A 576,716-nucleotide genomic window follows, 5' to 3' on the forward strand; every position below is an offset into this window, starting at 1 on the left:
AGACCACCAGAAGTGTTATTCCTTGTGACTTTAGAAGGTGCACTGCACAGGAATTTTCAGCAATGGCATAAGGCAGTAAGTGAGTAGACTGGTAGGAACCCAGCAGAAGTCCCATAAACCCATGTAGCAAGAAACATGCACCATTTGAGACCTTACTACCTAAAAATATTTAAGGGCTACTGTCCTTTTAACTGAGAAGCGGACTCAGAGATGCTGTGGACACAGAGCCCAATAGTGTCCATTGTTCCCCAGCATTCTTGGATTTTTGTAGGAATACCACCATCTCTAGGACTAATAACTAGGATGGCCCAACTCCAAGGTAAGTACTACAGTATGTACACATGACAATAAGCTTGAGTTGACTAAAAACAGTTTAATAGAAAAATCAAATTGGTCTGAAGTTGAAAGGTACATCAGGAAAAAGATTCGACTGAACATTAGATAGTGTGGCCACTACAATAGAGAAACAGTTGGAGGTGTGAAAGAGAACTGAAAGTTAACAATTTTGTAACTTAGGAGATGACCTGTTGCTTACAAGGCTATTTATGAAAGTTAAGCAAGATGATCTAGCAAAAGAATTTATAAAGCAACTGGGAGAAGAAATGTAGTCAAAAAAAATCCACACAAAGCATCAATTTGCCGGGGAGGGACTGCACTGTAACCAAAGCCAAATCGTGAGACAAAATTTAGCATCGAAAAGAATTGTACAAGCCAAAACTACAGATTCTTAAAAGGTAAAAGATATTTTTTTTTAGAAAAAGCTACTGCAACAAACATCTATTGAGTCTATAAACATTTAGAGCATGTTTAACCTCATGTGATGCCCTCACAGCCAATGGGCACCATCTTCTATTGGAGCTTCTTGTATTTCATGACCAAAATGGACCAGTGGTGAGTGAGAGGCAGACACAACTTCCCAGTACAAAACGTTGACAGTGTTTATTAAAGAACAAAAATTAATAAGATGGTGCAGATCGTCATCAAAACCCAATGGTGGCGATAATGAGAATATTAAAATAAGAAAACCAAATAAAAAAACTTAATAACAGATTTGTAACTTGCAGCCACAAAACCTCCCAAATGAAGTGCCATATTTCTGATTTTAAGCAACGGATAAGCAGAAAAAATGTTAATAAATAGTCCATTATAACAATGAAGCCTTTATTTTGTGCATCTTCATTATAATAGTTTAACTTTCTCACTTCAATTCTCCTTTTTTTGATTTTAATCTAATACACTCCCACTTCAATTCTTTTAGGTTCTCTGTCACTGTACGTAATGTAATAATATAAGTTTGAAAGAAATACAAATAATAATAGGAGATTTAAAATTTTGGAACATTTATTACTTTGGATAATCATGTTAAAAAAAAACAAAGTTCTGACAATTTGAATAAACATGGCGAAAATCTATGCAGTGAAAAGCATTTGCTGTCTCAAAAATGGCAACCTTTTTTAACCTTGAGATGAGTAGTTAATAGAAATGTCATCAAATGCCTTGGTAATTTAACATGAATACTCCTGAACTGGAAAAAGTGTACAAAAATACTTAAGAAGCTCTGCACTTCCTAATCCTTAAAATACTAGATATGTTCAAAAAAACAAAATTGCACCTGAAAAAGTGAGGATCATTTTATCCCAAATAGGCAGGGTATACTTAATTACAATTTTTCTTCTTATGAAACATGAACATGTCACATATTTCAACTTATTTACCCAACAGATTATAAAGTATTACTGTTATATGCAAGAATAAATGTTTCTATTAAACAGCACCAGTTTGCATTGTGTAGCCAAAGCCAAACATTCAGATTAATATTGTTCTAAAAGGTATCACAAACACTTGCTTTCCAAAATATAAATACTGAATTACAGTACATTGTCAAAATAAATGTTAGCAAAGATAAGACAAAAACATGAATAATGAGTGATTCTAATAATTATTTTATACATCTACTAAAAACAACAACATAGCAACCCCAGAACCCGTAAGGGGAAAATAGCACCTTTACCATAAATATTTTATTGCAAAACCGATTCCTTCCATCCAGTTTCACAAGCCTCAAAATTAAATAAATAACAACGTCTAATGTACTGTGTTAAAAGATTTCAAAGAGATAATTCAGCTGTATATAATATATATATAAATTATTTATAGTTGTGTAAATTGGGTTTATAGTTTCAAACAAAACTAATTATAATTTAAATGTATCTGCTTTATTTGTAAACGGTGGTGGCTTATTGCACAAAATGAGATCGAGAAATTTTAACTGCGCAAAATGATTTGAGGTGTAGAATGTTCCAGATGTTGTACAATTTCCGCAAATGTACTGCTACAGTTAGCGCTTCAGTTTTTTTGTGTGAGTTTTATTTCATTTATTACCATAAAAAAAACCAGTAGCAACAACATATTTGAACTTTGCCAAACCTGAGCAAACATGAAGCAGATTTGTAGACAAAGACCCGAGAAATGATTTTACCTGAAAGAGACAATGAGTCCCAAAGACATTTTTTGAGGGATCTTTGTAGCTGATAAAAACCAATAAAATACAAAACAGTAAGTGCGACTAATAACAAACAAGGAATATTTCCGCGATTATATCTTCTGTTCTGACTTTGTTAAAGGAAAATGTACACGTCCTTGTGAAAAGCCAACAATGTGTAAGATTTTCTCTTACATTAGATATTGGTAAGCCATTACTATTTAAAAAAGAAAAAATAAAGAGACGCTTCAATTTAATTTGTGGATAATAAACATCCTCTATACATTATATATACTACAGCAAGTCTTTTTCATTTCACCTCATTCTTTTTAACTTGGTCATCACAAAAGAGTTTAAGATTTTAGAGCTTTTTGAATATTCAATTTAACATTAACTATACTAGATTAAAGTAAAGTCTTCTCTGTGTCCACTCATAAACACTTCTCTAAGGTTGTGTATTTATATTCTGTTCTACACATATTAATTGTTAAAGTTGTACTGTGTAGATCTTTGAGTACTGTAGAATCAAATTATCGGAAATAGATCCTGAATAGTCAAAAATAACTAGCTGCATTTTCAGTCGAGTGTTTTTGAATAAAAGTCGTCACATTTTTAAAGGAGACAGTGGCTATTGATGCTCGTTCAATTCCTGCCTTTGGCACACTGTGTAACCCTGAGCAAAGCACCTAACCAGCCAACTGTAGAAAAAAAATGAATAATGAAAGAAAGAAAAACATAATGTAATGTTGCTTGATCTTGTGTAAAAGCGTCTGCGAAATAAAGATTTGTAATAGTCAAATGACACTCAAAAGGCACAGAAAGGTTACTAGTTTTGGAGGGCTGACATGTTTGAACAGAAAGACAATACGGTAGGAGCTAATTTCATGTATACAGGAATCATTACTTATTAATCTGACTGAACCAAGATTAAAAGTGATTTTTTAAAAAGTCTTGTTAGACTTGAATTAAACATATGCGACTAGAATACTAACAGTCAACAATCGAGGGGCATAAAAACATTGTCAGTAACATTAAAAGTAATATAACAGAAACTAAACAGAGTCTTGTTTATGTTTGTAGAATTATGCTTAGGTTTTGGCATCATTTAAGATACACTGAAGAGTTTGTTTGCACAAGTTGATGATTTACATGGACCTTAGATCTCTCAATAAGAGTGATGTGATGCTGTTTAGGTTAAAAACCCATACTGGTATTTTTTGTGGTGAAGGTACTGGACATGGGGTGACAGTTCAGTTGAGGAGATGCCACAGTCCTGACTTCATAGCACAGTTACCACTGTTTTGGCCACGTACTCTGTGCAGATTACATTTCTTTGTTCCTCATCTGTTTTACTTGGCCTTCATTAAGGCACAAATTGAACTTCTTTTTAGGTACGGTTTTACCCTGAAGAGTGACCGAGTTATTGGCATAAAGCTCTGATATGACTCCTTGGCTGTCATTAAGAAGCTTATAAAATAAAATACAAGCTTATTAATTAAATGTTTTGCATAATCAAAATTATGTTAAAAAATAAATCTTTTCTTTGTAAGAAAGACCAAATAACAGACTGAATTTCACAAGTGATTGAGGTCTCACACAGACAAAGAGCTTAAATGTTGTTAGCCCAGCGAATTGTGATTCATATGAAATGTGGGGTACCAGTGCCTTCAAGAAATTCAATTCTAATTTCCAGCCATGACCTCAAAGAAGAATTTCATCTAGTTTGTTTTCTGGAAAGCAAGTTTAATTTTGCAGCAAATCAATGTTGATATGTAGGTAAAAATCCAAAAACATTTTAACATAAATGAAAAAAGTCTGACCAGCAGCTGCTGCTAAACATTTTGTTCAAAGACTCAAAACATTTTCATTTATTTGCATGTCATAATTTTATATATGTGTATGTGTATACACTGTATCTATATACATGCACACATACATATATATATATATATTACATTTTTTTTCTAAATTGCCCACTGTTCATTAAGGCCCCTTGACATTTGATGGTCTTGCAGCCAGACTAGCATAATAAGCACACTGAGAAGGATCACATTGTCCAGGTGGACCTGGGGGTCCGAGAGGCCCAGGTGGTCCAGTGTTTCCTGGCTCTCCAGGAGTCCCTGCTGTGCCTGGCACTCCATCTTTTCCATATCCAGGAATACCTTGAGGCCCTGTGGAGAATAATAAAACACAACATTACCTTTGAGTCTTTTGAAAAATATTTAAGTTTTGATATCTCGCAATTACTATTTTTAACTTAGTTGCTAGTATGAAATGACTTATAGGATAAAAAGAGCTATTAACTGAGGTCCCTCTTCCAAAATAAACAAGCAGATAACTAATATATTCACAACATAATGTAGCATGGTTTTAATTTACTGTATTGAAAGCTTTTTTTGTAAATGGAAAGTTTTTGTTTTCTACTTAAAAAGTGAAATAATATCAAAAATAGTTTGAAACCCACCAACAGGACCAGGTGGACCCATTTCTCCTCGTTGGCCAATACCAGCTTCTCCTCTCTCTCCCTTTGCTCCTCTTTCACCTTAAATAAAAAAGTAAACTCTGACATAGCAATTGTGCTAAATGTTATTTTTATAAAAATAATTTTCTACGTATCTGGAGGTTTTTCTCACATTAAGTTCTAAAATATGATAAAGTGGATTAGTTCTTACCTTTAGGACCAAGTGGTCCTTGCGGACCCTCGCCATTCTGCCCAGGAGGCCCAGGCTCACCTGGTGGCCCAGCTCTGCCTGGTAGACCATCTTTTCCTGCAGGTCCTGGAGGACCTGGTCGGCCAGGTGAAGATTTAACATGTGCGGGCTGTATCTGAGCCATGAGGTAGGCCATTTTTGCTGAAAGGGAAGAGAACATTTATTGTATCATTTCACTTTTTGCTATTTCTTATTTCTTCCTTATTTGATTAGAAAGTCATTTTCTTTATAATCTGAACAATTTGCAGAAAATGACAACCATCTGCACCAAAATGCTACCACACACACACACAAAAAAAATCTATTTACTTTATAGATTAAGGGAGTTTAATCCATTTCCGAAAATAGAATTTCTCTGCCACAAACTGTTTTTGCAAAATATCTAGTGAATTAGTGAAAAATGCCATATTGGGAACAAAAATAGACTTTAAAAAAATATATTTAGACTTGTAGATCGCCTAATTTATGTTGCCGTCAGGGAAAAGTAGTGTTTCTTCCCAATGAAGAGGTGTATCCACGAGAAATAAAAGATTGCTTATTTGGTGAAAGTGAAATCCACAACACTACAGGCAAAATATGTGAATCTACAATAATCTGTTCATGTTCGCATCATTAAGTGCTCAAAACGTAGATTTACATGATTAAGGACCATACGCTATGAGAATCTGTGGTCCCGCAACAATTAAAACATTTAATTTCGAAGAAATGTTTAATTTCGATGAAACCACAATTCAGTCAGGTTTATATTGATGATCATGGAGAGGCGATGCAACATAGAATCGAAATAGTTAAACGATTGGACGTATTAGAAATTCTACAGCCAATAATGGATACGAATCCATATCTCCAAAAGTATCGCACTTTAAACAAAATTTATCTGAAAAACACAGACAAAGGAGTTTTCTTGGATTTCTATATAAATCCAAAAGATCACGCTCATATACAGTACAGGCCAAAAGTTTGGACACACCTCCTCATTCAATGTGTTTTCTTTATTTTCATGACCATTTACATTGGTAGATTCTCACTGAAGGCATCAGAACTATGAATGAACACATGTGGAGTTACGTACTTAACAAAAAAAGGTGAAATAACTGAAAACATATTTTATATTCTAGTTTCTTCAAAATAGCCACCCTTTGCTCTGATTACTGCTTTGCACACTCTTGGCATTCTCTCGATGAGCTTCAACAGGTAGTCACCTGAAATGGTTTTCACTTCACAAGTGTGCCTTATCAGGGTTATTTAGTGGAATCTCTTGCTTTATCAATGGGGTTGGGACCAGCAGTTGTGTTGTGCAGAAGTCAGGTTAGTTGGACGATCATTTATTTTTTCAACAGGACAATGACCCCAAACACACCTCCAGGCTGTGTTAGGGCTATTTGACCATGAAGGAGAGTGATGGAGTGCTGTAAATGGTCATGAAAATAAACAAAACACATTGAATGAGGAGGTGTGTCCAAACTTTTGGCCTGTACTGTATACAGTATAATAAACCAACATGTGATGAATTGTCAGCAATAATAGTTTCGAAAGACAGAGATATCAAAGACAGAGTTGATATCCAAAAGCAAAGCACGATTCGTCACAAGCAGCAGATCCAGGAAATGAGTAGCACATAGTGCCCACACAGGGGTCAGAACCCGCTAGTTTGTTTAATGATGTATTTTTGATACTCGGAACATTATTTAAAGTAGAGTTTGAACCTAAAAACGGCCATTTTACTTGTTCGTAAAGATCGCTGAGGTGAAAACAATCCAAAATCAAGTATTTGCTACACACGTTTGACATCAATCAGTGTTCTTTTTTTGTCTATAGCCTGGAATTTATATTTAAAAAGATGCCTTTCTATTGCCCGGAAAAGAGAAAGTTGATCCTTAAATGTTTTTTAAAGAAATATGCAATGTTGGGTTGATCCACCCATGGTCTTCAGCAGGTAATAGTAAATAGAAAAAGAATTCACAGCCTTCCTTTATTGAGACATCAAATGTTACTTTTTTTACAAATGTTTTTTCAGAGGTAGATAAAATATAAAAGGAAATTGAGTGAGTCTGTGGTAGCAGACATCTGTTGGTCACTGCACTGTGAAACATCTTCAGAGATTATAATCTTCAGGATTATAAAAGAAGAAATACCACCCTTTGTAAATAAGAATTATATTAAAAACAATTACTGTATATGAGAAATTTGTAATATTTCAAAAATGTTTTCTTTAATTTTTTTTTTTTTTCATTTTAAATGCTCATCTTTTAAAACATGGAAGTGACAGAGCAATTCTGATGTCACATTTAGTTTTAGATCTATAAAGAACACCTACATGTTTTGACAGGAGGGAAAAAAATTACAGAGCAGTGTAAAGAGATGAAATTCCAGTTTTCAACTCTCAGGCTAGGGTAGGTTAATTGATGACTCTAAATTGTCCATGTTGGTATATTCGTGATTGTGCCCTTGGACTGGCCGATGCCCTTTGACTCACTGTTGATTTCTTGTATCCATTGTAAGAAGCTATTAGCAATCTGCATATTATAAAACATTCATCTTTATAACATAATATAAAACTGTGAAATATAGCTGTTAAATAATTCTACTATTTCATTAATAATAGAATAGTTAAAAATGTTCATTGACTAATAATAAATGCCTTATATTGGACACCTTAAAGTGTAACCTGTGCAGGAGTCTTGTTTATAAAAATTTGCATTTGCATGGATTCATGTGTAAAAATATGTGTACTGTATGCCGAAACACAGGAAAATGCATACACTAAAAAAAAATCTTATTTATAAAATCTGGTGTATGCATATTTCTATGCAATTTACCCTTCATAAATCACAATCATTTGTAAATGTGTGTATGTGAATTCGCCTTGAACCCCTCATCTGTCAAGCAACCATATATGGACTATGCTAATCAACGTCATACATATGCAATCCCGATGTTGCAGACTTTCATCCTCCAACCTGATCATCCAGACACCGTGCATTTGACGAGTCTTATGGGGCACTCTGCACAGCATTGTAGACACGGTCAGCCCTCTACACTCTGGGGGTGCCAGTGTCTGAATGAGTAGCCACCTATCATCTGGCACATGTCATGACATGATTACTGTTCTATTAATTCTGTTATTAATCCTATACAAATTTAGCACAACTAAGAAAGAATGACAATTAATATAAACAACTTAAATGATTTGGCTCTTACACTCACTAAAACAAAATTAAAACCAATTTGCAGTCGGCTTTGAAGAAAAAAAAGTAACCTTATCTACTGTATTGTGTCTACTAATGTTTATAAAAATGGCATAGTTTATTTTGTGTGTCCTTTTGGAAAGTAATTTAAAATATTGTCTTACCATCCAGCTGCTTTGATAACTCTTCCTGGACAAGTCTTCGTAGTTCTTCTAGTGATGTGGACTCTCCCTGTGGTAAAATAAAAGTAAAACATTAAAATACATATATAAATATGAATATAAATTTCTAACACCTCATGCACAGGCAATAACAAATACATGAAATTAATATATATTAATATGTATTGGGAACTGCAATGGACTGGCGCCCTACCCGGGTTTTCTTCCTGCCTTGCGCCCAATGCTAGATGGAAGAACTGCGTCCCTGTTCTGGATAAGGGGTTAGAAAATGACATGACGCGTATTCTGAAAGTTAAGTGGCAGCCACATAGTAGAGTGAATGTTTGCACTGCTGCCTCATGGATCCTTAGCCTGCATCTTCTCACCATGTCTGCATATTTTTTTATATCCAGTGGTTCCTCTCCCTTCCTTCAAGACACATGTGTCATATTAATTCGTAGTTCAAAAATTGGCTTTGGTGTGTGTATATGAGCAGGTGGGCCTTGTGATGCTTGGTTCAGGAATAGTTCGTTCTTGCACCCAGTACTGCTGGGATAGGCTTTGATTCCTGTAAGGGAAAACATTTACAGTATGAATTTGTTTAGTATTTGAAACTGGGTCTACCTGTTTAACGAGCCCATTTGGAATCAGTTGTACCAGTGCATCATTATAGAGAGAAAATCATCTAACATTTGAACTTTTTATTTTGTTCTCTGACAATAATTTAAATATAAAAAGCCCTATTCAATGAAGCAGATGTTTGCCAAAAGACTATTAATCTGTTGTTGGGACTATTACATCATTTTAAAACAGGTGTGTTAGAAGAATATACCATTTTTGTGTTCTCTGATTGGGTAGATTGAAGTGCGTTTTCAATATGTTATGTAAATTAACCTAACTTATAACAGTTACTTGCTTTGTTAGATTAGGCAGTCTTGCCACTGAGAATTCAGCTGTTCACATGGCAGGGCTCCATCAGGCTGATGTAATTAAGGACATTCATCTTGAATTCATTTGCAATGGTGACTCAAAACCATTCTTTATTTAGTATTTTACCCACCATAAAAACCTCACACTGTTCTACTCCATTTGAACTAGTGTGGTGCTGAGGTATCACCCGTTGCATGGCTGCACTCGGGTCCTAATCCAGATCTTGAGTTGGTTTGTCATGTGCGGCAATGTACTGTATCAGTGAGTGCTCCTAACCTCCTCCTTCTCCTAACAAGGCACTGATGCTAAATTAGACTATGCAGGTTTTTGAATGTCTCATTATATTAAGTAATACAGCATCATGGTGACCCTAAAAAAGATAAGTGTTGAGAAACTAATAAATAGATGGAGAAAGCTGGTATAGTTTCCAGTTCAAGCACATCTGTCAGGTAAGATGCAGTAGTTATGTAATGACTGTCACTACTCAACATCAGTCTATTCTATACAGTTGAACCTCAGTTCACGAACGTCTTGGAACACGTACAAATCCGTTTACAACAAAAAGTTTGCCAAACTTTTGCACCTGTTCACGACCTCAGACTAGGCCAGTTTCCCTTTCGGTTTGTGCGCGCCGATGATTTCCACATGTGTTCAGTCTCTCCCTGTGCATTCCCTGTGCAGCGAGAGAGAGAGACACACAGACACGCATGCTAGAAAGACACACAGACGCGCACAAGAGAGAGAGACACACACAGACACACGCATGAGAGAGACACACGCACGCGAGTGAGACACAAACACACGCACGTGAGCAAGAGATACACACACACACACACACGCACGCAAAAGAGAGATGGCTGGACACATAAGACTTGTTTTTAAAGAGACAGATCCGAGCATTCTTTTAACCTCGTTGTATTTAATGAAGACTCTTTTCTATTGGATTTTAACCTTCACTTTACTTCTGTTTACAGTGATCGGTTTGTAGCGTGCATTGTTGCAATGTTACTTTTCTTGGTTGTTTATTAAATTACAGATTTTTCAAATGTTCATTTTTTTTCCTGTGCTTTAAAACTCATAAAAAAAGTGTTTTTAGCGAGCAGTTCGTAGTGCTACAGCTCAAACTCTTCAAGTATTAGTTTTCTCTGTTGTTCAAGGTTTTCTCAGTGTTATTCAATGTTTTAAAATGTAGTTAATTATTACGTTGTGCATTCTATGGTATAATTAATTATATTTGTGCTTAAAATTCTTTAAAAAATATATATTTACATACAGTTTGTACGATCTGGAACGGAATAATTGTATTTACATACAATCCTATGGGCGAAATTACTTTGGTTCACGACCAAATCGGTTTACGACCAGAGTTTTGGAATGAATTATGGTCATGAACCGAGGTTCCACTGTATATATAAAATCCTAAGCCTAAAAGTGCAACGATTTTGTGCAACGATTTTATGTCACTTTTTTGTCACGCTTTAAATGAGGCTTATTTTAAAACCTACATATATATGTTTGGTATCATTCTTTTCAGAATTTATTGAACTTTAATGTGATGTTGTCAGATTTTCTGATCCTTATTCCTTTTTTAAATTTCAAACTAAAAAATATCAAGAACTCACGTTCCCGTGAGACAAGACTTTGTGCCAAAAGATTTAATCATGCCCGTGGCTGGAAATAAAAGACAAAGAGTAGGACAGCTGCTGTACAGGCTTTTAAATGTTCGAAGCATCGTGGAAGATGCAGATCACGTGGCCCAACAGCAGCAGTAATCCAGCAGCTGATCGAGCAAAGAGGAGGTAAAAAAAAAAACTGTATTTGTTTCCCTTTGTATCACCATTTAAGAGGGGGTTTCGGAAGAGCGACCGCGTCTCCTTGGGGTGCGTTCAGCCCCCCTCTTCATAATGTGTGCGGCACAGAGGCGAAGTGGCTGGTGCATAGCGCAGGCCTGGGGATGGGGGAACCCTCTAGCATTGTAATAAAAAAGTAGATACCTGAATTACATAAATGTTACCAAAAAGACAATTACCCATATTGTGAAAGGATTTGTCTGCTAGAATGTTACAAATCATTGTTTTTATCCTTTGAATGTCTAATATTAATGGTTGTGGATATTATGATTTTGGAATTTTCATTTTTTATCTTTTTTGGTTTATTTTGGTTTTGAACTTTTGAATATTGTTATATTGCTATATACCAACAGTTTATTCCTGTTACTATTTTGTGGCTTCTTCCTATTTTTGTTTTGATTATTAATTTTTACCAGTTTATGTATCATGTATGAAACCAGCATTTTGTTTACTTGTGGGTACCACCATTTTGTGTTGTTTTATCGTTAGAAATGGTGCTTCATTTATGCCAAAACAGCCGTGATATACTATAATGCCAAAAGTATGTGAAAACCCCTCCAAATTATAGAGTGCAGGGGCAACATTTATACAACTTTGCATGGATTCAAGCATTAAAATATGTACAGTAAGGGTCATATGAAACACTGAGTGTTCAGCCAGTTACCTTACCAACAAGTCAGGCATCATACACAGCACCATCATGTCTGTCAAAGCTGCTGTACCTTAAAAATAAATCAATCATGGGTTGACCCCAGTTGTTTGCCAGTCACATCTTGGATGACTTGTGCATTATTGGAATGAAACTGCTTATGGTTAACAAAAGCAGCTTCATTCTCGCTAGATGCCCTTATTGCAATATGAGTGCAATAAATTGCTCAGATTATGTTAGGAGAACCGACCGGTGTTGTCAATTAACTTTTTATGGTAGCAAAAACATTTTTTAATATATCTACACCCAAATCATACAAAAACTGGATGTAGAGCCTCACAGGTTGGTTAATGACCTACAGCACAGCAGGCATGATGGAATGAAGCCTGACGGAGATGCTCTTGAGCAGATGGCTAATTCCCTGAGTAGTGACAACAGGTAGTCAATAAAAACTGACAAACAACCAAAACAAATCTTCAGTACAAATATGTAGCGGTTAGCTTTCTTAAAAGGGAAAAAAATGCAATCTGTACACCATAATTGCCACTGTTAAGGTGTAATATATTTGTCACATCAACACTCATTATAATAATGGCCCAGTGATATGATTATGCATGCAAGCTGTCATTTAGCTGGTTTGGCTACATTTCCCTGCTTGATCAAGTGTGTCGTCATTTCCCAGATTCTCTGGAATGTTGCATGTGCATGAGTTAGAGTTGACACAAGCTTTTAAGTCAAGTTCTCTTTTATAAATCTTGATGTTTGCGTAGGAATTTGTGTACGCACATTTTGAGCCCCTCATTTGTGCATATGCAAGCATACCCATTGTTAACAAGTGCCTAAAATCAAGCACATAGCCATGCAATCTCCATTGACAAACACTAGCAGTTGAATGGGTCGTAATGAAGAGATGAGTGACTTTAAACATGGGACTTGTCCATGTCCATGAAATTTCTGCTTTGCTAGATCTGCCCAGGCTAACTGTAAGTGCTATTATTGTGATGTGGAAGAGTCAAGGAGACATAACAGCTCAGCCACAAAGTGGTACACCATGCAAACTCACAGTGTGGGGCCGACAAGTGCTGAAGAGCATAGCATAAAAAAATCTTCTATCCTATGGTGCATCACTCAAAGCAGAGTTCCAATTTGCCTCTGGAAGCAAGAACTGTGTTTCACAAGCTTCATGAATTGGATTTCCATGGCTGACTAGCTACAAACAAGTCTATGATATAACTATACGCAATGACAAGCATGAGCTGGAGTGGACTCTGAGGTAGTGGAACCATGTTCTCTGGAGTGATGGACCAAGCTTCAATAGCTTGAGGCTGATGGATGAATCTGGATTTAGCAGATGCCAGGAGAATCTTCTGGACTGCATGGTACCTAGTGTAAAGGTTGGTGGAGGAGGGATAATGTTCTGGGGCTATTTTTCAGAGTTTTCAGGGGCAAGGCCATTTAGTTCAAGTGAAGGTTACTGTTAATGCTACAGCACACAAACACATTTTAGACAATTGTGCAGATGATATCAACAATTTGGGGATGGCCCTTTTCTCTTCCAGCATGATTGTACCCTTGGGCACAAAGCCTGGTTCAAAAGGACATGGAGGAACATGATTGGCCTTCACAGAGCCCTGTCCTCCACTGTACTGAACATGTTTGGGATGAGCTGAAATACCAATTGCAAGTCAGGTCTTCTCGTCCATCAGTACTTGACCTTACAAATGCTCTTTTGGTTGAACAGGCACAAATTCACACAAGCACACTCCCAAAACTTATGGAAAGCCTACCCAGAATGGTGGAAGTGTTTATAGCTGCAAAGGAGCCACCATATTAATGTCCATTGATTTGGAATGAGATTCCCAACCCAAGCTCATATAGGCTCATATAGCTAAGATGATATATCCACAAACTTTTGGCCATGACTACTAAAGATTTTGGCACGCTACTTTACTTGTCCAAGTTTATGGATATTTCAAAAATCTTCCATGCAGTAGCTAGTCTCAAAGTTTTCCTAAGGAGTTGTTGCTGTGTGTTTTTGTAATGAGATTTTTGGTTTACCTTTTCAACGTTTTTAGAACGCTCTAACTGGCTTGTTACCTTTTGATTTTGTTTTTGTCTCTGGTTAATAAATTTATTTTTCCTTTTTCATTTCCAGGTCCACAGTCTTTGTTATTGTTTACCTGCCATTTTTTAAATTTGCAAAATTGGGGGTGGGTACGGTGTGTAGTTCAACCTTAGGGAACAAAATAAGACTAGTTCATTTTTTAAAAAAATAAAACACATCAAGTGGTAAAACTGACACATGGCTATCTCAAAGTTGAAAGTAGACTGTAATAATAGCACTTGTAGGAAGAATACTTCTTTTTCATTAAGAATTGCCTCACTAAGCATCATGCTCCAGGCTGCAGCATCTTATTACTTGGAAAGAAATGCTTATTTACTAATTAAAGCATAACAAGGCTGTATCACAATATCCTTTGTATCCCTTCAGAACAGCCATCATTTGTAGCCAGTTTCAGTGGCCTCATGTTCATTCAAGCTGTCTTGGTAAGCCACAAGTGCAGCGATTCCTATTAAAAAGCTCCATCATTTTCCTCTGTCTAAAGTGATGACAGACACTAGCCACAGAATTGAGTGGGCATCTGGTAATATTACATTTATTGCTAGTGATCCTTATGCTCCCCATTGGAATATCAGTCACTTTATCACAATTTGTGTCTTCTATGCTGGAAACTGACTGCCCTTAGGTAACCACAAATTAAACAGATATATACAGCAGACTGAAAAAGTACTTCCTGCAGGTGATATTTTTTGTAGATTTAATTTTAAATGGATACATTTGCCATTTTTGCACATGAACCCATAAGGGCCAAATGAAATTATATTTTCAGAAAGGCTTGCAATTTATTCAAAATCAAAAACTGAAATCTCTCATTTATAAAAGCATCCAGACTCTTTGCTGTGGCCCATTAGATTGTGGTCACATCCTTGAGATATGTCTGGAACTTGATAGGAGCCCACCTGTGGTAAAGTGAAGTGATTGGACAAGTATACCCGTGTATGTAAAGACCCACAATTAACAGTGAATGTCATGACAAACACCAAGTCATATTAAGTTTGAGGAACTCTCTGTAGATCAGGGCATGGATATAAAACCATTTGTAAAGCTTTGGGTGTTCCCAAGTGTTCCATAGTGGTCTCTATAATTTCAAATGGAAGACATTTGGATACACCAAGACTCTTCCTAGAGTTGGCTATCTGGTAAAACTGAAGTGGGAAAGAAAGGCCTTGGTTAGGGAAGTGACCAAAAACCCAATGGTCACTCTAATAGGGCTTCAGAAGTCAAATGTTGTGACGCAAGAACCGGTCAAAAGAACGACCATTTCAGCAGCATGTTATCAATCAAGCTGTCTTTTTAAAAAATGATATTTTTCAAAGACTCTCATTTTCTTCCTTGGAAAGAAATCTTTGATTGTGAAGACATAACCTGCAACTGAGAAATGAAGCCACCTTACCAGCATTCTGCTGTTATTCATAGGACTGCATGAAGATTTAACCCACCCAAGTTGCATGATTCTGCGTGTCACTTTGTACTTGCTGTTTTTGATTTTGTTGCAAATAAATATAGCTTTTAAGTGAAAGTTTAAAGCCAGTTTCTCCTGCTGACTGCAACTAGAGGGCCAGGACGTTAGATTGTTCATTCCTTGTCTAAGTGCAGTCCCTTCAGGGCACAAGGGTATAAATTTGTAAAGTCTTCTACTGGTGGGAAACTTGACATATACATTAGGTTTAACAGTAAAGACCTTCCCACCAGCCTGGAGGCTACCGGTAACAGTTATATAGTTAGTATTGATGTTTCTTCTACTTCTATCTAAAAAATAACCTAACAGGTTATTTAGTACCTTTTGTGCTAGGTGCAAGCCAGGTGATCTAATATCATTTTAAAACACCATATATTAACTCGTATTGAAATGGAAAATCATGAAATGATTAGTTTTCAACTCCACCAAATTCAACATATTTTGAAATCTTTTCGCCCACTGGACGATGATTTTTTTCACATACCCTAGGTCCTGGAAAACCAGGTTGACCAGGGGCCCCTGGAACTCCAGAAGGACCCCTCTCTCCCTGGGGACCCTGCATTCCCATCATTCCAGTGTGCCCCTTAATGCCAGGTAATCCAGGTTCTCCTGGTGGTCCTTTATCTCCTGATGGTCCTTTCTCTCCTTTAATTCCAGCATCGCCCTGCAATAATGGAAAAAGAACAGATGGGTATTAGTTGAATTAGTAAAATTACAATTAGTTTGCTCCAATATTATAAAAAGGAAACACAAAAGAGTACACTTAAATGGTGTAAATATAAGTCATCATTATATTAGCTTCATTACCAATAGGCATGTCTCATAGTTTACTTAATGTGAACAAATTATTTAAAAACACATTTCACACTGTGCAACAACTCCAAGTTAACTGATGATGTCAGCTGCAAAGTGAAAAGGAGTGCTTGATGTTAAATGTGGTATGTCTTAGGGATCACAGTTGCTGCTGACCCTCTTTTTAATATACATGTACAATACGGACAGGAACATAATCAATAAGCTGGTTAAGTTTCCAGATGATACCTAACTAGGTGGAAGAGAAGATAATGTAGAAGGCGCTAAATTGTTACAGAGGAACTAGGACTGCATACAGGCTTGAGGAAATGTGTAGGATATTAAATTTAATATAAGTAAATGTGGGGTAGGAAGCAAAAAATGTTAGATTTGAATATATAACTCGAAAGAGCAGGACTTATAAGAAGGATTTGGGAGTCATAGTGGATTCGTCACTGTCTACAGCCAGACAGTGTAACAGAAGCGATCAAGAAGGAGAATAGGATGTTCGGTTATACAGTGGAACCTCGGTTTGCGAGCATAATTCGTTCCGGAAACGTGCTCGCAATCAAAAGCACTCGTATATCAAAGCGAATTTCCCCCTAAGAAATAATGGAAACTCAGATGATTCGTTCCACAACCCAAAACTATTCATATAAAAATGATTAATACAAAATATAAAGTAAAATACATAATACAAATTAACCTGCACTTTACCTTTAAAAAGAATCATGGCTGGTGTGAGTTTCTAAACTCATGTGGGATTCCACCCAACGGGACAACACGCGGAAGAGCGTCCCAAAGCAATCGCAGTCTCCCAGCGCTGTAGCAGTTCGCCGTATAAGCGCATCCAAAAAAATCGCAGACATGCTATAAGCACTGAGACTCAACTTAGTGTTTTGGGGAGCAAGATGGGGACTCGCACTTCACAGCGCACACACACACAGTCACAATGCTGTAGTAAACAGTATACGCTCGTACGGATGTTGACTATATGAGTGAGGCACACAGACTCAGACGGAGAATAGGAGACGATTGCCCAAAAGAGAGAGAGAGAGAGACGCGCTGGGCGAGCGAGCGAGATAAGGAGAGAGAGAGAGAGAGAGACGCGCTGGGCGAGAGAGTTAGCGAGATAAGGAGAGAGAGAGAGACGTGCTGGGCGAGCAAGCGAGCAAGATAAGGAGAGAAAGAGAGAAGAACCATCAGCTCAGTTGTGATCACATGACGCTCAGCAGACAAAGTGTATCCATACTACTTGTATTGCAAGACATCGCTCGTTTATCAAGTCAAAATTTATTAAAAATGTTTGCTCGTCTTGCAAAACACTCGTAAACCAAGTTACTCGTAAACCGAGGTTCCACTGTATAAAGTTAGAGTACAAGTCAAAGAAAGTCTTGTAAGTTCTATAACACATTGGTGAGGCTTCACCTGGAAGACGGTATACAATTTTGGTCTCCATCTAACAGAAAATACATAGCAGCACTAGAGAAAGTCCAGAGAACAATGAATAGGCCAAACCCAGAACTTCACAGTATGAGTTATTAGGACTAAATTGAAGGAGTTGAACCTTTTCAGCTTAAGCAGAGATCAAGAGTTGGCACGATCAAAGTGTTTAAAATTATGAAAGAAATTAGTACCGCGAATCCAATCGGGTAATTTCAAATAAATTCTTCAACAAGAAAACACGGACATGGTTGGAAACCTATTAAAGGAATACTCCATCCAAAAATGGTGTACACATTTTTTATATGTTACTTACCCCATGTGTTTTGTAGTGTTGAGCAACAAAATTTTTAATGGCATGTGTGGCGGGCGGCTGGGGGCAGTGCCCATCTGGGACGCCGAGAAGGACCGAGAAAGGGACTATGCCTCCCTCGGACCACGAGAGGGCATCCGCCCTGGTTTGTATGGGGGCCACGGGAACTGAGCTTGGAAGCTCAACCCTATAGGGGCCCGTGGTCACTGCCGGGGGTGCCCGGAAGACTGTGAAGCCCTCCGGGTGTGGCGGAAGTATTACCATGGACACCCGGAGTGTATCCGGGTGCTCATGCGGCACTTCCGCCACACCAGGAAATGCAGCAGGAAGCTCATCAGGAGGCACCTGGAGCACGTCCGGGTGGGCATAAAAGAGGCCGCCTCCCTTCAGTCATTAGCTGGAGTCAGGTGGAAGAGGATGAAGCTCGGAGGAGAGGAGTGGAGGAGGTGAAGACAGGACTTCGGAGAAGCCCGGACTTGTTGGTGTGTGGTGCAGGGGCACTAGGTTGTGTGCGGGACTGATTATTTGTACATAATGTAAATAAATGTGTTGTGGGTTTTGAACCATTTGTGTCTGCCTGTCTGTGCCGAGGCTGATCTTCTACACGTTTTCATGGAGAACAAAGATAAAAAAAAAGTTTCTGATATAATACAAGTCAAAGGAGACCAATGCTGCACGACGGCAGATGATATGAAAAATCTCATATTACCCATGTCACATATAAATAGAAAACATGATCACATGGGATTGAGTTTTGAATTAAAGAGAGGACTCTTGACCAGTGAAGAGGGCAGACTTTCAATTCAAAAACTCAGTCACATGTGATTTGTGTTTCCTGTTTATGATGCATGCTAATTTTTTTCAGATGTAATTATTTAACAATCATTAAGCCAAAAAAAGTAGGTTTTTTGCATGTGGTGAGCAAACGACTGGATAACTGACATGTGAATTATGTGACATGAGTAATGTCAGATTTTTTTTCACAAATATTTAGCCTTTTTTTTATTTTCTTTCTCAATGAAAATATGCGATCGAAGATTTTTCTTGGTAATCACTACAAAACTCATGGGGTAAGTATTATAAGAAATATCATTTTTGGGTAAAGTATTCCTTTAAGGACAGATTTTACACAAATGAACTTTTTTCTTCATGGAATTAACAGACACATTGAAAAAATTAGTATGTGCCATGCTGGAGCGTAGGACTTTAGGAACCTTCAGCTCTCGATTTGATGTTTACTTTGGACAATCTCAGTGAATAGAATGGGCAAGCTTGTCGGTCTTGATGGCCTCTTACTGTCACAATTTTATTATTTTACAAAATTTCAATGTATTTTAAACACTTGACACTAAATGTGAACATTAAACCAACTCACACTGAATTCTGTTTAAAGCTGTGGTTTATGAGACCATTCTTAATTGGGCATGGATAAAACAAATTGTTTTCATTTTGTAAGATTATTTTTTACTCTCTCTTTACAGTGTAGAAGGACATTTTTTATATTAGCGTAAGAGAATAGCAAAGAGCAAAGAGTCATAAAAAGTAATTAAAAGCTTCTAAAATATTAAAATTAAGCATAAATTAGAATGTTAAGCAAATAAGATAGGTCGAGCAAATAGTTAACTAAAAAATCAGTTATATTGCATTATCTTTTAGGTTTACATTAAAATTTCCAGAGTAAGAAAAGAACAGCAAATTGATGCACCGAAACCAGCTTTGGACAGGATAAGAGTTTGAGAACACCTGTGATTCAAGGCTAGGATAGGAAGCGATAACACAGAGAAGATGACTCTGAAAGGCGCGTATCGAAAACCAGCTGGGTTGATGAATCAGCAGAAAGGCAACAAAAAGGCTTTTGCTGTAAGCAGGGTCACACTGACATAATGCATGAAGAGAAAATCTTAGTAAATTCAGGCATTAGCAAAAATACTAGAAGAATATATTAGCAATTAAATTTAGTGTAGAAATTAAGACAAATCAAGCATGCCAAGCAATGATTAAATGAAAGCACATATTATATTTCTTTTTAATTAAAGCTTAAGCTTCAGGTCACTATTATAAAAAGTTTGGAAGGTTTAAGAAAGAAAATGATGAGAGGAAACCCATATATAGAACTGAAGCCTTGGCCAGTTAGAGAAAATGGGAACAGCATAGAAAAATAACAAATTCCACAAGGGGGCCAGTGATAGGAAAGTAAGGAGATAATAAGGGTTCCCATGGAAACTCAAGGTTCGGCCGGACAGGAGTAGAAGGGAGTCAGAGAAGATGTGCAAGAGAGCTCATTCAAGCGAAGTCAGAAAAGATAGGAAATGACATAAGAAAAGCCCACAGATGGTAAGAGGAAGCCATCCACCCAGTCTTAGATCAATCAAAATAAGCCGAACAGACACCAAGAGGAATAATGGACAGTAAAACCAGGTGCAGAATGAGCTAATCAAACAAGGTAAAAATGATAAGAAATTGTTATAAAAACTTCAATTGCTGTAATGTTCGGGGCTCAATCTCATTCGGCCGAATTGGGTTGAGTCCTTGTTGTTGATTTATTGCAATAAAGCCTTAAAACTCTGTCTGTCTATCTCAAGTCCTAATAGCCTTTATTTTTAGGTAAAAAGCCTTCTGATGATGAATTTTTCGCCACGACAACAGCATACCCTTTCTCCTTTGGAGCCACGTTCTCCTTGTTTTCCTGGGACTCCCTAAAAGTAATCAAATACAAAAATAATAAGGTTTCTGTAAAAAATTAAGCTCTCATTCAGGACATAAAGGTAAACATACACAAGTAATACTTACATCCTTTCCCTGAAGTCCTTTCTCTCCTGCAGGTCCCTACATAATGAAAATGTATTCAAAATCAGTTCAAAAATTAATATTCTGTAAAGCAACCTAAATATTTAATATACAGTGCTGTGAATTGTTCTGTATTACACACATACAGGCAAAAATAAAATTCTCCAGAAAATATAAACTTCTACAAAAAGTAAGATTTTGACAAGGCCTTATGTAACTGTAATTGTAGCCAAACAAGAAACAGATTCTTGAAATGCAGAATAAAATAATGGGATAAAAAATACTCAACCTTTACAAATTTGAATGATTAATGAGAAAAAGTAGCTCATAAACAACTGTAAAAAGATTTTATTTAAATGTGCAATTTTCATTTCATTTTACTGTATAATTTGTTTTCATTGTGTATGATTTATTTATAAAGCAAAAGACTAACTGAATTTTACATTGAGGGATCATAAAATCCACCCTGACTTGACCTTGATGTTATAGGTGTTTTTAAGTCATTCATATTTTTATGGGGTAGAAAAATTATTTATAAAAAAAAAAGGAAACTTACTGGAGGGCCCCTGGGTCCAATAAAGCCTGGTAATCCTGGACTTCCAGAGTCCCCTTTACCACCTGGAGGTCCCTAATTAAAAACATTTTTGTTTAATGGTAGTATACATTAAATGTAGACAATACATAAATTAATAATGTAATAGACAACCATAAGGTAAGAAAATACTCCTTAACATGAAATATATACTATGCATCAAATTCAAAATTAGTTGATTTTCTTCTTCCTTCAAGTGGCGGCTCCATGGACAATCTTTAGTTATGTATGACTCTAAATATGATAAACTGGTTAAAAAGAAGATGGGATCTGTGCTTATGTTTAGATTGATGTTAGACTTTATTAAAACATAAATCCAGGTTAATGGTTGTTGGGGTCACAGCCTATTGCCACAGCACTCTTGGAGAAAATTCAGAGTTGCCAATCGACTTAGCATGGACATGTTTGGGATGTGGGTGAAAAACCCACACAAAAATGGAAAGAATGTGGAAACACCACCCAAACAGCCCCTGGGGCCTCGTGTATAACACAGTGCGTGGAAATCACACTAAAAGATGGTGTACAAAACTGGAAATGTGCATACGCACAAAAAATTCAGATGCACAAAACTAAGTTCCACACACTTTCCCTTTATGTATCCCAATCAACATGGGTTTTAATGCACATGCATGCGCCTACTACTCCCCTCGACTACTCCCAGAATTTTGCACATTTGAATATGTTTTGTTAAAAGACAATGGCAAAAGCATGTGGAAAAAAGAATTTCAGCGAATGTAAAATGTAGGCAAGAAAAAAACTACTATTTTTTGGCTTAAGCAGTGGCATAAGCAACAAAAGGAAGTTCATGGAGTGGCACAGCATGGCAGAGAGACTTGAAAATTTAACTTCAGAAAGTCGCACAGTGCCCGAATTAAAGAAGTGGTCAGATATCAAAGTCAACGTGAAAAAGGAAGTCGTAGCCCACTGTCTATTGATTCTTTTTCAGACAATATTACAAAAGCTGACACCCATACAGAGGATGCAATGACTGTGCTGCTGTGCCCAGCACATTTTCAGGCACTCTCTGTTCAAACACCTCTGCCTTGGAAACAGCTGAGTGACCATGTGGCTGTGTGCTGACGAACTGTTCTGGAGTCACAAAATGCAATAGTGGATGCTATAATAGAGGTGGTCAATGAACTAAGGAATATAAGGGCTTTACTATGTCACATTGACCTCAAAATATAAATGAATTGGTTAAAAAATAAATGCTGCATCTGGTTATCTGTTTTCACATTCTGCTAATTACATTCAAACAAAGTTGTAATGCTGTCCAATTTGGTTAATCATTTGTTGGGTTTGGGTCATGATACCACAGGTATGGGAAAGCCATGATTGTGTGTCACATTATGCAGCATGTTACTTACTTGCACAATGTGACACACTTTCAGTGCAGTATTGAGCAGCACATTAGGGAGTGGAAATGCTTTCTATTTATATAACCAAATTCATTCTTTGAAGACACCTATATAGTGCAGCATCAGCTCTGAGCACCAGAACAGATAGATTCTCTACTCTTTACATGGCTGTTTGTGGTGACTCGATTTCTTAAAAGGATTGCTTGCCTTGTGCCGCACTACTTGGAAAAAGTACCCATGACTGTGAAGAGATGCCATTTTATAGGCTCTTTTGCTATAGATGATGTAAAGCCAGTACATTCTTTTGGTGATTCATCCCTGGCTGATGTAACTTGTCCAGTACCATTGCAATAGCAACGTGCATGCAGTTACATTTGGAAAACCGGACGTTGCTGCGAATTGCGCTTTGATGGTTGCCCATTCAACCACAGTGTGTGGAAATGTTATATATTTGGAAGACAAATGAATAATACCATCCTATACAGCTGGCATGGTGCGACTCAATGATGATTGAGAAATACCTGATCAATCAGCCAGTACACATTGAAAAGCTTCTGTGGCTAAAAACCCGAGGGTGGACAGAACTTGCAAATGAGCAGTTAGAGCCCAATTACCCAAAGTCTGCTTTTGTAAAGCCAGTGCCAGTTCAGCACACAGCGCCTAGAGGATAGCAGTTGTAAATAGAAATCGACTTAAAGCCAGCCATCCTCATTTCTAAATACACCCTCTCTTCTAATTTTTCCATTTGCAATGTCTTTTAACAACCCTAATGCAGCTATGGTAGTTGGAATAGTTTGGCTATTCTGTGCACCATTATATTGTTACAGAATTATTACAATCAAGTGAATTAAATTTGTAAAAAAAAATGCAATTAATTTTGGTGTATTTGAAGAATGCTGGGTTTGAATCTCAGCAGTGGGCACTGCTTATGTAGAGCTAAAATGATCACCCTGTGTTCTTGTGGTTTTATCAGAATACTCGTTTCCTTCCACATCATTAAGACAATTTTGTTAGGTTGATGGTTGACGTGAATTTACCCCTTTTGAGTCATTTTAGGTCTGAGTAATAATCTGGCAACCTGTCTAGGATTTCTTATTGTTTTGCATACAGTTCTGGCAGAAAAGGCTCAAGCTTTTCACAAGTCTGTACTACAAGAAGTGTTTTCAGGATACAGATAAATCAGCCATAGTGTTGTTAAATTGATAAAGTGTCTAATCATGCAAATCCCATCCTGTCATTTCTTGTCCCTGCTCTTTTCATTATATGATCTCTGAAAATATGAGCCCATCCTCTTATTTGGCATCCTATATCCAATATTTGGGCGATACAGTTGGCTAAATTTCTTTTGTTTTTCCAACTGGAGCAAAGGCAGGTGACGTGACTTGGTCACTGGCCCACAGTGTCAGTAGTGGGATTTGAAAACACAACCTCAGGGATTGAAGTCCAAAGTTATGGCAACACTTTAGTTCAGGTACTGCAAAAATGCATCCATTACTCAATCACGCTTATCAAAAAGATATTAACAAAGGCTTCTTTCACTGTTAATCAGTAAAGTGGTTACTCATCTCTATGCGGTGTGACATAACGTATGATATGCTGGTAAAACTACTTACGAATATTAAGAATTCACAGGTCTTATAAGTTTAGTATGCAATATCAAGAGGCATATATCTCACTTATGCCAATCCAAAATCAAGTTATTTTAGTAGGCCATGATGCACACATAAATAACCACTTTGCTGATGCTTTGTAAGTGTATTATCACCAATACAACCCTTTGTTAAGCTCTTGATATACAAGATTAAATGTTGAATAGATGCACTTTTGTAGTACTTAAACTAAAATGTTACCTAAAGTGGGAAGAACACTTTGTTAAGGTCTTGTTATGTGTAGGTAAGGTGCATTTCTGCAGTACCTAAACTAAAGTGTTACCTAAAGTTTCTCCACACTCAGAATAAATGGCAGAGAAAAGGCAAAAAGGTTTCTTCTCTGTTCCATTACCATCTTAGTTTTCCATGTTGAACTTCAGTTGCCTTCTATGGTTGTGTTAATTTTCTGTGGTGTACTTGCATAAGCACATGTATGTTCAGCATGTTCACGTTGTCCTCTAAGCCTTGCCTAGTGCAAGGCAGATCATAGCCTAAGCCAGTCTCTACTCAGAACGACAAGAAATAATTAAAATATTCCATTTACAAGTTAGCTTGTAGGGGTTATAATAGAACCTTCCATTAAAAATGGTAGTAAGATATAGACAATCATTTTAATATAACTAGGAAAATGCTTATATCATATGCTTATATGCTTGTATGAAAATGTGCTATATAAATAAATGTTGTTGTTATATCAATTTAACCTTACTAACTAAGCAAATGGTTCTTAAACTGCTGTTTTAGCTTGCAAATCCTTAAAAGAGTTCATATGAACATTGAAAAAATGACTACAAACAAGTCACAACTCAGAAATTGTTCCAATTTGGATTTTAATACAGAAAGATCTTATCAGTGATGTTATCTTTTATATATCACCACCATCCTGACTTATTCATTCATTTCCCAGTTCAGTGTTGGCCCAGTCACAGTTTAACCTGGCGTCATCAGCCCCAAGCAGTAGCAAAGTCTGCGATGGGCACACTGACTCATGTACTGAAATTCAGACATATAATTTAGTTTTTGGTAGGTGGGAGGGTATTGGAGTACCACAGAAAACATGCAAACTCCTGCGGATGGGAGGCAGCAGTGCTCTTCCATGTCACCTAGTGACAATATTTAAAAATACTCTGTATACTTAAAAAAAAAAAAGCAAAATATCTTTCTTTAAACTTTTTTCATTATGTTTACTTACTGGAGGGCCTACAGCTCCAGCTTTTCCAGCAGGGCCAGATGGTCCACTTTTACCCTGAAAAAAAAAAGACATTTCTATATTCACTAATGTGTACACAGATATGATTTTAAAATAAACATCTAAATAATGACAGTAACTTAAGCAGATGATTTGTGTGGTGTAGGACATGTCTAGTTCACAACTTGAATGGCCACAGGAAAGAAGCTATAAAGATATCATGTAGTCTGAGTGGTGATGGACCTGTACCATCTCTGCAATGGCTGTCTAATGATTAAATGGATGCAGGGTACAGCGTTCTTTCTTTCTCTATTCATTCCTTGTCATTTATTGATAGAAGATCATAGCCAGTCTTCTAGGCAATCTGATCCACCTGTTGCAGCCTGGTCTTGAACAGGAGGGAAATAGATAGTGACCAAAAAAAATGCAGAACTCTATCCATGATAGCTGAACAAAAGTTAATTAAGAGAAATTGAGAAATGTTGAGTTTCTTTTAGCTGTATTTGTCCCAGGCAGAATTTTGGCAAAAGTGGTCTCTAAAACTTCAATGGCCTTACCATAGGCACAGCCTGATCCTAGATTTCTATGGTGAATGGGAGAGGTAGGAGTTGAAGTTTACACCATGTCGATGGTGCTGATGTCTAGATTACTACAACCATACCATTTAACTCCACATCTCTACGGTAGCAGATCTCATCATCATCATTAGTGATGAGACTCACAACTGCCATTTCATAAGCAAATTTCACAATTTTAGTGGACTTATTAAATGAGGTTCATTCACTAGTGCAAAGTGAGAACAAAATGTGTGTAAAAACACATCCCTGGTGAGAACCTGTGCTAATACACAAAGCATCTGGGCTCAATCTTATATAACCTTCTATCTTCCAAAGCTCTGGTACTACACAAAACAATGTCATCAGCAAAATGCCTGTACCAGGAGGTTTGGTATATTATCCCATGACTCAAAACATCCATAATCAGATCAAAGAGGTAAGGACTTAAAGAAGATCCCCTGGTGCAGACCTACTCTAACTGGGATTGTCTGTTAAGCCAAAATTGCTTTTAACCCGAGTCCTCACTCTCATACATATCTTGGAAAATCCTCACATACTTTTCTAGTAGCATCTCCAGACCTCCTGATATGGCTCGCTATCATAAGCCTTCTCCAAATCAATAAACATCATGTACAATCCTTTACAAAATGCTAGAATATGAGAGCAAAAAATGTGCTTATATGTCACGCTAGATAATATTTACTATATAAAACCCAAATTTTGCTGTGAACAATATATTGTGAAAAGTTAGGAGTATAGTAAATCTTATATTAGACTCTCACCTCTTCCCCTCTTGGCCCTCGAAGACCTTGTTGTCCCGGTGCACCAGGATCACCCTGAAAGATATGAAGCCATGTTACTGTAATCTGACTGTAAAATGCACACAACACAGCATATGTGTCACTATAAGTTACCAGACTAATTTAGAACTTATTACTTTGTATGGTATTACTTTCTAACTATGGTATACTCTAACTAAATCTTTAGGAGGAGGGGCAAATAGCCATTGGAAAACCAAATATTTCTTGTGCTTTAGTCAGTGTTGCTTATCATTTGTTAGTTATGCTTTTTAAATATGATGCCATTCCATGTAGTTTGTGGGTGGAGCCCCAGGAGGCGGGGCCACCTTGACATGATTGCAGTAGTTCATTGAGTTTTGCAAGTATCCTTCTGTAAGAAAAAATTAAGAAATTCTTTAGTTATAAAGGTTACAGTTGGAATTGTCTGTACCAGCCAGAGTTTTTATGTTTCATCTTCCTTTTGAAACATTTTTGTAAAGTTTGGGAATTTCTTTATATCTTTGAACTTTAAAAGCAAGCTCTCTATTACGAGGCCTGTGTAAGCTGAAACAGGCTAGTAGAATTTGGAAATTTTTAGCCTTGGATCAAAGTTCTGAGTTGGTCAGTGAATTTTGAAGCCTGATTTATGGGTCATTTAAAAAGCCTCATACCCCTTTATGCCATGGCTAGGCTCTGTCTTAGAACAGCTATAAACTGCATTTATCCAATCTAAGCCCACTACCCTTAACATAAAGTAACATGTTTATACCTTTTATTCTGTATTTGCACATATGTGACATAAATTTCTTACATCTTTTCCTGGAGATCCTGATTTTCCAGGTGGACCCATCATACCAGGTTCTCCCTAATAAAAAAAAAACAAATTCAAATCGCTTATACCATTCCAACATTAAAAACATATCAGAAATACTAAGAAAGACTGAAAATACCACTTGACCCACAAAGGTGATTGTGATAATTTATAAAAGATCAAAACTCTGCAAAAGAACAATTCAGTTATTATTTACAGTAATATTTAATTTTTAAATGTTTTGTAATATCTATACACATACTGTATAAACTTATACAAAGAATATTGGCAAACGCTTGGACAAAACAGTTCTAACTAGTGATTTAGGTTAACTTAACCATTAAGACAAAATCAAATTAAAAATTCTTCATTGCAAAAGTACTGAATAAAATATGTACACTGCTAAAGACATAAAGATTCAAGTTAATAAAAATTAGCACTAATTCTTCACTTGTCTACTTAAGGAGGAGCATAATAGTAAAATGTTTATCAAAATAAAAGTAAAAAGTAGGCCAGTCTATATTTTCCTTTATAGCTCTTAGTTACATTATTTAAGGAAGTTACAGAATTTTTACGGGCAGTAAATACTCGACTTTGCAGCTGTAAAATTGTCAGTCAGTCAGTCAGTCATTGTCCAACCCGCTATATCCTAAAACAGGGTCACGGGGGTCTGCTGGAGCCAATCCCAGCCAACACAGGGAGCAAGGCAGGAAACAAGCCAAGGGCAGGGCACCAGCCCACCACAGGACACACACACACACACTAGGGACAATTTACAATGTACTAGGGACTGTGGGGGGAAACCAACGCAGACACGGGGAGAACATACAAACTCCACGCAGGGAGGACCTGGGAAGCAAACCCAGGTCTCCTTACTGCAAGGCAGAAGTGCTACCACTGAGCCATCATGCCGCCCTACACAGGAACAGAATCAACTAAATTAATTTCTTCAAGAGGCCATTGAGAATCATGTAAAAGCACTGACTTTTGCACCAGCCAGGGATGTTGATATCAGTGCTGTGTTAGAAGCAGTATGAAGTGCCATTGCATATTCAAGTGAGCAGCTTTAGTGCCAGCCGCAGTGAGGCCTAGAAAAAGGCAAAGTCTGCCACAGCCATATGATCTCCATTTTAGGGAGGCTACAGCGAGTCACCCTCTTAAGTATTGTGAGCTACCCTTGAGCTTTCCTTGATTTTTGGGATGCTGTGCTCTCTACATAAGGCTTGAATTACATGTTTTTAAATTTATTGTTATAATTGCACAGATATGGCCGAGGCGTTTAATTTAATTTTGTTTTATTTTTTTATTGCTTTTACAATGTCGTTTGCTGTTTGATTTGGTGAATCTCGTTTAAATAAAATGTGCACACAAACTCACAAGGTAAAGGCAGCAGTTATCATTATTTCATAATAACCCCTCAAATAAGCAAAAAAAGCCTATACATATTCTTACATAAGTGTAGATGACTAAACAGCAAGATTTTAATTTCACTGTATTTATAAAACAGCATTTTGTACACTGTATAAACTGTATATTAACATAGAGAAGTACTGCTATTCCCAAAACAAGCAAACAAAAAAAAAAAATTTAACGGTTCTGTATTAGTCTCATTAATTTTTAGAATACATTCACATACGCTTAGAGAATACTACAATACTTTGTAATAAAAAACTTACCCTTGGACCAGGACTGCCTGGCTCACCCCGGTGTCCTTTAAATCCCTTTCAAAATCAAAAACAATATTTTTTACAGTAAAGTTTGAAAATACTTTTAAAAACATTTACAAAGAATGTAGAAAAGATTTTAAAACAAGATTTTAATAAATAGAAACATGTTAATAGGAATACAGTCCATCCATCCATTATCCAACCCACTGTATCCTAACTACAGGGTCACGGGGGTCTGCTGGAGTCAATCCCAGCCAACACAGGGTGCAAGGCAGGAAACAAACCCCGGGCAGGGCACCAACCCACCGCAAGGCGCGCACACACACACACACACACACACCAAGCACACACTAGGGACAATTTAGGATCGCCAATGCACCTAACCTGCATGTCTCTGGACTGGGGAGAACATGCAAACTCCACACAGGTAGGACCCAGGAAGCGAGGCATAGGAATACAGTGAAAAATGTAAATGTTAAATAAAGCGTCACACACGTGCGATTGGGAGGTAGCTAGGGGGCCTAAATAGTATTAGTACCACGTCAGACCCGGGGGTGGCAAGCTGCACTAATTTTCCCTCTCCGTCCTCTACAGACTATCCACGGGAAATCCCACTAGGTGCCAGTGATATTAATGACGTCACTTCCTGTACTGGCGCTATTGATGACATCACGTCCGGAACCAGGTTTGGGGGGTATATAGGGTGTTGGTGTTGCCATGGATGACGGCATTTCCGGTCAAAATGATGTCACTTCCTGTCACGGCCTTTAAAGCTGTCATCTTATCAAACTAAAACCAGTTCTGTTTTGGATTTCAACCTGAACACAACTCACAAAAAAATACCCACTTGCAGCCAGGGCATATTATACGGTGGCTACCCTAAACCTTTGATTTGTTACAAAAGGTAAAACATTATATACATTTACAGACATTTATATGTTGCGCTTTCCATTTGGTATTTTTAATAGCTAGCATACAATTGTTATATGAGATCATTTTTACGCCTTGTTTTCATCAGGCTTAATGATGGGAGCAAAAGTAAATAATGGGATGACTTTTAGCAAAGGTTGAATCTTCACTTTGATATTTATGTTTTTAAGATCATATAAATTTAGTAGTTACTAATGTTGGGTCAGAACTGACCCGAAAGACATGGCAAGGTAAATTTTTTTAAAATGTTGTTCACATTTTTTTTACTGTCTGTTAATTGAGGAAATGCAGGAAAAGTTGCAAAGTTTCATCCCAAAGAATGGTATTTAAGGTGGTTTAGGGTGCTTTTACTAATTTCAGACATAAAATTGACACAATGGATATTGTAATGGTTCAAATAATTGGACCAAATGTGACAAAAAACAGTTATTGAACCCAACGAGCTTGTCCAATTTAATTTCTCAATATTTAGAAAATTAGATTGCCACATTGTTGTGATATAATAATAGTCATATTCTCTAGCAACTTGATCATATTTGGGGGTGTTAAATAAAACATCTGGAAGACTAATTTGGATTTTGATATATTAGCATCAATATTTTCAGCTTCTCTGAATTATTAAAATTAAATGTCCACATTTAATTAAATAGAATTGGCATGGGAAGAACTCCTTGAAAAGTGCTCAATTTATTTCCACTTCATTATATAAATGAGTAAAATCGGGCCATGTGAAGGATGCATTTGTTTAGTGCTGCCTGTAGTCGGTCTATACATTATTAATGAACTCATTAAAAAATGCTTCAAGTCAGTTTTCCTAAGTACTGCAAAAGGAGCAGTGCCACTGGTCTTTTCTTCCATAGTACATGACACTGAATGATAAAAATTTGCGTACTATTGGAGCCGCATTGTCAGAAGGTCATGTAAATGAAGTGCTTGTAGGTGTAACCAGAAATGAAACAAGACTACCCAGGAAAATGGCAAAGCTACTTACAGGAGTTCCTCTGAGGCCATCTCTGCCTGGAGGGCCAATCTCTCCTTGCTTGCCCTGAAAAAAAAAAGGTTACAAATAAACGCAAACAACATTTTCACTGTTGCTACAACAAATTACAGAGACATTATGCTGAAAAAGAGAGTTAACTGCCTACGAGTTCATGAATAAAAGTAGTAAGCTATCCTTGACCTTCACTTTGTTTCAACGGTGGATAAATTTACCTGATTTAACAGCAACACAAACTTTAATTGATGTTATGCACAGCGACTATAGGGTTTTGCCTTAGCCAGTCTCTTAAACAGCAGCTGGTTTGTGTATTTTATTAAATTCCAGGTTTCTGCCTAATTCAGAGGTACTTAATGGCAGTCCTGGAAAATGTACAGTATATTTCAACTTTTCTTTTAATTAGACTTTTTTAACTGAGCTCTTTGCTTAAATATACTACTTTTGTCATTTGTTTTACTGAGTGTAGATGCTGAATTTCTGACTTCTGACAGAATGGGAGTTAATTTGTAGTCCCACAAACAGAATATATTGATATAAAAATGAGATGGAAACGACTAGTGGACATTTTTAATAATACAGTCGTCGACACAAGTATTGGTTTTCACAAAGTTTGCTGCTTCAGTGTTTTTAGATCTTTTTGTCAGATGTTTCTATGGTATACTGAAGTAGAATTCAACGGCATTTCATAAGTTTCAAGGGCTTATTAAGTTTATGCAAAGAGTCAATATTTGCAGTATTGGCCCTTCTTTCTTTTTCAAGATCTCTGCAAATCGCCCTGGCAGACTGTCAATCAACTTCTGGGCCAAATCCTGACTGATGGCAGACCATTCTTGTATAATCAATACTTGGAATTTCTCAGAATTTGTCCACCCACCTCTTGAGAATTGACCACAAGTTCTCAATAGGATTAAGGTCTGGGGAGATTCCTGGCCAAGGACCCAAAATTTCGATGTTTTGTTCACCGAGCCACTTAGTTATCACTTTTGCCTTATGGCCCGGTGCTCCAGCATGCTGGAAAAGGCATTGTTGGCCACCAAACCGCTCTTGGATGGTTGGGAGAAGTTGACCTCAGAGGATGTTTTGGTCCCATTCTTTATTCAAGGCTGTGTTCTTAGGCAAAATTGTGAGTAAGCCCACTGCCTTGGCTGAGAAACAACCCCACACATGAATGGTCTCAGGATGCTTTACTGTTGGCATGACACAGGACTAATGGTAGTGCTGCTTACCTTTTCTTCTCTGGATGCTCCAAACAGGATTCATCAGAGAAAATGACTTTACCCCAGGAGGCCTCAGCAGTCCAATCCCTGTACCTTGTTCAGAATAACAGTCTGTCCCTGATGTTTTTCTTGGAGAGAAGTGGCTTCTTTGCTTCCCTTCTTGACACCAGGCCATCCTCCAAAAGTCTTCGCCTCCCTCATTTTGCGTGCAGATTCACTCACACCTGCCTGCTACTATTCCTGAACAAGCTCAGCACTGGTGGTGCCCCGATCCTGAACCATGAATCCACCTTAGGAGACTTTGCTGCACTTTTTTTGGGCACCCTGAAGCCTTCTTCACAACAGCAGTGGAAATGGTTTTTTTTTGGGATTAAGTTCATTTTCATGGCAAAATAGGACTTTTCAAATAATTGCAATTCATCTGATCACTCTTCATAACATTCTGGAGTAAACTGCAAATTGCCATCATAAAAACTGAGGCAGCAAACTTTGTGAAAATTAATATTTGTGTCACTCTCAAAACTTGTGGCCAAGACTGTAGTAGGAATCCCTGATTTTAACAGTTGATTCCTGCATGGTTATATGTGTAAACTGAATCGAATTATCACATTTTGTCAAAAACATAGTTTAAGAGAAAGCAATATTCAAAATAGTTGTAACTAATAATAAACTAAATAAATCTCCTGCATCAGTTTGTATGTCCCATAACAAATAAAAAAAACCCAAAAAACATCTAACCGGCTCTCCAGGCTCTCCTTGCTTGCCTTCTTTTCCTTCCTTTCCATGTAATCCCTGTCAAAATGAATTGAAAAGAATTTTAAACACACACTGGAAAATACACACGAATAAAGCAATCTTTGAAGGTTTTTAATGAGGTTTTCAGCCGAATCTCTCTTTAATGTACCTCTCTGTTCAAGTCCTGTTTGATAAGCTGCATTCTGGTTCTTGAATTAATTTATACACAAATGTGTGTTGTTCCACTATCATGAACCCACATTTTAGTTACCTTAATCAAAGAGTGATATGACAATTTAACTTTTAACATTAAAGGAGGTAACATATGAGGGTTATAACATGGCACCTACCAGGTTTTGGCATACAATGTTACTTCTGTTAAGTTATGGAGCGGCTCTCCTACTTGCCTACTGTCCTATGGCTGTTCTTTCCCTCTGACCTCCTCATTTATCTCTCTTTATGTGGCTGCACTTCCTCTCTGCCAACCAACTTTTTTTCCTTAATACCTCAAAACTCTTACTTCAGTATACAGCAGCAGCATGAATACTTTAATACTGTGATGGCCGAGCCTAAATTCCCTCCTTTATTAAGGTAATTATACATGAAGAATAAAGTTCAGAAACAGAGAAAAAAAAACAGTATTACAAAACAGCAAGGTCTTCTTCTAAATGTACAAAATCTATGTATAAATGGCATTCATTGAACACGATTAACACAACACTTGCACATTATTAGTGGTGACGAGTCAGAGTACAGTAAGATTGTGGATGCCTTCATCTTGTGGTGCAACTCAACATCAGCAAGACAAAAAAGATGGCAGTGGACGACCTGTCTCCATTCAGGGGGAGGACATGGATGTAATGCAGAGCTACAAGTACCTGGGGGTTTACATAAGACGGACCTGAACAGACTGTACTTCCTAAGGAGACTTAAGTCTTTTGATTTATACAGCAAGTTGCTGGAATTGTTTGATCAGTGAGTAGTAGCCAATGTATTGTTTTATGATGTAGTCTTCTGGAGAAACAACTTGAGCTCTAAAGATGCACAATACTTGAACAAACTTATCAGGAAAGCCTACTCCATCAAAGAGTTAACCCTAGACACACTGAAAGCTGTTGTGGAAATGAGGATGGTGGCAAAATTGGATACCATCATGAAAAATCTCCCCAGGAGGTGCTCTCTTGGAGCAATTTTAGCCACAGGCTCATTTTATCACGGTGTGCTAAGAAGCGTCTGTGGTGGTCTTTTCTGCCCACTGCTACCAGGTAATTTAATGCTTCCTTCCAACTCCCCATACTAAATGCTAATATCCTTTAAGTTAATTTTACAATTTCTGCACAATATGCTTTATTTATTTATATATTGACTGATTAATTAGTTATATTTGTCCTGAGACTGTATCCTTGTTTGTTTATGTTTCTACTGCTGTATTCATCTAAATATCCTCTTGGGATTAATCCATTTATCTAATAGATAGATAGATAGATAGATAGATAGATAGATAGATAGATAGATAGATAGATAGATAAGGCACTATATAATAGATAGATAGATAGATAGATAGATAGATAGATAGATAGATAGATAGATAGATAGTGTAAAGGACGAGCAGAGACAGTATGAAGTGTTGGGGTTTTCCGGCCCCGTATATTCTACACACAAAAAAAAACAGGTCAAAATCATAAACTCAAAAGTTCATAACGCGACACCGACTCCTGGCGTGCGCCATTTTATTGGGGAGGAGCGGAAGTGGAGGAATGTCGGGAAGGACGCAAGGGAGGATGGGAAGGATGGCGTCAGGGCAAGATGGCGGAGGAAGGGCGGAAGTATGCGCACTGCGGTCATCCATGCCTATGGTGCAGGGCGGTCTTTTTTCCTATGAGGAAGCAGAGGGAGAAAGTTAATACCCCACCATTCCCTGGCGAGTGGTTTCCCAGGTGCTGTCGAATCAATCCAGCGGCCTCCTACTCGCGCGTGCGTGACACGATCCCCCCCTTAGCCCAGGACCGTCAGGTCGAGGCGGACCTAACCGAGAGGTGTGAATACGAGAGGGCATCGGCATTGGCCTGAAGGGTGCCCGCCGATAAGTGACAGTGAACTTATACGGCTGTAAGTCCAGGAACCACCTGGTGCCCCGCGGATTCGACTCTTTGTGCAGGGACATCCACTGAAGTGCAGCGTGATCAGTCACCAGAGCGAACGCGACCCAGCAGGTAGTACGGAGGTGGGTCACTGCCCACTTAATGGCCAAGGCCTCCCTCTCCACTGCAGCGTGCGGGTCTCCCGGTCCATCAGTTTCCGGCTAAGGTACATCACAGGGTGCTCGACACCATCGACGCTTTGGCTCAGCACGGCACCCAGGCCTGTGTCCGGCGTCGGTCTGGAAGAATAAGCGGGAGCCCAAAATCGGGCGTCCGTAACACAGGTGCCGGCGTTAGGGCCTTCTTTAGGTCACTGAGCAGCGTGTTCTGCTTTGTCGGTCCACACCACGCATATAGGGGCGCCCTTTTTGTCAGGTCAGTCAAGGGTGCTGCTCTTTGGAGAAACGGGAACAAACCGGCGGTAGTAACCCGCAAGCCCCAAGAAAGCCTGCACCTGTTTCTTGGTACTTTCGGACGGGGCCATTCTAAGATGTCTTTCACTTTGGAGCTCTGTGGCGCACCTGTCCTTGTCCCACGAGGTAGCCTAAATATTTGGCCTCCTTTAATCCAAAAACACTTCCGGGGTTTATGCGGAGGCGGCTTTAGCCAGTGTTAGGAGGACAGCTGCGACCTGCAGTAGATGCTCCTCCCAGGTGCGGAATAGATGACAGCGTCATCCAGGTAAGCGGCGCTATAGGACTGGTGGGGCTCAGCACTCTATCTACCAGGCGTTGGAAGGTGCCCGGGCCCGTGCAGCCCAAATGGGAGGACCTTGTACTGCCAGTGCCCGCTAGGGGTGCTAAAGGCCGTTTTCTCCTTTGCGGATGCCGTTAAAGGAATTTGCCAATACCCTTTTGTCATGTCAAGGGTAGTCAGATATCGAGCCGTACCCAGCGCTCAAGGAGGTCGTCAATGCGGGGCATGGGGTAGGCATCGAACTTGGAGATCTGATTCAGGCGTCTAAAGTCATTACAGAACCTCCAGGAGCCGTCTGGCTTGGAGGCGAGGACAATAGGGCTGGACCAGGGACTATGGCTCTCTTCAATTATGTCCATGTCCAACATCGTTTCACCTCCAGTTCGACCTCTGCGGCGTTTTGCCTCCGGAGTCGGTAGGGCCTCTCGGACGATTACCCGGGCTCCGTGACTATATCGTGCTCAATCAGCGGTCCGGCGGGTGACTCGCTCACTACCTCGGGGATGGCTCGGAGTGTTTGGGCTAACTCCTGCGCTGCTTGGGGTCAGCTCTTCGCCGAGGTTAAGGGCAGTTGTGCTTGAAAAGGGAGAGTGACCTACGGGGCTGGGAAGCTCCTCTCTATCTCTCAGGGCTTTAACAGGTTGACATGATAGATCCTCTCACTTTCGGTGGACGGTTGGGCTGTTTTACCAAATAGTCGGCGAGTCCTTTCTCTCCTTAACCTCGTAAGGCCCTTGCCAGTGGCGAGCAGCTTCGAAAGTGGGAGGTCGGGCGAGCACCATAACTTCGGTCCCAGGCGGAACTCCCTGAGGGGCGGAGTTGCGGTTGTAACACCGGCCTGCGCTGCTTGCGCACGAGTCCGCGTGCTCTTTTAGGAGGGCCTGATCTTTGTGAGTGATCGGCGCAGTTGCGCCACGTACTCAAAATATTAGAGGAGGGAAGAGCCTCGGCCTCCCAGCCTTCTTTTAGGATGTCGAGGATTCCCGGGGTTGTCGCCGCGTATAGTAATTCAAAAAAAAAAAAAAAAAAAAAAAAAAAAAAAAAAAAAAAAAAAAAAAAAAAAAAAAAAAAAAAAAAAAAAAAAAAAAAAAAAAAAAAAAAAAAAAAAAAAAAAAAAAAAAAAAAAAAAAAAAAAAAAAAAAAAAAAAAAAAAAAAAAAAAAAAAAAAAAAAAAAAAAAAAAAAAAAAAAAAAAAAAAAAAAAAAAAAAAAAAAAAAAAAAAAAAAAAAAAAAAAAAAAAAAAAAAAATTTTTTTTTTTTTTTTTTTTTTTTTTTTTTTTTTTTTTTTTTTTTTTTTTTTTTTTTTTTTTTTTTTTTTTTTTTTTTTTTTTTTTTTTTTTTTTTTTTTTTTTTTTTTTTTTTTTTTTTTTTTTTTTTTTTTTTTTTTTTTTTTTTTTTTTTTTTTTTTTTTTTTTTTTTTTTTTTTTTTTTTTTTTTTTTTTTTTTTTTTTTTTTTTTTTTTTTTTTTTTTTTTTTTTTTTTTTTTTTGAAATGGGGATTGTACCCGGGTCCCCGCTAGGGGTGCAAAAGGGTTTTTTCCTCGGATCCCGTTAAAGGTTTCCTACCCTTTGCCCATGTCAGGGTTTAGTCAGATAGCGAGCCGATCCACCCGCTAAAAGGAGATACTAATGCGGGGCATGGGGTGGATGCTTGGAGATCCGATTCAGGCGCTAAAGTCATTAACAGAACCTCCAGGACCGCCTGGCTTGGATGCAGACAATAGGGCTGGACCAGGACTATGGCTCTTTCAATTATGTCCATGTCAACATTTTCACCTCAGTTGACCTCTGCGCGTTTTGCCTCCGAGTAGGGCCTCCCCGGACATACCGGCTCCGGACTATATGGTGCTTTCAATCGCCGGTCCGGCAGAGTGACTCGGCTCACCACTCGGGGATGGCTCGAGTGTTTGGGCTAACCCTGACGCTGCTGGGGTCAGCTCTAGCCGAGGTTAAGGGCAGTTGTGCTTGTGAAAGGAGAGTGCCACGGGAGCTGGGAAGTCTCTCTATCTCAGGGCTTTTACAGGTTGATATGATAGATCTCTCATTTCGTCGACGTTGGGGCTTTTTCCAAATATCAAGAGCCTTTCTCTCTTAACCTCTAAGGCCCTTGCCAGTGGCGAAGCAGCTTGAGTGGGAGGTGGGCGAGCAGCGTTAAGGTCCCAGTGAACTCCTGAGGCGAGTTGCGGTTTAACACCACGAGTCGCTGCTTGGCTCGCAATCACGCGTGCTCTTTAGGAGGTTGATTTTGCAGTGAGTCGCGCATTCTTACGTGCATCGTAAAATATTAGAGGAAGCGGCCTCCCAGCCCTCTTTAGATGTCGAGGATCCCGAGGTTGTAGCCTGATAGTAATTCAAAGAGAAGCCCGTAGAGGCCTGGGGTACACTCCGATGGCAAAAGCAGCGGGAGAACTGGTCCAGTTCCTGCTCGTGCAGCGACTGACTGCAGAGGAGCATCTGCTAGCGCTGGTTAATACTCAACCAGCCGCAGTTTGTGGGTAGATAGAACTGAAATTTCAGGTCTTTATCTGAAGTATTTGCCACTTCCGAACTTATCAAGTGAAGGACATCGGTCGTGAGGACTCATTGGTATCCCAGCTGGACAAAAGTTAACCAGTTCCGTCGCGATGCTTTTGGATTAGCGGGCGCAGGGAACATCTCTGGTATCGGTCATAGTCCACCATGACCAGGATTACCCTGCCACGAGGTTGAGGCTCAGGCCCCCAATCGACCCTATCCTTTCCAAGGGGGTGTTCACGGGGGAATAGGGACTAGAGACTCGGTCCCTCCAAGAATCTGGGGGTCTGCACCCGGTGGATTGACAGAACGCCGGACCTCCATTGATCCCAGGCCAGTAAAACGAGACTTAATTCTCTCCAGTGTTTTTGGCACCGAGGTGGCCTAGATAAAGTATCGCCACTTGCATATCTCAAAACCGGAAGGGGGAATTAGCAACAACTTGCCAGCCCTCAATGTGTACCACTCGGTACAACAGTCATTTTCAAGGAACAAGGTTCGCATGTGGATCCGTCGCTCTCAGCTGTTAGGCAGACTGCACGTGCCCAAGGCTTGGGAGTCATCTTCCACTGCTCCCCAAAGGAGGCGCGTGGACAAATGATGGTCAGGCCGAGATCTTGGGCTGGGCCGAGAGTTCCTGCTAAAAGTCCTTCTCCGCAGGAATCTTCCGTCAGGGTCCAGAGCCACGGAAGGTCCCGAGACACCAGCCTTAGGCTGCCCTTGTGCATACGCGTGAGGCACTGGAGGTTGCCTTTCTCCTCATGACAAGATCAAGTGCCGGGACCCGTGGCAGCTTACGCTGATTCTTTTCATTCAGTCTTGTCCCCGTGATCACTGGAAGGTCAGGTAACACTGCTGACCTACATTTGGATTGTTTCCCCTTCAGTAAGGTAACAGTGGCCAACATATGACCTGTCCCCCATGTACACAGGTAACCAACAATGTTGCTTAACCATATTATGAAAAAGAAGCGAGCAACAATGGTAATATGTACGGAATCAAACACCACCAAGTGTGTTCCATTTAGCAACACCATCCATTATTACGACTTCAAGGATGCGGTACAATACTAGCTTTGAAAATCCAGCTGCAGTCCATAGGCTCCAAGGTTGTGATGGGAACCTTAACAATTGGCGTCTGCCACACTTGAAACAGCACGGGCGTCGGTCTTTAACTCTGGCTGGCTTCTGCATGCGCGAGGCTTGGGGTGGGGGCCCCAAACCGCAGTTCCGCAGCAGGCTTTTCTGACCCCAAATTGGAACCGCCAACTGCGCTCCAGGCGTGGGAGGCCCGACATGTTGTGATAAGCGTGCCCCGACCTGCTGGGCGAGGAACTGGGCATTGCGTGACCAGACCTTCACAGACCACCATGACACTCAGCCGTCAGACTCTCTCCGTAGCCAGGGCCCATCTTCCAGAACTGCACGCCTGAAGAGCGGGGTATTTGAGCAAAGACCCAGTTCGCCATTGCGCTGCCCCGGCTAATGCAGTAAGCGCCAATATTTGGGGCTGAGGGGTAGTAATTGGCGGCCTCCTCCTCAGGGAAGGTCATAATAGGCTCCGAAGCAATCCTTTAGTAAAGCAGACCAAGATGGATGCCACTCGGACCGCTGACCACTTGTTTGGCCGTCCTCAAACATGCCCAGGTAGGCAGCGACGCCTCCGGGAAGACCCTGCACGGCACAAGGGAAGGCGGCTGCTGCGAGTCTGAATCAGCCGTTAGCTTCCACCAACCTGACAGCTACGTGCCTCCAGCTCCCGTTGGTAGCGGCTTGGCTTGCTCAGGGCCGGTGGACAAAGTTCATTCCTGCAGCGGTGTTCAGGTCCGTCCTCCGCCATATTTCGGATTGCAGTATCACTGCGACTCAGCCAGTTGTAAGACGAGCAGAGACATTATGAATGTTGGGGTTTTCGGCCCCGTATATCTCTACTAAAAACAGGTCAAAACATTAAACTCAAATTCATAAGCGACACCGACTCCTGGCTGTCGCTAATTTCATTGGAGGGCAAGTGGAGGAATGTCGGAAGGACGCAAGGGGTGATTGGGAAGGGCGTCAGGCCAGTTTGGAGGAAGGGCGAATAACGCACGCGGCGACCGATGCCTTATGGTGCAGGCGGTCTTTGCCTATGGAGCAGGGGAGAAAGTTAATACCCACACCATTCCGCGGCGTAAGTGGTTTCCAGAGTCTGTCAAAACAATCCTGACCTCCTACTACGTAACTGACAATAGAATAGATACTTTTATTAACTAAGGGGAAATTCACATAATCCAGCAGCAGCATGTGATACAAAGACAATATTAAATTAAATATAATAAAATGAAAAAAATTAAATACAAATTAATGTTAGCATTTACTCAGGGTAATTGAAGAGTGCATAGTGTGGGGAGGACATCTCTCAGTCTCAGTGGAGCAGGCGTGAAAAATCTGTCACTGAAGCTACTCCTCTGCCTGGAGATGACACTTGTTAAGTGGATACATAATTCTCCATGATTGATAGGGTTTGCTAATGCCCGTTCCCTCACAGATGTTAAACTGTCAACTTTACTCTACAATAGAGCCTGCCTTCTTAACAAGTTTGTCCAGGCGGGGCGCTTTCATCTTTTCTGCCCCCCCAGCCCCACCCCGCGTGAAGGGGCCTGCCAAAACCGCCGGGTAGAACATTGCAGCATCACGCAGATGTTGAAGGGGTGCCAACTCTCAGAAAATTATTTGCTCTGACCTTTCTTACATAGAGCATCAGTTTTGGAAATAGTCCAATTTGTCATCCAGCTCACTCCCAGATATTTAAAAGGGCTACCCCCTGCACCAATCACCTCCCCGATGATCACAGGGTCATGGGGCCCCAGGCCTCCCAAAAAACCCCCCCCAGCTCCATGGTCTTGTGGTGTTAAAAAAGGGTTTGGCACCATTTAACAAAGTCTTTTATTAACTTTCGTACCCCCCTCCGCCCCCCCATCAGCCCCTGCATGTAAGGAACTTTTGCATTTGGGGGACTAGTTTTAAATTGATGTATATAGATTGAAAAGGACGGGGGAAAATACAGTCCCCGGCCCTGTATTCTGAACACAATGTCAACCGCGTTCCCAAGGCCAATTGGGGTTCTTTCTGTAAGATGGGCCCCAATCCTCCACTGGTGTGGTCTACCCCATCTAAGTCAGCTTGTCTCTAAGGGCGAGGTTGGGTGGTGTTATGGTCTATCCATCCATCCCTTATCCAACCCGCTAACTTTAAATCGGGGGGACGGGGGGCTGTGGAGCCAATCCCAGCCAACACGGCAAGGCGGAAAAAAACCCGGGGCGCCACCCCGATTTTTAAACTAATCTAGTCTAATCTAAACAATTAGATTATTGTTTTGATGGGCCTTTATTTATCACCATGTTTTTTTGACTGTTTTTCCCTGTTGAAAAGTAGGGGTGTAAACCTGGAAAAACTCCCGGGCTTACTGGAAGTGTACAGGGAAAGTTATTTAAATCTTGTTCCCAAATTTCAAAGGGTCAATGTTGTTTCTTCATCCAATACCCCACATGCAAGGTTTTGGAATTTAAAATTACCCTGTGACATAAATGGATTTGTAATGACCTCCGTCCATTTAGATTTTTTCCACCCTTGACCTGATGTTGCGGGAATTCTCTGGGAGCTTAACCAATGTTGTTTTCGAATATTGTTTAAATTAAAAAGGGACAACGGGTTTTACAATTTTTTTATTTCATTCATTTTAAAATAATACAAATATATGTTTCAGGGGGCAAACCCCAACTAAACCATCACTGCAATTTTTCCAAATGAGTCAACTTAGATTACTGAAACCCAACCTACACTTTTTTTGTCTGCCTACTTAAACTACAATTCATTAAACTGAAATTAATCCTTTTTTTTTCTTAAAATGGTTTGTCAGTTAAATAATGAAATTGTGTTACAAAAAAGCCCAGTATTACTGGTTGTCCTGCAGCACCCACGGGTCCGAAGCCAGGGACCTGGAAGTCCTGTAAAAAGTGCATTAAAGATAAAATGAATAAAGTGAGCAAAAAACCCCAGAGGCAGTATTGCTATGTGAGTTCAGGGGAAGGCCCAGTATCCCCCTTTACATTCGGGTGCCACAAAGCAATTACTCCAAATGAATAAAGTGTGAGAAGATAGATCAGGGATGGCTGGTAGAAGGCCGGGAGAACCAAAAACATTGGGTGGCAAGAGGGTTCTACCCAGAACAGGCTGAGTCTGGTTATGAAATATTGAATGCATACAGTATGGAAGCCCCCAAGCGGACTGGGAAAATTTAAAATAAACGGGGGTTTCGGAGCGAAATTAGAGCTCTGTATGGTAGTGATTTCTTGATCATATTTTGACCAGTTCGGGGAAATTTTAAAAAATTTCCCACCAAATGCAACATCACCACTTTTGGCACCATTAAAACCCAAGATTGGAAATAATTTCGAACTTAATTTTAAAATAGGAAATTTACTTTCCTTAAAATAAAAAAAACAGAAAATCTTCCCAATGTTCAGAAGCCAAAGAAGGCAAACAGAATGTTGGGGTTTTATAGCACAACGGGAGTACAAGTCAAGGGGGACTGCCCCGCTTTATAAACACTGGTGAGACTCCATCTTGAGATGTGTGCAGTTTTTGGGCCCAGGCAAAAGACATAGCAGCATAGAAAAGGTCCAGAGAAAAGGGGACTAGGCTGATTCCAGGGCTACAGGGGATGAGTTATGAGGGAAGATTAAAAGAGCTGAGCTTTTACAGTTTAAGCAAAAGAAGTTTAAAGGGGTGACATAATTGAAGTTTTTCAAATTATGAAGGGGAATTAATACAGTGGATTGAGACTGTTTTTTTAAAAATGATTTCATCAAGAACATTGGACACAGTTGGAAATTTGTTAAGGGTAAATTTCAGACAAACATTGGGAAGTGTTTCTTACACAAAGAGTGATAGAATTTTGGAATAAGCTACCAAGTAGTGTGGTGGACAATTAAGACTTTAGGGACTTTTGAAAATCAACTTGATTTTTTTTTTGGAAGAATTAAGTGGATAGGACTGGGGCATTGTTGGCTGAATGGCCTGTTCTCATCTAGAGTGTACTAATGTTCTAATCTTCATTTTATCACATTTATCACAAAAATGTCAGCATAATAGCGTATTGTAAGATCCATGGTGATAACCATGCCTAAAGGTTACTAATGTAAAACCTTTAGTCCAATGTTGCAAACTTCCCTTTTCCAGAGAAAACAATCAAAAGGTCACTCTAAAGGTGAAAATGAGGCAAGAGCAAATAATAATTTTTCAATTGTTCATATTACCTTTTCTCCTTTTTCCATTTTCTCCTGGTCTGCAGGATCCCCTTTTTTACTGCCCTGTCAACAACATAGCAATGCAGACACTGTGACTAGCTTCATTTAGCATTGTACAGTAAATGGTACTTAATACAATACTTAAAAATCTACTGGTTTATTAAATATGAAAAAAATGATACATTACTTTTTAATAATTTGACATGATAAAACTGATTCATTTATGAACATTCATTTATGGCATTAGTTAAAGGGCTAATAAAAATATTTAGTTATTTGTTTTGCTAAAAAAAGAAATGCTAAGGAATTAACTGCAAAAAAAGGGAAAGAGATATGAAAGTTTATATTTTATATAAAAACCCAAAAATGTAATCTTTTGCCTAAAAACCTAATAGCATCAAAAAAGGAAAAAATAACTTCAATTTGCTACCAAGTAAAGTTAAAGAAGCATTATTCTGTCTTTCAGGACACCAGCATGTCCAAACCATCTTCACAAAACAATTAAACCATACATAGATAAAAAAAAATTAGTTAGGATATGTGATATTAAAACATCAACAGGTTGTTCTTCAATTTTATAATTTATTCCATTTCAGGTTTCATAATGTTTCATATGATAACTAGAAAGGGGACCTTTATTCCATCAAAACCCTTTTGGGCCTGCAGGACCTTTGGCCAGGTGGCCCTGAAAAGTAAAGGCAAAACATTTTATAATAGTCATGAGTTGTAATTATTTAACAATTATATAAATTTTAAGTAGCACTGATGATCTAGCAAGCAAGTCAATTTATTTTTTTTTTTGCATTAAACAGAACTTTATGCATCAAAGTGCAGTACTAGAAATTATAAAAACAAAATAAAGCAATTAAAATAACATGTCTCTACTATATAAAGAAATGTCAAGCAAAATGACACCTTTTATTGGCTAACTAAAAAGATTTCAATTTGCACACTTTCGAGGTAACTCAGGCCTCTTCTTCAGGTAAGATGTAAAAGTGTTCATTTTGTTTGACTTCTCACTACATCCATAATGGCTAACACGTACAGCACCCTAGTACTTTATACAAAGAAAAAAAACAATTTCAGAGGGGTAGACAATAAAGTTGGTTTTCCGTGCCAATTTAAAAACCGAAAAGAAAGAGCTGATCTGATTTTAAAAGGTAAGTTGTTCCACAGTCTTGGTGCAGTGGCTGTGATGGCACGGGCACCCTTTTGTTTTACATTGTGATTGTGGAACTGCAACAAAAGCAGACTAGAACATCTTAATGATCTAAAAGTAGAGTAAACACTGAACAACTCAGCAACATAAGAAGGGGGCAGGCCATTTAACAGTTTAAAAACAAAAGGAAAACTTTAAAATGTATCCTATAGTGGGCAGGGAGTGAAGGAAGAAGCACTAAAACTGGGCTAATGAGATTCCTGCTCTTAGGTCTATTCAGTGGTTCAGCTCGCACATACTAACTGTAATGAAGGCAGATATGACTGACTGATAGAGTTGTGTGTTATTTATGAAGCAATGAAAAAAGAAGTATTTCTGGATAATATCTCATAACAGGATGAAATAGAAATAAAAAAGTATAGGTTCTTGTTAAGAGACACATGGAGTATCTAAAGATTATTGGGTGAAACAATAAGTCCAGGAGATGCTTGGACAGACAAACATTTGAAACTGGAAGTTAAAACTAAACAGGCCCCTCAAGAATCAAAAAGACAATGTTATTTGGGGTTCAAAGGCAAGTCATAAACCAAAAACAAACCTACAAATACAGTAGGACCTGTTGAATAATAGTTAACTCACAAAGAGAAATGATATGTAAAGTAGAGTATCCACTCAAGGGACAGCACACAGTAAACCATTTGCAAATGATGTCACAAGTGTGTAACACTCTGAGTAATACTTCCAATCATCCATTTTCAAAGTTTTAGCCCTTGTAACCACAGTTTCTTCTTTACCACAGACAAAGTAGACCTCAGCTGGGACAATGGCAGTCATGCCCAGCTTGTAGAAGACATATGAGACGCCGTGTGTTCTTATATGCCTTTCAGCATCAACTGTTAACCTTTGCTGACAAACTGTGGCTCTTTGTTACCCTAAATTTCTGGCCACTGAATAGCCAGGAGCAGAATATTTTTTTTCCATGACTATTCAATATATCCTTGAACCAGTTGTGCAGGGAATTTCCAACAGGATTTACTGTTCATTTATACACTCATGCAAATTGCATTTGATGCCAGTACTGTGGTACTCTAAAGAAATGTACCATTGTCTGCACATATCATTTTATCACAGTTTAAATAGAGCAGGGGGATCTGAAAAATTAGGCAGTTAGTTTAAGTCCAATAGAATTAGTTACTGATACACCTGTATTCAACAAAATATTTGATGAAATCTATAGACTGAATGATACACTTTTCCACATTATGGAATGTTTTATTCATTCTCTGTTTAAATAACAATGTGTGCATCATTACTTATGAACAGTGGGGTACCTAGTGATGCCCCACAGCTAAGGAGTGCTATCCTAATTATTTTCATTTGGTAATATACTGATGGTGTCTATACTTCACTGTATAAATATTCTGTTATTTCATACATTTGGGAAAGCCACCAACATACCCACATTAAAAATATATATATTGTAACAGTGCTTACAAGTTACATCTGTCTGGGAATGGAACGGCAATGAGTCAACAACAGTATGAGCTTACTATTGCATCTTTCAGATGATCGATTCAGCACGAAGCTGCACGGCAGCCTATAATACTAGTGTGGCTACCACACCATCCTTCTAAGGACAGAAAAGCCCTAAAAGAGTGATGTAAATTAGTATGAATCCATTAAAACTTTAATTCCTGATATTATCATCTGCTTTGAACGCATTTTACTATGACATCCTGTTTGTCTATTATTTGCCATGCATGCATATCTTGCAATTTGAAATAACTAAATCAACGGTAAAGATTCCAATAAAGTGATCTCTCATTGTGTAATCAATGTTTAAGCTACATTAGGTCAACATTGGCAATTTTTGACAAAATAACAAAGAGCCACTGATATTTGTCTCATATTTCTTTGTTTGTTAACACTATACATACATTTCTTAAAACCCACTTAATCCAGTTCACGTCATGGTCTATCCAGACAGCACAAATCAGGAACCATCCCTGACAGGGCACCAGTCCATATTAGGGGACCTCTCACACAAGACTCAACCATTAAACTAACCAGCATGTGCTTTGGATAAGCTAATGACAAAAAAAAAAAAAAAACAAAGGGAGATGCCTGGGCACAGTTTTCCTGACAACATGGCAGCCTTTTTTGTTGAGTGATTATTTATAACAGTTCTAAAGAGGTACAGGTTTATGCTCATACTTGATATCCGTCTCGTCCATCCTTTCCTGGAGCGCCTTCTGCCCCTTTGTCACCTTTAGAACCTGATACACCTGGCAATCCTGCAGGACCAGGAGGGCAATCACTGCAGACATCCTACATATGGCAGAAGAAAACAAAATACAAAAATGCTTCAAAATGTAAGAAAGCTGTTCATTAATGTTAATATACTCCTCGTACAGTAATTCATTGATTTCACAACTGGTTGGGATAAGTTCATTTATCTTGCTATCTATAATTATGCATGTTAAAAACAATTTGATTACTTTTTTAGAAATTCAAATTAAGGAACTCACTATCAGATTATTTACTTTTTATGATGTTTGTTAAATGTGTTCTTGTCTTCCAAAATGTATATGAAAAGACTATTTTCTCCACGGATAAGAAAAGTATATAAAATAAATAAATAGATAAATAAAGCTGTTTATTAAAACTGAACATAAGATTTGGTGTTCTTATTGATAGTACTAAAAAGTAACAAAATTAAAAATAAAACAAAAGATTACACAGTCACCTGAAACCAACAATACATACTGTATTTCAGAATTTTGTCTTCTTCATTTGCTAGCACTATTAATTAAAATGGCTAAGAAACTCTATTCTATGTATTATATTCTGTTCTATTATATTTTATATTATAATACTGTGAGGCAGCATCGCTATAACTGCGTCACCATTTATGCCTAATAAAACAACTTTTGATATCACAATGGTTGTAACGGGCTTACCTGATATATCCATAATATAAATGGTACAATTGAGATCATGGTGTGAGCTGAGGCTGATCGCACCCAAATAGAGACAGACGCCCTGGGAAAAACACAAACCCTGAAACCACTACACATTCCCTTATCCTTACACTATAACCCCGTATACAAGCCCGCGGTAAACCCCCCGGCTTCAAATGAGCCCAACTTAATTGATCATTTAAACCCAACCTACCCCTTCCCCTTTGTCTGCCTCTTAAACTACAATTCTTTTAAACTGAAATTAACCCCCTTTGCTTTTTTTTTAAAAATTTGGGTCAGTTTTAATGAAATTGCATAGTTAAAAAAAAACCCCCAGTACTTTTTTTGTCCTGCAGCACCACTGGTCCTGGATAGCCGGGGAAACCTAAGCCCCAAAAAGTGCATTAAAGATATACATGAAAAAAGTGAGCACAAAACCTCCAGGGAGTTTGCTCATGTGAGTTCATGGGCATAGGAAATGCCCTTTTCCCCAATTTTGGTCCACAAAAGCAATTACCCCAAATGTAATAAAGTGTTAAAGGAGAGATTTTGAGATCATGGATGGCTGGGTAAAAGGGCCCAAAGGGGGGAACTCAACAAAAAGGGGGTTTGGCAGGGGGTTCTACCAGAACAGGGGGTCTGGTTATGTATTTTGAATGCTTTACAGTATGGAAGCCAAAAGCGTGATTTGGGACAATAAATATGAACGGGGGGTTCAGGGCTGAAAATTAGAGCTCTGTATTTTTTAGTAAATTTCTTGATCATATTTTCTTGACCAGTTGGTTGAAATTCTTCCCAAATACCCCACCAACTAAAAGCATCCCCTTTTTAAACCCATTAAAACCAAGATTGGAAATAATTTCCCAGAATTTAAATTTTTTAATTAATAGGAAATTTATTTTCCTTAAAAAAAAAAAAGACAGAACATCTTCCGACGGTGTTCAGAAGCCATTAAAAAGGCAAAAAAAGAATTTTAAAGGTTATATAGCACAGCGTGTGGGTAAAAGTCTAAAAATTCTGCTAAAACTTTATAACACACTGGTGAGACCTAAATTTAGTACTGTTTGCAGTTTTGGTCCCCAGGTTTACAAAAGGACATAGCAGCACTAAAAAAGGTCCAGAGAAAAAGGCGCTAAGGCTGATTCCGGGGTTTACAGAGGGATGAGTTATGGGGAAAAGATTAAAGAGCTAAAGCTTTACAGTTTAAGAAAAAGGGAAGTTTAAAGGGGGTAAAAATTGAATTTTTCCAAATTTTTGGGGGGAATTAAAAACAGTGGATTGAGATTTTATTTTAAAATGGGTTTCCCTTCAAGAACACTTGGACACATTTGGGGGAAATTTGTTAAGGGTAAATTTCGCACAAACTTTGGGGAAAGTGTTTTTTTTACAAAAAGTGATAAAACACTTGGAATAAGCTCCCAAAAGTAGTGTGGGGGGAAATTAAGACTTTAGGGACTTTAAAAAAACTCAACGTTTTTTTTTTTGGAAGAAATAAGTGGATGGGACGGGCCCGGGCATTGTTGGGCTAAATTTGGCCTTTTTTCTCATCTAATTTACTAATTTTCCCAAATCTTCTTTTTATCACTTTTTATCACAAAATGTCAGCATAAAAAGGGCGTTTTGAAGATCCATGGGTGAAAACCATGCCTAAAGGTTCCCAATGAAAACCTTTTAAATTCCAATGTTAAAACTTCCTTTCAAAAAAACAATCAAAAGGTCACTCAAAGGGGGTGTAACTGGAGGCAAAACAACATAAAATTTTTTCAGTTTTTCATATTCCCTTTTCTCCTTTTTCTCCTTTTTTCTCTGGTCCCCGGGATGCGTTTTACTCCCTGTCAACAACATAGCAATCAAAACTTCTGTGACTAAATTTCATTTAGCATTGTCCCCTTTTTATACATGGTACTTTACAATACTTAAAATCTACTGGTTTTTAAATATAAAAATATGATACATTACTTTTTAAAAATTTTTTAGACATAAAGGGAAAATTTCTTTTTATGAACATTCATTTATAGCATTATTTTAAAAGGGGGCTAAAAAAAATATTTAGTTATTTGCTTTGCTAAAAAATGAAACAAAAGTAAATTAACTAAAAAAAGGAATGAAAATATGAAATTTTAAATTTTTTATAAAAACCCAAAAAGAATGTAATCTTTGCCAAAAAATCTAATAGCATAAAAAGGGGAAAACCCTTAACTTCAATTTGCTACCAAGAAAAGGGTTAAAAAAAAGGGCATTTTTCCCCAATAATTTTCTGGGGTAACCCAGCATGTCCAAACCATCTTCACAAAAAAATTTAAAAACCAAATACATAGAAAAAAAAAATTAGTTGGGATATGTGATATTAAAACATCCCCAGTGTTGTTCTTAAATTTTTTTATAATTTATTCCTTTTCCCAAGGTTTCATAATTTTTCCCTTATGATAACTAAAAAGGGGTTTCCCCTTTATTCCATCAAGCCCCCTTGGCCCTTTGCAGGACCTGTGGGGGCCCAGGTGGTCCCTGAAAAATAAAAGGCAAAACATTTTTAAAAATTAGCCCTTGGTTGTAATTATTTAAAAATTATAAAAAATTTTAAAAGTACACTGATGATCTAGAAAACAAGTCAATTTTTTTTTTTTTATTTTTGCATTAAAAGGAAATTTTTTCCTCAAAGTGCAGTACTAGAAAATTTTAAAAAAAAAAAATAAAGCAATTAAAAATAACGTTTACTTATAAAAAAAGAAATGTCAAACAAAATGACACCTTTTTTGGCTAAAATAAAAAGTTTAATTTGCACACTTTTAATTTAAATCAGGCCCCCCTTCTTCCCGGTAAGATGAAAAATTTTCATTTTGTTTGACTTCTCACTACATCCATAATAGCTAAACGGTACAACACCCCAATTTCTTTATACAAAGAAAAAACAATTTCAAGGGGGTGGGGCAATAAAAAGTTGGGTTTTCCGTCCATATTTAAAAAAACCCTAAAAAGAAAAAAAGCTGATCTAGTTTTAAAAAGGGAAGTTTTCCACAGTCTTGGTTTCAGTGGCTGTGATGCACGGGCACCCCTTTTTTTTTAAATTTTGATTGTGGAACCTTTCCAACAAAAGCAGAAATAGAACATCTTAATGATCTAAAAAGTAGAGTAAACACTGGGCAACTCAACCCAAAATTTAAAAGGGGCAGGCCATTTAACGTTTAAAAAAAAAAGGAAAACTTTTTAAAAAGATCCCATGGGGGGCAGGGGTGGGGAAAAAGCCAAAAAATTTGGGGTAATGAGATTCCCCCTCTTAAAGGGCTATTCAGTGGTCTAGCCCCTTCCCATCTAACTGTAATAAAAGGGAGACATGACTGACTGAATAGAGATTTGTTTTTATTTGGGATTTCAATGAAAAAAAATATTTCCCGGATAATTTTCTCCTTTAAAAGGAAGAAATAGAAATAAAAAAAAATTTTAGGTTCTTGTTAAAGAGACACATGGGTATCTAAAGATTATTGGGGGAAACAATAAGTCCCGGAGATGCTTGGGCAGACAAACATTTGAAACTGGAAGTTAAAAAACTAAACAGGCCCCAAAAAATCAAAAAAACAATGTTATTTGGGGTTCAAAGGCAAGTCATAAACCAAAAACAAACCTACAAATACAATTTGGACCTGCTTGAATAATAGTTAACTACACAAAAGAGAAATGATATGAAAAAATAGGTATCCCCAAGGGACCACACACAGTAAAAACCCTTTTTCAAATGAAAGTCACAAGTGTGGCTAACACTCTGAGTAATACTTCTCCCAAACCCCTCCATTTTCAAAGTTTTTTGCTCCTTGGAACCACAGTTTTCTTCTTTTTCCACAGACAAAAATAGACCTCCCGCTGGGACAATGGCAGGGGCATGCTCCAGCTGTGAAGACTTTTTGAGGGGGGCTGTTTGTTCTTTTTAACCTTTTAACATCACTGTTAACCTTGCTTTGACAAACTTTGGGTCTTTTTCTACCCCTAAATTTCCGGGCCCAAAAATTTGCCAGGAGCAAAAATATTTTTTTTCCCTGACTATTCAATATATCCGAACCAGTTGTGCAGGGGAAATTTCCCAAAAGGATTTACCTTTTATTTATACACTCATGCAAATTCTTTGATACCAGTACTGTGGTACTCTAAAGAAATGTACCATTGTCTTTCACATATCATTTTTTTTCACAGCTTAAATAGAGCAGGGGATCTGAAAAATTGGGCAGTTAGTTTAAGTCCCAAAAGGAATTGGGTTTCTGATACACCTGTATTCAAAAAATATTTGATGAAAACTATAGACGAAGATACACCCTTTTCCCCATTTGGAATGTTTTTTTCATTTTTCTGTTTTTAAAAAAAAAATTTTGTGCATCATTACCCTTTTAACAGTGGGGAAACCCAGTACCCACAGCTAAGGAGATGCTATCCCAATTATTTTCATTTGGGAATATACGTGGTGTCTTTCTTCACTGTATAAATATTCTGTTATTTCATACATTTTTGGGAAAAACCACTCCCAAAATACCCCCATTAAAATATATATATTGTAACAGTCTTACAAGTTACATCTGTCTGGGGAAAGTTGGCAATGGAGTCCCAAAAAAGGTTTTGAGCTACTATTGCATTTTTTTAGATGATGGATTCAACCCCGAGCTGCCCCGGCGGCCTATATAATACTAGTGTGGTACCCACCAAACCCCTAAGGACAAATTTTAGTAGGCCATGATGCACACATAAATAACCACTTTGCTGATGCTTTGTAAGTGTATTATCACCAATACAACCCTTTGTTAAGCTCTTGATATACAAGATTAAATGTTGAATAGATGCACTTTTGTAGTACTTAAACTAAAATGTTACCTAAAGTGGGAAGAACACTTTGTTAAGGTCTTATGTGTAGGTAAGGTGCATTTCTGCAGTACCTAAACTAAAGTGTTACCTAAAGTTTCTCCACACTCAGAATAAATGGCAGAGAAAAGGCAAAAAGGTTTCTTCTCTGTTCCATTACCATCTTAGTTTTCCATGTTGAACTTCAGTTGCCTTCTATGGTTGTGTTAATTTTCTGTGGTGTACTTGCATAAGCACATGTATGTTCAGCATGTTCACGTTGTCCTCTAAGCCTTGCCTAGTGCAAGGCAGATCATAGCCTAAGCCAGTCTCTACTCAGAACGACAAGAAATAATTAAAATATTCCATTTACAAGTTAGCTTGTAGGGGTTATAATAGAACCTTCCATTAAAAATGGTAGTAAGATATAGACAATCATTTTAATATAACTAGGAAAATGCTTATATCATATGCTTATATGCTTGTATGAAAATGTGCTATATAAATAAATGTTGTTGTTATATCAATTTAACCTTACTAACTAAGCAAATGGTTCTTAAACTGCTGTTTTAGCTTGCAAATCCTTAAAAGAGTTCATATGAACATTGAAAAAATGACTACAAACAAGTCACAACTCAGAAATTGTTCCAATTTGGATTTTAATACAGAAAGATCTTATCAGTGATGTTATCTTTTATATATCACCACCATCCTGACTTATTCATTCATTTCCCAGTTCAGTGTTGGCCCAGTCACAGTTTAACCTGGCGTCATCAGCCCCAAGCAGTAGCAAAGTCTGCGATGGGCACACTGACTCATGTACTGAAATTCAGACATATAATTTAGTTTTTGGTAGGTGGGAGGGTATTGGAGTACCACAGAAAACATGCAAACTCCTGCGGATGGGAGGCAGCAGTGCTCTTCCATGTCACCTAGTGACAATATTTAAAAATACTCTGTATACTTAAAAAAAAAAAAGCAAAATATCTTTCTTTAAACTTTTTTTCATTATGTTTACTTACTGGAGGGCCTACAGCTCCAGCTTTTCCAGCAGGGCCAGATGGTCCACTTTTACCCTGAAAAAAAAAAGACATTTCTATATTCACTAATGTGTACACAGATATGATTTTAAAATAAACATCTAAATAATGACAGTAACTTAAGCAGATGATTTGTGTGGTGTAGGACATGTCTAGTTCACAACTTGAATGGCCACAGGAAAGAAGCTATAAAGATATCATGTAGTCTGAGTGGTGATGGACCTGTACCATCTCTGCAATGGCTGTCTAATGATTAAATGGATGCAGGGTACAGCGTTCTTTCTTTCTCTATTCATTCCTTGTCATTTATTGATAGAAGATCATAGCCAGTCTTCTAGGCAATCTGATCCACCTGTTGCAGCCTGGTCTTGAACAGGAGGGAAATAGATAGTGACCAAAAAAAATGCAGAACTCTATCCATGATAGCTGAACAAAAGTTAATTAAGAGAAATTGAGAAATGTTGAGTTTCTTTTAGCTGTATTTGTCCCAGGCAGAATTTTGGCAAAAGTGGTCTCTAAAACTTCAATGGCCTTACCATAGGCACAGCCTGATCCTAGATTTCTATGGTGAATGGGAGAGGTAGGAGTTGAAGTTTACACCATGTCGATGGTGCTGATGTCTAGATTACTACAACCATACCATTTAACTCCACATCTCTACGGTAGCAGATCTCATCATCATCATTAGTGATGAGACTCACAACTGCCATTTCATAAGCAAATTTCACAATTTTAGTGGACTTATTAAATGAGGTTCATTCACTAGTGCAAAGTGAGAACAAAATGTGTGTAAAAACACATCCCTGGTGAGAACCTGTGCTAATACACAAAGCATCTGGGCTCAATCTTATATAACCTTCTATCTTCCAAAGCTCTGGTACTACACAAAACAATGTCATCAGCAAAATGCCTGTACCAGGAGGTTTGGTATATTATCCCATGACTCAAAACATCCATAATCAGATCAAAGAGGTAAGGACTTAAAGAAGATCCCCTGGTGCAGACCTACTCTAACTGGGATTGTCTGTTAAGCCAAAATTGCTTTTAACCCGAGTCCTCACTCTCATACATATCTTGGAAAATCCTCACATACTTTTCTAGTAGCATCTCCAGACCTCCTGATATGGCTCGCTATCATAAGCCTTCTCCAAATCAATAAACATCATGTACAATCCTTTACAAAATGCTAGAATATGAGAGCAAAAAATGTGCTTATATGTCACGCTAGATAATATTTACTATATAAAACCCAAATTTTGCTGTGAACAATATATTGTGAAAAGTTAGGAGTATAGTAAATCTTATATTAGACTCTCACCTCTTCCCCTCTTGGCCCTCAAGACCTTGTTGTCCCGGTGCACCAGGATCACCCTGAAAGATATGAAGCCATGTTACTGTAATCTGACTGTAAAATGCACACAACACAGCATATGTGTCACTATAAGTTACCAGACTAATTTAGAACTTATTACTTTGTATGGTATTACTTTCTAACTATGGTATACTCTAACTAAATCTTTAGGAGGAGGGGCAAATAGCCATTGGAAAACCAAATATTTCTTGTGCTTTAGTCAGTGTTGCTTATCATTTGTTAGTTATGCTTTTTAAATATGATGCCATTCCATGTAGTTTGTGGTGGAGCCCCAGGGGCGGGCCACCTTGACATGATTGCAGTAGTTCATTGAGTTTTGCAAGTATCCTTCTGTAAGAAAAAATTAAGAAATTCTTTAGTTATAAAGGTTACAGTTGGAATTGTCTGTACCAGCCAGAGTTTTTATGTTTCATCTTCCTTTTGAAACATTTTTGTAAAGTTTGGGAATTTCTTTATATCTTTGAACTTTAAAAGCAAGCTCTCTATTACGAGGCCTGTGTAAGCTGAAACAGGCTAGTAGAATTTGGAAATTTTTAGCCTTGGATCAAAGTTCTGAGTTGGTCAGTGAATTTTGAAGCCTGATTTATGGGTCATTTAAAAAGCCTCATACCCCTTTATGCCATGGCTAGGCTCTGTCTTAGAACAGCTATAAACTGCATTTATCCAATCTAAGCCCACTACCCTTAACATAAAGTAACATGTTTATACCTTTATTCTGTATTTGCACATATGTGACATAAATTTCTTACATCTTTTCCTGGAGATCCTGATTTTCCAGGTGGACCCATCATACCAGGTTCTCCCTAATAAAAAAACAAATTCAAATCGCTTATACCATTCCAACATTAAAAACATATCAGAAATACTAAGAAAGACTGAAAATACCACTTGACCCACAAAGGTGATTGTGATAATTTATAAAAGATCAAAACTCTGCAAAAGAACAATTCAGTTATTATTTACAGTAATATTTAATTTTTAAATGTTTTGTAATATCTATACACATACTGTATAAACTTATACAAAGAATATTGGCAAACGCTTGGACAAAACAGTTCTAACTAGTGATTTAGGTTAACTTAACCATTAAGACAAAATCAAATTAAAAATTCTTCATTGCAAAAGTACTGAATAAAATATGTACACTGCTAAAGACATAAAGATTCAAGTTAATAAAAATTAGCACTAATTCTTCACTTGTCTACTTAAGGAGGAGCATAATAGTAAAATGTTTATCAAAATAAAAGTAAAAAGTAGGCCAGTCTATATTTTCCTTTATAGCTCTTAGTTACATTATTTAAGGAAGTTACAGAATTTTTACGGGCAGTAAATACTCGACTTTGCAGCTGTAAAATTGTCAGTCAGTCAGTCAGTCATTGTCCAACCCGCTATATCCTAAAACAGGGTCACGGGGTCTGCTGGAGCCAATCCCAGCCAACACAGGGAGCAAGGCAGGAAACAAGCCAAGGGCAGGGCACCAGCCCACCACAGGACACACACACACACACTAGGGACAATTTACAATGTACTAGGGACTGTGGGGGGAAACCAACGCGAACACGGGAGAACATACAAACTCCAGGGGAGGACCTGGGAAGCAAACCCAGGTCTCCTTACTGCAAGGCAGAAGTGCTACCACTGAGCCATCATGCCGCCCTACACAGGAACAGAATCAACTAAATTAATTTCTTCAAGAGGCCATTGAGAATCATGTAAAAGCACTGACTTTTGCACCAGCCAGGGATGTTGATATCAGTGCTGTGTTAGAAGCAGTATGAAGTGCCATTGCATATTCAAGTGAGCAGCTTTAGTGCCAGCCGCAGTGAGGCCTAGAAAAAGGCAAAGTCTGCCACAGCCATATGATCTCCATTTTAGGGAGGCTACAGAGTCACCCTCTTAAGTATTGTGAGCTACCCTTGAGCTTTCCTTGATTTTTGGGATGCTGTGCTCTCTACATAAGGCTTGAATTACATGTTTTTAAATTTATTGTTATAATTGCACAGATATGGCCGAGACGTTTAATTTAATTTTGTTTTATTTTTTTATTGCTTTTACAATGTCGTTTGCTGTTTGATTTGGTGAATCTCGTTTAAATAAAATGTGCACACAAACTCACAAGGTAAAGGCAGCAGTTATCATTATTTCATAATAACCCCTCAAATAAGCAAAAAAAGCCTATACATATTCTTACATAAGTGTAGATGACTAAACAGCAAGATTTTAATTTCACTGTATTTATAAAACAGCATTTTGTACACTGTATAAACTGTATATTAACATAGAGAAGTACTGCTATTCCCAAAACAAGCAAACAAAAAAAAAAAATTTAACGGTTCTGTATTAGTCTCATTAATTTTTAGAATACATTCACATACGCTTAGAGAATACTACAATACTTTGTAATAAAAAACTTACCCTTGGACCAGGACTGCCTGGCTCACCCCGGTGTCCTTTAAATCCCTTTCAAAATCAAAAACAATATTTTTTACAGTAAAGTTTGAAAATACTTTTAAAAACATTTACAAAGAATGTAGAAAAGATTTTAAAACAAGATTTTAATAAATAGAAACATGTTAATAGGAATACAGTCCATCCATCCATTATCCAACCCACTGTATCCTAACTACAGGGTCACGGGGGTCTGCTGGAGTCAATCCCAGCCAACACAGGGTGCAAGGCAGGAAACAAACCCCGGGCAGGGCACCAACCCACCGCAAGGCGCGCACACACACACACACACACACACCAAGCACACACTAGGGACAATTTAGGATCGCCAATGCACCTAACCTGCATGTCTCTGGACTGGGGAGAACATGCAAACTCCACACAGGTAGGACCCAGGAAGCGAGGCATAGGAATACAGTGAAAAATGTAAATGTTAAATAAAGCGTCACACACGTGCGATTGGGAGGTAGCTAGGGGGCCTAAATAGTATTAGTACCACGTCAGACCCGGGGGTGGCAAGCTGCACTAATTTTCCCTCTCCGTCCTCTACAGACTATCCACGGGAAATCCCACTAGGTGCCAGTGATATTAATGACGTCACTTCCTGTACTGGCGCTATTGATGACATCACGTCCGGAACCAGGTTTGGGGGGTATATAGGGTGTTGGTGTTGCCATGGATGACGGCATTTCCGGTCAAAATGATGTCACTTCCTGTCACGGCCTTTAAAGCTGTCATCTTATCAAACTAAAACCAGTTCTGTTTTGGATTTCAACCTGAACACAACTCACAAAAAAATACCCACTTGCAGCCAGGGCATATTATACGGGTGGCTACCCTAAACCTTTGATTTGTTACAAAAGGTAAAACATTATATACATTTACAGACATTTATATGTTGCGCTTTCCATTTGGTATTTTTAATAGCTAGCATACAATTGTTATATGAGATCATTTTTACGCCTTGTTTTCATCAGGCTTAATGATGGGAGCAAAAGTAAATAATGGGATGACTTTTAGCAAAGGTTGAATCTTCACTTTGATATTTATGTTTTTAAGATCATATAAATTTAGTAGTTACTAATGTTGGGTCAGAACTGACCCGAAAGACATGGCAAGGTAAATTTTTTTAAAATGTTGTTCACATTTTTTTTACTGTCTGTTAATTGAGGAAATGCAGGAAAAGTTGCAAAGTTTCATCCCAAAGAATGGTATTTAAGGTGGTTTAGGGTGCTTTTACTAATTTCAGACATAAAATTGACACAATGGATATTGTAATGGTTCAAATAATTGGACCAAATGTGACAAAAAACAGTTATTGAACCCAACGAGCTTGTCCAATTTAATTTCTCAATATTTAGAAAATTAGATTGCCACATTGTTGTGATATAATAATAGTCATATTCTCTAGCAACTTGATCATATTTGGGGGTGTTAAATAAAACATCTGGAAGACTAATTTGGATTTTGATATATTAGCATCAATATTTTCAGCTTCTCTGAATTATTAAAATTAAATGTCCACATTTAATTAAATAGAATTGGCATGGGAAGAACTCCTTGAAAAGTGCTCAATTTATTTCCACTTCATTATATAAATGAGTAAAATCGGGCCATGTGAAGGATGCATTTGTTTAGTGCTGCCTGTAGTCGGTCTATACATTATTAATGAACTCATTAAAAAATGCTTCAAGTCAGTTTTCCTAAGTACTGCAAAAGGAGCAGTGCCACTGGTCTTTTCTTCCATAGTACATGACACTGAATGATAAAAATTTGCGTACTATTGGAGCCGCATTGTCAGAAGGTCATGTAAATGAAGTGCTTGTAGGTGTAACCAGAAATGAAACAAGACTACCCAGGAAAATGGCAAAGCTACTTACAGGAGTTCCTCTGAGGCCATCTCTGCCTGGAGGGCCAATCTCTCCTTGCTTGCCCTGAAAAAAAAAAGGTTACAAATAAACGCAAACAACATTTTCACTGTTGCTACAACAAATTACAGAGACATTATGCTGAAAAAGAGAGTTAACTGCCTACGAGTTCATGAATAAAAGTAGTAAGCTATCCTTGACCTTCACTTTGTTTCAACGGTGGATAAATTTACCTGATTTAACAGCAACACAAACTTTAATTGATGTTATGCACAGCGACTATAGGGTTTTGCCTTAGCCAGTCTCTTAAACAGCAGCTGGTTTGTGTATTTTATTAAATTCCAGGTTTCTGCCTAATTCAGAGGTACTTAATGGCAGTCCTGGAAAATGTACAGTATATTTCAACTTTTCTTTTAATTAGGAGACTTTTTTTAACTGAGCTCTTTGCTTAAATATACTACTTTTTGTCATTTGTTTTTACTGAGTGTAGATGCTGAATTTCTGACTTCTGACAGAATGGGAGTTAATTTGTAGTCCCACAAACAGAATATATTGATATAAAAATGAGATGGAAACGACTAGTGGACATTTTTAATAATACAGTCGTCGACACAAGTATTGGTTTTCACAAAGTTTGCTGCTTCAGTGTTTTTAGATCTTTTTGTCAGATGTTTCTATGGTATACTGAAGTAGAATTCAACGGCATTTCATAAGTTTCAAGGGCTTATTAAGTTTATGCAAAGAGTCAATATTTGCAGTATTGGCCCTTCTTTCTTTTTCAAGATCTCTGCAAATCGCCCTGGCAGACTGTCAATCAACTTCTGGGCCAAATCCTGACTGATGGCAGACCATTCTTGTATAATCAATACTTGGAATTTCTCAGAATTTGTCCACCCACCTCTTGAGAATTGACCACAAGTTCTCAATAGGATTAAGGTCTGGGGAGATTCCTGGCCAAGGACCCAAAATTTCGATGTTTTGTTCACGAGCCACTTAGTTATCACTTTTGCCTTATGGCCCGGTGCTCCAGCATGCTGGAAAAGGCATTGTTGGCCACCAAACCGCTCTTGGATGGTTGGGAGAAGTTGACCTCAGAGGATGTTTTGGTCCCATTCTTTATTCAAGGCTGTGTTCTTAGGCAAAATTGTGAGTAAGCCCACTGCCTTGGCTGAGAAACAACCCCACACATGAATGGTCTCAGGATGCTTTACTGTTGGCATGACACAGGACTAATGGTAGTGCTGCTTACCTTTTCTTTCTGGATGCTCCAAACAGGATTCATCAGAGAAAATGACTTTACCCAGGAGGCCTCAGCAGTCCAATCCCTGTACCTTGTTCAGAATAACAGTCTGTCCCTGATGTTTTTCTTGGAGAGAAGTGGCTTCTTTGCTTCCCTTCTTGACACCAGGCCATCCTCCAAAAGTCTTCGCCTCCCCTCATTTTGCGTGCAGATTCACTCACACCTGCCTGCTACTATTCCTGAACAAGCTCAGCACTGGTGGTGCCCCGATCCTGAACCATGAATCCACCTTAGGAGACTTTGCTGCACTTTTTTTGGGCACCCTGAAGCCTTCTTCACAACAGCAGTGGAAATGGTTTTTTGGGATTAAGTTCATTTTCATGGCAAAATAGGACTTTTCAAATAATTGCAATTCATCTGATCACTCTTCATAACATTCTGGAGTAAACTGCAAATTGCCATCATAAAAACTGAGGCAGCAAACTTTGTGAAAATTAATATTTGTGTCACTCTCAAAACTTGTGGCCAAGACTGTAGTAGGAATCCCTGATTTTAACAGTTGATTCCTGCATGGTTATATGTGTAAACTGAATCGAATTATCACATTTTGTCAAAAACATAGTTTAAGAGAAAGCAATATTCAAAATAGTTGTAACTAATAATAAACTAAATAAATCTCCTGCATCAGTTTGTATGTCCCATAACAAATAAAAAAAACCCAAAAAACATCTAACCGGCTCTCAGGCTCTCCTTGCTTGCCTTCTTTTCCTTCCTTTCCATGTAATCCCTGTCAAAATGAATTGAAAAGAATTTTAAACACACACTGGAAAATACACACGAATAAAGCAATCTTTGAAGGTTTTTAATGAGGTTTTCAGCCGAATCTCTCTTTAATGTACCTCTCTGTTCAAGTCCTGTTTGATAAGCTGCATTCTGGTTCTTGAATTAATTTATACACAAATGTGTGTTGTTCCACTATCATGAACCCACATTTTAGTTACCTTAATCAAAGAGTGATATGACAATTTAACTTTTAACATTAAAGGAGGTAACATATGAGGGTTATAACATGGCACCTACCAGGTTTTGGCATACAATGTTACTTCTGTTAAGTTATGGAGCGGCTCTCCTACTTGCCTACTGTCCTATGGCTGTTCTTTCCCTCTGACCTCCTCATTTATCTCTCTTTATGTGGCTGCACTTCCTCTCTGCCAACCAACTTCTTTTTCCTTAATACCTCAAAACTCTTACTTCAGTATACAGCAGCAGCATGAATACTTTAATACTGTGATGGCCGAGCCTAAATTCCCTCCTTTATTAAGGTAATTATACATGAAGAATAAAGTTCAGAAACAGAGAAAAAAAAACAGTATTACAAAACAGCAAGGTCTTCTTCTAAATGTACAAAATCTATGTATAAATGGCATTCATTGAACACGATTAACACAACACTTGCACATTATTAGTGGTGACGAGTCAGAGTACAGTAAGATTGTGGATGCCTTCATCTTGTGGTGCAACTCAACATCAGCAAGACAAAAAAGATGGCAGTGGACGACCTGTCTCCATTCAGGGGGAGGACATGGATGTAATGCAGAGCTACAAGTACCTGGGGGTTTACATAAGACGGACCTGAACAGACTGTACTTCCTAAGGAGACTTAAGTCTTTTGATTTATACAGCAAGTTGCTGGAATTGTTTGATCAGTGAGTAGTAGCCAATGTATTGTTTTATGATGTAGTCTTCTGGAGAAACAACTTGAGCTCTAAAGATGCACAATACTTGAACAAACTTATCAGGAAAGCCTACTCCATCAAAGAGTTAACCCTAGACACACTGAAAGCTGTTGTGGAAATGAGGATGGTGGCAAAATTGGATACCATCATGAAAAATCTCCCCAGGAGGTGCTCTCTTGGAGCAATTTTAGCCACAGGCTCATTTTATCACGGTGTGCTAAGAAGCGTCTGTGGTGGTCTTTTCTGCCCACTGCTACCAGGTAATTTAATGCTTCCTTCCAACTCCCCATACTAAATGCTAATATCCTTTAAGTTAATTTTACAATTTCTGCACAATATGCTTTATTTATTTATATATTGACTGATTAATTAGTTATATTTGTCCTGAGACTGTATCCTTGTTTGTTTATGTTTCTACTGCTGTATTCATCTAAATATCCTCTTGGGATTAATCCATTTATCTAATAGATAGATAGATAGATAGATAGATAGATAGATAGATAGATAGATAGATAGATAGATAGATAGATAAGGCACTATATAATAGATAGATAGATAGATAGATAGATAGATAGATAGATAGATAGATAGATAGATAGTGTAAAGGACGAGCAGAGACAGTATGAAGTGTTGGGGTTTTCCGGCCCCGTATATTCTACACACAAAAAAAAACAGGTCAAAATCATAAACTCAAAAGTTCATAGCGACACCGACTCCTGGCGTCGCGCCATTTTATTGGGGAGGAGCCGGAAGTGGAGGAATGTCGGGAAGGACCGCAAGGGAGGATGGGAAGGATGACGTCAGGGCAAGATGGCGGAGGAAGGGCGGAAGTAGCGCTGCGGTCATCCATGCCTATGGTGCAGGGCGGTCTTTTTCCTATGAGGAAGCAGAGGGAGAAAGTTAATACCCCACCATTCCCTGGCGAGTGGTTTCCCAGGTGCTGTCGAATCAATCCATGCCTCCTACTGGCGTGCGTGACACGATCCCCCTTAGCCCAGGACCGTCAGGTGGGCGGACCTAACCGAGAGGTCGTGAATACGAGAGAGGGCATCGGCATTGGCCTGAAGGGTGCCCGCCGATAAGTGACAGTGAACTTATACGGCTGTAAGTCCAGGAACCACCTGGTGACCCGCGGATTCGACTCTTTGTGCAGGGACATCCACTGAAGTGCAGCGTGATCAGTCACCAGAGCGAACTCGCGACCCAGCAGGTAGTACCGGAGGTGGGTCACTGCCCACTTAATGGCCAAGGCCTCCCTCTCCACTGCCGCGTGCCGGGTCTCCCGGTCCATCAGTTTCCGGCTAAGGTACATCACAGGGTGCTCGACACCATCGACGCTTTGGCTCAGCACGGCACCCAGGCCTGTGTCCGGCGTCGGTCTGGAGAATAAGCGGGAGCCCAAAATGGGCGTCCGTAACACAGGTGCCGGCGTTAGGGCCTTCTTTAGGTCACTGAGCGCGTGTTCTGCTTTGTCGGTCCACACCACGTATAGGGGCGCCCTTTTTGTCAGGTCAGTCAAGGGTGCTGCTCTTTCGGAGAAGCGGGGAACAAACCGGCGGTAGTAACCCGCAAGCCCCAAGAAAGCCTGCACCTGTTTCTTGGTACTCGGACGGGGCCATTCTAAGATGTCTTTCACTTTGGAGCTCTGTGGCCGCACCTGTCCTTGTCCCACGAGGTAGCCTAAATATTTGGCCTCCTTTAATCCAAAAACACTTCCGGGGTTTATGCGGAGGCGGCTTTAGCCAGTGTTAGGAGGACAGCTGCGACCTGCAGTAGATGCTCCTCCCAGGTGCGGAATAGATGACAACGTCATCCAGGTAAGCGGCGCTATAGGACTGGTGGGCGTCAGCACTCTATCTACCAGGCGTTGGAAGGTCGCGGGCCCGTGCAGCCCAAATGGGAGGACCTTGTACTGCCAGTGCCCGCTAGGGGTGCTAAAGGCCGTTTTCTCCTTTGCGGATGCCGTTAAAGGAATTTGCCAATACCCTTTTGTCATGTCAAGGGTAGTCAGATGCGAGCCGACCCAGCCGCTCAAGGAGGTCGTCAATGTGGGGCATGGGGTAGGCATCGAACTTGGAGATCTGATTCAGGCGTCTAAAGTCATTACAGAACCTCCAGGAGCCGTCTGGCTTGGAGGCGAGGACAATAGGGCTGGACCAGGGACTATGGCTCTCTTCAATTATGTCCATGTCAACATACGTTTCACCTCCAGTTCGACCTCTGCGCTGTTTTGCCTCCGGAGTCGGTAGGGCCTCTCCCGGACGATTACCCGGGCTCCGTGACTATATGGTGCTCAATCAGCGGTCCGGCCGGGTGACTCGCTCACTACCTCGGGGATGGCTCGGAGTGTTTGGGCTAACTCCTGCCGCTGCTTGGGGTCAGCTCTTCGCCGAGGTTAAGGGCAGTTGTGCTTGTGAAAGGGAGAGTGACCTACGGGGCTGGGAAGCTCCTCTCTATCTCTCAGGGCTTTAACAGGTTGACATGATAGATCCTCTCACTTTCGACGGTTGGGCTGTTTTACCAAATAGTCGGCGAGTCCTTTCTCTCCTTAACCTCGTAAGGCCCTTGCCAGTGGCGAGCAGCTTCGAGTGGGAGGTCGGGGCGAGCACCATAACTTCGGTCCCAGGCGGAACTCCCTGAGGGCGGAGTTGCGGTTGTAACACCGGGCCTGCGCTGCTTGCGCGCACGAGTCCGTGCTCTTTTAGGAGGGGCCTGATCTTTGTGAGTCGGTCGCGCAGTTGCTCGTACTCAAAATATTAGAGGAGGGAAGAGCCTCGGCCTCCCAGCCTTCTTTTAGGATGTCGAGGATTCCCGGGGTTGTCGCCCGTATAGTAATTCAAAGGGGAGAAGCCCGTAGAGGCCTGGGGTACCTCCCGGTAGGCAAAAAGCACGAGCGGGAGGAGCTGGTCCCAGTTCCTGCCGTCCGCGCTGACTACCTTGCGGAGCATCTGCTTAAGCGTCTGGTTAAATCGCTCAACCAACCCGTCAGTTTGCGGGTGATAGACTGACGCTTTCAGGTGCTTTATCTGCAGTAATTTGGCCACCTCCTTGAGCGTATCCGAAGTGAAGGGCGTACCCTGGTCCGTGAGGACCTCCTTGGGTATGCGCAGCGTGAAAACAAGTTAACCAGTTCCCGTCGCGATGCTTTTAGTATTAGCGGGCGCAGGGGAACCGCCTCTGGGTACCGGGTGGCATAGTCCACCATGACTAGGATATACTTGTGGCCACGGGTTGAGGGCTCCAGGGTCCCACCAAATCGACCCCTATCCTTTCAAAGGGGATGTCCACGAGGGGAATAGGGACTAGAGGAGCACGGTCCCTCCTAGGAATCTGGCGGGTCTGGCACTCCGGACAGGATTGACAGAACCGCCGGACCTCCTCATTGATCCCAGGCCAGTAAAAGCGGGCTTAATCCTCTCCAGTGTTTTTGGCCCGAGGTGGCGCTAGGAGGTGAGCATGTGCCAACTTCGCATATCTCCCGCCCGGAAGGTGCGCGGAATTAGCAACAACTTCCGCACCTCGCCCTCATGGGTAGCCACTTTCGGTACAACAGATCATTTTCAAGGACAAAGAAGGGTTCCGCGTGTGGATCCGTCCGCTGTCGAGCTGTTAGGCAGAACAATCGCGTTCCGGGCAAAGCGCAGGGAGTCATCATTCCACTGCTCCCTCTTAAAGGAGGCGGCGTGGACGAAATTGATGGTCCAGGCGCGAGAGGGTCTTGGGGCCTGGGCCGGGGAGAGTTCCTGGCTAGTCCCTTCTCCGGCGGAATCTTCGGGTCAAGGTCCGTAGCCACGGAAGGTCCCCGAGACACCAGCGCCCATAGGGCCTGCCCTTGTGCACGGCGTGGAGGCGCGGGAGGTTGCCTTTTCCCCTCATGACAAGATCCAGCGAGGCCCGGGAGCGCGAGCGGCTTACCGCTGATTCTTTTAGACCAGTCTTGTCCCAGGATCACTGGGAAGGGGGTCAGGTAACACAGCGACCGTCATTTGGATTGGTTCCCCTTCCAGGTAAGATAGCAGTGGCGGAGCGATATGACCTAGTCCCCCATGTACACAGGTAACCAACAAATGTTGCTTTAACCACTGTTGCGGTAAGACAAGCGGCGAGCAACAATGGTAATGTTGCTGCGGAATCAAACAAAGCCACCACGGCGTGCCCATTTAGCAACACCACTCCCGTATTCGGACTCGCCAAGGGATGCGGCGGGTACAATACCTCTCCGTTGATGTCCAGCTGCAGTCCATAGGCTCGGGCGTGTGATGGGGGCAGTTTGGCAGCAGGTGGCGGTCTCGCCACACTTGAAACAGCGGCGGACCCGGCCTCTCTTTGGCTCTGGCTGGCGCTTCTGCAGCGCGTCGAGGGCTCGGGGTGGCCGCCCGTCCCTGCGGTTCCAGCGAGCAGGCTTTTCTGACCCCCAAGTCGGAGGACCGCCAACTGGCGCTCCAGGGCGTCGAGGAGGCCCGACATGTTTGATAAGCGTGCCCGGACCTGCTGGGCGAGGGAACTGGGCATTGCGTTGACCAGGCCTTCACAGGCCACCCGCTCGGCGACTTTCCGCCCGTCGGGCTCTCTGGCCGTAGCCAGCGGCCCATCTTGCCCCAGAACTTCGAGCGCCTGGGCGGCGGCGGGGGTCAAAGACCCAGTTCCGCCATTCGACCGCCTGCTGGCCGGGCTAATGCCGTAGCGGGCCAATATTTCGGGCTTGAGGAGGTCGTAATTAGCGGCCTCCTCCTCAGGGAGGTCATAATAGGCCCAGCGCGGTCCCTTTAGGTATGGCGCCAAGATGGGCGCCCACTTTCGGACCGCTGCCACTTTCGTTCGGGTGGCGTCCTCTCAAACATGCCCAGGTAGGCATCGGCGTCCTCGAAGGCCCCGCCGGCACCATAGGAGGCGGCTGCCTGGGCGGGTCTGGTCTCGCCCGTTGGGCTTCCACTAACCTGGCCTCGTGGCCTCCAGCTCCCGGTTGGTAGCGGCTTGCGCTTGCTGCAGGGCCTGGAGCTGGGCGTTCATTCCCTGCAGCACGGTGTTCAGGTCCTGTCCCTCCGTCATTCCGGGATCTCGTATCCTGCCGACTACGCCAGTTGTAAAGGACGAGAGAGACAGTAGCAAGGGTTGGGGTTTTCCGGCCCGTATATTGTACACAAAAAACAGGTCAAAATCATAAACAAAAAGTTCATAGCGCGCGACTCCTGGCGTCGCGCCATTTTATTGGGGAGGAGCGGAAGTGGAGGAATGTCGGGAAGGACCGCAAGGGAGGATGGGAAGGATGGCGTCAGGGCAAGATGGCGGAGGAAGGGCGGAAGTATCGCACTGCGGTCATCCATGCCTATGGTGCAGGGCGGTCTTTTGCCTATGAGGAAGCAGAGGGAGAAAGTTAATACCCCACCATTCCCTGGCGCGAGTGGTTTCCCAGGTGCTGTCGAATCAATCCGCGGCCTCCTACTCGCGCGTGCGTGACAATAGATAGATACTTTATTAATCCAAGGGGAAATTCACATAATCCAGCAGCAGCATACTGATACAAAGAAACAATATTAAATTAAATAGTAATAAAAATGAAAAAAATTAAAATAAAATTAATGTTAGCATTTACTCCCCCGGGTGGAATTGAAGAGTCGCATAGTGTGGGGGAGGAACGATCTCCTCAGTCTGTCAGTGGAGCAGGACGGTGACAAAAGTCTGTCACTGAAGCTACTCCTCTGCCTGGAGATGACACTGTTAAGTGGATACAGTGGATTCTCCATGATTGATAGGAGTTTGCTTAATGCCCGTCGCTCTGCCACAGATGTTAAACTGTCCAACTTTACTCCTACAATAGAGCCTGCCTTCTTAACAAGTTTGTCCAGGCGTGAGGCGTCTTTCATCTTTATGCTGCCACCCCAGCACACCACCGCGTAGAAGAGGGCACTCGCCACAACCGTCTGGTAGAACATTTGCAGCATCTTACTGCAGATGTTGAAGGATGCCAACCTTCTCAGAAAGTATATTCTGCTCTGACCTTTCTTACATAGAGCATCAGTATTGGAAGTCCAGTCCAATTTGTCATCCAGCTGCACTCCCAGATATTTAAAGGTCTGCACCCTCTGCACACAGTCACCTCTGATGATCACAGGGTCCATGAGGGGCCTAGGCCTCCTAAAATCCACCACCAGCTCCATGGTCTTGCTGGTGTTAAGGTGTAAGTGGTTTGAGTCGCACCATTTAACAAAGTCTTTGATTAACTTTCTGTACTCCTCCTCCTGCCCACTCCTGATGCAGCCCACAATAGCAGTGTCATCAGCGAACTTTTGCACGTGGCAGGACTCCGAGTTGTATTGGAAGTCTGATGTATATAGATTGAACAGGACCGAGAGTACAGTCCCCTGCGGCGCCCTGTATTGCTGAACACAATGTCAGACCTGCAGTTCCCAAGACGCACATATTGAGGTTCTTTCTGTAAGATAGTCCACAATCCATGCCACTAGGTGTGAGTCTACTCCCATCTAAGTCAGCTTGTCTCTAAGGAGCAGAGGTTGGATGGTGTTGATGGTCTATCCATCCATCCATTATCCAACCCGCTATATCTTAACTACAGGGCCACAGGGGTCTGCTGGAGCCAATCCCAGCCAACACAGGGCGCAAGGCAGGAAACAAACCCTGGGCGGGGCGCCAGCCCACCGCAGTTATCTAATCTAATCTAGTCTAATCTAAACTAATTAGATTAGTTGTTTAGATTGGACCTGTTATTTATCACCATGTTTTTAGACTGTTTTCCATGTTGAAAAAGTAGGGATGCTCCCAAACCTGGAAATAACTCCAGGGCTTCACTGGAAGTGACTACAGGAATGTTATTTAAATCTGTCTCAAGATTCACTGAGTCAATAGTTAGGGTCAAGGGTTCAATTGGTGTGTAGAAGACAAGCAAAATCAGAGAGAGAGAAATAGAGTCAGATAGAATCAAATCTATAGTTTCAAGAGTGCAGAGAGGCCCAGAAAGGTTCCAGGTTTCTTATTTTGTATCTGTTTCTTGGGGATTTTATATAAACATTTTTGTTTATCATGGTGTCAGAGAGTGGAGACATGCTACATGTTGGTCGAACATGCAAGTAAGAGTTTCACTATCCTGTCTACAAACAGCCATACTACTACTACTCCTAGTCCCCTTTGTTTATTTACTAAATCATTAAATGTTGTATATTTTGGCTTCACTGGCATTGTGCTGGTTAAGAGAGTCAATTTCTATCCATTTTAAATACGGTATGGCTATTAAATAATGAGACTAAGCTTCTGTGGCTCGAACCACATTGCATACGTTGGAACTGGAAGGAGGACATTATTCTTAGACAAGCATAAACTAGACTTACAAGATTCAATCTCATTGCGTTATTAGTTCACAGTATTACTTTATTTGAAGTTAACGTGTTTTTCTTGTGCACTGGAAAAATGATAGTTCAAAAGCAAAGTATTGGTATGAAACTTTTAGAGAAGTTAAACAAAATGGCTATGAAATGTTTTTGGATGCTCATTGAGGTTTACAGGGAAGAATGCATGTCATGTACATGTGTGGTACAAAGGACGATGCAGAAGGCAGTGAATGTCCTGTATGCCACGTACATTAAAAACCAAGTGGAATGTGTAAATAGTCAAAGAAATCATTCAAAATGATCAACAACTTAGCATTAGAATGATTGTAGAAATGGTCCAAATTGATCAAATTCAATACAATCAGCGTTGTGTGGACTGCATTGGGTGACATCAATGGGGCGTGATACCCAAATGGTTGTCTGTAATTTCTTCTGCAGTAGTTTCGGCTGAAATCACCAAGAGGGAACACTCGGTGACACAATCAAGTGTCCACCGATGGAAATCATCAAAGGGGCACCCTACCACGCCACCCCTCCACTTGATGAAAAGTTTGTCTGTGTGCCCCCAATTATGAGTATTATCAAACTACATAAAATGGCTGGGTGTGTGTTCACTGCATTGTTCAAAGTACAGTATGATCAACTCTCTGTTAGGCAGCTTTATTCATCAAGACATTCAAGAATCTTTTGGGGTCTTAATTACACTGGTTGATACCAACACTAATAATGCCATTGAATAAAATGTAACTTATTTTTATATTGCACTCTTCACTAAGTGCTGGTGCAGAGTGCTGTGAACAAATTCTAAGATCACATACAAGTATAGATTATATATATATATACATAAATAAAGAGAAAGGGAGGGAAGAATTGGTAGATAATAAGGGAAGGCTCAATTCTACTGGATGTTCTCTTAACCCCAGCCCTCAAATGTGAACCTAAGAGTAGTGTCTACTTGTTTTCTTACGTACCATTAATCCTGGAAGACCTGGAGGACCCTGGATGCCCTTGAGACCTTCTTTTCCCTAGCAAAGAATGTGAGTTATTATTGAAAAAACATTAAATGCAATGGTTATTTTTAAATCTTCATTTTCTATACGTTCCAAAAACAATATTCTTAAAAATGAATTGACTAAGTTTTGCTAATTAATATTTAGTTAACCAACGGGTATAAAGAGTAAAATAATGTGTATAGAAATATCTTTGACTTTGAAAATACCAAACATATCATTTACAGCAAAGCACAGATACTGTAAATCTGTACCTTATGCTCATCATACACACTTTCTTTTGTTGAATGTATTTACCCCTAATAATGTGTACTTCTGAGAATCTTTGGACATCTTAGTGCCCATTCCCTGCATGATTATATTCATAAAGATTTCAAAGTACATTTTTCTTAAAAAAATGTATTATTATTTACATTAAATACACCAAATGTGGGATAAACTATATTTCAGGTTATAATACCCAATTAAACACACAGAGTCAGCCTCATGTATATAATAATATATTATCACAAATAAGAATTTTAGCTTGCTTCCACTGTAATGGAGGTAATTACACTTGTTAAATTTTGTATTTCAGTACAAACTCTTCATGACATTATTTTATCAACTTTTATGACATTTTGTTTGATTCTAAAACTGAGTTTAGTAAAACAAAATCTGTCATTGTCACAACAATGTCCTTCCTAACAGCTATTGTTGAAGGTCTAACTTGAAAACAATATACTGTACATTATAGCAAATCTCTTAATCAGAGATTCAGGTGTCTTTAAATCAAAATGAAACTGTCATCATTTGCCTAAAGAATGATCTTTTTAAGAATGTGTTGCCCAAAACAGTTAAAATTTGGACTTAACACCACCCTTTATATGTGAATATAATTAGGCAAATTTTTGTATACATTGCGTGGTGCTTATTTGTATATTTTTTATATTGTGTAATTCTGATTATTTTATAGCAAACCAGGCTCATATGCAAAAACACATATTTAATAATTTGATTAACTTAAAGTGAATAGAAGTGAATTAAGTTAAATTTACTTACCTTCTCACCAGGGGCTCCAGGTGGGCCAGCTAGTCCAGGGAGACCATCTGCACCCTAAAATAAAAGCAAGACTGGGTATTTACAGCACTACTTTAATGAGAAGTCAAGCAAAATGACACCTTTTATTGACTAACTGAACAGATAACAATATGCAAGCTTTTGAGGCAGCTTAGGCTTCTTCTTCAGGCAGGGAGATGTGTACTAAAATACATGTATTCAATATACGGTAATTTTCAAAAAAAAGTAAAAACCAAAGCTACAGGATGGGCTGATGAATAAAGTGGGTAGGCCTAGGCTCATAACCACATTTCATTTCTTTGAATATTTTGCTCTTAAGCACACATTCCTTATATACGTTCTTTATTAAATAAATTAACTTATAATCTGATTAATAAGAGTGACATTATTGAATAGAGTATATTGCTTATATTTCATGTCACTATGATTGTTATTAATGCTACATAATAATAATTCTTTGCATTTATATAGCACTTTTCTCACAACTCAAAGTGCTCAGCTATTGCAGGTTAAGGGCCTTGCTTAAGGGCCCAACAGAGCAGAGTCCCTTCTGGCATTTATGGGAGTCGAACCAGCAACCTTCCGATTGCCAGTGCAGATCACTAGCCTCAGAGCCACCACTCCACAGTTGCTTAACACTTTGCCAAAAAAGAAAAAAATCCTTACACTTTATCTACTTTTATCTATAACTACCAAAATATTTTCTGTTTCTGAGTTAACTGAAGCTGAGGATGGAGCTGCGGTGCAGTGGTGAGTGGTGCTGCCTTAATGGATCCATTGTCTCAGGTTTGAATTCTACACCTGCTCCTTGTCTATGTGGAGTTTCTATATTTCCCCTCTCTCTTTGTCTGGGTGGGTGTTGGAGTACATGTCATTTTTGAAGGTTTTTATAATTTAAAGTTCTTTTTGGAACAATATATATTTATTTCATCCTATGATTTATGTACCATAAATCACAATGTACGTGACAGTGGTTGTAACATCACAACAACACAGAACTTCCGGTACAGCTACGGCCATAACGCTAGTTGAGATTATTCTTCAGAAGGATAAAACTCAAACCTTTAGCATAGTTAGTTGATATTCCAAGCAGGGCAAGTCCTAAGTTTTTTCTGGTTTTGTTCTTTTATGCTTTAATTGATAACCATAAATCTGATCTCTCAATTTTTGAACAGGGCTTGGCACTGAGTATGATTCTGGTTAGCGTTACTACCCTTGTCTTTTTGTTGCTTAACATACACTCACAACAGAGGGATTGTTCTTCAGGTACTCTGATCTTAGTTTCTTCATCCAATACACGCACATGCAAGGTTGCTTGGCAATTCTAAAATTACCCTGTGCACATGAGATGGATTTGTAATGACCTCCTGTCCTATTTAGATTGGTTTCCACCCTTGTACCTGATGTTGCTGGAATTCTCTCTGGGAGCTTGCAATCCTGAATGTTGCTTTCAGAATATTGTTATAAATTAAATAATGTGAGCTAACGTCAGGTTTACAATTTTTTTTTTTATTTCATTCATTTTAAAATAATACAAATATATGTTTCAGGAGGCCAAACCCAACTAAACCATCACTAAGCACACTCCTTCAAATGAGTCAACTTAGATTGATCAGTTAACCAACCTACACTTCTTTGTCTGCCTACTTAAACTACAATTCATTAAACTGTAATTAATCCTTTGCTTTTCTTAAAATGGTTTGTCAGTTATTAATAATGAAATTGCATAGTTAAGCAAAAAGCCCAGTACTTACTGGTTGTCCTGCAGCACCCACTGGTCCTGGATAGCCAGGGAGACCTGGAAGTCCCTGTAAAAAGTGCATTAAAGATATACATGAATAAAGTGAGCACAAAAACCTCCAGAGGCAGTATTGCTCATGTGAGTTCATGGGCATAGGCCCAGTATGCCCTTTACATTCTGGTGCCACAGAAGCAATTACTCCAAATGTAATAAAGTGTGAGAGAGACTGAGATCATGGATGGCTGGTAGAAGGCCAGGAGAACTCAACACATTAGGTGGCAGCAGAGGGTTCTACCCAGAACAGGCGGAGTCTGGTTATGTATTATTGAATGCATACAGTATGGAAGCCACCAAGCGTGACTGGGACAATAAATATGAACTGGGGTTCAGGAGCTGCAATTAGAGCTCTGTATGGTAGTGATTTCTTGATCATACTCTTGACCAGTTCGGTGAAATTCTTACTTAAATATCCCACCAACATGCAACGCATCACCACTCTTTGGCACCATTATAACCAAGATTGGAAATAAGTTCAGAACTTAATTTTAATTAATAGGAAATTTACTTTCCTTAAAATAAAAAAGACAGAACATCTTCCCGACAGTGTTCAGAAGCCATTAAGAAGGCAAACAGAATGTTAGGTTATATAGCACAACGTGTGGAGTACAAGTCTAAGGAGATTCTGCTCAAGCTTTATAACACACTGGTGAGACCTCATCTTGAGTACTGTGTGCAGTTTTGGTCTCCAGGCTACAAAAAGGACATAGCAGCACTAGAAAAGGTCCAGAGAAGAGCGACTAGGCTGATTCCAGGGCTACAGGGGATGAGTTATGAGGGAAGATTAAAAGAGCTGAGCTTTTACAGTTTAAGCAAAAGAAGATTAAGAGGTGACATAATTGAAGTTTTTCAAATTATGAAGGGAATTAATACAGTGGATTGAGACTGTTATTTTAAAATGAGTTCATCAAGAACACTTGGACACAGTTGGAAATTTGTTAAGGGTAAATTTCGCACAAACATTGGGAAGTGTTTCTTTACACAAAGAGTGATAGACACTTGGAATAAGCTACCAAGTAGTGTGGTAGAAATTAAGACTTTAGGGACTTTCAAAACTCAACTTGATGTTTTTTTGGAAGAAATAAGTGGATAGGACTGGCGGGCATTGTTGGGCTGAATGGCCTGTTCTCATCTAGAGTGTACTAATGTTCTAATCTTCATTTTATCACATTTATCACAAAATGTCAGCATAATAGCGTATTGTAAGATCCATGGTGATAACCATGCCTAAAGGTTACTAATGTAAAACCTTTAGTCCAATGTTGCAAACTTGCCTTTCCAGAGAAAACAATCAAAAGGTCACTCTAAAGGTGTAACTGGAGGCAAGAGCAACATAATAATTTTTCAGTTGTTCATATTACCTTTTCTCCTTTTTCTCCATTTTCTCCTGGTCTGCCAGGATCGCCTTTACTGCCCTGTCAACAACATAGCAATGCAGACACTTCTGTGACTCAGCTTCATTTAGCATTGTACAGTATACATGGTACTTAATACAATACTTAAAAATCTACTGGTTTATTAAATATGAAAAATATGATACATTACTTTTTAATAATTTTAGACATGATAAAACTGATTCATTTATGAACATTCATTTATGGCATTAGTTTAAAGGGCTAATAAAAATATTTAGTTATTTGCTTTGCTAAAAAATGAAATGCTAAGTGAATTAACTGCAAAAAAAGCGAATGAGATATGAAAGTTTATATTTTATATAAACCAAGAATGTAATCTTTTGCCTAAAAATCCTAATAGCATCAAAAAGGAAAACTAACTTCAATTTGCTACCAAGTAAAGTTAAAGAAGCATTATTCTGTCTTTCTGCGTGACACCAGCATGTCCAAACCATCTTCACAAAACAATTAAACCATACATAGATAAAAAAAATTAGTTAGGATATGTGATATTAAAACATCACAGTGTTGTTCTTCAATTTTTATAATTTATTCCATTTCAGGTTTCATAATGTTTCATATGATAACTAGAAAGGGGTACCTTTATTCCATCAAGACCCCTTGGACCTGCAGGACCTGTAGGGCCAGGTGGTCCCTGAAAAGTAAAGGCAAAACATTTTATAATAGTCATGAGTTGTAATTATTTAACAATTATATAAATTTTAAGTAGCACTGATGATCTAGCAAGCAAGTCAATTTATTTTTTTATTTTTTGCATTAAACAGAACTTTTATGCATCAAAGTGCAGTACTAGAAATTATAAAAAACAAAATAAAGCAATTAAAAATAACATGTCTCTACTTATACAAAGAAATGTCAAGCAAAATGACACCTTTTATTGGCTAACTAAAAAGATTTCAATTTGCACACTTTCGAGGTAACTCAGGCCTCTTCTTCAGGTAAGATGTAAAAAGGTGTCATTTTGTTTGACTTCTCACTACATCCATAATGGCTAACACGGTACAGCACCCTAGTACTTTATACAAAGAAAAAAAACAATTTCAGAGGGGTAGACAATAAAGTTGGGTTTTCCGTCCATATTTAAAAACCGTAAAAGAAAGAGCTGATCTGGATTTTAAAAGGTAAGTTGTTCCACAGTCTTGGTGCAGTGGCTGTGATGGCACGGGCACCCTTTGTTTTACATTGTGATTGTGGAACTGCCAACAAAAGCAGACTAGAACATCTTAATGATCTAAAAGTAGAGTAAACACTGAACAACTCAGCAACATAAGAAGGGGGCAGGCCATTTAACAGTTTAAAAACAAAAGGAAAACTTTAAAATGTATCCTATAGTGGGCAGGGAGTGAAGGAAGAAGCACTAAAACTGGGCTAATGAGATTCCTGCTCTTAGGTCTATTCAGTGGTCTAGCCGCTTCACATACTAACTGTAATGAAGGCAGACATGACTGACTGATAGAGTTGTGTGTTATTTGCGTAGCAATGAAAAAAAAGAAGTATTTCTGGATAATATCTCATAACAGGATGAAATAGAAATAAAAAAGTATAGGTTCTTGTTAAGAGACACATGGAGTATCTAAAGATTATTGGGTGAAACAATAAGTCCAGGAGATGCTTGGACAGACAAACATTTGAAACTGGAAGTTAAAAACTAAACAGGCCCCCAAGAATCAAAAGACAATGTTATTTGGGGTTCAAAGGCAAGTCATAAACCAAAAAACAAACCTACAAATACAGTAGGACCTGCTTGAATAATAGTTAACTACACAAAGAGAAATGATATGTAAAGTAGAGTATCCACCAAGGGACAGCACACAGTAAACCATTTGCAAATGATGTCACAAGTGTGGCTAACACTCTGAGTAATACTTCTCCAATCATCCATTTTCAAAGTTTTAGCTCCTTGTAACCACAGTTTCTTCTTTACCACAGACAAAAGTAGACCTCAGCTGGGACAATGGCAGTCATGCTCCAGCTGTGAAGACATATGAGACGCTGTGTGTTCTTATATGCGCCTTTCAGCATCACTGTTAACCTTTGCTGACAAACTGTGGCTCTTTTGCTACCCTAAATTTCTGGCCACTGAATAGCCAGGAGCAGAATATTTTTTTTCCATGACTATTCAATATATCCTTGAACCAGTTGTGCAGGGAATTTCCAACAGGATTTACTGTTCATTTATACACTCATGCAAATTGCATTTGATGCCAGTACTGTGGTACTCTAAAGAAATGTACCATTGTCTGCACATATCATTTTATCACAGCTTAAATAGAGCAGGGGGATCTGAAAAATTAGGCAGTTAGTTTAAGTCCAATAGAATTAGTTACTGATACACCTGTATTCAACAAAATATTTGATGAAATCTATAGACTGAATGATACACTTTTCCACATTATGGAATGTTTTATTCATTCTCTGTTTAAATAACAATGTGTGCATCATTACTTATGAACAGTGGGGTACCTAGTGATGCCCCACAGCTAAGGAGTGCTATCCTAATTATTTTCATTTGGTAATATACTGATGGTGTCTATACTTCACTGTATAAATATTCTGTTATTTCATACATTTGGGAAAGCCACTCAACATACCCACATTAAAATATATATTGTAACAGTGCTTACAAGTTACATCTGTCTGGGAATGGCAACGGCAATGAGTCAACAACAGTATGAGCTACTATTGCATCTTTTAGATGATCGGATTCAGCACGAGCTGCACGGCAGCCTATAATACTAGTGTGGCTACCACACCATCCTTCTAAGGACAGAAAGCTTCCTAAAAGAGTGATGTAAATTAGTATGAATCCATTAAAACTTTAATTCCTGATATTATCATCTGCTTTGAACGCATTTTACTATGACATCCTGTTTGTCTATTATTTGCCATGCATGCATATCTTGCAATTTGAAATAACTAAATCAACGGTAAAGATTCCAATAAAGTGATCTCTCATTGTGTAATCAATGTTTAAGCTACATTAGGTCAACATTGGCAATTTTTGACAAAATAACAAAGAGCCACTGATATTTGTCTCATATTTCTTTGTTTGTTAACACTATACATACATTTCTTAAACCCACTTAATCCAGTTCACGGTCATGGTCTATCCAGACAGCACAAATCAGGAACCATCCCTGGACAGGGCACCAGTCCATATTAGGGACCTCTCACACAAGACTCAACCATTAAACTAACCAGCATGTGCTTTGGATAAGCTAATGACAAAAAAAAACAAAGGGAGATGCCTGGGCACAGTTTTCCTGACAACATGGCAGCCTTTTTTGTTGAGTGATTATTTATAACAGTTCTAAAGAGGTACAGGTTTATGCTCATACTTGATATCCGTCTCGTCCATCCTTTCCTGGAGCGCCTTCTGCCCCTTTGTCACCTTTAGAACCTGATACACCTGGCAATCCTGCAGGACCAGGAGGGCAATCACTGCAGACATCCTACATATGGCAGAAGAAAACAAAAATACAAAATGCTTCAAAATGTAAGAAAGCTGTTCATTAATGTTAATATACTCCTCGTGTACAGTAATTCATTGATTTCACAACTGGTTGGGATAAGTTCATTTATCTTGCTATCTATAATTATGCATGTTAAAAACAATTTGATTACTTTTTTAGAAATTCAAATTAAGGAACTCACTATCAGATAATTTACTTTTTTATGATGTTTGTTAAATGTTGTGTTCTGTCTTCCAAAATGTATATGAAAAGACTATTTTCCTCCACGGATAAGAAAAGTATATAAAATAAATAAATAGATAAAATAAAGCTGTTTATTAAAACTGAACATAAGATTTGGTGTTCTTATTGATAGTACTAAAAAGTAACAAAATTAAAAATAAAACAAAAGATTACACAGTCACCTGAAAACCAACAATACATACTGTATTTCAGAATTTTGTCTTCTTCATTTGCGTAGCACTATTAATTAAATGGCGAAAACTCTATTCTATGTATTATATTCTGTTCTATTATATTTTTATATTATAATACTGTGAGGCAGCATCGCTATAACTGCGTCACCATTTATGCCTAATAAAACAACTTTTGATATCACAATGGTTGTAACGGGCTTACCTGATATATCCATAATATAAATGGTACAAATTGAGATCATGGTGTGAGCTGGAGGGCTGATCGCACCCCAAATAGAGACAGACGCCCCTGGGAAAACCACAAACCCTGAAACACTGACTACACATTGCTCCTTATCCTTACACTATAACGCGTAATACAAGCCTCGCGCGGTACTCCGCCGACTTATAAGCCTTGCGCAGCGCCTGTCAGTTTGGGAATTGATTGTTTGCTTTTATCTCTCTCTGCTCCTAGCGGAACTGTTATATCTGACTTGTCATGGAGCACGTTTAAGCTCATGTGTTTGCGGTGTCTGAATAAAAATCCTTCTTTTTTCTACGACCTTCTGTGTCTCTGTGCAAATCTGTGACCCAAGCGTGACAAGTGGTACCAGAAGTGGTTGCACAGATGGATGCCGCCGAAGACTTATTTCAGAAGTCTAAAACATTTGCACTTAAAGACTGGAAACTAAACATGGATGACCCAATCCGTGCGCAAATTCAAGATTTGATACATAAAGTGCACTGTTGGTTTGAACGATTATGTCCAGACGATTAGAGGGTTCACAGTCCACTTGGAGAAAGAGCGGTGGATTTCGTGCTGCTTCGCAACCTGTGAACGAACGTCCAGGACATTCTCGTCGCTTCGATCGACAAGCTGCAGGACCTGAAAATCTAATGGGGTCAGGTAGGACCCCGGGAAATCCAGTCGTAGATGGGACGCCTGTTTCTGGGGAGACAGCGGCAACAGCGGGTCGACAAGACCGTGGAGGCTACAGAGCACGTCGACGTGGACGTCGCAGAGGATATTTCGGAAACGGAGCCGACCGTAGATGTTTCCGATGTGATCAGCTCGGCCATTTGGCAAGAGATTGTCGCTTGTCTCCAGCTCATTCAATGGAGATTGGACTGGCCGAGATTTGTTGCTCAACTATTACATGTCCGGATGGAAAAGATGGCTTGTTGATCCCGGTGAAATTGGGACACAAAGAAATCTCAGCATTGTTAGATTCGGGAAGTGACCTTTGTATTGTGAGACGAGACTGTCTTAATGAACAATGCCTTAGAGACTGTGAGACTGTAAAAATACGCTGTGTACATGGTGATGTTAAAGATTATCAGACTTTACTTCTTCCTTTAACTTATAGGGGGCGCCACTTTAAGGTTTGGTCTGCCGTTTCGGACTCGTGCCCTTGGCCATTACTCATAGGACGGAGAAATGCCCTTTTTCCGAAACTGATTAATAAATGTAAGGGACCAGTAGTCCAGTCCACTAATGAACTTGGTGGGGAGAAGAAGAAGAAATCCAAGACGAAGAACTGGTAGCGGCCGGGGAAAATCTAGAGCCCAACTTAGATATTGAACCCGATCTCTCCAGCGAGACGGAGGAGGTCACCCCCGACAATCTTCCAGAATGGGCTGCTCCTTCTACATCTTCCCAGATTGCAAACGCCTCCGAACACAAACCGAGTGTTAACGAACAATCAGATTTTGTGCGTTTGCAGCATACTGATAGCTCATTAGAATATGCATTTAAACAGGCTCGCCCTGCTATGACTCTTATTACCAAGAGCGTAATTCGGGGTGTGAAAACCCACACTTTATAGAAAAGGACGGTTGCCTTTTCAGAGTGATCTCAGATCATTTGGAGGGGGAATTTATTGAACAACTGGTGGTACCTGAAGCACATAGGGAAACTGTTTTGCATCTGGCACATTCACACATCTTGGGGGGGCACCTCGGTGCCGACAAAACTAGAGACCGGTTATCAAAACGATTTTATTGGCTTAATATGGGAAAAGATGTTGAACGATTTTGTACTTCATGTCCAGACTGCCAGATCGTCTCTGCTTATAAGCCTCCTCGTCTCCCCTTTGTCCTATGCCCATATTGGAAGTTCCCTTTCAGCGTGTGGGATTAGATATTGTGGGACCATTACCTAAGACTAAGGATGGGTACCAATATTTGCTGGTGTTGGTTGATTATGCGACACGATATCCAGAAATGATCGCGCTGAAAAAGGCCAACTCTTCGGCTGTAGCCAAAGCACTATGTGAAACTTTTACTCGTATTGGTATCCCTAGAGAAATCTTAACTGATCAGGGCACACCTTTCACTTCTCGCGTGATGAAACAATTGTGTGACAGCTTTGCTATTAAGAAATTGAGTACTACTGTTTACCATCCTCAAACGAATGGTTTAACCGGCGATTTAACAAAACATTGAAACAGATGATCAGGCGAGTTGCTCATAATGATCCCACAACATGGAACACTGTCCTACCGTTTGTTTTGTACGCGCGTGCGAGAATCACCACAGGCGTCCACTGGCTTGAGTCCCTTCGAGTTGTTATTCGGCGCCGCGAGGCATCCTGGATGTGGTATGTGAGGAATGGATAGGAAACGAGAGAGCAGCTAAGGGTCCAAGCTTTGCAGATCGACTAATTTCGTTGCAAGACAGAATTTCTATGCTTTCCTCTATTGCTGTGGAACACCAACAACGAGAACAGGAAACTCAGAAGCGTCTTTACGATAGGCGCAGCAAGCTCCGTGAGTTCAAACCTGGCGATCGTGTTTTGGTACTGGTTCCCTCGGATCCACACAAATTCTTAGCTAAATGGCAGGGCCCGCCATTATTGAGGAGCATATGAGTCCAGTAAATTACAAGGTTAGAATACTCGGCCGGCGCAAACCATTCCAGATTTTACACATTAACCTCTTGAAGGAATGGCACGACCGACAAGAGGTTAACACTTCCTTGGCTGCTGTTTCTCAGACCGATGTTACCATTGGTAACGATCTTACTGACACGCAAAAGACAGAACTGTTATCTTTGATAGAACGGAACACTGATGTCTTTTCAGATTTACCAGGCAAGACTAACATTACAAAACATAAAATTACCACTGAACCTGATGTTCGCGTACAGATGCGGCCGTTCGGATACCGGAAGCGCGAAATATTGTGCTTGAAGAGGTAAAAAAGATGCTGACACTGGGTGTAATTCGTGAAAGTAAAAGTGACTGGTGCAGCCCAGTCGTATTAGTCCCAAAGCAAGACGGTTCGGTTCGGTTCTGTATCGATTTCAGACGCTTGAATAAGGTCTCTAAATTCGATGCTTATCCCATGCCCCGTGTCGATGAACTGTTGGAAAAACTGGGTCAGGCGAGCTATATCTCCACGCTAGATCTCACGAAGGCTATTGGCAGGTGCCTTTAGAGGCTAGCAGTTGTGAGAAAACGGCATTTGCGACTCCTTACGGACTCTATGAATTTACAAGACTCCGTTTGGTCTTCACGGGGCACCTCTAACTTTTCAGCGTATGATGGATCAGATCCTACGTCCTCACTCTGAATATGCTGGGGCATACCTTGACGATGTCGTGATTTTTAGCAATGATTGGAAAACACACTTAGAGCGGCTTCAAGCCGTTCTTGAAAGCTTGAGACACGCTGGCCTTACTGCTAACCCTAAGAAATGTAAACTAGGCATGTCCGAGACTCATTACTTAGGCTATTCTATGGGCAAGGGTTTACTTAGGCCACAATTAAGGAAAATAGAAGAAATGCTTGTTTACCCGAGACCTGAGACACAGAAACAAGTACGCTCCTTTCTGGGACTCGCTGGTTACTACAGAAAATTCATTCCAAATTTTGCACATAGAGCTGCTCCTCTTACAGAACTTACTAGAGGCAGAAAAAACCGACCTGTCCTGTGGACAGAAAATTGCGAACGTTCTTTCAACGATTTAAAAAAAGCATTGTCTTCTTACCCGGTTCTAAGGAACCCGGATTTCACAAAAGATTTTATCTTGCAAACAGACGCAAGTGCATTTGGTGTGGGCGCAGTCCTGTCACAAATTTTTGATGGAGAAGAACATCCAATCACATATTTGAGTAGGAAATTACTTCCTAGGGAACGCAATTATTCTACAATTGAGAAAGAATGCTTGGCAATTAAGTGGGCTGTGGAAGCGCTTCGCTATTACTTGTGGGGACGAAACTTCACTTTGGTAACTGATCATGCTCCACTTCAGTGGTTGTACCGACAGAAAGATACAAACTCTCGTCTAATGAGATGGTTTCTGGGTTTACAACCTTACAGTTTCACAGTAAAGCACCGACCAGGTTCTGAACACGTCAACGCAGACGTGTTATCACGACTAAATGAACCTAGTACAGAGAGTCGCTTGATTCACAGGAATGTGAATAAAGCTGAGGGGGAGGGTGTGAGCTGGAGGGCTGATCGCACCCCAAATAGAGACAGACGCCCCTGGGAAAACCACAAACCCTGAAACACTGACTACACATTGCTCCTTATCCTTGCACTATAACGCGTAATACAAGCCTCGCGCGGTACTCCGCCGACTTATAAGCCTTGCGCAGCGCCTGTCAGTTTGGGAATTGATTGTTTGCTTTTATCTCTCTCTGCTCCTAGCGGAACTGTTATATCTGACTTGTCATGGAGCACGTTTAAGCTCATGTGTTTGCGGTGTCTGAATAAAAATCCTTCTTTTTTTCTACGACCTTCTGTGTCTCTGTGCAAATCTGTGACCCAAGCGTGACAATGGACATATAACTACACACTAACTGCCTGAGGTGCTTTTGATGAAAGTATAGATAACTATTTTAGTGTATTTTGTGGTTAAAATTTTCTTCTAAGATCTGCATTATAAAAGCTGTTATGATAGTGGTGTGATAAGAACATAGATTTTTATATTTATAGGGTCAATACTGTCGTGTAAATAAATGAAGAATAGTGATGTAGGGAAATTGCTATTTAAATGTTTACAGTTTTACAGTATTGTTTACCACACATGTACTGTACTTTTACCAACAGTGTAGTATCCTTTATTAAATGAATATACGTCCTGTGTGTATCAGTAAAGAAATGTACATATGGAAGAAACATAACACATTACTTTTACTTACTTTAAGAAGGCCTTCCAGGTCTTTTTTGGACAATTCCGGTGACCTCCCCTGGTGGAAATTGAAGACAGTTATATTTTTGGCAACTTGGTCAAATTTCAACAGCACTGTAACAACTTTTGAATTATCCACTTTTGAGGATCTGTACATTTTCTGTTTCCCTCATGCACTCTCATAACTTTTGTGTCAGCCTTCAGAAACAGATTTCTGGTGGGTGCCAGGCTGACTGCATTATAAAAATAGCACAGGTTTGTCAAATATCAGACATCTAAATTATAAATTCATTCTGTATTAACAAACACACCCATAAGGTAGTAAATGATTCTTAATAAAGCTACAGTTTTTTTAACAGTATTTCTTTGAATTTATTAAAAGCAACTAACATTCCATACAAGCAAGTCAAACTTGACAAAACTAAGTTCAAATCAACCTCCGCCCATGATTTTTACAGTATTTCTTAATTGTATTTAACTGGCACTGTTTATTTGAAATTCACTTTTACCATGACCTTCACTGTGAAAAGCGGATTAGAACATGGGATGAGATTAGGCTCAGAGAAGAGTACACATTCTCAATGTATTTGATGTTTAGTAAAGAATAATAATTCAAAACAATGTACAGGGCATTCTAACCTGTTTCAATGTAAAGCACCTGAAACATCACTCATAAAATAACTCTAAATAATTTAATTTGATTATATGTAAACATTTCAAAAACATGCAGAGAGCATTTCAAATTCAATTAATTGTGATTAAATTATTATTAACTAAAGTTATTTATTCTAACTGCAGATAACCCACTTAATTCTGACTAGGGTCACTTTGGGGACTGGAGCCTGTCCCAGCTAGCATTGGGCGCATGGTAGAAACAAACCCTGGGCAGGGTACCAGTTCACATATATGGGCCAATTTAACATTTTCAATAAATCTAACAGGCATATCTTTGGAGAGTGGGAAGAAACCGGAGCACCCAAAGGAAATCTGCGTAGACACAGGAAGAACATGCAAACACCACTCAGAGAGGACCCAGGACTTCTTACTGTGAGGCAGCAGTGCTACCACTGCATCACCATCTCACCCTGTAACATATATAAGTTGCTTAAATGTTATTGAATTCACTAATCTTGAAAAACATCGTTTTTATGTCTTATGATGGAAGGTGTGTGACAGGTTTAGCAGATTATTGAAGACATATTACTTGAATGCTACATCAATAACCACAGAAATCTTTAGTACTCAAGAATAATAGCATTTTAAAATTAATCTAATTGTTTATTTAATGATGAAAAGTGGCAACTATTTTGCTAAAGTACCAGTGGGTACAGGCTTTAACTTTTCCTTTCAGTATAAATAAGTGACCTTCAACACAACTTTCTCATGAAAGGAGTATTTCCTTATGTATCTAAATCTACATTAATGGTGTAGAAAAACAATTAATAGGAAATATTCTGGAAAAATAATCCTAAAATTAGTCTTTTGTACATACATACCCCTTTCCTATTATAAAATATTTACAATATTACTTGGCTTGGGGGAAACCTGCCACACTGGCAACATTGCAGAGTACATACAGTACTGGAAGTCCTAAGCCCACAGAATTTATTTGCCTTATTTAAACATTTATTAACCTAATTAATATTATACTCAAACAAATTCTGTCAATTATTTTAGAAATGGATATGTAAAGCCTTGAAACACCTCCATTTTGAGAGACGTCAGCTTAAGTTAGCTACTTAATGGCAACACATCCCAAAATAATTTTTGCAAATTTAAAAAAAACAACTTAAGAGTGGTGGGTAATGTCAACGCACCATAGGAGTCGTTTCTGTGAGTGGTGGTGCTGTTTAAAGGAAGAACACACATTTTTATAATTTCTACTTAAATTAAGCATATTAGTAGGACACCCAACAAACTACTGTCAGTTGTACTATAAGCGAAATGTCAACAGTTGAAATGCATCCATTTTGAGTGTTTAATGACAATAGTAACCCCAAGAATCGTTCTTTTGAGTGAGAGGAGCACAAGGTACAAAATAATAGTCATTTTTGTAAACAGCATTCATATTACTGTAAATAGAATGGCATTCCAAAAACATTGATATTTTAAAATAATTCTTCTAAAAATTTAATTTATTTAATAATGCAAGGTGATGACTGTTTTTTGTCAAATATCATTCCAAAAGTAACATTTCAACCCACCGGCTCTCCAGGATCTCCTCTTTCTCCTTGTCGTCCAGGCAAACCCTTTTGAAAAAAGAAAAATTAATAATATATTTTAAAGATCGCCATAACCCAGAACCCCATATCTATAGAACATCTATATCATAAAGGTTGATTCAGGTGAATGCCATTTTGCAATTTTTGTTAAAAAAATTGTTATATGAATAGGTTTATAATTATTTATTTATCGTTTTAGTAGTTTTCTGTAATTGAATATAAAAATCTAAGTCTTTTTCAAATGTATCACTCAGGCTTTTAATTAGAGATCAGAGATGTTAGTTTTGCTGGTAAAATGTAAAAATAAATTAAAGCATTACTCACATGTTTGTTGGCTTATGCTAGCAATTAACACGTAGCAGAAAAAAGGAATTTAGTTCTGATAAAGTACAACACTTGTCCTTACAATATTGAATGTGTCACAAGAATAAAGTACATTGGGGATTCCCAAACTTTTTCAAGTTTGTATCACTCTGAGTAACTTCGCCGAATTGATGTACCAACCTGACAGGGGCGTGGCTAACTTTAGCACTAATTTGGGGCCTAGTCCCCTCTGTGTTACTACTGCTAGTCAAACACTGATGTGGGTGGTCCATCTTTTAATTTACTGCAGTTGAAGAGCAGTTGCACGGTGGAGTTTCATGGCAGTTGAAAACCTTGTAGTTTTCTGATGTTGAAGAGCGAGTTGGTTGTCCTTGCACCCTGCTGTCTTGAAAATTGTGGTACAGAAAGAACATAGTGTTGACAAACAAGAATGCCATTTTAGACAAGTTATTTTATGTTTTGGTTGTCTGTGAACTACCATCTACCTACCAAACTACCACCAGAATTTAAGGAAAGAAAGGTTTTAATGCGGAAACCCATTAATGAAAATAGAATGAACATGTAAACTTCATGTTTAAGGCTGTGAAACTAGAGAAAAGACTTGTGCAAATGGGGAACTGCTCTAACTGCTGTGATATTAGATGATACAGTATATGTGATGAGATATCCATTCAAACATTTTGAGAGTTACCTCCAATGTATCTAGGATATTCAGAAGCTGTTATTTATCTTATTTTAGTTTTATATACAAAAGCATTCAGGAGCAAATTCAACTGGCAGCTTTGGAAATCCACTTTCAATGGATACAGCCGAATTATAGTATCTGCAGCAACAATTCTTGAAAAAAAACTGTAAGCAATGAGAACTAAAGTCAGTAACTGGATACCAAGGTCAAATGAATAAAATGTACTATTTTATAAATAAATGAAAAAGAATTATTCACATGCATAAAAGAAAATAAGGGAAATCTGAATTAACGTCAGAAATGTTAATAGACCTTAAGTACTACAACCCTATATGACTAACAGGGTCAGCCAGGACTCTGAATTATGAAATTTAAGGCAGTGGTGAACTGTCATTAGAAAAAAGAAGGTTACCCGAGTTGATAGATGGTACTAAAGTTCCCCTATACTATATATATATATATATATATATATATATATATATATATATATATATATATATATATATATATATATATATGGGAACTATATATTCACTGAATATTGTGATAGATGGCCAGGAACCCTGCCCCAATGGGAAACCTGGAGGAAGGACGGACCAGGAGAGAGCGGCACTATTCTTCCCTGGGTGCCTGGATGGCCCTTGAACCCTGGAGGACAGCGCCTCCAGTACACCAGGAAATGCTGATGGACCAGGGATGGTGTATGCCCAGAGTGCTTCCGGGTGCAAGGGCAGCACCTCTGCTACACTGGGAAGTGCTGCCGGAAGGTCGTCATCATGCACCTGGAGCACATCCAGGGTAAGATAATAGGGGTCGCCTCACTCCAACCGGGGAGCCGGAGTCGGGTGGAAGAGGATGGAGCCTTCAAGAGAGGAGTGGAGGCGGCCAAAAGAAACAAGGACTGAGCGAATATTGTAAATAGGAAAAATAAAACGTGTGTGTGTTTTGGGCATTCTGGTGTCGTGTCTGTCTGTGGCCAGGCTATCTTTTACTATATGTATATATATATATGTGTATATATATGTATATATATATATGTATATATATATATATATATATAGAACAGGCCAAAAGTTTGGACACACCTCCTCATTCAATGTGTTTTCTTTATTTTCATGACCATTTAGAGCACTCCATCACTCTCCTTCTTGGTCAAATAGCCCTTACACAGCCTGGAGGTGTGTTTGGGGTCATTGTCCTGTTGAAAAATAAATGATCGTCCAACTAACTTGACTTCTGCACAATACAACTGCTGGTCCCAACCCCATTGATAAAGCAAGAGATTCCACTAAATAACCCTGATAAGGCACACCTGTGAAGTGAAAACCATTTCAGGTGACTACCTGTTGAAGCTCATCGAGAGAATGCCAAGAGTGTGCAAAGCAGTAATCAGAGCAAAGGGTGGCTATTTTGAAGAAACTAGAATATAAAACATTTTTTCAGTTATTTCACCTTTTTTGTTAAGTACATAACTCCACATGTGTTCATTCATAGTTTTGATGCCTTCAGTGAGAATCTACCAATGTAAATGGTCATGAAAATAAAGAAAACATATATATATATATCTTGTCACACATGTGTGAATAGGAGGCAGCTGAAGGGCTTAACGACTGGTAGTAACATATCTGCCCAGGGGGCGGCGGAGTGCACTGACTCTTTTTCTAAGTCTCTTGCAGATCTTTCCCAGGAAATCCCACCAGGAGCCGCTACATCAACAGGGGACACATTTCTGGTCCCGGCCAATAGGACGACATCATTTCCGGTCCCCGCCCCGAGGATGATGTCATTTCCTCCAGACTCCCTATAAAACCTCACTCCCTTCCTCTGGATTTTAGTTCTGTTTTGGACTCTGTCTTGAAAACACTACTCGCTGTAAATTTCTTTTATTTTTGCAGCCAGGAACACATTATACGTGTGGCTGCCCCAAACCTTTGTAATGTCAGGTGTCCTTCCTTATTACAATATTTGAATTGAGCATTCATAGTTCTCATACTGTTTCTCTGTACGTTTAGCATTCATTTTCTCAGTTTGATACGCTTGCTGCTTCCTGAGCAGCTCTTCTTTTCTCCACCCTAGCAGCCCGCTTCTCTTCTTTCGTCTGCATCTTTTAGCGTTAAAACTAATTACGTTAGTGTTTGAGTTGCAATTACTTAGTACATTTTCCTTAATTTTTCACTTAAGCTGGCATTTACGTCTTCAATCTGCATCAAGATTTATTTTAGATATGAAGAGGTAGGGGAAGTGATGGCGAAGGTGGTAGGGATGAGAATAGCGCCCGTATGTATGTATGTGCCTGTTTCCAAGAGTTGACTCTACAATAAAATAAAAAGAGGAATTACCTTGGACGCCAATCATCACCCTGAAATCGGACGGTAGACGTCACGTAGTATATGTGTACCATATTTCAGGTGAATAGGTCAAACGGTTTGCGAGCTACAGGTGATTTAAAATCCTGGACAGACAAACGGACAGTCACAGTACCATATTATATATGAAGATATACATATATATTCAGTGGATATATACACACGCACACACACACACACACAGTGGATTTAGAAAGTATTCAGTTCACTTCACTTCCTGACAAACTTTATTGTGTTATACATTTAGTTTTAAATAGATAAATTTGCCATTTTGTACCATTTGACCCATACAAAACAATATTTTTTTAAGCATGCAGACACTTACATTATGCCCAGGAGGACCTTGTGGACCAGCAACTCCAGGTAAACCTCTGATACCCTGATGGAATATATAAGCATACGAGCATCTTAAAGTTGACTGAATGCAACACTCAGACACTGTATGTTTTACTTAAATTAAAAATATGAATATGCTGTACAGTGTTAAAATTGTAGTATATACTTACACATTCACATTCAGTAAAAAAAATACAAAATAATGCAGAACATTTTAGTACTTTTTATTGCAGCTATTTTTTTAAGTACATGACCGTGTACAGTATAATTCTGGTTAGTAGTTTAGTTTTCTGCATTGAATACATTATAAAGGTACAGAATGTACACAAAATGTGCGTCCACTTTGCTTTTCTGAAATTGGAAATAATGAAGAGCCTTGTATATGTGTTGATACTTCTGCACTTTTGTTCAATGCCAAGTAATTTTACTTCTTTAAATCTTCTGCAAATTTTCAGAAATGAAATATTCAGTATTTTTTGGAAAACTATTGTGTGTAAAAAAAATTTCTACTCCCCAGTACAAACGCTTGAATTTCAAACCACATGTGGTATACTGGGAAGGACTTTGGACTTTAAACAACAAGGTTGCTGGTTCATTTCTCATTGTGGTAACCCTGAGCAAACTGCTCAATCCACCTGTGCTCCAAGTTTGAAAAAAAAAATGTGAAGAATGTTACCATGAGAAAACGTGCAAGCCTAATTGACAGTCACGTGATGTTTATAGAGGCAAAGTTGGGTCAGTGTAACATCTGCTCTTAGTCTTAATTATTCTAAGTAGCTGCTACAAGACTTGCTTTTCTGTCTAAATGAAAATGTCCAGTGGCCATAAACATGAATATTTTTATGTAAGAGGTTTTAGCCCCTATTGTTGAAACCAATTACTTTTCTCTTAACAAAAAAAAAAAAAAAATTATATTTTTTTGATTTGATATACTTTGTTAATCCCCAAGGGGAAATTTTGGGGTTCAGAGTGCTGGGTCAGCCATCTTACAGCGTCTCTGGAACATTTTTTTTCATGTAAAGGGCCTTGCTTATGGGCCCAATACAGTAGGATCCAGTAACAGTAACAAGATTTGAACCGACAACCTTCCAGATACCAGCGCAGACCATTAGCCACAGAGCCACCACTTTGCCTTAAAAGTTGAGAAGACAGTCATTTTGTAGGCAATGTGGTCTGAACAGGGCTATGGGAGCCCTGTGGGATGTGAACTCTGGGCTCCTTAGTGCAAGGCAGAAGTGTTTGCTATTGCTAACAACAAATGAATGCTGTGAAAAATAAATTGCCATCCATAACATAATATAAATATTTATTCAAACAGGTTGGCATTGAGTGCACACTGTGTAGTTATTATGAGCACACATTTGGACACTGCTTTGCAAGCTTTATCAATATTTTAAAGCCCCCTTTATTAAGGCTTTACATTTATTTGAAAAAAAAATGAGTAAACCTAATATTGGTTAAAAATATTTGTAATGTTCAGGACTGCAAACATGATGAAGGGTGGTGAGGGAGTATCACAGAAGAAGGAAAGCACTGGAGAAGTTGCCACAAGGTTTACATATAAGAATATTAAAAAATTAGAACAATCTGGATGAGCACAGGCTGTTCAGCCGAAGAAAGCTTGCCAGTCCTGTCCACTTAATTCTTCCAAAATAATAACAACAACATTTATTTCTATAGCACATTTTCATACAAATGATGTAGCTCAAACTGCTTTACAGGATGAAGAAAGAAAAAAATATAAAAATAAAATTAGACAATAGTAATTAACATAGGATAAAAGTAAGATCTGATAGCCAGGAAGGATGGAAAAAAACACAAAAAAAAAAACTCCAAATGGCTGGAGAAAGAAAAAAAACCAAAATCTGCAGGGGTTCCAAGGCAACGAGACCACCCAACCATCACTGGGCATTCTACCTAACATAAATGATCTCAATCAGTCCTCATGGTTTGCAGGGTTCACATGGAAGAATTACATGATGATGGTCATGTGGACTTCTGGCCTTTAATCCATCAATGTAGGGACTGCATGGTGCTTTGATCGCGGAGTTCTGAAAGTCCCTAAAGACCTACTGTCTGCCACACCACTTATTCCATATGTCTATGGTTCTCTGTGTGATATTGTCCACACAATATGTGAAGCCACCACTGTGTGCCCTCATTCTTCCTAATGTACCTTCCAGAGAACTGAGTGGTTGCATGTTGAGTTGTTCTGAACACTTACTCCATGTCTTCAATTTATTGTACTTTGCAGCATCACATCTGAGGTGCATGATGCTGCAGGCTTGTGGTGTTCAATTGTTAATTGAGAAGGGGAATGTACTACTTCTTGGACCTCCATTGGGTAAGGACCTGTTATTTGCTGACTGCCTGCTCTGTTTATACATTTTATTACTGCTTACAATTAACAAAAAGTCCTCAGATGCTTATTTTTACTTCTCTGAAGCTTACCTTGGAAACTATCAATTATATCATCCATCACCTTTTGTGCCTGCTTTTTGAATTACAGCTTTACAAGAAGTCTATTCCAGCAGATCTGAACACTAGGCATATGAAGTATGACAGATGACTAAACAGGAAGCATCACTAGGCCAAGTTATTTGTCTGTTCCCCAAACCCAATCGTTCAATGACAATACTGCAAGGAGGTAGCTTGGCTTATGGAACCTTGAATAGGACTGCAATCCATTGTAGGGTAGAGACACTTACATGCTCACTCTTACAGTATAAGGCAAATTTGGAGTTACTAATCAATCAAACATGAATATCTTAGGGATGTAGGACAAAAGAAAAGAATTCCTGAAGAATATGCCGACTGACATGAAGATTTTGTTTAAAATCAACAAAGATAATGACCAGGGTGAAAACTGAACCCATGTTCCTGAAGGTAGGAAAATATCCTAAGCGATGATACCACTACCATCAAATACGGTATACAAAAATGGGAATTCTGTAAAGTATAACTATGTCTTGATTACATTAGGAATACCATAACTAGTATTTCAACATTTAATCAGAATAAACCATACTTCAACTAGAGCAGACAGTCCACATATAATGGAGGTCAGACAAGTGCAAAAGCGCAGAATACTGTGTGTAGCGTAGGCCATTGCCCTATACTTATGGTTTATGTAGAAGATTAATTTAGTAAAAACAATGTTGTTGAGTTATAAATGAGTTAAGCTTCTTACCTGTGGCCCTTTTTCTCCTTGACTACCAGGAGGTCCCTAAAACCAACATAAAGAAAAAATTCATTACTTGGTGAAACTGATTTTTCGCAGAGTCTGAAGGGATGGACTATATGACTTTATTTCTTACAGTCTGTTATTCCAAACCATCCAACAAATTTGGATTTTTTTTTATTTATGTGGTGCTTCATTTGCTGAACTGGAAACTGATGCTTTTAAAAATTTTGAGATTTTCGTATTTGCTTATAATGAGTGCTAAGTGGTTCAGTTTCTACACAGTTGTCAAAGCAAAACACAGTAGTGTTTTAATTAATTAAATACATTTTAAAAAGTCAGGTTCTAACAGTAAATATTTGTAATCATTTTCTAAATTGGCTTTTTACATAATATAATTACACAAAGTTGAGCAGCACTGGGCACATTCACATATACAGTACATAAAGATAATAACCAAATTTAGAATCATATGTTTTTCTATAAACTTTATCTGCCTTCACATGTTATGGGAGTTTTTGGAGTCCCCACTTGGAACATTTCAACTTCCAATTTTGTTGCGTTTGCATTTTATGGGAGAAGTTTGTAGTTGCTGTTGATTTGTTACTTGTTTCACACAAAAGCAATTAAGCATGAGCTGTCATTTTAACATGAAAAACAAACAAAACAGAATAAAAGTTTTTTAACAAAAACTTGGTAACAACAACAAAAAAAACATTTTTGGCTGATTTTCGTTTTTTTTATTTTGTATTATTAACTGAGGTGAAAGTCACTTTTACATCAAAACCTTGAGAACTCAGGTAGCATTGCTGACACAACTCAGTACATACGTATCATGCAGATACAGTGCAGTCAAGACATTTACCTGACGGTTCATCAACTGTCAGTATGGGCAACTTATCTGATATAAGTGACTTTGGGCATGGTTATCCTGCCAACGTGGGTAATGTTTAACAACAACAGCAATGTATTTCTTGTATAGCCCAAAATCATCCAAGAAGTAGTCTCAATGGGCTTTAACAGGCCCTGGTTTTGACAGTCCCCGTAAGAAGACAAGAAAAAAGTCAAAAAAAAAAAGAAACTTTGTAGGGGAAAAAATGGAAGAATCTTGGTAAAGGCAATTCAGAGAGAGACCCCCTTCTTGAAGCAGAAAATTTTTTTTTGCATGAAATGGGCACTGGGCCCAGAGCCAAAAGGTAACAAATCTGAAAAGTCCAAAAGCCAAAATACAAACCAAAAATCAAAGTCACCTAACAGGCAACATGCCAACATCCTGGAATGTCTTGAATCACTAGCTAAATGTACAGGAGAAGTTCAAACCCGCATCCCAAAACTTAAATGATGAGACTCGCTTGGAACTATCTTTAATAGCATCATTCCAATGATGTAATGCATTGAAACTTCTGGCCATCACTTGGTAGCAACAGGACAACAACAGTATAATAGATTGTCAAAGCTAATGGATAACCAAACAGCAGAAAAACAAGCAGAGTTCTATTTCTGTTAGCTAAGAACAGGAGGATGAAGCATGTGATCACCGAACTGAACAATTTAAGACTACATAATGCCGATAGTAGGTTCAGAATAAGACACAATTCCTGAGATCCTGCCCTATGTCATTGCTACAGACTGGTAGTGCGGAATATTTTCTTGGCAGACATTAGACCTCTTAATACTTATTGTCTGTCATGTGAATGTCACAGTGTGCCTAATAATTATTTCTGACCATGTGAATCCCTTTATGGTCACAATTTTGCTTTCAGAGTTGATACATATAGTTGGATAATGCACCATGTCACAAAGCACCCATTATCTGAAGCTCATTCCTACAGTATGGCAGGACCTCAGTTTACTCAAAACTGGCCCTCACGATCCTCAGAGAGAGCACCATTGCAATGAGTTGGAATGAGAGGATTATATCATGAATGTTCAACAAAAAACCTGACGGAATTCTGTGAAGCTTTAAAGTAAAGCATGTAAAGTAAGTATTCTTATTGAATGACTAGCTCAAATTCACAAATGCACTCTTACAGGTAGTCCTGGCAGCGCTGTTCCAGGTGGACCCCTCTCTCCAATACGTCCAGGTAATCCAGGAGACCCAGCTTCACCCTGAGGAACATTACAAAATTCACACATTATACACTGAAGCACATATATAAACAAACTGTAATTTAAGGCAATTAATTTGTTCAATATATTCTCATAAGGCATAATAAATAACAAATTTTCTAAAAGGACATCTAAAGTAAACATTCATTATGTGTTCCATAACTTACTTGCCTGTTAACAGAGTTTTTATGTTATTATTAAAACATGTATTTTTTTAACTTAATTTATTACATGCATAATTACTGTATATACTGTATTACAACAATAAGCTATAAAGAGGCATTTCTTTGTTGTGCTTACCTTGGGTCCTTGTGGCCCTGGCAGGCCTTGGGCACCAGGCTCTCCCTAAAATACAAACATCCATAATCAGAAGGTTAAACATTATAACTCAGGCTCTGGACACTGCCCTTTCTATTTTTAAGCACTAAGTAATTCTTCCAACTTTGTTTTACCAAGGTAAATATTAGAATAATATCTTCAATTGTGGGGATTTGTGTTAAATAAGCATAACGGAAAATCTAAATATTTATACATTAAACAATCAGAAATTCAACTATGAATTTATGGGGAGAGATTTATGTTTTTTGAATTCTAGTTAAACCATTTAAAGAAAGGTAAGTGTATAAAATATATTATTGTACTTATTACAATATATGCAGTATATGGTTTTAACATTCACTATCATCATAAATTAAAAAAAAATACCCATCATCCTTTAATGTAAGGTTCTATTGCTCATAATTAATTAATACAGTTCATAAAATGCATAAAACTACAGAGGTTGATTAGTTTAAAATTTGTTAAAGACAATGTTATTGAGTACATTTTAAACATTATGTTCATCTACTGTAACTGTAGGACCAGAGACATTGCTACATAGTATGATCAGGGATTAGATCCCACATCCACATCAAACACAAAACGTCTACTGGATCCATTCAGACTTAACCTAAAAACCAACTGTCTCTAAAAGAGTGGATGGAGGCAAGAATTTGATTACCGTTTGTGCCACGTGGTTGGTTTTGTTTCAATTTATTTTCATATGTATAACAAATCTCACATAAGAAAGTAGAATTTATATCTTTACCACGAGGAAGATAGTACCAGGAATAAACGATAAAACGATTACTTCCAGGTCCCATTTGTTGTCACAAACATGCATTGGAAATACAAAAGGTGCAGATCAATACTCAGCTGTCTTGGTTTGAAAAACGGTTGTATTTGATAAGTTTTTAAGCTTTTCATCCGTGACCAATAACCCTCCATTGTAAAGCAGCAGTGTGGTCAAGACACTTTATTAAATGTATGGAAAGCGCTTAACTTAAGAACACAATTTCACATGGCAAATGCATATATACAATGTTTAAGAAGAAATTACTTTAACTTGAAAAATACTGAAATTATTCTTTAGGACCTCTTTAATTAACAAATTTGTTGGTACCCTTCCACGAAAGAAGGAAGAATCCACAATTGTCTCTGAAATAACTTGAAACTGACAAAAGTAATTGGCACCCATCATTCTTAGTTCAGTATTGAATGGAAATCATACTTTGATTTAGAGTTTTTAGTCAAAAGAATATTGAAAATAATAAATCAAATAACAGTGGCATGGGCAAAGAAATGATAGAACCCTTAACCTAATAATTTGTTGCACAACCTTTAGAGGCAGTCTCAGCAAACAAGCGATTCCTGGAGCCATCAGTGAGACTTCTACACCTTTCAACAGGTAGTTTGGCCCACTCTTCCTGAGCAAACTGTTCCAGGTGTGTCAGGTTTGAAGGAGGCCTTCTCCAGGCTGCATGTTCCATAGAATTCAAATTAGGGCGCATAGAAGGCCACTTTAGAATAGTCCAATGTTTTGTTCTTAGTCATTCTTGGGTGCTTTTAGTTGTGTGTTTTGGGTCATTATCCTTTTGGAGGATCCATGACCTGCGACTGAGAGAGCTGCCACTGAGCAATATGTTTCACTCCATAATGTCTTAATGGTCTTGAGATTTCATTGTTCCATGCACAGACTTAAATCACCCTGCAGCCCCAAAACATAACTGAGCCTCCTCCATATTTCACAGTAAGTATGGTTTTCTTTTCTTCGAGAGCTTCATTTTTTTCATCTGTGGACATACAGCTGATGTGATTTGCCAAAACGTTCCAGTTATGTCTCACCAGTCAAAAAGACATTCTTCTAGAAGCATTGTGGCTTGTCAATACTCATTTTAGCAAATTTCAGTCTGGCTTTTTCTATGTTTTTCTTTCAAAAGTGGAGTCCTCCTATGCTTTCTTCTATTGAGCCCACTGTCACTCAGTAAGTGATGGTGTAATCACACACTGATGGACTTTGACCTTAGAGTTCAGCTTGTACCTCTTTGGAAATTGTCTTCGGCTTTTTGCCTACCATTTTCACTATCCTTCTACCCATTCTTGGGTTGATTTTCCTTTTGTGGCCACGTCCAAAAAGGTTGTCTACATTCCTATGGACCTTAAACTTCTTAATAACATTTGCAATTGCTGTCACTTAGATTTTAACCGATGTTTAAAGTTTCCACTTTACAGAATTCCAGAATATTCAGGTTCAATTTCTTTATACAACTAGAATTGTATATGGCAATTGTAGTGATTTATAGTGCCACCATTTAGATTGAATACCACCATTTTTAACTTCTCACAGTCCTGTATTAATTAATCAAGGGACAGAGTCGCGATTAACTGAAAGGCTTAAAAATGTCATTAACCTGTCACTCCTAGAATGCAACCTTTTGACAAATGTACTTTAAATTATTATACTATGTATATAGATGTACTTTAAACTATTTAGTTTACTTTAGTTTGCAACTCAAACCACTTACAACTGAACACCAGCAAAACCAAGGAGCTGGTGGTGGATTTTAGGAGGACCAGGCCCCTCATGGACCCCGTGATCATCACAGGCAACTGTGTGAAGAGGGTGCAGACCTATAAATACCTGGGAGTGCAGCTAGATGATAAATTGGACTGGACTGCCAATACTGATGCTCTGTGTAAGAAAGGACAGAGCCGACTATACTTCCTTAGAAGGCTGGTGTCCTTCAAGATCTGCAATAAGATGCTGCAGATGTTCTATCAGACAGTTGTGGCGCCCTCTTCTACACGGTGGTGTGCTGGGGAGGCAGCATAAAGAAGAGGGATGCCTCACGCCTGGACAAACTGGTGAGGAAGGCAGGCTCTATTGTAGACACGGAGCTGGACAGTTTGACATCTGTGGCAGAGTGACGGGCGCTGAGCAGGCTCCTGTCAATCATGGAGAATCCACTGCATCAACTGAACAGGATCATCTCCAGACAGAGGAGCGGCTTCAGTGACAGACTGCTGTCACCATCCTGCTCCACTGACAGACTGAGGAGATCGTTCCTCCCCCACACTATGCGACTCTTCAGTTCCACCCTTTGGGTAAATGTTAGTATTATACAAAATTATTGTCTGTCTGTTATACCTTCATTGTTATCACTCTTTAATTTAATATTGTTCTTTATCAGTATGCTGCTGCTGGAGTATGTGAATTTCCCCTTGGGATTAATAAAGTATCTATCTATCTATCTATCTATCTATCTATCTATCTATCTATCTATCTATCTATCTATCTATCTATCTATCTATCTATCTATCTATCTATCTATCAATACCAGTTTTTATAATTTTGTTTCTTCAGTCTGTTCATATCTTTGATTTCCTTCCAATACACAATTTGAAGTAAACAGAGGAATTAATAATATTTCATTTGCATATGGTGCCATAACTATTTTCAGACGACTAAACATGATAATAAAATTCTTCTCAGTTTGTATTTAAAGCAAACCCATACAAAATTAAGTAAATAATGTATTCTCAGCTTTATTTAAAGTAAACCCACACAACATTAACCAGTTCCAAATAAAGGAACAACAAAGTACTGCATATTTAATCTGAAATATACTGAGAATTGCTATTTAAGTAACTGGTGCATGCACTCTATTATAAACAATAGAAATATTTTAATGTTATCTGTTCTTCATTGTACTATATCATACCATACCATTTTCTAAGCCCAAGTTTTCCTGAATATACATTAAATATGTAGTTACATATTGGTCTTGATTACAGGTGTTCTCGTTTAACATTCAATTAAATAAAGTAGATATTTAAAATTAGCTTACGGGTTGACCGTCTTTTCCCTTTCCAGGCAATCCTGGGATTCCAGCTTCACCTTGCTCTCCTGCTGGACCAGATGGTCCTTGTTTTCCTTCCTTTCCAGGGTCACCCTGTAATGAGTTTTTTGAAATAACTAAATATTATTATATTCAACATCAATCCATCCTTTTTCTTACCTACGTATCTAATTCAGAATCGCCGGGTGCCAGAGCCTATCCCAAAAACAATTTATATATGATAGGGACCAACTCTGAACAGGGGGGCAGTCAATTACAGTACATACTCACACACACAAAGCCAATTTCAATTTAGCATTTAAAATTCCATATACATATACCATTATACAAAAATATTAATTTAATATTAGCTGTGCTACCCATCTAAGATGGGTTGAAATATGAATAATCAACGTCAACTTTTTTTTTTGATACACAGGTTGTCCAGTTGGTATGGCATAATAATACAATCCTCTTTTCTCATGGCAGCTCTTTTCTCTTTAGATAGTGCCACCTGTTTTCACTCCTTACTCTCAGCAGTGCTTATCAAACTGACCACTCTTAGAGTCAAAGTGTTTTTACTTACAAAATGTGGTTGTAGTCATTACCAGATTGGTCTAGATTAGTGACTCTAGCCTATTTGTGTTGGGGCTTTGGTTTCCTTATGTGTTTGTCGATTTATCTTTATTTTTACTCATCTATTGCTCACCAGTCCTCCCTACATGGAATTTGCATGTTCTCCCCAGTGTCTGCGTGGGTTTCCTCCGAGAGCTCTGGTTTCCTCCCACAGTCCAAAGACATGCTGGTTAGGTGCATTGGCGATTCTAAATTGTCCCTAGTGTGTGCACACACTGCAGTGGGCTGGCACCCTGCCCGGGATTTGTTTCCTACCTTGCGCCCTGTGTTGGGATGAGATTAGCTCCAGCAGACCACCGTGACCCTGTAGCTAGGATATAGCAAGTTGGATAATGGATGGATGGATGGATATTGCTCACCATACAGAGTTACTTGTCATTGGATTTATAGCTAAAAACTGTATTCATGTGGCCTGAGCGGGTGCAAGAAACTTTCAACACTGTGGTTGTTGTGTGTAATGTCTGACCACAGAAGAGATGGATAAGACATATTTTACTATTTTGAGAAGTTTATTTGGTATTTTTATTTTAATTTTTGTATTTTTTTCACTGTTTCCACTTTTAGCATTTTTCTTCCTAATCCTAGCAACTGGACAAACACTCAGACACTTGCTCTTTTATTAAGGAGGATTAGGTAGGCTACCAGTCTAAGATAGGTTGAAATCTATGTAATCAGTGTAGATTTCAGCATATTCAGTGTTAACGTTTGCAGTGTACCATCTACTGGATTGTATTTTGTAATGCATGTAGTAATAAAAGGCATTGCATTTTTCATAACAGATGGTGCATTTCCACCGTTTTTACAAATTCCATACCAAATTTCATATAACAGAAACATAGCAACCAGACAGACATGGAGATCACACACACACAGGGGCACTTTTCCTTGGACCTTTTCATGTAATTTGCCATTGGACAGAATGGGTCACCATAACATTCCATTTAAGCTTAAACTGTTTTCTCTAATTCTGCATGAAAACATGAGTATTTGTTTTCTTGGCCAACATTTCTAACAACATGGGGTAAGTAATATATATAAGAAATACCATTTTTGGGTGGAATATCTCTTTTACAGAATGTATTATTGATTAACTGACATTAGATGTTTGACTTAAAACTCTGTTGTGCAAGCAAAATTAAAATTGACTCAAAATAAACCAGCCCTCTACACATTATAACTTGTTTTATGTAAAAGTTACTCTTCAGAGTGTAAAATAGAAAAGTTTACCTTTTCTCCCTTTTGCCCATCATTTCCAGGTAAGCCATCAATTCCAGGAATGCCCTGAATGAGAAGTCAAAAAGTACAGGTTATATTTTTGAATATGCAAAATGGTTATTTTTATATTAATATTCTTACATTTATCTTACTTATTTGTTTCAAAGCTTATAAAACTCAAAATTCAAAGGTTGACATTTGAGGCCTGGTCTCTTGTATCATAACTTTACTTGCTATCCTTTTACTGCATTTGAATTTTAGATAAAACTTAGTTTTTTCCATCTTAAAAGCATTGTTAAATTAAGTTTCTACATTTTTGAAGATACTAAGAAATTTATTCTCACATTTATTTCTAGTAGGATGGACTAATATAACTCATTATTGACAGGCCATTCAAAATGTTCTGTATGAAAGATTCAGTTCAGTTGATTCAAAATGCTGCTGCAGGAATTAAGAAAGTACAAGCACATCACTCCTGTTCTGAAGTTGTTTCTCTGGGTTTCAGTTAAGCTTAGGGATGATTTTAAAATGTGTCTTACATATAAAACCTTAAATGGCTAAGACCATGCTTAATTCTCTGACCTTGACATTACTTACAAACCTCTATGCACATTAATATCTCAAGATGCCAGCCTACTTAAGATTCCAAGGATTAATAAAATAAAAGTGGGAGGTTGAGCTTCTAATTACAGGACACTGAAACTGTGGAATGAATCAGATTGCTAATATAAGAGATGCTCTTTGTTCTCTGCTTTCTACTTTGCTGAAGACTCACAATTTTAGTCTAGCATACCCTGATTAGAGCTGCTGATTAGTTTTGTATACAGAATTTCTGTTTGTTAGTCATTTGTACAAAAATATAATTCAGCATTATGAATTTTAATAAACCCCATATTCTGTTTTTCCTCTCTGTATCCCGTTGTTGCACTCAGTGCCACTTCTCTATTGCCAGCTAATGGAAAGTCATCCGAGATATAAGGGAGCATTGGAATCACTGGATGTAAAGATTCTGTCATGATTTTAGAAGGCCCAGAACAGACTCTACTGTAGAATTACAAGAATGTGCAGGCAGCCTTTTAGCTGAGGTCTCTAGGATTCTGACTGTGTCTATAATAACTGACCGTGGACCCCCAAATGATGCTGATTTGAGTTTTGTTTTCTGTCCTGCCTTGTGAACTGGCAATCGTTTATATTTTGGCAGCTATTTAATAAATAGATATTGCAGGTCTCCATTTATGTCAATCACTTTTGAACTATTTCATTTTCCTGTCTGTTTAAACAAATCTGTGTCATTATGTGCACTCATTATATACAGTAATTAGTAATTTGTAAAGTTTGCATTTGCATTTATCTGTGAACTTGTCACAGCGCTCTGCACTTGCATTGAGTGTAGGGTACTATACAAGAATAAGCAGAATTGAATATAAAGATGAGAGGGTCTGTTTTGTTCATGTCAATATACAGATAATATTTTGGTATGAAAAGTGTTTTTAGTTTTGTTTTTGACAGATGTTACTTTACTTTTCAGAGTGTTCTTAATATTTTTGAAAATAAATAGAAACTTTGGCTATTTGCTTTCACAACTGACAAAGTAAAAAAATTATAAAGATATGCACTACACATTCACTTGCATTTGGCTAAAGGCACACATGCAAAGTAAATTACACTGATTAAGAAACACAATGTTGAAAGACAAGGCATGTATGCATGTCTGAATCTAATACAGCCAGGCATCTTAATTATTCCTGCTAAATTAATTTCACCATTTCCCAACTTTAATTAATTTGTTCTGTCATTAGTGATGCTGAGCAACAAGAACATTAAATATGACAGATGCAGAGTAGATCCATCAAGGCATACTGCTGATCTGGGGTTATAATAAGCACTAGACTGTTTGTCCATAGCAGATGCAAACAGAGGAACAGACGTGCGACTGAGAGATGGAATATGAGCCTGCAGAAATAGCTCTTCTTGCTTACTTAAATACTTGATTTGCGGAAATCAGATAAAAGCTCTAAAAGGAAGAGGGAAAATCTTAAGCTTTATGTTAATTTCAGAAACATTTTATTTAAGAGAGTTTAACTATTCACTTACAGTGTTGATGTAATTTATAATTTTTTGAGTGTCAAAAACAGCTGTATGTGGAAAAAAAAGAAGAATTTCTCAGCTGCCATAGTACTACCAGAATAAAAAATGACACCAACAATGGCACAGATCAAGGAGATGTGCAGAGCATAAGCCACAAGAGAGGAACATCCAAAAGTATGAAAAGTAGCACCATTAGGAAGCAGCAGGCACTTGGTGCTCATGTTGGAAGTAATACATCTGGGGGCACCAAAGTGAAAGAGAGCAAGGCCTCGGGAGTCGTCTAAATATTTCTGGCATGAGTTCTAGAGGGCATGGTACGCAGTCTGGGCCTGGGGTTCCCAACTTTGTACTCAAGAAGAGAGAGACGCTCAGTGGGGCTGTTGAAAGAATAACTCATCAGCAAAAGGAGGCCACATATGGACTCAATACAAAAAAAAAAATTGGGAATATGATGACCTATTCAAGGTGACTTTTGGGAGGAACTTCAAGATGTCTGTTACTTTCAGTTCCATTAAGTGGCAGTACATGGTTCCCCAGCTGTGAAAAGTGACATTGCATTGGTCTTTTAGAGTAGGCCTACCAGAAGTTGTCCTACAGACATGGCCCTTTGACAAAGGTACAGGGATCAAAGTGCAAAAAGACATGGCACTGGTCTTGGAGGAGTTTAACTCTAATATTTCTTTAGCTAAACAAGAGCTATTTCTGACCCAGGAAGTGATTTTTGGGGTTAGCCAGAAGTGTTCCTGGGATGTGTTTAAAGTCAACTCATACTGGGGATAACCAAGGCTGGGATCAGGAAAAAAAAAAAAAGAAAGTCCAGAGTAGGGTGATATAAGAAAGATAGACTTAATTGTGTTTGTAGTCGCAGTAGAGTAGATAAGTCATCCTACATGATGAGGTTCTTTTCTTGGAATGCTGTGTTTGGTTTACGCCAAACATGTCCTCTGCGTGAGCCAGCATAGCAGCTAAGGCTTTGCTTATCTTGTGTTCTGTTGGCACTTTGAGTTCCTTTTTGTATCATCACTCCTTGTTTGCTTTATTTTTGATGAAGATGCCATTTCTGATACCTGTACACGCCTTTATAGATTTTTTGCAATGCATACATTCCAGGTCAATTTTGTGTCCTATTACTATTTATTTACTAGAGTAATTTATTTATTGATGCGTGTTATTGACTATCCGAAAGTACTGTTTCCAAATCCATCACTTCCATGATGGTCGTTGTTTTTAATGATTCCAAAATATGTACATCAATTCCAAGTCAATCAAAGTAAAACTTAGGACCTTTTTCAAGCAAGTTCAAATGCTTTAATTTGTTCTGGGGGGTAGGAATGTGTATGGCTATTATGCTATTTATTTATGTGTGATGTAGTTACGTACCACATTTCCTGGCAATCCACGTGCACCTTGAGGACCCTGTGGGCCAGGAGGGCCCTATAAAATAAAACAAAAAAGAAAAAAATCATATAAGCATTTCTGGTTTAATAGAATGAATACTGATATAAACCCACATTCACATACAGGACAGTAATATTTTCCAATGAACCAATGACTTTTCTTGAAAAAAAGTACAATTCTGAGACAATCAAATCCCATCCTATTCAGCCTTACTGAATTTTTCTTCTAGAGAAATTATTTAATTTTATTCAAAATATGCATGATGACAGTAGTTATTTATAGTAGTCTAATAGGACATTGAAAATGGTTGTTCATCGTCATTCTAAAGGCAACTACAGTAGATGTGACCAGAAAAGATGGATACACATCATTTATAACTACATGATAATGTGTTACTTTGGATTTCACATGTATCCTGAAGAACATTTTCCTTGTGCTAAACTGTGTGTTATGGATATTGATGAAAATGATCTAAGTAATCCATGGACTAATGCCTACAGAATGTACAAACAGTGTAAAATTGAACAGGCTGAGACTTGAAACAAGAACTCAGCAGCTGCGATGCAGGAGTTAAATTATTATTATTTTACCAGTTAATCCCTATGTCTAACCTCACACGTTCTGGGAAATGGTTAAATAGACAAGATGAAAATTGGGTTTCTGCTCAGGTCTGGTGGGCTGTCTCTCGATATTTGGTAATAACGACTAGAACCACCACTCTGCAGATTCTTGGGCAGAGTGCACTAGGAAGAGAGACGGGAGCACATATAAAAGAGATGTGTTTCAGTTCTGCATTGATCAAATGGTGCCACAATGTTTTTCGCAGGGAAAAGCTAAAGGGCATGAAATGAGAGGAGACATTTTACACTGGGCATTTATTTAGCTCCTAGAAGATCAAAAAATTACAGCTAAAGCAGCTCAGATTATACCTAACTAGTTTTGCATATTTTTTTTTATTATTGGGTACACATTGCTTTTCACATTAAAAATTGCCATATGCATTTTAAAATATTATATAAATTGTTAGGAAACAATTTAATCTCACTAATTTAGTACTATGGGCTGCTTTTGTCTAATTTAATTATGACCATTTAATGTAAGCAGTTGCATTTAATTATATTTGACTAATATTTATCAAGTCCTCTAATGAAAATCCATTGGCATATTAAAATTTTGACATGACACGTTACTGTAAGTCAAGTATTGCTGCACATTTTACAGATGCTGCCCATGAAGCCTTATTTGTACACTTGAAAACAGCATTTAACAATACATGACGTACAGTTCGTCCTTTTGGGCTAAAACACCGCATCTTAACTTACTGGTTCTCCATTTTCTCCTGGTGCTCCTTTTGCTCCTTGGTCTCCTTTTGCTCCCTGTTTAAATAAATAACAACCAAAATTGTTTTAAAAATGCATTTTATATTAGATATTTTCACTGCACAGTTGTTTGAATGTTTAAACAGTAAATGAATTTGCTTAGTGTTTTACCTGTAATGATTATAACTCTATTTAAACTGATGGCTGTTTTCCCAAAGTAAGCAGAAAAAAAGGCAAGCAAATTTATTAACGTTACTGGTATAATTTAGCATTTAATGGTGGCTTAAATTATAGTATCAGAAAAGTATTGGCAGCAAAATAAACAAATAAAATATTATGTATCACCTTATCATCTGCCATGTCTTAAATAAGGGTGTTCACAGTCTCAGTAAAAATACTGTGAACAACTTAATTGCATATTAATTCATTTTGTTGCTAAGACAAAAATGGTAATAAATGAAAGAGTGAATATATATGTTTGCATCAGTTATCATCAGTCACCTACACACAATGTTAAAATATGATCAACATAATGCATTTCATGCTACACTTTCCTTAGCTTACTTTAGTCAGTCTGAGCAGTAGCAGTAGAGGACCCATCTAAGCTGTCTGTAGAGGTGCCATCTTGTAATTCAAATCAGGATTGTAAGGGGTTTGGAGCCTATCCTGGCAAACTGAATGTTAGCTGGTCCATCATAGATCTCCCCAAAACACACACACTCATAAAAGTGGCCAGTTGGGAATGAGCAGTTAGCTCAAGCTAAACCTCTTAGTGGATGTAGGGTTTAAACCCAGAATGGTGGATTTGTGAAGGAACATGGCCTACCATATGTGCTACTACACTTCCAAGGGTAATTTTAATGGAAAGATATATTTCAAGCTCTTTCGGTGTTATTAATAAATAAATGTAACACTGGCTTAATTTGCCTTTGGTTTTTCATAGCATGGTTCTCCAGCTCTTCAAGTGAAGTTCTGAAAGCTATAGGTGATCTGACTTTGGTTACGTGAGTGAAACACAGTTAAAGTATGACTCCACCGTTAAGTGTTTTGTGTTGTTACCATACCTGTAGTCCTGGAGGGCCAATGAGCCCTTGGTCACCTGGGGCACCTCTTTGACCCTATGGAAGATAAAAAGTTTAAATAAAATACAATTTAGTCATCTAAAGATCATCACTTTTGAATTATCAACTCAAATTATAAAATCTATCATAAAAACAGTGAGGCTATATAGACTCTATATAGACATCAGCTATTTTGAAATTAATCTATAAGCCTGTCACCATACAGGCAGTTGGTTTCGTATTTATAAAAATGTTGCTAAAATAAATTGAATTCATTGGATTTATATAAATATACATGCAGTGTTAATTTATTTTCATATATAGTACCTTAAAATTTTATTTTAAGTCAAGTACCATTTCACTGTTGAATGACGACTTCAAGAATATTGTAAAATACTGCCATCTACAGGTAAATTTAACAAATCCTGCCGATTATGATGAGTTTCAGTGAGAAAACAAAATATGAAAGTAAAGGTATGTGATGAAACTGTCCGGGCTATTGATTTAATAATTCTCAAAATTTAGCAAGTGTAACTAATAAACATTAAAAATGTTAACAAGTGTTATAATACTGCAAACTTGATGACAAAATTTTGCATAATGAAAACTTGGGGACAAATAGTATACATATATGTCTAGAAATATTGAAAAGGCACATTCACTTTAAACCAGCTAGAAATACTGAAATATTGAATTAAGCTGCAACTTAAGTGTTTTTGTCATGTTATTTTTTCAACTCACTTAATCCTGAAAAGGGTTGCGGGGCTGTGCTGGAGCCTATCCCATCTAGCATATGAAACAAGGCAGGAACAAACCTTGGACAAGATACCAGTTCATTGCAAGGCAAACACATCCACACACGTATTCCAGCCACACACTAGGGCCAATTTAGTATCGCCAATCCACCTCACCTGCATGTCTTTGGACTGTGGGAGGAAACTGGAGCACCTGGAGGAAACCCTCCACAGACACGAGGAGAACAGGCAAACTCCTTTCAAGGAAGACCCAGGATGCAAACTCTGGTATGCTTACTACAAGGCAGCAGTGCTACCACTGCGCCACTGTGCCTCCCTCAAGGTAATGAAGTTAAGCAATTTCTAATTTCGTGGCTTTTTTTTTCTACTGGATTTTGGCTTATTATATTTTGTATTTTTAATATATGGATGTGGTGAGAGAGGACATGCAAGTGATGGGTGTAACAGAACAAGATGAAGAGGACAGAAAGATATGGAAGAAGATGATCCACTGTGGCAACCCCTAACAAGAGCAGCCAAAAGAAGAAGTATCTGGATTATTTTAATGTAAAATATTTAGAAAAGGAAATATGAATGCTAGAAAAATATTATTTAGATATTTGGCTATTTTCTGCCTTTTAAAAATGTATATCAATTACAAATATCTGCCATGACATTTAAAAATATTGGAATTGAATTTATGATTTAAAAATGTTAGTTAATTCTAAGCATAGGAGATGTTTTGTCTTCAATGTTTAAAAACACAGCAGGTCACATAAAGCCTACTAGTATATTACAGAAGTCTAGGTCTATTGGCATTAAGCTTTTACTCCCACCATGTGGTTATTTTCAAATACTGCAATTACATCTTTGTTACAAAAAAAAAGAAGAAACATCAAATGAACATTTAAAAGAAGGTTACTTACAGGATCTCCCGGTTGCCCTTTGTCTCCTTTGTCTCCTGTTTGCCCAGGTTCTCCCTGAAGTAAGAATAAAAATTGAACATCATTGCATTAAAGTGTTTCTAAATGTTATTCACTTGGCTAATTGTGTTGGTGCACACAATTAGAATTATACTTAAATTATATTAATATCTAGAGGAAAACAATCATTCCTTCAAATTATCCCTCATAGTGTAGCAAAGCATTTACTATAATAAATTGACTTTCCATAATTACGCCATAGGATAATGAGTCATATGAATTAATTTTATTGTCTGTTTTAAGAATTTCTACTAATGTAGACCTACACATTTTTTGTAGGATTCATTCATATTTGAATGTCATGGAACCCTTTATTTGTGGCGGCCCAGAGGATAAGTTAAGTTGTAGAGTGTCATCATTCTGGGTCCATCACAGCTCCTACTTATTTGGAGCCAGATATGTTAAAAAATGATAATAGTGTTATTTTTTTTTAGTAGCTCCTAGACAGAATATGGGGTTTTGAATTGTTTGATTGTGAATGTAATTGTTTTGTCACTGTTGTGAGTGATAAGTGTTGCTGTCATATATATATATATATATATATATATATATATATATATATATATACACACATATATACATATATATATACATATCTACATGTACACACATACATATACATACACACATACATACATACACACACATATACACACAAATACATATATATATACATATACACACACATATATATATACTGTATACACTCTTTGGGGTGCGAGCAACTGTTGCTGGGGGTGCCAGAATCCATCAAGGAAGAAAAATGAAAAACATTATTTGTACAAAATCTTAATTTATTTATCCATTCCTAAATAATTAAATTATTTCGTATCAGTGCAATATGCTGTTTGTTAAAACGGATGACTCCCGCTCTTACGTGCAAGTCTGCCTGGATATTATGAACTATCGTATCTGTTCAAGTTCTATTTAATTTTAAATAGAAGGAATTTTTATTTAGTCAACAGAAATATCTTTGGTAGGAATGTAAGTTAAATGTAGGCATCATTGCATACATTTTTCTTCACCATACAAATGTAAAGAGTAAATTCGCCTTACATTCCAACCAAAGATATTTGTGTCGACTAAATAGAACTTGAAAAGATATATTTTTTCAATGTGATTGCAATTCAGATCGAGTTGACGCGCACCGACGCATCGAGCCCGCGTGCTATTGTGGTTTCGCCTGCGTGTCTCAATAAGTCAGCCTCCCCTCGCTCTTACTTTTTTACCGTTCATCTAATGAATACACTGAGTATGGCTTTACCAAAACAATCATTGATGGCGAATAAAGTATCCATTATTCATAAAGCTTCAATTGGTGATCTGTCTTTCTGCGTTAACTGCATATTTTTTCATACGTCTCAAACCAAGGGGATGCAAGGGTAAAATGAATCGGGAAGCGCGCGTACATACTCAGTGCACCCCTCTCGAATAGAACCTCGCGCTAGAGGCTTAAGCCTCTACCATTAGCCACGGCGTGTGGTTTGTCTATTTGAGCGTATGTAGATCGGGTATATATATACATATATATATATATATACCCGCGCAGCGGAGAAGTAGTGTGTTAAAGAAGTTATGAAAAATAAAAGGGAACATTTTAAAAATAACGTAACATGATTGTCAATATACAGTAATTGTTTTGTGAGTGTTATGAGTGTTGCTGTCATCAAGGACTTGATTATCATTATTTTTTTCAATCAGGTTCGTATTTGTAGGATGTGTTGTGTTCAAGTTACATTCCGTGTTTGTCAATCGTTGTAAAGATAACAGGTTTCATTCATCGATTCGTTTCTTACTGCATCAATAAACAGCTCATCTTCCTCTTTATCTGAGACGTGACACACTGCATGCACGGGTTTTTTTTACACTGTCTTCCTTTAGCGGGACATTGACTTTTTCCACCCCACGGCTGTATTTAATGTTAGCTAAGACCCGGCACTTAAAAGTTCCTCTCGCAGTTTCGCTGAGTTTGTGCCAAACACCACCCTGACCATCTCATCTTCCTCTGCATAAGCACAGTCCTTCACCCGTGAATATTTAGCGGCAGTGTTTCTACTGGATTGCCGCTGACGGACGGCCTTATATGGGCAGGCATTAAATTACGTGGGAGGCGTAACTCCGCCTCCCACGGGCATCGAGCAGAAGACTATTATAGTATATGGACGAAAAAATAAGCTCCAGTTATGACCATTACGCGTAGAATTTTGAAATGAAACCTGCCCAACTTTTGTAAGTAAGCTGTAAGGAATGAGCCTGCCAAATTTCAGCCTTCTACCTACACGGGAAGTTGGAGAATTAGTGATGAGTGAGTGAGTGAGTGAGTGAGTGAGTCAGTCAGTCAGTCAGTCAGTCAGTCAGTCAGTCAGTGAGGTCTTTGCCTTTTATTAGTATAGATTATACAAGGAACTTTATAGTTACGTGTTTCCAAAACATACCATGAAATAGACAGCACTCTCCCAGGAGGAACATTTCATGTTTCCACTTCAGCCTGAAATGCTGAAGTCTGTCTTTCTAGTGGTCCAGCACACATTCCAGGGTTAACTTTCAAACATTCTGTTACCTGGCTTCCACTTTTGCCCTGTCACCCTCTTGGCAAATGGAGAATCCCTTCACTGTATAAAATTGTATTCTGCATATGTATATTTGTATGTGTGATTCATCCATTCATCCATCCATCCATCCTCTTCTGCTTATACGGGGTCGGGTCACGGGGGCAGCAGCTTGAGCAGAAAGGCCCAGACTTCCCTCTCCCCGGCCACTTCTTCTAGCTCTTCCGGGAGAATCCCAAGGCGTTCCCAGACCAGCCGGGAGACATAGTCCCTCCAGGGTGTCCTGGGTCTTCCCCAAGGCCTTCTCCCTGTTGGACATGCCCGGAACACCTCACCAGGGAGGCGTCCAGGAGGCATCCTGATCAGATGCCCGAGCCATCTCATCTGACTCCTCTTGATGCGGAGGAGCAGCGGCTCTACTCTGAGCCCCTCCCAGATGACTGAGCTTCTCACCCTACCTTTAAGGGAAAGCCCAGACACCCTGCGGAGGAAACTCATTTCAGCCGCTTGTATTTGCAATCTCGTTTTTTCGGGCACTACCCATAGCTCATGACCACAGGTGGGGGTAGGAACGTAGATCAACTGGTAAACTGAGAGCCTTGCCTTATGGCTCAGCTCCTTTTTCACCATGACAGACCATTGCAGAAACCGCATCACTGCGGACGCCGTACCAATCCGCCTGTCGATCCCATGCTCCATTCTTCCCTCACTCATGAACAAGACCCGAGATACTTGAACTCCTCCACTTGGGGCAGGATCTCTCCCCCAACCCTGAGAGGGCACTCCACCCTTTTTTGGCTGAGGACCATGGTCTCGGATTTGGAGGTGCTGATTCTCCTCCCAGCCACTTCACATTCAGCTGCGAACCGATGCAGAAAGAGCTGAAGATCACGGCCTGATGAAGCAAACAGGACAACATCATCTGCAAAAAGCAGTGACCCAATCCTGAGTCCACCAAACCAGACCCCCTCAACACCGAAGCTGCGCATAGAAATTCTGTCCATAAAAGTTCTGAACAGAATTGGTGACAAAGGGCAGCCCTGGCGGAATCCAACTCTCACTGGAAACGGGCTCAACTTACTGCCGGCAATGTGGACCAAGCTCTGACACTGGTTGTACAGGGACCGAACAGCTCTTATCAGAGGGTAAGGTACCCCATACTCCTGGAGCACCCCCAGGATTCCCCGGGGGACATGGTCGAACGCCTTTTCCAAGTCCACAAAAGTCCACTGTTCCGCGACCAGGACGAAAACCACACTGTTCCTCCTGAATCTGAAGTTCGACTATCGGAGGACCCCCGAATAGAGTTTTCCAGGGAGGCTGAGGAGTGTGATCCCTCTGTAGTTGGAACACACCCTCCTTTCCCCCTTTTTAAAGAGGGGGACCACCACCCTGGTCTGCCAATCCAGAGGCACTGTCCCCGATGTCCATGCGGTGTTGCAGAGACATGTCAACCAAGACAGTCCCTACAACATCCAGAGCCTTGAGGAACTCTGGGCATATCTCATCCACCTCCAGGGCCCTGCCACCAAGGAGTTTTTTGACCACCTCGGTGACCTCAGCCCCAGAGATGGGGGAGCCCACCTCTGAGTCCCCAGGCTCTGCTTCCTCATTGGAAGGCATGTTAGTGGGATTGAGGAGGTCTTCGAACCCCCTACCGACCCACAACTATATACAGTGTTGACACTGCACTGCTCCCCCCTCCTGAGACGCCGGATGGTGGACCAGAATCTCCTCGAAGCCGTCTGAAAGTCGTTCTTCATGGCCTCCCCAAACTCCTCCCATGCCCGAGTTTTTGCCTCAGAAACCACCGAAGCTGCATTCCACTTGGCCTGTGGGTACCTATTAGCTGTCTCCAGAGTTCCACAGGATAAAAAGGTCCAGTAGGACTCCTTCTTCAGCTTGACGGTATCCCTCAACGTCGGGGTCCACCAATGGATTCGGGGATTGCTGCCACGACAGGCACCGACCACCTTACGGCCACAGCTCCTGCCAGCCACCTCAACAATAGAGGCATGGAACACGCCCATTCGGACTCAGTGTCCCCCACCTCCCTCGGGACGTGGTCAAAGTTCTGCCAGAAGTGGTAGTTGAAGCTACTTCTGACAGAGGACTCTGCCAGACGTTCCCAGCAGACCCTCACTACACGTTTGGGTCTACCAGGCCTAACCGGCATCCTCCCCCACCATCGAAGCCAAATCACCACCAGGTGGTGATCAGTTGACAGCTCCGCCCCTCTCTTCACCCGAGTGTCCAAGACATGTGGCCGCAAGTCCGATGACATGACCACAAAGTCGATCATTGAATGAGGCCTAGGGTGTCCTGGTGCCAAGTGCACATATGAACACCCCTATGCTTGAATATGGTGTTCATTATGGACAATCCGTGACGAGAACAGAAGTCCAATAACAAAACACCGCTCGGGTTCAGATCGGGAGGCATTCCTCCCATTCACGCCCTTCCAGGTCTCACTGTCATTGCCCACGTGAGCATGGAAGTCTCCCAGCAGTACGAGGGAGTCCCCAGAAGGTATGCCCTCTAGCACCTCCTCCAGGGAATCCAAAAAGGGTGGATACTCCAAACTGCTGTTCGTCGCATACGCACAAACAACAGTCAGGACCCGTCCCTCCACCCGAAGGCGGAGGGAGGCTATTCCTCGTCCACCGGAGTAAACCCCAATGTACAGGCTCCAAGTTGGGGGGCAATAAGTATGCCCACACCTGCTCAGCGCCTCTCACCGGTGGCAATTCCAGAGTGGTAGAGAGTCCAGACCTTCTCAAGGAGATTGGTTCCAGAGTCCAAGCTGTGCGTTAATAATAATAATAAATAATAATAGATTTTATTTATAACGCGCTTTTCATTGACAAAATCTCAAAGTGCTACAACAAGAGCAATAACCACAAAGTTGAAAAGTTTAAAAGACTAGATTAAATTTACAATCTCAGCAGTTATATCTAGCCGGAACCTCTCAACCTCACGCACTAGCTCAGGCTCCTTCCCCTTCTGAGAGGTGACATTCAACGTCCCAAGAGCCAGCTTCTGTAGCCAAGGATCGGACCGCCAAGATCCCGCCCCGCCACCACCCAACTCACACTGCACCCAGCCTCCTTGTCCCTCCCATAGGTGGTAAGCCCACGATTAGGGGACCCACGTTACCTCTTCGGGCTGTGCCCGGCCGAGCCCCATGGGTGCAGGTCCGACCACCGGGCGCTTGCCATCGAGCCCCACCTCCAGGCCTGACTCTAGAGGGGGGCCCCGGTGACCCGCGTCTGGGCGAGGGAAAACGCGTTCAAATTTTTTCTTCGTCATTATGGAATTTATTTTGTAATTGTACAATAGGGAGCACCACAAACCAATGCAAAGACTTGATTCTTATAGAATTATTTCTCCACAAGGCTTTTTTTTTCCATTAGGAAGTTCTTGCTTACCTATAAAATTTAATCTCAGTTGTGAAAAATGTAGAGGTCACTCCATTCTAAATGTTTTATTTGCATAGTTACTACTGTGTATGTTTGTGCAGGATTCTATACTAGACAAGTGATTACAACAAAAACAGAGAACATTCTAGTGCATAAAATCTGCATACCATTCTAGTATTAAGTGGTAGTTTCAAGAAGATTCTAGTAGTAAATAGGAGTTTCTATTTTGTATTTAGTTTGTTCGTAGTCTACACAGAAATTTCTGGTAGCAAACGTTTCCAATATGAAGTCTCATAAACTTAACAACTGGTTAGTCATTACATGCAACTTTCATAACAGTAACAGTGTATTACTTTACTATAGGAGTTACTGAGCTTAGATGGCTTCTTCTAGTTTAAAGTCTGACCCAGTGAACGGGTTGCTTGGCAAACCAAACTCTCATTTATTCACAGCAAGACTACCACGTAAACTTGATGCGCTGCAACTAGTCTAGGAATTTATGTGTTAACAATATTCACTTTTAAGGCACAGATCGGGATGGGTGAAAGTGTGAAGGTGAATCCAAGATTATTTCAGAGTTTGCTCTGTTTGTCAGTTTAGTTCCTGTCAAACAGTGGAATGAAGCACCATTTGCAATCCGAGTTCCTGACAGTGACGTCAAATTTTTATAAATCCTTAAGGCTTAACTAAACCAGGCTGTTGCCAGTAATGCATATGCAGCATTTTCAAGGCACCACTGGTTTTCCTCTGAACATTTGACCAGTTTCCACTTTTTTAATGACAGAGTCTCAGCAGAAATAAAGGAAAAGATGATGCCAAAGCCTGCAGTGGCCACTTATACCAGATATTCCTCAACTTTTTAAGCTGGCAAATAAATCTGAACAGCTGAACTTGGAGGATCTGGTATAACAAAGATCATCATTCTTCTTTGATGTCCTTATGGGAAAAGGACATGAAAAGACTCTGTTGTTTCTCAAAAAACCACCAGGACAGTAGACAGATGATCCAAACAGCTGAAAGAGGAATAATGACATACTGACAAAGGACGAGGAACAGACACAGTTTATTCTTGGACTGGTAAACTACTGCAAGAATTTTCCAATTTCATCAACGACTGAGCTAAAGTTGCTGTTTAGTTCTGATGGCATAAAAACTGCCACATGGAGCGACCGCTAAATGTTGTATATTTGGATGTTGTATATATGGATTTTATTTTATAGTAGTGTTTTTTTTTTAACTATTTTAATGTTTTAAATACATCTGGGTAAGGATTTTCATTTGTCTAGTTTGCTCCTGTTTCATTGTGTGTGCCCATTTCTAGTTCCCAAATTGGAACCTAAAGGGCTAATAACTAGAAAGGGATATTTCACTATTGTTGGTCCTAATTCCTGCACTTCACTAGGTGGCGTAGTTGGAGTTCTTATGCCAAGTCACACTTACATGGCCATTTTGTTTACTATTGCTATTCCTGTTTTCAGTCAAGTGACAAGGAGGGATAAGAAATGTTATATCATCAGACTCCATCTTTGCAAGGCACAACTTCTGAAAATTAATTTTTCTCTTTTCATACTCACTCTTGCTCTCCTTAGTATTAGAGGGAGCTATAAGGAACTTCCAAAAGGATTTAGCATTAGGACATTTCCTTTGTTTCTTTGACTTTGCTTCTTGCTGAGTGTTTTGATTTTGTCAGCTGTTTTTCTTTGGTCTTCTCTTTATTCTAATATCATAAAGCACACCTCTACAAATACTTTAGGGTCAATCTTTTCCATCCTTATATACCTGTAAGTTTCCATCCTCTCGTAAAAGTAACTAATTCTTTCTTTCTTTCTTTCTTTCTTTCTTTCTTTCTTTCTTTCTTAATGAAAGAGATATATACAAGTCTTAGTCAATAGAGATATATCGCCTTAGTCAATGGGTGGGCCTCTCTGGCAGTGTCTTAAATTGGTTTGAATCCTACCTGGCAGGTAGAAAATTCTTTGTGAGTTGTGGTAATCAAATCTCAAAGACACATGATATCATCATATGGTGTTCCACAAGGCTCTATCCTGGGTCCGCTGCTCTTCTCAATCTACATGCTTCCGTTAGGTCAGATTATCTCAGGTTACAACGTGAGTTACCACAGCTATGCTGATGACACACAGCTGTACTTATCTATAGCACCTGATGACTCCGACTATTTCGATACACTAACACAATGTCTTACTGGTATTTCTGAATGGATGAATAGTAATTTTCTCAAACTAAATAAAGAGAAAACTGAAATTTTAGTAATTGGCAATAATGGATTCAGTGAGGTTATCAGAAATAAACTTGATGCTCTAGGATTGGAAGTTAAGACGGAAGTAAAAAATTTAGGGGTAACCATTGACTGTAATCTGAATTTTAAATCGCATATTCATCAGACCACTAGGACAGCATTTTTTCACTTAAGAAACATAGCTAAAGTTAGACCTCTTATATCATTGAAAGATGCGGAGAAATTAATTCACGCTTTTGTTTTCAGTAGACTAGATTACTGTAACGCACTCCTCTCAGGACTACCCAAAAAAGACATAAATCACTTGCAACGAGTGCAGAATGCAGCTGCTAGAATCCTAACTGGGAAAAGAAAATCCGAACACATTTCTCCAGTTTTGATGTCACTACACTGGTTGCCTGTGTCATTCAGGATTGACTTTAAAATACTGCTTATGGTTTATAAAGCCTTAAATAATCTCGCCCCATCTTATATATCGGAATGCCTGACACGTTATATTCCAAATCGTAACCTTAGATCTTCAAATGAGTGTCTCCTTATAATTCCAAAAGCTAAACTTAAAAGTTTAGCACCCAAAATCTGGAATAGCCTGCCAATAGGAATTCGCCAGGCAAATACAGTAGAGCACTTTAAAACACTGCTGAAAACACATTACTTTAACATGGCCTTTTTATAACTTCACTTTAACTTAATACTGATACTCTGTATGTTCAATTCTTCATAATAACTATTCATGGTGGCTCCAAAATATATACTGACCCCTCTCTCTTCTGTTTCTTTTTCCGGTTTCTTTGTGGTGGCGGCCTGCCACCACCACCTACTCAAAGCATCATGATGCACCAACATTGATGGACTGAAAGCCAGAAGTCTACGTGACCATCATCATCAGGTCCTTCCATGAAAACCCTAAATACAAAGAGGACTGTTTGACTTATGTTCGGTAGATTGCCCAGAGGGGACTGGTTGGTCTCTTGGTCTGGAACCCCTACAGATTTTATTTTTTTCTCCAGCCTTTGGAGTTTTTTGTTTTTCTGTCCACCCTGGCCATCGGACCTTACTCTTATTCTATGTTAATTAATGTTGACTTATGTTTATCTTTTATTGTGTCTTCTATTTTTCTATTCATTTTGTAAAGCACTTTGAGCTACATTTTTTTGTATGAATATGTGCTATATAAATAAATGTTGATTGATTGATTGATTGAAGTATATAAAAAGTGAAGAATAATTCATTTTGAATATTATAGTTACTTACTGGTTCTCCAGGCTGACCCACTGCTGTTTCAGTCTGTGAAAACAATGAAATTTACCTTTATCTATATAACATATCAAAACCTAAACACATTTAAACAATTATTAATTCACTAAAAACATGATTTGTTTAAATAGTGACCTCTCCAAATTGGGTTATACACATATTTAATAAATACAGTATATATCCATCAATACTATAATAATAATAAGCTATGGGTGCAGTGCACTCTTCTGCAAGTATTTAACAGGTTTAGTTAAGTGGCAATTGTTCAGAAAAAATATTGAGAATAAAAATGTAGGAAAATACATTATACTGTATTGAAACTAACTGCACATTCAATTAAATCTGAGGTAGAAAATATATGTACTTTTGTATCGTGTACTTGTTTCCTTTGGTCTATTGAGAGCCCAAGTGTAGAAATTTAAATACAATTACTGTTTTTTATGCAAAGATAACTCTGTACGTTATTTATAAGTCACTTACACTTCCCGGAGAACCTGGAGGGCCAACTGGTCCTGCCTCACCCTGAAAAATCAAAATGTTCAAATCATGTCTAATGTGTATTATGCCAAAGCTCCAACAGTTATTAGTGATGCTTTTAGTATTACTTTATCAGGTTTGAGAATTATCAGTATTATCAGGAAAACCTGCTCCATCAGAGGGCTAACCTGAGACCCTCTGGAAGCTGTTGTGGAAAAGTGGATGCCATCGTGAAAAATCCTTTCCATCCCCTAAAGGAGACGCTGTCTCTGAGCACTTTTGTCATGCTGTGCTAAGAAGCATCTCTGGGGTCTTTTCTGCCCACTTCTATCAGGCAATTAAACGCTTCCTCCCGATGCACTCTTTAAGTTCATTTTGAAGTATCTGCACAATATATATTTATTTATTTAATTTTTTATTTATTTTTTGATGGATTGGCTGTATTATTTGTCCTGTGAATCTGCATTCTTGTTTTTTGAATGTTTCTGCTGCTGTATGCATCTGAATTTCCCCCTCGGACTGATGAAGTTTGTCTAATCTAATCTAGTTATGTTCATACTTAGGTGGCCAAACAGGCCTGTTGAGACCAAACATCAAGAAGGCAGTCGTGAAAAGTAAACCAAGTGAGTCTCAGAAGCTAAGCCCATGGGCAGTGGCAAGGCTTTTGGACCCTAGAAAGATCAGTTATTAGGTAACTTTGCCATTCCAGGGCTCTTTCAAGGCCCTAATGAAATCTGGGCACTATGAACCATACAGGAGATTGTCTTCTTTGTAATGGTACTGGGAGAATCAGAAAGGCTTCTTAATTCACCCCTCCTCTTTTGCACGGCCCACCTCATTGTCTGCCATTTGCACATTGTCTGCCATTTGCACTTGCTAGTCACAGTATGTTCGCATGACTTCTCAGCTTGCATGTGAAATACTCTACCTTGTCTCCTTTTTCACCTTTAGGTCCCAGGGGGCCAGGTCTTCCTCGTTCACCCTAAATGAACAAATACAGCACATAAATTTAGTTGATATGATTTGACAGTGAAAAGAGTTTTGTGATAATTTTGACTTTCAGTTGATACATTGTCAGAGTTTGTTAGGGTATAGCTATTAAAAAAATGAAAAAAGTGTGTTTTTTAATCTTTATTTTATGTTTTTCTATAAGTATATGGTACATTTATTCTTCAAAAACAGTATTATTAACAGTAGTAATTTAGCTTGTTTCAGCTTGTAATGCAGAAATGCATGCAGTGCAACTGCTAATTTCTCCGTCCATCCTTATTACAATAGCTTAATAATTTCCTCAGTTCCAAGGTTTTATATTAGTAATAATAAGGAGATCAATCCATTAAAGTTATATCACTCATATTCTGCATAATAAATATTATTACAACAAAAAAAGAACGTCCAAAGGTGAAAATGACTGAATCTTCTAGTATTTTGCATGCTAAATCCAAGTACCTTTTTAGAATTTCTTTATCAGGTAAAGTTTTAGAGTGAAATGTAGCCTTAAATTTGAAAATATTGTAAGTTTACATGCTTATTTAAAGGACAAGCATATAATCTAAAACCTACCCATGTTTGATTTTCTCCTGTATTTCGCCTTGGAAACTTCTCTCTTCGAGAGTCCAGCAGTAGTCAGCTAGCATACTGGGACTGCACTTACATTGGTATTGTTTTTCCATATTGGAAGTATCCTGAAGAAATTGCTCGCCATGGTCATCAATGACCACACCAAGGTTTTTAGGGAAAATGTCCAAGTGAGAGACCACGAAATGTATCTTCTGTTACTTTTGCACCCCACTGTTTGGTATGACTTGAGAAGGTCACTCTTTTATTTCAGGATAATATTCAGTCTTACAATTTCCCCAAAAGGTTTGTGTAAACACTTTTGAAGCTTTGCTAAACAGCTTTCTCAGCTTCATTCAACTCTTCTTCAAATCTCTGATCTTTTAACACTTCTGTGATATGACGACCTACAAAAATTCCTTTCTTTATCTTGGGATCACTGAAATTTTTTTCTCAACAACATGAGTTCTGTTTGTCTTTATTACTCTAACCATTTTTTCTATAAGCCCAAGTTTGATATGCAGAGGATAAAGGTAAAATCTCTGTGTGTAGACTCTTTAACACATTTTTCTTTCCTGGTATAGTTTTATCAATATCTTATATGTTGTTACACACGTGCGACTAGGAGCGAGCTGAGTGGACCAAGTGGAGGTGATTACCAGCCAGGCCAGGGGATAGCGGGGTGCTCTAAACCTATTTCTGTTGTGTCTGCAGACCAAATACTGAAAAAACCTGCCTGGTTTAACGCCACTTCCTGTTCCGGCACCCAGACTGATGTCAATTTCTTTTCCAGTACCCAGACTGATGTCACTTCCTGTTCCGATGCCCAAACTGACATCACTTCCTGTTCCGGTCAAGTGACATCACTTCTGGTTCGCAGCATATAAAGCCTCCATCTTTCCAAACCATTTCAGTTCAATCTGGGAACTCAACCTGAGAGTTTCCTCTTGTTTTCTTTAAACCTTTTGCAGCCAGGGACAATATACAGGTGGCTTCCCCAAACCTTTTCAGTGTGTTGAGACTCATTTATTCACAATGTGTAATTTTATTTATCTTAGGATGCTAATGTTGTGACTAGTTTTTGATTTTGTTTGAAAAAGTTTTTTTTTTTTCATATCTTGTTTTTATTGTTTGAGCAATGTTTTGAGCGGTGTCACGTGAATAATTCTGCAATGCTGCTGACATTTATGGAAGTGACTATTTAAATACACCGATAGTCACAATGATTGCTATTGGTGCAATCAGTGTCTTGCAGTGTGTGTCATTTACAGGTCATTTCCTAGTTACTGCTCCTGTTCTATGATATGAAAGGAATCAAGCATTGCACACACAACTGCCACCTGTGAATGAGCCACAGAAATGCGCATTCTCGCGGGTTCTTTGGAGAAGGTGCAAACATAAACTAAACACTTTCTACGAGTGACGGGCATAAAAAAGGTTGGGAACCACTGCTTTTTTTTTTGATCAGTCGGGCAAATACTGTATTTGTGCGATTTAAGTTATCATTGACATTGGTTTTTATTTTTACTTTATCTTTGTTTGTTCTTGCTTTCATTACCATATTAATTTTAGCTGTGATTTTCAGTTTTCATATGACAGGGTACTTACTTGTTCACCTCGTTCTCCCCGGAGTCCAGTTAATCCTATTAACCCTGGTTGACCAGCTTCACCCTAAATGTGAATATAAACACTTTATGAGTCATATAGTTCACATGTATTATAAATTATAACAAGTGCAGGCAAATTAGAATGGATGTTTTGCAAAAAAACAAGCACACCTTTTCCCCTGGTAAACCTCTAGACCCAGGTGAGCCTTCTTCACCCTAGAAGAGTTAAGACAATAAATAACGTTAATAGAAAAGGTTGATTTCAAGACAGGATGACATTCTGCAAATGTATGCTGTTCTTTTAGCATTAAGACATCATTTATTGATGTGAATTTTGTTAAGATATTATATCAGACATTGGTGACATGTCATGTAAACAGGTACATAAAAATGAATTGGTACCATTTTCCTCTTACGTTATGAGAATGTGTTTTCAGTTGTGCAGGATAATAAAGTACACAGGCTAGAAGGAAGAACCATCAGAGACAGACCCTATTTTTAGACCAGGCTGAAATCATTGATCAAGTGGTTGTAATACACTGGGCACTTGCAGCCATGGCATCCTTCCATTTTTCCCAGGATATCGATAGTCATAACCGATGATTGACAAGGACAATGAAAACACAAACAATAAGTTGGTGCAAAAGTGCTCAATACATTTATTCACAACCAATCACTGTCCAAGTAAATGTACTGTAGATCATCAACTCGAAGTACATGAGGAGGTTAAAATTGATCCATAAATAAATGTCAAGAAATGTGATAAAACCATGAATAAAACAGTCCAAATTGTGTACCTTTCTCTGATTTCATCTCCGATGCTCACCCTCTAGGTGTCCTCAGCAGAGCTGAAATGCTGGCAAACACAGTCCACCTTTATTGGTTCTCATCCCAGCAACTTCAGCCGGTATCAACCAGGATGCTCCGAACCTGACACCTTCTTCCCACCATCACCTTGGAGCCATCGGCTGCTTCTGCTGCTAGTGCTCAATAGAAGCCACTTGCCCCTGGAGTGCCATTCCTCTTGCCGCTTCATCTCCTCTCCTCTGCACCGAATAGATCATCCAAAACTCTCTCCCTCTCTCTCTTCCTCTTGTGCTTCTCTTCTTCTCTCTTCTCAGTCATTTTCTTATCCTCTCTGTTCTTAATCTCAATTGTTTTCCTTTTCTCACCAACTCAGGACCTTTTAAATTCTTGTGAGTGTATGTGCCTATCTTAACAACCCATAGAATGTCAATGGAAATGGCTGTCCTAATAATACATGCACATGGATGAGCAATCAGTTATTTTACCCCCTAACCATCCTGTGGTCACACAACTATCCACCAGCATGCACCCACACCCACAAATTTTGGGCTGCACTGTTTTTCATGACCCCACCGTGTACCCCTGATGCACTTCACCAAAGTGGTTCTCTTTGAGTATGTCAGGGTAAAACCTTTTGTATGAGTTTGTTAAGTACCTCTAAGTATAACTGCCTGTTCATTTGTACCCTGCACAGTTACAGTTACAGTGAGATAATATTAACTAATGCTATTTACTGTATTTTGTTCTCAGTAAGAATTAATAAATAAGGTTATTTCTTTTAGATATAAATGTGTGTCAAAGACCTATAATCTGCTTAACTCTTTTGGGACTTTGGACAGAGGCAGTGGTGTTGTAAGTATTATGTTTCTGGACTTCTGTAGCGTCTTCAACGCCATCCAACCTCTGCTCCTTAGGGACAAGCTGACAGAGATGGGAGTAGATTCATACCTGGTGGCATGGATCATGGACTATCACACAGACAGACCTCAGTAAGTGTGTCTCGGGAACTGCAGGTCTGACATTGTGGTCAGCAACACAGGAGCACCGCCCGGGACTGTACTTTCTCCGGTCCTGTTCAGCCTATATACATCAGACTTCCAATACGATTCGGTGTCCTGCAACGTGCAAAAGTTCCCTGACAACACTGCTATCGTGGGCTGCATCAGGAGTGAGCAGGAGGAGGAGTATAGGAACCTAATTAAGGACTTTGTTAAATGGTGCGACTCAAACCACCTACAACTGAACACCAGAAAAACCAAGGAGCTGGTGGTGGATTTTAGAAGGCCCAGGCCCCTCCTGGACCCCGTGATCATCAGAGGTGACTCTGTGTAGAGGGTGCAGACCTATAAATATCTGGGAGTGCAGCTGGATGATAAATTGGACTGGACTGTCAATACTGATGCTCTCTGCAAGAGAGGACAGAGCCGACTATACTTCCTTATAAGACTGGTGTCCTTCAACATCTGCAATAAAATGCTGCAGATGTTCTATCAGATGGTTGTGGCGAGTGCCCTCTTCTAGGCGGTGGTGTGCTGGGGAGGCAGCATAAAGAAGAGGGATGCCTCACGCCTGGACAAACTGGTGAGGAAGGCAGGCTGTATTGTAGGCATGGAGCTGGACAGTTTGACATCCATGGCAGAGTGAATGGCGCTGAGCAGGCTCCTGTCAATCATGGAGAATCCACTACATCCACTGAACAGCATCATCTCCAGACAGAGGAGCAGCTTCAGTGACAGACTGCTATGTGATTCTTCAATTCCACCCGGGGCTAAACTTTAACATTATACAAAGTTATTGTCTGCTTTACCTGCATTTTTATCACTCTTTAATTTAATATTGTTTTTTTATCAGTATGCTGCTGCTAGAGTATGTGAATTTCCCCTTGGGATTAATAAAGTATCTATCTATCTATCTATCTATCTATCTATCTATCTATCTATCTATCTATCTATCTATCTATCTATCTATCTATCTATCTATCTATCTATCTATCTATCTAAGAAATAGGCGTGTAAAAAGATTGCCTCATTTATCTCTGTGCTGATTGGTGTAAATGGAAATGCTTTCTGACTGTGTCATACAAATAAAACTAACTTACTTATTACCATTGCTTTGTTATATTCTTTATTTTTGTTATGCCGATCTGCTCTGATTAGCCAGCAAGACCCCTTCAAGCTTGTTGAAATGAAGGACATGCACTTCGAACTGGACGTGATAGTGACCCTGAGGTTTTCTGTTTCGTCTTTCAATCAGTCTTTTAAGGAAACAGAACATAATAAAAAAAAAAAAAAAACGCTTACATGCAAATAACATATCAAGTAAATTGTATGTTCTGAAGATAATCTGTGAAATGTTTGAATGGATCCATTTTCTGAACCAGTTTTTTTAGTTTGGTGTCACATGAAAGAGTAGCCCATTCCTAAGCACAAAACAGAGAATGTACCTGCAGGAGATGTCAGTTAAGGGAGGCTTATAAAGAGTTTTTGAAGAGTTTCATAGTTTTGCAAAGTGATACTACCAATGGTGTTTTTTTAAGCCATTTTACCTTTCAGCTGCACTTTGAGTTTAAATCTGGGGTGGGTAAACTTTTTTGGTAGTAGCCAAACTGTTGGCAGCAACTCAATACAGTGGGTCACATAAAGTCTAAGTGTGCCTATGAACCCATGAAGTCTAGCAATATTTGCTAAAATAAATGATTTAATTATAAAAAAAATATTAAAAGCTTTTAAGAGAAACACTCAAACACCGGAAAGTAATTTTAAAGAAAAGTGATTTCACTATGACACTGTTTTGGACATGCTTACTTTTGCACAGACTTTTAATATTAATTGAAAATACGAAGATTTGTATCTGCTAGTACTCTTCTGTACTTGCTTTTACAGATTTTCATTTGTGAGAAGACGTGCTTGCATCTGTATGTGTTACTAAATAATGTTGGCCTGAGCACATCTGGCTTACAAAGTCTTAGACACAAATGCCGAATGATGTGCAGTCTATAGAAATTAAACATAGATACTTTGGTAGACTTATTTTTAAGTTCATTATTACACTTGAGGAATTCTCTGACTTAATGTCAATTTTAATTACTAATTATGACACACTCCTAATAGTTGGCGACTTTAATTTTCATATAGATAATCAGTGTGATCTAAAAGTAAAAGAATTTATGAACCTCCTGGATTCTTTTGATTTGAGACAACTCATAAATCAGCCTACACATAAAGCAGGTCATACATTAGACTTAGTGATTACTAAAGGACTGAAAGTTGATATAAAACAGATCATTAATATTGGTCTATCAGACCATTTTCTTCTACTTTTTAATATAGAAATAATGATAAAAAACACTCATGAGAAGCATATTGTTAAAAAACGCTTCTTTGATTCGGCAGCAGCTTTAAAACTTACAAACATTTTAAGCAATCAGTCCGTTTATAGTGCCAGCTATAATAGCGAGGACAATGTAAATAGTAAGGTGGAAAGATTTAATTCTAAAGTGAGAGCTGCTGTTGACATAGTTGCACCTGAAAAGACAGTGAAAAAATCTTCTAGCATTGGTATACCATGGAAGACCCAAAGAGTGTCTGATTTAAAGAGAACATGCCGTAGAGCTGAGCGTCAATGGAGGAAGACTAAACTTACTATCCACCACGAAATATTAAAAGTCAAAATAACAGAATACAATAACACTGTCCGTCTTGAGAGACGCTGCTATTTCTCCAAGATTATAAATAACAATGCTAGTAATCCTAGAGTCTTATTTTCAACAATTGATCGCCTACTAAACCCAGGTAGCTCAAAGGAATGCCTCCTAAGTGCTTCCAGTGAAACCTGTGAGGCTGTCGCTGTATTTTCAATCAAAAATTAATGATATTAGAAATAACATAGTATATCTCCCCAACACTAAGGATCCCCTAAACCCCAACATCCTGTTATAAACAAATTAAACTCTTTCACTAGGATAGATTTACCTGATTTACAAAAATAATATCTCAATTAAAACCTCCACCTGCGCCCTTGACCCGATACCAACAAGGTTTTTCAAAGAAGTATCAGGCGTGCTAATTGATAATGTTCTTGACATAGTAAATTCGTCACTAGATACTGGGGTCTTCCCAGACTGTCTTAAGACTGCTGTAGTTAAACCCCTACTTAAGAAACATAATCTTGACCCTCGCTCTTGAAAATTTTAGACCCATCTCTAACCTGCCTTCTTAAGTAAAGTTCTAGAGAAGGCAGTCATTATGCAGTTAAATGACCACCTAAATAAACATGCTATTCTTGATAAATTTCAGTCAGGTTTTAGAACAAATCACAGCACAGAAACTGCACTCGTTAAAGTAGTAAATGACTTGCGGGTAAATGCAGACAGAGGCCATTTATCTGTTCTCATCCTCTTAGATCTGAGTGCTGCATTTGACACCATTGATCACAACATTCTTAGAAATCGCCTTAGTCAATGGGTGGGCCTCTCTGGCAGTGTCTTAAATTGGTTTGAATCCTACCTGACAGGGAGAAAATATTTTGTTAGTTGTGGGAATTACAACTCAAGACACATGATATCCAATATGGTGTTCCACAAGGCTCTATCCTGGGTCCGCTGTTATTCTCAATCTACATGCTTCCGTTAGGTCAGATTATCTCAGGGCACAACGTGAGCTACCACAGCTATGCTGATGACACACAGCTGTACTTATCAATAGCACCTGATGACCCGATTCTATTGATTCACTAACACAATGTCTGACTAGTATCTCAGAATGGATGAATAGTAATTTTCTCAAGTTAAATAAAGAGAAAACTGAAATTTTAGTGATCAGCAATAATGGATACAATGAGGCTATTAGAAATAAACTGGATACATTAGGATTAAAAGTCAAGACGGAGGTAAAAAGCTTAGGGTGATTGTTGACTGTAATCTGAATTTTAAATCACATATTAATCAGATCATTAGGACAGCATTTTTTCACTTAAGAAACATAAGTAAAGTTAGACCTCTTATATCACTGAAAGATGCTGAGAAATTAGTTCACGCGCTTGTTTTCAGTCGACTAGATTACTGTAATGCACTCCTCTCAGGACTACCCAAAAAGATATAAATCGTTTGCAACTAGTGCAGAATGCAGCTGCTAGAATCCTAACTAGGAAAAGAAAATCAGAACACATCACACCAGTTTATGTCACTACACTGGTTACCTGTGTCATTCAGAATTGACTTTAAAATTCTGCTTATGGTTTATAAAGCCTTAAATAATCTCGCCCCATCTTATATATCGGAATGTCTGACACCTTATATTCCAAATCGTAACCTCAGATCCTCAAATGAGTGTCTCCTTAGAATTCCAAGAACAAAACTTAAAAGAAGTGGTGAGGCGGCCTTCTGCTGTTATGCACCTAAAATCTGGAATAGCCTGCCAATAGGAATTCGCCAGGCTGATACAGTAGAGCACTTTAAAACACTGCTGAAAACACATTACTTTAACATGGCCTTTTATAACTTCATTTTAATCGTAATTTAACTTAATCCTGATACTCTGTATGTTCAATTCATCATAACAACTATTCATGGTGGCTCTAAAATCGTACTGACCCCTACTCTCTTTCTGTTTCTTTTTCCGGTTTCTTTGTGGTGGTGGCCTGCGCCACCTCCACCTACTCAAAGCTTCATGATGCTCCAACAATGATGGACGGATTAAAAGGAAGAAGTCTACGTGACCATCATCATCATCAAGCCCTTCCGTGAGAACCCTAAATCCAAAGAGGACTGTTTCATTTATGTTAGGTAGAATGCCCAGAGGGGACTGGGCGGTCTCATGGTCTGGAATCCCTACAGATTTTATTTTTTCTCCAGCCGTCTGGAGTTTTTGTTTTTCTGTCCCCTGGCCATTGAACCTTACTCTTATTCGATGTTAATGTTGATTTATTTTTTATAATTATGTCTTTCATTTTTCTATTCTTTAATATGTAAAGCACTTTGAGCTACTGTTTGTATGAAAATGTGCTATATAAATAAATGTTGTTGTTGTTACACTGGAGTCCGGCTACTTTAAGCTGCAAGATTTCTTGCACACATCAACAGTAAAAGTAGATAAAAAATTTTAAAATATGTCTTGCCATCCCTAAATTAAAATCAGCAGAAGGGATGGTGATCTGAATGACATGTCTGTAGAAATCCACCTTTAAAATTGGGAAAATGACAAAATTTTGCCTCTCACTACTGACTCAGAAAGGGAGCTTAATTAAAATTCTTAAACCAAAACTACAATGAGCTCACCTAAAAGATTAACCTTTTCTAACCCAGCAATTAATTGTTTGAAAAAGACACAAACTGCCAGGCTGTAGATACTGATGTCAGTACGTGCATCTCAATGTTTTTCTAACTAAACACTGTACACAGGTTGAATTGCAGGAATAGCCCATTTTGGTTGACATATTACTTAGAAACCTTTCTACTCCTAACATCCTTCTTTAACATTTGTAAATGTAATATTGACTTGAGCAGAGAATCAGAGTCACACATGAAGTTCCGCTTTCAAGAATGCAACTGATAAAACTGTCATGTATAAAGTCCATCCATCCATTTTCTAACCCGCTGAATCCGAATACAGGGTCACGGGGGTCTGCTGGAGCCAATCCCAGCCAACACAGGGCACAAGGCAGGAACCAATCCTGGGCAGGGTGCCAACCCACCGCAGGACACACACAAACACACCCACACACCAAGCACACACTAGGGCCAATTTAGAATCACCAAATCCACCTAACCTGCATGTCTTTGGATTGTGGGAGGAAACCAGAGCACCCGGAGGAAACCCACGCAGACACGGGGAGAACATGCAAACTCCATGCAGGGAGGACCCGGGAAGCGAACCCGGGTCTCCTAACTGCGAGGCAGCAGCGCTACCACTGCGCCACCGTGCCGCCCATGTATAAAGTCTTATCTTTAAAAAGGCTCATGCAACAGAAAGGCAAGCAAGCATCTAAAACACACACTCACCATCTATATGGCATCACGAGACTCTCCCTATATACTATTTAAATAGTGAAAGCTTGGGTTATTATAAGGGAAAAGCTTTCTGTATAAATTTGAAAATTACCTCTAACTGTGCTGGACCTGTATAAGTAGCATATCCTGTACCTATCGTGTCCTAAACATTCACCAAGGGAATGATGAGATACTGTAATAGTGATTAATACTATTTATTTTGTTCTTAATAAGAATTTATGAAAAATAAGTTTCTCTTTAGATATATTGTAAATGAATGGAAAAGTATTTTAAACAGTTTACATATTTTGGGACCTTTAGATAATACTGAGATCTAGGTATGTTAAAAATTTATACCATTTATCTGTATGCTGATCTGTGCAAATTAATATGTCTCTTGACTCTGTTATGAAAATGATCTTAGCTTACTAAAGATTGCTACTTCTTTATATTCTTCTTCTTGTTATATTCTTCAGTCTAGTCATGCTGATCTGATCTGTTGACATGCAGCCTGCCTCAAGCTTGTTGTAATAAAGTATGTCCACCAGATGGATCTATTTGTAACAATGATCTCTGCTTTTCTTTATTTAAAATACTTAAGATGCCAACTGTTGCACCTCTGAATTCTTATTTATTATTTTTAGGATATATATAAAATAAAAATGTGTCTTATAAATACATTAGTATAACAGTAAAAAAAAAAAGCCTTACCTTGGGACCATGTTTACCGGGGAAACCATCTAAACCTCTCTCCCCTGGTTCACCCTAAGAAAACACAGACATAGTATGAGAACAGAGATGGCAGCAGATGTCCACATTTTACTTGTGTCTAATTCTGTGGCTTCATGTGTTTGTTAATCTGCTTAATTCAGATCTTCACACGTAAAGTTTCTTTCTTACATTTAGCAATGGGTACATAACAGCTTTGTCCACTGCTGAAAACTAGAAACTATGAAGCCTCATAATGATAGAGAATATCATGATTTTAGAGACTCAAATATTGCAATTATGTTAAGGTTACTTTTGCTTTACAGATCAGAGTTTACAAAATATAACATTTTAATTCAGTTAGCATACCCATTGGAATTACAACTTTTGCAATAATGCCGAACCAGAAAAAATAGTCACACCAAGTAAATTATTTTTCAAAAGTAAATGTTTGTGACAAAAAACAAAAGTAACAGACATTTCAGTACACTAAAGTAAATGTTGGGATCCACATCTAACAAATACTTGAACAAATAAGTTGAACACTTCCCAATATCTACATTAGAAAAGCTAAGGCTTATCAAATTAGTAAAAAATAATCATGTGAAATTATTGGATTAAATCAAAATACCATAGCTGATTAAAGAACAGCAGATGACTGATACAGTATAATAACATCTTCACACACCAAAGCTGCCTATACTGACACCTAGAGGTAAATATGAAAAATGAAAGGCTGAACAAGGAAGTGTATGCAAAGCTTTTATTATCTTTTAATGGTACACAGGAAATGTGCAACATTTCAGTTTAAAGGAAGATCAGTTGATGCTCCCCATGATGGTTAAAACTATTCAAATAGTTTATTTGGGTACATAGATCAGAACAAATGGCGAATATTTGGCACATGATTGATTAAATTATCTGTTTTCAAATTTGTTGAGTCCAGTTACAGGGAGAGCTGCAGACAAACCCAACAACAGTGGATTTCGGGCAAAAATCAATTATGGGCATCACTGATTTGAAGGACATAAACCCCCACAACACACACACACACACACACATGATAGGGCAGTTTCAAGAGATCAATTCACAGAACACACAATTCTTTAGAATGTGGAAGAAAAACTAGAGCACTCAAAGAAAAAAATAGAAAGATACAAATATAAAGTGCAGATTCATGTGCATGAATCAGCTTGACTACTTATGTACTGAAAAAAAGTTCACTTTTTGCCAATTGAGCAAATTTTAGACGTTTATGAATATTCATCCCCATGACCCTGTGATGGGATATAGCAGGTTGGACAATGACTGACTGAATATTCATTTACGTTTCTCCACAACTTTGAGTATTTGGTGTTGATACTGAGATATAATGTCTTTTAATGCTGTCCTTTGGTGGTTGTACTATTTGACAATATGTTCATATGATTTTATGCATTTTTATTGCATAATTTGGTTTATTGTAGCCCAAAAATTTGTGAAATGCAATGTCTCTTCCTTACATCCTCACCCGATATTTATTTGAGGCCATCTCCTTCCTCTGTCTCTGATAAAAGCTGCTGACCCAATCTTCCATGGCTACTTCAATGTGGCTCTCATGATCTTTCTTCTGCCCTGTTCACTCCCTGCACATTCACAGCAGTGGCGTCCACTTACACTGCTCACTTGGGGTCAGAAGCAACACCATCGAGCACTCATTTTTCCAGCCAGGATCTTTTCTGTGACTTACCAGTTTCCACATACTCATGCTAATGGATTTAAGTAGAATGAGTCCTGTAAGTGCTGATCTTTATGTGATTGATTGTCTGAAACACCCTCTCTCTCACACACACAGACACAATGTATGCGCTGGTTAGTTTTATGACTGGCTCCTTAAGATGCCCTTATCATTCGGGGTCATTTTTGCTAAATCGCTTGTAATTTGACCTCTCCAAATTAGAATCATTGCTGTTATTGAACTATCTGGAGTATAAACACATGTTTGGTCTCTTTGTAAAGGTAACATTCTCTAGTTTCACCCTTAGTAGGTGTGACTGATCAAAAGTTATGCACTTTAGAACTCACAAAAAAAACACATTTTTTTGTTCTCGCCTAAGTTTTTTTGTGAAAATAAAGGAAAATAAAGCTGCAGTAGGTAGGTGGGGACAGAAACACACTATGTACCAACAGAATAACTTGTTGACTACTCACATTTCAAATTTGAAAAGAATACCTGTAAAATGACATTTTTTACACCAGTTTTATGTGGGCATGTCCAGGTGCTTTTTAGAGGGACCTATGGTTTATCCATTATCCACATTTTGGAACATATGGAAAAAGTGTAATAACTTTTGAATGCTTCAACCCACAGATATCAATAAGGGCTCTACTGAAAGCTTACACCTAAAGGAATCTATATCTACACACAGTGTCACTCTATTAGCTATAAAAATAATAAAAACAATAAAAAATACACATTTCAATATAAAAATAGTCAATACAAGTCTTATGGGCCAAAAATATATATATATATATATATATTTTATTTTTTACTTTTTTTTTATGAAATGCACACAAACTATATACATTTCTTTTACAAACTGTTACAACACAGCTCAGCGTTTTCCATGTGCCACTGATGGCAGTAATCCCTAGCCGCAGAAAGCACAAGGCGTGTCACATGTCGCTCTCTGCCATTAGACGTCTCCTGGGCCGATTGATTACTTTCACGCCGCGTACATGCCTCTAATACTTTTAATTGAGAGTGTATTCACGTTTATCTGTACTTTTATTCATATTTAAAATGCGAAAAAACTTGGTGAAATCACAGTAAACAACCACGCACCAAGTCTGCAGACTGGCACAAATGCCACCTTTGCGCAGCTCCGATCGTTTTGTTTACAAGTTAGTATGGCAAGTTACATATCAAAATGCTCGGCTGCTCATTGGCTGTAAGTTTTGAGTGTCACTCACAGTGTCCAATCAAACTGGTAGATTCTACCAGGGTTTGGAGCTGTACGTCATCGTTCAGCTGTCTGTGACACTCGTTGGCTATACGAGGTGCCAGTCAACCCCAGACCCCTCGTAACTGGCCAACTTAGGTGTCAATCAGAAGCTAACACTTCCTTTTAACATGCTGTAGCATGGTTATCGCCGACAGAAACAAATTACGTCTGATATGATCAATAGAAATGAAAAAAAAAATTACGTAGCTAGTCTCAAGTTATGAAACGTTTTCTGGAGTTTTTGTCCCTTTGAGGATATATCGTGTGTTTTGGACCTAATCGTTTTATTGGATTATATTATATGGAGCCTTACGGACAGAATGAGATCAATACTGCTCGGAAATATTGATATTTGACTTGCAGGGGGTCTTCAAAGGTAGGGAAAGTCAACTCTTAAAAGTATGTACTTCTCTGTAAAAAAGGCTTTAGTGTCAGTGCTGTGGTTGTTGTGTGTCAAAATGGTTTATATCATCGAAAGACGAGACTTTGAAGTTTCATTTGATGTGTAGTATGTCAAGATGCATGACAGAGGGGCATGCACACATGGCTGTGACGTCGTCAAAACGCTGTTATGTCCCGGGACCGGTACGTGTGCGCGTTAAGGGTTTTAAGATGAGTCCACTACTTCTGACACTCTGTTGGACACCGTTGCAGCATTTCTCCCTCAGGTTTATTTGACACTCTCAGACCTTTCTTGTCAAAAACTCCACTGATCATTCTTTTATCTTATAAATAAGTCATATCTTAAGTTACTACAATAAACAGAAATAATTATCAAACAAGTGACATTTTCCAATTTAAATGAAGTTTCTATCAGATTCAATTACAAGTCACTGTACTAGCCTGCATGTTCTCTCAAGTATAATAAAGTATTTTTAATGCATAAGTCATGTTTTAATGTAAGGAAAAGGTTACTTGCCTTTGGCCCATCATTTCCTGGCAGACCATCCAAACCATCCTTTCCAGGTAATCCCTAAAAAAGGAAAGTCATTACAATAGAAATATGTAAGAGCAGACCAACTGTGCCTGAAATCGTACGAGGTGCTTCAATATCTTTGTATTCATATTACTTTGTATACATAATTACTTTATTAGGGCCTGATGCTTTGCTTAAAATAACTATCAAACAAAAAAAAAAAAACATTAAATAAATGAACCAAAGGAAGGATTTGTGAACCATATTGTTCAGTAGAAATTCCACGTCTAGGGATTTATAGGTCAGTCGATATTCCTGGATGTACCAATACAGTAAACTTTCTACAGTGATGGCTGACTATACTCACTTCTTTATCATTTAAATAATAATGTGATGAAGTTTGTAGGTGGAGTGAAAAGCCAATGTTTAATATCCATGTGCTGTGAGAAAGGAATATCAAACAGATGTGAAACAGTTCATGATAAATCAATGTTAGGATTACTTACTGGTTTTCCTGGTTCTCCTGGCTTTCCAGAAAATCCAATTTCTCCTGGTAACCCCTAAATTAAAAACATATTGTAAGAGAGAAGTAAACTTGTGCAACGAGCAACAATGTTCCAGGTATTTTAGGGAATTCCTAGACAATATAAAGACAGCTAAGAAATGTAATCTTTCCAGCATGTCTTGGCTTTTCTATGGGTCTTTCCAGTATGCCATGTAAGGTACACCTCACATGGTAGGTCCCTGGGCCATTTTCATTAGAATTAAAATTAGAAAGACTTTATTGTTTTTGTACCAGTACAATGAAATTGTTAAAGCTACACCTGTAAACGGTGCAAGTACAACAAATAAAATAAAAAGCACATGACTATGACAAATAAATACCATACATAAATAAATAAGTGGTGGTGTCGCACCCACCACACAGCAAACCACCCAGATTGAAATGAGGTTGACACCTCAGCACCATTACTGGAACAGTGTGAGGTTTTTTACAGTCACTGGAATTCCAATCCTGCCACCAACCCCCAAGTTTTCCCAGCAAGTTGAAGGACCTACTTGCTGGGCTGGATGAAGATTAATGTCATACCCAGGACAGAGCAATTGCAGGTTAAGGGACTTGCTCAGAGGCCCAATGGAGTGGAGTCACTTCTGGTATTTATGGGATTTAAACCAGCAACCTTCCGATTGCCAACACAGATAACTAGCCTTAGAGCCACCACTCTACCCCTGGAAAAAAAAAAAGTCCAACCATGTCTAATCAGTTTCAAATGGTGTCTTTTGACCTGGAGGTGCAGCAGTTGCACTTTGAGGTCATCACTCCAATCACAAAGACTGAGCCCAGGAAACCTTGGCAGGATTATCATTTCAAATTTTGGAATCTGCCATGATTCCTCAGACATTAATACAAGTACAAAGAGTTGGTCTCTATACCATAACCATACTGGTAACCGCAACACTGCTTTTGTATTTGAAGATTTGCTAGTCACCATGACCCACACCCTGACATGATCTTTTCCAGGGAAGCATAACAATAGAAAGATACTCTCATAACCCTTTTGAAAATGCCTCTCTGCTAATCTCAACACACTCCCTTCATCTTCCAAGGTGGCCTCACAAAACTCAGTGCTTTCAATAATTCTAGATGGATGTTGTGACCCCTGTTGTAGTCACTATAACAAGCTCACTGCCTTGACGCAAGTGTGTAGAGCACATATCCTCTAAGAAGATGACACAACTTTGTCCCAGGGTATCTCTCTGGTATCAACAGCCTTGAGGTTCATGACCTACACAGTCAGTCATTTTCAAATCAGACAGGCCTGTCCTCCCAGACACACTCATCAGTCATTTTCCATGCAAACACTACAGTCTGCAACAATAGGCAGCATCCTTTAATGTGCCTAAACCAAGACAAGAAGTCGATTATGCAGAATAGCTGTTAGGTAAATATTCACAAAACACAGTCAAAGGGATATGTCTTCTTTAAATCCCAAAGTTGCAATGCATTAATCCTCATTCACTGTTATAAAGTTCAACTGCATACCACCAAGCCAGGGCCTCTTAAGTATCACAACACTTGTCCAGGGTCACCTCTGATAAACTCAACAGTAGAAGAGAAATCTCCCTTGATTAAGAACACCAAATCTTTCTTGTGCAAACCCCAGCTCCTTCCCTGACAATAAAATAATGTTTCACATTCAAAAGCCCATTTTGATCGCCAAAGTCTAGTGTGTGGATTTCTTCTGTACATTCCTGTCACCTATCAGATGACATCTGCCTTGAAGATGGTGATCCCAAAGAGCAGCCTGCTCAGAATTTGACATAAAATGTCTCTACTCGGGTGGAATACTATGAGAGTTTATCAGACTACTACAAGAGTATTGGTTTTCCTTACAGGAGGTCCAGTATGTCCAGGGGGGCCAGGTTTTCCAGGAGGTCCTTCAGGGCCCTGTAGAAATATATAAGTATGTATAAATAAAACAAATATCTCATAGTATTATTATATAATACTGTGTAGTGCACCATATTGGCATTCTGACTGATCTGGTGCTAACTGGACCTATTCTTGGTGCTCTCATAAGGAAAGGAGAACTCCTTCAGAAAGTAGTTTATTAGTGGTGGACACTTACTGGGTGCCTTTAGAGGGGTTCTAGATACAACTGCACTAATTGAGCTCATTGTCATTCCTTTTCTTTCTTATTTTGTTTTTTGTTTTGCATTAACTAATTAAATTAAACCACATAAGACTTCGATACCAGGACTGTCTTCACTAAGTAGCCCTTTAACCCATAAAAATGAAAAGCTTTCACCTTATCACACACTCCTCAGGTAGGAAGCAAAGCCCAGATAAGATCAACGGACAGTAACAGAATACACTCATTCCTCATGATTGTTGAGGGTTACATTCCAAACCCCGAAACACAAAAATATGGAAATATTTCATATTTAATCAGTACATAAAATGACACTTTTATAAAGGACATTTGCACCGTTGCAAAAATGGACACTTTCATGGAGCTCTGTCTCTTACTGTTGGGAAGCAGCTCTCTCTTACTTTTGCCAGAAATCTTTCTTTTCATTTTCAATTAAGGATAAGGAACTGGGCAACTCGGAGCACCTTGCTAATAACCCAGATTGTAAATTTTGTATTGCTTATATGTACTGCTATTGGTTTTGATGCAAAAGGAGATAACTTTTAAAGTGAAAGCTTCAATATTAATTAATGTCTTAGATTGCTATTTTCTTTATCTTTTATTGAATTTATTAAAAACATGTAACATTCCATACAATTGAGTCAAAACTTAACAAAACTAAATTCAAATCAACCCCCATCCATGAGAAAGAGAGGAAGGCCGACAGCCCGAGTAAAACTATTAAGAGCAGTAAAGAGAGTAAGGAGTCTTTTCCCCAATATAAATGCTTATTCTAAAATATTATTGATTAGGTCCTGCCAGGTTTTTAAAATATTTTGAACAGATCCTCTAAGAGAGAATTTGATTTTTTCCAATTTCCAATAATATATAACATCAGTTACCCAACTGATTTAACAGAGGTGAGTTAGGATTCTTCCAGTTGAGCAAGACAAGTCTATGTGCCAATAGTAAAGTAAAGGCAACTCCAGTCTGTTTGTCCTTCTCCACTTTAAGCCCCTCTGTGAGCCCACCAATCACAGCTGTTAGTGGATTAGGAGGGATTGTGACACCAAGGCTGTCTGAAAGGCATTTAAAAATGTTTGTCCAGAATGATGTTAATTTGTTACACGCCCAAAACACGTGGCTCAGTGAAACTGGAGCTCGATTGCAACGTTTGCAGTTGGCTCTTGTCCTGGAAACATATTGGACAATTTTAAGTGAGATGGATATGCTCGATAAAAGATTCTAAATTGAATAATTGAATGCTTTGCACATACGGAGCTAGAGTGAATTCTGTGCATGGCTGCCTTCCACTCCATTTTTGAAAACGTCTTTGATTGCTATTAGTGTAATCGAGGAGCCAGGCTGTTCATTCCATGTGTAATTGCAGCCGCTTAATGTCTCAAGGAGATGCCTTTGAGAAACCCTTCATTAGTGATAAACTGAGCTGAAGTAAATGTGTGAAAGTAAAAGACAGTCCCAGTCAGGAAATGGCCCGCCATCATAGGTCCTTAGAGTTCAATACGCGGAGTGCAATAAGGACAGCGAGATGGGAAAGACTGTACTGGTAACAGCTGTATAACTGGTTTTGACATTTCTTCCAATCGCCCTTTAAGAAAACAACCTAAGAGGTTAGTTGGTACTTTTCATGTTAGATGTGTGTCACAGCTGATCTGGTAACATGACAGACACCTCAGTATTTTATAAGTTTAGCTTTTTTTCTGGTTTACTTCTCTCTGGGTGTTTTATTTTCAATTATTGCACCTTTTTGTATATTCTTTCAGCTTGCTTGGCATTATTCTGGTTGGGGAAACTTGTCACAAGGGTATAGTCCTTTTTACAGCGGAATATACTCGTATAATCTTTCCCTTTTTGAGCAAATCATTTACTATTAATTTAATTTGATTAAAAATATTTCAAAATTGAATCACCAAAGTGCGGCACTGTGGCGCAGTGGGTAGTGCTGCTGCCTCGCAGTTAGGAGACCCGGGTTCGCTTCCCAGGTCCTCCCTGTGTGGAGCTTGCATGTTCTCCCCATGTCTGCATAGGTTTCCTCCCACAGTTTAAAGACATGCAGGTTAGATGCACTGGCAATCCAAAATTGCCCCTGGTGTGTGTATGCCCTGCGGTGGGCTGGCGCCCTGCCCAGGGTGTGTTTCCTGTGTTGGCTCGGATTGGCCCTGTAGTTAGGATATAGCGGGTTGGATAATGGATGGATGAATCACCAAACATAACGCCTCATGTTTAAATTTATGGATTATTCAATAACCATTCTGCTTCTGGAAACACATCAATTTTACAATTTCTTTAGTTTTAGGTATGGGAATGTTAATTTACTAATTTGTTACATTTTAATAAAAATTGGCTGTTTATAACACCAAAACACAATTAAAATAATATACATTTAGATTTTAGTCATACAATTTCACCATTTGAAGACATTCTTATTGTGGATTCAGGAAGTATTTGGACACCTTCACTAATAAGGTCACTAATTAGGAATAACGTTAGAATGAAAGCCTGCAGCCACTGCGGCCCTCCAGGACTGGAGTCTGAGATCCCTCTTCTAGGGTATCGAGTGTTGCTTGACATGGGGAAGAAATGAAGTTAAATGTTTTTGGCACAAAGCTGCAGCTTAGCAAAATATGAAAAAAAGTGAAGGCAACTGAATAATTTCAGAATCTTTCTGTATGTTTTCATGGAAGCAGGCAGAGTTAAGGGGAGTAGTCCATCTAAACAAGTGAAGCCAACAAACAGAACCTCCAGGTACTTACACATCACACTGCAGTCTGAGTTCTAGTTAATTGTTAAGAATGGGAATTTGAGTTGTTCTGTCAGATTACAGCTCCGTCAGACTAGAGTACTCAACAGGCAGGCAGAAATAATGGCAGACTCAAGCATCCTATGAGATGAAGTGGAGGAGTCATCTGCTTACACCACACAGTAATGGGATTTAAAGCAAAATAGAAAGAAAGCTTATTTTGTCACACCTAATTTATTGTGTCTTGAACCAGGAACAGTTTTTAGACCATCAGCTTATTACGAGCAGATCTCTTGCTTGAACTATGCTGTATGTGGTTTGTGAAAATAAGTTCAAAGTCTACTTTAATAAGGAAAATTACTAGAGCTGTCCAGTGTATTAAAATGTAATATGCATGAGTCTATATTTTTAAAGGAATATATGGAAAAGTCTGTTTTGATACAGAAAAAAAAAAACAAACGGGATGACCATGCATTGAATAAAGCCTCATACTGATAAAGAAATGTGAAGCTTTTAAATTATGTAATAAATGAGAAGCCTAAACATTATTTTAGTACTCTGCTTTCCTTGCAGAATTGCCTTATAAAAGCATTCATGCCCTGGTATTCGAAGACAATATGCTGTGATACACTGATTTATAGTAAAAAGATCTTTTATTGCTGTCAGTGTGCTGCACTATTTAATCTGTAAGCACTCAAGAATAAATTTATAGTTGCTAACGTAAGCAGTTCAACAACAGTTTAAGTGAGCCAAGCTTGGTTTCAATTAATTCAGAATACTGGGAGGTAAATTATTGTTGAAAAGTGTCTTTCTTCTTCTAAGCGTGACTAGATTCATCTGCAAGAAAGTTTGATCAGGGAAATTAATGAATATGCTTTTTTTTTGTTTTTTTTTTCTTTTTGCAGATGATGGCATTCTAGATGTTTTGTAGAGCTAAGTAATTTGAAATCTCTTCACTCCTGTAATTACTATCTAGATACTGTTTTATAATTTTACTGTTATCCACAACATGTTCTTCTCTAAACCTGGAAACTGATTTTAAAAGTTAAATTACTCCTTCCTGAGAAATGATTTCAATACGTCATGTGTACCAGCCATATATTTTAAAAACGTCTTTGTGGGGTAGATGGGTACGGTGCACAACTCTAGATGAGTCACAATGAGTTCAGGAGTGAACCAGTGGGACAGAGCATACCCCTAAAGCAAGCTGCAGAATATGGGGGTTCCCAGGAAGGGCTGGCCTCCCTTTCTACTAATTTGAAACTGTCACTGTGAACTTTCACTCACTTAATTTTTTTTGCCACACTATTCTCCCTAAACTCAAGAGATTGTAGTGCTTGAAAATCCCCATCCCAGGGCTACTATTCCTGAGACGCTGGAGCACTACATCTGGTGACGACAATCATGCCACGCGCAAAAAGTGATGATGAACAGCTCAAGTTTACACCATTTGATTTTGTAACATGGCATATCCTAAAACGGAATGGAAATTCCCTCTTACTGAACTGTATTTTTTATTCATACATAAAAATCTACATTTTCTGATGTGATTCTGTGAAAACTGCTCATTGGAAAAAAACAAAAAAACACTACAGATATATAACAGTTACTAAATAGCAATATTATTTGACTGTTTGCATAAATATAATCATTTCTTGCTTTTAAAAATATTTATATTTTTTTCAAACTTCTTGAAACCAACAGTACTTATTTCTGGGAATACATATAAAGTTAATTATTCTTACTGGTGGTCCAGGTAATCCGTCTACGCCAGGTAAACCAGCCTCTCCCTTCTTGCCCTGTCAAACGAAAGCACACATTTTAATTTGGACCTTTATATTGTACACAGTTTTAAAAAATAATTGAAACCATGTTATATTTTTAGAAACATAAATAATTTACATACCATCTGAAACATAAAATAATTCCATCAAGTTATGAATAACCTGGCAAGCTATGTTAAGTCATGGGATCACATTAGTGTGGAGAAGAGTGTCAGGAGTGATTTGTGACAGACGGGTATCAGCAAGAGTGAAAGGGAAGGTCTACAGGATGGTAGTGATACCAGCTATGTTATATGGGTTGGAGAAGGTGGCACTGACCAGAAAGCACGAGACAGAGCTGGAGGTGGCAGAGTTAAAGATTTGCATTGGGTGTGACGAGGATGTTTAGGATTAGAAATGAGGACATTAGAGGGTCAGCTCAAGCTGGATGGTTGAGAGACAAAGTCAGAGAGACGAGATTGCATTGGTTTGGACGTGTGCAGAGGAGATATCTATTTTATAGCGCCTTTCATATCTATCTATCTATCTATCTATCTATCTATCTATCTATCTATCTATCTATCTATCACATAGCACCTTTTCTTTCTATCTCTCTGTTGTGGCAGATGACCAGGGACCTTGCCCCACTGGGACGCCTGGAGCAGGGAAGGACCGGGAGAGGGGCAATATCTCCCCTGGGCATAAATCCCTCTGGATTCCATCAGGGGCCATGGATACGGAGCTGGGAAGGTTAACCCTGTGGGGGTCCGTGGCCACTACCAGGGGGTGCCTGGATGGTTCCTGAGCACTGGAGGATAGCACTTCCGCCACACCAGGAAGTGCTGCCGAACCAGGAACTGTGCTTCCGGGTGCAAGGGCAGCACTTCCGCCACTCCAGGAAGTGCTGCTGGACAACCATCACAGAACACCTGGAGCACATCCAGGGCTGGATAAAAGGGGCCGCCTCACTCCATTCAGGGAGCCGGAGTCGGGAGGGAGAAGACGGAGTTTGCAAGGGAGGAGTAGAGGCGGCTGAAGTGAAGTGCAAAGGATTGAGCTTTGTGGATTGTGCACGGTATTGTGTGTAGCTGAGAAATTGCAATTAAAGAGTGTGTGTTTTGGACACTGTGAGCCTTGGTGTCTGTCTGTGTCCAGGCTATCTATCTATCTATCTATCTATCTATGGAAAAGTGATATAAGGACAAAGCAGAATCCACCACTGTTGGCCGGCTATTGCTGGACACTGAAATGGCAAGCGTCAGATGCTGAGTACAAACAAAAATCAGCAGCAAAATCTTGATGTCTGATTGAAGTACTTTAATGTGTCAGCATGTTAAGCAATTAAACAATTCAAGTTAATTCCAGGTTTCTCCTAATCCCTATGTGATACAGCCAATCTAAAATTACATTTGTTTTCTGCCTGAACCTGCCTATCATAATCACCACAAAAAATGTGTTTTCTAGTGTTATGAACAATTTTCTCACTTTTGGTCCAAAATATTGCCAGTGCCAATTCCTAACTGTGCTGCATTCATTCATTTGATATGTGTGTCATTACACACAGTACATTTAATGGACATTAATCTGCACAGTTTTTTATGCATATATACTGACAAGGCTCCTTTTACTGGTGATTGTCGAGCCTCTGTTTTTTAGATCCTCATAGTTTTTTTATCTACAATATTTGATTTGATTCTTTTGTAATTATTTCTCCTACTGCTGTTGATTCTTATCATATTCTCACCCATTATGTTTGTTCTTATTTATGGCCACTGAATTTATTGACCATCATTGTTTCCTCTATTTGCCATCTACTGAATTCAAACAAGACTTTAAATAATGCAGCCAGCAAATTACACCTTGTCATACTGGCAAAAAGCCTTCACATTCCCTTTATCTGATATGTTTTATTTAAGGGAAGAAATGAGGGCCGAAGAAAAACTGAAGAACCATTACAAGGTATGGGAGTCCACTCATGCTGGCATGACAGCAGTACATCTTGCAAAGGTGGAAATAACCCAAGACCGTGAAGAAAACATAAATAACAACAACAACAACATTTATTTATATGGCACAATTTCATACAAAAAATGTAGCTCAAAGTGCGAATAAGCACAAAGAATGGAAGACAGCTAGGAATTTAAAAAGACACAAAAATCCAAAAATATAAACTTTATGTATTTTCAGGAAGTTTGATTTAGTGGTAATACGTACAACATAGAACACTAGAAAAATACAACATTCAATGAATGGCTGTGGTTTATTCCCAATATGATAAATGATTTTTTAAAAGATATTTACTCACCCTTTGACCTTGTAAACCTGGTTCTCCAAACTTGCCATCTGCACCAGGTGGACCCTATAAGAGAAGCAGAATTCAGAGTGAATTAAATATGATGCTATTTAATATGAATGGCTTTAAAACAGCAAAAGTTTAACCGTGGCTTGTATTTCTCCTTTTTGTGGTAATATTTTCTAAATGTAGACTTGAAAGACTACTGAATTTTGATTACAGTGAATCAAAGAAGAGACTGCAGTTTGAAATCCTATACGGTGGATTCCGAAGGTATTCAGGTCACTTTACTCTTTCCACATTGTTGCACTCTTATGCTAAAAGTATTTTATTTTTTCCTAGCATCAAGCAATATTCAATGTACCAAAATGACAAAGTGAAAACAGGATTTTAGAAATTTTTTGGAATTTATTAAAAAAAAAATATATATATATATACAGTATATCACACTGACACAAGCATTCAGAACCATTACTCACTATTTATTAGAAGCACCTTTGGCTGTGATTACAGCCTGGAATCTTCTTGGGAAAAACAGGGAAGCTTCACATACCTGGATTTTCTGCTATTATTCTCATTAGATCATTTCAAGTTCTCTTAGGCTGAATGGTAGCAGTCAGTGGACAGCTATTTTAGGTCTCTTCAGACATGTTTGACTGGGTTCAAGTTTGGACTCTGGCTGGGCAAGTCAAGGACGTTCCCAGAGTTGTCCCTAAGCCATTACTGTGTTGTCTTTGCTTTGAGATTAGGGTCATTATCCTGATAAAAGTTGATCGTTCAGACCAATCTGACTTCCAGAGTGCTCCTGATCAGGTTTTCATTAACACTAGAATCCCTGAAGCCTATGAAAAACTCATAATCCCAGGTCACCTTAAATTCCTTTGCACCTTTAACATCAGCGTCTTTTGTATTGTAAATGTGCCAATCAGCACAAGCAGCAAGCAGCCTCCTGTCCCATCCCCACCTTGACGGAGCTCAACTTTCCCAGCGCAAGCCAAGGGTCCTTATCTGCGTGTGAGGTGCCAAGAGTTGTATTGGGTAAATAATACAGTATATCATTTTTTGGAATACATTCATTTTATGTGTGTTCCATGTCTACAACGATCTGTGTAAGTGTAGGATGAAAGGCAATGCGATGCAAGAAATGCTGAACACATACCTAAAGCAGAAACTTTTTCCATGTTATACTAATAATAGCGTGAAGTGTATAATGTGTGAAGACTTTAGTACAAATATCAAATAAACAAGTGTGTTTTTATTCAAGAACATACCCAAAGTAAAAAAAAAAAATATATTCAATTTACATATTGCTGTCAATGAGTTAAAAACCCAAGCTCAAATGTCAATCAACGGAAAGTTGAAATGTATTCTTGGAAGGTGCAAAGGTAAGAACTGCTGCCTTTCTATCCTCCTTCATTCAATATAAATTATGTTTATTTGGTGAATATGTTATATAGGATTTACCTAATATACAGTATTACGTGGTGGGAGTGCAATTCTATTTTACTATATTGTTCTTTAAAGCTTTGCTTACCATCTACCATGTTATAATGGGGTTGTCTTTGGTATATTGTGTTGTTTAATTATTTGCAAATTGTTAGTGCACGGATGTAACACCAACAGAATTCCAAGCAACAATGTTGAGGGTAATATAGTTCAAATTCAAGTTAGAGATGGGGATTGCCATTATTGGTTGATTGAATGAACACCTATAAAGTGACAGAGTAGCAGACAACAAGTCTAGTTAAGAAAATGAGCCTATGAGCATCTCTGTAATAAATTGTACATCATCAAAAACACCTGTCCTGGCTGCCGACTGCTGTCTATGGGTTGTGACACTCGTGACCCTTATGGCGGGCTGTCACTCTGGAGGGTGACTGCAGCAGCAAGTTATGATTATAAACCATATTACTGTATTTGCAGTAACTCTGGCAAACAAGCCATTTTGATATTTTGTTTTTCTGTGTGAGTTTTGAGGGAAGCAGCAGAAGATGGTATAGCAGAGCTGTACGTCTGTCCTTCAAGCATTTCAGTTCACATATATTTTATTGAGGTTATTTATACCTTTTACTGAATGTTGTACTACTATATCCTTGATCAACTTCAATTTTACTTCCCCTTTTAGAAGTTATTTCAACTGTGGCTTAAAAATGCTGTCTAAATGCGTTAGAAAATTAACTTACCGGTGGTCCAATGGGTCCATGAGGTCCTGGAGGCCCTCTTGGACCAGGTGGTCCCTAGGCAAAAAGAGAATTTCTTTGGTTAAAATGTATAATTGAATATAATTGAGTATTTCTATTAATTCCTTTTGCTTTTATGATACAGTCCATTTGATAGGATATAGCTGTTTAAAAACCCTATACATGAATCTCTCCTAAAAGGTGATTTAATGTTCACTTAATCATAATAATAGATAAAGACAGTCATGTTAAACAGATGGCTTACATAAAATTGTATGTAGTCACATCTTACTATGATATATTATTTAAGGATGGGCATGTAGTGTCACTTGATTCCTGTCTGCCATTCACAATAGCTCAGATCAGATTGGTGTAGAATAAACAAGTATATTCATCAGTCACAGCTAAGAGAAAAGCCAACCAAAATATAAAAACTGTTTTTATGTCAAACTGTTTTTTTTATAGTGCGACCACTTCTTCACCCAACTATCAATGTTTCTTCAGTTTGAAAACTGAACTAAAAAAGTTATTTTGTTATTAGGTACTGGTCCGAGGGATTCTGCCAGGGAAACAAAAGAAGATTGTTCTCTCATGCCACTTGACTGCAATCTATAGGCTTCTTCAAAAAAACACAAAAAAATGTACCACTGGAGGCTTATCGTCTGAGACTGACCCTGGCTGAATCATCATGTTTTGCAAACTTTATATTGAAAGACAGCTGGAATCATAAGAGAGTTGATTGGGGCCATTAGGAAAAGCTCTCTCCTGTAAATCATACGTTGTTGATTATTATGAATGAAGGAATAAACCTTTAGAGATGATGCCTTGATAATCAAGCCTTGCTTGTTGAGTAACATTGGTAAAATGTATATATCGGTGTAACAAATTCACATCCAACCCTGGAGCAGCTCCTGCCAGATATACAGATGTGTTTAGTCCACAATACAATATATTGCAGGCAATACTAATTTGATTATTGACAACTGAGATTAATTTGATAAAAAATTGGCTAGCATTAACTTTTCTTATTGGAAAGACCTCTATTGTACTGCTGAAATGTCATACACCTCAAACACAAATTATTTTTTATTGTTATGCAGCAACTGTTACCAAAAATATACTCTTGGGAGTGTTTTTTATCCACACTTTTCTTGCCAGATTTCAGTTCTCTTCTATACTGGGGTGTCACGTGGGAGATATCATTTCACATGGTCTATTCATTGGACATTGCCTTAGTGATCTCCTCCTAGGAATGGCTGCCTGGGTTCCCACAGCCAGCTGCTCAGAGGGGTAGACTACAAACATAGCCCCAAAACTACTGAACAACAAATGTGTTACCAGAGAGAGAATCAATAAACTACAGACGAGTCAGCTTATGGGCTGCAGTTACAGGAATGAGTTTTTGCATTTTGAAAACTTCCTACAACTAATTATCATGCTAAGAAAACAATGGCTGTCTAGCTTTGATTCTGATTGCTAAAAGTCGGGGCAAGTGTAATATGGGAGATTAGTCTAGTATATTTCCATTGATATTGCTTTTGTGCGATCTTGAGTGGCTTACATGTTGTTTTCAGTCTCATATTTCAATTTTCAAAAAGCAAAATCAATATAATATCTACAGAAACAAAATACAGGTCATACTTACAGCTTCCCCTTTCAAACCCAAACTATGAACCTATGAAACCAAAGAGATAAAATAATACATGCATCATGGGCTTAATCATTTCAGTGTCATTTAATATAATATAATATAATATAATATAATATAATATAATATAATATAATATAGGGTGCATGGTGGCGCAGTGGTAGCACTGCTGCCTCGCAGTTAGGAGACCTGGGCTCACTCCCCATGTCTGCGTGGGTTTCCTCTGGGTGCTCTGGTTTCTTCCCACAGTCCAAAGACATGCAGGTTAAGTGCATTGGCGATCCTAAATTGTCCCTAGTGTGTGCTTGGTGTGTGTGTGTGTGTGTGTGTGTGTGTGCATGTATGTGTGTGTGTGTGTGCCCTGCCCTGGATTTGTTCCTGCCTTGCGCCCTGTGTTGACTGGGATTGGCTCCAGCAGACCCCTGTGACCCTGTGTTAGGATATAGTGGGTTGGATGATGGATGGATAATATAATATAATATAATATAATATAATATAATATAATATAATATAATATAATATAACCAGTAACGGCACACTGCACGATAACGTGCAGTGAATATACTTGACTTGAGCATTCCTAGTTTTCATCCTCTTTCTCTGAACGTTTAGCATTCGTTTGCTCAGACGTTGAGGCGCTTGCTGCTTCCTGAGCAGCTCTTCTTTTCTCCACCCTAGCGGCCCGCTTCTTCTCTTCTTTCGTTGGCATATTTTTGCGTTAAAACTGATTAAGTTAGTGTTTGTGTTGCAATTACTTAGTACGTTTTCCTTAATTTTTCACTTAAGCTGGCACTTAAGTCTTCAATCTGCCTTATTAATGATTTAAGATATGAAGAGGTAGGGGAAATGATGGCGAAGGTGGTAGGAATGACAATGGCGCCCGTACAAATGCGCCCCATAGCTGCCCTACTGGCTGCTGCCAAGAGTTGCTTATACAATAAAATAAAATAAAAATAAAAAGAGGAATAACCTTGGAAGTCAATCATCACCCTGAAAGTGGATAGTAGACATCACGTAGTATATGTATACCAAATTTCAGGTCAATAGTTCAAACGGTTTGTGAGCTACAGGTGATTTACAATCCTGGACAGACAAATGGACAGCCACCGTAATGTATTATATAAGAAGATATGTGTCTACATATTTAACACACTGCATTTTGAAGTGGACATTTTTAAAAACATATATTCCAAATACAACATAATATGCAGATAGTGTCTGAAAGAAACTTAAAGCAAATGAAAACATTGATGCCTTTTTCTATTTGAATGTTTTGATGAATCCTTTAAAATAGCTGAGCACATACCGCGTCTCCTGGTATTCCAGCCGGTCCCATTTCACCCTACCAAGAAAAGAAAAAAGACTAACCATCTGGTTGGAAGTAGGAAACGTCATTTTCTTTTTTCACATTTCATATTTCTTTAATACAGTAAGTCCAAATGATGATACTTGCAGACAGCTGTTGCTGTAATCTCATTTAAGCATACAACCAAATACAATACTAAAGAGAATCTTTGTTGAAAGATTAACAAAGGAGCGAAAATAAAATTCTGAAGCTTATGAAAAGAGGTTTATACTTTAATTTATAGCTTGTAGACAACTGGATGTAAGGCACTTTTTCTTAAAAGGATAACAAAGCTGTTATATGGAAGACTTATTTTTGGCATGAGATTCAACAGGAAGCATTCAGCCCTAGAGAAGCAATAAAAGAAAAAAAGCGTATGCATTATACATGTTTTGCACAACTTATTTAAATAATTCCTTGAGCATTTATTGCTATTTGCAGAGTTTTGGTAGATGACACCTCAGGCATTTAGACACTTCTGGTCTTTGGAAGGTATCTTTAAATAGAAGGGAGAAACGGCTACAATAGGAAATAGCAGCAGACCATCTACTTGTTAGAATTTAGCTTATTACAAGTTGCCTAAGCTGAGGCTAGGTGGCTCACCTGACTTTACCAAGGACCACAGATCCCTTATTAATGTCTTCTGTAAAACATTCTGATTTTTGAATTGTTCTTTATTGACAGCTGTCCTTGTACTGCAGGGTCATAAACTTGTGCAAAAGGCTGTGGGAGTCTAATAGTATTGGCTGAGGCCACTGGGTGGCAGCAGGGAGGTTCTGCACATTGTGGGTCACCACTGCTATTGTCCAGTCCAGGAAGTTCTGAGGTTCATTACTGGGCTACCTAACACTGTGGCTTGCAGGTTTTTATTCCAACCAATTTCACTAATTAATGAGCAGCCTTATTTCTGATTGATGTAATTATTTAAGAGTGATCATTTTCCTGTTATTTGCATTCATAAAATGTGATAGTATCATTTTTACATTTGAAAGAAATTCAGAAATTTGTATTCTGTTATGGCATTAAATGTTAACTTTCTTTTACCATATTCTTTTTAATTTGTCATTTTTCCTCTGGAGTTTGATCCCTTATTTGTTAAACAACCTTTTTTTTTTTCTTTTCATTGCAAATAGCCTAGGAGTTTTGCAGTTAGCCAGGCTAACTGGGAACGAAGCCAATATTTTTCAAATAACCCAAGCTCACTGCAATGAACCCATGAAGCTTCATTCCTGTGAGCCTTGGCTGTTTGACAAATTCACTGAACAACAAATATATTTTATAATTTTGCTTCCTGAAAATGTTTGTTGCTTATGATAGATAGCTTCAAGCTGAACACAAATACAGTTTCAGGTTGACCATAGCACATAGGAATTAGGAGAAACAGGAAATTATCTTTTATCGAGTTCAGTGTGTTTAATCGTTTAAAGATGCTGACAAATTGCATCAGTTTAATCAAGCTAAATATGTTCTGTTACTGATTTTCATTTGTACTCAGATATATTGCTTCTCATTCCAGTGCCCAACATTAATGGATTACACCTGCCCTGATACTGCTTCTCCATTCTTAAAATGTCCTGGTGAAACCTTTCCCCATGCTCCTCACTGACTCCACCAAGAGTAGTAGGGATGAAGTCCAAATGTGAATGCAGAAAATAAATCTTTAACAACATGTAACACTTTATGGTCTTGTATGCTTGAGGTATGTTGTCAAGCAAATGGATGTACTTTTTCAACAACATCCTTGAATGCCTGCCATGCAATTTCCTTCAGCCCAACTAGCAGATTTTCAAAGTGTTTATTATTGATGAAACGTCTGATTTGTAAACCAACAAAATGCCTTCTATAATCTTGGTATTAGTTACTTATGGAACTGTCTGTCTCAGACATTGAATCCTTCACCTTACTTTTTCATCGTTTTCATAACATTTTTTATAAGTTCATGTTTTACACAAAGAGGAGGCAGAGATATACCATTGTTGAGTCGACAAGTGGTTTATGTGCCACACTTTTCTGTATTGAAACCAACCGCTTACAGAGCAGCCAGTTCTTTTTAATGTAATGAGACTCACTGGCATGGCTGTCATATCTTCAAATGAAACAACAGTACTTGGGATATCCAAGTTTCTTTCCTAGTATCCGCACCAGATATTTTTAGATCACCACAGAAGATCCAGTTCTAATTGTTGTACTTTATATGTATATTTATATACATGAGAGGAAATCACAAGAATAGATGACCACAATAAAATGGTATGTGATAGGAAAATGTAAAGGTGATTTTTAAAAGCAGCAGGCCAAAATCCAAATGACACACTCAGAAGTGTTCAGGAAGCAAAATCTTCATTGTTCAGTGAGATCGCTAAATGCCGAAACAACAAACAGCAAGAAGTGAATCGAGGTTAGAAAGACAAAATAAAAGTCAGGAAGACATCAATATAGAAAACAAGAAATATGGTAGGTTTAGCAAATGTTTGTTTTTTTTTTTGCTATATGTAGCTCAGAGAAAGACATGGCAAAATGGCCAGCATTAAAACTCACCCCTGCAGTTGCCAGAATGTGAGGAACAACAACAATTTATTTCTTGTACAACCCAAAATCACATAAGGAATGGCTCAGTGGGCTTTAACAGGCCCTGTTTTTGACAGCCCCCCAGCTTAGACTCCCTAAGAAGGTAAGAACCCCCCCCCCCTAAAAAAACCCTTGTAGGGAAAAAAATGAAAGAAATCTTGAGAAGGGTAATTCAGAGAGAGACCCCCTTCCAAGTAGTTTGAACATGCAATGGGTGTCAAAAAATGGGGTAAATACAACACCCAAAAGAGAAAACAAGTTATCTAATCACAGAGTTAGATGGCCATTCTACCATGGCCACCTCAGAAATTAAAAATACAAACAATCAATACAATCTACAAGGGAAAATGCAAGAATAGACGATACCACTCACTAAATAGAAATCTGTCACATATGAGGGAACAAATTTGTTCAAATACATCAAAAACAAAGTAGAAACTTATTAACATAAATGAAAACCAATATCTTTTTGAAGATATCTAACTATAGAACCACAATCAGTAGAAAAGGATCCAGAGACAAACCAGACACAGTCAGAGTCCTAACCTGGGAGCCATGCCCTCCCAATGACGGGCAATGTTACTCTGATAAATGGAACACACTGTGACACACAAGGCACATTAGACAGCAGCCAGAAGAAATAGAATAAAATAATATAACATCCATGTGCATGTTTTTTATAGGATGGCTGATTCAGGATACTGTAGTAGCTGTGCTTGCCAGTTGGCATCAGTATATAATTCATTTATCATCTGTTTGTTTTTGTTAGAGACCCTGAATTCCAAACACAGAACTGGGGCCTCATGTATAAACGGTGCGTACGCACAGAAATGTTGCGTAAGAACTTTTCCACATTCAAATCGCGATATAAAAACCTACACTTGGCGTAAAGCCACGCAATTTTCCACGGTACCTCATGCCTTGTCGTACGCAAGTTCTCCGCTCGGTTTTGCAGACTGGCGGCACCCAGCGTCAAAGCAGTGCTACTGTTCCTGTGTGGTTACACCTTATTTTCCTGACGCGGCTTTATAAATACACTAAAACTAACCGCATATTGTTTATTAGTGTAATGCATCTGATTGTAATTAACTTGTAACAATATAATGGTCCACAGAATGGTCAAACTATTCTAAATACCATAACTGCTTTAGCGTTGTTACTCTCTTCTTCTTCTTCTTCTTCTTCTAGCTCCTCCCGTTAGGAGTTGCCACAGCGGATCATCTTTTTCCATATTTCTCTCACTGCACCACTCGGAGTATTTATATCACTGTATCTGAGTGTGAATCACAACAGCAGCTGATCGGAAAGGGAATTATCGATATACAGCTTTAAGGACACGCTGTCTCTGCCACGGCAAAACGTTTTAAAGCCTTTCCTGTACAGACCTCGCGGTACAGAAACAGTTTCATCCCAAGAACTTTAAATGCAGTCAATCAAGTGCTCATTGTAGAACTGTTTGCACTTATAAGTACAATCACCCCACTGTAAACTTGCACTACAGTTATAATATCGCACAACCTGAGCCACTTTATAAAGCGCGTATTTACATATGATGACGATATCATTTTTAAGGTGAAATGCAGCAAAATATGTTTATTAAATTATACAGATAAAACTTTAACTTCATTCAAATAATCTATATTCTTCACTGGGAGTGTCGTGAAGGATAGAATAATTAAACATGTACTATGAAGATATTTCAATGTTCTTTAAACGTTTTGAAGAATCGGCGCTAAGCTTACAGATGGCTTAACCTCTATTACAGAGCTGATTGTATGGCGATCGGTTACTTGGGGAAAGAAAAGCAAGGACTCTTGGGGCGGCCACGACCAATATATATTGAATATAAAACAGAAAGAGAAAATAACAACACAGCTAAGAACGCAGCGACAAATTTTGGCAAAAGTTAAATGCTTGTGTCATGAGCACGAGGCGGCTATGCAGTGTCCACAACGGACGTGGCCTTCAACTGTGCATAAGCTACTTTACTGACGGGCGGGCGAAGGAGCCACCGATTCTTCCTCTGCCCAGTGCCACCACAAGCCTAGAGCCGCCCCTGACTTACTGCTGCAATAAATTATTTCATCGAAGTAAAACACATGTTTAATAACGTGCTTTAACTCCTATCATCATGAAAATGACATCACGTATACATCTCAGTATTTTAGTTATTCAGAGAGTTGTAATATCATGAATGTAATGGACTCTGTGTCCAGTTGGAGGAAGAGAGCCGGTTTAAAAAGCAAGTAGTGATTCACACACATAGGCACATAGAAGATCAAATACAAAACAAAGCATTTAACATGCTACTTTAATTATGATGTGATTTGAGAAACTGGTTAATTAAACGATTTTAAGATGAAGTTTATGATGTTCTACTTTAATGACAAAATAAACTACGTGATTAAAGTGGAAATGTCGAGATTGAAGTTGACATTTCGTGCTTTTTCCCCACTGTGTGCCTTTTTTTTTTCTCTGTACCCTAATAAGCTTTCATATAACACTCGGACAGTGTGCTTACAACTCGGCTTTCCACGGCGACTTTGATATGTGACTTCTTTTTTATTTCCGGCACTGTGCGATTTTGTGAATGTGAGCTTTCAAGTTTCTCCAACACTCTATGTCACTCGATCAACTTCCTTTTGTTGATTATACCACGGTTTATTTGAACAAATAGTATGTTTTTCCTTTGCCTCCACTTGGTATTCGCTGAAATTCTTATATTTTCCCCTGTGCTTTTCCCATTGTCTTATTACAGAAGGCTGCGCTTAAGGGTGATTTATATTGATTTGCATATTCAAAGAGGCGTAACTCTGGGAGGAGTTGGGGCGTTACATAAAGCGCGTGCACGAGCGTTAGTTTTCACGCTGATCTGGATTTATGTAGCGGAAGAACATGGAAGTTGGAGTACACACAGATTCCTGCATCTGGATTTTTCTGTGCGTAAGCACATTTCGGCTTTTGTGCTTACGCCATGTTATAGTGCGAGTTCTACGCACGCCGTTATACATGAGGCCCCTGGTGATTTTAGAATCAGGCATTAGTTCATTGTTAGGTGAAAGGATGTCCAGAGAATGAAAGGTAAAAGCTGAAAAAAATAAAAAAGTTAAGAGCAATAACAAGTGGAAGCCTCTGTCTGTCAAGTCAGGTATACAGAATTAAGTTAATTCTGCATATTCATTTCATATTCGTCTGTGTGTATTTACTAGAACCACAAAACCACATTATTTAAAAGATAGCATAATAACATGTTTTAATATTCTTTTGTCCACGAAAAACAAAATCACAGTATTATAAAATACAAAATGAAAAGTAACAAAAAATTCCAAATCTTTCAATCCATACCTTTTCTCCTTTAGGTCCAATTACGCCTGGGAAGCCCATACTTCCTTTTAGGCCCTGAAATGAAACAGAATAAGGTTAAAGAAAGCCTTTTCTGCAGTTCTACTATAAATCCAGGGAATAAATTATAAAGTATTTCTTGTACAAATGGAACTCCCTGCCCAACTTGTGAACAGAGCGCAAAGTGACTACTTATTCTAGTTGTGGTAAATACAAAGGCTTTCACTTCAGAAATTAAAATGAGAAATCAAAAACATTAAAAAGCTGTAATATAGAAGGTATAAGCCCAATATGTTGAAATAATTGCAATTTAATTAATGAAGAAGGAATTGGAAGGTAGGATTGTATATATACAGTATATATCATTTACATTAATGTTTTATAGCAAAGCATTTTATACGTGAAGTATATGTTATGAATAGATGCAGACAGAATAGGATTCTGCATTGTTATTTTTAACTAATTTATTTCAAAACAAAATATTGCAACAGAATACAACACCATTTATTTAGGAAACAGAGCAATATGCTTCAATATTATTCCAAAGAAAAGATCTCAGCATTTTTGGTTGCTGCTGTATGCTGAGATCTTTATTCTTTATAGTCTACCACCTTAGCTGCTACACTGCTTTGTCTTTGTATTAACATTTAAGCACACACTTCTTAAACTGCGGTCATTACTCATCTTCGAGTGCTGAATGTCACACACTGTATGAAGTGTTTGTGCTTCTTAATGAGGTACGAGGAGTCGGCCATTATTTATATGCTTTAGAAGCTTGGCTAATTTCTCAATTGTATTAATAACAGCATTTCTGAGGGATTTTTTTTTCTACAAGTTAAAATAATTTTTTGAATATCTGCTCCTTCTGGCACCTTTATACAAGATGAAATACAAGGTCAGGAAACAGGTACACTTAGGGGTGCACCTAGTGGAGATGCAGAAGAAGTGTTGCATGGGTGTCCATAAAGAGCCTCACTTATTATTTAGTGACTGTGGCAGGCTAAAGTATAGCTCTCTGTCTTCAAGAGTTAAACCTCCAACCTCTGGTCGTGGAGGACTAAAGTGTAGTTTGTTGCAACCCTGCCTACAGGAAGGCAGGTTATGTATTTTGTTCAGGTGGGAACTGAACTGGTAACCCTGTGGTTAAACCAGCTCATTACCTACGTAAACACAGTATGGTACTCTGAAGACAAAATACTTTTTGTCCAGTGGAAAGGATCTAGTGTTAAAAAATATACAGTACAACTTAACAGTCCTGTGTAATGCTTTCAGTTTGATTGACCTATCAAAGAATATGAACCCACTATTCTCACTGATAATAATATATACGTCTGGAGACAACCATGTGAGTAGATTTTGCTTAAAATTGGGTAGGAACAGTCAGCTCACTGACTGTTACATTTCTAAACCAATCCAACAGCTCATGAAGGCGCGTTGACTTCACACTGCAAAGATGAGAGGTGATCTTGTTAACCTGGTCTGACAGAGAGCATATTTCTGTTTACAATAAACTGTTCATAGTTGAAAACACCCCTATAGATACCCTATTCGACATATTAATGTGTTTCACGTGTGCAGAGAGCACATTGCACGTTTTTAAAAATAAACCTAATCTGATGCAAGGGAAGAGCCGTTCTGTAGTATGAGAACATACATTGGCACTTAATGGAATCAATGGACAAATAGTTAACGTGAATGATATATTGTCGAAGGTGCTGTGTGTACTCTCTGTTGTTCAGTGTTATGAGGATAATTTAAGAGTCGATGTAAGATTTAAAGAATTGGCAGCTATATTCATAAAAATGTAAACTGCGAAATATCCATCTGAAGTAAATGATGTGTTACGCTCCGTCAAAAGGACTTCAATTAAGAGAGCTGGTGACAAAGGGCCACAGAAATACAGATTTCAGTAATCAAAACACCTTAATCAGCAAATCTGCCTACCGACCCCAGAAAAATCAGGAAGGCTACATAACATCCACCTTCTGACTGCACATCTAAATTAATAACTGAAGAAATTTAACATTACTGTCTAGCATTTTAACACATTTATCCATAGACCACAATGCTTATATAAACTCTGTTTGCTGCTATTATGTCATACGGTGATGCAATAGTTAAAATGATATCACAGCAGACAGACGTTCTTGTCAAACTTATGGAGCCCAGCAGCTGCTGTAGTCTATGTGTATGTGTGTGTGTGTCTGTCTGTCTGTCTCTTCTGTCTCAGTGCTCATTACAAAGTGCAAATTAATTATTAAGCATCAAGTTACCTTGTGCTACTGAGCACCTGAATGGATAACAGCAATTTTGCCTTCTTATTTTCTCTTAGTGTCAAGTCTTTTATTCAGTATCTTTTGCTCTCTCCCTGAAACCCTGGTGGCAGTTTAAAATGCATAGACTAGAGAAATTGGGGTGGGCGTTTTAGGAAGAAGCCCTGTGGATGTAGCCTTTGCCACACAAGATTTCTGCCCTATTCACTACGGAATAATAAAGATTGGACTAATAAAGTTCTATCTATCTATCTATCTATCTATCTATCTATCTATCTATCTGTCTGTCTGTCTGTCTGTCTGTCTGTCTGTCTGTCTGTCTGTCTGTCTGTCTGTCTGTCTGCCTGCCTGCCTATCTATCTATCTATCTATCTATCTATCTATCTATCTATCTATCTATCTATCTATCTAAGTAAGTAATATTTTAGCAGCAGCAAGAACACCTAAACTGACAAGGTTCTGCTGGTGAGAGATGAGATGCAGGGAGGAACGATCTAAAAGAATTATATTTTCAGGCAATAGTGGAATTATCAACAGATGGGAAAGGTGACAAGGAAAAGTCCAAAGAGGCAAAAACATAAGGGCTCAGCCAGAACGTGTAGAAAAGTGCCTGGCACACCCAAAGTACACAAGTGGCAAAGAGGATCAGGTTCAGCACCCTTCAGATAGTGCTTACAGGGAGTAGGATAAAGCCTATGAGCAAACTTTACTAAGGTTTGTTGACTGTTAGGATTTCAGGAACAGTGTTTTACATTATGAAATATGTTCACCTAGGCAGCAGAAGTAGAGGGAGGAGTGAGGTCCCTGAGTCAAACTGAAATAAAGGGGTGAGGTGTATACAGTATGCTGAGTTACATAAAGAAGTACAGATGCTGGAGAGAAATAGTGAGATAAGGAGTCAAGAGTATGAAAATGCAAACAGAGAAAAGAGAGATACTGCCTGTTCTTAACAATGAATAAATCTGTAAATAAAAGAAAAAGATGAGGAATAAAGAGAAAAATGAGACTGGGGAGACTGAAACACATGACACCATATTTTTTGATGAAACAGCACCAATCTATTATTCGACACAATGGGATCATTCAATATTTGTGTATCCCATTCATGATTCATGCCTAAACTGGTTAAGGAGAAGAGTCTGAGATTCAGATTACAGATTTACATTTAGTAAATTGGCCTGTAGTTGATTTTTTTGCTGCTCAGAGATGATATTCATAAATTCAAAAAGTTTGTGTTGTAAAGAATCAGATTACAGTTTTTGTTTATTCAGTCCAGGGTCTCTTTTAATAGCCATAAAGAGACCATTTGCTTCATTTTCTTTGACATTTTTTCTTTTCTTAAATTTTTCTTATTTTATTTGAATTAAAAATACATTACAGTATTTAGTTTTCCCAAATACCCTAATTTACATTTGTATAGTTTGTTAGATGTCAGGGATATATTATATTATATATTTAGTCTTTACTATTTAAATGTGTCTTAACTTTTAAAAAATTGGAATCAGTTCATGGAGCACAGGGAGAGATGGACATGTGTATAAGTCTAAAACTGAGAGCCTTATGAAGAAATAGTGGAGGCACATCTTTGTTAGGATGCCAAACGAAATGAAAACAGTTTTTACTAGAAAAATCAATGGAAAGTAGGCATATTTGTCATTACTATTTCAGTTTAACAAAAAGGTTACATCTAAAAGGTTACTTTTATTAAGGATGGAGGTGGAAGTGAGGTGGAGAAAAATGAGCAAAACAAGATGGATTGTCAGGACTGAGTAGAGGTTAAAACACAAATGTGTTTAGAATTCAGCTGCCAAAACAATGGAGAAGATAGGTTCAAAGTGAAATTCAAAGCAGAGTCAAAACCAAGACGTCAGAAACTGTCTTGAAAATAAATTCCTACAGAAACTGTATACCCCTTACAAAATAAAAACAACCTGCCCTAATCGAAATAAACTTCTGACTGAGTGTGTAGGTCACTCTTAAATAAAATGAGGGCAAGCAACATTATATGGCCAAGAGTATGTGGACTCCTTCCAAATTATTGAGTTTAAGTATTTCAAGCACATAGCCAAACATTTTCTATTGACAAACACTGCCAATAGAATGGGTCATACTGAAGAGATTGGTGACTTTAAACATTATAGGATGCCATCTTTGTCACAAATCATGAAATTTCTGCTCTGCTTCATCTGCCCCGATCAACTGTAGATGTGATTATTGTGAAATGGAAGTGTCCAGGACCAACATCAGATCAGCCATGAAGTGAAAGACCTTGCAGACTTAAAGAGCAGGGCCACCAAGAACTGAAAATGAATAATGCATAACAATCACCTCTCCTTTGTTGCATCACTCACAACAAAGTTCCAAATTGCCTCTGGATGCAACATCGACACTAGAATTATGTGTCTGGAACTTCACGAAATGGGTTTTCATGGCCAAGCAGCTACGCACAAGCCTAAGACCACCATACACAATGGCAAATGTCAGCTGAAAGTGGTGCAAAGCAATGCCAACATTGAAGTCTGGAGCAGTCAAAATGTGTTCTCTGGAGCAATGAATCACATTTCACTACCTGGCAGTCAGATGGATAAATCCAAGTTTGGCAGATGCAAGGAGCATGCTACTTTGAGGAATGCATGGTGAAGTTTGGTCTAGGGCTGTTTTTCGGGGCTTGGACTAGACCCGTGGTTCCTGTGAAGTGTACTATTAATGCTACAGCATACAAAGTCATTTTAGACAATTGTGCACTTCCAACCTTGTGGCAACAGTTTGGAGAATCTCTTCCAGCATGACTGTGCCCCTGTGCACAAAGACAGGTCAATAAAGACACGGTGGAACTCAAGTGGCCTGCAAGGAGCCCTGACCTCAACTCTACTAAAGAATTGGAATGCCAATTGCAAGCCAGGTCTTCTCATCCAACATTAGCATCTGACCTCACAAATAGTATTTTGGCAAATTAAGACAACACCTTGTGGAAAGCCGTTTCAGAAGAGTGGAGGTTATTATAGATTCAAAGAGGTGGCCAACTCCATAATAAGGCCCACGGTTTTGGAATGTGATGTCCTACAGGCTCATATACTGTAGGTTTGATGGTCAGGTGTCCACAAACGTTTGACCATATAGTGTACATCACATAAACTCATGTAGGACATGTCCATAAAGACTTGTGACATTGTAGCAACCAATAATTAAAATGACTTAATGACACCATCATCCCAGTCTAACCAGAGTATGTTATCAGAGGTCAGTAACCAGAGGAAGAAGCTGAGAAAAAGACCTTCAATACCAACTGATAACTCTAAAGTGACCCTGGTATGAAGAGTGTGAGTGTGGCTGTGAATGTGAGTGGGCCCTGCTTTCTCTCAGTACTGCCGGGATAGGGTCTGGTGCCCCATGACACTGAACTGGATTAAGTGAGTTTGAGAATGTTTAGTTACAGATCCTCTGTAAATAAAGTGTTGCTAGTTTTGAACCAAAATCTATTTTGTAGAGAAAATGCAATAGACAAATGAAATGCACCTAAATCTCAAAAACTTTCACACTTTCTCAGTCATTCTATTTCTTGCTGCAATGTGTTCTACCGTCACTTCTTAAATGTCTTAAATGTAATTTGTCATTTTGCCAGTAGATGGTGCAATATTGCCAATTTCAGTTCTGAAGGAAATGGTTGTTTTTTGTGGAATTGACTCATTTTAATTAGATAGATAGATAGATAGATAGATAGATAGATAGATAGATAGATAGATAGATAGATAGATAGATAGATAGATAGATAGATAGATAGATAGATAGATAGATAGATAGATAGATAGATACTTTATTAATCCCAAGGGGAAATTCACACATAACAGGTACCTCATATAACACATTGGCATTTGTGTTGGCAAGTCAAAGCTGAAATAGGTTTCCATCGGGATCTGATATCACACCAGATCTTTTGCAGTAACACGGGGGCTCAAGATTAGTGAGAACTGTCCCACTTGGCCATTATTACACTTGGAATGCCATCTACTGCTCCATAAACACATCTGCTTAAACCAGGCTTGGCTTGGACTGTTTCTCGTGTTTGGCTGTTTAATGAAGTACTAGGGTGTTATACCGCATTAGCCATTATAAACGTAGTGAGAAGTTAAGCAAAATGACACCTTTTATAGGCTAACCAGAAAGATTACGATATGCATAGATTATTGATCCAGAGGGAGACTCAAGAATTGAATTTAAGAATGTTTTATTGACATTGGAAGAAAGATTTGGCAAAAAATGCATTATATGCAAATTAACATTGTAAAATATAAAACAAACAAACAAACATTAGGAATAACCTTGTAGAATATCCATGTAGCTTGGAGTACAAAGCATGAACAAACCCTGGACAGGGTGCCAGTCTGTCACAGGGCATACCTATGCCCTTCTGCCTTATTCCTGCAATTATTATATTTATAAATTCTAAACTGTAAAACTTGGCTGTTATGGGAATGCTGAAAATAAACTGAGGTTTGAGGGAGGAAAGCAGGTGATCTTTTTCATTTCATCATGGGAGAACCTGAATGTGTACTTACATGCTGTATGGATTTGCTGGCATGTGGTGTAGTCTCTTTACTTCACATAGTCAGTGTGTTTTTAATTTTATACATCGTACCATTGTGAACATACAGTATCTCTGATCATTGCATTTTTCTGAAAAATTTGATTTTTCCATTTTGTTTGCCAACAAGGGATAACTTAATTTTTCTTAATTTTGTAAATTGTTTAAGTCAAGTAAAACACTTTTGAAGAAGACAAACATCTATTAAAGCAACAAATGGATCTTACATCTCTTCCAGGGACGCCAGGTTTTCCAGGGGATCCATCTAAGCCTAGTTCACCCTTTGGAGAAAAGAAAGAAAGTCAGAAAGATAATTCCAGTCCACACAAAATGCATGTATCATACAGGCTAACAGGAAATTTGTCAGCTCAGTATGCTTTTTTTTCCTAATGTAATTCCATAGTTGCTCATAACCTTTGATGTTTTTAATGTTATTTATGCTTTTTACATTAAATGTAACCCACTCAGTTAAGCATCCCCAGTAGGCTTCCAACTCTTTACTTCAGGCAGTAACTTTAAACTTTTCAGCAGACATGGAATGCAGATACTCCTGGAAAGAGACTATGGACAATGATGTCCTGTTCACAGCAGACATCAACAATTGCTTTAACATACTGTAATGGTGAGTTTTATATGAATAATGTCATCTTTGCTTAGTTAAAAAAGTTTCCAGTTTAAGATTAACATAGGTAATGAAAAATGTTATATTTAACATAATATAAACTAGGGGCAACACAGTGACAGAGTGTTAGCGCTGATGCCTTGCAGTAAGGAGACCAGGGTTTGTGTCCCGGGTCCTCCCTGCATGGAGTTTGCATGTTCTCCCTGTTTTTGCATCGGCTTACTCCAGGTGCTCCGGTTTCCTCAAACAAGCGAAAGACATGCAAGTTAGGTGAATTGGCGATGCTAAATTGTCCCTTGTGTGGTTGAAGTGTGCGTGTGTGTGTTTGCCCTACAATGGACTGGAGTCCTGTCCATGGTTTGTTCCTGCCTTGCACCCTATGATGGCTGGGTTAGGCTCCAGCACCCCCAGAACCCTGGTCAGGATTAAGAGGGTTTGAAAATGACTTATTATGAACTAGCAATGTGGGTACTGAATTTAGAGCAGTTTTGAATAGAGGTTACCCATAATGCACATCTTAGTCTCTTAGAACTGCCATCTTTGCCTCATCAAGACAGTTCTGTTTTGGACTTAAACCTGTACACAACTGTGCACAGTTTAATTATTTTGCAGCCAGGAAAAATTATGTGGGTGGCTTCCCCAAATCTTTTTGTGGCTCTTTGTCTCGTCTTTGACAATGTATATTACATCAAAGACCAGGGTATGGGCTTACCCCTTAGAAATTGGTATGCCCTGCTCTTGTTTCAGTGGAGCAGTGTTTTATTAGATGGGCAGCCTGTTCATAATGGGACATTTTGATATTTTTCAGTTATTTATCAAGGTGCATAACCTGTCACTGTCACTGCAATGCGTAGTCACCCTAGGAAAAATATAGTGACTGTAAAATTGTGAACCATTATAATCTGTAGATAATAGTCCTGTGAGGCTGGATTAGTGTAAGGCAATACTGGGTAATGGTTTATTTACTTTTGTGCATAACGTCTCAGGGTGATTCATTCATATCTAGATCATTTTTTAATTTCCTTACTTGCATTTTATACTTAACCTACATTATAACTTAAAGCATCAGTATGACTGAGGTGCTGACGCACTACTTCTCTTATGCTTGCACTCAAGTGGTTTGGAAGACTTTATAAAGCAGAAACCATTTTCTAATACAGAGGTTTCTGCACGCTTCAGTGGACTTGACAATAGAGGACTGAAGTCCTGCACATGCTAAAGCAGCCAGTGATGGCGACTTCCTACCTGTGCACGCAGTCTGCTGGTTCTTCATTAACTTGTATTGGCAATCTGTTTGCAGTCAGTAGCAGATATCAGGGGTGAAAAAGAGGAAAATATACAAAATATACAAGTTGGTGTAACTGGCGTCAAAGTAAAATTAAATCAGTAAACTAATTTGTAGTTGAAGTCACAAAGAATGTGTCTATGTTTTAAGATACACGAGTTTGCAAATTTGCCAATGTGTTTCAATGGGAGATTTTGACATTTTAAAACTCTATTTCAGATATGTCAATGAAAATTGTAGTCCCTTAAAGAATTAATGTGCCAATTTCAATAAAATTTGTCCACTGGGGGTGTGGAAGTAACCTCCGAGGAAGACAGGAATACTTCAATCAATCAGCTTTTTATTCAGCCAGAGATAAGTACATGGATTCATGCGTTGCAAGACAGAAGAGCGCAGATTCCCCTTTTCAGTTGGCTTATATTATTTTCCACCCACCCCTTACCCCATACTTATCAATAAGCATAATATTGTTTATCTAAGCCTTTCATCTTATATTGCGCAAATTGGCCAACCGTTTCTGTTTTGTGTGCATGTCAGATGGGGCCCTAAAGAAGGAAAGGTCATCTTTCCTGTGTCTACCAGATGTGTTCCTAAAGGTCAGCTTACTGCACCCTGTCTTATGACAGACGCCTGTATGAATAACCTGCCATTACTGCAACACAGCTTTGTCAGCTTTTAACCCTTAGTAGCTTGCAAGCAGTTAATTTTTCTTTCACAGGGCCCAAGTTGTTTCATGTGGACAGACAGACAGACAGACAGAAATGGCCATAACGATAGGTGTTTTATGCATTATATGTGAACATGCCTTAAAAAGATATAACAGCACTAGCGAAAGCCCAGAAAAGAGCAGATAGACTGATTCCAGTACAATGGGGTACGAACTAAGAATAAAAATTGAAGAACCTGAATCTTTTCCATTTAAGTAAAAAGCAATTAAGAGGAGATGTGAGTGATTTGATTAAAATTATGCGAGAAATGAGCACAGTGAAGTCCAGCTGTTATTTTAAAATGTGTTCTTGAGTAGAAACATGGGGGCACAGATGAAAGCTTGCTAAAGGTACTCAGAGAACCACAGATAAAGGAATAAATTACAAGATAGAGTAAAAGGTCATAGCACCTTACCTATATGATATCTTATAAAAATAAAGAAAAAGGGATTGATGAGCTGTGTTAGTTTGAATCACTTGTTCTCATCACATAGTTCTTATTCTTTTAGTCTTAGTTTTGAGGTTTTCAAATCATGATATAAAAATGAAATGATAAAAATATTTGTTAAAGATTAATACACTGTATAATGGTATTTACTTTGTATTAATCAATATTCATTAATGTGTGTACCAGAAAACAGCAGGGAAAAAAACACAAGTAAAGCAATGAGCTGCCACCAGAGAGCAGTAGCAACACACACTACATTTTTTAGAAAACACAAGCAATGCCGGATGAAACTATAATTTTGATAAATTAATGTTTTACTCTGAATGCACTGTGCTTTTGACTTTTTGAAGATTTACTTATTTCAATACATTTACAGTGTGATGATTATGCTGATTTAAGAAGAGAGCCACTTATATTGTATTTACAGCATCATAAATCATGTCTGACATCAACATAAACAAGTGCTTATAGACGTAAAAAGCACAAACAATGCTATATTTATGTAAATAAAGAGTATCTTGAATAGCACAAATTAGTGAGATTTCAGTAAAACCCATAAGTGGAAGCTTTCTTCCAAAACACACTTTTTTGCTGATTGTGGAAATTGCATTTTTATGTAAATGCACAGATTTTTTCAGTGATTTATGGCTACAAGCCTTATAACAATTTACTGTACTTTTAATGTTCTCTCACGTTTAATGGCTTTATGGTCATCTTCTTTTTGGCTTTCACTTGACTTTAATAAGGGTATGTGATAAGTGTGATGGTATATTAAATGAAGGTAGAAAAACAAGTCCATTAATCTTTCCTGGACTTAGTTGGGTGCCTCTGTCATTTCCGACTAAGCATTTCGGTTTGCTAAATTTAACTTTATAGTTTTTATTTACTCTAATTGACAGTATAAGCTATTGAATTAAAGTCATATATTCATTAATTAGTTCTTTTTAAGTCTAAATCTGTGCTATATATATATATTTCACTTTTCTATCTGACTCCACTGTATCTGTAGTACTAAAGTTGATCTTCTTGTACAGTTTGGTGGCTCTTGCTATTAATCAACTACTTTGCCTGTTCAAGTTTTTTTTCCTGTTTTCCATTTTGGTTTTTGCTTTCAGTTGATTAACTGTGTGTTTATAGACTGCTTTGTCTTGGCTTGCTTATTGAACATAATGATATATTGATTCATCAAGAAGAAGTAAATATTATGAGGAATTTCTCAAACCAAGAATGAGAGAATTATTGTAGAACTATTGTAGACTGGACTCAGTCACAAATCACAATTTGTAATAACCAATTTTTGACGTTACGTGTCTAGTCCACTATTAGTCAAATATTTCGAATTGTGAGTGGCCTAGTGACAAGGTAAGAAGCTCGTCTGCCTCCCAGATCCAGAACTCTGGGTTATTGTCTGTGTGAAATTTACAATTCTCGTTCACGTTTTTTTGTGTTTTTTTCAACTTTTACACATTTTACATCCCAAAGACGAGTTTGGTTATTTGGTTATTATTTCTGAATTCTGCCTGTTGTTGTTGAGGTAGGTTTTCTGAATCTGATTAAGCAGCTTGAGAATGTTATCTCAAATTACACTCTTAAAAATAAAGGTGAAAAACTGGTTCTTTGGAGAGATGCCATAGAGAAACCATTTTTGGTTCCTAAAAGAACCATCTACATGAAGGTTCCAGAAATAACCATCATTTACTTAGATCCATAACAGGTTTTATAAATAATCATGAATAGATGATAAACGATTTGTAAAATACCAATGGGTTTCTGATTTAAAAAGAACTCCTAACACCACCACTGTTAGTATTTTGCTATGAAGCCTACTATGCATTAACACGTCTGTCTTGTCCACACTTCCAAAGAACCAAAGAACCAATTTCATATGCAAAGAACCATTCCCAGAATGAAAGAGTTCTCTGTCAACATTTCTATGGGGAATCACACAAACCAGTAAAGTGCCATTAAAGAACCAGAATTAAAAGTGCCCAGTAAATTAAAAGTCAAACCAGAACTGTGAATGGAGATGTTTTTTGCCAATAACTTATTAGGCAGCTGCCATTGAATGAATGAATGAAATGAGATGTAATTCATACCCAAGATGTCAAGGCTCAAACAAAGAAAGATAGGCAGATATAAAGAAGAACAATGCATGGTACTTTTAAATAGTTATGAAAACAGAATACATTATGTAATTCTTACCTTTTCTCCATCATTTCCTCTTTCACCTTTATCCCCTCTTTTTCCCTGCAAATTAAAAGATGTCAAAATTATCCTTAGGAAATATACAGTACATCAGTTTGTGTAAATTTTCCATCTAAAGTGTATCAGTACTCCAGTGGAGTACTGATGCTGTACTCAACAGTCATTTAAAGGAATAGTCTACTCAAAATTATATTATTTTTTATGTATTACTTGCCATCATGTAATTTGTAGTGATGGATAAGAAAAACATTGAATTTCAAGTTTTAATGGAGAATGGAGATAACAAACTTTCTGATAGAAAGGGCGGCTATGAAGACCCACTCTTGACAGCAACAAACGACATCAAAAACATCTATGTAAAAATCTCACGTAACTTGTGTCACATAATCCACATGTCAAATCATCCAATTCCATGCTTACAAAATGCATTTTTGCTAAAATATTTTATAACAAATGTTTCTGGAAGATCAGAGCAGTACACAAACAGGAAATGTGTTCAAAATGTATCATGCTTTTGAATAGAAGACAGGGCTCTTGACCAATGAATGACAGGGAGAGGTGGGTCTTTATACCAAAAGTTTGATACCTTTTGATACTGATACAGCCAGTTGGCAGAAAAAGACTTGCTAGTGAGTTGAGCATAATAATTTTTTGTTTGTTAGTCATTTGTACAGAAATATAAATTTCACTACGTTTTTAACCATTACTAAACCTCCTCTGTTCTGTTTCTCTTCTTGGTATCTGCATATGGCACTTGGTGCCACTGCTCTACTGCCAAGCTGATCTCCTGAGAAAAAGGAGTGTTGGAATCATTGGATTTAAAGATTGTCTCATCAGTTTGGATGGCCAGTGGAGACTCCACTATAGAAAACCCAGGCAGATATTTGGCAGAGATCTCCAGTACGGTGACTTTATTTTTGACTTTCTCCTTTTAATCTCCAACGTTGTCAACTGGCCATAGTTCATCAATTAATTAATGGACAGATATTGTTGGTTTCCATTAATGTTTAATCAGTTTCTACCTGGTTCTATGTGTGTTTTAACAGATCTGCATTTATATGTGTTCAGTTCTGTATTTAGTAATCGGTATAATCTATACATGTATTTTAAATGAGAATTGTTCACAGTGTTCTGTGCTTGCAGTCTGTGAACAGTGCTTTACAAAAAATAACTTGTATTATATTATTGTATTTTTTCAACACATTTCCCGTTCATTGACTGCTCTGATTTTCCAAATGTATTTTTTTAAAATATCTTAGCAAAAATCATACGTTATGTTTTTGATGCATATAACTTGAGATTTTTTCAATGGCCTTTTCATTTTGCTGTTGTACGGCATTGGCCCCCATAGGCATCTGTTCTACCAAAAGCTTTGTTATTCTCATTCTACGTGAAAATATGACATTCATTTTTCTGTGCCATCACTGCAAGGCATATTGGACAAATAATGTATAAAAAGATTTTTGGTGACAGTGTTCCTTTAAAAATTTTGATCATCGAAAAGTGGCATGTAATTTCTTCTTCTCCTTATTCTTGTCTAAATCCAAAGTTGGCACATGTGACTTTAAAGCACTGCACTTAATTAATGATCGTAAGTTTAACAATGAAGATTAAGCTACTCTAATTCTTTCTTATTTCCACCCTGTAGCATGAAGGTGAAAAACATTACGCTACTTATTATAAATAAAGTAAAGAGAATCACAGTCTCAAATAAAATAAGATGTACATACTGTACATAGATAAAGATGCACACACAAACAGTTTCAGAGCTAAAGAATTGCTTTCTGTCCTCTTCATATGATAGCCAAATAAATGAGCACTTGTTTTCATTTGAGGACAATGGAATGGAAGCGCTTATTTTTGAAAGCTGTTAATATTTGATCAAATTAGTTGCTACAGTATGAAGTACCGACTCTTTCAGGAAATAAATATTCTTCATTTATATTAAGTGCCTGTTTGCAATAACCCAGCACAATTAAAAATGAGTCAGGTTTAGTATGCCAGTAAGCTTTTTCTGACTCTGAAAGGATTTTTGTATTCTGCTGCTAAAGGCCCTCAGTGGCAATTCCCGCGGGGACTGCTGTAATAAATATAAATATGAGTGATGGGTTTTTTTAATCTCTATCGTGATTTTAAAAGTCTTAAATCATCATTTGGACCATTCAAAATGCATAAGTTGTAAACTGCTTAACGGGAAGTGTACCGTTCTCTAAAAGACAGACTCAATTTAAAATATTAGATTTTACAAATTGTCACCTAAGGAGTGCCCTTGCAGGCCATCTAATAAACTACAAAGAATGAGATCTAAATTCAGGATTTGACACATTATTAAAATAGTCTATTCTACTACTACCTTAATTTTAAGTTACAGAGTGTTCAATTTTGACATCATTACTTTACAGTATATACAGGGATTTATTAAAATCCTGCTTCCAGATAAATATTTAGCATATCCTATGACACCGTAGAACTGCACTATAAGAAACGATTCACCAATAGTTATTTTGATACATAATTACATTTTTTTCAGTGTGCACATAAATTCCAAAGATAGACTGTTACATATTTACTTTTGACTACAAGACTCATTGGTTCGTAAAGTCATCTTTTGAAAATACTTTTCACATCACAATAAAAAAGCTTGTGCTCATGTGGTGATATGCAGTGTATGTAAAATATATAAAATAAGCTACACCGTAACATGGTATAAATTATATTTTGTCATCTCATTCCATACGTTTCTGAGTTTATAGCCTTTTCCAGGGAAACATGGTGGTGTAGTTGGTAAGTGATGACGCTCATTAAAGGATTTAATACAGTGAATCCCACTTGTTACTTTACAGTAAATTCTGCAACAAACACAGAGACACATTTTGAAACTCGTTAAGGGCAGATTTTACACAAATTTTTTCTTTGTATAAAGAACCAGAGATACATAAAGCAATGTGGTGAAGAGCAGGACCTTCAAATCTCACTCTTGATGTTAATCTGAACAAGCTAATTGAATAGGATGGGCAAGCTTGCTGGCTGAATGGCCTGTTCTCACAATATTCTATTGCTGTAATTGACGCCGAACTGGGTTGACAAGGAGCTATACTATTTACTGTACAATACTATATCTGTAAATAGGCTGTGCTGAAGAGGTTTAAATGGTAAGGATGTCCAGAATTAAAGGATAAATGTGTTAGGCGGAGATATGCCATGTAAAACTGCTGGGGATAAACTGTTGTGATGCTTCTATTCTAAAACAAGCAGAAAATTAATCGATTTACATACAGGTTCCCCTCCCGATCCTGGCAATCCTGGTAGTCCCGCATCTCCATGTGATCCCTTAAAAAGTTTTCAAAGACAAAAATGATTAGAAATACTTTTTAATACCAATACATGATATAGATTGTAAATATACTCTTTTGGGTTAATAAAAAAAAGTTAAAATATTCAGGCTAATTTTCAATTCGACAGACAAACAGAATGAAAGTTTGTAAATTCAGCTTCCATTTCCTTTCATGGCTTTGGATGATTAAGATCTGATCAGTTTGAATTACTCACTTACTAATGCTTGAAAACAATAATGCAGCCATGTGCTGGTTAACTTAGTACACTTAGTATCTGTGTATAGCAGATCTTTTAGAACACATCACGTCAAACAAACACGCAGAGCAGTTCAAAATAACAGATAGATAGATAGATAGATAGATAGATAGATAGATAGATAGATAGATAGATAGATAGATAGATAGATAGATAGATAGATAGATAGATAGATACTTTATTAATCCCAAGGGGAAATTCACACATAACAGGTACCTCATATAACACATTGGCATTTGTGTTGGCAAGTCAAAGCTGAAATAGGTTTCCATCGGGATCTGATATCACACCAGATCTTTTGCAGTAACACGGGGGCTCAAGATTAGTGAGAACTGTCCCACTTGTCCATTATTACACTTGGAATGCCATCTACTGCTCCATAAACACATCTGCTTAAACCAAGCTTGGCTTGGACTGTTTCTCGTGTTTGGCTGTTTAATGAAGTACTAGGGTGTTATACCGCATTAGCCATTATAAACGTAGTGAGAAGTTAAGTAAAATGACACCTTTTATAGGCTAACCAGAAAGATTACGATATGCAAGCTTTCAAGGCAACTCAGGCACCTACTTCAGGCTGTTTACTGACAAATCCTTGTCCATTAACTAGCACATGATATATTATGAATGCTTTTATGTATTTATTTTTATTTTAAATCAAACAAAAACAAAAAAAGCTGCGCCCAACCATCTAACATTTTTAACTTCTCTGGAGCAGACTGGTATAGTTTTTTCATGGCAAAAGGTGTGTTAGGTAGAGCAATTTTTTGAGAACATGCGAGGCTCTCATTTAAATATGTACGTAATCAGACTTTAAATTAAAAACAGAACTGTAATGTATGTTTGGAATACTAAATAAAAGCTCAACACATTAATGTGGTTCTTGACACCTATTCACTTTTTGCGTTTTAATGTTCTTCATATTTTTTTGTATTTCTGTTCAAATCAGAATACATTATCCTCTAATATATTTGTAATCTGACCTTGGGTCCAAGTGGTCCTGGAAGTCCAGGATCTCCAGCTTCCCCTGGATCTCCCTGTTGAAACAGACAGTGTAGCTTTTTTCATATTGCACTTCCGTAGCATATCATGTACAGTTTAAGAATATTAGCCACTGAGGTATCAAACTGAACTACAAAAATTGTTATTTAAAAAAATGCTGTAATCATTTCTCTGTATGCATGCAATAAGATTATAATATTCCCTCTTTTATTTTTCTCTATTCTGCCAGAAAACAAAGATACATAGGAAATACTTTGGTTTGACCAAGTACAATAAAGAAGATTACTTTCTAAACTCAATACAACTGTTGGAAAAAAGACTATGAAACCTTCCCTTTTTTATGATCCATGAATAAGTCGTAGCATGCAAACATGAATGTTCATATTTATTAAATAAATGATCCATAAGAAGCACTGTACCTTTTCTCCTCTATCTCCTTTTTTTCCTGCAAGACCAGATAGACCAATTGCACCCTACAACAGGGAAAGAAAATTTAGAGAATGTTTGAACTTTTGAATGAACTGAGTACGTCTATTTTGCACTGCATGATAACTTTAGTTGCCTTCTGAATCAGAATGAGATTGATTAAATTCTTAAAATAAATGGATGAAGGGTAGTAATATACAATTTAGGATCAGTACAAGTAGAAACAGCAGAAGAAGAATCATCCAAAACTTGCTTTTACAATTTCAATGGCATCGCAGAGTGGACCAGCGCAACGATCTAAATATTTTACTGCTTATTATTCAGCTATGTAGATCCTCAGTTTTAACGCCTCGGAAAATTTAATATATAAAAACACTGGGGGGGCCAGCCAAACCCTGGAAGGCTTGCGGCAAAAATCACAAAATTCCATAAATATGTAAAAGAAAATTGAATTATTATTTAACGGAATAAAAATCATGAAATGAGAATAAAATATTTACTCTCTTACCAATTGGAGTATTCCCGTTAAACTAAGGTCCACTAGACTCGTTGAGTATTTTTAAGAGACTAAATAAATGATCTATTCGTTTTAACTGACATTCTTATAGATAAAAAAAATGACTCATTTAAATAACAGGAAAAATTATGTGAAAACTAAAGTGGTATGCAATGGGTCATCGTAACTCGACCTTCAGCTAATTAAATCACCTAAATACAAACATTGGTGTTATGAATACATTTTTTTTTTTTAATAGTTTATTCCTGTGAAAGAAAGTTAACTGGATCTAAAATAATGTAATTTATTGAATAAAATTATTAAAGTAAATTATTTAAAAAATAATGATTTATTGAAATTAAAAACCATAACTTTCTTGATATTAAAAACTACAACTTTTTTGATATTTTAGTTTATCATTTAAAAACGGAATAAGAATCTGAACATCACATGTTCGATAAATTCTGAAAAGAATGATACCCAACATATATATGCAGGTTTTAAAATAAGCCAGATTTAAAGCGTGACATAAATCTTCACATAAAATCTTTGCACAAAATCGTTGCACTTTAGGCTTACGATTTTTTATATAGAGAGAGTAGATAAACAATGTGCTGAATTTCTTATGTGGAATAAAAAAAATTGCATATTTTAAGAAAGTAAATGAGAATGTTAACTTTTACCAGTGGTTCCAGGACTCAATCTGATGAACCTCATGTGGCTGAAGATTTTTGTTCCAACCAGTTTAAAAATCGACAAAGCATTTTACTTCACATTAATCTCATTGTTTAATCTTTTTTCCTCTTATTCTGCACCCAGAAATTATGGCTGTGTGATTTTAACATTTTTTAAGGCATTTATAAAATATCTGTAATTTTGCTGCAGCTTTAAAAACATATCACTTATTTTTGGTTTACCAATTAATTTGCCCTTTTTTCTGTAGTTTGCTCCCTTAATTGTATCTTAATAATGAAAATTATAACAAGCAGAGCAGCACAATGGCAAACAAAACTGAACACTGAGAGGCTGCAACTACTCAGACCCACTAATGTTCTCGTTAGCAATTAATGAATTAAATAACTAGAGCATCTGGAAAAGTAGAATGAATGTCAAGATGATGATGAAAGTCATAAAAAACAATTTTTGATAAACATTATCTCTATGCATCATACATGAATGCTTGGTACATTGAAATAAAACTTTACCAGAATTAGATTTGCAATTTCAACATTGACCTTAAAACATAGAATTCTGGGAAATAACATCCTGCTTAAATTAGGCTAAAAGTCCAATTAAAACAGAACTTGGCTGGAAGAAAAACCTGTTGCCTACAGTGATACAGTGTGTTGCCGCACCTCCAACCTCAGAATCCCAAATTAATCTGAACGCAGCCATGCAACAGGTGACTCCTCATCACCACACTAGTTCGAATGGAACAGTGTGAAGTTTTTTACAGTAGCCAATCCTGCCACCAAACACCCATGTTTTCCCTGCAAGTTGGAGGTCCTGCTTGCAGGGCTGGATGCAGGTTAGCATCATACCCAGGGTAGTGCAATTGCAGGTTAAGGGCTTTGCTCAAGGGCCCAACAGAGTGGAGTCACTTATAGCATTTACGGGATTCGAACTGGCAACCTTCTTGTTGTTGGCACAGATCCCTAGTCTCAGTAACTACAGCTATTAAGTTTGAAAAATACTTCTGCAAAAAGTTGCATAGATTTTCTCTAGCCTTAGTCATGCTAACTGCACTAGGCCATGGTCTAAGTAATGGGGAACTATAGATTACAAACAGAGAACCAGGCCATAATATTTGAATACAGTTATACAGTTTTTTACAGCTGTAAACTTTAACACACGTACATAATTTGACAATGATTAGAAAAGTTGGGCCAGGGCCTGTTGTTGGCCTACGTCAGTAGTATTCTGACTTTTGTTGGTTACAATGGACTGTAGAGGGCTGGATGCAGGTTAGCATCATACCCAGGATGGAGCAATTGCAGGTTAAGGGCCTTGCTTAAGGGCCCAAATGAGGAGAGTCACATCTGGCATTTACGGGATTCAAACTGGCAACCTTCTTATTATCGGCACAGATCCCTAGTCTCAGAGCCATCACTCCACCACATGGGGTCCCCAGAATTAGGTTTAAGAATCCCAGATGTATACTAAATAGTATGTGATAGTTCTTATCTACTGTTATAAGAAATTAATGTAAAGTATTACCATTTGTCTAAAATACATGTCAAAGGATGATATGCTTAATAACACTTTATACTGTACAGTTTTGGTCTCCAGGCTACAAAAATGAACAAAGTGCTAGAAGAGGTCCAGAGAGGAGCAGCCAGGCTGATTCCAGAACTGCTGTGAATGAGTTATGAGGAAAGATTACAGAAGAGGAACCTTTTCAGTTTAAGTAAAAGGAGATTAAGAGGAGACTTAGTAGAAGTGTTTAAGGGACAGTACAGTGGATCGAAATTGTTAATTTAAAATTAGTTCATCCAGAATACTGGGATGCAGCTGGAAACTTGTGAAGGGTAAATTTTGCACAAACATTAGGAAGTTTTCTTCATGCTAAGAACCAAACATATTTAGAATAGGTTACTAAGCAGTGTGGTAGAGAGTAGAATTTGAGGGACTTTCAAAACTAGACTTGATGTTATTTTGGAGTAATTAAGTGGATAGGACTGGCGAGCTTTGTTGGGCTGAATGGCCTGTTCTCATCCAACGTTTTTTAATGTTCTACTGTAATGAAGTTATTAAAGTAGAAAACACAAAGTGCATGTGCCTGCTCCATAAGTTACAGTCTGCCTCAAACATATATTCTGTTATTAAATCTGAGCAAAAGTACAAAGTGGCGACTTAGTCCTTATTTGATAAACTATTATAAATGTGTAAATGAAACTTTTGTTTATTAGAAGTATTCAGCATTTTAAATTGTTTGGCTTGTCATTTGTGACAGATTAGGGTTTTTCTCGCACCCTTGTACCCACAGACCACTCGTCAGACACCAGATAAAAAGTCCAACTATTATTTATTATAATAATTATGTGCACAAAGCACCCTCCACTCCCAAATACTCAGTAAACAAATCAATAATCAAATAAACAATCCTCCACACCCAGACGCTTAGCCACCCTGCATCCCAACTCAGCTCGCCCGTCTGGGATTTCCCACAGTCCTTTATACTCCTTGACCCGGAAGCGTTTCACCCTCTCTGTCCATGTGACCTGGAACACTTCCGGGTCAGATAAAAATCCTTCTTTTCTTCACCCAGGAAGCACATCGTTCCCTTTGTTCATGTGACTATGACGTACTTCCTGGGTGTAAGGCAAATAGTCTCTGGGCCTCCCTGCACCGACTCCTGGTGCCCCCCATGGTATCCATCAGGGCTGTGCATTAAAAGTCCATTGTCCATAATTCCCTGCTGGCATTCGGGGCACCTCTATGCCGCAAGGAGGGCTCCATCTGGCGGCCTGGGGGTATTGGCCGGGATGAACGGCCGGCCATGTACCACACATTGTAATATACATGGTCAGTATGCCAAGTGCAGTATGCTTTATACTCTTAAAAGTGTTTTTTTTCTGTTTTGCACGTCTTCGATATTTACATACATTTGAACTTGTTTAATTTGGTTTAGGATTACCAAGCAACATAACATGAGCACCTTTAGAATTTACAAGGAAAAAACCAGGACATCTCATTCCGGCATAAAGAGAAAATCCTCACAGACTCTAACCAAGCGTGCACTTAAAGCCATTCTCCTGCGATTTAAAGGTTCACTCAATATTTCCCAAACACACACTCTTCTTTTGTTTGAAATATTTAGGGCTTTTTTCTGCAGATTTAACAAGAAACATAATAGTATTGATTTTACATTTAAAATGATAAGTTTTCTTAGTAAGAGATTGTAGCTTAAGTCACCATACCTGAAAAGCATTTGTAGAGGAAGCAGATTGCGATACTCTGGAAATATGAAACTGTGCTGAAAAGTGCATTGTGCCCTGCGATTCCAAATCATTCTCAAGGCAACAACATCCAGCAACTACAGTTAAGTTTGACAAATTCTTCTACTAAAAGTTACATAGTCTTCCACTAGCCTACGTCATGGCAACTTTACTAGGCCATGAAGTGGGATAATCTAAGTGACAGGGAACCACAGACATCAAAGATTACAGACACAGCACCGGGTCATAATATTTGAATACAGTTATACAGTTTATACAGCTGTAGAATTTTAATACACATACACAATTTGACAATGACTAAAAAAGATGTTGCTGGCCTAGCTCAGCAGTATTCTGACTTTTGTTGGTTACAATGGATTGTGGAGGGTGCAAAGGCTCATTTCCTTCCAGTGTGATGTTAAATGGAGTTGTTGTTTCCTTTAATTCTTGTAATCTGGCCTATCTTTTGTTAGTGTGAAAATAGGTTAATTTTCTTAGAATTTTTACCAAAGATACTGACTTTTGAAGCACTGGTTTGTTCAGTAGAAATGTTTCTTTATGGTTATGAATGTTGTATATGTGTGTGTACTTCAATTGACATTGTTTTAAATTTGCAATTCTGAGTTTTTACTCTGAGTCTATGCTTAGTGCAAAGTGTTCTGCAATATAAAATGAACTGAGTTCTACACAGCAAGGATATTTTATTCACTATAGTTTGTGATTTTTGTGATTCTGTTAATAAGTATTAAGTGTATGAATAATAATATAAGTGTTTATTTGTATGAGAAACTAGCGAGTGGGGCGGCATGGTGGCACAGTGATAGTGCTGCTGCCTTGCAGTAAGGAGACCTGGGTTCACTTCTCTGTGTGGAGTTTGCATGTTCTCCCCGTGTCTGCGTGGGTTTCCTCCCACAGTCCAAAGACATGCAGGTTAGGTGTATTGACGATCCTAAATTGTTCCTAGTGTGTGCTTGGTGTGTGTGTGTGTTTGTCCAGCAGTGGGCTGGTGCTCTGTCTAGGATTTGCTCCTGCCTTACGCCCTGTGCTGGCTAGGATTGGCTCCAGCAGACCCCCATGACCCTGTGTTAGGATATAGTGGGTTGGGAAAATGGCATGACATGACTATCGAATACATACAGCTCTAGTTGCCATATTGCTGAACATTTTATGTTTTGTTTCCTACAACAGACTTGTATGTTAGCTTTCAATATATCATGTAATACTACTTCAAGGTTATAGTTGTCCCATAACATGTAGGTGTACAATTTTAGTAATTAAAAAAAAATGAAGGAATTAATCATTTACAATATCTAGGAAATTACTAAAGATAATGTAAGTATACATTCTGAATCAACAGACCTTTTCACCTCTGTCTCCTCTTGATCCAGGCTCTCCTTTTTCTCCACCATCTCCCTACAAAAGTGAGAATAAAATGAGTAATTATGAAAAATATATTGTTCTCCAGATTCCACCAAACCGGAGTTAATAACAGTTCTTAACATCAGTCAGTTCAAGGGAATATTCACACTGTGCCATTAATGCACAATGGACAGGGCATTCTGGTGGTCCTCTCATGCTACAGCAAAACTGAAAGTGCAAAATGTGTAGGACTTGTACACAACTTCTCTCACATTTTGTGGCAGGTAAAGAACTTTGCTATTTTTCTCATTCTCATTAATGTCAGATTTCAGTTTTTTAATTTTTAATAAATTTGCAATGCTATGCAAAAACATATTTTCGTTTTGTGGTGATGGGTTATTGAGTGTAGATCAGGGGTTTCCAACCTGGGGTGAAGAGATTTCAGGGGGTGCAACAAAGAAGAATGGCGCATTGCTATTCATGATCATGGCGAATTGGTGTCTTGCAGTGTTCCATCATTTGTAGGTCATTCATGAGTTAGAGCTCATATTCTATGATATGAAAAGAATCAAGTATTCTGTGCACAAGTTTCACCTGTGAATGAAACACAGAAAAGTGTGTTGTTGCAGGCTTCTTGTTGCGGGTGCAGCATTCATAAATGCAAATAACCTTTGTTAAGAGAATGGAATTTGGACCTTGCAATGATCCACAGAGAGCACTGAGATCTAGTATTGATTTCTGTGCAAGCCCTGATTGCGAAACGTCACTGATTTCAAGGTCTGATTGACATTTTTGCCAGAGGAGGACTGAATTGGATGCAACACCTGCTGCTTACACTCAGCCTATCTCTCCGGCTGGCAGTCCTGGCAGTAGTGTGGCAAATTTGAACTGTGCCGCACATCTGTTTTTGAACTGCAGTGCAGGTGTTATCAGGAGACAAAGCTTCTTGACTGTGTTTCATTGTTTAGCTGCCATCTGTTGCTTCACAAGGGTCTCCAGTCTCCCAAACCCATAGATTGTGTGTCATCGGCACTTGATGCATCAAGGGATACCCCAAGCATTGGATCATCAGTCGAGTGTCTAAGCTTCATGGGGACACATTTTCAAGATTACTGAGATCCATAAAGGTAAATTGCTTTATATTAAAATGTTTTGCACTGAGTTAAAGACTTAGTTTTTTGTGTTCATCCACAGTATGGGCAGAGTGGTGGCTCTGAGGCTAGGGATCTGCAGTGGCAATTGGAAGGTTACTGGTTCGAATCCCATAAATGCCAAAAGGGACTCTGCTCTGTTAGGCCCTTAACCTGTAATTGCTCCATCCTGGGTATGACGTTAATCTGCCTCCAGCCCTGCATGTAGGCCTTCCAACCTGCAGGGAAAAACTTGGGGGTTGGTAGCAGAATTGCCACTCTTGCCACCATAAAAACCCTCACACTGTTCCACTCCATCTGAACTAGTATGGTGCTGAGGTATCGCCCATTGCATGGCTACACTGGGGTCCTAATCTGGATCCTAAGTTAGTTTGTCGTGTCGTGGGTGTGGCAATGTGCTGTATCAGCGTGTGCTCCTAACCTCTCTCATCCACAGTACTGTATGGGGTGGAAATCTGACTTCTTAAGCTTCAAATGTGATATTACTTTTGTAGGATGTGTGAATATAAATCAAACATTTTCTAGGGTTGCAAGGCATAAAAAAGATTTAGGAACCACTGGTGGGTGTAGACTGATGGGGAAATGTCAAACCTCTATATTTAAAATGAAATCTACAACACAATAAAGAAGGTAGAAAGTGAGTGGGCCTGAGTACTTTCTGAATCCACTGTATGTGTATTTCTTAAATCAGAAATTGTTTCAGTAAAGTTATGAAGTTGAACCCATTCCTTTTTACTTTTCTCTTGGCTCTGCCATGTGCTAGCTTGTTCAGCGTCTAAAGTATTTGAAATAGCTTGTAATTGTTGTCTATCCTTTATAATATGGTGATTTCATCGTGCAAATTATAAGAAGACAGGCTTTCTTGTAGTTCGGGACGGTTTAAATTTGTTCTTTCTCATTTGGCCTTTTATGTCACTAGAGTGAAACATTCTTTTTAAATACAAACTTACATAAATATACTTATTTTAGGCTTTACAGATATCAGCCCCACAAAGTGCAAAGATGAAGTTAAATGTAAAAAATTAAAACATGAATTTGGTATTACAGAAATGCAGCTCTGCAAATCACTATCTGTCTCTAATGCTACATTTGACTCCATCATTATTGTTTTTCAGATTTAATTTATAAAAGCTCTTGCAGAAGTACAACATTAGAACGGCATATTCCACAGCTATTTCATAAATGTACATATGGTTAGAAACTGCATGAGATTAAACTAGTTTAATTAACGTTTAAATAAAACCGAAACACTCTTTCCCAACAGAAACAACAAACATCTTAGCAGTCACAAAGGAGAGCACACTAAGGCAAAAAGCACACAAGAGGCATTTTGCCTAAATAATTAAGTACTAATATTTAACAATAGGCAATGAATATTTTAAATCCCATTTTACCCAGGGTGATCATCCAGGCAGAAGTAGTAGTCCCTAGCCTGCAATAATACAACATTATTAATATGAAATAAGGTTATACCTTGACCCTTGCAAAATAAACTTCAGCACCATGTTAAAAGTGAAGTAGCCGACAAAACACGAAACGTCGGGGCATCTGCAAAGTTCTGCATTTCACATCATGAGAACTTATCAGCCCATCTTTGTTTTTAAAATTGCCCAAGATTAATTAATTTTAAGATAAACTGCAAGTGCAAGACAACTTCTACAGCATGTATATGAGAGATGATCAAGAAATTTTGCGTCTATTAAGAGAAACATCAGTTTAAAGAGAAAGCTGTTTTTCAAAATAATCCTTGTGAACACTAATGCACTTTTTTATTATGTTACTTGAGCTTTTTTATTCAATTATTCTTCTATGGCTAATTCAGCATCTTCATCATTGGTATAGAGCATCCCATAGAGGCAGTCCTTTAAATTAGGGCAAAGGTGGTGTTTCCACAGGACTAGAACTGCAGAATAGGAAGGCTGTAGTATATCTTCAAATCCATGATTTTGCAGAGCAATCTTTGCAATTCATACAGCCATGCTTCCTTAAATGACTGTCAAAGCAAAACAGTTGTGGCCTGCAGGGGGCACACCACCTCCTCAAACCCGACACAGACAGACGCAAGACGCAAACTCAGTACACTTTTTTTTTTTGGCTGTGGGAAACGCTTCCCTAGTTTCTCACCTTCTCAGCAGAGTTACTAGCACAATAAACAGCACACAGCGATGTCTTTTCTTCTTCTTGTCTTTCTCTCTCTTTCTCTTTCTTCTGCCTCCAATCCACCTCCAGCAAGTATTGTCCAAGACTCTGGCTCCTGGAGCAGTGGCAGAGGGTTTCGTTTATTCTGCACCCAGGAATACTTCCAGTGACCTGTTAGTGTGATCTGGAAACACTTCCAGGTGAGGCGAAAGCCAGACAAAGTAGGGCTCTGCATCCCTTCAGCACCCCCTGGTGGTGCCCACGGAACCCAACAGAGCTGTGCAGAACTCCAACTCCCATGTTGTCCTGTGGGAGCCTGAGACACCAATGTGCCACCTAGTGCTCTGGGGGAGATAATGCCCTATGCATGTGCTCTCCCTTGGACCTTCCATTACATAGGTGTCCTGGTTAGTTAAGGACCCTGGCTGTTCAACACATAGTGTATTATGGATCAGTTCTGCAGGTCTTTTGAGTCATGTAATCAATACAGACTACCCCCTGAACATTATAAAAGCGGTGTCCACGTTATCTTGCTGGCACTGGACTGGCTTCTTAAATTTCTTTGGTGTTCTATTGGTTCAATTCTTTTTGGACTCTGGGTTATAGTGTTGTAGACAGGTTTCATTCATTTCATTCCTCCTTAAAATTCTCCCAGTCTGACAAAATCTCCAAATCCTCCTTGGCACATCTGATATAATGATACTTCATTTGAACAATCAACCATCTGGACACTCTTGCTCATGTTTAATTGTTTGTGAAGAATGGATTTAACTGACCCATAACTAATCCTTAAAATGTCAGCCTTCTCACACACCATTACTCTCTGATTCTTCACTACATCAAACTGAGTTAAAAAGGCTTGGTCTGTCCTTGGAGTCAGGTTAGATTCTCTGGAGAAAGTGGTGGAACAGAGGTCAAACAAGAAACTACTTACTCTTCTGGACAATGAAGCTTGAACCCCAGTGTGAGGTGCTGGTTAAACAGAGGAACACCTTCAGAACAGACTGAGATAGTGCTCCTTGGAGCAATGTAGTTAAGTAAGGATGTCCCTACCCTCAGCCGTCAGGTTCTGTAATGAGTCACCCTACGGCCGGGGTGGTGTTGTTCTCAGTTGTCTGAGTGGTATTAAGCCAGTTTAACAGACATCTCAGCAGACAATGATGCTATGTTCAATGTAATATGCCAATGACTGGCACACTCTATAACATTACTACTGTGAAATTGTTACTCATAAGGCTATATGCAATTCTAATTACTTTTCACTTTAGTACCATAAATATTTAGTCTATTAATATCCTTTGTCAGGCATGCAGGTCTGAGGATCACCTTACTGGCTCATCCTTGATAATTACTACCACCCTGGGTGATAATAGTATTGTCTCTTTCTGTTCCCACAGCACAGAGAAGATGCCCAGTGAGAGTAACTGATTCTACCCCTTCCAGTCAGAGGACCATATATTGGAAACGAAGAAGGTAGTATCTCATCGTGGATTAACTCTTGACGGAGACAGAACGCCCCAACATTTATTTTAGATCCCATGACATACCTCACACAACCACACATATAGACCAGGGGTTGGCAACTTTTCAGTGATGTCTTGCCGAACCTATCTTACTATGCTGTTCCACTTGCCAACATAATTCTACCAATTTTGTTATATATGGCATCAAAATTGGTCCGGGTATAATGGGCTTCAAAAGTATTATAACCTGATCTTATATTATTGGTCATTCAATGTTTTAAAATACATAGGATCATATGTGAAAAGAATATTTTTGTCAAATTTAAATTTTCAACACATTTATTAAAAAAAAAAAAAGTTTTTTCAATACAAAATGCATAGTTTGAATAAGAAAAAATTATCAAGAATTCTAATATGATTAATCATTCTTTATTATTAATCAGAGCTATTAATCAATTAATGCAAAGCAATTGTATAACTACATTCAGTGGCTTTATTTTCGTTCCAATTATTTAACTAAAATAAGTGGTTTATTTTAGAGTTTTTAAATGTTAACTGATGTTTAGTTTGATAATGTCTTTGTACACTTCACGTACGATACACAACACTTTCACAGTAGGCCTATAATGCACACAGAGCATGATGCTTTTGTTGGAGAAATCCATATTCATTCGTCAAAGAGTCTTGAAAAGAGCAAAGATCAACAAGTTTTTGCCTTTTTTGAGTCATTTTAAGGGCAGGATATTACTTAATAATAACAAGAGGAGGTTTGTTTTGACATACCACGCCCTGCACTGAACACGTGGTTTACCTTTGCACTTGAGTCATATGTGCAAAACGTAGGTGGGGACACGGAGCATGAACGCATGCGCTGTACTTAAAATATAATAACAAGAGGTTTGCTTTAACGTACCACAGCCTGCACTGAACACATGGTTTTCATTTACATGTGAGTCGAATATGCAAAACCTGGGTGAGGGCACAAACGCTTGTTCTGTGATTAAAATATAATTTTTTACTATATTTCAATTCAATCAGAGTGCCATTGAAAATTGATCACAATTGAAAATTGGTTGCTGACCCCTGATATAGACAATTCTTTTTATAAGTATACTATATTCTGCTATTGCGACATTGTCATTTCTCCTCGGGATTAATAAAGTCTCTTCCTTTCTACCTATAATTCATTCAACTGTCTAAAACTCTTTTTCTGTCATCAAATGCTGAAAGACAGCCAGAACTTAGATGACCGTGCTGTGAAAGAATTCCAGAGTTCGTTTTTTAACTGTGGCATATGAAAGCAACTGTTCATCTTACATACTGACTGGGTGAGAATGAATCTCAGAAGACATATTGTTCAATTAGAGGTTCAGTAATAACACATTATTTTTACTTTGCCTTTCATCCTACATATTGACATATTAAATTCTGAGAAAATGAAACATACACTCAAAACTGCATATGACAGAAACTTATAATTTATATATTTTACTACACAGTAGCTAGTCTTTGACCATCTACAAAATCAGCAATAACTCTTTAGGTTCAGGACTAAAGGTTGTGATTAACCCATGTAATTCACAGGTTCCTAGGGTCAATATTGTCACATGTACTGTATATTTAAGTAAAGAAAATAACATATCCACTTTCTGACATTCCATGTATAAAAGTCTAAAAATGTTCCGTACCAAAATAGTCTTCAATATTGAATTAGCATCATCTTCTAGTAGAATATACTGTAAATAAAGACTGTAAGAAACCTCTCATTGTGGTGTAGCTGATTCCTTTGTGGCCTTCCTATAACAACCATCATTTGATTCTCAGCTAGATTCGGTGCAAAATGCAGCTTCTGGAGATATCTGAGACGTCTTCATTGTAAGGGTAACTAAAGGTCCTAATTTTATGCTCTGCATCTGGACAAGTCATTGGGTATTCCAGCTTTTATTTCAAAATGGAACCTTCAACCTACATAGTCAATCACCAGACTCTGATTTAAAATTCGATCTTCTAGAGCCTTAAGCTGGGAGCACCTATGAATGTAGTTTCAAACTGTTTTACATAAAAATATTTACATGTCTTGAATGTAATACTACAGCTGAGGCAATGCCATGCTATGGTAAGAGAAATATTCCAGGGGTCTTGGCTTTAAGCATGGCCATGAACATCATGAAAATCAAAAGCAAATGCCACAAATTCTCGTTCTGCTTTGCCTGAAACTGATTCATTGAGTTGGAAAATGAATGACCAATAAGATAAATTAACAGTTAAAAAGTAATTAAACGATAACAATTCTTATTTAAAAAGGAGAATTTACATAAAAGTAAGAATGGTGGAATGGTGTGCAGTGGGTAATGCAGGTGCATTCAGCTGCAGGGTGATGAGTGTAAATCCTGGTTTGAGGGAAATTTTCTCCCTGTCTGTATGAGATTTGTTCAAACCAGAGCGCACATTAAGATCTCAAGATGCCGGTCTGCTTATGATTCCAAGGATTAATAAAATAACAGTGGGAGGTCGAGCTTTTAGTTACAGAGCCCCTAAACTGTGGAATGGTCTGCCTGCTACTATAAGAGATGCCCCTTCAGTCTCAGCTTTTAAATCCCAGCTGAAGATCCACTGCTTGAGTTTGTCATACCCTGACTAGAGCTGCTGATTAACTGTACAGACTGCATCTCTGTTGTTAGTCATTAGCACTAAAACATAAGTAACATGGCAGTTATAATTGGATACTAACCCTCACCTATTTTGTTTCTCTTCTCGGTACTCAAATGTGGCACTTGGGGCCACGGCCCACTTGCCAAGTTGTTTTGTCTGCCTAAGGTAAAGTCATCCCTGAAGGAGGATCGCAGGAATCATGGGAAAGAGGGGTCCTTTCATCGGATTAGCGCTATTTCAGCTGTGGAATGGCCAAATGGGGGAGGCAGCTTGATGGATGAGGTCTCCAGGACTCTAAATAAATCCAAATCATATTATGTCATTTATTGTAAAATTCTGTTCCGTACTTCTAAAATTTTTATTTTTATACTGTATTGAGGATTTGTTCTGATCTGTGTATTGTATTGTATTGACCCTATTCGTTTTGACACTCACTGCACACCCAACCTACCTGGTAAGGGGTCTCTCCTTGAACTGCCTTTCCCAAGGTTTCTTCCATTTTTTCCCTACAAGGGTTTTTTTTGGGAGTTTTTCCTTGTCTTCTTAGAGAGTCAAGGCTGGGGGCTGTCAAAAGGCAAGTCCTGTTAAAGCCCATTTCGGTACTTCTTGTGTGATTTTGGGCTATACAAAAACAAATTCCAATAATATGTACATTAGGATTACTGTCTACTCTTGACTCATCCATTTTGGGTATGTTTGCGAGTGTGCCCTGTAGAGAGTTAGTAAGAACATAAGAAATCTAACAAACAAGAGGAGGAGACCATTCAGTCCATCGGGCACATTTGTTTATCTCATGACTAAGTTGTCCCAATAACTCTTCCAGATTCTTCTTAAAGGTTTTCAAGGTTTCTGTTTCAACTACATGTCCTGGTTGTTTGTTCCATATTCCCATAACTGTTTATGTAAAGAATTGCTTTCTGGCTTCATTCTTAAATGAACTTCCTCTTAATTACCACTGGTTGTCCTCGAGTACACGATTCACTCTTAAGCTGGAAGAATTCTGTGTTATCACTACTGTTCTGCCCCACATCTTGTTAGTTGAAACTGTTATTTGTTAAACTGTGCTCCCCCTTCATCTTGTCATTTATTAACACACCTGTCAGTCACGTCCCATACTCGCAGTGGTACTATAAAAGTCTATGAAACTCACGTAAAGCACGTAGGTCCCATAATAAACATTTGAATACAATACACCCCATGTGTCTCACGTAGGCACCCCTTTATCTCTTGTTTCGGTCACGTCCAAAACGTATCCTTAGGGTATATAAACCCCTGGGTCTGGTTAGTTGTGGTACGCAGCAATTTGAACCTCTGTCTACGTGCTTCTCTTCGTCTTGATCCAACCCTGGAAATCACTCGCCTTGTAAGTGTCTTTTGAAGCTCTATTGTTTAATGTACACTGTCTGCTATGTATTGTTTTGTAAATTATTCTTTATTGTCTTTGATTGTACACATGTAAATGCCTGTATGTTTCTTTTGTATATGTTTCAGTTTACAACGAAGTACGTCCAGTAAAAGCCTTCAAGATAGCTCGCTCACCCCTTGTCGTTTTTTATGTGGATGTACCGAGTTGTTTAAGCTCTCTGCGGCCGCATAGTGCGGAGTGAGGCAGAAAAGTAAAAAGGCGAATCCACATCGCGGGACAGACTGCAAGAGAATCGTTAAGACAGCTAAGTTAAGGAACATTCTGGCCACGCGGATCAAAGAAGGATCCTACGGCAACTTAGAAAAGGGCAATTCCACGGCGCGGGACAGAACCGCAGAACATTGCTCCTCACTTGCTAAGTAAAGGGACGTTCGTGCCAGGGATCAAAGGGAAGGATCTCTGGGCAACTTGGCTGAAAGACAGTATTCACACCGCAATCGGAGTGCAACATCTTACGGCTTCTTTTAAATCAACTGACTCCGCCTACTGACCGGTTGAAGCGCAACATGGAGAAGGTATGCAAAACCGACGCTGCTTCTGTGGCCAGCTCGAGACACACGCGCTATTCCAACGCGTCAGCAAGCAGCCCCGCAACCAAAGCCCGCGCAATGGCTGAAGCTGCGCGTGCACGTGCATCCTTTGCAGAAAAGAGCTTGCCATTAAAAGAGAACGAGCAAGAATGGAGGCAGAGAGACTTGCACTGGAGGCAGCACAAGAAGCTCTTCAGTCCGAAAAAGAAGCTGCTGTCGCAGTGGCCGAAGCTGAAATATTCGAAGCTGCAACGGATTTACAAAATGATGAGATACGCAGCCGCCGAAGCTCATCTCAAGCTAAGGGAAGGACAGCGGAGTATGTACGGGAGCAGAGTGTATGGCTCACTCTTGACGCTGTCACCTCTCAGCCTAACTCAACTACATGCATAGAAATGGAAAAATCACCTGCAGCACAACAGGACATCATACTGAGGAGTCCTCCACGCATCTCAGGTGACCACCCGTTTTCTATGAGGGTTCAGGCAGGAGAAAGTGAAGACGTCCAAACAGTGTCATCACACTCACCACACGCCATGTACCCAAAACTTCCCCAACAAGCAGGACTGCCTGATCAGCACATTAATACCCCTCTAAAGAGCAGCCCTCTCACAGATCCAGCCTTAAATACAGAACTGTTCCCCCAGCATAACCAGCATTCTATGCAGCAGGTCCAGGCTTCTGACATGGTTGACTTTGCAAAGTATTTGGCACGCAGGGAACTTGTTACAACTGGACTCATAAAGTTTGATGACCGACCTGAGAACTACAGAATGTGGCAATCATCCTTTATGAACGCTACCCGAGGGTTAGACCTGACTGCAACTGAGGAGCTGGATCTGTTAATAAAATGGCTGGGGAAAGAATCAGCAGAACATGTCCGCAGAATCAGAGCTGTTCATATAAATAATCCAAGGGCAGCTCTTAAAATGGTCTGGGATAGACTGGCAGAATGTTATGCTGCACCAGAAGTGATAGAAGGCATTCTGTTTAGGAAACTAGAGAACTTCCCACGCATATCCAGCAAAGATTATGTCCGGCTAAGAGACCTAGGAGACCTTCTCATGGAGTTGCTGTCTGCAAAAGAAGATGGATATCTACCTGGTCTTGCTTACTTAGATACAGCTCGTGGAATTAATCCAATTGTGGAAAAATTACCTTACAGCATCCAAGAAAAATGGATATCAGCAGGATCAAGGTTTAAAGAGGAACATGACATGTGCTACCCTCCTTTCTCTTATTTCACAAAGTTTGTATGCAATGAAGCCAGAACCAGGAATGACCCAAGCTTCGCACTATCTGGAAGTTATAATGATCCAGTCAGGCATGGTAAGCCTTTATACAAGAATTTTAATCAAAGAGCTCAGATATCTGTCCATAAAACAGATGTCATCCCATCTATGGTTTCAAGTACACTTAAACCAGGAAAAAAGGATGAACTCCTGAAGTACTGCCCCATCCACAACAAGCCTCATCCCCTGGCAAACTGTAGAGGTTTTAGAGGAATGACCATAGAGGAGCGCAAGACATTTCTGAAAGACAATCGTATATGTTTTAGATGCTGCGCTTCATCTTTTCACATAGCAAGAAACTGTAAATTGGAGCTGAAGTGCAACGAGTGTGACAGCGACAGACACAGCACAGCCATGCATCCAGGCCCTGCTCCCTGGTCATCAAAATCTGATGCACAAGAGTCCAGATATGAGGCTAATGAAGAAGAAGACCTCAGCAGCTCACCTACAGTTTCTTCTCATTGCACTGAAGTATGTGGCCAGGATCTACAGGCACGCTCATGCTCAAAGATATGCCTTGTTAAAGTGTATCCACAAGGGCAGCCCGAGAAGACAGTTAAAATGTATGCCATTCTAGACGATCAAAGCAACCGGTCACTAGTGAGATCAGAATTCTTTGATATGTTTGACATTCAAAGCAGCCCATTCACATACTCTTTAAGGACCTGTGCTGGAGTTATGGAGACAATTGGCAGGAAAGCAGTTGGCTTCCAAATAGAGGCTGTGAATGGAGGAGTAAGTATAGCCCTGCCTCCACTTATTGAATGCAATGAGATTTTGAACAATCGCTCTGAAATACCAACACCAGAGGCAGCACGACTCCACCCTCACTTACAGTCTGTGGCATGCCACATCCCAGAATTGGATAATAATGCCCATATTCTGCTACTGCTTGGAAGAGATGTCATCAGAGTGCACAAAGTGAGGCAGCAAATTAATGGCCCTCATAATGCACCCTTTGCTCAAAAACTTGACCTAGGTTGGGTTCTTGTAGGCGAAGTTTGCCTGGGAAATGCTCACAAACCGGCAGTTTGTACTTTCAAGACAAGTGTGCTGGAAAATGGACGACCTTCACTTTTCACGCCTTGCTACAGCCACCTTCGCTTGAGAGAACGGGTGACTTACGGGGAGCCAACACCATTGGCCCCTTTGATCAAGTCCGCACATAATGATGTACTGGGCAAGTCAATATTTGAGAGAACTAAAAATGACAACAAATTTGCCCCCTCTATTGAAGATCAAATCTTTTAAAAATTATGGAAGAAGAACTTAGCAGAGATGAAGCAAATAGCTGGGTTGCACCACTCCCTTTCAAATCTCCCAGACCTCGTCTCCCCAATAATCGTGAACAGGCTCTTTCTCGCCTTGTCTCTCTGCAGCATTCTTTAGACAGAAGACCCGAGATGAAAAAGCAGTTCACCAGCTTTATGGAAAAAATATTCAAGAATGGACATGCAGAACCAGCCCCTCCACTGAAAGAAGGGGAGGAATGCTGGTACCTGCCAATTTTTGGAATATATCATCCACAGAAGCCTGGTCAAATAAGGGTAGTTTTTGACTCCAGTGCACAGTACTGTGGCATGTCACTAAACAGCATTCTACTGAAAGGACCAGACTTAAATAATTCTCTACTTGGCGTGTTGATCCGTTTCAGAAAGGAACCCGTAGCGGTAACTACAGACATTGAGCAAATGTTCTATTGTTTCATGGTGAGAAAAGACCACCGGAAATATCTGAGGTTCCTGTGGCATCAAGACAATGACACAACTAAAGACATAACTGAATATCAGATGCGAGTGCATGTTTTTGGAAATAGTCCTTCCCCTGCAGTTGCCATCTATGGGTTGAGACGAGCAGCTGAGGAAGGTGAACATGAGCATGGAGCAGATACACGGCAGTTTATTCAGAGACATTTTTACGTAGACGATGGTCTTATTTCTCTGCCAACGGAAACTGAAACCATTAGTCTGCTAAAACGGACACAAGCATCTTTGGCACAATCTAACCTAAAGCTACACAAAATCGCTTCAAACAGTACCTTAGTAATGAAAGCCTTTACAGCAGATGACCTAGCCAAAAGCATAAAAGACTTGGATATTACTAAAGAGATTCTTCCAGCCCAAAGAAGTCTAGGACTCAGTTGGGAGATAGAATCTGACACGTTTACATTTACAATTTCAGAAGGAGAAAAACCATTTACACGTCGTGGAGTTTTATCCACAGTCAACAGCCTTTTTGACCCCCTTGGTCTAGTAGCCCCAGTAACCATACAAGGAAGGGCTTTGCTGCGAAAAATCTCCCATGGCCCTGGTGACTGGGATACGCCACTTTCAAAGGATAAATTAGAAGAATGGAAGATCTGGCAAAACTCTTTACAGGATTTAAAATATCTTCATATACCACGCACATATGCTCCTCATGGCCTGGCCCAGGCAAAGCATACTGAATTGTGTGTCTTCTCAGATGCATCTAATGTGGCCATTGGTGCAGTAGCATACCTTAAAATTACCACTAAGAATGGACAGTGTCGTGTGGGATTTGTTCTGGGAAAAGCCAAATTGACCCCCCGGCCAGAACCAACCATACCGCGCCTTGAACTGTGTGCAGCAGTACTCGCAGTAGAAATGGCAGAACTCATTCTAGATGAGATGGATTTCCAGCCGGACTCAGTCAAGTTCTACTGCGACAGTAAAGTTGTTCTCGGCTACATATTCAATGAGACCAGGCGTTTCTTTGTGTACGTACACAACAGAGTCCAACGCATTCGTCAGACCACAAAGCCAGAGCAGTGGCATTATGTTCCCTCAGATCAAAATCCTGCTGATATAGCAACCAGATCAGTACCTGCTTCTCAGCTTGCCAACACTTTTTGGTTTACCGGACCAGCTTTTCTATACAAGCAACAACAAATTTCCCATGAAGCACAAGAAAACTTTGAACTTATCCATCCTGAGCTAGATGCGGAAGTACGCCCACAAATAACCAGCTTCATCACTCTGACTAGAGAGAAACCACTCAGTCCTAAGCGCTCCAACGCTTCTCCACCTGGCATTCTGCCCTGAGAGCTGTTGCACTTCTCATCCATATAGTCCGTTCTTTCAAGTCATGCTCTGACTCACACGGAAACTGTAATGGCTGGCACTGGTGTAACAAACCACGTACCCCAGATGAGCTCACTGCTGCAAGGAATGTTATTCTTAAGTCAGTCCAGAGAGAGGCGTACTCAAACGAAATTGATTCACTCACAGCAAAGAGGGACCTCCCCATAAGCAGTTCTCTTCTTAAACTCCACCCTATGCTGAATGATGGTTTTATCAAAGTAGGGGGGCGACTGAAGCATGCAGATATCGACCAAAGTGAAAAGAACCCTATTATACTCCCAAGGAAAAGTCATGTTACAGCTTTGTTAGTGGAACACTATCACAAAGACGTGCAACATCAGGGCCGTCTATTCACAGAAGGAGCCATTAGAGCATCAGGTCTGTGGGTAGTTGGTTGTAAAGACTTGTAAGTTCTGTTCTTCATCTTTGCACCACCTGTCGTAAGCTCAGAGGCAAGATGGAAAACCAATTGATGGCAGACCTTCCCCAAGAACGTATCAACTCATCCCCTCCTTTCACCTATATAGGACTGGATGTGTTTGGCCCATGGTCAGTTACCACACGACGCACAAGAGGAGGTGTGGCTCAAAACAAGCGTTGGGCAATACTTTTCACTTGCATGAGCACTAGAGCTGTGCACATCGAAGTAATAGAATCCATGGACACCGACAGTTGTATCAATGCCTTGCGAAGATTTTTTGCAATACGTGGCCCTGCAAAGCAACTTAGGTCTGACTGTGGAACAAACTTTATTGGAGCTAGCAGGGAACTAGGATTTGTAAAAGACTCTGAGAAACATCTGAGCATCCTACGATACTTAAGCAAAGAGGGGTGTACTTGGGAGTTCAACCCCCCTCACGCATCACACATGGGAGGTGCCTGGGAGCGTATGATTGGCATGACACGTAGAATACTTGACTCTATGTTTCTACAAAGTAGACTGTCTCACCTCACTCATGAAGTCCTTTGTACCTTTCTGGCAGAAGTATCTGCAATACTAAATGCCAGACCACTTGTCCCAATTTCCTCTGACCCAGAGATGCCATTTCTATTGAGCCCTGCAATGCTTCTTACACAGAAAACTGGTGTGTCAGCACCTCCAGGTAATTTTACAAGGAATGACCTTTTAAAAAGCCAGTGGAGACAAGTACAAGCCATGGCAAATGAATTCTGGACACGATGGAGACGTGAATACCTCCCCACTCTGCAAAGCAGGCGGAAATGGGCCCACCCATCTAGAAATTTAAAAATAGGAGACATTGTGTTGCTAAAGGAGAATCAACTATCACGCAATGAATGGCCTATGGGATTAGTCACCTCAGTTTTCCCTAGCAGTGATGGTACTATAAGAAAAATAGAAGTTAAAACTGCCTCTCAAGGCATCCCCAAAAGCTTTATCAGGCCTATCACAGAAGTCATTCTACTTGTCCCTAAAAAAGACGGATAAGTTCATACAATATTTGTTTATATGTACTGTTTAGTGATATAATGTTATTATATCAGACGGGGAGTGTTCTGCCCCACATCTTGTTAGTTGAAACTGTTATTTGTTAAACTGTGCTCCCCCTTCATCTTGTCATTTATTAACACACCTGTCAGTCACGTCCCATACTCGCAGTGGTACTATAAAAGTCTATGAAACTCACGTAAAGCACGTAGGTCCCATAATAAACATTTGAATACAATACACCCCATGTGTCTCACGTAGGCACCCCTTTATCTCTTGTTTCGGTCACGTCCAAAACGTATCCTTAGGGTATATAAACCCCTGGGTCTGGTTAGTTGTGGTACGCAGCAATTTGAACCTCTGTCTACGTACTTCTCTTCGTCTTGATCCAACCGTGGAAATCACTCGCCTTGTAAGTGTCTTTTGAAGCTGTATTATTTAATGTACACTGTCTGCTATGTATTGTTTTGTAAATTATTCTTTATTGTCTTTGATTGTACACATGTAAATGCCTGTATGTTTCTTTTGTATATGTTTCAGTTTACAACGAAGTACGTCCAGTAAAAGCCTTCAAGATAGCTCGCTCACCCCTTGTCGTTTTTTATGTGGATGTACCGAGTTGTTTAAGCTCTCTGCGGCCGCATAGTGCGGAGTGAGGCAGAAAAACTACCTTTGAAGATTTGCATGGCACACAGTAACGCTAAACCCTAAACAAGATAAGTAGGGTAGAAACTTTAAAAAATGCTGAAAGACGAATGCACTGTACCCATGGACTAAGAATCTACAGTTTGCTATCAGTAGCTGTACTGCATCTGTGAAATGATTAAGAGATAGTGTTTCAGTTTGTGAACAAGTGGTTATTTTTCTCAGCACTTAGGAAACTATCAAAGTTGGCTTTACCAAATAGAGAAGAGGACCATTCAAAGCAGCCACATAGCAAACATCTTCTTTGGTCTCTTAGTCTTTCGACAGCTGAGACACATCTCCCAATATTGCAGTTATTCTCCTCCACTCTGCCCTGTCCACTTGTAAAACTCCTTGCCTCTTCTTTTGGACAATTATTGTTCAATCTCTAATATTGTCCCTCCACTTTAGGTTGTGGTTGACTTCTGTTCCTTTGACCTTCCATCATCCCTTCTAGAGCCATTCTTGGAAAATGTGACTCCTTCTTCCAGCACAAATGATCACAGTATGTCAATTCTTTTTGGATAATGTGAACCAGAAGGCATTAGTCTGTGTGTACGTTATTCCTTTTCTGGAAATCTTCATTTATCACATGTTGATAAAATCGGATTCTTAGTATTTGTCTATAAACTTTCATTATGAAGGCGTTGATTGACTGTTTTGCTGGTTTTGTTATTTTCCATGTTTCACTGCTGTAGGTTGCAACTCTGTTTAATAACCCCTTTCTGTTTTAAGTGTAATATCTTTATTTTTAGCAATCACCTCTAGCATCACTGGGTATGTAACTACCGAGGTACTTAAACTGCCAAACTCCTTCAAGCTTGATTTCCTCTTCCATGATCTGCGGGTTGCCATGCACATTGTTTTGTTGAATTTACATCCAACCTCATATTTGTTCACCACTACCTCTGTTACCGTTATGATTTTCTGTGGGCTTTGTTCATCCACTGTCATTAAGTTATCTGCTAACCTTAAGTGGGTCATTTTCTGACCATCGATCGAAGCACCAAAATCGCAAACTGGAAATAAGTAAAATTGTGAGTGTAAAATGAACTCTTTTAGAGTTAAAGTTTTAATTTTACAATTGGCGATTTTGATGTAAAAACAAGAACTTTTTAAAACTTATATTAGAGCTTGCAGAAATAAATACTATAAAACTGAAAATGATTGGAGGTTTAGAGTTCTAGAGAGCAGAAGCCACAGATGTAAATGAGCGTTACTCTAAAGTGGCAAAGCAAGCCATTATCATAAAGTGAATATCGATGTTAAAAGATCCCCAGTGACCAATACCAACCATAAAAGGTGCTGCATGAAGTAAGTAACACTTCAGACAGACTGACTCACTCACTGTCTACCATCTCAAAAGTGAAACACTTTTAAAGCGAAACAGAACAAGAAAAAAAAATATTTCACAGGCAGGCCATTCAGATACGGCAGCATTAAAAATTAAACAATGCAAGCAAGAAAGTGCTGACTGCGAGAAAATAATAAACTTATTAAAATGATGATGTAGTCTCAAGATACATAACCCAGGAATATATTTTTTATTATTAATTAGCTTATGTCCCTTTTCCCCTCAAAGAATTCTTATGCAGATAATCTCTTATTGCTAATAAAAAAAACTTTTACTTCTGTCCATATAGCTCATTTAAATTGTTGCAGAATATATCTGACTGGTTTATTCTATTTATTCATTTTGCATAAATGTAAATAAATATTAATAAATGAGCAGCCAAGACTTATAAAACAGAGAGAATGGTTTGGATTATTGCTGTTTTTCATATTTAAATGAGCATAGGGAAGTTTTTACAGATGAACGGCTAGCATTAAACCATCAAAGACAAAAAACAAAATGAAAGAAAACAATTAAAGGTGTCTGAAGATGGTAATTATGACAAACAATCCATGGGAACCTCTCATCATGTTTCTGTCCTTTGTTTGGCTGCCATGCTCAGAACTGTAAATGATAGTTATTTATTCCATACTTTTTTTTTTTCCAAAAAATAAAGAATGTATATGGCATAGTCTGTAATATACAGTGTAGTATTTACCAGTAGAAAAACAACATAACAGATCCAAATTAGTAGTGGTGGGAGGTGGGGGTGGAGAATAAATCAAAAGATAGGGAGGGGCACGCATGGAGGAAAGGGGCGCCATGAAGATTTTCAGAAATTTCCATGTGATTGATTGTATTCTCTGTTCCATTTTTATGAACTAAAACACTAAAATACTGTATTGTTAAAAAAATGTAGACGATAAAAATCTGTAATAATATATAAAATGAAGAATTGCACCAAATATTCTTTTGATTTATTATGTTATTGTTCTGCTCGGAAGCAAAGTGAATTACTGCAAATGAAAAATAAACTACAAAATTCTTTCCGAAGCACTGAAAATGAGCTCTAAAAATGTGATTATAAATGTTTATATTTTCTGATTTCATTTTCACATTCATCTCAGTATTTGTAGTTCTCACTCCATCGTGTTTGTTAATCCCTTCATGGCTGGTTTCGAGTACATCATTTTCTCCAGTGCTGTCACATTTGAATGTATTCACTGATCAAATTATTACAAATGCTTTATTCATATTGGGTAGGCCATGTTTTTGTGTTTTCAAAATGGCCTCATGGATTCCTGAACATGTTGGGAATAATCTATTGAGATACCAATCCATGTTGATATGACGCATCACACAATTCCAGTAGATTTATCAACTGCACATTTACACTGAGAATCCTCCTGCTCTATCACATCCCAGAGGTGTTCCAGTGGATTCAGATCCTGCCACTAAAGAGAACACTGAACTGATTGTCATGTTTATGAATCCAACTTGAGAAGTCTTTTGCTATGTGGCATGGTGCATTACCATGCTGGTGGTAGTCATTAGAACATGGGTAAATTGTGATCATGACAGGATGCACATGGTCAGCAGCAATACTCAGATAGGTTGTGGCATTCAAGCAATGCTTGATTGGTATTAACAGGCCCAAAATGTGCCAGGAAAACATTCCCCACTCCATTACACCACCACCACCAGCCCGGACTGTTCAGAAAAGGCAGGTTGGGTGCATGTTGTTGCCAATGACCCTAACATTTGTGTGCCTCAGCACAAATTGAGATAAATCAAACCAGGCTATGCTTTTCTAGTCTTTAGCTATCCAGTTCTGATGAGTCTGTGCCCAGTGCAGCTTCAGCTTTCTGTTCTTGACTGTAAGGACTGAAACATGAAGTGGTCTTCTACTCTTGTCACCAATCCACCTCAAAGTTCCATATGTTTTGCAATATGAGATACCATTATGCACACCACAGATGTACAGAGTGGTTATGTGACTTACAGTAGCCTTTCTATCAGCTTAATCCAGTTTGGCCATTCTCCTCTGACCTCTCTCATCAACAAGGCATTTCTGTCCTCTGAATTGCCACTCACTGAATGTTTTTATATTTCTCGCACCATACTGAGTGAACTCTAGAGACTGTTGTGTGCGAAAATCTCTGGAGATGAGCAATTACAGAAATACTCAAACTAGCCCGTCTGACACCAACAATCAGGCCATGTTTCAAATCATTGAGATCACATTTTTTCCTATTATGGTGTTTGATATGAAAATTATCTGAAGCTCCTGACCTGTATCTGCGTAATTTAATGCAATGTGCTGCTGCTACATGATTGGCTGATTAGATAATTGCAACGATAAGCAGGAGTACAGGTGTTCCTAATAATTGGCTCAGTGAGTGTATGTAAACTTGCAAATTGTGCATTTTTCTCATTAAAGAGACAATACTTCATTTCTAATTTCATACTGTTCTAAAATTTACCATAAATGTTATTGCCAACATTTTTCCTGCACACTGCAGCCAACTAGAAGCCAGACATGAGTTCATTCAGATGTAAGAACAATACTCTTACAGTCAGGTTTGCCAAGAGTTTGAGGCTAAAACAGCTGTATTTATAGTGCTAGCAGCATCAGGTAAAACGAGGGTGTCATGCACTTTAGGTCTGTCTGTCGAAAATGAAATCATGTCGAAAAATAAAAACATTGGCTAATGCGTACTCTAAATTGCCCTTAACCGACAGTTTCCTTTGATTTAATTTGGGAAATTCAAATTGATTTCAAAATATGAAGTTAAATATGTTGCCAGTAGTATAACTGCCAAAGGAAAATGCAAACCTTTAGAATAATGTAGGTGAGTGGGAGAATACCTGTCAAAAAATACAACACAAATGGTTGTATCTGTCCACCTAACTGCAGGTCTAGCTTTAGCATTTTGGCTGGCCTAGTCAAAGCTGTAAATATGGCTGTTTCATGGCTTGCTGGGGAGCTCAACAAAGGTCAGGAGATCCCACGTTTCAAGTAGGTGATAGCAAGGAGCAAACTGCTTGAGGAAGACCACCAAGCTGGTGACAGGAGCTGGACAGAAGAGCCAAAGCATTGTGTGTGGCGGAGCACATAAGGAGACAGGAGTCTGGAGCCCTGATGACTCACATGCATGAAAAGGTGTTGTGACTGAAGAACAGTCCAGCAGAGTCCACGTGCAGAGGGGACAGTGCTTGGTGAAGTGCTACATGGCTGGCATTTAGCAATTCATTTGTTGTTTTGGGTGGTAGGTGGGTAGGTGTTAATGATCTTCCTGTTTTGTGTTCTGATTTTAAACAATAAATCCGCCTGACTGCACATCCTCCATGGTGTCCTTATGTGTGTGCTTGCCTGTCTCTTCAGTCACGATGCCTGTTACATTGTAATCTGGCCAATAGAAGATGGGCAGTTGTATTATCAGAGTGTTTGTAAGTCAGCGTCTGTGTTAAAAAGAGATAAATATAACAATGCCGCCAAATTTTGCTACCCTAAGTGACCACCTAGTTCCAAAAGTTAAAACTGAAGCCAGGAAAAGGTTGAAAACACTAACAATAAATAATAAATATAATCACTTAGCAATTCATAAAGATTTATCTACAAACTTGGATGACCAGGAAGTGCAAACTGTTGAGCTTTTATTCAGTCTCAGCACAGGGCACCGCTGAGTGTTATTGCATAGCCAATACTCAAAATAGAGCTGTTTGAGAAAAAAAAGGTGGAAAAAGATGTTGAAAATATCTAACGATTGGAAAACGATTTCCAGTCAGAAAACCGATACCAACATTTGGTTATATAATCCAAACAAATGATATTCCATTGCAAAATGTAACTAACTATCTGAAGAGATGAACAAAGCAATTTCAGATGAACCCAATTCATAATAAATTAATGTTGCCGTGTAAGTGACTGCACTGCTGAATCTGTAAATATGTGTGAACATTTGCACAGCACCATAATGAAATCAGCCAAAATAGTGAAGAGCTCATGACTGGTAAGAATCAAGTGTATTCTGTATTACTGCTCGCATACACTCTGACTGGGGAGAAGAAATAGTGTTAGAGATGGCAAATTGATAGTTCAAGTTCCATATTTAAATTCTCCCATTCTACCACATCCCAATAGTGTTCTTCTGGGTTGAGATCCTGCCACTGGAGGGCTCTGAACTCATTGTCATGTTTATGAATGCAGCTTGAGATGACTTTTGCTTTGTAACATGGTGCATTATCATTCTGGTAGTAGCCATTAAAAGATGGGTACATCGCAGCCATGAAGGGATGCACATGGTCAGCAGCAATACTCCGATAGGTTGTGGCATTCAAGCGATTATTGAGTGGTATTAGCAGGCCCAAAGTGTGCCAGGAAAACATTCCCCACTCCATTATACCACCACCACCACCAGCCTGGACTGTTGACACAAGGTAGGTTGGGTGCATGGATTCCTGACATCGATGCCAAATTATGACCCTAATATTTGTGTGCCACAACCCAACTTGAGGTTAATCAGATCAGACAATGTTTTACCAGGATTCAACTGCACAATTTTGTTGAGTCTGTGCCTACTGCAGCTCCAGGTTTCTGTTCTTGGCTGACAGGAGTGGAACAGAAAGTGGTCTTCTGCTATTGTAGCTCATCAACCCTAAATTTTGATGTGTTATACAACACAAGATACTGCTATACTCACCACAGTTATACAGAGTGGTTAGCTGAGTTCCTGTTTGATATAGCGCTCCTGCACTGAGTTAGAGGTTTCCATATTTCAATTTTATCTAGAAACACAATGATTGCTTACAGGATAGTATTTTTGTGTATAGTTAATTCTGTAAGGTTGAAGTGCATGTGACAGTTTGACACTTGGGCTCTGACAGGGAAGTCCAATGGACTGTGGCATAGACGGAGTGAGAAGCAAAGCTCAGCATGTCGCCCTGCAAATGCGGCGGGACTGACAACAGGGACCCAAGCAAGATTTAAGGGTGGTCTGTGCCTGTTGGTGGACATCTCCTTGTGCTGAGGAATCCAGGAAGGGTAAGCTGAGGAGACTTCAGTTTTAACAAAGAAGCTCTGAGGCTCATTGTTTTTAAAGAAGGATGATTTTTGTCCTTAATTTCAACTTTTTTTTTTTTACTGGACATTGTAACCTTCACAACCACCTTGATTTTATGGATTATTTACTTATTAATTGGACTGCACTGAACTTTGGACACTTTTGTTTTTTGTAAAATAAAGCACTAAGCATTTGCACCAACCCTTTTACTGTGTTTGTCGTTACTTGCATAGCTCATCCTCAGGTATCTTATCGACGGTTCCAGGTTCAAGTTGATCCTGGAAGCAAGCATGGAGTGTGGATCTGACCATCACACACACTTATTGACATGCAAAGGTTTGAATTAACTGATAAAATGACTCATGACAGACTAGATCTTTGACCGTGATGAGGCAACAGTTTGGCGCAGTGACTAAGGCTTCGGACCTCGCATTCCCAGGTTGTGGGTTCAAATTCTGCAACTGACACTGTGTGACTGCCAGTGCTTCAATTCGAGAAAAAAAAAAAAACAAAAGAAATATAACCAATTCTACCTCAAATGTTACAAATTGAATTGGATAAAGACATCACCTAAATCAGGGGTGCCCACACTTTTTCGGCTTGTAAGCTACTTTTAAAATGACCAGGTCGAAATGATCTACCTACATTAAAAATGCAATATATATATATATATATATATATATATATATATATATATATATATATATATATATATATATATATATATATATACTGAGTATACTTTATACATAAAATACTGTATATGTTGTTGTACCTTGCATACCTGAATAACCTTTATGGCACAATAACAATTCAATAAATTTATGATCACTACAGTATAATAATTAGAGCCGAATAATGCAGTCAAGGAGCTCTTGAATTCAGCCGAGTGAAAAATGACGGCTGTCCGATTAACTGCGATTTTAGTTCCCTCTCTTTTCTCTTTCTCAGATCGCTTTTCGGAAGGAAGTCAGTTTCATACTTTTTATGAACAGTTCAAAAGTGCCTTTCCACATTTTTCTTCTTTGGAATAGCACTGATAGATTGACGGATGAGACAAACGCACTTCGATTGTGACATTGTGAGAAAAACAAATCCTCTTCCAATTCCACATCCAGCTCATACCCTCCCCAAACAATTTTATTTTTTAAATTCCTTCTTTAGTCGATATAAATTGGAAAGCTAACTATATCACAGCCGGAGTTTTGCAGTAGCTCACACGTTTGATCGTGTGTGCGGGATGACCAATGTGTTAGAAGAAAAGAGATCTCATACTGGCCGCTATGTATGTCAATCAAGTGGCAAATGCCATAGGGAGGATACATGATAGACTAACGTTTAAAAAAAAAATTTTTGCAATGCAACGTGATCTACCTGCACTACCTTTGCGATCTACCGGTCGATCGCGATCGACGCATTGGGCAACCCTGACCTAAATAATAACTATTGGCCAAATAATAAGTAATAATAATAAAGGACATTTGGCAAGTTCTATGCAATAATCATACCGCTTATCATTCAAATAATAATAATTATACAGGACACTTTTTCCCATCTAAGTGTTTTCATGTCCCACCAATTCCCCCTTGGTAAATCAAGCACAATCATCAGAGTGGAGGAGGGGAGTCCCTAGATTCCCCCTTAGTGAATCGAATGTGATTATCAGAACATGGGGAAGATTAAGCGTGATCATCGGAGCAGCGACCCACCGCGATCCACTTTGCGACCCACAAACATTGTAAACTATAGCAACATGCGAACCAGTGGTTGATAAACACTGATAATAAACACCATTAGAAAAAACAGAGAATAAAAAGCTAGTTTGTTTTTGTCTGTAATTAAACATTTCAGAACGATTTTTTGTATAATGTTTTGGTTTTTGATAAAGGGAAGCCTGACACCTGACAGGAAATGCAGTGTGACATTGAAAGGAATATACAATTTGGAAACTTTATGGACAAATGGGTTTAGACAGTGGGTTGATTAATGTACTTTAACATGTAATTTTTTGTTTGTTACCAATTATCTATTAGCCAAAGAAAATGTTATATAGATTCAAATGTCCATGAAAGAAGATAACGGTATATTACTATAGAGGCCTGTAGGAGGTGTCACTGAGCCCCACACACATATTGTCCTGGGTTCAAATAAGTGTTTTTATTAACACATCAGTACCTCTTTACAGTTCTTAGTCTGCACACTTCTGCTTTCTTTTCCTTCCTCCTCCACCACTCCCAGATCTATCTATCTATCTATCTATCTATCTATCTATCTATCTATCTATCTATCTATCTATCTATCTATCTCCCATGCTGCCCTGCAGGCATCCATACAATGGCTCACTACCAGGGGCGCTGCCACCCAGGGTATGTGGGGATTGACCCGCACATGGGCAGCAGTCTCCCATCATCCCACATTTCTGGCATACCAACCGGGAAAGAGACTAAAACTGATTACTTAAATTCTTGTCTGTTGGTTATATTTTGTGATGATCACAGCTGACTTCTAAGCATATTCCTGTTCCTTTTTTTCTTTGCCTTTTATTTTGAACATATAACGTATTTTGTTGTTTCCTGTTTATCCTCAATGTCCTTGTCATTTTTTCTTAAACATGAACTTGTACTCCTAAATGGAAAAAAGTGTAGGCTGCTTCATAAATAGTTCTCATGTGTTAGTCCGATATCTTATCCTAATCAGACTTTAATTATGTAATCAAAATGTTTCATAACTTCACTTTTTTCTTTTCAAAAGTAAACTGAAAGAACCCAAACTCTCCTCTTTTAAGTCAGTGGGAAACTGATGTGTTATATTATTTGAAATTGGAAAAAATCAAATACTCAGTTAGAGGATCTGTGCAGACTTTTTTCAAAGCATGGCAGGATCTAATCAGTAATATTTTAAAATAAGTTTATAAAGCACAGATAATTTATTAATTTAGGTATGTTTACAAGCCTTAAATTTTACGCCGTTTGGCTTGCTCTCTCTCTCAGGGGTGGGGATCGATCTGTTCTTAACTTAATTTTTCTTTTTGTAAAAACTTGATTGCTATGTATGGATTGTAATAAAATTAATAAAAATAAAAAAAAGTTTTTTTAAAACAAGTATAAGTTGGGCACATGTCTCCATGTTGGTTACTAATTAAGAAAGTAGCTGAAAACCTGCACCTGATGTGGCCCTCCAGGATTGGAGTTTGGCACCTTGCTGTGTAAGAAGCCCACATGAAGAGGAGAAGAACCTGAAAACTACACAAAGGAAACAAAACACGACTGAACAGCAAAGTGAGGCAGCAATAATATGCAGCCTCGCCACCCTGCTGCCACACAGACAGTCTGGGCTAATTTTATCTGGCATACAACATTTATACACCAGAACAAATAAACAATGAACTCAGTTTATTTAAGTAACAACTACAGCAACATTCTGTTACCCTCAAGAATTCAGCTTTGGTCTCTAACATTATGCATAATTATACAAGTTTCAGCCTGATTTTCAAGTTTTGCTACAGTGACTTTCCCTTTAAATCATCTCTTTAAATACACATGCAAACATATTTGTTTGTGCTGCCTAGCAATGCAATTCCTGGGTCATGAACCATTAAAGCAGTCTTGGAGGCTGTAATTATTGTTTGAGAATAACATCAAAAACCCTAAACCATCAAAAACAACTTATCTGAACAGTGGAGTGAACAGGCTCCTGGAAAATGTTTAAATTTTTTAATAGCTTCAGCTATACACGGATATAAAGTAGGATTTCTGCCAAAATTGTTTTCACGGATTTTCCTTATTTTTATTTATTTTTTTTTAATTTCTTGTTAAAACACCTTTGCTGGTAAGTATGGCTTTTATCTTAAGTTTGCAGGTTGCTGCACAAATTTCTGTAATTTTGGGAGGCTTACCTTTGTATATTAATATTTTTAAGCAACAGTTTGTTTTTGAAGCATCTTATTAACATGAGCATTTTTTAAAGAAGAAAAAAAAAATTCAACCACAAATACCAGCATATTTTCAACACGAGTTTGCAGCAGCTGGAAAAATGTCAAACATGCAGTTGTGACACATCCTGTAAATCACTGGCGGCAGACATCTGCTTTTATTTCAGCTGTGAGCTTCGACATCACAAGATATTGTTCTGGCCAGCAAACAGAGCTATCCCTCGCATGGGAACTTTTGTATAAATGGTTTTCAAATCTCAAATTTGTCATTTCTGGCCTGAACTAATTTCCCTTAACGCCTGGCATTAGCAGGCACTTTTGGTGGTCTGATCATGATCAGATAGATAGATAGATAGATAGATAGATAGATAGATAGATAGATAGATAGATAGATAGATAGATAGATAGATAGATAGATAGATAGATAGATAGATAGATAGATAGATACTTTATTAATCCCAAGGGGAAATTCATATAATCCAGGCGCATCATACTGATACAAAAAAAAACAAAAAAACCAATATTAAATTAAAGGGTAATAAAAAGCATTGCAAAACAGACAATAACTTTGAATAATGTTAGCATTTACTCCCCTGGGTGGAATTGAAGAGTCGCATAGTGTAGGGGAGGAACGATCTCCTCAGTCTGTCACTGAAGCTACTCCTCTGCCTGGAGATGACACTGTTCAGTGGATGCAGTGGATTCTTCATGATTGACAGGAGTTTGCTTAGTGCCCGTCGCTCTGCTACAGATGTTAAACTGCCCAACTTTACTCCTACAATAGAGCCTGCCTTCTTAACAAGTTAGTCCAGATAAGCACATGACTACATTAAACGTCAGTTAAAAGTGAATGTGATGGCCTATCTGTGTTAATGTGAGCATAATTGCTACTCTACAAGGAAAGGAATGTTCCACCCAAAAATGATAATCCACACATTAAGTCACCCAACTGTATGCTCACAACGTGAAAGAACGCTGTATTATTTGTTAAAATATTATTAAAAAAAGTATCTCTGAAAAATGAAAGTAGGCAAACAGTCCATGTGGGATTGCACTTTTGATTGGAAGACAGGACTCTTGACGAATGAATTAGGAGAGCAGGTGTGTCTCTTGTTCAAAAGTGCAACCCCAAATGAAGGGTCTTCCTATTTGAGGACTACTATTTTTTCAGGTATTTATTTAACAGCTAGCCACGGTACCTGTCAAAGACATGTTATTGAATAATTTAAAAGTATTTCATATCTCCTGCCCTACTTCTCCAGTGCTTTTCCTTTGTATTTATGTGTCTTATCCAATGTCACTTGAATGCATTCCCATAAAGCCTGCTTCTCAGACTCAGACTCATTATTTTCGAGGCATCTTTCTCACCTCCTGTCCAGTTTTATACTACCCATCTTTGAAGGCGACTCTATCAGAGTGCCTCACACACCTTTACTCTTCTTGTGCGTTTCACACTCGGATTTCCTCTTTCATTGTGTTGATGCCTAATTGACCAATCAGATTGCTCAGAAAGAAAGGACATTCAGACCTTAGTGTTATATTATATAATAGATATTTTAGCAAACACCACATACTTTTTTTGCATGTCATGAGCCAACAATTGCATGACTTGACATTTAGATAATGTAACATGATTAACATGATATTTTTCATGGACATTTATTATTTTGTTTGCTATTGTCCTACATTGGTCAACATCCACTCCCATTCTGTCAAAAACATTATGTTCATTCTCCATGAAAACTTGAGATTAAAATTTTTTCTCACGCATCACTACTAGTGGTCAGCGAACTTTGCAGAAGATGCTTCGCTGTGAGTTCAGTGAAATTGCAGAAATGTTTAAGAACTTCACTGAACTTGGGGAAATGCATTGAAGTCAATGGTTAAGGACAAAGTACAGTAGTTTCAGTTACTTTTAATGGTGCATTATAATGAGGTCTAAAGACATGTCTACCAACTATACTGGATGGTAATTATGGCCAAAATGATCACCAGAGCTGTGAGGTAGCAGTGTTAACCACTGGACAGCAAAAGGCAAAAACAGAATGAATACCACAAACAAAATTCAACAAAAGGCCACAAACTAGAAAAAAATATATATGGTATACTATACTATACTATACTATATATATATATATATATATATATATATATATATATATATATATATATATATATATATATATATATATATATATATAATAATACACAAACAACAAGTTTGCATACACTTAGTGTGAATTCTTTAAAACTTACTTAATAGACAGATTTTATACTAATAAACTATAAATCTGGCATATAATTTAAGACATTTACTTTGTACAGGACAAAAGGAACTTCTTCCAATATCCAATATCCACAGATTATTTCACTTATTATTGTCTACATCACAATTGCAGTGGATCACAAGTTTAAATACACTTTGTTAACCATGCCTTTAAACAACTTGGAAAATTCCAGATAAATTATGTCAAGACTTTTTAGGCAGTTAGACAATTAGCTTCTGATAGCCAATTAGCCTAACTGGAGTCAACATGTGAATGTATGTTAAGGCCGAGCACTCACTGCCTCTCTGCTTGACAAAATGGGAGAATCAAAAGAAATCAGCCAAGACCTCAGGAAAAAAAAAACATGGACCTCCACAAATCTGATTCATCCTTGGGAACAATTTCCAAATGCCTGAAGGTTCCACTGTTCATCTGTACAAACAATAATACGCAACTATAAACACCATGGGACCACACAGCTGTCGCATTCTGTCTCCTAGCGAAGAATGTAGTTTGGCACAAAAAGTGAAAATCAATCCCAGAAGAGCAGCAAAGGACCTTGTGAAGATGCTGGAGGAAACGAGTAGACAAGTATCTATATCCACAGTAAAATGAGTCCTATACTGACATTACCTGAAAATCTGCTAAGCTAGGAAGAAGCAACAGCTGAAAAGCCGTCATAAAAAAGCCAGACTCTAGTTTGCAATGGCACATGGGGACAAAGTTCTGACCGCTTGGAGAAATGTTCTCTGGTCTGATGAATGCAAGATCGAACTGTTTGGCCTTAATGACCTTCGTTATGCTTGGAGGAAAAAGAATGAGGCTTGCAACCCAAAGGACACCATCCCCACCATCAAGCATGGGGGTGGGAGCATCACATTGTGTGGGTGCTTTGCTGCAGGAGGGACTGGTTGACTTCACAAAATAGATGGCAACATAGGGAAGGAAAATTATGTAGATATAGTGCAGAAACATCTCAAGCTCAGAAAGAAAGTTGAAGCTCAGTCGCAATGGACAATGACCTCAAGCAAACCACCAACATTGTGGCGAAATGGCTTAAGGACAACAAAGTCAAGGTATTGATGTGGCCAACAAAAAGCCCTGACCTCAATCCGACTGCAAATTTGCAAGCAGAACTGAAAAAGTGTGTTTGAGCAAGGAGGCCTATGAATATGTCCCATTACTCCAGTCCTGTCTGGAGGAACAGGCCAAAATTCCAGCAACTTATCATAAGAAGCTTAAGGAAAACGACCCAAAATGTTTGGTTTAAGTTAAGCAATTTAAAGGCAATGCTAGCAAATATTAACAAAGTGGATGTAAACTTGTGACCCACTGGAATTGTGATATAGTCAAGAAAAAGTCAAACAATCTGTCTGTGAACATTGTTGGAAAAAATAACTCTGCACAAAGCAGATGTCTTAAATGATAAGCCAAATTTATAGTTTGTTAGTATAAAATCTGTGGAGGGTTTTAAAGTGAGTTTTAAAGAATTCACTAAAAGTGTATGTAAACACCTGACTTCAACTATACAGAAAATATACATTATATATATGAGAGGGGACCCAAAAATAATGAGAATTTTTTCTAGAGGGTGGAGGGGTGTTAGTTCCAAGGCTTTCAAAGAAGAAGCTTTGAGCCAGGCAAGCGATGCTGTGTGATGTTGGGCGGAGAAAATGACCCAAATAGTGGCAATCAGGCGAGTGGCTTCTGCATCATGACAATCCTGCTGCCCACACATCATTGAGTGTGCTGCAGTTTCTCGTGAAAAACAGGATGACAGTGGTCATGACTACATCCTAGAAAGCTGCAAAAATTTAGAACAAGTACTTTCTGAGATAGGAGAGGCATGACGGTGCAGTGTCTCGCAGTAAGGAGACCTGGGTTTGCAGACTGAGTCTTCCCTGTATGGAGTCTGCATGATTTCCCCATGTCTGCTTGGGCTTCCTCTGGGTGCTCTTGTTTCTCCTATAGTCCAAAGACGTGCAGGTTAGGTGGATTGGCTGTACTAAATTGGCCCTAGTGTGTGGTGTGTATGTGTTGTGTGTATGTTTGTGTGTTCACCTTGTGATGGACTGGTGCCTTGTCCAGGGTTTGTTCCTACCTTGTTCCCTGTGCTAGCTGGGTTTGGCTCCAGCACCCCCCACAATCCTGTTCAGGACTAAGCGGGTTAGAAAACAACTGACTGATTGGCTTTCTGAAATATCCGCCCTGAACACTGAGACCTATGCACAAAAAACCCGAAAAACTTCACCTATCCTCTACAAACAAGCTGCATTATGTTTTGTCTTGTTACAGTCTCTGTGTCTATTGTTTTATTGTCCAGTTTGGTTCAGCACTTATCCCCATATCCTTCAAAAACAGTTGGCCCTATGCGCAAAAATAACTGTCATAGAAATTGTTTAACTAGGAGTTTTGCAGTGTGCTCTGTTTAGCCATAGGACCAGGCCTATTGATTTGCAAGACTTTTGACTACGATCAAGTTCTGTATAGACTATTTCAGACCGATTTTTTGCTTTGCTACTCTGTGTCGTTTATGTAAAATGGTATACAATAAAATTCTGAAATCTTTGGTTAATCTGGTAACCATGCAACTTTGATAACATATCTATTTTCCTAAGTATAACTTTTCTTTTTCTCCTTTCGGTTGCTCCTTTTAGGGGTTGCCACAGTGGATCATCTTCTTCCATATCTTTCTGTCCTCTGCATCTTGTTCTGTTACATCCATCACCTGCATGTCCTCTCTCACCACATCCATAAACCTTCGCTTAGGCCTTCCTCTTTTCCTCTTCCCTGGCAGCTCTGTCCTTAGCATCCTTCTCCCAATATACTCAGCATGTCTCCTCTGCGCATGTCCAAACCAATGCAATCTCACCTCTCTGACTTTGTCTCCCAACCGTCCAACTTGAGCTGACCCTCTAATGTACTCATTTCTTATCCTATTCATCCTCGTCACACCCAGTGCAAATCTTAGCATCTTTAACTCTGCCACCTCCAGCTCTGTCTCCTGCTTTCTGGTCTGTGCCACTGTCTCCAGCCCATATAACATAGCTGGCCTCACTACCATCATGTAGACCTTCTCTTTCACTCTTGGTGATACCCGTCTGTCACTAATCACTCCTGACACTCTTCTCCACCCATTCCACCCTGCCTGCACTCTCTTTTTCACCTCTATCCCACAATCTCCATTACTTTTTACTGTTGATCCAGAGTATTTAAACTCATCCACCTTTGCCAGCTCAACTCCCTGCATCCTCACCATTCCACTGAACTCCCTGTCATTCACACACATGTATTCTGTCTTGTTCCTACTGACCTTCATTCCTCTCCACTCTAGAGCATATCTCCACCTCTCTAGGGTCTCCTCAACCTGCTCCCTACTATCGCTACAGATCTCAATGTCATCAGGAAACATCATAGTCCACAAGGACTCCTGTATAATCCCGTCTGTCAACCTGTCCATCACCATTGCAAATAAGAAAGGGCTCAGAGCCAATCCCTGATGCAATCCCACCTCCAACTTGAATGCATCTGTCATTCCTACCGCAGACCTCACCACTGTCACACTTCCCTCGTACATATCCTGTACAACTCTTACGTACTTCTCTGCCACTCCCGACTTCCTCATACAATACCACAGCTTCTCTCGAGGCATCTGTGGTGCTCTTTCTTGGCATGAAACCATACTGCTGCTCACTAATCATCACCTTACTTCTTAACCTAGCTTCCATTACTCTTTCCCATAATGTCATGGTGTGGCTCATCAATTTTATTCCCCTGTAGTTACTGCAGTCCTGCACATCCCCCTTTTCTTAAATATCGGCACCAGTACACTTCTTCTCCACTCCTCAGGCATCCTCTCACTTTTCAAGATTCCATTAAACAATCTGGTTAAAAACTCCACTGCCATCTCTCCTAAACACCTCCATGATTCCATATGTATGTCATTTGGACCAATGGCCTTTCCATTTTTCATCCTCTTCATAGCTGTCCTTACTTCTTACTTGCTAATCTGTTGCACTACCTGATTCACTATCTCCACATCATCCAACCTCTTCACTCTCTCGTTTTCTTCATTCAACAGCCTCTCAAAGTACTCTTTCCATCTGCTCAACACACTCTCCTCGCTTGTGAGTACGTTTCCGTCTTTATACTTTATCACTCTAACCTGTTGCACATCTTTCCCAGCTTGGTCCCTCTGTCTAGCCAATCGGTACAGGTCCTTTTCTCCCTCCTTAGTATCCAACCTCTCATACAACTCATCATATGCCTTTTCTCTAGCCTTCGCCAGCTCTCTCTTTACCTTGCGCCTTACCTCCTTGTACTCTTGTCTACTTTTTGCATCTCTCTGACTATCCCAGTTCTTCTTTGCCATCCTCTTCCTCTGTATACTCTCCTGTATTTCCTCATTACACCACCAGGTTTCCTTTTCCTCCTTCCTCTGTCTGGATGTCACGCCAAGCACCCTTCTTGCTGCCACCCTTATTACATCTGCTGTAGTTTCCCAGCTGTCTGGTAACTCTTCACTGCCACCCAGTGCCTGTCTCACCTCCTCCCTAAACTCAACATTGCAGTCTTCCTTTTTCAACTTCCACCATTTGATCCTTGGCTCTGCCCTCACTCTCTTCCTCTTCTTGATCTCCAACATCATCCTACAGACCAACATCCTATACTGCTTAACTACACTTTCCCCTGCCACAACTTTGCAGTCTTCAATCTCCTTCAGATTAACTCTTCTGCATAGGATGTAATCTACCTGAGTGCATCTTCCTCCACTCTTGTACGTAACCCTATGTTCCTCCCTCTTCTTAAAATACGTATTCACCAAGCCATGTCCATCCTTTTGGCAAAATCCACTATCCTCTGACCTTCTTCATTCCTCTCCTTGACACCATACTTACCCATCACCTCCTCGTCTCCACTGTTCCCTTCACCAACATGCCCATTGAAATCTGCTCCAATCACCACTTTCTGTCCCTTGGGTACACTGCTCATCACACATCCAACTCACTCCAAAAATCTTCTTTCTCACCCATTGCACACCCAACTTGCGGTGCATATGCACTAACAACATTCATCATCACACCCCCATTTTCCAGCTTCATAATCATTGCTCTGTCTGACACTCTTTCCACCTCCAAAACAATCTTGACATACTGTTCCTTCAGTATAACCCCTACTCCATTTCTCCTCCCATCCACACCATGATAGAACAATTTGAATCCACCTCCAGTCCACCTGGCCTTACTCCCCTTCCATTTAGTCTCTTGCACACATAATATATCAACCTTCCTTCTCTCCATCATATCTGCTAACTCTCTCCCCTTACCAGTCATGCTGCCAACATTCAAAGTTTTTACCCTCAGTTCCACTCTCTTTACTTTCCTCCTCTCCTCCTGCCTCCGGACACATCTCCCCCCTCTTCTTCTTCTTCGGCAAACAGTAGGCTCATTTCCGCCAGCACCCTGTTGGTTAACAGTACTGGTGGCGGTCGTTGCTAACCCGGGGCTCAACCGATCTGGTATGTAAATTTGTATTGTTGTCCGCATATTGATTTAGCAAAATTTTACACCGGATGCCCTTCCTGACGTAACCCTCCCCATTTACCGGCACGAAGAAACACACTGGTTTGTGCATCCCCTGTGGCTGGGTTCTAAGTATAACTTTTCACAAAACCAAAAATAACAAGTCTCAATATCAAAAAGCATGTTTCTCTTCATCCTGTTCACAAATAAATGAGCAGAGTTAAAATTTAATTAAGCAAATGTCCTTCATATGAACTATATTCAGGATATGACAGTGGAAATTATATGTTTAAGTACCCAACTGGTATTTTCTCTTCACTAGATGGATTTCCCCTTCGATAAGCAGCACGGGGTGGAGCTGCCTAAAATAACACTTTGGGATCATCAAGCTATAATTTCAATATGAATTTATCATACATTGAGTGAAATAAGAACCATAGTAAATGTTAGTGAAGATCTTGATTTTTTTTTTAGCCACAGTTTTTATTACTATAGTGCTTTCTTCAAATCATCCATTACAAGATGAAGATGAATACAGAAAAAATCTAACAAGATGACAAAATACTATAAGATAATTGTAAAAAACTAAATGCCTAAGTAAAAACTCAATACAAAGGAGAAGACTTCTAGTAATGTTTAATCAAAAAACTAAAATCTCTTATTCATGTAAATATTCGGCTGCTTAACTCAATACTTTGTAGAAGCCCCTTTGGCAGAAATTACAGCTTTGCATGTTCATCGGTAAGTCTCTACCAGCTTTGCACACCTGGATTTGGGTAGTTTATTCTCTCAAGCCCTCTCAAGCCTCTCATTAGGAAACATAATGTTAATTTTCACTCGTATGCAGATGACACCTAGTTATACCTTTCATTTAAATCAAATGAAGTTTCTCCGATGTTGTCTTTAATTAGTTGTGTTAGTGAATTAAAGGAATGGATGAATTAGAACTACTTGTCTTTAAATACAGATAAAACAGAGATGTTAATTGTTGGAGGGAATGACGCTGATCACAGCAATATTTTGTTGTCATTTAACTCAGTTGGAATCCCAATTAATTTTACTGAATCAGCCCGCAATCTAGGAGTTATCTTTGACTCTAGCATGACATTTAAAGCGCATATTACAAAGTCGTCCAAAACATGTTTTTTCCATCTTAAAAATGTTAGGAAATTAAGGCGCTTTCTAAATAAACAGGATTGTGAGAAATTAATTCATGCATTTATTTCTAGTAGGATTGACTACTGCAATGCGGTGTTCACTGGCTGTTCAAACTGTTCTCTATACAGCCTCCAGTTAATCCAAAATGCCGCTGCAAGAATTATTACAAGAACAAGAAAATATGAACACATAACCCCAGTTCTTAAATCCTTACAGTGGCTCCCAGTTAAGTTCAGGGCAGATTTCAAAATCCTCCTTTTAACATATAAAGCATTAAATGGCCAAGGTTCAGCTTACTTGTCTGAACTTATCATGACTTACAAACCTGAGCGCACATTAAGATCTCAAGATGCCGGTCTACTTAGGATTCCAAGGATTAATAAAATAACAGTGGGAGGTCGAGCTTTTAGTTACAGGGCCCCTAAACTGTGGAATGGTCTTCCTGCTTCCATAAGAGATGCCCTTCAGTCTCAGCCTTTAAATCCCGGCTGAAGACTCACTACTTCAGTTTAGCATATCCTGACTAGAGCTGCTGATTAACTGTACAGACTGCATCTCTGTTGTTAGTCATTAGCACTAAAACATAACTAACATGATAATTATATTTGAATACTAACCTTCGCCTATTCTGTTTTTGTTTTCGGTACCCAAATGTGGCAATTGGTGCCACGGCCCACCTGCCAAGTTGTTTGCCTGCCTATGGTAAAGTCATCCCTGATGGAGGATCACAGGAATCATGGGAAAGAGGGGTCCTTTCATCGGAGCAACGTTTCAGCCGTGGCATGGCCAAATGGGGAGGCAGCTAGATGGATGAGGTCTCCAGGACTCTAAAAATATCCAAACCTAATTATGTCATATCATCTACTGTTAAACCGTACTTCTAAAATTTTTATTATTATGCTGTATTAAGGAATTGTTCTGTTCTGTGTATTGTACTGACCCCCTACTTTTGACACCCACTGCACGCACAACCTACCTGGAAAGGGGTCTCTCTTTGAACTGCCTTTCCCGAGGTTTCTTCCATTTTTCCCTAAAAGGTTTTTTTTATTGGGAGTTTTTCCTTGTCTTCTCAGAGAGTCAAGGCTGGGGGGCTGTCAAAAGGCAGGGCCTGTTAAAGCCCATTGCGGCACTTCCTGTGTGATTTTGAGCTATACAAAAATAAACTGTATTGTATTGTATTGTATTGTTACATTGGATGGGAAATGTCAGCAAGCTGTCAGATCTCTTCACACATGTTCAATGGGGTTTATGTCTAGCCTTCAACTGGGCTACTCAAGGTCAGTCAGAGGCTGGTCCTGATGCCATCCCAGCTTGACTTGGCTGTATGCTTCCAGGACATTGCTGTGCTGAAAGGCAGTGCACCCTGGAGAAGATTTTCTTCATGGTCTTCCTTGTATTTTTCGGCACTCATCCTTTCTAAGTTCTCACCAGTTTCCTTGTCCTTGTAAATAGCAATGTCAGGTTAACAATACTTAGTAAATGAGAAACAGTTACATAGTAAAATATTTCTAACATTAAAGGGGGATTTTTTGACACAATTGGAATCAAATTGATTCTTGTAAAACCATAATGGACAGACTTAGGCAAGAAAAGCAGAGATTAGTAACCCTAAAACTAAACTACCTACTTGTTTCACAGAAACGAAAACTGAGAGAAAGCTAGCACTGAAAAATAATTATAAGATCTCTTTGCTGTTGAAAATTGCAGGTTTATAATTTAGTTTAAGAGTCCTGATGATAATTTGATACCAGACGCCAACGTATTTAAACCAGCCGATGGTTATGTGTTCATACTTTGACATGACATTATTTTCATGTTACAAGTTGGCACTACTGATAAATGTTTTGAGCAATCAGATGTATAAAAGAACTCCTTATCTTTGTGCACATGAGCTAAAAGAAACTTTATGCCATCAAATGCTTGAGGGAAAACTATTTGCAACTTAACAGCGGGAAATCAGAAGCAATTTTTTTGGGTACTCCATTCCAGATAAAAAAAAAATTGGTTTCACTCATTTTACTGGAAACAGTCAGATGATTTCTTTATTCCTCTTAGTTAAATTCAAGTTCAGCCTCACTCATATTTTTCAAAGCCTTTATTTTATCCCTAAATAAGGCAAAACAACTGTCTAGTTCACTATTTAGAGTTCCATCCTGTTAGTAAATTGAGGCAGGTTTATTATTTTGTATTTAGTAATTATTACTCACAATTAATAATGGAGAGGCATTTCAGAAAGAATGTTCTAGTACAGCTTCAAACTCAGCTACAAATAAAATATGCAACAACCATATACTTATTCTAATTGATTTTAGATTAATGTTTGTTATTCCATTAATGAATACTCAAGACAGTTTTGCTGAAGCACCATATGGATTCAATCCACCCTCCTTAATTCCAGCTGTCATCTTAGTCTTGTTTGCCTGCACAGTGGACTATTAGCAGCTGAAAAGATGTTGGAAAAACGGATTGGGGATATGTGTGCATTTTCATGAAAATGGAACAAAACTGTTTTTCTACAAAATAGAGGTATTGTCAAAAAACAAATACAAAGCACTGAACCGCGTTCAAAGTAAAGAAAAGAATTGTCACAAATTGTTAAAAAAATTGTGAGAATAATGCCGAAATCTAAATTTTAAGGCTATGTACTGAATCGAAAAGATGAAGCTGAATTAATAACTAGAATTCTTGGTTCCTTTTTATTTATAAAATTGAATTTCTGTCTCTTTGTTAGAGCATCACTCGAAAACCACCTCATATATTTCTATAAAACTTTGTAGTTATTTTTAATTCAGTCTAACTTACAATATAGGCTAATAAAATGTTTTATGTTTCTATGTATACATATCTAGAAAAGATAAAAGCTTAATTTCACTAAAAGTTGCCTTTATCAGCTGAAATAATGCTAAATGAATAGCACTACACATTCGCTAGATGGCAGCAATGAGTCAAAAATGTGACATATTGAATTGCTTGAAAGGAATAGCACTTGGTTTATTTAGAACATTATAATTAAAAATATTATTATATTGTCAAATTCCACATCGGGAAGACAGCAACGAGATCTGGTCCTTGCCGTCCATATTGCTGAAGAATAAACTCCATTTGTTCACCTCCATCGTGGTCCCTACAGCCATCTATGCCAGCGAGACCCGGAAGGTATCAGTAAACATCAAAAAGAACCTTGGCATCTTTTAACAGAATATCTGATATTTCAACCATATCACCAATGAAGAGGTGCTTCAAAGGAGTGGCTCATGGAAACTCAATAACATTGTTGCATGTCGAAAGACTCTGACTGGCTGGCCACATCTTTCACATGGAGAACATTCAGACCCCTAAAATGGCAATGAGGTGGACTCTTAATGGCACTAAATGACCATGAGGACACCCTCAAATTACATGGGGATGAACTTTCCTGCAAAACTTGAAGGCGCTGAATACTACATGGGGTGACGACGAGGCACTCACCCAAGATTGGAAACTACTGGAGAACTCTTGCCCACCTGATATGCCACATAGCATGGGAGGATCTAACTCTAAGTAAGTAAGTAAATAATTATCGTATACAATAATACCAACCGCTATAGGTGAAAATCCACGAAGTAGAAACCATATGTTTGTATGGTTATTTTTATATATTTTACGCCCTTATAAACTCTCCCACACTGTTTATAAATATTCCCCGCACAGTTATACAGCATAATCCTTTTGTATTCTCTTAGATATTAGGTAAGATTCATTGAAATTATGTATATAAACACACTGTTTATATACAGTAAAACCTAAATATTATTTTAAAGATATCGAGTGTCTCCAATATCATATATGTTACAGCCATTACGACAGACAGGCCATCAGCAATAAATACGTACAATGCAAGAAAAATTCTATACAGTAAATGTGTGTACAGTGACACTAAACGTACATACCTGTACTAAGTACTGTAAGTAGAAAATTAATTATAGTTACTCACCAACAATGACACGATGACTTGTCCGATAACAATGAGTTTTACTGCACAATAAAGGAGAGCGTTACAGCCCTTCTAAAGGAGCCACTTCAGGCGATTGTGTAGCACTGCCGTTGTTCTTCTTCTGGCAGTCTTCAATCCAAATCCCTAAAGCAGATTCCATCCAGACTACTGCCTTATTACATCCACTTACAACTCGTTTTGCACCCTGGTTAAAAAGACACTGCGGCCATAGATCTTGTATTCCTTTCCTACTTTTTAAATAAAAAGAATCATAGCCTTATTGATGCCGTAATGGCGTCCTACAGCGGTGTAGCTTTTCCCATCCTTCAGCGTATCCAAACGTTTACCTTTTCGGCAATCGTTAACATCTTCCGTTGGCGCTTGGGCACGGCCCCTGAAGCAGCAGCAGGAGCAGATCGTTTTGGAGCCATAATGAAGGGCTTGACTATGTACAAAGAGCACAAAAGTTAACTCTTTACACAGCGAAACACGTTGATGCTGAATTAGCGAGACGAGACTTCCTGGTTAACACTGCATTCAGCACACAGGAACTTAACTGAGTGCTCTGATTGGTTAGCTTCTCAGTCAGGAGAACTTAACTGCGTGCTCTGATTGGTTAGCTTCTCAGTCATCTGCCAATAGTGTCCCTTGTATAAAATCAACTGGGTAAACCAACTGAGGAAGCATGTACAGGAAGTAAAAAGACACATTGTCTGCAGAACCCGCGAAGCAGCGAAAAATCCGTGTTATATATTTAGTTATGCTTACATATAAAATCCACGATAGAGTGAAGCCGCGAAAGTCGAAGTGCGATATAGCGAGGGATTACTGTATACTCGCGGATAAGTTCTCCTGTGGATAAGTCAGTGCTTGATTTTACCATATAATTTGCGGTATTTTATAATGTCAGTTGTATAAGTCGAATGCGGACAATTCACGCTATTGGTACAAGGGATTATGATATGCTAACGCCCACCTGAGAGAGTAACCACGGAGCACACTGCATTGTTTTTCTATGTATTGTGCCTACGTGACCACACGGTAATAATACCCGAATCATTCCAAAGCAACGTTTGCACTGTTTTGTGTTTTTTGTATCTCACACGCTCATACACCCTTAACGTAAGAGCATCCCTTATCTATGATGGAGCATTCGATCAGAAGAAGAAGCTGGATTTGAATTAACATCATTGAAGTGGCAAAAGAAATTGGTAACTGCGCTGCTGTAACAAAATTCGATGTGTCTGAGACACTGGTGCTAGATTGGAGGAGGTAAGAAGATGTTAAAAAAAATTGTAAGTGTCGCATTTTTGAATGTTTGTGTAAGTCGTGGGTCTGATTTTTGGGTTTCAAGATCTGACTTATACACGAGTATATATAATATCTTCTCTATTAATGAAGCCATTTCAGATCAGAATATTGTTACCATGGCGGCACGGTGGCGCAGTGGTAGCGCTGCTGCCTCGCAGTTAGGAGACCCAGGTTCGCTTCCTGGGTCCTCCCTGCGTGGAGTTTGCATGTTCTCCCCGTGTCTGCGTGGGTTTCCTCCGGGCGCTCCGGTTTCCTCCCACAATCCAAAGACATGCAGGTTAGGTGCATTGGCGATTCTAAATTGGCCCTAGTGTGTGCTTGGTGTGTGGGTGTGTTTGTGTGTGTCCTGCGGTGGGTTGGCACCCTGCCCAGGATTGGTTCCTGCCTTGTGCCCTGTGTTGGCTGGGATTGGCTCCAGCAGACCCCCGTGACCCTGTATTCGGATTCAGCAGGTTAGAAAATGGATGGATGGATATTGTTACCATTGGTCTATTTCTTCCATTGCCAAGAAATGCTTACAGCACCCCAAATTTAAATTTTTTTACCTTCCATACACCATGTTGCTTGTAATTATGGCTGAAAAAGATTTTTAATCACATATTGTTGTAGAGAATGCACATAGCAAAATTCCTGGTACAATGGACGTCAACAGGGTCCAAAGCTAACAGCTAACATTATCAAAACACTGATGAAAAAGAATCTTAAATTACTTGTGTTGCATAATCCATCTGTCTGGTGCAATTTTAGTTTTGCTAAAACCACTTAAAATGAAGGTGTTATTATTAACATGTATTAACCTTAGTGAACACATTTCAGCAATAAAAGGTTTTTACCAGCTTAGAAATATTACAAAATTAAGAAAGCTTTTAAACACCAGGATCTGGAAAGCTAGTGCATTGGTTTGTCCTAAGCAGAACTGAATTTTGTAATGCTTTATGGCTGGGCTGTTCAAGCTATTCACTCAATACACTAGTTAATTGAAAACACAGCTAAGACAAACAACCACATAATTCCAGTCCTTAAATCACTTCACTAGCTTCTAATAAAAGTTTTGAGCCAATTTCAAAATCATCGATCTCACATATAAAGTCATAAAACTGTATGGGCTCCCTGTTACCTTACAGACCATATTAGTGCCTGTACTCCCAGGTGGTCAATGCAATCGTAAGACGCAGGCCTCCTTAATATTCCACAGGGATACATAAAACCAGTGTAGCGGGCACAGCCATAGCATGAGAGTACCAAACTCTGGAGCAACCTACTTGCTGATATTAGGAAAAAAAAAACACAAAACATTGGTGTCATCATTTAAATCAACACTAAGACTATTTTAGTATTGCATATTATTGTTAGAGCTACTGAGATTCTGAACACCCTGGGTTTCTTAGAATGACTAGACATTCCAAATAAACACCACACAATATGCTGTAAATTTGCAAGACTGATAACTAGTAGTTCCTAAAATGAGAATAACTGGTCAAATGTATTAGCACTAATCACTCGGCATTGCATTTCAGCTCAAAGTCTTCAGTCTAGTGACCAGGGGGAAGTCCAGCAACTGTTATAACCAACAGTAAGGCTAAACACAGATACTGTACATGTCATATGCAATGTCTTCTGCTCCTGCCACACAGAAGAAATGTAAGTTTTCCGTAACATTGAGAAAAGAACATACTTTTAAACCTGCTTTAGCATAACAGAATAAGTTACATGTTAAAGGTTAAAAATTATTTGATGCCAAGGGTAGATATTTAGTTGAAGGTGCAAAGCCAATCAATTGTTTGATACTAAATGAGCTATTGTTTATATGTATTTTTTTTCCATAGGAAGCTAAAGTTTATATTTTATCCTTTAAGAGTGTAGCTTTTAAACCTTTTAAAATGTGACATTGTGAATAAACAATACAATATACTAGATAACTGTTGAGAGATCAAATAGGTGCCAGGGTAAACAATTTTTACTGATATAAATTTGGGCTAAATCTTTTAGAAGTCCATCATATGAGAATTTAGGAAAAACACAGACACCATTAATTTCCAGAACATTCCACAATCACAGATTAAGTGTTCTGGTCCACTGAAAATGAGTGGCTTGGGAATTAAGTGACTAGTGATTCTTATTGAACGACTTTTTGAAGTGAATTATGGGAAGTGAGCGTCAACAAATTGATTCAGCAGAGCTCAACGGAAGTGGTAAAGTTCATGTGTGATGCAGTCAGCCTCTTTCATTTAGGTGTTTAAAGCTCATGTGCAAGTGCTGCCCATCTGATTCATGATTCTCATTCCCTTCACTTACGATTCTTTTTAGTTAAAATTAAATAAATTGTGGCAAATGGGAACCATTGATCATCAATACAGTAAACAACACATTTATATTACAACTAGCTGTGTGAGCCCGGGGTGTAAAACTATTCAAATCAGCAGAAAAGAAATTGAAACGCAGAGTCGACAGTTTCGTTTTGCGGCCGTGTTTGCCCCCCTTGTCTATCAGCCGCTAAGCGAGTTTCTCTCTCGTTTCTTTTTCTTCGGTGGTTTCACTTTGGCGACAGAGTTGCTTTCTTTCAGCTTCATGCTGTAGCCTCGTACTTCTTTTTTCTTCTTATTCGTTAACTTGGGGCCGCCTTGCTGGCTCTTTGAGCTTCATTCTATAGCCTCGCACCTCCGGGCCAACAGACAGACAGACACACTCCCACGTGTAGATGTTTATATATAAGATTTTATTTTTGTTTTGTAAAATGTTTTATTGGAATTGTTTTAAATTGAATATATAAACATAAGGGTGGCATGGTGGCGCAGTGGTAGCACTGCTGCCTCGCAGTTAGGAGACCCGGGTTTGCTTCCCGGGTCCTAATGCGTGGGTTTCCTCCAGTCCAAAGACATGCAGGTTAGGTGGATTGGCGATTCTAAATTGTCCCTAGTGTGAGTGTGTTTGTGTGTGTGTATGTGTGTGTCCTGTAGTGGATTGGCACCCTGCCCCGGGATTGGTTCCTGCCTTGTGCCCTGTGTTGGCTGGGATTGGCTCCAGCAGACCCCTGTGTTCGGATTCAGCGGGTTGGAAAATGGATGGATGGATGGATATAAACATAATGCTAAACTAATACATTTGTGTTCCTTTGTACTTTCAACAAATTAACTGCACAAAATTATAACCTTAATCTAATGTAACTGGAGCCTTATAATCTAATCTAATATTTTAATTTCTAACAATTATTTGCCTTCAAATTTTACTTTTGCTCACATTTTTTATGGCTCATTGAATGCGCTGGATGTGTATCATGCACCAATTCTTATGAGTTTGAACTGAATCATTACCGTACATGATTCTCATTCATTTGATTTACAAAGTGAATCACTAAATCATTACCCAAGAACGCGTTGTATAACTCTTGTTCTCTAACGATTCTCTAACTTTGTCATGCTTTAAAAGAGATTAGTTTTCTACAGAATGAATTACCAGCATGTTTAATATATAATTTAATAAATTCATAAATAATTCATCTTCAATTCATTAAAAAAGTTTTGTTTTTGTTATGAATGAATCAGATCAGTAAAGTGAATCAAAATGTTACTAACAATGACTCCAGTATAGAAACTAGTCTACTTTCCAGCTTTTATATTCTATAAAGCAGCTATTACATAATGCGTAATTTTAGTGTTGGAAAATGCATCAGTTTCATAATCAAGCATATTGGAAAATTAAATACTTTTTTTTTCTTTTTGGTACATAGATCATTAATTAGTGACTGAGTGGCAAAACATAAGTAAGCCTTTTGCTAGGTAAATGCAAAGGCACATCAAATAATAGACATTTCACTTATGTCATATGAACAAAGGGAGAAACACAGAGTAAAGTGGACTTTATCTTGGTAACCTTTCTAGACAAGACAGTTGCTATCCAAGACCACACTTTAATCCACATTAATTCATACTCCACTCACTATTGCATAGATCAGTGGCTGCAGGTTTTCATTCTAATCCTTTTCTTAATTGGTGACCAATTTCTGTTACTAATTAACTTCTTTTGAATTTATTTAAATGGACTTGTTTTTTAAGATTTGTTCCCCTGAATTTGTTCATCGTTCCTCTGAGTTGCTTCATTTCTTTCCTTGAACAGAAATGAAATGTGAAGAGATTGAGCCAACAGAAGAGCAACGACGTCAGTGCCTCAAACTCCAATCAATTTCACTCCATCCAGTTGCTTCATTAGGAGCCGATTCTTGTTGTTAATTCAACCCGTTCTTTAATTCCATGGCTTGTTGCTGCTCTCATTGTGAAATTGCATATATTTCTGAAACTGTTGATTTTCTCTTTTCTAAGAACACTCTTAAAATGTTTTGGGGATCTGAGCAGATCAACATTCCTGAGATCTTCATCTTTCTTTATTTTCAGATATTGTATGATGTACACAGTTTGCTGGTCATGTTTTGTTTCATTTTATATCTCATTATTGTTTGGCTACTAATTAAGGAAAAAGAAACAAGGTGTCTGAGTCTTCAAGTGCAAGTCAATTAAAATGAATTCAAAAGAAGTTAATTAGCAGCAAAAACAGGTTACTAATTAAGAAAAGGTCTAAAATGAAAGCCTGCAGTAACTGTGGCTCTCCAGGACCGGAGTTTGAGACCACTGGCATAGACTGTTGGGGGAAAACCTGCATATCCCACAGAAGACTTCAGAATCAAACCTGTTTTTAAAACTATTATTTTGCCAAGATCAAGTTGTCCGCTCAAATGCAAGGTAAAGCAGTACAGGGAGAGGAAAAACAGACAAGATCACAAACAGATAGGGGTTTGTTACCAAAGAATCAGGATAAATCATAATTGCCGGCACTCATAACACAATCCTAACTTAAAAAATAAATAATCATCAAAATGAATTCATTACATTGTCAATCCACCAAATCATAACAACTATCTGCTCAGCCACAATACAACTTCCTAGATTATCAAAATGTGATAAATCGTGTCCTGGGTCCTCCCTGCGTGGAGTTTGTATGCTCTCCCCGTGTCTGCGTGGGTTTCCTCCTGGTGCTCCGGTTTCCTCCCACAGTCCAAAGACATGCAGGTTAGGTGCATTGGCTATTCTAAATTGTCCCTAGAGTGTATGTCTGGTGTGTGTGTGTGCGCGCCCTGTGGTTGGCTTGGCACCCTGCCCGGGGTTTGTTTCCTGCCTTGTGTCTTGGGTGGCCAGGGATTGGCTCCAGCAGATCCCCGTGACCCTATAGTTAGGATATAGCGGGTTGGATAATGGATGGATGGATGGATAAATCATGTGTGGCATCCGGCCGGGCTCCGAGGGGGCGTCCGCCCTGGTTTTGTTGGGGGCCTCGGGTAAAGGGCTTGGAAGCCCAGCCCTGTAGGGACCGTGGCCACCGCCAGGCGGCGCCCCGGTGCCTGAATATCCCTGGAGCCCAGCACTTCCGCCACACCAGGAAGTGCTGGGGGGAAGACGATAGGGGACACCCGGATGGCTTCCGGGTGCGCAGCCGGCACTTCCGCCATACTGGGGCGTGTCTACAGAGGAGTGCCGGGAAGCAGCTGGAGCCCATCTGGGTTCCTATTTAAGGGGCCGCCTCCCTTCAGTCGAAAGCGGAAGTCGGGTGGAAGAGGACGGAGCTAGAGAGAGGACGGGAGGCAGCCAAGAGAGAGGCACAAGGACTGTGAGGCCTGGAAATTTGGGGAAACAATGCTGGAGGCACTGGGTAGTGCACTGACTTCATTTATTGTAAATATTGAATAATAAACTTGTGTTGGGTGAAACTTATGATGTCCGTCTGTCTGGGTCCGGGTTCAAGTCCACACATGTTACACTCTTCTCTTAAATAGCTAAGAATTAAATTATTCTGTGAATACATCGACACTGCATCTTCACACCACCCTCATTTGAAACACTTTGTGAATTTTTATACTGTTCCATTCATGAAGCTTATATCAAAATCAAAGTTACCCAATGTTGTGTTTTTCTATAATAACATATTAATCCTTGACTGATTGGAGAAGGTTAATAATAAATGACCAAATTGTTGTATTATGTATCAGCAGGCCTCACAGACGTGAACAAATTTGTTGGTATCCTTCCAGCTAATTGAAAAAGTGATGAAATGAAAAGCAATTGTCCCCTGTATACCTGCATGCCTTTGATATGTCATTGAGTAAAGCAAAGCAAGTGTGAAAAGAGATGAAGTATTACATATTCTACAGAAATATTTTAAAATGGCCTGAAAACATTTCTTAGTACCTCTAGAAAACTATTACTAATTGGATTTGAGTGATTTTTCAAACTAGGTGCTTTCTTTAATTAGTGTCACACATGTCTCCACTCATGGAATCAGTCATTCAGCCTATTTAAATGGAGAGAACTACTGTTAAATCTGCTGTTTGGTATCACCGTGTGTCCCACAATAAATATAGACTAGAAAAAGCAAAGGAGTGAGAGTTGTTTCAGATTAGAAAGAGAATTATAGACAAGCATTTTAAACACAAAGCCTATAAGATCATCTCCAAGCAACTTGATGTTTCTGTGACAAAAATTGCAAGTATTGTTAAGAGGTTTAAGGTCCATGGAACTATAGCCAACCTGCCTGGACGCAGCAGCAAGAGGAAAAATGGACCCCAGAATGGGCAGAAGGATAATGAGAACGGTGGACAAAAAGCCAAGGACAACTTCCAAAGAGATACAATATAATACAATGCAATTTATATTTGTATAGCCCAAAATCACACAAGAAGTGAATGGGCTTTAACAGCCCCCCAACCTTGACTCTCAAAGAAGACTAGGGAAAAACTCCCAAAAAAAACCCTTGTAGGGAAAAAATAAAATGGAAGAAACCTCGGGAAAGGCAATTCAAAGAGAGACTCCTTTCTAGGTAGGTTGTGTGTGCAGTGGGTGTCAAAAAAAAGAGTAAACACAATACAATACACAGAACAGAATACAAGTAATCCTCAATACAATATAATAGTGCAACAGAAATATTACAAGTATAAAGGAGAATACAAGCTGTACACCAAGATCAAGGTCCATCAGTGCCTGATCGCACCATATGTCCCTATTTGAGTGACTGTGGGCTCAATGGGAGCAGACACAGGAGGACTCCACCGTTGGAAAAAAAACTTAAACAATCCAGACTAGAATTTGCTAGAATGCCTATTGACAAGCCATAATGCCACTGGGAGAATGTCCTTTGGACACATGAAACAAAACCTGAGGTTTTTGGCAAGTCACATCAGCTCTATGTCCACAAATTCAAAAAAATAAACTTTCAAAGAAAAGAACACCATGCCTACTGTGAGACAGTTAGGACATTTGGTTATGGTTTGAGACTACTTTGCTTCATCTTGCATGGGATGCCTTGAAGTCTGTGCAGAGAACAATGAAATCTCAAAACTATCAAGAGAATCTGGAGCAAAACATACTGTCCATCGTCAGAAAGCTCTGCCTCAATCTCAGGTCATGGATCCTACAACAGAATAATGACTCATAACACACAACTTAAAGCACCCAGGAATGGCTAAGAACAAACACTGGACTATTCTGAAGTGGCCTACTATGAGCCCCGATTTGAATCCTATCAAACAACTATGGAAAGAACCGAAACATGCATTCAGGAGTGGGCATCCTTCAAACCCAACACAGCTGGAGCAGTTTGTTCAGGAAGACTGAGCCATATGACCTGTAGACAGTTGCGGGAGTCTCATTGAGAGTTCTAGGAGTCAATTGTTTGCAGTGATTGTGCAAATATTATTTTAAGGGTCCCATCATTTTTGTCCGTGCCATTTTCATTTGTGTTATTATTTGAAATATTTTGTTCTCTAAAGCAAAGTATGTTTTTTGTTAAATATGAAACAAAGAAATGATGTGTGCCAATTTCTTTTCTCAGTTTCAAGAGACAATTGTGGGTTCTTCTTTTTTCATGGAAGGGTAAAAAAAAAAAGACTCCATATCTGTATGCCCCCTTTTAATGTTGGGCGGTTGGGAGACAAAGTCAGAGAAGTGAGATTGCGTTGGTTTAGACATGTGCAGAGGAGAGATGCTGAGTATATTGGGAGAAGGATGTAAAGGATAGAGCTGCCAGGCAAGAGGAAAAGAGAAAGGCCTGAGAGAAGGTTTATGGATGTGCTGAGAGAGGACATGCAGACGATGGGTGTGACAGAACAAGATGAGAAGGACAGGAACATATGGAAGAAGATGATCTGCTGTGGCAACCCCTAACAGGAGCAGCCAAAAGAAGAAGAAGAATCATAAAACCTCCCAAATAATTTTGTTTTATTACTATATTGCTTCAAACTGCTTAATGTAGATTAAAGCTGACAGTAAAAGGTAGATGGCTGAGTAAAAAAATATTGACGGGTTCATGGTGCTACTTTTTTAAATGTTTAGTGTTCTGATGAAAGTTGTTGCAGTGAAATAATGAAAGCGGTTTGGCTAAAAACCACAGGTCTCTGGTAACTGAGATATGCAAGGGATATTTCCACACATAAGAACACTACACGGTTTGAAGGTAAACTTAAATGGGATTAGTTGACAAATTTGAAGTTTACCGAGCAATGAAATGCAAACAAGAAACGATAACACAAACAGTTCCATAAAGGTTAATGAGGGATTATGTCCATCACAGAGATAGTTAACACCATCCAATTAAAAATAATCGCTGAAACGTTTGCATTTTAATGAGTGTAAAATTGAACAGTACAGAATAGCAAGCTTGTGAGTTTAACAGAAATTCTAAACTATGTCATGTCTTTCTCCAAACGCATATATGAAATATTACATAGAGAGTCAAAAATGAACATATGCCTTTTGCATATTTTGTTTTAATGACATGTGGTTTACGAAAGCCAGCATCTGTTAGTAATCACGCCAGACAATGAAACATACAGATAAACGCAGCACATCAGCCAGTTTGTTGCGTATTTATTCCTCTGTGTATTGCACTTTTAAATGTGTACAGCATTGAAGCATGAAGTTTTAATGTTGCAGCTTAAAGCTTGTCATGTAAGACAATAGCTCCACTCATCATTAAATTCTCTCTCTCAACTGGTATTTGCCATGCTCAGATGCCTTCTGTCATAGATACAACACACAGTGTGTTAAGAAAGTATCTCGGCTTTTCTGGGTTGTTAAACGCTTATGGTGGGCAAGCGCTGTGCAGAACTGCTTCAGTGAATATGCAGTTAGCTGGGACTAATATTTTTCTTTAGAGGAGAATCTCCAATTATCATTTACCTCTTCATATTACCAGTGCTTGGTATTGTTCTCAAAAAAGATCCTCTTTTTTATGATTAAGAGTTTTTATTTCTTTATAGAAGGAGGGAATATTAAACTGCTATACAACTACTACAACTACTGCAGAATTTCCTTTACCAGAATATAACTAGCATTTTCGTATATAACACAGACATTTATTTATATATCGAGACAAAGAGGGGCAGTATTGTAGCATCTGTCTTGTTAAGAATAACACCAAGAGGCCAAAATATATAGTAAACACAAGAGATGGATGTATAAAGGGAGGAAAAATAAAGCAGAAAGAAAACAGATGGAAAATAACAAAACCTGCAGTCTCTCTGGGCCTAATTATACATGCGGTTGGCTTCCATGTGGAGTTGGCACAAAGTGGCAGATTAACAAGTCAACTCAAGTTTATTATCATGTGTACACAGTGCCATGAAATTCTTACTTGCAATTCTGCTCAGAACACTTGACTATAGTGCAATACAAAAAAAAAAAAAAATTTAATTAATAAAAAAGTTACATGGCATGCAACATACGCTATGTGGCAAAAAGTATGTGGACACCCCTCCAAAGTATTGAGTTTAGCCTCAGCCATTGTTAACACACAGCCATGAAATCTTCCATTAACAAACATTGGAAGTAGAGTGGATTGTATGGAAGAGCTCAGTGACTTTAAATGCAGTACTGTCATAGGATGCCACCTTTGCTACAAGTTAGTATCTGATATTTCTGCTCTGCTAGATCTTTCCGTGGTCCACTGCAAGTGCTAGTATTGTGACGTGAAAGAGTCAAGGAGCAACATCAGCTCAGCCACAAAGTGGTACACCACACAAACTCACAGAATGGAGCAACAGAAAGCAGATGTGCATAGCACATAAGAATCACCTGTCCACTGTGGCATCACTCACAACTGAGTACCAAACTGTAAGCAACATCAGCACCAGAACTGTGAATTGGGAGCTTCATGAAATGGGTTTCCCTGGACAAGCTGCTGCACACAAGGCTAAGATCACTACGAGCAATGTCAAGAATTGGCTGGAGTGATGCAAAGCAGGCCACAGTTGGGCTGTGGAGCAGTGGAAACGTGTTCTCTGTAGTAATAAATCTCATTTCACTATCTGGCAGTCTGATGAATGAATCTGGATTTGTCAGATGCCAGGAGAACACTACCTTCCAGACCACAGAATGCCTATTATAAAGATTGGTAGATGAGAGATAATGGTCTGGGGCTCTTTTTTAGGGTTTTGGCCTCGGCCCCTTGGCTCCAGTAAAGGGTACTGTTAATGCTATAGCATTCAAAGATATTTTAGACAATTGTGCACTTCCATTATCATGGCAACAATTTTCTGTTTCAGCGTGACTTTCCCCTGTACACAAAGACAGGTCCATAATGACTTGGAGGAACTTGAATGGCCTGCAGAGGACCCAATCTCTACCCTACTGAGCACGTTTGGAATGAATCAGAATGCAAGCCATGTCTTCTTGTCCAATATCAGTACTTAAACTAACAAAAACTGTTTAGCCAGAATGGGCACAAATACTCACAGACACGCTCCAAAATCTTGTAGAAACCCTTCCCAGAGGAGTGAAGGGAGCTATAGCTGCAAAATGGAGGATTAAGTCCATATTAATGCTCTTGCGTATGCTGGGTTCATGTCCAAATGTCTGCTTTCATTGGATAGCCACACTTCAGGCAGTTCTCTGGCACTTTTAGTATCACTGAGTTCAATTTAAATGTGTTTCCGGTCGAACTTGTATGTGTGTAAATCAAAGACCATGAGTCCTTTCTTCTGACCACACTGTGATATTCCTGTATACATGTGGCAAGTATTTTTAATCTTTGTCCCATGTATACAGCTGGGCATAAATCACATGGTATGTTGTAAACCAAGTTCTGTGTCTCTGCTGATGATTATTTATAGGCTTGTGCGTTATCTTGATACCTGATCTGGACAGGGTACATGCTGCATTCTGATACTCTGTGATGATAAAGAAGTGTCACCCATGCACATACTGTATATATCGTGTCATGCATGCGCATGTGTTGATCAGCCTTCAAGCTCATCTAAAGCAGGTATTCCCACGCCAGGTCACGAGGGGGCACATGCGCTAACCTTCTCCTCTTCTTTTCCCTTTATAACACTGAGAAGACAGCCAATGAGGACACTTGACTCCACCCCTTTGAGTTTCCACCTATAAAGCCTGCTGTTGTCCTGTGGATATAGTCAGTTCTGAACCAACTGCACCAAACAGCACGACTCTCCAAAACCTGACGAACCATCATAAGGAAATGGCTTACCATGCTTTGTTAGTTTTGTTATAGTTATTTATTGTAGAGTGGCCACCTTTTTCTTTCATATTTAGTGACTTTTTTAAACAGGGATGACTGGGTTGGCACCCAAAAATTTTCCTGTGGAAACCTGCAGTACCATATTCCACCACTATATATATGTATACTAGCAGAATACCCGCGCTTCGCAGCAGAGAAGTAGTGTGTTAAAGAATTTATGAAAAAGAAAAGGAAAAATTGTAAAAATAATGTAACATGATTGTTAATGTAATTGTTTTGTCATTGATATGAGTGTTGTTGTCATATCTATATATATCTATATATATATCTCTATATCTATCTATCTATATATATATATATATATATATATATATATATATATATATATATATATATATATATATATATATATATATATATATATATATATATATATCTATATATATATATCTCCTTTGGGGTGCAAGCAGCTGTTGCTGGTTGTGCCAGAATCCATCGAGGAAGAAAAATGAAAAAAAACGGATGACTCTTACTCTTACGTGCACTTACTGTAGTGCTGCGTGGGTATTATGAAGTATCGTATCTGTTCAAGTTCTATTTAAATTTTAAATATAAGTAATTTTTATTTAGTCGACAGAAATATGTTTGGTAGGAATGAAAGGTAAATTTAGTCAGCATTGCATAAATTTTTCTTCACCATAGAAATTTAAAGAGTAAATTCAACTTACATTCCTACCAAAGATATTTCTGTCGACTAAATAGAGCCTACTTATATCCAAATTCGAGCTATTGAGCTGTCACCTGCCTGACTGGATATGTCACCCTCGCTTCGCTCTTACTTTTTAACCTTTCATGTAATCATGGCTAGTCGCAAAAAAATTAGAACATGGAAGGAGGATCACACTCAGTATGACTTTACCAAAATAATTATTGATGGCAAATAAAGTATCCATTATTCATAAAGTTTCAATTGGTGATCTTTTTTTCTGCGTTAACCTCATATTTTTTCATACTTCTTCTCAAACCAAGGGGGTGCGAGGGTAAAATGAATCGGGAAGCGCTGATTTGTATATATTGAATATACTGAAATAGTTTTACTGTCAAATAATGCAAACAATATGCGGCACGTGTTTTGCCCTAATTCTGGGCTCATCAGGCGTATACACTCACTGCACCCCGTCTCAGGAATCGAACCTCGGACATCAGCACTAGAGGCGAAGCCTCTCGTGTTGCACCATGGCGTGTGTTTCGTTTATTTGACAGTATGTAGATCGGGGTGTATATATATATATATATAGCCTTGCTGGGTACCGTGGGTGCCAACAGGAGACGCTGCAGGGAGACTGGTGATTCCCTACTATTTACATAGCCTGGATGTACTTCAAAGTTACAGGGATGGAAGCACAGAAGTAATTCCGGGCTGAAGAATTCACAAGCTCTCCATCTGATCCATGTTAAGGACTATTTAAAGGACTGCTGTGAACTCAGCAAGCAAACCGGAGTTAGGAGGTAAAGGACAGAGCTTGCTGGGAGGTGTGGAGGAGAAATCAGAAATTATTCTTGCCTTACTGTTGTGTTTATTGTGGCTGTGGTGCTTTGCAGGCACTATACACAAACATACACACACACACACATACACTGTTTGTTTTTGTTTGTTGATTTGTGGGTAGAAACTGCCCTTGAATCTAGTGGTGTGAGTATCAAAAGCCCTGTGCTGTTTGTTAGAAGGAAGGAGTAAGAAAAGCGTGCAGGATGGCTTTAGTAAGTTTGTTTGCTGTTCTAAGGCAGAGAGTGTTGTATATGTCCAGAGTAGGAGGCAGCAGGGTGCTGATAATATTCTATGCTGTCTTCATCACCTTCTGCAGGGCCTTATGATCTTAAACCATGCAGGTGCCATAGCAAGCTGAGATGCAGCCAGTGAGGATGGACTCCACTGTGCACCTGTAGAAGTTCATGAGAACAGATGGAGAAATGCGAGCTGTCATCCCTTTATTGAAAGCCACAAAAAAGTAATATGTACAAACATATGAACATTGTAAAGTTTCTTGCTAATCTCTATTATTCATTATTTGTGGGAAACTTATACCGGCTTAGTTATTTTCATTTGAAAGTAGTTTTTTTCTTTCTTATTTCTTACCTTTTCCCCTTTATCTCCTTTAACTGAAGACGCTGAACCCTGTAATAATAAAAAGAGTATTAAGTGAACAATTTGTCACATAGACATTGCAGTATGCATTTGAGAAATAAGCAGGCTCAATACAAATTTTTAAATGAATTAAATATGTCTGTCAGGCACTTACAATACACAGGCTAGGGTTAGAACATTGATACACATAAACCTGACAAATAGAGTTTAGGGTTGTGAAGTCCTAAGCATATCCCAGTAACAGTGAACAAGGCAGGATATGACCCTAAACAAGCTGCCAATCCATCACAGCACCCAGCCATACATACACTAATGCTCGTATTTGGACAGACTGGAACATCCAGTTAACCTTCTGTGCATGTCGTGGGGTGTGCGAGTAAAATGGGAGTACTCGGAGCAAAACTAATCAAAAACAAGCTGAAGGAGCTAAACACAGAACAGTGGACCTGTGAGACTGTGGTGTCCACAGCTGTGCCATCATATTACCCACAAATCATTGAAATTAAAAATGTAGCTTAATTTTCCTTAACTCTGGTCTTATGTGCAAATTTCATCTAACTGTATACAAATATTTAAATAGTCTAATCTCTCTTCTAAGTCTCAGGCCTGCTTACTCCACTTCAGAATTGTGGGGTAGTACTTAAGTTGTGACAGTGACAGTTATGCAGCTTATTAACGTTCATAGGAATTGTCATTACTTCCACCAATGTTCATATTTCACTCTGTCCTATTGATGTGTTAATATTGATTTTAAATTATTTTCACTCAAAATCTGCATTGTTTGAATTAAATGTATCCCAAAGTATACTAAAAGCACTGACATATTAGTTTAGGTTATCCATTATAAATGCCGATCGACATTCCATGAGCATTTAATACATTATTTTATTAACAACTAGCAAAATACCCGCACTTCGCAGCGTAGAAGTAGTGTGTTAAGGAAGTTATGAAAAAGAAAAGGAACATTTTAAAAATAACGTAACATGATTGTCAATGTAATTGTTTTGTCACTGTTATGAGTGTTGCTTTCATATATATATATATATATATATACACACACACACAAACATATATATATATACACACACACACAAACATATATATACATATACACACACACACACATATATATATATATATATATATATATATATATATATATATATATATATATATATATATATATATATATATATATATATATATATATATATATATATATATATATATATATAGCTGATTACCCATTGGCTTCGCTCACTAAATGCAAAGGAAAAAATAAAATGTAGTCTATAAGTTATTAAACAGTAAAACATTAACGTTTTAAGAAGTAAAGATACATTGAACACTACTGGAGTGGTTGCAGGTAAACTACATTTTAAAGACACAACAGGTAAGTAACTAACAGCAGCTAAAATGTATATGGATGATCTCTTGGTAGTAGATCCCTTTTGAAAGGCGCTACACGACGGCTGTGGTATAGAAATTACATTTTCTATGTGAACGTCCAAATTTCTGCCTCTGGTAATGTGCCTTACCGGCATTACCACCAATTAAAGAAAATTAGTTTTGTGTCCTCTGCAGTGTTTAGAGAGAAAGGTTTTGGTTTGGGATAAAAGGAAAAAAGGTGTAAAGAAAGGAAAGTTGCCTTTTTCATTTATATGGTGTAGAGAGATGTCTTTGCTGACGTTATGAGCGCCTTTAGGGGAGCGTCGTGGCGGGTCTCGTGTAGACTGGAGAGACGGCCCTGCCATTGACCGGCCAGGATGGCACTGTCGGTCTTCCACTCCTGTGCATGTCTTCCATGACCTCATAATCGTAAACATGCAAAAGAAAGTGCGAAGCGCCTTAATATTAGTTTGCCACGGTCTAGAAAAGGGATCCGGTGTTTGCAGTTGTCTGCTATAGCTCAGGGAAGGAGTAAAAAATTAAAAGTGCTTACTTTCACTCAAGGCAGAAGAGCAGTCAATGTCTCAAAGGCCGGCACAGCTACGCACGCGCACCGGCTGCTCGATTTTTAAAGTATTTTTGCAGGGCAGGAGACGCCACTTTTTGCAGACACGTTCATGTGATCAAAAGTCTCTGCGCTCTTTGGAGGTCTTGCTTGTTCTCTGCGTACTGCGTTCACAGTCAGTTCACGTGAGCCGCTCGGAGTACATGCATCGAAGGTTCCCAGCTGTGCTTGTGCTATCTTGAGATGTCCACGGCTTTATTTAATGTTAGCTAAGACCCGGCACTTAGACTAGTGTTTGGCACAAACTCAGCGAAAGTGCGAGAAAAATGTTTATCTCTGACCTTCTCATCTTCGTTTGCATAAGCACAGCCCTTCACCCGCGAATATTTAGTGGCAGTGTGTCTATTGGATTGCTGTTGACTGACGGCTTTATATGGGCAGGCACTCAATTATGTGGGAGGCGTGACAATGAGGGACGCAACTCCGCCTCACACGGCGACGGAGCGAGCTGCAGGGTATGGCCGTATACAGTATATGGACAAAAGTAGGTTCCAGTTATGACCGTTACGTGTAGAATTTCGAAATGAAACCTGCCCAACTTTTGTAAGTAAGCTGTAGGGAAAGAGCCTGCCAAATTTCAGCCTTCCACTTACACGGGAGGTTGGAGAATTAGTGATGAGTGAGTGAGTGAGTGAGTGAGTTAGTCAGGGCTTTGCCTTTTATTAGTATAGATAAAAAAATTTAAATAAGAAAATAAGAATTTGCAAAATGTTATTTTGCATTATTTAATGTTATGTGATAAAGATTTATAAAACATTTTATAGCACACTTTATATTTGAATAAATTAAATCTCACTAATTTATTTTTTAACAGTTTGTCTTAAACAATATAATTTATGTGTTACCAGCAATGTATGAAATGCAGGCATTGTATTGAAAACCTAGGCAATATATAGAATGCAGAAAATTGGACATCAAAGTATGAAATGATTAACATTTCACACATTTCCTAGGCATTCTATTCAATGACAAAAGACAAAGCGGCAAAGTATAATCTACTCCCGCTAATGACATTTCTAATGCCACGTAACTTTCGATGCTCGCCTCAGACAGAGAATTCCCCATTTGCATTTCAGTGCAATTTAAAATAAAAAATTTTCCTTCCTTGTTGCAACAAGTCGTTTCATATTTTATTTTTTCTTGTTTTCCTCAATAAGAAAGTTCTATACTTTTTTTTTGTATTTATTTCTTTTTCATATACGTCTTTTCAATAAAAGCCTTTTCATGACTCTCTTTTAATACTTTGCCTAAATAGCATTTGTCACTCTATATAATGCCTAGGTATTACATACAATGCCTAGGGAAAGTATATATAATATTAAAATAATTTGGATATTTCATACTTTGCCCAAAAACGCCAGGCATTCTATATATTGCCTAGGCATTCTATACAACGTCTGCTTTTCATACATTGCCGGTAACATATATACATTTTACTAGGTGCTATGAACCATGTAACAGAATATATTACATATTTTAGCGATACTTATCTTACATTTAGTTTACATGTGTTGTGGAACAGGCTGCTAATATATATAAATATATATAAAAAACACAGAAAAGTATAAACTGGGTAAAGAATCAATCTGAAAAATGTTTAAAGAATATATTGCTGGTATATAGAACAAAACACACAACCACTATTTCATAGTTAAAAAAAAATAAAAATGTAAACGAAAGAATATCAATAAGGAAATAATTGCATTGCAACAAAAATGATACAAAAATATGTACATGAAAATAATACAAGGAAAGAAACAAAAAAGAAATGGGGAAAATGGAAGATATATGCAAGATCAATTATATTGTAATTAAAAATTATATGAAATTAATAGAGACAAACAAACAATTACAATTGAAATAATTTAAGGTCCTATATTCTGTATATACTATATTTATATATGTGTATGTATGTATATATACAGTATATATATATGTATATATTCGCTACATAAAGTAATTAACATGGACTTCAGCATATTCAGCATTAACATTTGCACCTATTGGAATGTGTTCTGTAATGAATGTAGTAATAAAAAGCATTGCATATTGTCAGTCCAACGGACTGATATCTGATATTGGAATGATATCTGAGACAGAGACATAGCACGACAACATATAGCATGATGTGTAGAGTACAAATCAAAGGAGGTGATGTTCAAGCTTTATAACACATTGGTTAGACCTTATCCAGAGTACTGTATGCAGTTTTAATGTCAGACTACATAAAGGATGGAGCAGCGCTAGAAAAAGTCAAGAGAAGAGCAACTAAGACGGGGATGAGTTATGAGGAAAGATTAAAACAGCTCAGCCTTTTATGTTTAAGCAAAATGAGATTAAAAACAGACATGATTAGAGTGTTTAAAATTATGAAGGGAATTAGGCTAGTAAATCGAGACTGTGACTTTAAAAAATTAGTTCAACAAAAACACAGAGACACAGTTAGAAACATTTTAAGGGCACATTTCACAGAAACATTAAGAAATTATTCACAGAGAACATCAGACACATGGAATTAGCTACCAAGTAGTGTGGTAGACAGTATAATTTTAGGGACCTTCAAAATTAGACTTGATGTTATTTTGGGTAAGTGGATAGGCCTCTGAGCTTTGTTGGGCTGAGTACAAACATATACAGTATATGTGTATGTACACACAGTATATATATATATATATATATATATACAGTGGTGTGAAAAACTATTTGCCCCCTTCCTGATTTCTTATTCTTTTGCATGTTTGTCACACAAAATGTTTCTGATCATCAAACACATTTAACCATTAGTCAAATATAACACAAGTAAACACAAAATGCAGTTTTTAAATGATGGTTTTTATTATTTAGGGAGAATAAAAATCAAAACCTACATGACCCTGTGTGAAAAGTAATTGCCCCTTGTTAAAAATAACCTAACTGTGGTGTATCACACCTGAGTTCAATTTCCGTAGCCACCCCCTGGCCTGATTACTGCCACACCTGTTTCAATCAAGAAATCACTTAAATAGGAGCTGCCTGACACAGAGAAGTAGACCAAAAGCACCTCAAAAGCTAGACATCATGCCAAGATGCAAAGAAATTCAGGAACAAATGAGAACAGAAGTAATTGAGATCTATCAGTCTGGTAAAGGTTATAAAGCCATTTCTAAAGCTTTGGGACTCCAGCGAACCACAGTGAGAGCCATTATCCACAAATGGCAAAAACATGGAACAGTGGTGAACCTTCCCAGGAGTGGCCGGCCAACCAAAATTACCCCAAGAGCGCAGAGACGACTCATCCGAGAGGTCACAAAAGACCCCAGGACAACGTCTAAAGAACTACAGGCCTCACTTGCCTCAATTAAGGTCAGTGTTCACGACTCCACCATAAGAAAGAGACTGGGCAAAAACAGCCTGAATGGCAGATTTCCAAGACGCAAACCACTGTTAAGCAAAAAGAACATTAGGGCTCGTCTCAATTTTGCTAAGAAACATCTCAATGATTGCCAAGACTTTTGGGAAAATACCTTGTGGACTGATGAGACAAAAGTTGAACTTTTTGGAAGGCAAATGTCCCGTTACATCTGGCGTAAAAGGAACACAGCATTTCAGAAAAAGAACATCATACCAACAGTAAAATATGGTGGTGGTGGTAGTGTGATGGTCTGGGGTTGTTTTGCTGCTTCGGGACCTGGAAGGCTTGCTGTGACAGATGGAACCATGAATTCTACTGTCTACCAAAAAATCCTGAAGGAGAATGTCCGGCCATCTGTTTGTCAGCTCAAGCTGAAGCGATCTTGGGTGCTGCAACAGGACAATGACCCAAAACACACCAGCAAATCCACCTCTGAATGGCTGAAGAAAAACAAAATGAAGACTTTGGAGTGGCCTAGTCAAAGTCCTGACCTGAATCCAATTGAGATGATATGGCATGACCTTAAAAAGGCGGTTCATGCTAGAAAACCCTCAAATAAAGCTGAATTACAAAAATTCTGCAAAGATGAGTGGGCCAAAATTCCTCCAGAGCGCTGTAAAAGACTCATTGCAAGTTATCGCAAACGCTTGATTGCAGTTATTGCTGCTAAGGGTGGCCCAACCAGTTATTAGGTTCAGGGGGCAATTACTTTTTCACACAGGGCCATGTAGGTTTGGATTTTTTCTCCCTAAATAATAAAACCATCATTTAAAAACTGCATTTTGTGTTTACTTGTGTTATATTTGACTAATGGTTAAATGTGTTTGATGATCAGAAACATTTTGTGTGACAAACATGCAAAAGAATAAGAAATCAGGAAGGGGGCAAATAGTTTTTCAAACCACTGTATATATACACAGTATGTATGTATGTACTGTATGTATGTATGTATGTACAGAGAGCAGACATACACACACAAAATTCAAAATTTAGGTTGAAGAACAGATAGCAAGACTAAAGATATAATCAGCCAACATCATTTCGAAAATGTTAAAAGCATCAAAAAAAAAAAAATTCAGCGAGGTCATGAGGTTATTCAGACTAAAAATTATTATAATTTGTAAAATTATCTTAATAAGGGTTTTATAGACCATTTACTTCAGTCCTGAGCTGGATGTATCAGAGACAAATCAGGGTCTACAACATACATTTTTTAGGAACACAGGCGATTATTTTACATGCCATTTTAATTATTACATGTTAAGAAGTTGTCTAAATATATACAACATTTGTAGCATTTTCAATAGTAACATTATTGTTACTGGTAAAAGTAATAAATATTTATAGAATTTTAGTAGTTGCTTCTAATGGATACCTAAATTGGTTTATTTGGGAAATTTACAAAATATTCCTCAAAAGTATATCACTTCTAGCATAAAAAATAAGTCTTGAGTTAAGGTCACATATTAGTCCTCAGAGCTGGGCACTGGCAATTTATTTTACAAATTTGAAGTGAATAGATAGAATCCCAATGAATATTACAGAACTACAAAGCCTTATAGCAGGTATTTAAATAGATTCCTTACAGCTTCTCCTTTTTGTCCTTTAGCTCCAGCAGGCCCAAATGCACCTTGATTTCCAGTCTCACCCTTTACATATAAAAGACAAATATAAGATCATTATATTCTTTATTTCATAAAGTGGGTTCAGTCAATAGAAAAGTTGCACAGTATGTGTCTTCAAACTGGTGTTAAATATAAAAGTTGTATACATGTATATAAGGCTCATTGATTTGTAAGATGAATCATTTTACTGCACACAACCAACAGCTGATATCTTTATAAAAATGAGAACAGTGTTTAACACTAGAATCCCTGAAGCCTACGAAAAAAGTTGTAATGCCAAGCCACCTTAAATTCCTTCGCACCTCTCCATCAGTGTCTTTTGTTTTGCAAGTATGTCAGTCAGCACAAGCAGCAAGCAGCCTGCTATCCCATCTCCCCCCACCGCCACAGCTGAAATTCTCCCAGCACAAGTCTGTTTAGCTGCATGTGAGATCTGGAGTTGTATATGGTAAATAATGTATCATTACTTGAAATACATCCATTTCATGTGTGTTCTGTGTCTACGATGATCTGGGTAAATGTAGGATGACAGGAAATGTGAGGCAAGAAATGTTGAAAACATAACTAAAACAGAAACTTCTTCCATTTTATAGCAATAACGACATTAAGTGTATAATGTGTGAAGATTTCAGTCCGCATATCAAATAAACACATGCACTTTAATTCAAGAATATAACGAAAGAAGGCTTTGTAGGCTTCAGGGATTCTAGTGTTAACAGACAATATTAGCTATTAGTTCATGTGCACAATTTTAAAATATAAATGTTCATGCTATCACAATCGTGTAATGTGATGTATTATTTCCAGAGATATTTTTATTCCTCCTTTAATTTTAACTCTTTCCCTGGTCTGAGTGATTCAGTGTCAGAGTCTACCTGGCAAAAATGGTTCTAGGTAGTTGTAATGCCAGAAAAGGACACTGGATCATCACATGTATGTACCAACTTAATAGTATGTCTTTAGACTGTGGAAGGAAACTGGGAGACTGGGTTTCTGGGAGGATTTCACAACAAGAACACCAAGAAGCCAGACTAAGGTAACCCAGTCTGGAAATTCAAAATATCCCATGGGCTCTGAAGGAATAATGCTAATTTTTGTGTCAGGTGTGAGAAGTAAATATGATATGAAAAAACATTTATACCTTTTGACCTCTGGGACCGTCAAGTCCAGGTGGGCCAACTTCCCCCTGAAATAAAGCATAAAAAATATGAGGACAACTGGGGCATTTGTTGCTGTTGGAAATATTCCACAATATGATCTATTTTATGTAAGTTAAAGAGGACAACATTCCTGGTACGTCTGCATGTGCTGTACACCAGGGGTCGCCAACCAGCCCTGGAAGACCACCATGGCTGCAGGATTTCATTCTAACTCCTCTTTTAACGAGTGCCCTGTTTGTGCTGCTAATTAACTTCTTATGATTTCATTTTAATTGACTTGTTTTTTCAGATTTGTTCCCCTGGATTTCTTCATCGTTCCTCTGAATCACTTAATTTCTTTCCTTAAACGGCACCCAAACAGAAATGAAATGTGAAGTGAGGGAGCCAACAGAAGACCAACTAAGTCAGGCCCTCAAACTCCAACCAATTTCACACCAACCAGCTGCTTAATGAGGTGCAGATTCTTGCCGTTAATTAAACCCGTTCTTTAATTCCATGGCTTGTTGCTGCTCTCGTGGTGAATTGGCAGACATTTCCGAAACTATTGATTTTCTCTTTTACGAGAACACTGTTAAAATGTTTTGGGGACCTGAGCAGATTGACATTCCTGCGACCTTCATATGTCTTTATTTTCAGATATTGTATGATGGACACCGGTTGTTTTGGCTCATTTTGTATCTCATTGTTGTTTGGCTGCTATTTAAGGAAAAATAAACAATTAAGAGGTCAGAGTCTTCAAGAGCAAGTCAATTAAAATTAATTCAAAAGAAGTTAATTAGCAGTAAAAACAGGTCACTAATCAAGAAAAGAGTTAGAATGAAAACCTGCAGCCACGGTGGTCATCCAGGACTAGAGTTGGTGACCTCTGCTCTACACTATGCTTTATTTTAACAAGATAAACATTTTTGTTGCAAGTAATTGGCATTTTAATCGTTTATTACTCTGATATAAAACTATTCAGGTTATACAGTTACTAGCTGATTTTAATGCAGTTTTTTTATCACTTGCTGTATTTCAGTTTAACTTCTTTTCTTACCTTTTCTCCAGCTTGGCATGAGCAGTTTACAGTCTTGATGCCACCATGTTGCTCTCCACTTTGTGGTGTTGTGGGTATTATGAATGGTGGCTCAGTCACAACTGTGACTTTGCACTGCAATAGGGAAAAATACTGCAATAAGTAAACAGGGTTAAGGACAACAATGACAAAAATTACATGCCATTTTATTCTTATAATAAATACAGCCCCATTCTAGCAGAACACAGCTTCATTCCTGAGGAAGTCTGGCTCCTTCCTTTATAATTAGCATGTATATACCATACACCTGTGTTGCTATGAGTTGCTTCTGAAAGAGGTATTGGTAAGGCAAGCAGAGGGCACTTACCCTGTGGTCTGTTTGTGGATCCAAATGCCCCAGTGCAGTGACGGGGACTCTGTGCTGTAAATATGGCACCATCATTCAAATGAGACATAAAACCAAGGTCCTGCATTTCTGTGGTCATTAATGATCCCTGGGCATCTTTCAAAAACAGTAGGGTTTATGCCAACGTCCTGGCTAAATTGCCCATCACGGCCTTGTCCATTCGGGCCCACTAATCATCCCTGTCTCTATTTGGCTATCTCTCTCCCGCCTTCACCACCTAATAGCTAATGTGTCCTCAACAGGATTCTGGTGTATTATGAAATTGAAATCATGGACAAATTTTTACCCTCAAGAGCCTGAACTGAGTCACTTTGACCCAATGTCTCTGCAAATTCATTTTTTCTTACTCTGTTTTATAAGAGAATTGCAAAATTTTGTGTATTTTATTGTTAGGTTTTCTGCATTAAGTGCACTTTTCAGACAATTGCTATTGAATGTTGTTGTTACATAGTTTGATGTTAATCTCAAGTTGTTACGGTACTACGTCGTTATTATTATTCATGTTCAATAAAGGCTAGCTGGTTGCGTTACAAGCAATTAAGGCTCCTTGGTCTGTCTGAGTGTGTATGTACGGTGAGTGTTGAAAGCACATGCACTGAAGCCGAGAAAAAATAGGCCGTTTTTGTGCTGCAGCATCAGGCCCAATTTCGTCTTACTCCGGCCCTGGTTGAGATGACAATAAAGCTCGCTTTGACTTTGTGTGACCCTCACTTGACCTGCCTGTGCTCCAAATGGAACCAATTCTATCATAAATGTTGTGAGTTGCCTTTAAGAAAGCTGTCAGCCAAATAAGTAAATGTAAATTTTCAGGTTAAGGACCTTGCTCAAGTGCCCAAGGGAATAGGATCCCTTATGGCAGTAACTGGATTTGAACTGGCAACCTCCCAGAAACCAGCATAGATCCTTAGCCACAGAGCCACCTGGTACAAGAGCTGCTATAAATTAAGGGCTCAGTAATCGTTACTAGTGTGGATGAAGGTTCGAGGCAGACAGCAGATGTAAAGTAAAAAGCAATTTCTTTATTCTTGGTGGCAGAGAGACCGCTCCAGCCCTGTCAGCTAGTGTCACTGACAGTCACCAGCAATAGTCCAATCTTGGGGGGGTGAGTTTCCTTTTTATAACAGAAATTTTTACATCTTACAGAGACAGCCTATCACGAGACAAGGTTACACAATTATTTGGGGGGGATTCAGTAATATGCCCAAAAATTACAACACATGTGTTAAACCACTAAAGATGAAGTGAAAAAGTCTGTTGCTGTTGATTTTACAATCCTAGATGTTTGTTAAGATTAACAGTTTCCTGAGTACAGACTAAAAGGTCAGCAGTTTGACAGAAATATTGCAAGTTTGTTTTTTCAGCTTTGCGTACACACTTAAGTCTTTTTAATAAACAATTAATCCTTAGTTCATTAGTTTAAGTAAGTCAAATGAATAATCAATTAATCCATAGCCTATCAATACAAACTAGTAATATGCTTATTTTATTAAGATGATTATACAGGTAATGGTTTTCCTCTTTTAACAATCTTAATGCATTCATATAGTTAACACAAAGAACTCTTATACTCGCAAATATATATACATACACATTTTCGAAGCATAAGCCGGTTTGCAAAATAACATATTTTCCATCCACCCAAATGCACACAGATAGTAATCATCAAGGCATTTTAGACTTGTTCATCTAAGTACAAAAATTTCATTGCACTAAGGCATAGTCACGAAATCTTCTTCCCCTCCCTTGGACTAGGTCAAAAGGTCCTTAGCCCAAGATTCTTTGTTCAACTATTATTTAATATATTGATTAAAAGTTTTTATTATTCCACACTAGAAAATATGACTTCTGCTGCGCAGAGTAGAGCAACAACACAAATCCATGAATTAAAGAGCACATCCTCATCTGACTCAATAAGAAAATGAAACCTAATCTTGGGCAGAGACGGTAGTATGGAGGTAAAATTCTCAAGGGTGTCAGTAAAGCTGAACTAAGAGAAAGTCTGTTCAGTTATTTAGTGGCCAACATAATCAAAGAAGATAATAAAAACTAAGTGGAGGTGCATTTTAGACAGCAGCTAGGAAACACTTCTTCATTTAAAGGAAATCTGGAAAAAGAACTAACAAAATATTTGTTGAAGAAGAACCCTAGAGGTCTTTAAAAATATTTGAATGATATTTTTGGAAAATATAGCTTGTCATTAATCAAACAAGCTGAACTTTTTTGATTTCATTTGTAAAACGTCTTATGTTTTATTGTTGTCATGGCAATAAATATAAATAAAATATAGTATTTGATAAATAATATAATATGAAAATATATCAGATTGATAGTCATATTGAATGCTGCAGGTGACTGGAGTCAATCTCTCCAGCGTGGGGCAAAAGGCAGAAAACATCTCAGCATTGGGCTTTTGTTCATTGCAAGGCCCAGATGTGCACACTCACATGCACAGCCACACTCGATTGGAGTTACTACTTTAGCTCACACTACAATAAGATAGCTTCTGAGCGAGATGTTATTGGTCCGGGGCTGGCCAACAGCAGTGCAAATCTTCAAATTGAGATGGCTCATGTTGTGAGTCCAGGGTGATTCACTTGCCGATGAGGGTGGGATTTGCACCCTCTCGTAACATGAAATATGAAACAAGAGAGAAAATCAAACACCACACTTCAGGGAATGGCATTGACTTCTTTTTCATTTTTTTTTTGCTAAAGATTAAATATAATAATCACTGTGTTGCAATCTGAGGATTTTAATACTTTTCTGTTCATTGTGCAACTGCAAGCTTTATGGGTAAAGAAACAGCACAATGAAACTAAGAAGGACTGATCATCTCCCTGCTTTCTGCAAAGTGAAGGTGAAAATGATTCATTTGGCCAGTATCAATTTGTTTCTAGTTAGATGAGCCACTGGAGTATATGATATATTATGAGCTGCGCATTACAAAAATATTTGCTCTTGCTCTCAGTTCCTCTAGTATGCAAAATAAAATATTTTACCAATATGAAAAATTTAAAAATTGTTCTCGTGTACGTCAAGTACATGATTTATTGATTAAGGGAAGCAAGGTCCATTGAGAGAATAATTTTGGATGGTGTCATTCTTACCTTATTCTTCTTCATACGGTATTTGTGATTTGGAAGTTATTATAGATATTAATGGAAAAAAAAAATCATTAGACCACCAAACTGAGAAAAACGAGGTACTATTTATGATATAAAAGAAAACGTCTGAGTGTTGAATTGAAAGCCATTACTTGGTATTTATGTATTCTGTGCTTATTAGATGCCGTCTGAATTATTTTAAATATGGAAATACATAACTATTACTTATTCATGACATATTATTATAAATATTAGAAGGGCATATAGTTTTAATTAATATGTATTTTTGATGATTGGCTTTATATTGTTTAACAAGTTATAACCCACATAATTTATTAAAATGAATGGAAATGAAAACAAATAGTGAAATATATTTATAAATTTTAACTCAGAGCATTCAACCAGCTAGAAAATAATATAAAATATTTAATATAGAGCGAAAAAATTATATCACAGGATCACTGTGTCACTGAAACTAATTAGCTAGAAGCCTAAATAATTATTCGCAGTGTTAAATCTGCACTGACAGCATATATACCATATGGATCCAGTGGACCCATACATACATACACTGTAATGTTATTTTGACGTTGACAATTTCTCCTTCAGGCGGCAGACTCATTATATGAATAATAAGGACGCAAGGGACATAATGGGAAAAACAGTCATTTCATTCCAAGAATCAACACTAATTTAATAATGTTTGTACAGGAAGTTAGGAATAATGCAGGAGATGACAGTAAGAAAGGAGGTTGTCATTGAATACGGGGAGCATTTTGATGGAATGGCCACATATGAACAGGTATTGAGCAGTGGGATACTAGGAAGGACTATGCTTTAGTGTTTAAGGAGCTCGATTTTACAGAAATTCAGTCTTCGTCACAAACTACTGGTGTCATCTTAAGCAAGTTATGTACTGCAATCTGCTTGTGCCCTAAATGGTTATATTATGAATCTGAAGGATGTGACCTTTAGGCATTAGCCAGTAAAGAAAAAGCATAACACTCACAGAACACGTATTGGCCTTCTTGTTTCCAGTGCAATATATTAAACAACACTGAAACAGTTGACAGTACTTACTGGACCAGTGGGAATGTCACAGCAAGTCTCCAGCTCTGCATGTCTCGAGTCACAGTAAATCACCATTCTCTGGAGGTCAAACTAGAAAAACAAACAAAAACAAAACATGTTTCATTCTTGTGACATTGTAGGCATAGTGAAGGGGCCATCATTTAAATGTTCATTCTGTCTTATTTGTGATATATTTAGATAATGTATGTATATTTACTGTTAGAAGCTAAAATCCTCTGTTGAATAGTTACTAATAAACAGATATATCCTAACATAAACATTTTTTTTTCTGTAAAGGCAATAATAGGCATGGATCACTAAATTATCTGTCACACAGAGACCCATCAAAGTTTAAATCCTATACAAGTAAGGGATTCTTCAAGAGGACATCTCCAAAAACCTCTGTAGCAAATAAAGTGGTGCAGGGTGGGGTGGGACATGTTGGCAGTGCTGAAACCAAACTGGATGATAGATAGATAGATAGATAGATAGATAGATAGATAGATAGATAGATAGATAGATAGATAGATAGATAGATAGAAAGGTATTTGTCTCCAGTGGGAAATCTGGCTTTTTACTGAAGCTTTTTAAATACATAAATATATAAAAAGATAGATAAATAAATATATGTACACACACACTATGGTTTAAGCAGATACCAGAATGATTAAAAAGAAAGAAACTTAAGCTTCTGACTTAGCAGTTGCAGTCACCGTGAGGCATTATGCAGATGCATTACTATTAGTATAAAGAACAACCTGTAGTGTTTGTACATTAGGATATACATAAGGCTGTAGCACTTTTGTAATTTATCTGAGATTGATTTAAGAAATATTAGTTATCCTGATACTCTCTCAGTCCAATGAGATCATAGTAGGGGTGATGCTGGAATGATTTTAATCAGCATGCTTATGGTCTCCTTCTAAACAGATTCATTAACAAGAGAGCACGGAGGTAATGTTTATGACAATAGAATGACTTTTAGTTGCCTATTTAACATAAGTCAGGAAGCCAGGCTGTAATATTAGAACATTCGACAAACGTTTGACATGAACAGGCCATTCAGCCCAACAAGGCAATCCACCTAACTTCTCCAAAACAACATGAGGTTGAGATGTAAAAGTCCTTAAAGCACTGCTCTCAAATGCACTACTTAGTAATTTATTCTATGTGGCTATGGTTCTCTGTCTGAGGAAACCTACTATGAACAAGTAACTGTGTCCCCATGCTGTTGTTAAACTCATTTTAAAGTAATAGCCTAAATCCACTGCACTAATACCTTTCATAGTTTTTCTAACTTCAATCAGGTCACATCTTAATCTCCATTTGTTTAAAGTGGAAAGGTTGAACTCCCTTAATTGTTTTTCATAACTCATATCCTGCAGTCATGGAATTAGCCTAGTCGCTCTTCTCTGTTCTTTTTGTAGTGCTGTTATGTCTTTTTTTTTGCCAGGAAATCAAAACTGCGTACAGTATCCCACATGAGGCCTCTCCGGTGTGTTACCTCCCTTGACTTGTACTTCACACTTCATGCTTTATAATCTAACATTCTGTTAGCCTTGTTAATGATTACTATCCACTGCCTGGATGTAGGTCCTTCTCATAAGAGGTTCTTTCAAGCTTCAGACCTTCAATTGTGTATTCAGATTGTGGGATATGGCCGGCCTTACATCTCGGCCAATACCCCCAGGCCGCCAGGTGGAGCCCTGCAAGCAACATAGAGGTGACCCAGGTTCCAGGAGGGCACCATGGACAATGGAGCTTTTCATCACAGCCCTGCTGGATACCATGGGGACCTCCAGGGGACACTGCAGGAAGACACAGAGACTTTGGTTTCACCTATAACCCGGAAGTACATTTTAGTCAAGGCGACAGAGGGAATGACGTACTTCCGGGGTGAAGAAAAGGACTTTTTATCTGACCCGGAAGTGATAAGGAATCATGGACTGAAGGATGGGAAACACTTCCAGGTCAGGAACTATAAAAAGACTCTGGGAACTCCCAGACGGCGAGCTGAGCTAGGTGGAAGGGTGGCAACGCGTCTGGGAGTGTGGAGGATTATTGATTATTGTAGTTTTGTGGATTAATGAGTATTGTGGAGAGGAGGGTGCTTTGTGCACTACTGTTAATTAATAAAGTCTACTTTTGGACTTTTATCTGGTGTCTGGCGTCTTGGACAAGGGTTCAAGGGAGCGATAGCGCCCCCCAATCTGTCACAAGATCTAACATGCATAATACTTTATACATTTATTTACATTAAACTTCAACTGCCACAAATCTGCCAAAACCTGTATCCTATCCATGTCTCGCTGTAATGACTCAACAGATTCTAGATTATCTGCCATCCCACCTGCATGACATCATCTGCAGACTTAACCATCTTGCTATTTATATTCCTATCCAGATCACCAGTATTAACATCATTTAAATCTAATAAGGTTCCTTGCACCACAACCCTTTACTTTTTGTGTTTTTGTCAATTCTGAAATCCATCTACACAGAACTCTCTGCACAACCTCTTCTTTTTGATGCCCAACATCTCATGTGGGACTTTATCAACTGCAAGATACATTAAATAATATTACGAGGGACACTCAAAAAGTTTACACACTTTTTTTAAGTCTATTTATTAAGAATTGTAAAAACAAAATACAAGCACTTTTCTGCATAGTCACCTTCCTTTTAGATGCAATTTTCCCAGGGCCGTACCAACTTTTTAATGCCCAATTACTACTCATCCCTCCTTCACTGTTTCCAACGAAAATATAAAAGTGCAGAAACGTCCCTCGTATATTCACTTCTCTGATGATATCCTTTTGTTACGTCCTCTTAGAATTCCAGCATGTTAGTAAAATGTGACCTCTTCCATTTGTATCCTTGCTGACTGCTCTCTAACACTAATGTTCTTGCCAAGTGTTGCTCAATCCTTTCATTAATAATCCTTCCATTAATTTATCCATGATACACATTAAGCACAGTGGTTTTTAGTTCCCTAGATCTTCCCCATAACTATTTTGAAATGACTTAGGGTTATCAGAAAACAATATAGGTGGCAGATTCAGAACTTCTGAACCCTTGAATGAATCCATTGTTAATGGGACGAGTGACCTACAGACAGCTATTCTTGCTTCTTGAACCTGCCATTAAATGATTAGTTTGATGTGCACACTCACAAACAAGAAGAAGATGAAGTAAGAGTGTTGAAGTTACAGTGTTCATTAAAGATGGGCCCTGAAGCTTGAACTGTTATGAGGTCTGGGTAACCACTATTCATAAAAACAACAGCCTTAGGCTAATCTAACATTATTTCACTGTATTTACTTAACTTACTTTTCTAAATATAATATTTACTTTTGCATAGGGGTGATTCAGATATTGTATTCTTATGAACACTTTGTTAATACACGATTTTGTCTGGATCACTTTATCATGAGTGCCATCATGTTAAAAAGGCAACTACAATGCTAACGTCATTTACATGATTGCCTTTTCAACGGCTCCTCTGTTTTGTTACGACGCGTCATTTAAAGTTTGCATCTACCAAAGAGGATATTATTATTAGCCTTTAATTTTTACTGTATTATAATTGTACATAGGTAAAATTGTTATTATTTATTGTAAGAGTATTATATGTTAATTATGTTTTAAGGTTTTATAAGTTTATTCTTTACCGAAATGTCCTTTACAATGACCACAAGCAACGAAATATTCTTTCATTTTTTGGACTATGGCTAGCCTAAGACAAAACATTTGAATAAAAATGTTCATTTCTTTCATAAATGTCAATTGTGCTTTAATCCATTTATAATTATTTTATATTAAACATTTTCAGAATGAGCTTTTTGTTTTCATTCACAGATAGCCAACACGATACTTTAATAACATTTTAATTCTTATTTTAATTAATATTTTGTATTGAATTACACTATAGTATTAATATTATTATTTTTAAAAGCCTCTTCTCATAGAGTTGACACAAAAAATGTTTAAGCAAAGTGGACTAAAGTTGCTTCTGGGGCCCAGAAGCTTAAACTTCATTCATTTCATGGTAGATCCACCCCTGAAAAGATGTTGCTGTAAGTGAGTGGTGGGTTTAGTCAGAGAAGTAAGATAATAATATTCTATATTGTGAGTAAGTGCCTCTAACTCACACACTTTAAAATAAAATAAAAAAAAAAAATAGAAATTATTGCCATGTATTAGAATGTTCCCCTGTGACTCTTTTTCAGTAAGACAGAGTGTTGCCTTTTATTTTACATGAATGTGTAATTAAGCATTTTTGCTTGAAACTTTTTGCACTTGCAGAACTGTACTTGTAAGATGTATTCATACTCACATCAATGGGAACACTGTCATACAAACGCTTGCCAATGACAGTCTTTCCCTGGATGTCGATATCTTCCCTCTCTTCTATGGGCATAGTTTGAATGAGTTTGCAGTCAAGGTACAGGGACACCGTCTGCGCTTGGATGCTTAAGGCTATCTTGTGCCAGTTACGATCAAACAGGTCAGCTACTTCTGGATTCCTGAAGACGGCTCTCACGGCATCTCTGGTGACTCCAATTGCATTGTACTCCACGGCCCTGTTCTCTCCATCCAAACGAACAGACACCTAAAAAAAACCCACAATATTTTATTTACACCTGATTTTTAATTAGACTAGAATACCCAATAAAAGATTGAAAAAAAACAATTCTGCTTTTCTCAGAATGAAAAATCTGTACAGTAAAGTTTGATAAATACAGCACACAACACTAATAAGTCAGTTCTCTGACATGGGGTACACACTGTGTTAATGAAGATGGTGGCAAAATAGGATAACCATCATGAAAAATGAGCTACTGGCTCATTCCACCATGGTGGGCTAAGAAGCGACTCCAGGGGTCTTTTGTGCCCACTGCTAACTGACAACTTGTGATGTGCTTGTTAAGTTTACTTTGAAATATCTGCACAATATACATTTATTTATGAATTGATTGATTGATTGGCTCTATTATCTGTCCTATGAGTCTGTATCTTTGTTTGTTATGTTTCCGCTGCTGTAAGTATCTGAATTTCCCCTTGTGATTAATAAAGTCTATCTAATCTAATCTAATATAATCTAATAACATATAAAACAAATCTCATTTTTTGGAGAATTTGCCTTTTAAAATGCATCAAACACAAACATTATGTGCTTCATTATAAATAAAAGAAAATGGGTTACAAACCTGTGGTACCCTGTACTTGTCAAAAATCACAAGGGTGATTTTCTGGAGGTAGTTTATTTAGCAATATTTTAGTAAAAACACATGTGTTTGGCACATTGTGAGCACATGACCGGACGGCTTGATATATGGACTATTGTAAGGTCCTTTGATAGACGTTTTGATATTGTTTGTCTCCCAATGTTGGTCACCATAGACCTGCATTACCGTATGTACTCGTGGATAAGTTCGGGAGTTGATTTTACAGTATAATCTCTGGTATTTTATAATGTTGGTCATATAAGTCGAATGCGGAAAACTCACGCTATTGGTCCAAGAGATTATGATATGCGAACACCCACCTGAGAGAGTAACCTTGGAGCACACTGCCTTTTTTTTATGTATTGTGCCCACATGACCACACGGTAATACCCAAAGTATGCCGAAGCAACGTTTGTGTATTTTGTATCCCACACCCTCACACACCTTTATCGTAAGAGCATCCCTTATCTACGATAGAGAGTTTGATCAGAAGAAAATATGAAACTGGTTTTAAATTTAACGTCGCTGAAGTGGCGAAAGAATTTGGTAACTGCGCTGCTGCAGCAAAACTGTGTCTGAGAAACTGATGTGAGATTGGAAGATGCAAGAAGAAAAAAAATTAAGTGTCGCATTTTTGAGCGGGTGTATAAGTTGGGGTCTGATTTTATGATCGATTTTTTGGGTTTCAAGACCCGACTTATATGTTAGTATATACAGTATATCACAAAATTTGTGATTTCTATTTTGCATTAAAACCTGATTAAAATATTTCTTGGCCATCACTACAAACTACATGGAGTAAGTAACATACAGGTGCCAGTCATAAAATTAGAATATCATGACAAAGTTGATTTATTTCAGTAATTCCATTCAAAAAGTGAAACTTGTATATTAGATTCATTCATTACACACAAACTGATGTATTTCAAATGCTTATTTCTTTTAATTTTGATGATTATAACTGACAACTAATGAAAGTCCCAAATTCAGTATCTCGGAAAATTAGAATATCAATTAAGACCAATGCATAAAAAGGATTTTTAGAAATGTTGGCCAGCTGAAAGGTATGAACATGAAAAGTATGAACATGTACAGCACTCATTATTTAGTCAGGGCTCCTTTGGCCTGGATTACTGCAGCAATGCAGCGTGGCATGGAGTCGATCAGTCTGTGGCACTGCTCAGGTGTTATGAGAGCCCATGTTGCTCTGATAGTGGCCTTCAGCTCTTCTGAATTGTTGGGTCTGGTGTATTGCATCTTCCTCTTCACAATACCCCATAGATTTTCTATGGGGTTAAGGTCAGGCGAGTTTGCTGGCCAATCAAGAACAGGGATACCATGGTCCTTAAACCAGGTACTGGTAGCTTTGGCACTGTGTGCAGGTGCCAGGTCCTGTTGGAAAATGAAATCTGCATCTCCATAAAGTTCGTCAGCAGCAGGAAGCAAGAAGTGCTCTAAAACATCCTGGTAGACGGCTGCGTTGACCTTGGACCTCAGAAAACACAATGGACCAACACCAGTAGATGACATGGCACCCCAAACCATCACTGACTGTGGAAACTTTACACTGGACCTCAAGCAACGTGGATTCTGTGCCTCTCCTCTATTCCTCCAGACTCTGGGACCTTGATTTCCAAAGGAAATGCAAAATTTACTTTCATCAGAGAACATAACTTTGGACCACTCGGCAGCAGTCCAGTCCTTTTTGTCTTTAGCTCAGGTGAGAAGCTTCTGATGCTGTCTCTTGTTCAAGAGTGGCTTGACACAAGGAATGCGACAGCTGAAACCCATGTCTTGCATACGTCTGTGCATGGCGGTTCTTGAAGCACTGACTCCAGCTGCAGTCCACTCTTTGTGAATCTCCCCCACAGTTTTGAATGGGTTTTGTTTCACAATCCTCTCCAGGGTGCGCTTATCCTGATTGCTTGTACACTTTTTTCTATGACATCTTGTCCTTCCCTTCGCCTCTCTATTAATGTGCTTGGACACAGAGCTCTGTGAACAGCCAGCCTCTTTAGCAATGACCTTTTGTGTCTTGTCCTCCTTGTGCAAGGTGTCAATGGTCGTCTTTTGGACAACTCTCAAGTCAGCAGTCTTCCCCGTGATTGTGTAGCCTACAGAACTGGACTAAGAGACCATTTAAAGGCTTTTGCAGGTGTTTTGAGTTAATTAGCTGATTTGAGTGTGGCACCAGGTGTCTTCAATATTGAACCTTTTCACAATATTCTAATTTTCCGAGATACTGAATTTGGGACTTTCATTAGTTGTCAGTTATAATCATCAAAATTAAAAGAAATAAACATTTGAAATACTTCAGTCTGTGTGTAATGAATGAATCTAATATACAAGTTTCACTTTTTGAATGGAATTACTGAAATAAATCAACTTTGTCATGATATTCTAATTTTATGACCGGCACCTGTATATAAAAAACTTCTCATGAGTAATGTAAACTTTTTTCATGTTTGTTTTTGATTTTGTTTGCTGTCCAGTGTTGGTCACTATTGATTCATATAACTTTAAGAAGTTTTTTATGCCTACATGAAAACATGAGATTAAATTTTTTTCTATGCCACTACAAATTACATGGGGTAAGTAATATATAACAAAATATTTTTTTTTTCAAGGAGTACTACTTTAAAACACATCAAACACTAATAGCAAGATCATTAAGTGCTTCCATCTTTATAAACCAAACCAAAAGGATAACAAACCTGTGGTATCCCATACTTGTCAATAATCTGCCAAATATACCAGTCTTCTCTTCTTGAGGTTTTCCTGAACTTAAATGTGGTCACAAAAGCATACTCATCTGGGAGGCCTTGTGGAAATACATCTCTGTAAGAAAAAAAAAGAGAATTATGCCTTTCTGTGATTGACAAAATGCATAAAAGCCCACAATGAGATAAAAAAACATACTTATGGTTCAAAGAAAGATGTGATTGACGTGATTATAATGAAAGCCATCCAGAGAGTAGAGAAATGTGCATGTGTATGAGGTTATTATCCATATTCAGTTCACCACAGAGTATAAAAAGCAGGATTAAAATAATAAATAGCACAAGGTCGCACTCTTCATTACACCGCTGCGTGGTTCCTCATAAGCGCACACTCATCTAGGATGTCTTGTGGAAACAACACCTCAGTATGAAAAATTGCTAGTCATATATCACAAAAAATTAAAAAAAAAAAATGTGATACATCAGTTTGCATAGTAATAATGACAATCAATTGGCATGTATAAAAATGTTGTTCTATACAATGTTATTATCCTCTTTGAGTTTAATATAATGTATAGATAGGAGGATTTAAAGAAAGAATAGCACAGGATGAGGTTTTCCAGCACTATTCTTTACAGTTCAGCATAGCAGAAAAATATTCTGTATGCCTTCCTGTGATAGTCACAGAGCACAAAAGCCCAAAAAAACAAACTTATTGTTCAAAGAAACATTTGATTCACCGCCAATAAAGAAAATCAATTTGAAGGCTCCGAATTTTTCTTTTGTGGCATAACATTATGCCTGTAACCCTGTAATTGGATAAGGTGGGTTTCAAAAACAGATGGATGGGTGGATGAACGGTTGGATGGATGGAATGTCTGTTGATTTTTCAGCACTATAAAGCATAGGGAAAGAAGGATTTAAATAATGAAAGGCATGACACGTGGTTTTGTGGGACTCTCCTGTACAGCGTTACATGGTGCTTAACAAAAGCATAAGTCATCTGAGACTGCCACTCTCAGTTAAAAAATAAGGAATGCGCCTTTATTATACTTGTTTCACATACAGTGCCCTCCATAATGTTTGGGAATAGGACACATTTGCCCTTGATTTACCCCTCTGCTCCACGTTTTTTAAAATTACAGATCAGACAATTCAGACCTTATTAACATGCACATTGCAGACTTTCATTTAAGGCTATTTGCATACATTTTGGACACACCAAGTTGTAATTACAATACTTTTTCTACATGGTTCCCCCCATTTCAGGGCACAATAATGTTTGGGACAATTGGCATCACAGCTGTTTGTGATTACTTTACCCTTAAAGTAAAGTCTCAATTGTTTGAATTGTAATTTTAAATTGAGGAAGAGAGGAGTACATCCAGAAAAAAAGATGTCTTTGTTCTAAACATTATGGAGGGCACTGTCACACAGAGGAGCAAAAATAAAATATATGTATTGTTCCAACAAACATTTAATTTACTGGTCTGCATGGTAATAAAGAAAATCAATCTATAACATTTTTTTTATTTGAAATTACTTTACAGTATGTCTCTCACCCGATAATTGGTTAAGGCGGCCTTGAAAAATGGAAAGGAAGGGTGGATGGACTGTTGCTACTGACTTTTAGTACAATCAAGGAGTATTTAAATAATTAACAGCATGATGCAAGGTTTTGTAATATTCTTCATTACAGTGCAGTAAGATTCTTGCTGAATGCACACCCACCTGGGATGCCTTGGGGAAAAACATCCCTTTGTTAAAAAAAAAACAAGGACTATATCTGCGTAACTTTTACATATCAGAAAAGAGCAAGAAAGAAAACACACTTTTTGTTCAATGGAACATCAGATTCACTTTTCGAATCTGCTTCATTCAACTCAGGGATCACAACGTGTTGCAGCAGCACCAGGTACAAGAGAAGAAACAGCCCTGTACAGGGCACTAGCCCATAACCGGCACACAAGCACCCACGCTGGGACAATTTGGAGATGGTGCTTCACCTAACCTGCATATCTTTGGGGATGTGGCAGGCAGGAGGAAAATCAACACCACAGACATGGGGAGAAGATACAAAATCCACACAGACAATGGATGATTGCAGGGATCAAACCCAGGATTCTGCAGCTCTAATCGCTCTGCTACCATACTATTCTCCTTTATTGGCTTTCAATAAATTATATGGAGAGCACTTAAACAATGAAGAGCGCAGAGTTGGCTTTGCAGCACAATCATTACATCACAGTCCTGAACTTTCATATTAGTATTTAGTGTGTTTTTATTTCTCAATTTATAAATTGAAAAATGACTTCCAGTATTTTATCCAAAGTAATACATCACATGTGTTCAGTTGATAGCGTCTGATCAAATCCAGATTGTGCCTTATTCAGTTTCTCAGTGCAGCAAGAATCTTAACTAGAAAAAGAAAATCTGAGCATATTTTAATCAGTTTTAACATCGTTACTTTGCTTACCTGTGTCATTTGAAATGGACTTTAAAATACTGCAAATGGTTTACAAATCCTTAAATAATCTCACCCTGTCCTATATTTTGGAATGTCTGTCCTCTTACACTCCAAGTCGTAACCTCAGATCATCAAATGAAAGTCTGCTTATAATTTCCAGCCAGCCTTAAAAGAAGTGGATAGGCGGCCTTAAGCTGTTATGCACCTAAAATTTGGAATACGTTACCAATAGAAATTCACCAGGCTAATACTGTAGAACAATTAAAAAAAAACGCTAAAACACATTATTTTAAAATGGCTTTTTTTTAGCAACATTTTAGTTGAATCTCTATTGGACTATGGGCATTGAATAATCACTCTTCTCTGGGTTCTGCAATCCATACTAATCTCTACTATTCACTGTTGTCATTTCCAGTTCTTCTATGGTGCTGATCTGTGCCAGCACCACCTGGTACTGTGCAGCCCCCTGCGTTTATAAATTGAATGATGTCTACATGACCGTCATCATTAAATTCTTCCGTTTGTAGCCTGAAATCCATAAAGAGTGATTTAGAACAACTATGTTAGGTAGAATGCCATTGGGCTGGATGGTCTTTGGGCCTTGGAACCCCTGCAGATTTTGTTTATTTCTCCAGACTAACTGGAGTTTTTTGTTTTTGTTTGTTTGCTTTTTCTGTCCTCCAAGCCATCCAACCTTAACTTCTGCTTTGTTACATCTTATATATAAACGTCTACACATGAAAGTGTGTGTGTCTGTCTCTCTGGCATGGAAGTGCAAGGCTACAGTGCGAAGCTCAAAGAGCCGGCAAGGCAGCCCCAAGTTAACGAGTCGGAAGAAGAAATAAGTACGAGGCTGCAGCATGAAGATGAAAGAAAGCGACTCTGTCACCAAAGTGAAACCGCCAAGGAAAGACAAAGTCGATTAGTGGCTAATACACAAGTGAGGCGAGCACAAACCTCCGAGGAGAGAGAAACTCGCTTAGCCACTGATAAACAAGGGGGGCGAGCACGTCTGCAAAATGAAACCAACGACTCTACAGTATATTTAAATTTTTTTAATGACAATTTTAATAGTTTCTGGGAGCCCGGGCTTTTTACAGCACAGGCGTACACAGCTAGTATTAGTATAATAATATTGCCTAATGTTGTTTGTTTATGTTTTATATATTAACTTCCTCTTTATTTCATCTTGTAAAGCACTTTGAGCTACATTGTTTGCATGAAAAAGTGCTATATAAATAAATGTTGTTGTTGTTACCAGTTGCTCAAAACCACACAATTTTTGGTGATTATGATGTGTGAGCCACTCACCCACTACCAACATAATAACAGTCCAAACTGCCACACAACTGTTTACAAATGTCAGGCAATAATTCAACTTTAAATCTTAAAACTTCTCAAGGAATAAACAGCCACCCCATGGTCCTCCATTGACATAAGAAGAAACGTTTGAAAGTGGGTGGGTGGCATGGTGCCATTGTAGTTAGTTGCCTTGAAGCTCCACAGTGCTCGATTTAGATCTCTATGGACATTGTGTGCAGTTTGCACACTCTCCCACTTATTTTCCTCATCGAAAACATGTGTGTTAGGTTAACCGCTGACTTCAAATTAGCCACCAACACTCTTAAAAAGTAAAGTTGCCTGAGTAGTTCTTCAGGTCGATGACAAAGGGGAACTATTTTTGGTTCCCCAAAGAACCCTTAGTTTCAATATTTAGATTTTATAAATAGCTGTGAATTGATGATAAAAGATTTGCACTATACCCATGAGTTCCTAATATTAAAAGATCTCTTACCGTACTGTATATAATAAAAGACAATCTGATTTTTTTGATCTGTTTGTATCCTAATAAGTAACCTCGTCTATATTAAAGTTTTCTGTTTTTTCCTCATATTAGGAACCTTTTCAAAGTCCAAAGAACCAGTGTCATATGCAAAGAACCCTTCATAGATTTGAATGTCTCTTTGTCAAGCAAGGTTATATGGAGAACCCAATAAAGTGCCATTACAAAACCAACATTTTTAAGAGTGTAAGACGGAGTCTATAGATGTGTACTTTAAAATGCCCTGGCGATTCTTATCTTGTACTCAGATAAGGGTTTGGAAAATGAATGACTGGACTGAAAAGGACAGATAGATGCAATAAATATCCATAATTTATAATAAGAAGCATGAATAATTTCAAGAATCTCAGTTTAAAATCTGATGCACTTGTCAGTAAAACTCTTTGATCTTTTCTAAAATGCTTCAATCACACTCACTCAAAGTTTATTTTATTTATAAAGTGTGCTTTGTAAAGCACAAACTTTATACAAGAAAACAATGTGCAATACAAGAATACATTCAAATCCATATCACATAGATAGATAGATAGATAGATAGATAGATAGATAGATAGATAGATAGATAGATAGATAGATAGATAGATAGATAGATAGATAGATAGATAGATAGATAGATACTTTATTAATCCCAAGGGAAATATAATATAATCCAGCAGCATCATACTGATACAAAAAAAAACAATATTAAATTAAAGAGTAATAAAAATGCATGTAAAAACAGACAATAACTTTGAATAATGTTAGCATTAGCTCCCCCGGGTGGAACTGAAGAGTCGCATAGTGTAGGGGAGGAATGATCTCCTCAGTCTGTCAGTGGAGCAGGACGGTGACAAAACTCCTGTCACTGAAGCTGCTCCTCTGCCTGGAGATGACACTGTTCAGTGGATGCAGTGGATTTTTCATGATTGACAGGAGTTTGCTTAAAAGCAGCATCTCTTTTGTGAAATCGATGGACCACACGTTTGTCGTGATATTTTAAAAAAGTATTTTTCAAATAGGAAATGCTTAAAAAGATTTTATTGAACCAGCTTTAATAATATTTCAATCTGGAGACTATATAAAATTTTATTAAGCAAACATTAATAAGGTTTCAATCTGGAGACTCTACACTCTTAAAACAACTTTAATGGCATTTTATGGTTCTTTACTGGCTTGTGTGGTTCCTCGTTTGCTATTGCTTGACAAAGCACCACTTCATTCTGGGAAAGGTTCTCTGCTTTGTGCTTTGAAAAACCTTCTTATACATAGAAAAATCTGAAATTTTAAATGGGTGGGAGGATACTAATAAACGAAGAAGTGTTAGTGTAAGAAGGGGTTCTTCTCAAATCAGGACATATTGGTACTCCACAGATTTGTTACCATCTATTTATGGCTATTTACTCTATAGAGCCTGTTATGGATACCAAAAAAGGATCTTCTTGGACCCTTCATGTGAATGAGTCTTTTGGGAACCAAAAATGGTTCCCCTTTGTCATCGCTCTGAAGAACTGCTCTAGCACGTTCATTTTTAAGATTGGAAAAGAACTGTTTTTGTACTGATTTCATTAAAACAATGATTCCTTTCCAATTTCACTCACGTTACATGTTTACATTCAGTTTAGAATAAGCAGATTTAATTGCATGGCATCCCACAAAAAAAACATATATGCATTGCAAGGATGAAATGTGTTACTAAAGATCTCACTTACTCTGTTTGTTGAACAATCGGAATCGTTCCAAGGCGCACATATGAACTTGGACTCCCAATTTCTTTCATACCAAACAATTCTTTCACATTGAAATACTCCATCAGATCAAATCCTGTAAAAAGAAACATAGCAGAATAATTTCTGAGTCAAATTGCGGAAAATGGATGTGTACTACTCTATGAGTACTGGCATATTAATTGCACCTATGCAGTTATGTGAAGATAGCCTTAAATCCGTATGTTTTCTCAGGTTTGCTTCTTTTATTTGGGCGTTATGAGAAACGCCAGGCTAAAAAGTCAGCAGCAATAATTTTGAGGCAACAAACCTTCTAATGCAATCACAATGGAAGGTACATATTAAAACAGATATTGTCAAAGCCACCTTTCATTAATAACTAGCTAAAATACCCAGCTTTGCCCGGGAGGAAAATAAAGTGTTTTTTTTTTTTTTAAATTGTTTGAGAAAAATATAATTAAAAAAAACACAACTTTAAAAATAAAAATCCATCCATCCATTATCCAACCCACTATATCCGAACTACAGGGTCATGGGGGTCTGCTGGAGCCAATCCCAGCCAACACTGGGCACAAGGCAGGAAACAAACCCCAGGCAGGGCACCAGCCCACCACAGAAAATAAAAATAAATTAACAAACAACGAAGACTCACTAATATGCTTGTCTTTTATATATGTTATCATCCAGTTGACGCTCGAAACCGGACAACTTTATTTAATTTGAAAAGCAACAGGCGGGTAGGCGCGGTGGTGGCGCTCAAACATAAAGAATGCTGGCAGTCACCTCCAGTTTGCCCTCTGGTGGACGTTCTGAGTGTCAACTGGATAATAACATGCATACAAGAGACTGCAAGATCACCCCCCAACCTACACAGAAGGGGTGGGTTAGGGATGATTTCACCCTACAGTATTTTTAGTCGACCAATGAGAAACGTGTACCAAGTTTTATGAAAATCGCTCCAGCCGTTTGGACGTGATGCTGGAACATACATACATACATACACACATTGACTTTTATATATACTGTATAGATGGGATAGTTAATCCCAATTTCTATACCCTTGATTAATTAGACTTTTTGTAGTTTTACACTCCATTCAACTGTACCACCTTTTCTACTGTTGCAGCCTTTTATGCTATATTTACACATTTATCCTATCTGGGATTTTGCAATTGCTATATTTAGCAGGGAGACAAGTTAAATAGTATAGAGTGGTGTTTTGAGAGGCAGAGACATGTTTGCAGTGTAATCTCACACCTTTCCTTATTTTTAAAACTGAGATGGCCGTGGCTTCACAATCAGCTCTAGCTGGCTGCATAACAACTAAGTCTACTCCAGGGATAAAGATAGGAGAGCAAAAGATACAGAGTTGTATGCCAGCTATTTCTGAATATTCATTGGACTGAGAAAGTATTCAGGCCCCTTCACTTTCTGTACGCTTTATTGTGTTGTACATCAAATTTTAAGTGGATAAATTTGACATTTTTGCTTTCCAACCTAAACTCAATCACCCATAATGACAAAGTGAAAAAATATTTTCCAGAGGGTTTACAAATATATGAAAAATCAAAAACTGAAATCTCTCATTCATATAAGTATTCAGAGACTGAATTCACTACTTTTTAGAAGCCCCTTTGGCAGCAAATATAGCTCTGAGTCCTCTCCGGTAAGCCTACAAGCTTTGCACACCTAGTATTTCGCAGTTTATGCCATTTTTCCTGGCAGATTCTTTTAAAGCTCCATTACAAGACAAGACAGCAGTGGCTTAGGGACAACTCTTAGAAAGTCCTTGAGTTTCCAGGCCAGATCCCAGAGCTGTGCACAATCAAACATGTGTGGAGTGACCAGAAAATAGCTTCCACCAACAGTTTCTATCCAAGCTGACAGAGCTTGAGAGGATCTGCTGAGAAGAATGGCAGAAAATCCCCAAATCCAGGTGTGCAAAGCCTGTCACGTCAAATCCAAGAAGACTGCAGGCTGTAATCGCTGGCAATGGTACATCAACTAAGTACTGAGGAAAAGGTCTGAATACTTGTGATAATGTGATATTTCTGTTTTTTGTTTTTAATAAATTTGCAAAATGTATACATTTTAATTATAATAATAAAGATTACTGATAATATAATAATAATACAGATTTTAGCACAAGGCTCCAACATAGTAAAATGCTAAAAAAGTGAAGGGATCTGAATACTTTCCTAATCCACTGTATATATGAAATTATATTGCTTTTAGTAGAAGGCAGGAGACACCAAGATGCTGAACTGATCCATAATTGTTAAAATGGCTAAAGTCATTTTAACTTGTGAGGTCAAAAGTACCTGAAATTCTATGTTTATTGTCTTCAGGTGAGATGGTCTGCATCTGAACAGATTCTGCACCCTCAACACATCTTGAAGATAATTTGTCTTTCCTGACTACACAATTCTGATCCTAATGCTTTCCATAATGTCTTGCTAAAATATGATAATTCTGTATTGAGCTCATCTTTAGTTGTGCATTGTATTAACACTATAATAACAGACAAAGCAGAATAAATGAAAATAATTTAATTATCATTTCACCTCTAAATGTTCACTGTATTAGAACTATAACTATAGATGAAGTAAAAAATCCGTTCAAAGTGGCATTAATGCAAATAATTTAATTACCATTTCAAGCTGTCGTGTCTGATTCAGCTCTACTCTTCCGAGACCTTAAATAAGGCCTTACTAAATTTTAGAGCATTATCCAACAAGATGTTCTATATTAACAACCTTATCAGTGAGAAGAAAATAGACTTTCTTACATTACGTGAAACTTTGCTTAGCTCTGATTATGCCGTAGTTTTATTTGAAACTGCACCTCCGAATTACAGCTTTACTCTTGTGGAGTGTCCCAGTTGCTCATATTGTCCATTTATAGACCTCCTAAATATAATGCGCCTTTCACTGAGGAATTCTCAGACTTAGTATCTATAATAATAACTAACTTTGACAGGTTCCTAGTTGTTGGCGATTTTCATGTCGATAACCAGTGTGACCCGAAAGCAAGAGATTTCATGAACCTCCTGTATTTGTTTAATCTCAGCCAGCACGTCAACCAGCCCACACATAAGGAAGAGCACACACTGGATTTAGTCATTGCAAAAACATTATAAGTTGACGTGAGGCAGGTCATGGATATTGGTACATCAGACCAATTTTTCATATTATTTAATGCAGAAATACTGATAACAACTAATGAGAAGCATATTGTTTAAAAAAAAACTTTGATACATCTGCAGCTTCAAAGTTTGATAATGTTCTAAACAATCAGTCCGTTGGTAGTGATTACCTCAACAATGTTAACAATATTAATAGCAACGTGGAAAATTTTTATGCTATGTTAAGAGCTGCAGCTGACATAGTTGCCCCTGGAAAGACAGTTACTAAATCATCCAGCACTGTTATACCCTGGAAAACCCAAATGTGTTTGATTTAAAGAGAACATGTTAGAGAGCTGACCATAAATGAGAAAACTAAATTGATAGTCCATGAATTGATAGTACATTATGAAATAATCAGTCAGTCAGTCAGTCATTATCCAACCCACTACATCCTGACACAGGGTCACGGGGGTCTGCTGGAGCCAATCCCAGCCAACACAGGGCGCAAGGCAGGAACAAATCCCCGGGCAGGACGGCAGCCCACCACAGCATTATGAAATACTGAAGGCTAAAATAACTAAATATAACAACGTACTCTGCCTTGAGAGGCAGTAATATTTCTCTAAAATTATAAATGACAATGCTGGCAATCCAAGAGTTTAAATCTCATCTATTGATCTTCTTCTAAACCCAACTGACTCAATGTAATGCCTCCTAAAAACTACTAGTAAAAGTTGTGAGGCTTTTGTTGTATTTTTTAAACACAAAATTACCGACATTCTAAATAATATAGTACATCCCCCAAAGTTAATCCGACTGAATCTCAATATTCCATTCTAAGCGAGTTAAAATATTTCATCAGAATAGATCTCCTCAAACTACGCAGAATAATTTCTCAGCAGAAACCCTCCACCTGAGCCCTTGACCCAATTCCAACAGACTTGTTCAAAGAAGTCTCAGTTGTACTAATTGATAGCATACTGACATAGTGAACTCATCATTAGATACGGGGGTGTCCCATGACTGTCTTAAGACTGCAGTTGTCAAACCCCTGCTCAAGAAAAATTATCTCTATTTTTGATCATTTTAGACCAATGTCTAACCTGCCTTTTTTAAGTAAAACTCTAGAAAAGGCAGACATTATGCAGCTAAATACAGTACAATTTATTTTTGTAGAGCCCAAAATCATACAAGATGTGCCGCAAAGGGCTTTAACAGGCCCTGCCTTTTGACAGCCCCCCAGCCTTGAATCCCTAAGAAGACAAGAAAAAACTCCCAAAAAAAACCCTTGTAGGGAAAAAAATGGAAGAAACCTTGGGAAATGCAATTCAAAGAGAGACCCCTTTCCAGGTAGGTTGGGGGTGCAGTGGGTGTCAAAAAAGGGGTACATACAATACAATACACAGAACAGGACACAAGTAATCCTCCATACAATATAATAGTGCAATAGAAATAACAAGTACAGAGCAAAATTCAACAGTAGATGATATCACATAATACGATCTGGATTTGTTCTGAGTCCTGGAGACCTTAGCAATCAAGCTGCCTCGCCCTATTGGCCATTCCACAGCTAAGACAGAGCTGGGCCAGCCAATCCAATGAAAGAATCCCTCTACCCGATGATTCCTGCAACCCTCCATCACAGATGACTTTACTTTAAGCAGGCAAAACGACTTGGCAGGTGGGCAGTGGCACCATGTGCCACATTTGAGTACTGAGAAGAGCTAAATGATTACTTGAATAAATATTCTATTCATAACATGTCTATGTCGGGTTTTTTTAAACAAATCAGAGTACAGAAACCGCACAGGTTAAAGTAGCAACTTGAAGGTTAATGTGGACAGAGGCCGTATATCTGTTCTTGTTCTCTTAGACATGAGTGAAGCATTTTGACACAATTGATCACAGTATTCTTATAAATCGCATTAGTGAAGGCGTCCAGCAACATCTTAAAATGGTTTCAGTCTTACTAAACAAGTAGAAAATTCTTTGTTAGTTGTGGTGATTATACCTTGGAGACCCATGATATTTTATATGGTGTACCATAAGGATCTATTCTGGGTCCACTGCTCTTTTCAATCTATATGTTTCCATGAGACATATTCATATTATCTCAAAGCACATGGTGAGCTACCATAGCTATACTGATGACCCTGATGCTCTTGGTTCTCTGATCATGTGTCTTACTTGTATTTTCGAATAGATGAGCAGCGACTTTCTCAAACTAAATAAAGAAAAAACAGAAATCTTAGTTATTGGCACAAACATAGTGAGGGTATTAGAATTAAACTTGACCCCTTAGGCTTAAAAGTCAAGTCAGAGGAAAGAATTTAGGGATAACTATTGACTCTGGCCTAAATTTTAAATCACATATTAGTCAGATTACTAGGACTGCATTTTTTCACTTAAGGAAGAGCTGAAGTTAGACATCTTATAACTTTACAAGACGCTGAAAAATTAGTTCACAGTTTTGTTATCAGTTGATGAGATTACTGCAATGGAGTCTTTACATGACTACCTAAGAAAGACATCAATTGGTTAGTTACAGTTAGTGTAGAATGCAGCAGCAGGAATCTTAACTAGAAAAAGAAAATCTGAGCACATTTCACCAGTTTTAGTGTTGTTACATTTGTCACCTGTGTCATTTAGAATTGACTTTAAAATACTACTAATGGTTTACAAAGCCTTAAATAATCTCACCCCATCCAATATTTTGGAATGTTTGTCCCCTTACACTCCAATTTAAACATTATAAATTAGAAAGCAAATACGGAATCAATTTCTAAATAGACTTCAAGAAGAATTAATTCATAACAACATAAAATAACACTTGAGGAGTTTAGAACCTTACAGAGAGGATGCAAAGGAATAAGGAGTGGTACTTATCAGGAAGAAAATTGAGTTTAAAAGAGAAGTGCCCAGCTGCAGTCAGGATAGTTTCAGGCCTCGGATAGATCTGAGCACTTCAGACACTATGAGGTCCTAAAATTGACGCCCCCTTCTGAAGCCATTCCTCTGTTTCACTGGTCAACTGACACCTATATTACACGCCCCTCATGACGATTTCAATTCCCTTTAGTTCCTGCACTCAAATGTGTATTCAGCATTTATTAAACTTCTAAACTATCAAGGTCTCTCAGTTCTGCATCCGAAGCAATTGTATTGGTGTCATATATTAGAAACAAATTGAACAAAAACTCTTATCATTTGTATTTTATAGTATATGTTTTAAATCTGTGTTTGCCATGTCTCATTCATGAGACTGCAATTTTTAATATGTTAGTTATATGCTGCACTCAATGGAGTAGTGGCTCTGTGGCTTAGGATCTACACTGGTAATCAGAAGTTTGACCCCATATAAAATGGGAAATGCTAAGGAAGAAGATGAAGAAGAATGAATTATATGCTGCACTCACCTAAGATTAACTCTACATATTCTTATAGACTCTCATTCGAATAAATCATATAATTTGTGTAAACAGTCAAAATATACAATACTACGCGTCTGACGTTTAGGCACTCTTTAGAGTACTGTCTTTATGGTCCTCTCTGTGTTATATCATTAGTACTGTATTATTACTGGTGTACAAAATTTAAATATTTATATTAACGATGCATTAATTGAGGCGGAGTTTATGCTCCAGAGGAATGACACACTCGCCCTTAGAAGTACGAAGAGGCTTAAAGTAGTCATTTGATTCGTCCAGCTAAGACCTTCTCCGTTAGCCAAGCAGCTTTGCGTACCCATTGGGGATGGCTCGTGACCTCGGAGCAAGTATGAAAAGCCGTTTATTACATTCGCACGACAGTTTATCCTGGTGAAGGTTTTTTTATATATAATAAATTTTTTTTAACACACATTCAGTTTGTCACCATTACTATATAATACAGGTGCATCTCAATAAATTAGAATATCATCGAAAGGTTCATTTATTTCAGTAATTCACTGTAATTGGAATCTCTTTTTGGAAAGGCCGCGTCTCTTCAAGCGTGATGGCCTGCATCCGAACAGTTTCGGCGCCCGGGTCCTCTCCGAAAACATATCGAAGGTAATTCGTTTTTCTTGACTATATATCTCTGCTCTTAACCCCTTCCGAAATAATACTGTTGTGCCAGGACATGATGAATGTTTAATAGAGTCTTCCGTTAAAGTGCACACCATTAATACTGTAATAAGCAATCTTAATGCACGTAGAAAACCTAGGAAATACGGCATAAACTCCAATAATCTAATTAAAATCACTATTTTAGAGGAACAATGTATTAAAACTATAAAAACAGATCACAGATTAAACAAAAAATACACACAGAGGGCGCTAATAATAATAATTTAGTTCCTATTCCAAATAACAATAACGCACATAGTACTCATCTCTGCACCTCCGAAACATTAAATATGGCACTATTGAATGTTAGAGCTTTAACTAACAAAACGTTTTTTTATCAACGATCTTATTAGTGATAAAAAAATAGATCTTATTGCACTAAATGAAACGTGGCTTAGTTCAGACAGCGCGCAGTTTTAATCGAATCTGCCTCCGGATTACAGTTTTACTCGTGCAACCGCCAGGGAAAAAGGGGGGGCGGATTGGCTAACATTTACTCGAGACGATTAAAATGTAAAGATGTCAGTTTTGGTAAGTTCAAGTCCTTTGAGTATCTCGCCGTTGTTATTCATGGAGATTCTCAAGTTCTAGTACTATCCGTGTATAGACCTCCTAAATATAACGCGTCTTTTTGAGGAATTCTCTGACTTAATGTCAATTTTAATTACTAACTATGACACACTCCTAATAGTTGGCGACTTTAATTTTCATATAGATAATCAGTGTGATCTAAAAGTAAAAGAATTTATGAACCTCCTGGATTCTTTTGATTTGAGACAACTCATAAATCAGCCTACACATAAAGCAGGTCATACATTAGACTTAGTGATTACTAAAGGACTGAAAGTTGATATAAAACAGATCATTGATATTGGTCTATCAGACCATTTTCTTCTACTTTTTAATATAGAAATAATGATAAAAACACTCATGAGAAGCATATTGTTAAAAACGCTTCTTTGATTCGCAGCAGCTTTAAAACTTACAAACATTTTAAGCAATCAGTCCGTTTATAGTGCCAGCTATAATAGCGAGGATAATGTAAATAGTAAGGTGGAAAGATTTAATTCTAAAGTGAGAGCTGCTGTTGACATAGTTGCACCTGAAAAGACAGTGAAAAAATCTTCTAGCATTGTTATACCATGGAAGACCCAAAGAGTGTCTGATTTAAAGAGAACATGCCGTAGAGCTGAGCGTCAATGGAGGAAGACTAAACTTACTATCCACCACGAAATATTAAAAGTCAAAATAACAGAATACAATAACACTGTCCGTCTTGAGAGACGCTGTTATTTCTCAAGATTATAAATAACAATGCTAGTAATCCCAGAGTCTTATTTTCACAATTGATCGCCTACTAAACCCAGGTAGCTCAAAGGAATGCCTCCTAAGTGCTTCCAGTGAAACCTGTGAGGCTGTCGCTGTATTTTCAATCAAAAATTAATGATATTAGAAATAACATAGTATATCCCCCCAACACTAAGGATCCTCCTAAACCCCAGCATCCTGTTATAAACAAATTAAACTCTTTCACTAGGATAGATTTACCTGATTTACAAAAAATAATCTCTCAATTAAAACCCTCCACCTCGTCCTTGACCCGATACCAACAAGGTTTTTCAAAGAAGTATCAGGCGTGCTAATTGATAATGTTCTGACATAGTAAATTCGTCACTAGATACTGGGGTCTTCCCAGACTGTCTTAAGACTGCTGTAGTTAAACCCCTACTTAAGAAACATAATCTTGACCCCTCAGCTCTTGAAAATTTTAGACCCATCTCTAACCTGCCTTCTTAAGTAAAGTTCTGGAGAAGGCAGTCATTATGCAGTTAAATGACCACCTAAATAAACATGCTATTCTTGATAAATTTCAGTCGGTTTTAGAACAAATCACAGCACAGAAACTGCACTCGTTAAAGTAGTAAATGACTTGCGGGTAAATGCAGACAGAGGCCATTTATCTGTTCTCATCCTCTTAGATCTGAGTGCTGCATTTGACACCATTGATCACAACATTCTTAGAAATCGCCTTAGTCAATGGGTGGGCCTCTCTGGCAGTGTCTTAAATTGGTTTGAATCCTACCTGACAGGGAGAAAATTTTTGTTAGTTGTGGGAATTACAACTCGAAGACACATGATATCCATATGGTGTTCCACAAGGCTCTATCCTGGGTCCGCTGTTATTCTCAATCTACATGCTTCCGTTAGGTCAGATTATCTCAGGGCACAACGTGAGCTACCACAGCTATGCTGATGACACACAGCTGTACTTATCAATAGCACCTGATGACCCTGATTCTATTGATTCACTAACACAATGTCTGACTAGTATCTCAGAATGGATGAATAGTAATTTTCTCAAGTTAAATAAAGAAAACTGAAATTTTAGTGATCAGCAATAATGGATACAATGAGGCTATTAGAAATAAACTGGATACATTAGGATTAAAAGTCAAGACGGAGGTAAAAAGCTTAGGGGTGATTGTTGACTGTAATCTGAATTTTAAATCACATATTAATCAGATCATTAGGACAGCATTTTTCACTTAAGAAACATAAGTAAAGTTAGACCTCTTATATCACTGAAAGATGCTGAGAAATTAGTTCACGCGTTTGTTTTCAGTCGACTAGATTACTGTAACGCACTCCTCTCAGGACTACCCAAAAAGATATAAATCGTTTGCAACTAGTGCAGAATGCAGCTGCTAGAATCCTAACTAGGAAAAGAAAATCAGAACACATTTCTCCAGTTTTGATGTCACTACACTGGTTACCTGTGTCATTCAGAATTGACTTTAAAATTCTGCTTATGGTTTATAAAGCCTTAAATAATCTGCCCCATCTTATATATCGGAATGTCTGACACCTTATATTCCAAATCGTAACCTCAGATCCTCAAATGAGTGTCTCCTTAGAATTCCAAGAACAAAACTTAAAAGAAGTGGTGAGGCGGCCTTCTGCTGTTATGCACCTAAAATCTGGAATAGCCTGCCAATAGGAATTCGCCAGGCTGATACAGTAGAGCACTTTAAAACACTGCTGAAAACACATTACTTTAACATGGCCTTTTATAACTTCATTTTAATCTTAATTTAACTTAATCCTGATACTCTGTATGTTCAATTCATCATAATAACTATTCATGGTGGCTCTAAAATCGTACTGACCCCTACTCTCTTTTCTGTTTCTTTTTCCGGTTTCTTTGTGGTGGTGGCCTGTGCCACCACCACCTACTCAAAGCTTCATGATGCTCCAACAATGATGGACGGATTAAAAGGCAGAAGTCTACGTGACCATCATCATCATCAAGCCCTTCCGTGAGAACCCTAAATCCAAAGAGGACTGTTTCATTTATGTTAGGTGGAATGCCCAGAGGGGACTGGGCGGTCTCATGGTCTGGAATCCCTACAGATTTTATTTTTCTCCAGCCGTCTGGAGTTTTTGTTTTTCTGTCCCCTGGCCATTGAACCTTACTCTTATTCGATGTTAATGTTGATTTATTTTGTTTTATAATTGTGTCTTTCATTTTTCTATTCTTTAATATGTAAAGCACTTTGAGCTACTGTTTGTATGAAAATGTGCTATATAAATAAATGTTGTTGTTGTTGTTGTTGTAATTCGATTTAAAAAGTGAAACTCATATTAAATAGATTCATTATACACAGAGTGATAAATTTTAAGCATTTATTTCTTTTTATTTTGCTGATTATGGCCTACAGGTAATAAAAACTCAAAATTCAGTATCTCAGAAAATTAGAATATTGTGAAAAAGTTCAATATTGTAGACTCCTGGTGTCCCACTCCACTCAGCTAATTAACCCAAAACACCTGCAAAGGTGTCCTGAGCCTTTAAATGGTCTCTCAGTCTGGTTCAGTAGGCCAAACAATCATGGGGAAGACTGCTGACTCATTGATAAAGAAGATTCCTGATGACAGAGTGCTGCATCGAAGCATATTAATGAAAAGCTGAGTGGAAGGAAAAAATGGGGCAGAAAAAGGTGCACAAGCAACAGGGATAACGGCAGCCTTGAGAGGATTGTGAAGCACGGCCCATTCAAGAATTTGGGGGAAATTCACAAGTAGTGGACTGTGGCTGGAGTCAGTGCTTCAAGAGCCACCACACACTGACGTGTGTATCCGGGACGTGGGCTACAACTGTCGCATTCCTTGTGTCAAGCCACTCCTGAACCAGAGACAACGTCAGAAGCGTCTTACCTGGACTAAAGAGAAAACGGACTAGGCTGTTGTTCAGTGGTCCAAAGGCCTCTTTTCAGATGAAAGTAAATTTTACATTTCATTTGGAAATCAAGGTCCCAGAGTCGGGAGGAAGAGTGGAGAGGCACAGAATCCAAGTCGCTTGAGATCCAGTGTGAAGTTTCCACAGTCAATAATGATTTGGGGAGCCATGTCATCTGCTGGTGTTGGCCCACTGTGTTTTATCAAGTCCAAAGTCAGCATAGCCATCTACCAGGAGATTTTAGAGCACTTCATGCTTCCCTCTGCTGACAAGCTTTATGTAGATGCTAATTTTATTTTCCAGCTGGATTTGGCACCTGCCCACACTGCCAAAAGTACCAATACCTGGTTTAATGACCATGGTATCACTGTACTTGATTGGCCAGCAAGCTCGTCTGACTTAAACCCCATAGGGTATTGTCAAGAGCAAGGTGAGAGACACCAGACCCAAAAATGCAGACGAGCTGAAGTCCGCTATCAAAACATCCTAGACTTCCATATCACCTCTGCAGTGCCACAGGCTGATCACCTCCATGCCACGCTGCATTGATGCAGTAATTCATGCAAAAGGAGCCCCGACCAAGTACTGACTTCGTACATGGACAGACTTTTCAGTAGGCCAACATTTCTGCATCAAAAATCTTTGTTTTATTGGTATTATGCAATATTCTAATTTTCTGAGATACTGAATTTTCAGTTTTCATTACCTGTAGGCCATAATCAGCAAAATGAAAAGAAATAAAATATATCACCCTGTGTGTAATGAATCTATGTAATATATGAGTTTCACTTTTTGAATTGAATTACTGAAATAAATGAACTTTTCGATGATATTCTAATGTATTGAGATGCACTTGTAGTACAAAAGTGTACCACTAACATGGGGGCTTGGGGGGCATGGAAAGTGGATGGAGTCAAAAGAGATGCAGCTGACAGCGGCGTCATCTTACGGGCATCAGAATGTCTCAGGTCACTGGATCTGTCCGAGGCCTAAAACTGTCCTGACTGCAGCTGCCCTCTATTGGTTTCAAATGGCTGTCTGAGATGTTAAGCTCTATTTTCTCTATTTCATACTTCCCAACTGACAACTTTTTCTATCATGGTATATGAATTTAATCCTATAAGAAATGGTGTTTGCTGTAATATAATTATGCATCTGTATGCATTATGTTCTTCTTGCACAACTCAAGTCAATATAAAACAACATGGAATTCGGTTTACTGTTTTATCCCTTCCAAATATTAAATATCGCCTTATACACTACATGCTCAATGAGGTTAATGTGATTTTTTTAACACATTTCAGAGTTATTACTTTTGAACAATTTTCAGCAAGAGAAACATGTGAGTGCCAAGATTTGTACAGGATATAATCTAAACTTCCACTTCATAACTTATTTTTGGCAGTCATCCTGAATCAGCACAGGGTAGCTGATATCTGCATTGGTTCCCTTAGGATCAACTTTAAAAAAGCTGCTTTACATTATAAAGCGTTGAAACTCATTCATATCATGTTTGATTATTTTTAAATGAAATGAAGGTATGATTTTACATAGAAATTGCTGTCATCATTTTAAAAAGAGAAACTCTTTATTTCTCTTTTTCACACCACTTACCATGTCCAAAAAGAATAGCAAATGAAACCTGCTGTACATCACCCTCTAGCCATGTGTGTGATTTTAATTGGCATCAGAAAACGGGCAGTCTGTACAGAAAGTCCTTTTCAGCAGATATTAGATCCCTGAGCCTGAATGACTTACTTTATTTATTTAGAATTGTTCGGGATATGAAATAAGGGTTGAATATATTAAGCTTTAGTAGTCCACTAAACTTTTGAACAATCTAATCTGGAGATGTCTGTTTTTACTGAATGAATGCACAGTAACCATGCTGTCCATGATGTAACATGTAATGTTGGCTGATGTGGTTGGCAAGACAGGCCATTGCCCTCTGAAAAATCAGAAAGCCTTGATGTTTTAATCAAAGCCTTGAGCCAGCTTATGCACATTTATAAAGTAAAGCAAATGCCCCGAGATTTGGACTACGGTTTAAAAAAAACAGTGACTGCAATCATTTTGATATACATTTTCTTTTTGAGAATAATGCCTACAGTGCATTTCAGATTCATGAGGTGCATTTCATGTTGAGTCGAGATAGAAATGATCTTTTCCATGATACATACAAATAAATAATATCACTAGCATCTTGAATATATAAACAGAGATAGATAGATAGATAGATAGATAGATACTTTATTAATCCCAAGGGGAAATTCCCACACTCCAGCAGCAGCATACTGATAAAAACAATATTAAATTAAAGAGTGATAAAAATGCAGGTATAATAGACAATAACTTTGTATAATGAACGTTTACCTAACCCCGGGTGTAACTGAAGAGTTGCATAGTGTGGAGGAGGAACGATCTCCTCAGTCTGTCAGTGGAGCAGGACGGTGACAGCAGTCTGTCGCTGAAGCTGCTCCTCTGTCTGGAGATAATCCTGTTCAGTGGATGCAGTGGATTCTCCATGATTGACAGGAGCCTGCTTAGCGCCTGTCGCTCTTTTCATTCAGAGAATCCAATCCCTGGCCAAACAAGCAAAGGTTTAGAGCTGCACTTTTGACAGCCATTATTATCTGCACTTCCTTGTCCAATTTAAAGGGTGTAAAACAAAAACCATACCTGGATGGTAAACCAGTCCGTTGCAGGGCATTGAAGGGGAATGTGATTTTATTAATGTTGTTGATCGTAAATATCTTGTTAATGTATTAAGAAAGATTATAAATAATGTATTTAAGGTAAAAAATGCATAAACTGATTTTGTTGACTAGTGATGAGCGAAACCTCACTGAATTTGCTTTGCCTCTAATTCATCAAAATTGGAAATATTTGGAAACATACAGCCAAACTTAGTGAAATTCTTTGAAGCTAATGGGAAGAAGAAACTGAAGTAGTTTAAAGTGAATTATAATGGTGCAATGGTGTCCCTTTGAAGTGTATCTGATGGCTAAGGAAGCATCTGCCAACTATACAGGAATGAGTATTGTGGCTGAGTTGTGAGATAGCAGTGCTAACCACGGGGCCCCTGTGCTTCCCTGATATTAAATTTAATAGAATTAAATATCAGAATAATAACATTTCTTGCAAACAGAAACATGAATTCACTAAGGCTTAACACTAGAATTACAGAGCCTCTGAAAAACTTCGTAATTCGTCCCACCTTAAACTGCTTCTTAAATCCCTTCACACCTCTCCATGGCGCCTTTGTTCTCTAAATGTGCTGATAAAGAGAGCGGCTATTCCATCCCCACCAATTTAGAACGTTACACGAACTTCTCTCAGCTCATGTCTTGATTGAGTATCTGGGAGTGAAGTGGAGTTTTAAGAGTGAAATAATAGATCGTTGTTTGGAACACCGCATTTCATGTCTGTTCCGTTTCTACAGTAATCTGTGTCAACACATTGTTAAAACAGAAACTTTTTTTTCAATATTGTAGACTCCTGGTGTCCCACTCCACTCAGCTAATTAACCCAAAACACCTGCAAAGGTGTCCTGAGCCTTTAAATGGTCTCTCAGTCTGGTTCAGTAGGCCAAACAATCATGGGGAAGACTGCTGACTCATTGATAAAGAAGATTCCTGATGACAGAGTGCTGCATCGAAGCATATTAATGAAAAGCTGAGTGGAAGGAAAAAATGGGGCAGAAAAAGGTGCACAAGCAACAGGGATAACGGCAGCCTTGAGAGGATTGTGAAGCGCCCATTCAAGAATTTGGGGAAATTCACAAGTAGTGGACTGTGGCTGGAGTCAGTGCTTCAAGAGCCACCACACACTGACGTGTGTATCCGGGACGTGGGCTACAACTGTCGCATTCCTTGTGTCAAGCCACTCCTGAACCAGAGACAACGTCAGAAGCGTCTTACCTGGACTAAAGAGAAAACGGACTAGGCTGTTGTTCAGTGGTCCAAAGGCCTCTTTTCAGATGAAAGTAAATTTTACATTTCATTTGGAAATCAAGGTCCCAGAGTCGGGAGGAAGAGTGGAGAGGCACAGAATCCAAGTCGCTTGAGATCCAGTGTGAAGTTTCCACAGTCAATAATGATTTGGGGAGCCATGTCATCTGCTGGTGTTGGCCCACTGTGTTTTATCAAGTCCAAAGTCAGCATAGCCATCTACCAGGAGATTTTAGAGCACTTCATGCTTCCCTCTGCTGACAAGCTTTATGTAGATGCTAATTTTATTTTCCAGCTGGATTTGGCACCTGCCCACACTGCCAAAAGTACCAATACCTGGTTTAATGACCATGGTATCACTGTACTTGATTGGCCAGCAAGCTCGTCTGACTTAAACCCCATAGGGTATTGTCAAGAGCAAGGTGAGAGACACCAGACCCAAAAATGCAGGCGAGCTGAAGTCCGCTATCAAAACATCCTGACTTCCATATCACCTCTGCAGTGCCACAGGCTGATCACCTCCATGCCACGCTGCATTGATGCAGTAATTCATGCAAAGGAGCCCGACCAAGTACTGACTTATACATGGACAGACTTTTCAGTAGGCCAACATTTCTGCATCAAAATCTTTGTTTTATTGGTATTATGCAATATTCTAATTTTCTGAGATACTGAATTTTCAGTTTTCATTACCTGTAGGCCATAATCAGCAAAATGAAAAGAAATAAAATATATCACCCTGTGTGTAATGAATCTATGTAATATATGAGTTTCACTTTTTGAATTGAATTACTGAAATAAATGAACTTTTCGATGATATTCTAATGTATTGAGATGCACTTGTAGTACAAAAGTGTACCACTAACATGGGGGGGCTTGGGGGGCATGGAAAGTGGATGGAGTCAAAAGAGATGCAGCTGACAGCGGCGTCATCTTACGGGCATCAGAATGTCTCAGGTCACTGGATCTGTCCGAGGCCTAAAACTGTCCTGACTGCAGCTGCCCTCTATTGGTTTCAAATGGCTGTCTGAGATGTTAAGCTCTATTTTCTCTATTTCATACTTCCCAACTGACAACTTTTTCTATCATGGTATATGAATTTAATCCTATAAGAAATGGTGTTTGCTGTAATATAATTATGCATCTGTATGCATTATGTTCTTCTTGCACAACTCAAGTCAATATAAAACAACATGGAATTCGGTTACTGTTTTATCCCTTCCAAATATTAAATATCGCCTTATACACTACATGCTCAATGAGGTTAATGTGATTTTTTTAACACATTTCAGAGTTATTACTTTTGAACAATTTTCAGCAAGAGAAACATGTGAGTGCCAAGATTTGTACAGGATATAATCTAAACTTCCACTTCATAACTTATTTTTGGCAGTCATCCTGAATCAGCACAGGGTAGCTGATATCTGCATTTGGTTCCCTTAGGATCAACTTTAAAAGAAAGCTGCTTTACATTATAAAGCGTTGAAACTCATTCATATCATGTTTGATTATTTTTAAATGAAATGAAGGTATGATTTTACATAGAAATTGCTGTCATCATTTTAAAAAGAGAAACTCTTTATTTCTCTTTTTCACACCACTTACCATGTCCAAAAAGAATAGCAAATGAAACCTGCTGTACATCACCCTCTAGCCATGTGTGTGATTTTAATTGGCATCAGAAAACGGGCAGTCTGTACAGAAAGTCCTTTTCAGCAGATATTAGATCCCTGAGCCTGAATGACTTACTTTATTTATTTAGAATTGTTCGGGATATGAAATAAGGGTTGAATATATTAAGCTTTAGTAGTCCACTAAACTTTTGAACAATCTAATCTGGAGATGTCTGTTTTTACTGAATGAATGCACAGTAACCATGCTGTCCATGATGTAACATGTAATGTTGGCTGATGTGGTTGGCAAGACAGGCCATTGCCCTCTGAAAAATCAGAAAGCCTTGATGTTTTAATCAAAGCCTTGAGCCAGCTTATGCACATTTATAAAGTAAAGCAAATGCCCCGAGATTTGGACTACGGTTTAAAAAAAACAGTGACTGCAATCATTTTGATATACATTTTCTTTTTGAGAATAATGCCTACAGTGCATTTCAGATTCATGAGGTGCATTTCATGTTGAGTCGAGATAGAAATGATCTTTTCCCGCAGATACATACAAATAAATAATATCACTAGCATCTTGAATATATAAACAGAGATAGATAGATAGATAGATAGATAGATAGATAGATAGATAGATAGATAGATAGATAGATAGATAGATAGATAGATAGATAGATACTTTATTAATCCCAAGGGGAAATTCCCACACTCCAGCAGCAGCATACTGATAAAAAACAATATTAAATTAAAGAGTGATAAAAATGCAGGTATAATAGACAATAACTTTGTATAATGAACGTTTACCTAACCCCGGGTGTAACTGAAGAGTTGCATAGTGTGGAGGAGGAACGATCTCCTCAGTCTGTCAGTGGAGCAGGACGGTGACAGCAGTCTGTCGCTGAAGCTGCTCCTCTGTCTGGAGATAATCCTGTTCAGTGGATGCAGTGGATTCTCCATGATTGACAGGAGCCTGCTCAGCGCCTGTCGCTCTTTTCATTTCAGAGAATCCAATCCCTGGCCAAACAAGCAAAGGTTTAGAGCTGCACTTTTGACAGCCATTATTATCTGCACTTCCTTGTCCAATTTAAAGGGTGTAAAACAAAAACCATACCTGGATGGTAAACCAGTCCGTTGCAGGGCATTGAAGGGGAATGTGATTTTATTAATGTTGTTGATCGTAAATATCTTGTTAATGTATTAAGAAAGATTATAAATAATGTATTTAAGGTAAAAAATGCATAAACTGATTTTGTTGACTAGTGATGAGCGAAACCTCACTGAATTTGCTTTGCCTCTAATTCATCAGAATTGCGGAAATATTTGGAAACATCGCCAAACTTAGTGAAATTCTTTGAAGCTAATGGGAAGAAGAAACTGAAGTAGTTTAAAGTGAATTATAATAAACATGAATTCACTAAGGCTTAAGCCTCCCCAAGGAATTCAATAGCAGGTACTCACCCCTCTCAAACTGAAAAGTAGTTTGTTTGCTTTTCTTTCCCTTCAGATTTTGTTCGCTCACTGCCACTGCTACCAAATAAGTGCAACACTAAAGCGCAGGGATTCTTCACTCCTTCCTGATTGTATCAACTGCAAGGCAATCTGGGTAACACTATTAAAAGGGCAGGCTCACAAATTACACACAGGTCACTTACAAATCCATAGAAAAAGATGTTATCTTTAAGACATAAATACAGCGACCCACTGCCAGGTTCGTGCTGTGTGTGCATTTTGTGTTATAATTGCAAGTTTTCCGCAAATTTTTAGTCCACTACTAGTGTCAGAGTTATATACTCTGGGGTTCTATCTCATTTCACATTGGCTGCTACAGCTCTGTGATGTCAAAAAGGCCTTTCACAGCATCATGGAGAAGCTGGGGAAAAAAGTTAATCTGAAGTCAGCCATATGGTGAATTTCCAGAAAAATATTTGGTGAACACAGCATATTTCCTTTGAAAAAATGCTTTGCGGAATTTGGCCAGTCAACGCTATTGCTGACCTTTTCATCTCAGTAGTAGCAGGCTGCTTTAAACTCAGAAAGAGGAAATGTCAGTAGATACAGCAAACTTACAAGTGTAAAAAAGGACAGTTTGTCAGGAGAAAGGTCAAAACTTTAAACAATAACATTATATTTTAAGAAATTTCAAGTTCTAATGGTTATTTTCTGCACTTTCCACATGTGTAACAATGAAGCCCTTTGTGCCTGCACACCTTGTTAACGTGCACTGATATGATGTGTAGCATGACTTTGGACAGAGAGGAGCTAGGGGTGTTCATCTTGGCCCAGACAAGCTTTAAAAAGTCAGCCACAAGAGGCATAAAGAACCAGAATTATGAAAAGAAGGAAGAACAAAGCCATGAAAGAGATCGATGCCCTGAGGCGCGGCAATGTAAACTTAAGAGACTGAACACCACACACATTGTGTGTGTTGGCCAGCATCATCTATGACAGCTCCTAAAATATCCTGGCTTTATGAATGATGTTGCCACACCCACTTACTTTTATTTGCTTTTGTTTTTGAAACATTAGGAGTATTTCAGAATGTTAAAGACTATAAGATAAAGATAAAACTTTATTAACTGCATGCCTTGCTTGAACTTAATATTTGCTCTATCTTGCTGCCTGGGGTATAATTGAATAAAGAGGTGACGTTCTCAGATAGGAAAAGTAAAGCATAGTAGCAGCCATTTCTGAGTACACAATATCCATTAGTCCCAGATGTGTTGCCGCGATGCACAATGTCTCTTTCCAGGTCAGGTGAATGCAAGGATAAGAGAGCAAGAGTTAGGGTGGAGGACATATCTGTAGGTCTACATTACACAGTTAGAATAGGGTCACCACAAATCCCTTCCAGTGTTAAAACAGGCAAATATACACATTGGCCCACACTCTTATTGTTCTGATCTCAAGCTACAAAACTGATTGAAGGCCTGAATCCCTTTCAAAACACAGCCGTAGACCCTGAAATCAACACATCTTTATGGTCTACACTTAAGGAAGAGAGTAACCTTTTAAAATCTGTCTCTCCCTAAAGAAACAAAACAAATATTAAATTTATTAGCCCTTAACTACTCGCACCATTTCTCATCTCATAAGTACTCGCACGGTGTATCTTAGGCATGAGTGTTAAAATGCCTATTTATATGCATGCTGTGAGGTTGTAATATAAACTATTGCAATAATTTAAAATTGTACATGTTTTAAATGTAATTTAATACCATATTACTGAATAAAATAACATAGTCTAGGACTAGGTGAAAATAAACCTGATCCACTTCTCCAGTGCTCATTCGTCACCAGTCACACTTTCAACCACTGCAGAATTTGCACATGGATCATATTTCCTCACAGGTGGCGCAGTGGTAGTGTTGCTGCTTTGTAGTAAGGAGACTGTGGAAGATTGTGGGTTCACTTCCCAGTTCCTCCCTATGTGGATAGCGCTTTTGAGTACTGAGAAAAGCGCTATATAAATGTAATGAATTATTATTATTATTTCACTTCAGTTGTTGAATGCTCTTTGCAGACAAAGTCAGTGCAAGAAGAAGATCTCATCGTTGGAACTTATGACTGTGCATCCACTCATAAAACCAGCTGGGCTCACTGTGGAGGGAAACCACTGTGACATTGTACTTGTAGTGAATCAGGCTGAGGATGGATGACAGATGCTGCCGATAGGTTCAAGTGAAAGGATGTTGGACAACAATAATTGAGACTGGTGTACAAAATACACCAGCGCAAGTATTTAAGGGTTAAACAAGGGCAATACAAAAGCATAATATATCAAAATACCAAATTCAAAATCTATAAAAAGGACACAAATTCAAAAAGAAGCAAAAAATATATAAAAGAAATTTAAAGCAATCATAGACAGACAAATCCACATCTGAAATTCAAAGATCAAATATTTACTAACAGAACCAATAACCAAAAATTAAGAAAATCACACAAAAAGGTCTAAAACTTGCCATAACACACTAAACGACAATTTAGTGTTTCATGTTGTGTGTGATGTCAGTGACATAAATAAATGAAGAAATAATTAAACAAATGCATAAAGAAATATGCTACAAAAATATATTTTGACCTACAAAAAATATATTTTGAGACGTATGGAAGCCAATAGAGGAAATGCAATATCATTATTTTTTTAAATTGTTTCCTCGAAATAACGGACTAATTTTATCGAGAGCTTGAGAAAACGGATTGTGTTTTCTCGAGATAACAGAATCATTTTATTGAGATCTCGATAAAACAAAAGATCGTGTTTTCTCAAAATTATGAAATAACTGTATCTAACGTTTAATGTTTAGCTTATTGAAGCCACTTCCTGTTTGAAATGGTAGAAGAGCAGAACTATTGATCAGTGCATCACGTTTTTGTTCAATCAAGGGCTGACGCAGGCTGGAATATATTTATGCCTTAGTTTAGAAAATGATAACATTAGTGTCTGTCATTTAAGAAGATGGTTAGCAAGGCTTCAGGTGTATAGGTTTCGCAATCTAAGCAAGCCTTATGCCAGGAGCAAAGGTTTTCTTGAGATCACGATAAAATTATTCTGTTATCTCGAGAAAACAAAATTCGTTTTCTCTAGACCTTGATAAAATTAGTCTGTTATCTCGAGGAGACAATTTAAAAAAATAACAATATTGCACATCCTCTCAGTTTCGGTAGAGATGTCTACATTACACATTGTTATTATTTATTGTCAATTTTCAAAGTATGTTTATTTATTTGCATATTGATTGATTTAGTTTTGTCTAATTTGGGAAAAAAAAATCAATGATTTTAGAACAAAACTGCAAAATAATCAGTTTGCCATCAAAAAATGATATGGATTTGAAAACTTTCTAAATCCTCTGTATATACAGTGTTTATTATGTCACAATATTATGATTGATTGTTCAGTAACCGTACAACATTTGGGCGAGTAACTTCTGGGTTTTCTGTGTTCTGTCATATGTCAGCCAGTGTTTCTCCTGTTTCTTGACAGTTTTCTGCATTATTTGTGCCATATATTTATGTTAATGTTTCTTTTGTTTAATATGTTCATTATTCTTTGTTTTTAACTGTGCTTATGAAATGCCTTGGTTTTGTCCCATGTAATTTGTGGGTGACCCCTCAAGAGGCGGGTCCAACTGCCAATCGCCTCAAGTAACTGCCCTCCACCCTAAAAATCCATAAGGTCTCCCATATTTCCTGTGTTCTCTTTTGAATGCGCTTGGGTGTGGAGTCTTTACTTGAGTTTTGCTGTGCTTTGTACCTTTGGTGATTGCTGGATATTTGAACCTGTGCTCTGTTTTTGACTTTGTTTTGTACTGTGTTTGCCTCAGACTGCCTTGCCTATAGGCAATTCCTTTTGTGCTTTATGGAGCTTCTTCGGTTACTGAGCATTATTTGTAAAAAAAACAAAAAAAACAACTTATTTTATTTAAGATTATTTAAGGCCCTTACTGTTCCTAGTCAGGGTTTTGTTGGAAATTCCCATTATTAATGGGCAATTTTCAAAGTTTTGACTTATCTGCTTTTGGGACTCCCATTTCCAGCAAGTTCAAAAGTGCCAAGTGTTTCCAGGTTGGTTTAATTTATGATTCATTACTTCTGTATTGCTATACTGTAGTTATTTGTGCTGTTATTTTTTTTCTTATGTTACCTTTATAGCTTTTCACTTGTGGTGATCAACGTTTGCAACCTGTCCTGCTACACTTGTTGACACTGTAAAAAATACATATACAAAAACTAGACAAAAAGTTTTTTAGTTTTTTTAGTTTAGAAAATTGTTCTTGTATTTTTTCACCAATAACCTAAGCTCATGTTGGCATGTTGGAATGAAAGAGTAAATATAATTGTTAATTTGATAAAAAAAAGAAGTAAGTTTTAAAAAAGTCCTCTTGTGTGGGAGTACATTTTCCAAAGGAAGGAAAAGGAAAGGGATATGATTGCTAATGACAGTACTTTGAGTTCAAGAATCACAGAACGCAAACAGGAATGCAAGACACTGGCAAGTTGTCATTGACCAAAACGTTAAGCAGCACATACCATGATGCTAGTGTGGTTAACCACTCTTTGCTAAATTTTAACAGTCTGCTGAAACAAGTTTTGTAATCTCATGAAAAGTGTGCTATAAAGAAGGGAAATGATATTTTGGAGCATGTGTTCAGAAGAGGAAGGGCGAGTTTGACTAACATGCTGAAATTCTAATGATATGATCAAAGTGGAGCATATGAGATTATTTATCTTGACATAAGGTGCCACATTAGAGGTTAGGCATCAGACTAAAAGCAGTTGGGAGTGTTGATTGTAGTTGGGAGCAAAATTGTCACAAACACAGGAAACAGAGGGTTATGATGTGAGGAATCTTATCAGAATTGGATGAAGTTAAGAGTGGTATCCCATAGGGGTCAGTGCGAGGTCCGCCTGTTATTTCTAATATACTGTGTATTAATGATTTGGATAGGAATACAACTAATAGCTGGTTTAGTTTATGGATGATACCAAGGTAGGTAGGTTAGCAGATAATCTAGAATCCATTGACTTATTGCAGAAAGACTTGGGCAAATTTGTTGGACTTTAAGTTTATGTAAGTAGATGTAAAATGTTACACGTAGGAGTTAAAAATAGTTAGGTCTGAATAAACACAATTGGAGGTCTGAAAATTGAAAGTACACCTTATGAGAATGATTAAGGAGTTGTAGTGGGCTTGTCATTACCACCTGCCAGACAGTGTTCAGAAGCCATTTAGAAGGCTAACAGAAAGTTATTTGTAGAGTATAAGTTCAAAGGAGATTATGATTAAACTTTATAACACACTGGTGAGGCCTCATCTGGGGTACTGTGTACAGTTTTAATCTCTAGGCTACACAAAAGACATAGCAGCACTAGAAAACATCCAGAGAAGAACAACTAGGCTGATTCCAGGGCTACAGGGGATGAGTTATGAGGAAGAGAGCTGAGCCTTTTCAGTTTAAGCAAAAGAAGATTAAGAGGAGACATGTTTGAAGTGTTTAAAATTATGAAGGCAATTATTCCAGTGAATCGAGACTGTGACTTTAAAGTGAGATCATCAAGAACATGGGTACACAATTGGAAACTTGTTAAGGCTAAATCTTGCACAAACATTAGGAGTTTTATCTTTACACAGAGAACTATAGACACTTGGAATAAATGTGTGGTAGACAGTAGGAATTTAGGGACTTTCAAAATTTGATTTGATGTTATTTTGGAGAAATGAAATGGATAGGACTGGTAAGCTTTGTTGTCCTGAATGGTCGGTTCTTGTTTAGATTGTTCGAATGTTCTGATGCTTAGTTAAATAGTATTTTAATTAAAAAAAAAAGCTTAGGTTTGTCATGTACTGTTTGCCCTTAAATTTTAGTTGTTCGAATGTTTAGTATTTGCAAAGGCTCATGTTGACAATGAGAAAACTACTGGGACGTTATACATTAGAGTGATAGTTTTTTGGAACTGATGGCATCCAAACTGTATGGCGTGACATTTTCTAGGATTACAATGAAAATGAATGGTTCCCAGAGTAAAGCATGGTTGTGGCAGTGCTCTTCTGTGGGGTTGCATGAATGCTGCAGGAATTGCACTTCATTGATGGCATTAGGACTTCACAAATGTACTGTGACTTTCTAAAGGAGAAGATGCTACCACCTCTCTGGGCCTTGGGTCGTCGTGCACTGTTTGAACATGAGAATGACTGAAAACAAACATCCAATGCCACTGCAGCATTTCTAAGGAAGAACTGGGTGAAATTGATTCAAGCAAGTGACCCGACCTCAACCTAATAGAACATCTGTGGGCAATTCTGAAAAGATAGGTAGAGCTTCATTCTCCATTTAGCATCCAGGCTCTGAAACAGCTTGTTCTCCAAAAATGGAGAAAGATAGACATGGCAGTATATTGCCAAATTGTTCATTCCATGTCTAGAAGGGTTGGTGGAGTTTTTAAAAATCATGGAGGCCATACAAAATATTGGACTTGGTGGAATTTGTTGTAGGGTGTATTCATTTTTGCATCACGGTTTTGCTCATTTGAATAAAAATTAATATTTTATTACCTTAACCTGTTAGACTCAATTGTCACTCGGGCTATTAAAACAGTGCTAAATGCGTTAGTCCCGATTGTCACTCAGACAACTGTAAAGACGCGTCTTGTGTAAACGTTAGACCCAAGGATTACTCAGGCTGTAAAAGTGGTAACAGCGTTCATCCTGAGTATTACTCGAACAACAGTACAGGAGTGTCTGATGTAAGCATCAGGACTGAGTGTAACCCGGCCAACAGTGTAGACTTGTCTTCTCTTAGCTTCATAATGGTGTCTCATAAGAAATGTTTTTCAGCAGTCCAGGTGTTGTACACTCTTAACAGTGATACAAGCAGCGATGTTGAGAAGCCTCTCATCAACAGTGATAACGAAGTGAATCTGTCAGCAGGCAGTGAAATTGAAATGGTCAGTAAATCCTAAAGCGATTCTGATGAATCCGAAAGTGATGCTCAAATATGTTTGGGTTTCTGTTGACCCTGCTTCAAATATACAAGCATCAGCTCATTTTGATTTTGTTGAATAGACAGAAATAAAAATGAACGTTGACATCCAAGATCCACGTATTTAATTGAAGTTATTTCTGGATGATGACGTAATTGAAAGAATTGAGTTGAGATGAACCGTTATGCTGCAGAGTGTTGGGTAAATGGCCGTACACCAAAGCCATTTTCCCATTCAAAGGTATAACACACAAAAGACGTATTTTGACAGTATACAGGTATATGGTATTAGCATCATCATCATTATTCTTTCATATTATTATTATTGTTTACATCCAGTGGCGTAGCGTGGGTGTCAGCCGCCCGGGGAGGAGGAAAATTTCGCCGGCCCCATATTTAGGTATTTCAATTTAAAAGACTAAAATATACAGTAATTCTTTGCCACCCCTTAAAAGTGCCGCCCGGGGCGGGCCGCCCCCACTATTCTACACCACTGTTTACATCATTATTATAGTTTTTACACTTCTGACTTTGTACATTTTGCAAGTTTTACAGTAGAAAGATGAGATTTAATAAAAATGTAATTTTTCAAGCCAAAAAAATGCAACTTTTTTTACGTTTTTTTCGAGAAAAAAATTTAAAACGCTAAGAAGTTTCATGATGTTGGTGACCAAGCTTTTATGTTAATAAAAAAGAAAATGTTTAATAAAAACCTGTTATGTCAAAATTCTGTTAATAGTTCTGGTGTTCACTGAGAAACAATTACAAATCTTAATTTTCAAAAGGGGTGTACTCTTTTATGCTTAGCATCTCTATGAACTGTGCAAAGAAAAGCCACCAAATGTATTTATGGATTAACGGATGTTTCCTACCCTTGAAGAGAGCGGGCTAATTAAAGACCTACTTAGTATTGTCAAAATTCTCAAAGACCTCAATTAAACGGAACAGTCAGAATTCTTTTAAAATTTTTTAAAGAGTTAATCTTTTTCATGAGGACAACAATGGAGTTTATGGGGAAATAAATTTAAGATTAAAGCCAAGAAGCACTTCCTTACACAAACAACTTTTAAAATGTGTCTAGATCTGAGATTGTGAGAAAGCGTATCTTTGGCTAACCAACCAAAAAGCTTGATAAACTGAATGGTCTCCGCTCTTTTGTGAAGCTTCTTAAATTCTTATGTCAAGGGAATAAGTGAGGGCATCGCAGGACTAAATATTTTAGGCTGAACTGAATAAAAAGGGACTTTGCTTTGGCTCCCATGTAAAAGTCCAGGGGAATACTTTCAGACAGGTTTGTATCGAGTTTCTGAGAAAAAAATGAATGAATTCCTATTTGACCATTAGACAAAGCTATCTGGCTAAAGAAATTATATATTCTTTAGAGAAACACCAAATTCTAAAAACATGTGTACTGTTCCATATGAAGAACACAAGTGATGTAAAAATGGCATACACTTTATTGTCTAAACAGATGTTAGAAAGTCAATGTCATACCAAATGGTGATGACCTCCATGAGTGCTGTTTGGGAAAATGAGTCTCTTGTTTTCTGGTAAAACAGAACTTGACCACCATGGGCATTTCTTTGTACTAGCCTATGACAAATGTAACAACATGTTACAAATGCAAGTTCAGCATGAGGATTTAAGACTGCTGTGGTCAAACTGTGGTCAGGAAAGCAATACTCAGAAAAAGCAGAAATGATTCAGAAATAGACATGTTAGGCTTCCTAATCCTTTCAATTTAGTTGATTTTTTCTTGTTTGCAGTAATTATCCTTTGATGTGAGGGAAGGTCCCCAAATTATAGTTATATTATGTGTTCAATTGGGTGGTTGTCTGCGTGCAAGTCATGTTGGGAAGATGTTTTGCTCACACAAGGGATGAAAAATCTCATACAGGAAGTACACACAGCAAGTTCTTAAGTTCTTATACTGTACCTTTATCTAAAAGCCAATGTCATAATGCCATCCATACAAAAGTACACTTTTGCCCTTTTTTGTAAACCCACATAAAATATGAAATATTTTATTTTTTAACAGTTATATGCCACTTGTAAAAGTACTTTTATATTGTAAGAAATCCAGCAACAATAGATATAAATATACTGACAAGGAACTGGTTATTTACTTTTGCCGCAACAAAGAGCCTTTACACCCGTCACTATTTAGGGAGTGGATGTAGAGGTGATGCAATGTTACAAGCACTTGGGGGTCCACATCAATGACTGCCTGGGCTGGCCCATAACACAAATGAACTACTATATAGAAGAAAGGGCAGAGCAGACCCTTTTTTCTTAGGAGGCTGCGTTCCTTTAATGTGGGTAGTGACATTCTTCACATTTCCTACAACTCTGTGATGGTCATTGTCATACTTTTATGATGTGGTGTGCTGGTAAAATCACTTCAAGAGAAGCCCACTGAACCAACAAGCTGACTAAGCAGGCAGTCTAAGGTATGGGACTCTGGAGGTAAAGAGAGGAAGAGAGAATGAAGACAAAACTGATGGCCATTATGAACAATGCTGCACATCCTCTCTCTGGCACACTGACACTGAGGACTTTCACCAATAAATTACTCAGCCGATGTGTTTCATGACGTTACTGGGGTCCCCTTTAATACATGACATTTTAGGGCACATAATGTTTGAGACAACTGATATGTGATTACTCGGGTGAGTTTCATTGCTTTAGTAGTGCAGGTATAGGATACCTAGCTTTGCTTCTACCTACAGAATTACTTTAGATTCTGTATTTGCTCAACATGAGGAAAAGAGTTGTACCAATGAAAGTCAAAGTAGCCATTATGAAGCTGAAAAGCAACAATAAAAACATTAGAAACATTAGTAAAACCTTAGGATTACACAAATCAGCTATCTGGAGTATTATTAAGAAGAAAGAGCACACTGGTGACCTCAGTAATCTTAAAGAGATTGATAGGCCAAGGAAGACCTCCACTGCTGAGGACAAAAGAATACTCACTATGGTAAAGAAAAAGCCTCAAATGCCTGACAATTTAGAAACAGTCTTTGTGGGGCAAATGCGGACATGTCAGAGACGACTAAAGTACTTAAATGAGCCTGCAGAATTCTGGAAAAAGGTCTTGTGGACAGATGAGACAAAGATGAACCTGATCAGAGTGATGGCAGGAGCAAAGTGTGGAGAAGAAAAGGAACTGCTCAATTTACAAAGCCTACCACTTCATCTGTTCAACATGGTTGTTATGGTTTGGACACATATGGCTGCCACAGGTCACCACATACTTCTCTTCATTGATAATGGAGCTGCTGACGACAGCTGCACAATGCATTCTGAGGTGTACAGAAACATCTGATCTGCTCAAGTTCCAATAAATGCCTCCAAACTCATTGACTGTGCTTCCTCCTACAACAAAATAATGGTCCCAAACATACTGCAGAGGCAACACAGATTTTTTTCAAAGCTAAAAAATGGAAAATTCTTGAATGGCCAAACCATTCACATGATTTAAATCCAAATGAATAGTGCTACCATATGCTGAAGAAAAAACGTAAGGGGACAAGCCACAAAAACAAGCAGGAGCTGAGGATGGCTGCATTAGAGGTTTGGCAGAGCATCAGCAGAGAAGGTCCTCATCTCAGCACCTGGTGATGTCTATGAATTGCTGACTTCAGGCAGGAACCTCATGCAAGGGATATGTGACAAGGTACTAAATATGACTACTGTGTCAAGAAATGCTACAGGGGCTTGTTTGTAACTATGGCACTATGCCTATGTAGTGTCTCACTGTGCCTTTGGCTACTGTTTTTAGCTAGAGGTTTTTTTTCAGTAAGTCTGGTGTGTTTTTTGGGGGTTGTTGTTGTTTGTTGTAATCTATCTATCTATCTATCTATCTATCTATCCATCTATCTATTGTAGCGTGCTGCCAGGGCTCTTGCCTGGCTGGGACGCCTCCATGCTGGGAGGACCGGGGGAGCAAGTGTGGCCACAGCGTTACCTCCCCCGGGACGCTAGATGGGTTGCAGCAGTGCCTCCGACTCCTGAAGGGCTGTATGGGAGTTGGAGTGTGGTGCAGCCGTGTTGGGATCCGCAGGCGCCCGCAGGGGGTTCTGCAGCAGGAGCTGCTGAGCCCTTATGGGCAGTTCTTCCACCACACCCAGAAGTGCTGCAGGAAATAAGTAATCAAGCACCTGGAGCACTTCTGGTTGCATTAAAAAAGGAGCCAGCAGCCACTACTCATAAAGCCAGAGTTGGAAGGAGGAACGACGAAGCTTGACCCGAGGAGTGAAGGAGGAGAAGGAAAGAGTGAAGAAAGAGACTTATGGTATTGTGCTGTGCTTGGACTTTTTTGTTTTTTAGGGTCAGTTTGACCTCCCTTTGTCCAAAAAGGCATGTGTGAATTATATTCCGGCAACAACTACAATGAGCTTCAGAGCCTGCACTCCATAGGATGGAGTGGTACCTCTGAGGCTGATGATCTGCACTAATAATCCCATTATTGCCAGAAGAGATCTTACTCCCTTAAGCAACACCCATAACCTGAAGATTGCAACTGTATAGTGGCTGACTCTGTGCTCTCATCTCCAAAGGTCATGAGAAAAAACAAATTTCCCTCAGAAGGATTAATAAAGTATATCAAATCAAAAAATAAAATCACTGCAAAGTTGAAGAATTCTAAATTGACAATGAATGGCTGCAAGCGGTAGAAAAGCTGTAGAGTGCAGGAAATTTAATTATATGTCACTGTCAGTTACATTTTAATTAGTTATTCAAAATTGTGTATTATTTTTGCTATACTTGCATATTTTACACATAGATTGCAAGAATTTAAACATCCATAGAGAAAATAGGAAACAAAATTACAAAAGTCACACATGTGTGCATAGGGGGCAGCTAAAGGGCCTGAATGAAGGCTATTCCACCCCAGACCAGTGGCTGGTGAAGTAAGTTAATCCTTTCTCCCTTTCCACTACAGACCACTTGTGGGAAATTCCGCCTGGCCCTGATGGCGCCACTTCCAGCCTTGTCCCTAACAATGCCACTTCCAGATCCAGCCCCACTGATGTCACTTCCTCTGCTTGCCCTTAAAACTGCCATCTTTACCTCAGCAGTTCAGTGCTGTTTTGGACTCTAACCTGTACACCTCTGGCCATCGATTCTATCCATTTTGCAGCCAGGAACAATATATGGGTGGTTGGCCCAAACCTTTTTGTGGCTCCTTTTGTTTGTCTTTGACACAGCTTAAGGTCAAGAAATTGTGAGAATTTCTGATTGCAGTGAGAAAAAATAAAAGAAGTAGCACTTCCAGATTATGGGAATAGCCGAAAAGTTGATAGAAATCTATGTTTTGTAACTAATACTTGTATGCAAAATTTGGTTTACTTAAGTAAAAGTGTACTGGAGTTATCGTGTTTACACACACACACAGACATAATTCCAAAAATGGTATTTTCAGACTCGGGGAGGTCTAAAATAACGAGATTCATCAAAATCTCAAAATTGAATTTTGGAACGATTACAATACTTTCCCTATACGAGAAAGTCAGTAAGGTTTAAAATGTCAAGATTAATCAAAATCTCGACATCAGATTTTTGGACGATTACAATACTTTCCCTGTACCTTGTATATAAGAAAATAAAAATTGCAAATAATGTATGAATAATACAATACGATTGCTGCTATCTATTTGTCACAGTGGTTTAACATTTGAGTGTGTCTTGGTTGGATACCTGACGTATCTTTGATATTTTACACAAACAGGACAAAATAATTTTAGAGTGAAAATAAAGTGCTGTTTACAGCCAGCAACCCTTTCCATAAAGCATCACCAGCTGACAATATAAGGATATTCAAAGCTAGCAATTCAATTCTCAGAGATATTTTGTTTCTTTAGTTTGCTTCTTGCTAAAGTTTTTAATTAATGTGGTCTAAGTTGTGCAGTGTGTGCTGCTTTCTTTTATAGAAGAATTGTGTCAATGTCCCACACTGCATAGTGCTTATAAGATAATGGCACCCAGGTTGTCCAGCAGGGCACCACAACTGACACCAGCTGTCGACGCCCAAAGTAAGTAAGATAGGACAAAATGTCACAAAAATAATACCAATATGTTCCTAATCCGGCTGTCTGGACACTACTGGTGAGACAAATTTGACCCTCAGACAAGAAACAAATATTTTTTTTTAATTCTCTGAGTTCATTTTGAAGTTGAAATGAGGAATAAGAGTACAATAAATAAACATATTTAGGAACCAAAGAGTCTATACATAAACAGTAGCTGATGATAGGAATGCTGTTAATAGGTTAGGGGCACACATTGATACAGCGCATTGCTGCACCCACCACACAACAAACCAACTCAGGATCCAGATTAGGACCCGAGTGCAGCCACACCTCAGCACCACACTAGTTCAGATGTAGTGGAACATTGTGAGGTTTTTTAATGGTGGCTGGAGTGCCAATTCTGCCACCAATCCCCAAGTTTTTCCCTGCAGGTTGGCGGGCCTACGTGTAGGGCTGGATGCAGATTAACGTCATACCCAGGACGGAGCAATTGCAGGTTAAGGGTCTTGCTCAAGGGCCCAAAAGAGCAGAAACCCTTTCAGCATTTTACGGGATTCAAACCGGCAACCTTCCAATTGCCAGTGCAGATCCCTAGCCTCAGAGCCACCACTCCACCTGAATTCCAACAGAATGCTGTTAATCCATCTGCAAATCCAAAAATACCAAAAAGTTAAAAATTACAAAAAAAAAAAATAAAATTAATAGCAAAGAAATCAGACAAGTAAAGGGATAGAAGGATTATAATACCAAACAAAAACAGAAAGGTTTATGCCTTCCTGTTTGTCCTATCGTCCTCTTGTCAGTCAAGCTCTTGCCAACACTTTTTAATCCCAGGCTAGGAACCACTCCTGGGCATGTGCCACAAGTTATTTTTGTGTCAGGAATGGCCTTGAAACCTCTGAGGCTGCCTTCTCTGACATCTCCAACTAGAGGCCCTGTGGTCCTTGCCATCCTCAGCCACAATGAGTATTAGCATTCATGCATAGAGTAAAAGGTCACCTTGCTGTCACTTATAGGTCTAGGGGTCTCCCATTACCCAGCATACATCAAGAACTCTGTACGTAATTTTAAGGCTTGGGCATTGTGCCTCTAGGCGATGGTAGGCCATTTCACTGACATCACCACAGGCATGACAAATTTCAGAGTAATTTCTTCCAGCACATCTTATTGCCAAGCTACTGTCATGAGATGTCACAATCTGTTGCTCGTAGGCAAGGTAGAAAAGGAGAGGGAGGGAGCCCAGCCTGATCTTCAGAAAAGAAAGAAACCAGCACTGGCATCATTGGTTTGGAGGTGGTATGCCCTATACAGAGGGTCCTCAGGTTACGACACAGTTCCGTTCCTACAACAGTGATGTAACCCGAATTTTGGTGTAAGTCGAAACACACCCTAGCCTCAGTCACTTACCTATCCTTTCACATTTGCAAAATCATAATCTAGAACATAAAAACACAACTAAGACACAGAAAAAGGCAAAGGACATAAATATACTGTACTGTACACTGTACTGTAGTAACAGAAAAAATCCTTACCTTTATTCCTTCTCATGTCTCAATTTTTAAAAGTTTTTATGGGAGTGAGCGTTGTAAACTCGAAACGTTGTATGTCGAGTCATTGTCAAGGGTGGCAGACAGAGTCACCAGTGAGCCGTACACTGAAAGAACTGTGACATGATGTCCCAGAGACTTTATAAAGTCAGCTCTGATCCAAGGTGTGAAACAAGGAGATTTAATGTTATCTTATATCATTAGTTATTTGAGTTTAGAGTGTTGAGGCGAGGTGGTGCAGAGGCTCCCTGTTGGAAGTCATTTGCCACTTTCATATGTGGGGGACAGAAGATGAATGAAGAAGACAGTACTTTAGTGGTAAAACTAGCAGTGGTTTTGTTTTACTTCTTGTTATCTGTACTTTGTGTTCTCCCATGGTTATGCCTCCCTGTGAGTATTTTATTTATTACTAACACATTATACAGTATTTATTCTGGGTGAAGAGGGCACCACATTCTTGTAACCAAATATGTCTAGATGTGTGTGAATGGGTGTGTGTGCGTCCAAATGTAATAAGTTAATAATGCAAATGTCATGGGCAAAACAGAAGTGAAATTATTACCACGTACATTTCTGTCACTCTTTTTACTTCTGTGCCGAAATGTTTTGTAAATTAAAAAGATTATAATCTTCATGTTTAACAATAAAATTACAGCATCCATTATTCTTTTCTCTTTTTGTAAAATACGCTTAAAATATATCCTGAGCAGCAAACTAAAGTTCAGTATCGATACATTCTGTCCGCAGACTTTCTGAACGCTGGTAAACAGATGCGTGAATGCTATTCTTAGTGTGGAAGTCACTGGGTCCAGTGAAACTTAAACATCTCTAAAGCAGACGACGGGGCACCAGCTGGACTGTAAGTAGTCAAATTTAAGAAGCTGTGTAACTGTATCCCTCTTTCTTGTAATCACCATGACGTCCCTGGCCCCCTATCAAGTTAGCTTGGTGAAAAATGCAGAAGATGATAAGGTATGTAAAGAACAGTGGACAACAAAATTGAGAAACAACACGATGTTAACGCCATTGAAACAGAAGATCTAAAAGTCAGGGGTTGGCCACAAAAAAGCAAAAGCTCAGAAATCGAGACCTAGGGATATTTAGTGGATGTTGTTCTGTAATGATGAATAGCTAGAAAACTACTGTATTATTTATTTATTAATGTGCAGTGACTTTAATTCTGGTGACATTATTGGTTTTTGTAATTTCCATTTTGACTTTTAATAAATTTGCAGACCTTTCTGAAAACATGTGGGATATTCAGTTCAGATAGATGGGCAACAGTGCCAATTTATCCATTTAAAATGTGTGAGGAAAGTGAATACTTTTTGGACCCATTGTACATTTGTTTGTGCTATGGGACAAAAATCAGAATGAAAAGACAAAAGCACGTGGAGTTTGCACAGCACTGGGATAATGTGCAGACTCTACACATACAGTGAATAGATGTAGGATTCAAACCATTTTCAAAAGTGTTAACCAATGCAACCCTAGAATTTACAACATCTGCTTCAAAAGTACAATGAACAATAGTTTGGTCATTTAAAATTCTAAAGAAATGAACAGGAAAAGAAATCAATAAATATAAAACAATTGCAATGAAAACTGAGCTCTGATTTGCAAACTGCCTTAATATTTGCACTTTTAACTATAATAATCCTAATGTCCATTTCAATTGCAGATGGCATTGCCCAATGCATAAAAAGAAAATAAGTTAGAATTGAGACACTAAACTGGTGCCTTTGATTTTCCCCTTTGTGACTTCAGCCACTTTGATACAATCCCATTATACTGATGTGGTTGGGCAATTTATTAATTTGTATACACATGGGCTGGGTCTGTGACCACTGAAACTGTTTTATTTTAACTTGAGACTACTAAAATACTGTTGTTGATCTACATAAAGTTAAAAAGCAAAGGATAAATTGTGTTACTTTATGGATGAGTCCACATCTTAATATAATGCTTTGTTTTTAAATAAAGTAAGATATGACTGTATGAGGTAGACCTGCTGCCTCGCAGTTAGGAAGCCTGGGTTCACTTCCCGGGTCCTCCCTGCGTGGAGTTTGCATGTTCTCCCCAGTGTCTGCGTGGGTTTCCTCCCACAGTCCAAAGATATAAAGGTTAGGTGCATTGGCGATCCTAAATTGTCCCTAGTGTGTGCTTGGTGTACGTGTGTATTCCCTGCGGTGGGCTGGTGCCCTGCACGGGGTTTGTTTCCTGCCTTGCACCCTGTGTTGGCTGGGATTGGCACCACCAAACCCCCCGTGACCCTGTAGTTAGGATACAGCGGGTTGGATAATGGATGGACGGATGACTAAATGAGACTAACAATGCAAAATTCTTCTACTTGTTAATTTTATAACTTTTATTGTGTGATACTTTGTATTTTAGCCTTGTGTATTACAGAGTACAAGATTCAAGTTCAAATATGTTGAAAATAAGACATCACTGACGCTAGTGCAGAGCTGACACATTTGAGAAAACAGAGTGCAGAGTGCCTGTATTGTGGCTTTAGAGTGAGCTAGAATGAGGAATAACATCTAACCCTAGTCCTGAAACAAAAACATATATTCCTACACAAGTTAAAGAATTGTGTTTGTTTCAGGATTTGTGTAGTTCACAATGCTTTGCTTGATAGCTCTGCTCTTGTCTAGAACGTCAGTGAGATCTTAAATTGTCAGCCCATCATTATTCAAATGATTCATCAAAAAGAGCATTATTTTGATCATATATATATATTTTAAATTATTTAGTAATTTATATTATCTAAGACGGCACGGTGGCACAGTGGTAGCGCTGCTGCCTCGCAGTTAGGAGACCTGGGTTCGCTTCCCGGGTCCTCCCTGCGTGGAGTTTGCATGTTCTCCCAGTGTCTGCGTGGGTTTCCTCCCACAGTCCAAAGACATGCAGGCAAGGTGCATTGGCGATTCTAAATTGTCCCTAGTGTGTGCTTGGTGTGTGTGCCCTGTGATGGGCTGGCGCCCTGCCTAGGGTTTGTTTCCTGCCTTGCGCTCTGTGTTGGCTGGGATAGGCTCCAACAGACCCCCGTTACCCTGTAGTTGGGATATAGTGGGTTGGATAATGGATGGATGGAACTGTTATCTAAATGGTGGGAGACCTATCATTGATTGCTTCAGGTATGAGAAATTTATACATTTATCCAAAAATGATCCAATTCTATGTTATCCAGAACAAAATAAATTAACAAGAAAAGTCTCTTACCTGGAATTTCATCTTTTTCTGCACCATTTGTAGGTTTAAATCTGTCTCCTTCCACGTGAATATTAGGGCAAAGTGCATCTGAGGGAAAAAAAGCACATTGTTATTACTGTTGTTAGTTTGGCAGTGCTGTTGTTGAAAAGTAAAATTACAAAAGGCTGGGGGAGAGATTTTTTAAAACCTTAGCAGCGATTCAAAATCTTTTTTCAAAATTTATCATTCCTACTTACGCAGCTGAGGTAAATTAGAGTTTGTTCCAGCTACATTAATATCAAATTTTGTGATGTATCATGAAATGATTTTGTATTGCAGTGGACTCACACCACGAATTATCTTAGTTCACCGATTTTCACTGTGGTGAACTGCTGGTGGTCACTCACAAGCCGAGCTCACAAGAAATCTCCTCACAGAGTAAGAGAATAAGAGAGCCAGTCTCGGCCACACAGAGACCACTTCAGAACACAGAGAGTGGGGCGCTTCCTGGTGATGTCAGCTGACGTCTCTCTCTCTCTTTCTCTCTCTCTCTATCAGCCTCCACCTTATCTGCACAACACCATTGCTACCCTCTACCAGTCCACAGTGCAAATACCATACTTGTTACCAAGTGGACTGGTTTGGACTAACATCATGAAGCATATCGTTTTGCTGATTTGCACTGTGGTGAACTGCCCATGGTTATCCGTGATCGCACAATGTCTGGCTCAGAAGCAATCTCCTTACAGAGTAAGCTAATAAGAGAGCTAGTCTCAACCACACAGAGACACCACTTCTGAACTTGGAGAATGGAGCACGTCCTGGTGATGTCAGCTGACCTCTCTCTCTTTGTCAGCCCCACCTTATTTGCATAGCACCATCTCTGCAAACCATCTGTCCACAGCGAAAATACCACACTTGTTACCCAGTGGACTGATGTGGATTCACATCATGAAGCATGATTTGCACTGTGGTGAACTGCCGGTGGTCCGCCATTGGCCCACAACGTCTGGCCCAGAAGCAATTTCCATACAGCGTAACCTAATAAGAGGGCTAGTCTAAGCCACACTCAGAGACCACTCTTGAAGACTGAGAGTGGGGTGCTTCCTGGTGATGTCAGCTGACCCCTCTCTCTATCAGTCCCCACCTTTTCTGCTCAAGAACATGACTACACACCATCTGTCCACAGTGTAAATCCCACTCTTGTTGCCAAATGGATTGGGGCGGACTCACACCACGAAGCATGTCGGTTCACCAATTTGCGCAGTGGTAAACTGCTGGTGATTAACTGCAAACATGGCTCAGAAGCATTCTCCTTACAGCGTTGGCAGTGTCCACCGAACAGAGACCACTATTGAACACTGAGAGTGGGGTGCTTCCTGGTGATGTCAGCTGACCCCTCTCTCTATCAGCCCCCACCTTTTCTGCTCAAGAACATGACTACACACCACCTGTCCACAGTGCAGATCCCACCCAAGTGGATTGGAGTGGACTCACATCACAAAGCATCTCAGTTTGCTTATTTGCACAATGGTGATCAGCTGCAAACCTGCAATGACACTCTCAGAAGTGGTCTCCATACACGGTGAGCTAATAGGAGAACTCCTTGGATCAGCTGCACCCACTGCTTCTGAACACTGCAACTCACTTTCTCTCAGCCTCCACCTTATCTGTGCAACACTACCACTGCCCTCCACCTATCCAAAGAGCAAACCTCACACTTGTCACCAAGTGTGTTGCTCTGGACCTACACCACAAAGCATCTCAGTTGAGAATTTTTATCTGGCTTAGAAGCAGTCCCCTTATAGACGTGAGTTAATAGGAGCACTCCAAGTCTCGGACTGCTTCTGAACACTGTGAACGGAGCACCTCTACGTGACGTCAGCTGGCCTGTCTCACTCTCAGCCTGCATCTCTTTTATGCAACACTGCTCATGACAGACCTTTAAATATATCCATCCATCCATCCATTATCCAACCCGCTATATCCTAACTACAGGGTCATGGGGGTCTGCTGGAGCCAATCCCAGCCAACACAGGGTGCAAGGCAGGAAACAAACCCCGGGCAGAGCGCCAGCCCACCGCAGGGCCTTTAAATATATATATTTTTTAAATTGGAATTAAGCCTTTATTTTCCAAAAGACTTTAGCAATAAGATGGACTTCATGGACCTGAAAAATGGACAAATATTCTGAATGAAAATTAATTTTAATACAAGTACGGAAGTATTTAAACTAGATTTGTGGTGTGAAGACATGAAAATAAACAGAACCAATCCAGAATCAGGGAATGCACATATTCCAGCTTTTATCAATACTGTGTTACAAAAATATCAAGTCTCAGACAGCAAAATAAACTGTCCAGTAAAATATTTTGCCTCATTTTTCCTGAAGCTGTAAAGATTATTTTATGTGCTATCAACATTAACTTGAGAGTGCAGTCTGGAAAATGTTACTTTGAAAGCTGTTAGATTTCTGACACTTAAAGCTAACAAATTTTCACATAATCTGTGTGCTTTAAGGTTTGGGTGTAAAGTGGTTGCTGGTAATATATACTATACAAACAAAGAAAGATAAATGCTCAATATTTTAACACCTTCTACTGTGTATCAATATATCCAGGTTACAATTGCAGGGACTGGAGCCAAACATCTGCTGTAACACTTTTAAACTCAGTTCTTGGAAATTCTTTACGCAAGCGAAACCACAGTTAATGTGGCGTTTATCCAGAAAATTCATTTATGAGTGAATTTTTTCTTTCTGCTTTGTCTGATCCATAAGTGAATTGCATTGGTAGTGTGAACTCTTGTTGACTCCAGTAATGACACTCATTCACAAGGCCATCCATCCATTTATCTGTTTTTTAACCAAGCTAGTCAAGTTCAAGGTAGGCTTCTGTTCATTTTGCCACTTATCCTAAATTGAAAGTGTTTTTTTTTTCTAATTTGATTATTTTCAGAAATTTAAATGTTAGGTCATTTTAGTAAATTAATTTGGACATGCTTTATAAACATTGTTAGTATATAGCTAACCATTTTGAGGTCACAGTTAAATACAGTACCCTCCATAACATTTATGACAGAGACACATTTTTTATTGATTTACCTCTCTGCTCCACCGTATAAAACTACAAATCAAACAATTCCGATGTGATTAAAGTGCACATTGTAGACTTTAACTTAAGGTTATTTGCTACATTTTAGTCATAGCGTATAGAAATAAAACACTTTTTCTATATGGTCCTCCCATTTCAGGGCACCACAATGTTTAGGATACAGCAATGGCAGCTTTATTAAAGCAGATAGTCATATTTATGGCGCTTTTCCACTGCATAGTACGGCACAGCACGGTTCAGTACAGCTCACCTTGGTTCAGCTCAGTTCGGCTCGGTTTGTGTTTCGACTGCAGTTTAGTACCGCTTTAGTGTGGGCGGGATTATTCACGTGTCGTTATATGGCGCTTTTCCACTGCATTTTTTAACTTGTCCCTACACTGTTTGTAAGTCCGATGGTAGCCGTGTGCGCCCAAGAGCTTAGCGACCTCCTGAAAAACTTTTCATTCGCGTCGCCCATCCAGCTCTCGCTGGATCCGCTCCTCGGTTACCAACGAGAGGAACGTCTGTACTTCCTCAATAGACCACGAAACAGCCATTTTTGGTTAAAACAAAATGGTGCGTCCGAACCTTCGCTGGCTGTGCTAAAAATCTAGAGGGTCTGTTGTGTCTCGTGTCACAAGTTCAGTGACACAGTAATGACGATTTTCTCCGGCCAATCAGTGACCAGCAGAGTTTACACGTCACGTTTTGGTAACGGTTCGGCGCACTTGGAACCTCGGCTGAGGTGGTACTAAAAAAAGGACCAGGTACCAGGTACTGTTCCCAGTGGAAAACCCCCCAAAAGTGAGCTGAACCGAACCGTGTCGTGCCGTACTATGCAGTGGATATATTGTCGCATATCTCTCACATTTCCAGAACCACACACCAAGCACACACTAGGGATAATTTAGGACCGCCAATGCACTTAACCTTTATATCTTTGGACTGTGGGAGGAAATCCACGCAGACATGGGGAGAACATGCAAACTCCACGCAGGGAGGACCTGGGAAGTGAACCCAGGTCTCCTTACTACGAGGCAGCAGCGCTACCACTGTGCCACCGTGCCACCCCATTAGCTGCTTTATGTTTTTTAAAATGTATTAATTTACTACTGCATTGTGCCGCATTATCTTTGAATTTTAAGTTTAAATTTGAAAAATGACTAAACTCCCCAACAAATTCTATTATGTAGAAGTGGCCTCATTGTACATTACTTTACTACATATTGCACTTTTTGGTCCAAATTAGTGTGCTAGAGTGAGGTATAATGTGGCAAAAGCACAATCTGTGATTTGATTCCTAGAGTAGGCTGCATGCAGCCTTGAAAAGTGAAATATTCTATAATATCATACTGTCTATTATATTGTAAAATCTCTGAGACCTTAAACTGGATGAAGCGTATTTAAAAAATGAGAATATGATCCATAAATAATCATATATGACAATGACAAAGAGAATGCTGAAGGCACCTGCCGCAGCGCACTTTAGCTGTAATAAGACTCGCCTCATAGCTAATAGACTCTAGACTTTAAAGAAATGTGCAGAAGGGATTTTTATTATTAGTGCTTTCTACACTGAAGGAATTGCATTAATTTATCAGTGTACTACTGGAAATATAAGAAGCCAAGTAACCATCTCATTTACGTAAGTGTGAAAGTAAAAATATATATTCAGATTGAGAAAACTTGATATAATCAACAACATAATTTCTAAATGAGCCCTGAAATTATTCATGAGTGCTCATAGAGAGAACTAGATTTGCCAAAAATACTTCCTAGCTCTGGAGGATTGCTATTCTTATCAGATCAGTTCAGCATAGCAATTGCTGTAGTTTAACATAAAATGAGAAAATGTCAAGTGCAAAAACTGTCAAGTGAGAAGTCTCATGTAAGCCCTTTACTGGATTGGTTCAAGAAACATCAGTTAACACCCTATAATACAGGATATAACATAATGCTCCAAATAACAAGGTGAAAAAAATGTAAAATTAACAACTTCCGAACAAGTTGTGGCTTGGCAATTTCTGTACAATAATTACTTGATGTTAAGAGTTCTTTTCACCTTGCAGTCAATTTCAAAGTTAGCAAGAGAAGTATGACCCAAAGATATGTCAGGTTAGGTTAATTGGCAGCTCGAAGCTGTGACTGTGGGTGTATGCATGTGTGCCCTGCAGTGAACTGATGCCCAGTGCTGTCATGATACGCTACAACTTCCCACATCCCTGAACTGGAATAATCAAATCTTAGAATACTATGTATTTGAATTGAATTCCTAGATGCTCACTAGTATTTAGGAACAGATTTACATTTACATGATAGAAACACCTGGATTTTTATGTATTTGATGCCCTCTGTAGTTGTGCATGCAGATGTTATATCCCAGTTAATTAATGCCATTGCTGCAAATCATTATAAACAATATTTTGTACATAACCATCTTTGGTTTTCTGCAACAAAAGTATTTCTGCAACCGTGCCTATTTGTATTAATTTCATTTATGTCAGTCACCAAATTGCAGTGAAATTTCCCATGCTGGAGATTTGGGAAATGTCAACAGACACCCTAAACTACTTTTTCCCTTCCATCTTCCTTACCCTTCCAGAATCTTATAATTAGTGGGTCAGAAGCACACACCTTATTTATAAAGAAATAAACATAATTAATAGGTATGAGTGGAGCTCGATTTGCATAGAGCAGGGGTTGCCAACTCCGGTCCTGGAGGACCACCGTGGCTGCAGGTTTTCATTCTAAGCCTTTTCTTAATGAGTGACCTGTTTTTGCTGCTAATTAACTTCTTTTGAATTAATTTTAACTGAATTGTTCTTGAAGACTCAGACCCCTTAATTGTTTCTTTTTCCTTAATTAGCAGCCAAAGAATAATGAGATAGAAAAAGAGCCAAAACAACTGGTGGCAATCATACAATCTGAAAATAAAGAAAGATGAAGGTATCAGGAATGTCGATCTGCTCAGGTGCACAAAACATTTTAATGGAGCTCTTAGAAAGAGAACATCAACAATTTCGGAAATGTCTGCTAATACACCATGAGAGCAGCAACAAGTCACGCAATTAAAGAACGGGTTTAATTAACAACAAGAATCAGCACCTCATTAAGGGACTGGTTGGAGTGAAATTGGTTGGAGTCTGAGGCCCTGACTTAGGTGGTCTTCTGTTGGCTCACTCACTTCACATTTAATTTCTGTTTGGGTGCCAATTAAGGAAAGAAATGAAGCGATTCAGAGGAATGATGAAGAAATTCAGGGGAACAAATCTTAAAAAGCAATTCAATTAAAATTAATTCACAAGAATTTACTTAGCATCACAAACAGGGCACTCATTAAAAAAGGGTTAGAATGAAAACCTACAGTCACGGTGGTCCTCCAGGACCGAACTTGGCAACCCCTAGCATAGAGTTTCATGAAACTGAGGCTAAAAATTGTTTCATAGTTCATTTCACACATGGGAAATGTGAAAATCACTAAAGAGATGTCTGGGGTTTTAAAGATTGTTTTTTGTGTGGAAAAGAACGAATATCACTTCTGAAGCCTCATTCACACTTCGATGTTTAACTGTCTTCTTTCCTGCAGGTGTAATCCGTACCACACCAAAACAATTAATCATATTAATGTCTCTTATTCGCCTCACCACTAAGAAATATAGTTATTAAAAATTTCCACAAGGACATGCCAAAAAGTACCATCATCCACATAATACTTAGTACTTAGGCTAGAGCTTGATTGCAGCGTTCACAGGTTGGATCTTGCCCTGGAAACATTTTGGATAATTTTAAGAGAGACAGATGTGCTCGATATATAGTTTTGAGTTGAATAATTGCATGTTTTGCGCATATGGAGCTCAAATGAATTCTCTTCATTGCTACCTTCCACTCCTTTTCTGATATGTTGAGTAAGAGATCCTTTTCCCATTGTCCTCTTGGATCTTTGAAAAGGAGGGACTGTAAAATATTTTTATATATTGCAGAAATGCTGTCTGAGTCCTCTCCTCGAGACTGAGCAATATTTTTTCCAGCATAGAGGAAGGTGGGAGATGAGGGAAAATCGGGCAAGTTTCTGATTTGAAGATAGTGAAAGAAATGTGTTGCTGGAAAATTAAATTTTAAATGTAATTGTTCATAGGATGCAAAGATGGAGAGTATCTTATCATCATTATTCAGAAGTGATTTCAATCTTTGACTTTGATTTTTGGTGTGGTGCTAAATCCTACCCTCAATGCGTTGGTGATTTTGCTTTCCATTGACCGTTGTTACATCATTTTGTTCTCAACAAATTATACAGTATTACTAATTAAAGATTTTCCACTTGAATATTTTGTTCATTGAGATCTAATGTGTCATTTAAGTGTTCTCTTAATTTTATTTTTACAAATGATGCAGAACTGCCATAAAGCACAGGAGTCTTTCCTGGCAGCAGCCTCTGGTGGCACCTGAGGAACTCAACTGGGCTTTCCTTCAGGTCCTTAAGGTTTAATGCAGCGCTACCACATAGTCCGCCTCCCTTTGTTCATCCACTATTCCATTGCCTTGATTGGGGCATGGAGCAGCAACCATCCAGACTGAGATGCTCATTACTCAAATTGAGTCTCCTTTAATTTGGTCTCCTGACCTGCTAACAGCTGCCCCAGCCAAGATGCCATTCTATCCATGACAATATGGATTTTTAGTGTTGATCACCAAAATGTGGAGACACACTGCAGGGTTTTTTAATGCCATCCAGGAACTGGTCTGTAACACTGCGTGACAGGAGGCTGATGTACCATCTAGGGTTTGTTCGAGAACATCGTCCAGATAATACACCATTGTGCCATTTGTGGCTTGGTCAGCACCATCGCCTGCATGGGAAGCAAAGGAGCCAAACAGGAATTGAAGGTACTGTCTTGGATGGAATATTTAAGGTGGCCAAAAGAGAACCAGCAAACACATATTAGTGCTTCATGCCACAAAAAAGCAGCAGGAAGCTACTCTAAAGTTGCAGCCAAATACTGTATACAGGTGCACCTAGCCTTTTATGTACAGCTGTACGCTTGCCAAAGGATCAATTGGCTGTGACCCCAGAAGAAGTCAAGAAACAGCCCACCTGATAAACGAGTGGAGAAGAGGAGAGAAACTTGCCAGTACCGTTGGAGAAGAGAGTAGAAGAATGGCAGGCCAGGGACAGAATGTTGCGACGGACGTTCAAAACGTTTCTGCACTTTTTTTTAACTCTATTTATTAAGAATTTAAAAAAGCAAATGATATCACTTTTCTACATAGTCACCTTTCTTTGCAATTACATTTTCCCAACTTTTTAATGCCATCAGCCAAAAATGCTTTTGGTTGAGCACATACTCACTGATGCACCACTGCTTTCACATCAGGGTTTCTTCAGTCCTCATGGTTGTGACTGTAGCTGGACGTCCGGAGTGCTCTACATCTCTCACACTAGTACGGCCATTTTCAAGCATTTCAATCCACTCATAGACGACTCTATGAGAGAGAACGTTATCCCCATACTGAACACACATGCGGAAATGAATTTGTGTTCCCGGCACACCTTCTGCCCACAAAAAGCTTATGACAGAACGATGTTCCTCTTTGGTGCACTTTAGAAGTCTCGCAGCCATCTTCACCACGGGGGTGACAACTCTTATACCAAACTGCAAGGGCAGCCGGCTTACCAGACAGAACTAGTCACATGACACTCTAAGACATGACCAATTATTACTTCTCCCGCTTTCATTGTTTCCAACAAAAATATAAAGTGTGAAACTTTCTGAACAACCCTTGTATATATTGTGGAGACAGACCCTGAGGTGGTGAGCATCTGTTGTGTTATTTTTATGTAACCTGTGCCCTATACCTTCCTGGAACTTTTGCTTTTATAAATAAAAACTGTTGTGACTAGACTGGGTTGTTTATGTTGGTCCTTTTAAGTGAGGAGTTGACTCAATGGTGTTCCCCTTTAAGGGTCACTACACACACACACACACACACACACACACACATACATGTGTATATTAGACGTTCTGTAATGCAGTGGTTAGCACTTACTGCTCACAGGTTGAGCCCCCTTGGACAAAATCTTATGCATTGTCTATTTGGTTTTTACACGTTCTTCCCCATCTGTGTGAGGTTTACCTAGGTTACAGTACTATCTAAAATGATGCCATAAAACACTTCTTCCTCTCTAATAAGTTAGTTTACTGGAAAGTATGCCAGTTTTCATTATCTTGGCTCATTTGAAGCTAATCTGACAAAAAATGAGAAAGCACAACAAGCTGGAAGTCAACCAAACCACACATTCTGATCCTGCCCTGGAATTAAGTAACAGCTTAGTCTGTAATTTTTCTTAATAACAGCTATAAAAAAGGGATAAAAAAATCAAAGAAACTGAAACTTGCACCCTGCCTTTTGTAGAAGACTACTTATGTGTTTTTTAATGTCTGTGTTTTCATAATGTGTGCATATCTGGGACTTTTACAACATAACATTCTCAAACCTACCTGATCTTGTTCATGGTTGTGGGGACCTGAGCCTAATATCAGATACATGACAAAAGAACGGCCTTAGACTGAGTGCCAGTCTATCGCAGAGCCCACTCAAACGTACACTCACACTAACCAGGAGCCAGTTTTAAGTTTCAATTAGAACATTTAGTGTAAACGGGAAAGTCTATGCTGGCACTCTGGAATAGCGAGATCTGCAGATAGCTGAGCCTCAGATCTAGGAGCAGCTATGTGGATTCTGTCCTGGCATCAGTGGACAAACTCTTTATCCTCATTCAGATACACGAGGGGTCATGTGGAATTTGCCAATCTTGTCATAATGTGTTTTTGTAAAACTATAAGAGTATATGATTCATATACCCTGTACCATCCCATCCTGAATTTTTTGGAGCAAAAGCAGTGTTCTCCTAGTTAACATTAAGTCAACTCTTTTCAACATGGTTATTGGACTCGTATCATGTGTATGTCCTATCCACTCCTCTATTCTCAGCTTTCATGGACACAATATCAAGGTGTAGCTAAAGAATGGAGAATTTTGGAAGCTAAGTGTTGCATCTCTGCCATTTGTAGGTGTCGTTGTCCACTTGGCTCACCGTATCTACCTATGATGTGTTTGAAATCAGAATTAGTACCTCCAAATCTAAGGTCACCATCCTATCCTGGAAAACAGTGGCTTGTTCCCTGCTGGTAAGAAGTGAGTATCTACCCAAATAGAGGAGTTCAAGTGACTTGCTTATGAGAGGGATAAAATATACTTGTGTGAGACTGACTGGCATATTAGTGCAACAAAAGCATTTTTTCTTTTTTTGTATTCACATTTTATTGAATTTATTAAAAGCAAGTAACATTCCAGACAATCAAGTCAAACTTGACAAAACTAAGTACAAATCAACCCCGACCCATGAGAAACAGAGCTAGACCAACAGCCATAGCACAACTTTAAAAGTAGAAAAAAAGGGGAAGAAAACCGTTTTCCCAATTTAAAAGCTTATTCTAAAATGTTATTGATTAGATCCCACCAGGTTTAAAAAATAAAGTTTTGAACAGATCCTCTAAGTGATAATTAGATTTTTTCCAATTTCAAATAATACACAACATCAGTTACCCAATGACTTAACAGAAGTGGGTTAGGATTCTTCCAGTTGAGCAAGATAAGTCTACATGCTATTAGTAAAGTAAAGGCAATCACAGTTAGTTTGTCCTTCTCCACTTTAAGCAAATCTGGGAGTCCACCAAACACAGCTATTAATAGATTAGTAGGGATTGTGTCACTAAGGCTGTCTGAAAGGCATTTAAAGATTTTGGTCCAGAAAGATGTTAATTTGGTGCTGGCCCAAAACATGTGGCCCAGTGAGGCCGGAACTTGATTGTAACGTTCACAGGTTTTCTAACGTTATACCAAACAATAGTGGTGAAGAAGGAGCACTGTCCACACACAAACCTGCCAATTTACTGGTCAGCCTACATCCTCAACTTTGCTGCCTGCTCAAGCTTTCTTACAAGCGCTGGATGGTTATGGAAATAATGAGACCATAAATACAAGTGGCTAAAATGAGGTTCTTTTTGTAGGGTTACTAGGCTGAGTCTTCAGGAGAGAACAATGAGTAGAACTGCTGCTTCTTTGGATTAATAGGAGCCATTTGACGTGGTTTAAGCATGTAGGTAGGACCACAGAAGGTGTTCAAGGTACAGTCTACTGAAGGAAGGATGGGATTATATCTTTTGATTGTTGTGTGAATGTCAAAGTATTTTGCCCAGTAAGTGCTGGAGAAGGTCCTGTACAGATACAGACCTGGTCAGCTACTGTGAACCTTACAAGGAAAACCAGAATGAAACTGATGATGCGGATGATGTGACGGCTCTTTTTATCTTTAGCCAAGTCAGAAGTTCTCTTTCATTTTAGTTTTCTTTTCTTTTAGCCATTCTGGTGTGTATTTGAACAAGAAAATGTTGTTTGTCACAATATACAGTAATCAAGTCAAGTCATGTTGGGGAGCATGCACTAGTACAGTGCGTTGCCGCACCCAATACATGAAAAAACATGATGAAACATGACGTTGGCTACCACCAGGCAGACACCCTCCGGAAATGACCCTCTATCTGCCGCAGCCAGGTGTTACATGGGCGACCCCTTGGCCTGATCCAGCCACTCGGGTCCCCAACAATGAGGATCTTACGAGCTGGATCACCCTCAGGGAAATGCATCACATGGCCGTAGTGCCGTAACTGATCCTCCCTCACAATGCAGGTAACGTGCCTCATTTAGGAGTCCATGGGCAACCGCTCATTTGACACAAAGTCAAACCAATGGTACCCAAGGATTTTCCGGAGAGACACAGTACCAAAGGAGTCCAGTCTTCATCTCAGGTTACTGGATAGCATCCATGTCTTGCAACCATATAGCAAGACAGGAAGAAATCAGGACTCTAATGACTTGGGCCTTCATCATTTTGCATAAATATTGGGAGCACCACACACCCATTTCCAGCGACCTCATAACCCCCCATGCTCTCCCAATCCATCTACTGACTTCATAGGAAGAGTCACCAGAGACATGAATGTCACTGCCAAGGTAAGTAAACCTCTCAACAAGGTCGACACTCTCTCTGCAAATAGACACACTGCTGAAGTCTGTGCCCAAGAGGTCATTAAAAGCCTGGATCTTGGTTTTTATCCAGGACACTCGCAAGTCCAGACACTCAGACTCCTCGCTCAGTCTCTCGAGCGCCCCAATCAGAGCCTCCATTGACTCCGTGAAGATCTCAGCATCGTCAGCATTGGCTGTGGGGCATCTGTTGGTGAAGAAAGATTCACAGATCATATACAGTAATAACGCATACTTATTCCCTGTATCTCTGTAAAAAGCCAAATGTCTACCTGGTAAGAAATAAAGTTTGATCTATCTGGAGATAGTCGTGATTTATGAGCACCTTGTAATCATGATAAGGAATAGTGGTGCAAATCTAGCTGGAAATGTTAGCTTTGGTTAACCTTGTGTATAAAATTAAAGTGTAATCTATCTATCTATCTATCTGGCAATTTGTATTCTCCGTTTTTTACTAAATATCGTGAACAGGGATCTATTTACATTTCTTTTGGAGAATGATCGCCAGTAAAATGACATTTCATGAATTATATGATTCAAAGAACTTCTTTTTGTAATCAGCTGTTACAACAATTAATATCACCTACTTCTATGACTAAATGCAGCTGCAGCATTAACAAAGTCTGATTATGTTTCTACTCAAATAAGGCAAAGAACCTACAGAATGTCCAGTGTCCTAACTATTACACATCTCTTATTACTTGTGAACACAGATCTCAGATTTTTGCTTAAGGGGTTAGCACATCATCTACAGAGAGTGGTCCATAAATGAATACACCCAGATTTGAATGATATCTGTCACCTTTTCTGTATTATTGATGCAGCACCAACAATATCTCTTCCTGTTGCCCTACTTTCTTCCATATGATATCTGTGTAACATTATGCTTGAAATACGATTTGAGACCAACAACCCCCACCACCTTGTGCTTCCATGCCATATATGTTGTCACACGTGTGCACATACTGTATGTGAAGAGGATTACTTGTCTTCTGTTTTGTGTGTTGCATTTACCCCATTTTGACACCCATTCCATTCCTAATCTACCTATGAGGGGTTCTCTCTCTTTGACTTGCCTTTCCCAAGATTTCTTTCATTTTTTTTTTTTGGAGTTTTTTCTTGTCTTCTTAGGGAGTTGTGGCTAAGGGACTTTAAAAATTTCAGGGCCTGTTAAAGCCCATTGCGGCACTTTTTGTGTGATTTTGGGCTGTACAAAAATAAATTGTTGTTGTTGTTTGGGCATCTGATATGGATGCCTCCCAGATGCCTCCCTGTGGAGGATTTATCGGTACAACCAGCTGGTAGAAGACCCCTGGGAAAACACAGGGCTTGCTAGGATGATTATCACTCCCAGATGGCCTGGGAATGCCTGGGTATCCTACAATATGAGTTGGCAAGTGTGGCTGGAGAAAGGGACTAATGGGCCTCAATGCTAAGACTGTTGTTCCTTGCAACCCAGGTTTGAATAAGCAGTGAAAAATGAATGAATGAGTGAAGTAATACTACTGTACTGTTCTGTGAGGATGTCAAGGACTTACTATCTGAACTACTCTTCCTTGTCTTTCACAGTTGGTTGCCAATTAAGATAAATATAGAGTATTGATTTGTTACTTTAGGATATTGTCTGATAGAGAACAAAATGGATGACTTGTATGCCCCTGTCTTTGCTGTAAATGATATTTGAGCAGTTCAGTGGCAAATGTCATAATAGGAACCGATTTGCTCTAATATTTATTGTTGGCTATACTTTATGTTATGCTATTTTTATTTTCAAAACAGTTTTCATAATTTGAAAAAAGGTAAATCTTGGCAGCACATCCATTATCATTTTTTCTTAGTGATTTTTAAGTCCCAGATATTCAGCCTATTTTCTTAGTTTAGATTTTTATCCTTTTTTCTGTGAGAAAGCCTCTAAAATAATTTATGTTTGTCATATCCATGCCCCACTTTGCCCATTATTATTAAAGATAAAAATTCTGAATGCCTATAAATTCTACATTATACTTTGACAGACACTGTATTTATTGCTTTATGTTCGCCAATTAAATGACGAGGGTACAACCACTGCACCATTAGAACTATACTTAAGGCAAACAGCTTCTGTGGTAGACTGAGCAATTTGGTAATATATATTGAACCAGACCTTGTTTTCAAAAGCTACTGCTAGTAATCATAGTCATCTAAAATGTGTTTTGAGTGAAATAAACCACAAGATGGATATTCAGCAGGATACTTGACATATTTGTAATGGATTTAACAGCCTGTAGGCACTTCCGCACTGACACTGAACTGAGCTACATGCAGCTTCCATTACAGCACTGTGGGCTTTCGATAGCTTCTTATGTGTTCATTTGCAGAAAAATCACACATATTTAATACCAAATATTTTATTCCACTGAAATTAAAATTGGAGATCTTTTCTGGATGTGTTTCTTTTTTTTGTGCTCAAACAGAACTTCACAGAAGAGGTGATATTACATTACTTTGAACACAGCAATAAATGCTAATAAAAAATAATAGGCATTTACAGTGGATAGGGAATCTCATGAGGGATTATCAACAGTATTGTTTTTTTATCAATAGTAATAAGAATAGAAAAACTTGATGTAATTGGTACACTTTTCATTTTTCTCCATAATCTCTATCCACTGCTGCACCTTGTGCCAACAAATAACATAACAAATTTAGCAAAGAGAGAAGACCACTCAGACCTTCAGGAATGTTTGCTCAGCTAATAGTTAAGTGGTCCCAATATCTCATCCAGATTCTTCCTGAAGGTTAAACAAGAAATATATAGTAAGCATTTGACTCCCCAGGCTGAATCTTTAATATTTTCCTACAGACGGCATCTTTAAGAGCTCCAAAGATGTGAAACTCAAACTGAGTAAGATCTGGGCTGTAGGGTGGTTGGAGCAGAAGAGTCCACCTGAGTTTTGTTTCATGTTATTCTGTGTTGCCATCTTAAAGGAAAATTTGAGCAACATTTTTAGTTTCTTATATACGAAGTATAAAGAAATTATTGTAATCGTCCAAAAACTTGATTTCAAGAATTTCATGAACCTCCCTGAATCCGAAAATACAATTTTTGGAATTATGACTGTGTGCGTGTGTGTGTGTATATTTAAACACGATACCTTGAGTGTGCTTCCACTTAGGTCAACCAAAGTTTGCACAACAAGAATTAGGTACAAAATGTAGATTTCAATTAACTCTTGGGCTATTTCCACATTTTATTCTTGCAGCGGCAGAGTCCGATTTATTCAACTTTACTTTTGTAATAATTGTTCAATATATTGATTTGATATGTTGCTGGTGGTTCTTTAATTTACATAATATAAAAATATAATCATTGTCTTGCAGTTTACTCCTCAAATATCCATCTCCATATCTGAGTATACAAGAAAGTCGAGGGGAGACCACTCACGATTTTTATGAGATTAAACTATTCTCAAACACACCTGGGGCCTCATGTATAAACGGTGCGTACGCACAGAAATGTTGCGTAAGAACTTTTCCACGTTCAAATCGCGATGTATAAAACCTACACTTGGCGTAAAGCCACGCACTTTTCCATGGTACCTCATGCCTTGTCGTACACAAGTTATCCGCTCGGTTTTGCAGACTGGCAGCACCCAGCGCCAAGCAGTGCTACTGTTCCTGTGTGGTTACTCATTATTTTCCTGACGCGGCTTTATAAATACACTGAAACTAACCGCATATTGTTTATTAGTGTAATGCATCTGATTGTAATTAACTTGTAACAATATAATGGTCCAGGGAATAGCCATAGTATTCCAAATACCATAACTGCTTTAGCGTTGTTACTCTCACTGCACCTTCTTCTTTCAGCTGCTCCCGTTAGGAGTTGCCACAGCGGATAATCTTTTTCCATATTACTCTCACTGCACCACTCGGAGTATTTATATCACTGTATCTGAGTGTGAATCACAGCAGCAGCTGTTCGGAAAGAGAATTATCGGTATACAGCTACAAGCACACGCTACTTCAGCCACAGCAAAACGTTTTAAAGCCTTTCCTGTACGGACCTTGCGGTTCAGAAACAGCTTCATCCCAAGAACTATAAACGCACTCAATCACTGCTCCTTGTAGAACTGTTTGTACTTATAAGTACAATTACCTCACTGTAAACTTGTACTACAGTTATAATACTGCACAACCTGAGCCACTTTATAAAGTGCGTATTTACATACGATATCATTTTTAAGATGAAATGCAGCAAAATATGTTTATTATATTATACAGGTAAAACTTTAACTTCATTTAAATAATCTATATTCTTCACTGGGACTGGCGTGAAGGATAGAATAATTAAACATGTACTACGAAGATATTCCAATGTTCCTTAAACTTTTTAAAGAATCAGTGCTCTAAGTTTACAGATGGCTTAACATCTATTACAGAGCTGATTGTGTGGCAATCGGTTACTTGGAGAAAGAAAAGCAAGAACTGCATGGGCGGCCACGCCAATACATATTGAATATAAAACAGAAAGAGAAAATAACGGCAAATTTCGACAAAAGTTAAATGCTTGTGTCATGAGCACGAGGCGGCTAGTGTCTGCAACGGACGTGGCCATCCGCCGTGCATAAGCTACCTCACTGACATTGGCGGGCGAAGGAGCCACCGATTCTTTTTCTGCCCAGTGCCACCACAAACCTAGAGCCCCCCCTGAGTACTGCTGCAATAAATAATTTCATCGATGGTCGTGCACAATCGCTGTGCTGTAAAACCCATGTTTAATAATGTGCTTTAACTCCTATCATCATAAAAATGATATCACGTATACATCACAGTATTTTAGTTATTCAGAGAGCTGTAATATCACGAATTTAATGGATTCTGTGTACAGTCGGAGGAAGAGAGCCGGTTTAAGAAGCAAGTAGTGATTCACACACATAGATCACATAGAAGATCAAATACAAAACAAAGCATTTAACGCGCTACTTTAATTACGATGTGATTTGAGAAACTGGTTAAGTTAATGATTTTAAGATGATGTTTATGATGTTCTACTTTAATGACAAAATAAGCTATGTGATTAAAGTGGAAATTTCGAGATTGAAGTTGACATTTCGTGCTTTTTTTCCCCACTGTGCCTTTTTTTTCTCTGTACCCTAAAAAGCTTTCATATGACACTCAGACGGTAGGCTACAACTCGCCTTTTCACGGCGACTGATATCTGAGCTTTCAAGTTTCTCCAACACGCTATGTCACTCGATCAACTTCCTTTTGTTGATTATACCACGGTTTAGTAGTATATTTTTCCTTTGCCTCCACTTGGTATTCGCTGAAATCGTTATATTTTCCCCCGTGCTTTTCCCATTGTCTTTTCACAGAAGGCTGAGCTTAAGGGTGATTTATATTGATTTGCATATTCAAAGAGGCGTAATTCTGGGAGGAGTTGGGGCGTTACATAAAGCGCGTGCGACGCGTTAGTTTTCACGCTGATCGGGATTTATATAGCGGAAGAACGTGGAAGTTGGAGTACGCACAGATTCCTGCATCTAGATTTTTCTGTGCGTAAGCACATTTCCGCTTTTGTGCTTACGCCATGTTATAGTGCGAGTTCTACGCAACGGGTTATACATGAGGCCCCTGATACCTTTTAATATTCTGAATGCACAGATATGAGTTAACAGTTTCGTAAGATATCTGCCAAAATCAAAATGTCTGCATCCCAAAAAACAATTGCCATGGCTTTCCACGTTGAATAGGTAACTTTAACTTTCCATAACCATAGATTGTCATTATTTTTTTTTTTTGGTCTAAACCTTAAAGAGATGGATTTGTGTTTTATCTGTAGTGATGATCAGTGACAAAATGTTTTCATCCTTAGCCTTTGTAAAGGAATAGCAAATATGGACACCTGAAAAAGTATGAAACTTTGTGATCAGCAGCAGGCTTTATGGAGCCTAAGGTGAATATATACACAAGGCAAGCCAGAAAATTCTAATTAATCACTAAGATAATTAATCAATAAGACGCAGCTCTCTCTGAATCGGTTCGCAGCTGAGTGTGAAGCGGCTGGGATGGGAATCAGCACCTCCAAATCCAAGACCATGGTCCTCAGCCGGAAAAGGGTGGAGTGCCCTCTTATGGTTGGGGGTGAGATCCTGTCCCAAGTTGAGGAGTTCAAGTATCTCAGGGTCTTGTTCATGAGTGAGGGAACAATGGAGCGTGAGCTCGACAGGCGGATCGGTGCGGCATCCGCAGTGATGCGGGCTCTGCATCAATCTGTTGGGGTGAAGAAGGAGCTGAGCCGTAAGGCAAAGCTCTCAATTTACCAGTCGATCTAAGTTCCTACCCTCACCTATGGTCATGAGCTATGGGTAGTGACTGAAACAATGAGATCGCGAATACAAGCGGCTGAAATGAGTTTCTTCCGCAGGGTGTCTGGACTTTCCCTTAAAGATAGGATGAGAAGCTCAGTCATCCAGGAGGGGCTCAGAGTAGAGCCACTTTTCCTCCGTATCGAGTAGAGTCAGATGAGGTGGCTCGGGAATCTGATCAGGGTGCCTCCTGGATGCTTCCCTGGTGAGGTGTTCTGGGCACGTCCAACCGGGAGGAGACCCCGGGGAAGACCCAGGACACGCTGGAGGGACTATGTCTCTCGGCTGGCCTGGGAACACCTCAGGATTCCCCCGGAAGAGCTAGAAGAGGTGGCCGGGGAGAGGGAAGTCTGGGTCTCTCTGCTCAAGCTGCTGCCCCTGCGACCCAACCTCGGATAAACGGAAGAAGATGGATAGATGGATGGATGGATGGGTAAGATGCAAACATTTTGTATTGTTTTTCACTAAAGTATAGAATGTGTTGAAAATTTTTTGGACATCCACCATTTTTACCATACTCTATGCTACAAGCACAAACAGGAGATGGGAAGTCAATTCTTTTTGACATCTGAGTTCTTTTTAACACTTATGCTGTCTGCGTTGATTCACTGACACTAATATAAAAAATATGTCTAACAAGTTTAAGCCTTTCACATCTTACACTCCTTTTAAAGTCAAAACTCATCTTAAATGATTTCTTAATAAGTATTACTTCATGTGACTGCAGTAAACCTTGTTAATAACATCTACACACTTTTCCGCATTTTTAAATACTTCAAAATGTATTCATGTCTTATATTTTAAAATGTACAAAGCAATCAAATATAACTGCGTGACTTCCAGTGAGCATGTACAGAGCCCATTAAGGGACATGAGCAAAAAAAAATCTTATTTCTCATGTGCATGAAATGTGCGTATGCAAACAGATCTCTTGACCATGTAAAACGTTCTTGTGTGCACTCAAAAAAATCACTTTAGAAGCTTAAGAGTTTTGATAATAAACCATTGTACAGTGTCCTGCTTCATATTAAGGTGAAAAAATAAGCTAAAGTAGGCATGGTACGGTTATTCTAGAAAGAAATAACATACTGAAACCTAAATGATCCACTTTGGGACTGCCTTTCCCAGCCACGCTAGACACAAAGGCCGAAGCCAGCCATGCAAAAGATGCTAGTCTAGCATAGAGTCCACTGACATGAGACAAATTTAGAATGGCCCGTTACCCTAAGACACACATACCTGTAATGTGAGAAGAAAAATGAATTCAAATGTAGGATTCTGAATCCGAGAGGCAGCACTTTTGTATCGCCAATTATCGTTATCATAGCCAGTTGTTTGATGACCATTTTCATGACTTATTTATGTTGTCTGCTTTCCCATTAATCTGTTCCCTAAACAGTCTGTGGTCCTGAGCATCCACCCTTCTCTGGGTCTGCTCTCCCCCATGTGCCCAAACCACTTCTGTCTGCTTACAACTTAAACCCAACTGTTTTACTCAATTCAACCTTAATCTCCATCTGACTCCTTGACACACAGAACATCCACCTGATAAGACACTATTGTATTGCCCAGTTAAAGTGAATTTATTACCTGTTATATTTATATATTTGCATTTTGGAAATGCAATAAAATTCTGCCCAGTACATTGACTTTAAGAGCATGGATGATACATAATATAGTGCAGGTTGAATTTCTGCAATTCATAATTCCAAAATCCAAAATGTTTCACAATCCAAAACTCTTGGAGTGCATACAGGACACCACAACTAGCAAATGCCAGACCTGACCTCACTGGCCCATGTGGGGCTCTGACCAATGTTCCTTCGAATTTTTTTATTTTTTTCACTGATGAATGGATGTGAATAATACATGAGCTGGTACTGTGTTCTTAAACCGAATACACGAGTATCAAGTCCCCCGCAACATACCGAACTGACGAGTGAGAGTTTCTTGTGAGGTGGAGACTCGGGAGCAGCAGGTGTATTGACAAACGATCAAAGGCACGATAACAGCTGTGCGGTTCTTCCAAACTGCTGTGCATGCTGGACCGGAGGAAGAGTGAGTGGCACAATATCACACACACACAGCAGGTCCAAAGTTGAAAGGGATCATTTGCTCTGATGCTCTGTCGCAGCCAGTTTGACATCAACCATCGTCACCATCAGACCTACGGTGGTGACAGTAGTTACATGCATTGCTCATTGTGTCGTTTGCTTATTCTGTGAGTCCAGAAACCAAAAAATGGAAATATGATGTTGTTTGCTCTGACTGTTGTTTAACAGCTGATACAGCTATTCCGCTGATTCTACTGTGCAGAAACTTTGTTTCATTCTCAAAAATAATTTAAAATTATTGCATGAAATTACCTTTAGGCTGTGTGTATACGGCGTATATGAAACATAAATACATTGTTTCTTTAGACTTGGCTCACTTCCACCAAAATTTCTCATTATGTATGAGGAAATATTCCAAAATCTGAAAATATCCAAAATTTTTAATATTTCTGGCCCAGATTCAGGATGCTCAACCTGCTTTAAAAAGCCCATTCATCCATTTACAGAACCCAATTTTAAGGTCAGGGTAATGTGGTGGACCACCGGTGCCCTTACCCAACAAGGACACCCAGATCATGGAAGGACTGGGGGAGAGAGAATTTTCAAGACCGTTTCTCCCCTCAACCGGCAGTGGGCAGCCCCCTTGGCTTCCAACAGGGTCAAAAGCATGGAAGCTCAGTCCTGCTGGGGCCCGTGGCCACCGCTAGGGTGCGCCTGGATGCTTGCAGGGCCCTATTTGGGTATTATTCCGGGTGTGGTGGAAGTGTTGCTGGAAGAAGCTCGTTGGGCACCTGGACTCCTTCCGCATGCCCTATAAAAGGAGCCAGTCACCACCACTCAGTGAGTTGGGAGGAAGAGGACAAAGCTTGAGGAGGAGTGGAGGTGGAAGGACTGGCTGAGAGAAGGGGCTGTGAATCGTCTGTGTACTGTGCTGTGCTTTATATAGTGTGCTGTGAGGAGCAGAGTAAAGAGACCACCAACTGTAAATAAACTGTGTGCTGTGTGGCAAATAGTGTCCTGTCTGTCTGTGTTAGGGTTTAGGGTGGCTGTACGCATCATAATAGCTAGAGTCAACAGACAACAGATAGCACAGGACGTGCTGACACACATAGTCAGTTCAAAGACATATAAGACCAGCTCAAAGCCACCATCTGAAGTAATCAGCATGGCTTTGGGAAGTGGGAGAATCCTGGATTACCAGAAGAAAAGCCCTTACAGACATGAGGATCATGTTCAGACTCCACAGATACTGTATGTTGACTGGGCCGGGATTCAAACCCACTTTCCTAGAGCTGTGGGCCAGTGGGACTAATCAAAAATACTGTAATATATTTTATATATGCATATGGTGAAAAAGTAGCATCTCTAGTGCACCTCAATCCATGAAATATTGAGTGTGGGTATTGTAGTGGTGCAGCGGTGGCTCTGTTACCTCAAAGAAAAGAGAAAATTCTCCACATCTCAGGTCCTCATTTCATGGAGTTTGTGTGTCCTCCCTCACTCGACCCCCCAAACAAACAGTCCAAAGACAAGTTGGGTGAATTGGCGATGCTAAATTGGCCTGTGTGTGTACATTTGTCCTGAGATGGACTGGGTTGTTCCTGCCTTGAGCCTGATGCTTGCTAGGACAGGCTGTGACCCTGCTCAGGATTAAGTGGGTTACAAAATGAATGGATGTGAATATTTTTATTTAAAAAAAAATATAGAATTTTTTATTTTTTTTTTACACTTGATTAGGTAGGAACCTTTTTTGTGAGTTCAAATTAACAAAGGCATCTTAATTTAAAACATTGAAATAAAAGGAATACGTTTTTTTTTTTTGCTATAAACTACAAAAATGCAGTGACAATGGGATGTTTATCATGTTTTTAGCTCCCAGTTAAATTGTATTTTATTTGTTATACTTGGCAAGTTAAAGATATAACTTTAGACTATACCTTATTTGGCATATTCCTGTTTAAAAAAATGAGGCAGGTCCACATTTAACACAAGATTGTATGGTATACGTACAACCCAGAATAAATATTTAAAATTGTTCTATAATTTTATCTTTCAGCTCATGTTCAAAAGAGAACTGCTTCTTTGACTGTGGTCAAGGCCTCTAATTTATGGGTAGGCCGAGCATTTAAATATACGTTGCACTGGGTGTTTCCTTAAGACGTCTTGAGGGCTGCTTTTCCACTCTGCTCACAGAACGCCTCTTGCCGGTCTACACGCTGTCAAAGACGATCACTTGTGCTAATAGCAAAAACGGTTGTAGGCACTTTAAAATGATTCATTAGTACTATGGGCAATGCTACAAAATTTTCTAAACTAATGTTTCCCACCGGTGAGTTCAGGAATGAACATACAACTGGAAAAATAATGATCCAAGATCAGAAAACCAGTCAGTGTTAGTTTTGGCCTTCTAAGTCACATGCATCCCCACTCATTTCCGAAAATTATATAGTGCCTTGCGGGCTAGAAATGTTTAAATCAGGTTCCCGTTAATGTGTTGTATTAAAAGGCTCAAGTGATTAAAGTGAATGATGCCATTGATAAACCTTAAAAGCCATTTCTATACTGATAGATCAAGTGGACATTTTAATAATATGAAAATTATTATTATTGTTCTTCTTCTTCTTCTTATTATTATTATTAAATAACATGCTCAGATCACTCCAGCCTGGGGTCATGGAGATCAGCGCCCATACTGACAGCACTGCATGCAAAGGAGGACCCAGTTCTGGACAAGACGCCAATTAATTGAAGAAATGAATAAAAGTGAAGTCAATTAAATAAAAGTCAGAAAAGACAGCCCTGTCCAGAATCCTTTGCACATTTCTTTCACGTCAACCCACCTATTTACACTGCACATAGTTTTGCTCAGACATCTTTGTTTCAATTTCATTGTTTATAATTATCTAAAAAAAGTTTTTTGAGGAAGGTTTACAAACAAATTATTTTTGTTCTATTGTTCGGACATCTTCCAAATATTAGTAATGCCGTATGAATACCCATCTTCTGAGAAGATTCTTTATTTTACTTTCCACATGTCAAATTCCTGTCACATTTTTACCGTTCATATGTTTTAGTCATTAAGTAGTTTTATAGTCCAGGCCATCTTTACATTCTTTGATGAGCTACTGTATGTTAGTACAGAATAGGGCTGTGCAGTAGGCCAATAGTGGAAAATTACTGAAAAGGCCAACAATTTAAAATGGTACTGTAGCAGCATTTTGGGATTTTTGGTATCGGAAATAAATGTCAGCTTTCCATTCAAACCCCTCTCCCCAACACTCAGTGGAGTAGCCAGGGAAAAACGAGCTTAGATGTGCTAAGGACTTAAAGAAACCACATATTTCAACACAATTTAGACTTTACAATGGGCCCCCTACTTTTCATTTTATCATGGGAGACCCTCCATTGCTTCCACATGATGAAGACCTCATGGTTGACCCCCACCATTTCATCAATACAATCCAGACTTCACGGGGAACTCCACCCCATTGCTTAGACACAATCGAGACTTCACGGAGGACACCTCAAAACCACCTAATTGCTTCAATGCAAACTTTTGTGGAGCAAACCGGCAAGGCTGGAATAAGAGGGGGGGATTTTGTAGTCATTTGTTATTTGCTTCGGATCTGTTTTGGTACTGGTACAGTGTTTTGAAAGCTCTTATTGAATTTGAAATTTTAGTACAAATCCAACACTAATACAGAATGACATGTCATTTTATAACTGCTTAATGTAGAGAGGGATTGCAGGAGCTGCAGCGTATCCCAGCTAGCACAGGACACAAGCAGGAACAAACCCTGGACAGGGTGCCAGTCCATTGCAGGACGAACACAAAACCCCCAAACATGAACAAATTTAGCTTCTCCAATTCACCTAACCAGCATATCTTAGGACAGTGAGAGGAAAACCCACACAGAAACAGAGAGAACTTGCAAATCCTACACAGTGCGGACTTGGGACATAAACCCTGGTCTCCTTGCTGTGAGGTAGCTGTGCTACAACTGCACCACCATAGTACTGAAAGAAAACAAAATTAAAAATGTCAATAGCAATAAGCTCTAAATCTCCAAATTCATTTATATTTTAAGTGCTCTCTTTTCAGGAAAGGCTTTCAAGCAGTAATGTTACTTGTCTCGGCATCAATAGACACAAGACAGGAACCAACCCAGGCTATGATGCCAGTCCTTTGCTAAGCTTATTAAATCATTCCGGGCCTATTTGGAATTACTAATAAATCTGAGCTGCTTTCATAGAGGGGGACATCAAGCAAAGTCCATGCAGACAGTGACCAGAGTGAGATTTGATCTTGGTCACAGGGGATATGAGGTGGCAGAAGAAACCAGTCTGCCACAGAGCAGCTTTTGATTTTCTTCTTTTTTATTCATACATCAGTCTACACATTATCTATCAAACATGCTACATCTCGCTTAGATCTGCGGGGACGGAAGACATGGCAATCCATGTAGCACTGGAGCGAAGGTGGGATTGCCAGCCTAGTGCAAGCCACGCTCATACAAACTCCTACACTCACTCATACTAGACTAATTGAACACCACCAACCAGATAAATGTACACATCATTGGAGTGGGGGACTAAAAGAATATTATAAAAAAAAACAAAAAACACAAAGACCCTGACAGACCATGCAAACTCAGCACAGTCACTGACTAGGTTGGGATTCAAACCTCTCAAACTCTTGCAGCTTTGGACAGCACCGCTCACCAGTACACCACTGTGACATCCACTTCTTACATAGTTTGAATTTTTATTTCAGGGTGAAACGGCTTTTTAGTGCTTGAAATTTTACATTTTAATTATATGTCACAAATAGCAAAGGTTAAATGGAAAGGGCAGACAAAAATGAATGTTTCAATAAATAAAAAGAAGGGAAGGCATAGACTGTAGATTTAATTTAACAATTCCAACTCATAGCTTCTTCTTGCAAATAAAGAGATGGTTTATTATTATGATTTCTAGTCCACAAACAAAAAGTCTTACCTATTTTAAATTATAATATACTCCAAAATGCAATAACAACAAATATACTAGCTTTTCTACTTAACTTGAACATATTTTGCCTTTCATTTACATATAAAAAATGTAGTAACTCTTTAGTTTAGGTACTGCAAAAATGCATCCATTACGCATTTATTGATATGTAACAAGAGCTTAACAAACACTTCTTTTGGTGAGAACGCACTTACATAGCATCAGTAAAGTGGCTATTCCTCTGTGCAATGTGGCCTACTGAAATAACTTCACTTTGGAATCGTCAGAAGTGGCTTAAGTGAGACATATTTCTCTTGATTTTGCATTTTTCACTGTGAATCATTTACATTCATGAGTCATTTTAAAAGTATATCATATGCCACACTTCACAGATATCAATAAAGACTTAACTGATGCTGTATAACCATAATTAAGACTAAAAGTTCCTTTTGTTAAGGTCTTGTTGCATAGGAATAAATGATACATCTTCACAGTACCTAAACTAAAGTGTTACCAAAATGTAATGCAGTAAAACCTTGGATTGCGAGAGTTTTGCAAGACAAGCAAAAAATTTTTATTTAATTTCATTTTAAATTAAGTCATACAATACGAGTAGTATGTATACACTTTGCCTGCTGAGTGTCACGTGATCACAGCTGAGCCGATGGTTCTCTTTCCTAAGGATTGTGGGTAATCGTCTCCCATGCTCGGTCTCAGTCGCTGTGCCTTACTCATATAGTAAACATCTGTACGAGTGGATACTGTTTACTATAGCATTGTGATCGTGTGTGTGTGCGTAAAGCATTTTTTTTATTTTGTGTGCGAGCGATGAATCTGTTTAACGACAATGCAATGTCACATTTCCGCGAAATCCTCAAAAGGAGGCAAATGCAACTGTCATTGCATAGGTTCCTTGGTAAAAGTCGTCAAAAAAGAAAAAGATTCCATTGAGCCAACAGACAGCAGTGACTCTGTTAGTTATAGTGAAAGTTTTCCTACACAATAACCCCTCTCTCACACCAGCCACAATTCTTTTCAAAGGTAAAGTGCCCGTTAATTTGTTTTATGTATTTTTGTATTAATCATTTTTATATGAATATTTTTGGGTTGTGGAACGGATCATCTGAGTTTCCATTATTTCTAATGGGGAATATTCACTTTGATATACAAGTGCTTTGGATTACAAGCACGTTTCCAGAACAAATTTTACTCACAAGCCAATGCACCATTGTATTAAATAATGACAAACACAATGTTATCTTTATGCTGACAAACCCGATTAATCAAATCTTTGCAAAGGTTGAAGGGATGCCTGTTGTGATGGACGGCCGGCAGCTCAACCCGGCTGGGACGCCCCGAAAATGAAAGGATGGGGGGAGGCAGCTACTTTTGGACACTGCCTCCCTCAAGACTCTAGATGGCAGCTCCCCTGGAGTATAGTGGTGCCCCGGATTCCCACAGGGCATCCTGGGACTTGGCGTTTGCTATCTCAGCCCTGTTGGGTGCCATGGGTGTTGCCAGGGAGTGCTACAGAAGGACTCGGGGAGTCGTGCTTCCCTTATAACTCAGAAGTACTGTCGAGTCATGAGGATGGAAGCCCTGAAGTATTTCTGGGCTCAAGAAGAAAACCTAAGTTTCCCATCTGACCCAGAAGTGCGGATGAGTCATTTGATCGGACAGACAGAAGCACTTCTGAGTCAAATACTATTTAAAAGACTGGTGGGAACCCAGAAAGTGAGCCAGAGTCAGGAGGAGCAGGACAGAGCTTGCTGGGAGGTATAGAGGAGAGAGAATTGTGTAGATTTATTGTTTATTTTATTGTTTATGGTGGCTGTGGTGCTTGGAAGGCACTGTGAAGAAGGAAAAACAATTAAAAGAACTTTTTCTTGCTTTTACCCTGTGTCTGCGTATCTGTGTGCTGGGTTTAAAGGGGCAACATTAAGAGTTCACATTATCTAACAGAGAATTCCCAAGGCCCGATGGGGTATGCTGCAAAAATTTGTATGTGAAGACTGCAAGAAATACTGGGAACGGGAGTTGTTAGCAAAACAAAAATTGCCAGTGAGGTAAGAAAATTTTACTTGACAAGATTTCTTAAAATAAACTAAATAAACGTCAATGCAAATTTCTTTGTAAGTCAATAAATCTTACAATAAGGAAAACAAACTTAGCTTAATATAAAACTCTTTCCCTTGCTTAGATTTAATTTTTTGCAGTGATAAGAGTTGTATGGGAGAGGTGAAGGTCCACACAGGTTCTACATATGAAATAAAATTAGTAGGACTCCAGTCCCATGAAGTGTGAGACCTGTAGGGGGCGTTGCAGCACCCCAAACTCCAAACACAACAACAATGCTGAAAGTACCGGTATAAATAAAAGGTTTATTAACATCAAGACTTTACAAAAAGGTTTCTAATATGTTGTGTGGCCACAAATGCTCTGTTCTTCTCTCTCTTTAACTCTTTTATTTCCCCAACTCCTCCCAGTTCAGTGTTGCCCAGCTCCTCTATTGACTCTGACTTGCCAGGACAAAGCAGTCCCCTTTTCTTATATTGAATACCCAGCAGTACTTCCAGATGTCCCATAAAGTCGGAAGTGTATCTCCCTGCAGCTTCCCCTGCCGACACTTACGGACCCCAGCAGGGCTGCTCTACAGCTCCCAGTATGCTTTGTGGCTGTCCGAATGGGTACTGAAGCCCTGGGATGCTGCCATCTAGCAGGTCAGGGGAGCATACAGCCTTGATACGGTGCCTCACCCCCATCTCTCCATTCTATTGGCCTCCTGGTCAGTTAAGGGCATGGGGCCAATCCCGGCTGTTCTTTACAAGTGATACCTTGGGTTTAGGTGTGCACTTATCCCACAGGGCACTAGAAGGCATGTATTTGGCTGTGTATTTGATTAGGACCAATTCTAGAATTTTCCTAAGAAGAAACTTGAGCTTAAGGTTTCAAGGATACGCCTTGCGAAATATTCTGTTGTCAGTAGAAGAGTTAAAGTAAATGCTGCATTGGCAGGCAGGTACTTTGGTGAGAGACAGGAGAAGTTGTTGGTGGACAGTTGGCTTGGTGTTTCTTTCAAGAACAAGGCACAAGGTGAGTCTTATACAAAAAATAAACAAGACAATATACAGTAAAGGAATGATGGGATTGAGGACAGAAGGCATTTGTTTCATAGAGATATTGATTTATTTATAAGAGTTTCTGCTCTCTCTCTTTGATCAGCCCTCCCTTGAAATTTGGTTGTGAAGCTTGTTAAAACAGAGAAAAGAGAAAAGTAATTTTATACATTCAGTAAAACTAAATGAAGAGCATAGCTATTGGGCTTCTTCTTTCGATTTGTTGTGGACAAGCAAGCATTAGAGAATAAAGAAATAGAGCAAACATTCATTTAGTTTTTCTGCAATCGCAGTTAGTATTCTAATTGTCTCAAGGACATTATATTTCCTGAACAAGGTTTTCTTTTTCCCAATGCTTTAATGAATGGAACTTAGTCTGCATATCACTCGAATACCAGAATAAAAAAGGCAAAATGTATAAGTGCTTCCTGCAAGCTCTAATCGGAAACAGATTGCTTAACCGCTGCTGGAGTGGCCTAAGTAAACATTGTAGGATTCAAAGACCCAAAGCTGAAATTGCTTTGGGGTTCAAAATATAACAGATGAGATTAGAGACCAGATTATCCTGGAAGAGGGCGTATCTATCTTTATTACATATTTTAGGACAGGGTCTATGTTTTTAGTTCGTTGTCACTTTTCATTAGTCATCAAATCCTCTTCTGCTGTATATTATTTTTAGTTGTGTGGTATTTTACGCAAATCCTGATTGTCCTTTTTATTGTATAAAAGAGTGAGCATTTTCATACTGACGAACATTAAATGAAGATTAAACCAAGCTTGTTAACCAACTCTTTATTTTAAACTGATCTGACAAAAAAAAGTAGTCTCCATTAGTTTATATTTTTGAAAATTGATTATTATAAATCCCAAATAAATAAGTGAATGACACAAATTAAAAATAATTACTAATTTAACTATGTAACAAAACACTAATGTCTGTGTGTGTGTCCGGTTCCTTGGAGCAATCTGATTGGTCCATTTCCCTGTGGTTGCTCGGAGAAACCTGATCGAGACAGCAAACGCTTGGCAAGGAAAGGCGTAGGAGGATCACTGAGAGTTGACTTCAAACACTAATGATGTTTTCACAGTTGGTAATGAGGTCTTGTATACCATTGGAGGTGAGCAACATGCCTCTAAATGACAGAGTTTGAGAAGCAGGCTTTGTGGGAACATGATTGAGAGAGGAAGTGCCGGCCAAAAAAGGCTGAGGCACAAGACAATACTGAAAAAAGACCTAGAATGAAACCCTGAGGGTCCACATAAGGCAAGAGATATTATATATTTAATATTTCTAAATTGAATCTATCAGTTGTCTTCAACAGATAACGTAGCTGCTATATTATAGAATAGCATATTATATTGGATTATAGTACTTGCAGGAATCCAAAAAATGATAAGTGAAAAAATAAAAACCTTAAAATGAATAGGCAGGATCATAAATTGATATTTAATAATAACAACAACAATAATAAAAATAATAATAATGTGTGAATCTTATCATAAAAAATGTGATTTCCGAAGAGCTGCTGACTCTAGCCAAACTGGGGCCCTAAACAGAATCTTCAATTTTAATACTACTACTACTACTACATCAGATAATAAAGATAATATAAAATACAACAACAATTACTACTAATAATAATAATCAAATAAAAACTACTTCTACTGAACATACTTTGTAAACTTTTAAACTTACTCCGTTGAGGATGCTGTTACTTTACATTATATATTATGTGATACACCTGGTTATACTATGGCTAAGATTAGGGATGTGGGAGGAAGTATTCTGACTCAAGTGAAGTAAACCAAACAACAAAAACATGCAATCCAATTGGCTGTGCAGTAGTGCTCCTGAATCACAAACGTCTGTGGACACCCAGTGGGCCCGCCACAACACATCAGTCCTCTGATCATGGGCCCCACACATGTGCGTGATCTGCGTATAGGAAGGGACAGCTTTAATTGACAAGCACAATGTTTATGAAAGCCAAATAACTAAAAAATCTGTGATTGTACTGCACATCTGCACACTTCTTACATGTCTCTCTATTATAAAAAAAATCCTGGGAAAGAACGGCGGGAGACAAGACGTGATCTTCACGTTAAGATCACAGAAGACACTTAAAAAGACCTGTGAGACGTAAGAGAATGGCCACAGAGTGTCTCGTGGGGACTTTAAACATGAGACTTTGTGCCAAGAGATTGACCCAGGACTGTCTCGCGATGTTGTAGAAAATGAGATTCTTGCAAGACACGCATCTACTTAAAACCAATATCAAATAAGACAATGGGCAGCAAAACACTCAGTCGTGTGAGTGTAAGGCTTTGAGCACACACAGATACAGGGCTCTCAGTGCATATAAAGCTTATAAGGACAATTTGTTATAGATGAAACGTCGACGACTAAGTGAAGAAGAAAGAGCAGCGCGAAGAAAAGAGACTCAAAAGCATTGGAGAGAAAAAAAATGCGAAAAAGAATAATCAAGGTGCAAATTCAGAAAATAAGGAAAGTAATTATCAGCCCGGAACAAGTGGAATTGAAAAAAAGCACGTCCAATCGGGCTCAGAATTAAAACACAGAGTAAAAGACAAAGTAGAACTTCAGAAAGACGTTCACTAACGTTGGCGCTATACACATGAAGAGCAGGTTAGAGATCATGAAAGCAGTGGAATTCGAAAGGCTAAAAAAAAACGTTGGTGTGATACACATGTGGAGAAAGTTAAAGAATATGAAAGTAGGAAAATTAGAAAGTATAAAAAAAGAAAGTAAAGAGCGCAGTAGTGCAAACGGAAATTATTACTCAAAAAAAGGGAAAATAATCACCACAGACCAGATGTTACTGATACAAAAGCAGGACAATAAAAATAAAAAAAATAAAAGACAGAGTAGAAAACAAAGTAAAACATCAAAAAGAGGTTAAAAACAAGGGGGCCAAACTCATGCAGAGCAGGTTAGAGATAATGAAAACTGGAATTCAAAAGACTCAAAAAAAAAATGTAGGTGCGAAACACATGCAGTGTAAGATACAGAATATGAAAGCAAAAAAAATCTAAAAAGTGTCAAAACAAAGAAAGTAAACATAGCATTTGAGCAAAAAAAGAGAAATTATTACTCGGAGAAATAACAGAAAGGTGAATAGAGATCGAATATATGGACATAGGTGATATGTCAGAAGTATGTAAATATTGTAAGGCTTTGAAGTTTAAGTCAGAGAATTTCAAAAACGTGGTTTACCTCACATGCATTTATTGGTTACTTTGCAAAAAAAATGACTAACTGCTGATGATGTAGATCGTTTTGTCTGTGCTAAAATTCCAAACAGAGAAACCTATCCTGAATTATGGTACAAAGTCATTAAACACGTCTCATTGACCTCATTAAAAAGATTCAGCATATTGGGACTCGAAAGATTCTAAATATTGTTTTTACAGAAGTTCTGAAATAAAAGTGAAACTAATGAAATAGCAACAATTCAAAGAAAAAAAAACTTAAAAGTGTGTATCTGGAAAACCAAACTTGGGGTTGGCGAGCGAAGCCCCCTAGTTATTTAAATTAATAATAAATATTAAAACAGCCAAAGCAAAACACACTACATCGTTTACAACACACATTTGACTTAAATTAAGGATTGAAATAGTTAATGCTAATTTCTTCTTGGCCATGGGTTCTATAGACGTTGTAATAGGTGTTTTCAGACAACACGAAATACACCTGCAAACACTGGAATTAGTAATACCTGAAAGTACAATAATACCTCAGGTCAGCATAAAACAAGCCATTGCGCATGAATAGCTCAAGTGCCAGTCTGCTAGAGCGCTGTCAATGCCAGGCTTAAGCTAGTTGCGCAAGGCCATGTTTGCATTTTCAATTAGACAGTTATGTTAACTTCTTTTAGTTATTCATTTAGACATGCTGTCAGAAGGTGGATGCTGTACAGCCTTGTCACTCTTCTGTTGGTGTCATTAATCAGATTGGTTGAATCAGGTGTTTTGAGTACTGAAATTTGCATCTTCTTTGGTTCTTCGTTATCAGCTCTCTTAATTACAGTCCTTTTGACAGGATGTGATGCATCAAATGCATAGTTTGCAATTCATATATTACAAACATAGCTAACAATTCTTTTAAGCTTACATTGATTCTTACACCATCATCATAGCAGTGAACAAGAGAGCACACACAGAACCTATGACATCATATCATTCACGTTTGATGTCTTCAAATGCCAATGTATAATCTGAGTGTAAAGAAAGGTTTTTACCTTGCAATACTTTATGTTTATTTTTAAAATTTGTAAAGTTCTCTGTGCACGTGCAATAGTAATATGTTTAATAGGGGTCTTTTCAGGAGACTTTTCAGCTGTGGAGTTTATTGTAATCAGAAGCTTGCTGTCCGTCAGTGAAGGTTGACAAGAGCACCTCTGCTCTTTGCAGTTGAAAATCACCGCCCCTTTTTTTTTAAAACCGCCTTAACGATGCGTTGGATTGGTTTAGATGTATGACACTCACCGATTTGTCTAATTGTTCCCACCCAGTTTTAAGTACAATTCACTCATGGTTTTTCTGCAGATGTATATATTATACATCTGGCTCATTAAGAATAGCCTTAAGCTAAACAAGCTACAGCTTATGGCCTTACAATCCACAGGAGCTTCGCAAAATTTCGGAATTCTTTTTACATGGCTTTTTATGTGTACTATAGTTTTAAATAAAAAAAACAATAAATACATTTATCTGAAAATAATTTCTATTTTTCACACTAAATACCTTGCTGCAAAATAATTAAAGGACATATACTGTATATTGTAGCCTCAGTGCTGAGGGCTTATATGGATCCTCTTCACTCTTTACATGGCTTTTTTAGGTAGCACGCTATCCTTAAAAGGACTGCTCGCCTTTGGAGCACAAGATGGAATTCTGTTTGCAACTGACTGACTGACTGACTGACAGACATGACATTGCAGGCTTCCTGTTTTTATAGGGGCACCTGCCTCTGGTGATGGAATGCCAGCCGATGCCATGGGTGACTCACACCTGGCTGCTGCAACCTGTTAGTGACATTACATCAAAATCGCTGTCCCTAAGTGACCACTTCGAACTTCTTGAAATGGTGCGCAACTCTTCAAAAAACATTGTTTCTCCTATGGTGTGTTGCTGTTAGCTGGCATAGCAGGGATGTTGAGTGCTGCGCCATCATGTAGTGCTGCCTGGGTGTTTAATACCACACTTCTGTGCAGTGAGCTGTCAATTGTAAGTGAGCAGGCAAACCTCATTTTATGGAGCTGGGCTGTTTACCTTCACTGAACTAACACTGCCAGCAGAATCTGGAATCTGGATCTCACCTTTGATAATTTCCCTCCATAGCTGCACTATAAGGCCTTTGCAGTCTGCCTTGTCCTTCACCTGCTTAGTTTTACCACTAGTCCTTCTTCATACGGCTCACCTAGGGTCCAGTGACAACTTGATCTAACCCACTTTTGCTCAGTTCCATGAGACAGTAGCTCTGTCCATGCACTCAGGCCAATGCAGATGGTGAAGCGATGGTGGAGCCATAGAAGTAACAGTATCTCAGCTGTCTTCACAAAATGTAAAACAGTACCCCAGATCTTGGATCTCAGCCCCAAGACTCTCAAGCAAATCTTCAGAAGACCCAAGCAGGTCCAGTTTAGTTCTTTGCAGTACTTAGTGCTTTGTCCTTTTAGGTGACTCACTATCCTGAAAAGTATCACTCACCTTTGCTAGATAGAATTCTGTTTGTAATATTGCAGGCTTGCGGTTTTTATAGGTTCCCCTTGTCTCTGGTGACGGAATGCCAGGGTGACACATCCCTGGCTGGTGGCACCTGTCAGTGACAACTGTTTTCAACTTTTTTGTGGCGACCCAAGGTCCTGTTTTGGTACACACCATTGTGAGACCTTCTGGTGTAACTTTTTAAAAAGGAGCCTCCAAACTTTACATATCTTAGGACCTTACCATATTGTGCAGCTTTCTTATTCAGAATCGTCATTATTTTTCCTTGATATTGTATGTACTGTATAGCGGGAAGTCATTATACATAAGTGCTTAGCTATTTCAAGTGAACCACAGTTATATTACATTTTTTTATAAAGTAATTTGCCCAGTATGCTACAAAAACATAAAGCAATATCCCCAGATAGTAAAATTTATGTTAAAGAAGGTAGAAGCTGGAGAAAAGAAATGCCATGTAGCTAAATCATTGAGGATGAACTCCCAGCTATGACAGAGTGTAGAAGAAGTGCCATGGATAGACAGCATTTTACCTGCAGGCACCTCAGACATGTTTTTCAGCTGTTAAAGTCCAATGGCCAGCGTATGCAGCCACTGGTGAGTCTCCATAAGGATCCTGGCTTGTTTTGTATCATGGAGTTGGGGGAACTGTGGCAGATAGTGTGACCTCTGACCTGAAATGAGGTACAAGGCAGAGCCAGAGGTATCAATGTTCAGACAGTGAACAGAAAAGATAAGAGCATGAGGATCTGCATGGGACGAGAACAAAAAATCAAAAGTGGCACTGGAGGGCATCCAAAGAAGGAAATAATAGAAGGTAGAAGCCCCGTGACGCTCCAAACAGGGACATTACATTATGTATTCATATTCCTCCTATAATGTTTCAACCTCTGATAACAAACTTCTTATAATGAACTAACATCCTTGAATGCAGTTAGTTTGGGAATTATGGTATTACTGTAATTTAGACTGAAATTTATTTTTAAATGTATATGAATGATTGCCTGACTCTATATGTATAATGAATGTACAAATGGGAAAAGAACTCGGACACATTTGATTCTGATCAACTTCTACAAGTCCACCACTTAAGTCAATTTCACGTCTTTTGTCACTAGAATGACACCCTGCCTGTCTGCTTGAAGGACAGGTTTATTTTGCTGCTTATAACAAGTGCAACAAAAGTCTAATTCACATATTTCCTATTGGAAGTGGACAGCCTTAGATAAAAATCTAACTGTCTATGAATCTCTGCACAGAGCTGTGTATTTTGGAGTAAAACATGTCAGGTCAATATTTTATTATGTGGAATGAAATGGTAGCAATATATCTCAGTAAGAAAATTCTCTTTTACCAGTTGGGATGCAGATGTGCACAAACAAATCCACAATATTTACCTTTGTGGAAAAAACTATAACCAGAGAGAGTTTGCTTAAAATAAATAGACTCTTAGCATTATGTTCTATATTTCATTCTGGATTCGTTATCAGTTTGTGAATTATTATGTCTGCCATACAGACACACACAAAGATCCAATCACTCCAGGAAGTGGCCAGATTGTGTTGAGGAATATATAAAATATGTATTGTTGCTGAAAAACCGAAAGTCAACTTTTTAACTTTATCTCAAACTTTCCTTGTGCCCGTACCTACAGTATGTGTAGGGGAATAAAAAGAGGCATGGTAGTAATAAATCAATACAAATTCTCCATACTACATGTACATTGCCACCATTATAAAATACTGTGCAATGCAGAAAAACAATACAGCGTAGAGGAATTTATAAAATTAAGGGGGAAAAAGTACAATTTCTCAGTACTGATGATTTGAAGGAGCTCTTATGCTTCCTTTGTCATTGTGTTGTGAATTAACATCAATTTGTCAAAAATCTATAAGCCAATAAATCAGTCAGTCAGTTCATCATTATCCATCATCCAAACCATTGTATCCTAACACAGGTTCATGGGTGTCTGCTGGAGCCAATCCCAGCCAACACAGGGTGCAAGGCAGGAACAAATCCCGGGCAGAGCGCCAGCCCAACACAGGGCACACACACCAGGGACAATTTTAGGATCATTTTTGGACTGTTGGAGGAAACCCACGCAGACACAGGAAGAACATGCAAATTCCACGCAGGGAAGCGAACCCAGGTCTCCTTACTGTGAGGCAGCAGCGCTACCACTGCGCCACCGTACCGCCCCACCAATGAATCTGAAACATTGAAAAGTGGTACAGTGGTAGTGCTGCTGCTTTGCAGTAAGGAGACTGTGGGTTTGCTTCCATGGTCCTCCCTGTGTGGATTGTGCTTTGAGTAATGAGAAAACTGCTATATAAATGTTAAGAATAATTATTATTATCTCTCAAATAATCTTACATTTATACTGCCTGGTCACTATTTGCTTTTATCTCATAAGGTCCACAGTGACTGCCTCCATGTGGAAATTGTCATATCAACATATTGCTGCAAATCAGATGGATTTCTAGAGGGGTTCCATGCCAGATATCAAAGCTCAGACCTTCCCTTGTATCATCCAAGATTTTACATTCCAGCTGGGCAACAATATTTAGTATCCACAAAGTTGAATCTACACAAGTATGATGTCTTCTGAAAATTCTGTGAGGACTGCTGCAATGGCTCACCTGCAAAGTAGTCCAGCAAGTCTGTTTTTTCTGCAATGTAACTGTCAAGATGCACATAGCTTTTTATGATTTATTTGTGAGTTAACAGTCATTACATATTATCAGTCTATTAAAACCTGAAAAAATTTGGACTTTAGCAGGTTCCTTGCTGGTTGCAAGGTTGTTCTTAGATAGTCAAGGCTGAGTGACTGTCAAAAAACAGGGCCTGTTATACCCATTGAGGTATTGTTTGTGTGATTTTGGGCTATACAAGAAATACATTGTTGTTGTTGTGCTGTAACTCCTTTCTAGGCAACGAAAGAAGTTGTTTGCAAAAAAAATGACATTGTTAAGAGAAATCTCAACTAGCACAAAAAAATTCCAGAGACACTAAATAAAAATGCAGATGTGTTACACAAAATTAAGCAGTGACTGGGAAAACCAGCCTACAGTATGTAAACAGTAAATACTGCATAATAAACCCTCACACTAACCTTAAAATAGGAACTAAGACTTTAACCTCCTTGGCATTAAAACCAAGCGTGACTCACACTCGTAATTCCATGTAAAAATGGTTATTCCTGAATCAGATTCAGGGTGACATATAATGATCCGCTTTAGAGTTTTAATCCCAAATAACTCTCAGGACAGAATTCCTCTGTCATCTAGTAGATGAAATGACATCAAGAGGCAAACAAATTAAGAATTTTTCGATGAGTTTTGCTACTATTCAGTATTTATGAGTGAGGCGGAGCCTTCAACCAAAACACAATGGCTTGTGAATGAAAAGCTGTAAAGGCAGTTTTAGAACAAACTAAAATGGAACCATGAGTTGAATCAAATAATAGAAATGACATGTGACATTGTGAATTGGTCATCAGATGCTGCCTTGGATAGTGAAATTGATGCATATGGCGCTGCATATCTGAAGCACAGTGACATATCTGGTGACTTTGGTGGCCTGAAAGTTTACCATGGTGCAAGTAGGTGCATGGCAAAAAGGCAAAACGATTGAGATCGAGTAAAAAAATCAAGAAAGACTTTAGCCCCCTAAGTACTGTGACAATACAGCGACTTCCATGTGTGTCAGAGAAATGTGGAAGTCACTAGGCCTTGTACTGTGGTAGCCTGGAATAACTCAAGGGGCACGTTGATCGTGTGGTTCAGGTACTGACATTCTACCCTCTTATGCTCAAGCAAAAGAAAAAATATGAAAAGCTAAGTGTGAAAAGAACCACACTTGTACTGTCCCAATTGTAATGTAGGTCTGTCTTAATACAATTCACACAATGGATTGTAATAAAACTACATCAGTGCAGCAGCGGACACTAAACATATCCTTCCTACTATATTTATTTTAACTTTTTGATATTTACATGTTTCTGTTACACATAACATTTTTTATTGTTGAATAAAATGAAACAATTTTGAATTGTTTTTCTGGGGGTAAAAGTAACACTAAGGAGGCCACAGAAAAAAATGGAAAAGTGATTTTAACACCTGTATATATGAGTGTTCTATAATAACTGTCATTATTCAGACATAGGTCAAATACAAAAAAGAGATGCAAGAACACTGGTGGTCAATACCCAAAGAAAAAGACAAAATTCATAGTTAGAATTGACCCTTTCCCTATACAAAACTTGTTCAGATATACCTTTTTATTTATTTTTAAATTTCATATTTAAAGCTTGGACACCAGAGCTTCAACGCCCGCCATCCTTTAGAGTAATGGCATGATGACTTCAAACCACACCCATGTTATGTCACAAATCATTTCCCATTGCCTGGAATGGGTGTCATTGAAAAGAACCATATCATCACCATTGTGACAGCAATGAAGAAAATTGTGACAACATAAGGAAAAATAGCAGAGAAAACAGCACAGACAGGACATATTTTTCTAACATTAAGAAAAACTAAACCAATAAATAAAAGAACAGTCCAGAATGAATAAAGAAGCACAAAAAGAATTCATGACACACAGATTTGTTCCATTCACCTAGCCTAAGAGTGTCTGCCTACAACAAGTAGCACCTAATGAGTGCAAATCAACACCACTGCAGAAAAATGGAAATAAACAAATAAAGCACAACAAGGGGACTGAATGTTACCCAAGCAAAGTATGGAGTACCTCAAAATAAAAAAAATAATTGCTATAGAGCAGCAAATAAAAAAATGCCAAAATAACAGTATTGCTTTCCAAAACAATCTGAAGAGTCGACAGTCTTACCATTGTTGTCTGCCTCGTAATGGTGATTTCATACAATGTGTAAACTTGAGGGATTTACACCCACAAGACACCACGATGATAGTGCCAATTTGAACAATCGAAGATCAGCAGCCAGATAAAATTATATAAAAACAGACGAAAAGAAAAAAAATAGCCTGCCCAAAGCAGCTTTTAAGACTGAAACACATAATAAAAACTATACCTGGTATACCGGGTATACTTTCATTTTCTCTACCAGCTTTGGCCAAGTCAGGATTATGCATAGAAACATACAAGAAACATACACCAAAACATGTAAAGAGCATTTTAAATCAGTTCTTAGATATTTAAAAATAACTTCCTAATCATTTTGAATTCATATTTGAAATACTGTAATGTATTCAATAGCAAGGTATTGAACTATTTAAATATGACTCATTTTATTTTTCACTTAAATATTTTGGTTATAGGATCTTAATTAAGATTTTTGGTTTCAACCTTTAAATGAAGAAAAGCTGAAATTTCACAAAGGTTACATAGACATTTGCTATCCTCTCGATATTGCTCTGGTTCCCTTGCACTGTACTCTATGCAAATTACTAGTGTAAAAATTTTCTAAATAAGAACAAATATTGATTTTTTTAAATGCTTTTGAGATGTATTAAAATTTAATGGGCTGCAATTTAACCAAAAGTGATTTTGCATTATAATGACATGTGTGCTTTAATATCCTAAAGTCGAGACATCATGAAATGCACAGTTAACGTAAGAGTTTGACAGTCTGGGTTGGCTACTATCACATCCCTGAACCTGGAATATTTAATAGTCATGTCCGAGGATAAGTCAAGCAATGAGGAAACTTAACAACAACAGGAAAGGGTGCAAAAGATGCTGGGTGCTTTTATTTTACTAAAAAAAGTTTTTAAAAAAAAGTGCAGTGCAGATCTTCATAATAAACAAATCAATACGTTACCCAAAAAAACAGAAAACTGAAGGTTAAAATTAGTAATCATTAAAGCAGTACAAATCTCTGAATAAAAACTTGCAGATATCTGGCTTCTTTTCTCTCTCCCACTTGCTTTTCCAGACAAGCACGTCTTTCACTTTTCGTCTCCACAGCTCATTGTAATGGTTTCCTCAGACAGTGGAGATGCCAGAAGCTGTAATCCCATCCTCTGTCTCTGGACTTGACTATCTTTTTCAGCATCAGCCATGACACTCAGAATCGACCCCCCCATTTTCCATTGGCCCTATTCCTGGTGTTTACCGGATCCCTAGGAGGACACCTCTTTCTCCCCTCACTCCTCAATCAGTGCTCAGCAAAGACAAGTTATCCCAGGAGGACCATTAATTTGCTCCTCCATGGGCCACCGACCGCCTGCTTTGTCAACACTATTCTGGCTTGAGCTCCTCAATTCTGCCTACTTCCTCCCTTGCTTTCACTGACATTTTTGCTTAGGTTTTTTTCTTCATCTCTACCTTGCTCAGGCTTTTCTTTTTACCTCCATAGGTGTGACGTTCTCATTACAACCCTCGGACAGTCGATGAGAAAAGTGGAACCAGCCAACCCCACTCTCACTTGCAAATCATGATCAGCCCTGGTCCCTCATTAAACTTCCTGGGGTCGGATGAACATGCACATCCACACCAACAAAGCCTGAGCCGCACCATTTTTATCTAAAATCTGCCTGCGGCCACAAACACTAACATGCATCACCACAAAGAGCATTCAGATTTTGACACCATTATAAGCATGGAAGCTGCGCTTACTGGAGGTTACCTGTGTAGAGGCACACTATGCATTTCATAAGCTAGCTTCACTAGTCTGGAAAGTGAAATTGATGAAAGCATTTGTAGATCTAATTAAGGAGCATTACTTACAACTTTGCCTAGGGCAGCAAAAATGGCAGAGCTGGCCCTGCACATGAAGAATTCAACTATTGTAGGAACAGCTGTCTTTTATCATTTTATGTAAGACACAGAAACAAATCACTTGCAGTCACTGCAGTGCCACATAGTGGTCAGCTCAGTGCTTTTTGGCTTAACTTTGTACAACTGCTTGGTAGTGAAGAGTATTCAGCTGGACTAAAGGATGAGTTCTTTCCTGACAGGCTGAAAGAATAAACCTCCTTACTCTTAAAACAGTTGCATGGGGACCTGATCCAGATCTTCAAGATTCTTCACCAGCATCAACAAAATTATAAGTAAACTGTTTGGCTAGCCATTGATAGAAATCCTTGATAAAAATGCACTGTCTGTGTTTTGCTCTATGATCCAGGCAATATTAAATACGATTAATTTACCAGAAATGCTGGGGTCCACTATTTACTCAAGATATGCTTTCACTGCATCAGGTCAGGTCAGGATGGGGAGCATACACTTGTACAGGAGGCAGACATGCGGTCCACTCCCACACTCTGGAAATCTATCACAGCCAGGTGTTATGTTGGCATCCCCTTAGCCTGGTCCAGCCACTCAGGTCCTCAACAATGAGGATCTTGCAAGTCGGATCACCCTTGGGAAATTACGCTGCATGGCTGTAATGCCATAAATCTTGCACCCTCACAATGCAGATAATGTGCTTCATTCAGGACTCCATGAGCAACCGCTCATTCGATACAAAGTCAGACCAATAGTACTCAAGGATTCTCCAAACAGACACAGTAGTGAAGGAGTTCAGTCTTTGTCTTAGGACACTGGATAGCGTCCATGTCTCGCAACCATATAGCAAGACAGAAAGCGCCAGGATTCTAAAGACTTAGATCTTTGTCCTTTTGCATAGATATCGGGAGCACCACGCACCCCATTCCAGTGACCTCATGACCCTCCATGCTCTCCCAATCCGTCTACTGACTTAATAGGAAGAGTCACCAGAGACATGAATGTCACTGCCAAAGGTACTGTAAGTAAACCTCTCGACAAGGTCGACACCCTCTCCGCAGACAGACACACTGCTGAAGGCTGTGCCCAAGAAGTTATTAAAGGTTATTTTTGTCAGGACACTCACAAGCCCCGAGACTCAGACTCCTCGCTCAGTCTCTCTAGAGTCCTGATCAGAGCTTCCACTGAATCCGTGAATATTAAATACCATTAATTTACTAGCAATGCCATGGTCTACTATTCACTCAAGATATTCTTCCACTGCATCACATACTTTAATACAGAACAGCCTTAGTACACCAATCAGCCAGAACATTAAAATCACCTGCCTAATATTGTGTGGGTCTCTCTTATGCCACAAAACAGCTCTGACATGTTCAGACATGGATTCATAAGACCTCTAAAGGTGTCCAGTGGTGTCTGGCTCCAAGATGTTAGCAGCAGATCCTTTAAGTCCCATAAGTTTCAAGGAGGGACCTCCATGAATGGACTTTATTTCCAGCACATCCCACACATCCATGATTGGACTGAGATCTGGGGAATCTAGGGGCCAAGTGAAGACTTTGAACTCTTTGTCATATTCCCTAAACCATTCCTCAACACTTTTTGCTGTGTGGCAGGGAGCATTATTCTGCTGAAAGAGGCCCCTGCCATCAGGGAATACCATTGCCATGAAGAGGTGTACATGGTTTGCAACAATCTTTAGGTAGGTGGTATGTGTTAAATTAACATCTAAATGAATGCCAGGACCCATGGTTTCCCAGCAGAACATTGCCCTGAGCATCATACTGCTTCCATCGGCATTCCTTCTCCCCATAGTGCATCCTTCTGCCATCACTTCCTCAGGTAAACAACACATGCTGTCCACATGATCTAAAAGAAAATGTGATTCATCAGACCAGGCCACCTTTTTCCATTCATATCATGGTCTACTTTCTGGTGCTCACTTGTCCATTATAGGCACTTTTTGCTATGGACAGGGTTCAGCATGGGCTTACTGACTGGTCTGCAGCTTTGCAGCAAGCTACGATGCACCTCAACCCCCAAGGGTGATGCTACCATTGCAGACATATGCAAGGTACTCTGGGAACTGCAGTCCTATAGAGCAGACTTGTCTGATTCCATTAGTGCCATCTGGGAAAGCTCTACTGATCCATCACCTCCTACTTTTGACCTGGAAGTATTTCCATTGGGTTAAGCCCTAGCACCGGAAGTAATTCTTGGTGCAAGATAAAAAAAAAAAGCCACTCGATCTCATCCAGGAGAGTTGGAGTCGGGTGGAAGATGAACAAAGCTTGCATTAGAGGAGTGAAAGGAGAGAGAAGAAGAGAATTGCATAATTTCTGATTTTCAAAACCTTTTTTGTAATGTATTTGTATAAATCAACCTTTTTATTGTACCGGGACTTATGTCTGAGGTTTGTGCTGCTACAATGTCCCCTACTGGTCACTGTGTTTTAAGTTTGTAAGTAATGAAACCATTTTACTAGGTACCTACCACAAAAGAATTGAGGTTTCCTCTAAGAAAGAAGGAGAACTCCATTCCAAGATAAGCTAACTGACTTTACTGAATAAAAGAGGAATGTTGACCATACAACACTTAGCCCCTTTCACCAACCGTACCTTTTATAATAAAGAAAATGTGCACCTTTTTCCTTTTGATGTTACTATGCATGCATGTTGGCAGTGGAGTCACAGTTAACTTGGCATGAGTGAGAGTATGTAGGCATAAGTGAGCCCCTCAATGGACTGGCATCTGGTCTCTTGAGATTTCCTAAAGAGGGTTCACTCTTTCCTGTCCATAGACCTTCTAAAACGGAGTGTGTTTTCTGTCATACCGCTATTAAGGTCGCTTCCTGGCTATCTTTTGTCAGAGACATGCTATGTGAGACTGAATCTTATTTTGGCACTTGACCGCCAAGACAGATTATTAGGAATCTTTCTCTCTTTGCTGGCCAGAGGCCTACTAACACACAACACAGCCTTTTGTGGCCTCCTTTCTTTTCTGGCTGAGTCCACAGGATTTCTCTTTTTCTGACTGGAGGCAATACAACACGGAGTGGCACTAAACCTGCTAATTCACATACAGGGAGAGAAAGAGAGAGAGAGAGAGAGAGACAGCAGAATGTTACAAGTTCACTTTAAAATTTTAGGGCAGGTCGTTATATCAGCTTGTCTCTAATAACTCCTTTGACAGATATCTTTAAGGACTTAACTTTTTTTTCCTTTGCTTTTTACAGATAAGGGAAACACTATTGGGTGTAATTTGAGGTTTCAAGTCTTTTTCAAAGCTATATTTTAACAGAGCTGATTACTAGGAGAAAAAGTGCACATGTGAAAGTTGAAGGGCAAAGTACTGGAAACACTAGAACTATAATTTTCAGGAACAAAAATAACTCCTCCAGTTAACCAAGAGCTCTTTTTTCTGCTGTTGATATTCTTAGCTGTTTAGTGCAAATTGATCTGGGAGATTATAGTATGAAAAAAAGAAGTGGATAACTATGAGGAGATTAGCCATCTTATCTGCTGTCATTTACCAAGCAGAATTCTACATACGTATTTAAGTTATCTAACACATTTTTCTCCTAACGAGTTTACTTTACTTAATGGGGATAATTATAATGCTGGGTGACTTGTACCATCATGAAAATACAAATCGGCAGATTACTTAGGTGGAGTTTTTAAGAATTCTGCGGTGGACTGGCATCCTTTCCAGAACTGACTCCTGCCTTGTGCCCAGTGTTATTGGAGTAGGCATCAGCTACGTGCAGTGCTGAATTTGATTAAGCAGCTTTTAGTATGTTTTGTTTAAAGGTCTGCTATACTGTGTTTATAATCACAGGCAAACAAAGGCTCCTATCATATTATTATTAGTAGTAGTAGTACCTGGTTCCATATTGTTATAATCAGGTTACCTTTTAATAGCCCTGGCCTGAAAAAAAAAATGTCCTATCCAAATATTTAGATGATCTTTATAGTTTTGGGGATGTTGAATCAAAATTTTACAACAGGATTGCTCTGTCCCATCCAGTTTTTCAGATATTAAGGTTTAGAATGAAAAAAGTGTTAATTTAGAGAAAAAAAAACATAACATAGCTTAGAAATTAATTATTTATACTTTCAAGAAATTATAAATTAGATATATAACTGTTTTGAATATAATTATTTCATACAAAAAGTAGTTTTTTCCCTTTTATAATGCTCTGAAGATGTTTCACGGTGGAATGAGAAAACAGATGTCTGCCAACACAAACTCACTCCACTTTTCACCATAACATTTCTATCACTACAGCTAACACACCCATAGCGCCTGTGAAGCAAAGGCAGGCAGGCATTACATACTCAAGGGGCTGTCCCTGTCACTACCCAATCTGCACTACACAGTGAGGAGTATTACCTGCTTAACCCAGCAGTGAAAACTCAATAAACAATAAATCTATGCAGAACAGTGAAGTATTTTTACATTTTTCAAGTCTCCATTTGAGTGACGTCCTGGTGAAATCCCTACCCTTTCACATCAAAGACCACTCCCATGTTCTTGGAGTAAAAATCCAAATGAGAGTGTACGAAATGGATTTTTAAAGATATGTTACATCCAAATGCTAGGGTTAGATACATTTAGCTGTGGAGAATGACTGTAACATATAAATGTTAGGATTAGGGCTAGGCTTAGGGTTAGGGTTAGAAAGAAGCTCCTCAATTAGTCCCTTGCAGTTTTCAACCTTTGTATTTCCAAAAAAATTGTGACACACATTTTTTTAATAATGGAAGGCTATGCATTCTTTTAACTCTTTATTTATGCCTGGTCTACACCATGGATGGGCACCCCAACCATGCATATTTCTGTAAAAACCATTTTACAGTGAGGGTTAGGATTATTTAATTTTGGGAATTAGGGATGTATACCTCTCTGGGTTTGTACCCAATCCCCCAGACCTGTTCAAAGGCGAGGTGATTGCATTCTCTACCAGCATGTTAGTTTCCCTTATGTTTATTTGTGGCTCTCACCATCTGCTCCATTTATAAATGAGGAAAGCCTCTTTGTGGAGAATATGTGTATATTTCAAAAAAGAATTTGGTATACCTAAATCTATATATTTTGTGCAGACCAGTGTAATTCTTCTAGTTTGTGTGTGCAGGAGCATCTGGGACCACCAAAAGGAGCTTGTGATTAGTATTTATATAAATTACTTTAAAAATAAGAAAACACCAAACATGAAAATATAGCAAATGTAATCTTTAAATATATAGATGGTTCAATGAACAAAGAAACAGTACTATTAAAAAATAAATGTTAAATAATTATTAAACTTATGGTGCAGTGCCTGCATGATTTTCTTCTGGGTACTCTTGTTTTCCTACTTTGTCACAAAAAATGGGCAAGTTATGTAAACTGGGAAGTCTAAATTGGCCGTTTGTTGGTACATGAACCTGGCATGGACTGGCGACCTATCCAGGGTTAGATACTGCTTTGCATCCAGTGTTGTGAGGATAGGCTCCAGTTTTGCTCAACTCTGAATTAGTTAGACAACGTGATATTGTGCTATGCTAATTATTAACATTATGTAACGGGTAGAGGTACAATGACACTTGAGTTACTGCTTCACATGTCCATTGCCAAAGGCAGTTTATCTACATGGAATTTTGCATGTTCTTATTGTGAGGATAAGTTCCTGCAGTATGAGACTAAGTGATAGAAACTGTGGGTTTAAAAAAAGGTCCTTCATTTTGCTCCTACCAGAACTTCCAAGAACAAAGTAAAGAACACAAGATTGTGAATAAATGACTCCAGATGTCTCTGATTCTTATCATCTCTCTGTATTCAAGAAAAAGCCACAAGCCAAGAGCCTACCAAGTGTTTCAGAGTTGCCACCAGATGTTTTTTGTCTGAACTTCTATAAACATTTAAATTCTCCTTGGAGAAAAAATAAAACCTATCTATCTATCTATCTATCTATCTATGTATCTATCTATCTGTGCTAGGGGCACTGCTATTTTTAATATATATAAATTATTTAGATAGGAATATAAATAACATGCTGATTCAGTTTGCAGGTGATGTCAAACTAGGTGGACTGGGAGATTACAGAGGGCTTTGGACCACATACAAGCTTGGGCACATGACATTTAATGTAAGTAAATTTAAAGTATTACATGTAGGAATTAAAATGTGAGGTTTGAATACACATTGGGGAGGTCTGGAAATCAAAAGCACATCTTAAGAGAAGGATTTAGGAGTTGCTGTGGACTCGAACATTAAACTCCAGGCAGTGTTCAGAAGCCATTAAGAAGGCAAACAGAATGTTAGGTTATATAGTGCCTTGATGTGTGGAGTACAAGTCACAGGAGGTTATGCTCAACCTTTATAATGCACTGGTGAGGCCTCATCTGGAGTACTGGGTGCAGCTTTGATCTCCAGGATACAAAAAAGACAGCACCACAGGAAAAAGTCCAGAGAAGAGTGACTAGGCTGATTCCAGAGTTACAAGGGATGAATTATGAGGAAATATTAAAAGAGCTGAGCCTTTTCAGTTTAAACAAAAGTAGATTAAAAGTGGACATGATTGAAGTGTATAAAATTATGAAGGGGAATAAGTCCAGTGGATCGAGACTGTTATTTTAAAAAGAGCTCATCAAGAACACAGGGACACAATTGTAAACTTAAGGGTAAATTTCACACAAACATTAGGAATTTTTTCTTCACGTAGCGAACCACAGACACATGAAAATAAGTTACCAAGTAATGTGGTAGACAGTAGGACTTCAAAACTCAACTTGATGTTATTTTGGAAGAATTGTGTGGTCCTTTATTGTGCTAAATGGCCTGTTCTTGTCTACAGTAGATTGTTCTAATGTTCTAATCAATCTATTGTCACACACGCGCGATTAGGAACCAGCCATCAAGTCCAAAGGTGAGTGATACTTCACGAGGTGAAGGGTTGGTTATGTGCGCTGATATCTCTTTCTCTTTGCCAAAAGAAATAAAGAAAAATAAGAACCATCTCACCTTATTTCCGGACTCTGAAAATGTCTTCCACAACAAAGCACACAACCGGTTCCTGCACAGTGACGTCACTACTGGGCTCCACAGATTTCATCACTTCCGGCCAACCCCAATGACGTCATTTCTGGCGGCCATTTTGTACAAAAGCACATTGAACCAAACTGTCATTGTCTGATGTGATCTATTTTGATTCATTTTTGACCATTATTCTGATCAACTTTGTCCAGAGGACAATATATGGGGTCATTCCCCAAATCTTTTTGAGTATTCCACGCCTTTTTTTTATCACACTATTTATACTACAATCAGTTAAAACTCTGGACTGGTGATCTTCATTGAACTAATTGTATGTCTTTTAAAATGAACTGGCTGTACTAGTGATGAATTAGGTGTGTCATATTAAGGGTTGAATACTTACTTATTTTATGTTTTATATTTGTAATAAATTTAGACCACTTTGCAGAGATCTGTTTTAGTATTATCCGTTTCGATTCCATCTTGCCTGCAGAAGGGGCCTGAGTTGCCTCGAAAGCTTGCATATTGTAATCTTTTTAGTTAGCCAATAAAAGGTGTCATTTGGCTGGACTTCTCACTATATATTAGCATTAAAGAGTGTTCTTCTGCTGCTCAGGGTTAAAAGCAGCGTAATTAAATCCACGGTGATTCAAAGTTGTTTAGCAATAAAATTTGAACATTTCTAATGGAATGAATACTTTTTATTGGCACTGTAAATGGCAAAGTATACAAATCTTTTTTTTTATTTGTACTGTATTTGATAATTAACAAGAAGGGGTGTTTTCTCAAAAGTATTCCTTAAAAGTAATTCATCCTTTATTCTACCATGTTCACTGTGTCATGGGAAGCTGGCTTTTCTAACAGAAGAGTCAGGTGTAAGACATGAACCAACACTAAATGAGCAGTCCATTGTGGGGCACACCTATTCACTTAGAGATGAAGGGTCTATAATGGGACACCAATTCACCCAACAGATGTTTTGGGATTGTAGATAGAATCTGAAGTAATTGGATAAAACACACATAGACAGATGGCAGTGCTAACCAATGCGCCACCATGCTACTTCTTAAAAAAATATTTGTTACTAAAGCAAAGACAACAGGAATCCTATACAAAGGCTTTCTATAGCTACAGTAGAAAAATAAAGTTAATCATTAATTTGAAATGTCTGTCATCAGCAGAGCCCAGATGGTCTCGGGCACTTTGCCAGCTAAATAATGCATGCATACAATTGTCTCCCTTACATAACTTACAAATGAATACCCATTTCAAAAGGTTTCTTCTGGTAGGCATGCATCTTTTTTTTTTCTATTAGAAGCAAGAAGACAAATTATCACCCATCTTTACATTATGCATGGCACAATTATTGCAAAAACGAAAGCTGTAAACAAAAGGGACTGCTTTTGCTTCTCAGTGCCATGTTGATCCTGCAGGAGCTAGACAAAATAAAAGAAATGCTGTTATTAAAACACACTGCGGGATCCCGTTTGTTGAAGAAAACATGTATAACACATGCCCTGTACGTATAAATGAGATGACAGCTGTATAGTCGGCCTAGATTAGTGTTTCTCGGAGAGAATCCTGAGAAAATATTTTGTACCATGCTTTAGTTTTAGATGTTAGCCTTGTCAATGGTTATTTCAGTTCAAACTGGTGACATTTATCACTCTTAATAAAGACATTTACGCTGTTTCAATTAAATTGGAATCAGATTCTACTAATTTACAAATGCTTTCATCACTGTATAACCTGATCTGAATTGACAAACGGCTATGCCTGCAAACCCTGTTCCATAGACTGCTAGTGCTTGGCTTTCACTCCTTCTATTGTTTTGCTCTAAGCTGTGACTGATGAAACAGAAATGAAGTGTGAATGACTGATATTTGCAATACAATGTGGAGTTTTGGCAAATGCCCTTCTGAGATGAAACATGCTGTCATCATTCCAATCTGACAGAATGTGAGTACTGAAAGAGAATCGCGGTTTGTGCCAGCAAGGAGTACTCTATTGTTAGCAAAGTGCAAGAGAAAAGTATGTGAATAACCAGCAAGGAGACTTCACAGCAGGAAACAGCTACATTGAACAAATGGATATATTTACAAAGATCATTAGAAAAGACCTGGAACCTCCAGCTCAAAACATTTGGCACCCTACACAGGCCATCTATCAATCTATCTCTTTCTTTACTTTTCATTATAAAGAATTTTCCGTTTCAAGTAAGTTTCAAGGATGGGTAGTAATATTTATTAATTCTAGCATCAGAAAGTGGTGACATGCTGTATGTTGATTATACCATAAATTCAAAATGTTACTGTACTTTGTATCACATGACACTAATGATGTCATAAACATACCCTTGGTGACTCATTCAAGGCTCTGATAAGGTAAGCACTACCACCCTGGGATGAGATGGGGCTCTGTCACTCACAACCTTGTCTTTGCATCGCCAGTTCCAAATGACTGCAGCCAGAGAACACTTAACCACGCCCCCACAGACCTCCCAAGCCAGGCCCCTTCTGGGCTAAGAGAGAACTACATCCTCAAGCCACGCCCCTTCTGGGCAAAGAGATACAGCATATATCCTCAAGCCACACCCCTTCTGGAATAAGAGATACAGCATATATTCTGCATGCCACATCCCTTCTGGGCTAAGATGTATACAGGTGTATATCCTCACCCTGACAGAAGTCGGTTTTTCAATTTGACCTTAGAATTAGAGGCTGATAACATGGGATCCTCTTCAGACACACTTAGCTTTAGTGCCTGTTGTTACTGGCTAAGGAAAATTCTTTCCTTTTGTATACAGTATTTCTTTTTTTGACATTTAAATGAGGTTACCAGGCTAGTAATCCAGATCTTGATCCTGTGTCTGACCAGTCTGTTCACACCCTATAAACATATGAATGTGGCAAACACTGCAGTAATTTGCCATTTCTCAGAACATGATGGCGAGAGTAAAAGTCCCATATAAAAGATTGAAAAGCTGTGTTGACATAGAAGTTAAACTGGCATGATGGTTTAAGATTATGATGGGCATGAAGTAAGGATATACTCTACTACCGTTCTTATTTGCTTTAATAATAGATTGGCTACTCAGATGTTCAAACTTGGAGGGCTCAGGCACAGCAAACTACATAGACTGATTAAATGATGTTACAGTAACTATGCGTACCATGAATAGAATGCAGGCTTTAAGAAGACAATGCCTCGCCATTTATACAAGCAAAACTGCAATAATGATGGCCCAACAGTGGCAGACTTACATGAAGCTTGAAATGTTATGGGTGGCGGCCCCCTTTGCAAAGAACAAAGAGGTCTGGGTAACCACTGTTATCATCTTTGATGGGGTTGTTCCACAACAGATCCCTACAAATGTTTGAAAGAGTTATCCTCTTCATCTCAGATTTTGATTAAAATTGCTGTACTGGATTATCTCACATGTCAAAGTCACCAGTGTGAATCAAAACTTCCTAGTTTTCGAGTTATTGGGGGATGAAAATTAGTTTACATAATATTATCCATGTAAAAAAAAGTTACTGAAATGTTGTCCTTCACAATGATCATAAAAATGAAATATGCTTTTATTTTTTTCAATTAATAATAATAAATTTTATTTATACAAGGCGTCTTTCTGAGAACTCAAGGACACCGAACAATAAATAAATAAGTAAAAAGACACATTATAAACAACTTACAACATCAGAAAATACAGAAGATATAAAAATTAAAACCAACAAAGCCACTGTAATCTTAAAGAAAAAGCCATTTTAAACAGATGCGTTTTAAGTTTACATTCGACAACATGAAGAAGGTTGAAAATGTTAAAGGTTATGAATGGCCTTAAATATTAATAGCAGAATTTTAAAATCAATTCAAAACTTAATCAAATAATTATATAATTACATAATTATATAATTAATTATGGCTAGTCCACGATACATAATTTTAATAAAAATGTTAATAGTGCTTTAAATTATTGATAATCATTTTATATTAGATACTGTCACACATGTGCGATTGGGAGGCAGCTAGAGGGCCTAAATAATAATAGTAGGGGGGTGAGCTGCACTAACGTTTTCTCTCCGTCCTCTGCAGGCTATCCTTGGGAAATCCCAGTAGGTGCCGGAGCTATTGATGACATCATTTCCGGCATTAACGTCATGGATGACTTCACTTCCGGTCCTGAAGATGTCTTTGCTGATTCCGGCTCTATGTATGATGTCCCTTCCAGTCTCAATGACATCACTTCCTGTCCTGGTCCTGATGACCTCACTTCCTGTAATGGCCTTTAAAGCCGCCATCTTATTAAACCAAAATCAGTTCTGTTTTGGACTTCAACCTGAACACAACTCGCCAAACTTAACCTTTTTCAGCCATGGCATAATGTATGGGTGGCTGCCCCAAACCTTTTTTGATGTACTCGCATCTTTCTTATTACAATACATTTAGAAAGAAACATCCTTAATTTGAACTTTTTTTCATTTATGGCTAGCCTACATGATTCTTTAAAAACCTTTTAATATTTATTTAAACTGCTATTTTGTATTGAATTACACTATATAATTAATATTATTTTTTTAAAAACCCTTCTCATACAGTAAACACCCACAAGCTAACTAAAGTTGCTTCTGGGGCCCGACTGGAATTAGAGGCACTGAAGCTTAAGCTTCATTGGTTTTGTGGCAGATTCATGTGACCCATGAGAAAACATCAGAGTCTCTCATGGAATAGAACATAGCAAAGGAGTTCAATTTTGCATGCATCTTGTAATTTAATTACTATCAATTTTTGATTATTTTCTAATGTTAATTTTGTTTAATTTTGGCACCATCATATTGTTTATTGAAGCATATGGGCTTTTCATGATCGTGGCTAAATTGTTTTTGGTCATGGAGCTGTATTGCTCTCATGTGACTACAGGAAGTGACATTACCTGGTGTCTACTCTTGAGCAACATATAAGATGACAATCCACTCATTATGGTGTCCAAGATTCTGTGTCTATAACAAATTGATTTGTGAAATTAACTGGTGTAAAAGCTACTTAAGGCTATGTCACATTACACAACTTTCTAGTCATTTTCAGTCATAGCCTTCATTTACATTATCTTAGCGAGTCAAGGACTGTCAGTCAAGCCCAGTTACTCACTCCAACTAGCCCACAACTTGTTTGAACAAAATCAAACAGTTTTAATTTTGCCTTTAGTCCTTAGGTCAGACTCTGTGTGCAGATGACCTAACAACCAATGACTGTTCCTCCAGAAGTACAATGCATATAATGTGGCAATAAAGAATGTTTTGTACATCACAAACAGAATAAAAGCTTGTCTGTCTATCCACAATAGAATGAAAGAAAAGCAAAAAGGGCTGAACTCCCTGTAGCTGTTAATCCTTCATACAACACCGGCTCTGTCAGACAGCAAGTTATTGGCTGTTAATAAAAAGGGTAATAAAAAATACTGTGCTAACAACTCATCATGTAGTCGCTAAATTTGACAAGCTCAGTGATATTCATGACATAAGCAGCTATGGTTAGCAAATCTGACATACTTCACGACTAGAATTTGTGTAATGTGACCTCAGCCTTTCAAGAGTCAGGGCTGTCCATGTTTCATTAACTATGACATTTTGTGTTTTTGCTACATTTTGCTTTTTGACTCTGGCCCTTTTCCATATTATTGCCTAATATCTGAACATTTTCTTACTATTTTTTTCTCCAGCCAGATTCTCTCTGGCAGAACATTTGGGATGCAATCTGTCTGAAGATGGAAAGACACACTATAAAGATGATTGGAAAGGCCAATGAACCTTTTACAAAACATCTGGAAACAAACAAGAATCAGTCTTTAAACTAGACTTATGCTGTGTAGCGATTTTAATATTTGGAGTGTAAATATGCACTAAGAAGAGGCACTCAACAAAGTGAGTAGACAGTTTTGAGAAAAGTTGTGTCCTTGAATGGTGAGACAAAATTTTTAATGCTAGTTTACATCAAACGGACTGATGAATCACTGGCTACAGACATTGTCTGCTCTAAATTTTTTTTTTTTTTTAAACACAGAAATTTATTCTTCTTCAAATATATTTTTCTTTTTGAATGTCGTACCTCCAGGAAATACATGTTGACATAGATAAAAGATGTAAGGCCCACAAAAAAGTGACTGGATAAGAGCAGGAACCAGGTTATGGAAGTTGTGAAGGAACAGCATTAAACCATTAGGCCACCATTACAACTATTTGTAAAGCCACTTATCCATGTGACAGACACCTAGAAAGCCAGTATCTATTCTGCCACAATTGCCTGAAGAGCTAAAAACAATCCTGAAGGGAATGCAAGCTCGCTATATGAGACACTATACAGATGCTCACACTCACCAATTTAGAGTCCACAGAGAATTTAACACAAAATATGTGTTACAAAAGCCATGGAATCACAGCATTAGGAATACTGTAAGCTACAACAACAAAATCAAATTCAGGTCAGGTTTCTAACACTGTGAGGCAACAACACTATTAACTGTGCCAGGGTAGCACCTTCTGCTAATTAAAATAAGACATGGAAAAGCTAACATAATGAAAGCGCAGTGATTGACTGCCAACTCTTGCATGGTGAGTTCATTTTGGGATCGGCTTTAGCTCCCCGTGACCTCCACCACAATTAACATTTCAGGAAATGCCAGCATGGATAAATGGTACTGTTAAGGCATCTCTCTTTTTAGGCTTAGATTTTGCTGACCAGCTCAAATAATAAAGATCCCTACAATTACGAGAAACTGAGAAGTAGCTCTGCAAAGTTTCATTTATTTCGTGTAAGTCATTTATCTCAACTAGAACAAAAGAAAAACAACTTATAATGTGCAATCAGTGAAAGAAGAACATCTACTCACTTTCACATAGTCTCCTCCTTAGCTTTCCCCTTATTTTATCAATGGCATTGAAGTCTGATACATGAAACACATGAGACGACTTTGGCTCAGATGCAATTTCATCTAATTCTTCCTTCAAGGCATCCCCAACGCCAACTGCAAATACTCTTATGCCAGCCTGATGGGCAGCTTTGGATGGTTCCAGAACATAATCTTGGCTTCTTCCATCTGTCATTAATATAGCCACTTTCTTGATGCCCTGTTCACTTGGTCTGGCACCACTTGTCTCTGAAAAGCTGCGTGTGGTGATGTAACTAATTGCTTCTCCGGTGTTGGTGTTACCCCCAAGATAGCGAATGTTTCTTGCAGCTCTTTTCACATCTTCTACTGTTGTGTATCTTCCAAGATCAAATTCAGTTGTCGGCTTGTCACTGTACCGAACAACACCCACTCGTGTCTTCTCTGGTCCAATCTCAAATGTTTCCACTAAGTTGGCAACCCACTGCCGAACCTTTTCAAAATCTTCTTTTCCCACGCTGGATGAGGTGTCCAAGATAAAAACCAAGTCATAATGGACATTTTTACAGCCTGAAAATAAAGAGTGATTTGAGTTACATCTGCACAGTAAGTTAATTTAGGGCATGCTAATGGTACCATGCTACAAATACCAGATACTGATGTAGAACCAAGTAATATGTGAATTGTTTTTTAAACATAAGTTCCTTGGTTCATTATTCTACATTTACAGACTAACAACATGCAATGAGTTGACCTGAACCTAGGAACACTGTAGATTATTACAGAGGAATATTATCAACAAAACAAAATAAATAAATCAATATCTAAATAAATGCATTTATTGTGAAATGTGACAATATATGAATAAAAACATAATGATATGAGGGGACTGGGCGGTCTCATGGTCTGGAATCCCTACAGATTTTATTTTTTTCTCCAGCCGTCTGGAGTCCCCCCTGGCCATTGGACCTTACTCTTATTCTATGTTAATTAATGTTGATTTATTTTGTTTTCTTATTGTGTCTTTTATTTTTCTATTCTTTATTATGTAGATAGATAGATACTTTATTAATCCCAAGGGGAAATTCACATAATCCAACAGCAGTATACTGATACAAAGAAACAATATTAAATTAAATAGTAATAAAAATGAAAAAAATAAAAATAAAAAAGCAGACAATAACAAGTGTGTAAAGTACTTTGAGCTACTGTTTGTATGAAAATGTGCTATATAAATAAATGTTGCCGTTGTTGTTGATGTGAGCATAAATACTTACATTTTTCATGCAATATCTTTTTTTGTTGCTTATTGCTTTATGTATTTTTTTATTATTTCTTCATTTATTTTTTCCAGTAACATCACACATAACACACATAACATTAAATATGCTGTTAAATGAGAACTGTTATTTTCACTCATCAAAGCTGAGAGGGTGGGCTCTAGTGAGTACTGAGCTGATTTATTTAATTATGTCTGATATATTAGTGATGCATGCGCATCTGAGAGTCATTCTCTGGAACCCTCCCAGGTATGTAGTTCCACCCTGGGCATAGAGGGGGTGCTACCACTAGCTGTGTTGTCTTCCTTTCTCTCCACAGTACAGAGAAACCGCCCAGTGAAGGCAACTAACTCCGCCCCTACAGGTCCCTGGGCCATAACAGTAGGCCATCCGCATGGAGGCGTCACTTCACGACCAAGCAATCAGTCACAAGGAGCTCCTCTATAACTTAGAAGAAATGCTTAGAATTAGTCAGGCCCACCTTACTTGGTGGTTATTGTTTTGTTCTATTTTGACGCCATTGAGCCATCAAATGTTTGTGTATGATTTCCTTTAAAGTAAAAATAATGCAGTCTAGCCATCTAATATTGTCTAGCTGGAGTCACCTGTTCTGGACAATATTACAATCTAAGAATGTCTAGTAAAGACTATGTATTGAAGTTTTACAAACTTAGTTTAAATGCAAATGTGCCCATTCATGAGCAGACTGTGCCTACAAATCCTGATGATGAAGGGAATTAATTATAAAATAATGAATTTATTATTTATGTGTTTACCTGTACAGGGACCAATTTTGGAATCAAGTAACCTGCAGGTCCTTGGGGATTTGGGAAGAAAACTGAATAAGGAGAACATACAAATTCCACATGGACAACAATAAAATGAAGGGATTCAGACCCAAGATGCCAGATCCACGAGGTGGCAGCACCTTCCACTGCACTTCTTTACCACCCAGTAAGTGCAAAGTTGTATATGAAATGAGAATAAGAGTTTATCTACACCATTTCTTGATATACATAATAAGTCCATGTCTGGTGTAGGTACTCTGCACTTAAGGATGTAATTAATGAGGTATTATTGTGTAAGTACACTGTAATAAAAAAACAATGTAAAGCTTTATACAATATGCTATTGAATTAAATTCCATTTCTATAATGAAAAACCTCAAAATAATGTAGAAATATTTGACAAATTACAAAACAAACATATTACCTGCTCTTTGTATTTGTGCTCTTCCTTCAAGAAATATCAGTGTTAAAATTGCAAAAATACAGAATCCTACTCGCATAAGCATGTCTGTTTGTATCACTTCTTCTTTGCGTAAAGCTTATCGTGACCATAAATCTTCTTTATCAACAAACTTCTGCAGATAGAAGAATCAAAAAATGTCACTTGTTAACTTCAGACTCACATAAACAGGCAGCGTGAAGCAGTCAATTAATTCTAAACCATACAAAAAGCTATTAAAACAATTATGTACATTTTTGTAGTTATTTTCAGTATTTGTTATGGTGATAGAACTAATTTTCACATAATGCAGAGTAACAGAAAGAAACTGTGTCCTGTAAAAATTATAAAACATCACACATTAAAAAGTGTAAATTTACTAACAACTTTTATAGTTTCCATCATCCTAAGGTACTTTACTGATTCAGAGCTGCAGTGCATTTTTATTAGAATTGGTGAACAGACAATTTAAGTGTCATAGTGTGAGTCAGGAGTGCAGACTGAAATCACAGCCTTGTAGTTTACAGTCCAAGGCCTCAGGCATTTGGTCACACTTTCTCCTTATGCTACCTTTATTTTGGAATAAGCAGCAATTCAAGCTCCTAGTGCGAACAAAGCCTTTCCCAGCAGCATTGTACAAAAGTCAGGAACAAACCCTGGCTGACAATCTGGTCCATCACAGGGTCCACTCATGTAGATGACTAAATGGCATGGGGTTTAAGCTGATGACTGAGACAACAGCACTAACAGCTGCACCATGAAGTCACACGGCAGCAGTGATCTTGTAAAATTAATGGAAACAAAAGAACTTTTATTTCACATCTTGAACTTCTCTCATTATTGTTACATTTAGATCCACACACACAGTGCACATATAGCAAGGAATATTACAGTTAAATCTGGACTGCAATGTTTGTTCATATTCAAGGGTATTGTCGTGTGTATATATTACAATGAAATTCCTATTGCCGTGTCTACTCAGAATAGTGAGAGTGATACCATACAAACAAAAGACACATCTAAACCACAAAGAAAATCCCAGAAGAAATAGGGTGCAACTTACTGTATCTGTACTGTAACTTACTATCTGCAATTATATGTAACTAGCCATTCCCCGCCACTCCGCTTGCATACTAGTAAAACAGGACAAACTTTAACAATCAATAAACTAAAAGGTATCGCTAGCTAGAGCTAGAGGCAAGTTATGCTCCAAAACATAGAGGTACACCGACTCCCCACTTCTGACTTCACTCTTCCCCTACCCCTTGGCCTCCAGACTCTGTTTCGGATTACATGTTTTGCAAATATATTGCTCCTGCAAGTGAACTATGATACTTAGTGCAGTGAGAGATCTCGCAAAATCAACCGGAATGTTCAAACTAATTTTAGATAAAAACCTGATCTAAATTCGTTAAGTAGTTCTCTTATTCGCTAGCCAAGCTGTAAGATATGCCCCCAAGGCTGGCGCATGAGTGAGGAGGGCCCCGCCCTGCTCCCCACTGCATCTCTCTCAGATTCGCACAAATAAATCGGTACCTTAAGCAAACTATGATACTTAGCATAATGAGAGAAGTCGCAAAATCAACTGGAATATACAAGCAAATTATAGAAAAAACTTGATCTAAATCCATTAAGAAGTTCTCTCGTGAAAAGCGGACAGACAGACAGATGTTGGATTTTATATATATATATATATATATATATATATATATATATATATATACTGTATACAGTGAATTATAAAGTATTCAGTTTCTGCACAGTTTACTGTCTTGTATATTTAATTTTATATTTTAAATTTGCCAGTTTTGGTCATCGATCGACACTCAGTATCCCATATTGAAAAAGTGAAAACTTGTTTTCAGAAAGGTTTGCAAATTTATTACAAATCAAAAACTGAAATCTCTCATTCATTTAACTACTCAGACCCTTAATTTAGTATCTTGTAAAAGCCCATTTGGCAGCATTTACAGGATTTAAGTCTCTACCAGCTTTCCACAGCTGGATTTCAGCAGTTTGTTCAATTCTTCCTGGTATAGCCTAACACACTCTGTGAGATTGGATGGGAAGCGTCTGTAAACTGCCATCTTCTGGTCTCTCCACAGATGATCGATAGGGTTTAAGTCTGGGCTTTGGCCGGGCCACTCAAGGACAGTCTAAGACTAGGCGCAGATCATAAGGGTGGTAGGGGTGCCCAGCCACATGGATTAGCTACCGAACAATCAATTGGCATACTAATAAGCTTGGCCTAGGGCGCAAAATAACCACTGTCCCTGACCAAGGCCTTTCTTGTCTGTTTACTCAGTTTGGCTGGGCAGTCCGCTCTAGGAAGAGAAACTTCTTCCATTTCACAATTATTGAGGCCACTGTGCTCCTGCAAACACTCAAGGCTTTAGAAATGTTTTTATACTATTCGCCTGATTTATGCCTTACCACAATTTGATCATAGAGATCTATAGAAACTCTTTGGACTACATGGCTTGATTTTTGTTCTGATATTCGGTGTGAATTGTAGGACCTTACATACATAAATGTGTCCCTTTCTAAATGATGTCCATTTGATTCAGTTTACCACAGAAGGACTCAATTCAAGTTCTAGGCACACCTAAAGGACAACTAAAGCAAACAGGATAGACCTGACCACAATCTGGAGTGCCAGAGCAATGGGTTTGAATACTTCTATGAAAGAGAGATTTCAGCTTTTGATTTTTAACTAACCTTAGAATCTTTGGATCTGAATCTACTGGTGTGTGTACCAAAGGTCCTGTACTGTTTGTTAGAATAAAGAGTCATAAAAGCAACTGTGCGGAATGGCTGAGCTCTTTGATTATAGCATTTGCCTTTCTAGAGCAGTTACTCGGTGTAAGTAATATTCTGTAATAATCTTCACCACATTCTGCCGTGCCTCACAATCTTCAGCTGACCAGATGCTGCACCAATATCAAACAATTATTGTCTGTCTGTTTATAACATGATATTTTTGGTATTCAACATTAAGTTTGTGTTTTGTGGTTTTTGTTGCTAGAATGCACAACTACCTCACACATCCAGGGTCTTGAGCTAAAATGCCACACCTTGTTGTCGCCTGTGTCACTTCTCCCTGAATTTCTATGGGTTTTCCTCCATACATCCCCAGAGAAGGGCAGGTTGGGTTTATATTTTTCCCCATGAATACCTTGGTGGGCTGTGTGATGGACTTATGCCCCATCTTTGGGTGTTTCCTGCCTTGCAGCAAATGCTGCTGAGGTGGAGTCCTATCTGCCATTAAACTAAATTGGGTTATGTTTGTTTATTAAGGCATGGTATTAAGAACTGCTGCCTCACAGCTTCATGGGACAGTAGCCAGATCCTGGCCTGGACACTGACTAATTATATTTGTTATGTTCTCCAAGCAGGTTTATCTCTGGGTACCAAGTTTTCTACTCAAAGACATGCATATTGGATGGAGAGGAAAGTGGCCAATGTGAATGTGCCCTACAATAGATCATTACCCACTCTATAGTGGGTTTCTGCCTTATGCTCAATAATAATTCAATTGAATTAATTACATTTATATAGCACTTTTCTAACATAGTCAAAGCACTTTAAATATACAGTGGGCTACAACTTCCACCATCAACAATGTGTGGCATCCACCTGGATAGTAAAATGGTGGCCAGTCTTGCACCAGTATGCTTACCACACATTAGGTATTAGGTGGTGAGAAGCTGAGAGGGATAATTAGCCAATAAGGAACAGGGGATGATTATGGGGACATAATGACCAGGCTGTGGTGTGCAATTTAGCAAGAACAATAAGAAACACCCTATTATTTTCAAAAGATGCCCAATGATCTTTTATGACAATAGAGAGTCAGGGCATTGGTTTTACATTTCATCCAAAGGAGGACACCAATTTGTTCAGCACAGTGTCCCCATCCTGAGACCACAGGGTAAATGCCACCTTGCAGGCCTCATCAAAACCTCCTTCAACAGCAACCCAAGCTTTTCCAAGTTGGTCTCCCATCGAAGTACTGTCTGAGCCCGAACACACTTAGCTTCAGGCCGTTTTGAAGTGCAGGTGATGTGGCTGAAACGTCAAGAAATGGTGACATTTTTCCCAAACAGGAGTAAGCAGGAGAGATTTTTGAGCTAAGATGAATCTGAACGTTTTTCCAGTTTTTAACCAATATTACAGCGTACCCTACATGGCAGAATAAGACTAGACATTTTTAATCAAGGAGCGATTATTTCTAATTCCGACTGTTTCAAAACTGTATTGCAGTCACTCAACACAGTAGGCTACCTGCTATGATGTAGATATTTTGAGACATTGTGAACAGATCTCACATTTGTCTTCTACAAATTGGGTTTTTGTTTTCTTCTGTTTAGAATACCAGTAAAGGAATCTGTTCCAAAGCCTTCTAGCAATAATGTCATTTCCAGTTTTGTGAATGGGCAATTCACCACACAGACCCTGCAGAGAAGTGCCAAAGCATGTGTAAGGCAAACAGGGAAATGTAAAATTCTCTTTTTCTTTTCATGCAGGCAGTCATAAATAGCATAACTGTCTGAATTGAGTTGTACTTCTTGAAATATTAAAAATAACCCACAGCTGTTTTAGTGCACTGCCTTCACTGGCCCTGTACAGAAACAAGTGAGTTTAGAAAATGATTGATTGTGTACAATGTCATGTGTACTGATTTCCAATTGTCATTCTGTAAAAAAATCTTTTATTCCATAATTTTGTAGCCAGTAGTAATTAACTTAAACTGTTTCAGATTGGTTAGTTTCAGTCCTTTGTACTTTCCATCCATCTTTATTTAAAATGCAAGGTCATGGAGATCTGTATCCCAGACCTGCAGTTTAACAGTATGTGATGACACATGTTAGGGGCCCGTGGCCATGTGCAGGTACGTTCAGGCTTTGGGTGAGTGTAGATGCATGAAGCACTGTGAACAAGAGACCCTGGAGTGCTGAATGGGAGATTGGCTGGGACTATATTCACATGCAGACATGTGTGGTTCAGCCGTTTTCCTTGTTAGCACTCTGGAGTTTGCAATTACGCACCTGCAACCGTTTAAGGATAAAAACAGCCTAAGTAGTACAGAGGTTAGGGGTAGGGTTAGGGAGAGGTCATATGCAGGTGCAAATACAACAAGAAAGGGTGCCCGACGGAAAAATATGGTAAACATGTGGTGGAGGGGGGTTGAAAAATAGCCCAAAATACCATGTTCCTTTTAAAAAAGTAACCCAAAAAACTACAAAATAGTGGATGCCCTTTTTTCCCCAGGGGATGACAATCAAAAAATAGCTCAATTGGGTGAGAAAACGATGAACCTGGCAACACTGTTTACTACAGCCTACTAAACAGAGTTGATTTAAATGTGTGGGCTCTAGCTGAATATTGAAGATGCACAATTCCAGTCTCAGTTATTTCCATAGCTGATGCTGCCACATTCAAAGTCTTCATGGCAATCTGCTATACAGGGCATAGTTAGTCAGTTATTTCCACAGTTAATGTTGCATTCCAACCCAGTCCTCAAGGCAGACTGCCCAATGGGATGGATTGATCCACAAGCTGCAGTGAGGTGTACTTGCGTATTCACATGTGTTATGTTTTTGCCAGGGTTTATCCCCTGGTTTATATTTATTTTATGGCTAAATATAGTTGTTGTTACAATCAAAGTAGTGCATTATAGAGTTTGTGTCCGGAGATTATTCTAAGTATTGGATTTTCTTTGGATTTACTGTTTTTTCGGACATTTTGCTCTGTTTTCCGGATCTTGAGTATTGGATTGTGTATTGTGTTGTGTAATGTATTGTTTAATTTGAATTGCCTTTTAGGCAAATGCTTATTGCTCTTTTGACCTTATTTTTGTTTTGCACTTTGGTTTGCTTTTCTTTAAATATACTTAGCTTATTCAAATTCTTGGTCTTAGTTGTCTAAAGAAGCCAGAGATTTAGGGATTCCTTCTCCTTTATAAAGCATTTTTGTTAAGCTTTGGACTTTAGTGCATATTTTTAACATTTGAAGCAAGTTCCCAAATATTAGGCCTAGGTAGGCTACAACCTGCAGGTTGAAGTTATGGTACATCCTGTCTTAAGGGAGCCTCTTCTGGGCTAGGCTGTAAAGGTTGTGGCCTGCTCTTTGGGATTGTTTTGGATGTCTCAGACCAGTCCATGTTCTTGGCGCCATATCACAACAACATGCTGTTGTTTGTTCACATTTTCACGTGTGACTGTTAATTCAAAATGAGTTCATCAAGACCACAGGGACATAGTTGGAAATGTGTTAAGGGTAAATTTCACAAACATTATGAATTTTTTCTTTACACAGAGAATCATAGACGCATGGAATAAGTGACTACGTAATGTTGTAGATAGGAGAGCTTTAGGGATTCTCCGAGCTCGACTTGAGGTTATTTTGGAGGAATTAAGAGGATGGAACTGATGAGCTTTGTTGGGCCGAATGGCCTGTTCTTGTCTAGGTTGTTGTAATGTTGTAATATCTTCTGACATTATCTTGGGCACTACAGCTCCAAAACAGACTGTGAACAAGTGGGAAAAGCCCAAGTAAAACTAAAATGAAATAAATTTGAAAGCGAAACTACAAGTAAAAAAGTCTAGGTAAAGTTCTTTGTTAAATATTATTTAATGAAGGGTGCTTCCTTATTAGGGTTTGTTTTGATGAATAATATTATTTTTGAAAAAATTCTGTTCATTTTCATGTAGTCAAACACAAGTGGGGTATTTTATGGTGCCACAGAACCCTTAAAAATGCATTTCTTCTAAATTAACGGCAATTATTAGTTTTGTGTTGCGAAAATGTACTTTGTGAAGGGGTTTTCAAGAATGAATTAGCTCTTTCTAAAAGTGAGGGAAGCTTGTACTCCTGTCCTTTTAGCATCTGCCACAAAATATTGCCATTATATATACAATTGAATGTCACTGCTTCAGGTTGAAATTATGCAGCTCTTTAACAATTGATCTGTGACTCCTGTGCAAAATGAAGGCAGCCTGAACTGTTTTAATTTTGTAAGAACATTTTTGACTATATATAACACAGGAAGAGATCCTACATTTACTTATACTTTTGATAGTAAAGTTCGATTAAAGACTAACACTTCAGCAGTCTGCTCCTGGGTAAATTTTTTATTTTTTCTTGAGTCACATTTCAGGTTGGTATCTTTAACTTTATTTAAACATGGCTGTTGGGTATTTTATACAACACAGATAGATAGATAGATAGATAGATAGATAGATAGATAATACTTAATTTGTTCCAAGGAGGAAATTTGGATTTTGAAACAATCTCAATAATTATTATAACAAACAATAGCCCTCCACAAATACACAGCAGTATTACTAAAAATAGGGTAAACGTCTGACTCCGCTAATGGTAATGGAGTCATCACCGTGAGACATCATGCAGACATATCACTGCAGGTATAAAGGAGCCCCAGTAACATTTCTTGAAACACTTCTACTGAATAATTTATTGATTGAAAGTCTTCAATGTTAGTGTGTCAGAGAGAAGAAAAAGTCCAGAAAGAGCGACTAGGCTGATTCCAGGGTTAACAGGGAATGAATTATGAGGAATGATTAAAAGAGCTGAGCCTTTTCAGTTTAAGCAAAAGAAGATTAAGAAAAACATGAGTGAAGTGTTTAAAATGATGAATTCATCAAGAACATGAGAACACAGCTGAAAACATTTTCTTTACACAGAGAATCACAGATACACAGAATAAATTACCAAGTAGTGTGGTAGGCAGTAGGACTATAGGAACTTTCAAAGCTGGACTTGATGTTATTTAAGAAGAATTAAGTGGATTGTACTTCTTTGGGCTGAATAGCCTGTTGTCATCTAGACTGTTCTAATGTTCTTATGTGCAGCATTGTTAATAATGGCCATCAGTTTTGTCTTCATCCAGTGTCTACCTTCAGTGGGTTGAGAATGCATCCCATAACATAGCCTGTACTAAAAATTGTATCTTTGATGATTAACAGCAATAGAAAGTGAGGGGCTATTGTTAATCACGCATAGTGGCCTCTACGACCATAGAAGACCAAATGCAGTGCGAGAACTGTGGTAATGTAGAGTAGCTGGTTTATTCAAAGTGTTTTCCTCACATATTTCAGTAGTGATGATCTGGAAAGAGATGCTACTTTTAGATGTCTTTATTGTTCACCACTTAATGTGGCATATTTGGAGGGAAGTGGGTTCAGTTTACATTTAATACGGAGAGGCGGCATCATTTCAATACAAGGAAGGGAGCTTCCTTCCTTTTTCATTCACTTACAGAGTTGTAGGGAACTAAAGCTTCATTTACTTAAAATGGAACACCCTGGAGACACACTTTTCCCAATTTGAAATTTCAGGTTAACGCCTTTCAAATGATAGCCTGTAAACGGGATAGTTTCAGAAAAACAAAAAAATGCTACTCAGATTAGCCAATTAATGACATAACATTAAGCCTTTCACCTCATATAGCAATTTGTTTTTCATATTCACAAAATACAAAAAAAGAACTAAAAATGTATTTCTTTTTCAGCAAACCATGTCAACCTTGTGATTCTCCAAAAATGCTGACCAGAAATTTACATAAACACAGCGTAGCAGAAATATCACATGTCATAAGTGGCACCTTACACATTTTCTGTGTGATGGACATTTCATGTTTGGTGAAAAATGTCTAGAGTTCCGTTTCCAAACTACTGTATATACCCAGTTTTTGGGCTAAAATATATCATCATACAGTTAACTAAGACAGACACAGACTGAAGTGTTTAGTCAATGGTGTGTGGTATGCCAATTCAACAGAAGTCAAGCTAGAGTTCTCAATAATAAAAGTTGTATGGGGGAACATCTGCAAAGACTGTCACACAAGCCTACTTTAATCAGAAATGGCTCTGCAATGATGTTCTTCAATGTGAAAGGAAATAACATTGTAAGATTTTAAAAACAGACGATCTGGCATCGTAAGTCTCATTTTTAACAGTACCAAGGTCTGCTGTAGAACTGGCAACCAATAGGTTTTGATTAGCCAATTTGCAACGCGATTTCCACAGCCTAGTAATTTAAATGTTAACGCTGTCATTGCATATATTATAAGTCTAGTACTCTTAGAAAAGGTCCAATGTAAAATCAGGATGACGTTCTGGGAACGAAAGAATGTGATGATTTAGAGCATTTGGTGTTAGATATAAAGTATGACCGTAGGAGTGTGTGTTAGGTTAATTAGCAATTCTAAACTACTCTGATGTGAAGAATTGTGGGTTTGTTTTCTCTTTGATGGACTGGCAGCCAGTTCATGGTTGGTTTACAACCTTCTGTCCAATACTGGTGTGACAGGCATAAGTTGCAGATGATGCAGAACACTCACAGTGGGCCAGTTTAGAGTCATTAATCCACCAGATGTATCTTTGGGATATGAAAGTCATTTTTTTTATAAAGTAACTTAACATCACATTCTCAGATCTGCTTATTAAATCTCTGGGTCACAGGGACTGGAGACCATTCTAGTAACTGGCATGAATTCAGTGTGAATTACACTTCTTTTGAAAGAAATACATTGTTCTCAAGAAAAAAGAATACTCTGCAAAAAAAATGATATATTTTTTAAATGCTACTTACCACATGTGGTTTGTAGTGATGGCTGAAAAAAAGTTTTGAATATCACATTTCCATGCAGAACAGAGCTAACAAAGTTTATACTGTAATGGGATCGGGCAGTGACCAACGCTGGGCACTAGCTAACAAAATGAAAATGTCTTTGAAAAAAATTAATGTGATTCGTGCTGCATAATTCACATCACGTCATTCATTCGTATACTCAAAATGCGCAAAATGCATACATTTTTGTTTGTTGCTAAACTATTGTTAAATTGAGTCCTGCAGTAAAATGAAAGTAGTCCACAACTCGGAAGCCCTTTCACACGGGCAGTACTTTTGAGTTGAAGACCCACCTCTACTCGGATACTTTGACCAAAAATTCTTCTCCTTCCTCTTCATCCTTTTCTACTGTGATGTGGGGTTGATGTGCTTGATCAGCTTTCTCCATACAGCTTGGTCCTGTACTTTCTCCTCAGAGTCAAATCCTGTTCCTTCATATCTGTTTTTAGTTCATCCATCCACCTCTGCTCTGACCTCCCTCACTTTCTCATCCCCTGTACTTCCTTTTTAGCCCATGTATTCATTGTTCTCCTCATCACATGTCCAAACCACTTCAGCCTCCTTTTGTGTACTTTGTTAGACATCTCTCCAACTTTTGGTGTACCTATGATTATCTCAGTTCTTATTCTGGCATTTTTCTAACTCCACACATCATTCTCAACATTCTCATTTCTGCTGCATCTAATTTCTTCTCTTGCTCTTCCTTTACTGTCCATGTCTCAGCTCCATACATCATTGCTGGTCATAAAAAGTTACCTTTAACCTTCACGTTTAACCTTCAATCACACAATACTCCTGATACCTTCTTCCAATTGTTCTATCCAGACTGCACTCTATGGGTTATCTCTGCATCTAGTTTTCCATCTCGGGTTAGCACTGATCCTAGATATTTAAATTGACCAAGAGTCCTGCCTTAAATTCAATATATAAATCAGATAAATATGTTTAACAATTGTTTAACTTATATTTGTTTTCCTGCGCATTAAAAGTCAATTATTTGATGAACTCCTGCAACACACACATGTCCTTGTTTCTTACATTATGTGATACAAAGAGATGTTCTTCCAATAGGACGTACAATTGTGCAAGTCAGATCACTTAATTCAAGTCTGTAGAAGATGCTGCAGGGGAAATTCTTTGTACCACCAAGCAAATTAAAAACTGATGGCCATTGTTATGAGTGTTAGGTCACAACAATGAGGCTATAGAGTCTCTTCATTTATTTCCTTAAATGAGTTCTGCTGGATGCTTATTTTGAACACACAGCCCTCAAGAGGCAAGGAAACCATGCGGACATTGCAGAGCTCTCCGCAGTTAGGCATTTATAGCAACTGGAGTATCTGTGGCCTTTGGGATGCCAGTAAGTGATGATGATGATGTGGCATTTGCCACACCCTGCCCACACAGGCTTCTTTGATTTTTACGAGACATTTGTTTGCAGAGGTTGATGATGGATGTTAGTTTAAGGAAGATCAGAAAAGACATTTCAAAGGTTATTTAAACCAAATACTCTATGATCCTGGTGCTTTTTATCCAGATAATTGTAATGAAATAACTATAATTATTAATAATAAATTATGTATATTTTACATATAACAAGTCAAGTCCACTATATTTTATAATTTGCTTGCATTTTGTCTAGCACTTTTCGCCAATGTCAATTTTGTTCTCTTGATGTGCAAATCAGCCCCATATGTGCCTCTGTCTAAATGTAATGAGCTATAAGGTTAAAGACTTAGCAATTCTGCATATTTTCAGCATTCAAAGGAGCTCTTCAAAGAATAGTAGTGTTCAGAGACCAAGGCTGTTAACAAATGTTTCTGCGTGATTCCAGCATCATCCTGGTAACGGAGTTACATAATTCACTATGCATATCTTTTTAAGCAAGCCAGTGGTCTTGTTAGTGGGGAGCCTCTGGGGTTTTAGACCCTGAACTCAGGAAACCAGCCCCTGATCTTCGAGAGCCTAGTCCTTCCTCCCATTATGACTTGCAAGGACGACTTGTTAGAAACTCCACTGGAGAACAATTACGCACCAAACCCCCAAACCACATCAATAGAATTGCTAGCCAGCTAAAATTTGTGGTACCCCTGGAGAAAACCTGCTAAAGTTAAAGCTGAAACTTTGATTGTGGCTTTAAAATTTAAAAAACAAATTTATTCATAACAAACTTAAGTCTTTCCTGTGACAAACAGAAAACATGGTCAAATGCAAGATAATTAAAAGTAAGTGAAATGTATGTTTTTTTTGTGAACTTGTATTTAATGAATTTATCAATAATTTAAGTGTATGAGAAAGTGGCATGGTGGTACTATGGTTAGTAAACACGCAACCTTTGTGTCCTGGATTTGAGTCCTGCTTCAGGAACGGTTTGCATATTTTCTTCATGTTTGCAGTTTTGTGTTTAGAAAAATGACACAAACTCATAAGACAAGCAAGAAACTTCACTTAATCCAACAGAGATGGCATAAGTTATAATGCAGTTATTCAGAAGGTGAACTGGGAAGCTAAACAGGTAAACAGGAAAGGCATTATATGATACATACATTATACAAATCAAATAGAGAAGACATAGAAAGAAAAAAAAATCTATTTTATGTGTGAAAATAGACGTACAAATATAAACTATCATCCCTATAACGTGTCAACAACAGTATATTTTTTTCTGTCTGAAAATTTTGTATTTTTAGATATAATAGATCCCTACTTTTTAAATATTTTGAAATTTAAGTACATTTTAAAAGCACTCAATGAAAAGGCTGTATATTGGTTTGATGGTTCTATGCAGGAAAATGATGGCTAATTTCAGGGTGATGTCTGAATACAGTTTGATTTTTTACACATAGTATAATTACGTATGGAAGAGGCAATGAGATGAACCCTCTGATATACTAAATAATGGTTCCATTATTTTATTTATTTAATTTCTGATTTATGTGGCCACTCTAAGGAACACGTATGGAGACCATCTGTTGCCAACTTTATGAACCATGTGCCCATAGCCTGTAATTTGGTCAGCTCTGCACTTCAAATAAAACATACATGATTATTAAAAGAAAATGTGTCTTAATCTTCAATGAATATTTTATTTGTGAATGTTAAATCCTGGAAACTTTTGCAAAGGGATAGGGAAGTCAGAAGAATGACACAAAGTGACAATAAGACAAGCAAAAACATCACTTTATCTGATCTAGCTGTACTGTAATGTATAGAGATGTCGTAACAATGTTACAGAGCAGAAGAATTGAGAAGCTAAACTGACAGACAAATGCTTTATATGACAGATAGATAGATACATTTCTATTATAGAACATTGAAACCAGAGCAATAATTAATCAGCAAGATTGTGATGCAACATATAATATAAAGACAGTGATATATTAAGGATCAGAATATGATGGTTCTAACTTAAATTCCATTAAAAATCTATACAAAAAATGTAACATAACACTAAGCATGCTGGACACCAAGTCCACAAATATGTTTGATGCAGACTTGTTCAAAATGATTTTTGGTTAATTCACTAAGATGGTGAGAATAGTTTTGCAGGGCACTGTGATGGTACGAGAGGCACAGTGGCACAAGATTAGGAACTGTTGCTTCATGGATCCTAAGTTATAACCCCATGGCTAGTTGTTGTTGTTGTCTGTATGGAGTTTACAGGTTCTTACTGTGTCTGTGTGAGTTTCGTCTCAGTTATCTGGTTTTCCTCTGACATCCACATATAAATGTACGGCAGATGTATTGGTCTGTGTGAGTGTGGCCGTCAATGAAATAGCAGCTCTGGGATGGTCAGTGCCTTCTATTCATTACTGCTGGCATAGGCCCCAGTCTTCAACCCTGAACTGAATGAAATAGGCCATGTTTCTACTTTGACAGTCTGGATAATTTACTTATTTTACCTTAACTCAACTTTCATTTGTTATTAATATTTAGTTACTTATATAGCTTTCATCTGTGCAATATATTTATCAGATTTTGGACACTAGATTTGTTCTGTCAAAACAGATACTGTAGATAGATAATACTTGGTTTGTCCCAAGGGGGAATGTAGCTTTTTACTGAACCTCAAGAAGTATTGTAACAAATAACAAAAACAATCTCTCTCAAACTCACACAAAAAATGACAAAAATGCCTGACTTGGCTAAAAATAATGGGACAGTCAAAGAGGTTTTATGCAGGTATATTGCCACAGGTATGCAGGAACCCGCACAGATGCATTTCTTGACACACTTCTGCTGAATAATAATTCCTTGGCTGAAAGTTCTCGGTGTAATTTTGTCATAGAGAAAGTGTGCAGCATTGTTCATAACGGCCATCACTTTTGTCTTCATCCTTTACTCCTCTAGTATGGATGGACAGTGCACCCCATAATTGAGCCTGCCTTTTTTAATTAGCTTGTTGAATCGGTGGGCCGCTCTTGAAGTGATGTTAATGGCCCAGTGCATTACAGCAGATCACACAAAAAATCACACTGGCCATCACAGAATTATAAAGCATGTCAAAGGCTGCCTTTGTCTACATTAAATGAATGCAGTCTCCAGTGTGAAGACACATGGAAAATAGGGCTAGAAGATGAGGAGGATATGTTTTTTGTCAAAAAACTACCAGGGCTCAAAACCAAAAAAAAAAAAAAAAACAAAACATTAAAACCCGGAATGCAAAGTGAAACTATCAGTCACAAAAACAGCAAAGTTCTGACACCCTATGTGGATTTTTACTTCCAAAACATCACAAAAAGGTTTACCACAATATTCACAATTTTTGATACCGTTCAAAATCATCGATGACTTAAATTGGCAGTAGGCAGCAATAAGAGGTCATTGCTAACGATGATATTCCAGGCAGCCATATTATTTGCATAATGCTTTTTTCTTCTTCTTCTTCTTCTTCTTCTTCTCATTCCCATTTTTATATGGGGTTGCTATGATTTGCTGAATGGATTTCAGGATATCAACTTTCCCTTAAATAACTCCATGCCTCACAGCTTCTTCTATTGCCAAGTGTGGGGGTTTTACAAAATAATAATGAACTCTATGATCCTCATTCTGCACAACCATTTTCCTTTGCAGTAGTGTCAATTGATTATCATTGACAATAGACTACAAAATGACGTCACCCATGAAAAATAAAATATCAGCAAAATAATAACAAAACGTGGAGATAACAAAATACTAAAGCATCTAAAATGAACCTGCAGATAAAAAATAACAAAATCAAATCTGTAAATCATAGTTATCCACTTTTGCTTTTCGTCACTAGTATCCAGGTTACAATTAGCAGAAACCAAATGTCATGTCAAAGTTTCTCACTATGTTTTTCTGTACAAACCAGCCCTTTCATTAGCATGGCTATCCATCTTTAGCCATCTTCCTCAGTGATTCTTTTATGTCCGGAATTGTAGCCACATTTTTTTCCCTTACAGTGAAAAGGGCATACAGTTTATCCAGAGAAATTAATGTTCCTTTTACTCAATGGGGTGCATGTCTGCCTTTCATGCTGTGGCTGCAAGTTCAAATTAAAAACTGAAAGCAATTCACAGTAAGGGTGTCATCCAAAAAAAAATTAATGAAATCCTTCTAAACTGAAAATAAGGCTATTGTTAACACTTCCTACAGGAAAGAAATTGCCGCTATAATGCATTAGCTTAACTGCTCCTAGAGTGTTGTTAGAAGTTCAAGTCTCAGTTACACAAAAAGACATACAGCCATCTGCAAGAGTAAGCAAACCCCATGAAATGTTTTTTCGTCTTTAACATGAATGGACATATCAAAATTTCATCTTTGCTTAAATAATATCTTTAGATAAGGGTGATATAATATCACAAACATTATGCTACATTTACATTTTTTTTTTTTTTTTAATTTTTATTTATTAATTTTATTACAATCAATACATAGCAATCAAGTTTTACAAAAAGAATTATGCTAAGAACAGATCGATCCCCACCCTTGAGAGAGAGAGCAAGCCAAACGGTGTAAAATTTAAGGCTTGTAAAAATACCTAAATTAATAAATTCTCTGTGCTTTATAAACTTATTTTAAAATATTACTGATTAGATCCTGCCATGTTTTGAAAAAAGTCTGTTACAATCCTCTAACTGAGTATTTGATTTTTTCCAATTTTAAGTAATATAACACATCAGTTTCCCACTGACTTAAAAGAGGAGAGTTTGGGTTCTTCCAGTTTATCAGAATAAGTCTGCGTGCCAACAGTGTAGTGAATGCAATCACAATTTGTTTGTCTTCCTCCACTTTAAGCCCCTCTGGAAGAACCCCAAACACAGCTGTTAATGGGTTAGGAGGGATTGTGAGTCCAAGGCTGTCTGAGAGGTTATTAAAAATGTTTGTCCAGAATAATGTTAATTTGGTGCAGGCCCAGAACATGTGACCTAGTGAGGCTGGGGCTTGGTTGCAACGTTCGCAGGTTGGATCATGCCCTGGAAACATTTTGGAGAGTTTTAGTCGAGACAGATGTGCTCGATATATAATTTTGAATTGTACAATTGTATGCTTTGCGCATATGGAGCTCGAGTGAATTCTCTGCAATGCTACATTTACATTTTGTAGTCCATTGTAGTTCTAGGGTGTTGAACCGTGTTAGCCATTAAGTCTAGCAATTAAGAAGGGGCCTGAGTTGCCTCGAAAGCTTGCATATTGTAATCTCTTTAGTTAGCCAATAAAAGGTATCATTTTGCTCGTAGTCCTTTATTTAATTTAAATAAATGTATATGCAAATGCGCGGCATGGTGGCGCAGTGGTAGCGCTGCTGCCTCACAGTTAGGAGACCCGGGTTTGCTTCCCGGATCCTCTCTGCATGGAGTTTGCATGTTGTCCCCATGTCTGCGTGGGTTTCCTCCGGGTATTCCAGTTTCCTCCCACAGTCCAAAGACATGCAGATTAGGTGCATTGGCAATTCTAAATTGGCCTTGGTGTGTGTGTGTGTGTGTGCCCCTCAGTGGGCTGGTGCTCTGCCCTGGGTTTGTTTCCTGCCTTGTGCCCTGTGTTGGCTGGGATTGGTTCCAGCAGACCCCCGTGACCCTGTAGTTAGGATATAGTGTGTTGGATAATGGATGGATGGTAAATGCAAATTTTGCATGTGGAAAAAGTTAGGTCCGCACCTACATTCTTTTACTACTTCAAATGCTTCATGTTAAAATCAGGTGCAACTAACTGGGTGCAAATAATTAAAACATTATTAGAAAGGAACTTGGAGAACCTTCAAAGCAGTAAAAGGTGAAGGCTCAGCAGTGCGCAGGTAAGCGGCCAGCGTTAAGACGCCGATCAGGCACAAGGAGCAGTAGGAGCAAATAAGGTAGTAAAGTTTTATTTATTTGTTTATTTTAGATTAAACAGTCCTTAGCGTCCAGAGGTAGAACAGTTAAATGGGTGACAGCTTAAGAGTTCATTAATACGGGGGAATGCAAACGGTGTGAGTGAAGAGCTTATAAGTAAGAAGAGCACAAAGTTAGAAGAGACAGAGAAAAGTAAAGTTAACCTCATAGAAAGGCAAATAGCAGGCAGCTGAGAGGGAGAACAGTACAGGAGCTTAAGGGGAAAAGGTGTAAAGTATCTGTAGCAGATCTTAGTGTTACCATTTAAGTTAAGGAGCAGCTGAAAGAAGAAGTAATTTTAAGAAAAAAAAGTTAAGGCAGTTTAGTAATCCCAAATCAAATTTTAATAATGAGGCCAGTGCAATGCAAGTCCTGTTGGATGTTGGACTTTTTAGATGATGGTTTGGAAGAGCCAGTTGTCTATGAGGGCTACATCTGCAAAAGATGCCATCTGATTCAGCACCTCAGGGTTGCTGAACTGGAGGAGGAGTTGGCTGACCTGCGTTGTAATAGAGAATTGGCAGACTTGGCCCAGGTGTCCTTTAGAGATAGTGTGCACCCCTAAGGTGGCGCGGGAGGAGATTCCAGACCAGACAGGTAGGAATAGGTGGGTCACGGTCACAAGGCGTAAGGTAAAGGGTGCACACTGTCGGGACCCCCCAGAATTAGAAGTGTCTAACCGTTATCATGTCCTGGCAGCTGGACGGTGACTCTGATAATTCTGAGGTGGTAGGCAGGGTTGAGGAGCCCCAACGGGCCACCTCAAAACCAGTTCCCAAAAAGAGAGAGGTAGTGATAGTTGGGGACTCAATCATTAGGGGGATTGAAGCGCAGGTGTGCTCCAGAGAGAGAGAGTCTCGCATGGTGTGTTGCCTTCCGGGAGCACAGGTGGGAGACCTCCCTGGAAGGGTGGATAGGCTCTTGGCCAGAGCGGGGGTGGATCCAGTTGTCATTGTCCACGTTGGAACAAATGACATACATAAGGGTAGTCTGTCAGTTCTGCATCCAAATTCAAAGAGTTAGGTACAGGAGCAGAACTGACAAGGTAGTCTTCTCCAAGTTCTGCCTGTGCCACGCGCCAGTCCAGGTAAGATTGAGGAGATTAGAAGGCTTAACGTGTGGCTCAAATCTTGGTGCAGGGTAGAAGGGTATAGGTTTATGGGGCATTGGGACTCCTTTTGGAACAGATGGGACCTGTTCCCCGTGACGGGTTACATCTGAACGGAGGGCACCAATGTATTGGGGAGGCGTATGTGTAGTCTAGTCGAGGATTGTTTAAACTAGGGAATGGGGGCAGGGAGTTTAGGACAGGCCAGATTTAGATCTATACATGGAAGAACAAACAATGGTGTAGAAATAAAAATGCATAGTAATGTAAATTTTAAGCAAACACGTAAAGATAGAAGGATTAACACATTAAAATAGCTTGCCTTAATGCTAGAAGTATCAAAAATAAGGTAAGTGAGTTGGAGTTGTATGTAGCAGAGCATAATTATGATATTATAGCAATAACGGAAACCTGGCTAAATAACAAAGATGGGGATGAGTGTAACATAGAGGGATACACATTTTTAGGAAGGATAGACAGAACAGAAAAGGAGGTGGGGTTGCTGTTTATGCCAAACAGGAATTAAATGTAAGTCATCTTCAGTTGGATGATGAGCCCCATCTTAGTGAGGACATGTGCCTGGAAAATATTAGGGAAAAAGGTCTCATTTTAGGAGTGTGTTATAGACCACCCAATTCAGACAGTAATTTCAACACACATCTTTTTAGTAATATCAAAAAGGCAAGTTTACAGGGGGATATTATAGTCATGGGGACTTTAATTATCCAAATATTAACTGGGATAACCTTACAGATGGAGGAGCACAAGAGCAGGAGTTTTAGAAGTAATCAGTGACTGTTTTTAACACAGCATGTTAAAGCACCAACAAGGGGTGAAGCCTGTCTGGATTTAGTATTCTGTAATAATCAGGATAGAATTGAGGGTGTAGAGGTGATTGAACCACTAGGGTCAAGTGACCATAATGTAATACAATTCTCAGTATTTTGTAAGAGTACAGATGCAAAGACTAAAATTGTTAAGTTGAACTTTAGTAGGGCTAATTTTGAGCAGATGCGACAAAGTCTAAGTAGGATAGACTGGGATAAGCTTTTAAATGTGGAGACAGTCGAGGAGCAGTGGAACAGGTTTAAAATGTTTTACATGTAATGCAGGACAGATACATACCTAAATTTGGAAGTAATAGGAAACTAAAAAAAATGGATTAATAAAGATTTAAAAAGAAGTTGCAAAGGAAAAACTGCTGTATAAGGCATATAAGACTAATGACTGCAAAGAGAATCGTAGCATGTATGAGAACATGAGGGCAACCATTAAGAAGGATATCAGAGAGGCTAAAAGACAGTTGGAGAGGAATATAGCAGATAAGGCGAAAGAAGACCCCAAGAGATTCTTTCAGTATTTTAGTAGTAAAAGAACAGTTAAGGAGGAGGTCAAGTTCATCAGGAATAGTAAAGGGAATTAAAAGATACAGACAATGAAATAGCAGATGCCCTAAACTTACATTTTTCTGAGGTGTTTACAAGTGAGCAAGTGGATAACCTGCCAGAAGTAAACAGGGACTACTAAGGAGGTACTGAGGGATTTGGAAATTGTAGAGGGAGAAGTGCTGCTCAGATTAAATAAGATGAAATCAAACAAATCACCAGGCCCAGATAATATTTATCCTCGTGTTCTTAAGGAGGCTAGTGAGTACATATATAAACCCTTGACACATATTTTTAGGAAGTCACTGTGCACTGGAGAGATTCCAAAGGACTGGAAAATGGCAAATATCATCCCATTATATAAAAAGGGTGACAGGGCAGATCCAAGCAACTATAGGCCAGTAAGCTTAACAAGCATCACAGGAAAATTAATGGAAGGAATTATTAAGGATAAGATTGAGCAACACATGACAAGGACAGGAGTTATTCTGAACAGTCAGCATGGGTTCAGAAGGGGGAGGTCGTGTTTTACTAACATGTTGGAATTCTATGAGGAGGCAACAAAAGGATACGATCAAAGTGGAGCTTATGATATTATTTATCTGGACTTTCAGAAAGCATTTGATAAGGTGCCACATGAGAGGTTGGGCATCAAGTTAAAAGAAGTGGGAGTTCAGGGTGATGTTTTTAGATGGGTGCAGAATTGGCTCAGACACAGGAAGCAGAGGGTGATGGTGCGAGGAACCTCATCAGAACTGGCTGATGTTAAGAGTGGTGTTCCACAGGGGTCAGTGCTAGGGCCGCTGCTATTTTAATATATATAAATGATTTAGATAGGAATATAAGTAACAAGCTGGTTAAGTTTGCAGATGATACCAAGATAGGTGGATTAGCAGATAATTTGGAATCCGTTATATCATTACAGAAGGACTTGGATAGCATACAGGCTTGGGCAGATTTGTGGCAGATGAAATTTAATGTCAGTAAATGTAAAGTATTACACATAGGAAGTAAAAATATTAGGTTTGAATACACAATGGGCGGTCGGAAAATCGAGAGTACACCTTATGAGAAGGATTTAGGAGTCATAGTGGACTCTAAGCTATCGACTTCCAAACAGTGTTCAGAAGCCATTAAGAAGGCTAACAGAATGTTAGGTTATATAGCACGATCTGTGGAGTACAAGTCCAAGGAGGTTATGCTCAACCTTTATAATGCACTGGTGAGGCCTCATCTTGAGTACTGTGTGCAGTTTTGGTCTCCAGGCTACAAAAGGACATAGCAGCACTAGAAAAGGTCCAGAGAAGAGCGACTAGGCTGATTCCAGGTCTACAGGGGTTGAATTATGAGGAAAGATTAAAAGAGCTGAGCCTTTACAGTTTAAGCAAAAGAAGATTAAGAGGTGACATGATTGAAGTGTTTAAAATTATGAAGGGCATTAGTACAGTGGATCGAGACTTGTATTTTAAAATGAGCTCATCAAGAACACAGGGACACAGTTGGAAACTTGTTAAGAGTAAATTTTGGACAAACATTAGGAAGTTTTTCTTTACACAAAGAATGATAGACACTATAATAAGCTACCAAGTAGTGTGGTAGACAGTAAGACGTTAGGGACTTTCAAAACTCGACTTGATGTATTTTGGAAGAAATAAGTGGATAGGACTGGCGAGCTTTGTTGGGCTGAATGGCCTGTTCTCATCTAGAATGTTCTAATGTTCTAAAAGCGTGTTTTATTTAAACCTCAGATATTTATTTTGGTTTGATCGTGTTGTTTAAGTGTCTGTTATCATCATGCTTAATATTGACAGAGCTCTCTAAAGATTTCAGAAAGAAGGTTATGGATGCCCATTAATCTGAGACGAGAATTAAAAAATCTCCAAGCAATTGGAAATCAACTTTTCCACTGTCTAAATGATCATCTACAAGTGCAGAAGATTTCAAACAACTGCCAACTAGCTCACGCCAGGTTGCCCAGGTAGTACAGCCCAAGAGCAGGATGCAAGTTGCTGAAAGAAAAACTCCAGAAAATCATCACGAGACCTCCAGGTAATTCTTGTCACTGCTAATACCAAAGTGCAAGAGTTTACCATTAATAAGATTCTGCACAAATTAGATCTGCATGGGAGGTGTGCCAGGAGGAAAATGTTGCTGTACAGCAAGAACATCAGAATAAGACTAATGATTGCCCATGAACACAAGGACTTCTGGAACAATGTGCTCTGGATAGACAATGCAAAGATAAAGTTATTTGGGCACAATACCAGAAAAAGGCAGCATTTAGACAATAAACAATAATAATAATAATAATAAGCATTTGACCAGAAGAACAAATTGTAAATCATGGTGGTAGAAATGTTATGGTTTGATGCTTTTTGGGCAGCTGACCACTACTAGGAAATCTTCATTGAATTAGTGGGTGCTTGAGGAAAATGTGAGACCGTCTGCCAGAAAATTGAAGCTCAACCAAAAGTGGACATTGAATCATGACAATGACCAGAAACATATCAGTAAATCCACCAAGGAATGGCTGAAAAGAAGGGAATGGAGAGTTCTGAAAGTGGCCTAGTCAAAACCTGAACCTGAATCCAATCGAGATGGTGTAGAGCAGTGATTCCCAAACTCGATCCTGGGGACCCACTTTGGCTGCAGGCTTTTGTTCCAACCAACTTCTATTTTCATTGGACTCTTAGCCTGATTAAGAGAGTCATTATTTCCCAGTTTCTGTGTTGTGGAGTCAATGTAAAAATTACAAACTAAGTCTGATAGATTTTTATTAAAATGTAATAAGCAGTTATATGGGGAATGTGTAGGTTTTTTTTTTAAATCATTAACAGTATTTTCAACCTAATTTCAATTCTACTTTTCCACGTGTTCTGGTTATTTAATTGATTATTTACTAATTAGTGAGTCTGACACTAAAGTCGTTGCTGCTTTCATCATCCAGGGTGTCTGCAATGCTGGTTGTTAATTGTCACTATTAGGGTTAAATGAAGGGGGCAAATTACACAGGAAAATGGGAAAATAATAGGAAAACAACAAAAGAGAGTTAAGCATTTACAGCTTTATAAAAAAATAGAAATATTTCTAAATGTCTTATAAATGTAAAAACCATTCTGAATGCAGAATAAGTGAAGAGTAAAAAAGACCAGCTAATTAAATGAGAGCAGTTGTTATCGATTATTATCACTGATTGTGAATCTGGTTAGAACAAAAACCTGCAGCCACAGTGGGTCCCGCCCAGGACCGAGTTTGGGAACCACTGGTGTAGAGGGATTTGAAACAGGCTGTGCACACAAGGCACCCCTTAACAATTTTCATAGTTGAAATTCTGGAATGGAGAAGTGGAAAAATACTTTCTCCCAACTGAGTTCAGAGACTGGTAGACGGTTATAGAAAATGGCGACTTGAGGAGGCAATACCAGTTATGAGAGCCAAGGATGAGCTTACTTTTCACTCAAATGATAATGGCATATCTGTTCGTTTTTTGCTGAAAAAATTGTTGCAAGTCAAATTTTAATTTTTTTTCAACGTTTTTATCTAAAAATTTTGTTTACATGAAGATCAAATCTTGATATGTCCACATATATTAAAACAAAAAAATTTTATGGGATTTGCTTACTTTTTTAGACGACTGAAACCACACTGAAAGCCATACAAAGAAAAGCAACCAAGTGTATTTCTAGGACAGGCCAGGCTGAGGTAGCCAAACCTCGTAGGCACTAAACAAAAAAGGTCATTTTGAGACCAAATCCAAGATTTCAAACATTTTAAAGGCATCAATTAAGTTAATTAGCTGTATTCTTTCAGCTGAACAATAACTCATGCATGCCAGTGAAAACTAAGGAAAACTGTATTCAAGGAGGAAATCAGAATATAGTTCTCAAAAATGGTTGTGTGAGTCAAAAACAGTGACATCTCCATCCAACATGGTTGTTAACGACTCTTATATGTGATGCTGGCCTCGCAAAGCACCATGGGAGGCTGGGGAAAAAAAGTTTATTTAAACTGGCCAGTCGGTGAATTATTAGAGAAAAATTCGGCTAACAAAGACATCAGCGAACTCAGCAAATTTGCTGTAAAATACACTTTGATGAATTTTGCTGATCGACACTCGTTAGGGATGTTGTTTAATACTACAGTTTCAGGGACCTAGGTCTGAATAGTAACCCAGTCATTGTTTATGTATAATTTGTACGTAGTTGTTTTGTGTTTACCCGGGTTTTCACTAGTATCTATTGCAAAGGTAAAAGGTTTAGAGGGTAATAAAATAATGCCCGATTGAACTTTATTGAATACCAGAGGAATTTTGAACATATAAAACTTAGCCCCTGTTTTCCAACCGCACCTCTAATAATAATAGAAATTTGCAGCTTTTTCTTTTTGCTGTTGCTATGCATGTATATTAGCAGTGAATGTTGAACCCGACCAATTTACTGTGAAAAGAGCTTTGGTGAATTTCATCAATTGACACTATCTCTTATACCCCAAATATGTCTTTTATATCGCTCCTGTATAAATGAGTCTGGCATTCTGAGAATTACCTGCAATGGGCAGGCCTCCTGTCCGGGACTGGCTTCTTTATTATGCATGAAGTTTTTTTATTTGTTTTTTTTTTGTTTTTCTTTATTTCGCCTTGTACAATTTCTTGTATTAGGAATTTGTTACTTGAATTGAAGTTCAATTGAAGGTGAAGGGCCTTGCTCAAGGGCCCAGCAGAGTAGGATCACTTTTGGAAGTGACAGGGATTTGAACCGGCAACCTTGGGGATACCAGCGCAGATCCTTAGCCTCAGAGCCACCACCCCTCCCGCTAAGAAGTTGCTAAGAACTTTCAGGGTACTTAGATCATGGGCCCATATGTTGAGTCTGGATGTTCTCCCAATGTTTGTGTGTGGAAATAGACTTGTGCCCCCTACAAATTTATGGACAATTCTACTGAGACAGATTCATCCTTCTTATTACCATAAAATTGAAAATTTAGCAGGTTTATTAAATGGGCAGATGGAGCTCCACTGCACATCATCTAAAGTAAAATTCAAATATCAGAGGATTCACGCCTTCACTTACTATGCCATGTTTTTACCAATGCAGTTAATTTGTGTTATGTTTTTTGCAGAATGCATCATTCAACAATTTGAGACTCTTCCATTAACTTTTTACTCTGATTGTCATCTAAGGAAAAAGTTTACTAGTACAGAATTAGTGGCATTTAATTCAGTAACACACAGCCAAGCATAATTGGCACAAGTGAAATTAAACCAATTAAGAGCAATCCAAAGCAATTTCATGATAACAGTAATAATGTTTTCACAGGCAGAGCCTAATTTACTGTGTGTTTCAAAGCAGATCTTGTACTTGTGAACATCTGCTACTCTAATTTTTTTTTCTGGTCCTTGCAAGTTTTGTTTAGAAGCTGCCTAAATTTATTAAGCAGGTGAGATTGCCTTTGCTATAGTGGACAAAACTAAAAAAAATCACTGGGCTAGAAGCAGTTTACTTTGGCTTGAATGCTGGGTATCTACTGGCCAGAGGGAGAAATGGCCTGCCAATACAGGTAATGAGTTGAAGACTTGGCAGGTTGTGTCACAACTGTGGTACTTTTTGTGTCTCTAGGCAGAATATAGTATTAAAAATCAGATATTTCATTCCAGTATGCAGAATATATATATCGTGACGGACGGCTGGGACCCCTGTTTAGCCTCCACACTGAAAGGTCCAGGGGCCTCATGTATAAACGGTGCGTACGCACAGAAATGTTGCGTAAGAACTTTTCCACATTCAAATCGCGATGTTTAAAACCTACACTTGGCGTAAAGCCACGCACTTTTCCACGGTACCTCATGCCTTGTCGTACGCAAGTTCTCCGCTCGGTTTTGCAGACTGGTGGCACCCAGCGTCAAAGCAGTGCTACTGTTCCTGTGTGGTTACTCTTTATTTTTCTGACGCGGCTTTATAAATACACTGAAACTAACTGCATATTGTTTATTAGTGTAACGCATCTGATTGTAATTAACTTGTAACAATATAATGGTCCAGGGAACAGCCATAGTATTCCAAATACCATAACTGCTTTAGTGTTGTTACTCTCACTTCTTCTTCTTCTTCTTCTTTCAGCTCCTCCTGTTAGGATTTGCCACAGCGGATCATCTTTTTCCATATTACTCTCACTGCACGCCTCAGAGTATTTATATCACTGTATCTGAGTGTGAATCACAGCAGCAGCTGATCGGAAAGAGAATTATCGGTATAGAGCTTCAAGGACACGCTGTCTCAGCCACTGCAAAACGTTTCAAAGCCTTTCCTGTACAGACCTCACGGTTCAGAAACAGTTTCATCCCAAGAACTTTAAATGCAGTCAATCAATTGCTCCTTGTAGAACTGTTTGTACTTATAAGTAAATCACCCCACTGTAAACTTGCACTACAGTTATAATATCGCACAACCTGAGCCACTTTATAAAGAGCGTATTTACATATGATGACGATATCATTTTTAAGGAGAAATGCAGCAAAATATGTTTATTAAATTATACAGATAAAACTTTAACTTCATTTAAATAATCTATATTCTTCACTGGGAGTGTCGTTAAGGATAGAAAAATTAAACAAGTACTTTGAAGATATTTCAATGTTCCTTAAACGTTTTGAAGAATCGGTGCTAAGCTTACAGATGGCTCAACTTCTATTACAGAGCTGATTGTGTGGCGATCGGTTACTTGGGGAAACAAAAGCACTGACTGCAGTGACGGCTACGCCAATATATATTGAATATAACACAGAAAGAGAAAATAACAACACAGCTAAGCACGCAGCATCAAATTACGGCAAAAGTTAAATGCTTGTGTCATGAGCATGAGGCGGCTAAGCAGTGTCTGCACGGACGAGGCCATCCACCGTGCATAAGCTACCTTACTGACATTGGCGGGCGAAGGAGCCACCAATTCTTCCTCTGCCCAGTGCCACCACAAGCCTAGAGCCGCCCCTGAGTACTGCTGCAATAAATTATTTCATCAAAGTGAAACACATGTTTAATAACGTGCTTTAACTCCTATCATCATGAAAATAATATCACGTATACATCTCAGTATTTTAGTTATTCAGAGAGCTGTAATATCACGAATGTAATGGATTCTGTGTCCAGTTGGAGGAAGAGAGCCGGTTTAAGAAGCAAGTAGTGATTCACACACATAGATCACATACGAGTAGAAGATCAAATACAAAACAAAACATTTAACGTGCTACTTTAATTACGATGTTGTTTGAGAAACTGGTTAATTAAACGATTTTAAGATGAAGTTTATGATGTTCTACTTTAATGACAAAATAAACTACGTGATTAAAGTGGAAATGTCGAGATTGAAGTTGACATTTCGTGCTTTTTCTCCACTGTGTGCCTTTTTTTCTCTGTACCCTAATAAACTTTCATATGACACTCAGACAGTGGGCTACAACTCGGCTTTTCACAGCGACTTTTATATGTGACTTCTTTTTTATTTCCGGCACTGTGCGATTTTGTGAACGTGAGCTTTTAAGTTTCTCCAACACGCTATATCACTCGATCATCTTCCTTTTGTTGATTATACCACAGTTTATTTGAACAAATAGTATGTTTTTCCTTTGCCTCCACTTGGTATTCGCTGAAATTCTTATATTTCCCCCGTGCTTTTCCCATTGTCTTTTCACAGAAGGCTGCACTTAAGGGCGATTTATATTGATTTGTATATTCAAAGAGGCGTAATTCTGGGAGGAGTTGGGGCGTTACATAAAGCGTGCACGGGCGTTAGTTTTCACGCTGATCGGGATTTATGTAGCGGAAGAACGTGGAAGTTGGAGTACGCACAGATTCCTGCATCTGGATTTTTCTGTGCGTAAGCACATTTCGGCTTTTGTGCTTACGCCATGTTATAGTGCGAGTTCTACGCACGCCGTTATACATGAGGCCCCAGGGGAGGAAGTGTATCCAGAGTATTACCTCCCCTTGAGCACTAGATAGCAGTCCCCCTGTGTTACAGCCTTACCTCAGAAATCCTGTAGGGCTCCACAGGAGCTGGAGTTGATCACCACTCTTTTTGGGTGCCTTCAGTGGGCGCTGCAGCTGCTGCTAAGCCCTTGACTACAGTTCGTTTGCCACACCCAGAAGTACTGCCGGAAATGCGTCAACGAGCACCTGGAGCACTTCCAGATGCCTTATGAAAGGAGTCAGTAGCCACTACTCATGGAGTAGACAATGCTTGCCAGGAGGAGTGGAGGAGAAAAGAGAGAAGAAGAGTGCTGTGTGCTGAACTGTGCTTGAACTGTGTTATACTTGTGGGAAACGGGGGAAGGCGTTTCCCACGAGGGAAAAAGAAAAAATAAACGTGTTTGCTTACACTTGTGCCTCTTGTGTTTGTCTGTGTCGGATAGGGTGGTCGGTATGCTTCCTGGTGGTCCACAATACATATGTGTATATATATCTACTCTATATATATATATATATATACAATTCTAAGCCTAAAAGTGCAACGATTTTGTGCAATGAATTTATCTCACATTTTTATGTCACTTTTTTGTCACACTTTAAATCGGGCTTATTTTAAAACCAAATATATGTTTGGTATCATTCTTTTCAGAATTTTTCGAACTTTAATGTGATGTTGTTAGATTTTCAGATTCTTATTCCATTTTTAAATTAAAAACTAAAAAAATAGATGACACAAGACTTTGTGCCAAGAAATTTAACCATGCCTGGGACCAGATAAAAAACAAAGAGTAGGACAGCGGCTGTATAGGCTTTTAAATGTATGAAGCGCCGCACAAGGTGCATATCACGTGGCACGGCAGCAGCAGCAAGCCAGCAGTTGATCGAGCAAAGAGTAGGTAAAAAAAAAACCTATTTGTTTCCCATTGTATCACCGTTTAAGAGAAGCGATCGCGTCTCCTTGGGGTGCGTTCAGCCCCCCCTCTTCACAATGTGAGCAGCAGTTAGTGGCTGGCACGTAGCACAGGCTGTGGGGGTTAGCGAGCGAAGCGAGCAGGGGGCGGAACCCCTATAAATAATAACTTTTCTTTTGTACATTTACAGATTTTACTAATATTCTGTTTGTAACTGGGGGTTGGGCTTGCCTCTCTAGTGTGTGTATATATATATATATATATTGTCACGCTTGGGACACAGATTTGTACAGAGACACAGGAGGTCGTAGAAACAAGAAGGATTTTTATTCAAACACTGCAAACACATGAGCTTAAACGTGCTCCATGACAAGTCAGAGATGACAGTTCCGCTAGGAGCAGAGAGAGATAAAAGCAAACAATCAATTCCCAAAACTGACAGGCGCTGCGCAAGGCTTATAAGTCGGCGGAGTACCACGCGAGGCTTGTGTTACGCATTATAGTGCAAGGATAAGGAGCAATGTGAGGGTAGTCAGTGTTTCAGGGTTTGTGGTTTTCCCAGGGGCGTCTGTATCTATTTAGGGTGCTTTGCATAGATTAAAAGCTGCTAATAGGAAATAAAAGCCCAATAAACAATTATAAAATTGTATATATATATATATATATATATATACATACACATATATATATATATATATATATATATATATATATATATATATATATATATATATATGTGTGTATGTGTGTGTGTGTGTATGTATATATATACAATTTTATAATTGTTTATTGGGCTTTTATTTCCTATTAGCAGCTTTTAATCTATGCAAAGCACTTTTGTCAACTTTTAGTTGTTATAAATGTGCTATAAAAATAATAAACCTGAACTTAACAGTAAGGTGTTCATTAAAGACAGAAGGCCGGGATAATGAATGGAGTCATGCATATTATAGCCAATGATGGCTTGGATTGTAGTAGTGTGACACAAATACAGGCAGGCTCGGTGCTGGTACAGAGCCTAGGTAGGTCTAGGCCAACCCTGTTTGGTAGCTTAGCTTTTTAATTTTTTGTTTTTCTGAGAAATCAAAAGCAAAACTGAAAGTACCAAAACCAGGGTGCAAATCAAAACATGGAGACAAAGTCTAGCTTCCTTGAAGACATTCTAAGTAATTATTTGCGCTATAAAGATTTATTTTGAACGTAGAACCTTAGACACAGAAGCTGCCACGCTGCCATCCTAACAAAAACCTGTGTCGATGATGTCACATTGTTGGCAGATGTGGTGGTCAGTTGGTAGGAACTGTTTGTCTTTTTCATCAACATCCAACTCACGGTAAGATGGAAAAACTCAAAATGGAGCCTTATGCCACCGAAAACGTAATACAAAATGGCACATGAAAATAACAATAAAAATGAAAATACTGAGAAAAATATCAACATAAAGAAAAATGCATTTTTTATGAAACACCAAGATTTACAGTATTTTATATTGCTGTAGCCTCGCACTTCCAAGCCGGACAGATAGACAGACACACACACTTTCATGCGTAGACGTTTATATATAAGATATCATATGGGCATGTGTGCCTTGCAGTGAGCTGGTGTCATCAAAAGGTAGACAGTCAGTTTATTTTCATCATTTTCAAGTAAATTTGTGCAAACGAAAATCATTGAAAATAGATGTGGAAAAAACAAAAACAATAACAGGATCTTTGGTATAACTGGACTTCTAAAATGTTTTTTTTAAATGAATGTATATTTAACAGATATAAAAATAATCATTAAGCTTACTCATGACAAATTTAGGCCCACTCTTTTATAAAATCCTGGTGCCAGGGGATGAGATACTGAAAAAGCAGTCAAAAATCACAACAAGGGTTAGAAGCCAGGAACAAGCAGTAGGTGGGAAAATTGTAGAAAAAAGATTCCTAACAATCACTAAATAGACAACTTCCCGTAACTATTGTTTTCATAAAATGTTCATTGATCATTTTGATTTCAATCCAAAGGTCTTGGACACAGAGAGACACATGCTGCCATTTAGATAATGACAGTGGAAAGAAGCAGGTGTGGCATGCGGCTGGGGGTGGTACCCAGCCGGGATGCTCAAGAGGACCGGAGGAGGGCTTGGGCCTCCTCCAGACCACGAGGGGGCGACCGCCCTGGTTGCGTTGGGGACCACAGGTGCAGAGCTTGGAAGCTCAACCATGTAGGGGCCCATGGTCACTGCCAGGGGGCGCCCCGGTGCCTGGAAAGCCCTGGACCTCAGCACTTCTGCCACACACGGAAGTGCTGCGGGGAAGAGGATCGGGGACACCCGGAGTGCTTCCGGGTACACAGCTGGTGCTTCCGCCACACAGGGGCGTGTCGGCGGAAGGTTACTGGAGGACACCTGGTGCACATCCGGGTGGCTATAAAAGGGGCCGCCTCCCTCCATAGGAGGGCTGGAGTTGGGCGAGGAGTGGACAAAGTCTTGCTGGAGAGGAGAGGAGGCAGCCTGAAGAAGAGAGGCACTAGAGAAAGAGGCCTGGACTTTGGGGATTAGCACTGAAGCACTGGGTTGTGCACGAACTTGTACATATAGTAGCGTAAATAAAATGTGTGTGTTGGGTGACCAAACGTTGTCCATCTGTCTGTGTCCGGGGCTCGTTCCACACAGGACTGAACTGCCAAGGATCAGTAAATGAAGCGAGTAAACAAAATCTATAATGTGTAAGGGGATCAAATGTCAGAAACCAAAAGTAAAACTGGAAGTACCAAAACCAGGATGCTAATCAAAACTTGGAGACAAAATATACTAGGCAAAAATTCTAGCTCCCTTGAATACATTCTAACTAATTATTGGCACCACAAAAAATATAGAACCTTGGACACAAAGGCTGCCACACTTAAAAAAGGCTGTGGCGATGACTTTACATGTTGACCATCCAATGGTCAGCTGGTAGAAATTGAACGTCTTTACCAACAACATGGAAAAATTAAAAATGGCATTGACTGAGAATGAAGATGTGATACAAAATAGCACAGCAGTTGCATTGTGGAAATAATAATAAAAATATCAACATTAAGAAAAACACATTTTAAATAAACAAAACGAAAAAACATAAATGGAGCCCGGGGATACAAAACCAAGACTGACAATATATTGTACTGACATTCAAACATACAATCGGCAACAAAGAGTTTGGTTGCTAACAGCATGGCGGTGCCCATAAAAATTATACCTATTAATGAGCAAAACAAGTATGAAATGAAACTGATAGTAAAATTAATTGTGTAGGCAATTTTGCAACTACAAAATACGAAGCTCACTAAAAGGAGTTTTTTTGAAGGTATTAAGTTTTTTGGGGGTAGAATGCGTTGAATATTGCTCCCTAAAGTTTCATTTACTCTTCTGCATTTACCTGTGTTGCTTTCTACAGCTGTGCAATGAATGTAATCTGTCTCACACCAGAGAAATCAATTCTGTTTATGCCTCTAGTTCACACCACTGTGGAGGAGCACAGTACATTCTTTAAGAAGTGGAGGATCCACTAAAGCCCACTATCCTATAACGTACCGACTGCCTTTTCCTGTTTCTTTGAATCCCCAGCCTGAAGAATTTAGGGATATGCATTCTCTAAGCACTGTGAAGTTTCAGGTTTCTCTTTTGTAACCTAATGCTTGAGTGACACCAACATCAGAGGTTTTTATTTCCTCTGGCCTCCCTATCATGTGACTGCTATAAGCTAAATATTAGACAGCACAAGACAAATGTAGTACTAGGCAGGGCGAAAGTCACAGAAAAGGAAGGTTTGGTGACAGAGCCACTGCTACACCACCAGGCTGGCATTACACTCTGCTCCAGAATTTAGACTTAATAAGCATTTTCACGGCAGGTTTATTTATGCCATGAGTCATTGCTGGCAACAGAGGCTACAATATAAAGTTCTCCAAGTGCCACCTCCTAGCCCTAACCCTAGAGCCCTGCCCAATAATTTTATTAAGATTTACTCGGTGCCAAGCCATATGTTATCAGTAGCAAGTTCTAGATGACAGACTTAAGAAAAGTTGTAATTTTCCAAACTACAGCAGATTATTTAGTCCCCCAATCCCATCTTGTTTCCAATAGCTTCAAAATTAAACTATGATATGACATCATTCCATATGTTTTTTAAAAAATAAATTATGTCCTATACATTGCCTGTTCAAAAATGCCTTACAGATTGGTTTGGCATGAACTTTCTCTCCTAAATCCATTCTGGCTATTATGTAGATTATAACTTTCATTCAAGTGGTGCTGTAATAACATATTGAGCCTGGGAAGCCTCGCAGATCAGCAGTGCACATCCTATGCCCAGTTGAGCGACATCTAGAATGTTCACTGTCTAAAACTGGACTAAGGTCCTGAAATAGCTTCTAGAAAGAGTGCTTCACTACCGTGTTTGTGCCCCTATTGTCTCCACCCTTCCATACTACATCTTTACCAGCTAGGCAACCCATCCTAGTTATATTAGTATGATTATCGCATTGTAGCACAAACACAATGTAGTATTTATATGTGCACATTCTTCACAGTAAAATAAAAAGGGCCATCTTGTTATGCTTCCAGTATATAAGGAACAAATATTTTTAAATAGGAATTGAGAAATAAAATGAAGTCTAACCTGAGTGAAAATATGTAGTGTTGCCACATATGGGGGTTTCTTTTATATGGTAGGTCCTATTTAATGTTAGTTATATGTTTGTAACAATACCAGTAGCACAGATGGATTGTAAATATGGGGCCTGTGGCTTTAAACAGGTTTGCATGGACGTGGAGAGGATTGTGGGAGTTGTGGTTTGTGAATATAGAAATTGTACATATAAAACCAGAAGACAAGGATATAGTGGGTCTTTTTCACTTTCTGCACACTTGATCATCAGTTGCAAGAAAATCCTTTGTACTGACTATAGAAGAAGAAGAAGATTTGTGCTACCATTAGATATAGGGACAGCAGTTATTATGTTTCCTATTCCTGTCTTCAGTTGCTCTTCATAAAGGAGGAACACCTCTGAAGATTGTATGCCATCTGGACACTGGTGGTAAGAGAGTGTTGTATTATCCATTTTAATGGGAAGAAGTTTACAAAGTAGACTAGTCCATATCATATGCTGCGTTTGTAAATAGTTGTTTATGTCTAGCATCATGTAAATGAAACTTCTCGGATATTGACCTGGTCAGTCAAGTAGCAGATGGGGTTGTTAATCAGTTTCAGCTCCTTTGGTGTTCACAAAATGAACAACAGGTGCACTAGAGGGGCAACAATGAGACAACTCCCAAAACAGGAATGGTTTAACAGGTGGAAGCCACTGACATTTTTCCCTCCTTATTTTTTTGACTGTTTTTTCAGTAGTTTTGCATTTGGCTGTGGTCAGTGTAACTACTGGTAGCATGAGGCGATACCTGGACCCTACAGATGTTGGACAGGTAGTCCAACTTCTCCAGGGTGGCATATCAATACGTGCCGTTGCCAGTCAGTTTGCTGTGTCTCCCAGCACAGTCTCAAGGGCATGGAGGAGATTCCAGGAGACAGGCAGTTACTCTAGGAGAGCTGGACAGGGCCATAGAAGGTCCTTAACCCATCAGCAGGACCAGAATCTGCTCCTTTGGGCAAGGAGGAACAGGATGAGCACTGCCAGAGCCCTGCAAAGTGACCTCCAGCAGTGGTCCTCTAGTGGGCCCTATGTAGGCTGATAATTTTCATTTCCATCAAACGATGTGGCATCCTTTCATTCCTAACACATTACCCAGTCCATATCAGTATAGATATCCAGCAGGATTTTTTTTCCCATTGAGATCTGATGTGTTTTTAAAGTGTTCCTTTAATTATTTTGAGCAGTTTATATATATATATATATATATATATATATATATATACTAGCAGAATACCAGCGCTTTGCAGCGGAGAAATAGTGTGTTAAAGAAGGTATGAAAAAGAAAAGGAAAAATTTTAAAAATAACATAACATGATTGTTAATGTAATTGTTTTGTCACTGTTATGAGTGTCACTGTAATATATATATATATATATATATATATATATATATAATATATATATATATATATATATATATATATATATAAGTTATGAATAAGAAAAGGAAACATTTTAAAAATAATGTAACATGATTGTCAAAGTAATTGTTTTGTGTATTTGGTGGCAGCGTCACAAAGTTGTTTTCATCTAGCTGCATCAGAAAATGTACCATGTAACGCCTCCTTTTAGTGTTTTTCACAGCTTGGATTGCTGCTGTGTAATGGGTTTGAGTCGTCACATATATATATATATATATATATATATATATATATATATATATGTACAGACAGACGGACGACATGTTTTCACCCAACACACTTTATTTACACTATTTACAAAGGTTGTGCTCACTGCACCCCAGTGCCTCTTGCACTGATTCCCCAAAGTCCAGGGCCCACAGTCTCTTTGCCTTTGTCCTGGCCGCCTCCGTCCTCTCTCTCCAGCTCAGTCCTTCTGCCTCCCGACTTCCACCAATGACTGGAGGGAGGCGGCCCTGGATTGCTGCCAGGTGTTTCCGGCATCATAAGCGTGGCGGAAGTGTTTGACAGCTCTCCGGCGCCACAAAGTCTTCCCCGGCACTTCCTGGTGTGGCGGAAGTGCCGGGCTCCCGGATATCCCTATGGGCTTCAAAGCCCTGTACCCGAGGCCCCTGCCTAACCAGGACGGACGCCCCCACTATCGCCTCCTCCGGTCCTCATAGCCCCAACCGGCAACCGCCGGGATAAACCGCATACCACGGGCCCCTACAGGAAGGGCTTCCATGCCCTCAACCCGTAGGAGGCACAAGCCTCCTCATATATATATATATATATATATATATATATATATATATACACATACATATATACATATATACACATACATATCTTCATATCTATATACATATCTACATAAACACATATATATATATATATATATATACATACCTATCTACATCATATATACACATACATACAAACATACACACAGGTATATGTGTGTGTATAGCTTTGGTCACTGAGTGCAAGGGAAAAGTAATAAAATGTAGTCTATAAGTAATTAAACAGTAAAACATTAACGTTTTAAGAAGTACAGGTGCATTGAGCACTACTGGAGTGGTTGCGGGTAAACTACATTTTAAAGACTGTGTAACACAACAGGTAAGTAACTAACAGCAGCTAAAATGTATATGGATCATCTCTCGGTAGTAGATCCCTTTTGAAAGGCGCTACACGACGGCTGTGGTATAGAAATGACATTTTCTATGTGAACGTTCAAATTTGTGCCTCTGGTAATGTGCCTTACGGGCATTTAAAGAAAATTAGTTTTGTGTCCTCTGCAGTGTTAAGAGAGAAAGGCTTTGGTTTGGGATAAAAGGAAAAAAGGTGTAAAGAAAGGAAAGTTGCCTTTTTCTTTTATATAGTATAGAGAGATGTGTTTGCTGACGTTATGATTGCCTTTTAGGGACAGTCGCAGTGGGTCTTGTGTAGACTGGTGAGACGTCCCCGCCATTAATCGGTTGTGATGGCACTGTCAGTCCTCCACTCGTGTGTGTGTCTTCATAATCCGAGCTGACGACCTCATAATCGTATACGTGCAAAAGAAACTGCAAATCGCCTTAATATTAGTTTGCCGCAGTGTAGAAAAGGGGTCCCGTGTTTGCACTTGTCTGGGCTATAGCTCAGGGGGAGGATGAAAAAACTTAAGGCAGAAGCGCAGTCAGCGTCTCAAAGGCCGGCACAGCTATGCGCACTCGCCAGCTGCTCGACTTTTGCTGGGCAGGAGACCCCAGTTTTTGCAGACACATTCACGATATCGAAAGTCTCAGCGCTCTTTGGAGGTCATTCATACATATATATATATATATATATATATATATATATATATATATATATATAATATATATATATATATATATATATATATATATATATATATATATATATATAACAAAATACCTGCGCCTCGCAGCGGAGAAGTAGTGTGTTAAAGAAGTAATGAAAAAGAAAAGGAAACATTTTAATAATAACGTAACATGATTGGCATTGTCATGAGTGTTGCTGTCATATATATGCCTGCCTAAATAAGTCACCTCGCGCTCTTACTTTTTACCGTTCATTTAATCATGGCTAGTGGCGGAACAATTATAAAATGGAAGGAGGATTTCACCGAGTATAGCTTTACCAAAACAATTATTGATGGCGAATCGATTATTCATAAAGCTTGAATTGGTGATGTGTTTTTCTGTGTTAACCTCATATTTTTTCATACTTCTTCTTAAACCAAGGTGGTGCGAGGGTAAAATGAATTGGGAAGCGCTGATCAATGTAATCGGTGTACCAAGAAATCATGCATTGACAGAAGTTCCCCTTTGCTTGTAATGCAAAGTGTGATTAAATGCATTATTTTTAACACGTTATGGAGCACATGCATCGAAGCTTCTCAGCTGTGCTTGTGCTAAGAAAAGGAAAGATTTTAAAAATAACGTAACACGATTGTCAATGTAACCTTTTGTAAGTAGTGCCTGGAGGATTCAGTGTGGAGAAACTGTAGAGACAGCGTGTGTATTAACTTGTGGATTTTTCTGTATTTGGTGGCAGTGTGACGAAGTTGCTTCAAAAGACAGCGTTAGCCGTGGAGCTCAGCTCAGAGCGAAATGAGGTAAATGGGAGGGGAGATGATGACGTGACTCCCCAACCCGCCTTAACTGTCAATCCCCCACAAACACAGTCTCTCGGAATTTGCATAAGCACACCCCTTCACCTGCAATTGTAACTTAGTTACAAAGTGATCAAAACTCTCGTTTATATCCTGCATCCTCTCATTAAACTTGTATCCCGCATTACCCGTGGGCATGAGAAACGCCAGTGGCAGCCTGTCTATGAACTTAATTTAAACTTTAGGTTTACACCGTGCTTTCTTTCCGAAGTAGCAGCACTCATGAATATGGTAGTATATGTCACTCGCTCGCTTCATATTGTTTCGCTGCCTTCTCAATTGTATAATGCATGTTTTCTTCAGCGCTTTTTGGACGTCTTCCTGGTTTTCTACGCACTGCGTTGACAGTCAGTTTACGTGATTATGTGGGAGGCGTGATGATGTCACACGAAACTCCGCCCCCCACGGCTTTCGAGCTCAACTCCACTACAGTAAATGGAGAATAATACCATCCAGTTATGACCATTACGCGTAGAATTTCGAAATGAAACTTTTGTAAGTAAGCTGTAAGGAATGAGCCTGCCAAATTTCAGCCTTCTACCCACACGGGAACTTAGAGAATTAGTGATGAGTCAGTCAGTCAGTCAGTCAGTCAGTCAGTGAGGGCTTTGCCTTTTATTAGTATAGATATATATTTGGTGTTTAATATATTTTATCTATGTTGGCATTTTTCTGGTGTATTTATTAATATTCAACTGGTCACATGGAAAAAAAGTATACTAGGGCTTGGATTTTGGCCTATTTCTATCCGTCCCTCATTTTACAAGCATAGTGGCTCCATCCTTCCATAAACATTGTCACCCTCCAAAAGTCATGGCTCAATACAAGTTCCTAACCAAATAATCATTCCTATCTTTTGAAAAGGCCTAATCATAAATTAAAAAATGTAGCTGAGAAAACTAAAGTGATATTTTCGTTATTTTAGAAAGTCAAAACAAGCGTAAAGCAAACCACACACCACAAGTAGGGAATATTTATCCAATCTCAGATAACTCGAGGATCAAGGTTTTTGCTTCAGCTACACGTCTTGGTAGTTTGTTCCAGATTCCTACAACTCTTTGCTTTCTGGCTTCAGGCCCAAATGCACTTCCCCTTAATTTACACTGACGTCCTTGAGTACATGATTCATCGTTAAGTTGAAGGAATTCTGCTGGATCTACTGTAACGGCTTTTATACTGTCACACAATTGACAACTTTCACCAAGTACTCCCAGTCAGTAACCATAATAACAGAATTCGATGTTTCTAAAAAATGACAACATCCTACATAAAACAGGATGGTGTTAAAAATATGAGCTAAGTTTGACATTTAGGCTGAAGGGAGTCGAGGCAAACCATAAAAAGTTGTTGCAGTTTTTTAGTCATAACCGTAATCCTACATATCCCAAGTCAAACATCGTAAATTGTTCATAATATAAAGTTGCAGCATACCTAAAATCTCACTTACAATAATAGGCTTCCAAGTTTGAAATTATGAAAATCTACATAACTACCATTAACGATATTGAGATGACTGAAAGTGTTGTTGTTCTGTTTCTTTTTGTTTTTTGTTTGCCTGCTTCTTGTACTTGTTGCATAAAAAAGACCTTCTGAGTTTTTACACAAGCTATAAAATGAATACAGGGTGTAATATTTTGTTTTGAAAGACATAAATGAAAGACATAGGTAGTGGATTGGTAATTCTAAATTGGCCTCTGATGTGTGAGTGTTGACCCTAAAAGAGGCTGGCGCCCTGTTCATGGATTGTTCTTACCTTGCTTTTGATGCTTGCTGGGTTAGGTTCCAACCTCCCTGTGTCCCTGCTCTGGATAAGTGGCTTTAGAAAATGGATTAATTGAAGCATTTTAATTTTTTTTGCTTCATCAAAGAAACATTTTTGTTTATTAAATATATGTTCAGGGTTTTGTGTGTGACTTGAGGTCAAGGTTTGCTCAGACCACCTCACTGCTGTTTGCACCGGCAGTACATTCAAAGAGCATAAGAAATCTGACAAACAAGAGGAGACCATTGAGTCCATTAAGCTCATTTGTTCAGCTGATAGAGAAGAAGTCCCAATATCACATCCAAATACTTCTTAAAGGTTGTCAAGATTTCTGTTTCAGCTACATTTTCTCACAGACTTCTACAGCTCTGTGCCGTAAGAAGTGCTTCCTGGCTTCAGTACTAAATGCACTTCCCCTTAATTTCCACTTGTGGCCTGAGGTGTGTGATTCACCCTCAAGCTGAAAGAATTCTGATGAATCTGCTTTGTCAGTTCCTTTGATGATTCTGAGGACCAGGATTAGGTCCCCACGCAGTCTTCTCTGCTCGAGACTAAACAGGTTGAATTCTCAGGTTGAGTTTGTCCGAGTATGACACCTCCTTAAGTCCTGGGGTGCACTTGGTTGATCTCCTCTGCACAGCTTCAGGTGCAGCTATGGCTTTTTTGTAGCATGGTGACCAGAACTGCACACGCTAGATGTGGTCTGACTAGTGCATTACAGAGTCTGAGCAGTTTTTATTATACAACTTAATGCTTTATTTGACTTTAATTACTTCTGTGCATTGCTTAGTTGATGAAAATGTTGTGTCAAAATTAACCTCTAAATCCTTTTCAGACGTTGCTTCCTGTCAGACAGTGTCTCCGATTTTGTATTTATAATTGATTTTGCTTTTGCCCTCATGTAGCGTTTTATACTTTTATACATTAAAGTGCATGTTTCAGGTGTTTTCCTAGTTTTTAAGCTTGTCCATGTTTTTCTGGATTGTTTTTGCTGCCTCCTCAGTGTCTGTCATTCCTCCAATTGTAGTGTCATCTGTGAATTTCATAGTTTTACTAATTATATCAAAGTATGTCATTAATATAAATCAGAAAAAGGAATGAATCAAAAACAGATCTCTAAAGTTCCCATCTAATGATCTCACTCAACGTAAAGCATAAGACACAGACACAGGCGCACAGCTTTACAGTCGTTAAAAAGCTCCTACTGACTGCTGGAGGATAGTGCTGGGCGATATGGAAAAATCATATATCACGATATGGATTATTTTATATCACAATAACGATATATATCACGATAAACCACCCACAATAAAGTACGTTTCCAGTTATTCTCTTAAAAGTTTGACAAAAATATCATTGCATACTTTTTTTTGCAACTTTATTTTGAAGTGACATTTAACTGAACTGTCACAAAACCACAAGATGGAGTTTCTTTGCGAAAAAGTTCATTTTTATTTTTGATTATCACTTATATAAAGGGTAGAGTATGCATTGCATAGCGACAAGACATTATCATTCATTTGTCATAGCCTATTTAATGCAATATTTTCTTTAGTAATTGATAAAATTAGGTTAGAAACGATAGAAACGATAGAAGAGAAATAGGACGATAGACACTTTTCTATCGTCCCCACGATATATATCGTCATATCACCCAGCACTACTGGAGGACCTGTATTGCCAACAGGAGTGGCTACCTGACATGAAAAAAAGGAAAATATTAAATATAAAATATTCAAGTTGAACTGACCTCTCCCACGCTACATTTGAAATAGTCAGCTAATCTTCAGTTTATCTACTACAGAATGTTTTTTTTTTGTTTTAAGGGTAGGCAAAATATGAGAGAGTTGCTTAGATAGGATGGATTTAATTATCGTATTCATAGATTATTAACATACTCATATTAGCTGTAGCCTAAAAAAAGCAATTTTTGAGGAAAAAACCTATTGGAAAAGGAACATAGTGTATCTGTTGGAGGGGCAGGCCCCCTTGGCACAACCCTTAAAGTCTACCTATGGTCAAAAAAAGATTGAGGCTTTAAATAAGTCATGTCATTATCTAACCCGCTTAATCCAGCCCAGTGTCTGTGGGGGGCTGTTAAGGTGGTGGGGAGTGGGCTAGAGACTATCCCAGCTAGCATAAGGAGCAAGGGAGGAACAAACTCTGCCCAGGGTGCCAGTCCATCATAGGGTGAGCACACACACACACACACATATCAAGCACACACAAGGGCCAATTTAGTGTCGCCACCAAATCTGCATGTCCTCAGGCAGTGGGAAGAAACTGGAGCAACTGGAGGAAACCCACACAGACACAGGGAGAACGCAGGGAAGACCTGTGGCTTGAATTCTGGTCGCCTTACTATGAGGTCCTTTAAATATGTTTCAAATGAATTTTTAAAGAGGAGAGTCCAATTCAGCACATACCTAAACCCTCACAGCTACAAAGAAATTCCAAAAAAGGGGCATAATATGCAGAAAAAAAATGTAAAAGGAAACCAAATCATAACACATAATTTCAATGCATAAGCATTTACTTTTATTTCAAAAACAAGCAGAAACTCATTCTGCCTTATTCTCATTTCTTGTGGCCTCTTTACAGACAGGAGTGCAAGTTTGAAATTATGTGAACTTCTAAGAAATTCCACAAAACTGTTATTATAGCCTATTGACTAAAAGAAATACTTGAAGTTGGTGCCTAAATATTGCTGACACGATAAGCAGCGTATCGCTTTGCTTGAAGCTTATTAACAGCAGCGCTTCTCCGATTCACACTCGTATGCCATTGGCAAGGCCAATAAACGCATAGCACAAGAAGCTCCAAACATATCTTTCTTTTTTAATATTCTGAAGGGAGGGAAAAATCTACTGGCTTTAAACATCATTCAGAGTCCCAGCTTTAATTGTGTGTTTCTCTTAAATGCTCTTAAGGAACACAAACTGTAGGTTCCTCACGCTCACTGGGAAGGATGGAGTGTAAATTATTAATTGGTGTTTGGTATTCTGAAATGGTCTAGATAATAAATAAAAGAATCTAGTGATGGTTTAGCAAACATGGTACTGCATTGGTTAGCACTGTTGCCTCACAGCGCCAACAGGGTGACGTTTTGGCCCAGTCACTGTCTCTGTGGAGTTTGTGTCTTCTCCCAGTGTCAATGTGGAGTTTTGTTCATTTACTACTAATGGGTTCTGGATTGTCTTGTTCTGGGTGTGTATCCTATGATGGACTTTTGCCCTGTAAAGCGTTATTTCTTTCCCCATGGCAAATGCTACTAAGATAGACTCATGCTCCTCATAACAAGATTGAGTGGGTTCTAAACATGAATGTTTAAAGCACATTTATATATTTCTCCTGCAAGATAATGGGAAGCTGGATCCCATCCTAGCAGCACTAAGTGAAAGGTATGCATAATCACCGCAGTGTCGACTCATTATAGGACACACTTGCATGCACTCTGATTTCATTAAAGTAAGATGAAGACTTTGGACAATGAAAGGACAGCAACAAAGAAGTTTTGCCATATTCTACAGACAGTAACTACAGTAGCAACACTAGGGGGGTGTGCTTGGTGTGGGGAGTGTAGAACGCACCGGAGTGGTGGCTCCCAGGCTAAGGATCTGCACTCGTATCTGGAAGGTTGCTGGTTTAAGTCCCATTACTGCCAGAAGGGATTCTACTCTGTTGGGCCCTTGAGGAAGGCCCTTCAGCTGAAAATTGATTCTGGGGTGCTGTACAATGGGCTCTAATCCCCAAAGACAATTTCCCCTCAGGGATTAATAAAGTATATCAAATCAAAAATCCTGCTGTACTTCTTTATATTACTTGCTTTGTACCCCAATAAGTACAAGTCATCACTAATATACTAACACCACAACAGTGCTTCACTCACTCAGAATATGGAACCAATGTAGGAAGTATTTTAAGATAGAGAAGCTTTTATCTGTCGCACATCTGCACAAGAATCACCTTTTTCCACCCTCTCAAACGTACACATTTTTTAATGTCTAGAAAACATTCGTAATTAAATAACTTAGCGATCTGAACATAAACAATGTTTTCACATCCTACGAACAATTACACCCCAAATTTATTTTTCCAAAAACACATTTCTTTCACTATCTTCAAATTAGAAACTTTGTTAAACAAAACCTGCCCAATTTTCTTCACCTCCCACGTACCTCCATACTGGAAGAAATTTTGATCAGTCTTGAGGACTCAAACAGCATTTCTGTAATATATAAAACATTTTAAAGTCTGTTCCTTTTAAAGATCCCAGAGTACAATGGGAAAAGGATCTCTCACTCAACATTTCAGAAACGGAGTGGAAGGTAGGAATGCACAGAATTCACTCGAGCTCCATATGTGCAATGCATAGAATTATTCAACTCAAAATTATATATTGAGCACATCTCTCTCATTTAAAATTGTCCAAAATGTTTCCAGGGCAAGATCCAACCTGTGAACGCTGCAATCGAGCTCCAGCCTCATTGCAGTGGCGTAACGTGGGTGTCAGCCGCCTGGGGGCGGAGGAAAATTTTGCAACCCCCTTATTTAGGTATTTCAATTTAAAAGACTAAAATATGCAGTAATTCTTTTCCACACCCTAAAAGTGCCGGGGCGGGCCGCCCCTGCCGACCCCACTACGCTACGTCACTGCCTCACTGGGCCACATTTTTTGGGTCTGCACCAAATTAACATCATTCTGGACCAAAATCTTTAAGTGCCTTTCAGACAGCCTTGGTGTCACAATCTCTCCTAATCCACTAACAGCTGTGATTGGTGGGCTCACAGAGGGGCTTAAAGTGGAGAAGGACAAACAAACTGTGATTGCCTTTACTTTACTATTAGTGTGTAGACTTATCTAGCTCAACTGGAAGAATCCTAACCCACCTCTGTTAAGTCAGTAGGTAATTGATGTTATATATTATCTAAAATTGAAATAATCAAATTCTCACTTAGAGGATCTGTACAAACCTTTTTCAAAACCTGGCAGGATCTAATCAATAACATTTTAAAATAAGCATTTAAATTGAGGAAGTGGATTCTCTCCTCTCTTTTTTCTATTTTATCTATCTATCTATCTTTATTTATTTACTTACATATTTTTACTATTATTAAAGTGCTACTCTGTTGACCTGGCTCTCTTTCTCATGGGTGGGGGTCGATTTGTTTCAAACCAGTTTTGTTAAACTTCTGGAATTTTTTTTTATTTCAATAAAATAAAAAAAAAAATTTTAAAAATCAAAGGGGGGCAACCCCTAAAATGTCCGTCTATGAAATTGTTGTGCAGCAACTCCCCTATCGTGCTCAATGAAACGATCGAGTGTCTGTGTGCTGAAATCACCAAGGAGGACTCCCCCTCCACTTAATCGAATATCCGCACACCATTTATATTGGGAATCGTCGAAGTGCATTAAACAGCAGGGTGTCTGCATGCTTCATTGTTTAAAGTACGATCAACTCTCTGTAAAAAAGCTCTATTCACCAAGTCACCCAAGGGCCTGTGGGGGTCTTAATCCGGCTTTGGTCACTGCATTAAGTGATGTCAACCCTAATAACGCCACTGAGTGACTATGCTAAATATGTTTCTAAAGACCCTGGAGATACTTTTTAATGCACCACCAATTCTCAAAGAGCCACCCATTCAATTTTTGTAGCTGCTTTACTTATTACAAGGAGAAGGACAGTGGGAGTTTAACATCACATGCAAGGCAAGAACTAAGCCCAGAGATGACACCAGTCTGTCATATAGACACACACATTCACTTACAACTCTCTAATGGACAGCTGGCACTTAACCTTAACGTTCATGTCTTTGGGTGATTCAATGCTGTTGCTTCTCCCATGCCCGCAGGGACACCCTGTTCCGTTCGGAGTCGCCATGGGCAGTCCAATACCTCCCCCGGGACGCTTGGTGGCAGCCTCCCTGGCCGACGGTGATTCCCCAACCGCCCGCAGGGCTCCATGGGAGATGGAGTCCTCCACAGCTTGGTTGGGGCCCGGCATGGCCGCTAGGGGGAGCTGCCTGCTTCCCACAGCCCGGCTGGACGAGCTTTCAGCCCCACCCGGAAGTTCAATTAGGACCAGGTGGTTAATCACCTGGAATGCTTCCGGTGGGCTATAAAAGGCCCCAGCCACCACCACTCGGGGAGCCAGGGTTGGAAGGTGGAGGACTAAGCTTGCGGAGGAGTGGTGGAAGAGAAGGTGGAGAAGTGAGTTTTGTGGCTTTGTGCTTTTGGGACTGTGTTTGGGCTGTGTGGCACGGGGAAGACGTGTCACACAGCTGAAGAAAATAATAAAGCCTGAGTGTTTTGTACACGTTGCCTCTGCGTGGTCTGTGCCGGGTCGGGCGCTATATAGCGCCTTTTACACTGTATAACAATAAAATCAAGTGGTTGAATACTTTTCATAAGCACTATATAATATAAAGACTGTGTGCTCTTAATTAACAACAACAGTGCAAAATATGCTACAACTCAGCCCTAAGCCCATCCATCCATTATCTAAACCCAATTTTTTATTGTAATCTGTTGGGAGCCAAAGTCTACTCCAGTAACATTGACTGTAAGGCAGGAGCAAACCATTGATGCTGTAGATAGTTGTATGGTGTTCACGTGCAGACAGAAAGTCTGAGTTGTCGAGTCGGAAATACAGTGAGAACGCTAGACAAGCTCAGAATTACAAGTTGGAAAATTCAGACAAAGCTATACATATAGTTTGAGCTGTGACGTAACGCTGACCTTTCACCTTGGTCAATTGTTTAAAATAAAACATATAATTTGGCTTTCCCGAAATGCTATTTGTGGTTGAAATGCTTTTTTTTAGCAGGCCGAATGTTAAATCAGCAGCGACCTCACATATTTCATAAATATTCCATAAATACGGAAACCCACTCGAATGCACTCAAGTGAGAAGGTGAAATATCACAACTCAGAGCTCTGAAAAATCCAAGAGCAAGTGAGTGCAGCAATAGACAGAACTTTGTTTGTCCTCAGAGAGAAATCCTGTAGGGTTTTTAACAGAAGCGCGATAAACATTATTATAAACAACAACAGCGCCCCTCTGAATATACGCATTAATGACAGAAAAGAAGAAAATTTCTGATTGGGCTAAAGATAAGAGAGCAGTCACGATGTGAAATTACAAAGGTGTATTGCCATAGAACAGGGATACTCAATTACAGTCCTGGAAGTCCACGATGGCTGCAGGTTTTTGTTTTTAACCTTTTTTTTTTTTTTTTACAAATAAAGCAACACTGTTTGGGCTTACTTTTAGTTAACTTTCTTGTTACACTTCAGAGCCATTAATTGCCTATTTTTGCTTTTAGTTTTTTAATAGTTTTCTGTTTTCTTAACCAGCCATAGCAGGAATGACAAAGAAACCTCCAGCTCTCCAGCTAACGTGCTTCCATTTAAACCTGTGTCTGTGCACCATGAAGTGCTTGTGCTAATAAAATGTTTTGAAACAAAGTAGACAGAAGGGAAGGGCAACAAAACATATGGATAAAGTTCTCAGATAACAAAAAGTATAGAATATGTGTTTTGGAAGAATGTACGCACTAGCAAGACATGTTTCATTATCTGTTCTTCTAATTATAAAACTGGTTAGAATGAAAATCTGCAGTCACTGCGGACCTCCAGGATCTAACTGAGTTGCCTTTCATAGATAGATAGATAGATAGATAGAAAAGATGTTATAAGATAGACAGATAGATAGATAAGGCATTCTAAAGGTGTATTGCTGTAGGTGTGAAGTTCTCAACAAACTCCTCCTAAATATTTTTTTACTTAAAAACATTTAATGCTATCGTGCTATACAAAGGAGGTGCAGCATCACTCCTAATGACCATCAGTTTTGTCTTCATTCTCTCCGCCACTAATAACTTCAGCTGGTTGAGACTGCATCCCATAAATGAGCCTTCCCTTTTTAATTAATTTGTGGATTCAGTTGGCCTCTGTTGAAGTGATGTTAGCAGCCCAGCCATCACAGACAATACGAGCGCTGGAAGAGGAACCCAGATCCTTGGAGCTGTGTGGCAGCTGCACAAACAAGTGTGCCACCTCATTATAAGAACTAAAAAATGTGACTAATTATAGGAGGCCAGTAAGACCATTAAGCTTGTTTGCTTGGCTAATAGTATCTCCTCCAGTGATATAAAAAGAATGTGAAAAGATTGTATGCAATTCTGCAGGCCCACTGAACTTGTTAGAATGAATGAAATTTAAAAGACTTCTGAAACGTTCAATGTGTTTTCAGCTCAATGGTGGGACATGCCAGCCGACTCTGCTGTTGATTGTTTCACACAGCACAGTTCAGCCTCCCCTTTATATGGCTTGGGACACATCCCGAGAGGCATTGTCTCCAGCAGGGATACTTTGGAAAAGCTGGAAGCCGTTTCTGTCATCCTAAACCCCGAGGGTGAGCCATTCTGAAAGTCTCCCAAAGTAAAACCTCTTTACTGTAATAGCATGCAATGCAAGCCAAATTCCTTGAGCAGGCGACTAATGACAGCTCAGGGATTAGAGTGAGCAAATGTCGTTGCTGTACACCTAAGCTTTATAAAGTTGTAAGATTAGACTATGAAAACCTTTAAAAAGTCCTGCCCTGGCATCTTTCAAAAGAAAGTCCAGTTTAACAATAAACCTTGTGTAGACTTTATATTTTTTAGGGTTATAGTGTACTTATAATAAATGAAGAGATCAGAATCTTTTAGAGGTCCAAGAGGCAATAACAGTCTAAAACGCTTGTTCATTTCTTTACTTGCAAAGAAAAAGTATGCAAAGTATGTTATTTTTATTATTATTATTATTATTATTATTATTATCACTTGATAATATAATTATTATTTTTATTATCACTATTATGAAGAGAGACAAAAATAAAAAAACTTTAAGTGAAAGTGAATGTTAAAATAAATTTTCAAAAGCTTACACTGAGTCATGGATGGCATTCAATAAATGCAGCCAACATCTTCTAGGCTGATTAATCAGCTCTGGTATAACAGATGCTGGGAACACAATAACCAATAAGCAATTAAGTGATCACTCACCTGATTAAAAATTCCAGCTAGCCAATGAACACCATCCAGGAGAACACGTCTTACAGGCTCAGTCTGATGTTGGTATAGCAGCCAAAATAATGCAGCATCTTCCTGGGATCAAAGCCTGCAAACGGCTTCCAAAATGCAGCACAAAAGTTAGTGGTGATAAATCCACAGGGCTGATCCAGTGTAAAGTTGTAGTAAAAGTGAGGTAAAATTCCCTAAGACGCTTTTGATCAGTAAATAGGAGTGGGAGGAGTTCCAAGTATAGAGTTTCACAGAGTGGCTCATGGAAATAAAAAGAGGCTGACAGTTCCGTCCAATTATAGCCCAACTTTCAGGGTATTTTTGTCCTTTTACTGCGCTCATCTGAAATAACTCTGGAGAAAAAAAAAAAAAGAGGTGGGGCTTCCAGCTCTGCCGGTGGCCAAGGCTTGCACTTTACATTCAGAAGGGGCATCAAGCTTTGTGCACTGAGGCTTTACTTTAGATTCAGGGGGAGAATTTGTTTAGCTAAATAGAGTTGTTTGTCAGCATTAAAGCAGCACTTGGCATAGCATGTGTGTGTGTGTTTAAAATGTTCATCACACTATGTTCTACACAGCAGGGGAGTGTAGTGGTATTGCTGCCTGACACCACCGAGGACCTGACCAAGGAACTGTCATTGTAAGCTTTGCTTGTTCTCCGTGTGTTCTTGTGAGGTTTCTTCAGTACTCCCGGCTTCTTACTGGATCTGAAAAACAAGAAAGTCATAAGGATTGGTGTCTTTAAAAACTGCAAGTTAGTGAGTCTATACAGATATCCCACCCAGAGTCCCATCCAGGGTATGCATATGCCCCACTTTGCATCTCATGGTGTCAGGATTAAGACCGTAGTGACTCTGTTATGGAACCAATTAGTTTGGAAAATGCATCAATCCTAAGTTTGGGGTTGAATCTTGTCTTTGTATTTTTATTTTTCCTTTGTTTTCTCTGCATTCATTTTGAAGTGAAGGATTGTATCTTTTACATTATTATATTTCTGACTAGCTGATTACCCAGTGGCTTCACTCACTGAGTGCACGGGAAAAAAATAAAACGTAGTATATAAATTATTACAGTAAAACATTAACATGTAAGAAGTAAAGATACCTTGAGCAGTACTGGAGTGCTTACGGGTAAAGTACATTTTAAAGGCACTATAAAACAACAGGTAAGTAGCACTAACAGCAGCCTAAATGTATTTGGATCATCTCTCGGTAGCAGATCCCTTGTGAAAGGCGCTACACGACCGATGTGGTATAGAAATTACATTTTCTATTCTATCCTGCAAATTTCTGCCTGACAACCTTGCACTACGTGCCTGTGATTTAAGAGAAAAATAATTCTGAGAAATGTGGATGCTGCCCTTCCGTGCTTAACGGCCAGAAGGTCCAAACAATTCCCAAGTCCAAAACTTAACTTGAAGAGGTTGGTACATCTTCTTAGATGTAAACCCTCCATCTTCTTAAAAGAATTTATCACAAAAGCAACCTTGAATGTTGCGGGGTTTTAGTGACCTGAACTTACCTTAAGGGACAGTAAGTAGTCGTGAAGCACAATTTACAAAGAGAGTTTTGCTTCGATGGCACCGATTACACTCATTCTCAATGATTTCCACTCTCCCAGGAGCAGACGGGGCACTCGAAGTGTCACAAACAGTGCAAGAAGAGAGGACGCCACCTGAAACTGTGAAGCTCTCGACCCGGCAGAGCAGCCCGACATTCCACGTCTCAGAGCGTCCACTTTGTTCTCACGACCCCTCGCCGTTGAAGCCAGTGTCGTCTTCACATTGTTTACAGCTCGGCGCAGTTAAAAAGTAGAAAGACACAAAGCTGTTTTCCTCATCTCTTCTACTATTAAGTACTGGCAATTAAAAAAAAAAGTTATAATGTGTCAGTTTCCGTGACAGTCACGGGTTCACGAATAAATAAAACTTCTCTGTCAGAACGTGCCTGGCGGCGGACGGCTCAGCGCTGGAATCCAGAAAGGAGGGCTGGGAAAGGGCGACGCGGGGCGCAATTCTATGGGATAGATCAGCGTGTTTGTGTTTACTTCTTTTCTGTATCAGTAAAGTAACTCACACAAATAATAACAATTCATAAAGATGATATAAAAATGGCGTCCACAAACGAAGTGATTAGTTCCTGTATTATAATATGTTCTGTGGTCATACGTAATTTCTGTTTCGTGTGGTCATACGTAATTTCCGTTTCAAACGTGAAAAGAATTTTATATATATAGATTGAGTAGTGCACCATTTAATGTTTTGGTTTTTGAAAGTTAAATAAAATTAAGGTAAGTAAAATATATATATTTTAAAAAATTGTATGAATGAAAGGATACTGGAATGGCACAGCTGTTGGTACTGCTGACCCACAGAACCCTGGTTCAAAGGTAGCCAGATAAGATTTGTAATGCCCCATGCACAAATTCGTCCTGGGATATCTAGGGTTGTTCCAAAGCAGACCAGTTGGTGAGAGAGTGAGGTAAACACCAAAATGATTGTTTGTTTATCAGGGCAAGGGCCAAGATTATGCAAAACAGTGTCTTTCAACTAATAATCACAGTCTCCTACAAAGACACAATTAAAAATAGAAATAAACAAGAATAATTGATGCAGGTGCTATACAGTATACAGGGCCCTCCATAATGTTTAGCACAAAGACATATTTTTTCCTTGATTTACCCCTCTGCCCCACAGTTTAAAAATACAAAAATCATATAAAAGAATAATGTGCTGTATTGAAACATGGTATTTAGTCTGACTGCGGTGGGCTGGCACCCTGCCTGGGGTTTGTTTCCTGCCTTGCACCCTGTATTGGCTGGGATTGGCTCCAGCAGACCCCCGTGGCCCTATAGTTAGGATATAGTGGGTTGGATAATGGATGGATGGATGGATATTTAGTCTGATTGCCAAAAAGCTCAATTTTGCACTCATTAGACCATCCAACCTTCCCTTTTTTTTAGAACAATCTAGACAAGAACAGGCCATTCAGCCCAAAAAGCTCACCACAGTCCAATCCACTTAATTCTTACTGTCCTACCACACCAGTACTTGTTCACTTATTCCATTACAGTATTTGTCTATGGTTCTCTTTGTAAAGAAAAACTTCCTAATGTTTCTGCAAAATATACAGGTACCCTTAACAAGCTTCTAACTGTGTCCTTGTTTTCTTGATGAACTCATTTTAAAATAAAACTCCTGATCCACTGTACTTATTTCCTAAACTTCACAGTGACCAACTCTTGTCCAACTCTAGCCAAGACTACATGTGTGTTCTTTATCTTTGCCACTCTCCAATAAAGGAGCAACTAATAAAGCACCTGGGTAACAATTGTTATCTGCACAGTCTGTCCAGTCTTGGCACTACACTGCAGCTTGTAACTCCCTCAGAGTTATCATACTGTAGTTGCTTGGTTGACCTCCCTCACTAAACGTTCTGTTGCACCATCACTCCGTTTTAGTGGTTGGTCTGCTCTATTCCGATTTACACTTGTGCTATGCTCTTTCCAGTTCTTAATGATTGATTTAGCTCGACTCCAAAAGATATTCAGTGCCTTGGATATTTTCTTGTTTTAATCGGCTTTTCAATCACCTTTTCATGGCGGTGCTTGTTGTGTTCTTTTCTGTATATGACAATCAAAAAAAAGCCCAGATAGGTGATCGCCACTGAGCTAATTCTGTGACTTTTAAAACCTGTGATGATTTTGGTTCATCTTATCCAAGGGGTGAAATACTTATGCAATCAGTTATTTTGCATTTTATATTTGTAATTAGTTGAGACCACTTTGCAGAAACCCGTTTTCACATTGACATTAAACGATTTCTTTTTGTTGATGAGTGTCAACAAAGCCAAATGAAATCCACTGTGAATCACTGTTGTACAACAAAATGTCAAAACGTCCATACTTTTTATATATACTATATCTCTACATTAAGAATGTATTCCTCACGTAAGATGAAGCTCTATATTGTGTAACAGTTTCACAATTAAAAATCTCTTTGATTCATACAGGATTTTTTTCATTGGTCCACAATAAACCATGTTGCTTATCTAGCTTTCATACTGAGTCTCCTGCACTTTCACAGTTTCTTTGCCGGACCATTGCAGTGCTTCATTAAAGTAAGAGAACATTCTTTTAGGACAGGTGAATTACTAAACCGCAGCTGATTGATGCTACACTACCCCAGAGCTAGATGTGTCTACCAGACAGTTGCTGGGTCAGTTACTGACAATCACTGTACTCTAAGTGTCTTTTTTCCACTGAGCGTGAAACGCTATGGTCAGCCACATGTTAGATCACTGTGCGTGTCAATGAAAGGTCCTGCTGTGTTTATAAGAATGTTTTTCTACTACATATGGACATTAAATCAAAGTGCAGTAACATCAGTACTTCAGAATGGGCATGAAGACATCAGGTAAAATGTCCGATGGATGCTCTAATTGTTCTATGCATATTCTAAATGATGTGTTTACAAACCTAGAATATGCAAAAGCACCATTTCACCTGATTGTGGGTTCGCTTCCCAGTTCCTCCCTGTGTGGATAGCGCTTTGAGTACTGAGAAAAGCGCTATATAAATGTAATGAATTATTATTATTATTATTAAACATATCCATCCATCCATCCATCCATTATCCAACCCGTTATATCCTAACTACAGGGTCACGGGGGTCTGCTGGAGCCAACCCCTGCCAACACAGGGTGCAAGGCAGGAAACAAACCCCAGGCAGGGTTCCAGTCCACCGCAGACAAACATATCCAGTAAAGTCGTTCTTACCAAAATGGCAGTTCGAGTCAGACTCTAATTTCTCCAAGTCTTTCAGGATGCATCAGTGTACAAACTTCTAAAGGCACCATATCATTAAATATTAGTAATATATACCAACATTTTCCTTTCTATAGACTTTCTTAAGCCACTGCAACCTGGACATGATACAACCCTGCTTCAAACAGAAAGTCCTATCAATATCTACAACAAAAGGAACACAAACTGGTTAATTAAGTGTCAGGGACTCGTATTTTGAATATTGTCTGCTTCTGTTGGTGAATTTTATACCCTAAAGTATCCAATGGGTTCATTTGTTTTTCAAATATAGTTAAAGTTTCAATTTTGAATTAGGATTTGGGCCATTATGACAACGCTATTGTTGATTACCATTGCTAGGACCGTCCTGGAGTGGGAGTGTCCTTAGAGGTCATGACCTGTCAATCGTGGCATAATAGCATAAAAGCTAATCCATTGGTATGCTTCCCTATCCAACTACACATATTCCAAAACATTTCAAACCTTTTTGAAAAAAATTAGCATTTCTCTGGTTTTTGAACTCTCTGCACTCCTTCAGACTTTGATTTTCCTCTCATCATTCTTGGCTTAAGTTACTGATGGTTGTTTCATGGTTCTGCCCCTTGCATTTTTTGAATACTTCCTTGTCTTCCAGTCTACCTTTGAAGTCTTCTGCCTCCTGGGCATAACATTAAGGTGAAACTGCTTGCTTGTTGGGAGATTATTCCCAAAATATGACTGAACCTTGTACCACACTCTGTATCCTCATCTGAAGTTGATATTCCATAACAAAAAGAATACAGAACATGAAAGCATATATTGTTTGGAAAGGAGGAATGAGAATCATTCTAACGATATTGATTTCTGCTACTCAGACTCCATGCTAAGAATTTTCTTTATGGTGGTTAAAAAGAATTAAATGCTCTGATCTGCTATAAGAGGTTTTCCAAAGAGTCTACCCTGGAGTGATGCACCTCAGAATCACTGACATGGCTAATATTAAAATGAATATAAGACCTACATGAATTCATGCTCATGAAGGTCTTCTTTGCTACCCAGATGTTAGGAGAAACAGAAACAAAAGAAACAGAAACTAACAGGCCTTAATCCTAACCTGAGAAAAGAATTATATGAAGGCCTTATGGACACATGATGACCCTAAAAGTAGAAGATGTATGCCTGCCTATATGGACCATCTTTTAAGAAGAATAAGAAAATATTACAGACTGAGCATAACATTAACACTCCGTTTTTGCGGAAAAAATTAAAACCATATCACTGCGTAAAGTGGAACAAACAAAAGACAGCAAATAATTTAAAGAGGAAATGTTTTATAATCACAATTTCTTGGAGTCAGATCATCCAAATAATTTAGAACAGCTGCTGATATCAAAACACTTCCACCATCACGTCATCTTCCTACTCACAAAATCTACTGCTGTTATCTGATGTCTCATCCAGGGCACCTCAGCAAAGGCAATGTCGAAGAAGGAATGAGAGGTTTGTGTTGAGGTAAGAAAAGGAAACCATTTGATAAAGAGGTGACAATAAATCGAAGGTCCTTGCTTAGGTTAGGTAGACTTTAATTACCACAGAGTAACATTTGATTGCAGCGGGAAAGAACAAAGTATTAGGATTTGTTAAGTTTTCTCTTAAAATTAGAATTTTCAGAACAAAAAACATACACAGGAATATAACACTAGAACTTTTCTGAGTTGTTTCCTTGCATTATAATATTTCCTGAATATATGACTGACTAATTCACAACATTATTTTGTTTTGCATTTGGGTGCTGCCATGTTATGATTCCAATTACTGGCATGCTGATCCTGGCTGCCATGGAACGTTGCTTTAGACATAGATAGATAGAACATTGCGAGGGACTGCATCATCTAACCAGCGCAAACACTACCTCACATTCTGGGAGCATTCTGAAAGGAAACTGCATCAAACTTGGCGAAATGCATTGAGGTCAATGAGGAATGAGAAACTGAACTAGTTTTGAGTAGATTATAATGGTGCAGTGGTATTAAAGTTTCTGTTAACTGTGTTGGACCGATTATAATAGCCAAAACTGTAACAAGAGCTGCGTGGCAGCAGTGCTTACTACTATGCGACCATGCCTTCCTGAAAAAAAATATATATGGAATTAAACATCAGAATTATAAAGAGTGGCAAAAGTGCCAGAAGGCATGGATTCACTGATGCTTGGCCCCCACAGATTCAACAACAAAAAGTAAAGTGTTTAGTTTTCCCTGACACTTCTGCTCGCTCACTGCCACTGCTATGAAATAAGCACCACACTAAAGCATGTGGATTCTTCACTCCTTCCTGTTTGTATCAACTGCACAGCACTGTGGGTAATACTATTAAAGGGCTCACATGATACATTCAGGTCACATACAAGTCTATAAAAAAAGACATTTTCTGCTAATTATTAACCTACTTGTAATGCAGTTTTTATTAAATCCGTACTGGAAGAAGAGCTTCATCCAGTATAGCAGTTAATCCAGCATACTGGACACTACTAAGGTCATCAGTATATACTCATTCAGCAGTCCCATCCAACATTGGCTGCTAAACTACTAGTATGTCACTCTGGCCTCTCAAAACATCATGAGGCGCTGGGAAAAAAGTTGGGAAGAACTGGAAAACAAAGTAGAGAAAAGTAGTACAAAAATACAAATTAAAATAATGGGTTTTTAGCATTTTTTTTTAATGTTCCACTGTATTAATCTGGTGTAACTCTTTTGGTAAAGTATTTCAGATTTTTGTTGCATAAATGCAAAAAGCTCCCCCATCACTTCTTTTAAGTTGGACTCGTGGAATTATAGAGGGACAAGCACTCCAATATATAGGAAAGTTATAGGAAGATTATTTAAGGCTTTATACGCCATTAGTAGTATTTTAAAGTCAATTCTAAATGACAAGGGTAACCAATGTAAGGACACTAAAACTGGTGAGGTGTGCTCAGATTTTCTTTTTCTAGTTAAGATTCTGCACTAATTGCAACTGATTCATGTCTTTCTTGAGTAGCCATTTTTGCATTACAGTAGTCTAATTGACTAAAAACAAAAGTGTGAATTAATTTCTCACCATCTTGCAGCGTTATAAGGGTCTAACTTTCGCAACACTCCTTAAATGATAAATGTGTGATTTAAAGTTTAGGTCAGAGTCCATGATTACACTTAAATTCTTTACCTCCGCCTTGACTTTTGATGCTAAGGGATCACATTTATTTCTAATACCTTCACTATTTCCATTTTTGCCAACCACTAACATTACATTTTTTTCCTTAGTTAATATAGGCAAATTATTAGAGGGTGTCATCCACGGGTAAATCATTAAGTTTTCAGCTTTTGTGAAAATGTAGGACAGTTCTCAAATTTGCTTAAGTAGTGTTTTCCTTTCTTAACTGAGTGCTTTGTCTCTGCTGATTTTTGTCAGGTGTTCTGCATCCTCTGTGTCCAATGAAAACTGGCATTAATGATTTTGACTTATCGGGAGTGATCCTCAAACATGGAATACAATGAAGAGAAACTGTGACATAGTAAAGTATGTAGACTATGAAGAGAAGTGCCAAGTAGAGGACTTTTAGAGTCATTGCAGGTAAATGGCCCTGGGGTTCTACAGACACCAGAGCAGTCTTCCCTTAGCAGCACAGTCTTGTGGCACCTAAGAACCCCAACAGGGCACTGAAGAAACCACAAAGGTCCTTTTCAGGGCCACTTATAAAGCATTCAGTGTAAAGGGACTAATTTCAGATCTCTGTCTCTCACACCCTACAGGTCATTAAAATATATAAGTGTGATATGTTTGGTTGTCCTAACCTTGAACCACTTGAAAATTGTAGTCTCTTTTAATCATTCTTTTTTCAGTCTATCTCGCTCATCACTAGGGGTCATCATACTAGTGTCATTGTAATTGATCCTCTACCTAATCATCCCCTTATCTGCTCCTTCTCTCCTCTCAAGATGACATTTTCTTATTCTCTGCTGTTTTCTATGTAATTTCTCCTCCCCTCTAAGTGGTGTTGGAATCTCACCTTAACCACACCTCATTGCTGGGACACAATATTTAAAAATATTTCATATTCCTCAAGGAGTCCTAATCATCAGTTTATTTAATTTAAATATGTTCATAGACTACATTTAATGAGCCTTTTCCCAGCTCCTGTTTGTTTCCATAAACTTTATGCACATCTACTGATTCAGTCTAATGTCTCTAGCTTTTTTGTCTATAACTTTTTCTCCTTTACCACAAATTCTTACTTTCCTAAACCACTGAGGCTTAGCATCTTGATCACAAAAAAAAAAATCCATCCATTATCCACCCCGCTATATCCTAACTACTGGGTCACGGGGGTCTGCTGGAGCCAGTCCCAGCCAACACAGGGTGCAAGGAAGGAAACAAAACCCGGGCAAGGCGCCAGCCCACCACAGGGCGCGCACACACACACCAAGCACACATTAGGGACAATTTAGAATCACCAATGCACCTAACCTGTATGTCTTTGGACTATGGGAGGAAACTGGAGTACCCGGAGGAAACCTACGCAGGCACGGGGAGAACAAGCAAACTCCATGCGGGGAGGACCTGGGTCTCCCAACTGCGAGGTAGCAGCGCTACCCACTACACCACCGTGCCGCCCCCAATAAAACCATGTAATACCTAAATGTCCTGTTGCAACCACATACTATATTAAGAATCAAAATATCTGTGTTAATAGTTGAAACCAGAGAGACATACAAACAAGTCTCAAAAGCACCATCTGCTGGACATTGCCAGAATTTAATAGACATTTATAAGTTATTGTACAGCCAGGCAATGTGCTATACATTAAAAAAAATCTAATGCATTTTTAACTGATTAATTTGATATGTATTAATTTGATATGTTCCAAAAACACCTTTTTATTTCATACTTCTATGACAAATGCCAGGCTAAGCAGACTGAGTCTGAGAAAAGAAGTGTCCTGGGAGTAGGGGGTGGGCTAATCTAGTATGTTATGTAATTGTGATCTCTGGTATAAAATATCTTAGTTAAGAGGTGAAAGGAAGACAGAATGGGTGTTGAGTCAGGCTACCTGTGAGGCTAGGCAGGAACCCTCGCCAAATATTTGGTGCATGTGTTTATTTTCTGGATTCTTCCTCATTATTAACTTTTTGTGGTAAAATATTTTTGTTCACATTTATAGATTCTAAATAAATAAATAAACACGAGCTTCTTCTCTGTGATCCAGTTTCCTCCCACTGTCCTAAAACATGCAGTTTAGGTGGACTGGTGATGCTAAATTGGCCCTGGATGTGAGTGTATTCACTCTACCATGAGCTGGCACCCTGTCCAGAGATTATTCCTGCCTTCAATGCTTGATGGCAAAGGCTCCAACTTCCCACACCCCTGCTCTGGATAAGCAGGTTTATAAGACAGATTAACATACAGTATAGATGGCTAAATATGCATATACAGTACATACATTTTATATGCATAGTCCAAAGTGTGTGTGTGTGAGCTCACCCTGTGATAGGCTGGCGCCCTGTCCAAGGATTGATCCTGCCTTGCACACTATGCTTGCTAGGATAGGCTCCAACGCCCAACAATCTTGCTCAAGAGTAAGCAGACTTACGAAATGGTAAAAAAATATATACAGTATATTGTCAGGCACAAGCACTTTGGAACCACTTCAAGAATTTGACAACTTCACTATAACCTACAGATGAGAAATGGCGTCGTTTTTTCTACATGCACATTAAACAGGGTCACAGACATGCCCCAGAACTTTTTCCATTTCTGCTTCTTGTTTACATATATATATATATATATATATTGTCAGGGATTCCAGGGGCAATGACCCGGCCGGGACGCCGTGAGGGACCGGATGTGGGTCTACGCACCCCCGGATCACGTGGGGGCTGCCTTCCTGTTTGCTTTGGGGGCCACGGGTTGAGGGCATGGAAGCCCCACCCTGTAGAGGACCTGTTACCTCAGCACTTCCTGGTGTGGCGGAAGAATTAAAAGGGCGCCCGGAGAGCTGCCGGAAGAACAGCCGGCACTTCCGCCACGCTGGGGCGTGGCCAATGAAGGAGTGTCGGGAATCACCTGGAGCTCATCTGGGAGAATATAAAAGAGGCCGTCTCCCTTCATTCAGGGCTAGAGTCGGGTGGAAGAAGGACGAGGCAAGAGAGGAGAGTGGAGGCGGCCCGAGAAGAAGGCATTTGTGGCCAGGACTATGTGTGTTGGGGTTTGTGCACTTTATTGAACTGGGTCTGAGTGACCAAATAATTGTAAGTAATTGTGTAAATAAACGTGTGATGGTATTTAACAACATGTCCGCCTGTCTGTGTCCAGGTCGGCTCCACAATATATATATTTATATATATATATAAATATATATATGGTGTGTGTGTGTGTATGTGCCCTGTGGTGGCATGATGCCCTGCCTGGGGTTTGTTTCCTGCTTTGTGCCCTGTGTTGGCTAGGATTGGCTACAGCAGACCCCCATGACCCTGTAGTTAGGATAGAGTGGGTTGGATAATGGATATATATATTGTGGCAGATGGCCGGGGCCCATGCCTGGCCGGGACGCCCCTTCACCACATCTGCCAGGCGGACAAGGGTGGGAAGCCCGGTATCTCCACCTGTACACTAGATGGCAGCATCCTGGGGTTGCAGTGGTGCCTCGGACTCCCCCAGGGCTTCATGGGGATTGGAGTTCTGTGCAGCTCAGTGGGGTTCCTCAGGCGCCGCCAGGGGGTGCTGCACCAGGAACGACTGGCCCCTTTTGGGCACTGGTCTCGCGGCATCTGGAAGTGCAGCTGGAGGCCAGCAATCAACCACCTGGAGCACTTCCAGGTGCCTGATAAAAGGGAGCCAGGAACCACCACTCGTTAGCCAGAGTCGGGAGGAGGAGGAGGACTAAGCTTAAGGAGGAGTGGTGGTAAAAGAAGAGAGAACTTTTGTGGGTCTTTGGTGTGCTTTAGGACTGTGTATTGCCTGTGGGGTTCACGAGGAAGACGTGCCCCATGGTGAAGAAAATAAAAACCTTGTAGCTTTTCTTTGTATGTACAGTATATATCCCCTTCTGACAAATGCAAAGTTGAAGACCTTCTTGGCATGTGGTTGGGGGGGTTACACACTTTTGACTTCCCAGAGATCAGAACTGACTTGGTGGTACCTTGCAATAGGACCCAGCTTTTACTGTTTGTGCTCCAAGCATGTTGAGAACAAAGAGATGGAGTGAACTATAACCACATTAGCTCTCTTTCATTACCAAGACTCCAAAATAATTTCTTTATACTAATGTACTTCTTACTAATCTTTCAGAATTTCTTCCTTTCAGTGTCTTTGATTGTCTGGCAGATGAAGTTCCCTTTCAGATGCCTGGATCAGTCTCTCTGGCTGAAGTCTACTAATGAATGTAGTGTACAGTACACCCGTCTTCCTGGATCCTCTTTAATTTTGTGTTCCTTAATGTTTACAGATTTACTGTTGATGCATTATAGTTGTAAATATGTGAAATTGTACTGATCCCTTTATTCAATGAAAAGTGCTATGCGGGAATAAATTGAATTGAATACAGAATACAGACATAAAACTGAGGCTCATTTACAGTATATTAAAATCTCAGTGAAAAAAAACAAAATAAAATATTGAAGTGTTTGCTTGATTATAGAAGGAAGCCAGGGAGTGTAATTAAAAGCACTTATCATCTTCAGCCTGCTTTCATGCTGGAACCCCACAGACTTTGATCTTGTCAAACATGAAAGCACTGATACGGGTCACTGCTTCAAATGAGCAGAAGAGGTGAAGACGGCTGTAATGTGTACAATTAAAGACATCATGAAGAGTGGATTGTAGGATGATTTTGTTAAGTGATACAAGATCAGTGGGGGCTAAGGATCTGCGCTGGTATCTTGAAGATTGCCTGTTCGAATCCCATAACTGCCAAAAGAGATCCTACTCCGCTGGGCCCTTGAGCAAGACCCTTAACCTGCCATTGCTCCAGGGGTGCTGTACAATTGCTGACCCTGTACTCTAGCTCCAAGGGGTATGCAAAAAATAACAAAAAATGATATAAGGTGAATAAAAAAAAAAGATCAGGATTTTAGGGAAGCTATTGAGTGTTTGACACAAAAGGGAATTAGTCCTCATTCCTTTGCTTCTCTCTACAATACAATCTGTGACATAGATTCTGCAGTACTTTTGTGTTTTGAGGATGGGCAGCAGTGGTGGTGGAAATCACTGTCTGGGATGCTTACTCAGAATCCCATAAGTGCACAACTGGACTGAGACCTGGGCCGGTATTTATCAAGCGTCTCAGAGTAGAAAACAGTCCTAAGTGGCTCAAAAATCTCAGTGACATGATTTTGGATATACCCTTAGGAGTAAGGAGTAAAAGCATACTATCAATTTTTCTAATTCAGCAAACTACACCTAACTGCACCAGGAGTTAGGAGAGTAAATTGGATTTATCATGTTAGTGTACTAGCTGTCCCCCACAGCTCCACCCACGTAGCCAAACTTTAAAAAACAATAAAAAAAAATTTTAAAAAATGTAATAATTTCTATTGACAAGAATTTATATTGATAGCTTTCGTATCCAAGGGCCTCTTGATATACAGCTATCAGGGGTGAGAATGTAGCTGTGATCTCTTTGCCAAAAATGTAAAAAGTTGGCAAGGTATCTCTAGCCAAACGGAAGGTAGGTACGCTCCAACATCAAATGTTGGCACTGTATCTGATCGTGTTCAGCTCTGACGGGAGAGTGTCCCCCGCATAGGGAGAACAACCCTTGGCTGTAATATCTCTGCCAATGAGCAGCTATCCTCTAAAACACATGTAGCTGAGATCTCTCTCTGAAAAATGTCAAACGTTACTCTTTAACAATCTCTAGATGATAGTGTCTGCTGAACAAGCAGGTATCGCTAGCTAAGCGGAGGCAAGGTACGCTCCAACACATGGCGTGATTTAGAGAGACTCAAAAAGAGGCTGGCATGTGAATGAGGAGAGACCTGCCCAGCTCCCTACTCCTGAGATTCTGTCTCTCAGATTTGTAAAAATAAATCTATGATTCTTAACGTGATGAGAGAAGTTGTAAAGTCAACTGGAATGTTCATGCAAATTATAGAAAAAAACCTGATCTAAATCTGTTAAATTGTTATCTCATTTTCTAACTAAGCGGAGGTAAGGTACGTCCTGAGGCTGGTGTGTGAGTGAGGAGGGCCCCTACCCTCGGCTGCATGGCACTCAGAATTGCACAAATAAATCGGTACCACAAGCGAACTATGATATATAGTGCAATGCGAGAAATCGTAAAATCAATACCAGAATGTTCAAGCAAATTATATTATTATATAATTCTCTCATGAAAAGTGGACAGACAGACAGACAGACGTTGTATTTTATATATATAGAGATATGTTGCCTCTGAGGAAATAAAAATATCTAAGTACTACCTAGAAAATGCCCCCCACATCATAACAGAGCTACCCAACCCACATTTTACTTGTTTGCTTCTTAAGACCAAGATGATGGAACAACTTACCTGACCAGATGAATTCCATTACTCAAAAGACCATTGCTTACAGTGGATTCAGAAAGTCTTCAGACATCCTTCCCTTTTTCAAATTTTGTTATGTTGCAACCTTGTGCTAAAATCATTTAAATTAACTTTCCTCCACATCTGCAACACTGAACATATGTGAGAATAACAAAATCAAAACAGGTGATTAGAACATTTTCCAAACTTCTTAAAAACAAATTTTGAAATATCACATTGCCACAAGGATTCTGATCCTTATCTATAACACTTGAAAACTGGATCAGGTGCGTCCAATCTGTTGATCATTGTTGAGATGTTTCTATGTTTCTACTTTGTTTGGAGTCAATCTGTGGTTAAATCAATTGATAGGACATGATTAGGAAAGGCACACAGCTATCTGTAGAGGGTCCCACAGCTGACAATGTGTTTCAAAGCAAAAACCAATCCAGGAGGTCGAATTGCCTGCAGAGCTTTGAGACAGGATTGTGTCAAGGCACAGATCCGGGGAAGGCTACAAAAAATTCAGAAGTATTGAAGGTTCTCAAGAGCGCAGTTGGCTTTATAATTCTTAAATGGAAGAAGTCTGCAACAACCGTGACTCTTCCTAGAGCTGACCATCCATTGAAATGGAGCAATTGTGGGAGAATGGCTATTGTATATTAGGTGACCAAGGACCCAGCAATAACACTGGCTGTGCTTGAGGGAACCACTGTAGTGATGGGAAAAACAACCAAAATGGACAACCTTCAGCACTTCACTAATCTTGGCCCCTCCACAATGAAAGACACATGGAGACCCATTGGAGTTTGCAAAAATGCACCTAAAGGAGTCTCAGAGTGTGAGAAACAAGATTCTCTAGTCAGATGTAACCAAGATAAGAGAAACCAAGCACTACTTATCATCACCTGTGCAATATGATTCCAACAGAGAAGCATGGTAGTGCAGGGACTAGGAGACTAGGGAAAGTTGAGGGAAAGCTAAATGGAGTAAAGCACAGAGATATCCTTAATGAAAATCTGCTCCATAGTACTCTGGACCTCAGACTGGTTCAACCTCCAAATCGGTACTCGTAGAACACAATCTGGTTCCTCCATTTCTCCTGCTTCCACGATTCCTTCAAAGGTCTGATGATTTCATCTCGCCAAGGGAACTGCCTACTGCCTCTCTGAATGCTTTCGGTATAGACGTCCTAAAGTGATCTATAAATACTGACCCCCTTCTTTTGTTTCTCTGCTCTATTTATCACAGGCGATGCAGGCGTTGCCTCAATTAACTCCCAGTGCAGCTAACAAAGAGTTGCCACATTGATCTCAAATGCATGTGCTTCTTTACAAGTCAACCCCCCATCAGTTACACCATCTCAACCTGTCTTGGCCCACACCTTCTCTGTTCGCAAGGGAGCGCCACATTTCACGGCACTTGCTGTTTTTAAACCATCTCTGTGTCTTTCACAGTGACAAAAGATTAAAGTTCTTCAAAAACAAGATGACACAGCAGTTATCACCTTTACTGCTCAAGCCCAAGAGCTTAATGGTCTTGAAATCAAATGTGGGCCCAGTTTATGCCATGTCTGCATGGGATTTCTCTTGTAATTTGATTTCCTACCAACATCCTAAGATGCATGTTTACTTGATTAGCTGCTCTAAATCAGCCCACTGTAAGAGAGTGTGCCCCGTGATTGACGTACATACAGTGCCAGGTTCATTGCTGCCTTACACCTGATGCTGCCTACATAGGATCTGACCTCTCATCTCCTTCAAAAGAAATAATCAGATTCAGAAAGTGAATAAATGCTCCCCAAAGAAAATGTCATAAGAAAACTCAAAATAAATTAAATACATTGATATAAATATACAATGGAGTAAATCCCAGGAATAGATCAATTCCAAGAGAACTCCTCTCTGAGTTGACATGGATTGATGATACTAGTGAAGGGGTGTAAGAGAGTGTGAAAATGTCCATAAAAGCAGTTTTGCACAGTGTCTTCCACAGGGATGCTGCTTTGTGGTTTCTATGGTTACGAATACTTTTTTTTTTTTTTGCTCTATTGTTCCAGTTACAAAAATTGCAGGAAATCCAGCACTGCCATCCATAGCTGACTGACAGATTAACATAGTCATAAACTTCAATCTGTTCATTTCCTAACCTTCTTATAAAATTTATGCTCAAAGCAGACATAAATGTTATTCTATTTTCTTCTTTGTTTCTCCAACTCATGGCCAGTAAGTCTGGAATCTAACCCAATGTTACCAACCTCAAGGCAAGAAACAAACCTCGACCGGGTATCAGTCCATCTCAGTCACTCAGCATCACTTACACCAGAGCAAATAACTACACCTAGACTTTATAAGAAATAAAGTCTATCTATCTATCTATCTATCTATCTATCTATCTATCTATTGTGTCATACAGCCGGGGCCCTTGCTCAGCCGGGATGCCGCCACACTAAAAGGACTGAGGGAGGGAGAATATCCACAGCAGTACCTCCCCCGGAGCGCTAGGTGGCACCCCTCATTGGTCACAGCAGTGCCTTGGACTCCCGCAGGGCTCCATGGGAATTGGAGTTGGATACAGCCCTGTTGGGATCTGTGGGCACCGCCAGGGGTTGCTGCAGCTACTGCTGAGCCCTGGAGTGCATCTCTTCCACCACACCCGGATAAGAGTTAACTTTTGTGCTCTTTTGTGTTTATCTTTGTGCATAGTCAAGCCCTTCATTATGGCACCAAAATGATCTGCTACTGCTTCAGGGGCCGTGCCCAAGTGCAAACGGAAGATGTTAACGATTGCCGAAACGGTAAACGTTTTGGATTTGTTGAAGGCTACGATTCATTTTATTTAAAAAGTAGGAAAGGAATATAAGATCTACGGCCGCAGTGTCCTTTTAACCAGGGTGCAAAACGAGTTGTAAGAGGATGTAATAAGGCAGTAGTCTGGATGGAATCTGCTTTAGGGATTTGGATTGAAGACTGCAAGAAGAAGAACAATGGCAGTGCTTCACAATCGCCTGAAGAGGCTCCTTTGGAAGAGCTGTAACGCTCTCCTTTGTTGTGCAGTAAAATTAAACTCATTGTTATCGGACAAGTCATTTTCATTTATTTCATCTAATTGCTTTTGTATTTATGTATTTTAGTATTAAGCAGTGTTTAAATTATTTTATACAACCCCATCAATGTATAATATGCCAATAACAATAGGATTTTTTTTTCATGGGAACGAATTAATCATTTTCCCATTATTTCTTATGGGAAAAATTCGTTTGGTATAAGTCCAAGGATCTGGAACGGATTAAGGACGTATACCAAGGTACCACTGTATCTGGAAAACTCCACATAGAGAAAGACTGGGCAGAAGTTGAACGCAGTCTTCTGGGTCTGGGAAGAAGAAGAAGAGCTTATCCACTGTGCCGCCACCATATATTTGATGACTACATCCACAAAAATAGGAAGCCAAAAGTGAATTGGGGTGCTAGTAACACAGGTCAAATCTTAAACTTGCTTATCTTGGATGTCACAAATGCACATCAATGGATCACCCTTTGGGCTCACATGAGATATAATACCACTGCAGGGATGATTGGTGGTGCTAATCATGTCCTCTTCCATTCCTTTCACAGTGCTGAGCTGACTCCACCTCTTCCAGTCAGATCAGAGCACACCACAAGACGGAGCTCCTACCTTGTGATTTTCAGTGAAGGAACAAATTCCTTGAGCCCTATTTGGCTCTCTGTTTTGCTTTTTGATTTCCTTTGCACGCCACAGAATGCTTGTTTTGTTTTCAGCTTGCCTGGATTAAACAGGGACAACTGGATTGACACCTTAATGTTTATCATTTTGGACTTGTAGTTCCTCACTTGACCACATGTACAGTTTATTTTAGTTTTAAAAAATGGAGCACACTATAACAGTTGACTCTGATGAAAAACACAAGATCACTCAATAGACTACCTATCACAAAGAAATAAACTTAGACAGTAATACAATGCCTGTAACTTCCTTATGGGAGTTTTCACATTTTATTTTTATACAACAATGAATCACAGTGAAATTAATCTGGCTTTTTTGACACTGATCAACAGGAAAAAGACTCTTTAATGTCTGGGTGAAATTAGATCTCTATAAAAATTAAAACCAAATATAAAAAATCTGAATAATTAATGACATAAGTATTTACCCCATTTCATACAGGGGTGGATCTGCTATCAGGGTATTCTTTGTGTATGCCCAAGAATCTGTGACAGCAAATGGCTGTTTTACCAACCCATTCCTGTTCGATGGAACAATCACATTTCAATCAGTGTACTGACATGATCGAGGGCGACAGACCCCTTGATGAAGCGATCGAGTCTCATGCTGAAATCAAGAGTGAGAAATATGACCTGATGTAAGCGCTACATAATTAAAAGTATGATCAACTGTCTTAACCCTTAAACTGCCACATACTTGAGGGGTTAATGCACCCCCAGATGCCATATAATTTTTTTGCTGCACTTTTTAAGGAAACGTGACAATTCACCAAGAAAAAGTGAAATTTTAATGGATCACATATTTTGTTCATGCAAAGAGCATCACAATTACTGCAACACTGATCATTTTACACACTGTCAGTGAACTGTAAAAACTATAAAAGAAACTACTACAACAATCTATTATTATATGTACAAGGTGCAATGGACGCCATTGATGAAATTCATTAAATCACCGAGCCAACTGCGCTTGAACTAGCTGCACAGAAGCACACAGAGGCCAACTCTGATGCTTGCAGGCTAATCTAGTGTAGCGGCTCAATCCCAGGGACAGTGAGGCTGATTCACTAGGGGGACGGCAGTGGTCATGAACTGGCTGTTCATGGAATGTACAGCACGGACTGATCAGCTCCGACGTGCTGGCAAATCGCACTGGGATCCAACTATAGCTGGTTGCAGCATCCAACGAATGTATGTTGCCGAATATACTACGGCTTCAGCGTGCTGGCAAGTTGCATTGGGAACCGATTGTGGCGGCTAATCTGTTAAGGAGCTAAATCAGGGGTCTTTGTGGGTTTTAATCTGGCCTTGAATTACTCCTAAATCATCACTGGTGCAGTCAATTTGCCTTAGAAGTCTCAGAATTAGTTCAATGGAGACCACTAGGCTTGGGTTTCAATTGTTTGTGGTATAAATGCCCCTGTATGTGGAGGGTCCAACTTGTCAGTACAGTGGCCTAACTTAGACAAAGAAGACAAAACCCTCCAAGCAACTCTGTGAAAATCTGAATGAAAAGCACAAGTAAGGGGATTACGGTAAGAAAACATCCAAGTTACTGAACATCCCTTGGAGTCCAATTAAATCACTCATGAAGACATTGAAAAAGTATGTCGCAACTGTAAATATGCTAGAGCAGGCCATTCACAAAAACTGAGTGTTCATGCAACAAGAAGACTAGTGAGGGAGGCCACCAAGAGACTTGGAGAATGCGGAAGAACTTATAAGATACAGTGGCTGAGATCAGAGATGTCTCTGCAAACAAGAAATGTTGCTTGGGTGCTTCATCAGTAGTAGCTATATTAGATAGTGGCCAAGAGAAAGCCACTGTTAAATATAAACACAATGAAATAACAATGAGAGTTTACCAGAAGGCACACATTGAACACTGTGAAGTCGTCTAGAAGAAGTTTCTATGGTCTGATGAGGCTAAATGGTATATTTGGCAAAGATCAAAAACTTTGTCCATTAAAAAAACACACAGTCCCCACCATGAAGAAACGATGAAGAAGGATCATGCTGTGAGGATGCTTCTCTGCAGTAGGCCCTAGAAGGCTTGTGAGGGTAAAAAGGAAAAATGAATGCAGCACAACACAGATAAATTCTGGAGGAAAACTTACCCAGCATACAAGAAACTTGTGGCCTGGGAGAAAATTTGTTTTCTAGCAAGACAACAGCCCCACAGAATATGCCAAGCTACCAGGAATGGCTTACAAACAGCAGAATGAGTGACCTGGATTCACTAAGTAAGAGTTCAAGACTTGTAAAAGACTTCAATCACAATCCACATGCAACATAACAGAACTTGAGCAGTTTTACAAAGAAGAATAGGGGGAAATGGCAGTGTCCAGATAGAGAGAGAGACCAGTGAACACGGAATTAAGCGGTCAAGTTTGCCAAAGTTGCATCTGCTAAATTCTGCTGTGAAGGGGTGAATCAATTATATTATGTTTTGTATTTGTAATCAAGTTGAACCACTTTCCAGAGATCTTCTTTCATTTTGATATTGTAGTAAGGTGAGTGATGAGACACAGCGAGTCCAGAAATAGTTGTTCGTATAATGCGATCAAAAAGATAAAAAAACAAAAACACGCATTTGATGGCACTACAACATTTGATGGCTTGATCCCTTCTAAACTGCCCATTCTTAAAGACTTTCCATCTAGCGTTGTTCCTGTTACACACTCTGTCAGGTGCAAATGAGATGCCAGCTTCATCAAACATCTCCCTTTTATACCATACAGACCAAAAGTGGGGAGACGTCTCTGGCTCTGTTACCCTCAAGGGGTGGTTTCTTGGTGCTGTGAGGGAAAAAGAGACAAGACTATTGGTGACAGAGCCCCCTCTCATACCGGGGTGGTACCACAAACCTTAGGTGTGCCTGGAAAGCAATCCACTGCTGTGCATGTGTAGCGGCTTTAGAATGGCTGCTGGTGATTTGGAAGAAGACAGACACAGCAATACCCGAATTCTGCCGTTTATTCTACAAAAGCGTCATCCAGCTTTTTTCTACAAGACAAGCAGTAAAGGGCACAGTCAGCACATGCAACGTCAGGCGCTCTCGGTCTCCTGCAAAAGCGTCATCCAGCTTTTTTTTCTTTTAATTAAACATGTATACACAAATACAATAAATACAAAATTTAACAATTGAATATAAACAACAATAATGAAGAACAATAATTAACGTTGCAACATACCTACAAGACAAGCAGTAAAGGGCACAGTCAGCACATGCAACGTCAGGCGCTCTCGGTCTCCTGTAGCAAGCCAAACAATATACCATTGAGGTTGAATCTCCGCCAAACCAAACACTTTTAAAACCCATTTCTGCCGACCAAAAGGTACAACAGAACCTTAAAGCACATCGACAACCACATGGCGTGATGGTTCCATTCAGTTTCATACAGAAAACACTTATTTAAAACTTATCAACTTATACAAGAGACGGAGAGCGTTGAGAAGCACCTTACCTGCAAAAGCGTCATCCAGCTTTTGCCAGGAGTCTGCTGTACGCTACATGCGTCCGTGGGTGATGCATCAATTAAAGTGCCCCCCCCGCTACAACAGACAAATAGGAACTATATACAACAGATACAATGATTACATTCAAAAATAAATAAAATTTACAATATATATAAAACAAAAGAAGTTCAGTATATAAAAAAAAAGTTTTGAGAATGTTCACAATAAAACAAACTAACTCAGCCACATACTCCCCCCTGAACTTCTCAAAACACTGAGGGTCAGGCAATGGCAGAGTTCTAAATAACAGTAACATAACATGTCATTATTTTCTCACAGTACATCACAGTACTCTTACGTGCGACAAAACCCGTCTCCCAACCAAAAGGGAAAGTGTCAAAAGGAAGCTGGCCAGACTTCCAATGTTCACTTGCATAAGAAAGTGCCTTATACACAATCTCATCTTAATGAATAAATGACTGTTACTCCAACATTGAACTTACTTAACAGAAGTATACATATTATACACATTGCTAATTAACTTAGAACTATTCCAATAGGATAACTGACGATTGTTCACAAAAATAAAGTTTTGGCTAACCCACTAACACCACCACTAGCTTGTTTGTTTCTCTGCGTCATGTTCTGAATCAATCTGTTAACTGGTTTTACTATCCTTCCTACTCTTGTTCTGATGTGCCCTACTGTGCTACTTGGTGCTCTATCGTGTCTCAAAGTGGTTTCTGACATCGATCTTCTAGCTACTTGGTCCTCAGGATGACTGTGGTTCGGTTCTGGCACTTCTGCACCATGCAAACTATCCGTTTCACTGTTGTTGGCCCTGTTTGTCTCAACCCCAACACTATGACTATCGCACATGGTCCAGCATGACTATCACTACTGTCTGCTTGGGTGTTGTCAGCCTCTGGCACAGCATTCTCAGTGGATACTTCAGGAGATTCAGATGATGCACATTCTCTTTCTGGAGGAACTAAAGTCTCTGCTACCCAACTGGTAGTACGCTCTATTGGGTCAAACTCTGATCCAGTCACAGAGGCAGTTCTATCCACATCACACTGGTCCCAACTTGGTTCAGAGCCACTATCAAAGGAAGGCTCCACTTCCTGTTCGAATACCACTGGCAAGAAGCTAGCTTGCAGGATCAAATTCCTATGAACAATCTTCTCCTGTCCATTGATGGTGTTTTTGATGTGGTATGTATGGCACTTTGAATCTTTAGAGACCACAGTGTACAGTGTAGAGTCCCATCTGTCAGCCAACTTCCTGCGACCACGTTCACCTCTGTTTGCCAAGAGAACTCGATCTCCTTCCTCAATGTCTGCACCTTTTGTCTTCATGTTGTACAATCTGCCTGGCGCTGGCTGGATTCAGTGTTGACTTGGGCCAAGATGAGCTTCCTTGAGGTCATCCCTCATTCGCCTGACATAGCTATCATAGTCAATGATATCACTGTTCCTCTCCACATTGTGGAACATAACATCTACCGGCAGTCTAGGGACCCGCCCATACATGAGGTAGAAGGAGCATACCCAGTTGACTCATGAGCTGTACAGTTATATGCGAAAGTCAATGTCTGCAGCATTTGCCATTTAATCTTATCCCTGGGCGGTAAGGCTCTGATCATGTTCCCTAAGGTTCTATTGAATCTCTCAGTGTGGCCATTCCCCATTGGGTGATAAGGTGTTGTTCTTGACTTTTCACACCTGCAATTTGTAACAGCTCCTGGATCAGTTGGCTCTCGAAACTCGCCTTGGTCTGAATGGATCCTCTGGGGGAATCCATAGACACAAAAATATCTATCCCAGAGCTGGCGCGCAACTTGTTTTGCTGACTGGTCTGAGCAGCAGAAAGCATGGGCCATCTTGGTGAAGTGGTCTGTCACCACCAATACATTCACACTCCTTCCTCTGGAGTCCTCGGCAGACCAAAAGTCCAGACAAACCAGCTCAAGGGGGTACGTAGTCTTGATACTTTCGAGTGGGGCTCTTCCCTCTGGCTCCAGGGTCTTGCTGACTACACAGCGTTTGCAGCATTTGACATAGTCTCGGACATCGTGCTCCATGGTACTCCAGAAAAATCTCTGCCTTGCCAGGAACAGTGTCCTACTCTGACCCTGATGACCGGCATCATTGTGGACACCACGAAGAACATGTGTGACTAAGGAGGAAGGTGTCATATACTGGTGGCGCTTCTTCCCAGTCACTGAGTCTTTACATACTCTGTACAGGATACCATCAAGCATTTTCAGTTTCTCCCATTGTTTCAGAGTCTTAAGAACCTTCAGCGATAGTACAGCCCTTTCTCTCCTTGACGGCCGCCTCCCTCGGGTGACAAATGGGATGACCTGGGACAATATAGCATCTCTCCTTTGCTCATCCTGGAGCTCTTGGAGTGAGAAGACGGGCAAAGCATCTTGGCCAGGTGGGATTAGCTGTTCCAGGTCTTGAGCCAACCAAGTGACCACCCTTTGGTTGGCTCCTTGGTCCCATTCCATATGACCTGAAAGGACCGCAGACACTTCACCGCTTGTCATAGAGCAATGTCTAAGGCTCTCAGGTGGGAATGAGCACTTGATACTCTGGTTGTTAGCACTGACTCTAAATGCCTCCTGGACCATGCCCTCTCTAACCTGCTCCGACTCCTCTAACAGTGCTTTGTACGGCTCTTTAATGAGCCTCTGGCAAACACGATTTTGGACAAAGGGCTGCCTGCTTAGGGCGTCTGCAACAATGTTCTTACTACCAGAGATGTACTTGATGTCGAAGTTGTATGGGGACAGTTTTGCTACCCATCGCTGCTCGCATGCATCGAGTTTGGGCTTTGTGAGGATGTAGGTTAGCGGATTGTTGTCTGTCCAGACGGTGAAGTTGTGTCCCTTTAGCCAATGGCTAAATTTATCACAAACAGACCATTTCAGTGCCAAAACTCTAGACGGTACGCTGGATAGTTGCTCTGAGCACGGGTGAGAGCCTTACTGGCAAAGGCAATGGGGCGTGCTTTACTTTCACCCTCTTGGACCTGAGATAGCACAGCCCCTAATCCATCCTGCGAGGCATCAGTGGACAAGATGAATGGTCGACTAAAATCAGGGTGTGCGAGGACAACAGAGTCCAAGAGAGTAGATTTTAACTGTTCAAATGAGTCACGCTGCTCCTGCCTCCAGTCACTTGGGTGTAGTTTCCTGAACGAAGCAGCACCTCGTGCATTCCCTTTCCTCCCTTAGGTGCAGCAGTCAGGGCGAACAAGGGCTTGGCTATACTGGAACAATCTTGGATGAACTGCTGATAGTACATGACCATGCCCAAGAATGACCTGATCTTCTTCTGTGATGGCGTTAAGCCATCCTCCATCATAAGGTCAGCCTCTGTCATAGCAGCGATAGCTTTGACCTTGTCAGGGTCAGTTGAGACACCACTTTCATCCACGATATGCCCCAAGAACCTCACAGTTCTTCTGAGTAGCTGGCATTTTTTTGGGGCCAGTTTCAGTCCATGAGCATGGAGCCTGCTGAAGACCATCTCCAGCCTCTTGAGGGCTTCAGCTTCATTGGGTGCATACACTAGTACATCATCCAAGTAACAGAGCATCGTCAGGAAGTTCTGGTCACCCAAATACCCATCATGAGGCGCATGAAGCTTGCAGGGCTATTACAGAGGCCCTGGAGCCTGTTAAATTCATACAGCCCCATAGGTGTGGTGAAAGCTGTAAGTTTTTTGTGTTCCTCTGCCATTGCGATGTTATAAAAGCCAGAGGTAAGGTCCATGGCACTAAAGATGGCGCTCCCTCCTAGAGCTGCAAGACAGTCAGACTGGTGTGGCAAGGGATGTGCGTCCTTGATTGTGCGCGTGTTCAGCCAGCGATAATCCACACATATCCTGAGATCACCATTCTTCTTCCAAACAAGCACTAGTGGGAGGCCCACTCACTGTTAGACTTGCGGATGATCTCAAGCTCTTCCATCTCTGTGAGCACTTGACGGAGCTTATGATATTGCCCTGGTGGGACACGTCGATATGGAAGTCTGAAGGGTCGATCATCAGACAGATGGATGTGGTGAACAAAGTCTTTAGCCATCCCACAGTCAAGCTTACTCTTTGAGAACACATCCTCATACTTTTGCACTAGCTGCAGCAACTGAGATTTCCAGTGGTGGGACACCTCACAGGAGTCAATATCCAGATCTTCCAACCCCAACTTATGTAGGCTATCGTGAAAACTGGGACAAGGAGGGTCACCTTGCTTGTTGGCCACTTCATCACACAGCGTCTGACTCTGCAGCTCAAGCTCCTCTGCTGGTGTCTGTCCAGTGGTCACATCCAAATCTTCAACAGCAATGCAGGGTGACACATTTGCAACCTTGGTGTTGCGCTTTAAGATGATTGGTTTGTCAGAGGTGTTCAAAATTCTTATTGGGACCCACTTATCACCACTCATGGAGCACACCGACCTGCAGACAATGATGCTTTTCTTGTGAGTTTGTGCCTTAGATGGTTCAATCAAAATGGCACTGCCCTCAGAAAGAGGTGAGGCTGCAGGTAATTTGGCCCAAACCAGGTGTTCTTGTTTAGGGAGAAGAGTCACTGCCTGCGCCAACCTGGCGGTTCCAATAGCCTCTGGGATTGTCTCACCTCTCCACCTGCTAATGCCAGACAGCATATTAAGAAACTGCACTATTTCAGGTGCTTTAGCGGACTCAGGTTTGCTTACAACATGCCAGAACTGGGAGACTGCTTGAACCACTTTAGAAGGTGCTTTATAACATTTGTGCCCAGGATAAGCTGGTCTTTTGCCCAGGGACAACCAGGGCAGGCACACTGAATGCACATCCATACACCTCCATCATTAAGTTGTAAATGCACTTGGGCCTAACCTCAACTCCACCACAGCCAATGAGCACAACATCAGTCTGGATATTGTCAATCTCCAGTGCCAATCCAGCATTCTTTAGCACCTGCTCAGCTTCCTCATTAATGGTGCAAGCCATAGAGCCGGTGTCGAGCAACGCTTGTAATGAGACTTTATCACCCACCTGTGCACTGGTATAAAACAGACTGTCAGCTTTATCAAGTCTAATCATGTTCTGAAACAGTACAGTACTCCCAGGTGGGGCAGATTTCAGGCACTTTGTATACACAAACTGCACATCTTCATCAAGGTTGAGGGCTTCAACATTTTTACTCACACTGTCCCCTCCTGAGTGTGAGCAACTTAGTTTCCCTGATCAGATGAGCTAACGTTTTGTGCAATAATGGCTTTGGGGCAGTCTCTCCGCTGATGCCCTATTTCTAGACAGGTTAGACATCTCCTCTCCCGCATACAATGTGTTCGTGTTGAGTGAGAGGCGTCCCGCAGCCTTGGCATGGAGGGAAACGTGCTGGGGTTGAAGCCTGTGGTCTAGCTGTAGCATGAACAGGCTGACTGGTGCGCTCCAACACTCTCTCCAGCATACTTAACACACGCTCCAGAGCATTTGGCTCTGAAATGACTGCCTCACTTGACTTGGTTGGATTAGGCGGGCTGCACCTGGCTGTGTTCACATGAGCACATGCAACTTCGGGTTCTGGCACACTGCTACTTGTTACGGCAGTGGCCACTTGTATAGCATGTGACTTGATCATGTCTGCACCTGATCTTTTAGCTCGGCATTCTCGCTGATGCTCATCTATAGCCTCTTGTACCTCTGTAATTGACCACTTGCTTGTAGGCTTACACTTGAAAACACATGCGAGACTACGGTCAGGACAGTTTCGGATAAACATCATGGCTATTTCTGCATCCATATTCTCTAATTTACTACCCTGACGTCCCAAGTGCCTATTAGCCACTTCAGCAGCTGTGTTCAACCTGACCCAGTAATCTATTGGCGTTTCTGTTGCTATTGGTTGGGTGGCATAGAAATCGGCCAGTGGTAGACATGAAGCAGGGCTCTCACTAAAATAACGTCTCAATATAGAATAGATTGTCTCAGGGTTAACAGTAACACCAGGTGAGGGGTTGCTTTTCAGTCCCACTTTGACTATACTTTTTGCCTTACCAAGGAGGTGGTTCAGGACCTCATCTCCCTGTTCATGACTTGGAAGGACTTTTTTATGCAGGTACACCTCCATCAGCTCAATCCACTCCTGAATGGAGTATCTGTCTGCACCATCGCCACGATACATCGGGGGCTCTTTAATATCTGGCCTCACTACTAAGCTCACTTTGGACAAGTTTAGGGTTGTGTCAGGTGGTTCAACCCTAGCTGACTCAGCTGGTGGAGGCTGACTTGGAGTGAATGGGTGCTGACTAGCCAGCAAACAGCTGGCTATGGATTCACCTATCTGGCTCCCCAACTCACCAATTAACACACGTAATTGTTGTACAGTGTTGTCATTTGTAACGGGAGTCGAGAATTGAGGTTCAGGGGCAGGTATGTCATTTACACTTTCTGATTCAAATGGTTCATTTAAATCATAGGTTAGCACTGAGGTCCTACCAGCTGCTCCATCTATATTAAACAAACCCTCCCCTGCCTAGAAGTTGTGTAGAAATATTAAAGGTATGTTGACCTCTGCCTGCCATATCTCACACAGGAACAAAACAGTTACAATAACAGTGAGCAAGAACTATAAAGCAGTTTACATTAAATATTTCAACTTATGTCACTAACTCTTAACATGAACTTATATTAACCACAGTTGCGCTTATGCAAAACACCAAAAACCATCTCAGCAGCTACAAAAGATCCACACTTCCACCAACTTGATATCCCACGATGTCACGAGCACACAGCTTGACCTCGGCGATCGGCAGTAGCTGATCAGTGGATCCGGGTCACGGCACCAGTTTTATGTAGCGGCTTTAGAATGGCTGCTGGTGATTTGGAAGAAGACAGACACAGCAATACCCGAATTCTGCCGTTTATTCTACAAAAGCGTCATCCAGCTTTTTCTACAAGACAAGCAGTAAAGGGCACAGTCAGCACATGCAACGTCAGGCGCTCTCGGTCTCCTGCAAAAGCGTCATCCAGCTTTTTTTTCTTTTAATTAAACATGTATACACAAATACAATAAATACAAAATTTAACAATTGAATATAAACAACAATAATGAAGAACAATAATTAACGTTGCAACATACCTACAAGACAAGCAGTAAAGGGCACAGTCAGCACATGCAACGTCAGGCGCTCTCGGTCTCCTGTAGCAAGCCAAACAATATACCATTGAGGTTGAATCTCCGCCAAACCAAACACTTTTAAAACCCATTTCTGCCGACCAAAAGGTACAACAGAACCTTAAAGCACATCGACAACCACATGGCGTGATGGTTCCATTCAGTTTCATACAGAAAACACTTATTTAAAACTTATCAACTTATACAAGAGACGGAGAGCGTTGAGAAGCACCTTACCTGCAAAAGCGTCATCCAGCTTTTGCCAGGAGTCTGCTGTACGCTACATGCGCGTCCCGTGGGTGATGCATCAATTAAAGTGACCCCCCCGCTACAACAGACAAATAGGAACTATATACAACAGATACAATGATTACATTCAAAAATAAATAAAATTTACAATATATATAAAACAAAAGAAGTTCAGTATATATAAAAAAAAAAGTTTTGAGAATGTTCACAATAAAACAAACTAACTCAGCCACACATGCGTGACATCATTAAAGATTTTTTTTCTGTTGATCACTGTTAAAAAGGCCAATTAAATTGAATACTCTTTGTAGGCACACCATGACAGAAGCCTGATGGAATGATTAGACAGGATGGTACAGAGGATTCAAAATAAAGAATAAAGTGGCAGCTACTGTATAGATGATTAAAATAGAAAAAATGAGCTTAGCGAACAAACCAAGTGGGAGTGATTCAGAGAGTAGAAGCCACAAAGTTATATGTGCATTCCCCATGTGGGCCATTCCAATTACTGATCATCATCTCAGTATAATCTGTTCCACATCTTTTTGGGCTTCAGTAGTCCAGATGCGGCTCTGTTTGAAAACCACCTGAGCCCTACTTCATTAACATTCTTGCCACCAAATAAAGAGTGAAATTAAGCTTAAAGACTGAAGATGTGAATCATCTTGTTGTTTAGCAAGCAGTTTCTTTGCTTTTCAGGGCCTGGACCCCAACTTTATGTTTATCTGGTTTGCTTTTAAGTTCAGTACATATTAAGTGTTTTGTTTATATTTTTCTCTCATGAAGTAACACTCAATAATCCCAGAATGACAAATCAAAAACTGAATTTTAGAAATTTTTGCAAGTTTATTAAAAATCATAAAAACCTGAAATATCACATTGACACAGGTATTCCGATCCTTTCCTTAGTACTTTGTTGAAGCCCCTTAGTTGAAGCCTGCAGTCTTCCAGGGTTTGATGTGACATGCTTCACACTTCTGGATTTGGGGATGTCCTGCCATTCCCCTCTACAGATCCTCTCAAGTTCTATCAAGTTGGATGGAAATGCTTGATGGACAAGTCATTTTCAGGTCTCTCCACAGATTTTCAGTTTGGTTTTAAGTCCTGGTTTTGACTAAGCCACTCCTGTGTTGTGTTTGCTTTGGGTTTAGGGTCATTGTCCCGTTGGAAGGTGAACTCTCGGCCTGGTCTGAAGTCCAGAGCACTCTGGAGCAGGTTTTTATTAAGAATATCACTGAACTTTGCTCTTTTTCTCCCTGGAAGACTCCAGGCTTCAACTAAGAGGCTAAAGGGGCTTTAACGAAGTACTGAGTAAAGGGTCTGAATACCTGTGCTAATTCCCTTGTTCCAGTCTAGTGTCATAGTTCATGCTGCAGAAAAATAACCACACAGCATGACTCTGCCACCATGATGATTCACCGTTGGAATGGTATTGCAAAGATGTGGTGCTAATCTTTGTTTCATCAAACTACAGAATTTTATTTCTCACAGTCGAAGAGTCCTTTAGGTTCCTTTTTGTAAACTCCAAGTGGGCATCTATGCATGTTTTACTCAGGAGAGGCTATTTTCTGGAAATTTGTCATTTGTCTTCCTTCCTGTGTAACCTCCTGTGTAACATCAGACTTAAAGCACAATACCAGCGCTTGCCATCTACAGAAATTTTCAAATACTTTGTCCATCATAGGTTGCAGTAATAATGGAGATGAGTCAGAAAAAACTGCGGAGGACAATAACCTGCAACACAACATCTGTAAGACAAAAGAGCTGATAGTGGACTTCTGGTGTCCCAAGAAGCGTCTGAGACCAGTGACCATTCCAGTTGAGGACGTGGAAGTGGTGCAGAGCTACAAGTTCCTGGGATTCACATAAACAACAAACTGGACTGGTCAGACAACACAGTTACGCTGTACAAGAAGGGGCAGAACAGCCTGTACTTGATAAGGAGACTCAGGTCTCCTGATGTGTGCAGCAAGCTGCTGGAAATGTTCTACCAGTCCATAGTAGCCAGTGTGATGTTCTATGCTGTGGTCTGCTGGGGAAACAACCTGAGCACAAAAGAAGCACAATGTACCAAACAAACTTATCAGGAAAGCCTGCTTCATCACAGGGCAAACCCTGGACATGCTGGCGGTTGTTGTGGAAAAACGGATGATGGCAAAATTGGATGCGATCATGAAAAATCCATCATCCCCTCTAAGAGGTGCTCTCTTTGAGCACTTTCAGCCAAATTCTCATTCCACACAGTTTGCTAAGAAGCGTCTCCTCACACTGCTATCAGGCAATTCATTACTTCCACTCAACGTACACGTTTATTTTCATTGATTGATTGATTGATTGCCTTTGTTGTCTGTCCCTAGACCTGTACCTCAACACAATCCTGTCTCTAAACTCTGCAGACACAATTTCAACCACATGACTTGTTTTTTGCCCTCATTCACATTGTCCACTGTGGCACCTTCTATGGACAGATGTGGGCCTTTCCTAATCATTTCCAATCAGTTGAATTGCCCACAGATGAACTCTAAACAAATGTGTAGAAACATCTCAACGATGATCAATAGAATAGGATGTACCTGAGCCGCATTTCAAGTGTCATAATAAAGGGTCTCAATACTTGTGTCAATATGATGGTTAACTGTTTTATTTTTAATACATTTGCAAACATTTCTGAAATCATTTTCTTGTTTTGTCATTCTGGGGTATTGATTGTTTGCTTATAGTGGGGAAAAAATTTATTTAAATGATTTTAGAATAAGACATAGCAAAAGGTGAAGGGGTCTGAATATTTTCTCAATCCACCGTATATTTTTGTCCATGTTGGGGTTTTTAATAATAAAGCATCCATTTCTAACACAATTTTCACATTTTTGCCATGAAATTTAGAGAAAAGCCAAGCAAAATGACACAAATGACACAACTAAAAAGATTACAATATGCAAGCTTTCGAGGCAACTCAGGCCCCTTCTTCAGGCAAGATGTAATACAGAAACTGAATTTTCCTGTGTTTATATCCACACACTAGGACAAGAAACAACAATGGTAAATTTTTGAATGTAAACTCTTAAATGTAAAAAATTAATAGGTTCATTCAGGCTAAGATTAATTTAACAGGAGATAGAAGAACAATGTATGGTCAAGATCTTTAGATAAGATAACTGTCCAATAAAGTCCTTTGAAGTTTGTGAAGTTTTTCAAAACAATGCAGATCTGTAGTCAGGTTGTCTGTGTCAGTCTGAGAGATGCAAACAGTCTTCATATCTGGCTATAAAACTCTTGTCTCTGTTCAAGCCATGCTGTAATGTAAAAGTTTATTTTCAGTTACATTTCATTTTTTTTTATTTTCATGATATCATTTTGAAGGTCCTGTGACCTTGATCCTTATTCCAAAAACATAACAGAAGTTGCTTTATACAAATAAATATGGCAGCAATCGCACTATGCACTTTCCGTTGGTGGATGGAAGAATGTTTTTGACTTTGACTTTATTTCCAAGTAGACCCTAGTATTAGGATTTTATGTTGTGATTATATTTGACTTTTGAATTTTGTCTTAAGGTTCGATTCTGGAGACATGTTCTTTCTTTGATTCCTCTGCTATCCTGAGCCTTTTGTTGTTTTTTGACCATGACTGCTTATTTCTCAGTTATCTCCTGGTAGTTTGGTGCTTAGCACTCTGTGTGTCATGACAGGCCCCAAAGACAATTTACGGTAAGGTTGCTCTACTTTTAGTGCACCATTTTCCAGGAATTTATAATGCACAAGAAAATACTGTAGAGTTCGGTAGATCCCTTAATTAACGTGTACACTGTATGCGTTTTTATGTGACAAAAAATGGATAAGTGCTTAAAGAACTACAGATGCACTTTGACCTTTAATTGGATGATACAGCTGTTATACTGTTTGGATAAACTAAGACAAAAATGTAAGAAAATTGCACTTTTGTGTTATTATACCTAGGCCTCCATGCACTTACCAAAGCCCCTTAATCTTTAGGGTCATGGAGAGCACAGGCTAGCCAACTATGTTAACAATAAAAGGTCTAAAACCACCTGACAGTGAAATGCAATGTAGACGTCATGCTATAAATATCACTTAATTGCTATTTTGTGTAAAATAGGAGAATCCTATCATTTGTGGTTTTGTTAACTATACACATTCATTGCCATTTCGCTAATCTTCATGGCTAAGAGTACCACTGAGGGGGAAATGCATCATTCTTGTGGCTAGTCCACCGACTTATTTGGCCTCCTCCAGTTCTCTTTCCTGTCAAATTGGCTCCACCAGAGGATTTTGCCAGCAGCACATTTTCTAACTCACAAGTTGAAGTCCTTAGCGCCTTCTCTGCTCGCTGACCCAAAGAATTAGTTCTCTGTGTGGGCTTGTCTTTATCTGCAGATAATCCAGTCGGTCTTGACAGCTCAGATTTATCACCATCTTCCTGGAGGTCCCTTTCTTGCCTTAACCTTAGACGCTTTCTGGCAGAACCCTCTAATAGGTTTGAGTTTTTACAAAAGCTGCTGTTCTCATTGTCAGGTGCCTCTCGAGTCTCTGGACAATGTAGAAAATGAACTTTTGAAGGGCAGTGGTCCTTTTTTCAGTGGAATGCTGTTATCCCGTTTAAAAGGCAGGGCAGAGAATAGTGGCTGTTAATATGTGAGGCATTCTTGTCAGATTGCAGGCTGAATTATTTTTTCCTCGCTTTGCTGTCTTTCCCATATAAAGTTCAGAGCTCGAAGGTGATGGATTTAAAGCAGCTAATTTGGTCTCCAGTTGCACTTCCTTATTGTCTTAAATGACTCAAAAAGAGGCCAGTGTTTTTACTCTTTAAGGTTGAAGGGAATCCAGTTGTCCTCATACACAACACGGGCAACAGTGAGGGCTTTATGTTCTTGTGAGTGCACAGTGAGGAGCCTTGTGCTGGTAATGCGACACTCTTCTTCCTCTCTGCAGCTGCTTGACAGATGGGAGACAGGTGTTTTTGGACCTTTGCCATTTTGAACTGACGGCAGCAAACTGAGGATGGTCTGTTTCCATGTTGTATTTTTACACTGACAGGTTGTCAGATCCTCATGTGGAGGATCCTGAAAGAAAAAAAAAACTACATGAAGATGTTCAAATTATAAGCAGACCTAATTGGTCTACAAATGCAGTTTTTGCATCATTTGGATTTACTTCAAGTTTGAGTTCATTCTTTTTTGCTTTAATGGTGGCCTGGTGGCTACTGTTGACATTTCCAGAGACTTGGGTTGTCCTATAGGCATGTTTTAATGCAAGTCTGAAGGCTCCCCAAATTAGGTTTTACTTCCAAAGGCATGGAGATTATGTCAGTTGGTGCCTTGAGATTGTCCTGCTGTGAGTTAGCGTGGATGTGTGAACATGTGAGTGAACAGATCATGTCGCTCAGAATAGGACCAAATCCCACATAAAGCCTCCAGACAACTGAAGGAGAGACATACTGGAATGAAGCTCCCAAGCAAGCTGTTGTGAGAATATTGGGGATGCAAGAGGGCAGTAACTCTACATGAGTATTGTGTGACCCCTATGGGCCAGCATGAGAATGAGAGATGCCAGAAAGAAAACACCTGAGGTATCAACCCTTCCATGTCACACATTGCCCCAGAAAAGTGTGAGACCACCCAGTGCCTGTCTTGTAGACCAGGCTGTTTAAGGGTAACTAAAGGGTTGGAGGTGCAGGGTCACCTAGCTTGTTGTACCATGATCAAATATTGGACCATATCTGACTCCACAAGTCATCCCAAGGGTTGGCTAGAGGTGACACTGAAAAGCATTTAAAGCTGCCTGAGAGAAACTGACTTTCAGGTTCAGAGTATAATTTATGAGAACACTTGACCAGTAGGAGCAATAGAAGGCAGAAAGTTGAGGGTTGAAAGTGAAACAAGAACTAAAGAAACTCTTTGACATGACACTGTGGTGGGAAAAATGAGCCATCCCACCTGGCAAAAGAGATTCAAGTCCTGGGAGACAGCAGATTTGTTGATTTATTCTGTTTATTTGTGTGTGTGTGTGTGTTTTGTGTTCTCCCTGTGATCATCCCTCACTGTAATTTACATTATTTATAAAATTCTGTGGTCCCTGTGATGGTCTGGTGCCTGATGCTGAGTAAAAACACATCCAGCAGCAGTTCAAATCCCCAAGTTGGATAGTGTTATATGATGCCACGTCCAGTCTCCAGGGTGTTATCCTGGGTAAGGAAGGCTGCCTCAGAGACCTCTTTTCTGCATTTCATTTTAGAACATTACAACATATGCCTAACCATCTTTATATTAAAAGGAGTGATTGAGCAGTTCCAGTTAACTATAAGCTAGTAAGATTAAAATGGATCGTAGGTAAATACAACCCTAAATCATCAAAGGTTGGAACAATATGGAAAAATGCAAAAACAAAACAAACGCAGTGATTCTTAAATTTACCTTGACTTTTATTTCATTACGAACTATATGAATTCAAGAAATTTCATGTTTTCTCTGGCTGACTTCATTTCATTTGTTAATATACATCCATTCCTTCCATTTTGTAATGTCGCCATTTCTTCCCACAATACTTAAAAGACGTTTTGACATTGAGGATACCAAGTGATGAAGCGTTTCAGGTGTCATTTTGTCCCATTCCTCCTGCTTAACGGGATCGATGCTGTCACATTTTTCGTTTCAGAATTCTCCACACATTCTCTATTGGGGGTATGTCAGGACTGCAGGCAGGCCAGTGCAGTACCCATACCCTCTTCTTCAGCAGCCATGCCTTTGTAATGTGTGCAGAATTTGGTTTTGTTCTGTCTTATTGAAAAAAATGCATGAATCTCACTGGAAAAGATGTCATCTTAAAGGCAGCATATGTTACTCTAAAATCTCAATGTACTTTTCTGCATTCACGCTGTCATCACAGAAGTATAAATTACCTTTGCCAAGGGCACTGACACAACCCCATACCATGACAGACCCTGGCTTTTGGATTTGTTGCTGATAACACTCTGGATGCTCCTTTTTGCCTTTGGGTCTGGAGCACATGGTGGCCATTTCTTCCAGAAAAGATCTGGAATACTGATTCATCAGACCACAATACACGTTTCCACTGTGTGATGGATCATCCCAGATGCCTCGAAGCCCAGAGAAGTCACTTCCGCTTCTGGACATGGTGGACATAAGGCTTCTTTTTTGCACAGTAAAGTTTGAAGTTGCATTTGTGAATGTAACTACATATTGTAGTGCTTGACAAAGGCTTGCCAAAGTAATCCTTTGTAATCTCACTTGGTTATATCAGCTATTGATGGGTGACACTTCTTGATGCAGTGCCGTCTGAGAGATCGGAGATCACTTGAATCATTTTTATGCACCGTACAGGGAGAAATATGCAAGTCCCTTCTAATCTTTCTTTAATGGACATTGTTTTTAAACATTTCAGTCATTTTCCCATGAATTTGTTGATACATTGGTACCCATCTTTGCTCCTCAAAGACTCGGCCTTTTGTGGATACCAAATCTTGATTACAATCACCAGTTGACACCACCTGTTTGAAATCACATCATTATTTCATTATTTCACCTCATTACTGGCTCTAATTTGCTCCCGTCAAATTTTTTTTTGAAATGTGTTGCAGGCCTGAAGTGCAAGAATGGCTGTATATTAACAAATGAAATGAAGCTGACCAGACAAAACATGAAATATCTTGGGTTCATGCTGTCTGCAATCAAATAAAAGTCAAAGTAAAATTAAGAAGCACTGCAGTTTTTTTTTATTTACATTGTCCATACCATCCCAACCTTTTCTGATTTGAGGTTGCAAATGGAAAGAATTATTATGGACACTGCAAAAATGCTTAGCTAAAAAATAAGATATGAACACTGAATTTCATGACTTAATATTAGTGGAACTATCTATCCGTGCAACAAGATACTTTTACTTGCCAAGACATCTTTAAATAAGTTAGTTCAAGTCTAGAAATAAGAAAGCTCTGATAGGTGTTCAAAAGTTTCAAACACCATATACAGTATACTTGCGGATAAGTTCTCCCGTGGATAAGTCGGCACTTGATTTTACTGTGTAATTTCTGGTATTTTATAATGTCGGTCATATAAGTCAAATACGGAAAACTCACGCTATTGATCCAGAGATTATGATATGCTAACGCCCACCTGAGAGACTAACCACGGAGCACACTGCCTTTTTTTTCTATGTATTGTTCCTACGTGACCACACGGTAATACCCGTGCACTGTTTTGTGTTTTTTGTACTTCGCACCCTCATACACCTTTATCGTAAGAGCATCCCTTATCTACGATGGAGTATTCGATCAAAAGAAAACATGATGCTAGTTTTAAATTAAACGTCGCTAAGCAGTGACAGCAATTGTTAACTGTAATGTGGCAGCAAAATGCGATGCACCTTAGAAACTGATGCAAGATTGGAGGAGGCAAGATTTAAGTGTTGCATTTTTGAGCGTGTGCATAAGTCAAGGTCTGATTTTATGATTCATTTTTCGGGTTTCAAGACCTAACTTATACGTGAGTGCATACGGTAAGTAGAAAATGCTGTTTTTTAGAACAAATGACTTGAGGTTAGACTTTCTACAGAGGAAATATGCTGAATGTTAGAAAATAATTTTTAATTAAGTTATGTTGCATTCTTAGTTTCAGCACACCGAAAAATGAAGGCCAAGGAACAAGGGAATAAATCACTAATATACGTGGAAAATTCTTAATACCAGTGAAGAATGATTGTCATGTTACTTGAAACAAGTTAGCTCGTCTTGAAATAGGTAGCCCAATATTTAATCTCAGAGCATACATCTTAAAACAGGGAAATTATTTTACAAAAATCACAGGATAAATTATTCAAATTAATCAAATAAAGATCAGATGATTGGCTAGACGTTGTATTACAAAAACATGCAAACTGAGAATGTAGAGGGCTCCAGTATGCCTCTGGTCACTCACATTTAGATTACTTTCGAAAGTCGTTCATTAACTGGCCTGGTGGTCCTCTGTTTGCGTCTTCTGTTAATCATTTCCCTCTGGATGTGTAATGGCAAGTTCTGAACACGCCAGTGTTGACTCCTCACAACTTTTGAAAACATTCTTTGTTCTGAAGAAGAGCTTAGCAATATCACTGTATGGCAATTAAAGGGATTGGGGTCAGTAAATAAGTCAGCAAGACAATGCAGAGTAGATCTGATCTGGCTTCACATTCTGCCTTTCAGATTTCTGCTTTGAACAGTTATCAGGACATAATGTTTTCAGTACAGAATCAGCTAGTCAGATGCAAGAATTCAATACCCTGGGCATTCTGGGCAACAGTACTTTAAATCTGTTTACGCTGTGAGCATTAAGGGTGCAGTTCAGGCAGTGGGGCTCTGCTTTTATATTCATTTTATAATTTTATTGGGAACAAAATGAGCCTGTTTTTGATCCTATGCAAACTATACCTATCCATTGATTTTCTGAGCTTCCTTTTATTATTATCATGTATTGTATCTTTATCTAAGATGGCCTTTTTACATTTTTTTGTAAATTTGAGCAGTGTCAGACAGCAATCCAGAAATGGAAACTAAACTGGTAAGCCTATGTGGCTGAAGGCCACTACACCATGCAGCCTGCCTTTTCCAATTATATGGTCACAGAAGGGGTCAAAGGAGACATAATGAACACATTCACCATAAGGCAAGCAGATGGACATGATAGAATTTGCTATGGGTGGGGGGTGCCAACATTACATAAGACATAAAATGTAATATCGACTCACCAAGACATAAAAAACATCATGCAACTGTTGTGCTCTGCAAACAGCAAACTGCAATGAGGCCAAAGGAGAGTGGGTAACACTTTAAATTGGTGCGACCTGCGTATAGCAGGTATGAAAGTAAAGTGAGCGACTCCAGAAGATATTCAGACCCCTTCACTGTTTACTCATTTTGTTATGTTGCAGCCTTGTGCTAAAATCATTTACATTCATTTTTTCCTCACATCAAACAACACACAGTACCCCAGAATGACAAAGTGAAAACAGGAGTAGAGAAAATTGTGCAAATATATTAAAAACAAAACACTGAAATATAACACAAGTATTCATACTCTTTACTCAGCATGTTGCCCTTTTGGCGGCAATTTCAGCCTGGTGTCTTCTTGGGTCTGACATGGCCAGCTTCACACACTTGGATTTTAGGATTTTTCTTCTATTCCCCTCTGCAGTCCTCTCAAGGTCTGTCAGGTCAGATCGAGTCAATCAGTAGATAACTATTTTCTGGTCTCTTCAGAGATGTTTAATTGGGTTCAAGTTCAGGCTCTGGCTGGCCCACTCTACGCCATTCACAGAGCTGTTCCTAAGCCACTCCTGTGTTTGCTTTGTGCTTCGAATCATTGTTCTTAAATGTGAATCTTCTGCCCAGTCTGAGTTCCAGAGCACTCTGCAGCAGGATTTAATGAAGGATATTTCTGTACTATGATCCATTAAGATTTTCCTCAATCCTGTCAAGCCTCCCAGTCCTGACCGCTGAAAAACAACCACAAAGCATGATGCTACCACTATATTGTGCAGGTGATGAGGAGTGCTTGGTTTCCTCTAGATATGATGCACATCTTGGTTTCATCAGACCAGAGGATCTTGTTTCTCACAGTCTCTCAGTCTTGTCTCTCAGTCCCTGCTTTTGAAAAACAAACCCAGAGCATGATATGATGCCACCGCCATGTCTCACTGTTGGAATGGCACTGCACAAGTAATGAGCAGTACCTGATTTCCTCTAGACATGACACTAATCTTGGTTTCATCAGAGCAGAGAATTTTGTTTCTCACAGTCTGAGAGTCCTTTAGGTGCTTTTTCTTTGCAAACTGTAAGTGAGCTTTCATAGGTCTTTTAGTGAGGAGAGTCTTTTCTCCGGCCACTTGCCTTAAAGTCCAGACTGGTGTAATACTGAAGTGATGGTTGTCCTACTGTAAGTTTCTCTCATCTCTCTGAGACTCAGCCTGAGTAATCACTGGGTTCTTTGTCAGCCTCCCTAACCCTAGCCCCCATGATTGCCCAACTCTAGGAAGAATCATTTGTTGTTCCAAACTTCTTTCATTCAAAAATTATGAAGCTAACTGTGCTCTCAGGAACCTTAAGTGCTGCAGGAAATTTTTTATAGTCTTCTCCAGATCTGTGCCTTGACATAATCATATCTGTAAGCTCTGTAAGCAATTCGGTCAACTTCTTGGCTTGATTTTTGCACTCATACACTTTGTCAACTGTGAGACCCCCTATGGACAAGTGTGTGCCTTAACTAATCAGGTCCAATCAATTGAATTAACCACTGGAGGACTCCACATAAGGTGTTGAAACATCTTAAGGGTGATCAATAGAATGAGATGCACATAAACCAGAGTTCAAGTGTCAGAAAAAAGGGGCTAAATACTTGTGTCAATGTGATATTCCGTTCCTCATTTTTAATACATTTGTAAACATTTCTAAATTCCTGTTATCGCTTTGTCATTCTGGGGTACTAGGTGCTGCTTAATATGGAAAGAAATGCATTTAAACGATTTTAGAATAAGTCTGCAACATAACAAAATGTGAAAAAAGTGAATGGGTCTAAATAATTTTTGAATCCACTGTATATATCTGAATATAACAATATTAATGCTGAAGATAAGTAAAAAAATAAAATAAGATGAAACAATTGGTCAGATTTTGTCTAAGTAACCTGGTGAAAGGTAAAAGAAAACTTTTCACACAAAATATGGATTTAGTATAAGTTCTTCTGGGAATTCAGTATAAAATAATCCTATATTTTATTAAGAGTAATTTTTTGTAAATACTGAGTTGGGATATTGAGGCACCATTTCAAAGATGTAGAAGCTCAGGACACGGTTTTGGAAGTCGTGCTTGATGATGTCATATATTTGATGATATTTATATCAACGCCGTATGCATCTTAGCATCCAAGATTGTGTGAAAAAGCTTTTCTTATTTGTTTATTTTGCTCCCGTAATGGAATTCCTGGTTAAAATCATTCTTGCTCCCGTATTAGACTTTTAATATTTCTGCCTAGGATTTTGGTTCTGACGTTAGTTTCTCTGATTGCCCAGTTTTTGACTTTCGCTTTGGTTTTTGACTTAGTTCAGCTCCTTCTTCATCCTTATTTTCTCCTTCTGGGATGCCCTGCTTGGCTATACTTTATGTAACGTCATTACTAATAGCCTTGATGGTTTTCCGGCCTAACCCTTAAAATTAAGATCACTTTAAATTTCACTACAAAATGTAAGGGCCTCATGCATTGTCCAATTGAACATGTTACCTTTTTGCCTGTGGTAAGTCAACATATAATATCTTCTTATTGTACCTGACACACAGTGGCCAAAAAACAGAGGCCAGGAGATATCAGGTGTGCTAATCTCCAGAATCATTTTTTTTTGTTCCTAAATGTCATGCAGGTTGCCAAATTATTCTTACAGTTCAAAGCTTTAGTAAATATACAATAACCAGTAACAACGTACTGCACGATAACGTGCAGTGAATACACTTGACTTGAGCATTAATAGTTTTCCTACTGTTTCTCTGTACGTTTATCATTTGTTTGCTCAGAGGTTGATGCGCTTGCTGATTCCTGAGCAGCTCTTCTTTTCTCCACCCTAGCGGCCCACTTTTTTTCTTCTTCCGTCGTTATCTTTTTGCGGTAAAACTGTCTGTGTTTGTGTTGCAATTACTTAATACGTTTTCTTTAATTTTTCACTTAAGCTGGCACTCAAGTCTTCAATCTGCCTCAAGAATGATTTAAAATATGAAGAGGTAGGGGAAGTGACAGCGAAGGTGGTATGGATGAGAATGGCGCCCGTACGTATGCGCCAGACGGCCGCCCTGCTGGTCGTGGCCGAGAGTTGATTCTACAATAAAATAAAATAAAAATAAAAAGAGGAATAACCTTGGAGGTCAGTCATCACCCCAAAAGTGGACAGTAGACGTCATGTAGTATATGTCTACCAAATGTCAGGTCAATAGGTCAAACGGTTTGCGAGCTACAGGTGATTTAAAATCCTGGACAAACGAACAGCCACAGTAGTGTATTATATATAAAGAAATGTGACTGACAAGCTTTGAACATGGGAAAGCTACAAGGTAAATATAATTTATTGTTGTTATTATTATTAACTACTGATCACCTGATTTAAATGAAAGGGAGAAAAGCTGAACACTAAAAAAAGAAGAGCACTAGAGATGAAGGGTTTTTCATTGTGGATAATATAGTAATGGCAAGATCTGGTGGAAATTGGAGCACTAAACAAAATAAATAAATACAAATCTAATTCTCAGTATCGATTGTGTCTTATTCAACAAGGGCACCAAGCATTGCTCAATCATTTGTCTCAATGGCTTAGTTTGTGAGGCAACCAGCGAGAGTGTCCAGTGTAACTGGGAGAGGCCTAGACTCAATGAGACCCTGAATTTGAATAATCAGGTTGAGAAAATGGATGAATGAACTGATTTTGGTATATTGCTTTTCCAGATAAGATTATCTAACCTGCCTAATAACTGTTTTTTTTCATCCATATTTCAATGGCCTTTTTAAATTTTGTTACATACTTAGAACACTGGACAATTGGACTGGTTTTACCATTTGAATATTGATGCCCATTCTGGAGCTCTCTACTGTATTGTGCTGCCCATTAAGTTTTTTTTTTTACATATCATTTCACAGTATATGAAAAATTCAAATCCGTCCACTTTCTATAGTAGTGTCAAAAGCGTTCAGGCACACCACAGCATAAGCCCTGGTCAGAAATCCAGAACATCACAGATCATACAAATGCACACTTCCACATTTACTCATCAGGAACCAGGAAATGTAGAGTCTGCAATTAACAAAACAGACACATTTTATGGACATGGGAAGAAAAAAGAGAATGTTGTGAAAAATCCACAAGGAAAATGTGCAAACTAAACAAAGACAGTGACAACTTTTAAGCCAAGAGCTTTGGTTTAGCAGCACTAACTACAGCAACACATTTTGTTCCACTTAAATACTCATGTCTCCAATGAGTCACTTAATTACTCTCATTACAATAGTGTCATAATAAACGTTTCTACACAGTAAATGACTAATAAGCCAACAAAGCATAGAGTGTACATATTTATCTTTTAATAACTGCCCAGAGCTGGCCTCTGCCTTGCACCCAGTGCTGCTGGGATATTCTCCATTCCCTAAGAGTTTAAGATTGTTTTACTATGCAATTAATCACAACATGAATTGAAATCAAGCCTAAGAAGAAGTTAAAATATTCAGTATTGGTTTAGTAAGAGAGCACCATCTGCTGGTCACAAAAATATTTATTGCAGTGGTTTCCAAACTCGGTCCTGGGGACCCACTTGGGCTGCAGGTTTTTGTTCCAACCAACTTCTGTTTTTAATTAGACTCCTAGCTTAATTAAGTTAGCTGTTATTTCCCAGTTTCTGCTTTTTGGGGTCAATGAGGAAATTACAAAAATAATTGTGTTATTACATTTAAATAAAAAACTAAGCAGTTGTATGTGGATAATGTATTAATTTATTTATTTCTGTTTTATTTATCTTCATTCTGATTTCCACTCTGTATACTAATGAATGCGTCTGACCCTGAAGCAGTTTCAGCCTTTCATCATTTAGTGTTGTTCGTCCAGGTGTCTGCTTAACTTGTTTTTAATCGTCGCTATTAGGATACAATGGAGGGACTACAGAGTACATAGAATAAGGGAAAAATAACAAGAAAAAACAAAAAAGGGTTAAACATTTGAAGCTTTATCAAAATTTGTAAATATTTCTATGTAATTAAAATTATACTGTTGTCAGTCAGTCATTGTCCAAACTGCCGTATCCTAACACAGGGTCACGGGGGTCTGCTGGAGCCAACCCCAGCCAGCACAGGGCGTAAGGCAGGAAAAAATCCCAGGTACACACTATTACAATTACAATTTAGGATCACCAATGCACCTAACCTGCATGTCTTTGGACTTTAGGAGCAAACCGGAGCACCCGGAGAAAACCCAAACACAAACATGCAAACTCCATGCAGGGAGGACCTGGGAAACAAACCCAGATCTCCTTACTGCGAGGCAGCAGCACTACCCACTGTGCCACCGTGCTGCCTCAAACTGTTGTGCTTTTCTGAATGCAGAATAACAGAAGAGAAAAAAAGACAGCTAGCTAAATGAGTTCAGTTATTATCAATTACCAGCCAACCTGCGGCGTACCAAACGCCGCATAATCAGGCCGATTGTTTAATGATTTTTAAGCACAGGGAGAAAATTAACATTTGAAAAATCGGTAATGTAATAAATCAGCAAGAAAAGCAACATTGTAACAATGCACGGAATGAACCAACACACAATCGTTTGTGACTGAAAACTGGCGGACCGCCAGTGTGCCTTGTCCTGCCAGATGGAGGGATGCGAGTGCACTACGCTCAGGCACGTGTGGAACGGCAGGAGAGGAGAAGGACGTCCATTCCACTCCCTCTGTCATGCTAGTCTGCTGATTTCTCGTTCAGTATGCACTGCCCGCTCATGTGCCCACCTCCAACTCGTCACTCGTCGTCTTTACACAGTCCAGATGCACATGTGACTCACGTAGACGTTTCATTGCTCTGTGCGGTTTTGGCTGCTTTTCTATATATAATCCACCAAGACACCCGACCACAGTAGTAGCGTGGTAGGAGGGGGTTGTGTACAAAGGGTAGGGACGTAACAAGTGGGAGCGTATGAGTCGCGCTTAGTAGGAATTCCACGGTTTGCAGCCCGAATGGGGTTCAACGGCTTACCCACGCCTCTCTGAGCCGGGTAGACACACGCTCAATCTAATGCATAATTACTAATTGAATGTTAAACACTTCTGAAAAGACACAGTTGTCTAAAACGGGTTCGTGTGAGAATACAACAGTAAGTGAATGAAAAGATGGAACTCTGGAGAGAGGAAAAAACAACACAAGAGTGAAGCCGCGGCATAACAAACGCTGCATAAATATTTATTGATGGTTGAACACTTCTGGAAAGACACAGTTGTCTAAAAAGGGAGGGTTTGAGGATACAACAGAAAATGAATGAAAAGATGGAACTCTGGAGAGAGCAACATATAATTGTCCGTGAGTGAAGAAGAGGCATGTTTGTCGCGGATGCGAATTGCTGTATGTAGCGTGTAAAACAGTTTGCTATGGTGCACGAGGTCGTGCTTCATAACCGAAAACTCGGTTTTTAGAGACTGCTTACTTCATTGTGTTTTAACCTCATTTGGAAAGGATTGTTTTAAGGATCCCATTGGATACCCCTCGCAAACCATTTTACACGCTGCATATGGCGATTCACCTCCATGAGAAACTATGAACAGTCAACGTGGCTCAGAGGTGCGAGGAGTTGGTGGGCGTGGCTCCTTCCTGCGTGCGCCATAGGTGTCTTGCTTGTCGGCGGCTCAGTGAATTCACGCCCCTTCCGGTGTGCTTTCCATGGTTGTCTTGCCTTAGTGAATTATATATATAGATTATGACTTATTATGATTCTGGTTGGAACAAAAAACTACAGCCACAAGGGGTCCCGGGACTGAATTTGGGAACCACTGGTTTAGTGCATCAAGAATGTAAGTAAAAAATCCAAAGTTGGTCCATTTATATTCATTTTATTGAATTCTTTGATTTCCCATAACACAGAAGGCACCAGAAATAGAGTCGAAATATGCAGAAAATGCAACAAAAAATGTGTCTTAACTTCTACTATCTGAAAGTACATTTCAGATAGGAGATCAATCATTCCTAAATACAGAGAAGATAAAATGAACAAATATGAATAAAAAGTGTCCATTTTGAAACTCATTTAAGTCTTTCAAGGGAATTAAATTGAATCATTGGGAGTGAAGAGGCAGCACTTTGACTCTGAGTTACATTAGGGTTAGAGTTAGTATTTTCATTATGGAGACACTGTTGGTAGAGCAGCATCTGGGGCAAATCTAACACTAAGGGAGCAGGTTAATACTTTTCATTGCTGGATTTTTTAGTTTGGCATTTTATGTACTTTTTTTGTAATAAAATCAATAACTTTATATCAAAATGGGAAGCATATTTTGCTATAAATACAAAAAAAATACTTTAATGTCTGGTAACCTTTGGCTTAACACAGCATAATAATTTCCCCTTTGGATTAATAAAGTATCTATCTATCTATCTATCTATCTATCTATCTATCTATCTATCTATCTATCTATCTATATACTGTATATATATATATATATATATATATAGAAATTAAATAGAATGTCTGTCTATCTGTCTGTCTGTGTGTCCCTTATACAATCCTACACCATTTCACTGATCTAGTCCAAATTTGGCATATTTGCTCTATAGGATGATATGGTCAAGAGCCTACATTGTAACCCAAATTTTTAACTTTTTGAGTTCCAGTGGGTTTTTTTTTTCCTTTAAACGACAGTTTGCCCACCAATGCCACCTGCTGACTCGGATCAAATATTACAGTCCTACACCCTATAACTGTACTGGAGCAAAATAGGACCATAAGACCATATGGACAAGACAGACAATTTTAACCCTGGGAGTCTCAGTGTTCTTTTTATTTTTTTTCTCCATGTGTGATAGTTTGCACACCAGTGCCACCTGCTGGCTCAGAAGTAAGTGCAGCATCCAAACAGACTTAAGTCAGACTATATCCATAGCAGTAGAGTGTTGTACCGTGTTAGCCATAGATTGATACAGGAGAAAGTAGGGTGAAATGACACCTTTTATTGGCTAACTAAATAGATTACAAATGCAAGTTTTCAAGGCAGCTAAGGCCCCTCCATCAGGCAAGGTATAACTCGCAGAGAAAATGACCAGAGCCTAGTACAGTATTGCTTACCTGGGCAATGATGTGCACTGCTTCTATGTACTGTAATATATAAAGGAGTGTTGTGCACTTTTGCAGGTGGTGTTGAGGCTTACCTGAGAGTGACAGTGCAGCACAATACAAAGGAGAATCAAAGGGTTGTCATTTAAGTCCTGTTTTGTGAGTTTTTTTACATAATTTAAGTACTACAAACTGTCCACCTTCAACTAAGAGGATGAGTCAGACATGACAGCTTTCTTTTTTTTTTTTTTACATTTTATTGATTTTATTAAAATCCAATAGCATTCCATATAAGCAAGTCAAGTTTAACAAAACTAGGTTTGAAACAAATCAACCCCCCCAAACCCATGAGAAAGAGAGCTAGGCCAACAGAGTATAACTTTAAAAATAAGTAAATAAATAAATGAATATAGATAAATATAATGTATATATCCTCAATTTAAATGCTTATTCTAAAATGTTATTGATTAGATTCTGCCAGGTTTTGGAAAAGATTTATACAGATCCTCTAAGTGAGAATGTGATTTTTTCCAATTTCAGATAATATATAACATCAGTTACCCACTGACTTAAAAGAGGTGGGCTAGGATACATAGACATGACAGCTTTCGTGGTTACAACTCAACAAGTAGTAACCTGCAATTCTGGAATCCAATTGGACCCCAAAAAAAACCAACAAAACAAATTCTCGACTCACAAGAGCAGAGACATTGATAGAGAGGCAGTATGGATGATGGATTGAACAGCTAGCAATAACAGCAGGGTCACCATTTAAAAAACACATAAACCTTTACTTTTGTTACTTAACCCATTCCAGAAATATACACAGGCAACACAACCCCAGGTGCAAGTATGTACAAGTATGTCTGTACAGTATATATATATATATATATATATATATATATATATATACATTGTGGACGCTGGCCCGGACACAGACAGATGGACAACATAGTTCACCCAACACACTGTTTATTTACACTATATACAAGATTAGCGTGCACTCCAATCCCCAGTGCCTCCAGCACCGATCCCCCAAAGTCCAGGCCTTACAATCAAACAATGCCTTTGTGGCTGCCTCCAGTCCTCCCTACAACTCCGTCCTTCTTCCACCCGACTTCCGCCCATGACTGGAGGGAGGCGGCCCCTTTTATACGAACCCGGATGGGCTCCAGCTGCTTCCCGGCAATCAGTCCTAGCCACACCCCAGTGTGTCCCCTGTCGTCTTCCCCCCAGTACTTCCTGGTGTGGTGGAAGTGCTGGGCTCCAGGGTTCCTCAGGCACCTGGGCGCCGCCTGGCGGTGGCCACGGGTCCCTACAGGGCTGGACTTCCAAGCCCTGTACCTGAGGCCCCCAACATAACCAGGACGGATGCCTCCTCGTGGTCTGGAGGAGGCACAAGCCCTCCTCTGGTCCTCCTGGGCGTCGGCCGGGGACCACAACATATATATATATATATATATATATATATATATGTGTGTGTGTGTGTGTGTATTATAGTGGTTGAAATAAAGAAAATATCAGATTCAAGTTCTCCACAAGGCTAATGTTATTCTTTATCACATTTGTAACAAATATGGAAAATCTTAATGAAAATCAACATGTAGACTTCGTTCCATTTGGCAGTCATCTGAACTGAACAGCAGACAAGTTTACAACATTAGCACTGTCTTTGATGAAGCTGGAGGATTCTTCTGATGGTTTGCAACCAATTGAAGAATAGACTGTTTCTGTTCCTCGTCCTTTGTCAGTATGTCATTGTACTTTCGATCTGATTTATTCCTCTTTCAGCTGTGTCATTCACTACCGTCATGCATGCTGATGGTTCACAATCTTCATTGAAGGTTGGATCATTTGTCTTACTGTCTTGATTGTTTCTTGAGAAATGACTGAGGTCTTTCCATAAGGACATCAAAGAAAGATGTTGTTCTTTCTGTTACCAGATCCTCCAACTTCAGCTATTTGGATTAATTTGTCACCTTAGGACCTTGAGAAATGTCAGGTAACAGTGGCTGCAATTGGCTTTGCACCATCTTTTCCTTTGTTTCTGTGGAGCCTCTGTCATCAAAAAGTGCTAAAAGAGAAAATCCTACTTACTGTTACAATGTTTTTAAAATTCCAACTTAATACTAGAATGTTCCGGAAGCTTTGACTTACTACTAGAATGTTCTGGGGATTCCACCCTAGCACTAGAATATTCCTTTTCCTTTTTTTATATTTAATAATAATTTAGCCAGTTAAAACCCTCACAAAAGAGTATGCATGTAGAAACAATACAATAAAAATGTTCAGAATGGAGAGACTTCTAAATGTTTCACAATTAGACCAAAAGATCACATGTAAGCAAGATATCGCTAATAGACAAAAATAGGCCTTGTGGAGGAATAATTCTACACACATCTACTCTTTGCATTGGTTTGTGGACCACCCTCATATACTGTATACAAGCTGTACATTTTGTATTTCTGTTGAAATATGGGAACTGAATATCATAAAGGGTTAGGGTTACCATACATCCGGCAAAAGGAGAACATGTCCTCCTGTTTAGCATTGTGTCCTCCGTCCAGCAGGCATTGCCTAAAAAGGTGAAAATGTCCGGCTTTCCTTAATCACTGACTTGACTGTGTAATGGGCTGAAATAGCATGCTATCATCGCTGCGTTTTACATAAATCATCTGTTTTATCAAAAACAAAACACGGCTACACACCTGTGCCCACTTTGCCATTTTTTAATGTCTGTACTTGTTGTATGAATATGCAGTAGTTTTTTATCGAAAAATGTTGCCCAGCTGTAACACTAACAAGAGGAAATATAAATTCTCAGACCACATGAAAACAAAGTGTCCGTGATTGGTGAAGGATACACCGAAAATGAAGCAAAGTGTTTGGCTTGTGATTCTTATGTGTCCATTGCAAGCAAGGGTACCACTGATTTAGAACGACATGTTACCAGAGAAAAACACAGAAACATGGTGAAGTACAATGTTAAGAATGTTTGCCGGGAACGATGAACTGCTGCGAAAAGTCACCTTGTCTTAAAAATATGAAACTTCATAGTTATACTATAACTTTAAATTTTGATGACTTCTTTTTGTGATCTGTCAAATTAGTTGTGTTTAAAGTTTGCATTGTAACACACGGTTCACACTGTTTCGCGTTATCATGGCTTCGTCCTCCTTTATGACCTTTGGTGTCCTCCTTTGGGTTCGCAGGTATCTGGTAACCATTTAAAGGGTTAGTCCTCATTTATTAACGTAAGTCAGAAGCAAAAATAAAAGAAAGCAACAATAAGAACACTATAGGCCCTTGCAAACTGTTATGTCACAAAAGGTCTTGTCGATTGTGAAGCTGTTGCATGGTCTAAAATGGGGTTTAAATCAAAAAGCCTTCAAAATTATGCTAAACCAGACGCAATTTAAAACACAGACAACAAAAGGAACAGCAAGGTAATTTTTCAAAAACATTATTAGTTCACCCAACCTCTATTACACAAGTAGTTTTCTTAATTATAAACACTTTTAACATTATAACTTTAGCACACAGGCTTCTAACTTTATACTTGAGAACAAGGCTTCTAACATGTTAAACATATTTGTAAAAATATAATAGGTCAGGTAAACAACCCTTCATTTTAAGTAACTCATTAATTGATTATTCAGTCTTTTGACTGTTTCCATTGTGAGATCGGAATAGAGGAAATGTATACATATACTGTATATAGGCTACCGAGAGTTGATTCTACAATAAAATAAAATGAAAATAAGAATAACCTTGGAGGTCAATCATCACCCCAAAAGCGGATAGTAGACGTCACGTAGTATATGTGTACCAAATTTCAGGTCAAACAGTTTGCGAACTGCAGGTGATTTAAAATCCTGGACAGACAAATGGACAGCCACGGTACCGTATTATATAAGAAGATTCTCTCTTGTGTAATTTGAGGTGTTCTTTCAATTTATCACATTGTATTATGCTCTGTGATCAAAAAACCTATGTGGTCTTAAATAACCTCTTTATTGAAATCAATACATTTTTTGGGCTAATGGGCACACCAGAATCTGTTAACTAGTTAGTACTCTTTAAGTAGTGGAGATGTTCATCATTTTAAGTTGTAGACGCCTTGCCTGAGAAGTGTCCCAAAATCTTGAATTTCTGGTAGGTTTTTTGTAAATACCCTTTTCTGTGTATGTATTTATGTAGTGTCTTGAGATGTGAAAATTATTTACTTCTAGATGATAGATAGATAGATAGATAGATAGATAGATAGATAGATAGATAGATAGATAGATAGATAGATAGATAGATACTTTATTAATCCCAAGGGGAAATTCACATAATCCAGCAGCAGTATACTGATACAAAGAAACAACATTAAATTAAATAGTAATAAAAATGAAAAAAATTAAAATAAAATTAATGTTAGCATTTACTCCCCCGGGTGGAATTGAAGAGTCGCATAGTGTGGGGGAGGAACGATCTCCTCAGTCTGTCTGTGGAGCAAGACAGTGACAAAAGTCTGTCACTGAAGCTACTCCTCTGCCTGGAGATGATCCTGTTAAGTGGATGCAGTGGATTCTTCATGATTGACAGGAGTTTGCTTAGTGCCCGTCGCTCTGCCACAGATGTTAAACTGTCCAACTTTAATCCTACAATAGAACCTGCCTTCTTAACAAGTTTGTCCAGGCGTGAGGCGTCTTTCATCTTTATGCTGCCACCCCAGCACACCACCGCGTAGAAGAGGGCACTCGCCACAACCGTCTGGTAGAACATCTGCAGCATCTTACTGCAGATGTTGAAGGATGGCAACCTTCTCAGAAAGTATAGTCTGCTCTGACCTTTCTTACATAGAGCATCAGTATTGGCAGTCCAGTCCAATTTGTCATCCAGCTGCACTCCCAGATATTTAAAGGTCTGCACCCTCTGCGCACAGTCACCTCTGATGATCATAGGGTCCATGAGGGGCCTGGGCCTCCTAAAATCCACCACCAGCTCCTTGGTCTTGCTGGTGTTCAGGTGTAAGTGGTTTGAGTCTTTGATTAACTTTCTGTACTCCTCCTCCTGCCCACTCCTGATGCAGCCCACAATAGCAGTGTCATCAGCGAACTTTTGCACGTGGCAGGACTCCGAGTCATATTGGAAGTCTGATGTATATAGATTGAACAGGACCGGAGAAAGTACAGTCCCCTGCGGCGCCCCTGTATTGCTGAACACAATGTCAGACCTGCAGTTCCCAAGACGCACATTTCGAGGTCTGTCTGTAAGATAGTCCACAATCCATGCCAACAGGTGTGAGTCTACTCCCATCTCAGTCAGCTTGTCTCTAAGGAGCAGAGGTTGGATGGTGTTGAAGGCGCTAGAGAAGTCCAAAAACATAATTCTTACAGCACCACTGCCTCTGTCCAGGTGGGATAGGGATCGGTGAAGCTTATAGATGATGGCATCCTCCGCTCCCACCTTCTCCTGGTATGCGAACTGCAGAGTGTCGAGGGCGTGGCGGACCTGTGGCCTCAGGTGGTGAAGCAGCAGCCGCTCCATGGTCTTCATCAGATGTGACATCAGAGCAACAGGCCGGAAGTCATTCAGCTCACTAGGACGTGATACCTTTGGGACAGGAGTGATACAAGATGTTTTCCAAAGCCTTGGGACTCTCCCCTGTTCCAGGCTCAGGTTGAAGATGCGCTGTAGAGGACTCCCCAGTTCCAACGCACAGGCCTTCAACAATCGTGGCTAGTTCCTTGTCTGGCCCTGATGAAGGGGTAGAGTCCCAAAACATGTCAGCCTGATGGACAATGATATGAATATTCATTGTCAGAAGTTCAAATCCTGGTATCTAAAATAGGCTGCACCTCCCAGTGCTTTTTCCATTTACGTGGCTCCTGGTGCAGAAGGCTCAGGGCCTCTGAGATCACACTGGTAATGACGTTACAGTCCATCCCAGGACTTGTCCTCTTGTCTGAGGTGAAGAGAGAGAAGGTAAGTTTGCTATTGCTTTCAACCCTGCTATATGTTTGACTGCCTTGCCTTGTCATTTTATTTAAATGATCATATATCACATGTCGTGGACAGCGGGGGTTTCCAAGCTGGAGCAAGCATGGTCAGAGTGTTACCTCCCCTAGAGCGCTAGATGGCAGCCCCCCTGGGTAGCAGGAGTGCCTAGGACTCTCGTAGGGCTTCATGGGAGATGGAGTTTGGTGCAGCCCTGTTTGGATCCGTGGATGCCACCAGGGGGTGCTACAGCTGCTCCTGAGCCCATATGGGCAATTTTTTCATCACACCTGGAAGTGCTGCCGGAAGTAGGTCATCAAGCACCTGGAGCACTAAGGAGCCAGCAGCCACTACTTGGGAGCCAGAGTAGGGAGGAGGGAGACGAAGATTGCTGAGGAGGAGTGGAGGTGAAAGAAAGGAGAGGAAAAGAAAAAGTAAAGTATTGTGTGTTGTTGTGCTTAGTGGTACTGTGTTGTGCCTGTGGGAAACGGGGAAGGCGTTTCCCACGAGGTGAAGAAAAATAAAAACATTTGTGTTTTTATCAGTGTGTGTCTGTCTGTCTGTGTCGGGTTGGGTGGCTGGCACGCCCCTCTAGATTCGTCACACACACTTGATGTTACTTTGAATTGTATGACTGAATGCTTTGTAAAGCAAAGCCTCTTATATTTGTGTTGTCTGTAAGAGGCTAAGTATAAAATAAAGAATTATTGCCTGAATTTCTACATCATTATATTTTACTTCAGTTTTATAAGGCTTTATTTACGCTACCAGGGCTAAAAGTAAAAAAAAAAAATAAATGAAAACACACTAATTCGATAAAGAAGGGATAAAGCCAGTTGTTAATATTGCATCAAGCTGTACAGGATGAGTGATTTTTCAGAAAATGCTCCAATTAATATTGGATTTGAGGATTTGAATTATTCCATCCTATTAAAAAAAACAGAGAAGCTTCATGCAGTCAGTGTAATTTTAAGCTAATGACGCATTTCCCAAGTCTATTTGATCACTAGATGGAGACAATTCCCAGGTCAATTGTAAGAAAGTCCTGTAACAGTCAGTGCAGGGAAACCTTTAGCCAAGAGCTGATTATTTATGTTTTCATTTATATGCATTTTTTTCCCGTTACACATTAAACAGTATCGCATCCAGAGTGACAATTTATTCTAAAGGGTCTTCATATTATATTAAAAAAGTGCAAATAGATCCAATAGATGCATTAGCAAGCCTAAAGGTGATACACAAACAGAGATTACAGGTTGCTCAATGGTTGTGTCTTGCTGTGTTTCACTGTATATTAACCTTTTTTCTAGGATATTTCAAAGACTTTCAAATTAGATTTAGTGAGGTCCTTCAATCAGCTGAATTGGTGTGTGCATTCTGTGACTAAATGGCATCCCATCCAGGGTTGGCTTCTGCCTTGTGCTCAATAAAAACAACAACAGCATTTATTTCTATAGCATGTTTTCATACAAGTGATATAGCTCAAAGTGCTTTACAAGATGAAAAAAGAAAAATATAAAAATAAGAAGAGGTAATACTAAGTAACAAAGAATAAAGTAAGGTCCAATGGCCAGGGAGGACAAATAAAACAAAAAAAAAACTCCAGTGGGCTGGAAACATTAAACAAAATATACAGGGGTTCGGGGTCCACAAGACCACCCAGCCCCAGTGGGCAGTCTACCTAACATAAAAGATATCAATCAGTCCTCATAGTTTTCAGGAATAATTAGATGATGATGGTCATCTGTCCTGTAGGGACTGCACAAAGTGCTTTACAAGATGAAGAAAGAAAAAAGAAAAATATAAAAATAAGATTAGGCAATGCTAAATAACAAAGAATAAAGTAAGGTGCGATGGCCAGGAGGACAGAAAAAAAAAACTCCACAGGGCTGGAGAAAAAAAAAAACAAAATCTGCAGGGGTTCCAAGGCCGCGAGACCACCCAGCCCCTAGTGGGCAGTCTACTTAACATAAATGATCTCAATCAGTCCTCATGGTTTTCAGGAAGAATTTGATGATGATGGTCATCTGGCCTTCAATCCATCAATGTAAGGACTGCATGGTGCTTTGATCAGGAGGTGGTGGTGCAGATCGCCAGCACAGAAAACTGGAAAAAGAACAGCAGAGAAAGTAGTGGTTAGTATGGATTGTAGAGCCATGATAAAAATGATAATTAAATGCATATACAGAATATCAGGGTAACATTAAAATGAAGCTATGAGAAAGCCATATTAAAGTAATGAGTTTTTAGCAGTTTTTTTAAAATACTCCACCATATTAGCCTGGCGAATTTCTATTGGCAAGCTATTCCAGATTTTATGTGCATAACAGCCGAAGGCCGCCTCACCACTTCTTTAAGTTTAGCTCTTGGAATTCTAAGCAGACCCTCATTTGAAGATCTGAGGTGACGATTTGGAATGTAAGGTGAGAGGCGTTCTGAAATATAGGATGGAGTGAAATTATTTAAGGCTATGTAAACCATAAGCAGAATTTTAAAGTCAATTCTAAATTGTCCAGGTAACCAATTTAAGTGACATCAAAACTGGAGAGATGTGCTTGGATTTTCTTTTCCTATTTAAGAAATTTTACATAATATTTATTTACCTATCTTGATGATAATAAGGTGGGTTGGTGGCCGATCCAAGGCTGATTTCTGTGTTACACATTATGCTGTCAAGATAGGTTTGAACAAAGATTCAGAAAACACATGGACAGCAGTGGGTCTCCTTTACAAAAAACACATTTCACCTGTTGTGTTTGCAGTTAAAACGAATTAAAACAGCACCTTCATTTCCAGTACACAAATAGAAATCCTGCCAAACCCCTCATTATTTTCACATTCATTGCAACTGCTACACTACCGCATAGAGTCCCCCAATAAATAAGATTAATCATGCTTTAGTGTGTAGATCTGAAAAAAGAACCAGCACTTGGCTTAAGAGAGCCTCGAGCAAATTTAATAAATTCAGAGTGATAGCAGCCCAGGGGAGATAAGTTTATATTTTCAATACAAATGCTCCCACTCATACACAAGAAAATACATTTTAATTTTCCAGAGGACGCTGGACTAATGGAATGAGTAAAAGCAGTTTTCAATCATAATTTCTGTGCTTAATGGCTTACCTAACTGAAATCCCAATGTTCCCTGCATTTCTAAACCCATATAATCTGTTCTGCTTCTGAACAGTACTGTTCCCCCGAATTTAAGTAATTTACAAAAACCTATGTAAGCCTTGCTAATCCTATTCCGACTGCCTCTGGGTGATAACATGGATACAGCCTTACAAACAGTAGGCTCTTAACACACAGGTAATATTCAGATAACTTTTGCAGACTTCTTAGAGGAAATCAGACAAACTGTATTCAAGGCACACTGGGCTACACACCTCATAATAGTGACACCTGAAACAGCCAAAATGGAGGTAATTTACTCTAAAAATCAAAATAATAACCTGATCAAAGAAGAACATATGCAATTACATTTATTTATTTGATGCTTTTATCCAAAGCAACTTACAACATTTGAAATACAATTGGTTACATTTGTTTTGTTTTTCCAGTTGGAGCACAGGCAGGTCACACTGTGTCAGTGGTGGGATTTGAACCCACAACCTCAGGGTTTGAAGTCCAAATTCTTAAGCACTTTGCCACACTGCCTGCTGCAAGTATCAACAATAATACACAAAGTCAATAAAACCCTCGTGGACTGTACACCAGACCCACATCTATGGTGCCCTCCATAATGTTTGGGACAAACACACATTTTTCCTTGATTTACCCCACTGATCCACTGTTTAAAATTACAAATCAAACAATTCAGATGTGATGAAACTGCACATTGCAGACTTTCATATAAGGGGATTTGCATACATTTCGGTCACACCATGTATAAATGACAACACTTTGTCAGGGTGCCATAACGTTTAGGATACAGCAATGGCAGGTCCATTAAAGCGGTCATATTTAGGACTTTGTCGTATACTCCTCGCATGGAATACCTGCTTGAAGTCGGCAATTCATAGACATTTCCAGGTGTTGAAGATCTTATCCGGTGATGCTATGCCAAGCCTCTAATGCAGCCATCTTCCTCTCCTGCTTGCCAGGATATGTAAGCCCTGCTCAGCTGGGTGACTGGTTTGGCCATTCAAGAATGTTTTGGATCCTCATCTTGTTATAGGGTGAAGTGCCGCCCAATGAGTTTGGAGGCATTTCCTGAAACTTGAGCAGATCAGATGTTTCTGTACACCTCAGAATTCATTGTGTGACTGCTGTCAGCAGTTCCATCATCAATGAAGTGAAGTGGGCCAGGACCTGTGGCAGCCACAAATGCTCAAGCCATAACACCCCCCACCACCATGTTTAAGTGCTGAGGTGGTCTGCCTTAGATCTTGGGCAGTTCCTTTTCTTCTCCAAAGTTTGCTCTTGCTATCACTCTGATCAGATGCATCTTTGTCTTGTCTGTCCACAAGACCTTTTTACAGAATTCTGCAGGCTCTTTAAAGTACTTTTATGTAAACTGTAATCTGGCCATCTTGTTTTTGTGACTAATTAGTGGTTTGTATCTTGCTGTGTGTCCCCTGTATTTCTGTTTATGAAGTCTTCTGCGGAGAGTCATCTCTGACGCACACACATCTGCCTCCTAAAGACTGTTTCTGATCTGTCAGACAGGCGTTTGAGGCTTTTTCTTTACCACAGTGAAGATTCTTCTGTCATCAGCAGTGGAGGTCTTCCTTAGCCCACCAGTTCCTTTGTCACTACTGAACTCACCAGTGCATTCTTTCTTCTTAATGGTACTCCAGGTAGTTGATTTAGGAATTCCTAAGGTTGTCCTAATGTCTCTGATGGTTTTATTCTTGTTTTTGAGCCTCATAATGGCTTCTTTGATTTTTATTTGCACAGCTTTTGTCTTCATGTTGAACAATGGCAACTACAGACCCCAAACAGTAGTACCAAGCCGAGGTATCTTATGGTTACACTACTGAAGCAATAAAAAACACACCTGAGACATGCTAACTGTCCCAAAATTATGGTGCCCTGAAATGGGGCTTCCATGTACAAATAGTGTCATTTCTATGTGGTGTGACCGAAAGGCATGCAAATACTCTTAAATTAAAGTCTGATATGTGTCTGAATTTATAGGTAATTTTAAACTGTGGAGAAGTCTTTGACCCAAACATTATGGAGGGCACTGTGCACACAGTTTAAAGGCAGGTTTTTTGTATAAATTATATTTAAAGCTCTAACCGCCTTTAAGCAGCACAACTTAAATTTTTCTCCACATAACCATTGCCCCCTGCTACCAAGATTCTGTAATGCAAGGGAGCCTAAAAATCCGAGTCAGATATGTTTTTGATATGTTTTTGAGACAAAGTTAAACTCAAACCTTGGCACTGAGTTCTTCCTGGAGGCTCCTATGTGTATTACATCTCTAAATTATCACTCCATAGATTTAAGAGTTCAAACTCTCAGACATAGCTCTTGCCTATCTGGAAATGTAATAGTATGAGAATGGAAATGATGACTTTGGCAAGGAGCACGATTAAGTTGGAGTTTGCTTTACTTGTACAGGTACACCTAAGAGTAGCCTGTTTAAAGCACAATAAAGCTGTTTACTTTTGTAATTCCTTATAAACCTCATATTAAAGACACTAAAACTCAAGGGTTCAGCATCTAAAATCTGCCATAGATTCTCTCCTTGACCCACTACAGTTTGCTTATCATGCCAACCAATCAGTTGAGCATTTAGACTATCTAGGTACTTATGCCAGGATCTTATTTTTGGATTTCAGTTTTGCATTTAACATAATTATACCAGAACTTCTCCAAAGCAAACTTACCAGTATGAATGTGGAAAGTCACATGTCTCTGGATCTTTGACTTTATAAGAAACGAACATCACGCAGTAAAGATGGGCAAACCTCAGTCAAGGCCCCTGATTTTGAGCACAGGGTCCCTAGTTAAGAATGGGGAAAAACCTTTATTGACATACCTGTGGACTCATCACAGAAGTATGTGATTAGTGGGAATTTCTTATGCAAGTTACTGATAAATGGACCCTCGGAGTCAGAAGTCTGCTATTCTGGATTATACTGGTTCTTATCAGTAATTACCCTTGCACAAGAGTAACAACGGAACTACGTTACAGATGAAGAGGCTTTAATTATAATGCTTTCTTACAGTGCTAAGTTCAAAGGTTAACATTAAAAGGACATAATAGTCAAATAGTGAAAATCGTATTTAACAATAAAAAATCAGCTGTGACACTACACACGTATCTGCCCATTAAAACCATCTCATCAAGTCTAACTGCTGGAAATAAAGGCACGGAGAAGTGGTTCATTCAAAGTAAAAAACATCCATCCATCCATCCATCCATCCATTATCCAACCCGCTATATCCTAACTACAGGGTCATGGGGGTCTGCTGGAGCCAATCCCAGCCAACACAGGGTGCAAGGCAGGAAACAAACCCCAGGCAGGGCACCAGCCCACCACAGCATAAAAAACATACATAAGACATTTGACAAACAAGAAGAGACCATTCAGTTCATGAAGCCCATTTTTTAGCTAATAGCTAAGTTGTACCAATATCACATCCAGATTCATTTTAAAGGATGTCAAAGTTTCTGCTTCAACTCCATGTCTCAGTAGTTTCGTCCAGAGTCTGAAAACTCTTTGAGTAAAGAAGTGCTTCCTGGCTTTGGTTTTAAATGAACTTCCCCTTAATTTCTACTGATGTCCTTGAGTATGAGAATGTTGCTAGATCTACTTTATCAATGCTTCTGAGAATTTTAAATACCTGGATTAGGTTCCTGTGCAGTCTCTTTTATTTTAGACTAAACAGAGTCTGTCACAGTAGGACATTAAGTCCTGGGAGGCGCTTGGTTGATCTCCTCTGCACAACTCCCGGTGCTGCTATGTCTTTCTTGTAGTGTGTTAATCAAAACTGCATACAGTACTGCAGATGCAGTCTTACTAGTGCATTATATACTGTAGTACTGTAGTTTGAACATAATGTCCCTTGACTTGAATTCAGTCTTATTTATGATATAACCTAATATTTGCCTTTTGAATTGTTTCTGCCCATTGTTTAGTTGATGAGAATGTTGTGCTAACATAAACTCCTAAATGCTTTTCAGAGGTTGCTTCCTCTATGACAGTGTCTCCCATCTTGTATTTATAACTGATGTTCCTTTTGCCAACATGCAGCACTTTGCACTTTTCTGCATTAAACTGCATTTTTCAGGTGTTCACTCCATTCTGAAGGTAGTCCAGTTCTTTTTGAACTCTTTCTGCTGCCTCCTCCATATCTGTCATCCCTCCAATTTTAGTATCATATGACAGTTTACTAACTATACCAGAATCAGTGCCATTAATATAAATCATTAAAAGTAAAGACAAACCCCTGAGGGACTCCACTGATGACCTCATTCCATGTGGAACATTGTCTTTTTATCTCCTCTTTCTCCTACGTTCTCCTCTTTGTCTCCTGTCAGTTAACCAACTACAGATACAGTTTTAAAGATTACCTCTGATGCCTTGAATGGCTGCATCAGAAAAATGACTACGTACTGTAAACATTTTAATAGCCTGTAACGGTTAATTGCCAATTCTGTATCGAACCAGCTTGAATGCAAATGTAGTTGTGTGCATGACAGGGTACTGTTATGGACTGGTGCTCAATCCTGAGATGGCTGTACCACCTTACAGTTCTCAACTGAATTCAGTGGTTTGAGGATGTTATATTATGTTACAATGTGCTGCACTGCATAGAAAAGATATAATATTCTAAAACAAATTTTATTTAGTATGCAGCACTGCTGGGATAGGCTGAGGCAGCCAGCATTCCAATATTGCAATAAATGGGTTTGAAAAATGAAGTAATTTACTTCATTTAACTACTTTGTAAACACAGAACATATTCTAAATGCTATAAATATTTTAAAAGTCAATTCCTGCAACCCCAGGCTTGTCTCTACACATTCTTAATATTCTATGTGTATACAATGCTGAAAATTGCACATATGTTTAGCTTTTTATAAACTGCTGCTTTCTTTCTAGTTTTGGTCAAACAGTTGCATTATTTCCATAACCTGCAGTCATTTATGTTTTGTCGTTGATTTGTAGGAAACTATTGTTTCAAAATATACTGGAAAAGCAGAGCTTCTACAATAGATGAAACAACATATATCATATTGTTAAGGGGAAAAAGAACAGGTTACTGCAGGCTATTGGCCACACACTGTATTATATCATTTATTCTCTTATTTCATGTGTGCAAAAGGGAATTGTGTAATCCAAGTCTACCAGCTGTTGTTGATTACTAGAATATTCACATAAAAATAATTAATAATAAATATATTTGTAAGCTTGAGGGTGGGAATATTTTTAATTTAGAACTGGAAATGTGGTATGGGAAAGACAGTAGGAGTTGCCTTCTAAACCACAACATTGTTGCTGGGTCAAATCTTGTGTCTGATCCACTGTGTAACCCTAAGTAAATGACTCGGCCTGTGCTCTAACTGTGAACTTATGACAAGCATGATAGATAGATAGATAGATAGATTATACTCTGTTTTTATCCCCAAGGTTAGCCAAAACTAACATTTCCAGCAAGATTTCTACCACTGTTTCTTAGCATGAGTACAAGACACTCAGAATTTACAACTATCTTCAGATAATCTTACATGATATGATATCTGTGTCTGGGTCTGCTGGATCCAAATTTTGATTGTGGGGCATAATTCATTGATCCTTGCAAATTATGGTTTAAAAATACAAAGAAGCTGGTGTCACGTATGTGTCTTACAGGAGAGTGCAGGAGGTTCAGCACAGCAGGGAACAGAATGGACTGATGTCGACAAGATGGGCACTAACCTCTCTTCATTCTTTCTCCCCAGACCATAAGACAAACCCACAGACAAGTGACATTACTTCCAGCATGCTTTGGAAGTCCCACCTCTTACGCACTCAACCATATAAAAAAACAGCCAACTGGAGGTTGATGTTCATTTCTGGACCCACAATTGTCATAACCACACTAGCCCACAGAAGCCATATATAAAAGCAATATATAGAAAGATGCTCTTGAGATAATACAGTAACAAATAAATGCATGGCCACATGCACAAGACTGGAGCACAGCATTCCAACTCAAGATAAAGTACAGGTTTCATTGCAGTATGAGGAGACTCTTTAGGAGTAAAGTACTAGAAATCATTTTGTAGATGCAGTTGTTGAACACTTACCAGCAGTGTAGCACCGGGGCCATTACCTTTTATGATCAGTAGGGGCATTCCACATATGCCTTCAAAACTTATACATCAACATTAGATAAAACAACATTCTCAGTAACAATTACCTTTGAAGTTACACCAGATTCCCGTTGGAGTTGATGACCAGCTCAATCAATAACACAGTGACTGCTCAAAAAGGTTTTGTATGAATATGGTTATGAGTGCAAAGAAAAACTAGTTTTACTACCTACTTCAGAGTAAGGTTCTTGTGCTACCAAAAAAGATTGCCAAAGAGATACATTCAAAATAACTACAGCCCATTCCTCCAAAGCAGAGAAGTATTAAGTGCCTTAAACATTTAATGTTTCAACTTCAGGTAGAATTATGATTAGTATGTTAATGTCACCAACATTTACAGGTCAACACCAAAAGGAAAGAAACCCACCAATGAAATGAAATGAAAATGAGGATGGGAAATTTAAAAACAAACAAAAACTTGTTCAGACAAGCAGCTATTATTAAATGAATAAAAGTGTAAGCAAAGAGGGGGACATAAAATTGAGATAACTCAAGTTGTGGAGTTATAGTATATCACAAATTAGTTAAATGCCATCAAATTGATGTTGAGTCATAACAACCTCATCGGGAGCTCTTCTGAATAAAGAAGACCAATGTCTGGTCTTTCATCAAGCGGCTGGCTTTGGATAATATAAAATTCAGATATGCTGATATTGTATCAGTCCATCTAAATGCAGTTATTATTATTATTATATATATTTTTTTTTTTTGCTGATCTTTGATTTTTCCAAGCATGAATTATTTTTGCTAATTGCTAATGGTCTTTTTCTTCACACGATATGTTCAATGTACACTCACCTAAAGGATTATTAGGAACACCATACTAATACGGTGTTTGACCCCCTTTCGCCTTCAGAACTGCCTTAATTCTACGTGGCATTGATTCAACAAGGTGCTGAAAGCATTCTTTAGAAATGTTGGCCCATATTGATAGGATAGCATCTTGCAGTTGATGGAGATTTGTGGGATGCACATCCAGGGCACGAAGCTCCCATTCCACCACATCCCAAAGATGCTCTATTGGGTTGAGATCTGGTGACTGTGGAGGCCATTTTAGTACAGTGAACTCATTGTCATGCTCAAGAAACCAATTTGAAATGATTCGAGCTTTGTGACATGGTGCATTATCCTGCTGGAAGTGGCCTTCAGAGGATGGGTACATGGTGGTCATGAAGGGATGGAAATGGTCAGAAACAATGCTCAGGTAGCCCGTGGCATTTAAACGATGCCCAATTGGCACTAAGGGGCCTAAAGTATGCCAAGAAAACATCCCCCACACCATTACACCACCACCACCAGCCTGCACAGTGGTAACAAGGCATGATGGATCCATGTTCTCACTCTGTTTATGCCAAATTCTGACTCTACCATTTGAATGTCTCAACAGAAATCGAGACTCATCAGACCAGGCAACATTTTTCCAGTCTTCAACTGTCCAATTTTGGTGAGCTCGTGCAAATTGTAGCCTCTTTTTCCTATTTGTAGTGGAGATGAGTGGTACCCATTGGGGTCTTCTGCTGTTGTAGCCCATCCGCCTCAAGGTTGTGCGTGTTGTGGCTTCACAAATGCTTTGCTGCATACCTCGGTTGTAACGAGTGGTTATTTCAGTCAAAGTTGCTCTTCTATCAGCTTGAATCAGTCGGCCCATTCTCCTGTGACGTCTAGCATCAACAAGGCATTTTCGCCCACAGGACTGCCGCATACTAGATGTTTTTCCCTTTTCACATCATTCTTTGTAAACCCTAGAAATGGTTGTGCGTGAAAATCCCAGTAACCGAGCAGATTGTGAAATACTCAGACCGGCCCATCTGGCACCAACAACCATGCCACGCTCAAAATTGCTTAAATCACCTTTCTTTCCCATTCTGACATTCAGTTTGGAGTTCAGGAGATTGTCTTGACCAGGACCACACCCCTAAATGCATTGACGCAAACTACCATGTGATTGGTTGATTAGATAATTGCATTAATGAGAAATTGAACAGGTGTTCCTAATAATCCTTTAGGTGAGTGTATAAGGGTTCAGATCTGGCCATTTGATTTTCAGGGACATTTCTGATTGTATCTCCTCAAAAACTGGTCGATTCTTTCTTCAATTTTGATTCTTTACTAACTCAACAGTTCAAAAGCATCAGTTCTTCTCCTGTCTTGCTTCAACACTGTCCAGTTTTCACAGTCCATATGATATAAGTAAAAACACCAGTGAGCCAGTGGAACTTTTGTGTACAAGGATATATCTCTGCTGTTCAGAATTTGGTAACACTTTACTTTAGGTACTGAAAAAATGCACCTCATACTCAATTAGCAGGTTGAGGAGACCCTGGAGAGGTGGAGATATGCTCTAGACAGGAGAGGAATGAAGGTCAGTAGGAACAAGACAGAATACATGTGTGTAAATGAGAGGGAGGTCAATGCAATGGTGAGGATGCAGGGAGTACAGTTGGCGAAGGTGGATGAGTTTAAATACTTGGGATCAACAGCACAGAGTAATGGGGATTGTGGAAAAGAGGTGAAAAAGAGAGTGCAGGCAGGGTGGAATGGAAGGAGAAGAGTGTCAGGAGTGATTTGTGACAGACGGGTATCAGCAAGAGTGAAAGGGAAGGTCTACAGGATGGTAGTGAGACCAGCTATGTTATATGGGTTGGAGATGGTGGCACCGACCAGAAACCAGGAGACAGAGCTGGAGGTGACAGAGGTAAAGATGCTAAGATTTGAATTTGGTGTGACAATGATGGATAGGATTAGAAATAAGTACATTAGAGGTCAGCTCAGGTTGGACGGTTGGGAGACAAAGTCAGAGAGGCGAGATTGTGTTGGTTTGGACATGTGCAGAGGAGAGATGCTGGGTATATTGGCAAAAGGATATTAAAGATAGAGCTGCCAGGCAAGAGGTAAAGAGGAAGGCCTAAGAGAAGTTTTGTGGATGTGGCGAGACAGGACATGCAGGTGATCAGTGTGACGGAACAAGATGTAGAGGACAGGAAGATATAGAGCAAGATGATCTGCTATGGCAGGCCCTAGCGGGAGCAGCCAAAAGTAGATGAAGAAGAAGAAGACTCACTTACTATTATGTAACAAGATCTTAATATATACTTCTGCGGGTCTTCATAACACAATGCATCAGTAAAATATCATTCGTCTCTGCAATGTGACGTACTAACAAAACTTCATTTTGGAGTAGTCTGATTTGGCTTAACTGAGACTCATTTCTCTTGATATTTAATATTTTGTATAAGATCTGGGATTCTGGGATTCATTCATATTAAGTAATTTTAACACCATGTCAATATGCCACACTGCACAGAGATGACCGATCTACTAAGGTTTTATGAAAACCAAAAGAAGTCTTTGCTAAGGTCTTGGTACATAATAGTAAATGAGTAATAGATGCATATTTGCAGTACCTAAACTAAAAAAGTATTACCCAAAATTGTGTTGAAGCTTTTCATAACTATCTTGCCTCGTGTGATTCTGTCTTTTATTTCTTTGCTGCTGGTCACTTTATTACTGATGGTTGATGCAAGCAGGTTAAAACTATCCACAACTTGAATTTCTCCTCCATCAAGGTTATGGACTTTTCCAGTAGCCTGGATCTTCTTCACATGCTGAGGCTATGCCCTTTGATCTTTCTTATTAAATGTTTTAAGTCCTCCTCATTTTCAGTGAATAACATATTGTGTGTAGGATGAGTACAGAGCCAATGAAATGCAGTTTGCCTATAACCAGAAGGTGTAAATAACAATATATTAATGAATTAAAGTGCAAACAATTGTGACAGTACAGAAGCCTGATATAATGTAGATGTAAGCATGTGGTTTGATTACAGTAACTTTGTAACGTTAGTGGAGCAGATTGATAGCCAAGGATAAGAAGCTGTTCCTTAACCTGCTGGTGCAACAGATGGAACAAGTGTCAGCAGTCCATAGTAGGGGTGTGAGGTGTCCTTGATAATATCTGTCACCCTCCGCAGGCAGAGGATGCACGAAATGTCTTTGATAGTGGGCAACTGGACACCAGTGAAGTATTGGGTAGTTTTTACCCATCACTGGAGGGCCCTTCAATCAGAACCATACCATACTGGGATGCAGTTCTTCTGTATGGTCTCAATGGCACAGAGATAAAAATTCACTCAAATCTGAGGAGATACAATATGTGAGATTTCTTAAGCATTCTTAAGAAGTAATGACGCTAGCAGACCTTCATAATTAGATTGGAGGTGTTCAGTAACCAGGTAAAATCCTCAGAGTTGTGGACTCCAACAATATACTGTAAATAGAGGCGTGTGCATAGCTGCTTCTAGTCCGTCGGGAGTCCACCATATGTTTTTTAGGTGTTCAAGATCAAATTATAATCAACACTCCATATTTCTATGTGCTGAACCTATTTCCCTGTAGGCTGTCTCATCTTCTTTGCTGACCGTGAAGTAATCTGCAAACATGAATATGGAGTTTGTGGTCTATTGTTAAGAAAGTGAAGAATTCATTTTTGGAGCAATAAGATGATACCCAGATGATTAAGCTTTGAGATCAGCTTAGGTGGAGTAACAGTATTAAAGGCTGAGGTAAAATGGATAAATAGGATCCTAACATAGCAATTGCTATTATCCAAGGAGGTCAGAGCAGAGTGAAGTGCTGTGATGATGGCATCCTCTATTGACCTATCGGTGTGAAAAACATGAAGATTGTTTATCACCCTTCCTCTAATTTTGACTCCTTGTCGTTTCAAAATCATATATCACAAACATACTGTAAAATGCTCACAGATAATCAATGCAAGTGTAACTAAAAAAAACAAAATGGTCACAGATAATCAATGTAAATATAAGTAAAAAAACAATCAATGAGTGAAAGAATGAGATGTCAGAGACTAAGAAAAATAAACATTAAATGGAGCTAAAGGTCAGCTTGAAATAGCCTAATGATGGACAATCCAAAGTTGAGTAGGCCTTATGTGCCAATTAGAAAGAAGTGCCATTATTTCAAAAATGTTTCTTCAGGATGTGAAAATATACTGTACATAACAGCACAAGAGTTCATTTAGCATAAGTCACACCAAATGATCGACATTACAGTTCCAGAACTTTGGGGCAAACACTCTTCCAGTCTGACATTACAGGCATGAGTGTACTGGGGACTGTAATTGGTGGATCTGGCAGCCCTGCTATTTCTTCTTATCTTCCTCCACAACACACAAGTTCAGAGGGGACTTACCTGTTTTGATTCTAAATTAGATGAGTCAATCTGAAGAGGCATTTATTTTCAGCATAGTTAGGTGCATCCATACACTAACACTTTATCTTTTTTGATGGATACTATATATTATTTAAGTAAGAATTGATATAACCCATTTTTAAAAGATCAATTTTCATGACAGTGACAAATAAATAAATCAATTTTCAAAGATTATCTTTATCAGATTCTAGAGATACTCGCACATTATTTTACTGCAGCCAATTTTTCAGATCTGCTGTATTTTGGCAAATATGCATCCACTGAGCACACAAGGTTTGCTTAATTTCTAATGAAGAAACATTTACAAATAAAAAGGTTAGTTCTTGTGTTAAAAAAAACGAATCAACATTAGCATTTTTGCCATGAAAATTCTGGTGTGGCCAACCGGACCTGGAAGAAGGATGCTGTTAGAAGGGACAGGGCCATCTAGAGAAGCCAAGCAGTGTGTGTGTGTGTGTGTGTGTGTGTGTATGCCAGTCAATAAATGAGACAGAGAGAAGGATGATGAAGTACTTAGAGAGTCGCCCTTACTAAAATCGCTCTGCTGTTTAAATCCATTAGTGGCTATCTTAGAAAGGTAAAAGATAATCAGTGCCACGTGGAAGAAGCTGTGAATGACTGGAGCAGAACTGGAGCGGGGACGATCAAGAAGATAGCCACTACTGCTTTAAGTTCTGTACAAAGAGTTTAATTTTTGTCTCATCAGACCAGATTATATTTTTCCTCTTCCTCTCCAAGTCCAACCAGACTGTAGTTGGGAAAAATCTTGATATCTGGTTCACTTCAGCACTTGTAAATGAAAGATTCTTTAGACTGACTCCAGTAATATAAAAACAGACGTTTAGATTTATGTAACAAAGATGCAATTTGAGCAAACCACACAAGCAGGTGACTCTTACATTATCATCTCGGGTTGTGCTAGTAATTCTTTGTTAGGCAAAGTCTTTATAGTTTATAAATACAGAAACACATATTTAGCATATAGATGAAAATATGTTAATTTAATATAAATATGTCTATATATGGGACCATCTTGTCTTAGGTTACATAGAAAGATATACTGCATGATGCCTTCATTCCAACACCAGAGGCGACTTTGTGAGTCTAAATATTAGATGAATTTCATTCTACTTAGTGCAATAAGACAAAAACTAAAATAAATGAAAACCTTAATAGACTAAAAGTGTTACATAATGATAGATAGATAGATAGATAGATAGATAGATAGATAGATAGATAGATAGATAGATAGATAGATAGATAGATTATACTCTGTTTTTATCCCCAAGGTTAGCCAAAACTAACATTTCCAGCAAGATTTCTACCACTGTTTCTTAGCATGAGTACAAGTAAAACACAGTTCTGTGTTCCGAGACCAGTCAGACCTATTTTTGATGTGGACCCACAAGTACTTGTAAGAGTGGACCACCTCTACATCCACTCTCTGAATAGAGACCAGACATCGAGACTGTTTGGTGTGACAAAACTCAGTAACCAGTTGCTTGGTTTTGCTGATGTTAACATGCAGACAATTCTCTAGGCACCAGGAAACAAAAGTTCTCCACCTACTCCTACACTTGTCTCATCCCCTTATCAATAAACCCCGTAAATGCAGAATCATCTTAGACTTTCTGCAAGTGACTTGAGATAGCGCTATATTTATAGTCAGAGGTATACAGAGTAAAGAGATAAGGAGACAGGACTGTTCTTTGTGGCGCTCCAGTGCTGCTGAGATTGTTGTCCTGCTGACAGGTTCTCCCATCTCAGCACAGTTCCATTAGGCTCTTGATCACCTCTCTGACCATAGTTCTTTTTTTCGTTCACTCAGTTTTTCCGGATGGTCAAATCTATGGAGAGCCCTAGTGGTTCAAGACTTCTTCTATTTCACAATTACTGAGGCCACTTGCTCTTGAGAAAACTGAGAGCTTTAAAAATGGTTTCATACCCTTGCCGCCAATCTATGCATCATCATAATTGTTTCTTATGTAAAGACCATCACAAAACATAATCACAAACTGGACTTTGTATGATACGTTGGCAAGCTCTGTAAGCCGTGCTGTTTCGTTGAAGGACAGGTGTTAGGCAGACTGACTGGCAGGATGGTGCCAGACCTCTTCCTGCATCCAAACGGTGTCACCTTTACGCCTGGTGCAGCTGCGTTGTTCTTATACGTGAGGGGACGTTTCTTATGGGGAGGTCTTCTGTTCTCTTTCTCTGATGTAGAACCCACGTCCTCATCTGAGTTCACCTCTGTTATAGCACGTCTTTATGTGAAAGCCAGCAGTGTCAAAACGGGGCGAGCATGAATGCGACTGAAAGAATAAAACTGAACAAAAAAAAACACTAAACTTTACAAGTACCATACATCTACACCGGCTGTTAAAGACTCAAATTAATTGCATGTTTTTATTGTATAATAGTAACAATAAGAGAAGGCTGCTTGCTGCTTGGGCTTATCGACACATTTACAAGAAATAAAATGCTGACGGAGAGGTTCAAGTGGATTTAAGGTGGGCTGGGTTTACGTGTTTTTACGTAGACTTTGGTAAATCTAGTGTTAATCATGCAGCATATTTGTTTACATTTTTGGCTGCTTGGTCTGCCTATGAGCAACCCTCTGTCTATCTTCCGATCCATCTACCTATTTTGACAGACAGCTTTCCATCAACCCAGAGTAATGTCAACAAGACCAAAATTAACAAAACTTTTGTCATTATTAGGTAAGTGACAGAGTGAAATATATAGAATTAGTAACATAAATACAATAGTAAACAGAAGGCAACACAAATCCACTTGCCTGTCTGGCTTTTCTGTCACTCTGTCTAATCAAATTTGGCACAAGGGAACAGAGCCACAAGACAGACGCTCCCCAAAGCTTTGAGGTATTCAGAAGTGCTAAAGGTAAACCTCAAGCTGTCTATTGCATGTAAGAGCTTTTATGTCCTGTTGTGGCCAGGAGCTGGTGGTGTTGGCACTCTGTAAAAGTTAACTTGCCTGCACCCAGCACCTACCAGACTCATCTGCGAGGACAACTTGTCATTAAAGGAGTTCCTCCCTGACAAATGTGTGGGCCACCTAATAGTAATGGGAGAAATTCTACACCATGTGGTAATTAATCGTACCTGCTTTATCTTCTCACACGCATACCCATTACACTGTCTATTTAAGTTATACTTTGCTTTTTATAGCTATATATCTATCTACAGTGGATTCACAAAGTAGTCAGACCGATTCACTTTTTTCACATTTTTGTTATGTTGCAGCTTTGTTCTAAAATTATTAAAATGTATTGTTTTCCCTCATCAAGCAATGATTATTTTCTGTATCCTCTGTATCTATCTAGCCATTTAACAAGGACAATTTATAAAAACAATTTACATTTCATATAACAAATTTAACATCCTGCTCTTCTGACTCCACCCCAGACCACAATCCCCATTGTGATCCCACCTTCTAAAAATCATCCATACTGGGGCTTGTGTCACAATGCAGAAAATATTGAAAAGCAGTTTTACAAGAATGTGATGTCGAGAAAAACAGAAATAAAAGTAAGTTCCTTAACCTACTCCTACCCTAGTAACAACACAGAGATCAAATATTTAAAGATTTTAGGGACTTGGCTGACTGATAGAGTCAGAGGATGCATTATTGATTCTTGAGGGCACAACCCTAATATTACTGATCCATGCCTTGCATTATTGTGTATTATTTATCAAATTGTTTTGGCAATATATAGTGTTTGATATGAATGGAGTGGAATTAAAATTTTTATGCTTTTAATATTTTGATATGAGAGGTTGGGGAAGAGAATGGTGCAGCCTGTGGGATCATTTTACTTGGGTGTTCTCTAAATAATGCATAACTATACAAAAATATAAATAAAATGTTCATTATATATTTTATGTCTTTAAAAGGTAATCCAAAAGTACTCTAATCTTCCCTTCACAATGCGATGTGCAGTAGGCATAATCAACAATTAGTAGGTTACTGTGATTTATGCTTCAGTTGGTTATGCAGATTTACAGTATGTGGGCTTTTGCTTTATTTACTTATTTACATAAAGATGTAGCTTGAATTGTTCCATACATGTCAATGTATTTTAGCTACTGTGGTAAATTGTTATGAACAAGGAATACCAAAAAACACTTTCAAAATTGGGGGTTACCATCAAACCCCTTCTAATTATAAGGGCAGACACCAGGTCTTCATACAATACCAATTTTATTTTCACAAAATGTCTTGTTACACTATGAAGCTCCGAAGAAGGAGTTGCCAGCAAAGGTAATCCCCAGCAAACAAAGTCCCAATACAGTATCTAAAGATACTAAAGGTCAAAAAATCCAATAAATTACAAGCCACAGTCTAAAACACATGAAAACTCACTGACTCCTTAGCGCATTCGAAATGAACCACCACAAAATGTAGAAGACTCGCCAGATTTATAGGGCGGAGGGAAGTTCCTCGTGGTAATGGGCAGACAGCCCCACCTGTTGGGGGACCACCCACAAAACACATGGAACATTGGCAGCCGACATATAAAGGTAAAATCAAAAAAGAGGAATAATGTGCATAATCAACAAAACTAACATTAATATAAACACAACAAACAACAAAAAGGACATAAAATAAGACTTTGAATCCCAGCCAGGGGAGTGAACCTGGGTGAAATATAACATAAATGTCATGTATGAGTTGTTTTTGAAATATAAACATTGTGGAAACCACGGGTCTTCCAGCTGCCCCAACCCCGACACAGACAAGCAGAGTTACGAGTTCCGCATTAAACACATTTATTTTCACACGTGGAATGCGTCTCCCTATCTCTCTACAACAGCACAGTACATAAGCATCAAATACAGTTCTTCGTCTTCTCCTTTCTTTGTCGTCCTTCTTCCTCTCAACTCTGGCCCTCCAGTGAGGCAGCTCTTTTAAGCAGACCCTGGGAGTATTCCAGGTGGCTCATTAATCAGACCTGTAATCACCCCCAGGTGTGGTGAAACCCCCCGTAGGGCTCTGCAGCTCCTCCTGGTAGCCCCCACAGAACCCAACAGGGCTGTGCCACACTCCTACTCCCAGCAAACCCTACAGGGATCCATGGTGCCATGGCTGCCCAGGAAAGCTGCCCTCTAGCATCTTAGGGAAGGTAGCACCCTCTCTCCCCCAGTCCTTCCATCCAGCTAGTGTCCCAGCCTGGTAATGGCCTTTGGCCACCTGTCACAACAGGCAGAGAAAAAACTAAAATACAAAATTGGAGCTGAAGGCCCACACACAGAATACAGTAGTACCTCGGTATATGTCTGCTTTGGAATAAGTCCAACTTGGTATACGTCCTGTTTGCACGTGAAAAATTGTGCTTGGTATACGACCTTTGTTTGGAATACGACTTGCGTGCTAGAACACTGCACACTACTTTTGTTTACCTCTCTTGAGACAAAGCCACGACTGCCCACGAGCGTCAGTACACAAGTTGCTAGCATTCAGTGAACAACCCGCGCTATAACTCTCTGTGAATTTTCACATGATTTTGTGTTTTTTCGCGTAAATTTGAATTGTTTGTTGAAAAGTATGAAGGTGGCATGCATATCCGGGACTTGGCTGCTGCCTACCGTATGCCAAGGATGACAGTATCTATGATTGTGAAAAACAAAGACGTTATCAAAAGGTAAAGTGAGGTTAAATTTTCATTTATTTCATCTAATTGCTTTTGTATTTATGTATTTTTTGCAGTGGGCTGGCACCCTGCCCGGGGTTTGTTTCCTGCCTTGCGCCCTGTGTTGGCTGGGACTGGCTCCAGCAGACCCCCGTGACGCTGTAGTTAGGATATAACGAGTTGGATAATGGATGGATGGATGGATTTATGTATTTTAGTATTAACAAGTGTTTAAATTATTTTATACAACCCCATCAATGCATAATAAGCCAATAGCAATAGGATTTTTTTTCATGGGAACGGATTAATCATTTTCCCTTTATTTCTTATGTCAAAAATTTGTTTGGTATACGTCCTGTTTGGTATAAGTCCAAGGATCTGGAACGGATGAAGGACGTATACCGAGGTACCACTGTATTTCATTTAACCAAGAAACATTCTGATCACATAGACAAAAAAAGAGAAAAGGGGGAGTACAATGCCTATAATAACAAGATTTCACCCACATTGATTTTTTTCGCAATTTATTTTTATACAACATTGAATCACAGTGGGTTTAATTTAACTCTTTTGACACTGATCAACAGAAAATGACTCTTTAATGTAAAAGTAAAAGCAGACTTGTACAAATTGATCAAGATTAATTTCAAATATAAAACCACAAAATCATTGATCACATAAGTATTCATCCCCCTTTAATATGACACACCTAAATAGTGGAGTGGTGCAGCCCTTTGGTTTTAGAAGTCACAGAAATAGTTCAAATGGAGATCACCTGTCTGAGGCTTCTTTTGATTGTGGTATAAATGCCCGTGTATGTCGAAGTTGCGGTAAGTCAGTATGGTAGCCTAACCCATACAATGAAGGCAAAAGAACACATCAAGCAATTCCACAGAAAGCAAATTGAAAAGCACAAGTCAGGAGATGGAGACAAGAACATGTCCAAGTCACTGAATATCCCTTGGAGTCTTATTAAACTAATCATTTAGAAATGAAAAGAATATGGGACAACTGTATATCTGCATAGAGTAGGCTCTTTTTAGGGGTGATGATTGACCTCCAAGGTTATTCCTCTTTTAAATCTTATTTTATTTTATTGTAGAATCAACTCCCAGCAGCGATCAGCAGGGCGGCTGTCCGGTGCATGCGTACGGGCGCTGTTTTCAATCCCTCCCACCTTAGCCATCACTTCCTCTACCTCTTCATATCTTAAATCATTTTTGAGGCAGATTGAAGAGTTAAGTGAAAAATTAAGAAAAACATACTAAGTAATTGCAAAACAAACACTGAGTTAATCAGTTTTAAAGTGAAAAGAAGAGAAGAAGAGGTGCTGCTAGGGTTGAGAAAAGAAGAGCTGCTCAGGAAGCAGCAAGCGCATCAACCTCTGAGCAAACAAATGAATGCTAAACGTACAGAGAATGGAATGCTCAAGTCTACTGGTCTGTAAATAATTTAGACCACTTTTCAGATGTCATGTTTCAGAACTGTCAATATTATGTCTGTTTTGTTTATTTTTTAATGTTAAATTTTTATTTAGTTCTTTATTTTTTTAATATAGCAGTATCTTACCCATATAAAGGCTGACAAAAACCTACAATCCCTTGCTCCTCATTGAATGAGCTTGTGGTGATTGTGAGTTCTAGTATATTACACTTTGCATGATTTATTATATTGGATTTTGAACCCTTGCTCTGTTTTTTGACTTTGTCTCCTGGATTGAGCAGTAGGGCTTTTTTAAATTATTTTTATTCATTTTAATGAGCCATAGGACTTGTTTGCTCAAAATTCTCTTACTGTACACATTCTATAAGGAGCTTATTTTTTTAACAGGGCTTCTAAAAAATGGATCTTTTTATTAATAACAAATTTAACATTTGCCCCTTTTTGAAACCAGCTGGGGTTTGACAGTTTTCAGTGGGCCTCTTGAGTCATTTTTGGGACTACTGTACTGTGCTTAGCATCTCTCTAGTTCATGACAGGAGAGGTCTGTTTTCACTTTGACAGTAAAGAATATGCTTCCGTTGATCAGTGTCAAAACAGCCAAATTAAATCCACTGTGATTTAATGTTATATAACAATAAAATGTGGAACTATCCAAGGGAGTAAATACTTTTATTATAGCCACTGTATATAGAATTTTATGATTTATTAGAATAATTTTGTAAAGAAAAGATTTTAATAAGGTGTTTCTCTCTATATTTTCTATCAAAATGTTGTAATATCTGAGTGTTGTCTTGTTGGTGTCCTTTATATCTTTTCTCCAAACCCAGTAACCCATACACAGCTGGAGAGAAAGACCTGACCTACAGAAAAGAACCGTGGCCATGTTACGGTTGTTTGATACTGTAGATGTGCTGTCTATGTTAATGTTTGCTTCAATGATGCCCTCAGATTTGATAAAAAAAATAACTATATTGTTAAAGCCTGTTTCTATCAGCTCAGGGTATTACCTAAAGTCAAGCCATTTCTTCCTGTATTTGATTCTTTGTGTGGCTTGACTATTGGAACTCATTATACATTGGAGTTAATTAGTCATCCTTTGCTCATCTTCAGCTCGTCCAGAATGATGTTGCCAGGTTTCTAACAGGAACATAGTGAAAAGTTAAGGAAATAGACACCTTTTTTTGTCTAGTCAGCCAATAAAAGGTGTCATTTTGCTTAAATTCTCATTACACCCATAATGGCTAACATAGTACAACACTCTAGTACTACTAACAGGCACACAAAAACAGAATCACATCACCCCTGTCTTAGCCTCTCTTCACTGGCTTCCTGTTCACTACAGAATTGAGTTTAAAATGTAACTGTTTGTTTTTAAGTCCCTGAATTGTTTTTATCCCATTTTATGTTAGTGATTTCTTATACCCTTATTCTCCTTCAAGGTTACTGAGGTCCACTGAGCAAAGATCAAAAGGGACCACAAACAACAAAAACGACTTACTGTATAAACTCGCGGATAAGTTCTCCCGCAGATAAGTCGGGACTTGATTTTACAGTATAATTTCTGGTATTCTATAATGCCAGTCGTATAAGTTGAATGCGGAAAACTCACACAATTGGTACAAGGGATTATGATATGCTAACGCCCACCTGAGAGACTAACCACGGCACACTGCCTTTTTTTTCTCTTTGGGTACGGCAATGCGCTGAATCAGCATGTGCTCCTAACTTCTCTCTCTCTCTTTTGTGCCTACATGACTACACGGTAATACCCAAACTATTCCAAAGCCAACGTGTGCCCTGATTTGTGTTTTTTGTATCTCAAATGCTTATACACCTTTATCGTAAGAGCATCCCTTATCAACGATGGAGAGTTCAATCAGAAGAAAATATGAAGCTGGTTTTAAATTAAACCTCGTTGAAGTAGCAAAAGAAATTGGTAACTGTGCTGCTGCAATAAAATTTGATGCGTCTGAGAAACTGATGCGAGATTGGAGGAGGCAAGAAGATGTTAAAAAATAAATTAAGTGTCGCATTTTTGAACGGGTGCATAAGTTGGGGTCTGATTTTATGATCGTTTTTTTGGGTTTCTAGACCCGACTTATACGTGAGCATATACAGTAAGGTTTTTAATCTATTTTTAAAATTATTTTTGGAATATTTGTTTACTGTATCTATATATGTATTGGTGTATTTATGGAAGCTGTACAGCACTTTGGTCAACTTCTGTTGATTTAAATGTGCTCTATCTGTAAAATTGACTTGACTTGAACAAGTTAGAACAGTAATAAAAGCTAATCAAAAATGCCCCTTTTCTCTAATGATTTACATTTTCTTCTCTACTGTCCTTTGAGAGTGTATTGTGTTTCTCCAGTAGCTCATTTCTTGACTGGCGTAGAGATTTTGTTGATCTGCGAGATGTGTTCTGATAGTACATACTAAACCCCCCACTTTGTTAAATTTATAATAATAATAATAAATAATAAGTTGCATTTATAGAGCGCCTTTCACAAACCCAAGGTCGCTTTACATACAGAGTAAAAAAAAAAGTACCCAGAAGACAAACGTTTGCAGAAGAGGAAAGTGTTAAGTTGAGATTTAAAGGTGCAGAAAGAGGAGCAATCTCAGAGAGACTGAGGAAGAAAGTTCCAGATTTGAGGGGTCATAACACTGAAGGACATGCCTCCCAGGGTGGAGAGTCTGGTGTGTGGGACAGTAAAGAGATTACTATGTGAGCACCTGAGAGAACGACAAGGAGTGCATGGAGCTAGGGGCTGTGTGAGGTAGAGAGGGGCAAGGTTATGTAGGCCTTTGAAGGTGAGAAGCAGAATCCTGAATTTAATCCTTGATGGAACCAGTAACCAGTGAAGCTGGGAGAGAACAGGGGAGATGTGAGCAAAACACTTTGTGTGGGAGATCCTAAAGACACATCGAAGATAGAAAATTAACCTCAAGCTCTATGGCACTTGGAGCAGACGGGCATATTATTGAGGATTTAGGGAGCAGTGTTCCTTGCTTTCCACCTTTAAAACCTCCCAAAACTCTTTTTTGTGAGTTTTGCACTTTGCAATTGTAAAATCTCCAATGAAACCAACTTTAATGTCAGTTCTCTGAATAGAAGCTTGCCTGTTTTGCTTATAAGTGTATCCATTAATCAACTTTTTACTGTTTATGCAATTCAGATTGTGGGTCAGCACTCTAACAACAACAACAACATTTATTTAAATAGCACATTTTCATACAAAAAAAATGTAGCTCAAAGTGCTTTACAAAATGGAGAATAGAAAAATAGAAGACACAGTAAAAAATAAAAGTCAACATTAATTAACATAGAATAATTAAGGTCCGATGGCCAGGGTGGACAGACAAAAAAAAAAAAAAAAAAAAACTCCAGATGGCTGGAGAAAAAAAATAAAATATGTAGAGATTCCAGACCATGAGACCACCCAGTCCCCTCTAGGCATTCTACCTAACATAAATGAAACAGTCCTCTTTGGATTTAGTATATATATATACGTAACAGGCCAGACCTGATTTTAGGAAAACTAGTTTAGACTAGGCAAAACCAGTTTGTCAAAGCGGATAGAATGAACCTAGTCCAAGAGAATGAACCTAGTCCAAACCAGATTATCCTGAAATCAATGTGGAGCTCCGAGGACAAACTGATTTGTCTTGGTCTAAACAAGTTTGGACTGCAATTGCACTTTTCTAGGCCAAACCGATTCATCCTGTCGTCCTTTAGACAATCTGGCTTGGCCTAGTCTAAACTACTGTAGTCAGCCCTAAAATCGGTTCTGGCTTGTAACATATTTTTATATCCATCCATCCATCCATTTTCTAACCTGCTGAATATGAACACAGGGTCACGGGGGTCTGCTGGAGCCAATCCCAGCCAACACAGGGCACAAGGCAGGAACCAATCCTGGGCAGGGTGCCAACCCACTGTAGATATTTTTATATGTGTATAGTAATATATGTTGTATGCAAATTTAGTTCATTGTCTCATGCCTAGTCAGGATATTGTATTATGTAATATTATCTACTATTGAATTCTTCTCTGTACTTGAAATATTTCTATTGCACTATTGTACTGTATTGGGGATTACTTGTGTTCTGTTCTGTGTATTGTATTGTATTTACCCCCTATTTTGACAACCACTAAATGCCCAACCTACCTGGAAAGGGTCTATCTTTGAACTGCCTTTCCCAAGGTTTCTTCCAGGGTTTTTTGGGAGTTTTTCCTTGTCTTCATAGAGATTCAAAGCACTTTTCTCAAAGCCAGGGCTGTTAAATCCAATTGCGGCACAAAATAAATTGCATTGTATTGAATTGTATTCTATTGTATATATGGTGGGCAGTATGGGTGGCAAAAATGTATCTTGCCTCAGAAGGCATTATTTAACATGCTGCCCCTAGTTAAATCAAAGTTCTTCAAAGTTAAAGGAAAGCAATTGTATATCTATTAAGAAGTATGAATAGAACTTGGAAAGAACCAAGCAGATGTTTATTTTTTGATTACAGAATACAGTATGGCCAGAGGGAAATTATGGTAGCAGGGTATAAATATAACAAATGCATAAATCTTGGAAACAAAATATAACAACTTACTGTATAGCTCAAATATATCTGGAAGGCAAAACATTACTGGAGCATCAGATTACAGACAATTTCTGTGAGGATACCCATGAACACTTTAGTTTTCATAATGATTAGCAAAATCTTGATGAGAGGCAGGCCAAGACCACAGGCAAGGATTTGATTGATGTCTGCCAGCAGACAGTGATGAAAGTATACAATAACTAAAGTCAAGACGATTTTCATAGGCTTTGGTTTTCTGGATTGCATTATATCATCAAGCGAGTTCTTATTAGGATTACTACGTGTTACTGTGCACATTACCTTAGGTGAACCTTTGAGATTAACTGATTTTTTCTTTTCTGCTAATCTACTTCTACTTGCAATTACAAGGTCATTTATAATCACAAAGAGGGCTACTTTGTAATTTTGTTCTATGTACTAAGTGATAATTATATCGTACAAATAAAATGGCCTTTAAGAAAAAAATAAATACTTCACCAATATGAAAGACGTTTTAAAAGCTAATTTTTTTTTAACATCCTTATCAGGACTGAGAAAGTAAAAAAAAACAAAAAAACAAACTGCTCAGATTTTATTGCTATATTGTAATTGGAAAAATTGGTATTAATGGGCAAGGCTGAAGTGCTTTCTAAAATGTTGAAAGCCGTACATTTATTATAGTTTTTCCTTGTGGAGTGAATTAGCATTTAGCAAGGGCAGTCTTGTTTTAAACGGGTTGCTGTGTTCACAATAAAATATAAATGTAGTGCTGATCCTCAGCAAAAAAAATATTAAAAAAATTCTAGAGCTACAGTCATCAGCCTGCATGTTGTGAGCACACTGAGTGTGCAGGGAGAGTGCATACATTTTTAAATATACAGTATGCACTCAGCAAAGCTTTACAAATCCAACACAATTACTTTTACTCATTAGATGAAAGGTATTGACTCTTGTTCGTTTTTGTTAATAACAAAGATCCTAAACATTTTCTTTGCCATAGTTCAAGGTGCCAAGCTTTCAAATTATTCTTGGTCTCAGATATTTACTTGCTCTATTTCATCTTTCTATTCAATCTCTGAATCCAGTTTTTGCATTACAGGCTTCTGGTACCTTTACTATTAGCAATGAGTGAAAGGGAGCAACAAACCTTGGAATGGATTTCAGTTTGCCTTTGATCTTGTTCATAATTTTTATGGACACAATTTCTAGGCACTTCCAAGGGGTGATGGGGGTCCAGTTCAGTGACCTTGTGATCAGATCGCTTGTTTTTGCAGATGATGTGGTTCTGTCGGCTTCATTGATTGATAGATAGATAGATAGATAGATAGATAGATAGATAGATAGATAGATAGATAGATAGATAGATAGATACTTTATTAATCCCAAAGGGAAATTCAATTGGTGAACAGCACCTCCAAGTCTGAGGTCATTTTTCTGAGCCAGAAAAGGGTGGGGTGTCTTCTGCAGGTTGGGGAGAAAGGGAAGAGGGACTTGTTTACGAGTGAGGGAGGAAGGAAGTGAGAGATCATACTGGTTGGTTGTAGTGAAGAGAGAGCTGAGGCAAAAGGCATAGCTCTCAATCTGCCAGTTGATCTGTGTTCCAGCTCTCACCTATGGCCACAAGCTTTAGGTAAGATCTAGATCATGAATACAAGAAACAAACTTTCTTTTTTAGGGTGTCTAGGATCTTGGAGATAGGGTGAAGAGTGCAGACATTCGGGAGCTCAAAACAGAACTGCTGCTGAAGTAATTCTGGGATTTGATTATGATGTTTCCTAGATGACTCCTTGCAGAGGTGTTTTGGGCTCGTCCAACCAAAAGGAGACCCTGGGGAAGAACTAGGACACGCTGGAGAAATTATTTCTCCTAGCTGGCCTGGAAACGCCCAGGGAGGAGCTGGAGGAGGTGTCAGGGAAAGGGACGTATAGGCATCTTTGTTTAGAATATATATATATATATATATATGTACACCATATATCATTTTTGAAAAAAATGTGAAATAATGAAAAAGATTAGTTTTAAAACAATAAAACACAAAATAGGTAATTAAAAACAATACACATGTAAAATATGAAACGGAATGAGAAATGAGCCTGACCTGTCATAAACACTGAGAGGAGGGTGCAAAAAATTATGCGTTACAACATAAATAATAATTCAGGAGCAATATTATTATTGTTAATAATAATAATAATAATAATAATAATTATTATTATTATTATCCTTAAATTGTTATAGCATAAGAGACACAGACTTGGCAAAGTAAATTTAAACAATCGATACCGCAACAAAATTGCAACTGTACATTTCAAATGCAAAAATAAAGGCTGATTTAATTCAAAGAATAAGCTTCCATGAAATGGTCTCCACAAATATCGTCTGCAGCTGTTCTACTGTTCACATTCGCTTTATGCATGCTGATGGCTTTGGGTTGTGCAGCACCAGAAAAGGGGAAGTGTAGTGGAAGTTAAAAGAATGAAGAAAGGCTCTGGAAGACAGAAAACTGAAGATAAATCGGGAGAAAGCAAAATATCTTGAGGTTTAATGATGATTAGGATTTAGAAGTTAGACTGAAGGGAGAGTTATTGAAAAAGTTGATACATTTAAATATCTAGGGTCAGTGGTAACCCAAGATGGAAAATTAAATGCAGAGAAACAACTTGAAGAAGGTATCATGAGTATTGTGGGATTGAAGAATTAAGGCAAAGATTATAGATTAAAGGAATGATTTTTAAAATAGTGGTAAGACCTTTAATGATGTATGGAGCTGACACATGGGTAGCAAAAAGAGTTCAGGAGAAGAAGTTACTGTGAATGTGGTGGAAATGAGAATAATGACATGGATGTGTGGAGTTACAAAAATGCCAGAAGAAGAACAGGACAATCAGAGGTACAACAAAAGTAGGAGAGATATCTAAGAAAGTACAGGAAAGAAGGTTGAAGTCGTATGGACATGTGATGAGGAGAGACAGTGAATATGTGGGCAAAAGAGCGATGGAAATGGAAATACAGGGGAAGAGAAAGTGAGGAAGGCCAAAGCAGAGGTGGATGGATAAAGTAAAAGAAGGTCTGAAGTAAAGGTCTCATCTGGTGAGGATTTGCAGGACCGAGCTGTATGTATTGACCCCACATAGAAGCTGGAAAGGATGAAGAAGAAGAATAGCTGTACTACTTTCACTTGATTGTTTTTTATGTTGCTCTTTGTTTCCTTCGATTCTTGCACCTACTAATCATTCTTGTATATATTATAACTTGCTGTGTAAGTTGCCTTGAGTTAAGGCATCAGATAAATGAGTAGTAATAATAATTTGGATAATGATGGATTTAGTAATAATAATAAGTTAAAAGTTCACAATATAGAAGGCATCTGAAAACAGTGATGTCAGGCAGCACAGTACTCCATACATCACTGGGTGTACAGCCTCCTAAAACATGTTCTACTGGAATTTCCCTGAAATCTGATGCTTACCAATTTTTCTTTATTAAAATGAGTAATTTTAGAATAATTTACATTGTTTCTATTATTTATTAAGTCTTTATATTTTATTAGATTTTTACACTTTAAGAGTGTTATTCTTTTGCATTATGAAATGGCATAAAATTTTAAACATATTAAAAATTTCTATACTATATGGAAATAGTATAGTAAAACCCAGAAGCAAGATGGAATACTTTATAGACAATGTATGTTAATTAAAAAAGTATTTAGTTAAAAAAAAAGAAATAATTGTATTTAATTTGGATAAATTGCAGCCCTTAGTAAGCATTCTGCATTTTTGTTTTTCATGAATAAATTTTTGTATTTGAGAGTATCAGCATAATGATAAGTTAAATCTACAATTCTCAGTGAGATTTGCAAATTTTTACTTTCAGTATTTCTGTGAAATATCAGTTAATTGTTTAGTTTTTGTTTTCAGTAATTGTGCATTTGCCATCAGTAAAAGTTATTTTTTGCATTTAAACTCTTCTGTTTACCATATTTTATAAACACAAATTGTTCCCCATGATAATACCATTGTTACCATTTGTTCTATTTGTGTAGAAATATTTAAAGATACTGTATATAATGCATTATTGAAAAGTGTAAAAAGAGTAACCAGATGTTTCCTTAGTTTATTTCATTCCGTGACTCACTGCTTACAGCTTTAGGCAGCATATGGGCACTGAGCATTTCATAATGACATCTACAGTGCCTGACCTATTATTATTAAAATTACCACTAAAGTATCGTATTAGCAGAATGTTAAATACTGTAATAATAAAATGCCTGGCATAAAGATACAAGTTAATGCTTTTTTCAGTTAATGGGTCATTAATCTTTTTATTTAAATCTATAATTTATTTCCATATCAAGTTATTAGACATAGTAACCTTTGACTTTCTTTCAGTATATCTAATATAATACGGTAGTGATTTTTAGAAGCATCTTATGTAATATGTTATCTAAATAATTTTAAACCTCAAATTCTGAGAGATAGTCTAACTGGCAAAGGATTGCTTAGAACACACATACCGCTGAAGGTCAGACCAGGCGTGGAACAGCCCTAAAGCAATCAGAGCACACTTCCGTGATAAAATGCTCCCGCCAAGGGAAACAGAAACTCATCCTTATGCATGGTACTACAAAAAAGAAACCTCAGAGGCTCCTGCAACTGTGGCTTCCAATCCCAGCCTTGGAAATAACTGTGGCTGCTGGCTTTTGGTCCAACTAATTTCCCAGTCAACGAGTTGAATCAGCTTGCCTTTTTGTCTTCTCTTATTTTGTACTAAGAAAAGAGCAGTAATGTGAGACTGACATTCTGTAAATGAGATACAAAGTCAAATAAAGTGTTAGGGCTCGTTTATACTTCTCGCTCAGATCGCGTACGCGCATGCATCATGGCTGCCACGCGTTCCCAGAGTTAATTTGACGTGTCCTCAGAGCAGGTCCTCAAAAATTAATGTGACGCGTGCGTGAGTTGCAGTACCAGCAAAAAGTCGGAGTGTGCTAAAAGTTGGAATGCGATGTCTACATGTGACAGAAGGCCTCTATGCTGATCCTATGGGATCGATGTCTGCACTTCGATGTTTGATGAATGTTTCGATGTGGTGAAGCAAAATCCCGACATACAGATGCATTTGTGGTGCTTTTATATTCAAGCATCGCATATTCCCGCTCGTAATGACATGATACATTTTAAAAGTCTTACATACCATCTTTTGTGGCGTCTTTTTGTTTTTTTGTTTTTGTAAGTTCACAACAGCATCATAATGTACAGCGCTGTATGTGAGCCACAGAGAAAAAAAAAATTAAGGACATGGTGAAAACATGTATTTTGTGATTAAAGTGTAAGTTTCAGCTTTAATCTCGAAATGTCCACTTTCACCTTGTAGTTTACTTTATCATTAAAGCAGACCTTCATAAACGTCATCCCAGTTTTTTATCACTATGAGCTTCTGAGACTTCTTCCTGACCTGACAGCAGCGGCAAGCAGCAATAGATCACCACACAGATAGATCAGAACATGGAATGAGCTCCTCTGTTCCACCATTGTGGCCCTGATGCATACCAGGGGGGCTGCCACCAAGTGTTCCAGGGAACGTAGGGTGTAGCCTATGGGTGTTCCCCTGGATCCAGCGTCAAAGGACCGTCCGGCCGGGTACAGGACACAGCTGCCCACCACAATATCTATCTATCTGTCTATCTATATATATATATATACTCTCTGTATATAAAATCCTAAGCCTAAAAGTGCAACGATTTTGTGTAACAATTTTATATGACGTTTTTATGTCACATTTTTTGTCATGCTTTAAATCTGGCTTATTTTAAAACTTACATATATATGTTTGCTATCATTCTTTTCAGAATTTATCGGACTTTAATGTAATATTGTTAGATTTTCAGATTCTTATTCCATTTTTAAATTATAAACTAAAAAATCTCAAGAACTCACGTCCCGCAAGACAAGACTTTGTGCCAAAAGATTTAACCATGCCTGGGACCAGAAATAAATGACAAAGAGTAGGACAGGTGCTGAACAGGCTTTTAAATGTTCGAAGCACCATGCAAGATGCAGATCACGCGGCATGGCAGCAGCAGCAAGCCAGCAGCTGATCGAGCAAAGACAAGGTAAAAAAAACTGTACTTGTTTCCCATTGTATCACCGTTTAAGTGGGGGTTTCGGAGAAGAGACCGCATCTCCTTGGGGTGCGTTCAGCCCCCCTCTTCACAATGTGAGCAGCAGACACACGAAGTGGCTGGCGCGTGAAGCGAGCAGGGGCAAACCTCCTAGTATATATATATATATATATATATATACTGTATATATATATATATATTGTAATAAATAAAGAGTCCTTTCAAAATAGAAAAAGGTTTGGGGGTTGTCCCCATATATTGTCGTCCAGACAGAAATGAAAGAAGATGATTCAAAATGACTTTTCAGTACAAAGTGAATCATGTATTGTAACAAAATGGCGTTTATATAACAGATGGGATGATGGGAGAGGAAATGGTTGGCAGGAAATGACGATTGGAGGCGGGACCACGGAACCAACGTCACCATGAGTAGACCGGAGTAATCGAGTGTGGAACCGGAAGTGACGTCATCAGATTGGAACCGGAAGTGACGTCATCGCGGCCATTTTGGAATTGAATCTGGAAGTGTTTATTTTTCTTCCGGTTTTCTGTAGATAGAAAGAGATTCAGGTAAGTACCACGTGATAAACCCTTATCTCGCGAGATTTCACTCACCTTTAGGCTCTTTGACTGCCTCCAACTCGCACGTGTGTGACATGACCCCCCCCTCAACCCAGACCTATCCGGTCGGGCGACCTGCACCGACAGGTCGTGGACCCGGGAGAGAGCATCTGCGTTGGCCTGCAAGGAACCCCTACGATAAGTAATGCTAAAACGGCATGGTTGAAGATCCAAAAACCACCTAGTGACGCGAGGATTTGACTCCCGATGAAGGGACATCCACTGTAAAGCGGCATGGTCCGTCACCAGAGTAAACTCTCGCCCCAATAGGTAGTACCTTAATGATGTGATAGCCCACTTAATCGCCAGGGCCTCTCGCTCCACGGCAGCATACTTCATCTCATGGTCCAGCAGTTTCCGGCTCAGATACATAACGGGGTGTTCAGCACCGTCGATACATTGGCTCAACACGGCACCCAGTCCTGTGGCCAATGCATCGGTCTGGAGAACAAAAGGAAGAGAAAAGTCAGGAGATTTTAATACAGGTGCTGACATAAGGGCCAATTTTATGTCACTAAATGCTTTATCTACTGTATCATCCCATACCACTTTTATAGGTGCCCGTTTCTTTGTCAAATTAGATAAGGGCGTAGCAATTTCTGAGAAATGTGGCACAAAGCGACGATAGTAACCAGCTAATCCCAAAAATGCTTGTACTTGCCGCTTATTTATCGGATGGGGCCAATTTATGATGGCATCAATTTTAAGACATTGTGGTTTCACGACACCTCCCCCCACTAGATAGCCCAAATATTTGGCTTCTCTCAATCCAAAGAAACATTTCTTTGGATTAATACGAAGCCCTGCTGCTGCCAGTGTGGAAAGTACCATTTTCACCTGCCGTACATGATCCTTCCATGTGCTGGAATAGATGACGACGTCATCTAGGTAGGCGGCACAATAGGAATTGTGGGGCCGTAGCAGTGTGTCTACCAGACGTTGGAAAGTAGCTGGCGCCCCGTGCAAACCAAATGGAAGGACCCTGTACTGCCAATGTCCACTGGGAGTGCTAAATGCGTTTTTTCTTTTGCAGAATCCGTTAAGGAATTTGCCAATACCCTTTTGTCATGTCAAGGGTAGTTAGGAATTGAGCGCTTCCTAGTCGATCGAGCAGGTCATCCACTCGCGGCATCGGATATGCATCAAATTTAAAGACCTGATTGAGTCGTCGGAAGTCATTACAAAACCTCCAAGACCCATCGGGTTTAGAAACTAGAACAATTGGACTAGACCAAGGGCTATAGCTTTCTTGATAACCCCTAAATCCAGCATTCGTCTAATTTCCAGCTCCACTTCCGCTTTCTTTGCCTCCGGGAGTCTGTAAGGTCTCTCCCTGACAATCACTCCAGGGTCCGTAATAATATCATGCGCAATCAACGCAGTACGTCCAGGTAATTCATCCACCACCTCAGGTACAGACAAGATAGCCTTTTCGAGATCTTGCCTCTGTTCTGGTGTCAAATCGGAACCAAAATTAAGTTTGGCACAGGACATAAAAAGTGAACTAGGCTGTCCGGAGGAGGGATCAGGTTCCCTTTCCTTCCACGGTTTCAGCAAGTTGATATGATACACTCTTTCACTCGGTCGACGATTAGGTTGTTTAACTAAATAGTCGACGAGTCCTTTTCTTTCTTTAATTTCATAAGGTCCTTGCCAATGAGCTACCAATTTATAATGTGAGGTTGGGACTAATACCATAACACGATCACCCGGGACAAATTCCCGAATGGTGGTGTTTCTATTATAATAACGTGACTGTGCTGCTTGCGCTTTTTCTAAATTCTCTTTTAGGATAGGTCTGATTTTCTCTAGCCTATCGCGTAATTGCGCGATATATTCAAGAATATTTGAGGTAGAGAGTACCACCTCCTCCCATCCTTCTTTTAACATGTCCAAAATCCCCCTGGGTTGTCTTCCATACAATAATTCAAAAGGAAAAAACCTTGTTGAGGTTTGAGGGACTTCCCGGTAGGCAAACAAAACGAGAGGAAGCAACTGATCCCAGTTTCTTCCGTCCTCGTTAACTACCTTGCGTAACATCTGTTTTAATGTCTGGTTAAAACGTTCAACCAATCCATCAGTTTGAGGATGATAAACCGATGTTTTTAGATGTTTTATCCTGAGTAATTTGGCCACTTCCCTGAACGTTTCTGAAGTGAAAGGAGTCCCTTGATCTGTTAAGACCTCCTTGGGGATCCCAACACGCGAATATCCCTACCAATTCCCGTGCGATATTTTTTGAATTAGCTGAGCGCAATGGAACAGCCTCTGGAAAGCGAGTGGCATAATCTACTAGAACTAAAATATATTTAAAGCCTTTTAACGAGGGTTCTAATGGACCAACGAGATATATACCCACTCGTTCAAACGGGATGTCAATAAGGGGAAGGGAATAAGAGGAGCTTTAGACCTTCTGGGTATCTGGCGACCTCCTCATTAACTCCCGGCCAATAAAATCTGAGTTTTATCCTCTCCAAAGTCTTTTCGGAGCCTAGATGGGCTCCTAGAAGGTGGGCATGTGCTAATTCACATACATTTCGCCGAAACATACGTGGGATTAACAACAAAGCCCGCACTTCACCCTCGTGTTCTGCCACTCTATATAATAATTCATTTTTAATTACAAAGAACGGCATCGGTGGCATGGGATCTAGGTTTGTATAACCATCGGTAGATACTACTGCATTTCTAGCATTTTTTAATGAATCATCATTCCATTGTTCTCTTTTGAATGATGATGGGGTTATTCGGAATTGTGTCGTTAAGTTTTGAATAGGATCTCTTTCGAGTTCAATGGGAGGGGCTATTGTCTCTACGTCTTCTGCGTCGACTGTACCAGCTCCCGCAGAGGACGATGGGACATCAAAACTTTCGCACTGGGTACCCGTATGGATCCGTGCTACTGAGGGACACGGCGTGGAGGCAGTTGGAGCATTATTCTCCATCACTAAGCCCAAATTCTTATTAGATGCAGTTACGTTCTTACCACTGTTAATTTTATTCCAATCTCTTCCTAATATGACTGGAAAAGGGCGATCGGGTAATACTGCCATAGCCATACTGGTTATTTTATGCTCTACCGATATTACACACCTGGCTGTTTTGTAATATTTAATATCCCCATGTATACACTTTAGACTAGTTTTCCCTTTAGTCCACTGTTGCGGTAATACGTAACGGGCAGCAACAATGGAAATGTTACTCCCGGAGTCAAACATTGCCCTTACCTTTTTGCCATTTATAATAACTGCACCTGTATATGGAAGAGACAGAGGGTTATTCACTGTGGCACAGTACCTTTCTCCCCTTACTATCGAGCAATCCATAGACTCTTAGGCACAGTTCGGGGACAGATGTCCGATCTCCCCGGACTTGAAACAGCGAGGGGGACCGGCTAGTCTGTCCCTTCTACGAACGGTAGGTTCGGGAGTTTGTCGGGGGGGCTCAGGGATTGCCCCACGTATCTGTTGGGTTCGGCGAGAAGTCCGTTCCGACCGCCCCGATTTATAGGCTGCCTAATGACGCTCTGCTATTTGGATCAATGTGTCCATATCCTCGAACGTATGCTTTCGTATTTGTTGGGCGATGTGATCAGGGAGGGCATGTACGAATGTCTCGCACGCAAGGAGCTCAGCTATTTTGTGGGAGGAGTTAATGTCGGGCCGTAGCCAGCGACACATTTTACCCCAAGCTTCAAAGCCCTGAGTTCTTAACGGCCTTTCCGTATCAAATTGCCACTCCCTCCACTCTCTTGCCTGTTGTTCCGGTGAAATGCCGTAGCGCTTGAACACCTCAGTTTTCAGAGCATCATAATTGGCTGCCTGCTCCTCGGTTAAGTCGTAATAGGCCCTCTGCGCCGTTCCCTTCAAATAGGGAGCCAGTAGGTATGCCCACTCCGACCTCGGCCAAGCGTTCTGCTTAGCGGTACGTTCGAAAATCCAAAAAGTAGGACTCGATGTTATCTGCTTCAGTCAAAGGAGTTAACTGAATTGGCTGTGGCCGAGCCACCTCCGTCCATGCACCAGCACGGGAACGAGCCTCGGTTTCTGCTAATTGGGTCCTGGTTTCCCCCATCTGGATCTTCAGAGTTTGGAGATCGCCCATGATAGTATGTAGCACCGTATTGAGGTCCTGTTTTTCGCTGATGACGAACAAATTTCCTGTCGACTGCGCCAATTGTAATAAATAAAGAGTCCTTTCAAAATAGAAAAAGGTTTGGGGGTTGTCCCCATATATTGTCGTCCAGACAGAAATGAAAGAAGATGATTCAAAATGACTTTTCAGTACAAAGTGAATCATGTATTGTAACAAAATGGCGTTTATATAACAGATAGGATGATGGGAGAGGAAATGGTTGGCAGGAAATGACGATTGGAGGCGGGACCACGGAACCAACGTCACCATGAGTAGACCAGAGTAATCGAGTGTGGAACCAGAAGTGACGTCATCAGATTGGAACCGGAAGTGATGTCATCGCGGCCATTTTGGAATTGAATCTGGAAGTGTTTATTTTTCTTCCGGTTTTCTGTAGGTAGAAATAGATTCAGGTAAGTACCACGTGATAAACCCTTGTCTCGCGAGATTTCACTCACCTTTAGGCTCTTTGACTACCTCTAACTCGCACGTGTGTGACTATATATATATATATATATATACAGTGATCTCTTGCTATATTGCGCTTCGTCTTTCGCGGCGTCACTCTATCGTGAATTTTATATGTAAGCATATCTAAATATATATCACGGATTTTCCGTTGGTTCACGGATTTCTGCGGACAGTGTGTCTTTTAATTTATGGTGCATGCTTCCTCAGTTGGTATGCCCAGTTGATTTCATACAGGGGATGCTATTGGCGGATGGCTGAGAAGCTACCCAATCAGAGCACGTATTACGTATTAAATAAAACTCCTCAGTGATATACGATATGCTTCCCGTGTGGTGCTTTGCATACTTAAAAGCCTGAACAGCACTTATCGATTTTTGATTGTTTTCTTTTTTTTCTCTGTCTCTCTCACTCTCTCTAACATTCTCTGCTCTTGACGGAGGGGGTGTGAGCAGAGGGGCTGCTTGCACACTGGCCTAGAGGATACGGACGCTCCTCTAAAAAATGCTGAAAGACTGCCTTCACATTGCTCCCTGCTTTGTCCGGCGGTGCTTCGCATACTTAAAAGCCTGAACAGCCCTATTGATTTTTGATTGTTTGCTTTTCTCTCTCTGTCTGTCTCTCTCTCTGACATTCTCTGCTCCTGACGCACACTCCTTTGAAGAGGAAGATATGTTTGCAGTCTTTTAATTGTGGGACGGAACTGTCATCTCTGTCTTGTCATGGAGCACAGTTTAAACTTTTGAAAAAGAGAAAAATGTTTGTTTGCAGTGTTTTAAAGTCCCTGTCTTTACAACCTCCTGTGTTTCTGTGCAAATCTGTGACCCAAGCGTGTCAATATAAAATAACAATATAAACGTATGGCTTTTAGTGTACGGATTTTCACCTTTCGCGGGGGGTTCTTGAACAGGAACAGGTTTTCTATGTTCTAACGGTGAAAATATTCGATTTATAAATAAAGAATCCTACTTTGCAGAAATTAATTTATCGCGGTAGAGCCTGGAACTGATTAACCGTGATAAACGAGGGCCGACTGTATATATATAAGATGCAACGGTTGTCTCTCTGTATGTATGTATGTCTGTCCGCTTTTCATGAGAGAATTACTTAACTTATTTAGATCAGTTTTTTTTTCTATAATTTGCTTGAACATTCTGGTTGATCGTGTGACTTCTCTCATCGCGCTAGTATCATAGTTCACTTGAGATACTTACTTATTTCTGCAAATCCGACAGAGAGGCTGTGGACCGTGGAGAGGAGGGCCTCCGCTTAGCTAAATGTTTGTTCAGCAGACATTATCATCTGGAGATTGTTAAGGAGCAACGTTTGACGTTTTTCAGAGAGAGATCAGAGCTACGTGTGTTTTAGAGGGTAGCTGCTGATTGGCAGAGATATCATGGCCATGTGCTTTTCTCCTCACATGGAGGATGCTCTCCCATCAGAGCTGAACACGATCAGATACAGTGCCAATGTTTGACGCTGGAATTTACCTACCTTCTACTTGGCCAGAATCACATTTTTTTTTTTACTGATTTTTTAAATTTGTCCTGTTTCAGTACTATATTGGTGGAGCTGCTGGGGACAGCTAGTACTTTAATAATAGGGGTAAGCTACTTCAGTGTCAGGGCTACTAATTTTATCATTAGGAAATAAGAGCTAACATAATTAAAACACCTGGGAAAGTGGACTGACAATCATAATGTGTAATACTAAATTATCTCCATGTAACATACATAAGTGTGCAAACCCAGTTTTGAAATGTTTGGTGTCAAGTCTATTGTCCATCTGTGCTGTAATCAAAAGGGGCACAGCTGTTATTGAGATATTTTTGAGTTATATGATCTTCTCAATAAATAAACAGAACTAATTATGTGAACAGAAACCTCTATTAAAGTGGGAGATGCCTTCTAATGGAAAGCTGTTTTGGGTAAAAATGTTCATCGTGGAACAGTTGACAAATTTTGTTAGTCGAACTTTGCTTTTTGTCATTTAGCCCTTTGTGTTTTCCCTTCAGTATTTATCCACCTCTTGTGGATCATTAGGGTGAATTGAATTGTAATAAAGTTAATTGGTTATTTGGCTAATTGGTAGTTTGCTTTGGTTTTGGAAGGCTTTTAGGGTTTTAAACTTTTCATTTTGCTGAAATCATAGCACAATCCCAGAAAGCTAGGATTATTTCTGCTTTATGAAATTAAGGATAGGGAAGACTAGCTGGAGGTCATGTTGCCTGTTCAAGACCTGCAGCTTGAAAGATGTGAAGGAGATGTGATGCTTTAAGTTCAGAGATAAATATTGGGTTGCATTTGCTTATATGGACAGACAGTGAGGTCGAACAAGATGTATAACATGTGGCTAAAACTTATATCAGGTCTTAACACTTGCCTGAGAAGTGGAAAGAGGGAGTGTCTGCCTACTCCAACTAGCTCCTCATTAACACCACAGTACTTACAAAAACAAGTATACCAAGCATTCTAAATAAACTAATATATAAAAGAGTAAACAAAAGAATCTTTAAATAACAGTTTACCTTACAAAATAGAACAACTGAAAATCTTGACTATGTAGCTGTCAAGAAGAGTAGGGTCTAGCAGGAAACTTCCAATTCACACCCCCAGCCACAGAGATCTGAATGAAACAGCAGAATAATGCAGCTGGAGCAGCCACAGATGGGGTCTTCAACTGGAGGTCTGGAGCCAGACTGTTGGTCATTTATGGGTTGTGTTTATTGTTATTCTCTGCTTATTACCAGCAGTCATGTGATGGGAGCAGGAGATATAGCAAAGCAAGGTTTTCTATTTATGATTTGGTTGGGTGCTTCTGTTCCCGTTCTGATGCACTGTTTATGACACTCTGTCAGAGTTTTAAAATTCTGTTATTAGATTTTTTATTGTACCATCTGCCTTACGTGTGACTTTCTGCCTAATTGTTGAACACCATCTTGAACTGTGAACTTGACATAAATGTTTTCTTTTTTATGCATGTTTCCATATTGGCTCACAACGATTAGCATGCTAATATAGTTTTGAGGAGTTGGCTGAGCTTTAAAGGCCATTGTACTTTATTACAGTCCAGAAGTTTTGCTTTTTCTGCATGAGAGTGGATAGTGATGTACTGAGCTGAGCACAACTTTTGTAGGTGTCAGGTCAGCATCCACCTGGCAATACCTGTAGAGCTGACTGTAAAACTTGACAAGTGAACACTAAGAACTGCTAGAGAACAACCTAACCTGTGGGTCTGTAGACAAAAATAAGACATTTTTAACCTCAGAAGTGATTTGAAGGCATGTCCTTATTGTGGGAAAAATTTTAAAGCCACATTGGCCTAGAGGACACCTGAGTCTAGACACAGGAAGATAGCTGAGGCAAAGGCCTTGGTAAGAGGAACAGAGGCTGAAGTTGATTGTTTTTTTTCTTTGAAAAATACTTCCTTTTATATATATATATATATATATATATATATATATATATATATATATATATACAGTGAACCCTTGATTTACGAACACAATTTGTTCATGAGAGCTGGTTGTAAATCAAGTTGGTTACAAGTCAAGACTATTTATCCCATAAGAAAAAATGTAAATACCCATAATGCGTTACGAACCTCCCACAGCAACACTTACTTAAACTTTTCATAATAAAAAAGGGTTGTATTATGTGCATAATTTACCAAAAACACCAATACATTTTCTAATGTACTAACCAAACAGTTATTAAAAAGTGCCTAGCCTACCAGAAACAACAATTTCATACTGTACTCACCATTTAAGTTGACATCTTGCAGGAACAGAGGAGGAGGAGAATGACATGGAAGGTGGTTATTATTTGGAAGGAGAGCCCGCTTCCATAAGAGCATCAGGACTCTGGCTCACTGGTGTCCTTTCTCTCCTTGAGAGAGGCTGTAGCCCACTAGGACCTGCTTCTGGCTCACTAGGTCTCAACCTTTTCGGAAATAAAAACTGGTCTAAGGTTGTCTGTTTCTGTCTTTTCTTCAACACGGTTCTGTAGTATGACATGACATTGTCATTAAGCAAGTTAATGCAACGATTATCTTTTTCTCTGTCTGGGTGGGTCTTCTGTACAAATGTTTGTAGCTCTGTCCATTTTTTCAGGATGTCCTTTATGTAATTTTCGGCAGCCCTTTTATCAGCACTGGCTGCTTCACCATACCTAACTACGTTATGAATCCCAGTTCTCGCTTTAAAATTGTGAAACCACCCCTTCCTGGCACGAAATGTTTCATCATTATCATTTGTTGTTGGCTTATCCTTTAACAGATCTGCATTTATAGCCCTAGCTTTTTCACAAATTATAGACTCAGATAGGCTATCACCTGCCATCTGCCTTTCGTTTATCCACACTAATAATAGCTTTTCTACCTCGTCTAACACTGTTGATCACGACTTACTAATTTGAGTAACACCTTTAGCAACACTAGCTTCCTTATACAAATCTTTTCGTTGTAAAATTGTCGAGATGGTGGATTTCGACATGCTGTACATGTTAGTGAGGTTGGTCACACGAATGCCACTCTCATATTTACGCACAATTTCCTTCTTTGTTTCGATTGTGATCGCTTTCTTTACCTTTGTTGTCTTCTCTTCCTTCCTTAGCTTCTTTGGGGCCACTTTGATAGCAATTATCAAAATAAATGATATAAATCACTGCACTGAGCAAAATTATGTCCACAAACACACGTATCTGGGCTCTGACTGCCGCTTGTGAATGCTCTCGGCTGTTTGTTTACAATCACGCAAGAGGATACACGTGTCCGCATTTGGGCCGTAACTCAAGATGTTGGTCGTAAATCAAAACAAACATTTTGGTCATAAACCAAGTTGTTCGCATGTCAGGCTGGTTGTATATCAAGGGTCGACTGTATATTGTGGCAAGTGGCTGGGGGTGGTACCCAGCCGGGACGCCCAGAAGGACCGGAGGAGGGCTTATGCCTCCTCCAGACCACAAGGGGGCGACCGCTCTGGTGGCTTTGGAGACCACGGGAACAGAGCTTATAAGACCCTATAGGGGCCCGTGGTCACCACCAGGGGCCGCCCAGATGCCTGAGGAGTCCTGGCCTAGTCCTAAGTGTTAGTGTGGAAGAGAGGGGATTTGCAGTGTTGTTCATAATGGCACTCAATTTCATTTTCATTCTCTCCTCCTCCACAACTTCCAGTTGATCCAGAGTGCATCGTATAACTGAGCCTGCCCTTGTTGATTCAGTGGGCCACTCTTGAAGTGAGGTTACCAGCCCAGCACTGGCCATCACAAAATTGTAAAACAATGTGAAGGATGTTGCTACCCACATTAAAGGAATGCAGTCTCCCAAGGTAGAAGCGTGTGCTTTGCGCTTTATAATACTGTTCTTTTGTGTTCCGAGACCAGTCCGATCTGTCATTAGTGTGGACCCACAAGGGCCTGAAGGAATGGTCCACTTGAATAGGAGAACTCCTGTCATCTGTCTCATCAACCTTAACAATAAATTTATTCTCCAAAATTATTGTGTTATTTTGCCTACAGCCAATTAAAAAAGAGCGTGCTGTGTGCACAGAACAAAAACCTATGAATAAGGTATCTATGGAGTTTTAATCCAGATATTTTATCTATATATTTTAAAATAGTGTGATCTGATGGTGCAGCAGCCATTGTTCATACTACAATTACCACAATTTTTTAGAGCTTATGGTGGTGATGGGAAAAGGGGATCGATGTTATTTATTTCACAGCACATCAAGGACTAAACATATTTCATGATTTCAGAAGTATTACTGACACATTTTAATATTCAGTCTAAAAAGAGATAGTCATATAGAGTTAGGCACACTAACTAATATCAATCAATCCACAAATGCATAGAGAGAACAAGCAAACTCCACGCATGCCCAGGCACTGTGAGGCAGGAATGACACTTACTAAACTTTAGCCTGATTAAATCTAAATATATATATCTACCTTTTATTACATTTGATTGCAAGCTACATGCGTGCTTAACCTCTCCATCATTGGTTGTCTCGAGATGATCGAAACACACATGCACAATGTTACTGGGTGCAGCAGGCAATATCTTTGCCTAATATTGCAATTCTTTTGTAAAATACCTCAATACTTTTTCAAAATAACACTTTATGTACACCTTAATCAATTATTAATAACTATTTATTAATTATTTTCTTTTTACTTTTCAAGCATGACTAATCAAATGTAGCATCATTGTTTTCACAAATAATTAACAATCAATTAAATAACTGAAGGTGGAAACACACAACAAAATAAGTCCTCTTTGGAATATTCTGCACTAACCTAGGTGGCAAAATTGTTTAATGGTAAAACTGACAATATGCAATTCCAGATTTTGAAGTCAACTCACAGTGTTAGCATTATGGTGTCAAACCCTATCTTTCCTTATGCATCTGGCATTACTAATTTTAACTGAATAACAGAAGAGGAAATCATGACTTTAATGTTTAAATTAATCCTACTACCTGTCCCTTAGATCAAATCCCAACAGAACAACTGAAAAGCTTAATGACACAGTGCCTAATTCCTTTGAAGTGTCAGTTGTCAGATCATTATTGAAAACAGACTTGTTTGAAATATACTTAATATATTTTCACATTTACCTTCTTTTAAAGTACAAGAAAAAGTACTTGCTTCATCTCCTGGCTCTCAACTAACTTATTACAGTTTACTGCACCTGTCACAGCACAGAAATGACATTAACTTGTTTTGTGAATGACTTTCTGATGTCTTCTGATAAAGAAAACCTTACAATTATTGTATTGATAGTTTCAGATGCAGAGTCTGATACGATTGACCCATTCTGTGTCATGCTTAAGGTAACTTTTATCAAACCTGTTTCAGAAATGTGACGATTGCACTTTGTTATTACATCCTGAAGTTAAATATGGTGTCTCTCAAAGATTCAATATTCTGACTGTAAAAGTTTTCACTTAATATGCTAGTATATTTAGAGAACATAATGCTCACTTTCACACAAGTGCAGAGGGTACTCTTTTATATCTTTCTCAAGATCAAATGATGATTCATGTCTAATTAATTGGGTCAGTGTGTTATAACATTACATGAGTGATAACTACCCATCTTTGAAAACAGGGAAAAACAATCACATTTTGGTGAGAATGACACAACATTGGTGTCTGGCAGCAGGTGAATCCTGAAAGGCCTAGAGAAGCTCATCACGTGACAAAGGCAAAATCAAGGTCTCTTGTGCTGAAGAATGGGAAAGTGTTTCATACAGTAAGTTCCATTTTTCGTTATCTGCAGTAACCATCCCTCTACTATTGAACAACCAGTAAAGAATCTTAGGAAGTATTTTGACTGTAGCCATAGAGACACAGCTGCTGTCCAGAGAACCAATGGAGACTTTGAGGCATGGCTCACCAAGGTAGACAAATCAGGTTTGACTGCTGGGTTTTAGACCTTTATTTATCAACACATAATCTTGCCAAGACTGCAGTGGCCTCTGTTAATATACACTGTTCCATGATAACAGTTGAATTTCTGGAGAGGAAGATTAGATGCTACTTTCATAGGTCGCTTGGTTTGCCTCTGAGCCATAGCAGTGGGCCCTGCATGGGAGAGGTGGCATATTTCAATTCCCATTCTGAGGTCTTCAAGATTTCATGATGGTACACACAAGTTAATAGCTCCAGTACTAAGACATTACGGACCTCAAGGTGGAAACAGGTGGCACTGAAGCAAGAACAGGCCGGAGACGGAAGGCAGAGAAGGAGCTATGAGTAGCAGAGTCATACGTGAGACAGAATGCATTGGAGGATCAAGTGGCAACAGGGAGAACAGGCCTAAGCTGCTTCCCAAACATTCAGGTGGGCAAGAGATATCAGAAGAAGTATGGGCGGATGTGGAGGGAGCAAGAGCTAGGAGGATGTTGGGTTCAAGCAACAAGGACCGTGAACAATGTGGGAGATTCACCTGTGTGAACATCTGGTAGGCTGAGTTCCACCAAGTCTGTTTCCTTGTTCTACCTGTTTATGACACCTTACTGAGTCGAGTTAACCTTCATGTTTTGGGAAAGAGTGAATCATTTGCTTGCCCTCTTTGCACTGTGAAAGGATCCTTGGAACATTTTCTGACCACTTGCAAAATGTCCTTGCAGAAGGTTGCTACCAGTGACATAACAACAAGGTACTGATCATGTTGCCACTGCCATCAATGCCACAAAGCATTGCCATACTGCAAGTAACATTTTGTCCTTTATCAAAGATGGCCAAAAGGTCCACATAAAGCTTACAACAAGAGAAAGGCCTCCTAAGCACAGCTTGCAGCTGACATGAGGTTCATAAAAAACATCACATTTAAAACTGTCACCCTAGACACAGCCATCTTCTCAGAGGCCACCAAGCAAATGATGATGGTGGAGCTTGCAGTGTCCTGAGTACAAGATGGAAGCCAAAAAGCAGAAACACACAGAGTAGCAGAGTAATGTTGGAGGCAAGGCTGGCAAACACACTGTGGGCTGTTGAGCATTTGTAGGGTGCTCTCTGTGCAAAGCTCTAGTGCTGCTGGACATCATGGGGGAGGTGAAAAGGAAGGCCATCAGATCTGCTACTGAACCGAAGGGAGCATTATCAGGTGGCTTTGGACTAAGATGGCAGATTACAGTTACATCACTGAAGATAACCTCAGTGCATTCATAGGATGTATTTCACAACTTTTTCTTATTGTGCAGTATAACAACAGGATAATTCATGCCTTCATTTCTATATACTTCTATTTTTGCATTATTCACAGGCTTCTCTGGTATTTGAAATTGCTATTAAATTCCAAATGCTGCTGTAAGGATCATTATTAGATATAGGAAGGAGTAACACATAGATTGTAAGTCGTTGTAAGTCTTTTCACTGGCTTCCAGTTAAATTTAGGACAGATTTTAAAACCCTTCTTCTTAATGGGAAGCTTTAGATGGTTTAAGCTATACAGACATAACAGAGCTTGTCAATGCATTGTCACACATGCAAGTGTCAGGGGTGTCTTGTGGGTATGGCTTAGAATTATAACATGGGGAAGAGTTTTGGTGTGACGCTTCCACTAACACATTGCATGTTCCTTTCAGAATGGAGGAGAACAACCTGGAAAATTTCTGACGTCACTTCCACACTGGATGTTATTAGCCCCACGCCTTCCACTTCCTCTGTAGGTGTTGTGTGATGAACTGTCACCTTATTCAGGGTTCATTCCTGCATAACGCCAAATACTATTGAGAATAGAACCAGCCCTTTTACTATCCTGTATTGCACTAAGAAACTAAAAAAAATGAATGTGTGGATGGCAAGCTGAATATCTGCATCAAATAAAAAGAAATGAGAACATTATACATATGCAAACACACAGAGGCCTGGGTGTTTATTTGAATTCTTTTATTTTCAGTTTACTTCAACAACAACGTGCTTATGAAGGTTCATCCCTTTTTGCATTTTTATTGTTGGGCTGTTGTAAATGTTGTCTTCAGTTAATTGCTTCTTATGTTAACAGCTTTTGTACTCGAGCACATTGCTCAGTTAAATCTTTCTGTTAAGACAACATTTAGCTATTCAATTTGTTTCATTCTTGCTTCCAATATTTCACATTGCTTTGCTCACAATGACAACACATAATTCCTACCCTTCAGCATTTCTAATGTATTCTCATTATTAATATAAATCTTCCAGAGTTTTTTATATGATCTAATTTTCAATCCTGTCTTTTGGAGATGTTTCTAAATATTTATTATATAGTGTGGCAGATGGCTGAGACCATTGCCCGGCCAGGATGCCCAAAGTGTGGAAGGACTGTGGAAAAGAGGATTGTCGGGGCAGTTTCTTCCCCGGGCCGATAGAGGACAGCCCCCTTGGTTTCCAGTGGGGCCACCGGTTATGAGCATGAGGGTTCATCCCTGTTGGAACCCGTAACCACCGCCAGGGGGCGCATGGACCTTTCCAGGGCCTTATTTGGTCACACTTCCGCCACACCCAGAGGTGTGGCCAGAAGGAGCTCGTTAGGCACCTGGGGCCTCATGCATAAATGGTGCGTACACACAGAAATGTTGCGTAAGAACATTTCCACGTTCAAATCGCGATGTATAAAACCTACAGTTGACGTAAACCCAAGCACATTTCCACGGTACCTCATACCCTTTAGTACGCAAGTTCTCTACTCAGTTTTGCAGACTGGTGCCTTCCAGCGTCAAAGCAGTGCTACTGTTCCTGTGTGGTTACACCTTATTTTCCTGATGCAGCTTTAGAAATACACTGAAACTAACCGCATATTGTTTATTAGTGTAATGCATCTGATTGTAATTAACTTGTAACAATATAATGGTCCAGGGAATAACTATAGTATCCCAAATACCATAACTGCTTTAGCGTTGTTACTCTCACTGCACCTTTTTTTTTCTTTTTTCAGCTGCTCCCTTTAAGGGTTGCCACAGCGGATCATCTTTTTCCATATTACTTTCACTACACCCCTCGGAGTATTTATATGACTGGATCTGAGTGTGAATCACAGCAGCAGCTGATCAGAAAGAGAATTATCGGTATACAATGCTTCAGAGACTTTCCTGTACAGGCCTCGCGGTTCAGAAACTGTTTCATCCCAAGAACTTTAAACAATCAATCAGTCCATCAAGTGCTCCTTGTAGAACTGTTTGTACTTATAAGTACAATCACCTCACTGTAAACTTGCACTACAGTTACAATATTGCACAACCTGCGCCACTTTATAAAGTGCGTATTTACATATGATGACAATATCATTTTTAAGAAATTGCAGCAAAATATTTTGATTATATTATATAGATAAAACTTTAACTTCATTTAAATAATCTGTATTGTTAATAATTAAACATGTGAGAACACGGTTCTGCAGCGCTAGCTAGTTCACGGATTGATTCTACCTTGTGCTGTATTCTTACTGGGGCTGACACTATACTGGAAGGACAGACAGATAGTAATAATTAAACATGTACTACAAAGATATTTCAATGTTCCTTAAAAGATTTGAAGAATCGTTGTAAGCTTACAGATGGCTTAACGTCTATTACAGAGCTGATTGTGTGGGGATTGGGTATTTGGAGAAAGAAAAGTAAGGACAGGAATTGGAGGTTAGTATGTTTCAAAGAGACAGTACTGCTACAATAACTTCATCGAAGGTCACACACAATCACCCACCGTTTTCCCCTGTTTAATGACATGCTTTAACTTCTATCATCATGAAAAAGATATCACGTATACATCTCAATATTTTAATTATTCAGAGAGCTGTAATATCACGAATGTAATGGATTCTGTGTCCAGTCGGAAAAAGAGAAAGCGGAAGCATGTAGTGATTCACACACATAGAGCAAAAAATCAAATACAAAACAAACCATTTAACGTGCTACTTTAGTTACGATGGGATTTGAGAAACTAGTAAATTAAATGATTTTAAGATTAAGTTTATGATGTTCTACTTTAATGAAAAAAATAAACTGTGATTAAAGTGGAAATTTTGAGATTGAAGTTAACATTTTGTGCTTTTTTCCTACTGTGTGCCTTTTTTTTTTCTCTGTACCTTAATAAGCTTTCATATGACACTCAAATGGTGGGCTATGTCTCGCCTTTTCACAGTGACTTTGATATGTGACAACTTCTTTTTTATGTCGGGCACTGTGCGACTTTGTGTACTTGAGCTTTCAAGTTTCTCCAGCACGCTATGTCACTCGATCAACTTCCTTTTGTTGATTATACCACTGTTTAAACCAACAAATAGTACGTTTTTCTTTGCCTCCACTTGGTATTCGCTGAAATTCTTATATTTTCCCTCTTGCTTTTGCCATTGCCTTTTCACAGAACACTGAGCTTAAGGGCGATTTATATTGATTTGCATATTTGAAGAGGCGTAATTCTGGGAGGAGACGGGGTGGGACAGAAGGTGCGTGCACTTGCGTTCCTTTTCACGCTGATCGAGATTTATGGAGCGGAAGAACGTGGAAGTTGGAGTACGCACAGATTCCTGCATCTTGATTTTTCTGTGTGTAAGCACATTTCGGCTTTTGTGCTTACGTCATGTTATAATGCCAATTCTACGCACGGCATTATGCATGAGGCCCCTGGAGTCCATCCAGGTGCCCTATAAAAAGGAGCCGCCTCACTCCATAAGTGGCCAGTGTCTGGAGGAGAGGACAAAGCCTGAAAAGGAGTGGAGGGAAAAGGACTGGTGGCAAGAAGGGACTGAATGGTATTGGTGTGTTGTGGGTTGTGCGTTGTGTTTACTGGTATTGTGGACTGGTAAAACTGTAAATAAATCCATGGAGTGTGGCAGAACCTGTCTCCTGCCTGTCTATGTCTGGGTTATGGTGGCGGTACGCTCCCTAGTAGCTGACAACAGTAAAAGCTGACATTTTCAACATTTCACATGAAACTGCAACAATAGTTAACTGTTAGTCTGCTTTCTTGCTAAACTTCTTAGCATCTCCAATTGCAGCACAGTAACCACTCTGCTTTAGTTTCAGTTAAGTTCTCTTAGATTACACCTCAATATTTCAGTCTGCCTCTTTCACTATGGGCACGGGCATGCTTTTGTGATGACAAAATGATCGAATAGTGCTTGACCACCAAAGAGATTCACAGGTGACAGTAGAATTGAAGGAATGGCAGACACTAAGGAAGCAGCAATACAATTCAAAAAGAGCTGGACAAGCTTCAGAAAGGAGAGAACACTTGGAAAATGTACGAGGGGCGTTCAAAAAGTTTCTGCACCTTTATACTTTCGTTGGAAACGGTGAAGGTGAGAGAAGTAGTAATTGGGCATTGAAAAGTTGGTATGACGCTAGGATAATTGTATCGTAAAGGAAGGTGACTATGTAGAAAAGTGATGTCATTTGTTTTTCAAATTCTTAATAAACAGAGTTAAAAAAAGTGCGGAAACCTTTTGAACATCCCTCATAGTTTAGCGGGACAGGTACAAGAAGTAAAATGTGCCACATGTGGGCAAAAGGAATGTCAATTATAAATACAAGATTGGAGATGCTGTCCTAAAGCAAGAAAAGAATCTAGGGGTTTAAATTGAAACAACACTTTGATCAACTAAACAGTGTGCAGAATTCCAGGATTTCTCAGGTACAATAAATTAGGCAAAGTAACTTTTTCAGTTTGAGCTTTTCTTCTTAGGCTTTGAACAAAGATTATATTTGATTCCCCAGTAATGAACTTTGGCTTGTTTATTTGTATGCTCCTCTTCTGGTTCTCTTTTTCCTACCCCTTCTGCTTCTTGAAGAACATATAGCTTTTGCTATTTGTTTCTGTTTTTCATCATATTAATTTTGTATTTTTGAGCACTTTTTGTTTTTGTTCAATTGATTTCTTGTTTTTTGCCCTCTGTCTATTTACTATGTTTATTACCACAAAGGTACTGTAGTTTTAGCTCTTTAAGAGCTAGTTTAATATGTGTGGGTTAAAAAGTTCTTGCAGATTGTTCTTGCAGATTCAACAACAACATTTATTTCATACAAATAATGTAGCTCAAAGTGCTTCACAAGATGAAAAAAGAAAAAATATAAAAGTAAGATTAGGCAATACTAAGTAACAAAATAATAAAGTAAGGTCCGATGGCCAGTGAGGACAGAAAAAACTAAAAAACTCCAAGGGCTGGAGAAAAAAAAAACAAAATCTGCAGGGGTTCCAAGGCCACAAGACCACCCAGCCCCCACTGGGCATTCTACGTAACATCAATGGTCTCAATCAGTCCTCGTAGTCTTCAGGCTTCATGTGGAAGAATTGGATGATGATGGCCATGTGGACTTCTGGCCTTTAATCTATCAATTTAGGGACATCACGGTGCTTTGATCAGGTGGTGGTGGTGGTGGTGTAGATCACCAGCACAGAAAACCGGAAAAAGAACAGCAGAGAAAGTAGGGGTTAGTATGGATCACGGAGCCATGATAGAAATGATAATTAAATTCATATACAGAATATCAGGGCTGCACTAAAATGAAGCTATAAGAAAGCCTTATTAAAATAATGGGGTGTTAGCAGTTTTTAAAGTGCTCCACTGTATTAGCCTGGCAAATTTCTATCGGTAGACTGTTCCAGATTTTAGGTGCATAACAGCAGAGGGCCGCCTCTCCACTTCTTTTAAGTTGGAATTATAAGCAGACACTCACTTGAAGATCCGAGGTTACAATTTGGAGTGTAAGGTGAGAGGCATTCTGAAATATAAGATGGAGCGAGATTATTTAAGGCTTTGGAAACCATAAGCAGTATTATAAAGTCAATTCTAAATGGCACAGGTAACCAATGTAGTGACATCAGAACTGTTGTGATGTGCTAGGATTTTCATTTCCTAGTTAAGATTCTGGCAACTGCATTCTGCACTCATTGTAACCAATTGATGTCCTTTTTGGGTAGTCCTGAGAGGAATACGTTACAGTAATGAACAAAAGCATGAACAAATTTTTCAGCATCTTGCAACGTTATAAGGGATCTAAATTTTGCTATATTTCTTAAGTGGAAAATGCTGTCCTGGTAACCTGATTAATATGTGATTTAAAATTTAGGTCAGAATCAATAATTACCCCTAAATTCTTTATGTATGTCTTGACTTTTAAGCCTAATGGATCAAGTTTATTTCTAATATCCTCATTATATCCAATCACTAAAATTCAACCATAATGCCTTAGTAATTTAACTGTTTATTCCATATGAAGTGTTTTAATACCACGTGTGTCCTCTGTATTTTGTCCCCCTATTGTCTCCCTAAGATTTAGCAACTCAGTGAAAATGCTTTTATATTGTTTTCTTATGTGCCATATCTACTGGTGGTGGCAGGTTACGTTCATCTCAGCATCATAAGCAAAAATCAATTCTGGATGGGATAAAAGTATATCACAGCATTTTGCTTTAGATGTAGTATTTTTAAACCTCATTATATTAGAAGTAGCTAAAATGTTTTTATACTGGACACAGCAACACAACACAGTACTCAGCGCTAAATAATTAAAATACAATGCTATATCATGCAGTATTGAGGTCTTAGTGTTCTGGTGGATGCGCTTATCAGCTTTTCTAAGGGAAAACCTTTTAAGTATGCATCAGCTGTGTTTAGTTACATCAAAGAAACCTCAGAAGCTGCTTTGAAATTCATACAGCAGCAAAGTTAAACCTCTGCAATAATTCCTTGAGTTCATAACATTGTGATAATTTAAGTGGCTTCCTGGAGTCTTTTTCACACATTTGTAATTTGAGAGGTGTTAAAAAAATCTAAATGTGCATTGACATCTCACTTTCTTTTGCAAAGCAGGCATAAAGCAGCGGTGTAGTGGCTGAGACGCTGGAGTTTAAACCTCACAGTTGTTGATTTATCCCTACCTCACTATCTTGTAATGTGTCTGATTTCATAAGAGATCTCAATTACAGACACCTGTCTAATATATAAACATAAATATAAAATCAGCTAATACAAAGTGCAAATAAAAATGATAGTTTCTAATAAAAAAACACAATGATAATACTAATAAGTATGGTAATGATAACTAAGTGTTAAACATTTTTGATGTAATTCTACAGATTCATCTAATTAATTTAATTGTTGAAAATGTGAGAAAAATAAGAAAGTTGAGTCACACGAATAAGAACCTGGGTCACCTCTTGGCATAGGCCAAGTTGGCATCATCCTAGGGCAGCATGACTTTAAACAATTCCAAGGTGCCAGCTTCCAATTGGAACCTCCTTAACCCCCCACACTTCACATGCAATCTCAAGTGTGACGATCTTAAAGGGAATCCCTAGCTAGTTTATTTAACTATATATACATTATAAAGTATAAATCTAGTCAGACAGAAAGAAGTTTGGGGGTCTGACCAAGCGATCCCCGGTTATTGTAATGATATGCAAAAAGAAAAGAAACCAAGTTAGCAAAAATATGTTTTGTAAGGCAAAGTAGGATCTAATGGGATTTAGAAGCAATTGCAAGAGCAAGTTCCCTTCTCTGGCTCTTCTGGTCAAATTACAGCTTCTGCTGGATTGTATTTGATGGGCAGAAGAGGCAGAACTTGAGCAGAATTTAACAATTGTCATCTTTCAGCCAATTTTTTCTACAATCATTATTATACTTGCCGAAATATTGTTAAACACTGACGGGCCATGGTCTGCACTAGGGATCTTCTTTAAGTCCTTACCTTTTTTGGTCTGGTTATGGATGTTTTGAGTCATGGGATACAAGACCGGTCCTCCTGGTGAATGCTTTTTGTTTAAGGCATTGCATTGTGAAGCACCAGAAAACCTGAAAGAAAGGAGAAGGGCTTTGGGAAATAGAGGGTGGAAGATAAATAGTAAGAAGAAGATTATATGATGTTTAATGATGTTCAGGATTCAAAAGTTAGCCTGCAAGAAAAGCTATAAAAAGCAGCAGCTAATTTTAAATATCTAGGATCAGTGGTAGCCTGATATGGAACATTAGATGCAGAGAAGACCCACAGAATGCACTGTTTTTAAGACCGTGGTAAGTCCAGCAATAATATATGCAACTGAGACTTGGGCAGTAAAAGGAGCACAGGATAAGAAGTTAGCTGTGGCAGAAATGAGAATGTTGAGATGAATGAGTGTAGTTACAAAAAAAGGACAGAATAAGAAACAAGACAATCAGAGGTACAACAAAAGTAGGAGAGATATCTAAAAAAGTACAAGAATGTGGGCTGAAGTGGTTTGGACATGTGATGAAGAGAGACAATAAATATGTGGGCAAAAGTGTGATGGGAATGGAAGTACAGGGAAACAGCAAGTGAGGAAGACTAAAGTGGAGGTGGATGGATTAAGTAGAGGAAGATCTAAAGGAAAAGGGCTTGACTAGTGTGCAGGTGCAGGACCTGGCTGTATGGAGAAGATTGTTTAAACACGTCAATCTAACAAAGAAGTGAGAAAAGATGAAGAGGTAGAAGAAGAATGAAGAAGTCATTGTTTTTTTTTTTAGTTTTCTTTATTTAATATACTTTGTTAATCCCCAAGGGGAAATTATCTTTTTGCATTACCTTTGGAGGTCAGAGTGCAGAGTCAGCAATTGTACAGCACCCCCTTGAGCAATTTACATGAACATATAAAAAATATTTTTGTTTTAATCTTTTGACTTGATTACTGTAAAACAAAGTAAGAATTCATGTATTTAACATAATTATGGAACAGAATCCCTGGGAGCTTACTATAGACAAACATCTGCTAGGTTATTGACTTCTTTTTAAGTCATTTCGTGATTTTAAATATCTAACATTGGTTTTCACAATTTCTTTCATTCTATCAGAAAGCACTGTGGGATTAATTTTTACATCGTTAATTAAAAGGCAGTGCTACTAAAGTTTTTGGCTCTTTCTCAGAAAATGTTCTAATGCCTTGTTATCTTGCCGTTAATTAGGAAAGTAATACCACACTGATTACTCTAGATGCCTTCTTATACCTGTGCTCATTGAGCTTAGTGATATATCATTTCTACAATCTCATTTTAGACCATTAGATCCCACTTTTACTTTAATCCTGTTAAAATGAAAGGCTTGATTGCATTGCTTGGAGAGAGGTAAAAAATTATTTTCACTGCCTCTTAATTCCTTTGGAATGTTCTAATAATATTTCAGCTTTGTTAATTATCTTTAAAATCCCCAATTATTGTGCCAAATATGCATAATCTTGAGCTGAGTGGCGATGAATCCCAACTGTGCAGAATCTGACCCACTCGGTTGATATTGTTCCAGTCTGGAAGGCTAATGCTTCTTTGCAGCAAGCAGTTTCACAAAAGCACAGGCTCAATGAACTGACATAAAATATTTTAGGAGTGCTCATGGTAAATGGTGCCTGTTAGTATCTCGGTGTCATTTTCTGAAAGTCTTTTACAATATATGTTATTTGCAGACTCTTTTCATTACAGTACACAATTATGAACATTGGTTAAGTGCATCAAATGTCCAAAGAATGCATACTGGAGGAAGGTGATTCTTCTGATGCATCTCTATAGAAAGAACATAACATATGAGTGATTTTTAAATTTAGTATTTTAGGCCAGTTCATGTAATAGGAGCATTATGTTAATATACAGTATGTTATTCATGTGTGTGACCAGTAGCTTTTCTGCACTAAGGGTCATGTTGTGCAAAATAAGTGATTAAACTTATTATAAAAATGTAGCTTTATGTAGATAGATAGATAGATACTTTATTAATCCCAAGAGTAGTATGTGATATTGTCTTTGCTCCAGGTGCTACTACCTTGTATCCAGCTGAGGGGCTGAATCAATTGGCCCCGCAGTGGTCCCTAAACTCTTGGGTGTTTGTGCATGTGTGCAACATGAACTTTCCAGTTTAACGATGGCGCTTGAAGGTCTTCAGCCATATTAAAATGTCTGTGTATTTGCACTTCCAATTTGACCTTTTCCCATTTGAGGTTATTAGTTTCCATAAAGGTAGTGTCACACACATGCAAGTAGGAGGCAGCTAAAGGGTCTGAGTAAGTGTAATAAAACATCTGACCAGGAGGTGGCGGAGTGCGCTGACTGTCTTTCTCAGTTCCCTACAGACCTTTACCGGGAAATCCTGTAAGGTTCCGGCGCCTTAGAAGACGTCACTTCTGAAGCTGGCCCCTTTGCTGACGTCACTTCCGAAGCCGGCCCCTTTGCTGATGTCACCCTTTATTCTAATATTCTAACAATATTAATTCCCCCAGTTCCCCTTCAAAAGATGATTGTTATTGTGTAAATATATGTATATATTTGTGGCGCTACAGAGTAAGGGTTATTTATGGTGGTGGGGGGTGGTGCATATATAAGGGATTGTATTCTTTTGTTCATTGTAGTGTATATAATATACTCGTTATTTGATGATAGATCTTGACTATTTGTTTTTTTTGGGGGCTATAAAGTATTGGCATTAAAGGACTGAACCGAGTAGAATAAAGGGTGTACGGGAAATTGTTTGGGGTGTGATATTGGCCTAGCCTTTTATCATCTGCCGTTACCTAGGACAGATTAGCGGTAGCAATCGGCTCATGTTAGTGCGCTGGATGAATTGCTACACATTGTTCAACTGCCAAGGCAAGGAATAAATAGATACTTTACTTAAATTAAAACTTTACAGAACGTCAAGAAAAATATGAAATATTATAGCAAACCACAACATCCCAAACACATACAAGATGTTCTGCTGCCATCAACAGGTTTGTAGGTGGGAATATGATATAAGCAGATCTGCCCAGTTGTGCCACAGGTTTATATTTAAAAACATTAACAAATGGGGAGAACCGATCTAGTTTGTTGTGTCTGCAAATTGAACATGCTAATAGTCTTTCCTTCCAAAGTTTTTCGGGTTGAAGTCAACTGCATCCTGGGTCCAGAATGGTTCATCATTAAAGTGTTGGTAACAGAGTGAATCTGTTCTGTTGCTGAGTTAATGCACAATAACAAGGACAGTGGTACCTATCTCCCTAAGTAGTAATGTGGCTGAATTCAGTCAGTATGTCTAATTGTGATGTGCTCAATTTTTTACCATTGTTCATTCACATAGATATCAAGCCTCCCTCCTGTCTTTTTCATTTTGTCTGATTGTAGAGGTCATTGTATCAGATGACACCCATTCAGCATTAAAATTGAATGAAAGAAGTTTGAGATGGCTCTCCATTGTACCCAAACTGCCACAGTACCTGAACTAATTATGACTCCCATGAAACGTGGCATTTCTTCCAACTTTATTTAAAAGCAATCAAACATTCCTTATTGTAGGAGGACAGGTTACCTTGGATTCTACACCCTTTCTATTCTTGGAGAAGCTGGTCCTTCAATAAGGTGTACCACTCCTTTGGCAAATTATTTAAATATCTTACTTTATGTCCCTCAGAGTCTCTCTTACATTCTTAGATGTTGCAGACATTAAGTAGCCTTCATATCCTTCATACTCCGTGACATCTCTCAGCTTCAAAGCTTGAATCATAAGAAGTTGAGACAAGTTGACGCTTGGATTTGCAATGAAAGCAGCAAATCTTCAATTTACACATAAAAATATATAGTGGCAAGCCAGATGCCAGGTCACGTCTAATCTTAAAAAAGAGGTTATCAAAAACCAGAAGAAACAAAGGAGTGAGCTTCTGTAAAAAGGTTATATCTGCAAGGCACCCAGAAATATAGAAGTATGATATGGACAGGAGGCCCTGATTTACTAAACACCCACCAAAGTTCGGCACCCACCATGAAGTAGACTTTGTTGAGACTATGTTCCAAACCAGAAATTTCCCTCAAAGTCAAAAACAATCAATATTTCAGTTTTATATTTAACAATAATTTACAAAAAACATAAAAACATTAATAAAGCAGCAAATTAGTTGCAAATAGGGCAAGGGAACACACTCGCTATTAAACCAACAAACTAAGAAAAAAATTCACTACAAGAACAAATACATGTCTAAATAAAAGGCAAATAATAAAATAAAACTTTATTCAAGAATAAAAAAGCTCACAAAGGAAATGCCTAAAATTTACAAAAAACATAATGACTGTATATACCCACATTATGTTAATTAGTTAACCAAGAATGAGATGGTACTTGCAAAATAAGGCCTGAAATTTGAAAAAATTCAGACAATCTACAACTGTAATCACCAAGTAACCTCCTAAAAGAGAAAACTTCAAATAATTAAAAAAAAAAGGAAAAACTCATATGAAGGTAGCAAGCTAAACAGCATCATTTTGGAAGATTAAGAGCAACTCAGAGTGATCAGGAGGTCAAAGGCGGCACCTCAGGTGACTGCACCTCAAACTGCAGCAGCATCTCAAGTATATTGGCCAAGTAGAAGCTCCAAACACTCTTAATTAAACTAAGCAAGACACTGGAGAACAATTGAAGGAAAAGGAAAATGTGGGGTCAGGTAGGGACTGCATTAAGCCACGCCAAATTTTCAATGTGTCTGGAATTATATAATTTATATATAAATCTATCTCGGAACAGTTTAAAGCAAAGTAGGCATTTGAGTGCATTACATTTTTGAAACGTACAATTATCTCCTAGAATAATATTGAAAGGTAATATTAAAAAGTATGCCTAAAATCAAAAATTAGTAAAGAAATATTTGTCACATAAATAAGGTAGTGCTTAGCAAAAATAATAAAATCAGCAGAAATCAAACCATTTCATAAAGCAGACAGCAGGAACAAAGCATTGACCACCTTCCAAAGATATGGCAGCCTGCCAGTCCAGACTTTGAGATTTTATCTTCAAAAACTCAAAGTCTGTGACCCAAGCAATTGCAAAAACATATTTTTGTAATTACCTACTGCAGACTTGGCATTGTATGAAATTCAAAACAAGCAATATCGATCAAAGCAATCCAAGGGAAAGAGAGAGGAGAAAAATAGTACCTGATCAAAGCAAAGTGTATCCTGGTACTGGATAGCACCTAATTTTCTACCTGCATCTACTCTATGACCTGTGTACTTCTAAATAACAATAATGTGCATATATCTCTCCTTTGTTTGAATTGGTTCGATTACGCTGTAAGACAAATGATAGCTCTCTGCTAGAGGAGAGTGGTGCGTTTGATTGATGGTTTGGGGTTGGGGGGTAGGGGCGGGGAGGGTGAAAGAGGTCATAGACAGAAAAGATTTTTAAGCCTGTGGTGCGAAGAACTAAGATAATCAGGAGAAGGACCAGAACAGTTTGTGATTACAGCTACAGTATGTCCATGAATACAGTAAGAATGTGGTAGCTGAGGAGTTGGTAGGGAATCTAAATATAAGCCCCCTAAGTAGGGCAGCAGATCAAGAACTGCCCCTATGCTCCGTTTAGGACTGGAAAGCTTCAAAACTTTACTGGGGAAAGTAGGCCTAGAACGAGACAATTTTACTTGTAGTACACTAAATGTAAATGTTATTGAAAATCCAGCCATCCATTTTACAACAGCAACACAAAAAACTACAAGGGAGCACATTTAAATATTCTTTTCAGGGAATATCCATTAGATGGTGCATTTGACTTCTGTGCTTAAAGGTTCCAAAATAATAGAAACACAGGAAGGGGTTGTGACATATCAGCCTGTTTTCCTCAAAGCCATGAAACTCTTAAGCAGTGTTAGAAAAAAAGCATTTTTTCACAGTGAATATGCTGTGTTTAATAGTGAGCTTGTTTACCTAATAGTTTCCTGGAAATTTGCCATGCAGCCAGCTTAGAAAAACTTTTTTTTTCCCAGCACCCCATGATGCTTTTGCAAGGCAAGGATGACTTTGCAGCCAGTGCTGGATGTGTCAGCAGCCCTACTAATTTCTAGTAGTGGGTGGATGCCACAAAATGCCTGCACCGATCCGCCTGGGTCGCGGGGCAGCGATCTCACGCCCATTCTTCCCTCACTCCTGTGAACAAGACCCCAGATACTTGAACTCCTCCACTTGGGGCAGGATCTCTCCCCAACCCTGAGAGGGCACTCCACCCTTTTCCGGCTGAGGACCATGCTCGGATTTGGAGGTGCTGATTCTCATCCCAGCCGCTTCACACTCAGCTGCGAACCGATCCAGAGAGCTGAAGATCACGGCCTGATGAAGCAAACAGGACAACATCATCTGCAAAAGCAGTGACCCAATCCTGAGTCCACCAAACCGGACCCCTTCAACACCCTGGCTGCGCTTAGAAATTCTGTCCATAAAAGTTATGAACAGAATCGGTGACAAAGGGCAGCCCTGGCGGAGTCCAACTCTCACTGGAAGCGGGCTCGACTTACTGCGGCAATGCGGACCAAGCTCTGACACGGTTGTACAGAGACCGAACAGCTCTTATCAGGGGTCCGTACCCCATACTCCCGAGCACCCCCACAGGATTCCCGAGGGACACGGTCGAATGCCTTTTCCAAGTCCACAAAACACATGTAGACCGGTCGGGCAAACTCCCATGCACCCTCAGGACTCTGCTAAGGGTGAAGAGCTGGTCCACTGTTCAGCGACCAGGGCTAAAACCACACTGTTCCTCCTGAATCCGAGGTTCACTATCCGGCGGACCCTCCTCTCCAGAACCCCAATAGACTTTTCCAGGGAGGCTGAGGAGTGTGATCCCTCTATAGTTGGAACACACCCTCCGGTCCCCCTTTTTAAAGAGGGGACCACCACCCCGGTCTGCCAATCCCGAGGGACTGTCCCGATGTCCATGCGATGTTGCAGAGGCGTGTCAACCAAGACAGTCCTACAACATCCAGAGCCTTAAGGAACTCGGTATCTCATCCACCCCGGGCCCTGCCACCAAGGAGTTTTTGACCACCTCGGTGACTTCAGTCCCAGAGATGGGAGAGCCCACCTCAGAGTCCCCAGGCTCTGCTTCCTCATGGAAGGCATGTTAGTGGGATTGAGGAGGTCTTGAAGTACTCCTCCCACCGACCCACAACGTCGAGTGAGGTCAGCAGCGCACCATCCCCACCATATACGGTGTTGACACTGCACTGCTTCCCCTCCTGAGGCGCGGACGGTGGACCAGAATCTCCTCGAAGCCGTCCGAAAGTCGTTCTCCATGGCCTCTCCAAACTCCTCCCATGCCCGAGTTTTGCCTCAGCAACAACGAAGCCGCGTTCCTTGGCCTGCGGTACCTATCAGCTGCCTCCAGAGACCCACAGGACAAAAAGTCCTATAGGACTCCTTCTTCAGCTTGATCCCTCACGCGGTGTCCACCAGCGGGTTTGGGGATTGCCGCCACGACAGGCACCGACCACCTTGCGGCCACAGCTCCGGTCAGCCGCCTCAACAATAGAGGCACGGAACATGGCCCATTCGGACTCAATGTCCCCACCTCCCTCGGGGCGTGGTTGAAGTTCTGCGGAGGTGGGAGTTGAAGCTACTTCTGACAGGGGACTCTGCCAGCCGTTCCCAGCAGACCCTCACAACACGTTTGGGCCTACCAGGTCTGACCGGCATCTTCCCCCACCATCGAAGCCAACTCACCACCAGGTGGTGATCAGTTGACAGCTCCGCCCCTCTCTTCACCCGAGTGTCCAAGACATATGGCCGCAAGTCCGGCGACACACCACAAAGTCGATCATCGACCTGAGGCCTAGGGTGTCCTGGTGCCAAGTGCACATATGAACACCCTTATGCTTGAACATGGTGTTCGTTATGGACAATCCATGACGAGCACAGAAGTCCAATAACAAAACACCGCTCGGGTTCAGATCGGGGGGGCCATTCCTCCCAATCACGCCCTTCCAGGTCTCACTGTCATTGCCACGTGAGCATTGAAGTCTCCCAGCAAAACGAGGGAATCCCAGAAGGTATGCCCTCTAGCAACCCCTCAGAGACTCCAAAAGGGTGGATACTCCAAACTGCTGTTGGCGATACGCACAAACAACAGTCAGGACCCTTCCCCACCCGGCGGAGGGAGGCCACCCTCTCGTCCACCGGGGTAAACCCCAATGCACAGGCTCCGAGTCGGGGGGCAATAAGTATGCCCACACCTGCTCGGCGCCTCTCACGGGGGGCATCTCCAGAGTGGTAGAGAGTCCAGCCCCTCTCAAGGAGATTGGTTCCAGAGTCCAAGCTGTGCGTCGAGGTGAGTCCGACTATATCTAGCGGAACCTCTCGACCTCGCACTAGCTCAGGCTCCTTCCCTTCAGAGAGGTGACATTCCACGTCCCAAGAGCCAGTTTCTGTAGCCGAGGATCAGACCGCCAAGGTCCCGCCTTCGGCCACCACCCAACTCACACTGCACCCAACCTCCTTGGCCCCTCCCATAGGTGGTGAGCCCATGGGGAGGAGGACCCACGTTACCTCTTCGGGCTGTGCCCGTCCGAGCCCCATGGGTGCAGGCCCGGCCACCAGGCGCTCGCCATCGAGCCCCACCTCCAGGCCTGGCTCCAGAGGGGGGCCCCGGTGACCCGCGTCCGGGCAAGGGAAAGCGTCGTCCAAGTTTTATTCTTCATTGGAGGTTTATTGAACGCTCTTTGTCTCATCCCTCACCTAGGACCAGTTTGCCTTGGGTGGCCCTACCAGGGGCATAAAGCCCCGGACAACATAGCTCCTAGGATCATTGGGACACGCAAACCCCTCCACCACGATAAGGTATGTGTATTATTCAGTGTGAATTTCCGCTTGGGATTAATAAAGTATCTATCTATCTATTAATGTCTTAAAGGTAACGTATTTTATATGGACTTGTATGAGGCCTGTGTGTAATATGTCAGCCTACCACTTTAATACTATCACCCAGGGTGCTGTACAGTTAATGCCAGCAATAAGGAGTGAAAAATTAATGTGCTCTAATGTTGCACATATTTGTTATTTGTTTCAGTGAACAAGCACAAGCATTAGATGGTAAAATTATCACACAGCAGTGAGTCAAAGAAACACTTCAAAAAAGTCAAAATCAAAAATTTATAGTAGACTATTGATCTTAAATAAGTTTATTACAGTTATGCATGTTTATTTTTACACTACAGAATGTACCCTATTTGTGAAGGATTAGAGTCAAGGGTGTGTTGCTGTGAAGTTCAATTTTCCTATGTCACAGACATTTCTAAGGCTTTTGTCGTTGAATAGCGGTGTAACTTAATTTATTGATGTTTTCTGAGTAGTTCAAAACAGTTCATCAGAAAGGCATTCCAGGAATAATATGATTTGTTTTACAAAACAGGTGTCTTTGTTTAAGTGATATTAGTGAAATTCTAAATAAACATTTCACACAAAATAAGGATAAAAGTCGATAATACACACAAAAAAATTGGAAACATCTTGTCTTTGGTATTCTGAATTACCTGCCACCAAGTGCCTGTCTTACCTCCTCCCTAAACTCAACCTTGCAGTCTTTCTTTTTCAACTTCCACCATTTGATCCTTGGCTCTGCCCTCACTGTCCTCCTCTTCTTGATCTCCAACGTCATCCTATAGACCACCATTCTATGGTGTCTATCTACACTTTCCCCTGCTTCCTCAAGTCTTTTTGAATATGATGCCACAAGCTTGGCACACCTATCCTTGGTCAGTTTCGCCCATTCCTCTTTGCAGCACCTCTCAAGCTCCATCAGGTTGGATGGGAAGCGTCGGTGCACAGCCATTTTAAGATCTCTCCAGAGATGTTCACTCGGATTCAAGTCTGGGCTCTGGCTGGGCCACTCATGGACATTCACAGAGTTGTTCTGAAGCTACTCCTTTGATACCTTGGCTGTGTGCTTAGGGTCGTTGTCCTGCTGAAAGATAACTCCATCACCCCAGTCTGAGGTCAAGAGCGCTCTGGAACAGGTTTTCATCCAAGGTGTCTCTGTACATTGCTGCAGTCATCTTTCCCTTTATCCTGACTAGTCTCCCAGTTCCTGCCACTGAAAAACATCCCCACAGCATGATGCTGCCACCACCATGCTTCATTGTAGGGATGGTATTGGCCTTGTGATGAGCGATGCCTGGTTTCCTCCAAACGTGACGCCTGGCATTCACACCAGAGTTCAATCTTTGTCTCATCAGACCAGAGAATTTTGTTTCTCATGGTCTGAGAGTCCTTCAGGTGCCTTTTGGCAAACTCCAGGTGGGCGGCTGCCATGTGCATTTTACTAAGGAGTGGATTCCATCTGGCAACTGTACCATACAGGCCTGATTGGTGGATTGCTGCAGAGATGGTTGTCCTTCTGGAAGGTTCTCCTCTCTCCACAGAGGACCTCTGGAGCTCTGACAGAGTGACCATCGGGTTCTTGGTCACCTCCCTGACTAAGGCACTTCTCCCCCGATCACTCAGTTTAGATGGCCGGCCAACTCTAGGAAGAGTCCTGGTGGTTTCGAACTTCTTCCACTTACGGATGATGGAGGCCACTGTGCTCATTGGGACCTTCAAAGCAGCAGACATTTTTCTGTAACCTTCCCCTGATTTGTGCCTCGAGACAATCCCGTCTCAGAGGTCTACAGACAATTCCTTTGACTTCATGCTTGGTTTGTTCTCTGACATGAACTGTAAACTGTGGGACCTTATATAGACAGGTGTGTGCCTTTCCAAATCACGTCCAATCAACTGAATTTACCACAGGTGGACTGCAGAAACATCTCAAGGATGATCAGGGGAAACTAATGCACCTGAGCTCAATTTTGAACTTCATGATAAAGGCTGTGAATACTTATGTACATGTGCCTTCTCGATTTTTTTTATTTTTAATAAATTTGCAAAAATCTCAAGTAAACCTTCTCACGTTGTCATTATAGGGTGTTGTATGTAGAATTCTGAGGAAAAAAAATGAATTTAATCCATTTTGGAATAAGGCTGTAACATAACAAAATGTGGAAAAAGTGATGTGCTGTGAATACTTTCCGGATGCACTGTATATATATATATATATATATATGCAAATATATGCCATATACAATATATATATATAAATATATATACTGTACATATATACTGTATATATATATAATATGTTTACAAACAAATATATGTCAAGTGTATGTGTGTGTATATATTTCATTATTTAGCATATACATTTGTGCTTTATTGAAGGTTATTTTACAAATTTATTTAATATAATTTTTAATATAAAAATTAATTAAAAATTAGTTTATCCCTATTGTTGCTTCTAGGATATCTGTATAGTAGGTAATTCTTCTTTAATAAAATAATAATAATTTAATACAAAATTTCTGGCTTTAAATGACTAAAACTACATATTTTCTGTCATAAAATGGCAAAAGCCATCTGGCTATGAATAAAATCATCTGCAGGATTTACTTTTTAAACAAACAAAACAAAACAGCAGCCAGGCTTAGGAGAGCATACATCTGTGGTTTAAAGCTTGAAAGAGTGTGCCGATGTCCAAAAGCATGCCTGCATTAACACCTGGTCATTAAATTGCTCTTTCACTTTGTGAAAATGTCCTTGTCACATGAAAGGTCGTTTTTCAGGCAATTGCTTCTGTAAACATGATCATTTAGGATGCAAAAAATTACAGGCTTAATGCTGAAAATAGTCTTGGTTTCTTCACCACTGTTTTTAGCGCGTCTCCTCTTAAGGCCCTTGACGTCCATGGCTGACAGTTTAATTATTAGGGTGCCTGAAGGAAAGAGAGAATTGCTATGCACTACCTCCCACCTATTAAACACTAAGTTAAATAATACAGCTGCAAAAGCATTGTCTTTACATAACATTCTAAGGCCCATTTCATACCATTGTCTTTTATTGATAAGGTTTGGGTTACTAATATTTGAGGGTTAATTTCAACTTGCAAAGGATGCCCAGCAGTTCTACAAGGAGGTCTGATTGCTCAGTTATGTGTTAAGCCAATTTTTATTTAACTAAGCTCTAAACAACTTTTTAAGAAAAATGTAGATATCGACTGCACTGCACCATGGAATGCAACTGCATTTCTTGATTTTTTGAAGAGATTTTGTTAAAAAAGAAGAGCAGCCATCTATTTTCTGAACCCTTACAGGGTCAACAAGTGTTAGAGCTTACTGTGCACTGGCAGAGTTTGGCACAAGGAAGGGACTCCCAAACATAGTCAAAGCAGTGTCAGGAAGGAAGGAAGGAACATTACATGGAGAAAATGTACACAGACGCAAGGAAAACAAGTGCATTTATTTCATTTTTGTGAATTTTGATGAATGTATGAGTCTGGTGGAATTCACGATTCCCCGGCTGTCAGGTTGTCCCCTACTTGTGTTTACTGCCAATAAAATGTCTATATTTCATGAAACAAAATTCAAACTGAGGACAAGAAAATCATGGGTTAAAATGAAGATGCGGCAGGTGCTGCGGTGACAACATCAGAGCAAAGTATAAACTTGCAAGAGACTAAATATGGCATGATAGAATTTCAAGGTAATTTAAAAAATCATTTTTGACAATACTCAATAGCCAAATGACAATATGGTCTTGGTGCATGCAGAACAGTACATCATTTTAATTTTGCAGTGTAATCTTTACTGTTCTTTGGAAGGTAACACGTGTTAATGCTTGCTCAGAAGGGTGCTATAAATAAAATAAATTTGGGTTACTGTGACTGACCCCGCATTGTGTTGTTTCATGTTTGCGAATCTTCAATAAGAACTTTTTGGCATTAACATGCATTTTAGATGTTGTGGTGATTATTTCTTGTAAAAAATAATACGTCACAAAACAAACAAAGTTGTGGGGACCGTTCCCATATATTGTCGTGCAGACAATAAAGAAAAAAAGTGATTAAAAGTCTTGGTTATTACAATGAACATTTTACTCAGAGAAAATGGCGGATTTATAACAAAATGGATAATGGGACAGGAAATGACTGGCAGGAAGTGACATTGCAGCAGGAACCGGAATCAACGTCATCATGATGCAGTGGAAGTGATGTGATTTGATGGAGCCGGAAGTCACTTCATTGCAGCCATTTTGGAAACCGGAAGTTGCGGGAATTATTTTTCTTCAGGTTTTCTGTTAATGAAAAGAAGTTTAGGTAAGTACCACGAGATGACCCTTTATCTCACGATATTTCACTCACTTTTAGGTTCTTTGACTGCCTCCTAATCGCACATGTGTGACAATGTGCATTAAATCTGGTGTAAAAGATAAAAAAAGGACAAGAAAATGACTGTTGGGGTCCAGAGGAAGGCCCCGTTAAGTTGACTTGTCCAAAAGACAGAAACAAAAGTGACCACACACATGCTTAAAGTGATTTGACATTTTGCCGCAAAAACGAAAAAAATAAAAAATATAAAAAACCTCAGTAGCATAGAGTTCACAGTTCCTCTGAAGGTGCCCCAAATGTGAATACAGACTTCCAGCTATCCAGAAGGGGATTGGGAACTTGTGAGGACAAAAAGTGGTCTAAACGGTCCTCTGGGAATCTCTCCTCCTCCAGTCTGAGGAAGCAGGCAGAACAGAAGTTAGCATCAGTATCACACTCTTTTTCTTCCCAGTATTTACCCAGAACAAGCCCGTAAAATGCTTTTAAAGCTTGCATATCTGACACTAGATATACTTTACCAAGATTAGATTTACACCTGGTATTAAAATGCCTGTTTAGTGTCTGCATCACATCTGAACAGAGATCTACAGAATGTCTGTATTTACCAAGCATCTCAGAATGACTCCAAGGAATTGAACTAAAAGTCTGACTAGAATAAGAGCAGGGCATGGGAAGTATTTACCAAGCATCTGGCACTTACTCTCAGCTAACAGTAGGGGGCCACATTTGGGGATGATGTCATGATTTCATGGCACTTTGACGCTCAAGAAGACGTTCTTTAGTTTTCTGATACTAATGCTAAGGTTTCACCACGAAGGTATTATTATTTTTATTAATAATTATAATAATATTCAAAGTAATAGGATTAAAAGAAGGAAAACGTAAAAAGGTAAGATATTGTACCAAGCTTCATGTAATTGTTGCCACTTCTTAACCTACATCAAGAATAATATAGTAATGAGCAACGATAAGCTAAGCCAGATAACGGGCATGTTTAACAATGAATGACCCACAGCTGTACTTTTAGAGGAATCACCTTCCCATTGTTATGGCCATGGAAAATGTCACGTAAAGTAACAGTTTTAGTTAAACTAGTCACAGTACCATTTCTGAAGTGGCATTCACACTTCCATTGTTAGTGATTGTCTTTCAGACTCACAAGCTCTCTCTGTAGCACACCCTTATATTCTGCAAGGCTCTATTTATCCAGCACAGTACTGTTTCTGAAGTTGCATTCATTCTTCCACTATTCCCAATTGTCTTCAGAACTCATGCACTCTTTCTGTAGCACCCCCTTATATTCTGCAAGACTCTATTTATCCAGTGTCCCAGGAACCTCTGCCTGCCTTCTTGAACCTTTACGGACTCGTAAAGAGAACCGTGAAATGTTCCACGGGTTTGTGGAATGCAGAGCTCAGCTTACCTATGAGATATTTCACTTTCAATCACCCATCCAGCCATGCTTATCTTCAGGGTATCATGCTGGCTACTGCAATACAGTTTGCACCCATGACTGTCTGTGTGTTGATACTGTGATATTACTTGAGATACACGTGTGCTCTCATCCACACGAGTCAATGATCTTTATGCATGTGCCCATTTTCATGAATGCAGCATTGCTTTTAAATTACCTCATGTGAAGTGATGAAGAAATGTATTAAATCTTCGTATTACCTCATGTGCTGAATAGGTGTTCAGAATATGGTTCACAATTTGGTCGGTTGTGACATACCCAAATCATCGCTATTGCAAAACTGCATTTTCCCCGTGGGTAATGTAACACTTTCATTTTGGCTGACAGTGCATGGCTTCCCTGTGTAAATGGACTGATCATGTAACATACACGATTTGCTATGAATATTGCTCCATCTCTCTCAGATCAATATCTTTTCATCAGGTTATTGTTGTTCAGTGTTTCTAAAACGTTCAGCCTTTCCCTGGGATAGGCATGCCATCCTCTGCCTGAATGCCATCTTCTGGCAGCTCCTAGCGAGTTAGGACAACTTGTCAAGCTAGGAGTAGCTTCCTAAATTAGGAAAACTAATCAAATATTTATCAAATGCCCACTCCTAACAACAGGTGCACTAGAGGGGTAACAATGAGATGACCCCCAAAACAGGAATGGTTTAACAGGTGAAGGCCACTGACATTTTTCCATCCTCATCTGTTTTTACACTCGTTTTGCATTTGGCTACGGTCAATGTCACTACTGATAGCATGAGGCGATATCTGGACCCTACAGAGGTTGGTTACACAGGTAGTCCAACTTCTCCAGGATGACACATCAATACGTGCCATTGCCAGAAGGTTTGCTGTGTCTCCAAGCAGTCTTAAGGGCATGGAAGAGATTCCAAGAGACAGGCAGTTACTGTAGGAGAGCTGGACAGGGCCATAGAAGGTCCTTGACCCATTAGCAGGACCCACTGGTATCTGCTCCTTTGGACAAGGAGGAACAGGATGAGCACTGCCAGTGCCCTACAAAATGACCTCCAGCAGACCACTGGTGTGAATGTCTCTGACCAAACAATCAGAAACAGATTTCATGAGGATGGCCTGAGGTCATCCTCTAGTGGCCTCTGTGCTCACTGCCCGGCACCGTGGAGCTCAATTGGCACTTTCCACTTTCCATAGAATACCAGAATTGGCAGGTTCACCACTGGTGCCCTGTGCTTTTCACAAATGAGAGCAGATTCACCCTGAGCACATGTGACAGATGTGAAAGGGTCTGGAGAAACCGTGGAGAACGTTATGCTGCTTGTAACATCATTCAGCATGACCGGTTTAGTGGTAGGTCAGTGATGGATGGGGAGGCATATCAGTGGAGTGTCACACAAACCTCTACAGGCTAGACAATGGCAACTTGACTGCCATTAGGTATCAGGATGAAATCCTTGGATTGTTTCTGAAGTGGCATTCATTCTTCCACTATTCCCGATTGTCTTCAGAACTCATGCACTCTTTCTGTAGCACTGTCAGACTCTGTGCTGGGGCTGTGGGTCCTGGGTTCCTCCTGCTGCACGACAATGCCAGGCCTCATGTAGTGAGAGTATGCAGGCAGTTCCTGGAGGAAGAAGGAATTGATACCATTGACTGACCCCCACACTAACTCGCCTGACCTAAATCCAACAGAATACCTCTGGGTGTGACATTATGTTTCAGTCCATTTGATGCCACCAGGTTGCAGCTCAGACTGTCCAGGAGTTCAGTGATGCCCTGGTCCAGAAGCTCAGTGATGCCCTGGTCCAGATCTGGGAGGAGATCCCCCAGGACACCATCCGTCATCTCATTATGAGCATGCCCCTTACTTACCCCCAAACATCCCCCCCCCCAACATTGTCAGGCATGCTTACAAGCATGTTGGGGCCATACAAACTACTGAGTACGATTAGGAGCTGCTGCAATGAAATTTCAGCAAAATGGACTAGCCTACTGCATCATTTGTTCCCTTTGATTTTCTAGGTGTCTTTGAATTCAGCCCTCTGTAGGTTGATCATTTTCATTTCCATCAACCGATGTGGCATCCTTTCATTCCTAACACATTACCCAGTCCATACCAGTATAGATATCCAGTATGATTTTTTTCCCATTGAGATCTGATGTGTTTTCAAAGTGTTCCTTTAATTTTTTAAAACAGTTTATATTCACTTATACAATCCATGACCATTTAGAAGTAACTTTTAAGAACAGAAAAACACATTTGTTTATATCTTGAATAGGACAAAAAATATATCCCAAACCTTATGACCATAAAACACAAGTGTGCTGTCATATTGTTAAAAATAAGCCTGCTACAAGCAGAGACCATGGCAGATAATATTTTTATGTGGCATGTTTATGTTTCGCCTTCTTTGATCTGTTACCTTGGCAACGTTTTAAAATTTCAACTTTTCTGGCCAGTTGCAACCTAAGAGGCAGTACTTGAGAAAAAGGTAAATGTATATGTTGTGTATTCACTCCAAATGAGAGCTGTGCAATGCAAATCTAAAAGTCAGGCGACAATCTAATCAAAACCAACAAAGAGTTGGTTGCATCATCTTTCTTGAAAGGGACAGATTCATGGTGGAGAATCAAATATTCTACAGAATGTGTATACTTAGTGGGACCTGTCATCTGTGGCTCACAGATTTTTCACATTAATTGCAGACCCATACACTTGTACTGTGAGTGCTGTACAGAGTAGAGGCAGAACCTCTGCATTTTTTCCCAGTTAATTCTGGGGTTCGTCATGGGGTATGTTCTTGCTCCTACTCTGTTCAATGTTTGCGTGGACTGAGTGTTAGGCAAGATCGTGGGGTCCAGTGGCTGTGGGGCATCTGTTACTGAAGAGAGATTCACTGATCTTGACTTTGACGACGATGCTGTGATCATTATGGAGTCAATGGAGGCACTGCTTGGCACTGTCGAGAGACTGAGTGAGGAGTTTGAGTGTCTGGGCTTGCGAGTTTTCTGGATAAAAACCAAGATCCAGGCCTTTAATGACCTCTTGGGCACAGCCATCAGCAGTGTGTCTGTCTGCAGAGAGAGTGTTGACCTCATCGAGAGGATTACTTACCTCAGCAGAGACATTCATGTCTCTGGTGACTCTTTATATGAAGTCAGTAGATAGGCTGGGAGAAGATGGGGGTCATGAGGTCGCTGGAAAGGGGTGTGTGACACTCCCAATATCTATGCCTAAATTCTTTAAGATCTAAGTCTTTAGAGTCCTGGTGCTTCCTGTCTTGTTATATAGTTGTGAGACATGGACGCTGTCCAGTGACCTGAGATGAAGACTGGACTTCTTCGGTACTGTGTCTCCTTGGAGAATCCATGTATATCTCTGGTGTTGTTTGTGTCAAATGAGCGGATGCTCTCTGAGCCCTGAATGAAGCACATTACCTGCAATGTGAGAGATTGTTAGTTACAACACTACGGCCATGTGGCACGATGCAGGGTGAACTGGCTCGAAAGATCCTCATTGTTGAGGATCTGAGAGGCCGGAACAGGCCAAGTGGGCGCCCGTAAAACACCTGGTTGCGGCAGATAGATGGTCATTTCAGGAGAGTGGGACTGGACTGTGTGTCTGCCTGGGGGTTGACAACTGGGATGCCTAGGTGTTCCGTTGTGTGATGGGAGTAGCAACATGCTGTACCAGTGCATGCTCCCCAGCCTGACGGTCTTTTGCTGTTTATTCTTGTTAATTCTAAGATTCCTAAGAAGTGGACTCACACCAAATGATTTAAGTTTATTTTTGTAAAAGCTCTTAACCGAGTAGTGGCTCAGAGTACCCTTATAAATTTTTAACTATAATGCAGTTTTAGTATATTGGTAGACAATGCAACATTTCCATACACAAACACACAGACTGTAATAAACACCTAGTTAAACAGTAATTTTAGTCAGACTGACGTATAAAAATCACAAAAATAAAATGTGTATTATAAATGGCGATACGACTACATGACAACAGAATAGAGGAAAACAAAAGTTAAAAGAATAAAGTACCTGTTACAATTCCCTGATGTTGCCTTAGATCATAAAAGTGTGTCTAGTGACTAATAACTCCAGCCACATGAAATGGCTGGCTGTGGCTCTCTACTCATCCTCTGTACTCATCCACTAAAAATTATTTACATGTTAAATTGATTTTGGTTTGTCCTTATAATATTATTTCCATACCTCACAAACAGTTCAGACTCTACTCTGCTACCAAGACAAATCTCTATTCTTCAGTCTGGAACTTGCTAAATAATTCTCATTTTTACATTTTCTTTTAGCTTGAAATTTTTCATGTGTACTATAGTATTCTAAAATAAAACATTATTAAATAAATGTTAGATTAAAAAAAAACAAAACTTTTTTACACCTAACACATAAAATTGCTGGGGATAACTTTCACAGTATGTCAGTCAATAAAATGTTATACCAGACAAAAAAGTTCTTAATACCAATAGTTCAATTCTTATCTTGTTTTTATTTATTTATGTATTTCCTTTAAAATAATGTTTTACTTTAACAACATGTTACTTTGGGCTGCAGTGTAGTTAGTAGAAAGGTCTACATTATCCCCAGGGAGAACAGAGGAATTAGTTAACATCACACATTAACATTCAAAGTAAATCCATTATATCAGCCGTAGGCATGCCAATGCATTTCTGATTTCTGTAGAGGTCAAGCTTTATTAGTGCTTAGATAAAACTAGAACTGGGAAGGCTAGTTTGAATATTATGTTCTTTTGTGTATGAACTACAAACCTTCAAACCCAAGGAGCACACATGTACAATAATCCCAAGAGTCTGCCATATACCTTTTCTGACGTAATGGGAATCTTTGTTTTCTTTCATCCACTCAACAAGATTTGACTCTTTAGATTTCCATAAAAGTCACCTTCTAAATGTATTTTTGACCAAGATAGTAATGAATATGTATGTGGTTTCAAAATAGCTAATGCAATGCTTAACTGCAGTTATTACAATATGAGCGAGACCATCCTCCTATGAGGGATTTGCCTGTTTATCGATTGAACACACACTCACTCATTCGCTCATTCACATATTTATTGTTTATAAATGATACAACACAATTTCAGAAAAAAATGAAACCTTTTATCATATCTAACTTGTGTAGGCCTGTAATTTTTTACAAACTGTAATATGCACTTCAGTGGACTGGCATCCTTCTCAAGGCTGATTCCACAACTGAACTCATTACTGTCAGAATAACCTCTGAAATTCTTTGCCAGCTTTTCTGCCTCACTCTGCGCTGTCTGTGCAACCTGGCCGCAGAGAGCTTAAACAACTCGGCACATCCACATAAAAACGACAAGGGTGAGCTTTCTTGAAGGCTTTTACTGAGCGTACCTTGTTGTAAACTGAAATATATACAAAAGAAACATACAGGTATTTACAGGTGTAGAACCAAAGATAATAAATAATGATTTACCAAGAAATCCATAGCAGACAGTATACATTAAATAATAAAACTTTAAAAGACACTTACAAGGCAAGTGACTTCCATGGTCGGATCGAGACAAAGAGAAGCTTGTAGACAGAGGTAAAAATAGCTGCGTACCACAACTAACCAGACCAAGGGGTTTATATATCTTAAAGATATGCTTCGGACATGACAGAAACAAGAGATTAAGGGGCGCCTAAGTGAGACCCATGGGGTATATTGTATTTAAATGTTTATTGTGGGACCTATATGCTTTACGTGAGATTCATAGACATTTATATATATATATATATATATATATATATATATATATATATATATATATATATATATATATATATATATATATATATATACTGTGAGTGTGGGACGTGACTGACAGGTGTGTTAATAAATGACAAGATACCACTGACTCACTCATCATGAAATCACCTGCTGAACCATGAGGACTTGGGACTTGAAATTTGGAATGTAGGTTACCCTTGGACCATAAATGCTCACTAAGAAAAAAACATTTTCATGGTCCAAGCACGTTCTGTCTGTATGTCTGTCTGCTTTTCACAAGAGAATTACTTAACGGATTTAGATCTGGGAACGCTTTCCCATCAGAGCTGAACACTATCAGATACAGTGCCAACGTCTATTGATTTTTAAAGTTTGTCCTGTTTCAATACTATGTGGGTGAAGCTGTGGGGTACAGCTAGTATATATATATATATATATATATATAGTGACAGATAGGGGGCGCTATCACTCCCTTGAACCCTTGTCCAAGACGCCAGAGACCTGATAAAAGTTCAATAATTGACTATTTATTAACAACAGTGCACAAAGCACCCTCCTCTCCACAATACTCATTAATCACCACAATAATTCTCAATAAACCAATCCTCCACTCCCAGACGCATTGCCACCCTTCCACCCAGCTCACCTCGCCGTCTGGAAGCTCCCACAATCCTTTTATATTCCCTGACCCAAAAGTGTTCCAATCCCCAGTCCATGTGATCTCCTATCACTTCCAGGTCAGATAAAGAGTCCATTTCTTCACCCCGGAAGCACATCATTCCCCTTGTCCATGTGACTTGGACGTACTTCCGGGGCGTAGAGTAAATAAGCATTGTTCCTCCCTGCAGCGTCTCCTAGTGGCCCCCATGGTATCCAGCAGGGCTGTGGATAAAGACTCCAATGTCCATGATGCCCTGCTGGTCTTCGGGGCACCTCCATGCTGCAGGGAGAGCTCCACCTGGTGGCTTGGGGGTATTGGCCGGATAAACGGCCGGCCATACACCACAATATATATATACATAAGTGAAGGTGTGTAACACAGATGAGTCACATATCTTAAAATAGTTTCTTTTAAGCACTACCAGGAGTCATCATCAGAGGAAAATGATTAGACATAAAGGAATCACAGGCAATATATAGCAAATGAGGAATTGGGGTGGTGGTTGGAAGGTGTTGGTCATAAAGTTTTAGTTAATATGTGGATATTCTTCTTTTTAAGCCTGCATATGCTGAGTTCATGCCCAAGTGTCTGTTAATGGCTTGTTCATTCGATAGCCACAATTTAGCCAGCTCTCTGGCACTTTTAGTATTAGGTTTGAATCGTGCGTCTGGTTGAACTTGCATGTTCATTGTCTCTTTCGATGTGTCGCTGTACACCATGATTCCAATTCATCTGGCCACAGAGATTTTACAAACAAGACTAAACAATGACCCCACCATAACAGCACGAACGAAGCTGGCCACGAAGGACATAATGCATTTAATATCACTGCCAAACCAAAAATACACCCACCTACCCATCCTTCCTCATTTGCTATATATTGTCGTTGATTTCTGTATGTCTAATAATTTTCCTCTGATGATGACTCCTGGTAGGGGTTGAAAGCTTAAGAACAAAAAACTATTTTAAGATTATTTTAACACACATGACTCATCTTCTCCCTTTGTGGATTTCTAGCTACAAATATATATATATATATATATACATACACAGTAATCCCTTGCTATATCGCGGCTTCACTGTATCGCGGATTTTAAATGTAAGAATATCTAAATATATATCACGGATTTTTCGCTGGTTCGCGGATTTCTGCAGACAATGGGTCTTTTAATTTATGCTACACGCTTCCTCAGTTTTGTTTGCCCTGTTGATTTCATACAAGGGACGCTATTGGCGGATGGCTTAAAAGCTACCCAATCAAAGCATGTATTACATATTAACTAAAACTCTTCAATGCTATAAGATATGTTTGCCGTGCGGTGCTTGATTGTTTGCTTTCTCTGCCTCTATCTCACCCTCTCTGACATTCTCTGTGCCTGACGGAGGGGCTGTGAGCAGAGGTGCTGTTTGCACAGAAGCTGTTTGCCTAGTGGATACGGATGCACCTCTAAGAAATGCCGTTTTATCGCGGTGCTTCCAAAAACACACTTATTGATTTTTTGATGGTTTGCTTTAATCTCGGTCTCTCTCTCTCTCTCTGACGTTCTCTGCGCTTGACGGAGGAGATGTGAGCAGAGGGGCTGTTTGCACAGAGGCTGTTTGCTTAGAAGATACTGACGCTCCTCTAAAAAATGCCGCAGCAAACTTAAAAGCACCGCGTATTGATTTTTTGATTGTTTGCTTTTCTTTGTGAGCGCTCTCTCTCTTTGAAATTCTCTGCTCCTGAAGAGAAGAAGATCTATTTGCATTCTTTTAATTGTGAGAAAGAACTGTCATCTCTGTCTTGTCATGGAGCACAGTTTAAACTTTTGACTAAAGGGTGTTATTTCATGTCTAGAGGGCTCTAATAATGTTAACTGTGGGAGAGTTTATAAGGGCTTAAAATATATAAAAATAACTATACAAACATATGGTTTCTACTTCGTGGATTTTCATCTATCGCGGGGCGTTCTGGAACGCAAACCCCGCAATCAAGGAGGGATTACTGTATATATATATATAACCTTAACCTTCTGATTATCTATATATACATATCTACTCTATATATATAAAATCATAAGCCTAAAAGTGCAACGATTTTGTGCAACAATTTTATGTGACATTTTTATGTCACTTTTTTGTCATGCTTTAAATTGGGTGTATTTTAAAACCTACATATATATGTTTGCTATCATTCTTTTCAGAGTTTATCAAACTTTAATGTGATGCTGTTAGATTTACAGTTTCGTGTTCCTTTTTTAAATTATAAACTAAAAAATATCAAGAACTCACGTCCCATGAGATGAGACTTAACAGATAGATAGATAAATAGATAGATAGATAGATAGATAGATAGATAGATAGTAACAAAGAGTGCTAAGAGATTTAACTATGCCTGGGGCTGGAAATAAAAACCAAAGATTAGGACAGTTACTATACAGGCTTTTAAATGTTTGAAGCGCCGCGCGAGATGCAGATCATGCGGCACAGCAGCAGCAGCTGCTGATTGAGCAAAGAGGAGGTAAAAAAACTATTTGTTTCCCATTGTATCACCATTTAAGAGGGGGTTCAGGAGGAGCAACCACGTCTCCTTGGGGTGTGTTTAGCCCCACTCTTCACAACATGAGCGGCAGACTGGCCGTAACTGGGGGTTGGGCGCCAAAGGCTTGTCCCCCTAGTATATATTTAGTCAGAATGTTAAAAAAGGACAAAACAGAATTCAAATCACACCCAAAAACCTTAACCTTATCCTCTTGTTCCCTCCACAGTGCTGAGAAGATGCCCACATATCCCACAGTCCCAAGAAGATGGTGGCATTCATTAAGAGAATGAACTGCAGGATGGAACTCTTTCCCACAATGACATTGAGAGGCTTTTCCAACCAAGAAAAATTCCTGAAGCAGGGACACTGACTTTTCATTTGTTTAGAGTCATCGAGCGCACCTTTTTTTTTTTTGATCATTTGTTTCAATTACTGTATATGGGGTAGACCGGATTGGCACCACAACATTTCACCTTGTGGACCTGCAGTTCCTTCTATTGACCACAGTATAACTTTAACTACTGACATTAAGTGCATTATATACACATACACACCACCAGTAAAAAGTTTGGGGTCACCCAGAAAATTTCTTTTTTTTTTTGGGAGAATTTGAAATCTTTTTACCAAACCATTAAACTGATTTAAAAATATAACCAAGACATTACTAATGTTTATAGTAGCTATCAATGGTTGAAATGACTGATTTTTAATTCATTATTCACATATGACTGTAAAGCCCCATTTTCAGCAGCAATTCCTTCAGTGTCCTAATGGTAAACTCCCTTAGCTTTTGGTTATTAGAGAAACCTTTCGAATTGCACTAGCACCACTGAAAACTGATATTCTATTCACTTGAATTGCAAGGTACTGGTGTTCCTAAATTTCAGTTCTGGGTTCAAAAATGCCCCAAATGAGACAGCACTTTTTAGAAATATGTCAGTTGATTATTTTATTTATTTATTTATTTTTGCAGAGTGAAGGTTGTTCCATGTGACAGATTGCCAAAAAACTAAATATACCATACAAAAATGTCTATTACTGAGAAGCAGACAAACTTAATCTAACCAGGGTAGAAAAAGAAAAGAAGGCCCAGATGTGCATCTGCATAAAAGGATAAGGACATCAGAGCTTGTAGTATAAGAAAGAAACACCTTACAGGTCCTCAGTTGCCTTCTTCCTTAAATACATACCACATAATAGTGTCATCTGCAGCAGAGAAAGACGATTCCAGGATGGCAAATATAGTACACTTTTGCTGTCATCTTCTGCCCAGTGTCTGTCTTCATTTGCCCTTTTTAATCTTTTTTTTTATTTGTCAGTCTCACGTATTCCTTTATCTTGAAACTCAGCAATAGAAAATCGTCTTTACTCGGCTGCAGATGACACTGGTGTTTGGCATGTATTTAAGACAATTCTTGAAAGACCACCCTTCCCAATGACCATCCAAGGTGGGTTATAAATGAAGTCGGGTTGGTTTGACCCCAAAAGATAGAAGACACCTATAGAAAGGGGCTGATCAGAAACTTTGAGAGAAAAATATAGCCCGAGGCAACAGTAAGCACTAAAAAAGTGGAATGACATAAAATATTAATTAAGGTTCTTGACCTTTAAGCCTAATGACTTTAAAACTAATGTCTCCAGCATAGCTATATGTGTTACTCTTCTTTGTTGCCCTGTCATCGTTTGTTGATTGTCCCTAGGAGGTCATAAATGAAACAACAAATGGATAGCTTTAGATATTTGAAAATACACAAAGTAACAGACTTTACTAGACAAGTAAAGAGCTTGTTTTTGATAATCTGTTCCAGATTAGGGCTCTCCTTTCAAATCACTTTTCTGAGAGATACCTATTTACAAAATGTAAACTCCACCTTACATTAACTGCACTCCTCCTAAACATAAAACAGCCTTCGTCGAAATTAGGTAAAGGACTGTTCTTTAACTCAACTGTCTATTCATGATTTTGCTTGTGTGACTTGTGATGTTATGGAAAATAGTACAACAGGCACAGGTACAGAAAGACACCACTGTATAGAATAACATAATTGTGAAATTTTTAGGAAATGAATCAGGGACTGTACTGTAAGGAATTCTTAGGGGTCATTTTAAATTCATTTTGTTTAGTTTCCTGAATATTAACTTATTTCAATATTTTTATCATTGTGCTGAAGGCATCTAATGGTCATTGTGTGTGTGTGTGTCTGTGAGTGCCACCATTTTGTGTGTCTGGGTTCTACAATGCTGCATGGTTGCTAGGCATACAATAAATGTGTCATGTGATCTGTGACATCTTAGCAGCCATTATATCAGAATCAGAACCAGAATTCACTTTGTTGGTCGGGTACTCTAACATGTACTAGGGATTGGTCTTGGTAATACTAATGCATCATGCATGGGCAACACAAAACACAAAATGACAAATATGATGAAGCATGCAAGGACAAAATGAAATATAAAAAGATAAATAGAAGGTATCACTTTAGATTGGGTGTCCCTAATTACATTGTACTTACTATGTAATTACCTAACTTGTAATTGTTATTCCACAATTTATATACATACATACTTATAAAAAGTACTACCAAATACAGTAGAATAAAATATGATAAAATAAAAAAGTCTTTGGTGTGCAGGTATACATAGATACTTAGCAGAAACTAGGACCATGTCAGTCAGAACAACTGCACCTGGAAAAAACCTGCTTAGGTGTTGTGTTGTTTTAGCTTTTACCACATGAAGGCATTTGCCTGAAGGAAGTATTTAGAATAGGTAGTGCCCTGAGTAAATCGGATTTGCAATGATCTTACTGGCATGCTTTCTTAACCTGAACTCACACAAGACCTGAATGGATGGTAAGTTACAGCTAAGACTGGCTCTACAATATAGTTGAACTAGGTAGATAACTTTTACAAGGGCGGCATTGGGAAACCTTATCCTGTATTGTCTTGTATTAAACCACATCTTATCTTCCTATCTGGGAGCTCTGGAATGATAGTATTGAAAGCAGAGCTTTGTATCAAACTACTGTATACCAGTCCAGAAGCTTCTGTATGTATTAACATTACTTCAACCTACTTCAGACTAGAATGTGTTACTAGACAAGGATACCCTCTGTCACCAATGATCTTTGCAACTGCCATTGAACCATTGGCTGTTCACTTTTGAAATGCATCTAAGATAAAGGGGATTATCAGAGAAGGACTTGAACAGAAAATATCACTATATGCAGCTCATATGGTACAATATATCAGACCCACAAAATCCCAAGCCTGTAGTCCTAGCAGCACTAGATTAATTTCAAAAAGATATCTGGACTCAAAACTATTCATAATTTGAATAAAAGTGTGCTTTATCCTGTGAACTCTATAGCACACAACATTAAATTGGACATGGTCCCTTTTATCATCACAGATAAGTTTAAATACCTAGGGGTAAATATGACAAGTAAATATAAAGCTCTTTATCAGCAAAATGTTGTTGTCTGCATGGAAAAACATAAACAAGATGTGCAAAAATGGTCTGCCCTCCATCTCACTTTAGCAGGGAGAATCAACTCTGTCAAGATGAATATCATTCCAAGCTGCTGTTTCAATTCCAAAGCATCCACATATACATTAACAAATCATATTTTAAGAAATTAGATTATATCATAACCTCATTTACTTAGAATTCGAAATATCCACGCATCCAAAGGGCGACCCTATAATGACCTAAAGAAGAAGGTGGTATGGCACTGACTTTCGGTTTTATTACTGGGCAGCAAATATACAAGGTTTAAAAACCTGGACATTGACACAAATAGATGAACACAGACAACCTTGGTCCACAATAGATATAAAATCCTGAAGTACTTCTTTATATTACTTGCTTTGTTCCCCTATAAATACAAGTCATCGTCAATATACTAACAACCCAACTGTCCTTCATTAACTCAGAATATGTTAGAGAAGATTTTATTTGTTGCACCTCTACACAATAACCACCTTTTTCCACACCCTCAAACTTACAGTTTTTATGTTTGGAAAATGTATAGGATTAAATCATTTAGAGATTTGTATATAGAAAATGTTTGCATCCTACAAACAATTACAATTTAAATTTAACTCCCCATCAACATAATTTTTCCTCTTTTTCAAAATAGAAACTTTGCTAAACAGAATCTGCCCAATTATCCTCACCTTCCACCTATTTCTATTCCAGAAGAAATATTGATCAGTCTTGATGACACAAACAGCTACTATAATTATAAAAACATTTTAAAGTCCTTTAATTTCAAAGATCCCAGAGTACAGTGGGAAAAAGATCTCTTACTCAACACTTCAGAAATGGAGTGGAAGGCAGCAATGCACAGAATTTACTTTAGCTCCATATGTGAAAAGCATACAATTATTCAACTTGAAATCTTATATCAAGCACATTTATCTCATATAAAATTGTCCAAAATGTTTCCAGAGCAAGAAGATCCAACCACTGAATTTTGCAATCAAGCTTTAGTCTCATTGTTTTGGGTGTGTACCAAATTCACATCATTCTGGGCAAAAATGTTTAAATGCCTTTCAGACAGCCTTGGTGTCACAATCCCTCCTAATCCACGTACAGCTGTGTTTGGTGAACTCCCAGATGGGCTTAAAGTGGAAAAGGGCAAACTGTAATTGCCTTTACTTCACTACTAGTACATAGACTTATCTTGCTCAACTAGAAGAATCCTCGCCCACCTCTTTTAAGTCAGTGGGTAACTGATGTTATATACTATTTGAAATTGGGAAAAAAAATCAAATGCTCACTTAGAGGATCTGTACACAACTTTTTTTTTTAAACCTGGCAGGATCCAATCAATAACATTACAGAATAAGCATTTATATTGGGGGAAAAGGATTCTCTTCCCACTTTTCTACTCTTAAGGTTTTACTGCTGGCTGTTGGCCTTTCCTCTCTTTCTCTCGGGTGGGGTTTGAATTTAGTTTCATTAAGCTTGATTTGATTGTGTGGTATGTTACTTGCTTTTAATAAAATCAATAAATAAAAAGAAAGCATAGCTAAAGTCCACAGACAACATCCTCACATATGTCTCTTACTTATCGAGGTGTTGGTAAATAAAGTGTCACATGCATGTGTGCCACCTTCAGGGCTTTGAGATGATAAGCAGTACCACTTTGGGAAATAGAGGGGGTCTGGCACTAACCAATTCTTCTCTCTCCACCTCTGTCCCAACAAGGTGTCTGAGGACTGTGGCTAACCCCACCAACAAGACTTGGGTAATGCTCCGCCCCTTTCACCTTGGACGCCACAATAATGGGCAATACCTGGAATGAGGTGTTCAGTTTGAACCAGGACCTAAACAGAGACAGAGCTCCCACTGAAGTGCGATACTTCAGGCTAAGAATGCTTTCCGAATCGAGTGCCAAGGGTGCAAATCTTTTTTGTTTTTTTTTTCTCCACATTAAATGGTGTTGCCCAGTTACCACCTCAACCTTTCTTTTGGTATCCTTGGTCAGTTTACTCGGTCACAAAAGCTTAAACACAAATTCATTGAATAATCCACAGACCAGTTGGTTCTCTATTCAAACTGTATTAGATCCAGGAAGTCTATTGTGGTTTTCTTGAGGTAAGTTCAAATAAGTCCGAGCTACTGGTCTGCAGTCATTCAGGGATTTGACATACTTGATTTTTGTGGTACTGGATGATGGTGCAGGGCTTGAAGCAGATAGGAACAGTGAACAGATCCAAAGATTGGATGGTATGCCCAGGAAGGGGAAATAATATCCTGGCTTGCAACCTTTTAAATTGTTTGCTTCTTGTAGTCTTTGACAAGAGGAAAAAAAAAAAAACTGAGGGGAAGAGGAATGTGGAGTGGCATCTGTGAGACTATCAGGTTGACTTTTGTCCCTTCATCTTCCAGAACGACCATAACACTGACTGATCTGATTAGTCAGACTGGGATCATCAGCACTCTTTGATGTGTTTCTCTTATAGTTAGTGACCAGTTTGTCATTTATAGACAATTGTTCCTTCAGCTCATCAGATAACTTTCTTTTGGCACCGTTATCCAAGATACACTTGGCTTTCCTGTATTCCTCATAATTACCAGATCTGCAGCCATACTCTTTTATTCCTGATTCAATGGACTTAGTGAATATTTAGGAATGACGTTTTAAGAGGCCTAGTGGCTTAAGATTATAAAACAATTTTATGAGAAACTTTCTGGGTAAGAATTCTTCTGTTGCTTTGACTAATGACTTTGACCAGTGATTTGGTGTTGGTAATAATTGCACACATTATTTTAACAGACTGTTGCTTTCACTCAAACAACTGATTTTGAGATTCTTTTTAAACAAAAATGTTTGCTTGTTTCTGCCTCTCCTTAATTTAGCATCCAGTCTGACTGGACTTTCATCCTCTCCAATTTGAAAATTACACTGTACACCTGGAATATAAAGATTTCTGTCTTTATCTGAAATGTTTACTAAGTTATATAGTTTTTTTTCACAATCAAATTTGACTTTTGTAGATATTGTCACAGTATATTCCTCCACCTTCTCCTTCTGCTAGAACATCAGAGAGCCCATGGAATACTATAATACTGTCAGGGAGGGAACTGAAAATAGTTGCTACCTTTTAGAGCCCAGAGTACAAGACTTGCCTCATAAAGACCACCAGGGATGCATGCAGGCAAGGCACATTTTGAGGGACCACCCTTTACAGTGTCCAGCCAAATTGGATTAAAAAACAAGGCAAAAGCAAGTTGCTTTTGACCCCAAAACAGAAGGAGCCATCTGCCCAAGAAGCTGGTAAAGGAACGCCAGGAGGAAGATATAGCCTGAAACCAAAGTATGCACTATAAAGTGCAATAAAATAAAACATTTATTAGTGTTTTTGACCACTGAGCTTAATGACCTTAAAAGAAATGTCTCTAGCATGGCTATATTTGTCACTGCTCTTTGCTGCCCCATCAACTTGTTTGCTGAGTGTCCCATGGTGGTCACAAATTAAACACCATATGGACAGGTTTAGATAATTTGAAAGTATATGCAATTGAACACTGAGTAATTTATGTCTATGTTGTAATATGTAAGTGATTCATTACACTAAATAACCTAACAATGGAGATAACATATCACATTAAAAGAAGATTTACAGAATACATCATACTGGACCATCACACTGTCAATACAGACCACAATTTATGGTGTAATTAGGTTAGCCATTGTGTGTTAGGAGAGGTGAGCTCTTTCTAAAAACTTAATGAGACAAGATTATGGCAGACATCTGGGGGGCTGTTGAGGAGTGGTGCAGAATAGGTGAGTGTCATTATAGGAATTCCATTATTGTGCTATTCTGAATTTATGAATGAACTTTATGGCATGTCCGGCTTTTTCTGTGTATTGATGGAAGAAGCAAGTTATAATCAGTTCATCTTCTTTACATTTAGACAAATATAGTGTAATGTTAAATAATGTCTCTCAGTAGTGGAGAGCTATACCAGTTGAACCAGTATACTAAATGAAATTCTTGTCTCTCTATTATAAAAAAAATTTTGGAAGGTTGGAAGGAGACGACACATGATTTTCTCAGAGAGACACTTTCAAAACCCACAAGATGAGTCTTTGTGCCAACAAATTTAACCACGCCTGGGGCTGGAAATAAAACAAAGAGTAGATGACAAAGTAGAACGTCATAAAGAATTTAAAAATGTTAGCGCGGTACACATGCAGAGCAGGTTAGAGATCATGGAAGTATGAAAATTCGAAAGTCTCAAAAAAAGGTTAGTAAAGATTGTATTAGTGCAAACAAATGGAAATTATTACTTGGTTAAATAACGGAACAGCAAAAAGAGATCGAATATATAGTTTAGATTTAAAGTTTAAATCAGAGACTTGTAGATCGTCTAATTTGTGTTGCCATCAGGGAAAAAAAGTAGAGTTTCTTTCCAATGAAGAGGTGTAGCCATGAGAATTCACACAGCCTTGTACTGAAATTAATATATTGGTAAGCAAATAAAATGAACAACTGTTGGATTTTGAATATGTTAATGTGGTAATAAAAATAAATTTGTATAATTATGTTTGGAAAAAGTTAATTAAATGAAATACTGAGTGATACTTAGTAAACTGGTTGTTGATCTTTCCTATAGGGTGCCACATTGTTTAGTATTACTTCCCCCCCACTCTGGCAATGTGCATTGGTTTTCTGTTCCTGCCATTTTATAAAAGAAAAACACAATGGCGGGATAATGAAAGAAAACAAAGTAACAAAAGCCCAGCAAAATAATTTTGTGGCATCTGCTTCAGCATGTTCTCTCCAACTTTGTATAGATTTGTTACCAGCCTCAGGTCTAGGGTAACCCGGGCCAGGTACTAACCACTGTTAATAAATGGTGTAACCACACTGATCTGGTGACAAAGGCATAAAAGAAACCTGCAGCAGTTCGGAATCTCTGACTATATTTTCTTTTCTTATATTCTGATTTACCCAGAGATATATACAGTATCTGCTCCAATCTCTAGATCAACATGATGATCAGTTAAACAAAATGGTACATATCCATTTTCTTTTCTGAACAATACTGTAAACACGTTTTCTTTGATTAAACAATATCGTTGTTGTCAGCTATCAAGAAGTACAGTACATATACCATTGAATGCTGATTAGAAACCAATGTCTCCAGAACTCGTTACCATATATACTCATATATAACTTGGGTCTTGAAACCTGAAAAATCGATCATAAAATCCGACCCCGCCTTATACACCCGTTCAAAAATGCAACACTTATTTTTTTTTTTTTACATCTTCTTGCCTCCTCCATTCTCGCATCAGTTTCTCAGACACATCGAATTTTGTTGCAGCAGCACAGTTACCAATTTCTTTTGCTACTTCAATGTTTAATTTAAGGCCAGCTTCATATTTTCTTCTGATCGAACAGTCCATCATAGATAAGGGATGCTCTTACGATAAAGGTGTATGAGGGTGTGAGACACAAAAAACCCAAACCAGTGCAAATGTCGCTTCGGAATAGTTCGGGTATTACTGTGTGGTCACTAGAGAGTGAGTGAGTAAAAGAGAGACAGAGGTTAGGAGCAAACGCTGATACAGCGCAATGTCGCACCCACATAGAGAAAAAAGGCAGTGTGCTCTGTGGTTACTCTCTCAGGTGGGCATTAGCATATCATAATCCCTTGTACCAATAGTGTGAGTTTTCTGCAATCAAATTATACGACCAACATTGTAAAATAACAGAAATTACACTGTAAAATCAAGTTGCGACTTATCTGTGGGAGAACTTATCCGCGAGTATACACGGTAATTTTCAAAGCAAGTGACTTTTTGCAAGACAGGTAAATATCTATATCCTGTAGATAGCCAACAACAATAAGCTGCAACAATTATTCAGGAAATTTACCTTTTCACTTACCCCAGTCTCTCACAAATGGTGCCTGTTGCACCTTGATCTCATGGCTTTTACAGAATATTTATTATATACATGTGTTTTTCCTAAAAGCTCCACACATAAATGTTCTTTTTCTTTAAAAGACCAATTTAAAGTGCATTACAGATTGTTAGGCCTCAACCTGTATCTTAAATACTTATTAAATTAACTGATAATCTAAATCTGGCTCAGTAAATACGTGTACTGTGATAGGCTAGTGCCCCATCAAGGATTGGGTCCTGCATTGTGTCCAATGCTCCAGATGTAGGCTGCGGCCTCTGCTGATCTTGCAAAGGAGAAAATGCAAGTGGATCTTTGCCAGGTTCTCTCTTTGGACAGAAGATGTGTCTGTCAACTGTTGGTTTTCTCACCAGCTGTGGTGCAATCCTTGACTGATGTTGCCATCTGTCCATAGGCAGTGCTGTCAGAATGTGCTCAGCAGGGAAGCAGAAGGTGTTTTTTTAGTTAAATTGCAGGTATGTTGTACTAATGTGTTGTGACTGTCATTGAAAGCATCTGTTTATGGGAAATTAAAATCCATAAATGTCTTTTCAATACGTGTAATTTCTAGAGCCTAATTGCATAGTATTGTGAGTAACAGATTTAAAGTGAAAGAAGATAATGAATGCATTGTTTGTATATGGATCTTAAATATGTGTTATCATGATCCTTGAACTCTCATGAATAATCAGACCTCTTTTCTCTTTTGTTAGCTTCATTCCCACACAACAACTCTCCTTCAGAGTCTTTCACCATTACAAATCTGGACCACCTTCTTAGTTGTTTTCCTGAATGTGTACCTTCAGATACATCTTTCAGCTGTGTTCAAATAAGTCGGAGATGTGCCTATCTGGTTTCTACTCCATATGTTAATCTCTTGAGTTAAACATCAGGAGGTGTTTTTATTAAAAACAGTCAAAAACAAAACCAAGAGTCCACTGTTCTAAAAATAGTACATAAATAAATCCATAAAACCAGGTGAAAAGTGGGGATAAAAATCCATAATAAATAAATCCATTAAAATCAGGGGTTAAAATGCTGTAACTAACTCCTCCCGATCTCAGCACAACTCATTCTTTATCTCCCTGGTTCACCCATCACTCCTGTAGCCGGCGTAGACTCAGCAGCCTCAAACTCCTTTCTGTCGAGCCGTGTCTTGGCTGCCTCCAAAATGCGCAGCCAGACCGTCCAGGGTTTGGGTTTCCTTCCGTCTTCCTTCGCGCTCACTAAGTCACTCCTTGGATGCCTAGGGAGGTCATCTGCCTTGCTCGCCCCACTCCACCCAAATATTCAGTGGGGCAAACTAGCCCCTAGAGCACCAAAGCCTACGCTCCTTAGTGGTGCCTCAGCTCATCATCCCAAGACTGCTCTTAATGTCTTAACATCAATTCACACTCATTCTTTCTCCAGTTCTTTTTCCTTTCCCTGTGCCGGCCTGTACTTACAGTGGTGTGAAAAACTATTTGCCCCTTCCTGATTTCTTATTCTTTGCATGTTTGTCACACAAAATGTTTCTGATCATCAAACACATTTAACCATTAGTCAAATATAACACAAGTAAACACAAAATGCAGTTTTAAATGATGGTTTTATTACGTAGGGAGAAAAAATCCAAACCTACATGGCCCTGTGTGAAAAAGTAATTGCCCCCTTGTTAAAAATAACCTAACTGTGGTGTATCACACCTGAGTTCAATTTCCGTAGCCACCCCAGGCCTGATTACTGCCACACCTGTTTCAATGAAGAAATCACTTAAATAGGAGCTGCCTGACACAGAGAAGTAGACCAAAAGCACCTCAAAAGCTAGACATCATGCCAAGATCCAAAGAAATTCAGGAACAAATGAGAACAGAAGTAATTGAGATCTATCTGGTAAAGGTTATAAAGCCATTTCTAAAGCTTTGGGACTCTAGCGAACCACAGTGAGAGCCATTATCCACAAATGGCAAAACATGGAACAGTGGTGAACCTTCCCAGGAGTGGCCGCCGACCAAAATTACCCCAAGAGCGTAGAGACGACTCATCCGAGAGGTCACAAAAGACCCCAGGACAACGTCTAAAGAACTGCAGGCCTCACTTGCCTCAATTAAGGCCAGTGTTCACGACTCCACCATAAGAAAGAGACTGGGCAAAACCAGCCTGCATGGCAGATTTCCAAGACGCAAATCACTGTTAAGCAAAAGAACATTAGGGCTCGTCTCAGTTTTGCTAAGAAACATCTCAATGATTGTCAAGACTTTTGGAAAAATACCTTGCGGACTGATGAGACAAAAGTTGAACTTTTTGGAAGGCAAATGTCCTGCTACATCTGGCGAAAAGGAACACAGCATTTCAGAAAAAGAACATCATACCAACAGTAAAATATGGTGGTGGTAGTGTGATGGTCTGGGGTTGTTTTGCTGCTTCAGGACCTGGAAGGCTTGCTGTGATAGATGGAACCCTGAATTCTACTGTCTACCAAAAATCCTGAAGGAGAATGTCCGCCATCTGTTCACAACTCAAACTGAAGCGATCTTGGGTGCTGCAACAGGACAATGACCCAAAACACACCAGCAAATCCACCTCTGAATGGCTGAAGAAAAACAAAATGAAGACTTTGGAGTGGCCTAGTCAAAGTCCTGACCTGAATCCAATTGAGATGCTATGGCATGACCTTAAAAAGGTGGTTCATGCTAGAAAACCCTCAAATAAATCTGAATTACAACAATTATGCAAAGATGAGTGGGCCAAAATTCCTCCAGAGAGCTGTAAAAGACTCATTGCAAGTTATCTAAAGGCTTGATTGAAGTTATTGCTGCTAAGGGTGGCCCAACCAATTATTAGGTTCAGGGGCAATTACTTTTTCACACAGGGCCATGTAGGTTTGGATTTTTTTTCTCCCTAAATAATAAAAACCATCATTTAAAAACTGCAGTTTGTGTTTACTTGTGTTATATTTGACTAATGGTTAAATGTGTTTGATGATCAGAAACATTTTGTGTGACAAACATGCAAAAGAATAAGAAATCAGGAAGGGGCAAATAGTTTTTCACACCACTGTATATGGCCCTTGAGCGCAGCGCCTTAATTACACGCTGCAGGAAGCCGATGAAGCAATTGAGAACGATCACACCCGCAGGTGCAACTCGCCCTATTTACCTCATTAACTTCCCGTGGTCGTTCAATCGTGCCCACGGAGACTGACACGGCTATCTGGATTTAAAACTGGTATTATTTTTGAAGCTGTGGACCCGCTATACCACAACTTTAAATTGTCCCTTTGTAAATTACTGTGTGAGTATTTCCTAAACGGGACTGGGGCCCTCCACAGTATTCATTCCTGATTAACTTAAACAGGCTTTGGTATCCAGGAATCGACTGTGATATGTAGATACATTGGACAACTGTTTGCAGTTAGTCTTAAAAGGAAGCCATGCAAGGTATGTTTTTACTTAAAATTTAAAAAGAACTTGCCTGCTTGCTCAGCTCACAGCACAACATAACCAGTTAAAAGTTGAACTTGGGATCATCTGATTTCTCCAGTCCCTTCAATACCATCCAGCCATATCTATCAAGGGGTAAGCTCAGTGATATGCAGGTGGATGAGTCTATGGTGTCCTGGATAATGGAGTATCTAATGGACAGACCACTGTTTGTGAGACTCAAGGACTGTTATTCTGATATGGTTGTGAGCAACACTGCAGCACCACAAGAATCAGGCCTGTCCTTCTTTCTTCACTCTGTACACCTCTAACTATAATACCAGGTCGTGTCACTTGCAAACATTTTCATGTGATTCTGTATTCATGGCAAGTATTGATAAGGAGGATGAGACAGAGTCAAATTGAGAACTTTGTTTCTTGGTGCAGAATGAATTGTCTGCACCTTAACATCACAAAAACCAAAAACGTCTAGGAGACTGCAAAATTGATGGCTTTACAGCTTGGATGTTTTCAGACATACAGTCTTAAGCGCAGCCTGCAGATTTTCTGTTCAATTTTGTACCAGTCTGTCTAAAGTTAGCCACCCACTGAAGAATTGTTTCCCGATTTGGGAAGTCAGTGTTAGGAGGAACGCTGAAGTGCATTTAGAAGGTGCATTGCATATTGATGATGAACGTGTTGTTTTTGAAGAATGCTTCGACAGCGAAAGCACGGCGTGCACTGGACCAAGGCATGTTGCAGACTGAAAACTACAAGGGATTGCCTATTAAAAGACCCCCATCCCCACCATGGTTCAAGGAGGGTGGAAAAACATAATATATTTTTTAGAATATACACCTTTTTGTAAACTTAACACATGTGGCTGTTAAACTCATACTCCCTTATTGATAGAATATTTCTTAGCTATCTATTTGATGAATAATAATGCAAAGATCCTTGCATCTCTTTTTGCACAGAATCTGAAGACTGAGCTTGACTCACTTTTTGATGAATGACAATAAGGTTTTATAAAAGAGAGTATATCAATATTTGACTGGAGTTTCACACATGTGTGCCTGAGGTTTGCTTTCTGGGTTCATCTAAGTTGAAGACTACCACTCCGGAACATTAGGAGGAACTGTTGCTGAGGATAACATCTCCTTTTTTCTGACAAACCTCAGAAACCACCCATGGTGGGAAATTGGCCATGCCCATTTTGGTCCCTCCACTATAAAAGCAAAACACGCCCGGGATGGCTTGTCTCATTATGTAGCAAAACAAACTAATGAGTGGAGCTCCTACCTGAATTTTGATGCATCCTAGATTAGACTGAATCCTCTTGTTGATATCTTTGGTTAAATTGCTTTTTCTTTTGTCTTGTTTGATGTGCCATCGAGCACCTGCTTCAGTTCCAAGACTTTGTAAATATTCAAAGGGGAGAGCCGGTTGGTGCCCGACATTTCCTCCATGACCCAAGTGTTCCCTCGATTGACAAGAGGTGTTAGATCGTATAATTTACAGTGAATTTATTAATCAGTACAGAGGCAGAGTTTTTGGAAGTTTTTGGAAGATTCTCAAGTTTTTTGGCTTTAGTAAATATTTTCAAACAATAATTAGAACATTACCCAGTAAACAAAACAGTTCTGTTAAATGGGCTCATGGAAGCTCCCATAAATTGCCAGAGAAATGTGACACGGATGGCCGTTTTGAGCATTTCTGTTTCTTCTGCTTATACAAGTTATGGCTACTCCTATTAAAAGAAATGAGTTTCAAATACAGGATAGAGAGTGAGTAAGTGTTCCAAATTAGCTGATGATTCAACACTTTTTAAGGAATCATAAAGAGGCTGAAAAGGCAATAAAGTGCTTACAAAATTTTCCTCTCTCTTTAAATATTAAAAAATCTGAACTGATGGCTCTTGGGAAATATATTTTATTCATTTGCAATATTTCTGTGAAAAGTGCAATTAAATATATTGGTATTTGGGTCTTCAAAGATCCAAAAATTATAAGTGATCTAAATATTTCACCTATTATAGAGTAATTTAAAGAAAATAAAAGATTCATAGTTGTTAAAAGACATTTTTTTTAATGGTTGAATACTTTTTTTTAAATCTGAGAGCTTACTTGGATTAATTTGTGCTTCACTGGTTTTGGATGTACCAACGTCTTTATTAAAATAATTGAATGATAGACTCTAAGCTGTTTTACTTCATTTGGGCAGATAAACCCTAATATTTAAAAAAGAGAGATTTTTAAATGCTTAGGACGTTTAAGACAACTGATTCTATTTTTAAGATAATGGGAATCTAATTTGTTTTTTTTTAAATAGGTAAAGTACACAGTTTTTGTTGTGCTATTTGTTTTGAAATGCCATTTTTATTTAAGCAGTTACCTGCTAATGATTTCACAGGTGGAAGTGTAATTGAAGTAGCAGCTTCTCTTTAGCGTTTCGTGCCTGTGTCCTTTTTTTCAGTTGTTATTATTTAGAGCATTCAAGGTCTGTGAAAACAATGAAATGTGATCATGGTTCATGATGCTGCAGCAATTTTAAATAAACTATTGCTCCCTGTGAGGTGCAGGCTCACTTTGCTCCGGGGATGGTTTGGGGCAATTGGCTGGTTGAACATACACGTGTGATTGAGAGCGTCAATCAGGTGCCTGATTATTGTCTTGGAGGAAGTGCCGTCTCACATCAACAGCCAATAAAAAGGAAGGAAAGGAAGAAGAAATGAGGCGGGAGGTGGGGCGGGAGGCGGAGGCGGAGGTGGAGGTGGAGGTGGGGACTTGGGGGTGGATTTGGGTAGGGGATACCAGTGAACTGGTATGCACAGGTTCACTGAATATAGTATTAAATTTCAATTTATTTCTTTTTAATACTTAAGCCCATAACAATTCATATAAACAAACCATCAACAAACATTGGATGTCCTGCCTAAATACTTAACGTTCATTTTAACCATTAGGACGAAAGGTATCTAAGGCCCTCTAATTCTTTCCTCAATCTTCTATCCTTATTCCAATAGGCTTCCATCTCTAAAGGAAAGAAAACTGGATTATGTTCTACCTCATTGAAATGCAAGTACAGCTTTGTAGGCTTTATCTGATTCTCAATTAACCTCAAATTGCTGAATTTTTGGTCTCTCCAATATATATCATGCCACATTTCTGGCACTGTATGGCATATATGCAATTCACTGTAGTTAGAGACATTATCTGATAGATCGGCAACTCCCTCGACGTATATGGGTTAATGATCATCTTTTTATTCCTGTACGGAATTTGCCATGCAGTCTTATTTCTCTTTCGTTGGGTACAGGATGCCCTAACTAACAAATCTTTCAGGTTCTTATTCTTTCTATATGCCGCTAAGATCCTCACATCTGCCAAATCCTCATCTTGTTGTTGTGCCATTTGAAAATTATATTTTAAAATCCTAATAATTTTCTGTGCTTGTCTCGAGAATGTAAAGACAAGTGGCACAATATTCTGAGACCGTCCTCCCCAATGGCTAACAAGTTTACATGCTGTACTTACATCTACATTCGCCTCAGGGCCCATCTCATGGCCTTAAGGTTAGGGTTGTTGGGGGGGGGGCAAGCCCATGTCCTTGATCCCCCATATCTATCATTGGAGTCAGGGACGTTATTCACATTAAGACCTGGGCCTCTATCTCCCATATTAACCTCAAGGCCCCATTCATGAGCCCTAAGATTAGGGTTGTTAGGGGGGTAGGCCAATCCTAGAGTCCCATAAAAGCCATTTTTAACCTCAAGGTCCCCCCTACCTTCCACATCCAAACCTTGGCAAAAATTCTTAGCCTCAGAGCCCCGTTTATGGGCCTTAAGGTCAGGTTTGATGAAAGGGCCGGCCAATCCCATTAGACCTATAAGATCAATATTAGGCTTAAGAGTCCCATCCCCATTAACATCAGGGCCATATACAGTGATGTTAACCTCAGGGACCATTTTATGGGCCTTAAGGTTAGAATTATTGGGGGTAGGCCAATTCTATTAGATCCTTGCCATCATCATTAACATTAGGGCCCCCATTAATATTAACATCAGAGCCCCTACCCCTGATATCAGCATCAATGCCCCAAAAATCCCCCAGATCGTAACGGACCTCATTATCATTAGAATACCAAGTTCCTTCCAACCATTGATCCCACATCCAACCGGGCCAACCATATTCCTCCCTCCTCTGCCTATTCACCCACTGAATGACTGGGCCCTGATTTATTTTCCCAATATCAGTAGGACTATACCTCCCTCCAAATAAGCCATTATTCCACCATCCCCAATCGTCAAATTGTTGTTCCAAATTCCAATGCATGTTATTAATCATTTTTGTCCTTTCTTGCAGGACTCGGATATCCCAACACCATATAAAGGAGAAGGAACTGAAGACAGGAAAGAAGACCAGGTAAGTATCCCCATTCGGAAAAAGCACCCTCTGCTCTAACTGAGGAAATAATGAACAACCAAACCAAGACCACTGTATCCCTGGAGTATTAAAGCACCTAAATCCCCAGGAAACCGATGGCACCATCTCAACTGAATGTGAGGTTGTCCCCCATTCCTTTTCTGAGTCACACCAAGTTAACCAGGAAATATCAGATACACCAATCAAATCCCCACCATCTGGTGGAAGTTGAGGTATCCCTGTTTTTTTGTTCAATACGGTAACAGGCCTCTGTAAGTAATCCCTGTATGAACATCTCACCTCTGATCTAACTTCCCTAAGAAATCTCCTGGAATATCCTCGTTTCCTCAAAGCTGCAAAAAGAACTTCCATAGCCCCATAGATGTACTCTTCCTCCGTATTTATACGATAAAATTGAATGAGCTGAGATTTGATTATACCCCTAAACGTATGTTTTGGATGATAACTATTCTTGTGCAAAAGGGCATGTGTATCCGTGCTCTTAAAATACACTTTAGAGTATAATTTCTTATCCCCAGAGGGATTCTGTTTGAAATATAATTATGTGTCCAGAAAAGTTAGGGTCTCCATACTACTTTCTGCTGTTACTTTGATGGTAGCATGGACCCCATTCAATGTCCGCACAAAAACATCAAACTCCTCTTTCGTATATATCCAAATGCCAAAAATATCATCCAAATACCGTAAGTATAAAAAAGGCAGCCTACGACATTTGGCAAAAGCCTGCTCCTCCCAATCCGCCATGTAGATATTTGCATACGCCGGGGCGTACCTTTTGCCCATTGCCATCCCATACGTCTGTAGGTATAATACACCATTAAACTCAAACTCGTTCGACTTAAGATTTAATTCAAGTAACTCCAGAAGATGATCATCTGGTCTATTCTCATCTGGATACCTTTTAAAAGCTCTCTCAACAGCTTCCAGACCTAATTCTATACTGATGTTCGTATAGAGGGATTCTACGTCCATGGAAAACATAAAAGCCCTATCTGGAAAAGACTTATTACGAATCAAGTCCAGAAAATGGTATGTGTCTTGTACATAACTATTATGCTTTTGCGACAAAGGATTAAAGTAATAGTCCAGGAACTCCGATACTCTATATGACTCAGAAGAACAATCCGAAATAATAGGTCTCCCAGGAGGAATCTGAAACGGAATAGTCCATGTCTGTGGTTTCTTGTGCACTTTTGGTAATAAATAAAATTTGCGTACCGCCGGATCCGATGGACCTGTCAAATAACGCTTCTGAGCAGCCGTAATAAACCCCTCGTCCTGTATCCTGTTTAAGATCGCAACCATCTTACTATAGATCTTAGGACGCTTGGTCGCCTTTAAAGAACGATAATGTAATCTGTTAGAAAGCTGTCTCTTTGCCTCAAATATATACTGGTCCCTATCGAGAATGATTGTCATAGAACCCTTATCTGCTGGCCTGATAATAATCTGCTTATTGTTTCTCCTCAAATATTCCAACGAAGTTCTTTCTACAGGAGACAAATTATCCAGGGCTCTAGAATCCTCCAACATCTTAACGATCTGTTGTCTATCCTCTTTGATAAGGTCCAATATCACGTGACTAATATTTTTCTCCTTAGGATCCCAATGTGATGGTTCTATAAAAACCCTAGGTTGCTGATCACTACAATATTCAAAATAATCTAATAATTTTAACCGGCGATGATATCTATAAACATCCCTTTTAATTTCCTCCATATTCGTCAGTAAGGGAACCGGCACAAAAGTCAAACCTCGCTTTAATAACAAAATATCAGACTCCATCAACCTAAAGTTGTTGCTCAAATTAAAAATGTTCACCTCCTTGGAATCCACAAACCTATGCGACTCCTGTAATAAGTCCATACTTTCTAGTCATTGGTCCATAATATGATACACTTGATCAGGCGCCCAATGTAAGTTATCTCCTGGTACCAAATCCACATCTCCTTGCCCTATACTATCTACAACTTGAACCCCTGGCAGTTCCTGTATTATTGTATTCAATTCTTGTGCAAATCTCCTGAGACTGATTAGCTATAGAGAAAGGTATCTTAGCCATATGGACAATAGCCAATGGGAACTTTATCTTCACCATTGATAACAACTCCTTATAATATTATAAAGCCCGTCTACATGGATAATGTTTATTACAGTCATTGAGACCTACCGATAATAATACCTTCTGTACTGTTCTATTTGGAATTTTAATTCTACCTAGCAATTTCTTCAATTCCAGAATATTAGCCCCCGGAAAACTAACAGCCTGTGTTTGATCCTGTCTAAAAAAGGTATCCTACTAACATTAGAGTCTCCAAAAACCACAAAGGATTTAACAATATTTGGAACCAATTTCTCATCCTGCCTCCATCCCTCTATTCTCTCTGGTCGATCGACCACTTCACATTGGTCTATGTTTCTAGGCTTATGATGATGGATGGGATCAGTTTGGGAACTGGAATCCTCCATAACATCTAGGACAACCTCTTCCTCAATCATCCTCTCCCCTATGTCCAACTCCAATTGTCCATCTAAGGAATCCCGTTGTACTGGAATCCCTACTGTAGATTCACTGGAGGTTCCTAAAATAGAAGGATCCAAATTTAAATCCAACCCTCCATGGTTCATTTCATCCTTTGATCGTATCCTAAAATCCTCTACTGTTATTTCCAAATCTATCTCCTCTATTCCTTTCGGACTTTGATTCTCCTGTTCATTAATCCCTTGTACAGTTTGATCTCCTTCCTGCCCCTGATCACCTTCCATAAGTTTACAGTTATTGCGGAATACACAACCTTCCCATCAAGAACATCTTCTCCATTCAAGGTAAGTACATCCTGATTCTTACTTATTTCTATTTCCTCCCCAACCTCAGATAAATCTGAGGTCGTCCCAATTTCATCCTGTCCTAATACATTAAATACTAACCTTTCACCGACCCCTCTAGTCAACCGTATTTCAGTTGTTCTTGGCTGCTCAATCTGTGCCAAATCCATACTCCCACCATCCTTCTCATAATAATCAACCATCTCTGATTCCACCTCCCTGCCCCTCTACCATCTGTAGAGGAAACATAATTGATTCTGGAGACGAATATGGACAATACTCTCCAACTTCTATATGTGAAGCCCCTTGTGAAATCTCCACCACCTTTCCATTCATCTGTCCATCATTTTTCTTAATCCTCTGTTGTTTTACACTCCTACTATTCTTATCCATCCCCGACCATCCTACATTAGTCCCACCACATTCAGTCCTCATACTCCCTTCACTCCCCTCCTCCCATATTCTCATCCCTTGAATCATATTCCCAACACCCCAGGAGGAAATAGAAGAAAAAGGAGACACCGAGATTACATCTCGCTTTTGATGTAACTGCTGAGCCACCCGACCACCCCATTCCAATCCACTATCCAGCCCCTGGGAAACACCCCCCATGTTCTCACTTTTCCGCCCACCACTTTTTATTTTAGGAGAAAGATACTTTGTGGAAGAAGATGATACCAAATCACTTTGTATACTCCCCTCCCCGGCAGAAGACGGAATTGTTTTATTTTCAGGAACGGGCAATGAAAGGACAGAAAAGGAAGATGGGGCAAATATTAAAGAAGGAGCCTGTATGGTGTTGGGATATTCCATAGTTTTTACCTGCTTCTTTTTTTGTTGTTTCACAGGAAGCACTGTAGTCCACTGTTGTTGTCTAATATCATCTGCCCGTATTTCTCCCGGTTCAAAGATGTCCAAATGGAACTCCGATATCCGTCCCATGTTCAGAAAAGACCTTTTATCCGTTTTAACGGTTCACGGTTTTTCACTGCTCAAATTAAGGTTTTGACTGTCCTCCATAGAACAACAATTTCTGACAGAATTATCAGAGCTTAGTTCAATATAATTGGCCTCAGATCCGTGAATCAAGTTATTATTATAACTTTCTAAATTAGAAAAGCCATCCAGGGGACTGGAGTGACCTGGTGCTCACTCTCGTGAAAGTTTGGGAAAGGCAGCGGGAGAACGATGGAGCGAGCTAAGGCTCCAATTGGAAGCCCTGCTAGAAACCATGGATGGCAGGGGCATGGGCTTCGAAAAGAACGTTAGCTATGTCTCTCAGATCCCATGTGGGGTAAGCAGAGGAGACATTGATTTTAAAGGGATGTACTGAGGACTGGATTTTAAAGAACATCTCCCAGCCTGGTGATTTTAACTTCATTTACATGGAATATTTATTGGATTTGTTTTTAACCTCCACATTTTCATCATTTTTATTGGATTATTTATCGACTGATTAGGCATTTAGACCTCTGCACTATTTGAACACTGTTTGCTTTTGCATGTTTCAATAAAAGCACTGTTTCGCTTATGCACCTAACCCTCACTACATGCGTGTGTGTCTTGATTTGCCCAGCTGATCTTGGTTATGACTATCCATGATCTGGGCTCAAGAGGCTCCTGAATGAAACGGGTAGCATGAAGCCGAACCGGACCTTCACATGAAGTAAAATGAAACAATGAAACGTAGTCTCCTGTATAATTAAATAAATTAGAAGAAAACACTAACTTCACATTGAAGTGTTTATTAGGAATGCAAATTGATTTTTTTTGGTTCAAAACGACCAGTAATATTCTAACTACAGGGTCATGGGGGTCTGCTGGAGCCAATCCCAGGCCAACACAGGGTGCAAGGCAGGAAACAAATCTCAGACAGGGCACTAGCCCACTGCAGGACACACACACATACACACCCACACACCAAGCACTCACTAGGGACAATTTAGGATCACCATGCACCTAACCTGCATGTCTTGGGACTCTGGGAAGAAACCGGAGAACCAGGAGGAAACCCACGCAGACATGGGAAGAACATGCAAACTCCACGCAGGGATTATTATTATTATTATTATTACAGAGTAAAGCAGTTTAGTCATACCTATTATGTACTTCAAAAAAAACAAGTACTGTTGTGCATTTCTGGGTTGAAACTAATAAGGCTGAAACTGACAAATAATTACATATTTAGTTACATCAAAAATTACATTAAGAATGGACTGAGTTAAAAAGCTAGATGGCATACTTGAATTTGCAAGTCAAGAATACTGTATGCATTTTCTACCTACAGTAAGAGTTAGAAAAACAGCATGCAATAAAACAAAACAGTATATCTCTGAACACAAAAATTACCTTTATATCACATAATCTCTAAATCACTTTCTGTGATCTGAATATTCTCTTTGTAGCTACCAGCACATCATCATATTATCTCTTCTCAGACAAAGACATCAGAGAAATAAGAATAAGTACTCCTGCTATGGACATGTCTGTATATGTTTCTTCTTCTCTTGATTTTCTTTGATATACTTCACCTCTTACCTGGCTGATCTTTTTATCTTTAAATTTGACTGGTTTTGTGAACGCATTTTATTTTATGCTTAAATTTCTGTGTTGTAGATTCTTAGTAACAGATATGTTTCTCAGAAAAGCAAAATATGGTCCCTTTTTGTGTCCTGTTATGAGCTGATCTAGCAAAATTAAAAGTTTTAGGCGTGTTATATGGTGGACTTGCATTCCCAAGCAGTACTTTTCTTTGTAAAGAGATTACCACAAACTGGCAAGTAATCTGCCCCTTCTCCACCTTTTCCTCATGAGACTACATTCATTTCTAGGTGCACTGACATAAAATACAAAATGCACTCAACTGTTATCATCACATCTGTCGATCTGTTCGTCCACATGAGACAACTCAGCTTCCAGTGGACTGATTTTGTTGAGAACTGCTGCAGTTCTTCTTTAAGGTAATTATTCAGATATTACTGCACACATTTTTGAAATATGAATAATTCCCATTTAAAAGCATTGGTAAATAATCAAAATCATTTACCCTAAAACGGAGAAACATTTTGAGCAACTTCAATTACTCATATTTTTTTAATGTTGCATATTTACATTGACAACAGTTATTTCAGCTTGTAAATTTTTGTACATATTCCACTTTTACATGTCTAATAGCTACTCCTGATGGCAACACAGATTCCTAATACAAGTTACTAAAATACAGAAGAATTAGAAACAGTAGAAACATTATTATATTTTTTGTTCAAAAAAACCTGCAAGTCCTATCCACTTAATTCCTCCAAAATAACATCAACTTGATTTCTGAAGGTCACTGAAGACCTACTCTGTACTGTACTACTTGGTAGCTTATTCCATGTGTCTGTGGTTCTCTGTGTTAAAATAAATAAATAAAATCCTAATATTTGTGTGAAATCTACCTATAACAAGTTTCCAAGTGTTATTTTAAAATAACAGTCCCAATCCACTGTACTAATTCCCTTCGTAATTTTAAACACATCAATCATGTCACTTCTTAATCTTCTTTTACTTAAACTGAAAAGGCTCGGCTATTGAATTCTTTCCTCATAATTCATCCTCTGTAGCCCTGGTATCTGCCTATTTGAACTTCTTTGGAGTTTTTTGCAGTGTTTCTATGTGCTTTTTGTAGCCTCGAGAACAAAGGCTATACACCATATTCCAGATGATGTCCAACCAGTGCTTGACCCTAACTTCCTGAAACTTGTAATCCACTTATCATGCTGCATAATCTAACATTGTTACCCTTAAAAATGGCTTCTAAACATTGCCTGGAAATTGACAGCGACAAGTCCACTAGGAAACCTAAATCCTTTTTAAAAGTTGTATTTTCAATTTCCAGACCCCCCAGTGTGTAATTAAATCTAACATTTTCACTTCTCAAGTATAATACTCTACATTTACTTATAATCACTTTCGTCTGCCACAAATCTGCCCAAGCCTGTATACTGTCCAGGTCCCTCTGTGATGGTTCAATGGATTTGAGATTATCTGCCAATCCACCTCATGATATCATCTGCAAACTTAACCAGCTTGTTACTTACATTTCTATCCAAATCATTTATATATATTAAAAATAGCAGCAGCCCCAGCACTGACCCCTATGGGACAACACTCTGATAAGGTTCCTCGCACCATCACCTTCTGCTCCTTGTGTTTTAGCCAATTCTTCACCCATCTACACACTACACCTTGAACTCTCACCTCTTTTAGTTGAATGCCCAACCTGTTATGTGGGACCTCATCAAATGCTCTATGAAAGTCAAGATAAATAATATTGTATGCTTTTTGTTGCTTTCTCATACATTTCCAGCATGTTAGTAAAATACAACCTCCCTCTTGTTCAGTAAATCTGCCATTTTGGCCAAGTGTTGCAGAGTCTTATTTTTTTACAATTTTTAATAATTCCTTCTATTAATTGATCTGTGGTGTAAGTTCTCATACTAGCCTATACTGTAGTTAGTTCTAGTGGTCTATATTTACTAAATTGCATGCAAGAGTGAGAACACACTGCAGCATCACTAGGTAGTGAACCTCTAGAACACAAACTCACTTCTCCTGCTGCTTGAAGATGTACCAGGTAAGTTAAATGATCTTCATAAGTGTAAAAGTAAAAATCAGTATGGAATGGTCCATATAGCACTTATAACACTTCAAATCACTCAACGGACCATTTAGCAATACATTACAACCAATATACTGTACAATAAATACAATGAAGTACATTAACTTAGTACTGTAATATTTATTATGTACACAAATAAATGTAGAATAAAATGAACAGGAAATTGCATCAAGTGAACAACTTCAATTAAATTTAATTTGAAACTAAACACATGAAGTAAACAAGTTGCATAATGTAGATAGACTGATTGGTACTGGGGTGGCCTATTACCTCTGTACACGTCGACCTTCACAGATCTGTTGAGGCGTTTGTGTGTGTTCATTTTTTTTCTCTTGACAGTCCAGCATATTCTTTGATTGGGCAAACAGGCTGTCAATTTGAGTATGAGTGCGCGTGTGTTTGTGCCTCCATCTGTGAATGCATGTCAATTTAAATAAATGACATATCTCAAAAACTACTCCTGCAAAAAATTTCCAACTCAATTGCTCTGCTCCCAAGACTAAATGGAGCTGCAAAAATCCTACTTAACTTCAACAATTCCTATGGCAGTTATTGTTGGACATTGTCAAAACAGTTATTAAAGTATACTGAGATAAATACTCAACCAAACTGGACAAAAAACAATAGACCTAGAACCTGTTACAGGGTAAACATGATTCCATGTATTTGAAAAAGATAATTTATTCTGAAGTTATCGATGTACATAAGTGTCTGTGTCCAGAGCTGATATCTAAAACTCTGCTCAATCTCATTTTTTTAAATCTTATTTAAAACTCATTCAGGAGCTCTACACAACACAAAAACATATTTTCTGACTAAAACTGTGTTTTTTAATGTGTGAAAATCTATTTTAATTTTTCATGACACTGACACACAAAGAGACGCTATGCTAAAATAAGTCAGTCAGTCATTTTCCAACATTTCTCAATGTTATGAACATCTTAGAATTAGAATCTGAACTTAACACAGTAGAAAATTATTGATCCCTTCAGCAAACCTCCATTTACAAGAAATTAAAAATGCAAGGAACGAAAATAAAATGCTACTTATTTAGAAACAAACTAAAGACTAATATGGCTTCCTTAACTGTCGCTCACAAGGTCTTTTATGCATTCAATGAATAAATGGGTCCTCGGTATTTACATTACACTAAAAAATATTCTCATAACAGAAATATCTGTGTTTACATTACACAAAAAAAATTTCTCACAATGTAATTATGTGCAAATTATAAAAATTTAATATTTCACTGACACTGTAAAGCGTGACACTGACTTAATATCTATCATGGCATTGTTGTAACCAGCAATTTTACCTTGAAACATCCAACATAAAATTTTGAGCCTTTAAGGGGCCGCAGCTTGAATGATCAATCACCGCTCTCAGCCCATTAGTAATCAATCAAAGGAAGACATTGATTTAAACTTTCATTTAAAAATATGCATTTGCTGCTGTTTGAATAACAAACAACATCAAATATAAGCGATACAAAGAATTATACAACCTGGGTGGATTCATGAAGGCTTTATTTAGACCAAGATGACATTTCCCAGATGGTCCAGTTCTTTAGTTACAGATTATACTGTATATTCTTAATTGAAAAATGAAATAGAAAGCTTTTTTTTTACCAGAGGGACAGCTTCTTTTCCAAATGTCTATTAAATAAAGAGCAGCAGATAGCAAGCTCCATTTAAGTGTCCATATCCAGCAGAAAGGCTCCACATAAATGTTTTTGCAAGTGAGTTATGGTCAGAAAAGTTTCAACAGGACTAAAAGCTTCATGAGAGTCTCCGTAGCAGCAACTGAACTAAGAGCTTTATAAGAAAAAAGTCTAATGAAAGGCAGTCACACTGTTCCTCTTCTTGCTCAAAAAGAGTGCACACACCTGGCTTTCTTTCATCTAACAGAGTGGCTGACATTTTTAGTTTTCTCAAACCACAGAAAATGGTAACAAGTTAATATCATATAATTTCAAGTTCAGTTCCAATGGGATTCAAATTGAGGCTTGAAGCTGCAAACAGACTAACTATGCAAAAGCAACTGAAATCTCCATTTTTGCAGTAAGCACAAACTGAACTAAACACCCACTTTTTGCAACAAACAGGAACTGAACTGAGATAACTGTTTATGAAAAAAGTGTAATGAAGGGCAGGCACTTATCTATCTATCTATTCTCATCCCTCTCAATTATACCTTATAAATAAAGGTGCCAGAGTGGTTCTTCAAAGAGATGCCATCTGTAAACCATTTTTGGTTCTCAAAAGACCCATCCACATGAAGGTTTCAGAAAGAACTTAATTTATTCAGATTTGTAACAGACACCATGCAGTAAATAATCCTGAATAAATGGTAACAGATTTGTGAAATTCAACCAAGTCATGAATTTAAAAGAACTCTTCCTGCATACAATAAAACAAAGTCCAGATTTTCTTAATCCTGTTACTGTCCTGATAGGTAGCCGACAATAGATTAAAGACTTCAGTTTGTTTTCTTAAATATTAGATATTTTGCAAAGCAGAAAGAACCAAGCAACAAATGTTGAGAACCTTTCCCTGAATGGAATGGTGCTTCATCAAACAATAGTTTTAACGACCTAATAATGAACCATTATTTTTAAGAGTGCAAATAAGCACATACTCCTGACTTTCTTTCAGCTAGCAGAGCAGACAATTTCTCAAAACACCAAAATGCTACTAAGTCATTATCTTACAAGCTTAAGGTCAATTTTCATGGGAATCAAAAGCCATTTCAAGCTGCAAACAGACTGGCTTTACAAATTATTCTAAGGCCCTGCTTCTCTTTCAAACTATACAAAATACCATGAATCCTACTTTGCTTTACACCTTTCCCAGAATACACTTCACTTCTGTTCAGCATGATAACAATTTCAGGCTAAGACCGCTCACCTGAAATCTATCAGTTGAAAAAGTTAAAGCATCTCCCACACATACATCATGCATACATCTTCTGATTTCTCATACTTTGTTTGTAAATGAGTTGCATGTTCTGCTATTTCACTTCACATGAAAAATTAATTAACTAATTAAGTCATTAATTAGGCAAACAAATAAAAATGAGAGTACAGTAATCCCTCGCTATATCGCGCTTCGACTTTCGCGGCTTCACTCTATCGCGGATTTTAAATGTAAGCATATCTAAATATATATCACAGATTTTTCGCTGGTTCGCGGATTTCTGCAGACAATGGGTCTTTTAATTTATGGTACATGCTTCCTCAGTTTGTTTGCCCAATTGATTTCATACAAGCTTAGAAGCTACCCAATCAGAGCATGTTTTACATATTAACTAAAACTCCTCAATGCTATAAGATATGCTTCCCGCGCGGTGCTTGATTGTTTGCTTGTCTCTGCCTCTATCTCACCCTCTCTGACATTCTCTGCGCCTGACGGAGGGGGTGTGAGCAGAGGTGCTGTTTGCACAGAAGCTATTTGCCTAGTGGATACGGATGCTCCTCTAAGAAATGCTGCTTTATCGAGGTGGTTCCGCATACTTAAAAGCACACTTATTGATTTTTTGATTGTTTGCTTTAATCTCGCGCGCTCTCTCTCTGACGTTCTCTGCGCCTGACGGAGGAGATGTGAGTAGAGGGGCTGTTTGCACAGAGGCTGTTTGCTTAGAAGATACTGACGCTCCTCTAAAAAATGCCGCTTTATTGCAGTGCTTCTTAAAAGCACACGTATTGATTTTTTGATTGTTTCTTTGCGAGCGCTCTCTCTCTCTCTCTGAAATTTTCTGCTCCTGATGCAGACACTCCATTAAAGAGAAGATATATTTGCATTTTTTTAATTGTGAGAAAGAACTGTCATCTCTGTCTTGTCATGGAGTACAGTTTAAACTTTTGACTAAAGGGTGTTATTTCATGTCTAGAGGGCTCTAATAATATTAACAGTGTGGGAGAGTTTATAAGGGCTTAATATATATAAAAATAACAATACAAACATATGGTTTCTACTTCGCGGATTTTCACCTATCGCGGGGGGTTCTGGAACGCAATCCCCGCGATCGAGGAGGGATTACTGTACAGCACAATAGAGTTTATCAAGGGTTGGCACCATCTTGTGAAGCAGCCTGTAATGGCACTCTGAGGTTGTTGTTTGCTTATATTAACTAATTCCTCAAACATATCCCGAATATAAGGAGTTAAAATGTGTTGAAAGTCTTTGGAAACTCTGAGTTATTGGCAAGTTGACCACCAATACAGCAAGTAAAACAGCTGTGGGGGAAGAAAGCAAAGTGTGGTGTTCAATGTGTTACAGTAGGCGTGTGCTAATACCTTAATCTAGGTATTTGAAAGAATATTACAGATTTGAATGACATGACTATTTGTTAAAGGCTTTCCTTGGAAAATGTAAGCCCTCACAGATGCCCACACTGGTTGTAAGCTAAAAAAGATCATTTAGCAGCATCCTGTTATAGTTGGCTTTGTTTATCACACTAGGAATTCAATGTACATTGATTGTAATTTACACTTGGACAGCATTTTAAATACAATCTGCTTGGCAAAAGTAAATAAAGAAAATAAAATTAAATAAAGACAAGCCTTTATTTACTATAAAATAAAAGTTTTATTTTGCCATATTTAATTTGTATAGTGGAACTCTTATTTTTCTGATCCCAAAAATACAACAAAACATTACATTTTCAGTGATCAATTATTTATCGAATCAAAATTTTGTACACAAGAAACCTGGCGGCAAGCCAGTTAAGAAGAGGACAGTGTAACCCAATGGTGTCCCCCACTTCTCCTCATACCACCCCAAGGAGCAAAAAAAAAAAAATTAAATAAATAAAAAAGCCAGAATGGTGTATAGATAAACGTAAAAAATAGAACCACACTATCCAAGCCAGCCACAATAATAACAAGAACAAAATCAGTGGGACCCTCTAATTGACTGAGCTGGCAGACCAGGATTTAACTGAAGCAAGACTGATTCCACATGAGGACAGTTCAAGGTAGATTAAATAAAAAATGAAGAATAATAATCGTTAAAAGTGACAAGCGCTGGGGTTTTCCATTGAGAGCCAAGGATTAATTTGGCTGCTAAAGTGGTAAAACAGAGAAATTCAATCTGATAAAAAGTTACAGTGCAGAGTTGAGTGGTCCAATAAAAGAAGGGTCGAATTAAAAGAAGAGAGAAGACAAACTTGTGAACAAAGTGAAAAATGGGAGCAGTGCCAAAACATATGCCGGACCCTACCAGTCAAATAATTAGGGGTCGTCAAAGTTAGGAGTACTGAGTTGTAAGTAGAATAATAAAGAGCTAAGAATGTTAAAGCAAGTCTGTAAAGATGGGAGCATCACGGGCGTCATCAAAGTTCGGAGTTTAAGTATGTCATCACATGCAAGGAGAAATTAATTTCTCAACCCAATGCCATATATCAACAACATGGGATAACACAATTTAATTTTGGAGTGACAGATATCAAGCTTTGCAAAGATAATAGGGAGGCCAAATTGGAATATAAGAGGAGCCACGAAGGAGGATGGACCAAAAGATATATAGATATTGTAACACTAGGGCATAGTGCCAGAAAGGATTCTTTTACTCTATACATGGCTATATCAGGGGGTTCTCTCTCCTTAAAAGGACTGCTCACAGTTGCTGCACTAGCTGGAATCTCTTATATATATTTCTCTTCTGGTTCGCCCTGCTTCCTGCTACATTAAGTAACATCGCCCTCTACTGGAGAGTCCCTGCCGTTTCACAGATTGAGTTCATTTTCAAATCAGCACCCATACACATTACGCAGCAGTGCTCTCTAATGGCCTTATACAGTTTCTACATTGGTAGAACTATTAACCAGTTTATGCTGGCTTTATTACAAATCCTATTTCTTATATAAGTTTCTTTTCTGGTTCATCCTGCTTCCTCTTCAAAACCGGTCCCCCCACACTGCATTTCTCGATTCCTATTCCTCCTTTTCCAAACCCTTCCCCACGCTGCCTGTGGCCTCCCATACACCCCCATGCCGCCTTTCTCGATTCCTATTCCTCCTTTGGACTACCGCGTTCCCCGCTCCTCTCTCATGACCCCATTGGCGTCACTTCACCGCCCTATATCTAGCCTGTCTGCATGTCCTTTCACTTCGGCCATGTGTGAACCTGGGAGTCTTTTCCATAGCCTGCCACAGGAAGGTACTCTCTCGACCATTGGCATTGGTTTCGCTCCTTGCTATTTTCGTTATACTGCGACGGTTGTTTCCTAAGCCTTTGTTATAAAATGAACAACAGTATCTTCTCTGTCGGCGGGTTTTTGTACAATGTCATCTCTATTCCAGGATCCAGCAACTGCCTGTTCCTATCAGTGGGTTTTTTCTTGACACAAATCGTCTCCAGCAAAACACCTACTCACAACTGCGTCTTTCAAGAAGTATTTCTTTCTTCTTGATTTCTGAATTCCTTTCTTACCGTTTTCAGTTCCTATTTTTACACCGCCCTATGCTACAGCAGGCGTCAGCTAGTTCTCTGTACAACTTTACAAGCTTGCCTTTTTTATACGTCACTCTACCCACTGATTCTGAAACTGCTAATCTGCATGATAGAATGCCAGTTGACATTATGAGTGACCCATCCCTGGGCAATGTAACTTCTCATTGCCGTTAAATATCCCCCTCTTTGAAGTCACTGTCCCCAATGACTACTTCCAACTCCTTGAAATTCTGCACAACACTTCAAAACAATGAGGTTGTCTTCATTTCTATCGCCATTCTGTGGCCTGTGGCAAAAAGTGTCTTTAGGTGGTGCAGCAGAGATGTCGATCCATTCCAGGTCCAGATCACAATTTTGAGGTTCTTCCTTAACAGCTACCCTATAAAACCTCTACAGTCTGCCTCATCTTTTGCCTGCACAGTTTTACCATCGGCTCTTCTTAACACTGCTCACCTGGGGTCAGTGACAATTTAATCTGAAACACTTTTTCTCAGCCGGAAGATCCACTGGCATCAACACACTCAGGCCAATGAACTTTAGCAGATGGAGAAGCGTTGGTAGAGCTGCAGAGTTAGCTGTTTCTCAGCCTGTACTGATGCTGCCAATGGCTCTCAGGTCCAGGATCTCAGCCTTGCGACTCTCCAGCAAATCCACAGAAGAGCCCGGCAAGCCCATTGTTTTTTCCCAGCACTTTGCACTTGCTGAAATTGAACAATACTTGTTCTTTTGGTCCTATTTCAGACACAGAGTGCCAGAATGAATTCTTTGCTCTTTAAATGGCTCTTTTAGGTGGCTCACTGTCCTCAAAGTATGCTTGTCTTTGCCACAACAGATGAAATTCATTTTGTGACATTGCAGGGTGGCCCACTTTCTTAGGTTCCCCTGTCTGCTGTCTCAGGAGCTGCACATTTACATGATGAAATGCCAGCTCATATTATGGGTGACTCATTCCTAGTTGATGCAACTTCTCGGTGCCATTATAATAATATTAACACATCTTTCCATGAAAAGGGGCCTTGAGCTGCCTCATAAGCTTGCATATTGTAATCTTTTTAGCTAGCCAATAAAAGGTGTCATTTTGCTTGAATTCTCATTGCAACACAGAGTTCAATAAAGCAACACAATATACTGTAGTTCATGAATGTAGAAAATGTGCAATGTGTGAAGCAGAAAGTGTGATATCATTTTAGTGTTTAAAGATAGCAGTCAGCCAAATCAAAGAACACAAGCTACTTGAAAACTTACTACTTGTGTGTAAAACCTATTTTGTAACTTCTTGATCTGCCATGTTACTATCTGCCCACTGTTATGATCCTTATTTCTTCTGTTTTAGGTTCTTAGATTAATCTGTACTTTTTGTAATTTTTCAATTGTATTATTCTTTATTGTTTGAATTCTTTTGTGTCACCTTGGTGATTGTAACCAGTGGCACATGCGATAAGAGCAGCTGGCTAAGTGGAGTTTCTCCATTTAGCTCAGCAGGCTCACAATCTTGTTATTTAGACCAGTGACCCATGTCTGCATTGCAGTTGTGCACATTTGGGGAGGATACCCTAAGCGATTCCTCGGTAGAAACAACTGGTGCCGTGACCTAATTTTGCTCAGGGACAGGGTGAATGTAACCTGCAGCGCATACGGTGACGCTAATAGAGATATTTGCTGTTGTGCAATGTGCCTGCTAAATCTAGTAGCAGAGATTCTCTGTTTAGCATAGCTGCTTACCAGCTTGCTATTTAATGTGCCAACCTGCGTTCATGTTCCAGCTGTGCTGTCTCAGGAAGAGTATGAGAGAATGACGCTCTTTTTGATTCCTCAGCAGAGACAATGTGTTATTTGTGCAAAGGAGGGTGAGTGTTAACCAAAGGGGTATGGGCCTCAAAGCTGAGGGAATGCTGTTGTAGTAAAAGACCCTCTGTAGACAAATTGGCTTATGGCTAAATAAAGGTCTCTGTTGAGCTGAATAGTAGAACGTATTACTTGTAATTCCAGAAACCCGTGTTCTGTCCCCACTGCCAAAAGTATCTTAGGTAAAATATGTAGCAGATGAGAGAAGGGAAGGACACTCAGAGTGAATTCCTCAGCAGAGACAGTGATGGTGTCATTGTTTTGCCTTATGTGTTGGATATAAAGCATTACTGTTAACATGACTGACCCCTACTCTCTCTTCTGTTTCTTTTTCCGGTTTCTTTGTGGTGGCGGCCTGCGCCACCACCACCTACTCAAAGCATCATGATGCACCAACATTGATGGACTGAAAGCCAGAAGTCTACGTGACCATCATCATCAGGTCCTTCCATGAAAACCCTAAATACAAAGAGGACTGTTTGACTTATGTTAGGTAGATTGCGCAGAGGGGACTGGGTGGTCTCTTGGTCTGGAACCCCTACAGATTTTATTTTTTTCTCCAGCCTTTGGAGTTTTTTTTTGTTTTTTCTGTCCACCCTGGCCATCGGACCTTACTCTTATTCTATGTTAAATAATGTTGACTTATGTTTATTTTTTATTGTGTCTTCTATTTCTCTATTCATTTTGTAAAGCACTTTGAGCTACATTTTTTTGTATGAATATGTGCTATATAAATAAATGTTGATTGATTGATTGATGACACTTTTGAGCATGGTGTGTCTGATGCTGATATTTAAGAGTGAAGGGTTTTAATAATGTAGTGAAAATCTAAAGGAAAAACTCTTTGTGTAAAGAATTAATTACGTACGGTGGACTCTTTTGACTACAATTTGTGTTTCTTGACCAGACAAAGTAGAAGATCAAAATCACTTTTATTTTCCAGTACTTAATCTACAGGAATTTGATTTGGTAGATTTGGAGCTACTTATAACACAACATCATATGCAAATAACATAAACAGCGTAATAATAATAATAATAATAGAAAGTTGCAGAATAGTGCAATTTAGAAAAGAGATGTGCAAATAATGATGAAGTGAAAGTATGTACCATATATACTTGCGTATAAGTTGGGTCTTGAAACCCGAAAAATCGATCAAAAAATCAGACTCCGACTTATACACCTGTTCAAAAATGCAACACTTAATTTTTTTTTTTTTACATCTTCTTGCTTCCTCCAATCTCGCACCAGTTTCTCAGGCACATTGAATTTTGTTGCAACAGCGCAGTTACCAATTTCTTTCGCCACTTCAACAACTTTTCATTTAAAACCAGCTTTATATAGTCTTCTGATCAAAATCTCCATCATAGATAAGGGATGCTCTTACGATAAAAGTGTATAAGGGTGTGAGAAACAAAAAACACAAAAAAAACTGTGCAAAAGTCACTTTGGAACAGTTCAGGTATTACCGTGTGGTCACATGGCACAATACTGTACATAGAAAAAAAAGGCAGCGTGCTCAATGGTTACTCTCAGTTACTCAGTGGTGGGAGTTAACATATCATAATCTTTTGGACCAACAGTTTGAGTTTTCCGCATTCGATTTATATGACCAACATTATAAAATATCGGAAATTATATGGTAAAATCAAGCCCCGACTTATACACGGGAGAACTTAAACACGAGCATATATGGTAGCATGTGTGCCCATACACATATATATTGTAAATACACACACCTTCAAACGATATATGACAGAACACATGAATATACAAAGACAGGCTAGATTACTGACGGCTATGGCACTGGAAAAGAAACTAGGCGTCTGTTTAGTTTTAGTTGTAATTGACCTGAAGCGTTTACCAGAGGGGAGTTTTTGAAATAAGTGGTGAGCTGGGTGAGCTGAGGCTAGAGATTTTCACTGGCAATTGGAAGGTTGCTGGTTTGAATCCTGTAAACGCCAAAAGTGACTCTACTTTGTTGGGCCCTTGAGCAAGGCCCTTAACGTCCTACAATTGTTCCGTCCTGGGTATGACATTAATCTGCATCCAGCCCTGCATGTAGGCCCTCCCTGAGGGTTAATGGCAGAATTGTCACTCCAACCACCATACAAAAAACTTGCACTTTTTCACTCCATCTGAATTAGTGTGGCGCTGAGGTGTCACCCATTGCATGGCTGCACTCAGGTCCTAATCTGGGATCCTGAGGTGGTTTTTCATGTGGTGGGTGTGGCATTTAGCTTTATCAGCATGTGCTCCTCACCTCTCTGTCTCTCTCTCTGGGTGAGATGAGTCCGTGGTGATCCTTTTGACATGGTTAGTGACAACAGAAGGATAAGCACAGCCAATTATTTTATTTTCAGATTTTGGTTTGTGCCCTGATCTCCTCCACTTGAGTAAATAATTAAATAAAATATCTAGCACATTGCTTTGATTCATGAGCATTTTTCTCTGGTCACATCCATCTACTGAGGTGAAAGGAGTTTGTGTACAAAGTGCTTGGGATACTTTATTATGGCACTGGCGTTACCTCAGTAGCATTTTATACAGGTTCAAACAGTTAATGGTAAACCACATTCTATTACGTGTGCAATGTTTTATATAGTGAAGGCATAGTCAAAATGACAGAAAGATATCAAGGCAGATGGCTCCACGCATTTGAGAAGTGCTCTACGTGTGTGTCTGTCTGTCTCTTCTCTCACTTACAACATGAAAAATGAATCATTAAGCTTTAATTACGTTGTGCTACTAAGATGCTGAATCATATTGTCTCTCACTGTCAAGCGTTTTGTTCAGTTTTTTTTGCTCTTTCCCGGAAACACCGGTAGTTTAAAGTGGATGGATTGGAGGAATGGGAGGATTTCGCCACTATTCACTGCAAACTTTTTCAGAGTTGTCCCCTGATGATCGAGAATCACATCTGGCCCCGTGAAACTAGGAGGCCAGAGACTGTCCTGCCACAAGGTCCAGCCCTGGACGGACTGCTCATTCATCATAAGGGTGTACTCGCACACAAACCCATACCGGGCCAATTTAGAGTTACATCTGTGGGACAGGGGATGAAAATCGGAGTACCCAGAGAAGAACACACAGTAACAGAAAAAAAGGACAAAATTCACACAGGAAAAGTCTGCCAGTAATTTTTATTTTTAAATGCAGCACAAAAAGACTTTTAGAGCAACGCCCATCAAAAGCCTTAAAAATCAAAGGGGTAACTGATAAAGGTCATTTTAAAGTCATGGTACAATTTATACAGTTTGTTTGAACCTTTTCCAGCTAACAGTCTAAGTACTTGATTTGTAGGGTCTGGTGAGGTGGGTGCAGTTAACAGGGCAGAGAGAACAGGTGGAACTTCAATTTGCATTTGAACATCAAAACAGACAGAGCTTCATGAGCAGACCCCAGAGAGTAAGAGCCACAAAGCTTTTGGAATATAAAGAGGACCGGTGTCAGAGGATCTCAACTGTCTACCTTCTGATGCTTTAATATTTATATTCTGGCATGCTGCTGTGAAAACTTTTATAATCCAGAAACAGAGTTTTGAAGTTAGAGTAGCCAAATGATGTATAATGTGGTCACTGTGTTTAGTCTGAGTCAACGGCTGAAATCAAGCAGGTTTATACAATAGACAGTGAGATGAAAGCCACTGCCCTAATCAAAATCTGCCAGAAACTCACAACTAAAAGTCCTGGAATGATTTCATATTTTTAAGATTCCAACTTGTGGTGAGTCAGTATGGTGGCCTAACCTAAACATATAGACAAAAGAACACTCAAAATAACTCTGTGAAAAGGTGACTGAAAAACAAGATTTGGGGGATGGAGAGAAGAAAATATCCAAGGTACTGAATATCCAGTTAAATCAGCCAAAAAATGGAGAGTATGGCACAGCTATAAATCTGCCCAGGGCAGGACATCCAAAAGAAAAGATGAGTGATCAGGAAAGAGGACTAATGTGGGAGGAGACCAAGAGGGCTTTTAGAAATCTGAAGGGGTTACAAGCTACAGTGGATGAATTTGGAGAGACTGTGCAGACAACAAATGTTGCCGAGGCAAACTCTAGAGTTTACCAGAAGGCACAGTGGAGAGTCTGAAGATGGTTCTATAGTCTGATGAGGCAAAATTTTTAGCCTTTTAGCCATTAGACTAAAAACCATGTTTGATATAAGCCAAAAACTACACTTTTTCAAAATACACCTTCACCACAATGAAGCTTGATGGTGACAGCATTGCGCTGTGGGGATGCCTCTCATCAGCAGGCCCTGGAAGGCTTGTGAGGGTACAACGAATGCAGGAAAATACTGAGAAACCCTGGAGGAAAACCTGTTGCATTCTTCAAGAAACCTGCGCCTTGGCACAAGATTTGAATTTTAGAAAAGCAACAAGCCCAAGCATAAAGTCAAAACCACACAGGAATGCTTAATTACAACAATGTTAATGTCCTGGAGTGGCCAAGCCTGTGTCCAGATCTCAATTCTATCGAGAATATGTGACTATACTTGAAAATGGCTGTTCATTCACAATCCCTATGCAATCCTTCAGAGCCTGGGCAGGTTTATGAAGAAGAATGGGGAAATATTGCAGTGTCCAGATGTGCAAAGCTGATGAAGAAAGAGAGACCTGAGGAAACAGACTCAAGGCTATTATGGCTGCCGAAGGCAACATCTACCAAATTCAGTTTTAATGAATACTTACACCATTGATTTTTTTTGTGTGTTCTATATTTGTAATTAGTTCAGATCACTTTGAAAAAATCTGTTGTCAGTTTGAAAGTAAATAGTCTTTTTTTGTTAATCAATGGCAAAAAAGCCAAATTAAATCCATGGTGGTTCAATATTGTATAACACCAACATGTGACAACTTCCAAGGAGTTGAATATTTTTATAGGCACTGTACACTGTTAGCCATGTCTGCACAACCACCATTTTGGTCTTATGTGTGCTCATTCTTCAATTCTTTCATTTCAGTTGTTTTAGTTGTTTCAATTTTTATATTCTTTTTCACATTGATTCTGAAAACAACTGGATTTTATTATTAGTGCCTCTCACACTATACTTACTAACAATTCCACAGTTGTATACAGTATTTTACTGTTTACCACCATATTTAACATGACATATCTTATGATGTAATTTACTATTTTCTTTTCCAGTATCATCACTGCTGATGAATATAATACATACAGTAGAAGATATTATAATTTCAAATTACATTATCCTATCGCTCTGTTTCTATATTCAAGACTTTGTCTTGTGGAGCTGAGAAAACAACCTGAAACTCAACATCAGTAAGACAAAAGAACGACTGGTGGACCAAGGAGCCGCTGAGACCAGACCCTATTCAGTGGGAGGACGTGAAAGTGGTGCACAGCTACAAGTACCAGGGTTAGGATTAGACAGATAGATAGATACTGTAGACAGACAGATAGATACTTTATTAATCCCAAGAGGAAATTCACATACTGTAGCAGCAGCATACATAAATAACAATTTTAAAATAAAGAGTGATAAAAATGCAGGTATAACAGACAATAACTTTGTATAATGTTAACGTTTACCCCCCGGGTGGAACTGAAGAGTCGCATAGTGTGCGGGAAGAACGATCTCCTCAGTCTGTCAGTGGAGCAGGATGGTGACAGCAGTCTGTTGCTGAAGCTGCTCCTCTGTCTGGAGATGATCCTGTTCAGTGGATGCAGTGGATTCTTCATGATTGACAGGAGCCTGCTCAGCGGCCGTCACTCGACCACAGATGTCAAACTGTCCAGCTCCGTGCCTACAATAGAGCCTGCCTTCCTCACCAGTTTGTCCAGGCGTGAGGCGCCCCTCTTCTTTATGCTGCCTCCCCAGCACACCACTGCGTAGAAAAGCGCACTCGACACAACCATCTGATAGAACATCTGCAGCATCTTATTGCAGATGTTGAAAGACGCCAGCCTTCTAAGGAAGTATAGTCAGCTCTGTCCTCTTTTGCACAGAGCATCAGTATTAGCAGTCCAGTCCAATTTATCATCCAGCTGCACTCCCAGGTATTTATAGGTCTGTACGCTCTGCACACAGTCACCTCTGATGATCACCGGGTCCATGAGGGTCCTGGGCCTCCTAAAGTCCACCACCAGCTCCTTGGTTTTGCTGGTGTTCAGTTGTACAATAGGTGATTTGAGTCGTACCATTTAACAAAGTCCTTGATTAGGTTCCTATATTCCTCCTCCTGCCCACTCCTGATGCAGCCCATGATAGCAGTGTCGTCAGCGAACTTTTGCATGTGGCAGGACTCCGAGTTGTATTGGAAGTGCGATGTATATAGGATTAGGGTGGGGGATTACAGCCTTGCAGCTAGACATGGGTACACTGACCCTTTATTTAAAAAATTAATATAGTACGCTTTTAATTCATCATCTAGGATATCCCCAAACCTTTTATCTCTCATTAAGACCATTAGGGAAAATATGTATTGAGTTTCCTTCTCTTTCTTCAATCGTAATGTCTTGTTCCAGTATGTCCCATGTGTTATACCAAACATAAAAGGTTTATGACTCTCTTGTTTAAAATGTTGATATAATACTGTTTTTTTCGTTTGAGTGGCCTCAAATGTTATATAAAACGAGTTCTTAATGAATTCTTTGTTTCATCCATCTATACTAATAAAAGGCAAAGCCCTCACTCACTCACTCACTCACTCACTGACTCATCACTAATTCTCCAACTTCCCGTGTGGGTGGAAGGTTGAAATTTGGCAGGTTCATTCCTTACAGCTTCCTTACAAAAGTTGGGCAGGTTTTATATCGAAATTCTACGCGTAATGGTCATAACTGGAAGCTGTTTTTCTCCATTTGCTGTAATGGAGATGAGCTTCAACGCCGTGGGGGCGGAGTTTCGTGTGACATCATCACGCCTCCCACGTAATCACGCAGTACATAGAAAACCAGGAAGACCTCAAAAAGCGCTGAAGAAAACATGCATTATATAATTGAGAAGGCAGCTTAAACAATAAGAAGCGAGCGAGTGACATATACAACCATATTCATGAGTTCTGCTACTTCGGAAACAAAGCACGATGTAAACCTACACTTTAAATTAAACTCATAGACAGGCTGCCGCTGGCGTTTGTAATTTAGTGCCTGCCCATATAAGGTCGTCCGTCAGCTGCAATCCAATAGACAAACTGCCACGGGTAAATATTCACGGGTGAAGGACTGTGCTTATGGAGAGGAAGATGAGATGGTCAGGGTGGTGTTTGACACAAACTCAGCGAAACTGCGAGAAAGTTTTAAGTGCCAGGACTAAGGTAACATTAAATACAGCCATGGACATAGCACGAGATGGAACCTTCAATGCATGTACACCGAGTGGCTCACGTGAACTGACGCAGTGCACAGATAAAAGGCAACAGTTCCAAAGAGTGCTGAACAAAAACCGAATTACACAATTGAAAAGGCAGCAAAAAATATGAAGCGTCTCATACATACAAGCATATTCATAAATCCAACTACTGCGAAACAAAGCAAACGTTGGAAAAGTCAATGTCCCGCTAAAGGAAGACAGTGTAAAAAACCCGCATGCAGTGTGTCAGGTCTCAGATAAAGAAGAAGACGAGCTGTTTATTGATGCAGTAAGAAACGAATCGATGAATGAAACCTGTCATCTTTACAACGATTGACAAACACGGAATGTAACTTGAACACAACACATCCTACAAATACGAACCTGATTGAAAGAAATAATGATAATCAAATCCTTGATGACAGCAACACTCAGTAACACTCACAAAACAATTACTGTATATTGACAATCATGTTACGCTATTTTTAAAATGTTCCCTTTTTCATAACTTCTACTTCCACTGCGATACGCGGGTATATATATAAATGTATATATATACCCCGATCTACAGTACATACTCTCGCATAGACAAGTCACACGCTGTGGCGCAATTGTAGAGTCTTCGCCTCTAATGCCGACATTCGAGGTTCAATTCCCGAGAGGGGATGCACTGAGTATGTCACGCTACCCGATTCATTTTACCTTCGCATCTCCTTGGTTTGGGACGTATGAAAAAATATTCGGTTAACGCAGAATCATGTTACGCTATTTTTAAAATGTTTCCCTTTATTAGCACAAGCACAGCTGAGAAGCTTCGATGCATGTATTCGTAACGCTAAAAAATAACGCATTTAATCACACTTTCAATTCCAAGCAAACGGGAACTTTTGTCAATGCATGATTTCCTGGTACATCCATTACACTGATGCACACATCACAGCTACAAAAATGTTAGAGTCGAATAAAGCGCGTTCTTACCACTGATCATTTCACTACCCGAAATGTAAGCCTTGATAAAAGCATGGTTTTGTGCACACTGAAAAGCAAGCAAAATTAGATGCATTACAGAAAGCGGACTTTGTGGCTCTTACTGGGGATCATTGGACTTCCGTGACCGTTAGTAATTCTAAATACATCTAATTACAAAATGTTCAATGATCACACTGTTTTAGCCTAATGTACAAAATAATTTTGGCTAAGGTTACTCAGAGTTTAAAGATTAACTTGGTCAAATTACCTTTTATGTTTCTGACTTATTTTTTTAAGAAGAAAAACTGCACTTTATGTTGAAATTTTGGTTATTATTATTTAAAGACAATACTATTCTGAAAATCTACTTAAAGTACTTAAACTACCACTTTATTTTTAAGTTTGCCCAATTTTAACCAGGGATGATATTTTTGTTTCTGTTTTGAATTCAAATGCAGTTTAAAGGCTTTTTTTTTTCAGAAATTAAAACAGCTTCAGTTTACAATATTCATGTACATGTCTATTATTTGATTCTGTCGCCCACTAAAACACTTTTAAATTAAAAAATATATTTACATTTGGGGCAAATACGTAGTGCGATTACATACAATTAATCAAGATTAATTCTTACACAGCCTCTAATTAATTGGATTAATTTTTTTAATCGAGTCCCACCTCTAATATATATATATGTGGATATATATATGTAGATTTGTATATATAAATGTGTATATACAGTATATATGTAGATATGTATATGTGTATATGTATATATATATAACTGTGTATATATGTGTACAGATGTATATATATATATATATATTTATATATATGTGTTTATATATGTGTCTGTGTGTGTGTATATATATACATATATATATATATATATGCCAGCAACACTCATGACAATGACAAAACAATTACATTGTCAATCATGTTACGCCATTATTAAAATGTTTCCTTTTTTTTACTTCTCCGCTGCCAATCGAGGTATTTTGCTATATATATATATACAGATATATATAAATATATATATATATACAGATATATATAAATATATATATATAAATAGATAGATATGACAACAACACTCAATATCAATGACAAAACAATTACATTAACAATCATCTTAACGTTATTTTTAAAATGTTTGCTTTTCTTTTTCATAACTTCTTTAACACACTACTTCTCCGCTGCGAAGCGCGGGTATTTTGCTAGTAAAATATAAAATTACATAAGAGTAAAGAAATTTGAATGTTTGTTCTTTTAATGTTTATTTCTAACTTGTATAATTTAGACAGGATATATTTTATGGAGAGCAAAATATTATAAGTTGTTTAAGGTTTTAGTTGATTTATTCACTAATAATATTCCTGTCTGTTTTACCATTCCTACCAAAGATATTTCTGTCGACTAAATAAAAATTCCTTCTATTTAAAATTTAAATAGAACTTGAACAAATACGATAGTTCATAATATCCACGCAGACTTGCACGTAAGAGCGGGTGTCATCCGTTTTAACAAACAGCGTATTGCACTGATACGAAATAGCTGTGTGTGTATATATGTAGATATGTATGTATATGTATATATGTTTATATATGTGTGTATGTGTATATATATATATGTATTTGTGTGTATATATGTGTGTGTATGTATGTATGTGTGTATGTATATGTATGTATATATATATGTAGATATACCGTATTTTTCGGACCATAAGACGCACCGGACCATAAGGCGCCAGTTTTTAGAGAAGGAAATGAAGAAAAAAAGATTCTGATGTCTTAAAACATTTTATGTGCATTAAAACCCAACATCACAGTCATAATAAACACATGTAATCAACCCTGTAAAGTGAACAGCAGCATTTAGAACCATTATTAACAAATACAGTCAGCAAAAGACAAAATTACTGTAAAACACAATAACGAGAGACTTCAGTAATAAAATAGAATAAAGTTGAACAGTTACGCCTTTTTAGGTTCTGCTTGTTTTATGAGAACCCCAAGAACTCCTCATCGCTAGAGTCAGAATCTAGAAAGCTCAGATCCTCACAATCACTAACATTACTTTCGTCACTACTGGTGCTGGTACCGTATTTTCATATAACATATCATCTTCAGTCCCATCTAAGGCATTGCTGATGCCACATTTTTTGAAGGAATCTACAATGATCTCATCCTTAACTGAGTCCCATGAGGTTTTCACCCACTCACAAACTTGGGTAATAGTGGGCCTTTTCATTCTTCCAGTAGGTGTAAGATCATGATTACCAGCAGCCATCTATTTGTTCCACTCTTCCCTCATAAACACTTTAAATGGTTTGTTGATGGACACGTCCAGAGGTTGCAGCTGGCTGGTAAGACCACCGGGAATTACAGCTAAATGAGTTTTGACTTCTTTAAAGTTCTTTTTTGTAGTGTCGGCGATATGTGCTCTGAACTGGTCAAGCACTAACAAGGATGGTTTTTTTAAAAGCCCACCAGGACGTTTGGACCATACTTTTTCAATCCAGAGCCTCATTCCCTTTTCGTCCATCCATCCTTTGTCATGGACATGCACCACGACTCCGCGAGGAATTGCTTCTTTTGGAAAAGTTTTCCTTTTGAAGATGAGCATTGGTGGCAATTTAGTACCATCTGCACAGCAGGACAACACAAGAGTGTAATGGGTTTTCTCATGCCCTGAGGTTTTAATGGTTATAGTTTTTGCTCCTTTGTGGTCTACTGTTCTATTGGATGGTACATCAAAAGTAAGTGGGACTTCATCCATATTTCCAATCTGGCTTAGTTCAAATTGATTCTTCTTTCTGGCATCAATGACGAATTTGTGAAAAGACAAAATCTTTTCTTCGTATTCGCTGGGCATTTTTGAGCAATTTTGTTTTGCGCATAGCAAGGCCAGATCGCTTCATGAATCTGTAGCACCATGATGGTGAGCCAGTGAAATCTTGAATTCCTTTTTCTACAGCAATGAGGCTTTATTCATGATCATTTTTGTGGAGACTGAGAAGCCATTTTCACGGTGATGTGTGATCCACTCCTTTATGTCCACCTCCAACTCTGGCCACTTTGCAGCATGCCCACGAAAGTTTGCTTACTTTTGTCCAACTTTACAGCTGATCCTCCTGTTTCCGCCACTCTCTAATCATCTTTTCAGAGGGAGGTGGTCCAAAGTGTCTCTCTGTTGCTCTGTTGCCATGTTCCTTGGCATATTTTATAACTTCCAGTTTGAAACCAACTTTATATGTGCATCTCTTCTGCTTGGACATCTTAGTGAGGAGGTGGTACTGGTACAGTATTTCTGCAAAACCTTCAAAATCGTAATTAAAGAACTGTCAGTAATACCAAAACGGTGTCTTTTAATCCCCCATATTCCATCAGGTGCTCTCATATCCCCCTCATTCCATCCAGTGCTCTCATATCTCCCCCCCCCACACACACATTTTATTACTATCAGGCCTAAACACTGTTACCAGTATAGTGGGGGCAAGCTGTACCGTAGTTCACAATAT

General features: G+C 38.9%; 1 protein-coding gene across 2 annotated transcripts; it reads right to left on the reverse strand.

Moving 5' to 3' along the window:
• Positions 1-913: 913 nt before the first annotated feature.
• col22a1 (collagen, type XXII, alpha 1) lies at positions 914-402,049 on the reverse strand. 2 transcript variants are annotated; one of them, XM_039736671.1, is made up of 65 exons: positions 401,721-402,041; positions 353,786-353,936; positions 351,297-351,863; positions 296,262-296,339; positions 259,918-260,029; positions 253,914-254,037; positions 250,308-250,583; positions 245,981-246,061; positions 241,412-241,525; positions 240,357-240,401; positions 239,177-239,239; positions 232,177-232,215; positions 178,080-178,133; positions 172,280-172,333; positions 171,842-171,895; positions 170,547-170,600; positions 167,268-167,312; positions 162,231-162,284; positions 155,152-155,205; positions 149,200-149,235; positions 147,891-147,920; positions 146,249-146,302; positions 144,078-144,131; positions 141,755-141,808; positions 137,011-137,064; positions 135,122-135,175; positions 134,619-134,672; positions 130,719-130,772; positions 122,387-122,431; positions 122,217-122,279; positions 119,980-120,033; positions 119,055-119,096; positions 118,572-118,604; positions 109,036-109,089; positions 107,379-107,432; positions 106,318-106,371; positions 104,978-105,031; positions 101,522-101,575; positions 99,668-99,772; positions 95,802-95,846; positions 95,424-95,501; positions 93,402-93,437; positions 90,201-90,254; positions 86,483-86,527; positions 84,289-84,336; positions 78,610-78,723; positions 75,852-75,905; positions 75,218-75,271; positions 73,813-73,866; positions 72,041-72,094; positions 70,961-71,014; positions 33,372-33,425; positions 31,411-31,464; positions 29,499-29,543; positions 27,823-27,876; positions 27,015-27,068; positions 25,679-25,732; positions 21,444-21,515; positions 20,891-20,926; positions 20,752-20,796; positions 16,037-16,216; positions 8,546-8,612; positions 5,155-5,334; positions 4,947-5,024; positions 914-4,653 (listed from the first exon to the last, which is right to left on the reverse strand). In XM_039736671.1, the coding sequence occupies exons 2-65, from the start codon at positions 353,865-353,867 to the stop codon at positions 4,466-4,468; spliced, it is 4,857 nt and encodes a 1,618-aa protein (XP_039592605.1). In that variant the 5' UTR covers positions 353,868-353,936; positions 401,721-402,041; the 3' UTR covers positions 914-4,465. The 2 variants fall into 2 exon arrangements, with proteins under 2 accessions (XP_039592605.1, XP_039592606.1); XM_039736672.1 differs by lacking the exons at positions 914-4,653; positions 4,947-5,024; positions 5,155-5,334; ... (9 more) ...; positions 31,411-31,464; positions 33,372-33,425 and adding exons at positions 55,305-55,353; positions 56,104-56,157; positions 57,770-57,814; positions 59,683-59,736; positions 61,645-61,697 and having other exon boundaries at positions 401,721-402,049.
• Between the last annotated feature and the right edge of the window lie 174,667 nt (positions 402,050-576,716).

The sequence above is a fragment of the Polypterus senegalus genome, chromosome 15, assembly GCF_016835505.1.
Source record: "Polypterus senegalus isolate Bchr_013 chromosome 15, ASM1683550v1, whole genome shotgun sequence".
NCBI lineage: Eukaryota > Metazoa > Chordata > Cladistia > Polypteriformes > Polypteridae > Polypterus > Polypterus senegalus.

Excerpts from the sequence above, each read along its gene's own strand:
- col22a1 (XM_039736671.1), bottom strand. The coding sequence starts at position 353,867 with ATGCTTATGCGAGTAGGATTCTGTATTTTTGCAATTTTAACACTGATA. Across the intron at positions 232,216-239,176 it reads AAGGACAAAAAGGAGAAGCT|GGTTCAGCGTCTTCAGTTAA; the intron begins GTAAGGAATCTA and ends TTATTATTACAG. Across the intron at positions 171,896-172,279 it reads AAGGAGATAGAGGAGAAAAG|GGAGATCCAGGGGAAGCTGG; the intron begins GTACAGTGCTTC and ends CTGTTTCAACAG.